We start from the raw sequence: 495,787 nt of genomic DNA, 5'->3' as shown, positions 1-495,787 counted from the left end.
ACTACAGCAAGAACACAAAAATTATAGGATACTGAGAGCAAGTAGGGTAGAGGGACGCTCTCCTGAGGTACAGAAGGAAAGGTCTGGTAGCTAAGGTAAAACACAAATCAAATTTATTAGGGTCGTCCACAGTCAGCAGTAGTGGTCTTCTTGCTGGTCTTGCCATTCCTGGAACAGAAGCACTCCACGCTTCCACAATATTGATGCCATCTTTCACTCTGCCAAAGACCACGTGCTTGCCATCCGGCCACTCAGTCTTGGCCGTGCAGATGAAAAACTGAGTGAGAACCATTTGTGGCTGGGTCCAGCATTTGCCATGACAAGATGCCACGCTGTGCTACGCGTGTGTGAACATACAGGCAGATACACGTTGTAATTACGCATCCTGGGGTGATAGTATGTTCATACAGTCAAAACAGGTGATGGATTTGAAATGCAATTTGAACTTAATCATTTGGGTGAAGTGATTTCATAGACGACTAAACAAAACACAGATGAACAACAACAACAAAAACTACTTCATTCCTAGTCTTGAGAATTAAATAATTCGAATGCACTGACTAAATAATAGGTTCATAAATATGATTTGGGTGTGAAAGGTGTGAGGAAGGAGTGGCCTCCCCCGAGTTGGCACAGCTGTCAGGATGAGGTTCTCATCATCCAATTTCTCCCCATAGATGGACTTGCCACCTGTGTCATTATGGTGTGTGAAGTCACCACCCTGACACACACACCCTGGAATAATTCTGGAAAGCAAGAACTCTCATAACCAAATCCTTTTTCTCACGTGCCCAGAGCAAGACAGTCTTCTGCTGTCTTTAGAACTCTGTCTGCAAACAGCTCAAAGGAGATGCTGCCGCAGGGCTTGCTATGGGGATGTTGAACATTGTGAGGTTGAACACGGCTCTGGGGCAAGGGGCTCTGGTAGTGTGGGTGTCATATGCAAAGCCCCTCCCACCACGACCGTTTCATGTGTGTATGTTTGTGCCTGTGTGTTTGTAATCTGTGAATGGTAAAGATCAATGCCCCATTTACACATTACTTCCTCTTTGGTTAATAGAACTCTGTCTGATGTGTGAATGCTTAGGGTGGGGATAGGAGATGAACTCTGAGATCTGTGCTCTTGAGGCTTATCCTGAAGCATTGCTAGGCCTAGGCTTAGAATAATGAAATACACCACCCATCTGTGAATGAATGAAGTGGGCTCAGACAGTGAGCGTCTCAGCAGCAGTTTGCACTAAAGGTTCTTGTGCCCCAAACATTACTGAGTTTGAGTTTCTCAACATGCTAGTGCATGAGAGCTAAAGATGACATTTAATTTGATTCAGGTGTTATCAATAAAATAATTAATCTATAAAGAAGTTGCAAAGTTGCCTGCAAGGGCATATTAAAATAAAGAAGCCAAGTTCTTTTCTTTCTTTTTTTTTTTTTTTGAGATGGAGTCTTGCTCTGTTGACCAGGCTGGAGTGCAGTGGCACGATCTCGGCTCACTGCAACCTCTGCCCCCTGGATTCAAGCAATTCTCATTCCTCAAGCCTGCTGAGTAGCTGGGATTACAGCTGTGCACCACCACACCTACCTAAGTTTTGTATTTTTAGTAGAGACAGGGTTTTGCCATATTCACCAGGCTGGTTTTGAACTCCTGACCTCAGGTAATCCGCCCACATTGGCCTACCAAAGTGCTAGGATTACAGGTGTGAGCCACCATGCCCAGCCAGAAGCCAAGTGCTAATTGTGAGTTCTGTAAATACTTAGAACTTTCTGATATGGCTGTGGAATAGACTGATGTCCAATAGAAATTTCTGTCCAATAGAATTTTCTGTGGTGATGGAAAAGTTCTAGAACTGCCCTGTTCAGACCAGTAGCCACTATATGTGGCTGTTTAAATTTAAACTTTTAATTAAAATTAAATACAATTTTAGTTCCTAAGTCACACTAGCCACATTTCAAGTGCTTGGTAGATACATATGGTAGTGGCTTCCATAGTGGATAGTTCTGGAATTAATAGAATCTTGTGTATAGGTGATCTTTATAGCTAGTATCTGGGAAATAGTTTTCAACTTTTCTGCTAACTCTGATAGATTAATCGACCAGAAGTGGCTGCTTGAAGCATTGCGTGGGAAGGACTTGTGATCATATTTAGATACACTGAAGGAGAATGTGTGGTAGATGTGAATCTGAGTGTGGGAATGAGGTGCAGTGCTATGCTTTATTTACCATTTCTCATTTTAAACACTTCCTCACATCAGAGAGACCATGTGTGTTGAGCAGACCTTTCAAAGCCTCGCTTCCCATGTAATCCTGCTTCCTATCTGTTCGGATCCACTGTCTCAAGGAGACATCTGTTTCTACTCTTCGTTAAGGGTGGCAACAGTGAGTGCGCCCCATGTCCCTGTTCCACAAATCACACAGTCGCACACAGAGTGTGCTGTAGTCGATCAGCAAACTTGCCTGTTCCATTCGCTCTTGCAGACTTACATGTAAGATCCTCAGAGAAGAGTCAAGGACATGGGAACTGGGCAGGCAATCCTTGATTAAAAGGAGGAGTAAATGGTGAAGGAAATAACCACTTTTTCTGTCCTCATTCCCCTATAAAATTTACTTATTTTTTTCCCGTTGAGAACAACAGTAGCAACTCTAGTAATATTATGCTGCCAGGAACTAACATCTTTCTTTCCGTACTTTGAACCCTTAAGTGGTTTGTCTGGCCATCACGCATCGTGATTTTTGAAAGAATTAAGTGCATTGACCTTTTGCTTGCTGTTAGCATTTCCGTAGTTTGCTCAAGGGCTTTATTTGGGGAAGGGGAGAGGAAAGGCTCATAAGAATAATTTCTTTTTATTTGACTCCCTCATTGTGTATGAGTCCACTTTTCCTCCAATAGCTGTGACCTTCTTAGAGTGAGGGACCATAGCTTTATATAATGATGTCTAGAGGAGAGGTTGACAAAAGCCAGCAGGCAGTGTAGGATTTATTGAATTAAGGTGCCTGGGATTTAACGGAAAGCCTTGTATTTAGGACTGTGTCAGTGATACACTATCTGATTTTCCCAACTCCAATGGCTAAATGAAGATTATCAGAGACATGAACCCAATTCAGCCTGGACTGCCTGTAGCTACCCCAGAGTAACTGTTTAGCCCTGGTACCCTAATAATGTAACGCCACTTGTATCAGTTCCACATTTTTTCAGTACTTCATCATTAGGATACCCTTCACAGGCTTTGCAGATGGTGAGCCCACTGAACTGAGCTGAGAATATAGCTGTGATGTTTACAGTGTCTACTTGGCCAACAAGTAGTGGAAATATACATACTACTTGTATATATGTGGAATATACACGTTGTAGTTTAGTTAGGTTTGGCTGCCACCTGGTGGGGGAAATTCTGCAGTATGTTCATTTCCTTGTCCAACATATAAATAAGACTGAAGTCATTAGTCACCTAACTGTATTCCTGGATGCCTAAGATACTCCAAAATAGTTGAATTGCCTTAAGGGAATTGAAGGCTTGTAACTGTGGTTGTGTTAGGGCATGTATCTGCTCTCTGCAAATATGATTGCTCATTAACCAGGTAAGACTCAGGCACCAGATTCATTGTCTTCGAGGGTTCTCTCCAGCTCTGAGGTTGTGTCAGTCTTCACCTAGACTTTGAGAATAAATTTGAGGCCAGAATTATTAAGATTCTTATTGCCAGCTGGAGCAAACATAGGCCCTACCAATTCCAAGCCAGGTGTGAAATCTCCACCCACTCTTGGAACAGATCTCATGGAACAAATTGGAACAGGAAGGAATCCTCATCTCCCTTTATCAGAAAATAGCCCCGTAGGCAAGGAGCATGTAAAAAAGTGGAATGGAAAAGCAGGCAAGGTAAGTTTTAACAGTGCTAAGCACTTGATAGATCTTCCTTAAGTTGATTCCTTTTTTACCAGTGTCTAAAACACACACACACACACACACACACACACACACACGGAAAATGATCTACTTTCTTTGGGTTGTGGAACAATCTAGGGTATAAGGAAGACATCTTGATCTTGTAGAATGACTTGTATAACAATATGTCGAATCAGATTTATACCCTTTCCAGATTTCCTTGCTCTCTTTTCCTGGGCCACTGGCTGCTGGCTCCATGGAGTCCCATCACTGCTGTCCCCTCACGGAACACCACTGTCCACCTTGTCTTCCTCCGTAGGTGAAGGCCCAGTTCTATGGGTCTAGTGAGGTCAGGTGTGGGCACCAATGCCGCCGCAGCTCCCACCGTGCCAGGTTCAGTGAGAGCCATGCTGGAGCCTACCTTCCCCTAGGAGGGGCCAAGGGAGATCTCACTGAAGTGGCTGGACTCGGCATCCCCATGGGCTGCCTGGAAGAACCAGTGACAACCCTAGTGAAAGTGCAGGGGTAGGGACTGGGTCATAGGCAGAGGGATTCGCTTGTGCAAAGGCCTTGGGAGAGCAGACAGAGGTCAGAACTGCACGTTGTCTGTGTGGCTGGAGTGTGACGAGCAGATGGGAGAGGAAGTAGAGGACAGATGACACAAGGCTTTGCAGGTTGACCTTGAACCTCAGCCTGTGTCATTGGTAAGCTATGTAAGCAAACAAGTATTGCAAGCAGGTTTGCGGCTTAAGATCTGGTTGCAGGGTACAGACATGATTGGAGGGAGGCGAACTTGAGAAAGGGAGACAAGGATACGGATGGGGGAGTGGAGACTAGAGATGATGGGACACTATGTGGTGGCAATTGACTTGCAGTCAGGTGACCAGAAGTCTTGTTCTGGCTCTGTCACTAACTTTGGTTGAATTATTTAAGCCTTCTGCTGTTCCATGTTCTTATCTATGAGTCAGAGTCAAAACTACCTCAGCTGGGTACTGTGGCTCACACTTGTAATCCCAGCACTTTGGGAGACCGAGGTGGGCAGATGACCTGAAGTCAGGAGTTCAAGATCAGCCTGGTCAACACGATAAAACCCCGTCTCTACTAAAAATACAAACATTAGCCAGGCCTGGTGGCACATACCTGTAATCCCAGCTACTTGGGAGGCTGAGGCAGGAGAATCACTTGAACCTGGGAGGCAGAGGTTGCAGTGAGCCAAGATCGCGCTGCTGCACTCCAGCCTGGGCCAAAAGAGCGCAACTCCGTCTTAATTAAAAAAACAAAACAACAAAACAACAAAACAAACATACAACAACAAAAAAACTACTTCATTCCTAGTCTTGAGAATTAAATAATTTGAATGCACTTACTAAATAATAGGTTCATAAATATGATTTGGGTGTGGAAGGTGTGAGGAAGGAGTGGCCTCCCCCGAGTTGGCACAGCTGTCAGGCCAGCTGAGCACAGCCATCACCAAGGCCTCACTAAAGTAGACCCTAGGTTTTCTCAAGATAACAAGTGATTTACTTGGATAGAAGGAGGGTTATCTTTAAATACTGCCTCCACAGGATTAAGGGGCCAGAACTATTGCCAGTGATAGAAATGTCAACACCAAAAAGGCAGGCAGGACACTGGCAACAGCAGCGTCAGAATGTGCCAGCTGGCATTTGCTGCACGCCGTGCTATGCGTGTGTGAACACACAGGCAGATAACATTGTAATTATCCATCCTGGGGTGATAGTATGTTCATACAGTCAAAACAGGTGATGGATACGAAATGCAATTTGAACTTAGTCATTTGGGTGAGGTGATTTCATAGACGACTAATTTAGCAAACCATTTTTAAAGGGTGCTAATTAAAAATTGCCTGGGGTTATCAGTTGGTTGCCAGAACTGCAGAAAAATGGGCATGGAAAAATTTCAGTCCAGCTAATTATTGACTAAAGCATAAGACTCGATTACCATGTCGGGAATTTTTTAAATGGGGATATTTTCATTTGAAGCTTTTAATTTTTTTTTAATTTAAGGGAAGAATTATTGAGACACTAGAATTATTATTGAGAGAATAGAATCCAGGTGTGAGGAAAACATAGTATCTTATTTGCTTTATTTTGTTCATCATTAATTAGTGTCATTAAGGCAAATACGTTGTGCGTACTGGATTGAGGAACCTTGGAGTTCTAGACTGTAGACTCTTAATTGTGTGAAATAGCACTGAAGCCTAAAACCCAAGTGGACCGTTACGGTGTTTATTTCAGACAGCAGAGTCTCAGGGTTTGATGAGAGCATTTAGTGTGCTGTGAGGGTGGCTGATGCAATTCTCCTTGGTGCTTTTTCACTTTCCTATATATATTTTAAAAGTTAGGCATCCAGGAAATCTCAATAAGAATCAGACTATAGGCCAGGCATGCTGGCTCATGCCTGTAATCCCAGCACTTTGGCAGGCCAAGGTAGGCAGATCATGAGGTCAGGAGTTTGAGACCAGCCTGATCAAAATGGTGAAACCCCATCTCTACTAAAAATATAAAAATTAGCCAGGCGTGGTGGTGCACACCTGTAATCCCAGCCACTCAGGAGGCTGAGCAGGAGAATCGCTTGAACCCAGGAGTCTGAGGTTGCAGTGAGCCGAGATCATGTCACTGCACTCCAGGCTCGGCAACAGAGTGATACTCCTCAAAAAAATAAATAAATAAATAAGAATCAGACTGTAAGCTTTAAAAGGACAGACATCATGGTCTTATTCTGTGCTCAATTCCCAGTGCCTGGCACATGGGAAATTCTCAGCAGGCGTTTGTTGAATGAAGGAATGTATCTGCCATGTTGCTGCAGAGCCTTGGGAAACATCTGTGAAAACCACAAAAATCCCTGCCCTCATGGAGGTTACATTCTAGCCAGGGCAAGAGGGATAACATAATAAATAAGTAAATGATGTGGTATGCTAGGTGATGAATTCTTTGGAAAAAACAAAATTAACACTAAGTAAGGGGCATTGAAAGTGCCAGGGATACGGTGGGGAGGAGCTGGGTTCGTGGGCCTCTATCTTTATTAAATAGGATGCTTCAAGGAGGCCTTGCTGAGAAAGTGAGATTTGAACAATGATATGAGAATGGCAAGGGCCCTGGCTTGGTCTCAACACGTGGGGAGGCGCATTCCAGGCAGAGCGAACAGCTAGTGCCAAGGCTGCAAGTGGTGTGACTGGGCGTGTCTGAGGAATGAGGAGGCCCGTGACGCTTGAGCAGAGTGAGCAGAGGCAGAGCAGAAAGTAAGATTAGAGAAGTCATGGGGGCAGTGAGTCAGGCCATCCAGGGCATTTCAGTCCATCGTAAAGACTTTGCCTTTCTTCCTAATTCTAAGCGGGATTTTAAGTAGAGAAATGGCATGACGGGATGTGGCCGCTGGGCTGAGAACTCAGTTAGGGAGGGGCTTGGGGTAGAAGCAGCAGCTGCTGGGAGGCTCCCGCAGTAATTTACAAGAGAGACCACGTGGCCTGAACCAGAGTGATCATGACAGAGCCAGAAGGAGTTAAAATACATTTTGAAAGCAGAACTATCAAGTGCAGGAGAAAGAGGAAATCAGAATGACCCAAGGCTTTGGGCTTGAAAACTAGAAGGATGGGATTACCAGCAATTGATATGGGGGAGGTAGGAGATGGCACAGGCTTTTGGGAGTGGAGTGCATGTTTAGTCTCGGACATGCTGAGTGTGAAAAGTCCATCGGGTATCGGAGTGGAGATGACAAGCAGAAGATTCAGTATGGGACTTTCCATGCAGACATTGTTGGAGACCATATGTACTTGATGTGGCCCGTAAGGGTGAGCAGACACGATGAAAAAGAAAAGAAGGAGGCCTTCCCTAGGAGCTGTCCTACATTAAAAGGCTGGAGGAAAAGATGAGGAGCCAGTGAAGGGTACAGAAGACAGACTGGTGAGGTAGGAGTAACACCAGGAGAGTGAAGAGTTTAGTGTCCTGGGAGTCAAGGGTAGAATGTGATATTTATATTAAATATTGATGAGACACATCAAGTCCAATGAGGTCTGAGGCTTGACCACTGACTTTAGCAATATGGATGTCACCAGCACCCCATTGTTTTGGTGGAATTCGGAGGCCAGCAGATCCTCGGAGTGGGTTTAAGGGAGACACAGGAGGGGAAGTGGAGATAGAGTACACTTCAACATCATTTAAGAGTGTACTGCGAAGGAGAATAAAAGAATGAGGTGGTGGCTGATGAAGTAGGGCCAGTAAAACAATTTAAGGTAGTAATTTTTATGCCAGTGGGAATGATCCAGGGGAATGGGGGAAAAAAATCCCATGATGTAGGAAAGAGAGGGGCAAATTGCAGGATGACCCTGAAGGGACAAGAAAGGAGAACTGGTCACAAGCGGACGGCCAGCTTTGATGAGAAAGGTGGATAGTTCATCTACGGTAACAGGAGGAAAGGCGGCGGGAACAGACGCTGCTGGGTGGAGAATGGGATGGAGGCTGAGTTCTTTGTTGTTTGCTACAGTTTTCTCAGAGAAGTTGAAAGCTAGGTCACCAAATGGAACTGAGGAGTTGGGGGAGAGGTGTGGAAAGTCTGAGGAAGAGGAGCAGCCGTGAAATAGAAACAAGAAAGTGGAAGAATGAATGGACCGGGGACATGCAGTGTAATTGCCATGCGTCATTAAAGGCCCCCCCAAAAAAATGTATTTGAATGTGTGCATGTAATTTTAAAGGTCAGTCATCACAGTTGTCATTTTTTTTTTTTTTTTTTTTTGAGATGGAGTTTCACTCCTGTTGCCCAGGCTGGAGTGCAGTGGTGTGATCTTGGCTCACCGTAACCTCTGCCTCCTAGGTTCAAGCAATTCTCCTGCCTAAGCCTCCCAAGTAGCTGGGATTACAGGCATGTACCACCACGCCTGGCTAATTTTGTATTTTTAATAGAGACAGGGTTTCTCCATGTTGGTCAGGCTGGTCTCGAACATCTGACCTCAGATGATCTGCTCGCCTCAGCCTCCCAAAGTGCTGGGATTACAGGCGTAATTTTTTATTTTTCCAACAATTTTCAGATGCAGGAGAGGGAGAGGGTGGGATTGTGATAGGGTTTCGCCTGGTGAGCCTGAGTCCGGGGGATAAGCAATAGCATGATTCTAACAAATGGAGTTTGCACAGATGCTTAATGATTGTCTGTTGAATGAATAAATGATTTAAGGAAAAGCTGAAATTTTATAAAAAAGAACAAACATGTGCTTGAGAATAATAATTGCTGAGAAATTGCAGAGTGAGTCAGACAATGAGGGTCTTCGTGCTGGCTGATGTTCTGTGCGCCCCGTAGGCCTCTGCCTATTCCTCTGTCCTTCCTTGGCCTGTCTACACATTTCTATTCGTGAGTACCTTGGAGAATCTGAAAGTGTCTGCCTCTGTGGGCCTCCTTGAGCTGCTTTGTTTCTGTGACTGTCTTCATAATGTTAGAAAATATTTTTATGAGAACATTTTACTGATAAGGCTTATTTTTCTTCCATATATTTTAAATCAAATACTGTTTTTAAAAATTGTTTTCTAAACATACATGTCACATATTTTTACAAAATATAGGAAAATGTGGATAGATGTATAACGAAAAAAATTCCCTGCAATATCATTATTCAAAGTCAACCATGTTAAAAATTTAACCACATTCTCTTCCAGTATTGGCTACTATTTACATGAATGTAATCAAACTGTACATATGCACTGTATCCTTCTTTGTGCTTTTAATATTAGTCTGTTATAAATTTCTCACAAACATCTTTTTTACTGGATGCATAAAAGCCTATCTTCCACTTCTATAGTAACTTTTGTGTTAATAATTTAAGGTAGGGGCCGGGCATGGTGGCTCACACCTATAATCCGAGCACTTTGGGAGGCCGAGGTGGAGGGAGTCGAGGTCAGGAGATGGAGACCATCCTGGCTAACACGATGAAACTCCGTCTCTACCAAAAACACAAAAAATTAGCCGGGCATGGTGTTGCGTGCCTGTAGTCCCAGCTACTCAGGAAGCTGAGGCAGGAGAATTGCTTGAACCTGGGAGGCGGAGGTTGCAGTGAGCTGAGATAGCCCCACTGCACTCTAGCCTGGGTGACAGAGTAAGGCTCTGTCTCAAAAAAATAAATAAATAAAAATAACAATAATTTAAGGTAGGCTGGGCACAGTTGCTCATGCCTGTAATCCCTGCACTTTGGGAGGCCGAGGTGGGTAAATCACCTGAGGTCAGGATTTCGAGACCAGCCTGGTCAACATGGTGAAACTCCATCTCTACAAAAAATTAGCCAGGTGTGGTGATGGGCACCTGTAATCCCAGTTACTCAGGAGGCCAAGGCAGGAGAATCGCTTGAACCCTGGAAGTGGAGGTTGCAGTGAGCCGAGATCATGCTACTGCACTCCAGCCTGGGCAACAAGAATGAAACTCCGTCTCAAAACGAAACAAAGCAAAACTATTAATTTAAGTTAATGCTGTCATTCCAAGTGGTTTAGAAAAGGGAAGCAAGCTTTCCATTCTCTTCCTTCCCTATCTGCTGTGCCCACAGTGACTGCCGCATTTTTGTACACTCTGCAGGCTTCCCTGTCTGCCTCCCCATGTACTTCTGCCTCTTTTTCTTTCTCTTTCCATGTCCCTTTGAGTCCTGGCTCCTTTCTCTCATTTGTCTCCTATTCATTTAGCGTAATGTAAGTTCTGTGAGGATATCCTTATACTCGAATGTCCTATAGTAGGTACTCAAATTCATGTGTAAGGACAATGATATGTCAACTTGGAATATCCCATTTAACTGGACTGTCTGCTTTGTTGAAAGTTAACTTCTAATGAAATGGCCAGGGTTAGTTTCCTGCCTGGGACTGTGGAACTCTCATCTACCCAGGGAAACTCATTTTTATCTACATTGGAGCATCTATATCCTTACAGAGAGCAAAGTCTTCAGTCATAAATCTTCCGCATAGAAACCTAACTAGTAGATGCAGTATTGGTAAATTTTCAATGAGGCCATAAGAATACATTTGCAAAAAATACAAAGTTAAGGTTGCTTGTGATGATTTTCGCGAATCAGCACAATTTTAGAAGGAACGGATACATCTATCCTTTCCCTCAAAATTCATGCAGCTAGAAAATCTTAGATTTCCTGGGGAGTTACTCAACACAGAACCTTGGAGATTAATTTGGAGGCCAGACCCCCACAAGCATTTGTCTAGCCTTAGACTGAACACTTCTGTTGCCAGGAGCTTGCCTGGTCTAGTGGGAATGGGTCTGTTCTGTAGTTGCTGGATGGAAAAATTGTTAGCAGAGTCCTTTTTACGTTAAGATGAAAAGTGCCTCCCACAAAGTCAACACAAAGGTGCTGGTATATGAAATTTATAAGGGAGGCTAAAGTATGAATAAATGGAAACGTTAGTAACTTGAGGCTTCTGTAATTTCTCTAATTCTTTGTAGTAGTCAACCCATTTATCCCATCCCCTTTAACGCTAACATTGTTTACTTGATTTTAGTTCTGTGAAGCTTTGGCTCTTATAGATGACACATCTACCCAAGAGGAATGTTAAGCCTTAGAGCAAACCTGTGGAAAGTTTCCATTCCTCAAAACAAGAATAAATAACAGTAGTCTCAATATGACTAACATTATTAATGTATTTATATGGGTACATAATTATTAGCAATATCTAATCTAGAGAAGAAATTACAAGAATGATTTGCATATCCACTGCTTAAAATTTACGGCAGATTTTTCTTGTGCAAAATGTACTTTCTTCCTAAAAAAAAAAAAAAAAAAACTACATCTTTCAAGCCTTAAAAAGAATATATTGGCTTCTTCATGATTTAATTCATGACTCTTTCCTCGTGAAACTCACTGCTCAATGTCACTGGCATGCAGATATTCCAACTGACCACGTTGCTCAGTTCCTTGCAGTAGAATTGAATAAAAACTTGGACTAAAAGGTCAACTTTAAAATATGCATAATAAATTCACGGACTAAAAGCTATCCCAACAACCTTCTGCGTCATTTCTCTTCATCTCATTATTCATGTAGGCTTCCCTGAATTTTAAGGAATGCAAATAAAAGAGCAGAATGTGTGGAGCATTGGGGCCTAGGACTTTCTTTTCATGAATAAGGAACTAATGGTAGAGAGAATGGTGTTTCTTAAATAATGAAGTTGATATTGTGGAGAGAGTATTGATGGGTACGTATGTATTTTCTGTAGCACAAAAAAGTAAAAGTCATATATTATTCTAAGGAATCCTTTATTCTATGTCTTTCATATACTTGATCCAATGGTTATAGTATTAAAAGCCTCATTACTTCAAAATGATTATTTTTAAAATTTCCTAACCTATGATACTAAAATTATTGGGGTTATTCAGCAAGTTGTAGTGGGACAAAGCATGAGAATTTCTATAAGGAAGAGTTGAGTAGAATGTCATATTACATAGAGAGTTTCCTCATGCATTCTACAAATAGTTGCTGAGTAACCATATGTGTTAATAAAAGTGATACAAAGGTAACTTTTTTGGAAGGAATGAGATCATGTCCTTTCCAGGGACATGGATGGAGCTGGAAGCCATCATCCTCAGCAAACTAACACAGGAACAGAAAAGCAAACACCACATGTTCTCACTCTTAAGTGGGAGTTAACAATGAGAACACATGGACACAGGGAGGGGAACGTCATGCACCAGGGCCTGTTGGGGGGTGGGGGGCAACGGGAGGGAGAGCATTAGGGCAATTACCTAATGCATGCGGGGCTTAAAACCTAGATGACAGGTTGATGGGTGCAGCAAAACACCATGGCACATGTATATCTATGTAACAAACCTGCACATTCTGCACATGTATCCCGGAAACTTAAAAAATAAAAGAATAATTATAAAGAAAAGAATTCTGACTCAAAAACAAAAATGAACTATTATAAAATAAAGAATTCTAACTCAAAACAATAGATAACTTTTTTGGGAGGCCAAGGCAGGCAGATCGCTTGAGCTTAGGAGTTCAAGACCAGCCCGGGCAACATGAAGAAACCCCATCTCTACAAAAATATCCGACCCCCCCCCCCCCACAAAAAAATTGCCAGGTATGATGGCTTATGCCTGTAATCCCAGCTCCTCGGGAGACTGAGGCATGAGAATCACCTGAACCCAGGAGGTGGATGTTGCAGTGAGCCATGATTGTGCCACCTGCACTCCAGCCTGGGTGACAGAATGAGACCCTGTCGCAAAATAAAAATAATAACTTTTTTGGATAAATTTTTTGTGGCCTTAGTTTTCCAAAAGTTAGGTAACAGTGAAATTTATTTATTTGAAAACACTGAATCCAAATCACAAATAATGAGATTGGGGATAGGGAATTCCAGTTGCAGACAACATAGCGTTCTTTTTTATGGGTTTAGACTCCTCAGGCTAATTTCAATGCATGTTAAAGCTTTAATTTGTGGAACAAGTAAATTTAAAGACAAGTAAAGAAAATATTAGAATCGAATGCCAAGGTCTCAAAGTCTTTGAAAGTCACATGTACGCTTGTCATCCACCTCAACTCATGACAGCCACGGTCATGCCTTAAACCTCCAAATCTAGGAATCACTCCAGCTACAAGATTTCTAACTCTGAACATTTTCTCTTAACCTCTTACTTCTTCCATTTTTCCTGTTAAATGAGGTCAATTAAACATGCTCTTCACTTGCTGGGCATGGTGGCACATGCCTGTTATCCTAGTTACTTGGGAGACTGAGATGGGAGGATCCCTTGAGTCTGGGAGTTCAAATCCAATTGGGGCAACATAGGAAGAACTGTCTACTAAAAAAGAAAAAGTATATATGCCCTCTTCATATTTACTTTTTCTTTTTTTTGAGACAGAGTCTTGCTCTGTCACCTGGGCTGGTGTGTAGTGGAGTGATTTCAGCTCACTGCAATCTCCATCTCCTGTGTTCAAGTGATTCTCCTGCCTCACCCTCCCCAGTAGCTGGGATTACAGGTGCATGCCACCATGCCTGGCTAATTTTAGTAAGAGATGAGGTTTCACTGTGTTGGTCAGGCTGTTCTCGAACTCCTGACCTCATGATCTGCCTGTTTTGGCCTCCCAAAGTGAGGTGTGAGCCACCGTGCCCAGCCTACTTTGACTTTGACTCTTTGAGCCTACACTAATATTCTAAACCTCTGTGATTACTTGCCTTATGATTTTCATGTTCCCTTAGCTATCCATTTTGAGGAGCTTAAAATTGCTTGGCCTTTTGATTGTCCTTTGTTACTAGCTGAATGTTTTGCTTTGGACAATGCCTTTAAGCCTGGCCTTGGCACTGGAATATCACTTTCTTCTTCAGACATGTGAACAAGGAAGGATACAACCAGATCTAACCAGACTAGGTTTAGGATATTTATCTTTCAAATTGAGGAACCCCCCCCCCCGCCAATTCAAGGGCAACATTAACATACAGAGGCTGCTTGATATGTGATGCGGTTATGTCCCAATGAACCCATCGTAAGTTGAAAATGTCGTAAGGCAAAAATGCACTTAATACACCTAACCTACCAAACATCACAGCTTAGCCTAGCCTACCTTAAACGTGCTCAGAACACTTACATTACCCTATTGTTGGGCAAAATAATCTAACCCCAAAACCTATCATAATAAGGTTATTATAAAGAATTTTACATCAAAAGTCAAAATTTGAAGTAAGGTTTCTAGTGAATTCTAGCTTTCGCACTATTGGTAAGTTGAAAAATCCTGAGTCAAATGATTGTGAGTCAGGGACTGTCTGTATCTACTTTAAATCTTGGACAGTTAGGGAACAAGGAAAGAAAGAACAATAGTTGTCAGGGACTAGAGAGGCAGTTCAGTATACTCCTTCAGCACGGGGACAAGTGGGGAATTTAGTTCTTGCACCACTGGTCCTGCACAAATATTTATTGCTCACTTGCTACAGACAAGGCCTTATTCTAGGAATAGGAGATATGGCAGATGACAAAGTCCAGGACCTCAAGGGATTCATATTCTAGAAGATTCTTAACAAAATTATGCCATTCAGATGAAACTCTGCTCAATTCTTGCAGAATTTTATTCTCATAATTTCCCATGTTTATTGTTCAAAAATACAGTTGCCTCTTAAATACTCACTAGACTTTAGGCTTTAGAGAAATGTTATGGTATGATTTGCCCTCCTACATTTATCAGCTCCTTTGACTATTAGTTAAGAACACTTTTCTACCTCTGGACTCTGTATACACCTTCAGTTTCTTAGTTCTCGGGCACCAGGTATGGGTCCATTGTGAGAAATTTCCTACTCTTCAACTGTGAGTGACCTCAGGGCCTTGCTTATGTTTTTGAAGTTATTTGCAGGGATGGAATTAGTTTTTATTTGTCGTGTACAAAGTCCTTGCTTTCGGCAGTAGAGTTAACTAGTCCTTGGATCTATTTACTTCCCCATGGCCTGTGAAAAAGAGTGATGTTTCCAGGACCTCTTTCCTGGGTTGTAACCAGAGCTGTTTTGTGCACTGCTCTGAGCCTCCAGGGATGCCAAACCAATGGAGAATAATTGATCAAGGCTGCCTGGAGAACTGTTTTGAGATGGATTCTGAGGCTCAGGCTGGGGCTCATCAGAAAAGAAAATTATGATCGATAAGTGAAATCTGCTGTGGGCAAGGAAGGGCAAACTTGTACTGTACATGCCAGGAATTTTCAAATCACTATGTGACTCCCAAGAAAGGCTTAACCTTGTAGCTTCAATTTTAATCTCCACAGGTATAAGGATAATTCATTTTATTTTGAATAGAACACTCTAAAGACAACCTAAATAATCTAATACCCCTGCCCATTTCCTAAGAGGGTTGTGTTGATTTATTCCCAAATAGGATCATACTCAACCTGCTGTCATTGGTAGGTTATTTCTCTTAACACACATGTAAGAATAAAAGCTATTAATAGTTTGGTGATAAAGGCCGTGAAACAAACACCGAGACCAGGAGTAGAAAAATGTTGCATGTGTGACCTTGGTTACATTATGAAATAATAAGCTGAAATATCTCCAGATGTAGTCTTGCTCAAATATGCCAGTTTTAAATAATTTACTTTTATCATTTAAGTTTTGAAACATATTTTAAAAATACTTTGATAATGGGGTATCTTAATTCTTTGATGGGAAAGATTTTTTAAAGCTACACTCCTGTTGTCCTATATTTATGGAAAAAAATGAACATTCAATGCAGAACACTTGCATGCATACAGACACACACACATACACACACACACACACACATTTTTTTAAAAAGGTACTTTGGCTGGGTGCGGTAGTTCACGCCTATAATCCCAGCACTTTGGGAGAGGTGGGCAGATCATCTGAGGTCAGGAGTTCGAGACCGGCTTGACCAACATGGAGAGACCCCCATCTCTACTAAAAATACAAAAATTAGCTGGGCATGGTGGCGCATGCATGCATGGAATCCCAGCTACTCAGGAGGCTAAGGCAGGAGAATCACTTGAACGTGGGAGACAGAGGTTGTGGTGAGCCAAGATGGCACCATTGCACTCCAGCCTGGGCAACAAAAGCAAAACTCCATCTCAAAAAAAAAAAAAACAAATAGGTACCTTTATGCATTTTGCTCTTCCCTTAGGTGTTCTTTTTCCAATCTAGAAAATATTTCTGAACGTTTTTCAGTTTAGAATAAAAATACTGAAGTACACACGTTTTATTGTGTATATGTGCGTCTATGGACTAGGTCACTAGGTCACTAGGCTAAGATGTATTTCTAGTGGGCCATGGTCAATATAGTTTGAAAGTTACCATTCTGACCATACGCCTCTCATAATCACAGAGCCTTAGAGGAGAGAACAGTTTCTTGCTGCGTACTGACTTGGCATATATCATCGGTCTCAATCATGCCAGATCTATGTGCTGCTTTCTTTTCATAGTTCAAGTAAAGCTTTGGAGAAAGTTTGTGCAGCAGTAGTAGGCAAGGTCTGCACCACACGCAGAAGCATAGCTGAAATGCATTCCACACACAGAGAAGCGTGACACCAAAGTTTGAGCATTTACCTTTAGGAATGCCCCAGGCTGTGTCCACCTCTTTCTGCTCTGAGTGATGGTCACCAGTGGCCCCCTCGAGCCCCAGTTCCTTGAACCACACATATAACTTATTATATGTCATGGTCACATGTGACTCCAACCAGGTTGCAATAGCTCCAGCCATTTTCAGATTTTCCCTGCTTTCTAAAGATAAGTGAGATTATAGCATGTTTTCACTAGTCAGTGATTTAGGTAGCCAGATGATATTTGGGGGTGACAGTCACTAGATTTATAAATGCTATAAATCTGACCCACAGAAATAAGAAAGTGACTGAGTCAGAACGTTAGAGAGCACCTGTCACTTTCCCAGCAGGGCCCAACCTGCAGTCTCTTTTATGGCTACAAGCTGGAGGTCAGGATCTGAGCTGACCAGTGTTGAAAGAAGAGGGACTTCCCGGGAGGCTCAGATAGTTCACTGGGTGCACCTGAGAGCTCACCATCTGTAGACTTGTATTGTTATAAACATAAGTGGATACTTCACTGCCATGGTGGGGCAGCACATAAAGAGAAAAACCCACTTAGTAGGTTTAAGGAATGGGAAGGGGTCAAATATAGTCATCCCTTGATATCTGCAAGAATTGGTTCCAGGACAACCTCCCCAAACCCCAACCTGCAGGTACCACAATCTGTGGATGGGATACTTAAGTCCCTTATATAAAATGATGTGATATTTGCATATAACCCAGGTACACCCTCCTGTATATGTTAAATCATGTTTAGATTACTTGTAATACCCAATACAATATAAATGCTAAGTAAACAGTTGTTGTACTGTATTGTTTAGGAAATAATGACAAGAAAAATGTCTGTATGTGTTCGGTACAGATGCAACCATTCTTTTTACAAATTATTTTCATTCCATGATTGACTGAATCTATGAATGTGGAGCCCACTGATACGGAGGGCTGACTGTAATAAAACCAGCACCTAGTGTTGTATGAAAGGAGAGAAGGGTAGCACTCCCCTTGACAAGGATGGAAGAGGTCCCCGGGCCTGACAACACACATATGGTTAAAACCAGCACCTAATTCCTCAGTCGCCTGGGAGGAAATGGGAATGGGGGCCTATGTTTGAAAAGAACCCCTTCTGTGGGCCCCCAATGGCTACAGCCTGATACACAGGTGGTGATGTGAGATAAGTCTCAATGCTTTTTTTTATTCCCCACCCCTCAATAGTTACTAAGCTTCAGCAAACTTTTTTTTTTTTTTTTTTTGATAAGTATCCATTTATTGACATGGGTAACATTTTCAGGGCAAATAGAACATGCATTCTTTGGTAGTAAAATTTTTAAATTATAGATATATTTCTTTTATATATTATGAATATATTTCTAGTAATGAATATATAACTAGTCTTCAGAAACTGAAGATGGAAATACGGCTGACCTTCAACTTCCAGTTAAGCAGAAAGTAATGACAAGTGCCAAAAATGCCACAGTCACGTGGGCCATTGCTCCTTTCATTCTCTGCAGGCAACCTGAGTGTCACACTGTCATAGCACCAAGGAGGAAATAGTTGCTGGCCACTTTTCTTATAGCAACATAGGGATTTGTGTACATAAAACATGTTGGACAGGTCCTTCTTCAATCACGGTTTGTATGTCAATTGTTGGTTTCATAAAACAGAGAAAAGTGGAGAGAAGACAGAAGATGGTCTCTTTACAAAAGAAGGTGAATACATTTTGATGTACCAGGTTGTTTAGGCTGAGTCAGTAACTGTGTGTATTATCAGCCCTATGACTGCTAAGTGTCAGTATTTAGAATCTCAGTGTGGGAAAGAACCTCGGACACCATCAGTCCAACTGCTTCCATTTTACAGCTAAGGAAAGGGGTCTGGAAACGCAGGCAAAGAGCAGACCCGGATGAGAGCACAGGCTTTGGAGTTAGGCTCCTTAGTATGTGATGTTCATGGATCCCCATAGACAAACTCATTTTCTGGTAATGTGAATTCACTTCTGGTCTTTAAACCAACCGTTTTTCAGTCTAAGGTATGTTAGATAATGATTCAATTTTTATGCTTAAGTTTCCTCTGCACAACTTTTTCCCTTTAGGTTGTGATGATGGAACTGTCAGCCCCCTAAACTCTCGCATACTTACTTTTGAATTTGGGGGTTAATGTGTGAGTAGGGCTCCATGAACCATCATTTATCTTTCATATCATTTCTCTTTTTACCTATTGCTTACATAACTACCTATTTTAAAATTTAACAATTAGGTCAATTATTAACTTCATCATGTTAGGATATTAATAAAAAATCATGTTAGGAATTAAAGGAATTAGGTAAATGATTCTTGATTGATTTAAAAAAGACAATACCAAAGAGAGCAATAAGGTCAGAGTGACCTGGTGCGCCTCTGACACCCCAGTCTGAAAGGAATTTTTTTTTTCAGCAAGAGGTAATGTATATAGAAAATGAAAACTAAAAGATACTCAGAGGTAGCCCTTGTCGTTAGACATTTTAGAATGTTCTAGACTCCAAGAGGAACCCCAACAGAGTTTTCTCTGTTGTTAGACATTTAAGAATGTTCTAGACTCCAAGAGTAACCCCAACAGAGTTTTCTCTGCTTCAAATTAAAAACAATTTTCCGGAATGATTAATAACATAAGAATAATAATCAGTACTGAATTGTATAGTGGAACGATCCCCATTAGGTTCCAACCGTTAGTTTATAAATGACGTCTGTCATTTATAATGTTACCTGTATTATCTAAACCCTAACATCTTTAAACCCAGTGGACTTCCCCTAGAAGCGTTTAGATTCCTGCAAACCCAGGTGAATCGTTCTTGTTGAGCAATGAACTGTTGACAAATGAGGTAAGGCAGAGGCATGCTTATGGGCGCCAGTCGACAGGTTGGTTTTTGATGGCCATCGTCCAGAGGAGTGGGTGGTCAGTTTCCACAGTCACAACACCAGACCCGTCGTAGGTATTGGAAGTACTGACCAGTGTTCCAAAAGCAAGCACATCATTTGCTGTAAGAAAATAAGGGAAAAAATTAGTAACTATTTTCTCTCTTCCTCCAGTGTAGATTAACTTTGTCACTTACCAAAAAGAAAGTAAGCACATACTTTGATAAAAAAAAATACATATAAATGTGGGATAGGTGAAATATATGATGTACAGCTTTAAAATGGGAAATTTCTATAACTTGCTGTAAACATTCTTCCTGGACTTGGTTATTGGTTATTTACCATTTTGGGTTATTTACCATTTTGGGTTATATATCATTTTCAATATTAAATTTTATTAAAATCTTTTTCTTTTTTACAACTGTAAAACCAAAACCCATATTTGTAATGTGCTACTTACTTCCTTGCCTGAGTAAAATTTTAGTTTCTATTGGTGATTCGGAATTAAGATTTAATATGTTATTAAACTCTATAAAGATATAGTTTTAGCTTCAAGTATAAATGACATGAGACAGACAGCAAATTACTTAAAAAAAAAAAGCATGTGATTTTGGTCATTGTTTTCTCATGAAGTAAAAAAAAAATCCAAAGCAAATGTGGCTTACTTTCTGTAAAATTAACAGAAACTCAAAGGTCAAAGCCAATTTTCAAATATGTAATCTTGAGCAAGTGACTTAAACTCAGCTATAAAGTGAGGGCAAGAGATGATGAGATAATCCTTTAAACTACTTATCAAAGTAAAAGGCTTATGAATTAAGATTAGAATTTATATATTTGTACATTTCATTTATATATACATATAAATATGTTTTTTATTTTTCTAACAAGTTAAGGCCTAGGCACAAATTGGTAACTTCACTTCTCTTTGCTTACACAGGAGCAATTCACTTAATCAACATGACCCTAAACTCACAGCTGTCCTATAAGCATTCCTTGGTAATCAATATTATTTTCTTTACCAAAATTCAGAGAGAAAACTGAATAAATGTTATGGAGCCAAAATTACCAGAGTCAGAAGCGGCCCCTTTTCCTTCAGACAAAAACCTATGAAGTTATACACACTGCTTTGGAGGAAATACATCAATTACAATGCTCACTTCCCACTAGAGGGAGCCTCCTATCTTTCTGAGGAAATCTTGAAAAGGCAATTTAAAAATTTAGGAATGGTACTGCAAGATAATGTATCATCAGTATTAGCAGTTCACACAGTTTATTTACTAAAACTCAAACTATTTTTCATAGTTATTAACATTTTTACTAATGCAAACATAAAAGTAAAGCTACACAGGAATACAGAGTGAATCTCATGTGAATATCGCCGTGATACAAACTTCAATAGAAGAGGCTCTTAACTCTTGAGTCATTTGGGACTTCCGTGAGATGATGTTTCTGAACACTGGTGATATATACATAAATATGTATAGATATAGACACTATTACATAGTTGGTAGAGTAGGGTGGTGATCTTGGAGGGATTCACAGCAGAGTCATTTGAAATCTCTACCTTTCCGGAATGGTGTGGTCTTGCCTGGAACGTGGGTGCTTACCAAGTAGCTTACTGAGACCTATGCCAGGCCTAGGGTTTCAAGGTTTTCCCAACAGCCCAGAGGGAGGGAGTCAGGGGGCACTTCACACCCCTTCACTGTGAAGGCAATCTCGAGTGCGTCAGTAGGCCAGCCAACTTTAAAGTGGAAACTCCCTCATGAAGAACCATGCATACACAGCCCCACTTGAATTTGACACATACATTGCTAAGATACAGTTGTATCCTAGTTAATTTCAAATGGGAAAATAATCAAAGTGGTTGTATTTGAGCATAAGAAGATGGAATTTTTTTTTTGAAGGAAAGATTTTTTTGCATTTAGCTGTACTTGTAAATTATGTTTTTATTTTATTTTATAATATTTAAAGTTCCAACAAGACCAGTTACCAGACAGTTACAATTTAAAGATAACAATTAAGTAGTTTTGATTATCTCTAATTTTATAGAAAGTATAATTAAAATCATGGAAAACTAAGATGAGTAAGTTGAGAGACAAAGTCATGAATTTAATTTCCTATGTCACTACAATTACTTTGGAATATATTTTCTTTTCTTTTTTCTTTTTTTGAGATGGAGTCTTGCTCTTGTCACCCAGGCTGGAGTGCAGTGGCGCGATCTCGGCTCACTAAAACCTCTGCCTCCCAGGTTCAAGCAATTCTCCTGCCTCAGCCTCCCGAGTAGCTGGGATTACAGGCACATGCCTCTGCGCCTGGCTAATCTTTTGTATTTTAGGAGAGATGGGGTTTCACCATGTTGCCTAGGCTGTTCTTGAATTCCTGAGCTCAGGCAATCCACCCACCTTGGCCTCCCAAAGTGCTGGGATTACAGGCATGAGCCACTATGCCTGGCCTGGAATATATTTTCTTCAAGTCAAAGAATCATATTTTTGGACAAAACCTTAAGGTGTCCCTTAGAAGAACAAAAATTTTTAAAGAAAATATTTGGAATTATGATGAACTCCCTCTACCCCAAGTATCTGAAGGTCAATCATGACATAAGTACATGAAACTAGTAAAGAGACAACTGTGTACAGACAGGAAAAAAACAAATTACCTCTCCATTTCTACCCTGGAGGATTTGTCCAAAACTTTGGCTGGCTGAGCTACAGAAAGTCTGACTTGGATTTTTTACCCCTTTGTTTGCAGAGTAGAGTACAGCCAACCATAGTTGTTGAAAGACAACCAATCATCAGATCAAGTCATCAAGTCCCTTCCCCCACCGCTTTTTTTTTTTTTTTTTTTAAGACAGACTCTCACTCTGCTGCACAGGCTAGAGTGTAGTGGCATGATCTCAGCTCACTGCAGCCTCCACCTCCGGGTTCAAGTGATTCTTCTGCCTTGGCCTCCCGAGTAGCTAGGACTACAGGTGCACGCCACTATGCCTGAATAATTTTTTTTTTTTATTTTTAGTAGAGATGGGATTCCACCATATTGGCCAGGCTGGTCTTGAATTCCTGACCTCGTGATCTGCCCACCTCAGCCTCCCTTGATGGGGGGTGGAAACCTATAAAATTTGATGTATATATGTATCATATATACATCCACCCTCCACTTGATGGGGGGTGGAAAAAAAATGGGACTTGAGGCCCCCTTGCTCCTGGCCTCAAGTCCCGTTTTTAAGAAAAGGCAAAAATAAATTACAGATCTATGTGCAAGCTTATAAGCAACCATATTTTGTGTGACAAACACATTGACATAGATTTTACAATTTTCATCCATTATCTCAGGCTGTTTTCTTTCTCAAAGGTAAAAATGAGAATGAGCACTCAGTGTTCTATTGTTTTCAGTGATGTCCTCTCAGCTTTTTTGTAAAGCTGGAAAGACAGAGGACTACAAAGCAAAAGCTGGCAAACTGGTGGATACCAATCATTCAACTCTTTGCTTTTCTTTCCCTTTTTTTTTGAGATGGAATCTAGCTCTGTTGCCCAGGCTGGGGTACAGTGGTGCACTTTTGGCTTACTACAACCTCTGCTTCCCGGGTTCAAGTGATTCTCCTGCCTCAGCATCCTGAGTAGATGGGAATACAGGTGGCTGCCACCAATGCCCAGCTAATTTTTGTATTTTTAGTAGAGATGGGGTTTCATTTGTTGGCCAGGGTGGTCTCAAACTCCTGACCTTGTGATCTGCCCACCTCGGCCTTCCAAAGTGCTGGGATTACAAGCATGAGCCACAGCGCCCAGCCTATTCAACTCTTCTCAGTTAGTGGGGTCATTTGCCCCTGGTTTCTTGCCCATCTTTCCTCCACAAGCGACATTAGTGAACTGTGGCCTCTTGATTGGAGCTGGAAGCATGAAGGAGTGTTTTGCTAGGCCTTGGATGCTTTTAGCACTGAGAAGCAACAGTGGGAAGCATTCATTCTCTGTGCACCTGCATGACTTTTCTGCTCAGGTGCTTTTATAGAAAAGGCATCTCTCTATCAAAGAGCATGACTCCATCATGGTGAAGTTAGTAAGTCAGACCTAGGTTCAAATCCCAGCTCTAGCATTCACCAGCTTTACAAATTCAGTTATTTAAACTCTTTGGGCCTTGTGTCATCAACAGTAAAAATGTAGAAAATATCCACTTCACAGGGACATTGTATGGATTATATGGCCAATCTAATATATGATACATATTCAGTTTCCATCTTCTCTGCTTTCTCCTATTATCCTCCCAATAAAATAGATCAGCTTTGTCTTTTAAAGTTAACAAAAAGAGAGATGTCATGATCTGAACAATGAGCAAAGGCCTGAATTCAAGTGATTAGTTTATAGGCAGCTGAGAATAGAATGAGGTACTCTCGTAACTTTTCCAGGCTAGCTTTCGTGAAATACTTAACATCATTTCAGGTGATTCCTTGGCCTGCATGTATGTATGCATTTATTTAATAGATATTAAAGCCTCACTCTGTGCCAGGCACTAGGGTTTAAGGATGAGTGTCTCTGCCCTCAGGGTCCTCACATTTTGGTAAAAGAGAAAGATGCATATACAATCAAACCCAGCAGACAGGAGAGAAGCATGAGGCAGGATAAAGAGGGCAGAGGTGCCTTCCTGGCAGCCAGGATGGGTTGTGTATTCAAGAGGGAGGGGAATCCTTTGACAGTGGGGGGCCACTGGCATCCCTAGAGGCCTGCCCCCTGGCCTGGCTTCCCAAGAATCTGTAGATCAACACTGATTCTTTGGTAAAGTAAGTAAATTATTTAAGAAGGCAATGGGAACATTTCGAAAATCAATAAATCCTGAGGGCAAAATAGAGTGAACTAGCTTTGCCTGGTGCTATTTGAGATGGGCATAGTCCTCATTCATTTAAGATGACATTGGAGGCCTTACAGTACACCAGGCACTCAGGGCATAGCAGGGTTTTATGTTCAGTTTATAGATGAGGAAAATGAAGCTCACAGAGGCTACAATCACAGGCTATGATGATAATAAAAGTTGTCAGAGAGACACTAACAAGTGAGTAAGCGAGGTTAAGGTGATTCTTTGAAGAGCTCTAAAGAAGAGAACTGATGTTGGTCTTTTCCTGAAGTACAGAGTTGTCTTTCTGCAGCCTGATGCAGACTTAAGGAGATGCGTTAGTGGGAGCCTAGGAATCACTCTAAGACTTAATGGATACTTTACATCTCATATAGACAAATGCTTAATGAACCTATTATGATGAATCTTAAGGCTCCCTACCATTCTGGAACATTAGGTTTAAGTTCTGAGAGTTAAGTTAGGCATACTAGACATCACTAAGACATTAATGGGACCACGTCTACTCTACATTCACCATTCACTCTCTGAGAATTCTTAGCCTGTTTGGAGAAATGGCAACACAGTAAGAAAACTCAGATTTCATTAACAGGAAAAGAAAACTATACTGTCTTTAACATCAGTTCACTATTATAGGTCTTTACAATTTTAATTTTTTGACAATATATTTTTAAAAAGGTCTTTTATGTACACACGAGGCAAAATATATTTAAAAAATTTCTAATTTATGTGGTAAAATATGAATTCTGGGAACAGTTCAGGAATTTGTTTGTTATAAAATGGCACTTATGGTTGCTCCTGAAATTTTTCAAAAATAAAATCATTTTCTTGAAGGCAAAAACTCAAAGCAGTCCTAGTGTAAAGCTGTGGAGTACGTGCCTTTTGTGTACTTATATTTCTATTAGAATCTTAGGAAATACAAATTTGAGACAATCTACCAAATAAATACATTTAATTATTTATCTCAGCACTGCCAAATAAAAATGTATGATACACAGATCTAAATTTTCTAGTAGCCACCTGAAAAAAGTAAAAATACAAAAAATGTTAACCTCTTATTTAGGCCAATATATCCAAAATCATTTTAACATCATCAACATATAAAAATTGAGATTTTTTAACATTCCTTTTTTCATGCTGTCTCTGAAATCCATTTACAGCATGTCTCAATTTAGACAAGGCTCATTTTAAGTACTCAAGAGCCACATGTAGCCAGTGGTTACTGTACGGATTGAACAGTGCAGTTCTAGGTTGTTGGAGCAGGATCTATATTGTATGATTCAATTATCTGCTTTTGTCAGAGGAACATTATTTTTTGGTTTGATTATACAGATATTAATATTCATTTCATATGTAGATATGCAGGCACAGAGTCCCAGCTTATAAAGAGAACATTAAACCCAAACCATTTCGAGTGACTTAAACTTATGATGTGAATGGATCAACAAAACACTTAAATACAAAACATGTGCTCAGAAGCGAGACGGACTCAGTCCTCTGCCCTTCAGCTTGAAGGCTGAGAAATATCTAGTAGGAGCTGTAGAAAGGACAACCAAAAACACGAAATCCAAACAACCTTAATTTAAAATTACCAAGAGAATATATACTACATTCTATAAAGTATATAATAAATAGATGTCTGCCTGGATATGTGGCAAATAATCTTCCTTTTTTTTTTTTTTTTGAAGGGAAGAGCTTATTTATTTTTATTTCGTTTTATTTATTTTGGGAACAGGTGGTAGTTGGTTACATGAGTAAGTTCTTTAGTAGTGATCTGTGAGATTTTGGTGCATCCATCACCCAAGCAGTGTATGCTGTACCCAATTTGTAGTCTTTTATCCCTCACCCACCTCTCACCCTTTCCCCCAAACCCCCCAAGTCCACTGTATCATTCTTATGCCTTTGTATACTCATAGCTTAGCTCCCACTTATGAGTGAGAACATATGACATCTGGTTTTCCATTCCTGAGTTACTTCACTTAGAATAATGGTCTCCAATTCCACTACTGGGTATCTACTCAGAGGAAAAGCAGTCACTATACAAAAAAGATACTTATAATCTTCTAATTGTACTTGCAAATGATCTTCTAATTTTTCTTCTAATAACTGCAAATGATCTTCTAATTGTACTCCTTTCTCCAAATCATTACCTTCCCTTCCCGCTCCTGTAACCCATGTGAAAGAATAACTGGTGGGCCCTAATTGCCTATAATGAAATGTTCAAAACAAAGCAAAAACATTCCCTCTTCCTGGCCCAAACATCCTGGCACGGCACTTAAGGCCCTTTGCCATCTATATTTCCTACCTGCTTGCCAACCACTCTATGCTACTTGTTATTCCTTGAATAGATCAGGAATTTCCTGCTTCTACGAGAATTTTTGACATGTTCCCTCCAAGAACAAATCATCTTTTCTCTGCATATTGTATCCTTCAAGCTTAAACTCAATGTCACTTTCTACGCTGTACCGCTCTTTGATTCTCCAAATGCTACAGGCCAAATTAAAAATTCTCTTTTCTATTTACAAATGACTCGATGGCTTCGCTGGAACATACTTTGTATGTAAAACTGATTATTTAGATGCCTTGTCTCAAGCAGGCAAAGTACAGAGTGAGCTTGAAACATCTTGTTCCAGAAAGCAAGAGAGTGCTCAAAAACAGATGTAGATCTGTCAAAAGGACACAAGGACTGGGACAAATCTGGGACATCAGGAAAGAATCCTGAGAAAGAGAAGCATTATAATATATTGAATAATGAATTGCCCAAAGCAGGTGGAGAGAGGAAAACCTATTCTTTACAGAAGAATGCCAACTACTAAAGGAAGGAATGGCAGAATTAGAAAGGCACCATTTGCAGCCACCAGTGTAATAACTAGTTTTGGCAAGAACCATCGATGGATGGGTGCTAAAACTGGGCAAAATGTGGAGGAACAGGATAGCACCCAGTTCCAAAGCAGTATCCACCTATTGCTTTTAATTTCAAAAGAAAAAAGGTAGCAGAGAGATCTCATGAGTCTGATCTTAGCTAAATGATCCTTAGCATCACCAATAAAAGGCCATACTGATATCACGTGCCTCCTGCTATGATGCTAGGGGTGAATACAACATCACCTAGTAATTACTTTTTGCCAAAAATGCCTGACCTGAGTTGAATCATGAGGAAAGTGTAGACAAATGCAGAATGTGGGGCAGCCGACAGGTTAGTGGGCCTGAACTCTAAACGCTGTCAGTGTCATGAAAGACCAAAAACGTGAAGGGACTTTTCTAGATTAAAACAGACCAAATAGATATGACAGCTAAATACAGTGCATGTTTTTTTTAGTAGATTCCAGATTTTAAAAAGGTATAAAGAGCACCACTGGGACACTTGGGGAGTAAGAAATGGACTGTACACTATTATTCCATCAATGTTACATTTTGGGAGTGTATAATAGCACTGTAGTTAAACAGGAGAATGATCTCGTTCCTAGGAGATACAAGCTGAAGAATTTCAGGCGCTTAGTATTATGTCTCCAAGTTATTTTCAAGTAGTTCAGAGCGTAATGCACATACACTCATACTCACATATTGTCTGGAGATTTGTCCCTCCTCCAGCACTGGAGATTACAATTCAACATGAGATTTGTCATCTCCAGTGCTGGAGGAGGGGCCTGGTGGGAGGATCCTGGGTGGATCCTTCATAGCTTGGTGCTGTTTTTGAGATAGTGAGTTCTCTCAAGTTCAGATCATTTAAAAGTGCATGGCACCCCCCCACACTCTCTCTCTTGCCCCTGCTTTGCCTTCTGCCATGGGTAAAAGCTTCCCAAGGTCTTCCCAGAAGCAGCTGCTGGCACGCTGGTCCTGTACAGCCCGCAGAAGCGTGAGCCCAATTCAATTACCCAGTCTCTTAGCCATGTGAGAATGGCCTAGTACACATATAAAGAAATAAATACAAATGCAGAAAAAATGTTAGTACTTGGTGAATCTCAGTGAAAGATTTTGCTGTACTGTCCCTTCAGTTTTTCTGCAGGTTTGAAGTTTTTCAATATTAAAATTCCACATTACAATCTGGGGGAAAAATTTGGGAAGAAAGGCTAGCAACTTATAAAGGGAAGTGCCTCCCTCTTGGTTTATCTTTGGTTTCCCTGAAAGCTTAAGTAATGCCATGCAAAGCATTAAGAAATATTTACTGATTTAAAGTGCATCAGAATAAATCCAAGTTGGAAAAAGTACTGTGCCAAATTCAGGGCAAAATTATCTAGTCTATGATATATCTGCATTGAAGCTTCTTGGAAGAGCACGGAGAGAGATGCTGAGCACACAGCCTGTAGGTGGTGAGGACCCTTCCTTTGTCAACTCATTGAAGCTCACCAAGGACAGCCTTTACTTCTACTCATTGATGCAGGACACCCTGGAAATTAACCTGCAGTATCTACCAGAACTTCTTAGTGCTTGTGAAAATGATAAGAACGAAACTTATTGTTATGCATGTCTCTGATAACAAGGCATCAGCTGTGCTTTCTTTATGTTCCTTATCTCTCAAAACCCGATCTGCTAAGACTCTTCCCAAGGTGAGCACTCATCACCTCCCTCTCCTGACAACTAATCCTTCCTTGAACTCAAATGTCCAAGGAAGGGCTATTATAATTCTCTTTGAGACTGGCTGCATTTATCTTCATCTTTCTCAGAAGTCACATTTCCCTTGCCCTTGGATGAGGGCTGGAAGGCATTAGAAGGCTTCTGATGTTCAATTATTCTTCCTTCTCCACATTTTCTGTGTTATGACTCAAGCTGTTGATTGAAAAACAATTAGACCAGGAAAATGCTGCTGCTTGGAGAAATCAACACTAATTATGCCAGTTAGAAAATGTTTACAAAGATCATCACTTTCAAATCTTTAGGCCTTTCTAAAATAAACAAAAGAAATCATTATTATGTGTTAAAGAGAATTCCCTAATGGATTATGTCATCAGCATGTTCTACTCATAAAAGCCCCCATGTTGCAGTTAAAGAGCCAATCACAGCTGCTTTAAGAAAAAAGAAAAGCTTACTGGGCTTACAAAATAAGAATGACAGTCCAAAGCCACAAAATGTGACCTATCGGCATTCATTATTAACGGTAAAATGTTGTAGAACTCCCTGAAAATTTTCAGTGTGGAAAGTCAGTGTTAGATTTAAACGTGTGTTCAAAGAAGAAAAAGACAGCCTGTCCACGGGCTGCTCTGAACTGATTTACTTTGCTCTGTTGCCTTCAAATCCTCTGTTTCGCTGTTGGCTCCTGTGGACACTGGCCTGCCCCAAAACCATCCCACAAGTGTGAGAATGATGACCTGCAGGTGCCAAAGATGACTGAGCTGCAGTCCTCCTCCTCTGCTGCTGCCCTGCTGTAGAGCAAGGCAAGTCATTTTGTGCTGCTGGGCCTCAGTGCCATCGCTGAAAACAGAGAGTTGAACTTTTCACTATAATATTTTATGACTTTTGTTAAAAGTTCCTCAGGTGACCTCAGCATCCATTTGTAAAATGCCAATAATGCTTGTCCCCAGTTATCTCTAATATAGCTATTGTGAGGATGAATGAGTTAATGTCTTGAAGGGCTTTGACTTCTCCAGAAAAGTGTTAAAAATGTGTTGTATGATTATCATCGTTTCATCTGCACTGAGGAAGCTTTAAAGTGGCATTTGCTTCTATCCTTCAAATGTCAACAGAGATTATTACAAGTACATCAAACAAACAGAAATGGCATAGAAAAGTGAAGAAGGAGAAGAGCATGTGTGGAAGCATGGTATGATTACTTAACATCAATCTCAAACCTGCAGGTGGTATCTATACACATAAGCTAAAGAGACATAATCCATGCCCTTTTAGAATTCACCAGTCAAGGGAATCTCTGGGAATCTGCTGTGATTCTGGGGGCTGCCTGATTCACTAATCGTTCACTGCTTAATTAACTCTTTTAAACTTAATTCGGCTGAAGATTTTCTTTTATCAGATGGTGTCAGAAGCGGGATCCAAGTGGAGCTTCTAGGAACCCCCGGGAGTGCTGAGTGAGCACACGAGGTACCTGCAGAACCCACTTGCGTCCATCGATCTCTCAGAGCAGCTGGGGATCATGGGTAAGCTCCCTCTTGGATTTTGGAGCTCCACGGATTTGTGTTTTGAGCTCTCAGAGTTTCTTTGAGCAAATTTCTGATCCAAACTGGGTGTGGAGTCGTGACAGAAACTGGACTGGGTCTAGCAATGGATTTGATCTGGGAATTAACTGGCTTGGATCCAGTTAGAGGCCTCTTACATCTGACTGGGTCAGAAAGGAACTGGTAGTAAGCAGTAATATTGCAGGGGTTATAAATCTTGGCTTTTGAAAATTCAGAGATTTTCGTGTTATACCCCTTTGTTTCATTTTTCTTGCGCACTTGGGAAAAAAAAAATCATTGGCTAAGTTAGTCAAGAGAACCTGAACGTAAAGCCAGTATTTTAGGTAAAAATGGCACCCTTAATTTCTGGAAATCTGAGTGCTTTCTGGCTTATACTTTAGGCCTGGGAGGGAGTGAAGTCTTACAGAACAGCAAAATCTTACTAAAGATAACATACAGTGGAATGTTCTGCATGAATAACAATGCAGTGAGGTACATTTTTAAAATGAGGGCTCTAGGTAAAGTCCCTTTATACTAAGAATGGGTTTGACACTACAGGATGTTAACTGCTGTTTTCTTTGGAATAATCTGCCTTGGACTCTTTGCTGACAACTGTGGGTGATAGGACTAGGCATGAACAGTATCCTGGGATATGGGGAGCTTTTTCCTTCCTAAAAGGGGAAACTTGAAAGGCGATGAGACTGCTGGAAAAGATTCCTTCACTACCCGGAAGCAGCCGCCTGAATTTTTTCAGGGTCCCTGCAATGGGTGGGTCTTTCTCTGGCCTCCCTGATCATTTCACCTTCCCCACCCTGCCTCAGGCAACGCTTTTCTCTCTCTCCTTTCTGTTTCTTATCTTTTCTATTACTCAGGGCAGCCATCTTGCCCAGAGACCACAGTTTGAAACTCCTGGATTAATGATGATTAACTGCTAGAAAAGACCTTATCTTCATGAATTAGAGCTTGAATTCCTTAGGGAAAACAAGAGGCAGCAGAAACCCCTTCCTGGCCCTGTTCTTCCAAGGGCTCCACCCTAAAGCCAATAAATAACCAGTTAAGAAACTTAAAACTGGCAAATGAAAAATCTTAGAACTACTGTAGTAACCTTCTGTCTGTGCAATTATATATGTGTTGTAATGTTTATATGAAAGAGCTCAAATTCACTGGCTTAAACAAAAATAAAGGCTTAAATCAAATATTTCTAAAGCAAAATAAAAACAGCATTAAAGATTACTGTTAAAGACATTTTGTCTAAATTACGCAGGTCAGATATTAGGTTTGCTAAATGCTTTCAGATCATAAACTGCTTTGACTATCGAAAATTGTTCAATTTATTTTGCAGACATTAAATTCTAAATAAGGCCTGGGGATATATGGAATTAGCCATGCCCCCTAGCTATGCAAAGAAGGTTATAAAGAAATGAGATTTTATTTAAGAAAAAATGTTGCATGGCAAATTCTTGTCCTGAAGTAAAATGACTAGTTGTTTAAAAAGAAGGCTGTTTAGCCCATTTACGTTTAAGGTTAATATTGTTATGTGTGAATTTGATCTTGCCATTTTGATTGTTTAAAACAACATAGCGGTTGTTTTGCCCGTCAGTTGATGCAGTTTCTTCATTGTGTCGATGCTCTTTACCATTTGGTACGTTTTTGGAGTGGCTGGTACCAGTTGTTCCTTTCTATGTTTAATGCTTCTTTCAGGAGCCTCTTGTAAGGCAGGACTGGTGGTGACAAAATCTCTCAGCAATTGCTTGTCCGTAAAGGATTTTATTTCTCCTTTGCTTATGAAACTTAGTTTGGCTGGATATGAAATTCTAGGTTGAAAGTTCTTTTCTTTAAGGATGTTGAATATTGGCCCCCACTCTCTTCTGGCTTGTAGGGTTTCTGCCGAGAGATCTGCTGTGAGTCTGGTGGGCTTCCCTTTGTGGGTAACCTGATCTTTCTCTCTGGCTGCCCTTAGCATTTTTTCCTTCATTTCAACCCTGGTGAATCTGATGATTATGTGCCTTGGGGTTGTTCTTCTTGAGGAATATCTTTGTTGTGTTCTGTGTATTTCCTGGGCTTGAATATTGGCTTGCCTTGTTAGGTTGGGGAAATTCTCCTGGCTAATATCCTGAAGAGTGTTTTCCAACTTGGATTCATTCTCTCCATCACATTCAGGTACACCTATCAAACATAGATTAGGTCTTTTCACAATATGCCATAATTCTTGGAGGCGTTGTTCATTTCTTTTCACTCTTTTTTCTCTAATTGTGCCTTCTCATTTTATTTCATCGAGTTGATCTTGAATATCTGATATCCTTTCTTCTGCTTAGTCAATTCGGCTATTGAAACTTGTGTATGCTTCGCGAAGTTCTCCTGTTGTGTTTTTCAGCTCCATCAAGTCATTTATATTCTTCTCAAAGCTGTTTATTCTCATTAGCATTTCATCAAACCTTTTTTCAACGTTCTTTGTTTGCATTGGGTTTGAACATGTTCTTTTAGCTCAGAGAAGTTTGTTATCATCCACCCTCTGAAGCCCGTTTCTGTCAATTCATCAGACTAATTCTCCATCTGGCTTTGTTCCTTGCTGATGAGAAGTTATATCCCTTGGAGGAGGAGAGGCATTCTGGTTTTGGGTGTTTTCATCCTTTTTGTGCTGCTTTCTTCCCATCTTTGTGGATTTATCTACCTGTGGTCTTTGTAATTGGTGACTTTCAGATGGGGTCTCTGAGTGGATGTCCTTTTTATTGATGATGAAGTTACTTCTTTCTGTTTTTAAGCTTTCCTTCTAACAGTCAGGACCCTCTGCTGTAGGATTGCCGGAGGTCCACTCCAGACCCTGCTTGCTTGGGGATCACCTGTGGTGGCTGCAGAACAGTAAGGGTTGCTGCCAGTTTCTTCTTCTGTTATCTTTGTCCCAGAAGGATACCCGCCAGATGTCAGCCTGAGCTCTCCTTTATGAGGAGTCTCTTTGGATATATGGGGGTCGGGGAGCTGCTTGAGAGACAGTCTGTCCCTTATAGGAGCTCAAGTGCTGAGCTGTGAGCTCCGTTGTTCCATTCAGAGCTGCTGGGCAGATACGTTTACGTCTGCTCCAGCGGAACTCATAACCGCCTTTTTTCCCAGGTGCTCTGTCCTGGGAAGGTGGGGCTTTATTTATAAGTCCTTGAGGAATTGCCACACTGTCTTCCACAATGGTTGAACTAATTTACACTCCCACCAACAGTGTAAAAGTGTTCCTATTTCTCCATATCCTCTCCAGCACCTGTTGCCTCCAGATTTTTAATGATTGCCATTCCAACTGGCATGAAATGGTATCCAGTGTGGTTTTGATTTGCATTTCTCTAATGACCAGTGACGAGGAGCATTTTTTCATGTGTTTCATGGCCTCATAAATGTCTTCTTTTGGAAATTGTCTGTTCATATCCTTCACCCACTTTGAATGGATTTGTTTTTTTTCTGGTAAATCTGTTTTAGCTCTTTGTAGATTCTGTATATTAGCCCTTTGTCAGATGGGTAGATTGCAAAAATTTTTTCCATTATGATGCTAGCTGGTTATTTTGCCCATTAGTTGATGCAGTTTCTTCATAGCATCTATGATCTTTACAATTTGGTATGTTTTTGCAGTGTCTGGTACTGGTTGTTCCTTTACATGTTTAGTGCTTCCTTCAGGAGAGCTCTTGTAAGGCAGGCCTGGTGGTGACAAAATCTCTCAGTAGTTGCTTGTTTGTAAAGGATTTTATTTCTCCTTTGCTTATGAAGCTTAGTTTGGCTGGATATGAAATTCTGGGTTGAAAATTATTTTCTTAAGAATGTTGAATTGATTTTCTTCATAGAATTAGAAAGAAAACAATTTAATTGAAAATTTAATTAGAAAGAATTAAATTTCATATGGAACCAAAAAAGAGCCCATATAGCCAAGGTAGTCCTAAGCTAAAAAGAAAAAAAAAAAAAAAAAAAAAAGCTGGAGGCATCATGCTACTTGACTTCAAACTATATTATTACAAGGCTACAGTAATCAAAACAGCATGGTACTGGTACCAAAACAAAGATACAGACCAATGGAACAGAACAAAGCCCTCAGAAATAATGCCACATATCTACAACCATCTGATCTGTGACAAATCTGACAAAAGCAAGCAATGGGGAAAGGATTCCCTATTTAATAAATGGTGTTGGGAAAACTGGCTAGCCATATGCAGAAAGCTGAAACTAGATCCCTTCCTTACACCTTACACAAAAATTAACTCAAGATGGATTAAAGATTTAAACCTAAGACCTAAAACCATACAAACCCTAGAAGAAAACCTAAGCAATACCATTTAGGACACAGACATGAGAAAGGATTTCATGACTAAAGCACCAAAAGCAATGGCAGTGAAAGTCAAAAGAGACAAATAGATCAATAGTGCAGAAGCACTAATTAAACCAAAGCGCTTCTGCACAGCAAAAGAAATTATCATCAGAGTCAACAGGCATCCTACATAATGGGAGAAAATTTTTGCAATCTACCCATCTGACAAAGGGCTAATATCCAGAATCTACAAAGAACTTAAGCAAATTTACAAGAAAAAAACAACCCCATCAAAAAGTGGGCAAAGGATATGAACAGACACTTTTCTTAAGGACACATTTATGCAGCCAACAAACATATGACAAAAAGGTTCATCATCATTGGTCATTAGAGAAATGCGTATCAAAATCACAATGAAATACCATCATCTCACACCAGTTAGAATGGTGATCATTAAAAAGTCAGGAGACAACAGATGCTGGAGAGGATGTGGAGAAATAGGAATGCTTTTACACTGTTGGTGTGAGTATAAATTAGTTCAACCATTGTGGAAGACAGTGTGGTGATTCCTCAAGGATCTAGAACCAGAAATTCCATTTTACCCAGCAATCTCATTACTGAGTATATACTCAGAAGATTATAAATCACTCTATTAAAAGGCACATGCACACGTATGTTTATTGTGACACTGTTCACAATAGCAAAGACTTGGAATCAACCCAAATGTCCATCAATGATAGACTGGATAAAGAAAATGTGGCACATATACACCATGAAATACTGTTCAGCTATCAAAAAGGATGAGTTCATGTCCTTTGCAGGGACATGGATGAATCTGGAAACCATCATTGTCTGCAAACTAACACAAGAACAGAAAACAAAATCCTGCATGTTCTCACTCATAAGTGGGAGTTGAACAATGAGAACACATGGACACAGGGAGGGAGGGGAATATCACACACCAGTGCCTGTTGGGGGGTGGGGAGCTAGGGGAGTGATAGTATTAGGAGAAATACCTAATGTAGATGACAGGGTGATGGATGCAGCAAACCACCATGGCACATGTATACCTATGTAACAAACTGCACGTTCTGCACATGTACCGCAGAACTTAAAGTATAATGAAAAAATTAAATTTACAAGAGAAAAGATAGATAACCCCATTAAAAAGTGGGCAATGGACATGAACAGACACATCTCAAAAGGAAACATACATGTGGTCAACAAGCATATATATTTTAAAAACCCTCAATATCACTGATCGTTAGAGAAATGCAAATCAACCGCAATGAGATATCAACTCACACCTGTCAGAATGGCTATTATTAAAAAGTGAAAGAAAAAAAAAAACCTCAGCAGATGCTGGTAAGGTTGCAGATGAATGGGAACACTTAGATACTGTTGGTGGGAGTGTAAATTAGTCCAACTATTGTGGAAAGCAGTGTGTCAGTTCTTCAAAGAGCTAAAAACAGAACTACCATTCAACCCAGCAATCCTATTACTGGGTATATACCCTAAGAAATATAAATCATTCTACCATAAAGACACATGCACATGTATGTTCACTGCAGCACTAGTCACAATAGCAAAGACATGCAATCAACCTAAATGCCCATCAATGACAGACTGGATAAGGAAAATGTGGCACATAGACACCATGGAATATGATGCAGCCATAAAAACAACAAGAACATGTCTTTTGTGGGAACATGAGTGGAGAAGGAGGCTATTATCCTTAGCAAACTAACCTAGAAACAGAAAACCAAATACCACATGTTCTCACTTATAAGTGGAAGCTAAATGATGAGGACTCCTGAACACAAAGAAGGGAACAACAGACACTGGGGTCTACTTTGAGGGTGGAGGGTAGGAGGAGGGAGAGGAGCAGAAAAATAACTATTGCGTACTGGGCTTGATAACTAGGTAATGAAATAATCTGTATAATGAACCCCTGTGAAACAAATTTACCTGTATAACCAACCTTCACATGTAGTCTTGAACCTAAAAGTTAAAAATGAAAAAAAAGACTTCTACTATCACAAGACTCTTGTCTTTGAACATGTTTTCCTTGTTTATGCCTCTATGAACAATAGAAATGAAAAGGGGGTCTATTATGTACACTTATAGGGTATACTTTTATTTGTGAGGAATTTTGCAGTCAGCCTTATAAATGGATAACGGGATACTTTAATACATAGAGATGAAGGGCCAGTGTAGGTGAGAAAGTTTGGTGGTACATATGTTGCCCATAATCAGTCAAAACTCCTCTTAACCCACATCATGGATTAAAGAGAACACTGCCAGGAGGCCTTCACTCTTGTCGAATGATATCATTTGTTAGGTCCTTTTTCCATGGTTTAGAATAAAATAGGCAATAATTAGAAATGTCACCCTCACAATAGGCTCTACAGCAAATTCTACTTTAAAGGCTATAATTACACAACAGACTTTAAATCCTCTTGTGAAAGTTATGCTAAATAATAGAATTGGCTAAACAGAAAAGTACCTGTGCAGCTGCTGACACTTTTGGCCTATGAAGAAATACATCAAATGTAGATTATAAAAATTCAGTTGTAGGGGATTAATGAAAAGACAGTCAAGCGAGTAGACTCTTCATCTAGCTTATTCTTTAATCTATTTAATTTTATGTGGTTTCGTTCATGGGAACCCTGGGTAAGGAGCATACTCCGAATTTTTGGTATTATCCTCCCAATAGACATAATAGTCTCCCTGGTACGATATATTCTCTCCAAGTTTTTTAAATGTTCATATGCAGCCATCTCTAGAACTCAAAACGGTCTCTCTTCAACTGGAATGACAAAAGCTGAAAGAAATGTGCGACCATGAGGACACTGTAATCTGTAAATGACGTGCTGAGACTGGGAACCTAAAATGATGGTCACTGAGAGTGGCTCTAAGCCCCTAAGTTTTGGTCACCCTCTTACCTAAGTGAGAACCTGGCCAAAAAGGGGGAGTTTTTTTTTTTTTTTTTTTTTTTTAATTATGGGAGGCCATTGTTATGGACTGAGCTCATGCACTAGGCCCCAACAAACCAAACCAAACTAGAGTCACTTGTGCTAAATGTGACATAATCAAACTAAGGCTTTAAGAAAATACAGAGATCCTAGAACCGACCAGGTTTTGTTTTTCTCCTGTAAACAGGAAGTTTCAGCAAAGGAGTATCATTTACTCAGTCTTTATTCCCTCCTTGCAAAATCCACCGTTCTGCTATTTCCCAGTGGGTTTCAAAACCATGTAAGTACCCTTATGACGGTGATGGTAACATCAATGGCTAAGAGTTTGGTCAATCTCTCAAAATTGAGAAAAATGTCCAAAATGGAGAATTGTTAAAGCAAACTAAATCTGTCCTGAGAAGGACTCTGTACTTCTGTATTTGAGTCCTTGTGGATGAACTATAACCTACTTTAATAGTCAGACAAAATTGAAAACCTAACTTAATAGTATGCGCTAGTAATAATGGCTGAGTGCTGACCAATCCCAGTGGCCATACTTCAACCATGCATAGACTGCTGAATGTTCAAAGGCAAACACCGAGCTGTAACCAGTCTCACTGTTTCTATACCTCACTTCCGATTCCTGTACATCACTACCTTTTTTGTCTATAAACTGGTTCTGACTGTGAGGCACCCCAACAGTCTCTGTGAATCTGCTGTGATTTTGGGGGCTGCTGATTTGTGATTATTCATTGCTCAATTAAACTCTTTTAAATTAAAAAAAAGTAAAGAATTTACCAGTTAAATCAGATAACCCCAGACAGACAGGCAAATAAAAAAACATAAAAACACTGTGTTCAAGAAAAGGCATTAATGCCTTAGGAGGAATGAGTGACAAAGGACTGGTACAGGATGGGATACCTCTTCCTTAGATCTTGAGGAAGGAGGAGGAGACAGGAAAAAATGAAAAGCATAGAGATGGAAAAAATTGGTTGTACCCCCAAAAATTGCTTTGAAGGGCATACTCATTTGAATAAGACTGATTAAACCAGTCCATTTACCTGCCAATAAGCCAGCCTCTTTATACCTCATATGTAACATGATGACTTGTATCTGTAACAAGAAGGTTATGTGCTCATTTGGTGAAGGCACCTATTAATCTTATTATTAACTGTATAGGTTTTAACTGCTACATTATGTGATGAGTAGGCTTGGGATTAAAGTTGTCACCTTGGGCACAGATGGAAGTGGTGAAAGTATGGAAACCATGAAGGTCAATGACATCTTTTGTCTTGTGACATCAGAATACCCAAGGGTATCCTTGGTGGTAAAGTCAGGTGGCTCTAAAAGAGGAAAAGGACCTGGTAAGTCTACTTCACAAGCCACCATTGCTGCCCTTGGATGCCACATGAGACAAAAATGTTGTTTTGTTTTTTTTTCTGACATAACTAAAAATAGATTTCTTAGTTTTTCAATGCCAAGTTAATACTAAGTAATGTATGTTATGTAAGTTACATGTAATACAATGCAGACATTGTCTTAAAGATGAAGATGGTGAAGAAATACAGAAAAATTGCTTCGATTAAATATGTAAGGGAAAAGTTCACAATTCAAATGCTATATCTTAATTACAACTGGGAAAACATACATATATATTTAAATTTTCTTACATATTTTAACAGCAAATGAAATAAAAAAGAATGGCATGGGTTTTTATGTAAACCATGTGAAGAGGAAAGACCTCCTTGGGTCAAAGAGGAGGACCACTTTAGAGAAAAGTTTTCAAATTCTGAACCCAAGATACTCATATATTAGGTTGCAATGAAGGCATCTTCAAAAACACCTATATCGTCATGTACATATACTCTTTCCCTACAGGAATACACACACCAATAGATTTTTACAAACCTTCCTATTTACCTAGGAAGAATTAGAAAAACCACTGCATATATTGAGAAATTTCAGGAGTGAAGTTTCGATATCATTATAAGTCAATTTTCCATTTATTTGTGCTTAAGAAGATCTAGTTAAATTAACCAGATGACTCTGAGTCCTTGAATTTACAAAAAGCCCTTGAAGTTCTGAAAGATTTGCTTTGTAAATCCCTCTAAGATTCTGGCTCAATCTTGATCAATTCAACCAGATGGACTGGTCCACTCAGGCCACCCCTTGCTGATGAAATTCCCGCTCCTCTCACAAAGGCATTGTCCCTGTTGCCTGTGTCCCTGTGTGGTGTCCTGCTTTCCTCTTTGGCTCTACCACCAGCTCCACTTGAGATTCCCTGTCACAGTGAGTACCTGCCACTCGAGTTCCTCCAGATCTCCTGCCACCCTCCTGCACCAGCCCCTCCCCGACCCCTGCTTTACCCTATGAGGGCCACCAGCATGACTTGACTTCCGCTCCTTTAATAATAGATGGTCTTTCTTATACCTCAGCCTGAAGTTCTGAGAGTCCTGAAAATGAACTCTCAATGGTCATGGTGGCTTTTCATTGTCTCATGGAAAAATATTTACAACAGAGAAATAGGGGATGAGTGTTTACCATCAAGCAGAATCCATCCAATCATATGGCTGTTTTTAGAATAGAATTTCATTTAGTGCGAGTCTGACCACTGTCTTTTAGGAAAAACATCATTTGATTTAGGTTCAAATGGTCCAATATTAACAGATATGATTCATTATAGCAAAGGTATTGAAGCAATGTCTTAGACTTTGTCCATAAACCTATATAGATGCTTGCTCCTAAAATATTTCATCATGACCTATTTTCATTTTTAATTTCCCCTTACTGATATACAATAATAATATTTCATGTTAGGAATAGCTGTCATCTTACTATATGAATATTCTAACAAGTCTGAAAATATTAGCCGTTCTTAGTAACAAGCTACTTTAATTCACAATTAATATATTCTCTTTCCCATTCTAGTTATAATAATCAATTTTTCAATACTCATACCATGGACTTTCTCCTGATGACAGCCTGAACTTCTCTTTTTTTGATGAACCTTCCTTACATTAACTATCTGCATGCAAAGTTCTATATTATCCCAGCCTCAAATTTATAACCTTCTACTTAGCATTTTACTATATCATTGTGGAGTGCTGACATATGTAATATTATCTAACAAATGTTCAAGAATTTTTTTCTCCCAATTAGATTATAAGCTCCTTGCGGGCAGAAATATGACTTGGTATATCTTCTTTTATTATAGAATTTCTAATCTGGAATATCTATTAGTTCAGTTGGTTTAATACAGATCAAAGTGAGGCTGCTTCTACTTTAACCAATTTAAAGTGCAAGGCTCAGAGTTCTACTCATTTGACTTTACCTCATTACCAAACCAAGTTGGCCTTAGGGAATTGACTGGGTCTTCAGTGCTTCAGAGAATGAGAATGTATTTCAAGAACCACTGATACAATATCCAAACACTATTTCAAGACAGGGAAACAAATTAAAGATACCTTATTGACCTAGGATGCACAGCACTAGAATTAAAGTCTGTTGACTTGTACTTCAGTGTATTCTCTATTAAAACAAAAATCAAACTATGGGCCAGGCACAGTAGCTCACATATATAATCCTAGCAGTTTGGGAAGCTGAGATGGGAGGATCACTTGAGGCCAGGAGTTCAAGACCAGCCTGGGCAACACAGACTATAAAAAATAAATTTAAGGCCAGGTGTGGTGGCTCATGCCTGTAATCCCAGCACTTTGGGAGGCCGAGGAGGGCAGATCACCTGAGGTCAGGAGTTTGAGACCAACCTGGCCAACATGATGAAACCTGGTCTCTACTAAAAATACAAAAATTAGCCAGGCATGGCGGCATGAGCCTGTAATCCCAGCTACCCAGGAGGCTGAGGCAGGAGAATTGCTGGAACCTGGGAGGCAGAGGCTGTAGTGAGCCGAGATCATGCCACTGCACTACAGCCTGGGCAACAAAGCAAGACTCCATCTCAAAATAATTAAATACCCCAAAGTCAAATTATGGGCTTTAACAAATTGGTTGACTCCTCAGAAATATTTTTGGATTAGCTAATCAAAGTTAAATGATTAAAACTACATATTGAATATTTAAAATGCTTGAACATGTGACTATGTTACCTATTTTTTCCTAAAGCTTAATGATTCATGTAGACTGACTAATATCACATGCTTCAAGCCAGTGGCAAAACGGATTCAGAAGTTTCTCATCCTTGATTTTTGTGTAAGCTACAGACCACAGGACACTACGTCCTTAACTGAAGCACTTTGTACTGCATTTTCTTATTTAGAAAATGCACCAATTCCATTTATAAACCACTATCTATAGGAGAGTTTCTTTTGTTGTGTCAGCCATTATTTAATTAAGTAGTATTAACAGTCTAGACAAGGAGGAATAAGGAAATGATCACACAGGCTTAGCTGCTAAGGCCTGGTTCAATACTTGGCTTTTAGTAAAACATTTTGCTCTGTCTGTAGTAAACAGATAAAAATTAAAGGTGAAATTTCAGTTAATCCACTTTCACTGCTGATATGGCAAGATTATTTCATGGTATAGAAGACAGGCTAACTACAGAGCATTTATGATTTAGGAAAATAGAACTATATTGTTAGAGAAGAAAAAAATTTACTTGTTATAAATGGCTATATTTGCAACTAAAAGAATATCAATATATGAGACATCAGTTACACCGAAGATAAGATTATAAACTTTTTATGTAGAAAAAACATTCATTTTGAAGTATTTGGAGACAGGATGGAGAGTGGCAATATCTGTTTTTTGCTTAAAAAAAATCTTTCCTCAAAAGCTGAGTTGTGCAGTTTGTACAAACTATATTATATCAAATTCGCAGGTTAGGAAGTCATATTTACTTGGTATGTATCTACAAATTTACAACTCTAATCAATTTGGTAAAAAGACTACTAAAATTGAACTGATTTTTTTAAAAAAAACCTGTTAAATCATAACTAGTATATATGTGTAGAAATGGCTTGATAGCTTTCCTGTATTTTTAATTAATAAACAATGCCATATATTACCTACAAGTATCTAGCCTGAAAGGCATAAAATATCCCTGGCTCCTTCCTGCTCCTTTGATGCCATCGGTGGTATCTAGTTGTTGGGGGCTTGGGGAGAGCCTCTGATTCAGACCTTAGTGACACCTTATTGATGACCAGGGTCTTACCTACTCATTGTGGTCCAATCAATATTGGATGGAGCCCTCTTGATGGCTACAATTTTCACCTCTCACCTTTCTTCTCTAAATCAATGAAACTCTTTGCAAGAAGCAATCTGGGAAAGCAGATTTCTTCCCCCTTAATCTTCCTAAAACATCCAAACCATCTGGAGAAATGTGATGAATAATGACCCCAATATGCCTTTTTAGTGTTGTGCCTGCTGAGTGCTGGTGAACCTTCCTCCAGAGATGATGGACACAGTTGTGATGTATCACTGTTCAGTACTTTGCTTGGAGATGACTACAGACTGGCCTCTACTTGGGCCCTTGAGCCCATCTGATGAATCTGGAATGACAGCTGCCTCTGATCTTGGGCTTGGGCCACTTCACTTATGAGTATTGGCTATGAGCCTCTTAAGCTTCACTCTGTTAGTGCTGGAGCATCTCATTTTCCACTCCTTGATGGAGTGGCAGTGATGTGTGTCTCTGAGTCAAAGGAGGCATCTCCTATAGTACATGCTGCAGGCCGGTCGATTGGTTCTGAGGTGGTGCAGGTATTTTTTGTTCTAAGTGTTAACAGGACTGACAATATCTATTTTGGCCCTTATTCCATAGAGGTCTTTTCCTTCCAGAGAAATCCAAAGGCACACACAACCTATCCCATAGCCCGTTTCCCTGTTGAGGGATGAAGAAATCATCTTAGCAGATTGTTTCCTTCCTTCTCATCTATGAGACATGTTTACATGTGTACATGGCAACAGGGATGAGGCACCTCCAGATTCTTGGCATGATTTCAGGCATCTGGACACAGCTCTGCCTCTGGTATGGGGCCTGGTGTCCTTTCTTCCTTGCATCCTCCCAGGCATTTCACTGGAGAGTGATTGATCTCTTCTTGAGTCAAGATTTAAATATACTTCAACATGCTAATAACTTCTCTTTACTAAATTTGCCATTTATGCAAGTCTTTTTCTTCCTGTATTGCCCTGGTATTTACAATTTCTGAATCAAAGAGGAACAGATTCTTTAAAAACTGTGCCACAAATTCAGACTGCTTTTTTAAACAGTAGTCTTGTATGTCTCTTTTAATGTGCAGTGCAAGAACACTGCTATGCTTTAGCATGAGATGATGCTGCTTATCTAAATAATTTTATAGCTCATGAAAAAAATCTATAAGATCAAAGTAAAAAGCTATCTTTACTCTTTTAAAAAAGAGGATCATATATTAATCATATTGAACTTTATTAGACAGATATCTACCAGGTTTGGTGATGTAAGCTCATGACTCTCAAATGCAGAACTTTAATGCACCACTAAATTAATGTACTGGCACATTCTGCAGGCAAAGACATTAAATTTTTAACAGTACAGTTGACTGTATGTGGCTCAACTTTCAAACATGTTGCTTGTGAATAACTGCAAAACAGACACTCTGGTATGTGATATGTGCTACTGGTTTCTAAAATGCAAAGATAGAAGGATCTACTTTCTGTTTTGATTTAGCCACAAATCCAGTGTACAAAGGTTTTACTCAGCCCAGAAAATAGTAAAGAGGATAATAAGAAAATACAAACGTAACAAACTAACTTCTGGCCTAGCTCCCTCCAGTATAGCTAATTTATGACATTTGAGGCTTAAGAGATGATAATAATTACCGTGAGAAATAAATTACATTTTAAAATCTTGTCTCATTTTCAAAGACTACAGAAAATTTCTGTTTGGTGCTTTAATTGCCATTTGAGGATGCTTAAAATCTCTGTCCCTTTCTACTCCCTGGAAATTTTTTAACACTTTGTAAAAATGATGAAAAAAGGCTGAGTTTCTGTAATCCACAAAGACATTCAAATGCTTTATTATGTGCAAGGGTAATTCTTAAGAGTAGGGAACTGTATATCTAGTTTGCAAAAGATCTTAAAATTACAATGTATTACTTTCTTTTTAAGTACAAAATTTATTATGAACATTCTGACATTATGTGTGATCTTTTTATGTTTAGTTAAAAAGGAAAAAAAGAGTCATGGGTTTAATAAAGGTAAGAAACATTGGAATAAGCAAGCATTCAATAAGAATGCTAGAATGTGCTACCCCAATCATTTTGCTACTAATTCATTATGGTAACAGACTTGCCAAGTTCTATAGTTCAGGACTCTGGCATTATAACAAATGCTGGCGGGCTCCTAGGCAGAATTAAGGTTCAGTGTGTGTGCGCTAAATTAGGGCCTTGGTGTTATTAGCACAGAACTGTATTAAAAAGAATGAAGGCAACTGCAATTCTGTTCTATCAAATAAAACATGTTGTTTAGAGATTCAAAAAAAAAAAAAAAGATGAAGGCTATTTTACAGTTATACAAGGGCTGTTCTCAATGAGTAGAAAACAGTATGCCAATTTGAGAAACTCCATTAAAAACAGATAATTCCATAAAGGTAGCACCCTAGTTATTACATTAAACAAAAGTATTAATATTATGAGTATTATTTCTACAGTTTGTTCACTACTCAGAATCATGTGAGCCCAGGAGAGACCAGGTTTGCTCTGTTCTCCATTATTCCTGTATGTTTAGCATATTCAGAGAAAATGTACTAATTATACATTACAATTACTACATAGCAGACTTACTATATTTATTGAATGAATAAATGTGTATCCAAATAACGACACAGACTATCTTTAAGAATGACTTTGGAACCTATGAAAATAAATCTGATCTGAAACTGCGTGTCTGCTCTGCAAACCTTCATTCAGGCCCTGGGTCTACGTCTCAGATAATTCACCCAGAAAGCCAAGACAGAAACAAACCCACACTCCTTTGCTATTTATTCTCCCTAAGCTCCCTGGTCAAAGGTCTCTGAATGACTTCAAACGAGACCCCTTTCCTAGAACTCAGCATTTCCTTAACTAGTGATTGCTGACTGAAGCACACCAACCCCAGGTTTTCCAGAATGTATTTAACATTGCTTCTAAGCCACCTTACACGGCTGTGTTCAGAATCACTGGGGGGAAAAGGAACACTGGGCTCAATGGCTAGATCCTTCTTCCCATTTGCTCCCTTTTCATAGGTCTCCCTACCCTTTGAGATCATGAGCAACTTCAGATTACCTCTGTTTGACCCTTAAAATACCACACATCCATGGATGGAACTTTGGGAAATGCTACTGTGTTTCTGATACACTAAATGTTTGTTAAGCTTTCGTTTTAGCACAACTTTAATGTGGAAGTAATGACTAGCTGATAGCAAGGTATTTCCCTCACTAGATGTAAAAACCACTTTCTATATGGCTCAGTGGTTTTATTACTGGTGGAAGCATCCCATTAGATTTTCTTATCAGGCTGTAAGGAAAAAAGAAATTCATTATCTGAAGAGAGACAAGGTAAGAGTTTACTATATAATCAATCAATGGTAATACACCCTTGTTTCTCTTATCAGGTAAACTGCCCCTCAAATATTTTATAGAAACAGGGGAATTTCTCCAATCTTAACAAATAATCCTAAAAATATGCACACTCTGACATACCATTAATCCTAACATTTATCATGCCTTATGGTTAAACATTTATAAGGTTACATTCTCCTTAAACTTTCTTAAGCCTGTAAACAGCTACAATGAACAACAGGTAAGTTTATTATGGTTTTAGATAGCTCTGTGGAGTAATTAATGAAGCATTTAGGTTGATGTTTTGCATTATTCAAACTTTCCAATTCCAAATTTGATAAAGAAATTTGCAACATGATTGACAAAATGGCTACTTCTCAGATCAATGACAATGAATGACCACTGGGTTCAAATCCAGGCTCAGGCAAGTCATCTTAAGTCTCTATCCTCTAGTCCATTGGTCTGAGAGATCTGGCCAGAAGTTCTACTTTCAAGTGTATTAGTCCATTCTCACATGGCTATAAAGAACTACCTGAGACTGGGTAGTTTATAAAGAAAAGAGGTTTAACTGACTCACAGTTCTTCAGGATATACAGGAAGCATGGCTCGGAGGCCTGAGGAAACTTACAATCATGGCAGAAGGGCAAAGGGGAAAGCACCTTTGTCACGTGGCAGTGAGACAGAGAGTGAAGGGGGAAGTGCTACACACGTTCAAACAAGCAGATCCCAGATCTTGTGAGAACTCTATCTGGAGAACAGCAAGGGGGAAGTCCGCCCCTATGATTCAGTTGCCTCCCACCAGGCCCCTCCCCTGACATGTAGGGATTACAAATTTACATGAGATTTGGATGGGGACGCAGAGCCAAACCGTATCACATAGCTTGGGTTTACCTTGACCAAGGCTCAAAACAAGGTGATGCAGTTTTTAAATTGTTTCCTTTACTGCACATGTTAAAATTACATGTTAATATCTTAAATGGTATTCCTACAAATTCCCTTACTTCCATTCCATTAATGACTATTTCCTGAGTCTCATCCGTCTCTTTGATTCTATATTCTTTTAACTAAAGGAACAAGAGTTTCTAAAGAGAAGGTCATTTCAAGTTTCAATAATAAAAGTGGTAGGAAAAACAAATGGACAATGGCAAGATCATATAAAAAATAGAATTCTGACCCCAAAACTGCAGAAACGTGCCCAGGAAACCAACCCTTATCTACAACAACTAGCCTAGGAAATGAGCCCACCGTAAGTCAGACTTGACTTGTAGGGATTCAGACCACAGGAAACCAAACAATAATTTCTGCAACAGTTGGCCCCAGATGGCCATGACTTAATTGATAACTGACAGCTTCCCTAATTTTTGGCTCCACTTCCAACTTTAGCACCAACCAGAGAAGGCTGAATATGCTCCTCTAACGTAGGATGCTTGCTTCTAGTCAGCCTGCCTCCAGCTTCTTTGGACCAACAGACTCCAGTTAGGATACATCAGAAGCCATCCCTTTTCTCCACTACACAGCATTCCCATTTCTTTCTCTGCCTTTGAATGAGTTACTCTGCAAGAGACTGAATAAACAGCCTTGATTTACTCTCTTTTGGTTTGTCTTCATTTATTACCACTGTGTGTATAAAAAAAAGGATACAGAGAACGTACTCACCTTCAACTAGACCCACAGTTGGGGCAATCTTTTCTGTTTTCAGGGTTAATTACTATTTAAAAACCTACACACTAAAACCTCCTACCCTTCCAAATGCCTAATGCCTATCTACTTTGAGCATATGACTTTACCCCATCTTCTCAGGGAAAACAAGCCCAATAAGGATTGCTCCACATCTTCTCAACATTCACGCCAGTATCTATAGCCTCATCTATTCAAGTCCTCCCTTCTTCTGGTTTTAACAGAAATGTAGACATCTCCTCTGTCCAGAGTTCTGTATCACTTCACTTACTGTCTCACAGCTTTGATCTACAGATTATCATCACTCTCTCCTGTTCCTTCAAACACTTCTCATCATATTTATTTCTATGAACATTTAGATGTGTTCAAGGCTCTTTTACTCTTTTTCCCACTCCAAGTCCCTTTTAGTTATCAATCTCTCTCTCTCCCCCATTTTAGAGCCCAAACACTGGAATTAGTCATCTACTCTTCAATTTCCATTCATTTCATAACCTGCTGCAATGTAGCAGGTTTTACCTGTATTACTTCACTAAAACTACTACGATCATCTGTGACTTCATTTTCCCTAAATACAATGTGTATTCTCAGTGTCATAACTGTGACTGATATGTAGTAGAGCCTCATTTCTCTGGACTTCCTAATAGTCCTGCACTGGCTTATAGCTTTGCCTGAATTAAGTCATATAATACAACAACCTGATAAAGTAAGTATTATTACTGTGATTCATATTTGGAAATTAGGTTAAATCTCCCACTGAAAAACACAGATCTGTTCTGCCACCTAAGATTCATCTAACAGTATTAGATAGGAAAATACCCTGAAAAATCCTTAGCAGATTTCCTGGTATAAGAAAAAGTTCAATATATTGTTGAGTATTATTTTTCTACCACCCAAACCAGTGCCTGGCACATGGAATATACTCCATAAATACTGACTGATTAAATGTGCCCAGAGAGGTCATAACAGTGATGCTTGAATAATTAATTTTGCTTGGAACTGTGGCCCGCTGGGGCTTTAAAGCAGGTAGGGGCATTTTTCCTAGACCTGAGGGCCTCTAGAGGGCTTTACCTGGTCATACCAACTTTAGGGAAAAATAAGAAAAAAAGCTTTTTACTTCTTTCTCTAAAACATTCACTTATCCATTTCTGAAAAGGCAAAATTGTAGACAATGTTACTTGGTAATCTCTATCATCTTTTTCAGAAAAGGATTTGCCTTTATCTCATTATAGCAAATATTAGTTTGTAGGTGTGAATTGAGGGGGTGAGCAGTTAAGTCCTTTTTCCTATTATGTACATGTATAAATATTGAAATTCATGAGATTTAAATTTGAAAATCTGCTGCTCTAGGAAAATGAAGTGTAATTATAGAGTTGAACAGAACAAAAGGGGAAATAAAAGCATAGATGCACTGATTTACTATCTTGCCTTCCCTCCCACTGGAATCAATTTATGCTGGATAGAGGAGCTAAAGACAGCTGGAGGAACAATAGGTTGTTAACACAAATTATAAGGAAAGGAACTCCCTCTAGTTTTTGGGAACTGAGCCAAGGAGAAAACTGAAGTGAGATACTGTATTTATATTACACTATAACAGTACTCATGTAATTTTCTGAGCTCCTGAAAAATCTCTACTAAAATAAAAGCATTAATATCTATTTCTCATTCTGCCTAAATATTATTAAATGCATAGGGAAAATTCCCCAGAAGGTAGCTGCCAGTTTGCCAAGGTGTCCCATAAAAACTTGTTTACCAACTGGGAGATGTCTTTCCTTCGTGTAAGAACAAAGAGCTACGACAGGATGCACGGACACTGCATTACTTTAATGATGTTGCCCTTAAGGAAAGAAAATTATGCTGGAATCCAGGGTGCAGAAGGAGGCTATAGGAAGCAAATAGTTCACGAGGTGTGGACTCAGTTGGATTTCTGGCTTGAAATGCAATACAGGTAAAATATTTGGCAAGAAACCTGTAAACTACATGAAAGAGGCTTAAAAATCAAATTTGGAAGGTAAAGGAGAAAAACCACCCAGTTAAACTATAAAACGCAGGTAACACAGATGGGTGTGATATATTTCTGGTTGTCATATTGAGGTTATGAGGCTATTCTGACATTCTCATGAAGGGTAACTCAGAGAACACCCAACCAATGAAGTCCTCTATTATCAACAAAGAGCATGCTAAAATTCCAAACAACAGGATTCTAAATTTTATCACAACAGATGAAACAATGCTATTATATAGTTGTAACTCTGAGGACTGGCTCACCAGTGGAAAATAGAAATGGAAGGGTTTCCTTAATTCAACTGAATACGTTAAAAGACGGGAAAATCTAAAAGCGAAAGATCTGGGACTCCTTGACTCTTACTGGGCTTTCATATTCTCCGTCACAGAAAATGATCTCATGTGTTGTATACTGGAAGTTGAACTCGAGATATGTGATGTGATATTAATTAAAGTTCTGTTAGATTACTGAAAATAATTTCCACATCATTCTCTAGTGATGATATGCCTTTCAGAGACTATTATTTTCATATATTACCAAGAGTAACATGGCGAAGTTAGGGCTAAATGATTATACAGATATATGAATTTTGAGACATTGAATACCTTTCCCAAAGAGTATTGATTAGTGGCTCCTTGGAATGGCCTTGAATGAGGCAGGAGTCTGTTCTTGGACTACCTCATTCAACTTCCTATCACTGTCTCAGAAGAACATCATCTGTCAATTAAAAAAATACTGGGGAGGGTAGGGGGTGGGGAGAGCATCAGGAAAAACAGCTAATGCATACCAGGCTTAATACCTAGCTGATGAGTTGATAGGTGCAGCAAACCACTATGGCACACATTTACCTATGTAACAAACCTGCACATCCTGCAAATGTACCCTGGAACTTAAAAAAAGTCATAGGAGAGAGAAACTAAACAAAAAAATCAAGATTCACAAGGATTCTGAAAACTTAAAAGTTATGAGCCAAAAGCAATGGGAGGATTGTAGACTTTAAAAGGACTAATTTTATGGTTTCTGAATTATGTCTTAATAAAGCTGTTATTTTAAAAAAGTAACAGGAGAATGTTTCACTGGAAAATGTAAAGACTCATATTTGAGTTAAAAAATGTACTGCATAGAGAAAGCTTCCCTGGTGATAGGCTGAGGCCTGGAGCTCAGAAGCAGGTGACAGTCTGCTGGAGTCTTGACTTCCTAAGCAGCAGCCTCCCCCTGGACCCTCAGTACCTGATATCATGTCTGCCACAAAGGAATTGCATGATAAATATCTGCTGAATAATTATGCTGCTTAAACACAACAAAAGAAAAGCCAAGAACCAACACAATCTTATACGAAATTAAAAATAGAAGTTTCTTCTCTAATTAAGAAATCTAACATATATAGAGAAAAGAGACTGGAATAAATACCAAAATACTAGCAGTAGTTGTCTTTGGGTCAGAAGATTATGGGCAAATTGTGATCATTTAGTTTCATATTTTTGTCTATTGTCCTGTGTCCAATTCTGTGATAGAGAAAAAATACATCCTCTGTTACCCCTCATCCCCAACCCAAGGCTGTTTGAATGGCACTTTGAGTACGTGGAAACACTGAGCTGCTGGAAACATTTTTTTATACATGTTACTTTGAATTATTTATATTTTTATGTCTTTTCTCTCCAATTAAACTGTAGCTACTCAGATTGCAGAAGTGATATTTTATTATCCTTGAATATAGTCTGATGCTAAGGTTAGCAGCAAATTCAACCACCTTCTCTTGCAAACATTATTACAAATGAACTGGGAAAAAGACTAGAATTTTATCCACATGGCTGCTCTAATGTCATCCTAATATGACATAATTTCTCTAAGAAAAGGCACTTGACTCAAACTAAAACAAAAGTTAACACTATGACCCAAAGTTTAGGCAAGATGAGAATTCTGAAGATCTTTTTATTCTTGGTGGTGAAGAAAAAAACACTCAAGAGCATTACCCTTTTTTTTTTCAGTGCATGTGATTGGTAGTATTTATCTGATGTTACTCCAATACTCCTAATGGAAGATTGTCATTTTAAGTTCTACTTCAAAGGAGGATTTTATCACCCTCTCAATCAATTTTAAGAGCCATTAAAGCAAAAACAGACAAAAAAAATCAAAGCCACCCATTTAGGCAGGGTGCTTGCCACAAGGTAGTGAAATAAAATCTTCTAAGATCTTTATGTCTGTACAAACTTAGAGGGAGTTGGCCGTTTAACTCCTATAGTTGTGGGGAGCACTGGGCCAGACTGCCTACATGGAGCATATTCCCTGGGGCCTCAGAAATTAGTATTGGTAACAGCTTATATTTCTACCACTTGTCATCAGAGAAACCCAGAAATTGGCAATTACCCTTGAATACCCTGTATAAGTTTGCAGGCTTGTCTAGAAAGGCATTAAAAAGAATCACAAAACAACACAAATCCACAACCAAGCAATCAACCCTACTCACTTTCCACGCCACATTTCAGCTCTCTTAATTTTCCCATTATTTAAGACCTGCAGCCAGAAAAACTTTAGTGGGAGAAGGAGACGTAAATCCAATGCATTGTGAACCAAACCTCTATCATTTTCATGTCACCATCAGAAATGTTTTAGCTAAACAAATTTGATTGTTTGTGATAAGTGCACAAATTGGTTTAGATTATCTTGACAAGTCCAGTTAGTCCATTCAACCAAATCAACTCAGAAAAAGGAATCTAATGAGTCAAAATAGGTAATTCAAATCAGGTTGTATACATAGGCACAGCCACAATGCATCTTATCCCAAAAGACCTGAATCTCATTACTAATAATATTCTTAATTATGTAGTGCTGAAGATGCAAAATGTTTAGTCAGAATATGGTTTGGGATTTAAAAACATAGCAAAATAAACACCAATTTTTAGTATGTGGAGTTGCAGAAAGATATAATAATTATAAATAAATTTATTTAAGAAAGTAAATGTGCCCTAAAATTCTTTCAAATAATTTGTTTATCCAAATAGTTTAAATGACCTGTTTATCCTGCTATACAAATCCTTTTTCTTTAGATAATATAAGATTTAATGAATAATCACACAAGTTAGTGACATTTACATAAAGAATCATTAATCATACCACCTTCAAATACAGTAATCATAAATATTAACATTTACCAAGTCTTTATCATGTATAGCCTCCATGACTTAGTCTAGATGAAAATACGACCTTTTGCAATTATGGATGATACGTTCTTTTTGATCTACTTCTGAATTTGAGGACTGGCACCAACATTAATCATAAGCAACTGTGATTCACTCAAGTTTCTCTATACATCTGACTGTCACATTTGTAATCTTCCCAATTTTTTATCTTGCCTCTGGCTAGTCTTTCCCTAAAACCCACTAAAAGTTACTCTTTCTAAAGCAGTTGTTATTTACTGTGTACTACTAACTGCTTTCTGTGAAAAATGCGTATTCTTGGGTGTTCAAACACAGGGAGAAGAGATGCTCCACCCAAGCAAAGTTTACAATAGCTTTGCAAACTTTTCCCATTCAAGTAGTATTCCACAACATACATTCAGATGTCACCACGAATATTGATGATTCTGCAAAGTGGCACTGTCTTTCCAGAGACAAGATTGATGAGGATAGAAAGAACCAGATAAAGAAGGCTTTGAATTCTAGACTATTAAGCAGTAGAGTGTCACCGCATAACATTTTTATAAGGAGTGGTTAGGTTAAACAGTATTTTGGGAGTATTGAACAAATATGATAGAGCATACTGAAGTAGGAACTGAAATAAAATACTTTTGCATAGAGCATTCAATATGCTGTTGCACTGCTAGGATGATAACTACTAGTCCTGTGCCAGTGAAAACCAAGGCTTTACATTCTTTTTTTCGAAAGCATTGAACTATTTATGTGGGTTGATGCAGTCAACTGCTCAAGTGAGATTGTTACCTTGGAAATGTCTAGCTGGTGTTAATGGTTCAGTCTGGAACCTCTTGGTTGGTAACGCACTGATCTCAGTTCTTGTGACTAAGATAGCTTGAGTCATTCATGTCTCCAACAAATATTTTCAAATATCTACAGCTATATGTGAAGGTTGACATGTTTAAGAAAAGAATAAAAATAATGAAGAGGTTTCCACAACTTGATCACTTTTTGAATATAAAAATTAGGGAATGGCGTGTAGAGGGTAAAAGCTATAATATCCATTCCTTAGGTTGAGATTTCTGACGCATTATTACTAATGGTTATTGAAGACCTAGAGTGTCAATAATTTCACTGAAATAATAATGTAAATTTAACTATATTATCTTTCTTTCGTAGAGACTTTCTTAGGTACAACGTTAGGTCCAATTTTGCAGGAGTTTTCTTTGTGAGCAGTGTACTCCTCTGCCTCTTGATGTGGGGCTGGCCATGTGATTTTTTTGGCATATGACCAAAGAGGATAATTTGCCAGGTCAGAGGCCAGGCCTTTTGGGACTTTGTATGTTTCTTCTTCTTGTCTTAAGCGCTTGCCACTGCCTTGAGAAGATTAAGTTATCCCCGAGTCCAAAGAGAGATGTAAAGAGCATGGCCAGACACCCAAACTCTATTTTAAGAGGAAGAGCAATGACGCAGCAGGTGCTGTGTACAGAAGTTCAGCTTTAGATGAGCCAAATCTTGCCTGCACTGCAGCTGCAGTCAGGTAAATGACTGTTATGAACCACAGAGCTTTGAGGAACCGTGAAACACAGTGTCTCTGTAGCAACAGCTAATGCATACAGTGGCAAAACAGGGATTAGAACTGAGGCTTGCAGGCTCTTATTTGACTGTAGATTTTATTTATCCCTGTTCTTTCCCTGTTGCACTAGGCATAACACCGTTACATGCAGGACTTAATCTGTTCTATTTTTGTGCCCTTTCCACTGCCTTTTTCAGTAACGTGTAGTTCTTGGTTTAACTGTCTTGCCTTTCCATTTTAGTTTGTTTGTTTGTTTTGTTTTTTTTCAGACAGAGTTTTTGTCTGTTGTCCAGGCTGGAGTGCAGTGGCACAATCTCAGCTCACTGCAACCTCCGCCTCCTGAGCTCAAGTGATCCTCCCACCTCAGCCTTCAGAGTAGCTGGGACTACAGGCGTGCACCACCACACCCAGCTAATTTTTGTAGAGATGGGGTTTTGCCATGTTGCCCAGGCTGGTCTTGAACTCCTGAACTCAAGCGATCCAACCGCCCTGGCCTCTCAAAGTGCTGGGATTACAGGCGTGAGCTGCCACACCTGGCCTGTTTTGTTAGTGAGTGTGTATTTCCCTGTGCTTTGGAACCAATTTTTCTACTTTACTGACACTTTGTTTTCTTTTCTTGGAAACCTAACTCTTTCAAATAATGGGCTGTTTCTCTAACATTTCTTTCCATCTTAAGATCCTTATAGACTTTGAAAAGAAAAAAAGAAAACACTCATAATAATCATTCTTATTATCTTATATCATTTTTACCCTTGTTTAATCTTATCCAAACTAGGTTGTGACAATTTAAGGAATACTTCCAAAGACTTGCTCTGTATTTTTTTTTTTTTTTAAAGAGAAGTCCATATATCAGAATGCATGAACAAGAAATGCAAAGCTAGAAACATATCCCATGAAGTGCTTTGGACACTCTGACAGCCACAATTTATCAACATAAATTACTGTGCTTAGCTGCAAAGCTTTTGTCACAGGGAGACAGGGCACTTCCTAAATTGCTTGCTGCCCCCTTTAATAATAATCTTAGTTTTTACAATCCAGATAGGGCAAGAGACATCTTGATGCATATAGAAATAGAAAAATTCAGATATTTATGTACATCACTGGGAGCACTGACATGCTGCTCTATTCATTTTTAGATTAGAGTCTTTTCCCCCTCTGTCTAGATGCGGCAATAGATTACTTAGAAAAGAAAATGTGGGCAGGAGAGTCAGGGCAGGAAGCTTTGCAGTAAACAAGTCAGCCTGTCTGTTGTCTCACTTTCCTTGTAATCAAAGAAAAGACCTAAGAGAATTCACTGTCATTGTCTTAGTGGTAGCTTCTAACAGCATTGGATAGAGAGAATCCTTTTATTTCTACCATCACATCAATGAATTGATTTTTAAATTCATGCATTTAACATGTGTTCCTAAAGCCATTATTATTTGGTAAACAGTATAACTAAGTGTCTTTAAACTACTTTGGACATTTTAAGCACTAATTTTTCTCATTTAAAAAAAGTTTCAATCTGTGTGTTAGAGATATTCGAGATATGCTACTACATAAAGTTTTGTACCTATTCATAAAAATCTAATTTTGGAGGGACGTGGCTGAATTCCATATCTCAATATTGGACTTTTCCAATACAGTAGATGAGCTGAAACCTGTTCCCAGGTGCCCTTAATTCCAAAGCCCCTGCTCACTCTGCTGTACGTGCTGCCTTTACAGAAAGTCCCTGTCTCTAAGCTCCATTTAAGAAGAACAGTTTTAAGACTGCTATCCATAATGCCACATTTCTAAGCTGCTTTCTTCTAGTACTGGAAGAACAGAAACTTCTAGCTTAGCCATTATAATTAGAAATTAATAACTTGCCTATCTGCTAAGTTCCCTGACTTTATGATCTGTACTACCATCCAAAAAGGGTTGTAAAGGCAAGAACCATGTTATCTATAGTCTCTCTCTTTGAGTACTTTTGAATTCATCATTTGTCAACAGATATACTGCAGTCCCTAGCTTCAGTATAACAGGACACCAGTAAAGTCATCTGTGGTACACAGAATAAGAGCTGCTCTCAGATGTCCATCTTCTAATCCCTGGAACCTGTGAATACATATGTTATATGGCACATGGGGAATTAAGGTTGCAGATGAAATGAAGTTTCCTAATCAGCTGACCTTAAAATAGGGGGAGTATCCTGGACTATCCACATGGGCCCAGTGTAATCAGAAGGGTCCTTAAAAGTCAAAGAGGGAGACAGAAGAGGAAGTGAGAGTGATGTAATGTGAGAAAGACTTGGACTCACATTCTTCTCCTCCAAGATAGAGGAGAAGAACCAAAAACCAAGAAATGGTAGTGGCCAACAGGCTGGAAAATGCTGGGAAACAGATTCTTCCCTAGAGCCTCAAAGGTCTAGGGAAAGGATCAAAGGTCTGCTGACCACCTGTTTTAGCTCAGCAAGACCCATTTCAGACTTCTGAACTACAGAACTACATAAGGATAAATTTATGTTGTTTTAAGCCTCTAAATTTGTGGCAATTTGTTATAGCAGCCATAGGAGGTGAATACATCATTTATTTGTGAGACAGTTTCCCAGTAAGGCTATTTACATTATAGATAACTGGGAGACAATCTGACAAATATTTGACAAATTATCAGAAATGTATTTGTTGTTTAATGGGAAAAGTAAAACAATAGTATGTTTTTGTTTTCTTTTATTTTTTCTTGCTAAGTTGTGTCCTTTAATTTATAATTACAATTGCCTTGGCTGTTACTTGGCACTCCAAGTGGGTCAGACGTAAATTGAAATTGATAAATAATTTTTGTAATTAAATACAATATTATAGCAAAGAAGAATTTAAAATATAAAACAGCATCTTATTTCAATAAAAATAGTGTTATTAAAAAATAAAAAACATTAAAAAATAGATAAATTTGACTTTATCACAAGTAAAAACTTCTGTGCATCAAAGGACAGTATCAAATATGTGAACAGACAGTCCACATAAAAATGTTTTGAGATCATATATCTGATAAGAGTCTATTTAATCTAGAACATACAAAGAACTCTTGTAAGCCAACAATACAAAAGGCAAATAACCTAGTTTTAAAAAGGGCCAAGGATATGGGTAGATATTTTTCCAAAGAACCTCAAAACAACTGACCAACAAGCACGTGAAAAGGTGCTCAACATCATTAATCATTAGGGAAGTGCAAATCAAAACCACCATGAGATACTATTCACACCCACTATCATGGCTACTAAAAAAAGGAAAACGGTGAGGATGTAGTAAAAATGGAACTATAATACATAACTTGTGAGAATGTAAAATGATATCGCGCCTATGGAGAACAGTTTGGCAGTTCCTCAAAAAGTTAAATATAGAATTTCCATATGACTCCCACAATTCCACTCCGAGGTATATACCTGAGAGCACTGAAAACATATGCTCATGCAAAATCTTGTACACAAATGTTTCTAGCAGAATTATTCATAATAGCCAGCAAGTGAAGATACTACTAATGTCCATGAATTGACACGTAAATAGACAAAGTGTAGTATGTTTATACAATGGAATATAATACAGCCATAAAAAGGAATGGAGTATTGTTACATGTATTGGTGAACCTTGAAAATTTTATGCTAAGTGGCAAAAGCCAGACACAAAAGGCCACATGTTCCATTTTATATGATATGTTTAGAATAGTCAAATCCATAGAGACAGAAAAATTATCTCATTGACATATAAATGCGAGATATGAAATCTATTCACAATAAGAACTCCTGGTAGGTATCATTTATGTAGCTGAGAAAGCTCTCAGGCAATCATACACAGGAAAGTGTGTCAAAAATATCACAGAAAATGTTATATGAATGTCTTCATACATCCATTATTTCCTTATTCCTCTCTCTGTTATGAATTCAAGCTTTACTGAATACAGTGTGGGCATCTGAAGGCAGGGGCTAAGTCTTATTTATCTTTGTATTCTCAGTGCTGAACATAGTAGGCACACAAAAATGTGTTCTGTAATAGGATGAGGAGATCAAAGCAAAGAATAATGGCCCTCAGTGATGGCTCCTGACAATAAGAAAGCCTTTGTAGTTAGGAAATACATTCTTAAATCTCTAACGGTTATTTAAGATACAGAGTATAAAGTATTACCTTATAGAGGAATGTTCAGTGACTAAAATGGGAAAATTACAAATATCTGTTGCTTTAAATCCTTTAATATTTTTGGCAAATTGAATATTATGCATTTTTTGTATTTTTATTATACATAATATAATTTGTTTCAGTACTGTGACAATATAAATGAAATAAGTTGAGGAGGGTTATTTAAAATGGTTAACATTTAACCATTTAATGGTTAATTAAAATGAGTAAGTCAAGTTTGAACATAACCATTAAAGTCTTTTTTTTTTTAATTTTTTTTTGAGACGGAGTCTGCTCTGTTGCCCCAGCTGGAGTGCAGTGGTGCCATCTTGGCTCACTGCAACCTCTGCCTCCTGGGTTCAAGTGATTCTCCTGCCTCAGCCTCCTGAGTAGCTGAGATTACAGCCATGTACCACCATGCCCGACTAATTTTTGTATTTTTAGTAGAGACGGGGTTTCATCATGTTGGTCAGAGCGGTCTCAAACTCCTGACCTCGTGATCGACCTGCCTCGGCCTCTCAAAGTGATGGTATTACAGGTGTGAGCCACCACGCCCAGCCCCATTAAAGTCTTTTTAATTCAATGAAGAATTCACTCAGCCTTATTTGAAAACATATTTGTTTCACAGATAATTCTACTGAAGTATTTTAATCCTCCAGTATGTACTGATAAAGAACATTACAAAATAACAGTACCTCATTTTAATTTTTTCTTTACTAAAAGTAATGTAGAGATTAAGCCTTCTCCATCAAAAAATAAAAAAAGATCAAACAATACTGGCTGTGATAAGAATACGACTTGTGATTACATTGTGCTAACAGGTCCAAGGGTCTATGGTGATAAAATCTGATTAATATATTCATCATCTTGTTATGTTTCGTTTATAAAAGACGATTCATGTTTCTATTTTATAAAAAGACATTTAACTTCGTCATTGGGTCATTCTCAAGTTATCTTTAAAACATAAGAAGTACCTTCTATCTCTTAACCAAAGAAAAGTCAAATATATGCAGTGGAATACAGAGAGATACAGAATCAGCTAAGTGTCACAAGGCCACAAGCCTCCTTTCCCTCAGAAATAGAAAGATCAAAATGCTATGCTGGAGTACATGTTCAGGTTTTTGAAAGGGATGTAAGGATATGCAGGTAATGAGCAAGGCCTCATTTCTTTTCTGCATATATATTAGCATGGATTTTAGCCTATTTATATAAGAAACGTCAGAAATATAAAGGGGAAGAGTTTTTATTGGAAATATGATGACTCCATGTTTCATATTTGATTTTCTCTGCTGTTCATGTATGTTTTCTTGATTCCTTGAGAACTGTCTTTTTAAAACATTTGTAAGTGTATCGTTCACATGAAGTAAATGAACAACACTACTTGCCCTGACTAATAAGGAGCAATCTCCGATTCGCTCAGGATACATGGAGGCCTTAAAGTTTGAGAGTCCTTAATTGCATTTGTGGCTATACATTGCCTTTGGGTACTTGCTTGTGTTTATCACACTGTCTTATACATATTAGGTGCTTAACCAATCATGACCAGTTTTAGATATCTTTACTTGGTGTCCCAAATAGATTCTAAGTGCGTTGAGGGCAGAGATTATGTATTACATGTTTTTAGAGTATTTTACAACCTTTAGCTTGGTGTGGAGCACATGGCAGGTGCCAGTTAGCCAAGGCAGTATAGATCTTTTTTTTCATTCTTGTTATGATAATAGTATAAACCATATTGGGACTCCTTAACTCCTTACCCATTTACCAAGACATACACACACACACACACACCATCTGTATTTGATGAAGCAGACAGATTAATGAAGATATATTTGCTCACAGGGAGTTTTACTCTCTGTGTAATCAGCAGTTTTTGCATATTACCTCTATAAAATTTTCAGAAAAGTTGAACTAGTAAATAGCATTCCAGTTCTTTGTGATGGAAAAAGTACTTGAGCAATGGTGAGCCTACGGAGAGAGTAAGTCAACAGCTGGCAGGGGCCTTGCTCCATTTTCCCCTCTACAGATCAGAATTATATCAGTCCCTGTTATTCAGAAAATAGATTGTAAGCAAATTTTTTTTTCTAGTGAGGTTGGAAGATTTACTGTGTAGTATTTTACAGACAATATAATGTCTTTGATAAAATGTAAAAGTCAGTTGTTGAGATAAAATACAACTACAATGAATACCACCTTAAATTTAAATAGATTTTTCAAAGTGGTATTATAATTAAGACCTAATTTCTCCCTCATAGCAGCATAGAAGGTGGAGAGGAAAGAATATTATGTGACAGATAAGGAAACTGAGGCAGAGAAAGTCCACATGATTTACTAATGATTGGGACCCAGTAGCCAAAAGCCAGAACTCAGGATTCCTGGCTAAATCAATCAAATACTTATTAATGACCTTCTACTACATAAAAAATATTATACTAAAACTTTCTTTTTGAGGTAATTGTATAAGAGATTAAAAGACAATACCTAAAGATGTGAAAAGTTAAATTACAATAGAACATTAAAAGTTTAGATCTCTAAAGTAAATGATACCTATACCAAAGGGGGAAAAAAGAACAGGAAAAAAAAAAACCCCTCAGGAGATTATTTTGGGCTGTGGCATTTTGTAGATAGTAATTTCCCATTCTAGGTTTCCTCCTTCCATATGGAACACTGGGACTGGAAGATAAAACCATATTGATTTTCTGTCCTTCACCATCTTGGCCAAACTTCCATTTTTAAATCTTTCTTTCAGATATTGGAGGAAAACGTTTGTTGTTTCTCATCTAGAGTTAATCCCTCTTCTTACATTCTATGGCTCCTCATGGCCCATTTATTCTAGGCCCTGACTCCTCAGAGTACAGTCTGTGAGCTAGCAGCAGCAGCATCCCTGGGGAGCTTGTCAGAAAGGCAGGATCTCAGTCTTCTCCACAGCCTAGAGAGAACCAGAATCTGCATTTTAACAAGACACACTCCAGTGGGAGACCTGCTGATCTCGCCATTTTTTCAAAAATCATCCCCTCCATTTCTAGCACCATTAGTCTGTCTTTTCCCTCACCATCTCCTTTTTCCTTCTTGAACAACCCAGGGGTCATTATTAAGAAACAAAACAAGAAACATTCCTCCCTACTCCTCATCTTCAGTGACTGATACCCTTTTAGCTTTCACAGCACCTCACTTCTGTTTCTGTGGTTACCATGTTCCTGGAATGAATTTTATGCCCCTGCTCCTTTATTTTTAATTCAGTCAGTTTCTTCTTAAAACTTGGAAAGTTAACTTTCACTTTGAAGTAGTTTGAACATATATGGCACGTGAACGCATACATGTGCACGCAGATGCACCCAGAGGCACACACATGGATACACCCACACGCATGCACATAGATGTAGATGATTAACTCTGATGAGGTTAGACCAACTTTTAAAATTTCCAGAGTTCTTATACTGACTGGAAAATTAATTATCTGAGCTACATTTGTTCCTGATGATTTTCATGTACTCACTCCTATTGTGAACCTATTCAAGATCGTTCACCTGTCTGGGATCCTGTGTAGGTGGTTGGACTGACCTACACCAGACCAAATTTATTGAATGCCCCTGCTGTACAACTGTCCCAATCTTGAAAGGGAAATCTTGTATCTTTGCATAAATATCACAGCAGTATACACAGATGCAGAGTTCATGAATGTGAAACAAAATGAGACCTGTACTTAAGGCCTGTCTAAGTTAGATTTTCTTCCTGAATCCTTCCGTTGGGTAAATCTTAGAAGACAGATGCCCATCTGTAGTCTTGTGTTAGGACTGAAGAAAAGGAGAAGGTTGCCGACAGATTCCCCACCATTAAGTGTCATAGGAAAAAGCTCATGCCACTGAGGAATCAAAAAACAAAACAAAAACAAATTCTCTTCTTAATTCCAGTGACTTTCTGAAGTCATTGCATACAACAAGGTTTGAAGGTTGAGATGTTTTGAAATTTACTGGGTACCACCGCCCACTCACCTTCTATGGGTTTTAAGCAATCTGTTTGCTAGTGATTGGATGTTGTGTTATTCATTGGGTCTGCCTCTTATGAAGAAAAATGAAGAGCAAAAGAGAAAAGAACCACAGTGAAAATGGGGGTGTGCTGAAAGGCTACTGTGCTCTTCAGCCCACCACTTCAGACAGATCACGGAGCAGCCACACAATCTGTTTATCTGATGCATGCAGAAAGGACTGTCATGCTTCACCTTTGGAAATGGGCCATTACTCCTGGTGACAGATTATGAATTGTGGAATATGGCCGGCACCTGGCCAGACAATGGAGAGTTCATAAATCAGACTCAAAACAGAAATCCTGAGTAAAATTCCTGAGTTCCTTGAGGGGTTGGAAAAGGATATATAATGAGAGAATCCGTTAAACCCACGATGCATGGATGTGTAGGTGGGATGCTGTGTGTGTTGGTGGCGGGGGATGGGGGGGATTTTTAAAAGGCCTTTGTCAAGGTTCTACAAAGAGGTATGTTTTGTTTTGTTATTTTTTGGTTGGCTGAACAGTTTTGCTTCAGCATAGAATAGAGTGGTAGTTGGGGATCAGGGTAAAGGATGGTTGGGATAAAGATTTTGATTTTCAACAGGAAATTGGTTTAAGCCTTTCTCCCCAAAATAGAGAATCAATCAATTCTCTCAACAAAAGGAGTAAATACTTGGTTTCAGGAATTAATGTTTGTTTATTTTACATATAATCTAAAAAACAGGCCCATAGATCTGGAAAATAGCCACAACTGCATAGATAATACTACACAAATTGCTAAATGAATGAGAACAAATTAAAATATGGGTTTATAAATGTGAAAATAGCCACAAAAAATGTCAACTAAAATAAGGTGTTGATGCATAAATGCCCTTGAGGAAAAATAAACTCTTTGTAAGAAGATGGGTTCTACATTTTTGTTTTGCAATGAAGGAATGAAACCAAAAGTGATTTTGAAAACTGTTTTCTGAAAATATGCTCCAGTGTGTCCTCAAAGGCCACCACATGTAGGTAATCCTCTAGAAAGGGACTAGTAACACACAAAAGGTAGGATGCCAATATTGGCAATTCATGCTAGGTTGATTGATTAAGTGCTTATGACCACGGAGGTGCGAGTGGTTGTTTAGTTTTCCTCATACTCAGGCTCACTTCAGACAGCAGCCATCAGGCTGAGAGTAAGTCTTCATCAGGAGAAGACCTCAAGAGCTCAGTAACTGGCACCTGATTTGCCCGCACCCAGACACTCTTGGTAGGAATCTGGGGGCTTTGGTGTGTCTTCCACTTTTGCCTACTGTACGTAACTGACGCTCATTCCCACTTTTCTTACCTTGTTCTTTCTTGAGAACAAGGAAAGAGAAACATATAGATCATTACTATAATGTCACTAGCAAATTTTTAAATAGTTTTATTTGAAAAAAAAATTAGGCATTTTTAAAATACATAATACCATGTACAGAAAGTAGGAAAACTTTTATAAGAATAAAAGCTGTATCAAGCCTTTTAGTACCATCTCTAATAATATACTTGGTATCACCTCTAATATTATACTTTGTACTATCTCTAATAATATACTCTGTTTATCTAAAGGCTACCTCATGGATTTTCAGAGTTCTGATAAATGTATCAATGATTTTCAGCTATGAAGTACTATACATTTTTTCCTGTTTATTATGAATATCAATGACTTAAATTATCAGGCCAAATTAGTTTCTCCTGTGTGGATAGGATGGAGTGCAATGGTGCAATCTCGGCTCACTGCAACCTCTACCTCCCGGGTTCAAGCGATTCTCCTGCTTCAGCCTTCCAAGTAGCTGGGACTACAGGCACCTGCCACCATGCCTGGCTAATTTTTAGTAATTTTTAGTTTTTGGTAGAGATGGAGTTTCACTGTCTTGGCCAGGCTGGCCTCAAACTCCTGACCTAGTGGTCCGTCCACCTCAGCCTCCCAAAGTGCTGGGATTACAGGTGTGAGCCACCACGCCTGGCCGGAACTAATTTCTGTAGAAACCCTCTAGTCTTTTTGTACATTTGTGACATTGACCAATATTTTTACATCAGTGGCCACACTAATCCTCAGGCATGGAGTCCCACATTTTAGGCCAACAGCGAACTCCTTCTCAGGTCTGCCTTTGCTTGTTGCTAGCAAGAGAGTCCAGTCCAGTGCAACTGGTAGGAAAAGAGGCTTCATTAGCAGGTGCTAAAACGACTGGAAGCCCTTACAGAGATAATGCATCCTACCTTTCTTTTTTTTTTCTGCTTAAAATTTGCCTTCAATCTTCCTTTTAAATGGATTTCCTCAGTATAGAGATGTATAATATGAAGGCATGCATCTTACCTATGTGGCTTCTGATCCCTTTGTGCACCTGTGTCTGTATCCAGACCTGTGCACACCTGCATCCCAACTCCCTGTGAGGCACACCTCTGCTGGTGGGGGCCTGTGTCAACCCTGAGCAGCTCCCAAGGAAGTTGTTTTTCTGGGTGTAGTCAGCTAACTGATTTATGTTCATTTTTCTGGCCCTTAGTTAAAAATGCTCTATTAGCCAGGGCATGGTGACTCACACTTGTAATCCCAGAACTTTAGGAGGCCAAGACGGGTGGATCACTTGAAACCAGGAGTCCGAGACCAGGCTGGTCCACATGATGAAACCCTGTATTTGCCAAAAATGCAAAAAGTTAGCTGGGCGTGGTGGCACCCGCCTGTAATCCCAGCTACTTGGAAGGCAGAAGCACGAGAATTGCTTGAACCCAGGAGGCGGAGGTTGCAGTGAGCCAAGATCATGCTACTGCACTCCAGCCTCGGTGGGTGGTAAAGCGAAACAATGTCTCAGAGAAAAAAAAAAAAGCTCTATTATCTGAGTGTAAAAAGGGTATAGGCTTTCTTTGTCAAGATACTTCCTCAAAGTCGAAGTCTTTTATCAGTCTTTGTTTTTCAGTAGGGTCCTGGTGTGTTCCTCTGCCAGCAGCAATATCCATTCCAGTACCACACACACCAAAACTTTAAATACTTGGCCAATTTTAGGTTATATACCATATCTACGTGAAGTGAATAACGTGCATTGTTTTGATGTTTCATTGCACCTGGTACAAGTATAAAGCACAGTAAATACATTCAGGCTACTTTATATTTATTCTGTTGACAAAAGAATGTTAACAGTCTGTCTTGCCCTGATTTTTCATTCTGATATTATTTCACTATTACCTTCTGACATGTCTTTGAAAGAAATTACTGCCAGACTTGTGTCTTATAGAAACAGTGATTCAATAATTATCAGTAAATTGTCAGATTATCTTTAAACTAGCCAGGAGTATTACAAGCAATATTTATCCTAAAAATCAATTTCCCTACCTAGAGGAATCATTGTATTTTAAGGTTTCTTATGGAAACCCGTCTTTGAACATCCAAGCATTAGACGCAGTTCCTTACCCTCTGTATAAGGCATCCTATTAGGGGCTATAAAGGAAATCCTCAAGAGGCAAACAATTTATAGAGAAGGTGAGATAAGCTTAACTTCATAAAAAGTTTAATTGCATTGAATAAATAATAATTCAATATAAATATATAAAGAATGTTAGTCAGTATGCTCTCCAAATGAATTATAGAAAGAATAAGTGCTACAAAAAATTTACTACATTAGCATTGTATAGAAAAGCTGGATATAGAAAGAGAGATAAAAGTTGCCTTTAAATAAATGGGTACTTTTGATTAAGAAGTAAGGAGGAAAGCATTTTGAGCACAAAAGCTCCATTTTTTAATTCCTCTAAATCTTCAACAAGCAGAGCACAAGACAGAAAATGCTCTTTAATTACTTTTCTTGATGGGAGCTAATACAGCATTAATAACAAAGCCTGTAAAACCTGGTTATTTAAGGTAACTTTAATAAATATGAAATAACTAGTGATAAATTTGACAAAAGATGTGCAGAAGCTATAAACTAAGAATTATGAAACATCACGGAAAGAAATTAAGTCCCAGGGAAATAGAACAATATTGTGTGCATGGGCCAGAAGATTCAATATTGTGAAAAAGAGGATTTACACTACCCAATGTCAAGACTTATTTTAAAGCTACAGTAACCAAGATACTGTAGTATTAGGATATGAATAGTCATACAACAATGGCACAGAATGGGAAGTCCAGAAATAGACATACACATGTATGAACAATTAATTTTAACAAAAATTTCAAGGCAATTCAGTAGGGAGGGGGGAAAAATGTCAACAAATGTTGTTGGAACTACATAGTACATCCACAAGCAAAAACATGGACTACAAACCTTAACTCCTCACTTATAAAATGAATTCAAGGTGTATCATGGATCTAAATGTAAGAGGAAAAACTATAAGATTTCCAGAAGAAATATAAGAAAGAAGGGCTGGGCACAGTGGCTCAAGCCTGTAATCCCAGCACTTTGGGAGGCTGAGGCAAGAAGATTGCTTGAGCCCAGAAGTTTGAGACCAGCCTGAGCAACAGCGAGACCTTATCTCCAACAACAACAACAACAAGAACAGAGTAAAATTAAATTAAAAAAAAATAAGATAATGTTTTAGAGACCTTGTGTTAGACAAAGATTTCTGAAATAAGACACACAAAGCATGAAGTATGAAAGAAGAACGTCAATAAATTAGATTTGATCAAAATTGAAACCTTCTGCTCTTTAAAGGAAACTGTTAAGAAAATGAAAAGGTAGCCTGGGAAAAATATTTGCAAAACATATTTTAAAAGTCACTTGTATCTAGAGTATATAAAGAACTCTTACAACTCATTAACAATCCAATAAAAATGGGTAAAATATTTGAACCAGGATTTTTCAACTATGCTGTCAGAGGCATTGGGGACGGGTAATATTTGTCATTGTGGGGAGGCTGTCCTGTGAACTGCAGGTTGTTTAGCAACCTTCCAACATCCATCCAGAGATGCCAGTGGGATCTCAAGTAGTGACATCAAAAAATGCCGTGAGATATTTGCCAGAGGTCCCATGGGAAGCAAAATTGCCTCAGATGAGAACTACTGATTTGGATAACACCTTATCAAAGGGGATGTACAGATGACAAACCTACAGAACCTCTGATAATCAACTAGAAACTATGGAAAACAATCTAGTTTGAAAGTTATTTAATAGGCAAGTATTAGCAAGATGAAAATGCAATACTGTTTTTATGCCTGTACCATGCTGTTTAGATTACTAGAGCTTTGCAATAAATGTTTTCAAATCAGTAATTGTGATGCCTCCAGCTTTGTCCTTTCTGCTCAATGTTATTTTGGCTTTTCAGGGTCTTTTGTGGTTCCCTATGAATTTTAGGATTTTTTTTCTATTTTTGTAAAAAAAAAAAAGTCATTGGCATTTTGACAGGGATTGCATTGTATCTGTAGATTGCTTTGGGTGACATGGACCTTTTAACAATATTAATTTTTCCAATCCATGAACATGAATATCTTTCCATTTATTTGTGTTGTATTCAATTTCTTTAATCAGTGTTTTATATTTTTCAATGTATACATCTTTCCTCCTTGGTTAAATTTGTTTCTAAGTAGTTTTTTTTTATGTAGCTATTGTAAATGGAATTTTTTTCTTGATTTCTTTTTCAACTACTTTGTTATTAGGGTGCTGAAATGCTACTGATTTTCATATGTTGATTTTGTATCCTGCAACTTTACTGAATTCATTTATTTTAACGGTTTTTTGGTGGAGTTTTATATTTTCCATTTATAAAAAACATAAAACATTAAATTGTCTATGCAGATGACATAATCTTACAAGAAGATCAATTTAATTTCAGAGACAATTTAATTTCTTCTCTTCTGATTTGGCTGTCATTTATTTCTTTCTCTTGGCTAACTACACTGGCTAGGACTTCCAATACTATTCTGAACGGAAGTGATGAGACTGATCTTAGAGGAAGATTGTATTGTTCCTGATCTTAGAGGAAGCTTTTAGCTTTTCACCACTGAATATGATGTTAGATGTGGGTTTTTCATAATGGCCTTTATTGTGTTGAGGTACATTCCTTCTATACCTGATTTTTTTAATCATGAAAGAATGTTGAATTTTGTCAAATGCCTTTTCTGCATCTATTGAGAGGATTGTATGTTTTTTGTCCTTCATTCTGTTAATGTGGTATATCAGAATTATTGATTTACTTAGCTTGAGCTATCTTTGCACCCCAGGGATAGATTCCACTTGATTGTGGTGAATAATCCTTTTAATGTGCTGGTGAATCAGTTTGCTAGTTTGTGTGTGTGTGTGTGTGTGTGTGTTTGTGTGTGTGTGTAGGATTTTTGCATCTATGTTCATCAGTGATATTGACCTGTAGTTTTCTTTCCTTGAAGTGTCCTTATCTGGCTTTGGTATCAATGTATTAAATGTTTTATTTATTTAAGTAAAATAAAAAGAACTAGAAACAAAAATAAGAAATTGCTAACTCTGAATGATAGAAATATAAATGAGAACTGCATTATTTTTCTATATTTGGCATTTCAAAAATTATCAAAATTATTCATAGTTTCTAGAAGGTAAAATAAATAAGCACATATGTTTAGCGTGTCAGAAGACAAAGTACAAATCCACTTACAACACATACAGTTCAATAACTAATAGAAAAGAGTTAGTTCAATAAATGGGAAGATGAATGAGCCTACTGAAAAATGAGCAAAGACAATGTGTGGGGAATTCAAAAACAGAAATTTACAAAGCCTATAATAAGTAATTATATTAATAATTAAATTGCAAAGAAAATTTTCTCCACTAGATTGACAAAAAAATGTTTGAGGAGATGTGTGTGTGTGTGTGTGTATCTATATCTGTATATCTATATATCTATATCTATATCTATATCTCTCTCTCTCTCTATATATATATATCTTCACCTCCACCCCATGATCCAGCTGTCCTACATCTGGATATTGGGTCCCCTTGACTATTTATATTAAATACAAGTACATGTGCAAGGATTTTGGCTGCAACATTGTAATAAAAAAAACCTAGAAATAATCCATATTAAAACCCCTCCTAATAATCATTCTGGCATAGCCTTTGGCTCATACCTTTTCAATCTCTTAATATGTTTTGTTTCCTCCAGAATGGAATCTCTAAAACTGCAAATGGTCCTGCAAATGGAACCCCAGATGACCTCAATCCCCAATATCTACTGCAAAGCCCTGGATCAACCTGCCAACCCAGAAGCCTACCTTCTGGAGGAAAACTCCCAACTATGGGGAGGGGGGGCCCCTTCTATGTCCCTGCTCAGTAGGAAGTAGTCAAAGAGTGGTCATTTGCCCCTTTCCCAACAGCAGTGGGGTTTTCCTCTTCAGAGGGAGGACTGAGGGAATGAAATCTTTTGGGTCAATGGGGAATCTTTTGGAAATCCTAACATGGGAAAGGGTCAACATGGGTACTTCAACAATATCAGGAGGCTTGTGTTCAAAGAATCAGTAGCTGTTCAACCACATTCCAATGCTGCTTGCAAAGTTCAATAGAAACCAGGAAACAACCACCAGAAAGAGGAATTAGGTGACTCGTGGTCACAAACCCTTCCCCACACAAGACTAGGGTACAAACACTCAGCGACTCAGAATTACTTGGGGATATAAACCCAGGCAGCCCTGACCATCAGCAGCAACCCTCTTGGGCCCCCTTCCACCCGTCCATGCTGTGGAAGCGCCTTGACATTTGCTTGCTCAATAAACTACATTGCTGCTCAAAAAAAAAAAATCCATATACATATCATATTGGAACTAGTTAAGTAAGTCACAGTAGCTCTATACAACATAACTCTATGCATACATTAAATGAATTAGCTCTCATTTGTAAGATAATATATTTAAAATACAGAAAATATGTTCTTAAGTAGAAAAAGCAAGTGTGGAAGATTATGTTCATTATTACTTTTTGGTCAAAAGTATACATATGTAGACATAGAAAAAATTTTAGGAAGAAAAACTTCAAAATTTAGAAGTGTAATCTATGCAGTTATGTGGTTAGATTGTGAAAGGACTTCCATTTTGGATGTTTTAACTGTACTGTTTCATTACCTTGATAATATAATTTTTATAAAAATTGATAAATTTGTAATATTTATTTTAAAATACACTTATTTATTTTTCATGCAGCTCTTAATCAAAGACATGGTTCTATAAGTGGGTTGGGATCCTTAATAGAATTTCTAAAGATTTTATTTAAAAGGAATAAGAAAGTAATAAACTAGTATGTGTTTCTTTAGGCAATGTTCTGTATAATATTTTATTGTAATCTAGAGGCTGTGGTAATTACTAATGTTAAGTTAAAGCAGTATTACGTTTAGTTGTTGATTCCCCTGCTAAGTACAAATAATTTTAAAGAAACAGAAAAATCTATAATTTTCCACCTGAATCCAGTATTTGTAATATTTACATATACATAAAGTAGGTTTTATTTCATCCTAGTTGTCATCAATTCATCTAATTTTCGACATGATACATAATTTTTAACGATTTGCAAAAAATTCTGGCAGTACGCTCTCCAAAATTAAGCATTACGATCAAAAGTTTTAGTGACACACTAAACATAAACAAAACTTAGGAAAATACTGCCTCCTTTTCTATCATAAAATAGGTAAGTTTAGCTCACAAAAACACAGTACAGGCAGCAATGGATATTTTCTACGGCATCTTTTGATAAATAGTACCACTGCAAAACTCAACAAATTCTAAGACATTTTAAAATTAGCAGTTTAGTTACTACCTCCAAAATAAATCATTCTATTTATGCAATGGCTCAGACAGTCTTTGGAAAATGGTAGAAAGTCTGTCTGCATCTGAGTGACTCAACTATCTGACAGCCACCCTAAGTCACCCCCTTGAAGGTCCAAAGTCAGAATCATTTTTAAGATTTGTCATCTCGGAATAGCTAATGTGCTCTCTTGGTCCATTCTACTTAAGTGAATTCAATAAACGATGCTGGAATTACACTAGGTAGCATCTCTGCCTAGTGTAGAGATGAAAATTTGAAAATCAAATTTCACTAGGTAGGGTCCATTAATTTACTAAGAAATGTGTTGGACTTCCCACAGAACATACAAACCGAGTTTGTACTGAAGATTTCTTACCTGACTGCCTTCCAATGAGGCAAAGAACTGTTGTAATACTTGGTATTTAAAGAATAACAACCAAAGAGTATACATTCAACTAAGAGAATGGTTCATTTTAGGTGGCTTATGAAGAAGTAATTTGATATCATTTGACATTTATAATTTGATAATGATAGGTAGAATGTACTTGTCCCTTTACTAGGAGAACTACTGTAGAACTGTTTAGGTTTATATACAGAAGACACCTTATTTTGTTTGGCTTTTTTTTTTTTTTTTTGAGATGGAGTCTCACTCTGTCACCCAGGCTGGAGTGCAGTGGCACCATCTCTGCTCACTGCAACCTCTGCCTCCTGGGTACAAGCAATTCTCCTGCCTCAGCCTCCCGAGTAGCTGGGATTACAGGTGCCCACCACCACGCCCAGTTAATTTTTGTATTTTTAGTAGAGACGGGGTTTCACCATGTTGGTCAGGCTGGTCTGAATCTCCTGACCTCAGGTGATCCACCGCCTTGGCCTCCCAAAGTGCAGGGATTACAGGCGTAAGTCACTGCACCTGGCCTGTTCTGCATTTTTGTTATTACATAAATAGTATTCTGAAAAGGCTGGAAGATAAAAAATTAGCTCTATCTTACTATGTTTTCCAACTTTCTGTCTTTATGCATATAAGTGATTATTTTACACAGTTCAACCACAACATATGCAATTTTATATTTGATTTTTAAATTCATTTTCCTAATGAAAAACTGTTTCTCAGTAAGCAACTTTCTTCTTAAAAATGACACAGTCATTTCAAGAGGGAAGGGTAGGAAAATATTTTAATCGAATCAGATACTTACTAATTTATATTCTTTTTTTGTAATATTTTAGAATCTCAGCAAAGTTGTGTATCTTTTTCCTAATTCTGCTCTCATTAAGTTACTATGAATCAAACCCATAAGTCTGATTCTATTCTTTAGTGCAGTATTCCTGCTGAAATACTTAGAAATTCAAATGGATTTATTACACTTACAAATTATCCTTCACTTAATCTCTAGTGTAACTGTTTGCACTTTTTCGTTTTTTAATTTCACTTGCTTGTGATTTCTCCTTTTTTGTTTCTTGATGTTCCGCTCTCCAGTAGTGTCTCTAACAAATGTTTTTTTGACTGCTTAACAATTTTGTTATTTAAAATTTCTCCTCTGATTGTCTTAATTTCTTCCATCTGACTTCCTTATAGTCACTATCTTATTCTATTTATAACTTCTTGAGTGAAAAACTGCTTCTTTTTCTTGTAAAAAATATAAGTATTAAAAACTATATATACTGTATCCTGTGGTATGCAGGGATTATTTTTCAGTTCTTAAAATGCACAGATATGCCTTTTGATTTAAAAGTTGCTTAAAGGTACATTTTTAAATTTTGAGGATATGTTATGAATTTATAAATGATTATAATTTTTATTTTATTGCATTAGGTCAGACTGTAGAATTATTTATATTTCAGGGCTAAAACAATGGTTTTGGTCACCTAATAGTCCATTTTGTAAATTTCTAAGGAAGTTTAAAAATGGTTTCTGTTATACAGGTTTTAATCATAAATATAGATAAGTCATATTTATGTATATTTCACATATGCATAAACATACATATGTTTATATACATTTATCCATATTATGTAATCCTTACTAATAATTCATATCGTTCACATCTTTTTGTTTAATTACTTTTCTTCCTTTCACATATTTTTGTTTACTTACTTTCTTGATCTGTCTTGGGTTGACAGAGATTAATTAAAACCTATAATCACCATTGTATTTGTCGGTTTCTTTTTTTACCTTCCTTTAATTTATGCTATATGGATTTTTATGTCATACTGTTTGGCACCGCATGTTCTCACTCATAGGCGGGTGTTGAACAATGAGAACACATGGACACAGGGAGGGGAGCACTACACACTGGGATCTGTTGGGGGGAAATAGGGGAGGGACAGCGGGGGGTGGGGAGTTGGGGAGAGATAGCATGGGGAGAAATGCCACATATAGGTGAAGGGGAGGAAGGCAGCAAATCACACTGCCACGTATGCACCTATGCAACAATCTTGCATGTTCTTCACATGTACCCCAAAACCTAAAATGCAATTAAAAAAATACTGTTTGGGTACACATACCCTCATTATGCCCTTTAATATTTATTACAAATTTCTTATTTATATCTCTGTTGACATAGTTTATCTTGAATCTAGCTCTGTGCAATAAAAATCAACAACAGTTTTATTCTTGTTAGTACTTCTAAGTATATTTATATGTTCTAATTTTAAATTAGAACTCCTATAATTCTTATTCCATTTCTTCTACATTAGAATCTTCTAATTCTAATAAGAACCTCTTAGTTCTTATGTTTGGTTAAGAAATCACACCACATACATTCTTATACATGAAACTTCTGTCCATCATCTAGATTCAAACTTTCTGAATAGTTCCATATTTATTAATTTTTGGATCCTTTAAAATTCCCAGGGCTATGCATAAAGATTGGATTTAAAATATATTTGTTAGCTGACTTGAATTGAAATGTCAGAAAGAGTGAATCACCAGCAATAGAGTTGAAAAATAATCGACAATCCAGTGGTGATAAATTTGGGGCAGGAATCTTCCAGGCCTCCCTAGAAGCACAAAACCTCAGTTGCTGTATCCCTCAGCCATGTGCACCTGCTATTTCTATACTTGGCACAGACTAATCAGACACACACACTTCTGGTCAAAAAGAAATAAAGCACAGTCCCTTTTCAGCCACCTTGACATTACTACCAATCAATCCACAGGCAGTTCTACTTTGGAATGCGAGTTTAACTGCCCAACTTGGTTCTCCTAGATCAATGTAATGGCTGAAAACAGCAATAAAGAAATAATTCAAACAAGTTTAAAATTCTAAGATATACAGACAATACACAGGCCTGAGAAAGAAATGCATCCAATCTAAGACATTTTCTCTCTTTTCCTGTTTCACTTAAGCCTCTTGTTATCTCTGCATCCTTGTCAAGTTATGCTTCATTGACTTTAAAACTTAGTCTTCCCAAAAAGCCTTTGATAGACATATTTCTGAATTATTTAAAACAACTTTTGAAAGAATAAGGCTACAGTCACTGCATTTTTCTTCCTACGCTAGGCTCAAGTGGACAGAAACTTAAAATACATTTAAGGCCAAGTGTAGTGGCTCATGCCTGTAATCCCAGCACTTTGGGAGGCCGAGGCAGGCAGATCACAAGGTCAGGAGATTGAGACCATCCTGGCTAACATGGTGAAACCCTCTCTCTACTAAAAAAATACAAATTAAGCCAGCATGGTGATGCATGCCTTTAGTCCCAGCTACTGGGGATAGTGAGCCAGAATTGCTTAAACCCAGGAGGCAGAGGTTGCAGTGAGCCAAGATCATGCGACTGCACTTCAGCCTGGCAACAGAGTGAGATTCTGTCTCAAAACAAACAAACAAAAAATTAAAAAGCAACTCCAAGGATCCATTGGCCTTCCTGTTCTACGCACAGTAAAAAGAGTTTTGCCTTGAGAACCCTGAAAAACATGGGATGTGGTGGGGAAATGTGAATAGGTTTGTTTTGCAGGAAAAAGTATTATGTTTTTGAAAAAAAATCGGAGGACAGTCCAAGACGGCCAAATAGGAACAGCTCTGGAGTGCAATTCCCAGTGAGAACGCAGAGGGTGAGTGATCACTGCATTTCCAAACAAATTTTTACTGCCCAAAGACCAGGAGATTCCCGGGCGGAATAGTGCCATGAGTCTTCAGTACAGCTGTTTCAGCCAGTTTCAGTCTCCAGTATGCCTGTTTCCACACAAAAACTCACATAAATCTGGGTGCCATTTCAACTGGCGCTTGGAACTCCTGGGAGACAGAGTTGTCCATTCAAGCGAAAAAGAAGGGGCTGAAACAGGGAGCCAGTTGGCCTGGCTCAGCGGGTCCCACCCCCACAAACACCAGCAATCTTAAATGCTCTGGATTGAGAGATTCACAGCAAGCACAGCTGGACCCGGGACGGTCCACCTCTGTGGAGGGCAGTCCACCATTACAGAGGAAGTCCGCCATTATAGAGACAGTGTGCCATTACTGAGGCAGACCGCCATTACCGAGGCAGTTCTAACTATACCTCTATAAACAAAACTGCAAGGAAGCTCACACAGCAGCTGGGCAGAGCCCATGGCAGCTCAGCAATGCCTCCGCTGGCAGACTGTGACTAGGCTATCTCCTCAGGCAGGGCATCTCTGAAAAAAGGCAGCAGCATGTCAGGAACTTATAAATAAAGTCCCATCTTCCCAGGACAGAGTATCTGGGAAAAAAAGGTGGTTATGAGCTCTGCTGCAGCAGACTTAAATGTACCTGCCCAGCAGCTCTGAACGGAACAGTGGAGCTCACAGCTCAGCACTTGAACTCCTATAAGGGATAGACTGTCTCCTCAAGCAGCTCCCCAACCCCCATATATACAAAGAGATACCTCATAAAGGAGAGCTCAGGCTGACATCTGGCAGGTACCCTTCTGGGACAAAGATAACAGAAGAAGAAACTGGCAGCAACCCTTACTGTTCTGCAGCTGCTGCAGGTGATCTCCAGGAAAGCAGGGTCTGGAGTGGACCTCTAGCAGTCCTAAAGCAGAGGAGCCTGACTGTTAGAAGGAAAACTAAAAAACAGAAAGAAATAACTTCATCATCAGCAAAAAGGACTTCCACTCAGAGACCCCATCTGATAGTCACCAACTACAAAGACCACAGGTAGATAAATCCACAAAGATGGGAAGAAACCAGCACAAAAAGGATGAAAACATCCAAAATTGGAACACCTATCTTCCTCCAAGGGATCACAACTCCTCTCCAGCAAGGGAACAAGGCTGGATGGAGAATGAGTCTGATGAATTGACAGAAACAGGCTTCAGAAAGTGGGTAATAACAAACTTCTGTGAGCTAAAAGAACATGTTCTAACCCAAGGCAAAGAAACTAAGAACCTTGAAAAAAGGTTTGACGAAATGCTAACGAGAATAAACAGCTTAGAAAAGAATATAAATGACTTGATGGAGCTGAAAAACAACACGAGAACTTCGCGAAGCATACACAAGTTTCAATAGCCAAGTCATCCAAGCAGAAGAAAGGATATCAGAGATTGAAGATCAACTCAATGAAATAAAGCGAGAAGGCAAGATTAGAGAAAAAAGAGTGAAAAGAAATGAACAAAGCCCCTAAGAAATAGGGGATTATGTGAAAAGACCTAATCTACGTTTGATAGATGTACCTGAATGTGACGGAGAGAATGAATCCAAACTGGAAAACACCCTTCAGGATATTATCCAGGAGAATTTCCCCAACTTAAGACAGGACAATATTCAAGTCTAGGAAATACACAGAACACCACAAAGATATTCCTCAACAAGAGCAACCCTAAGGCACATAATTGTCAGATTCACCAAGTTGAAATGAAGGAAAAAAATGCTAAGGGTAGCCAGAGAGAAAGGTCGAGTTACCGACAAAGGGAAGCCCATCAAACTCACAGCAGATCTCTCGGCAGAAACCCTACAAGCCAGAAGAGAGTGGGGACCAATATTCAACATCCTTAAAGCAAAGAACTTTCAACCTAGAGTTTCATATCCAGCCAAACTAAGCTTCTTAAGCAAAGGAGAAATAAAATCCTTTATGAACAAGCAATTGCTGAGAGATTTTGTCACCACCAGTCTTGCCTTACAAGATGTCCTGAAAGAAGCACTAAACATAAAAAGGAACAACCAGTACCAGCCACTCCAAAAACATACCAAACAGGATTGACACAACGAAGAAACTGTGTCAACTAATGGGCAAAACAACCAGCTAACATCAAAATGGCAGGATCAAATTCACACATAACAATATTAACATTAAAAGTTAATGGGCTAACTGCCCCAATCAATAGACACAGACTGGCAAATTGGATAAAAAGTCAAAACCCATCAGTGTGCTGTATCGAGGAAACCCATCTCACATGCAAAGATACATATAGGCTTAAAATCAAGGGAAGGAGGAAGATTTACCAAGCAAATGGAGAGAAAAAAAAAAAAAATCAGGAGTTGCAATCCTAGTCTCTGATAAAATAGACTTTAAACCAACAAAGATCAAAAGAGACAAAGAAGGGCATTACATAATGGTAAAAGGATCAATGCAACAAGAAGAGCTAACGATCCTAAATATATATGCACCCAATACAGGAGTACCCAGATACATAAAGCAAGTTCTTAATGACATGCAAAGAGACTTAGACTCCCACACAATAATAGTGGGAGACTTTAACACTCCATTATCAATATTAGATCAACGAGAGAGAAAATTAACAAGGATATTCAGGACTTGAACTCAGATCTGGACCAAGCAAACCTAATAGACATTTACAGAACTCTCCACCCCAAATCCACAGAATACACATTCTTCTCAGCACCACATCACACCTACTCTAAAACTGACCACATACTTGGAAGTAAATCACTCCTAAGCAAATGCAAAAGAATGGAAATCATAACAAACAGTCTCTCAGACCACAGTGCAATCAAATTAGAACTCAGGATTAAGAAACTAACTCAGAACCGCACAACTTCATGGAAACTAAACAACTGGCTCTTGAATGTTGACTCAATAAACAATGACATGAAGGCAGAAATAAAGATGTTCTTTGAAACCAACAAGAACGAAGACACAATGTACCAGAATTTCTGGGACACATTTAAAGCAGTGTCTAGAGGACAATTTATAGCAATAAATGCCCACATGAGAAGCAAGGAAAGATCTCAAATCGACACCCTATCATCAATATTGAAAAAGCTAGAGGAGAAAGATCAAAAAAACTCAAAATCTAGCAGAAGACAAGAAATAACTAAGATCAGAGCAGAATTGAAGGAGATAGAGACACAAAAAACCCTTCAAAAAATTAATAAATCCAGGAGCTGTTTTTTTTGAAAATATCAACAAAATAGACCACTAGCCAGATTAAAAAAAAAAAAGAGAGACAAATAAATGCAATAAAAATGATACAGGAGATATCACCGATTCCACAGAAATACAAACTATAATCATAGATTACTACAAACAATTCTATGCACATAAACCAGTAAACTTAGAAGAAATGGATAAATTCCTGGACACTTGCACCCTCCTAAGCCTAAACCAGGAAGAAGTCGAAACCCTGAATAGACCAATAACAAGGGCTGAAGTTCAGGCAGCAATTAAGAGCCTACCAACCAAAAAAAAAAAAAAAAAAGGTCCAGATGGGTTCACAGCTGAATTCTACCAGACATACAAAGAGAAGCTGGTACCACTCCTTTTGAAACTATTCCAAACAATCCAAAAAGAGGGAATCCTTCCCAAATCATTTTCTGAGACCAACATCATCCTGATACCAAAACCCAGCAGAGACTCAACAAGAAAAGAAAACTTCAGGCCAATACCCATGATGAACATAGATGCAAAAATCTTCAATAAAATAAAATACTGGCAAACTGATTGCAACAGCACATCAAAAAGCTTATCCATCATGATCAAGTAGGCTTCATCCAGGGATGCAAGGCTGGTTCAACATATAAACGTAATCCACCACAGAAACAGCAAGTCTATAAACGTAATTCACCACCATATAAATGCAAGTCTATAAATGTAATTCACCACAGAAACAGAACCAAAGACAAAAACCACATGATTATCTCAATAGATGCAGAGAAAGCCTTTGACAAAATTCAACAGCCCTTTATGCTAAAAACTCTCAATAAACTAGGTATTGAAGTAACATATCTCAAAACAATAAAAGCTATTTACGACAAACCAACAGCCAATATCATACTGAATGGGCAAAAACTGGAAGCATTCCCTTTGAAATCCAGCAGTAGACAAGGATGCCCTCTCTCACCACTCCTATTCAATATAGTATTGGAAGTTCTAGCCAGAGCAATCAGGCAAGAAAAAGAAATAAAGCAAATAAAGTGTATTCAATTAGGAAAGGAGAAAGTCAAATTTTCTCTATTTGCAGATGACATGATTGTGTATTTAGAAGACCCCATCGTCTCAGCCCAAAATCTCCTGAAACTGATAAGCAACTTCAGCAAAGTCTCAGGATACAAAATCAATGTGCAGAAATCACAAGCATTCCTATACACCAATAACAGACTTAAAGAGAGCCAAATCAAGAATGAACTGCCATTCACAATTGCTACAAAGAGAATAAAATACCAAGGAATACAACTAACAAAGGATGTAAAGGACCTCTTCAAGGAGAACTACAAACCACTGCTCAAAGAAATAAGAGAGGACACAAACAGATGTAAAAATATTCCATGCTCATCATTAGGAAGAATCAATGTTGCAAACATGGAAATACTGCCCAAAGTAATTTATAGATTCAATGCTATCCCCATCAAGCTACCTATGACCCTCTTCAAAGAACTGGAAAAAACCAACCTAAACTTCATATGGAACCAAAAGAGAGCCCACATAGCCAAGTCAATTCTAAGCAAAAAGAACAAAGCTGGAGGCATCATGCTACCTGACTTCAAACTATATTACAAGGCTACGATAATCACAACAGCTTGGTACTGGTACCAAAACAGCGATATAGACCAATGGAACAGAACAGAGGCCTTGGAAACAACGCCACACATCTACAACCATCTGATCTTTGACAAAACCTGACAAAAACAAGCAATGGGGAAAGGATTCCCTGTTTAATAAATGGTGTTGGGAAAACTGGTTAGCCATGTGCAGAAAGCAGAAACTGGACCCCTTCCTGACACCTTACACTAAAATTAACTCCAGATGGATTAAAGACTTAAACATAAGACCTAACACCATAAAAATTCTAGAAGAAAACCTATACAATACCATTCAGTACATAGGCATAGGCAAGGACTTCATGACTAAAACACCAAAAGCATTGGCAACAAAAGCCAAAACAGACAAATGGGATCTAATTAAACTCCAGAGCTTCTGCACAGCAAAAGAAACAATCATTAGAGTGAACCAGCCACCAACAGAATGGGAAAAATTTTTGCAAGCTACCCATCTGACAAAGGGCTAATATCTAGAATCTACAAAGAATTAAAACAGATTTACAAGAAAAAAACAAACTCGTTCAAAAGTGGGCGAAGGACATGAACAGACACTTTTCAAAAGAAGACATATATGAGGCCAAGAAACATATGAAAAAATGCTCATCATCACTGGTCATTAGAGAAATGCAAATCAAAACCACATTGAGATACCATCTCACACCAGTTAGAATGGTGATCATTAAAAAATCTGGAGACAACAGATGCTGGAGAGGATGTGGAAAAATAGGAACACCTTTACACTGTTGATGGAAATGGAAATTAGTTCAACCATTGTGGAAGACAGTGTGGCTATTCCTCAAGGATCTAGAAATAGAAATTCCATTTGACCCAGCAATTCCATTACTGGGTATATATCCAAAGGATTATAAATTGTTCTATTATAAAGACACATGCACACGTACGTTCATTGTGACACTGTTTACAATAGCAAAGACTTGGAACCAACCCAAATGCCCATCGATGATAGACTGGACAGGGAAAATGTGGCACATATACACCATGGAATTCTTTGCAGCCATAAAAAAAGATGAGTTGGTGTCCTTTGTAGGGACATGGGTGAACCTGGAAACCATGATTCTCAGCAAACTGACACAACAGAAAATCAAACACCGCATGTTCTCACTCATAGGCAGGTGTTGAACAATGAGAACACATGGACACAGGGAGGGGAGCATCACACACTGGGGTCTGTTGGGGGGACTAGGTGAGGGACAGCAGGGGGTGGGGAGTTGGAGAGGGATAACATGGGGAGAAATGCCAGATATAGGTGACAGGGATGGAGGCAGCAATCCACATTGCCATGTATGTACCTATGCAATGATTCTGCATGTTCTTCACATGTACCCCAGCACCTAAAGTGCAATAAAATATATATACATATATATTTTTTAAAAAAAGGATTATGTTTTTAAAAACAGGCATGTATGCTCAGAAGATAATCTACTACATGATATATTTCTGGATACAAACAGAAAAAAAGCAATCATAACTTGCTAAAAACAAAACACCTGACTGATAGGAACCTATGCTGAATGAATGCTTATCAGGTTACCCGAACAGGAACCATAAGTAAGAAAATGCATGGTGTCTGGTATTTGGAAAACTTTAAAAAGTCTCAAGGGAGTCTATGGCTTAGGGAAAGGAATATCTCCTCTCCTCTTTCCTTCTTTTAGCAAAGAGGAAAACTAATTTTGAAAGGTCATGAAACATGGTTTCCTTGAGTATTAGTCACTGTCTTATCTAGTTTTCAATACTATAGGGTATTTTTTTCAAAATATGTCAGACTAATGACATTGTTTTCTGAAATTGTTATCATATTAGTCAAGCTTTGTATACTCTGGTATGAAGTAATTATGATAATAATCTAAAGTTAAAAACAAAAAATACATCAATGAAAAGGATGGTAGTGGGGGGAAATAGAAATGTAGCAGATAGTGAAAAAATAGAAATGTGTAGATTTATTGACTCCGCTTTTTAAATGGTTGTATCAATAACAGGTAGAAGATAGAAAATGTCCTTTATTTCTAAAGCCTTATTAGGGTTGTGAATTTTGCTCTAACAGCTTGGAAAGAAAGATTGGAAAGAAATTGAGCAATATGTTTCTCTAGTGTGCTATACATATATATTTGACAGAAAGTAAACAAATTCAAATCCAGGCAAATGAGCTTCTTTTCTTTTTAAATGTCAAAAAATAGAATTTGGTTTCCAATTCATTTATATACTTCAGGTTTCCATATTCTTTATCAGTCTTTCCAAGTTAAATTTACAAGCTTTGCACAATAACTGTCAGGTCATTCACTGTAGATGACTGGAAAGTGAGGAGCGCCCTGGTACCAAGCACCCTTGTACATGTGTTGAAACTGCTGAGCAAGCTACAGTTTCATTTGTCAAAGTTTTCACATTCTGACAAAACTGACATTTTTATTCCAGGGATGAGAAATCTGCCCCTGGTCTTTTCTTCATATTTAAATTTGAAGGGGGTAGAAAGCAAATAATCTTTTTAAAAAGTGTGAACAGACATCTGATAAAGATTCCTGTCTTTGAATAATGGACAGGTCATTTTAAATACCCACTTACATTATTACGCTCTTTAAGTCAAACGGCCCAATCTCTCTCTCTCTCTCCCAATCTCTCTCTGTCTCTCTCCCAATCTCTCTCTCTCTCTCTCTAATTTCTTCTTTATCTTTTGTTTGTTTTTATAAAATATACTGAAAATGATGACTCTAATTCAATTCAGTGGGGCTCTCCCTGGCTTTCATGGTTTGGAGAACATCACTTTTCTACTTTTGTGCTATATACACAATAACTGTATACATTTTTAATTCACAATGCTTTCTAAACAAACTTCCTCTATGGTGGTAGATCTCATATGGAACAGAATACAAACCCCACAATTTATAGATTTGGGCTGCAGCAATACTCGCCAAAACAGTTGTCTGATGAGTTGTATCATCTCTGTGAATTCCTTCAGAATTTAAGTTACAGGATGGATTTAGAAATAAATGGCTCAAGTGGCATAATGAAAGCTCTGACTGTGGGAAAATGCACTTAATAGGACTGCAAATTCAATTCAATTAATACTCAGAAATTTTCCACATTTTTGTGTTTTTGATCTATGTCCTTAGGTCCTGAGGGTTTTGAGGTTAAAAAAAGAAAGAAACACCATCTATTCTCCATGGCAAAAACTGCTTGTAGCCCCTCGATACCCATTTTTCTCTTCATCCAGAAAAGAGAACCTCTGGTTTTTAGCCAGATACAAAGCTCCTGAGAATAGGGATAATACTTCGCAGCCTCTTTTGAAGCTAGGGAAGTTTTAGAAAGTTTTGGCTAAAAAGATATATGCAGAATTTGTGTAGCAATTAAAGGAATTTTCCTTAAAGAGACAGCTGAAGCTTTTGCTTCTTTATATTTGCATTGCCACCTGGAACGCTGATGGGATAGAGCTCTAGCTGCCATCTCTGACCATGAGCATGAAGGTCACACCCAGGAATGTTCCAGGAACACTCTTTCCACCCTGGAGCGGCAAGATGGAAGAAGTCTGTCCCGGGCGACTGTGTGAAGTCGAACCACAAGACCATCCCTAGACTGACCTGAATGGACTTTCACAGGAGAAAGAAACCCTTCCTGTGTTTAAGCCATTGCAGTCCTGGGCCTTTGTTCTTTCAACTGGAGTGTATCCTAATGGATACCCTCTCAATGAAGGCACATATTGTAGTAATTATATGTATAATGAAAATGGAAGTAAAGAGTGTTTTAGAGGCTAAGCATATTGTCTATTCATTGTCTTTCTGTCTCCACACTTACTACTAATTATGTGGTAGAAATAACATTTTTAGAATTCATTATCTTTGGCTCAGTAATTTCTTTTCTGAGCATTTATCCTAAGAGGGCAAATCTTAAACACAGATAAAACTTCTTGCATGATGATGTCTATTACAGTATTATTTATAATAGTTAAAGCACCCTTAAAGTTCAAAGGAAACAAACAAGAATTTATATTGCACTGAATACTGTGTAGGTAATAAATATATAACCATGAGGACTATATTCCAGCATATGATATGCTTCAAAGTCTGGTTTAAAACAGCACATGAAAGCTGTATATATAGCATAATAGCTATTCACATAGGAACAGTGAGAAGAAATATATCAAAATTGCTGGTATAAGTTATGTTTGAATGATATAATTACTGATAATATTAAATTTTAATTTTGAATGTATATCTTTTTAATTTTTTAACATTCTAAATTTTCTTTAATGAGTATGTGCCAACTAACATAAAAATCAAGTCAAAACAAACTTAAAAAAAGGTCCACGGCTCTAGGAAACTATCAAGATAAAATCAAACAGGGCCAGTAATAAGGTCCTGCAATTACATTTAAAATAGTGATATAAGGTCAGGGTGTCAGGGGCCTGACTTATAGTATCTCATATGAAAGAAAGTAGAGTTTTAGTAGAATGTGAGCTTAGTATGAATTGACAGTGTTATTATGTGACTATTAAAAGAGCTATTAGTATGTGATATTGAAGAATAGTTGTGATCTATGTACTCATCAATCTAGTTTTAGGGCACCATTATTCAGTTCTTGCAACACATTTCAAGAGAGACATTGATAACTGCAACCTGTCCTTAGGAGTGTGTCCCCTTAGGAGAGTAAAGAAATTAGGGATACTTACCCTAAATACACGTTCACAACCAAGGCATGTTAATTTGCTTTAAACATGTGGCATGTGGTAGAAAGATTAGACTTAGACTCCATAGTTTGAAGGACAGAATCAGATCCAATATAAAACCAATTATGAGGCTTTTATGAGACATGAAGAATTTAGGACATTTATTGTTTAAAATTTTATTGCTAATTCTTTCCTCTATGACCCTTTGAGCACATATAGTCCATTTCCTCCTTGTCTATTAATGAGTATTTGGATTTTTACTAAAATTAAAATACTATTTTGACAAGAAGGCTCAGTTAATACTTTCTTTTACAAAGCAGTGAAAACCAAAGCAAACCCTATAAACAGTAAGGGTCTTATTTGACTCCAAGATTTAGTTGCTGAATCTGTAACTATCTGAAATACTACCCAGTCAATACCTTTAAAGTATAAACTGCTGTCAATATATTATCTTTTTTGAACTTAGCAACAACCCTGCATCGTAAGATTATTTGGTTTTTGTCCTACATATTTGTGGTCAGATTTTTCACCATGGTTTTGACTTCCTTCTCTGTTTTGGTATTCTATTTCAAATGACTTACTGCAAAATCTGCCAATCTCTTTGTGGAACAAAGGAGGCCATGGGAGTGCAGGGGAAAAGACTCCCACATTAGTAAATCAGGAAATATAGGTTTCTTCAAGGTCATATAACTCAACTAGGAAGCAGAAGTGACTAGAACTGAGGGCCTCTGATTCCAGGCCAATTTCTGCTCTCTCATGGCTGCCCCTCAAAAGTCCTATTTCCTTCCTTCTCTTATCTGGACTTATCACTATGAACTAGCAGATAACACAGTAAACAGTCAGTGATATCAACAGGAGGCAAGGCAATACTGGATAGAAGAGGGTGCTTCCCCAGCAAAGGCCCCACCCTCAAGCCTGGAAACCTGGCAGCTCTAAATGGGAACAGGCATTCCTGTTTATGTGCTCAAATGTTGCCTTTTCTGAGACCACTCTGGCCTGCGACACCCCTATCCTGTGCTCATATAAACCCCAAGCTCCATGAGCAGAGGAACAGAAGAGCAGCAGAAAGGCACGGCAGAGAAGGAGAGAAGAGAAGGAGCATTTGAACATCAAGAGGCATTCGGCTGGGGACAGTCAGAGAGGAGACTGCTCATGGGATGGCCAAACTCCAGGGGAAGATCATCTTCCCCCTCCATCCCCTTTCCAGCTCCCCATCCATCCTGCTGAGAGCCACTTCCATCACTCAGTTAAATCCCCACATTCACCATCCTTCAAGCCCTTATGACCTGATTCTTCCTGGATGCCAGACAAGGACCGGGTGCCAAGAAGGGCAGGTGTAAAAGGATGTCACCCTACTCTCCACTGAGCTGGTTTAACACTTAGCCATCCATGGATAGCAACTCCTAAAAGAGAATTGTAACACATCTCTAGATGCTACTGTGGGGCCAGAGCCCCGAAGCACTCACGCCAGCTCCACCCACCTGTCTGCATGCATCCTCTCCTGTAAGGGGGTGTGGGCCAAGAAAATGAGCCACACCCCTGTCACAAGTCCTGTTAGGGGGTCAGGGAACTCTCCCATTTCATCAGTAGATCCCCAATAACCTCATTTAATACATCAGTTTCTTGGCATTCTTAAATTCTAAGTAATTTTTCATCATGTTCATGTTTGTCTTCTTAACAATCTCACTTCAACTGGAGTCTCCAAGGTATGACTAAAGTTCAAAAAGATGGACCAACTATATAGGACGAAGTTTTCTGAATGCAGAGAAGAAAATAACCACCCCAATATATATGTTGTTCACGTCTTTGCTTCAGGGAGTCAAATACAGTCAAGAAACATGACCAAGATATGTCTGCCCCGCCGCCATACACACAACTTTAGAGGGATGCTGAGAAATAATGTTACCTGAAGAAATCTATCTAAGCAGTTGTAAAACTTTAGGAAATGCAGTACTACTAAATTTTTTTTTAATGTAGGCCAAATGATTCGTCAACCCACAGGTATAGGCTCCGTATCTACCCTAGGCTGCCTAGCTTTCTAGTTCAGGTACTTCTGTTTGAGAAACCAGCCATACTTGACTAAATTACCATGCTGAAATCCTGTATTCTTTCCATAGCCCTCTTACTCTAACTAGCAATTCCCTGAGACAGAAAGTAAAAAGACTTAGGGAAAGACAAAGGCCAGAAAAAGGCGGCCTCAATCTTCCTAAGACAGGCCATATCCCTCAACCCTACCCAGCCACCCCAAGAAAACAAGCTGGAGCCTACATTTTAGATTAATTGCTCTCTACTTAGAGGTTACTTTTCTGGTAGGCCAGAGGCTGTTTCCAGGAGTACAGAATAAAGCCATCAACACATAAAGCCATCATCAATCATTCATCAGTTACAATTACCATTTGCATCCATTTATCTAATCACAGCCTGCAGTAGCTACCACCCACGAACAGTCCAAAATCAGAAACGCAGAAACACTGAGGGTGATTATAATTGCCCACAAATTCTCTAACACCAACAAAGATATATGTCTCCCCCTGTTCATGTTTCATTGAATGAATACTATATGTTCCCTCTCCCCCATATCACATGCCTACTGAGGGGTAAAAGAGGGTAGACTAGTGCATGGCAACGAGAATTTGTGGGTAATCACACGCCACATTTCTTTAGACTGGCAAAGGCGCAAATCCTTTGGGATGCTAATTCCTGGGACTGTGGTTTTAAGCATAGTCTCTTCTCATATATATAACTACATAATGTGCATGATTATGCAAAGCTGCCTTATACTTCCATTCGTCTTCCGCTCTGCTCTTGCTCATGTATCTCCCCAGTCATCATCTTCCTATTGCTGTATTTTTTAATTCAACCAGGCTTTTCCTTGGCAGTTTTTACATCAGGTTCTTTTCAAAATTACACTGAGCTTTGACGTTTCTACATGTTTGCTTTATTCATGACACCTTTTGGGTCTCGTCATAAACAACACTAAAAGCCCTAAAGATGGTCACTGACAGGAAACTAAATGACCTTCCTTTTTTCCCAATATTCCGAAATGTCTCCTGCCTCTCTCTTCATAATTGTGCATACACAACCATGGGTGCATGTGTCTGTACATGTGTGTGGACTCAGCATCGTACCTCACTGGCCAGACATAAACTGAATTGGTTTCTGTTTACTTCTTGTTGCATTATTAACACACTTACATACTTTCTACTCTACATGGCATAGTTTAAAGACCTTGAACTGTCTAAATATTTGTTTTCCAATCTCAAATTTGAAAATGATAATAGCTATTTTATAGGGTTTTAATGATGAGTAAATAGTGCCTAGAACTGTACAAGGCATTTAAATCTGCATTTGATAAAAGTTAGTTTCTTCCTTTTTGCCTTTCTCATGTGCTCAAAAAAAAAAGTCGAATCTTTATTATTTTTTATTTTCTACAGACAGGGTCTCATTCTGTTGCCCAGGCTGGTGTGTAGTGGTGCAATCACAGCTCATTGTATCCCCAAACTCTTGGGCCCAAGCTGTCCCAGCACCTCAGTCTCTCATGTAGCTAGGATCACAGGCACACGCCACCACAGTCAGCTACATTTTTTTTAAAAGATGGGGTCTTACTATGTTGCCCAGGTTGGTCTTGAACTCCTGGCCTCACAAAAGGCTGAGATTATAGGCATAAACCAGCACATCCAGCTAGAATGGTAAATCTTTACCTGAATATTTATGTATAACATAATTTATTTTTAAAAGATATATTTAAATAATATAACACCCAAGTGATAGCAAAATTTTTTTTTTTATTAAAGGATACAATTCTACCAAGACTTAAATTGCATAATTCACTGTAATCAGGTACAACGACCTAGGGAAGTAAATAGAGTAATTCTAGTTAAATGATGCCTATGTCACATAGCTGGCCTTGCTACTGGAGATACAAATATAGCTATAAAAACTTTGTAAGAAACTTTGCATTTTGTTACATTTCATGCTTGCCATTTTAAAATCTTAACTAAACACATTAAATTGAAGGATGGCATGGGAGGGAGAAAAGGAGAGCAAAAAAAAAAAATTAACTGTCAGTTACCCCCAGACAGAGTTAACATAATTTCTTCTGTTTTGCTAGAAAGAAAATCAGTTTTTGTTTGCATCTTAGTTGAAAATGATCCTCAAGGAACTTGAAAACTTTGGTCAATACAAAATACTATTTTTGGGTCACTGTCTCCTCCCCACACTCAGATCTGTTTTTCCCCTAGAAAGGGTGCTGAAATCTCGGTACTCCTCAGTCCTGCTATATATGAAGCAGCATAAAAATTGCCTTCACTGGGGTGTTTGACAGGCCTATCTTTAGCCTGAAATAAGATGATAATTAGGTTCCAGGATATTTTAAGTGGAAGGAGAAGGTGGGTTGCTCAGTTGCCATGATGCTCAATCCTGCTTCCACATCCAGATCTATATCCTCCCTCCTGCCTGGAATGTTCGTTTTTTTATCTCTCTCACCTGTCTCTTTCACTTTTTCACCTATTTATCTTACCCAGTTGTTAAGGCTCAACTCAAAGGCCTTCCCAGAGTGTGACAGTGATTTCTCCTATATATACTTCTTGTTATCTATTTTCTGAAATACATAACTGTATTTTGCTACATATTGTCTTCTTCATATATGTAAAAGATCTCATCTCTTCCTAGTGACTATGACGTTCTTCAGATCAAACAGGATGCATGAGCACTGTGCTCGCTAGGCTTACAGGGATGAGTCATATTTATATGGATGTTTCTTAGAACTTGGAATTTTATTTGAGAGGGAAAGATGATCTCTTATGCCTTGAATGTTCAGCAAGTGGATGTTTTTAGACTGTTGCAAAACTGAATAATCAACAGGTAATGTTAAAGCCAATTAAAATGGAGCTCAAATGCCTATGTGAAAGATTGAACTTGAATAGAATTTACTGTTGTGCATTTTAAATTAGTTTTTATGGACATTATGTTTACAAACTTTAAAATGCTTTGACCATGGATATGTTATAAAACTAGAATCCATTTAAAGATATTTTACGGTAGTAAAAATGGGTTAACACACTCATCAGCAGTTATACATGATTATCTAAATGAGTAATGGGATTTATGGTACATCAATTCTATAAATATATCCAACTGTTTATATATCATTTCTTAGGGGTAACATGCAAAATGAAATAATACAGAAAAAAACTTGAAAAAAATACCATTTGTTCACATATTTTGAGATGCGACATTAGAGTTATTTATTCATAAGAATTTCATAATACATTAGAGTAAGCATGCCGCAGGATATTTTGGAAAAGTAATGAAGGCTTAATAATGTGAAATTTTTCTCCAGCCTTCTTTTATAAGAAACAAATGAGGTAAGACTTTCATTTCAGTCCAAGACTTTAGCTCTTCCTATTCATAATCTCATTTATCACTTCATCTTAAGCATTTGTATATCTTCTTGTTCTTTTATAAATCTGCTCCTGCTCCTCTACTAGACTCTAAGCTCTTTGGAGGCAAATCTAGGATTTGACCCCTTTTTGCAAGTCCTAGTGGCAGAGTGCCCAGTGTAAAGTACCTACACATGGTAAGAAAGAACAAGAGCTTGCCAGATAGACAAGGGAAAAGGGGAAGGGAAGGAGAATGAATGAATGTGAATGATGATCTAGGTAGCACCTACTGTCTACTCAAGACTGTGCCACTATGCTACCTTGGCACTTGATCAAACTTAACTCATTAATCCACACAGCTACCTTTACCCAAAATATTCATGCAACATTTACTGAAAGCATCTTCACTCCTTGGCACTTTTCTCTGCATTTCCCCAGGGAAACTCATAAACAGATAAGGACATTAAGTATACATACGGTACTGTGAGCTCTGGATTGTAATGGTAGGGGTAGGAGTGCAAGGGAGAAAGCCTCTTTGAAAAAATGAGGAGCTGGCCTGAAAGAGTGAGAGCATATTGGCAGGTAGAAGAGCAGAAATATCAACAGGGAGGTGGGAACAATTTGGGAAGGCAGTTCGCTGTTGCCAGAATAAAAAGTGCAAGGCACAAAATAGGAATGAGTATTTTAAAACAGACCATGTCCTTACGAACTTGATGACCTGGTTCATGGGCTTGAGCTTCATCTTGTGAGTAGAAAATGGGCATCCATCAGCTATTTAGGGAGGAGAGTAACAAGATGTTTTGGACAGTTTACTCTGGCATCACTTCCTGGTTAAAACCCTTAGATGACTCCCTAATGCTCTTAAAATAAAACACACACCTCCTGCAATGGCCTACCAGTTTTCCCTCCTGCCTACCTTCTTCTCATGTCCACACGAAATTCATCCACTATCCCCTGTCCCAGGCCTCTTTACTGGTCTTCAGAAATGCCAAGGCCTTTGCATTTTACATTTGTTTCCCCTCTGCTCAGATTCTCTTTCCTCAGCTTTTCTTGCAGTGGGTTCTTTCTCATCTTTCTCATTCTGTAGCTCTCACCTCCTCAAAGGGATCTTGCATGGAAACATTATTAATGTGACCTTCATTTGCTCATGATTGCTTCACGATTGTTGGTTGCACTTGTGTTATACTTGGTATATTATCACTTCCCTCCTAGAATATCATAGAAGCCCCTGAATTCTTGAATTTATCACAGGCATATTAGCACAGTAGTACCTGGTACATGGACACCACTTAAAAAATATGTGTCTGTGTGTGTGTGTATGAATATATGAATATACTTAGAAGGTGAGTTTGAGGAAGAAGTCCAGTGGTAGAGCCAGAATTTGCATCTAAGGCTTACCTGACTCTAAATTCCACTTTATCCACTATCCAAATAACTCCTCTTTGTTTTAGAGTAAATATATATTCCATTCATTCATATTGTGAAGCAAATGCTGTAAGTAGATGATGACTCGGTCTACAGACACTATTCTCAAGACAAAACCAAACATAAAATAAGTAAAAATGCATTTAACTGGCCTAAGAAATACTTTTGTGCTATGAAAGCATATATCTATAAAACTGTTATAACACAAAGAATGTTTTAATTCTTACATGGTAAATTGGCAAATCTGGGGAAAGACATGGTGTTTCCCCATTTATTTATTAGAAAAGGCTTAAGAAAAGAGGACAACAGAGAAATAACCTCCATGCAAAGAAACTATTTTTATAATATGTCAAAGCATGTTAATATCCTATATAGCATTTTAGCACACAAATTAACAAGTGGAATTTCTTAAATAAAACTAAAGTCTGTCTTATACAAACTTAGGCTGGTTTTCTTTTGCTTCCTTTTTAAATTGTTTCATATAATATTTGTACCCTACCTTGGGAAATATATGTAAAATTCTCTAAAATTAAATATTTGATATACTAAAAGAATCTTAATTTATTACTTATATCTAGATCCTTTTATTCTAATTTTTTAAAAGTCAGGTAATACTCTATACCATAAGCTAAACAATATAGAGCAATTAAAATATCATGTATTTTCCTTATAACAAAGAAATATATCCAGTCAGAAACAACTTCCTATCAGGAAGAATGGTGGGGGGGCAATATTAAAGGTGTAACTTCAGTTTTGAACTCGATTCCATTTCAAACCCCTTTTATTAACTTAAGTTCTCAAATATTATAATAGCATGCTTCAGGATCATCTGAGATTCTTAATAAAAATGAACATTGGCAGGCCCCAACCTATGTGATGTGGGGCTCAGATATGTACATTTTAAAAGTACTTCAGGAAATTATGGGGGGAAATGGTGGGATGTTTTACATTTTCTTTTCTTTTTTTTTTTTGAGATGGAGTCTCACTCTGTCACCAGGCTGGAGTGCAGTGGCGCGATCTTGTCTTGGGTCACTGTAACCTCCACCTCCCGGGTTCAAGCGATTCTCTTGCCTCAGCCTCCAGAGTAGCTGGGATTACAGGTATGCGCCACCACGCCAGCTAATTTTTGTCTTTTTAGTAAAGACAGAGTTTTACCATGTTGGCTAGGATGGTCTCGATCTCCTGACCTTGTGATCTGCCCACCTTGGCCTCCCAAAATGCTGGGATTACAGATGTGAGCCACCGTGCCTGGCCTGTTTTGCATTTTCTAAATTTCTAGAGCTCTACCAAAAGAAAAAAAGATACTTGGGAAAATGCCTAAATTTTATAGTACTTAATAGTTTATAGCACTTTTCCATCTATTATTTCAATTAATCTTCAATACAACAGGAAGAACAGGTATAGGTGCTCCCATCTTAAAAACACAAACCTAAAAGTCAAGGAGAATAACTGACTATCTTTCCACATTTGTTCTACTTAGTAGCAAAGTACAGTTATATTTATTTATTCAAATAACAAATAGTTGAAGATCTGCTTTTGTGCCAGGCATTGTTCTAAATACTTGGAATAAATCAGTGAACAAAAGACATAAAAATCTTTCCCTCATGGTGATTATGTTCTGGCAGTTGAAGACAGACAACCAGTAGAGATAATAAATAAGTAAATAATGAAACTAATATTCATTCCAATCTATCTATTCAAGGTAACCAGAAAGTTATCTTACACAGATTATCAAGCAAACTTTTGAAACAATGGGCTATCCAGTTAATCAATTTAATAGGAAAACGTAATACTCAATTGCCTTAGAAGTCTAGGTAATAGAGATTTAAGTACAGTAACAGCATTTTGCAAATATGCAACCATTTTTTTTTTTATGTAGCAACAAGGCCTCACCGTATGTACACAGCTAATTCTAAACACATACACATCTTATTTCTCTTGTGGCTACATTATCTGAAGTACAGAAGAGAAACAGAATCCACATTATCCAATCTATTCTGTAGATGGCACTGCAGGCCCAACAATGGGCTTGGCTGATAAGTCTTGCTATCACTGTTGAGCTCAGATACGTGTCACATTGAACTGTATGAAAACCACATTCATTCTAAAAGCAGAAATCACTTTGCAACAGCAACCGTCTTATACAATTGCAGGACACAACTCCAATTTGTAATTTATTTAAAATTTTTCTTATAATGTATTAGGTCCCACAAAGGCTGAACTGGTGAAATTCTGTTTATCTTGTAGCATCTATTTTAGTTTATTGCCAGGAATAGAATAATGTCTGTTCCCCAAAGTGGAAAAATGTTTCATTGATAAACCTATACATAATAAATCATTCCTGCGGGCTCTGGGTCTGACTAAACCAAAGGCATGCTTTTTATGGCATTTGAATTTCACTTCCTAACCCAGGAAGTTAAGTAATATTCTGCAGGGAGGCAGATTTAATGTCTGCTGAAGGTAAAGGATGAAGGGATAAAGTCAGAGGTACTGTACTGTAGTCAGACTATAATGCCAAGGAGGGTGAGCTTGTCATCCTGAGCAAGAACAAGGAGCTGCTGGAAGTCAGCTGAAGCATTTAAGAAAGAGAAAAGTCAGGGTTTTGGGTCCTGAAACCCAGACTTTTATTTTATCTTGTATTGGTTGATGGATTGATTAACCTTTCTGCAGGGGTCACTAATGGCTAATGTAATGGAACTATAGAAGGAGGAACAAAACAATTCAAACTATGCCATAGGGATCAGACTACTATCTTTCCCATACACTTGAATTAACACTTAATTTTTTTCTGGCAAAAACCAAGTTCTAGCCCAGAAAACAAGTCACAGTTGATCAGACTTTCAATCGCATATTCATCAGACTGGCCTTTCTTTACAGGCACATGCTGAAACATATATAGGTGGCAAGTCTAAGCAGTTAATACTTATAGCCATTCAAATGTCAAGTTGAAGTTTCTCAATTAAAAAAACAATTCTGGCTGGGCACAGTGGCTCATGCCTGTAATCCCTGCACTTTGGGAGGTCAAGGTGGGTGGATCACTTGAGATCAGGAGTTCAAGACCAGCCTGGGTAACATGGTGAAACCCAGCTCTACAAAAAATACAAAAAAATTAGCCTGGCATGGTGGCTTGCACTTGTGGTTCCAGCTACTTGGGAGGCTGAGGGGACAGGATCCAACCTGGGTGACAGAATGAGACTCCAACTCAAAAAAAAGAAAAGAAAAGAAAAAACAATCTTAGATATCTAAGACAATCCAGTCCTCCTACCGTCCTCACCCTTGGCTATTTCTGCTCTGTGTGAAACTGTGCCGTGCAGGCTGTACTGAGCTCTTGCAGCTGATGAACATTGGGTCACCCAGGCCATGGCAATGGTAATCTCTCTTGCCTTTTGTCTGAGCCAGTTACTTTAAGAGGCTGACAGGAGAGAGATGAGATGTTCTCTTTCTCTCCCTTCCTTAGAGTGGTTGCTTCAAGCAGCCACTCATGCTTCCTGCCCATATGGCCAACTGAACCTTAGTGACTTTTACTGAGAGTGTAGAATAATACAGAGACAGATGCTTCAGATCCAGACGCAGTCTGAGGGTGTTGGAATGATGAGAAAGCAGAGTGGCAACACACAGAGAACGAAAGGATATAATACATTAGTCCTGACCCACAACTCCTCAAGCTCACCACAATGATTTTTTCAATTATTGAGGAACTGAGGTATTGAAAGGAATCTGACAAGGACCCAGGGCTCTTAGAGTCCTGGCAGGCAATAGCCTGGATCAGAAAACCAACAAACAGCCTGTCAAAGCAATGCCATTACTCTTCTTTCCCTATAGCTCAGGTTTTAGTGCACAGCTGAGTGGTTTGCTTTAAAGAAGTCACAAAATTTAATATAAGGTCAATGCATCATAGGGCATAAAAATTTCAATAACTCTAATATCACACATGATGTATTTTAATTGAAAAAAATCAAAATGGCAACTTTTTAGTGATGCCCTGATTCAGCACTCATTGTTCTGTGCATTCACAGTCAGCAGTTACCAAGCGGGGAACTGTCCAAGAGGATTCTGCTCACTGCCCTCCAGCTAAAAGCAATACTATAGGCTACTGGTACAAATTAACTTAGACCTCAAGCATATCAGTTATTATTTTTCTCAATTCGTGTCTTTTGTAGGCAATTATTTGTCTTCATGCTTCCAAGGATTCTGTTAATCCATGTTGTAACACAATTCTCAGAAAAAAGAAAACTTATCTACAGGACATATGAAGTTATGCAGAAAATAATTACAACTGTAATCTAGATATAGAAAGAGAAAAAAGTAAGCAGGAAGCCACAATATAAATTCCAACTTGTAATTTGAAAAAAGGAATACCCTTAATATGACAGCATAGTGAACTTAGTAGAACTAAAGAATCATGATTTAAAAAAAAATCACAAGATATCAAAATTGGATTGGGGAAGGAGGAACTTATGGATTTTTTGAGGGTGGGGTGAGGGATGTTATACCACTAAACAACTATTTTTTTCTGAAATAAAAATTATGTTATGGTATATATTTTAAGTTTTTCCAAGAAAACAAGTGAATAGTTAATTACTCTAGATAGAAACATAACTGCATACACATGGAATCACAGAAAACAGCTAATCTACTTGCCACTCCTTGGCTAATAATAATTTAGTGATGGGCATGTAAGTTATTATCATCTTTATTTATTTATATTTGCTAGGGCTGTGGCTCCCTTCCTGGACACTAGCCATTTTGCTCTGTCACAGTCATAAGGAAGGGCTTACATACGACATGTCCTCCAGCTAAAAGCTGTAGTGTGGGCTACTAAAGAAATATCAAGAGCTCCATATAAAGAATAGGCTTCTTTTACCACTGCAGCTAATTAACATAAACAAATGTTTCCTTTCAACAGAATCTGTCCACTTTCAGTCCCATGTTCTATGATCTAGTGCTTTTCCAAACTTGGAGATTTTATTGCCTCTCAAATCACAAACATGTTATAAGGCCAGGGGTCATAAAACATATATACAATGAATGGGAACACCTAGACTATTGTTCAAGAATTCATTTGCCAATTCTTAGGGAATTACTGGGTTCTGTGGCATGATATGAAGATATTAAATGCTCAGGATTACTAAGAGGTCCTATTATAGGAAAACAGAATGATTTCACTTTTGTGGCTCACCCTACTCTGCCAGTTGCACCTATGTGGCTGCACACCTTATGTAGAAAAATGCATAAGCACAGCACCTCAGCTTTCAGAGCAGCCCTCTCAAACTTGGCTGGACAGGAAACACCTAGGGAGCTTTTTTAAAAAAAGAAAACCAAACAAAATCCCAGCATCTAGGCTACAACTGGCACCAATTACCTTGACCCTCGATATGTGGCACCAAGGCACCAGTACTTTTTATAGACTGCCAGGTGATTCCGGTGTGCAGCCGGGGTTGAGAATCCAGCTCTAACTGCATTTCCTTCAGCAATTCATCAGGAGGTATCAAAGAAGGTAATAAGAAAAAAAAATAAATGACCCTAGCCCTTGGGCTAATTTATTAGAAAGTCATCAGGCAACTAATGCTCTGCTAATTTTTTTTCAAGTATGTCTGATAAAAAAAAAAAATCGCTCCATAGCAGACTTGTGAATTCTGAGCGGCTGGTAAAAAAGCCTCTCTTCACTGTAGGTAGGAGTGTATGAGTGGAAGCACATGGGCTTTGGAGGCAGACGGCCAGAGGAAAAAATAAATCCCAACTCCACTGCTTACAGGCTTTGTGATCCTGGGCAACAAAGCTAATATTTCAATGCTCCAGTTTCCCCACCTGTAAAACAGTACTTGACACTGTTAGATTACAGGGGACAATTCACAGAAAGCACTTGGAAGAGTTGCTGCCACGAAAGGAAGTGCTCAGTATTCGCCTCATTTTTACGAGCTATTATTTTCTGCAGGAAAAAATAGAGTCCATAAATAAAGTGTGAAATTTATGTACAATGTTATGAACTTATTTCAGTGATTTAAAAATTCTTACATGATAAATCACCGTATGTGATAGCATTTGTGTTATACTTCAGACAAGACAGTTGTTGATCTATCTTTATGCTTTAAGGTTTTAAGTAAAGTTTGTTCAACAAAGGCTTCTGCAGTTTAAGAAGGCATTTAAAATCCTTTGGGTTAACATAATTATTTACTCTTATTGCATAGATTTAAAATACATCCTTAGAAATATTTGGAGGCAATGGAATTTTCTTTATGAGGCCTCTCTGACTATGTGAATTAGATGGATGCCTGCTATAAATACAGGTAAAGCTACAAAGTCAACTTTTTGGCTTTCATGTACGTTTACAAGGCAGTTTTGTTTGGTACTACATGGAGGAAACTTTGCTGACAGTGATAGTGATGCTGATAAGACTATCTAAGGCACAGATTTTAACTGAATTAAAACCACTGGGAACATGATAAGCCTTGACTAGCACAGCGTTAAACATGGCCTTGAATGTTCAGAAACTTTACAAGATTTTAACTTAATATTCAGGGGAAAAGTATGATATTCAGTTCTGGTGGAAACATCCTAATTCAGCTGTCCATCATGATCTGAATGAAGATAGAAGTATAATTTATTATTGTTATTACATTAGCTGGTGACTGGAAACACATTACCAATGTACAAATTAGAGCCTCTAATTCTAAGGTAATTATCAGCCAATTTCAGAGTTGTTAACAGGATTAAAATTATGAATATATTAGCTGATTCACCCTTGCAAATCAAATTTTGATTAGATAATACTACATGCTAATATGTATGCCATTCAAATTTTGTAAAAGGCTTTTTAGTATAAAAACTTTGATAAAAATTTTCAAAAATGTATGCAGAGCCAGGGAGAGGGAATGAATGATTGATGGTTTTTCCTTATAAGCCTTATTAAAGGTCCTGATTTGGTTGGTCTCCAACTGCTTTGGCTCAGAATTAGAAATTCTAGTTTTGATGACAGCTCATGTGCACTGATTAGAAAAACATCTCACAGGGCTATTAAAAAGGCAAGTTAATCACTAGAAGTGTAATAGTGGATGGAACAATATTTCATACTGAAAGTTCTTGAAGATTCTGTTTTTCAGTTTATTACAGGATATATCTTCTTAAAGAAGAATCAATGAACAGTTAGTACCTACATAAGTACATGCTAACTCATTTCATGTAGGTCCTCTGTGAATTCTACCTGTAAGCATAATCCTTCTATCAACAGTAACAGGCAATGTGAAATGCAGCAAGATGGGTGAGTAGTTGGTGAGTATGTAATTGTGACATTTTTCTAATGTCCAAAGAACTTCATTTGTAGTACATCTGAACTTTAAAACCCATCAATTCATCTTAAACAAAAGATTGTTGGATCATCAGGTTTGGTCAGAACAACAGCACAGAATAAATTACAGAAATAAAGTCTTGCCACATCTAACAAGGAGAAGAGACATTTGCAATTTTGTTTCTTGGGCACAACTAAGTAATCCCACAAATTATAACCTGGAAGACAGAACATCCTTATGTTCCCTTCCATGTAAGCAGACAGAGAAGGTGAATTTGGAATTTTAAAAGTAAATGATGCACACTGAAAAAGATGATAATATATTTAATGTAGCCAAAATTTTTAAAAACTATGCTAAATAGATTTGTTGTTGTTTTTTTTTAAGATGAGTGACAAATGCTTCTTTTGAGTGTTTATTCAGGTAATTGAGATAAAGTTCTAGTTTACTATATGGTCTGATTTTAAAAAGGAACAAAAAACTCTATTTACTGTACATGATTCCAGAAGCATCTTTGTTAAACACAAAGGTGATAATTTCCCCCCAGCTTAATATCTTTCCCCATTACCTATAGAGTAAATCCAAACATCATGTTGTGGGTCCTTCATGAGCTGAGCCCCTCCATACTTCTAGCATGTCTCTCATCTTCCCACCACCTTTACTTGCTTGTGCCAGCTATGTAAATACCCCTTACTATCATGACAAACCCTTGCAAATGCGGCACCATGTTCCCAGAATGTGCTGTTTCTTTCTACATTGCTCCAAAAGATTTCTAAGATTATTTATAATTGTGACATATCACTGCATCCCAAAAGGAAAAAAAATGAACTTTTGGCATCAAAGGAAATATTCAACTATGGGGATATATGCATTTATACATAAGGTACACATTTTTAAATCCAGTGTGAACAAGTATGTGTTTTTCCAAACTTAACAACAAAACTTATCTGACTTGATCCTATTCATAGCCCTAAGGCAAAACAGAAATTACTGTAATAAACTCATAGAAATACATGAGCATAATAACAGACTATGAACAGAGTTAATATTTTTTCATGTTCAGAAAACCAAGTCAGTGTAGCTCATATCCCTACCCTCCTTGTTTTATGGTTCTTGGCAACTCTTTTGATTATTTTTGTTCTCAGGCAGGGCTGCCAAATCCCTTTCTCAGCTCCATCCACTCCACAGTGCAGGTCTCTTCAGTTCCAGCTCTTGTTCTGCTGCCAAGATCCCCTTCCCTGCCTTGGCATAAAAGATGAAATGCGGCCATGGAAGAAAGCTCCCTAGCAATCAGTATGTGCAGAGCAAATAGGAATTCCTCAAATCCCTCTCCTTAAAAAGTTCAAAGAGAGCATAGCTTTGCATCTTATAGTCCTTTTATTGATAGTCTACTTCTGCTTCTATTATGTCTGCCTCCTCCCCCTGGTCCTTTTTCTTTCTTTATTCAATTATATAAGCATAAAGTTTGTTTTTAGGTATGCAAGGACATAAAATACCAAGATTTTTAGTGTCTATGGTTCCCAGAATGAAAATTAAGAGATCTGATGAGAGCTGAAATAATTGAATTAATACTTCTGATAAATATTCTAAACGTACACTATGGTCTACAATTGAGTATATTGATTCTTGGAACTTAAATTGCTGTTGGTTAAATGTTAGCACATATTTTAGGCAAAAGGTCAGCAAGTTTCTAACTTTTAAGAAGTTTCTGCAAAATTATATCAGCCTCCCCAAAGGCCCTCTACCTTTTTTTTTTTTTTTAAACAATGTAATCAGAACTACTTTTCATTCTCTCAGGGATCCATCTATCTATCCTCTGATAAACTTAATATCCACTTTTCCAAATCAATGCGACCAGTGTATACTTTATTAGAATTTCCGGTTTTATAATCCATTACTTTAAAAACAACTTAGAAAGGCAAAAGATTCTGGGATTTGTTCTTTCAAAGGTATAAAGCACAAAGTGAGGCATTATTAATACTTCTGAACACACATAACAAAAGAAATCATTTAGCACCATTTCAGCATATTCTCCACTCAGGAGATTCATGCATATTTAAATGAATTAATTTATTTTCTGCAATTTGTTTTTTAAGTGCTTAAGTGGCCATTTGCTGTTGCTTATTTCAGGATTCTGTGCGCTTGTTCTCTGAGTCACCAACTTAGAGCTTGAGTGCTCCAGGTGTATTTATGCTCCCAAAGTATTTTAAATTACCCATTAGGAAATCCAATTTCCTATTTATAAGACTCAGAAGTGATTTTCTACTGTTACCTTTTTCTTAATTAAGGATATAGGCCTAAATTCACAACTGAGTTTTTGGTACCATATTTATTTATTGGCTCCATGACAGTCAGTATTATAGAATGTCACCAATATTAGGCTCTCAGTCACTTAAGATGGGCTACTTTTGGAATCTATTGGGATTGACGTTTTGGATACCCATTAAAATCATCACCATAACAATATCCAGTATTTATACTGTGTGCCAAGCACTGTACATGTACTATCTCATTTACTCCTTTCAACAGTCCTATGAAGAGTTATTTTCTCTATCATTCTTTGTTTTACAGATGAGAAAATATAATTTAGAGACATGAAATACAAAGTCACATACCTAGCAACTGGCAGAACAAATATTTAAACCCCACTCCATCTTCCTTCCAAACTTTATAGTGATCCATCTGTGGCTAGGGCATGGTGATTGTGTTTTGGCGGGTATAGATGATTGAGACCCAACTTCTGTTTTGAAAGACACTCAGAATCTCATTCAATAATTTCAGACAGTGATGACTGCAATAAAGAAAACCAAACAGGGCGATGTGCTGGAGAAGCTTTGTTGGTAGGTTGGTCATGCTAATGTAGATCTGTAGTATTGTACTTCTTGAAGGAGATTATTAGAAACAATCTCCTTCAAGAAATCACATCTAAGCTAAGCCTCAAGTAATACAATGTGGGAGATCTACTGAAAGACAGGAAAAATGGTATTCCAGGCAGAAGGAAAAGCAGGTACAAAGGCCTAGGCAGAAACTGAAAGGTCACTGAGACTAGAGTTAAGTGAGTGAAGAGAAAGTGGCACTCAGGCTGGGAAAGAGAAAAAGCCAGGTCATGAGACGTAGGTAAGAGTGTGGCTTTTATGCTAAATGTGAAGGAAACCCATTAGAGAGTGCCAAACTGTGGAGTGACATAGTTTTATTTTGGCTTCAGAAAGATTGTTCTGGTTGTTTTGCCAAGACTGATTAGACAAGGTGATCAATAAGGAAGGAGACCATGCAGGATTCCATGAGAGAGAGCACCTAGACTAGGATGGGACTAGGAGATGGAGAGAAGGGAAGAATGAGTCTATGGTGTTTGGTTTGAGCTGTTGTGTAGATGGTGGTTGACTAACATGGGGAAAACAGAGAGAACAGGTGGGGCAAAAATCAGGTTGTCGTTTATAGTCATTGGGTTAGACAAAGTTCTTAGGCATTCATTCAACAAAAATTTACTGAACAACTCAGTGCTCTTGTGAGCATTAAAGATAAGTTATTAACAAAGCAGATGAAGTTTATGTGCTCTAGTGAGCTTACATCCTAGGAAATGTGGTACAAATGAAGAATAGTCAGAGAGGGCAGGAGTGGAAATATGTATCTGAGAAACAACGGCATTTAGATGTCTTTAAAGTCATGAGTCATGGTAAGATCATTTAGGGAGAATTTACAGGTAAAAAGAAGAAAAGAACCCGGGACCAGACCAAGCAGAGGGACATTTTCTATTGAGAAATGGTGTATGCAAAACACATTTGGTGACTTCTAGTTTAAAAATTTGCCTGTTTTTGAAAATACTGGTTGACATGGTAAAGTGACCTCCCCTCTATCCCCCATTGTATTTTTAGATTGCTTCAATACAAGTGCAAGAAATCTGTTGATGCGCTACTCTCATTTCCTTCTTCCATTCAATAACATCATCTTTTTTTTGAGACAGAGTCTCACTCTGTCGCCAAGGATGGAATGCAGCAGGGTGATCTCAGCTCACTGCAACCTCTGCCTCCTGGGTTCAAGTGATTCTCCTGCCTCAGCCGCCCGAGCAGCTGGGACTATAAGCGCCTGCCAGCACGCCCAGCTAATTTTTGTATTTTTAGTAGAGACAGGGTTTCACTATATTGGCCAGGCTGGTCTCCAACTCCTAAGTTTGTGATCCACCTGCCTTGGCCTCCAAAAGTGCTGGGATTACAGGCATGAGCCACCATGCCCAGCCCTTGTTTTCTTTTTAAAGGGATAAGGTCTCACTCTGTCGCCCAGGCTGGAATGCAGCGGCACAATCATGGCTCACTGCAGTCTTGAACTCTTGGGGTCAAGCAACCTTCCCACTTTGGCTTTCCAAGTAGCTAGAGCTACAGGTGCACACCAGCATGCCTAATTTTTTGTGTTTTTTGCCCAATACCTTCTTTATTAAAAATTCATTCATCTGGCCGGGCACAGTGACTCATGCCTACAATCCTAATACTCTGGGAGACCAAGGCAGGAGGATTGCTTGAAGCCAGGACTTTGAGACCAGCTTGGGCCACATAGATCACATATCTAAAAAAAATTAGCTGGGCATAGTGGTACATGCCTCTAGTTTCAGTTACTTGGGGAGGTGAGTTGGGAGAATTGCTTGAGCCTGGGAGGCGGAAGTTGCAGTGAGTCATAATTGTACCACCACACTCCAGCCTGGGTGACAGAGTGAAACCTTATCTCAGAGAAAAAAAATCAATTCATCAGTAAAATTACACAGAAAACCCAACTAACTATAAAGTTTGAACCACAAAACTCTAAATAATTTGTGACTGCCGTAACAATTAATGGTAAACCTGTAAGAGCAGCTGAATCCATGAGTCACCTTCAGATGAGGGGGAAAGCACATATAATTTCCATAACCCTGATTCTAGCTCCACAGGTTTCTTTTCAATTCAAGGAAGCACACTAAATTGACAGTGAGAGGCATTGCTTTAGGAGTGAATTTTAATCTGCTTTAATGAGCTTTTAAAAACTCAATCAAAATCATTAGTACTTACACTTAGTTACAGAGTACTTGGGGCCTAACTGACAGGTGATTGAGACATACTGTGGCACTTAAGAATGGCTGCCCTCAGCAGGCTTGCCCACAGTAAGGGGCTCCAGTCCAATCTGCCCACTATTTCCCACTACAATTTTGCTAGAGAGAAATTCAGAACTGAAGAATCCTTTATGTTCAACAATTAGTCCTTGTTGTGATTCAAAATGTAACCCACTCTCCTTGATAAGTATTTTAAATTTTCTAAATCTTACCCTTAACCCAGTGCCTTATCCCCGATGCTGTGGTCTACGTCTTGGTAAAGACTCTTGCCACCTATCAGTGCTGTCATCTCTGAGTGTCTTCACCTTAATACCTAACACATCATCTCTCATTTCCTTCTTTGTCTCTAGGTTCGAAGGTGGAGCTAAACATACTTTTCTTGAAAGGCTCCCACCTCCAGTCTGAATTCCATCTTCCATCTTGAGGAATACCATTTCCACACTTCACCTATCCTCTCCCTATTTCTTCCATCTCTCTCTGGATCTCGGGAGTTTCCTGGTCTTTTTGATCTTTCGACACAAATAAACTTCTTTCATCTTGGACATAAGGGCTTCCTTAATAATGAAGCCTTCACAGGTATATATCTTCTCTTATCACTGATAAACTTCTTTTTAAAAGCTTAATAAATTTCCTGCCATTGAGCTTTCAACATACATTTAGCTCTTTTCAACACCTCCTTAATAAATAGAAATCTGGCTTCTGTTCCTACTATCCTGTTACTGCTCTGCATTTTTAAGAGTGACCAACATATTTCTTTAGTAAAAATCCAATAATTTTAATCTCTTTTGCATCCAACTTATTAATCCCTCTTTAAATGATAGCTTAACTCTTGGCTAACCTCTTCTTCTTCCTGGTCTGCTCACTGTTCCTTCTTTGCCTTTTGTTTTTTCTATAAAATCTGTTCTTTTTTTTTGCTAATCTGTAAATATGACAGTTTCTCAAGGCTAAGTAACTCCTTTCTTAGTTACTTCTTCTAGTTAACAATGCCAGAGAAATGTGTAAGGTCTGCATATTTAAAAGCAGGGACTCTGATAAGGAATCCTATTATTAATCAATGCCAATTAAGCATCTACTATTAAGGATTTACTAAGTACAATGAGCAAAATATGAAGGGCTTATAAACTAAAAGAGTATACAACCTAGTTATGTGAATAAAACATACAAAGTAACTAAAACAAACACAAACTGACCTTTTACATATGTGTGACACCATTACGAATACCTGTTGGAAACAGTAGAGTAAGCTGAAATAGGATTTTTCTGTTTTCTTTCTTTTTTGCAAAGCAAATATTACAAGTTTCATGAATGGGGACACAATAATGCAAGAACCAATTTCATTTGCCTTTGTTTTTATAATGATACCTGCCCTCACATGAGAGTTCTGTACAATTTTCAACATCTAAAAGGAGAATGAATCTAAACGAAATGCTTTAGACCTTGACTCATGCTCAGAGCAGTAAAGAAATGAGCCAGAAAAAAGCATCTGGGGGAGCAGAGGATTCATTTAAGACTCCAAATCCCCCCAAAAGGCAATGATTTCCAAAAATTCCTCCACTGCCACTCCCAAAGTAAGCCCATCTGGACACACACAGAGACCCACACACAAACTCACTCAGACTCAAATTTGTAATAGGCACATTTTGGATCATATTACTTTAAAACATATCAACTTCTGGCAGGGGTTGCAAGTATTTTTACCCTTAAAATGAAACTTATCCTTCATTATTCTAATTGCTTTAAAAGTTATGATAAAGAACTCCTGCTTGAACATCTTTTACCATAGCACAATTGATTCTGTATCCCATTACAAAATTCATGTGGGTAAAATGCACTTGCTGATTTAAATAAGGTTTTTAATTATGTAAAATAAGCAAAGGAACTATACTAGATGACTAGGAGGGGACACAGACAATAAGCACCAAATTCTTGAGGCAAATCCATTCTAGTCAAGGGAATAAGAAATATGCACAAAGAATGATGCTATTTATACGGAAGACTTACATGGTATACTTTAGGAATTCAAAGGAAAGAGAAATTGCATTTAGTTATAAAAGCTTCATGAAGGATGTGATTTGAAATGGCCCTTGTAGATGAGTAAAATTTTTGCAGGGGGAGACATTAAAGGGAGAACACATTCTGGGAATACCAGGGGGTGGGGTCATGTATTATGGGGAAAATGGAATATGTGTTGGACCTCAAATGCTTTAAATAGGCTCTCAGGAGGAAAGGACAAAATAGTACAATTCTACTACTGAGAATAAAGAAGAAAGACTAATGCTAGAGATGAAAAAGATTTTGAGATAGTTTAGTTCAAAGTTACTCATTTTAAAGAAAGAGAGCTACATAGTAAGGATAGAGGAGAAGTGAGCTCATATTTATATCGTCATGGCAGTAGCAGAGGATCAGGAGAAGGCTGCCAGAGCTATCTCTGTCCTCATTCACTTTGTCCTACAAGCACAAGGCAGATTTTTCCTCCCTTTAGTACTGCACCCACCTATAGGAAATGAGCCTTAATTATTAAATTCGTATGGTAATTGGCATGTACCATGGTAGCAGGAAATGGCCCCTCTTCACTGTTCTCTCTAGAAAATCAGCATTTGGTAGGATACAAGTTAGTGAAAACACTACAAGTTTCAATTTACATTTTTCTTAATTGTATGTCAAATTGCAATTGTCTATAATTTGTTTCTCTCTCCTGGCAGACTTGCCACTTGTATACTGCATATAACTAATTTCTTCATGGTTAAGATAAAACTTAGTTATCATCTGTAGTTGTTTGAGAGAGTCTGGAAGCATTCTTGCTTTGATACTTTTTTCCTAAGCATAACACACACACACACACACACAGAAGAAAAACCGGATTTAGAGACAGATAGTTGCAAGAGAAAACTTGTTAATTTGAAATTAAATGTGTCCAGAAAACAGATGAGTGGAAAAGGCTGATGTGCTTCTCCAAAAGTGAAACCTTGCAATTAAGATGAGAAGACAGCCGAAGTGTGATGCCAGCGCTGGAGCGGCTGGGGGATCTCAACACGGCTAATGAATCATCATCAAAGTGATTTATTGACTGCAGCCAGAGCTTCAACTCTGTCTCAGTGTAAATGAGGAATAATAATAATTTCCCAGTCCGCGCTTGGCTGTGAACTTCCGAAGAGTGAGAACCTTCAGCAGGAGATGATATAGTGTAGTGATGCCACAGGACGTCTTCTTCCCCAATGTTCAAAGCCACTGTCATGCAGTGAACTACATCTCACAAAACTGACAAGAGAAGGGTATGCACAACACAACATCAACTCCGACACCGCTTCCAAGCAAAAGTCCCCTGAGACTCATCCTATTACAGCTTCTCAAGGGGACTGTTCATTGCTGCCACAAAGGAAGTGGGAGAGGGATGCCTCCTTAGAATATCAAGCTCCTGACATTTAGGATCTGGACTCATGCACTTCTCTGTGGCTTCAGTGGCCATGGTTTTCAAACCAAAAGAAACCTTCGATATCATGTATCATCATATATACAATCAATCCTCTTTGTATGTATGAAGAATCCATGTTACTTGTAGTACCATTTATGTCATTAGTTACAGAGTCAGACTTTGAACCCTATTGTCATCTTCCCTCCTTGTTATGAACTGAAATCTACAGATACATACTTCTTTTCTGCTACATTTTAAGGAAAACTCAAGATATAAATTACATATAGAGAAGAGAAGTTATATATCATGCAATAATCTCCAGAGACTTATTTGTCAAGATGTTTAAAGCTCTGATCTGGGTGGGAGCTAACACTGAGTACACATGGACACAATGAAGGGACTCACAGACATCAGGGCCTACTTGAGGGCAGAGGATGGGAGGCAGGTGGGAGGTGGGTGAGGATGGAAAAACTACCTACTGGGTACTGTACTTACTACCTGGATGACAGAATAATGTGTATATCAAACCCCCACAATATGTAATTTATCTAGAGAAAAAACCTGCACATGAACCCGATGCTAAAAGTTAACAGCAGCAACAAAAATAAAGCATGGATTTGTTCTCATTTTTGACCCTTTTATAATATTCCCAAAGCCAGAGGATCGTTATCCTCTCTTTCTAGTTCAAGTCTACTCTTTTCCCTGGAGGGGAAAGAAAATACTGTATAATTCCCTGATGCACCCCTTTAGCTTGAGAATTTACCTACTCTCCATGTAACCTATGCCTTCATATTCCTTGAAGTATAGCTATATATTCATATAGCTATGCAAATACTTCACTACTAACTATTTGGGATACATGGGTATATATAAAAGCTCTTTGATGCAGATACTTCTATTTTGGTCTGCATAATGGGCATTTCTCCAGTTTGATCTCCTCTCTTTTTAATTTAAGCCTAGTGTTCTCCAAATATTTTTAGCTTTTCATTTCACAATTCGATCTCCAAAGAATCTAGAGGACAAAGTGGTGGCTCACTGCTGAAAACCCTGCATGCAGTTTAAACCTGCTGCAACCTTGTCTTCCTAACTCTATTAACATTGCTCTTTATTACCCTTTAATCTTTAGACACTCAAAAACATTGTTTTAACAATTTATTCCTCTTTGTGGATGCTCAATATATCTTTTTTCTTCCCTTAAATCCTTACCACAAGTTCCTTGAGAACCATGATGAATGGTAACACTTGATAATTACCCTAGAAATCAGGTATCACAGTAAGCCTAAGTTACACTTATATTACCCATTCTACGAATCTACTAGCTTGTACACCTGTGGTTCACAGAGTGGAAAGGAATCTCTTGGGTGGTGCCTAAAACATGATTTTTTAACTGCTAAGGTATTCGCTCTCTTATTTGTCTTTGAGCTGGCTCAATTTCAGAAAAATTTCATTGTAATCTAGAAAAATGACTTGGAGATAGGCTATTTCACTACTACCACATCCAAACATTTTAAAAATAGTTATGTAAATAACTAGTGATGAATCCATTTTATGTATATAGAGGACTCAGAAAATATGAACTTGGGCCAGGTATGGTGGCTCACACCTGTAATTCCAGCACTCTGGGAGGCTGAAGCTGGTGGATCACAAGGTCAGAAGTTTGAGACCAGTCTGGCCAATATGGTGAAACCTCATCTCTATTAAAAATACAAAAATTAGCTGGGCATGGTGGCAGGCACCCGTAGTCCCAGCTACTCAGGAGGCTGAGGCAGGTGAATTGCTTGAACCTGGGAGGCAGAGGTTGCAGTGAGCCAAGATTGCGCTACTGCACTCCAGCCTGGGCGACAGAGCAAGAGTCCATCTCAAAAAAAAAAAAAAAAAATATGAACTTGGACAATTCATGTGGCATCTTGTGTCTCAGTTTTCTCATCTATAAAATTAGGATAATACTTTACATTAAAAAATGTTGATATTATACCGAAATGAGTGTAGAGAAAGGACAGGTGGGATATACATGAAAGACTTATTCAAGGTATAAAGTACTGTTATTTGGAACCAGTAGAAAATTATAACCAGTGTGCTGTTCCCAGAGCAAAAGTTTATTCACCTGTACCCTTGATTCTTTCTCTACAATTCATGTAATCACCAAAAGTTATTGCTTTCTTGTCTCAGTGTATTAACTGGATGGTTGAATGCACAGAGCTCACATCTGAATCAGCACAAAAATGAAACCTGGAGGAGGGGAAACAGAAAGGGACTCAGACTTACACCAAAGTCATTCTCATCAGTCAACCTGCCCACACAAATACTGGGAAATCAACTCATTTAAACAACTTGGGAGGCCAGCCTGAGTTATAATAATGTTCCTGAATGCAGGTCAATGAAAAATTGGTCTGCACACAAATTGCCACTTGTCATATTCTCTACAAATGCATGTTAATTGTTATCATATTTAAATGCCCAGAATCAACCATAACAAATGTGTCAGGTTGTTGGGAGTTTTATTAAAACAAAACAGGATGACTATGGCATATGGTAAATTATAGTTGGTTCCTCGTGCTCTCAGCAGAATCACAAAAGGGCAAGGACTTAAGAGAAATCATTCGTGTCTGGTTCAAATTCTACAACATAGAAAATGGAACTGGAGCTGAGTTAATAAAATATATTATTAAATCCTAGTTTGTAGTTGGCTGTGTGTCATTAGTCTTATATGCCTAAAAATGTAGTAATTGCTCACAGGTAGAATATTATATAATCTTCAGAATGACATAATCTAAAAAGTAATCTTGTTTTTCCTTGTATTTTTCTCTACAGAGAAATAATATCTACTGCTAATAATATCTACTGCTAATCAACCCCCTCCCCAAACATGCGTTCTTCATAAAAGCTGGGTCCTAGAGTTTCCCAGGATTGTCAACTGGTGCAATCATTTCTCAATGCTAATATTCACAACTCATCAAAAGCGGCAATTTTGTGGTCTATAATTCCCAACTGACCAAATTTTATACATAATAAAACACCTAAACTTGTATTCTATTAGAGCATATGTATATTTGGGTGTAAGGGGTAGGAATAAGAATGATAGCCACATAAGTAGTCCACCAGCAGTTTAATGGTGTACGTACGGTCAGTGAAGTAACTGATAACTACTAGATGGATCTGTAAGGACCTTTGGAGTCCGGAGACTCTTAATGACATGTGGCCAGAAAGGCAACAAAAACAGGAGGGAGAAGGTCTGACTCTTTCTTGTTGCCTTTACAGCCAAATGTTAGAGTCTCAGGAAACTTATTTCCACATCAGATTGCTGCCTGTTAATGGTATAAACTATCAGTCTCTCATATAAGTACAACTTAAAAAGGTTAAAGAAAAGAGGGGACATGCAAAAAGGATGGGAAAAACATGTCTAAGAAGAGACTGGATGCAACTTACCACAGAGTGGAGAGTTAGCTCCAGCCTAAGTAAGCCTGCTGACTTCCTTCCTGGTTCTGAAGCATCAAAATACACATGTGGCTATACTTACTATAATTCTTGGAGAACAGTAACTATGCTGAATGGAAATGGCAACCCCATTCCCTGTTGAGGGCATCAAATAAATTCTACCTGTATAATTCATTTTGTTTATGTCTTGATTCTTAAACATAAGTTACCTGAGGCAATGACAACACTGACATTCAGTTGTTCGAAAAAAATACAATTATACATCGTCTTTACACATCAGTGTTCAGAGTAATTGTATAGATTCAGTGGCATGATAATTGCTTTCAAGAAGTATTATTTTAGAAAATCACTGGATTACTTACTATCTGATATGGTAGACTGAATGATGCGCCACTAAAAAAGTCCTCAATTGTAATCCCTGGAACCTGCCAATATACTACTCACATGGCAAGAGGAACTTTACAGATGTGATTAAGTTTGATGAAAAGAAGGCAGAAGACTCAGAGAGAAACGAAAGTGTGACAGCGGAAGGAGAGGTCAGAAAAAGAGGGAGAGAGATCTGATGCTGCTATGCTGCCAGTCTTGAGGATGTAAGAAAGTGTTAGGAGTCAAGAAGTGTGGGTGGCCTTTAGAAGCTGGAAAAGGTCAGAAAAAAAAAATCCATCCTGCAGCCTCCAGGAGGAATGAAGCTTTGCCAATGCTAGGATTTTAGTCTCATAAGACTTATTTTTGACTCTGTCCTCCAAACTGTAAAATAATGAGTTTGTGTTGTTTCAGGCCACTAAATTTGTGGTAATTTGTTATAGCAGCAATAGGGAACTGATACATCTGAAAACTTTTATCATAAAAATTTTTAACAAATATTGTTAATTTTTTTGATCTACCTATCAAACAATACCCATTCCAAGTCTATCTTCAAATATACTGTTAAACATAAAATTTCCTACACTATAAAATTCCCTCTATGTCATATACCCCACATTCTGCACCTTGCCTGCTAGCTCTACTTTAATTGGGTTGTGTTTGCTGCCTTGGCTGACTTCCCCAGTTTCTCTCTTGAATACCTGAACTTTAAGAGCAGATCTCAGTATTATCCTAATACTAAAACCAGATAAAGACATCACAAGGGCCGGGCGTGGTGGCTCACGCCTGTAATCCCAGCACTTTGGGAGGCCGAGGCAGGCGGATCACGAGGTCAAGAGATCAAGACCATCCTGGTCAACATGGTGAAACCCCATCTCTACTAAAAATACAAAAAAATAGCTGGGCATGGTGGCGCATGCCTGTAATCCCAGCTACTCAGGAGGCTGAGGCAGGAGAATTGCCTGAACCCAGGAGGCGGAGGCTGTGGTGAGCCGAGATCGCGCCATTGCACTCCAGCCTGGGTAACAAGAGCGAAACTCTGTCTCAAAAAAAAAGACATCACAAGAAGAGAAAGCCACAGAACAATATCTGTTAGGAATATGGATGCAAAAATCGTCAACAAAATAGTCGGAAGCCAAATCCAGCAACATATAAAAATCATTATACATTATGACCAAGTGGGATTTATTCCAGGGATGCAAGTTTAATTTAATATCTGAAATTCAGTTAATGTAATACATATCAATAGAAGTTTTAAAATCAAATGTTCATTTCAATAGATGCAGAAAGATGTTTTACAAAAGCCAACACATTTTCTTGATATAGCCACTCAACAACTGGAAACAGAAAATAACTCCCTAAGTCCTAATAAAGGACACCTATGAAAAGCCTACAGTTAACATCATTCTTAAGAGTAGAAAACTAGATGCTTTCTTCCTAAGATCAGGAACACAACAAAGATGTACATTCTCAACACTTTTATTCAATATAGTACCAGAGGTTCTAGCCAAGGCAATTTGGCAAGAAGAAGCATCCAGATTTGAAAGGAAGTAAAAGTACTTCTATTTGCAGAAGTCATTACCTTGTATATAGAAACCTCTAAGAAATCTGCTAAAAATTCATTAGTCCTGAAAAATAAGTTCAGCAAGGTTGCAGGATACAAGATAAATTGCAGAAATCAATTGTATTTCTATACACTTACAATGAACAATCCCAAAATAAAATTAATTCTATTTACAACAGCATAAAAAAGTACTAAATAATGTAACAAAAGAAGTATACAACTTATACTATTTAAAAAGAACTGGAAATAAATTAAATAAGATATGAATAAATGAAAAGCATTCCACATTCATGGATTAGAAGACAACATTGTTAGGATGGCTATACTCTCCAAAATAATCTATAGAATCAACACAATCTCTGTTAGAATCCTAGCTATAACTTACACAAATTATATATAAATTACAGCACAGATCAAGAACCTAAATGTAACCATATAAACTATAAATTCTTAAAAGGAAACGTAAGAATAAGTTTTCATGACATTGGATTTGACAACCAATTCTTAGATATGATGTAAAAAGAATAAGCAACAAATGAAAAAAAAATAGATAAATAAGACTTTCTCAACATTAAAAGTTTTTCTTTTTGCTTTAAACAATACCATTAAGAAAGCAAAAGGAGAGCCCACAAAATAAAAGAAAATATTTGCAAATCATATATCTGATAAGGGACTTGTATCTGGAATATATAAAGAACTCTAATAATTCAATGATAAAAAGACAAATAACTCATTAAAAAATGGCTGAAGAATCTGCATGAAAGGTATACAGATGGCCAAGAAGTACCTGAAAATGTATTCCACATCATTATTCATCAGGGAAATGAAAATAAAAACCACAATGAGATATCACTTCACACACACCAGATTGGCTAGAATAAAAAAGTCACATAAAAGTAAGTGTTGGTAAGGACATGACAAAATTGGAACTCTCATACACTGTTGGTAGGAATAGAAAACGATGTAGTTCCTTTGGAAAATAGTCTGGAAGCAATTAAACATAAAAATACAATAATGCTCAGAAACTCCACTCCTACTTATATACCCCTCATAAATGAAGACATGTCTACACAGAAATTTGTATGTGATTGTGTATAGCAGCCTTACAATAGGCAAAGGTGGAAACAATTCAAATGTCCATTAATTGACAAATAAAATATGGTATAACCATACAGAATATTATGCACCCATATAAGTGAATGAAATACTGATGTCTATATCAATGAACCTTAAAAATGTTATGCTAAGTGAAAGAAGTCAGTCACAAAAATCCCTATATTACATGATTCAATTCATATGAAAGACTAGCATAGGAAAATCTAGAGATAAAAATAGAGAAGTAGTAGTTGCTTAAGGCTGGAGCAAAAAGGCACGGGATAGGGGGATGTGAGGGTGACAGCTAAAGGATACATGGTTTTTCTTTGAAAGAATGAACTTTTTAAATCTGTCTGGTGATGGCTGCACAAATATTTTAATATACTAAATACCATTGACTATACATGTTAAATTAGTGAATTGTATGATATGTGAATTATACCTCAAACATGTTTAAAAAAACAGATGCCATTTCTTTCTAGTTTAGTTTACTGGAACTAGAATCAATGCTTGCCTTCTAGAAGATCATACTGGTCTGATTCTTTTTGCTTGACTTGGCACAAAGTCATGGCCATGATCCTTTTTAGACAAAGATAGCACAGCACAGCTCTTTGTGAGATCTTTTCCCCATGCACAAATATGGAAGTGACATAACTGGCCCTTTGTTGCCAGGGCTACCACTGACCTCTACTTGGAAGTTAAATAGTATTTTGCAATAACAAAATACACATTTTTAAAAAGACAGACCGCAACAGCTTGTGATCCTTAAAACATCACAAGTGATTGCAATTTGGTTTGTTAACAAATAACTTTTAAAAGGTAAAATAATGGCTCATACAAATGTAAAATGAACATGTCAGATATTTTATGTCATGAATTAATAAAAAAAACCTGTAAATTAAAAAAAAAAACTGCAAATAAAAAAAAAACTGCTTCAAGGAGGCTCTACAAAGGACAGACACATCTGTAGATAATCAAGAATGCTGACATGAGTTTGTTAATGAATAGGAAACTAGCCAATTCTACAGGGTAAGAATCCACTGCATTTTATTAGAACAAAAACTCATTTGACTTATACAGTAATTATTTATATTACAATCAGCCCCTTACCAGTTAGCTTCTAACTAAACAGAGTGGCAAAATCAATGAAAGGCTAAGTTTCCCATAGAATCAGATAACCCAGAAAGGATCTTTTAGACCAGGCCTAACAATCCTTCAAAAGATATGCAGACCTGTAATCCCAGCACTTTGGGAGGCCGAGGCGGGTGGATCACAAGGTCAAGAGATTGAGACCATCCTGGTCAACAGGGTGAAACCCCGTCTCTACTAAAAATACAAAACATTAGCTGGACATGGTGGCGCGTGCCTGTAATCCCAGCTACTCAGGAGGCTGAGGCAGGAGAATTGCCTGAACCCAGGAGGTGGAGGCTGCGGTGAGCTGAGATCGTGCCATTGCACTCCAGCCTGGGTAACAAGGGTGAAACTCCGTCTCCCAAAAAACAAAAAAAAGATATGCAGAAATCTTTCTGTTTCTTTTTTTTTTTTTTCACTCTTATTTTAGGTTCAGGGGTACAAGGTCAGGTTTGTTATATAGGTAAACTGTGGTTTATGAGGGTTTGGTGTACAGATTATTTTATCACCTGGGTAATAAGCATGACACCTGATAGATATTTTTTCTGATCTTGTCCCTAATTCCACCCTCCACCCTCAAGTAGGTCCCAGTGTCTATTGTTCCACTTTTGGTGTTCATGTGTTCTGATTGTTTAGCTCCCACTTATAAGTGAGAATACTTGGTGCATTATTTGTTTTTCTGTTCCTACATTAGTTTGCTTTGGATAATGACCTCTAGGCTCCATCCATGTTAATGCAAAGGGCAAAGGATATGATCTCATTCTTCTTAATGGCTGCATAATGCTCCATGGTTTATATGTACCATATTTTCTTTTTTTAACCTTTCTTTTAGGTTTAGGGGTATATATGAAGGTTTGTTACATAGGTAAACACATATCATGGGGGTTTGTTTTACATATTATTTCATTACCTAAGTACTAAGCCAAGTATACAATAGTTATTTTTTCTGCTTCTCTCCCACTTCCCACCCTCCCCCCTCAAGTAGACATCAGTGTGTATAATTTCCTTCTTTGTGTTCATAAGTTCTAATCATTTAGCTCCCGCTTATAAGTGAGAACATGTGGTATTTGGTTTTTTTCAGCTCCTGTGTTAGTTTGCTAAGGGTAATAGTTTCCAGCTCCATCCATATTCCTACAAAAGACATGATCTTGTTCTTTTTAATGGCTGCATAGCATTCCACGGTATATATTTATCACATTTTTTAATCCAGTCTACTGTTGATGGGCATTTAGGTTGATTCCATGTCTTTGTTATTGTGAACAGTACCGCAATGAACATATGCATGTGTCTTTATGACAGAAAGACTTAGATAATTTTGAGTATATATTCAAAAATAAGTTTACTGGGTCAAAAGATAATTCTGTTTTAAGTTCTTTGAGGAATTTCCACACTGCTTTCCACAATGGCTGAACTAATTTACACTCCCTCAGCAAAGTATAAAGCATTCCCTTTTCTCTGTAACCTTGCCAGCATTTTTTATTTTTTGACTTTTTAGTAATGGCCATTATGACTGGTGTGAGATGGTATTTCACTGTAGTTTTGATTTGCATTTCTCTAATAATCAGTGATGTTGAGCATTTCTTTCATATGCTTGTTGGCCATGTGTATGTCCTCTCTTGAAAAGTGTCTGTTCATGCCTTTTGCCCACTTTTTAACAGGGTTGTTTTTTGGCTCAGAATAGAGCTAACCAGGGAGGTGAAAGATCTCTACAATGAGAATTACAAAACATTTCTCAAATAAATCAGAGATGACACAACAAAATGGAAAATGATTCCATGATCACAGATAGGAAGAATCAATATTGTTAAAATGGCCATATTGTCTGAAGCAATTTAAAGATTCAATGCTATTCCTACTGAACTACCAATGATATTCTTCACAGAACCAGAAAACACCATTTTAAAGTTTATATGGAACCAAAAAAAAAAAAAAATAGTCTAAATAGCCAGGGCATTCTTAAGCAAAATGAACAAAGCTGGAGGCAGCACCTGACTTCAAACCATGCTATAAGGCTACAGTAACCAAAACAGCATGGTACTGGAATAAAAACAGATACATAGAGCAAAGGAACAGAATAGAAAGCCCAGAAGTAATACCACACACCAATAACCATGTGATCTGCAGCAAAGCTGACAAAAACAAGCAATGGGAAAAAGATTCCCTATTCAATAAATGGTGCTGGGCTAACTGGCTAGCCATATGTAGAAGATTGAAACTGGACCCCTTCCTCAAACTATATACAAAAATCAACTCAAGATGGAGTAAAGACTTAAATGTAAAACCTAAAACTCTAAAAATCCTGGGGATAACTAAGAAATACCATTCTGGACATAGAATCTAGCAAAGGTTTCACGACAAAGACACTAAAGGCAATTGCAACAAAAACAAAAATTGACAAATGGGACCTAATTAAACTAAAGAGCTTTCACAGAGCAAAAGAAACTATCAAGAGAGTAAATAACCTACAGAGTGGGAGAAAATATTTGCAAACTATGCATCTGACAAAGGTCTAATATACAGAATCTATAAGGAACTTAAATAAATCAATTACATTTCTGTTTGATCTATTAATTTTCATCAGTTCTAATATGTATTATTTTCCTACATCTCTGCAATTATAATTAGTATTTTTTTCTTGGTATACATAAAATAATACATATCTTACAATCAATGTCATCCTAAATGTAATAAAATGAAATCATTTCACCAACTTGTTAACTTGAGAAAAGTTTTTTTTCTGGAAAAATTTTAACATCTTTAATTCAATTAAGAGTAAGTCATTGATTACAGAAAACTTACCATATGAAAGACATTGTCCCTGACTCAGACAAGAAATACTGATGTCACAGTTTCAGAGTGTCTTTTTGAGCACTAGTCTGGAATATCAATAATTAATATAATAACAAAGACATCTAAAAACATAAAACATCTCACACATTAGAAGCACTAGTTCACAAGAGGTTATAACCTAAGTGGGAATAGCTATAGCTGTACTATGACAAATGCCTACAATTGCTTTGTGAGTTACAATGGAGGGAGAATTAACAGCATTTCTCACTGAAAATGCATTATTAGCAAGTGTAATTTTACAGATGCATGAACTGTTCCCTTGTTAGGTTGGCACTTAAAAATTTTCACAGAAAACTCCTGCAGAAAACCATGGTACCTGTATATGCTTATTATAGCTTTTTTATTTTCAGAGAGATGAAAAAATCTTTTCAAACTGTTTTCTCATAGCTTCTCTCTTTAAAACTCTTTCCCCTAGGTTAAAAGAGTTGGGTCTCTTTTAGTCAATGCTGAGAAATTATTTCCTTCTGTCATTTATTTCTTTATTTCTTTGAAAAAAAAACATGAAAGAACAATGAATACATAATTTCAATCTCAATATGAGTGCTATACAAAGAGGCCTGGGCAAAAAAGAAGGCAACTCCATTTAATTCTTTCCTTAGGCAAAAGCGTAGAAGAGTTAAAAGTTCTGTCCCTCAGAATTTCATTTTTCTTGCCATTACTTTCCATTCTTCTCTTTCATATCATCTTTGCTTTCCCATCTAGTTACCTTTCTCCTATCTTCTCTTTGACCAAAATTCATTTCAGTAAATGTTTAAAACATCTGCTTATTTTATATAAATCCTTCACTTACTAATTGGATACAAAGATAAATAGTACTGAAGACTTGATTTCAAATTTTGAGTGCATTAATCCATAATTATGTAAATGTAGGCCAATTAGAGCTTTTAACTACTATTTCCATATCCGAAAAATACAGACAATCCAATCTGTCACACAGACCTATGGTAATATTTAAAGGACTTTAAAAATTTTTAAATATCATATGAATATTAATATTACAATTCTGATTATTGTTCCCATCCTTTGTGAAAAGTCAAAAACTTCTAGAAATAATCACAAACCCGTACACAGAGTATACTGCTACTCGACTGTATAGGTATTACATTGAGTATCAACCTAAATACACCCTGCTAAATTCACCAGGATTATCTTGGAAGGAAACCCAACTTTGAGCTATTAATACCCATTAACACAAATTTATAAATACATTAAGTAGCTATCTCCTGGCAGGAGAGTTTGAAAAACTGGGTAGCTTTAGTAAATTATTGAAGAGAATCTTTGTTCTGGGAATATTTAGAGTATGGAACATGGCTGAGTAGGAGGACAAGAGAATGGGGAGGATGAAGCTATCAGCAGGCAGAAGCCAGTGTGCTGGGTTCTGAAAAATATACAAAAAGGGGCTGGATTCCTAATGATTAGGATTAGCAGTGCCTCCATTTGGAACTTCAAAAATCAGAGTAACTCTGGAATTCAGATTTCCCAAAGGTGAAAATATGAGTGTTGGAATGTTTAAAATAATGATTTGTCTTTATATGTTTCCATGAGTCAAAGTTTGAGTAGAGTCACTTCAAAATATAATTATACCCTCTGAAAAACCTTGCCAGAGCCTTTGCTGTTAATTTTTCCCCTTCAGAGGGTTCCCTGATTCTACACTTGTCCTACTCAAGCAACCTCAATTAGGAGATATGAAAGATTTTCATTCTGGATATATGGTAGCCTATATATCCTGAAATTCTTCTGATACCAGACTCCTAGACATAATATATAATTTATTATAAATATTCTGTGACTAACATGCTAAGCTTGTTAGTCTTGAGAGTTATTCACAAGAAAATAAACTCTCTAGTGGTGTAAAATTGAAGGAGCTGGAAAACAGGGTACCTGCAAAGAGAATGTTGGCTTCTTTCCTTAACTAAGATGCCCTTCTTTTCAGATACATGTCAATCAAGAATCAAGATGTTGGGCCTCGATAAAGTAAGAGCTAGGACTGAGGTTCTATATAAATTCTGTGCTACATCTTTAATAGAAGGGTAGACTTGTGTCTTAGTCTATTTGGGCAACTGTAATAAAATGCCATAAACTAGGTAGCTTACAAACATCAGAAATTTATTGCTTACAGTTCTGGAGGTTGAGAATTACAAGATCAAGGCACCACAGATTTGGCATCCGGAGAGGGTCCACTATAAATGGTGCCTTCTTACTGAGTGGTAGAAGAGGCAAGGTGTCTCTCTCATGAGGCCTCTTTTATAAGGGCACTAATCCCTAAATGAGGGATTCATGATCTAGTCACCTTCTGATGTCTCCACCTCCTGATAACATCACATTGATGATTAAGTTTCAACATATGAATTGGGGGAAGGAGGGCAGAAACCTTCAGACCATAGTAACTAGGAAATAACTGGTCTGCCAGAAAAGGTTCAGAACAAGGAAACATCTACATCAGCGTGGGCTTTGACAGAGGCAAAAACTAAAAAAATAAACCTCAACCCCTTGAGAGTGTGTGTGTGTGTGTGTGTGTGTGCACATGTGTGTGTTTTGTTGTTGTTTATTTTTTGAGATGGAGTCTCACTCTGTCACCAGGCTGGAGTGCAGTGGCGCGATCTCAGCTCCCTGCAACCTCTGCCTCCTGGGTTCAAGAGATTCTCCTGACTCAGGCTCCCGAGTAGCTGGGACTACAGGTGTATGCCACCATGCCCAGCTTATTAGTAGAGACAGAGTTTCACCATGTTGGCCAGGATGTTCTTGATCTCCTGACCTCGTGATCTGCCTGCCTCAGCCTCCCAAAGTGTTGGGATTACAGATGTGAGTCACTGCACCCAGCCTGCTTACGTATTTTTAAAAATTATAACTAAAACATTGGCAACAAACAAGATGTGATCTTACATTTTTTGGGATAAAAAAGAGTGAAAAATAAATCTATTAAATTCAAAACCCAATCATTAAATGGCAGATAAGAAACAGCCAAAGACAGAAATAGTGAAAAGAGAAATGAGAAAAAAACAAACAACAACCTAGACTGCACAAAGAATAAACAAGGAAAAGGGATGCTGAGGACTAATTTGTTTACTAACAGTTCAAGGAGAAAAGAATAGAAAAAAAAAAGGAGGGGAAGCAATCAAAGAAGAGAAATGGCTAAGAATTTTCAGAATTGATGAACTACGCCAATTATCAGACTGAATAAAAAGCAACTGGAACAAAAGAAAGGTTACATGTAAACATATTGTTGCAAAACTTTAGAATATCAAGGCAAAACATAAGGTCTAGAGAACATCTGACAGATTATAAACAAGAATTTCATTGATTGTAGATTTTTCAAGAGAAGCAACAGCAATCCATATGAATATGGCTGAAAGAAAGCTAAAATAAATTTTTTATGATACACATAGATAAAATGTTCAAGATGATGAATGAAGCAAAGGCATTTTTTTGACAGAAGAGCAGACTCCTAGTCATTCTCTTCTTCCTTACTGATGGAACCTCTGTTTTATTTGGAGTGACAATGTACTTGGATAAAAAATTGCACGTGCAGTCTCCCTTGAAACTAGGGTGGCTACTGATACAGTTTTGGTCACTGAGGCAAAAGATGACACGCAGCAAAGGTTTCTGAGAATGCTGGGAATCTCTGATGCCTCTGATGCCTCTGATCCCTGTTACAAACCCTTCCTGCTCCCTTCCCTTTCCTATCTTCTGATACCCAGTGGGGCACGATACAGCTTAAGTTGCAACAGACATCTTAGATTTTGAGACAAAGGCTGAGGGAATCATTGCCCTATAAGTACTTACCTCTGCACATTGTTATGTGAGGAAACCACCATTTCAGTCCATTATAATAACTTAAAACAATTCTATTTGTTACAGACTGCAGAAGAAAACTTGATTATTAACAGAAATATGATTGTGTATAGAAAACCAAGTGACTCTATAGTCACAGTTGCAGAAATAATAACTGTTCATCAATATATTAACATAACAGACAAAAATCAATTACATGTCTATATCTCACCAACAAACAGAAAATGTATTTTTTTAAAGTATAATTTATACTAGGAACACAAAATATATGGTTTATAGAAATAAACCTTATAAAAGATGCATAGGATATTTATAGAGAAAATTATAAAATATTGAAAGGAATTTATAACTTCTAAGTAAATAGAGAGCTAAACTAAATTTGTGGATACAAAGACTCAATTTCATGTAGAAATTTTCTTCGTCAATCATTCTGTTCTTCCCAAATTAATCATCTATGCATTAAAAGTAATTGCAGTAAAAATTATGACAGAATTGTGTGAGAGAGACACTGGTCAAGTTACTTCTAAAATTCATAAAGAAGAGCAAAAAGCCTGTAATAGCCTGACAATTTTGAAGAACAAGGTTTGAGGACTTAACACATTTCAGTATTTATTATAAAGCTATGGTAATGAAGGCAGTATGGCTTCAGTACAGGAAGAAGTAGGTAAGCCAAGGGAACAAAACAGATCCAAGAAACATACCCATACATATGAACACCTGTGCTACACTGAAAATCACTGGAGAAAGGATAATAAATGATGCTAGAACAATCATTATCTTATATCATACACAAAAGTCAATTTCGGGTGAAAGAAAAGACCCAAACATGAAACGTAAAACTTAAATGAGAGTATCTTTATGACTATAGGGAATAGAAAGACGACTTACACAAAAATTACAAATCTGGTCAATTTTGACTACATTTAACTCAGTAACCTCTGTTCACATAAAAACACCATAAACAAACTGAAAAGCCAAAGTATAGCCAGGAAAAAGACAGTCTTCGGAACTTCTGAGAATTAACATCCCAATGGAAAAATAGGCAAAAGAAAGCGATTCACAGAAGAAACCAGCATGAATAATAACTACAAAAAGACGCTTATCCTTATCAGCAGAGACCATAAAAACATATCATTTACACTCATCAGGCTGGCAAAAAATGATTAAGTTTGATAACAGCAAGAATTGTTGATATAGAACAGGGGAACTTTTTGTTTTAATTGCATTTTAGGTTTTGGGGTACATGTGAAGAAAATGCAAGATTGTTGCATAGGTACACACATGGCAGTGTGATGTGCTGCCTTCCTCCCCATCACCTATATCTGGCATTTCTTCCCATGCTATCTCTCCCCAACTCCCCACTCCCCCCTGTCCCTCCCCTATTTCCCCCCTACAGACACCAGTGTGTGATGCTCCCCTCCCTGTGTCCATGTGTTCTCATTGTTCAACACCCACCTATGAGTGAGAACATGCGGTGTTTGATTTTCTAGAACAGGGGAACTTTTACGTACTCCTCAGCTGAGTGCACATTGGTACAACCACTGTGCAGAGCGATATGGTGTATCTCATAAAGGTAAAGATGTGATTGTCTATGACACAGCTATTTTACTCCCAACTGTATATATCCCAGGGAAACTCTTGTACAAGACACAAGTCAAAGAATATTCATAGCATATTGCTATGAAATAAAAGACTGTACATATAGGTAGCTTCAATAATATTTGAAAAGTATCACTCCTGGTTGATCAGCACCTAGGTTTTCATTCAAACGATTTTTTTTAACATTAGAATGGCATGTGAAATATTGCAAACTAGTAACAGATAAATCTGACTACTTTTAGAACGTCTGGCATCATGTACTTAGAGTGGGTGTAGATTGGTAGAGATCAAGCCATAAGGCCACACCTGAGGACCTTGACAAGTTTGTTCACAAGGACTTGCTTACTCCCATTAACCCAAGAAGTGAGCTGCCCCCGACTAAGTGTCTGCATCTTCTTCCTCTTTCTGCAAGCCCACCTTCACCCTGTCCCTTTGTAGCCATGACTGACAAAATGACCCCGACCTCAGGGCTCTGCGTTCACAAATAACAGCACTGAGGAAAGCAGGGACCCTCTCTGTGAATGAAATCTACCCACTTTTCTTCAAGTCAACATGATACCACATTTACTTTTATTAACTTTTAACGAGACAATATTACCTATCAGAAGACCCCATGAATTTGCAGTTTTACAACAGGTAACTGATGAAGCACTTTGTGTTTCAACTTTATTGTTTTGTATATTCCATTAACTTTATTTTTTTATTTTTTATGATGTTGTAGAAAAAATAATTACTTTAAAAGTCAAAGTGATGTGTAACTATATAAATAAGTAATGGTATATTGCATGCAGGCAGGATCAAAAGTTATCTCAGGAAGGTTAAGAGCCCTGCCCTCATCATGCTGAAGGCCCCCTTACCAGAGAAAACCTTACACAGAATTAGGATGTGTGCTATGATTTGACCCATGTCCCCACCCAAACCTCATGTTGAATTGTAATTCCTAATGTTGGTAGAGGAACCTGGTGGGAGGTGACTGAATCATGGGGGCGGGCTTCCCTCTTGCTGTTCTCATGGTAGTGAATGACTTCTAATGAGACCTGATGGTTTAAAGTGTGTGGCACCTCCTCCATCACTCTCATTCTCTCTTACTGCCATGTGAAGAAGGTGCCTGCTTTCCTTTCACCTTCCACCATGATTGTAAGTTTCCTGAGGCCTCCTGGTCATGCTTCTTGGTAAGCCTGCATAACTGTGAGTCAGGTAAACCTCTTTTCTTCATAAACTACCCAGTCTCAGGTAGTTCTTTACAGCAATATGAGAATGGACTAATATAATGTGTATGTTATTGTGGGAAATACAGGATCAAATGACATTCTAAAGATCCAAGAATCATGTCTAATGTATGACTCTTTTTAATTACTGTAAGAAAAAGGAAGCTGGGGCACCTGCCCCTAGTGTCAATGTTCCTCTTTACTTTGCTTAGTACTCTTCGTGGTGCCAGCCCTGAAAAGTATGATCGCTCCAAGATTCAGCAGGAAGTTCACCACTGTCTAGATTGGGTGCCCTTGGAAATAATGAGAACTACAAAAAATAAAACAGTTGTTTTGGGCCAGAATGTTTTCAAAAAAGCTTCCAATGAGAGTTCATGTCATTTTCAGCTAAATAGCTTCAAAGCCTGTCATAAATTTCTGTGCACTGGAGGAGATGTATTCTCATAGTCCTTTCAAATTCTGATGAGCTCTCTAGACATGTGTTTCAAAATATTTCTAGTTTTTCCTAATTGTTTCTGCAGTGGCTCATAGAAAGGTCTTGGTCTTTTTGTTTCAAAATATTTATTTCTTGGAAATAGATTTATTTTCCTGTGGTCATCTAAATTCTTTACCTGTTAGAAAAGAATGACATAGTTCCATATTTTACTTGTACAACCTTAGTGGTATTGGTCAATCAGGAGATGACCCCTTTGATGTTCCATCAGAGCTCTTTGGTTAAATTATTGCTATTCTTAGAAAGACTACAGTTGATTCATTTCACAATGACTGATGGTTCCTTTTGGAATCAGCATTTATTTCATGAACAGGAGCCCCTTACTTTTTAATATTTTAAAATCAAATAGTTTTAATACTACTAGGACCTAATATAGTTCACAATCACTAAAAAACATTTTAAAATTTAGTAAGAGCAACAAATCTTATGTCAGAGATTTGACTACCAAAAGAACTTGCTGCTTCTCTAGAAAAGTAAAATAGGTTTTTCAAATACACAAAATCATGAAGAAGGTGGGGAAAAGAGTTCTTTGTTATGACACCAAAAGTATGATCCATAAAAGAAAAAACATAGACTTCATTAACGTTTATTAATTTAGTTAATTAAATTTCAGAAAATGAAAATATAAGCCAAGGGCTAAAAAGTTTTTGCAAGTCACATACGTGGATAAAGGCCTTGTATCTACAATATATAAAGGACTCTTAAAACTCAATGTAAAAATAGCCAAATAAAATATGGGTAAAAGATCTGAACAGACTTGTCTCCAATGATGATACATAAATGTTCCCTAAGCACAAGGAAAGATGCTTGACATAAGAGAAATGGAAATCAAAACCCCAACGAGATGCCACCTTCACACGCTCTAGGATGGCTACACGACAGAAAACAGACAATAACAAGTGTGAGAATGTGGAGAAACTGGAACGCTCTTATTTATACTGCACATAGAAATGTAAAATGGTTCAGGCACACTGGAAGGTAGTCTGGCAGTTCCTCAATAGGTTAAACATAGAGCTATCGTATGACCCAGCAATTCCTGCTAGGTACAGACCATAGAGACATTAAAAAAAAAGAAGGAAAGAAAGAGAAAAGAAATAAAAAGAGAAAAAAGAAAAGAAATCATCATTCCTTTATGGAAAGGTTCTACTTACTGAGGTTCCACTTCAGACCTGTGGTTGTAACCTGAGTACAAGGCTGTCCAACAGGAATAAGGCCACACCAATCACCCTCCATTCCAGTGTCTACATGCAGTCTGTGCTTTCCCTGAAGGAGATAAGAAATGTTCATTAAGGAGGAGAAGAGAGAAGGGATGTTAATGTGCACTGAAGACCTCGCAGGACACACCTATGACCTTCACATGGCTTATCATACTTAATCCTCACAAAAAATGTTTGCAACATGTGCTGAATAATCCTAGAACGTTCACCTGTTTTAATCCTAACAGTTTTACAAAGTATCTTATATCTTATTGTTAATTATGTTTCACATATGAGAAAACTGAAGCTTGAAGAGATTAACACAGGACCACACATATAAAGATTCCTACCTATACCTGCCAATTCCAGAGACCAAACTCACAGCAATGGGACTATGGGTTTGAAACTTATCCTAAATGAAAGGTGCCACATAAAGAGAAACACACAAAGAGAGCTGCTTCTAGCACCCATTACAATGTATTCTTTTTTTTTTTTTTTTTTTAAGATGGAATCTCACTGTTGCCCAGACTGGAATGCAATGGCACGATCTAGGCTCACTGCAACCTCTGCCTCCAGGGTTCAAGCAATTCTCCTGCTGCAGCCTCCTGAGTAGCTGGGACTACAAGTATGCACCACCACACCCAGCTGATTTTTGTATTTTTAGTAGAGATGAGGTTTCACCATGTTGGACAGGCTGGTCTTGAACTCCTGACCTCAGCTGATCCACCTGCTTTGGCCTCCCAAAGTGCTAGGATTACAGACATGAGCCACCACACCTAACCTTGCTTTTTTTTCCTAAAAAGTTTTTATTTTCTTTCAGGTAAGAGCTGCCTTTATTACTTTGTATAGCATTCTCCCCCTGGGTTGATTTATATTGAATAGCTTGCCACACAAATTTGAGATTTGTTTTTTCCTACCATTCTTCATTATATAAATAATTCTCTCAGAAGACAGATATACTAAACATAATACAAATGACCATCCCTAGATGCCAAACATAGCATGCTTTTACAAATGCTCAAAGAGGTAACAAAACCTTCTTTCTAACAGAAGGAGTTGATGGGGCCAGGAGTGGTGGCTTACACCTATAAACCCAGCACTTTGGGAGGCGAATGGATCACCTGAGGTCAGGAGTTCAAGACCAGCCTGGAAAACATGGTAAAACCTTGTCTCTACAAAAATTAGCTGGGCATGATGGCAGGTGCCTGTAATTCCAGCTACTTAGGAAGCTGGGGTGGAAGAATCCTTTGAAACCGGGAGGTGGAGGTTGCTGTGAGCTGAGGTCATGCCATTGCCCTTCAGCCTAGGCAACAGAGCAAGACTCCATCTCAAAAAAAAAAAAAAAAAGGATTTGATGAGACAGGATGTTTTAGAAATTTGGGTTTCTTTAGCATTACATTGGCTTCAGCAGAGAAGGAACAGGAATTGGTGATGACTTTTCATGTAGGTGGATCACCACCCAGTTTCCTGTTGAAGGGCAGTATTCCCAGGGTTCCCATCAGAAAACAGCATTTTCAGAGGGGTTACAGGTCACCTGTAGCATTCTGGGCATTGGGTGGCGGAGAGTAGAGGGCTCAAGAGAGCACCAGTGGAACAAGGAAAGGAAGGTACACCTTGTCCAGATCTTTGTACTTTTGCATCTGATAATAGTGTTTCTGACAATGAGACCTGCTGTTAGAGTGTGACTTCCCCATCACTTATCAAAGAGGAATTCCTGTTGTTGGGCTGTCTTATTTTCATTGTGTTACAGTTAGTTCTTGTCTCTTCATTGACGACTTTCTTTCCTCTGTTTGGGGCCTGTGATTTGGTAGTGGCCAGCTGAATACATTAGCATGTCTGGTACTCCTTGGTGACTTCTGTTAAGAATGACGAAGGAAAGAAGGAACTGTTTTTCAACTTGTGATATTAACTCCCTAAGAGAATATTCTTCAACGTGTATCATATAATGCAAAGGAAACCGCACATATTAAGTTTTATTCTCCAGGGAGAGAAGGGCTGTATAAAATTCAATGATTTAAATGACACAGTAATAAGCATGCTATATATTCATTGCCTTCCTCATTATTTTAAGAATCAACAGACCTTAACAATTTTCAATCTAGGAATAAAGTAGTTTGTGGACCTGAGAAGTCACAGATAGACCTTAGTCCACAATCAATTAACCATGTTTTCTCTTGTTCCAAAAAGGTGCTTAGCCTTATGTGAATGGTCTTTGTGTTTATAAACATGCAAATACAGTTTTTATGGCTAAATGAGAGCAATATTTTGCTTTCCTCCTGTATCTTCAAGCCTATGTGACATCGTTTGAAAGTGAACAACTGTATAAAGGAATTTTTGTTCATTCCCCAGATTTAATTCATAATATGTGCTAGTCTATATGTGATTTGACACAGGCAGGCATTCAGGCTGACATTAAAGAACTGCCCTAAGGATTTATGCCGTTACTGGAGTCTAGAGGCACATGAACTAATCATTTACTTCCATCTCCTCCCATGAATCATTTCACAGGTTCCTATTCTATCCTCTATTCTGAACTAAGATAACTTTGAAGTCAAAGGCAGTCCCATATAGTAAAGAAAGAACAAAAATCAATCACAGTCAGGTTGCTTTTCCAATTGTGGTAATTTCAACACATCTAATAACTTTAATAAGTATGAAATTGTAATTCAGTCAAAGATAACAAAGATGTCGCTTGGTTTGTGTGCTGGAAATCATACTTATGATCGATCATGTTAAAGATAGAAGGCAGAACAGTATTACTTTTCCTAGACTGTAATGTCAAGGCAAAACAAAATACACACAAATAGGTAGCTGTGACAGGGTAAGAAATCACTGTTCCTTTGTTTTGTATTATTCCTCCACTTTCCAAAGGACAATGACATAACTGAAAGAACAGGTTAAAGCTCACTTTAGATTTTGCCTTTGAAACATACCAAACATTGGGCATGGTGGCTCACGTATATAATCCCATCAATTTAGGAGGCTGAGGTGGGAGGATCACTTGAGCCTAGAAGTTTAAGATTAGCCTGGGCAACATAGTGAAACCATGTCTCTACAAAAAAAAAAAAAAAAAAAAAAAAAAAACCCAGAGAGATATATGAATTCTGTTTACATACCCACATCCTTAAATCCAATAACTATGCCAAGTTTTGTGCTAAGATATTTCAGTGTGGATATCACAAAATACATAGCAAATTAACAAGATCATTCACAAAGCACTAAACACAGAAAGAATATAAACACATTAGATTTAGTGTGAACAATTCAAGGAGAAGGTGCCAATGCTAGTTTATAAAGTGGCCAACCATTCATCAAGTTGCTGTTAACGCCGAACCTACACTCTGGGGCTAATTGCAGCTATAATTAGTGGCACACGGTTAGACCCTGTATGAATGAAACATTGCTGTAGACGGATTAAACACAAGGTCAGTCTCTGGTAGCTCATCTTTTGTTAGCTGGTCCAGATATGTTAAAAATTTATCAACAAACACTGCAGGAAATTAAATAGCCTGCAGGAAATTAAATAGCCTGCAGGAAAGAATAGTAAAAGAAGTATCTACATTACATGTAGCAGGAAAAAAGGTTACTTCTCCTACAGCACAGACTTTTGTGCTGGTATATTTTCATACTGTGACTGCTCACGTGGCTGAAAGTAGTCGCAAGATAAAGGGTCTCCCCAGTGAACTCGTAGTTGTAAAACCTCAGAGTTAGAAGTCTTATATATTTTCTTTGATTCTGTTCCACAAATGTGGAATTCAAAATATAGATGTATTGGGTTTATTTGAAATAGCCTGTTTCAAATTAATGTTGCATGTATATATATTAAATTCAGGGTTTTTCCCTTTGAAAAAGCATTAATATCTTATCTACAGATAGCTTTTAGAATTTCAAATTCATGTTAGAACATTTTCTAAAGTGCTTTCCATAGAACATTACTCCCAGGGTCAAATACAAATTGAAAAAAAATTGCTTTGTCAATTCACCTCTTGGAAACCACAATGTACGCCAGCATGTTAGATGTTCTAGGTGTTCTTGCAGCAAGAACAAGTAAACAGAAACTCTGTTTACATGAATAAGTGTTTCCCAAATTTACTTCACCACAGAAACTCCTTCTGCTGCTCATATAACATCTCGTAATTTCCCATGGAAGCTTTATTTCATGAAATCAACTTAGGAAAATGTTGATTTGGAATAACATTTTTCACACAACACCCAAAACTAGAATATTTTGGTTCAATATTTCCATAGCCAGAACATTTCAAGAATATGTTTTGAACTTCATACCTCCCATTTGATTTTTGTTTTAGAAGTGAGTCAATAACCTGAGGCTGAAGTCACATACACATTCTGACATGAGCTAGCTGTACTATTAAAGCGGTTAATGACAATACTCAACAGGTATCCAAAAGAAAACCTTGTTCATGCCAGTTAAGCTAGTTTGTTTATTCAAAAGTCAAAAATATGTATGAAATGCATATCTTTACTGTTGTTAGAGATATTAGTAAATTACTAATAGTAAATTATTCTAATGACAGGCTTATTTCCTTATTAAGCTCCTAACATTGGATATTTCAAAATAAAACATGACATTGATGTCTCTGCTTTGTTATCGCCTCTGCATTCATGCCTTTTTTTTTTTTTTTTTTACAATGGATCATATTTTATCTTCATGCCTTCTTTTTATTCTCGTCAGAGAAAAACCCACTCTTGGCCTATTCAAAAGATACAGACACAGACATTTTAAATGATGACTTCTAGAGATAATATTTATCCCAGAAGTAAGCATTACTGACAGCAAAAACAGGACAGGTTGCACTGAAAGATATATTTTGAGTACAAAATATATCTTTGATCTCAGAGTTTCAAACTACTTTAGATAAATGCTTTTCTTAACATCACATATGATCAGGATGTCCACGTTCTCCTGCCTACTCCTAGACCATTTCTCCATCCTTAAGCCAGAGAAACATCAAAGCAAAATGCAAGCTTTACTTTTTTATGAGAACTCCCTATGTATTCCAGCTAGCAAAGATGACTTCTTCCTGAACAGTACAGTTTTAATTATTGATGCTATAAGATGTAGCATTTTGGTACTGTATTGGATCCCTCAAATAGGTTCATATTGCATCCCTAAAAAGAACAAACTTTCTTTGAAGACCAAGAACCTAATTTTTTTTTCTGTTGGATTTACCACACAGTGGAAGGAACATATGTATCAAATAAATACCTAATTGGTTAATTGTTTAAAGAAAATGTATTGATGAAAAGGTGTCAATATGCTTAGAAAAATCTCTCAATGTTTAAGTACATGAAGGAAGGTCCAGGTGAACTGAAAGGACTCAAGAGACAGACCCAATATTCTTTGTCAAGATCAAGCTTGCCCACCCTGTGGCTCACGGGCTGTACGCAGCCCAGGACAGTTTTGCATGTGGCCCAACACAAATCCATAAACTTTCTTAAAACATTGTGAGATGTTTTTTTTTGCTATTTTTTTTAAAGCTCATCAGCTATGTTAATGTTAGTGTATTTTATGTTGTGTCCCAAGACAATTACTCTTCTTCCAATGTTGCCCAGGAAAGCCAAAAAATTGGACATCCTTGATCTAGATAATGTTTGCCTAATTGGGCACTACAAGGAAGCTATACACAACCAACAATCATGAATACCCTGTCACTAGTGCTCAAAATACATTTAAAATGTAATTTTCAGCGTTTATGTAAAATGAGGACTATAATACTACCTCCCTGAGTTATTTTCAGGACTAAATAACATGTCCAAGGTGCCAAGAATAACATTTCAAGCACTCATATTATAAATGTTGATTTACTTTTCACCCCTTATCAGGTCCTCCAGGTTTAATTTGAACCCACACTTTCCTTCCTTTCTGCTTTTTATTTTTTTTTTTAAACCTGGCCACTTTGCTTCAGTAATTTGTAAGAAAAATAAGTGTGATTAGCCTTCATAAGACGAAGATAAAATATTAGGAGTACGAAAGGAAAAGAAAAACATTTTATTGAAACTTTTTAATGTTATACCTCCACAAAACATTAAGGTATCTTTTTTTTATTTTATTACACTTTAAGTTCTGGGGTACATGTGCAGATCTTGCAGGACTGTGACATAGGTATACACATGCTATGGTGGTTTGCTGCCTCCATCCCCCGTTACCTATATTAGGTATTTCTCCTAATATGTCCCTCCCCAACCTCTGACCCCCTGCTATCACTCCCCGAGGCCCCCACCTCCCACAACAGACCCCAGTGTATGATGCTCCCCTCCCTGTGTCCATGTGTTCTCATTGTTCAACACCCACTTATGAGTGAGAACATGCAGTGTTTGGTTTTCTGTTCTTGTGTCAGTTTGCTGAGAATGATGGTTTCCAGATTCATCCATGTCCTGCAAAGAACACGAACTCATCCTTTTTTATGGCTGCATAGTATTCCATGGTGTATATGTGCCACATTTTCTTTATCCAGTCTATCCTTGATGAGCATTTGGGTTGGTTCTAAGTCTTTGCTATTATAAACAGTGCCACAATGAACATAAGTCTGCATGTATCTTTATAATAGAACGATTTATACTCCTTTGGTTATATACCCAGTAATGGGATTGGTGGGTCAAATGGAATTTCTATTTCTAGGTCCTAGAAGAATCGCCACACTGTCTTCCACAATGGCTGAACTAATTTACACTCCCACCAATAGTGTAAAACTGTTCCTATTTCTCCACATCCTCTTCATCATCTGTTATCTCCAGATTTTTCAATGATTACCGTTCTAACTGGCCTGAGATGGTATCTCAATGTGGTTTTGATTTGCATTTCTCTAATGACCAGTGATGATGAGCACTTTTTCATATGGTTCTTGGCCTCATATATGTCTTCTTTGTAAAGTGTCTGTTCATATCCTTAGCCCACTTTTGAATGGGTTTGTTTGTTTGTTTCTTGTAAATCTGTTTTAGTTCTTTGTAGATTCTGGATATTAGCCCTTTGTCAGGTGGGTAGCTTGCAAAAATTTTTCCCATTCTGTTGGTTGCTGGTTCACTCTAATGATTGTTTCTTTTGCTGTACAGAAGCTCTGGAGTTTAACTAGATCTCATTTGCCTATTTTGGCTTTTGTTGCCATTGCTTTTGATGTTTTAGTCATGAAGTCCTTGCCTATGCCTATGTCCTGAATGGTATTGTATAGTTTCTTCAGGGGTTTTTATGGTGTTAGGTCTTATGTTTAAATATTTAATCCATCTGGAGTTAATTTTTGTATAAGGAGTAAGTAATGGGTCCAGTTTCAGCTTTCTGCATATGGTTAGCCCATTTTCCCAACACTATTTATTAAACAGGGAATCCTGTGGTGGCTCACACCTATAATCCCAGCACTTTGGGAGGCCGAGACGGGTGGATCATGAGGTCAAGAGATTGAGACCATCCTGGTCAACATGGTGAAACCCCATCTCTACTAAAAATACAAAAATTAGCTGGGCATGGTGGCACACGTCTGTAGTCCCAGCTACTCGGGAGGCTGAGGCAGAAGAACTGCTTGAACCCATAAGACGGAGGTTGCAGTGAGCCGAGATTGCGCCATTGCACACCAGCCTGGGTAACAAGAGCGAAACTCTGTCTCAAAAAACAAAAAAACACAAACAAAAACAAAACAGGGAATCCTTTCCCCATTGCTTGTTTTTGTCAGGTTTGTCAAAGATCAGATGGCTGTAGGTGTGTGGCATTACTTCTAAGGCCTGTGTTCTGTTCCACAGACCATTCCATTGGTCTATGTCTCTGTTTTGGTACCAGTACCATGCTGTTTTGATTACTGTAGCCTTGCAGTATAGTTTTAAGTCAGGTAGCGTGATGCCTCCAGCTTTGTTCTTTTTTCTTAGGACTGTCTTGGCTAAGCGGGCTCTTTTTTGGTTCCATATGAAGTTTAAGGTGGTTTTTTCCAGTTCTGTGAAGAAGGTCCATGGTAGCTTGATGGGAATAGCATTGAATCTATAAATTACTTTGGGCAGTATGGCCATTTTCACGATATTGATTCTTCCTAACCATGAGCATGGCAAACAATATTAAAACAGGGAATACTCCCTAAATCATTTTATGAGACCAGCAACATCCTGATACCAAACCCTGGCAGAGACACAACTAAAAAAAAAAATTTCAGGCCAATATCCATGATGAACATTGATGGAAAAATCTTCAATAAAATACTGGCAAACTGAATGCAACAGCACATCAAAAAGCTTATCCATTACAATCAAGTAGGCTTCATCCCAGGGATGGAAGGCTGGTTCAACATACAGAAATCTATAAACATAATCCATCACATAAACAGAACCAAAGACAAAAACCACATGATTATCTCAATAGATGCAGAGAAGGCCTTCAACAAAATTCAACAGCCCTTTATGCTAAAAACTCTCAATAAACTAGGTATCGATGGAATGTATCTCAAAATTTTTATTTTTTGAGTCAAAGTCTCGCTCTGTTACCCACACTGAAGCCCAGTGGCAGGATCTTGACTCACTGCAACCTTCTCCCCCTGGGTTCAAGCAAGTCGCCTACCTCAGCCTCCCAAGTAGCTGGGATTACAGGCACCCACCACTGTACCAGGCTAATTTTTGTATTTTTAGTGGAGATGGGGTTTTAATATGTTGGCCAAGCTGCTCTAATTCCTGATCTTGTGATCTACCCACCTTGGCATCCCAAAGTGCTGGGATTACAGGCATGAGCCACCACACTCAGCTGACTTTAAGATATCTTAAGTAGAGTCATTTCTCCAATTTGTCATACAGAGGCTCTAGTTTTTAGTGAATGAATTTTTAAATAAGAGCATACCTCTTTTACTTTGTTCATAATTTTTAAAAAAGTTCTAAGAACTCCTTCTGAAGCCTAATATCTGGTTACTATACCCATCATGAAATTCTTAAAGTTATATTTTGGAATTCTTAACATAAATTTAGTCAAATACTGAGGTAACTCAATGTTATCTTTTTTTAGTGCTAGTAATAATTTAAATAAGATTCCATTCAGATTCTAAATATACTGAACATATTTCCCACATTTTCTCATAATTATTAAAGAGTTGATTGGAATGCTGGTACGGCAATACATATTTCAACTTTCTTCCTGTATTATTAACTGCTCCAACTTTCTTACTATAAAAGAGTTACCAACGGGAGTCCCCTTCAATAGACAATCAGCTTCCCTCAATTACTCTAAGCACAAACATTCCCTTCTACCTGAACCCCCCCCCCAGCTTTTTGTCAGATGAGCTCTTCATCAATCCCCATGCACTTCTTTTTGATGTTATCTCAGAAGCTACAAGTCATTAAGACTGGCAGGAGAATGGAGGATAACTGGGGAGATGGTTCAACAGTAGGGAGAGCTACTGGAATAATCCCATTCATTAACAAACTCCAGGCAGTATTTCTGCTAGCTGAGAATGCAGCACGGCTGATGTTCAGCATGTTTAACAGAATGTTGGGTGTCTGGTGATTTTTTTCACTCATGTTCATAATGCTCATGGGATATTGTTAGTGCTCCTGAAGAAAGTGTGGGGAGAAAGTCAACAACTTTGCATTTATTTATTTCAAAAACCAGCATGACTATCAAACTCCTTAACCTTAAAGAAATAATGAGAAAGACCTAGTTAAAGAAAAAAAATGGGGAAAAAAATGAGTATCTTAGTTTATTTGGGCAACTGTAATAAAACGCCACAAACTGGTAGCTTATAAACAACGTTTACTTCTCACATTTCTGGACCCTGGGAAGTCCAAGATCCATGTGCAGGCAGATTCAGTATCTGGTTAGCACCTGCTTGCTGGTTCACAGACAGCACATTCTCACTCCGTCCTCATGTGGTGAAAGTGGCAAGGGATCTCTCTCAGGCTTCCATTCTCATGACCTAATCATCTCCTAAAGACCCCATTTCCAAATATCATCACCTTGGGAGTTAGGACTTCAATATAGGAGTTTTGGGGGGACACAAACATTCAGACCATAGCAGTAAGAAAACAATTTTTGAGTATTTTCTAGGTGCAAATATTCTGCTTGGCACTATAATTCTCATAACAACCTTGAGTGGTAGAATTACTACTAAAATAAAGATTGTAGACTCAGGGCAGTAATGAACAAGATAACTCAGCTAGTAACAGACAGGTGAGATATCTGAATCCAAGTATGCCGTGATTTTAAAGGCCATTTGTTTTTACTATGTCATCATGTCTTTTTAGGTTCTAACTTTCAGTCTGGCCCATTTATCTCATTGCTTGCCTTTTTTTCCCCCCTCACTTTTCCTTTTTGTTCCAAATATTCAATCTTCAAGTTAAGCTTTTGCATGACCTTGCCTAAAGTTTATCCTAAATAATAAATACTTGTACAGTAAATGAATGAATGAATGAATAAGTCGGTGAATTCCTATCTTCTTTGACCTCATCCATGCACCATAGAATGTCCCATTCTCTTTGTTTACTATGTAAACCTGTCTCCACTCATTTGGCTGTTCTGTGTTGGTGACTGAATATGTGGTGGGTGCAGATAAGTCTGTGCGAAACACTTATTCATGTTTTCAAAACATGCCTATTGGGTTTTCCAGAAGTTCACAAAGAATGGTTAAAGCAAAATCAATAACTGGGCTATGAACAAGAAAACTGAGATGCAAAAATCATTTTTTTAAAAAAATTCAGTACCACAGGGCAACAGCAAATAAGACAATTTTGCTTCTCCCCACTCCCTGATCTTATTAAATATTAATGAAAAGCAGGTAGGCTCAATATTCAGATGGTACAAATTCTAATACTCAGTTCAGATGCCACCTAATCCTTTTTCACAGAATCCTTTGTTGAACTTGTAACCTGGGCCACTTGCACATCTTCTGCCCTCCACACACATTGTTTAAAGTCTAATTCCGTTACCAGAAGATAAATGCCTCAAGGAGAGGAACAGATCTCATTGATTTTTTTAAAGTTTAATTTAATTTTATTATTTTTTGAGACAGCATCTTGCTCTGTCACCCAGGCTGGAGTGCAGTGGCATGATCTCGGCTCACTACAACCTCTGCCTCCTGAGTTCAAACAAGTCTCCTGCCTCAGGAGATGACAGGCATGCACCACCACGCCCAGCTAATTTTTGTATTTTTAGTAGAGATGGGGTTTCACCATGTTGGCCAGCTTGTTCTTGAACTCCTGACCTCGTGATCTGCCTGCCTTAGCCTCCCAAAGTGCTGGGATTACAGGCATGAGCCACTGCACCTGGCCTTTTTTTTTAAAAAAAAAAAAAATCGAAATTCAAAATTTCTGGCTACATTGATCAGGCTGGCCTCAAACCCCTGGGCTCAAGTGATCCTCTTGCCTCAGCCTCCTGAGGAGCTGGGACTACTGGCATGTGCCACTGCATCCAGCTTCACTGACATACATATATCAGTGTAGTATTAAGTACACAGTAGGAGGAGTACATAAATATTTATGAAAAGGAAAGCACTAAGCTTCGTAGTTTCCACATGACTCTTGACCTCCTTCATCTGCCATCTACCACCTCAATACCCAATTTATTGTTTCCTTTACATTAAAATTCCCAGAAAGGGCTGTCTAAATTCACTGTCTCCAATTCTCCTCTATTCCATCTTTGATATAGTTTGCATATTTGTCCCTGTCCAAATCTCATGTTGAATTGTAATCCCCAGTGGTGGAGGTGAGTCCTGGTGGGAGGTGATTGGATCATGGGGGTGGATTTCTCATGAATGGTTTAGCACCATCCCCTTGGTGCTATTCTTGTGAGAGTGAGTGAGTTCTTGTAAGGTCTAGTCATTTAAAAGTGTGTGGCACCTCCCCGTCCCTTGCTTCTGCTTTTGCCATGCAATGCACCTGCTCCTCCTTCACCTTCTGCCATGACTGGAAGCTTCCTGAGGCCTCCTGAGAAACAGATGCTGCTATGCTTCCTGTATAGCCTGCAGAACCCTGGCCAATTAAACCTCTCCTTTTATAAATTACCCAGTCTCAGGGATTTCTTTATAGCAATGCAAGAACGACTTAATACTGTTTTAGATTCATACCAACTAAGCTTTTGCCCCCTTCACTCTTCCATACTGGCTTTAATTGAGAAAACCGATGAACCTCAAGTTGCTAAATTCAATGGTCAATTATTAGTTTTCATTTGACTTGACATATCAGCAGAGTTTGCAATGGGTTATCATTCTCTCTTTTTCATAGATTATCTTTACTTTGCTTCCAGAATACCACAGTCTATTGATTTTCCTCTTTACCCATATATCTTTCACTGGCTCCTCCCCTTCTTTTCAAACTCCCAATGATGGAAGGTCTCAGCCCCTTAGTCTCAGCAAGATCCTCCTCCCTCATCTGCCCATATTCACACTCTTTGTGATCTCAATCATCTAGATGTGGTGAATCCCAAATTTTCTCTCTAGCCCAGACTTCTCTCCCAAACTGTTTTTGCATGTCCAATTGTCACTTTTACATATCTTGACCTTTTATCTCAAACCCACCCCACTCACAGTTTTTGATCTCAATGAAGAGCTACTTCATCTTTCCAACTGCTTAAGCCGAAGGCTTTTCTTCTTTTCCCATACCCCACATCTAACCCATAAAGAAACAGTACTGACTCTCTACTCTAAATAGTTGCAGAATTCCTATCACTTCCTATCACATCTCACAGTTTCATTCATTACCACCCTGTGCACTTTGCCATAACAAGGTCTCCTCTTGCCTCACTAGAGTCTGTTCCCAAACCAGCAGTGAAAATGATACTTTTAAAAAGTAAATCAGGCCGGGCGCGGTGGCTCAAGCCTGTAATCCCAGCACTTTGGGAGGCCGAGGCGGGTGGATCACGAGGTCAAGAGATCGAGACCATCCTGGTCAATATGGTGAAACCCCGTCTCTACTAATACAAAAAATTAGCTGGGCATGGTGGCGCGTGCCTGTAATCCCAGCTACTCAGGAGGCTGAGGCAGGAGAATTGCCTGAACCCAGGAGGCGGAGGTTGCGGTGAGCCGAGATCGCGCCATTGCACTCTAGCCTGGGTAACAAGAGCGAAACTCCGTCTCAAAAAAAAAAAAAAAAAAAAAAAAAAAAAAAGTAAATCAGACCCACCTACCTCCAGGCTGATCCCTTCCCTCAAGAGAAACACTCCTGGGTTTCAGAAAGCCTTCTGTTTTATTTTTCTACTCTTGAGAAGTCTGGGATACTGTTGATTTTGTCCATGGAGTGTGAGAAAATCATTGTCATTGTTAGGGAATCTTCTTTTGAACTTGCCTGGGTGAATCTACCCTGCATCTAGTGTGACCATTAAGAGTACTGTAGGCCGGGCATGGTAGCTCACACCTGTAATCTCAGCACTTTGGGAGGCCAAGGTGTGTGGATCACCTGAGGTCAGGAGTTCAGGACCAGCCTGGCCAACATGGCAAAACCCCGTCTCTACTAAACATACAAAAATTAGCCAGGTGTGGTGGCAGGCACTTGTAATCCCAGCTACTCAGGAGGCTAAGGCAAGAGTATCACTTGAACCCAGGAGACAGAGGTTGTAGTGAGTCAAGATCATGCCGCTGCACTCCAGCCTGGGCGACAAAGCAAGACTCTGTCATTCATTCATTCATTCATTCATAAATAAATAAATAAATAAAGTATTGTAGGTGCTAGAGGAAGACTTCATGGATTTCAATCCATTTCTACCATGTCTGAGTTTCATTTCCTTTAACTACAAAACCAGAACAGAAACATTGTTGTGGGGATGTAATGTCTTGAAATGCAAAGCCCTTAGAATAGTACCTGCCAAAGAGTAAATGCTCAAAAATATCTGCTCTCATTATGTTTAGAAAACAAATGAATTAAAATACAGGTAATATAATTAATTACGTTTACTTTTAGAAAGTCCATGTACCTGCCTCTCATTTTGGGGGTCTAGAATGTCAGTATACAGTTGTCTTCTGAAAACTTGAGAAGTGCTTACAATATACTGTACCTACTATCTACTGTGTTTGGGCAAAAATGTCAGAAAAACACTCCTTTCAAGTTATGGAGATTACAATCTTCATTGTTACAGTGGTCTTATTTTGATACCTCTTCTAGATCAGATAAGAGACTTTAACATCAGAAACGTAAAACCACTGATGCTGGTGTGTGTGTATATATGTGTGTTGGAGGGGAAATACATAGATTTTTATCCTTTAAGGTAGAATTGTGGTAATATTTCTGAGAAAGATATGCCTTAATGCAACTAAGCTTTCCATTTCAGTGCTGGAAAAGATTACTGTAATGAGAGTACAACTAAACATACTATGTGTGACAGGCTGGGTTAGAATTAACTGATATTAGAGCAGCCTTTACACTTGTCACAAATCAAGCACACTTCAGAAGAGTATGATCACCCTGGACTGGACTGGACTGAACTACCCAGTTTTCTCCCCTCTCCTGTTCATACAGGTCTGTGTGTCTGTGTTTGTCTACCACTCTCTTCCCTATTTCTCTGTGGCAATCAAACTCCAAAACAGCGCCCAGTGAACCTTACCTCCTGGTTTTTGTGCCCTTGCATTCCCTGCACTGAATAAGCTAAGCTGTATGACCAAAAAGACATTGCAGGAGTACAGGCGTGTTTAACTTCTGAATCTAGATCATGAAAAAAAAAAAATACAGCTGCCCTCCTGCTTGCTATTGAAGATTACTTGCTCTGGGGGAAGCCAATCCTTATGTAATGAGAACACTCAAGCAGCTCTTTGGAGAGGCCCATATTGAGAGGAATCTAACCTCATACCCATCAGTACCACCAGCCGGTACCAACTTGTCAGCCACATGGAATCTGATGCCTGATGCCAGGACAATCAAGCTATACAAGACCCTAAGCTTGAAATGTCTAGCCAAGCCCAAATTCCTGACCCACAGAGAAGCTTTGAAAGATAATAAATGTTTATTGTTGTGTTAGGCCACCAAGTTTTGGAGCAATTTGTTACATAGCAACAGATAACTAGCATGCTCTCAATCTCTTGCGTCCCTTTCCAGGTGGCTTTGTCTGCAGCATTTTATCTTTGTATGCCCACTGCCTTTTTGCCTTCTTGTTCCTTGTGCTCCTTCTGCTTTTTTAGGCCACCATAAAACAGAAAAATCATTTTTGGTGTTTTTATATGTTTGTTCAAAAGAGTTTAGGGTCCCTTTTAAAAACGTGAAGAATAAGACGTTTTATTTATTTATCTTTGTTTCTAAAAGAAAATGACCACTTTTCCCTCCCCTTCTCTGGGGGTTATCTGGACTGTTTTCTTTTCCCCCTCCTTATCTTTATTTTCTCCTGAGCTATCAACCTGAGAAAGGTAATGGTGAAGTCAGAGAAAAAAAGTTCCTCAACAGTTATTTAATGAAGATGGAAACATAATCATTAACACAGACCACTTTATGCTTAACAGCACTGTAAATGCTCAAACACCACTGTACTGTATGTGATTACTGAAAAAGCCTACAACTGAGCAAGAATGAGCATAGTGGGGAAAAAGCATGAAAAATATTATATATTAATGATCTCAGTTCCTGTCCAAAAACCACTTTTGCTGTCTTCATTCAAATAAATGGTAAAGGAAGACCACATTGTTATACTGAATTTGATTGGACCTTGTAAAGTTTTCAAAATTGAATAGTCCAATTCTAGACACATTTCAAAAGCAACATACATACAGAAAGCTGTTCTCTACCCTGTATTGTCTACTTTTCTAATATTTTTAATATGATAAATCTTTTTGCTTTAGTTTTGCAGTTATCAATTTTTGGCATCCTAGAAACTCCACAGTGATGAAAAAGAACAGGTACTCACAACAAAGCAGAATTACCAACATGTTTATGGCCTTATCATTTGACAGGGAAGGTCAAAGCTCTCAGAGTTTATTCATAACCCTGCACCAGCTTTCAATTCTTTGAAAATTGCTCCTTGATACCCAAGTTCCCTGAAATCACAGAGAGTGGCAGCCACTCTCTTAAGGTATAAATCAGATTCTAAATAACTGATGGTGCTTTTTTCCTCTAAAATTGGACAAGAAAAGCACTGCATTTTCATTGCTGAATGCTGAAAAAATGGTGCACCAAAGATGTTTTTAGGGTTTAATTTCTAAAGTCATCTGTAAGAAACTGCCTTTGAGATTATTTAAAAAAAAGAAAAAAAAGGTCCTACTCTTGTGTGTCCCTAGAATTTTAATAACCTCTCTTCTTTCATTCTCCAAATCTCCAAATTCAAATTTAACACAACCACAAACTTAGTGACTGTTCATCACTATATAATCTATGACAATGTAGTTGTTCCATACTTAAGAAGATGTGGATAATTTCGGCTCACTATAATACCAGCTGATGACACAATGGCAAGTGAAAATAGGCACATATATGCATATGCAACTATTTAGCAAAAAACAAGTAAAATTAAGGACAAATAAAAAAAGACAGGAAAAAATCTTGTGAGTTTTTTTTCGCTATGAGATATTAGTAATTGTTGCAGGGGGTCCATTAAGAAGTAGGTCATGGGAACTCTATTCTAATAATTAGTAACATTATCTTAAAATATTTGGCATTTAGCAGCTCAGTCATAGTAGCTGGACATGTCTTCTGAAATGTACTGACATAGCTGGTGAATGGTCTGAAAGCCATACAGTATGAAAAACAGGAATCTTTAATCTGCTACCATGTTTTCAACTCATGAGTTATCAATACATCCTTTATAAAAATAATAAAATGTTGTTTTTTTTTTCATTTAGCTGTTCATCTTAATAAAATTAATATAATCATATTGAGGTTTATCCAGAGGTCTGTGTTGTCACAGAATACTGGCATGCATTTTCAGTTACTACATTTAAGCTTCAATTTATAATTGGTTAGTATCAAACAGAACCAAAACAATCAGCATCATTGTAGTGAGAATCAGCACAGACTCTGGCATTTGGCTACCTGTGGACAAATTCTACTCTGCTACTTATTTGGACAGTTAAATTAATCTCTCTGTGCCTCAATTCCTTCATCTGCAAAATTGGGGTAATGATATTTGTCATGGCTAATAACTGAGATGGTTTTCATGTGAGAACAAGCACGTGTATCAACGCAAAAGGCAGCAGTTGTCACAGCATGTCATATGAATCAAAGTTCACTGTATAGTACTATACATGTGCTGTTGTAAGGCATACATGATAGAGAACTCCAGTGAATGGGTATCAATAGCAACAAATCCAGTGAGCATCCTTGGAAGTCTGTAAAGGAACCTGTCTCCTGCAGGGTATCAAAAACTGATATCAGGTCTAGGACTTAATTATAGGTAGCAGGGCTCCCTTGAAGGTTGAATTCTCAGCATATTCTTTTTCCTCAAGTCTGCTACATCAAGGTCAGGGATTTAACTGGGAAGGAGTAGGACTCAGAAAAACAGAATAGGAATATCTGAGTTCATGAACTCAAAAAACTTCACATTGCTAGAGTCACCTGAAATCCATGGATTTGAGAAGTGGCTTTCTTCCCAGTTAAAGGCTAGCACTTCCCTTCTCCTTGAGATTATTTAGAACCTCTGCCTTATAAGGCAACATGTCACCCATCTGGTTTTACCCCTCTCCTCCCCTTCTGGCCATCAGTTCAATAACAAAAGTGAAGGCCCAACATAAGCCAGCCATGAAAGGGCTGGCACTGCTGAGGGAACAAGGGACTACATTCCAAGAGAGCCATGGGACCTAGTCATCTAGGCTCACTAAAGAGACTGTTCCCTAAACACGCTGGATCAAACAGGAGGAAACCTAAGGTAAGATAAGGGCAAGTTTATGGATAATGAAGCACTTTGGCATGACAGAGAATTTATCACCCTACAGAGAACTCTGGTAGACAGTGGTAATACAACTCCAGTTAGCTGTTGAAAGTTGGGAAAAAGTGATGGTTTATAGTAAGTGAAATTTAAATTTCTAGAATTTCAATGGCAAATGGTGAAGGATGGAAGGGATCCAAAGGCTCAGAGAAGTGAGCACGCTAGAGTAGATATGCCACCCAAGGCCAAAGTCCATCAGTTCATTATGTTCTGTGAGAAGCCTGGAGGACCAAAGCGAGAAGAAATGAGCTAGTGAAAGGGATACTAGGTTCCAAAAGAAGTCCTGGGGTAGCTGTCCTCTATAGACTAAGGCTGGTAGGAAAAGATGCAAATGGTAGGGGATGCTACACAGAACTGGGCTCCAGGAGAGCAACTAAGATGACAGGATCCTAAAATAACAGACCAGATCATGGCCACTAACTGTCAAAAGCAGGGCAGGCTCAATCATCACAAAGAGTGACAAGACGAGTTACAGCCAGGGACACCTGAACCACAACAAACTTTGGAGATGGTTACTAAGACACAAAGTTCCAGGAGACAAGATAAATAGATTGCAACAGAAATATTGCTTCATTTATAGGATTAAAATAAATCAATTAATAAAGTCATGATCTTGTGTCCAATTTCTGGCCATAAGCCAGTTCTCAGAACTAGAAACCATTAATTTAAAGAGAGGATGAGTTCTCAGGAGGAAGGACTCTGTGTCCCCTCAGTTATATAACTGATGATTCCCTAGTCCTTCCCTAAAGAGATAGACAAGTGTTTACTGAGGTAACCACGGGAAACTCTGGGGTAACCACTGGGCAAAGGAGGACATCCAGATATTGCATGGAGATGAACCAGCCTTGCTGAATAAGAATCTGAGTTGACACTAAGACCCAGAGACCTGAAGCATCATCATGACCCACTGTCAAAGTGAGGTTAGATGGGGTAGGGAGAGTAATAAATGGAGTCTTGGACCTAGTCTGGCTCACAGTGAGCCCACTCAGTCCATAAACTATCGGGTACTTGACCAAATGGTGAGAATGGACAAACTCAATAGATGGCAGAATTTCCACACTAATTCCTTGGCCTGTGGGATAAAAGCTACCATAGTGGGGAAGGTTAAGTAGAAGTAGCTCAAACTGTCACTCTCTCTCCTCCTAAGAAGATAATTTAAAAATAACATTGAATCCAGAGGAGAAAGACAGAGATCAGAGTCACTCTTAAAGACTCCCTCACATCCTCATTTAATGCTTTACTCTGGTCCACTACAAAAATCAGAAAGATTTGAGGGAATGATGAAGTACTACGAACCCAACCAAATAGTAGCCCCAGTTGTAGCTACTCTGCCAAATGTGGTATCTGCTAGAGAATGTTAATACAGCTTCCTGGCAAAGGAGGCTACGGTACATTTCCTAGACTTCCCAGCAGCAGCCTGTAGCAGCCAATGGGAGGTGTGATGCACACTACTTCCAGACCTTCCATGAACCTATCTTCATTTTTCCTTTTTTTTTTTTGACTGTCTGAAATAGACATGAACCCTGGCCATATCTGGAAACTCTATGTTGATAATAGTAGAGCCTAAAACACTTTGGATGCCTAAATGGCTGTGTGTGGACAAAGGTATCCCACTGAGCTGTTCAACAGCATAGAGTTGTCATGTGAACACAAAATATTCCTCCTTAGAATCTGAACAAGCAAAAAGAGAGGCCTTAAAATATGCAAATAGAGAACAGGGCATTACAGCAAAAGGTTAACAGAAAAGAGTTGAGAGCTAGGGTAAGAGTCACAATCACTGACTGATGAAAAACTTTGCTTTCATTCCACTCATTTGACTTACAACCATGCAGGCAATGGTTTCATGTTGCCATGAAGAACTGATATAGTTAGTAGCTTTGTTCTCTCCAATATTATTAGTTTATTCTAAAAAGAAAAGTATTTTTCTTTAATTATTTTATTTTTGAGATGGAGTCTTGCTTTGTCCCCCAGGCTGGAGTCCAGTGGCACAATCTCGGCGCACTGCAACCTCTGCCTCCTGGGCTCAAGCGATTCTCCTGCCTCAGCCTCACTAATAGCTGGGATTACGGGCATCCACCACCACAACCAGCTAATTTTTGTATTTTTCGTAGAGACGGGGGCTTCACCATGTTGGCCAGGCCGGTTTCAAACTTCTGACCTTTCAGGTGATCCACCTGCCTTGGCCTCCAAAAGTGCTGGTATTACAGGTGTGAGACACCATCATTTTTTTGCCTAAAGTTAATGTCATATTTTTTAAAAGGGATTGTTTGGTACAGAACTATAAAAGTTTGAATAAAAGTAAATAAGGATTTAGAAAGATATTCAAAGATAAGGAATATTGAAAACAGAACACATTAGCCTCAGTCCTTAGTGTAGTTCAAAATATAACTGAGAAATTGAGAAATAAACATGTAAGTAAAGACAGAGACTATGAGTCACTGTTAGAAACAAGAAGATCACTGAAATAATGGGCCTCTCTTGGTACAAGAGTGTTGTGACAACAAGCTCAGAGCTAGCCATTACTTCTTGATAAGCAAACTTACAGACTTGATACCATAAGTTATAAATTTATACTGGCCAGGCACAGTGGCTCACAGCTGTAATCCCAGCACATTGGGAGGCCAAGGCAGGTGGATCACCTGAGGTCAGGAGTTTGAGACCAGCCTGGCCAACATGGTGAGACCCCATCTCTACTAAAAGTATCAAGATTAGCCAGGCATGGTGGCGGGTGCCTGTAATCCCAGCTACTTGGGAGGCTGAGGCAGAATAACTGCCTGAACTGGGGGGGCAGAGGTTGCAGTGAGTGGAGATTGCGCCACTGCATTTCAGCCTGGGCAACAAGAGTGAAACTACATCTCAAAAAATTTTTAAAAAATAATTAATTAATCTATACTAATCCTATACTCTGTCATAAAAAAATTGTTAAATCTATCTTGCTGAGAAGGTCAAAAGATTTTCCATAACATAAAAAGTTTGGCTTAAATTTCCAAGAAGTATTTGTAAGTTTGAGGCCAGAATATGATTTTTTTTGGTGTAAAAATCTTTTCTTTCACCTAACACCATAACTATTTCTACTGAAAATCAACTTTATTCAACATAAGTTAACTTACTGTGACATCACTGACATAATTTTAAATAATTCAAAATTTTGAAAAAGACTGAAGCTCTTCTCCAAGTAAGAAACACAGGTAAAGGTATATTTCCTCTGTATTAGTCCATTTTCATGCTGCTAATAAAGATATACCCAAGACTAGGGGGAAAAGAAGGTTTAATTGGACTTACAGTTTTACATAGCTGAGGAGGCCTCAGAATCATGGTGGGAGGCGGAAGGCACTTCTTATATGGCAGCGGCAAGAGAAAATGAGGAAGATGCGAAAGTGGAAACCCCTGATCAACTCATCCAATCTCGTGAGACTTATTTAATATCACAAGAATAGCATGAGAAAGACCAGCCCCCATAATTCCATTACTTCCTCCTGCCCCCACTCCACAACATGTGGGAATTCTGGGAGATACAATTCAAGTTAGATTTGGGTGGGGATATAGCCAAACCATATCATCCTCCTTTTAAAATACACTTTCAAGTAAAATAAAGTAATTAACAGATAATTTCACATCTCAATGAAGAATCTCAAAACAGTCAAATTCTAACTTTGGTATTGGTTACCTATATTGAGAAATACAGAGCTGCTCCTTTATACATTGCTAGACACTTACACTGAAATAGTCATTTACAGACTTGTTGAATCTTATTTTTTATATTTTAACCAAAATGTCTTATTTGGTAGTTCTACCCCCAGAGTGAAACAGACTGAAACTGATAAACAAATTCCTTGAGAGAGATAATTAAATATGTCATCCATTGCTCTTCAATTATTTTTGCCAAATTTTGTGAAGTCATTCTCTGAATATGGAGATTTTAGCAGTCCAGGTACAATCATTCCTATGCCACTTTACATAACCCATGTTCTTACAAAGTGCAGTTTAAAACAAGGCCAATGACCTCATTGCTGAATTAAGATTTTGTTATTGTAGAAGCCTGAAAGGAAAATGTGACCTGAAAAGGGCAGAATGATTCTAGGATTCTCTGGTTATAAACATACCTTGAAAGGCATTTGCCATCCACCCACATCTTGCCTCTATTAATGTAAACTTGGGTAGACAACTAGACTTTTTGGTGCCTCTGACTTGAAGTATTTTAGCCACATCAGCAAAGACCACCTTCATGTGGAAGAAGATAAAATGGAGGGTAGGCATAAGACTCCTGTCTGCAAGCATTCCCATCCCACAGGCAGGAATATCCCCAGCACGAGAATGAGCGCATCAATTTTCCTAAAATCTGATGCTAACAGACATCGGTTTCCTCTCACTCCTATCATGCTAATTCCTTCTTAACCATCAACCCTCTGATTATAATTTGACTTCTAATATTGTATGGCTCTTGGGGGGGGAAGCAGTGAAAAAACATAGATAATACAAACCTCACATTTTTTTGATGCTGTGAGTTATTTTCTTATAAATAACCAAAGTAGTCATGAGAGATCAAGCTCACACTATTTCAGTTACTACCATAGATATAGTTCTCATTATGATGAGTGAAATTAGTTTTACAGCTTTCCATTTTTAAACATGTATGCTTTATGAAGAAAAAACCTTTGTTTATCACCTTTAATTATTCTTTAATTTTGCCAGTCAAGCCAATGGCAAAAAACAAGAAGCAAAAGATAGGTTAAAACTCCTATGCATTGCTTTTAGAAGAAACACATTACTATAACTTCACTTCTGTCCAATTATCCAGGTTCAGTCTCAGTCCCCATCCTAATACCAGTTAGCCTATACAGGAGTGTTAGATCACTTTCCAAAAATCTCAAGGCTCTTGTGAAAACATAGACCAAATAAATGAGTATAGTGCCTAGTATATGAGAAAGAATAATCAGTAACACCAAATTGCTGTTTGTCTTAAAAACACCATAATTTGATTGCTTTCATATCCTAGCATCTCCATAAATGCCATCAACTCACAGTTCACAGTTTGGGCATACTGTCCAAGGAGCAGTCAAAATGTGAACCCTTACCTTATGACTCTAAGTCGGACATTATGGTGGATATAAGAAGTTATTGGAAAAATATAATTTTGTAGTAATTTTTAATTCTCAGTGAATTTTAAATACTACTTTAAAATTACCTGTTCAATTATTTATAAACATTGGACATCGGTGGAACAGGAGCTAGGTTTGTGTATGCATCCAATAGAGATAAATTAGGATTCATTTTTCAGGGACTGTCTTATCTAACTTTCTTTTTCTTAAGAAAAAAACCTGACATTAGAAAGTCTAAAAGGAAAGTTTTAAAAACCAGGCACTTTTTCCCCTATTAAATAGTTTCTACTTATATTCTACTTATCTTCTGAAAGCTAAAGGATGATGCCTTATTAGCTTTGAGTATTAATAAATGACCTCATTCAATTTAAGTAAGTTATGAAAAAAATGCTTTCTGAAGGGAAAGACAGATACTACTTCCTCAAATGAGGAAAGTTAGTATCTAAATGTTATCATAAATAATGTACTTTCGCAACTAAAAGAATGATATGTATGATATATATGTATGTTTTAAAGGTAAGTAGCACATTTTAACCTGTCACTTGTTCAGATACTAATGAACAAAAACATGTATGTTCTCAGTCCCTTCTCCTCTAGCCTAAACTTCTAGTTTCTGCTGTATAAGAAGTCTGCATGGTATGAAAAAGGGCAGTGTCATGAGAGCACAAAATTAAGGTAAATATAATGCTTAATGACCTCACAGAAATCTAGTTCTCCTGATCCATTTGAATAAAATAAAGTATTATTCACTTGCCCTCCGTGATTAGATGTGTTAATGCATATGCATCATGCTCAATAGTTCATTTGGTACTTCTTACTGAATAGGAAACTTGTAGACTAATCCAGTTTTAAAATAAAGGAAGGTGTAAAAGCTAACATTATAAAGTTAGGAGTGATGTATAAAAAATGTGAAAGAAGTAGGGCAAAATAGAATATAAAGCTCTTGTACCTATGAGTACTCATGGTTCTAGCACTGACAAGATGAGCTGCTAAAATTGAGATGTGTCAAGATTTACCATTTCAGAGCTTGAGTCTAGGTTATGACAAGTCTTCTAAGCACTTAAAACTTAAATGAGTATGGAGTAGATAATGAGATTTTTCTTTCTCTAAAATGTAAGCCTGATGAATGATGCTTGAAAACACCACCAGTCATTTTTATGAGTCCTCAGCAAAGCAATACAAGGCTTTTTGGTTTTTGTTTTTTTTTCTTTCTCTATACCTAAAAAGATTTCCTTTACTTTAGCTTTTCTAGGATGGTTATATCCCCTTCTGGAGAAAACATTACCTCCATAAACTTAAATGGCTAAGATAATATACTTTCTTCCTACATAATAAATATCAAACTATAAATACAGTTTAAGATATAAATTATAAACATGTATGAATAATTCTATACCCTAATTAGGATTTTAGGATTATTTACAACAATCAAAAGTACATACATGTGATAACAAATTGGTTACAGTTTATAAAAAGTCAAATTACAGATAGATGTCCAATTGTGCATAACTTTTTTATATGAAAACAGAAAGTAAGTCCTGTAAAACACACACACACACACACACACACGCACACACACACACAGAGTGTGGGAGGAATCTAAAATTAATGATCTGTGGGAACCTTAAAAAAAAAAAAAATAAGTAGGGCCCGGCGCGGTGGCTCATGCCTGAAATTCCAGCACTTTGGGAGGCCGAGGCGGGCAGATCACGAGGTCAAGTGATCAAGACCTTCCTGGCCAACATGGTGAAACTCTGTCTCTACTAAAAATACAAAAATTAGCCAGGCATGTTAGCCGATGCCTGTAGTCCCAGCTACTCAGGAGGCTAAGGCAGGAGAATCACTTGAACATGGGAGGCGGAGGTTGCAGTGAGCTAAGATCATGCCACTGGACTCCAGTCTGGTAACAGAGCAAGACTCTGTCTCAATAATAAAAAAAAAAAAAGCATATTAGCACTAATGTTTCACTCAAATATTTTTTCTGTTGTTTGCAAGCCCAGTTGTAAAAGATTAACTTCTAACACCTGATGAGAATTGTATGAAAGTGTCTTATTTCTATTGAAAAATACCTCATCAATTGAAGTATTATTTTTATTAATCATTCTTAAGTATTTTTTACCATGTAAAAAAGGATACACACCTAAGGCCGATAAACGTCTTCTTCTCAAGGAAGACGGTTTTGAAACTATAATATTCAATACTTGATAACTTAATCCCATGAACATATTATAAATTTGCATCAAAAATATCTATTTCCATATTCAATTTAAATGAGAGTCACCTTGAGCTGTTTCTTAGAATCTAAATGTAAAATGGAGAAATATCACCATTTACAAAGGAAACAGTAAAATGTTCTATGAAATATATCCAGAGAGCCCTTGAATCAAGCTAAGGGGGCCAGAGAAGAGGACAAATAGGGTTGGAAGTGCACATTTCTCTGGGTAACAGTGACTATACATTGATTAAATATTTGGAATAACAAAATGATAAAAATTATATATGGCCTGTAATCCCAGCACTTTGAGAGGCCAAGGTGGGCAGATCACAAGGTCAGGTGTTCGAGACCAGCCTGACCTACATGGTGAAACCCCATCTCTACTAAAAATACAAAAATTATCTGGGCGTGGTGGTGTGCACCTGTAATCTCAGCTACTCTGGAGGCTGAGGCAGGAGAATCACTTGAACCCAGGAGACAGAGGTTGCAGTGAGCCGAGATTGTGCCACTGCACTCCAACCTGAGCAAAAGAGAGAGAGACTCTGTCTCAAAAACAAACAAACAAAAAATATATATGCAGCTTAAAAAAAAAAACAAACAAACCACTATGATGCAATTCAAAGTGCCTTCAACTCCAGTTTCTTTTACTTATTTATTTATTTTTGAGATGGAGTCTCACTCTGTTGCCCAGGCTGGAATGCAGTGGTGCAATTTCAGCTCACTGCAAACTCTGCTGCACGGGTTCAAGTGATTATCCTGCCTCAGCCTCTAGATTACAGCTGCATGCCACCATGTCTGGCTAATTTTTGTAATTTTAGTAGAGACAGGGTTTCACCATATTGGCCTGCTGGTCTTGAACTCCTGACATCAGGTGATCTACCCGCCTTGGCCTCCCAAAGTGCTGGGATTATAGGCATAAGCCACCGCTCCCAGCTCCAATTTCTTAAGCCGAAATCTTATCAGTAGCTTTAAACAACAAAGTAGCAGGTTAAAGAAAAAAAAAGAAAGAAAGAAAACCTTCAAGAAACAACAAAAACAATTTTAAAGGTTGATACTAACAAAATCTCATCTTTATTCCAGACTCACATGTCTGACTACATAAGAATTCTACCTGAAGTTTCAATGCGTCTCTAACCTAATACAGCAAAACAAAACTACTGTTACCTACTCTAGCCTACCCTCCCAGTTTTTCTCTCCCAGTTTTCAGAATATTTGTAAATAGTGCCATCATCCAACAAGCCAAAGATTAAACTGATAAATCTGTTCAACAAAAGGCATCATGAACAAAGCTAACAGACAGATGATGGAGTTAGAAAAGGTATTTTGTAATGCTAAAAACTGATGTGATAGTCATATTTAAAATATACAAGGAACAGCTACAAATCAGTTTAAAAATATATCATCGATATATAAATATGAGTAAAATGTAATAACCATAGGAAGAGGTGTTCAGACTCAATAGTAATTGTAGAAATTTAAATAAACACAATGAGTTACCACATGATTCCTATACACCTATATCCAGAAATTTTGAGAAGTGTTGGTGGGGAAATGGGGCTAATTTTAACACACACACACACACACACACACACACACACACACACACAAATATAAGTTGCTGGCCTGCTAAAACCATTCCAGACAGCAATCTGACACTGGTCAAATAAAACAATCACATGTCTTATGTTCTAATAATTTCTTTTCTAGCTATATAGCCCAAAGAAATACACAGACCCTTAAGGGCATATATGTGAGTCTGTTTGTTACATTATTTGTGGTGGTAGAGCTGAGGGGGGTTGGGGCACAAGATTTTGAAGCAATGTGGTGTCCATCAGAGAGTGGATGGGCAAATGTACTAGTTGTCCATCACACAGTGCTATTAAAAAGAAAAGAATCAATGCATACATAGCAACATAGATAAATCTTAAAAATATAATGCTAAGTAAAAAAGATAATCAGAAAAGACATGAAGGAAGCTTAAATTTACATCACTAAACAAAACAAGACCTTCTAAAAAGACTACATACTGTATTATTTCAATTACATCACAGTCTGAAAAAAGAAAAACTATAAGAACAGTAAAAATATCAGTGTTCCTGGTGTATGGGGAAGGTGGGGAGCAATCAATTTGTGAAGCTCAAGGGATTTTTTTAGGGTCTTGAAATTATAAGGTATTGGGTGGCTACATGATATTATAGGGTTTATCAAAACCTGCAGAGCTTTACAACACAGAATGAACTTCATTGTACTCAAATTTTTAAAAAGTCATTTAGAAGATCAGAGAAGCTCTGCAAAAAATGTAGACTGTGACAAGAAAATCTAATTGTATTACAAATATATGGAACAACCTCATTGTATGGGGTAAGAAAGGTGCTGACTTAACTTGGCAAATGAATAGAATTTGTAAAACTAAAGGCAAAAGGGCCCCCACATAACTACTGCACTCTAGCTAATAAAGTTGTTTCCTGCAGGGATACAGGTTAACAATTCTTATATCCACATGCAAGTTCCTCATCTCCAGCTGAGACTATCTTAGCCTGGATTTCATTGTCCGTATCATTATCAGCATTTTAGTCAAAGCCATTCAACAAGTCTCTAGGGAGTTCCAAACTTTTCCACATTTTCCTCTCTTCTCCTGAGCCCTCCAAATTGTTCCAGCCTCTGCCTGTCACCCAGTTCCAAAGTTGCTTCCACATTTTCAGTGCCCCATTCCTGACACCAATTTACTGTGTTAGTCCATTATCACAATTTACTGTGTTAGTCCATTATCACAATTTACAGTGTTAGTCCATTATCACAATTTACTGTGTTAGTCCATTGTCCACAATTGTGCCCCACTCCTGGCACCAATTTACTGTGTTAGTCCATTGTCCACAATTGTGCCCCACTCCCGGCACCAATTTACTGTGTTAGTCCATTATCATGCTGCTATAAAGAACTGTCAGAGACTGGGTAATTTATAAAGGAAAGAGGTTTAGTTGATTCACAGTTCCACATGGCTAGATAGGCCTCAGAAAACTTACAATCATTGTGGAAGGGTTAGCAAACACATCTTTCTTCATATGGTGGCAAGAAGTGGTGCCATGCAAAGGGGGAAAAGCTCCCTATAAAACTATCAGATCTTGTGAACACTCACTATTAGGAGAACAGCATGGAGGTAACTGCCCCATGATTCAATTATATCCACCTGGTCCCACCCTTGACACATGGTGATTATTTCAACACAAGGTGAGATCTAGGTGGGGACACAGGGCCAAACCACATCGCTCCCTGTATTAGAACTTCTCCCCACAAACATTTTTTAACTGTTCTGATTACAGCTTTAGAATTAATTACAAAAATACAGAGAAAACAGAAATTATTAAGTGACATGATACCATAAAATCAGTTCAGATTTTGTAAAACTCCACAGAACAAATGACGAGGTTTCTTCAAAAATAAGTTAAAGTAGAAAAAGAAGAAGAACACAAAGAAGAAGAACAAGAAGAGGAAGAAGAAGAAGAAGAGGAAGAGGAAGAAGAAATGGAGACATAGAGAGACCTGTAGATTAAAACAGATTTCACAAAAATAGCCAATTGCAATGTGTGGACGTTGTTTGGATCCCTATTCAAATAACAAACTATAAATTCCTTTTAAAACAGTGGAGAAAATATAAACAGTATATTTTATCATATTAGGTAATAATTTTTAATTTTATGTAGGTGTAATAATGGCATGTAGTTATGGTTTTTAAGAATCCCTTTCTTTTGATGGTATGTATAAAAATCTCTTTTAAAATCGTCATTAAACTGTATTTTGCAAATCACATACAAAAATGAAGATAAAACATGATATATTATAATGGTTTCTTATGTAATGTAAAGGAAATTCTAGAGGAGACTGACAGAAAAAAGAATCAGCAAATCCAAACCAAACAATGAAACAAGATGATGAGTGATGATAACATGCCATCAAATAAGAAGCATGATTAATATAACTATTTCCACTAGAAGCCCCAAAGTAGAGAAACCAAACAAAAGCAAAAAACAACACAACAATGGTAATTTCATGTGCATGGCCTCAAACATTTTAACTTTCATGAAAATTATGTGAATCATCATTTCAGTCTTACAGATGAAGACAATGAGACTGAGAAAGTTCCTCAGGATTGGCAGTCCGTATAACACCACAGTCAAGCCTCAAACTTCCCACTCAGAGCCAGAAGCCCTATGACACCTAAACTTGGATTAAGTAATTTAAAATTTCCAGTCTTAACAAACCATTGGATTGTGACACCATGTTGCTTCTTCATACACTCACTCATGAAATATCTCTGCTATAATTAAATATCATATACAGTCTCCTTCTAGTTCCCTTTCACAGTTCTGAATGCTTCTCTTTCTTTTGGTCCTCTTTAGAAGAACCGTGTTGCAATAAACTTCTTTCTCACTTCTATATATTTTTTAGAGTTTTTAACATGAACAGATGTTGAAGTTTGTCAAATGCTTTTTCTATACCTATTGAGATGTTCGTGAACATCTTTTTACTTGAAAATTTGCATTTACACCCAAAAAAGAGCTTCTTTTTTGGGTGTAAATGCAAATTTTCAAGTAAAAAGCATTGTAGATAAAAGAAATAGAGGATGAAATTTTGAGCATCGATTTATTAATATTGCATATCAACATTTTATGCTAAGTTCTAGTTAGAATCTGGTTCATAAATTGTTTTAAACGAAGTGTATGTTAAGGACACGATAATTTTTTTTAAATTATACCCTATTTAGCTTTAGAAATGAAATTCTTTAAGATGGCCTGGAGGACATGCTGCTAAGAATCTTAAAACCATATTTAACACTATTCAAAGTTCTGTCATGAATACAGCTGCAATGAACTGTCATGAATACAGTGCTTTAGAGGGCAGCAATCTGTACATCTAAGATGTAAGTTCAATGAACACAATGTAATATCTGCATACTGAGTTGTATCTATGGCAAATTGGTCTAGGCTCTTGTAGTTAAAAACAGCTTCAATTTGTTTTTCTCAGGGAGAGGATAATGTAGCAATTAAGAGCATAAAACTGTCTGTGTGACCAGAATGCCTGGTACATGCCATCTCTGCATCTTACTAGCTGTAAATAATACTTTATGCTTCCGTTTTTCACCTGAGAAATTGGAAAAATAAGAATAGTTACTTTACAGAATTGTTGTGAGCTTATTATACAAGTTAACAAAAAACAAAAACAAACAAGTTAATACACATAATCACTCACTCAGCATAGTGCCAGACACATGGTGAGACTCAGTCAGCATTAGCCATGACCATCAATTTCATTATTAATGAAGAGCCTGGCTGTTCCCCACATTTGATAACTGTTATTGATAACTAAATGTGAAGCTCCTGTCTATGAATATCACTAAACCCTCTCCATGCTAACTGATAGGCCAATGAGGTATGTAAGAATTTGTCTGAAATAGCTGGTTCCCAAGTAGAAGTCTATGGATAGACAGGCTCAGGGCTTCTATAAACTCTTCAGATAATATTTAAAAATTTAAGTGCATTTATAAAGGTACATTTTTATGGAGAGAAGGTTGACAGTTTTTATCAGATTCTCAAATGGGTTTGTGACCCAGAAAAGTTAAGAGGCTCTTTCAACTCTAAAAGATAAAATCCAAACTTTTTCCCTGGCATAGGAACTGATATCTAATTGCTTCTCTGCCCACCGTTTTAGCCTCTTCTACCACCATCTCCTTCTCTTCTCTCCCAGAAACAACAGGTTTTTGACAGTTCTCCCAAATAAACTGTGCAGTGTCTTAACTGCACACAGTTTGCTCATCTTGTCCCCTCTTGGGGTCTCCTAACCCATTCCCTCTTGGTAACTCTTGATTCTTCTGCCTATTTTGAGGCACGCTCAGGAACGCCCTCCTCCAGAAATCCTTCCTATGCTAGTCTGTGGCATGGTATGTTCTGCTTCTCTGGTCTCCCATAATATTCTGTACATACTTGTAATACTAGTTTTTTTTTTTTTTTTTCAAATCTTATTCTCTAGCATTGTTCTATTTAGTGAAGAGACTGTTAGCTTTTTGAGAGTAAATTATCCATCCTCAATCTAGCCAAGTGCCTGATACAAATAAGTCCTTATAATATTTTGATTGAATGAATACATTAAAAAAAATTGTTCAATGCCTTTTATTTTCACATGGCTTGCTCTGCTCCTGGAAATACTATATAGTATGAAATATGCTCAGAAAAAGAATGTTAAGATCTTTTCATAGCTTTCAATAACTATTATCAAAATTTCAAAGAGTGGCCACTTCTTAATAGGCTAGCATCACTCAGAAGAAAATCAATCCTTCTCTACTGTCCCTTGAGCAACATTTTTGTACATTAAATTTGCCTGATAAAATAAGACCAATGTTCTATACTCTGTGCCTTTTACCTTGAGGACTCCTACTAGGGATAAAATTGGCTTACTGTCATAAGACAACTGGAAAGGCCAGCGTGTCCACAGTTAATCAATTTTGGGGCTCCTCCATCATAATGCCTTTTTCTAAAAGGGTACTCCTGCCTGGGCAAAAGAGCAACATGAAGAAAGCAAAGGAAGGGAAAGGAAAAGGAAAGGGGCAGGGAAGCCTACTTATCTGTTATAGAAGAATTCTATGGTTTTTATAGGTTATATTTGCTTAATTCATTTACTTTTTAAAATTAATTCATTTTTCTATATTGACTGGCATCATACTAGGCTCAGGAATCATGTTTTTGGAGACAGAACTGTAGAGTGGAGAGAGTTAAAGGCTCAGTCTAACAAGGTTCTGAAATGTGGCTTTATCACTAACTGAGAGAATATCCCTTGATAAGTCCCTTCACCTTTTTAAAGAACCAGCTTGCTCATCTTTAAAACTGAGTCATATCACCTCTACTTCATAAAGTTGCTTTGAGAATAAAATTGTTCTTAATAGGAATCTACATAGAATCACCTGAAGAACACTTTCAAAACATACATGTCCATTAACTCAAAGCATGCACTACACAGTATGGGTTTCCAGTATGTTATTTCAAAAAGCTACACATGCATAAATCAAGGTCCATTTAGGTACATCCACACAGTAGAGCACTAAGCAGTCCTAACAGAAGAACAAGGATGACTGCATAAAGAGTAGTCTCCAAAATAAAGTTAGTGGAAAAAAAGAAAGAGACAAATGCTTATAGTAACTAGATTTTTTTATTAAAAAGAAGAGGAAAAGGAAATATATATCCTTTAAAAATATTTTGTGCAAGAATTTCAAAGATTCTCAAAGAGTATGGTGGTAGTAAGAATAGGAATGAAACCAAGACATCTCCTGAGGCTATCTTTTTATTGAACTTTGCTGTCTGAACTATGTATTACTTTAAATAATAACTGCAGAATTGAAAAATAAAGCCTTATAACTTCAAATAAACTGCAACAAATGAATCTAATATTTTAATAAATTGATATCATAACCACAGAAAGCACAAAACTTTGTATTTCAGGTGACAAATTTTAGAGACAATACTCTGCCTGAGATATAACTTAACTGCAGAAACACTTCCAAAGAAGTCTTTAATTTCACTCAGTTTTACTGTTTGTGTTAATATGAGTATTCTAATTTTGAAACTAATTACTATATAGTATAGTATAGTAGAAAACAAATATGTTATTCCAAACTGAATCAAGCTTGTAATCCCAGCACTTTGGGAGGCTAAGGCAGGTGTATCATGAGGTCAAGATATCAAGACCATCCTGGTCAACATGGTAAAACCCCACCTCTACTAAAAATACAAAAATTAGCTGGGCATGGTGGTATGCACCTGTAGTCCCAGCTACTCAGGAGGCTGAGGCAGGAGAATTGCTTGAACCCGGGAGGCGGAGGTTGCAGTGAGCTGAGATTGCGTCACTGCATTCCAGCCTGGTGACAGCAACACTCCATCTTGAAAAAAAATGCTGTATATATGAAAATTTTCATAATTAAAAATTGAGAAAAAGCCATATAATTGTTTCAGTGCTGATATGCATATGTCCCCACTCAAAACTCATCTTGAATTGTAGCTTCCCATGCGTTGTAAGAGGGACCCAGTGGGAGGCAAATGAATCAAGGGGTCAGGTTCTTCTGTGCTGTTCTTGTGATAGTGATTAAGTCTCACAAGATCTGATGGCTTTATAAGAGGCAGTTCCCCTACACACTCTCTCTTGCCTGCCACCATGTAAGATGTGCTTTTGCTCGTCTTTTACCTTCTGCCATGATTGTGAGGCCTCCCCAGCCATGTGGAACTGTGAGTCAATTAAATCTCTTTTTCTTTAAAAATTACTCAGTCTTGAGCATGTCTTTATTAGCAGTGTGAGAACAGACTAATACAAATGTTTACTCCTAGGTGAACTGCTCAGTGCACAGAAGATAGGTAAAACTGGTTATTTTTCCTTAATCCTTTTGGAGGCTTCCATATGTATCCAATAAAATTGAGAGAGTAACTATGGATTCTTATATATAAAGAAAAGATATAGAAGTAGGGTTCTGAAATTCCTAGATTGTTGATGGGTTTACCATGCATTCACCTTGTTGTTCTCTGCACAGTTTCTTCATCCCAGAAGTAGGAAAAATGTACCTAGCCTGCTTACTTACAAGGGTTGCTGAGAAAATCAAATGAGATGACGATGAAGGTAGTTCATAAATTGTAAAAGTGTTAAGTGTGTAAGTAAAGTGTTAAGTATATAAGTAAAAATATTATTATTTTTCTAGTGTTCTATCCTTTTGGATACAGAGGATATTTTATAAATCATGCATGGTAATCAAGAGATTTAGTATACTAATATTCAGTATATCTTCAGTGTTTAGACTATCTAATCAACTTAACATTTTATAAGAAGTTTCTCAATCTGCTTCAGAAAACAATATGAACTTGGGATTACCTCTCCTCTTCTATGTTTATTCAAAATAATTTTCTCTCTGTGTGTGTGTATGTCTATCACCTTAGGTTATAAACTGCTAACCTGCTTTCAGACTCTGAAACATTTTTAAGAAAATATTTCACTGTTATACTATTCTGTATATTTCTAAGTCAAATATCATAATTCAGATAATAAAGTCATCAAGAACTAAGCAGAGCTTTTAAAAGACACACATAGTAGTTTTCAAAGAAAAAATCCTTCCCCATAGACCTGAGATCTAGAATCCTTACTTTCCTTTTTCTTAGTAAAACTGTGTTCTTTGGGTGTGAGTGTGTGCGCGCACACACACTTCTATATTACATGTGTTCTATGTGTATGTACGTATTGCGGGGGGGACATCTTACATAGCTCCTTGGTAGGGCTTCAAAATATCTAGGGTGAATGTGTGGTGTGAAAAAATACCCTCCAGCCCCACCTATCCTAGCTTAATTTTATTTGTATAAATTTCACACTTTTTCTTTTTAGTTTTGATCACTTTCAGAACAAACAAGATCAAAATGTTCCCAAATTTGGAGGAAAAAACCTTAATTGATGAAGAAGTAGAACAACCCAGCTGGAGCTGTATGGAGCTCTTTATACAGAAACTTTCACTTATGCCAATCTTCTTCCTAGAGGCTCATTTCATTTCCCTGCTGGTAACACTCAAATCACTTCACAGTTCATTGATAACTGCATTGGCAACCTTTTGTTTTCAGTCAAAGAATGATGCTGCAGCAATGCTCAGTTGAACTAAGTATACATGACACAGTGTACCTGTGTCCTTGCCACAGAGGACTGTGGGAGGGGGGATAAAGGAAAAGATGACATCCTGCATCCAATATTCCATTACTTTACCTAGAATTGGATTATGATAAATTATGGTGACAGAACTCAGACAAATGCTGATGCCATCTTTTCTATTGTTGTACCTGCACATAGCACTCTTATGAATTGCATCAAGTCTCCAAAACCGATTCTCTGACACTCATGGTTGAAAATGAAAGGCCAATGTACAAATAAGTTTTTAAACAATTTCCGTGAAGATTGAATTTGGTATTTCCTCCCTTACTCCTCTGGAATCACTGAGGGTTACAAGAAGTTTTTGCTGATGAACACCTGTCTATAAATCTTTCTTGGTGAAAGACTTCTTTAAGGTCAAAGAACCTCTATGCTGTGTGGGTGAGAGGCAGGTATCAGGGGAGTATTTCACTCCTTTCTCCTTGAAATATCATCATATCCAGGTTGCTTTAAGGCCCACTACCATTATCCTCATGTATTTGCTCAGCAGTAACATGCTACCAACCACCAAAAAAAAAATCACTACCCCAAGTGAGCACCCAAAAAACAAGGAAAAAAAAACAAATGTCAAATGGGAAATAAGTGGAGCAAGTTACAGCCTCTAACTTTTAACCAGGGATGTCCAGTTAACCCACATTTTATACGAGGAGGAACTACTGGATGCTTCTGGTAATGGAATAAAGCATTTAAATTATCTTAAACTTCCTAGTTATTTGCACTTGGCTAGCATTAGATAAACTGTAATAATTATTATTTCATCTTTTATCAAAATGTGCAATTATATGTTTTTTAAAGTTTAAAATATGAGAAAAGTTATAACTCAATAAATTTTGTTATAGGTTTAGAGTATTTGAGGCCCACAGGGGAAAAAAAAACATTTAAAAAATTGCTTGGTTGGTCTTAATGTTCCTCCGCCACTTACCTCCTAATTCATCTACTGAAACTAATCACCGATGTGATAGTATTAAGATGCAGAGCCTTAGGAAGATAATAAGGTAATGAAGACAGCATCCTCATGAATGGGATTAGTATCTTTATAAAAGAGGCCCTAGAGAGCTCAGTTGTCCCTTTCACCATGGGAGAATACAGTAAGAAAGAGCCAACCAGGAAAGGAGTCCTCACCAGACACTGAATCTGCTGGCGCCTTGATCTTGGACTTCCCACCCTCCATAGCTATGAGAGATGAATTTCTGTTGTTTATAAAACCAAATTTATGGCATTTTGTTATAGCAGCCTGAATAAACAAAGAAAAAAGATGATAAAAATGATCCAATGAATGAAGTTTAAAGAGTTTATTTGGAAATGCTGCATAGAAGACAAAAAAGTAGGGTTTTAAAAGACAAGAATGACTTAAAAATATTTTTTAAAGTGTACAGTGACTTCAAAAAATCAGAGAAAAGAGTAGTTGTGGTTAGTTTGGACCAGTTTTCCCTAGAACAGAAAAAGAGAGCTAAAGGTCTGACACAGAGGTCTACCACACCTTAGCCCCACACCACAGATGTTCAAGTAGAAGAGGTAGGGAAGGGTTTATAAGAGATACGGAGCTGGGGGTTGGGCCAGGAGATTCTTTTTCTTTTTTTTTTTTTAAGAAAATATTTATTACAAGTAGGGTGAAAAGTACTTCCCCAGTGTATGCTGCTATAATTAGTGTCCATAAATATCTGAGACATTTTACGGAAGCGCAGCATCGCAGCTGCACTCTCAGTCTTGCTGTGCAAGATATAAAGGTAAAATCCCAAATATACATGATATGGTTTTGTTTTTAACCTGAAAAAAAGGTTTTACAAAAATAGTTTTATAAGCCATTATTGGTTCCCAGATTAGTACAAAAATTCAACTTCTACAGGGGAACAACAAAAAAGGGTAAACAATAATACCAAAAAAAAAATGTATTTCAACTGCCCTTCCCACTTAATACTCAACTCATAGTAATATAGTTTTTACACATATTGTGCCATGAAAACTGTACCTTCTCAAATTCCTTCCTGGCTGCCAAATCCACTGTATCCTGTTTATTTTTGACATCCAAGCTCATCACTCTTTTGCCTTTTTACATATTGACAATTTTCAAGGTATATCTCCAGGCCAGACCATGTATCCTTTTAGGCAATTCTATTTGGTTCCAAAGAGAGATCTTTCTCTGTATATACCAGAGTCAACTGGCCATCTTCCCATGTTGATCTGCTCTTCTTATCTGCTCTATCTCAAAGAGGGACAGCACCCAGTTCCCTAATGCCGAATGCAGGTATTCCACTGACTCCTCTGCATTTCTACAGTGAAGACTTCTGAGCACACATCCCAACCAACTCCGTTATCTTTTCTTCACTCTCATGTTTACTTACATTTACTCATCATTTGTTCCTTGGATTTCCCAGAAAATCGGTTGGCCTCTATCTCTTCTGTAAACAATCTATATTCTTATCAAATTAAACTTTTTAAATGTCAATCAAACGCCATTCCTTCGATTAAAAAACCTTTAAAATCTGGCCTTTATTCTCAATATAGAGACCATTTTCCTGGTTGCAAGCAAACCCTTGTGCTCTAAAGCCTGCTTCCCTCCAGATGTACCTCCTATGGCTCCCCGGGATTCAGCAGTTTGCTGTTCCCCAGATGTGTCAAGTTCTCTTGTTGCCTTATATTCCTTCCACATTAAATGTCATTATTCCTTTCTTGCCTGACTTCTTAGCAGTCTTGAGTTCAGATATCATCTCCATATCAAACATATGGAGTCTTGATATCATCTCTCAGAAACTATTCAAGTCTCTTCAACTGATTCTCTGTCACTCATGATTGAAATGCAAGGCCAATGTTCACATAAGTTTTCAAACAGTTTCCATGAAGACTGAATTTGATATTTCCTCCTATACTGTTTTGGAATCACTGAGGGATCACCATAGGTTTTTGCTGATGGACATCTTCCTATGAATCTTTCCTAGTGAAAGACTTCTTTAAGGTCAAAGAGCCTGTATGCTGCATAGGTGAGTGGCAGGTATCAGGGTTGGGGACCACTGGCCCTGTATTCTATCTGGGTTAGATGCTTTATTCCTGCTATCCCCCTAGCCCACAGTGTTTTATTACAATGTATTTCTGAATTTTAATATTTATTCTGTTTCTTGTACCAAACTGTGAGCAGCAGAATAAAGGCAGTGCCTTTTATTTCGGTACTCTGAGTGCCTACCATAGTGTCTATCACATCATAGGCATTTAGAGAATGTTTGTTTCTGAAGTATTCTACTCTGTAAATCAACAAAACAGAAAACAAGAGCGACAAGGTAAAGACAAGTGTATAGTTTAACTTCTTAAATGAAAATCAGTTTAATAAAACATGGATAAAACCATACAGAAAATTTTTCTATGCAGATTTAAAGGGGACACTAGGGCCCTTAAAAAATGATAGCTGTATAGCTCTGGAATTTTACCTTATTTCATATTAAAATATAAGGTTTGCCTGCTTATAATGTATGAGATTAACACATAGTACAATAGGATAGGTTTTTTTTTAATGCCATGTAGATGATAAGGAAAAAAAGAACACAAAGGAAAGGGGAAATAAAAGAAGGAGAGAATGAGCATTGAAAACTTTTCCCTGGAAAGCTGGGCAATGATTAACGAGAGTGAAAAGAAGAGGACGAAGGCCAAGCGCAGTGGCTCACACCTGTAATCCTACCACTCTGGGAGGCCAAGGCGGGTAGATCACAAGGAGATCAAGACCATCCTGGCCAACATGGTGAAACCCCATCTCTACAAAAATTAACTGGGCATGCTAGCACACGTCTGTAATCCCAGCTATTCAGGGGGCTGAGGCAGGACAATTGCCTGAACCAGGGAGTCGGAGGTTGCAGTAAGTCAAGATCATGCCACTGTACTCTAGCCTGGTGACAGAGTGAGACTCCATCTCAAAAAGAAAAAAAAAAAAAGAAAGAAGAGGATGCTTAGGGAAGATGTGTCTGTATGTATTTCATGTGTAGAAGAATTTGCTGCACTGGCATGGCAGAGCAAATAGGCCAAAGAGAAGAAAGAGGTAGGCAAGGACACAATTTGAAGGTGAAGAGTATTTCAGCCAGGCGTTGAACACTGAGTGGCAAAACTTTCCCAGGGCAGCAAGCGGAGGTGGGTGTAGGCCAGGTAGGAACAGGTATTCACAATGTGCCCTTTGGAAGACGGATGGAGGTTGGGAAGGTCAATGTAGCAGGCCATTTCTGGTATGAAATGCCTGGTGGTCCTTTTTAGACTATTACTGCATGAGATCTATTTCATTTTCAGTATCAATTACCCACCAAAGAAACACTGCATATAACCTTGTGCAGATCACATAAATGTCTCTGCAGACGCTCATCTATAAAATGATCTCTAAAGCTTTACACTATTTACACTAATATTTAATAGTTCTGTGGATACTATGTAGTTTATATTAGGAAGTCTATAAGGACAAGCAACAATAAAAATTACATGAAAGATACAGAGGAAGAATAAAATAATAATGCTTATTCCAAAGAAGGGAATTAAAATGGGTAATAAACAGTGTGAGAAGATTTCAATGTTATCTAGAATTGAGAACTCCCCATTGCCTACTCGAAATCACACTGAATATCACTTCTCTGATGTTATCACTGATGAGGTTGTGCTGGACATGTGCACACAAGGGTAGACGCACCCAAATGCCCAGTTCTCAGCAGAAACCATTAGGCATAGCACATTTACATCATGAATATTCAGCTTCTTTCTATCAAACTATCAGCATATTTTATCAGGTTCATTATCAGCATTACAAATCTGTAATGTAAATAATGTTGGGACCTTATATAGTAAATAATTGATCTGGTGAATGAAAAAAATACAAGCAGCAGTAAAGTATGACTAAAATGATGGGGAAGAAATATTTACAACATATTTGCAAGTTTGCTCCTATATCAGATACTGGAATCCTGAGCGGGAATCACCAAGCAAGGTTTAGGATAATGTAAAAGGCATGCCTTATTAACTCTTGGACATCTCATTTCTTGGTTATAAATCCTATTAACTTGTATTACGAACTGCCATAAAACTTGGAGATAAAAGATAATTTATGCTCAGTGTACAGAAGCTAATGTTTCTGTACTCCTGAGAAGCACAGGACCAGAAAATGAGAAAGTATGTATGTGAAACCTGGAGCCATCCACACTCCGCACAGGCAGCATGATAAACATGGCTCCAAGCACCTGACTCTTCAGCAGGAAGATGGCCTAAGTCGTCACTGACATCAGTGATGCTTCATGTCTGAAATGTCCCTCATCTATTTCATAGCATCCCCTGCTCAGAAAAGGTGATGATGTCTTATCAATAACACATTTTTGGAAGTCAAAGAGGAATGTTTATTTTAAGGAAGGGACTATTATGGATCCTATTTTGAATTTTCTATTTTTCAAATGGCAAATTGAACATTCCTACAAAGCAAATGCTACCCACCAAGGTTTTCACTCATAATGACATTTTGACCCATGTTAAGTGAAATATGCCAAAAATACAGTATGAAAAACCTTACATGCTAAAAAAACAACTAGCTAAAACATTTCTAAATGTCTTTCCTTATTCATTTTGAACTGGAACTCTACCTCATTGTGTCCTTGTTTTAAAATTAAATTTATAACTAATAAAAACACATCACAGAAAGGGGACTGAAAAGAGAACATAAACTTTAGACTGAAACAAACTAAACACTTCAAGTGAATTGCTACGATGACATATAGGTCAGTCCCAAATGACTAAAATAATTTTAATGAATGGAAGATAATTACTTATTTACACAACCTAGTCTCATGACAGTCTCACATGTAGACACTCCAAAAGAAACACAGAACATCACAGAAATACTAAGATGATATAAGGACAGGCTTTTTTAAAAAGATCAAGAGAAGCACATTCTAGTTCCAGGGTTTAGGACTATTCCAGCCAATTAAAATTAGTATAGCAGATATACCACAAACTCTCTTACCAAGTTACTACACTAAAAGAATTATCAGTCAAACAGTTGCTATAAGATGACTTATTCCTCCTACTATTAACTTTAATTTCAGATCTATAATTGAAAAAAAATTCTAGAGCACACTATGCTCAAACCTAATACTCATAATAATTAACATTTATATTGAATTTTTACCACTTTTAACATACTTAAGCAAAGCTTAATGGTAAATCATTTAGGCTTCTTAAATGATAAAAGATGATTGTTAGATGTAGATTTTATTTATTTATTTATTTATTTATTTATTTTTTTTTTTTTTTTTTTTTTTTTTGAGACGGAGTTTCGCTCTTGATACCCAGGCTGGAGCGCAATGGCGCGATCTCGGCTCACCGCAATCTCCGCCTCCTGGGTTCAGGCAATTCTCCTGCCTCAGCCTCCTGAGTAGCTGGGATTACAGGCACGCGCCACCGTGCCCAGCTAATTTTTTGTATTAGTAGAGACGGGGTTTCACCATGTTGACCAGGATGGTCTCGATCTCTTGACCTCGTGATCCACCCGCCTCGGCCTCCCAAAGTGCTGGGATTACAGGCTTGAGCCACCGCGCCCGGCCAGATGTAGATTTTATTACAAAACTTCAGAAAGTCGTTTTTCATTAAGGATACAGCAACAAGATGAAGTATACCCTTAAAGTGCATCCAAGATTTATCTTACTTGAAAATAATATCATAAAGGAAAAAACATATATACATTTTGTGTGTGTGTATATATATGTGTGTGTGTGTGTATGTACATATATGTATGCACACAAACACACATATATATATTTATATATACACATGCACACACCAACTGGCTATCAGCTATACACTGCTTATGGATAATTGCCAGCCTATGGGCTGGAACTTGTTTCAAGAGCTTGTTATTTGCATCTTAGTCCATTAACCCCATGAAGGAGGAAATGCAGTGTTGTGGAAAAAGTGTTGAGACAAAACATTTTACCATGTGACCATATTATTCTGCTTTTCTCCCAGTATTGTTATGAGGCTCAGGTGAGATGCTTCTTGTAAGACTATGAATATTATCTTCCTCCTCAACAACTATATGTTAAGTTTAATTTAAAGAATACACAAAAAAATTTGAAGTCTTTATTTGGCACTAAAGCATACGAGACCTTTTCTTAAGCCTACTTTCATGATATTTTTAAATGATTTCAGTTTAAATGAATAACATTTCTTCTGCCTATCCTGACTGTGATTGTAAGTTCTAAAAACAATGAACTGTCTGCTGTAAATGTCCATTCTGAATACCTTCCCCAAAGTATGCACGCTACGTAATGTATAGGCACATTTAGTGCATGTATCACATATATTAAGAACACAGTTATATAAAATAACACCTGACAGAGTCAGTTCAGCCCCAATGGTGCAAGTCTCAGATGTAGAATGCTTCTGTGCAGTAATTTTATAGTTTTTTTCTTTTTTTGAGACGGAGTTTCTCTCTTGGTGCCCAGGCTGGCATGCAGTGGTGTGATCTCAGCTCACTATAACTTCCACCTCCCGAGTTCAAGCAATTCTCCTGCCTCAGCCTCCCGAGTAGCTGGGATTACAGGCATGCACCACCACATCTGGCTAATTTTGTATTTTTAGTAGAGACAGGGTTTCACCATGTTGGTCAGGCTGGTCTCAAACTCCTGAGTTCTTGTGATCCGCCCACCTTGACCTTCCAAAGTGTTGGGATTACAGGCGTGAGCCATTGCACCTGGCCTATAGTTGTTTTAAACTAATTTTTAGTATTAATCCCATTCACAGGTATACAATTAAAAGTTGTTACCAACACAGTAGATCACATGAGATCCCTTTATACCTTAAACCCCCAAACATATTCATATTGACATACGCATTTGTGTTACTAATTTTTTTGCTATTCTCTAAAGTGATAGAAAAGCAGAGAGCCAGCCTGTGTCTCTAAGAAAGATCTCCCTAGAACAGAGCGACCAAGACGAGTAAAGGCAGCACTGCTAACCCCACAGATGGAAGGCTGTGCCTGCCATTGTCACTCCTTGAAGGAACAGAGAGTGTAATCTTGCATGAGCTTTCTGCACCACACTATGTAATAATTATTTAATAAGGATAAGGTAATTCTGTAGTTATTCCAATGACACAAAATCAAAATTATCACAGAGAGAATCTACAGTGCATTATATTTGGAGATTTGGCTACACAGATATCCTTAACATCTTCACCACTTTGGAGAACTGGGGACTCTGCCTTAATAACTAACTAAAGTCTAACACACTGTATGTTACATTCCTATAAGTTATGTAGGGTCATGATTCCACAATTTCTTTCAAGATATCCACATCTGGCAGTTTGAGAGAGATGGCCTTTGTATTGCCCAGTGTTTCCTCTTCCTGGGCCCACAAGCTTCATATCCCAGACCATCTTTGCAGTTGGGCTGGGGCATTCCCGTTGAAGGTGACACATGTCATGTGCAGGCTTGGCCTTTAAAAAACATGGTGCCACATCCTAGCAATCGGTTTCCCCTGTTTCAGCAATGTGTTCCAGTTAGCTTAGATATAAAATGTGAAATGCTACTCAAGCCACATCAGATTTTCCATTAGTAAGAAAAAAACTTAATAAACCTAATCTCAGATAAGCCTCTCATATCTGCAGCTGATCATTACTGTAACATAGATGCGGGAGGAACTGAGGTACAGAGGCAATACGATAGATTAGTGCCCTGGCCAACTGAAAACAATAAAAATACCAAAAAAAAAAAAATTAAGAGACTCTTCTAAAATGCATCAAATGTATCTGTTTAGAAAAAAGAATTCTAGGAGGCAGAGGTTGCAGTGAGCTGAGATCATGCCACTGCAGTACAGCCAGGGTGACAGAGGGAGACTCTGTCTCAAAAAAAAAAAAAAATTATTCCCAGAAGCCAAAAACTGTGTTTTGACATAAAAAGAAGGTCCAAAGCTAACTTTCATCTGGACAGTGTTTAGCAAAACAGATGAACTTGATCTTCAGTTTCTAAAGCCTCCAAGTATGGAAGGTTATTAGAAGAAAAGGCCCAAGGCCTGCCCAAGGTGGACATCTAAAAGGAGCCTGTACCACATAAAGCAGAGCTCCTAAATATCAAGATGAACATAAATAGCACTCCCACTGGACTGCTAGAAAAAGTGGCCAACCAAACCTTGGCACTCCATTGTTGAGATGAAAAAAGTCTCCCCTGAGCATCTGTAACCAGACATCAAATTCCCAGCAGAATTACATTCAGAATCTACACTCACAAATGTGGTCCAAAAAAGTCTCAGACAAAGTGTCCTAAGTGGTTAGTGTTCCCACAGAACAGGGCTAGAAGTTCACTCAGCAGCCAGGAAAAAGCAAATGTAAATTCTCCTTGGATTTACTTTTAACCCACACCTCAAATAATTCCCACACTTAAAGTTCTCAGAAATGTGAGGTCCTGGCCAAAAATCATAAAACACAGAAGGAATTAAGGTCACGAACTATGAAAGCAAAAGTGAACATAAAAGGCAGCTGGGCTTACATTAGAATTATTCTATACTATAAAATCAGTTTGATAATTATGTTTTGAGAAAGAGCCCCTTGAAAATGTGAGTAAAGGGCAAGAATGTAAGAAAGAAGAATCATGGCAGGAATTAAAAACGCAGAGGGTGGGTCTAGCAGCAGAGAGGTATAGCTGAAGCGGGACAGTGGATAGAACACAGAGGTGGTGAAGAACTTCAGACTGCAGCCTAGAGAGATTAAGACATAGGAAATATGAAAGTGCTGAGATGTATATGATACAAGGAGAGGATATTAAATACATTTAATTGGAGGTACAGAAGAAATAAGAAAAAGAATAGGGCAATATTTGAAACGTAATGGTTGAGAGTTTTCCAGAACTGATGACAGACAGCAATCTATAGATGGAAGGAAATCCAACGGATCCCAAGCCAAATGCATTTCAGAAAGTTCATAATTATACCAATTATAAGGAAAATACAGAAACCCCAAACAGTAAAATACCTTAATGCAGAAGTCATATTTTAGATGTCGCTTTTTCTATCAGTGAATCTGCCAATTACACTTTTAAAAAGTATTGTACTGCATCTTTAACTAGTAATATATTGATCAGAGCATCTATACAGAGACAAGCTACAATTGAATACTTTAGCTGTCATACCATCAATTCAGTGCAATATAACAAAGCTCAATGCTTCACAATAGCAGTAAGTTTCAAACTTCAGAAATTGTTGGGAATCTATGGATATTTAACAAACATATAATTTGATAACAAATCTAAGCAGCATATCTGTGCACCTCACACTGCTACTGAAATCTTTTAATGACTTTCCAAAACCTGTGGCAAAAAGAAGTTCACATTTCACTGTGTGGAATTTAAGGTTCTTCACAATCAGTATCCCAATTAGTTTTCTAGTCTGATCTTCTGGCATTTTCCATACCACACCCCATATTTTATCTGCACAGTTAATTGTAAATCCTACAACATATCCTGCATCTCTGTATTTCTTTGCTGGCTCCTCTTGACTTGAATAACTTTCCCATAGTCATCCATAGCAAGCATCTACTCATCATTGAAGATTCTGTTGAACTGTAAGCTCCGTAGCAGGTGTGTTGCATGAAAGGAAGGATTTCTGTTTATACTGTTAACTGCTCTATCCCTAGAAAGGAGCCTGGCAAATAGCAGGTACTCAGGAATTATTTGTTGAACTAATTGAGTGAATAAAATGTGCCTCAGTTGTCTATTCTTTCATTTTTTGGTACTAATCTTTGGACACTGCATTGTGATTACATTTTTATAAACGTCTTCTTCATTGCACTTAATTTGGAGAGCAAAGATAATATACAACTATTTATTTTTATCCTTAATTGCCATGCAGTGCAACAAATATGTAGAAGGCAGTCTGTAACTGTTAACTAAATAAATGGATAGTATAGTTTGAAATCTCAATTATTCTCCTCCCCTTCCATATTTTTCCAGAAAGCCACATGGCTAGGACATGCAAAGATCCAGGAAAAAAATGCAAAACTGGCTAAAGAAGAGTGAGCATGCATTAAACAACCCCCAACCCCGTGCATTAACCAAATGACAATTTCTAGTAATGCCATGCTACAGATGGTGGGTAGTGACAGGGTAGAAGCAAAATGTCAGTAGTATGCTACAATGAGAGCGAAAATGGAAAGAACTGTCCACTATCTTTACAAAGAAGTTACCAAATGATATTTTTAAACTGAAATCCAGTAAACTTCATAAAATTTGTTTGTTTAGTAAGAATTCTGTTCTATGAGCTACATTGATAGAAAATGTCCTTAGGCATAGGCAAGTACGTCATGACTAAAACACCAAAAGCATTGGCAACAAAGGCCAAAATAGACAAATGGGACCTAATTAAACTCCAGAGCTTCTGTACAGCAAAAGAAACCATCATTAGAGTGAACTGGCAACCAACAGAATGGGAAAAATTTTTGCAAGCTACCCATCTGACAAAGGGCTAATATCCAGAATCTACAAAGAACTAAAACAGATTTACAAGAAAAAAACAAAGAAGCCCATTCAAAAGTGGGCTAAGGATATGAACAGACAGACACTTTTCAAAAGAAGACATATATGAGGCCAAGAAACATAGGAAAAAATGCTCATCATCACTGGTCATTAGAGAAATGCAAATCAAAACTACATTGAGATACCATCTCATGCCAGTTAGAATGGTGATTATTAAAAAAATCTGGAGACAACAGATGCTGGAGAGGATGTGGAGAAATAGGAACACTTTTACACTATTGGTCGGCGTGTAAACTAGTTCAACCATTGTGGGAGACAGTGTGGTGCTTCCTCAAGGACCTAGAAATAGAAATTCCATTTAACCCAACAATCTCATTACTGGGTATATAACCAAAGGATTATAAATCGTTCTATTATAAAGACATATGCACACGAATGTTCATTGCAGCACTGTTTACAATAGCAAAGACCTGGAACCAACCCAAATGCCCATTGACGATAGACTGGACAAGGAAAATGTGGCACATGTACACCATGGAATACTATGCAGCCATAAAAAATGATGAGTTTGTGTCCTTTGTAGGGACATGGATGAATCCGGAAACCATCAGTGTCAGCAAACTGACACAAGAACAGAAAACCAAACACCGCATGTTCTCACTCATAGGCAGGTGTTGAACAATGAGAACACATGGATACAAGGAGGGGAGCATCACACACTGGGGTCTGTTGGGAGGGTCCGAGGGAGGGACAGTGCGGGGGGGTGGGAAGGTCGAGGAGGGATGAAAAGGGGAGCAATGCCAGATGTGGGTGATGGGGGGATGGAGATAGCAAACCACATTGCCATGTGTGTACCTATGCAAAAATCCTGCATGATCTGCACATGTACCCCAGAACCTAAAGTATAATAAGAAAAAAAAAGATCATGAAAAAAAAAAAGAAAACGTCCTTAATGTTTATCATTGGAAATGAATGACTTCATCATTAGAAATTATTCTGAGACAGAGAAACTAATCACCAGGCAACTTATGAATAGTAAAAGCTAATTTTCTTCTAAGTGCGTAACAAAATCAAATCCAGTTTCCAATTATATCCAATTATAATGACAACAGTCAAAATATATAAGAACTACGTTAGCAACATTTGCCAAGCCTTGTGTTTCCCCTGTTGAAGTTGTTCTCAAATGTCATTCACATTCAGCTGTTCATAACACGAAAGTGCTCAATTTAATTCTTAGTCAATTTAAAGTTACAACATTTTCTCTTGTTTTCTAGGCATGATAAACTGAAAACTTTCAGGCTCCTCCTCCACATTTTTGCTGGTCAATGACCAGAGGCAGAAAATTTAAGTGGCCACAAGAAAGCACACATGTTCAATTCCACTCACAGTTCAGACCCAAGCAGGGCCAACGTTTCCTCCTAGTGAGGAATGTTTCCTTCTACTCAATGTTTCCTTCTACTCCAGTGTTAGAAGCTTTGTGAAGGAAAGGGCTCACATTAGATTCGCTTTTGACTTACTGGTTGGAGCAGGTAGATCAGAGATTCCTCTTGGATTATTATAATTGGAAAAGGAGTGATGTGAATCGCTTGGAACAGGGTATTCACAGATGCCATAATCTGGTCAAAACGCCCAGCAAGGCCTCCCAGTGTCACGATCACGTCAACCTAAGCAAGGTAGGTAAAATTGAGAGTTACATATCTTAAAAGTTTTAAGTAATTAAACAGTATCAAACACCTAAATAGAGCTTTCAATACTATATCTCATTTGATAAGCAATAAACAGATACATTTCCAGTCTTCAGATAATGAAATTAAGCTGCCAGTTCAAGGTCACATCATTAAGAAGTGACAGTGCCCGGTGTGAAAACCAATGCTTTTAAGTACATATTATAAGTTTTTCCCATTTGTCTATTCACTTAGAAAATTAGCCATCTCTTCTTTTAAAACTCTGTTTACATGTTCCTTTTCATGTGGAAGTCTTTTCTGATTTACAATTATCAGCAAAGCTGATATATTAATCATGAGAAAGAAAAGATGGAAGATCTTAATTAAAATATTGCATAAAAATATAATAAAACTGACAGTAATAATCATTCTATCTAGTATAAAAGAGAAGTAAAAATACAAAATATTGGTGTTTATGTTTTAAATAATATATTAAAAAGGTTTAGATAATGTGTGATCCATAAAGACGGCATGGCTTTAGAATAATAACCTGTTAACCAAGCACCAGTAGACCCTATTCAATTCCTAGAGAAATTAGTAAGTTGTACCAGGTCATGAAGTCAAATGTGTGTTTCTCTGGTTCAATGGTTATACCTGGGATTTTGCATAGTGCTTTGCATCCAAGATGCTCAAAAGTTTGATGAATGAATAAATGAAGACATTGCAAGAAAAGACTCATTAGCCTAAGGAAGTAATAGATTAATTGCCATACTGTGGGAATGTATACATCAAAATAGGGTTCCATGACAACACTAAAAGTAAATTACAGAGAATAATCAAGTTCTGAAATGAGTTTCCTATCTCTGTGCTTATCAGAATGTAGGAAGAATGAGAATTTATACTATGGGTAACATCCTTTACATTAATCTTAAAATATTTTAAGACAGGCAAACAAATAACTAAAAGAGTATAACTGGATTGTTTGTAACACAAAGGATAAATGCTTGAGGGGACGGATGCCCTATTTTCCATGATGTGATTACTACACATTGCATGCCTGTACCAAAATATCTGTATGTTCCCCAGAAATATATACACCTAGTATATATTAAAAAATTAAAAAGTAAAGAAACCAGGCAAACCAGAAATCTAAAAGATCTTTCCAGAATTTGAAGAATTAGGTTCTGTGGCTCAGAAAGACCATGTACTCTGGGAAGTATGTATTACTCCGAATACACAGGCAATGCCTGGGACATCTGTTAACATTCAGAGGAGAGAGTTAACTTGCAATCAATTAGACATAGACTTACTAAAGGGATGGCTTCTCTTTGTGATATCAAGTTAGGTAAATGATTTCTATTTATGTTTAGAGGCCTTATTAAAAGGGCCTCTACAGACCAGTTGGGAAAGGCCCACAGATTATTTATGACTTCAGGAAAACTAGAGAATTTGCTTTAAAGTGAAGAAAAATATATCAAAAATAAGTTGTATATGGAATACAGGGGAAGTTCTAAAGCTGCAGCAAAAAGTTCACAGGATATTCCTAGCCACAAAATCCTAAATGCATATTGGAAGCAAGGCCTGATGAAAGTTTATTCACTATACAGAATCTGAAATCCCTTTTTTAGGTTCTCAATTTTTCATTACTGTATGCTAAGCCTTGAGGGATCCCATAACCTTTAAGACTGAAATTTAATCCCCATCTTCTACAATGGGATATCATGATGAATAAGCAGTATCTGTAAATCAATCATTAAATTTTTCAGAAGAAAGTAACAGTAAGATTACTTCTCATCACCACTCATTTTCCCTACAGGAAGTATTTAGCAAGATTGATTAAAAACAATAGAGGATCAATGCAAGCTGCAGGTGGGACAGAAAAAGAATTGACTTTGAATCATTTTTGCAGTTCTTTAGTCCTGGCTGTAAGTGGGACATTTGATATTCACAGAGATATCAGAAAGAGGACAGAGTGTTCAATCTACAATAGACTATTATAGATGGCAAGTGTTCTTTTCTATGTGAATCCAAAACCCTGTGCATTTATTTCTAACATCATCCAGTCATACTTTGTTATAAACACTGACATACTTGTGAATCTCTCCTTCTAGAGGAGGTCTATGAATCACAGCCACTAGCACAGTGTTTGCAACAGAGTAGACAACAGGTATTTACTGAGCTTCCGTTGAGCCTATAAGTACTCAGGAAAAACTAAATAAACAGAGAAGCAAGAAGCTAATTATTAGGCTGAGTTAACATCATCTAACTCATACAAAATAGTACTTTCCTACTTGGAAATGATTCCAAGAGGTAGTAGCTTTTGAAAAAAGCAAACACGTCATATTTATTAGCTCAGACATACATTTGATGCTTTTATAAGCTTCATTAACAAGCTAATGACAAGGAAAACTCAATCAATGTTTGCTTATCATATACCATGTGCTAGGAAATATTCTAACACTTAGTATATATCAGCAAAGAACACATAAGCCCCTGACTTCATGGAGTTAATATTCAAATGAAGGATAATATACACTTTATAAAAAAGTTTTTTAAAATGAATATATAAATTAGAATGTGAAAAAGGTGGTAAATGCTGAAAAATAATAATAGAGAAAGGAAGATAAAAAATGTTGGTTAAGGGGATGTTTCAATTTTAAATAAGATAGCTACAGTAGGTTACATTGGTAAAGTAATAAAGTAGACAAAGACCTGAAAGAAGTTGAAGCAATTAGCCACATATATGGATACCTGGGGTGTTTCAGGAACACATTATAATAAAATGGTGACAATGTTACATGGCTGCAGGCACTGGAAAAGAGCTTTAGGAGATAAGTTGCTAGAGCAAAATGAAAAATTAGTAAGAGAAGTAGGAAAAATCAGAGTAAACTGTGAGTGTTAGATTTGTGCAGAGCTTTGTTAAGTCAATGTAAAGTCCTTCATTTTTATCAACATTAAATGGGAACCATTTTGGGCTGAGGATTGATATGATTTATCTATGTTAAAAAGTCACCATGCTGAGTGTGTTGAGAATAAACTGTGGAAAGGCAAGGAGGAAAGCCAGGAGATAGCAAGGGATTATCATAATAATAGAGATAAGAGATAAGTTTGCTAGCCCTTATCACTCTATCAAACATGATAATCCATGGGAACTACACAGCAAAACTCACTGGTCAATTCCCAGTCCTTTTATTTCTCAATCCTTCGGCAATATCTGACAAGGGGAAAAAAAGTAAGGACAGCTTAAGAGACTAATGGGACACCATCAAGTATAATAACTTACACATTATTGGTGTACTAGAAGAACGAGAGAGAGAAAAAAGAACAGTAAATATATTTGAAGAAGTAATGGCAGAAAACATCCTCAGCCTGTGAAAGGAAATAGAAAGCAAATCCAGGAAGCCCAAGATAAATCAAATAAGATAAATCCAAAAGAGACCCACACCAAGACACATCATAGTCAAATTGTCAAAAGTTAAAGAGTGTTGAAAGCATCAAGGAAAAAGTGAATTGTCACATGTAAAGGAATCTCCATAAGACTATCAGTGTATTTCTCAGCAGAAATATTGCAGACCAGAAGGGAGTTAAACGATATATTCAAAATCCTGAAGGGGGATGGGGGTTGTTCTGTCAACCAAGAATACTCCTCCCAGCAATCTTGTCTTTTGAAAATGAAGAGGTTGTTCTTTCTCTGCTGCGAGCTTCCAAGATGACAAAGAAAAGAAGGAACAACAGTCGTGCCAAAAAGGCCGCGGCCATGTTCAGCCTATTCGCTGCACAAACTGTGCCCGATGTGTACCCAAGGACAAGGCCATTAAGAAATTTGTCATTCGAAACATAGTGGAGGCTGCAGCTGTCAGGGATATTTCTGAAGCGAGCGTCTTTGATGCCTATGTACTTCCCAAGCTCTATGTGAAGCTACATTACTGTGTGAGTTGTGCAATTCACAGCAAAGTAGTCAGGAATTGATCTCGTGAAGCCCGCAAGGACCAAACACCTCCACCCTGATTTAGACCTGTGGGTGCTGCCCCACGACCCCCACCAAAACCCATGTAAGGAGCTGAGTAAAAGACTGAAGACAACTATTCTCTGGAGGAAAAAAAAAAAGAAAATGAAGAGGTAATAAAAACTTACTCAGACAAACAAAAACTGAGAAAGCTTATCACCACTAGACTTGTCTTACAAGAAATGCCAAAGGGAGTTCTTCAAGCAGAAGAAGAGAACACGAATTAGTGATATTAAAATATACGAAAGTATAAAACTTTAAGTATAAAAGCAAGTATACTGTCAAATCCAATACACTCTAACACCAAAAAAGTGCTTGGTAAACAATTATACCTCTAGTATAAAGGATAAAAGGCAAAATTACTAAAAATAAAACTACAGCTTTAATAATTTTTCAAGCGATTATATATCAAAAAAATATAAAGTAGGACATTAAAAACATAAAATGTGGGAAGTAGAAGAGTAAATGTGTAGTTTGTGTATGTGATCAAAGTTAAGTTGTTATCAATTTAAAATAGCTAGTTTTAAGTATAAGATATTTTATGTAAGCCTCAGGGTAACCACAAAGCAAAGTCCTATAAGAGATACACAAAAGGTAAAAAAGAAAGGATCTAAACCATACTACTAGAGGGAACCATCAAACCACAAAGGAAGAACACAAGAGGAAAAAAAGAACAGAAGACCTAAAATATAATTGCTCTACAGAAAACAGTGAACAAAATGGCACTAGTCCTGAAAACCCTAGCCACCAGAGCAATTAGGCAAGGGAAAGAAATAAAAAGCATCCAAACAGGAAAAGATGAAGTGAAATTGTATCCATTTGTTGATGTCATGATTTTATTAATATATATAGAAAATCCTAAAGAATCTACCAAAAATAGTTTAAATCAATAAGTTCAGTAAAGTTGTAGGATGCAAAATAAAAAATCAATAGTTTCTATGCAGTAACAATGAACTGTCTGAAAAAGAGGAAAATAATCCCATTAATAATAGGATCAAAAAAATACTTAGGAGTAAATTTAACCAAATTATAAGTGAAAGATCGGAATACTAAAAAGTTTAAAACATTAATTAAAAAATTAAAGATAACACAAATAAATGAAAGGATATCCCACATTTTTGAGTTAGAAGAATTGTTAAAATGTCCATATTACCCACAATGATCTATAGATTCAATGTAATCCCTATCAAAATTCCAATGTAGTTCTTCACAGAAATAGAAAAAAAATTCTTAAAATTCATATGGAGTCACAAAAGACCCCAGATAGACAAAGCAATCTTCAATAAAAATAACAAAGCTGGAGGTATCACACTACCAGATTTCAAAATACATTGCAATGCTATAGTAATCAAAACAGCATGATACTGATATAAAAACAGATACGTCAACCAATGAAATAGGATAGGGGGCCACAAAGTAAACCCACACATTTATGGTCAATTGATTTTCAACAACAATGTGAGGAACACACATTGGAGAAAGTGTAGTACCTTCAATAAATGATGCTGAGAAAACTAGATATCTACATATGAAAGAAATAAATTGAAGGGTAGGGATGGTAGTTCATGCTTGTAATCCCAGAACTTATGGAGACCAAAGCAGGAGGATTGCTTGAAGCCAGGAGTTCAAGACCAGCATAGGCAACATAGCAAGACACCATCTGTACCCCATCCCCCCCTCCCCAAAAAAGGTTAAAAAAATTAGCTGTTTATGGTTGCTTGCATCTATAGTCCTGCTACTTGGGAAGCTGAGGAAGAAGGATCTCTTGAGTCTGGGAGTTGTTTGGGCCGTTACCTCACCCCACATAAAATAATCAACTCAAAATGGATTAAGGACTTACACATATGACCAGAAACTATAAAACATAAGAATGAAACATGGAGAAAAAGCTCTATGACTGACATTGTTTGGGGTAGAAACTTCTTAGATAATGACCCAAAATCACAAGTAACAAGGACTAAAATAGACAAATGGGATTGGTTCAAACTAAAAGGCATCTGCACAGCAATAGAAACAATTAATAAAGAGAGCACCCGTGAGCTGGGAGAAAACATTTACGAATCATACATCAGATAAGGGGCTACTATTCAAAATATACAAAAAAACCAGACTACTCTGTAACAAGATAGCAAACAACCCTTTTAAAATACAGGCAAAGGATTTGAAGACATTTCTCAAAAGAAAACACAGAAATGGCCAACAGATACGTGAAGAAATGTTCAACATTTTCTATTCATCAGATGAATGCAAATTAAAACCACAATAAATTATTACCTCACAACTTTTAGATTGGCTATTATCAAAAAGCTGAAAGATAAGTGTTGGTGAAGACGTGGGGAAAAAGGAACCCTTATACACACACTGTTGGTGGTTTTACAAATGAGTACAGCTATTTTTTTTTTTAAAAAGTATGGAATTTCTTCTAAAAACTGAAAACAGAATCACGGTGTGATCCAGCAATCTCACTACTGAGACGTGCCCAAAGGAATGAAAATCAGTATGCTGACGAGATGTCTATATTTCTACATTCATTGCACCATTATTCACAATAGTGTATCCACCAAACGGGTTAAAAATGTGATATATGTAAATTATGGAATATGATTCAGCCTTAAAAAAAAACAAGGAAATTCTATCATTTGTGACACGAATGAACCTATACAATCCAGCAAAAAAGAAACAAATACTGTCAGATCTCACTTATACATGGAATCTATAAAATTCAAACTCATAGAAGTAGAGAGTAAAATGGTAATTATCAGAGGCTGGTGGGTGGGGGGAAAAAGACATTGGTCAGTAAGTACAAAGTTACAGTTAGAAGAAATAATTTCTGGTGGTCTATTGCACAGCACAGTGATGATGGTTAATAATGTATTATATAGCTCAAAATAGGTAAAAGAGAGGATTTTAAATGTTCTCAACACAAAGAAATGATATTGAAGGTGATGGATATTCAAATTATCCTGATTTGATCATTCTACAATGTATATACATGTATCAAAACATCACTTTGTGCCCCATAAACATATAGTCACTTAAAAAGCTAAAAAACATTTGTGCACACATACTAAAGGTACTCAGCACATACCTATTATGCCATATTTTAAATATGTAAAATGTAAAATACCAATTTCTGACTGCTTTCCATATATTTCCTACTCTAAGGTCAGGATATTTTACATGGACTTTTTGGTTTACAAGATGAGTACGATGGGAATAAAGGTGGCCTATGTTTTCATATGTAATTCCATCTAGTGAACAGAACCTTGAAACCCCGGATCAAAACACTGGAGATCTGACTATAGCATGTATGCTACTTAATTAGCCGTGGAACCACATATATTTTACATGACCTCCTTGTGATCTAGGTCACTCATATGTAATGGTAGGGGATGCACTAAATTCACGGCCATATTTTTCAAGATTCTTTTCACTTATAAGTGCATATAAGGTTCTCTGTTTTCCACCATAATAAGTTAAATAGTCGTCATGTGTATTTTAAGAAAATAAATGCAAAACTCAGCTTTGCATTATTTACCTCAATAGAATCATGACAAGACTGGTTGAGGGCTATATAGCACCAAAAGAGAAGCAATTTCATTTTTCTATTATAGCAGTAAAAATCTTTTAGTAAACAAATGAGAAGTTTTTCTCCATTTGTCCTAAAAAAAAAGACTTAGAGTATGCATGATGTCTACAGCAAGCACAGTGGCTGTCAGCATATTTTAATTACATTTACTTTCCATAAATTGAATTCTAGGGATGCATAAATGGACAATTTCTCTGTGGCTTTCCCTGATAGATAGGGTGATCACACAATTTAATGTGCAAACTGAGACACTTTGGAAAGTAAAAAGGGGGCATTATAAACAATTACACCAAGAAAACAAGCATAAACTGGGGCTATCCCATGTAAACCAAGGCACATGTTTACCCTCCTGCTGGAGAGTTACAACATGAGTATAGCCAACTTAACAAAATTAAACACTAGGGTATAAAAAAATTCACATCATGCTTAATAAGCCTCCTTCAACTCTCAAAGATGTGCACTGCAGTCTAGCGAAGCTTCCATAGAATAATGGAATTCCTGATTTGTTTGATCCTATAGTTGGAAGATGGAAGAGCCAATGCAGGGTTTGGAGGAATGAGTGGGATTAAGATAGACCAAGCACAAATAATCTGATCAAAAAAAAAAAAAAAAAGCAATACTAAAACATGTTTTAATAAGCCTATAAAATAATTCTACTGATTAATATGAAGTACAATTAGAAAACAGAGAAAGTAAAGAACTCATATTTTATAGTTTCCAGGTATGCTACACGGACAAACACAGGGTCTACCTAGTTGGGTCTTGTCAGGCTGTGGAAGCACTACTGCAGGGATCCCGTTTCCATTTCAAGCAGGCCACATTATAACGCAAAGTCCAGTTTAATATAAGCCTGTTTGGGTTAGAAAAAAGTAATGCCTCTTACAATGGCAAAATTTTGAGGCTTCCATTCACAGATAAGAAATCCAAGGAAATTCTAGATTTTTCTCAAATAATTTTTACTTCATCATCCTGGTCACAGTCTCATTTCAGAAATCATAATTCGCACATGGACAATTCCACTGGCCTTCTTATCTACAATGTTGCCTCTATAACCAAGTAATCTTTCAATTGGTTATGACAGTAAGTTTTCCAAATATTAAATCTGAGCTTGCCAATGTTCTGCTTAAAATTAATTATTGGTTCTCCAGGCTCCACAAGATAAAGTCCATTTGCCTCCAGATCCATCCCACAAATCACATCTTCAACTCCCATCCCACATTTACATTCCAGAAATACAATCGGCCCTCTGTATCCATGGATTCTGCATCCATAAGATTCAACAAACTGTGGATCAAAAATATTCAGAGAAAAAATTGTGTCTGTACATAACATGGACAGATTATTTTCCTTGCCATTATTCTTTAAACAATGCAGTATAACAATTATTTATGTAGCATTGACATTTACATTAGGTATTATAAATAATCTAGAGATGACTTAAAGTATACAGAATGATATACATACATAGGTTATATGCAAATATTATGCCATTCTATATCAGGGACATGAGCATCCACAGACTTTGGTATGCACGGTAGGTCCTGGAACAAATCCCCCAGAGATACCAAGGAACAACCATACTTTAATTCTCAGAAAACCGCCGGGCACAGTGGCTCATGCCTATAATCCCAGCACTTTGGGAGGCCAAGGCAGGCGGATCACCTGAGGTCAGAAGTTTGAGACCAGCCTGACCCATATGATGAAACCCTGTCTCTACTAGAAGTACAAAAATTATTCGGGTGTGGTGGCATGTGCCTGTTATCCCAGCTACTTGGGAGGCTGAGACAGAACTGCTTGAACCTGGGAGGCGGAGGTTGCAGAGAGCTAAGATTGCGCCATTACACTCCAGCATGGGCAACAAGAGCAAAACTCTGTCTCAAAAAAAATATATATATTTTCAGAAAACATGACAAGATTTCAAACTTCAGTGCTTGCACTATCACCTTTTCCCTCCTTTCCTTGTAAAGCATATAACTACTGTAAATATTTCCAAAGGCTATTTACCTCCACCACCTAAAAAAAGTGAACTTGTTTGGATAGAGTGTTTTCATCCTACTTTGCTAAACTGTTAACATAGTGTTATTAAGAAATGTTATAAACGTGTTGTCTTAGCTCAGGCTGCTATAACAAACTAGACTGAGTAGCTAAACAACATTTATTTCTCACAGTTCTGGAAGCTGTGAAGCGCAAGAGCAAGGTGTCAGCAGACTCGGTTCTGATGGGGACCCTCTTCCTAGTTTGCAGATGGCCACCTATTCATTGCATCCTCACATGGGCATGACAGAGAGTATTGAGAGAGGAACAAGCTCTTTTTTTTTTTTTTTAATAAGGGCTAATCGAATTCATAAAGTCTCAACCCTCATGAACTAATCACCTTCCAAAGGCCCAACCTCCTAATACAATCACACTGGGGGTTAGGATTTCAACATACGAATTTGGCGGGACACAAACAGTCTATAACACGTTTATTTAAAAAATCTTCTTTTTCAACATGTTATTTTAGAAAAAGTGTTTTTAAAAAAGGAGACGAGACACAAACATGAAGAGTGAGCAATGTATACAGGCTTATTTGCATTTGAAAAACTATGGGAGCTGTGATGAGGATCTGTGCTAAGACATGACATATGTCTGCTATAAACCATAAACCCCTGGTAAAAAGTTTTAGCATAAAATCGCAGGCAGTCTATACCCTTATTAATCTTCTAGCATTGATGCCCCTGTACCTCTCTGGAGAGCTAAGCCAAGGGACTCCAACTTCCTTGCATAAGTGGAAGAAGAAAGTCTTGCTGCAGAGGTCCCTGACACACTAGATAGGAACATGCAGTGGAAGAGTCCAGGAGAGACTGACAGATTCCAGCAAGTTCTCTAGCCTGTTAAAGGAAGCAAATGTACATACTGCCTGAACCAAAGATGTATGTATGATTATTACATTCTCTCAGTACTGCCTATTCTTTGACATCCCAGACTTCAGGGTTTACCTTTAACTTCAAATACTCAAAATAAACACTCCCCTTTTTCTGGTTAGCCCTTACTATACCTTCAAGATTCAGCAGACTGACCACCTCTACTAGGAAGGAGTCTTTGAACACTCTAGACTGGAAAATGTTTGCTTCCAACCTGCTTCTCACCCATCCTATCAAAATTCTACTGTAGCACTATTGACAGTGTATCAAGATAATCTGATTACAAGTACATCTACTCCCAAAGACAGGAAAGTCTTAAGAGTCAGAAACTGGGTCTCATTCAGTTTGCATTTCTCAATCTATAATACTTATTAGAGTTTCTCACATATGCATAACAAATGTTTGTTAGCTGAATAGTTACAGTTTTGAGGTTTTGATTTTGTCAAAAAAGATCAATCAGCACCAAGTATATACTTTAAGGCTAATTTCTGAAGTCTCTATTCCTTTCTCAAATTCTTAATGGAGAAAATGACTAAAGTATTATTCTTCAAAGAACATTGTAATTGGTTCTTTTATTACTGTAATTAGATTTTCCATCCTTCAATGCAGCTGGCATACAACCATTACATTATTTTTCTAAATTGCCTTATGATTTTCTGTTCAAAATTTTTTAATAGCTTACCATTATCTATATATCAAGGCTCAAATTTCTTATCTAGAAATTAAAGATTCTTCATATGTTGACCCCAAACAACCTAACTCTGATGACTGCTGTGACATTTCTCCTCATTTAGAGCACTCTCCAGGTACACTGGATGCAGTGCTTTTATCATGGGTGTGCTTTTATTTACCCTCAGGTTGCTTCAAAGAATATTTGAAAGCACTTTAACTTCAGGTACTCTGGTCATGTCAATGTATAGAACAATGACTGAGTTCACTCCCTGAACAATGAAAAGCTTTTCTGATTCATCTTGGGCAAGAATTTTGAATCTTTTAATTACACATTTCAAGCCTGGTTATAATAGTGCTTTCCTCAGAAAGCTGTCTTGAATATTGATATTTCCTTATTAACTAGACGATAGGTTTTCAAGCCAGATCAATGAGATCCCTACAGATGGGACATTTTTTCCATATAAACGAAAACAGTGTGATATCTAGAAAATGCAGATATGTGCTATTTTTCTTCCCCATATAGATACATCAAAGGACAGGAAGAGCAAACATGCATGTATTTACATTTCCCTATATCAAAAGCAAGTGGAAAGGAGAGTTGGATGGAATTTTAAAAAGCACACCCTTTTGGGAAGTTTTTATTTTTTAAACAATTTTATTCAATTTATCTTTGCTGAAAATTAAATTCTTTGAGGAGAAGAGTAAGAACTATAAGTAAATAACATTACATAAAATCAGGGTCTGTATAAATAGCACGGACATTGTAAAACCTACTAGAAGTAATTATGGTGTCCAGATCTCTCAAATTCTCAGGATATGAAGATATTTTAGGGCATTCAAGTGTATTCCTTTTGAATTACAGGGGTTATAAGGAATGGAAAGAGTCATTGTTTGTGGTTTAAAATGGCCATAATACCTAGCATAGCATCTTCAACACACTAGGTGTTTAGTGTAAAATGAAAAATAAAAGTATGACATATCATATTCAGAAACAATTAGCTATTTGGAGGTAAATTTTGAAAGGATATTCCAATTTCATTATATAAATGTTGCTTGGTACACAACTGAAAACATCCCAAAATGTATTGTTGAAGTCCTACTCAAATAGTACCAACTATTTTTCACTCTGGCTAAAAATTCTCTAACATACATAATGCCCTGCTAAAGCTGAATACCTGAAAGAACACTAACCTTTCCATGAAGGTTAGTGTTCATTCCTTCCCTTTCCATGAAAAATGAGTTATGATAACTCAGAATCTGTATCCTCTTTCTTCAATCATGCCCACCAGTGACCAAGTTGACAAAAGACAGATAATTTTCCAAGCCACTTTGGAACTGATTGACTGTGATAAAGATATGCTCTAGTCCCAGGAGATTAGTCTATCTGTACTTGTGATCATTTCTTTTTTTTTTTTTTTTTTGAGACGGAGTTTCGCTCTTGTTACCCAGGTTGGAGTGCAATGGCGCGATCTCGGCTCACCGCAACCTCCGCCTCCTGGGTTCAGGCAATTCTCCTGCCTCAGCCTCCCGAGTAGCTGGGATTACAGGCACGCGCCACCATGCCCAGCTAATTTTTTGTATTTTTAGTAGAGACGGGGTTTCACCATGTTGACCAGGATGGTCTCGATCTCTTGACCTCGTGATCCACCCGCCTCGGCCTCCCAAAGTGCTGGGATTACAGGCGTGAGCCACCGCGCCCGGCCGATCATTTCTTAATAGTAACTACCCTCTCTTTCATCAACATGATTCGTTTTAATCTAAGAACATTTCTTGCTTGAATTTAGCCATGAAATAAGTCTTAGTTGCATAGTGTTATTGAAAGTGATACATGAAACACTTGGCTTCCATGTCTCGATAAATTAGATTTGGCTATTTGTAGTAGTTTTTGTGTATTATTTTCCCCAAAGTTTAGTGGTTTACAATTCTCTTCACTTTTTATTGCCCAGTTATAATAGGTGGCCATCAGACTTGCTGTAGTGTAATCCTTAGGTCTAGCAATCTGGTGTAATATACATAATTTACATTAATTATCTCCTTTCCACCTTCTGGGAGAATAGAGAGCCTTTTGATTGCAAATTTTGCACTTTGTCATTAACACTCAGGTTTCTAGATATGCACTGGACCATTTTATCATGCCAAATAAGAATGTTAAACATGTTACTGTGTGAGATTACTTAAAGTGTATTTCTTGCAATGCAGTAAGTTTGCTTCATAAGTTGATCACCTTATCACCCCCAGGTTGACTTAAAGTGATAAGCAATGCTATTTGCTATTTTGCTTAAACATAATCCATATCCATGAGCATCACAGTAAATCTTTAATCTGGGATAAAATATTTGTTCAATAATAATTTCCTCTCTAAAATAATTCCCTTTATTCATATGAATGCCTTACAAAATATCAGAATCTTTAGGGTCAATCTTATAGGCATCTAAAACCTCTAGTAGAAATAGATAACAGAATTAAATTGTAATCAATATAATTTGATTTACATATTCCTATTTCCAAATATGTTTCAAGACATTCTGATCCAGTTGTTCATATTGAGAGTTATATACATCGACATATATATTCACAGGGGAAGGTACACAGCAGATTCAGGAAAGAACCTAGTATCATCTTATTTCTACTCCATGCATCTGGATTTTAGTATGCCATTTTCTGTTATGAAACAGCATGTTAACCATAGAGTTCTAACTACAAATGGGCAAACAGAGGGTCATGGACACAACAGAAACATCTTCTACTTCCAGCTACTAACAGAGGAGATGGATAGAGAGTGAGTACTATAGGATTCCATCTTCTTCTTTAATTTAAATGAAACTTTCTGAGATACCTAGGCTCATCGCCTAACACAAAGCAAAAAATTACATGTATCTCTTTTCTTCATTACCTATTTATTTGCCACTAAAAATATATTGATCTGACATGCACAGACCTGTAATGAGCAGTAACATCATTCCAGTTTTACAGTCATGACTTCAACTAGAAGCAAAACATGTATTTTTGTTTTTTTGGGACAGGGTCTCACACTATTGCCCAGACTGGAGTGCTGTTGATAATGGCTAAACTGAAGCCTTGACCTCCAAGGCTCAAGCTGTCCTCTCCCCTTGGCCTCCCAAGTAGCTGGGACTAAAGGCATGCACAACCACACCCTGCTAATTTTCATTGTTGTTTTTAGAGATGGGGTCTCACTATGTTACCCAGGATGGTCTCAAACTTCTGGGCTCGAGCAATCCTCTTCCCAGGCCTCCCAATGTGCTGAGATTATTGGCATAAGCCCCTGTGCCCAGCCCAAAACATTTCTTAAAAACATAGACGCTATTATCATTGTGGACAATAATAATTATAGATATAGGCACTATCACATGTAATATTTCTGGATAAAGAACATACAGAATGAAGACAAATTTTATAATCTAAGTAATTTCAGGATGCTCTATTATATGTGCATTATTCTTACATAAGTCCTCAATACATAGTTTCTTTCTCCATCTTCAGTTTCTGCATTCTCACAATGCTGTAATTCAAAATAAAATCCTCCTTTTCACGTAAGGTCAGAATGTCATTTGCAGAGAAGCCCCACACCAACCAAATCTGGAATTCTCTGCATTAATAAGAAATTTTATCTGGCAAGTGAGTCATCAAACTGAGACTCCTGGTAAGCAGATAAACTTAACCCTTGTCTTGGGGCCTATAAAAAGCATGTTTCTCCTCTAGCAGGGATGGATTAGGTTGCCACAGCCTCTAAGGTAGTAAGCTTTTTATATCCATAGCAACATCTCCCAAGTCACTTCAAAGCACTGGGTTTATCTATTTTTTCTTGTTGCACAGCACTATAAAAAAGATTGCTGGTCTCTAAGAAGGAGAAACAGAGATGTGAATTCCTCTTTTGAAGGCTTCTCCAAAATGATCTAGGAAATAGCCTGCTAACACAGGCTGATGCCCAGAAATCTTTTCCTTCTCTTTGCTTCTTTTTCTGATACTTAGCTTGCACTGCATTTGTTCCAAAATCTGAACATATAAGCAGTTACCTTGGCACTCAACAAACAGAACACTGTTGTTATATACAAAAAAGCAAGGAGTGGTGTATGTCAACATATTTGTGTATAACTGAATGATTTAATATATATAAATGAATATGTGTGTCATGTTACTTTCTAGAATTTTATAAAAATTATCAATTTAAGATTACCATATCCCTTTGAGGCACACAGGCACAGGCAAAAAAGGTAGTGAAACTTGCTATGTAAGTATTACAATGCCTCAGTTATAGAGCTGATGTTGGAAATGAACAGTATTGCTTTTATTATTTCTTCTTCAAGAAAGCAAGATTTATTATTGTCAAGTTTACAATGGCAATGGCATATGAGACAAGCTTTATGTATTCTCATGTTTTAGCTCTTGACTTTTATAAGTAACTTAGAACTTGGAAGAAGCAGGTCCCAAAAGTTATAAAACACCAATTAAGGAAATGAGAGGGAGATATTATATGAACTGCACAATTTTTACTTAAACACAACACCCATCCTACTGAAGATCCTCTGTTATATGTATAAATACTGAAGGTATTTATGACCAAATAATCATATATAATCTTACGTTACTGGATATATAACCATTTAAAATATATTATATATAAGCATATAATAGTAGATATAATAATGAATATTTCCAGGTACTGACAAAATTAAAAATTTCTCAATAGATAAGATCTGTGACAATAGAATAAGCCTTGTTAAGTTAAAGTGAATACTTCATGTTTGCTAACATTTGATAAGAGTTTATTACAAAAAGATTCTTCTGTATTTGTAACTACTCATTCATTTAATAAATATTTGTAGAGTGCCCATTATGTGCCCGGTATTAAGTGCCGAGAACACAGCAGAGGACAAAAATGCACAATTCCCTGTCCATGTTAAGTTTATAGTATACTGAGTGAATATGTAATAGAAACAAATATCCAAAATATATAGTATGTCAGATGGTGACAAGAAAATTGAGCAGGGGAAGATACAAGGACGGCTCAACCAAGGGACTCAAGAGGTAGAGTGAGGGGTGCTGCTTTAACTATGGTGTTCACAGAAGGCCTCAACACGAGCTGCAATTTCATCAGGAAAAAAAACTGTATTATTCCATTTTCTCAAAGAGGAATTATATATAAATAACTGCTGAGTAATCTATCCAAAAGAGGTTGAATCTATTCTGAAGAGGCAAGTTACAGTATATATTACAATAGTCTGAATCATACTATGGTCACCTGTAAATCTGTCTCCTCTATTAGACTGAAGGCTGTTTGAGTTCATGGACTTGGTCTCGAAATCATAGCATACTGACTTAAACAGAACAGATACTCAGTAAAAGTTTGTTAAGCAGACTAGAAGAAGATACCCAGCAGCTTCTATAGTGTACCTAAGAGGAGGAAGTTTGCCTGTGGAACTCTACCATGAACTTTTGCCTAATCTTAGAGTAATATATCCTTTCATAAGCATAAGGCACACAATGTCCATACTAGGATTAGCAAGGGTACAGCAGATCCTTCCTTTGTTCTCCACACCAAGGCAAGGTACAAAAATAGTTAGCTGGGTTGTGCATATCACTCTCTGTTGGATTCCACTATTAAATACAGATATATTTAATATATATTGGTTCCCTGGTAATAGGGGTAGTTCCAGATCTCACCTGGGAAATACTTTAACATGTAAGAGGTTCTCAGTTTACTTCAAGGTTCTGATATTGAGAGGTTTTGTAAAATTAAAGTATGTCCAAAAACACCCACAATGCTATGTTGAGAGTCCCATGAACCTGGGTAATAAACTGTAACTAATTTAAGAGATTTCTAAGACATATTCTAAATCTTAAGTGATATTACCCCACAAAATATATTAGATTTAGTTGCACAAGAGTGTATTACTATTACTACCACTACTACTGCCAGTTTTTAAAATAAGGATTTCCTATGAGTCAGGCACTGAAGTAAGTGCTTTACCGCATAATGCTGTTATAGCAGGTTAGTATTCTTTACAGATGAGAAAATCAAGGCTTAAAGAACTTAAAAATCTTTCTACTGTCATGCAGCTAAAAAGAGTGCCAGGTCTATTCAGAGCACCTGAATACCTGACTTCTAATTACAGTGCTTTAAAGATTAACATTTTATTAAATCTTAAGGTGGTATTATTACTTTCAATAATAAGTATATTCATTATCATAATTGGTAGAGACAAGCAAGATGCTAAAGCACCTGGACACCTGTCACAGGAGAATTAACATGGCATCAAGAATGCTTGCAAGAGTCCTGCAGAGAGTTCTGCATGCCAGCTAAGGTTTAGCTTAATGTTATTGGAAATGCACTTACTCATTAAATAAATATTTCTTGAATACATAACAATGGGAGACAATAAAAAATTTAAAGCAAATGTACATTTAAGATATATGATATGAATTTTAGCAAGATAATAGACTGAAGGGGGCAAGCAGAGGCTAATAAAATAACCCAAGTGAGAAATGACAAATGTTTTGAACTAATATAGTGGCAGCAAGACTGCAAAGATACAAGTGGGCATAGGAGAAAGATCTGGAGAATTCAAGGAACTGTGACCAACTGTCGAGGTATGGTAGAGTAAAGCATAAAGTTACTCTTAAGTTTCTGCCAGGCAGGTGGATGGTAGCATCACTGAATGAGAAAGGAAATACAAAAAGACAAAATGAGATTCTTGTGAGAACAGTGATGAATTTTCTTTTAGACAATATAATGAAGTTCCTCAGGGCTTCCAGTTAGCAAGTAGAAAAACTGCTTTGGAGTTTAGGATTAAAGGCATAAATTAAGAGCTAATGTATGGCACAGAAGTGGTAAGTGAAGGCCATGGAAACAAGATAAAGAGGTGAAAGGCAGGTATGTCAGAATGTCAGCACAGGCAGTGCCCATGAGAAAACGAGAGGCTGAAGAAGACCAGGATGGAGCCTGCCAGGCAAGAAGGAGAGGCAGGAATACACAGGTCAGTACTTCTAGAGTTAATCCTCATAAAAACGTATCTAGTGGCAGTTCTACATTTGATAGCATCTCACCATACTTTGAAATTTATCCCTCGGGATAGTGGAAAAGTTGAGAGCATCTGGGCTGTCTCCATAGTTTAAACACCATCAAATGTCTAGATAAAATTTTCTACCAGGCATAATTTTCATGTAAAACAGTTGTCTAAATATTCAGCAGAAACTTACAATTTGAAATTTCCCGAGGAAACATTTTAAAGGTGGGAGAGTCCATAAAAGGCATTGTTTTTTTGCCTAAGTACTAATAAACACTTGCCTTTATTCTATATTACTGTCAGCCACGTCACAAAAAGATTACACTTGTTCTATGGTAATAGCATATTTTAAACTGTATATATTTTCTCAAGGAAGTGTTGTGTTTTGGAATAATTTTAGATTTACAAAAAAGTTCCAAAAATAGTACAAGGTGTATATACTCTTCATCCAGTTTTCAGCAGTGTTAACATCTTGTCTAAACATGGTACATAGGATACACCTAAGACTGACACTGGTCGCTACTATTAACTACACTTTCAAGTTTATTCACATTTCAGCAGCTTTCCACCAGTGTCCTAGTTTTCCACTACACAATTGAAATCAGGTTACCATACGGCATTTAGTTGTCCTGTCTTCTTCATCTCCTCTGGCCATAACAATTTCTCAGTCTTTCTTTGTTGGCCTTAAAAATGTTGATCAGGCATTTTATGGAATATTCTTCAATTTGGAGTTATTTGACTATTTTAAAGTTTAAATAATGGGTTTTAGAGAGCTCCACAAGTGCCCTTCTCAACTTATATCCATAGGAGGGTGTTATTAGTATGATAAAATGACGTTACTTTTGTTCACTTGATTAACGTGGTATCTGCCAGGTTTTTCCACTATAAAGTTATTTTTTCCTTTTCAGAATACATTTTTACACAAACACACACACATATTTTCCTTTAGAGAGATAATACTAGAAAGATTTCTCTTGGAGTACTATCATGGTTTTTCCTGCAACCCCATGACTCAGATCTTCTTATGAGGCTGAGTAATTAGTCCAATCAATTACCAAGCCTTAAACTTTATTTTCAATTGAGGAGAATGTTCATATTTAGTATGAACATAAAACAAATCCATTAATACATTACAAAAAAAAATGTACACCTAAATCCAATACTGATAATTAGAGGATATAATAAAATATTCTAAGCTCATAGTGTTTGCTGATGTATAAAGATAAAGTATCTACCTGAGAAATGCCATGCAGAAATTAAATACAAAGACTATTCTTTACAAAGTCCTAATGGTCAAGAGTCAAGAACTTCAATTTGGACATAATCAAATAATGTAGAAATGAAATGTCCTAAAAATATGTAAATGACAATTCAGTATTTACCCAGCCTATTAAGAAAAATAAAAAAGAACAATATGTAATAAACCTATGGCCTTTAGTAGTATTAAGTTCATAGTCATTCCTGTGTATGTGTCTGTGTGTCTGTGTGTTTGTCTACATATACATATATATACATATAATGTAGGCATTTGCCCTCATTCATAGAATCTATTCACCATCCTGCATTATTTGATTTAACAACTGCTTGAGAAATAACGTGGCAAAACACACGGGGGCTAAAATGTATTGAGGTTTTAACAAATAAAACTAGTATTGGTTTAAATCTCTAAAGCATTCAGATTGAAATTAATGGGAACTTTTCTGCTCAAATTTTGTCTAATATATAGTCTACATTTAAAATTGGAGTAACTGATTCTGTTGCCACATAATACTAGTAAATATCCTAAAGAGACCTATCCTGTTATTCTTGGGACCTCATAATTTTGATGTATTTCTCCTTTATTGTAAAGAATGTGCATCTTATATTTTTAGATGTTTAGAGAAACAGCTTTTAGTGTTTTTCACCAAATCCCAGGGTTTAGATCTCAAGTGTGTATCACAGCATCCGAAAATATATGTGTCCTTTGAAGACTCAGATGTATCAGATGGCATCCTGATAATGTATTATTCATGACTCAGTTACAGATAAACAATGTGGCAACATGAAAGCAAGCCTTAAAAAGTCCCATGTACCAGAGAATCCTTGTGCAGAAGAATAAATGTTAAGGGTGAATAGGTTTAAATTAGATAGGGGTACATAAACTAATAAGTTAATTTAGTGGAATTTTAAAAAATTAATCTCATGTTCTAGATAGTAAACTCCTTTAGGACCAGGACAGATTTAATTCAAATTCTATGAATTTCTAGCATATAGTTCTTTAACGTATTAAATACAATTTTGCATTTCATTTACATTACAATTAACATTTTATTTTATGGTAAGATTCTTACTATAAAATATACTTTGATTATAAATTTATACTTATATAAAAAGTAGAAATGCAAAATATATAATAATTTGATATGATTTATTAGATGGAGAAGAGCCATATAAAGATTTGATACAGTCTATGTGCATTATCAGAAGAAATTTTAGAAAGTCTTCATGATCTCATATGGAGGTAGGAGTATGGGTAGAGGGAACTTTTTAATGTTGCTTTTCTCTTGCTATAATATCAAATAAAATACAATGTTGACCTTCCAAGTTAAATGTAAAGTCAGGTGGAAGCTCACAGATATTCTATTTCCTCAGATTTAATATAAGCACTTTGCCCACTTTTTAATGGGGTTGTTTTTCTCTTATAATTTGTTTAAATTCCCTATAGATGCTGAATATTAGATCTTTATCAGATGCCTAGATTGCAAAAACTTTCTCCCATTATGTAGGTTGTCTGTTTACTCTATTTATAGTTTATTTTGCTGTGCAGAAGCTCTTTAGTTTCATACCGTTTGTCAATTTTTGCTTTTGTTGCAATTGTTTTTGGCATCTTCATCATGAAATCTTTGCCCGTGCCTATTACCTGAATGGTATGGTCTATGTTTTCTTCTAGAGTATTTAATTTGAGGTGTTACATTTAAGTCTTTAATCTATCTTGAGTTGAATTTTGTATATAGTGTAAGGAAGTGGTCCAGATTCAGTTTTCTGCACATGGCTACCCAGTTCTCCCAGCATCATTTATTAAATAGGGAATCTTTTCCCCATTGTTTGTTTTTGTCAGATTTGTCAAAAATCAGATGGTTGTAGGTGTGTGGTCTTATTTCTGAGTTCTCTGTTCTGCTCCATGGGTCTATGTGTCTGTTCTTGTACTGTAGCCCTATAATAGTTTGAAGTCGGGTAACGTGATGCCTCCAAGCTTTGTTCTTTTTGCTTAGGATTGCCTGGGTTATTTGGACTCTTTTTTTGGTTCCATATGAATTTTAAAATAGTTTTCTTCTACTTCTATAAAGAATATGTTGGTAGTTTTATTACTCAGTTATTCAATGGGAATAGTACCGAATCTGTAAATTACTTTGGGCAGCACAGCCATTTTCACGATATTGATTCTTCCTAATCATGAGCATGGAATGTTTTCCATTTGTTTGGGTCATCTCTAATTTCTTTGAGCAGTGGTTTATAGTTCCCCTTGAAGAGGTCCTTCACTTTCCTCATTAGCTGTATTACTAGGTATTTTATTCTTTTTGTGGCAATTGTGAATAGGGAGTTCATTCATGATTTGCTCTGAGCTTGTCTGTTATTGGTGTATAAGAATGCTAGTGATTTTTGTACACTGAAAGTGTACTTTGCAGACGCTGCTTATTAGCTTAAGAAGCTTTTCGTTTGAGACAATGGAGTTTTCTAGATATAGGATCATGTCATCTGCAAACAAAGATAGTTTGACTTTCTCTCTTCCTATTTGAATAGCCTTTATTTCTTTCTCTTGCTTGACTGCCCTGCCTAGAACTTCCAATACTATGTTGAATAGGAGTGGTGAGGGTGAGAAAGGGCATCCTTGTCTTGTGATAAAAATAACTTAACTTTTAAGCCTCCCCACATAAGTTAGATGCTTCTTCACAACTTACTATCCTTTGTCCAATCTAGTACAAAAGTAACTGGCTTTAAGTACTTCTCTAGGTCTTCATTTCTTTATAAGGGCTCCCATGCTATGTAAAATTGTATAAAATAAAATTTTATGCTTTGCTCATGTTAATCTATCTTAGGTCAATTTAATTCTCAAGGCCCAGACAGGACAATATGAGGATGGAGATGGAGTTGTACCCACTCCTACAAAGTGCTATCCACACTCTCTCTACACTATAGTACTTCTTGAAACACTCTTCTTCCCTTTCCTACCTGATATAGTCTGGATGTTTGTCCCCTCCAAATCTCATGTAGAAACGTGATCCCCAATGTCTGAAGTGGAGCCTGATGGAAGGTGTTTGGGTCATGGGAGTGGATCCCTCATGAATGGCTAGGTGCCACCTTTGTTCTAATGAGTAAGTTCTCACTCTATTAGTTCACAAGAGAACTGGTTCTTACAAAGACCCTGGCATCTTTCTTGCTCCCTTCCTGCCATGTGACAGGCCTGCTGCCCCTCTACCTTTTGCCATGAGTAAAAGCTTGCTGAGGCGTCAAGAGAAGCCAAACAGGTTCTGATGCCAAGCTTGTACAGCTAGCATAAGCATAAGCCAAATACAACGCTTATCTTTATAAATTACCTAGCCTCAGGTATTCCTTTATAGCAATGCAAAATGGACTAATGCACTGTCTAGCTCCTATTTACTTATTATAGGTCTCAGCCTTCTCTGAAAAGGCTGTCTCCTAACTGTTACATTCCACTCTCCTGTGTGTTCTTGTAGTGCATAAAAGGTACCACACTTTCAAGGAGTACTTCTTATATGCAGAGTACTGCTGTCAAGTTACGAACAAGCAGACCTGAGCTCAGCTTCATGGGCTGTACAGTCAAGTTGGCAAGGATGACTTTAGGCAAATAATTAGAAATAATTAGTAAAATGATTAAAATTTTCCAGAATGCCCTAAAGAAAAAATAAAGGAGAGTATGGAAACATACAGTAGCTAAACCTAACCTGGAGTGATAGTTAAGGACAGCCACTCAAACTCTGCCATGCCCATTATTTTAAGTGAAGTAACTCAGAGATGGAAAACCAAATACTGCATTTTCTCATTTATATGTGAGAGCTAAGCCATGGGTATGCAAACACATAGTGATATAATGGACACTGAAGACTCAGAAGAGGAGAGGGTGGGAGGGGGTTGAGGGATGAAAAACTACATATTGAGTAGAATGTACAATTCTAAGGTAACAGGTACACTAAACTCTCAGACTTCAACAATGTACAATTCATCCATGTAACCAAAAAACACTTGTACCCTAAAACCTATTGTAACAAAAAATATATAAACACAAGTAAATAAATGTCCAGACCACACACACACACACACACAAAAAGGAAACCCTCTGGCATGCATGGTTTAGACAAAGAAAAGAAAAAATAAGATTCAAAGTAGAGGGGGCAGGTGGAAGATCCAAGATGGATGGTTAGGAGCAGCTCAGGATTATAGCTCCCAGTGAAAGAGCAGAGAATCAGTGGATGCTGCATTTCCAGACGGATTTTTATTGCCCACAGACCAGGAGATTCCCAGGTGGAGGAGCCCCATGGGTCGCTAGCGCGGCTGTTTTGGCCAGTGCAGCTGTTTTGCTGGCACCCAGGTGCAGCGGTTCCCGGTGCAGAGTAAACGGGAATAGGTCCCCTTCTGGCTGGCGAGGGGAGCTCCGGGAAGGCAGAGTTGCTCACTCATCTGATTAAAAAAAAGGGGACTGAAACAGAGAGCCAGGCCAGGAGATTCCCGGGCAAAAAAGTACCACGAATCTCAGCGTTGCTGTTTCAGCCAGTGCAGTGGGTCGCCACATGGGAAATCACACAGATCCCGGTGCCTTTTCAACAAGTGACTGGAATACCTGGAAAAGAGTCGACCATTCAACTAAAAAAAAAAAAAAAAAAGGCTCTGAGGCAGGGAGCCAGGTGATCAGGCTCAGCTGGTCTCACCGCCACACACACAAAAAAACAGCAATTGGAAACACTCTGGGTTGAGAGTTTCACAGCAAGCACAGCTGAACCCGCGACGGTCCAGCTCTGTGGGGGAGGGGCGTCCACCATTACCGAGGCACTCCACCACTACGGAGGTAGCCCGCCATTGCTGAGGCAGCCTGCCGTTGCCGAGGCAACCTGCCATTACAGAGAGAGTCCGCCATTGCAGAGGTGAGCCACCATTGCCGAGGCAGTTCTAACTACACCCGTATAAACAGGACTGCAGGGAAGTTCACATGGCAGTTGGGTGGAGCCCACAGCAGCTCAGCAAAGCCTCTGCAGGCAGACAGTGACTAGGCTGCCTCCTTGCTGGGCAGGGCATCCCTGAAAAAAAAAGGCAGCAGCACAACGGAAACTCATAAATAAAGCCCTAACTCCCCGGGACAGAAGACCTGGGAAAAAAAAGGGGTTTATGAGTTATGCTGCAGCAGACTTAAACGTACCTGCCCAGCAGCTCTGAATGAACAACAGAGCTCACAGCTTAGCACTTGAGCTCCTATAAAGGACAGACTGTCTCCTCAAGCAGCTCCCTGACCCCCATATAGCCAAAGAGTCACCTAATAAAGGAGAGCTCAGACTGACATTTGGCGGGTATCCTTCTGGGACAAAGATAGCAGAAGAAGAAACTGGTAGCAACCCTTACTGTTCTGCAGCTGCTGCAGGTGATCCCCAGGCAAGCAGGGCCTGGAGTGGACCTCAGCAGTCCTACAGCAGAGGGGCCAGACTGTTAGAAGGAAAACTAAGAAACAGAAATAACTTCATCATCAACAAACAGGACATCCACTCAGAGACCCAATCCGAAAGTCAGCAACTACAAAGACGACAAGTGGATAAATCCACAAAGATGGGAAGAAAGCAGTGCAAAAACGATGAAAACACCCGAAACCAGAATACTTCTCCTCCTACAAGGGATCACAACTCCTCATCAGCAAGGGAACAAGGCTGGATGGAGAAGGAGTGTGATGAAATGACAGAATCAGGCTTCAGAAGGTGGGTAATAAGAAACCTCTGTGAGCTAAAAGAATATGTTCTAACCCAATGCAAAGAAACTAAGAACCTTGAAAAAAGATTTGACGAAACGCTAACGAGAATAGACAACTTAGAGAGGAATATAAGTGAATTGATGGAGTGAAAAGCACAACATGAGAACCTCGTGAAGCATGCACAAGTTTCAACAGCCGAATTGACCAAGCAGAAGAAAGGATATCAGAGGTCGAAGATCAACTCAATGAAATAAAACGAGAAGGCAAGGTTAAAGAAAAAAGGGTAAAAAGGAATGAACAAAGTCTCCAAGAAATACGGGACTATGTGAAAAGACCTAATCTATGTTTGATAGGTGTATCTGAATGTGATGAAAAGAATGAATCCAAGCTGGAAAATACTCTTCAGGATATTATCCAGGAAAACTTCCCCAACCTAGCAAGGCAGACCAATATTCAAGTCCAGGAAATACAGAGAACACCACAAAGATATTCCTCAAGAAGAGCAACCCCAAGGCACATAATCATCAGATTCACAAGGGTTGAAATGAAGGAGAAAATGCTAAGGGGAGCCAGGAGAAAGGTCAGGTTACCCACAAAGGGAAGTCCATCAGACTCACAGCAGATCTCTCAGCAGAAACCCTACAAGCCAGAAGAGAGTGGGGGCCAATATTCAACATCCTTAAAGAAAAGAACTTTCAACCCAAAATTTCATATCCAGCCAAACTAAGCTTCATAAGTGAAGGAAAAATAAAATCCTTTGAGAACAAATAAGTACTCAGAGATTTCATCACCACCAGGCCTGCTTTACAAGAGCTCCTGAAAGAGGCACTACACATAGAAAGGAACAAGCAGTACCAGCCACTCCGAAAACATACCAAATGGTAAAGAGCATCAACACAATAAAGAATCTGCATCAACTAATGGGCAAAACAGTCAGCTAGCATCAAAATGGCAGTATCAAATTTACACATAACAATATTAACCCTAAATGTAAATGGACTAAATGCCCCAATCAAAAGACACAGACTGGCAAATTGGATAAAAAGCCAAAACCCATTGGTGTGATGTATCCAGGAAACCCATCTCACATGCAAGGATACACAAAGGCTCAAAATAAAGGGATGGAGGAAGACTTACCAAGCAAATGGAGAGCAAAAAAAAACCAGGAGTTGCAATTCTCATCTCTGATAAAATAGACTTTAAAGCAACAAAGATCAAAAGAGACAAAGAAGGACATTAAATAATGGTAGAAGGATCAATGCAACAAGAAGACCTAATGATCCTAAATACATATGCACCTAATACAGGAGCATCCAGATACATAAGGCAAGTTCTTAATGACTTACAAAGAGACTTAGACTCCCACACAATAATAGTGGGAGACTTTAACACCCCATTGTCAATATTAGACAGATCAATGAGACAGAAAATTAACAAGGATATCCAGGACTTGAACTCAGACCTGGACCAAGCAAACCTAATAGACGTTTACAGAACTCTCCACCCTAAATCCACAGAATATACATTCTTCTCAGCACCACATCACACCTACTCTAAAATAGACCACATAATTGGAAGTAAATCACTCTTCAGCAAATGCAAAAGAACAGAAATCATAACTGTAAGGCTGTTTGCCTTGCTGGGAGCTCGGACACACCCCTCCTCACCGGGAGCTCAGACACACCCCCCTCCCTCTCCTGGAGCTTGGACACGCCCACCTCCCTCACACAGCACCTAGCTCTCCCTTAAGGAACCCCGCCAAAATTTATAGGAAGCCCCGCCAGGACCTGCCCGATAGCATTTTGTCCCGTCCGGGCCCCACTCCCCTTGGGCTGCTCGCTCACCGGAAATCCCGCCTACCTGCCAATAGCAGCTTGTACATTCACATCCTGCTCTCCCACAATCAATCAAATGCCTTGACCCCCTATAAAACCCATGTCTGAGAGGAGTCCGTGTGACTTCTCCAGCCCTCCTGTGGGACCGCAGAAACTTGCCGGGGAGTGGAATAAATTCATATTGGATCTTCTTGCGCTGGCCTCAGTTTCTTCATTTTAAACTTGGCAAGAACCCAAGAACCCTTACAATAACAAACAGTCTCTCAGACCACAGTGCAATCAAGTTAGAACTCAGAATTCAGAAACTAACTCAGAACCGCACAGCTTCATGGAAACTGAACAACTGGCTCTTGAATGTTGACTGGATAAACAATGAAATGAAGGCAGAAATAAAGATGTTATTTGAAACCAACGAGAATGAAGACACCACATACCAGAATCTCTGGGACACATTTAAAACAGTCTCTAGAGGAAAAGATACAGCAATAAGTGCCCACATGAAAAGCAAGGAGAGATCTAAAATTGACACCCTATCATCAAAATTGAAAGAGCTAGAGGAGCAAGATCGAAAAAAGTCAAAACCTAGCAGAAGACAAGAAATAACTAAGATCAGAGCAGACCTGAAGGAGATAGAGACACAAAAAAACCCTTCAAAAAAATCAATAAATCCAGGAGCTGGTTTTTTGAAAAGATCAACAAAACAGATAGACCACTAGCCAGATTAATAAAAAAGAAAAGAGAATAACCAAATAGATGCAATAAAAAACGATAAAGGGGATATCACCACAGATTCCACAGAAATTCAAACCATCATCAGAGATTATTACAAACAACTCTATGCACATAAAGTAGGAAACCTGGAAGAAATGAATAAATTCCTGGAAACTTGCCTCCTCCCAAGCCTAAACCAGGAAGAAGTCGAAACTCTGAATAGACCAATAACAAGGTCTGAAGTCGAGGCAGCAATTAAGAGCCTACCACCCAAAAAAAGCCCAGGTCCAGATGGGTTCACAGCCGAATTCTACCAGACATACAAAGAGGAGCTGGTACCATTCCTTCTGAAACTATTCCAAATAATCCAAAATGAGGGAATCCTTCCCAAATCATTTTATGAGACCAACATCATCCTGATACCAAAACCTGGCAGAGACTCAACAAGAAAAGAAAACTTCAGGCCAATATCCGTGATGAACATAGATGCAAAAATCTTCAATAAAATACTGTCAAGCCGACTGCAACAGCACATCAAAAAGCTTATCCACCACGATCAAGTAGGATTCATCCTGGGGATGCAAGGCTGGTTCAATATACGCAAGTCTATAAATGTAATTCACCACATAAACAGAACCAAAGACAAAAACCACATGATTATCTCAATTGATGCAGAGAAGGCCTTCGACAAAATTCAACAGCCCTTTATACTAAAAACCCTCAATAAACTAGGTATTGACGGAACATATCTCAAAATAATAAAAGCTATTTATGACAAACCAACAGCCAATATCATACTGAATGGGCAAAAACTGAAAGCATTCCCTTTGAAATCTGGCACTAGACAAGGATGCCCTCTCTCACCGCTCCTATTCAATATAGTACTGGAAGTTCTAGCCAGAGCAATCAGGCAAGATAAAGAAATAAAGGGTATTCAAATAGGAAAAGAGGAAGTAAAATTGCCTCTATTTGCAGACGACATGATTGTATATCTAGAAGACCCCATCGTCTCAGCCCAAAATCTCCTGAAACTGATAAGCAATTTCAGCAAAGTCTCAGGTTACAAAATCAATGTGCAAAAATCACAAGCATTCCTATACACCAATAACAGACTTAAAGAAAGCCAAATCAAGAACGAACTGCCATTCACAATTGCTACAAAGAGAATAAAATACCTAGGAATACAACTAACAAGGAATGTAAAGGACCTCTTCAAGGAGAACTACAAACCACTGCTCAACAAAATAAGAGAGGACACAAACAGATGTAGAAACATTCCATGTTCATGGTTAGGAAGAATCAGTATCGTGAAAATGGCCATACTGCCCAAAGTAATTTACATATTCAACGCTATCCCCATCAAGTTACCAAAGACCTTCTTCACAGAACTCAAAAAAACCACCTTAAACTTCATATGGAACCAAGAGAGAGCCCACATAGCCAAGTCAATTCTAAGCAAAAAGAACAAAGCTGGAGGCATCATGCTACCTGACTTCAAACTATATTACAAGGCTACAGTAATCAAAACAGCATGGTACTGGTACCAAAACAGAGATATAGACCAATGGAACAGAACAGAGGCCTCAGAGGCAACACAACATATCTACAACCATCCGATCTTTGACAAACCTGACAAAAACAAGCAATGGGGAAAGGATACCCTGTTTAATAAATGGTGTTGGGAAAACTGGCTAGCCATGTGCAGAAAGCAGAAACTGGACCCCTTCCTGACACCTTACACTAAAATTAACTCCAGATGGATTAAAGACTTAAACATAAGACCTAACACCATAAAAACCATAGAAGAAAATCTAGGCAAAACCATTAGGGACATCGGCATAGGCAAGGACTTCATGATCAAAATACCAAAAGCATTGGCAACAAAAGCCAAAATAGACAAATGGAACCTAATCAAACTCCACAGCTTCTGTAAGGGAAAAGAAACAGTCATTAGAGTGAATCAGCAACCAACAGAATGGGAAAAAATTTTTGCAGTTTACCCATCTGACAAAGGGCTGATATCCAGAATTTACAGGAAACTAAAACAGATTTAGAAGAAAAAAACAAGCCCATTCAAAAGTGGGCGAAGGATATGAACAGACACTTTACAAAAGAAGACATACATGAGGCCAAGAAACATATGAAAAAACGCTCATCATCTCTGGTCATTAGAGAAATGCAAATCAAAACTACATTAAGATACCATCTCACACCAGTTAAAATGGCAATCATTAAAAAGTCTGGAGACAACAGATGCTGGAGAGGATGTGGAGAAATAGGAACACTTTTACAGTGTTGGTGGGAGTGTAAATTAGTTCAACCATTGTGGAAGACAGTGTGGCTATTCCTCAAGGACCTAGAAATAGAAACTCCGTTTGACCCAGCAATCCCATTACTGGGTATATATCCGAAGGATTATAAATTGTTCTACTATAAGGACACATGCACATGAATGTTCATTGCAGCACAGTTTACAATAGCAAAGACCTGGAACCAACCCAAATGCCCATCGATGACAGACTGGACAGGGAAAATGTGGCACATATACACCATGGAATATTATGCAGCCATCAAAAACAATGAGTTCGTGTCCTTTGTAGGGACATGGATGAACCTGGAAACCATCATTCCCAGCAACCTGACACAAGAACAGAAAATCAACCACCGCATGTTCTCACTCATAGGCGGGTGTTGAACAATGAGAACACATGGACACAGGGAGGGAAGCACTGCACACTGGAGTCTGTTGGGGGGAAATAAGGGAGGGACAGCGGAGGGTGGGGAGTCGGGGAGAGATAGCATGGGGAGAAACGTCAGATATAGGTGAAGGGGAGGAAGGCAGCAAATCGCACTGCCATGTGTGTACCTATGCAAGAATCTTGCATGTTCTTCACATGTATCCCAAAACCTAAAACGCAATTCAAAAAAAAAAAAGCAGAGGGAGCAACATACACAAAAACACGTCAAAGCAGGAGAGAGGAGGAAATCCGGCTTATTTTAGGATCAAAGAGAAACACTAGTGCAGGATGGGGCGGGAGAACGTCTTGGCCCCAAGGCATGTTGGGGTCTGAGGCAGCACAGGCAGTGAATCACTGCACTGCTCTTCAAAAAAGAACTCACTGTAGGGTGTGTGGAGGCACCCAGCTGCCACCCCTTCAGGAGGCAGGACATCATGCCACTGAGTCTGTAGTCTTCCCTGGCAACCTCTGAGCCAAGTCTACATTCCTCCTGAGCATCCTCTAGTCTGTGACTAATCACAGTTGGAGTACAAGGTTGTTGCTATTTCTGTCCAATGCAGGGGCCCTTTAACAGCTAGTCTTGCTTTAAGACTCCCCACCAGATTGGCCAAGACTGTCAAATTTGGTTGCAGATCATACCCTCTTCTCCCAGTTTGAGACTCTCTCTAGATTTGGGCCTTGTTAAGATATGATTATTTGTTTCAAGGCTCAATGAGAGAATACTGTATTATAGATGCTATTGGTTAGATGGAAGGCATTAGACTCATATAATTGCATCTTAGCTTTTAATCATGTCAGTGGAGGTGCTGGGAAAAATAAAACATAGCTGTGAATATTTAAAATTTTTTTCCTAAGAAATATCAAATCAGCGATATCTGGATGAAATAAATCACAATTGGCTGTTTTCTGCTTTCATTAAACAAATAATTATAGCAGTTTACTGCTGGAAATAGCACAATACATTTGATAGAGTTCAGCAAAGCTACAACAGAGATAAGAAATGTTCACACAATTATTTTGGTGAGTTCGCAGATTGAGCTACTTGCCAATTGTGATAGTTAACAAGGTTTTACTTCAAAGGAGAAAAGAATTTACTACTGCAACTTAGTAAATATATGCTAGAGTTTATATTTAATAAATTTTTGTTAGAGCTGCCACTCTGATATCTATCCCATCCTGCAAAATATGTATTAACCATGTAGTTTGAATACATAAGCCACATGGATTGATCCCACAGCTGGCTCCAACCAAAGACAGTCAGGATTCTCTCATTTTCCTTTGCCAAAAGCAAGAGTGGTTTAATGGAGAGATCTTAAGGGTTAAGTCCTATGATGGTGGGAAGTGATGTATCTCCCCAACTCTATGCCTTAATCCCCCTACATGTGAAGGGTAAAATGTTACTGCAGGTGGCGGCTGGAGACAATCAGGGAAACCAGTGTGAAGACAAAGCCTACAAAGCGGAGCCAGAATAAATATAAGAGAAAGAGCATGAGTTCTGACAAAGCTCTGTCTCAAGACTGCCCTATATCACATGGTTATTGAGAGCAGGTTGAAATGTGTTTTCTGTTACTTGTAGTATCAAAAGCATTCTAATATACAAGGCTGTTTTCCTGCTTTCCTTGGTTTAAAATTACACAATTGATCATTCATCTCAGCTTAAAACTTATTGCCCCTGAATGGGTTGGGAGGGGAAAGGTCAATTGTCATTCAATGCTTCAGGTTTAATTTTGTAGCTCTTCATTAATCACAGACTTAAAAAACTTTGCATGCCATTTCAACAGATATCAAAAAATAAAATAAAAAATAAACTCGTGTACTAACTAATTAATGCAATTAAACATTTGGATGCTAGGTGAATATCAGTACTGGATACCTTAAAGAGCACATAATGCAAAGCAGTAGACTTTTCTCTGGCTTAAAAAAAGTTGATATTCACTTATATAAAAATTTGCAATGGGCCGAATCAAGGCCATATTTGCTTGTTTTGTCTATACAATATGTAAATAGACATAGTGCAAAAATACACACAGCTCTTCATGGCAACAATCAGCTAGAGATGAACAGCAGCCAGTCACTTTTGGGCAAGAATGAGTTCCCAGTTTTGATTATTTTACACATGGTCCAGTTCACCCATTTTATTACCTTGCCACTACGATGTTAGATTTGTGTCTCCTGGTTTAAGTGTACATGTTAATGTTTGGCAGCTAAGTACAGATTTATCTGATATACAGGGGAAGAAAAACCTGGCAGCTAATAACAACAACAACAAAAAAGCCTCAAAAGCAAATATCCATTTCAGCTCAGTGAAAAAAAAAAGCAACACATTTTTCATATCCTTTGTAATAACCACCAAATACGTGTATGTATTACCTTTAAGTCATTTTCTTCTATCTTCTTTTGGAGCATTTTAAGGCACTTAGTAAAGTCAGTGTGGTCTTGATCAGGAGTTGAAATAAGCTCACATCCCTATGTATTAAAGCAAAAGAAAAGGTAAGAGTAAGTAGTAATTTCACCCTTATGAACAAGATCAAGACCTATAAAAGTAAAGATAACGTATCAATAGACATATCCTATTATGCCTTTATTGTTCCTGTATCATTAGAATCATTATCATCATCTTTTTAATTTCACATCATGGAACATTTCAGAAATGGTATTAGAGCGTTACAATAATGGACTGATTATGACAATCATTTTATTTAAGAAAAGTATACATTATACTACATTAATGGGTCTTTTAAAAATCCTGATGTGATGACATTCGAGATTAACATAAGGACTTTGATACATGTGTAATAAATTATATTCTCAGTTCAATTACCTGAAATTAAAATGAAACTATTTTGATGAAACTTTGAAGTTCTTTAAGCAGAACTGATGAGTTTGTTTACATGAATGAAAATACTAATATTAATATTGAATTATAAAACTTTACATTTTAAGTAAAATCAAGTCGGCAGTCCTACAATATTCTTTTATAAGAGCCTCTTTCTCCCTTGTGAGACACAGAACAAAGAGCTATGTCTGTGTAAATATGTCTCCTGGATTATCTTTTGGACATAATGAAGCGAATTTATAAGTTCTTTGCCTTTTCTACAAGATAATTTACCCAGTGAAAAACAATGAAATATATTTATAAGTATGAAGCCACAAAAATGTCAGTTTGTTGGCACTAGTGAACTTAGATGGCTAAAGAAACCATATTTTTGAAATGACACCTTTTCCTCCAATGTCATACAGAGGCAAAGGTACATAAAGTGAGCATGATGGGACTTCAGACTTCTTAATTCAGGAATAAAACAATTCTTGGACTCTGACAAACAGCTGAGTAAGGGAAAGTTAAATATAATCTAGTATATAAAGTTGCCATTCAAAGAGTTTTCAAGGATACAAAACACCCATACTGCCTCTTAAATTATTCTAAGAACCATTCTCGGTAGATTTAAAGGTTCTTCTTTTACTTCAAGGTCTCTTTAAATGTGTCAAGCTCAACCTGTGCTTCATTCATTTATGACTCTCCTACAATATAGTGACCAATGAAAAAATTAATTTCTCATCATTCGCAAATATATTATGCTCTAAAAGATGTATATGTCATCTTTACATGATCATCGACATATACTTTCTTGACCCTACAAGAACAATGAAATTTACTATAATCACCAAGCAAGGACATAAAGAAGTGACCCTTCTCAGGTTAACACTCCTAATAAGGAAGATAGCAGCATATGCCAGGGCATACAGGAATATTAGCAGGGTTGAACAGACTGCCACCAAACCAAAAATCTTTACACTGAAAGTTCCTCAAAGGTAGGTTCATCCATTATTATTTCCAGTACCAGGCACCAGTTTGTTGCACAGTAAATGTTTAAAGAATATTCTTGAGGAAGAAAATGGATTTTACAAAGACATTTATAAAAATGTACACTGGCTAGGGGGTACAATTGTGCAGTATCTTATTGCTAAATAAGCCATATTTGAGAATGAAATTGTCTTCCTCTTTTAAATGCTGACAATAGACAGATGGTCAGCATTTAAAAGGTAATAAAATTTAAAAGGCAAATAGAAAATTCAACATAATGAATGATTAATAGATTATTATCTACCTTCACAGAATCCATATAGAGAGCCATGGAGAAAATGACAGTTAAACAAAACCCAGGACGTAATCTATCTAGTACCCACTGCAACATTTTGTAGATTAAGAAAATAAAATCAAGAGACAAAAATCGACCTGCTGACAATTGGACAGCTAGGTAGTAATCAGCAGCAAAGACATGACTAGAAATCCTATTTATTTACCCTCACCAAGTAAAACAAATTCTTAGATAGCTGATAGAAAAATGTCATATAAAATCTCTAGAGTTAGTTTCACAAGAAGGATACTATTCAAAAAAAAAAACCTACTTGAAACATATGAGCAAGCAAATATCTTACTTTATCTCATCATTTACAATAAACACATAGATATGCTTGGTTCAGGACATGGAAAGAGATTAGCACGAAAAATTCAGAGTGAATCTAACTCAAGAATTTCTATAAAGTCGTTGAAGGTGTTTAACTGATAAACAGCAGCCATTCACAAGTTTAAATGGTTCTAATCTCATCACAGACTGAGAATAAACTCACTAGAAGTGGAAATAGCTCTAATAGCAGTTGCAGGGTAGCTGCCAACACTTAAAAAGGAGACTTGAAAAACAAAATCTTAACCAAAGTGCAATAACAGGCCTGTGGCTAACTAAAGATGTTTCCACTGTTTTCCCGGTCTTAGGGTAACATATTAAGATCTAAGAGGGGAGAAAAAGAAAGATAAAGATGAGAAACTACCAAGATCCTGCAAACAAGAAACAACGTAGAAATACTATAAGGTATCAAGCAGTACTCCTCTATTATATATTTATATTTATGATTATTTTAATATGAAGCCCAATTTCCTAATGTCAGAAGCACTGAGGTGCTGTGAAAAATTCCACTGATATATTTTCTCAAAAAAAAAAAAACAACAAAAAAAAAGAAAGAAAAGAAAAAGAAAACCCTCATACTTGCTATCCAAGGACTGAGAAGATATTAAAGCCATGAAATTTGGTAATTAAGAATATTACTGGAGAGAGATCCAAGATGGCTGATCACTAGCAGCTCGGGCTCCTAGCTCCCAGTGAAAGCGCAGAGAACGAGAGGACGCCACACTTTCAGACGAATATTTGTTGCTCACGGACCAGGAGATTCCCAGCAGAGGAGCCCCACGTGTCGCCAGGGCGACTCTTGTGGCCGGCGTGGCGGTTTTGCTGGTGCCTTAGCGTGCCAGTTTTTGGTGCAGAGTCCGGAGATTCCTGGGCAGAAAAGCACCATCAATCTTAACACCGCTATTTTGGCTGGCGCAGTGGACTGCTCAGATTTTGGCGCTGGGAATCAACAAGTTGGACGTCTGCTCAGAGACCTAGTTAGAAAGTCGGTAATTACAAAGACAACAGATGGATAAATATATAATGAAGGGAAGAAATCAGCGTAAAAAGGCAGAGAATACTCAAAATCAGAATGCCTCTCCCTCTACAGGGGATCGCAATTCCTCATCAGTAACGGAACAAGGCTTAATAGATTACGAGTGTGTTCCAATAACAGAAGCAGGTTTCAAAACGTGGGTGATAAGAAACTTCTGTGAATTAAAAGAACTTGTTCTAACCCAATGCAAAGAAACTAAGAACCTTGAAAAAAGGTTTGACGAAATGTTAACGAGAATGGACAATTTAGAGAGGAACATAAGTGAATTGATGGAGCTGAAAAACACAACACGAGAACTTCGCGAAGCATGCACAAGTTTAAACAGTTGAATTGATCAAGTAGAAGAAAGGACATCAGAAGTCGAGAACCAGCTCAGTGAAATGAAACGAGAAGACAAGATTGGAGAAAAAAGGATGAAAAGGAATGAGCAAAGTCTCCAGGAAATATGGGACTATGTGAAAAGACCTAATTTACGTTTGATAGGTGTACCTGAATGTGATGGAGAATGAATCCAAGTTGGAAAATACTCTTCAGGATATCATTTAGGAAAATTTTCCCAACCTGGCAAGGCAGGGTAATATTCAACTCCAGGTAATACAGAGACCACAAAGATATTCTTCAAGAAGACCAACCCCAAGGCACATAATTGCCAGATTTATTAGGGTTGAAATGAAGGAGAAAATACTAAGGCAGCTAGAGAGAAAGGTCAGGTTACCCATAAAGGGAAACCTATCAGACTTACAGCAGATCTCTCAGCAGAAACCCTACAAGCCAGAAAAGAGTGGGGACCAATATTTAACATCCTTAAAGAAAAGAACTTGCAACCTAGAATTTCCTATCCAGCCAAACCAAGCTTTATAATCGAAGGAAAAATTAAATCCTTTGCGAACAAACAAGTACTTAGAGAGTTCACCACCACCAGGCCTGCTTTACAAGAGCTTCTGAAAGAAGCACTATACATATAAAGGAACAACCAATATCAGCCTTTCCAAAAATATATCAAAAAGAAAAGAACATTAACACAACGAAAAATTTACACTAACTAATGGGCAAAACAGCCAGCTAGCATCAAATGCCAGTATTAAAGTTATATATATTCTAATTGGATAAAAAGCCAAAACCCATTGCTATGCTGCATCCAGACCCATCTCACATGCAACGATACACAAAGACTCAAAACAAAGAGAAGGAGGAAGATTTATCAACCAATCAGAGAGTAAAAATAAACAAATAAAAAGCAGGAGATGCAATTCTCGCCTCTGATAAAGTAGACTTTAAAGTAACAAAGAGCAAAAGAGGCAAAGAAGGACATTACATAATGGCAAAAGGATCAATGTAACAAGAAGAGCTAACGATTTTATAGATCAACGAGACAGAAAATTAACAAGGACATCCAGGACTTGAACTCAGACCCAGAACAAGTAAACTTAATAAACATTTATAGAACTCTCCGCTTCAAATACACAAAACATACATTACCACCTCACACCTATTCCATAAGTGACTACATAATTGGAAGTAAATCACTCCTCAGTAATCGCATAGCATTTCATAGGTTTAAATGAAATATTGGTTGGCTGCTCGTTTGTTATCTTCTTCCCTTATTCCTTCCTGTTTACATCAAGTATAATTATTGGTATAAAAGAGGTTTTCAATACCCATTACTAAACTGCATTCTAGCCTGGGCAAGAAAGCAATACTCCCATTCTCTCTCTCTCTTTCTCTTCCTTATTCCTACTCTTATTCTTTTTCTTTCTTTCTTAAAAAAAAAAAAAATATTACTTTCTAATAAGTAGTTTGTAATAAGTTTCCTAATAGAAATGCACAAAAAATAGACTTATGATGCTAAAGCATGGGAATTTTTGTTTCAAGTACTGCTATCTTCGATTTTTTTCTCAGTTATATATAATGTTTTTAGTATATAAAGTATTATGTTATGAACCAACAAATGGTTCCATTCTCAGACTATACTTTTTGTGTTTTCCTTTTTGAGACAGGGTCTTCCTCTGTCCCATAGGCTGGAGTGCAGTGGCACAATCATGGCTCACTGCAGCCTTGACCTCCTGGACTAAAGTGATCCTCCTACTTCAGCTTCCCAAGTAGCTGGGACTACAGGCATGTACCACCATGCTCAGCTAATTTTTTTGTAGTGATGGGGTTTTCCCATGTTACCCAGGCTGGTCTCAAATTCCTGGGCTCAAGCAATTCTATGGCCTTGGCCCCCAAAGTGCTGCGATTACAGGTGTGAGCCATCACACCTGTCTAATTAGTCTTAAAATATAATTTTTCACATATACATGGAAAAAGTATCAAAGAATCACAAGGACAGAAAGATAAAAGTCATCTATCAAGTCGACAATATTTTTTGTGGAAGTCAGCGGGATTTACATGAAAGAATAAGGGATCAAAAAAAAAAAAAGCAAAGGCAATTTCGCAGAAGAACAAGGTGGTTGACCTTGCCTTTCCAGATATTCAGACACGTAAATTAATTAACACAACAGGGTATTGGCAAAATGAAACAGTAGAATATTAGAACCACAGAAGCAGAGATATTTGCTTGTGTGAGCACAGCTGTCTTTAGGAACTAGAACAGTGACTGGCGCACAAAAAGTGTTCAATATATAGTTGGTAAATAGATAACTGAACAGAATGGGGAAGACAAAAATAGACATACACATATACGCATTTGAAAACTTAATAGCAAAGTCTCAAAACATTTACAAAAAACAGAAAAGAAAATGATTGTAGTATGTGATATTTTAAATGAGGTGCAAAAATAAATATAAACCTGAAGAGAAAGAATTGATAAATTCAGCTACTTTTAACTAATAACATTTTTCATCAATAACAATATGCATAAAATAAAAAAGGCTTCAAAATGAAAGAAGTTATTTTCCACAAATATAACTAAAAAAAATTACTATCCAGAATTCATAAAGAATTTGTAAAAATCTATAAAGAATAAATAACTGGATGAAAAAATGGGCAAAATATTTTAACAGGCAAGTTAAAGAGCAGCAAACCTAAAAAAGCCAATTAATTGTAGTATTTCGTTTTCATGCTGTTGATAAAGACATACCCTAGACTGGGTAATTTACAAAAGGAAGAGGTTTAATTGGACTTACAGTTCAATATGGTTGGGGAGACCTCACTATCATGGCAGAAGGAAAGGAGGAGTAAGCCACATCTTACATGGATGGCAGTAGGCAAAGAGAGAGCTTATTCAGGAAAACTCCCCTTTTTAAAACTATCAGATCTTATGAGATTTATTCACTATGATGAGAACAGCACAGGAAAGACTTGCCCCATGATTCAATTACTGCCCACCAGGTCTCTCCCACAATATGTGAGAATTCAAAATGAGATTTGGGTGGGGAAACAGTCAAACCATATCACTAATACACATGAAAAAACCAATACACATGTAGGATTGCTTGAGTGCAGAAATCTGAGTCAAGCCTTGGTAACATGGCAAAAACCCATCACTACAAAAAAAAAAAAAAAAATTAGCCAAACATGGTGGTGGATACCTTGGGAGGCTGAGGTGGGAGAATTGCTTGAGCTCAGAAGGTCAAGGCTGCAGTGAGCCATGAAAGCAAATATGCAAAATATTTTATTAGGCAAGTTAAAGACTAGCAAAACAGAAAAAGACAAACACATGAAAGGATGCTGATTTTCACTAGTAATCAGATAAACCTACACAAAAATCACTGATACACATTTGTCATACCTTAGATTAACAAAAAAACTTGTGGCATAAACACTCGGTTATTCTATGACAAAAATGAATGAACAACAAAAAACCCATAGAAGAATAAATGTATGACACATTAATGAGTTACAGAATCACACAGGCAGTATAACTGCATATATATACACGATGTTAAAAACATGCTTATTACATTTATACAGGATTTAGTGTAGCTTTCGTTAAAATATCAAGAAATATAAGAGAATAATTTTTTTTAGATTTAACCATGAGAAAGGGCCACAGAAATCTTGAACTGTATAGGCAGCATTTATTGAGTTGTGTCATGGTTACAAAAGTATTTGGTTTATTATTTAAGCATTTATACTTGTGTATATCTTAAACATTTCTGACATGATTTGGCTGTGCCCTCATTAAAATCTCATCTTGAATTGTTCCCATAATCCCCATGTATCATGAGAGGGTCCTGGTGGGAAGTAACTGAATCATTGGGGCAGTTTCCTCCATTCTGTTCTCATGATACTGAGTGAGTCTTATGAGATCTGATGGTTTTATATACATCTGCTATTTCCCCTGCTTGTACTTATTCCATCTTGCCTCCCTGTGAAGAACGTTCCTGCTCAGCCTTTGCCATCCACCATGATTGTAAGTTTCCTGAGGCCTCCCCAACAACACAAAACTGTGAGTAAATTAAAGCTTTTTCCTTTATAAATTACCCAGTCTTGGGTATTTCTTCAGAGTAGCTTGAGAACAGACTAATATGTAAATTGGTACCAGGAGAAGAATGCTACTGTAAAGATGCCTGAAAATGTGGAAGCAACTTTGGAACTGGTTAAAAGGCGGAGGTTGGAACCATTTGGAGGACTCAGCAGAAGACAGGAAAATGTTTGAAAATTAAGAACTCTCTAGAGACTTGGAGGATTAAGAAGACAGGAAGATGTGGGAAATTTTAGAACTTTCCAGAGACCTGTTGAATGGCTTTGACCAAAATTCTGATAGTGATATGGAAAATGAAGTCCAGGCTAAGGTGGTGTCAGATGGAGATGAGGAACTTCTCCGGAACTGGAGCAAAGGTGACTCTTACTATGCTTTAGCAAAGAGACTGATGACATTTTTGCCCCTGCCATAGAAATATGTGGTACTTTGAACTTGAGAGAGATGACAAGTGGCACAGCATTCAAGAGGAAGCAGAGCATAAACATACGGAAAATTCACAGCCTGATGATGTGATAGAAAAGTAACCCTCATTTTCTGGAGGAGAAATTCAAGCCAGCTGCAGAAATTTGCATAAGTAACAAAGAATAGAATGTTAATCCAATGACAATGGGGAAAACATCTCCAGGGCATGTCAGAGACCTTCACAGCAGCCCCTCCCAACACAGGCCCAGTGGCCTAGAAGAAGAAAATGGTTTCGTGTGCTGGGTCCAGGGTCCCCCTGCTCTGTGCAGCCTCAGGACATGGTGCCCTGCATCCTACTTATTTCAGTCCCAGCTGTGGCTAAAAGGGGACAAGATAAAGCTCAGGTCATTGCCTAAGAGGGTCCAAGCCCTAAGTGGCGGCTTACACATGGTATTGGGCCTGTAGGTACACAGAAGTCAAGAACTGAAGTTTTGGGAACCTCTAACCCAGATTTCAGAAGATGTACGGAAACGTCTGACTGTCCAGGAAGAAGTTTGCTGCAGGGGCAGAGCCCTTATGGAGAACCTCTGCTAGGGTAGTGCAGAGGGAAAATGTGGAGTCAGAGCCCCCACACAGAGTCCCAACTGGGGCACTACCTAGCGGAGCCATGAGAGGATGGCCACCGTCCTCCAGACCCCAGAATGGTAGATCCAGTGACAGCTTGCACTGTCCTCCTGGAAAAGCTGCAGGTACTCAATGCCAGCCCATGAAAGCCACTGAGAGTGAGGCTATACCCTGCAAAGCCAAAGGGGTTGAGCTGCCCAAGGCCATGGGAGCCCATCTCTTGCATCAGTGTGACCTGGGCATGAGACATGGAGTCAAAGGAGATCATTTTGGAACTTTAAGGTTTAATAAATGCCTTATTGGATTTTGGACTTGCATGGGACCTGTAGCCCCTTTGTTTTGGCCAATATCTCCCATTTGCAATGTGTGTATTTACCCAATGCCTGTACCTCCGTTATACCTAGGAGTAACTAACTTGCTTTTGATTTTACAGGTTCATAGGTAGAAGGAACTTGCCTTATCTCAGATGGGACTTTGGACTTGGACTTTTGAGTTCATGCTGGAATGAGTTAAGACTTTGGGAGACTGTTGGGAAGGCATGAATGTGTTTTGAAATGTTAGGATGTGAGATTTGGGAGGGGCCTGCCAGAATCATAAGGTTTGTGACTCCACTGAAATCACATCTTGAATTATAATCTCCATAATCCCAACGAGTCCTGAGAGGGTCCTGGTAGGAAGTAGTTGAATCATGGTGGTGGTCTCCCCATGCTGTTCTGGTGATAGTGAGTGAGTCTCACAAGATCTGATGGTTTTATAAGCATCTGGCATTTCCCCTGCTTGCATTCACTCCATCTTACCACGCTGTTTAGAAGGTGCCTGCTTCTCCTTGGTCTTCTGCCATGATTGTAAGTTTCCTGAAGTCTCCCAAGCAATGTGGACTTTGAGTCAATTAAACCTCTTTCCTTTATAAATTACTCAGTCTCAGGTATTTCTTCATATTAACATGAGAATGGACTAATTCCTTTTTTTTTTTTTCTGGACAAAGTCTCGTTCTGTTGCTCAGGCTGGAGTGCAATGGTGCAATCTTGGCTGACTGCAACCTCTGCCTCCCAGGTTCAAGTGATTCTCCTGCCTCAGCCTCCCGAGTAACTAGGATTACAGGCACATGCCACCACGCCTGTCTAATTTTTGTATTTTTAGTGGAGATGCGGTTTCACCATGTTGGTCTCGAACTCCTGGCCTCGTGATCCACCTGCCTGGGCCTCCCAAAGTGCTGGAGTTACAGGCATAAGCCACCACATGCAGCCTTTCATACTATTTTTAAAGTCATTTATTGCTATTACTAAAGAGAACGGTCAATGTCAGTAAGCATACATTAAACATTTGGTATAGGATCAACTTGAGTCCCTTATCTCTCACACTAAGCTGATATAAATTTATAGTGACCAATTTCTAACTAGCCTATTGCATATCTCAATATTCTATTAAAATTCCATAAAATGCTTATATCAAGTTTAACTATATATCCCTTTATTGTTTTGTAACTGGTCTTAATTGTACCTTCTTGAGATCATATAGGTAAGGTTATACATTGCTTTTAAATTAGAATGCTTTCTTTTATTTTCCTATCCCCAGTCCTGAGCTATTTAGGATCCAGATTTATACCATGTAACATAAAAACTATCCCTCTCAGCTTCAGTAAACACTCACAGAGGTGATAGGCATGTGTTCCCCAGCTGTGTCCACATCCCAGCCCAACACTGACTAGGAAGGTGAGAACAGAGTCCTTCACCAAAACATTAGCAGTCTGTCCAGTGCAAGGCATCTGAATATCAGTACAAGACAAGGCATATTGTCAACCACAACCAAACTAAATGAACATATATCAAAAAAGTAACATTCTGCAAAATCAAGATATTTTATTAAGAAAATGCCATAAAGCATTAAGTATTATAAATGGTTTCAAATATTAGTGTGATTTTTGCAATAAGAAAATAATTTCTCAAGATGATTTATGTCAGAATGACAAAGAACTTACAATGATTTTCCTGCAGTTTTTAAACAATTCAAATACCATTGGTTCTAGTTTCATCAACAAAGCCATTATTCTCAAAGCTGCTACATGTATATGAGAAATAATCATATGCACAAGCAGGGAAAGAAACACTATTTTCTTGCACTGTAGCCTCTAAGTAATGAAGATTCAGAAAATAGATAAATCATGCTGTGAAACCTATAGTATGAGACGGATTGAAACTCATGAGGAATAACTTACTTAGAAAAATGGCACTAATAATTATAAATATTTTATGAAGGTTCTACACTAGATCATTCACATAAAATTTTATATGTACATATATATGCATATCTATATGAGACATAAAGATATTAAATAAATGTAAAATATCATGACCTCAATGATAATCACTAGACAAATATTAGTTATCCAACATCTGTTGAATCAATGAGCTAATAAGTAAATGAAAATATATAAAAATTAAAACAAAGGCAAAAAGTAATTAGGAATGAAAGGTATAGGAAGAACACATTTAGTTGCTGACTAAATAGAATAATCTCTCAAAGAAAGAACAATGGCAAGAGTTGGCTGGGGCTGCTCCATTCCTAGTCTGTCTACCATAACACAAGAAAAAGTACATTAAGAATATGTTGCTATGTACATGCTGTATGTGCTTGCTGTGCAAATACAAAGTCAAAACAGCTTCCACTTCAAACTCTGCTCCCCTTTTCTAGAAATTCAGAATGCTCAAACTGCCAGGAGCATTCTCAAATATGCCATATAGCCTCAACATAAACTGAAGATTTCACTTATACGTATTTATCAACCACACACAAAGAACTATCTTTCATTTTCTACAGTTTTATTGTTTACAAAATCTATACGAACCAGAAAACTTCCAACTCTCCCTAATTTTATACTGCCCCGGCTTCTTATGATTCTTATGTGAAATATGGAGAGGATACAATTCATATCAGAAAGTAGTTGTTGGACTTAAATAAAATACAGGTATAAAAGCTCTGTAACTTCGTTCCTTCAACTAATCTTTGTTAAAATTTCACCTTCTTAATGAAGCACACCCTGAGTACCCTATTTAAAACTGTGACTTCATGCAATTCCCTCTACCTGACCCCAGCAAGACTGATCTTGGCTGTTAAGACTACCCTTACCCTGCTCAGAATTTTCTGTTCTCTCTAGAGGAAATAACATTTCCTAACATATTACATATTATTTATTGTCTCTTTATACCAGGATGTACATTCTATGGAGGCAAAGCTAATCCTGTTTTGTTTTCTGTTTTAACCTGAGTACCTCAAACAGCACACAGTAAGCACTCAGTAAATATTTGCGCAATAAATGAATGAATATTTGCTATAATACAGATGTCTCATGCCATATGTTTGAATAGCAGTACATGTTCTACATATTGTACCTTGGTGAGAAGATACTACTGATGATAAAAGGAACATTTTTTTATTTCCTAAAATTATAAAGCTGCAAAGATATCATATTAGTCCACTTTTACGCTGCTACAAAGAATTGCCTGAGCCTAGATAATTTATGAGGGAAAGAGGCATAATTGAATCACAGTTCAGCTTGGCTGGGGAGGTCTCAGGAAACTTACAATTACAATCATGGCAGAAGGCAACAAAGAAGCAAGGCACTTTCTTCATAGGGTGGCAGGAGGAAAACAAATGCAGGAAGAACTACCACACACTTATTAAGCCATCGGATCTTATGAGAACTCACTCACTATTAGGAGAACATCATGGAGGAAACCACCCTCATGATTCAATTACCACCACCTGGTTTCTCCATTGACACATGCAGATTATGGGATTACAATTCATTTTGGGTGGGAACACAACCAAAACATACCAGATACAGTCTATGCTTTTCAGCTGAACTGGCTCCTCAATCTCTTCGTAGCCTAAATCAATCATAAAAGACTTTTTCCAATTAAAAATAATTAAACATGTTGTTTAACATTCTTGTATGCTAATAAAAGATTTTGAGGCTAAACTCAAATAGGTGACCTGTGAATACCTATCATATTCTTTGACACTTTTCATGCCTCTGTATGTTAAAGTGGGACTACTGGAATTGATCAGTACCCTACCTCACCTCATAAACACACCTGACTGCAAGCCATTCTTACACCAATGCTAAAAACAGACAGACAAAACATACATTCCCAGCTAAAATGGAAACTTGAAATAGATTAATTTGTTGTGATAATACGAAGATAGTATTTATTTATTTATTTATTTCTTCCATTTTCTTCAAGTTTTAGAATGAACACTTCACCAGAACAAGTACAGGAGTCTCCCCTTTTCCATGGTTTTGTGCTCAAGGGTTTCAGTTACACACAATCATCAGCTGTCCAAAAATAGGTGAGTATAATATAATCAGATATTTTGAGAGAATGATCACATTTACATAACATTTATTTATTATTAGTTATTACTGCTAATCTCTTACTAATTTACAAATTAAACTTTATCACAGGTATGTATGCATAGGGAAAGAGTGCATATAGAGTTCGGTACTCTCTGTGGTTTCAGGCACCCACTAGGGATCCTGGAACATATCCCCTGTGGAAAAAGCGTACTCCTACATGGTTTAAAAAAAAATAAAAGATTCTACATCCCCAGCATGAATTCCTCCTCTTTATTAGATAATAGCACCCGATTTTTCTTTGAGTATTTTTTTGCCCTTCTCTCAGGTATACAATTAGATACCCAGTTCTGGAGGTATCAGGACTGGTAAGGATGATCACCATGTTTTATCCCCTTATCCGCTGCAAATTGTTTGGAGTTGAGCACATGCCACAGTTCAGCTCAAAGAGGGCATAAGAATTGCTGGGATGTGTGTATCAACCCTGGAAGAGACTTCTGCTCTTCAGAATAAAGACATGTTGAGATGGCAGCCTGTCTACAACACAAGAGGACAGCCTAGAGCCAGAGATCCACAATGTGGCACTTGAGTATGAAGCTGGCAGTGCAGGTCAAAGAGTTAAGAAATAAGAAACCAGGTACCTGGAGACTGCTTCAGTAGCCCACGAAGCCTCACTGAAGATTAATCCACCTCCATCCTTTTTGGTTACGTGAACAATAAATATTTGTTTTATTTTGTGTGGTTAAAGCTATTTATTTTCTTGAACTCCCTACCTCAGGTGATCCGCCCGCCTTGGCCTCCAAAGTGCTTGGATTACAGGCATGAGCAACTACGCCCGGCCTGAAGGTATTTATTTTCATTGCTTGCAATATAAACAGTTCTTATCACCAGCCTTCCCACAGATGAAGAAAATATTCTTTCATATGGTATGGCTGAAACAGAATATGCCTAACAAATGACTTCTTTCTTAATTTCAATGTTTTATCTGCATTTAGATATGAAAATGACAAGTAGGTGGATTAAATATTTAGGTTTGTACCTGTCATGCCCAGGTCAGGATCTACGAATTTAACATCCAAAAATTTAAAGACTATGTACATTGGGAGGCCAAGGGAAGATAAACTGAAAAGTGTATTGATCTACAGATTGGTAAGGCCGTGGTCCCTAAAGACATGATATGTTGGCCTGGTATTAGCAAACTCATTGTCAGGTTGGGTAATAAATGTGTGCTAATCAAGTATTGTCATTATAATTGTGTTCTACCTTCTTCAGCCATTTCAGCACAAGATAAGAGTTTATACTGACATATGTAATTTTACCATAAAACACAGAGAATTAATACCTTAGCAAATGTTTTATCCTTGGTATTACCTAAATGGTCCCAGGGCATAATTGAAAATTAACCAGAAACAACTGTAAATTAAGTAAAATATGGACCAAATTTGTAAATTTTATAATAAGTACACACGTGTGTGCACACACATATACACATCATGGAAAAGACAATTTGGGAACAACCTGGTTATACAAAAAGAAATTTTCTTTTACATGTAAATTTTACTTAAACTTTCATTTGACTTAAATATGAAACTAGAGACCTGCCAAAAAGTTTTAATAAATAATACATTATAAAGATATCTTCCATTATACTTGGCTGTAATAACAATAATAAAAAATTGAATTGAAAAGATATAACAAGCCGAATAACAAGTTCAGCAATAACAAATGGAAATAATTCACAATGATAAAGGAAATATCATGAGTTCACATTAAACTAGTGAATGCCCTAAGGTCTACAAAAACAAAATTTGAAAGCAAATATTAAAAGTGCAGAATGTTACAAATAAGGTAATTTAATCCTTATTGTCAACATGATCATTCATCATGTTTGAGGGAACTGAAGAAAGAGGTAAAAAACTTACTAAAACTGAAACACTATGTTACAAAGAGATACTCATGGAGCAAATTAAAGTGGTACAACTCAAACTCACACAATATACAGGCAAAAATCCTTGTCTCTCAAATCTTGTCTATTATTTGGGGGGAAACAGGATCTTCAGGGAGGAAGAGTAAACAGCACTCCTTGAATACAGGGAAATTGACATCTGCACTCTCAGTCACTAGGATAGTACGGACATACATCAATAAGTCAATAGACGTTTAGTGGCTAGACATATGATGGTTGAATTAAAACCCATTTACTTCCTCATAAAAATAATGGTATTTTTCTCATGAATATAAACTCATATAAATCAGAAAATGAGTCTCACACAGAGAAGAAACACTGTTATTTTTTACTCATTATATAATAATGCTGCCTTGAGGAAATTAATAACTCTTTTCTATTTGGACATAATTAACGCAGATTCTCAAAAATAACAAAAATTAGCACTTCATATGCAATTAAGTTTAAAATACATTAATGTTAACAAAACTAACACCAGTAAGGAAAATTGAAATATACATGCTCATTGAGGTTAACAAGTGCGGTAGTATAAAGTACTACAGAAAAAAAATTCAGAATATGTTCGAATAATTTTTAACTTACTTTTAATTAAAAAACAAATGGCAAAGAAAAAAACTGATATAAGGAACTTAGCAAAAAATTAATAAACGATTTTTAGAACAAGCCCTGGAATGATCAGGGTTCAGCTAAATTTTCCATACTGCCAATATATAGAGCTATAGCAAACATAAAATATATGCTCATAATATATGGTCCCAATCACAATAAAATCACAAATCATCTAAAAGGGATAGGTTTATGTTCAGTGTGGTATATGTATGCATTTTTAAAAAGGAAAGAGGGTTCAAACAGTAAGAAATTTATTATGAGGAAAAAGGTTTAGATTAAAAAAAAAATCTCTCTGAACCTCACAGCTCCATCTGTAATAAAATAATATAAAAATCAAAATTGCTGTTAAGATTAAATGAGATGATGCATAGTGATGAATACATATCAAATGCTCACCTCAGAACCTGGGAAGAATCTTTAGTAACAGCAGATGACACAGGCAGACCACCTCAAGTTTACTAGAATATTAATATTCTCTAAAGAACTTTGTGTCGATACTTGCAAACTATTTTTTAAATTTACTGACAACAAAAAGAAATTATTACAAGGCAATGAGTGTCAATAATCCACCTAATTTCAAAAGACCAATGCAAAAGTCATTAGTCATTCTCAATTACTTAATTTACTGTTTGTCAATAATTTAACTAATATAGGTTAATGAATTTTTACATTTGACACACATAAAACCTATCAGATTATACTATGCTGACTCCTCTAAAATTCTTTAATGGGAAAGAAAACAGATCCTTTGAAAAAAATGTAATATTAATTATTTCATGCACTATATCCAGAGAGACTTGGCTTCATAAAACAAGAGGCCAGGAGTTTAGTCTGGTGAAAACATTCCCAAGTTTGCTATTAGCTTATTCATTTTAGGTCAAGTCATAATTTAGTACCCATCCATTTACCCAGGACAGAAAACACTTGGGCAAATTATTCTGAAAGATTTTATGGGGCTCTGAGACATCTACTGTAACTTTATGGACTGAGTTTATAAGGTTAGGAACTCATAAGTGCTATTTCCTCCTAGGTATCATGCACATCATTTTTAAAAATTTATTTCAAGTGACTTGCATATAGACCCTTACCTAGTAGAATTAAATACAATGTATGTAGTTAATAAAATCTAAGATTCTTCTCAATAAACTAAAATTCTCCAACAAAATATAGCCTAATTCTCTGATAAAATGAGATAACCTTTAAAGTATCCAATCTTAAAGGTTGTGATCTATTGACAATTAACTGCCTTCCTCACTAAATGAGTAACATTAATAAGAACATTTGAGTACATTTAGTATTATATGAGATATGAACCACTTTACATGAATTACATTCCTGAATCCCCATAATAACTTTATAAGGTAAATGTAATTCTCACATTTTAAAATATGCAGACTGTAGTTCCCAGAGATTATATAACTTGTCCAAGGTCACACAACTGATAAGAACACCATGATAGGGATCAGAACCTATCATGCTTTGTACCTTGCTTAATATTCTGCTTAATTAAACTTTTGATATTTGGGCAAAATTAAGCAGAAAAATGCCTTTATAATTTATAGAAACATTTATTTAGTTATTATTCTCTAGTTTTAAATACCTGAACATCCATTAGCTGTTAGGCAGACATGATGACCCCACATGACTATGCTACTTCGGAAGACTTAGAAGTCTTCATGGTTTTTGCAGCCTCCTGAAAATGGGCAATGAATGCTTATCTATCCCTTTTTTCTTCTTCTTCAACTCATTATATTATCATTATATTAATATATTTATGACATAAGTTGACTTTTTCTTTTAAACATACCATTATAATCAACATCTTTGTGTATACATGTTTGGTTCTGGTTTTTTTTTTTAGACTTGAATTCTAGAAATAAAATCACTGGGAAAATTATGACAGCATTTTCAGATTCCTTGATATTTGATGCCAGAGTACTTTCTAGGAAAGTAAAAATATGTATTCCTATTAGTAATATATACAGATAAATACTTCATCCTTTTAAAATATAATCTTAGGAGACACAATTCATCATGGATTTCCTGCTGTTAATTAATTTAATTGATTTTCTTGTTCCTTAATAGGAAACAGAAATCAGTTTCATTGAGGAAAAGATTATTTCCATCGGAGGAGAAGGAAAGAGAAAGTTAAGATAATTCTGGAATGTGCAGCAGGGATGGGAAGTGGTTCATTCAGTTGAGGGCTGAGTGGCTAATGGACAGAATGAAAAGAAATGAACATGCTCAGAGGAAAAATTAGTTATCAATCGATAAGGTAAAGCAAATGAGGTAAGAAGATATCAAAGACCATCTTTAAAGCTGGCTCTTAAAAAACATGAAGTATGATTTCCTATACCTTCATACTGGCATATTGACATGGAACGTCTTCAGCAAAAAAGCAATGGTAAAAGTTTTACTGAGTTTTAACATGTTAGCTCCTTTATGTTCCCCTATTCATTGCTGACATTGCCTTTCTTCTCATCAGTATGCAAGTTACACATTTAAAAATATTTTGGGGTATTTTCAAGAGTTTTGGAGAAATCGAATACATTCAAGTTTCAATAGTAAGAGCCCATAATCATTCATTAAATGGAATTGACTGGAACTCTGTAATTAAAAACTGCCTTCCAGACTAAGGACACAGCAGGCATACCTCAAAATAACAGATACTCTGAATAACTAAAGACACAGATCTAAAATTAGCTCAGACTTGTTCTCAAATTTGCTAAGAAGGGGAGTACCATAAAGCAAACTGAAATCTAAAAGATCTCTGTTCGTTGATACAGGTATGAATATCATCTTTTTCCCTGCAGAGATATAATCACAAAATAACTAATTGCCACTTTCTTCTTCATTGTATAAAGTGTACTGTGGCAGACTGTTCCTTTTATTTACCAGTCTTCTAAAAACATTTATACTTTTCAAACTAAAAAGGTGTTTTTGTTTAAAATCATCAATAGCCTACAAGGAATGATTTCTTCTGCAAGAATGTCACATGATTCAACTCTCAGAAACTCTAAGTAACAGGCTGCCTAATATAATCTAGTATTCTCTTTCTGGTATCTAGATGGTGTATAAGGGAAAAGAAGAAATGCAATTTAACCTTGTAGCAATTCTCCATTCTTTCCCAAACTTAAAGAGACACTCTAATCTAGAATAATCTTTGTCCTATGTGTTGTAAAGTAACCTTTTCTTTCAACGAGGCATTGAATGAAAGCTATAGTGTTTCAAACAAGAAAGTCATCCCTTCTGTTAATGGAAATTGAATGTCTTTTTAGAAGAGCGTACGGTTTTAAATAATGGCTTTCTTCCTAAAACCCGAGCCAGACTTCCGGGTGAAAGAGGGTACGAGGAACTTAGCATAGCAGGCTTGTTGAGACTGCTATCTTTAAAATGGCCTGCTTGCAAGATTGGCCTTTGGCTGACATCAGGAAACTTGGATGGTATATAGTTCCTACACTGATAGAAAACTTTTTCTTTGAGAAAGAGTCTCATTCTGTCTCCCAGGCTGGAGTGCAGTGACACAATCTCAGCTCACTGCAACCTCTGTCTCGGATTCTCGTGCCTCAGCCTCCTGATTAGCTGGGATCACAGGTGTGTGCCACTATGCTTGGCCAATTTTTTTGTATTTTTTAGTAGAGATGGGGTTTTGCCATGTTGGCCAGGCTGGTCTCAAACTCCTGACCTCAAGAGATCCTCCCTTCTCAGTCTCCCAAAGTGCTGGGATTATAGGCATGAGCCACCGTGCCCAACCCTACACTGATACAAAACTTTCTCTAAATAACAGTGGATCACCGTGTGTAGGCTGCCCGTATAGTATAACATGATTTACACTGAGCACCTGCTTTCTTTCCTTCTGAAAAATTCTCTAAATTTTTGGTATATGCCATGCAGAAATTGTGGCTGCCTATGTAACCATTCCTTAGTGAAATTTTGGGCACTGTGTCTCAAATGAACTTCCCAGTGACAACACCTCACAGATGTCAACATTCAACTGACTCCACTAATCACTGGAACTGGTGACTGGTCTTCTCAGGGCTATGCTCCACGCATCTTCTCCCTTTGCTGATTCTGCTTTGCATCTTTTTGCTGTTGTAAATCATGGCCCTGAACACAACTACATGTTAAGTCCTCTCTGTGAATCACCAAACCTGGAGTGGTCTTTAGGAACCCTAAAACAAATAGGTAAAGAAATTCTTCCACAATGAGGATGCTTAAATAAGCCTTTTTTTTTTTTTTTTTTTTTTTTTTTTTTCAGAGACAGAGCCTTGCTCTGTCGCTGGAGTGCAGTGGCGACCTCTGCCTACCAGGTCCAAGTGATTCTCCTGCCTCAGCCTCCTGAGTAGCTGGGTCTACAGACGCATGTCACCAGGCCCAGCTAATTTTTCATATTGTTAGTAGAGACGGGGTTTCACTGTGTTAGCCAGGATGGTCTCAATCTCCTGACCTCATGATCCACCCACCTCGGCCTTCCAAAGTGCTGAGATTACAGGCATGAGCCGCACCAGCCCTCAGCCCCTATGCTCAGCGGCTCCACGTACTTTCTGGAGAGACTTGGTGAAGAGCCCTGGTGGAGGGCTAATTACTCCTTTGACATATTCATAGTGGTTTTAAAGGGATGATACCCAGACCAAGAACAGATTTCTGAGACTGGATGCACACAGAAACATTATCAAGAGCCCAGTTACAGAATTATCTGGGTTTTAAATACCCTCTAGAAGTTTCCCATTCGTCACTTGGTGTACACCCAATACAAACAAAGTAGTGGCCCACAATCAGTCTAAGTGGTTGCAGAAGGGAACCAATAAGAGGTTGAAGTGAAATTCCAAAGGCTACACCCTATGTAAATGTCTTATTGGTTGTAGAAAGCAACCAATCAGAGGCTAAAGTGAAGTTACAAAGTTCCACTTCCATGCAAAGATTTGGTCTGGAATCAGTCCGATTGGTTGCAGAAGAAACCAATCAGAGGCTAAAGCAAAGTTACAAAGTTACACTGCTATGCAAATGTCTGATTGGTTGCAGAAAAGTTACAAAGTTACACTCCTATGCAAACGTCTGATTGGTTGATCCTGCAGCCAATCAGAGGTTCTTTCAATTTTCCATCTGCTGCCCAAAAAACGGGGGGGTTCCAAAGGGAGTAGCCTCCAACTCTTTTGTTTCTTATGTGTGAAAAGTTGGGGGTTTTGCTTTTGATTTAGTTCTAGGAAGTCAGCATGAATTAGCCTTAGGTTCCATGCCTCCAGACCCTATTCTCCTGCCTCAGCACAGTGTATAGAAAACAGCCTGTGTTCTGTGGGTAGACTGCCTGTTTGAATCCCACTTCTACCACTTCCTAGCTATGTAACCCTAAACAAGTCATTCAGTCTCTTTGTCCCTCCATTTATCTGTAAAATGTGAATAACAATAGTTCTAACACAATAAAGTTTGTCAAGGGTTAAATGAATTCATAAATGAAAGTGTGTATAAAAACATCTGGCATATTTTAAGCATTAAACATATTTGGTTATTATTTTGTGGTTGTCATAATTGATTTATTGTCCTAAGAGCACCTTTGCTAATCTTGTTTTTTTCCTTAGGACCTAATTTTTTTATAGTAAGTTCACAGCAAAATAGAGAGGAAGGTACAGAGATACCCCATATATCCCCTGCCCCTGTACATGCAGAGCCTCCCCTGTCAACAACATCCTGCACCAGAGCAGTACATTTATTACAACTGATGAACCTGTACCAACACATCACAGTCACCCGAAGTTCACAGTTTACACCAGGGTTCACTCATGGAGTTGCACCTTTTAGAGACTTGGACAAATGTATAGTGACATGCATCCACCACTGCAATATCATACAGCATATTTTTCACTGCCCTAAAAATCCCCCCTTTTTGTTATTTTCAAAGGTGTGTTGATTAGTCTCTTTTTTTTAAGGATGACTTTCACTGAAAAGTTTCTGAAGAAGTGAAAGGAGCTCATAAGAATCTAAATACATTTTAGCCTAGTTGAAAACCAATATATTAAAACAGGTGTTGGTGGGTAAAGAGTAAATGTTCTGCAGCCAAATACATTTGAGAAACATTAAGGGAAAATTAGATTTTTGGTAGACTTACATACATGCATAGTGGGTTTCCAAAATGGCATACAAAATGGCAAATTTCACACAATCATTTGATCACAGAAATCTTTTTTATATGAAGCAAAGCAGGACCAGTGCTTTGCTGTTCTAGTTTGAAAAGGATTAGATGCCTGCTTCATATAAACTTCAATCTGAACCTACTAATCCTAGGGATACCAGGATGAATGACCACAGACTTCAGGTTCCAGAAGTTCATGTGTTAACAGTGAAAAGAAGGAAGATGATGGTAGAATTGTTTATCTCAAACTCTGCAAGAAACTACAAACAAGAGAGTAACCACCATTTCCAGATGGGGAACTTGAATTCATAAATCAAAGTGCATATACAAATATCTGGCATATTTTAAGCACTAAACATATTTGGTTATTATTTTTTAGGTTGTCATAGTTGGGTTTAGGAGGAGGAAGAATCCCATGAGTTGGAAAAATGAAAGAAGAGAGAGTCACAGAGGCCCTGGAGAACACAGAGTGTAACATCAGACGAATGAGAAGAGGCAGACAGGTGCCCCTGGGGGTCCTGTGTGCCTCACTTGGGAGTTCTTAAATGTAAAGGGCAAAGTCTAGCTCTTTCTGAAAGCCTTCAGTATGTTAAACAAATTCAAACAAAACAAGCTTCAAAAAACATAGATGGCAATAAAGTCAATTTGAAAGGACTATGACTGAGGCAGGCATAAGAATTAAGGCATATTCAAGAGATAGTTTCACATAATCTTCCCCTGGCAGTCTCATCATTCCCTTGGTGAGATGCTAATAAGGGTTAGACAGCCAGTTTAAGGAACATAAAGTGAAGAACCTGTCACTCAGTTGTCAAGGGAAACTGCCTGTCTATAATTCCCTTAGCAAAGCCTTTATATCTCAGCATATGTTAATTAGACTTCATGTTTAAGCCTAAAAATTTATTACACTCCAGGCTTTGTTTCATTTTGTTTACATTTTTAAAGAAATATATCAAAAAATTGAGTTGAGCTTTATATATTTTGTATAGTTTCCTCTGTTTGGCATAATAGTCAAACTTACTAACTAACTGTTCACAATTTCTAACAGTCCTGTTTGTCATTTTCTCTCAATTAATTAATTTTTCATCTAAAAGTTGTTGGCATGTGGCTGAGAAGAACTGAAAAACAGACGTAGCTAAGAGTAGAAAATAATAAGATTCATGAGATCAGGTGGATCAATGGAGATGTTTTTAACTGGAGGATTCTGTGAAATGTAAATAGAATCAAACCTGAGGCCTTATAAAATTCAAAAAGATATCCTATGCAATTCTGATTATGAATTACATCTACACACTTGCAAAGATGAACTGTTTGGAAATATTTTTTAAAAAACAGTGTTATTGAGAAACAATAAAATATTTAAAAGATCTTAAGCAAACAATTTTACAAAGTAAAATAAAATACTACCAGCTTATATTAAAACAGTGCTTTAGTATTTCCAGAGAACTTTACATGTATGCCATTATTAGATCATTACTATAAGCACATGAGAAAGGGAGGTAAAACCATGATTTAGTTTCACATGTGGTGGCAAGACTTTCAACTTTCATATGTGCAAACTAAAAACACAAATGTAATTTTCACTTAGTCCAAGAAAAAAATCACTTTATTACTTATAAAAGCCTAAAAAACTAAAATGCACACTACTAATAGCCAAGATTAAGTATTATTTGATATCCACACTGGACTATACCCTCCACCCGATAACCCGTCCTCCCCACTATTTAAGAATCAGTGTCCTCTTTAAATTGGAATTAAAATACAAGCATTTTCTGCATATCATCAGTAATCCATTTATCAAAAATCAGACATTCTATTCAAATGTCAACCAGATGACAATTTCCAATTATTCTGACTGAGAAAGTTATATTTAAACCCCAATTCCCTAAAATGTAACTGAAACACATTTATACAGGAAATAGCCATTATGATAAAATGTAAAATGATGAGACATTTTCTGCTATTGCATGTAATATTTATAGCATTTTATATTTATAAAAGGGAGCATTGGTTTTTTAAGATTAGATATACTCCCCCTGCTCCTCAAAAATGTGGGTATGGTCATTCAAGTATTCAATGACGATGGGAAAATATATCAAAAATATTGGTTTAATAAGATATAGTTGTCAATATTTCATGCAATTTGCTTTTAAAAACTCTTATCTTTCCCAAGAGGAAAAAGGATACAACGAAAGACAGGAGACAAAAAAATCTGCCTACATTTCTTTCTCCACTCCTCCAGTTTATAGTGCAATTACCTGGGGACCTGGAATTATCTTATTATCTCTGCAACAGAGAATCTGTGGTTCAGCATTGACTCACCTTTTCTGCTAGCCTCATTCACCATATATGTAGAGGTTCAATGTATTTCCTTAATCAAGCTTGCCTGCATAAATACAGCTATAATGAGTCTTTGGGAACGTTGCTGCAATATTCTTGATGCTATGTTCTTCTAGGACTTGAAAGGATTAACAGAGAAGATAAAATCAGAACTTGGACCTAGAGTCCTATTCCTGACTTATGACTAGGGTTGTTTTCAGCACACCCTCTGGAACATGGCCTTGTGTTGACAGCAACACTTTCTGGAATGCCAAAATACTAACTGGTAGCGCAAAGAAAGACATGCTAAAAACTTGCCTATCCCCTTGCTAATTTCCTATGACCAAATCACTCTGATTCTTCAGTGTTCTATCTTGACTCAATGCAATATCTTATAAGTAGCTTTTATTAATAGGTAATTTAGAATTTATCAGTTTATAAGATTTTGGTCATTCATGGTCTGCTCTAACTATTGCACCTTTACCCTTCTTGCCTCAAAATCAAAGGTTTAGAGGGACATGCTGGAAACATAATGTAAAGTATTTGATACTGTCATTGACTATTATCTCATTGATAGTGATAGTGGCATTCATTCCCAGGGATGCTACATATCCAGTGCAAGGAACAACTGTCTTACTCTATAGGCCAAAGGTGTTATCTGTTGAGAAGCGGTAGCAGTGACCCAGTCCCGTTCTAATAACATTCTTTTTATAGAAAACTTGGGCACCGATTCTAAAGCTGTCTCTCACTAGCTCTACCATTCTGTGGAAGTCGCTTAGCTTTCTAGGCCTCCCTTCCCTCATCAAAAAACTGGGATAAAGAATATTGTTTAATTTATTCTATTTTAAATTATAGTAGGCTTTTCATATCTACAGGGAATTGGCTCCAGGACTCTAGAGAACACCAAAATATGAAGATGCTTAAGTCCCTTAGTAGGCCTTGAATATCCCAGGGTTCCTCATCCCCTGTGGGATGGATCCTTGGATACCAAGGGTTGACTGTAGTTCATATTTTTATTATTATATTTACATGTTTTAACTCCTATCCTATACCTACATTTATGGAAAACCCTTGTTATTCTGTAATTTTTTTAAGGCATTAGCTAAATCCTGCACCTAGTTCCTTAACCCTCTAAATATGAAGGAAACATGTTTAAAGCTCCCTTTCCTAAATCCATTGAAGACTCCACAGAATATAGTAATGAAAGAATATCAGGACTTAGATGAGAGAGCCTAACTTCTTCTAAAGTTCTCAGAAAATTAACCTGGTGGTAAGCATAATAGATGGAATAATTAAGAAGACTGAAGCAGGTGATTTTAGCTTTGAATCAAAGAAGCATTGACTGACCCAGAAAAACGAAAAATAAAATATCAAGAGGAAAATCAGTAAGATATTCCTCATTCTGAGTTAATAGTAGTGAACCAGGCAGAGAGGAACTCAAACAGGCAAAAGGGAAAGCATCAAGATGTTGTAGCTACCTGAAAACAAGGACTTTACAGAATAAATTAAGGACTGTATACCAGCTGCCAGGCTCAACACTTTGTATGAATAAATGCTGGCTACACAATCCACTTTTTGATTTTAACAAAGTTTTGGCATTTTAAATTTCTTCATTGTATTAGATCCCCAGTTTCACCTTCACTGCAAACCCGGATCAGGTAGGGAGGGAGTATATTTGAAAATGAAGATAACTACCTTTCAATTGTGAAAGAGCAGTGTAAAGGCTGTTTAAGTTGGAGATAATGGCTTATATGAATCGTGTGTAATGTTGCATTAACTTCTTGTAATTATCATCATTATTAAAACTAGAGCCAAACACTCACCATGTGCTCTACAGGGCACATTAACTATATAAAAGGCATCATCTGTGCCCTCTAGGAACTTGGCCTAAAAGTTCAAAGCAGTGAGTTCAATACTCATTGACACATGGAGAAAATGGACTGTACTGCATCAACCTAGAACTATGCAGCTCAAGATTAGAAGATTGAGCTAAATCTTACTTTAGAAACTAAACCTTAAAAATATAATTTAGTTTTTAAGGTTAAAATAAAGTGAAGCAGGAAATATAAGAGAAATTCATCAAGGGGCATTAACTAAAAATTTTCCTCTATTCTTGACCCTCGTTTTACTGCCTATAGAAATAAAAAGGCTGGCTTCCCCTATTTCCTTATCTTGGACAGCAGTGATCAGGCTGGTGCTTCAAGCCAGCAGCATTAAAGAAGGAGGAGAGGAGTCACACCTGACCAGATCTTCAACATGTTTTTGGGTCTGCTTGTCCCTGCCTCTCTCGCTGTTTCTTCTGCTCCTGAAAATATGATTAATATTTATGCATTTGTAAAACTCTGCATTGTAAGCAAAGCTGTGGCTTTCCATCCCACCGAGGTTGAGGTATGGAGTTAATGAGAAGTGAGACTGTGGGGAATGAGTAGGAACATGCCAATGTTAAAGTAATTGAGCATGAATATCAAACACTGACTTGGGAACAGTCTTCATTTGCTAAGGGGAAGTCTGATCAGCTGGTGGGCAGATGGAATGTGCGGAGACCTGCATTCACTGCCAGCCCCAGAATTTCCATATCATAACAAGCCATACTTCATAAGTATAGCCCCTTTGTTTTCCCACCTAGAATCATGTTTCTTTTTTCCTCTTTCTTTACATTTTCCTACCTTTTTCTTCCCTCCTTCCTTTCTGAGAAAGGTTTCTTCTCTTCTTTTTGAATTCTCTCTCCCCAAGCCTCATGAAGAATTTAAAGTTTTGTGATTTTAATACCCGATGTTTGTTTTTTAAAAAATGTGTACTTTGCTAATGCCAGTTTAGAATTAAACACAGATGACGGTGTTGTGGCTACAAGAATTACTAATGTTACAAATTTTATTTGAAAAACTCTTCATTGTCTTTTAAAACCACTGAGACCTTGAATTATTGGTTACTTTAATACACTCCCATGTGACTTACATAATTCTCAATCAGATCATTTATATGTTCTTACATGGCAAAGATCTTTGAAAAATTTGCAAAATATTGAGAAAATTAACACCTTTTAAAAAGATACTGATTATCAATCTCAAGTTGTAGCAAACAGTTTTATTCAAAACAGAGTAATTTCAAAAAAACTAAACGTTAAAGAAAAATGTTGGTTCTAAATTCCTATGAATATAAAATTATGCATTTTTACAAAAATTCATTTACAAAGATGATTTTAGCAGAGTTTACAAAGCAAAAAAAAATGCACACCTGAAATGTACATTTATTTGGAATTTGCTAAGTGAAGTAAGGTACATCCATTAAATGAAGTTAAAATGATCCATGAGAAATATATAATAATGAGGATATAGGCAACAATTGTGTATTATTAAATGAGCATATATAAATTATAAGCTCTTTTTAAATATATATGTTTAAAGGATTAATTTTTATATGATGGTGATAAAATTTCCCCAAGATTGTGTTGCAACTTGTCACTTTGTAAGTTTCCTTTTTATTTTTTTCTTATTAAACTTTTTAAATGGTTCTCAAAATTCTGTGACAAATATCTGGTCAAGTTGTTTCCATTAACAAGTACTGATTTTAAAAACCATTAACTTAAAATTGCCACATGCAAAAAAGAAAATCATAGTGATCCACGAAACATTCTCTTTTCCTTCTGAATGCACTGTTATCACTGACCAGTCTTTTACTACTAAACTTAAATGGCCAATTAAAACAGTTCTGAGACTGTACCTCCACCACTGATTAAGACCAAGGTGGCAGGTATTAGGGAATATATTCATTTAGCCTTCTGAGTTTTCTGGGCAGAGCTGGTGACCTTGCCAGCTCCGGCAGCCTTCTTGTCCACTGCTTTGAGGATACCCACAGCAACTGTCTGTCTCATATCATGAACAGCAAAACGATCCAGAGGTGGATAGTCTGAGAAGCTCTCAACAAACATGAGCTTGCCAGGAACCATATCAATGATGGCAGCATCACCAGACTTCAAGAATTTAGGGCCATCTTCTAGCTTCTTACCAGAAGGGTGATCAATCTTTTCCTTCAGCTCAGCAACCTTGCATGCAACGTAAGCCCTGTGGCAATCCAGTACAGGGACATAGCCAGTACTGATTTGGCCTGGAAGGTTCAGGGTAATCACCTGAGCAGTGAAACCAGCTGCTTCCATTGGTGGGTCGTTCTTTCTGTCACCAGCAACGTTGCCACAATGAACATCCTTGACAGACACATTCTCGACATTGAAGCCCACATCATCCCCAGGAAGCGCTGTACTCAAACCTTCATGGTACATTTCGACAGATTTTACTTCAGTTGTAATGTCGACTGGAGCAAAGGTGACCACCATACCAGGTCTGAGAATACTAGTCTCCACTTGGCCAACAGGAACAGTAACAATACCATCAATTTTATAGACCTCCTGGAGAGGCAGGTGCAAGGGCTTGTCAGTTGGACTAGTCAGGGGTAGGCTGCAGTCCAGAGCCTCAAGCAGCGGGTTCCACTGGCACTGTCATCCTTACAGGTGACTTTCTATCCCTTCGACCAAGGCATGTTAGCACTTGGCTCCAGCATGTTGTCACCATTCCAACCAGAAATTGGCACAAATGCTACTGTGTCAGAGTTGTAGCCAATTTTCTTAATGTAAATGCTGACTTCCTTAACGATTTCCTCATATCTCTTCTGGCTGTCCGGTGGCTCAGTGGAATCATTTTGTTAACACCAACAATTAGTTGCTTCACATCCAGTGTGTAAGCCAGAAGGGCATGCTCTCGGGTCTCCCCATTCTTGGAGATACCAGCTTCAAATTCACCAACATCAGCAGCAACAATCAGGACAGCACAGTCAGCCTGAGATGTCCCTGTAATCATGTTTTTGATGAAGACTCTGTGTCCTGGGGCATCAATGATAGTCACGTAGTACTTGCTGGTCTCAAATTTCCACAAGGAGATACCAATGGTGATCCCATGTTCATGCTCAGCTATCAGTTTATCCAAGACCCAGGCGTACTTGAAGGAGCCCATTCCCATCTTAGCAGCCTCCTTCTCAAAATTTTCAATGGTTCTTTTGTCAATGCCATCACATTTATATATCAGATGGCTGGTAGTGGTGGACATGCCCGAATCTACATGACCAATGACAACAATGTTGACATGAGCCTTTTCCTTTCCCATTTCGGCTTTTAGGGATAGTTTTCATGACACCTGTGTTCCGGCAGCAAACCCATTTCGAAAAAGCATAAGTTTCCATTTTGAATGTATATTACAATTGCTATAATAAAAAAATTATAAAAAGTAACCAACTAGTGAGTTTATCAATCCCTTCCTATACACCACAAAAATTGGAAACAACATAGAGAAAGCAATCATATGAGAAAGCTCTTGAACAAAAAAGTGTTTATAATTTACCTTAGTAGCGTAGTATTCTCTGACTTCAGGCCTAATAGAATCAAAGTCTCCACTGATGAATTCAGGCAAAAAGCTGAAAGAAACAGTAAATCAAGTAAGTCAACTAGTTATTTCTACTTACTTTTGAAACTTTAAAACTGTGGCCGAGTGTAATGGCTTACAACTGTATTCCCTACACTTTGAGAGGTTGAAGCAGGAAGACTGCTTGAGGCCAGGAGTTCAAGACCAGCTTGGGCAACACAGCAAGACCCTATCTCTACAAAACAATTGAAAAACTAGCCGAGCATGATGGTGCACACGTGTAGTTTCAGGTACTTGGGAGGCTGCACTGGGAGGATCACTTGAGCCCAGGAGTTCGAGGATATAGTAATCCATGACAGTGAAACTGCACTCCAGCCTGGGTGACAGAGCAAGACTCTATCTCTAATTTTAAAAATAAAAAATAAAACTGTGATTATAAGGACCAAAGAGAAAAGTAATGTACTCAGAACAAAACCAGAAACACAGAAACTATTTTTAGAGAGCACAGGATGTTATACCATACACTCTTGGTTTCAGTGACTGAGGCAAACAACAGGTATCCAACCAATTAATCAACACAGTCACAATGTCAGAGAATGCTTATCTTTTTAAACAAATAGATTAAAAATTAAAGATTATTGGTTTAAAAAATAACATTCATCACCTTTGCATATTACCTTCTACATATATACAAGTTTTTACATTATTGTACCCTCACACAAGTCCAGAACTTTCAACAGATATGAATAGAACAAATGATCATGAGGATTCTTTGACATTCTGTGCCATGCAAGAGAAGGTTCAAAGACATTTAAGTATTCTATTGACATATGTCTAGAAACAGAAATCTTTTAGATAAGTCTGAAATACTACAAGAGTCAAGGTTGTTAAATATAGGGAGAGATTCCCAGATGTGGTTTCTAATAATATTACAATTGTCTTATTTTTTTCTTAAGTCATTTTAGAAAGCATACCTTACTCCATCTATTATACATAAGCCATCATTTACTATTTTTACATAAAATATTTACATGACCTGGTAGAGTTTCTTCCCACTTAAAACACCTAATTATAGAGAAATAAAACATCCCTGAATTTCTCAGTACTCCTGAAGAACCACCTAGCCTGCTGAGCCTCAGAAATGTATATGATACAAAGAAGGGAAGGATTACTTTCACTTCCTGTAAAAATATTCTACCCTTCATATGCCATGAGAATTAAAACTGTAACTATTTATCTAGTTAATTGCTTTGATTCAAAATACTAAAACTTTTTAGGTCTTCTCAAGGGGGCCACATTGTTATCTGATGAACAGGTCCACAGCTAAAGAAGACTGCAGTGTTATATTTCTGGGTATTACATTTCAAGAAAGGTGAAGCCCCAGAACTTGAAGAAAATTCTATGTCATAATAAATAAAACACAGGGGGTTATCTGGCTCCTGGAGACATTTTACTAATATATACCAAAGAGGTCAGGATTCAGGTACAGAAAATGTCTAAGGAAACCCTTCCAAGAGGGGAGAAACACAGCTGTATATTCTATTTAATAAGAAAAATTTAAAACACACACACATTGATTTATCCTTCACCTATGGGTGAGCAACTACCAGCAGCAGACAATGGACCTGGCTCTCATTGCAGGGGTAACAAACTAGGGCAAAGGGGACTAATGTTATGACAGATCTCTCTCAGAAAACCTGATGTGTGAGTTCAGGATAAAACTAACAGAGATAAAATTTGGGGAAAAAAATACTAACCTTGTTCTTTATCACAATTTCTTTTTGTAAGGTTCTTGACTCAGTTGAAAATATTATTTGTGAGGTCAAACCTAATCTAACCGATCTGTATTGGGCCACCTCTTCTTTGAGTTACCACAAAGATCTACCACAAAGATCTGGGCCACATAAACTCTTCAGCTTGGATGAACTACGCCCAACAATATTTTTATTAGTCAATTCATTCCACAAACATTCACTGAACACCAACTATATGCAAAAGACTACAGCTAATTTCAGAAAAAGGTAGAAATGGAAAGTAAATGTAAATACCCAGGTGTTTAAATCAACATCTTCCCATAAGCTTTCTTCCTGGAAACTACCCCTGCGTATATCTAGTACTTTTAATTTCATTTTATACCTATTTAGGTAAATAACTTGTACCTTACCCTGGTAGGACTAAAAATAGACTATTAACATTTTCTCTCTTTATTTTTTCTTGTTGTATAAATTCATTCATTTTCAAAGTCTTTTTACAGTGTTGCCACCATCACCATTCAACTGCATGCAAACCAATAAATGAATCACAAAATATTAGGGCTGGAAGGAATAAAAGAAATTATCCTTCTAATATCCTCATTTTCCTTTCTGAGGAACTGAAATTCAAGACGTCAAGGGCATTTTGTCTGTAAAGCCGGTATCCAATCTACTTCACCAAGTAAAGCAACCATTTAAAATTAGGACTCTGGGTCTCTGCTGGTTCAAGCACATCCTGGGAAGACCAACTTTATGTTGCTCTCCAAATTTTAGCCTCTCGGATCTCTAGAACTGATTTGGCAGTTTCCAAATTGCATATTGATTCTGACAATAAATAAATGGTGTTGGGAAAACTGGCTAGCCATATGCAGAAAGCTGAAACTGGACCATTTCCTTACACCTTACACTAAAATTAACTCTAGATAAATTAAAGATTTAAACATAAGACCTAATACCATGAAAACCCTAGAAGAAAGCCTAGGCAGTATCATTCAGGACATAGGCATATGCAAGGACTTCATGACTAAAACACCAAAAGCAATGGCAACGAAAGCCAAAATAGACAAATGGGATCTAATTAAACTTAAGACTTTCTGCAGAGCAAAAGAAACAATCATTAGAGTGAACCGGCAACCAACAGAATAGGAAAAAATGTTTGCAATCTACCCATCTGACAAAGGGCTAATATCCAGAATCTAGAAATAACTAAAGCAGATTTACAAGAGAAAACTAGCCCATTCAAAAGTGGGTGAAGGATATGAACAGACGCTTTTCACAAGAAAGTATCTATGAGGCCAACAAACAAATGAAAAAACGCTCACCATCACTCATCATTAGAGAAATGCAAATCAAAAACACATTGAGATATCATCTCATGCCAGTTAGAATGGTGATCATTAAAAAGCTGGAGACAACAGATGCTGGAGAGGATGTGGAGAAATAGGAACACTTTTACACTCATTTTGGGAGTGTAAATTCGTGCAACCATTGTGTAAGATAGTGTGGCAATTCCTCAAAGATCTAGAAATAGAAATTCCATTTGACCCAGCAATCCCATTACTGGGTATATACCCAAAGGATTATAAATCGTTCTATTATAAAGACACATGCACACATATGTTCACTGTGGCACTGTTTACGATAGCAAAGACCTGGAACCAACCCAAATGCCCATCAATGATAGACTGGACAAAGAAAATGTGGCACATATACACCATGGAATACTATGCAGCCATAAGAAATGATGAGGTTGTGTCCTTTGTAGGGACATGGATGAATTTGGAAACCACCATTCCAAACTGACACAAGAACAGAAAGCCGAACACTGCATGTTCTCACTCATAGGTGGGTGTTGAACAATGAGAACACATGGGCACAGGGAGAGAAGCATCACACACTGGGGTGTTGGGGGACAGGGGGCAAGGGGAGGGACAGTGGGGGGCAGGGAGGTCGGGGAGGGATAACACTGGGAGAAACGCCTGATGTAGGTGATGGGGGATGAAGACAGAAAACCACCATGGCATGTGTGTACTTATGCAACAATCCTGCAAGATCTGCACATGTACCCCAGAACTTAAAGTACAATAAAAAAGAAAAAAAAAGTTATGGTGAATACTACTCAGCCATAAAAACGGACTAATTAATGGCATTCTCAGCAACCTGGGTAGAACTGGGGATTGATGTTCTAAATGAAGTAACTCAGAAATGGAAAACCAAACATCATATGCTATCACTCACAAGTGGGATCTAAGCTATGAGAATGCAAAGGCATAAGAATGTCAATGGATTTTGGGCACTTGGGGGAATGGGTAGGGGGTGAGGGATAAAAGAGTACAAATTGGGTTCAGTGTATACTGCTTAGATGATGGGTGCATCAGAATCTGACAAATCACCACTAAATGACTTAATTATGTAACCAAACACCACCTGTTCCCCCAAAAACCTACGGAAATAAAAAATTTTAAGAAACAAAAAAATAAAAATAAGTAAATAAAAGCTGATACACACAAGCAACTGAACATCTATCCCCTTAGGGACAAATCATCCTAAAGACAATTAGATCTCCCTATATCTTACACTGTGAATAATGAAAGAAAGCTTTTATGCAAATCCACGTATGTTTTAATGGAAAATATTAACAGGAAAACAAACTTGTATAGATAGTAGATGCCTTACTTCGGTTAATTTTTAATATAATTTTCTCCACTGTAACATGTATGCTTTCAAATTGAATCAGGATGCTTATATCTAAGAAGACCCATGCCAAATATACACCTGGCATTCACGCTGAGATGACTAAAATAATTAAAACATTCATCAAATAATGCACTCGTTTTTCAAACTTGCTGAAATGTACTTTTTGACGCTGCAATTAAAAGCCCATCTCACTTTTCCTGAGGTGCCTGTTGCCATGGTGCCTGGGCATTCTGAAGAGGTACTTACTGGGGATGACACTTGACAGATGTAGAGGAGCTATGTTATGATATAAATGACAGTTTACACAAGAAGATTATTTTCAGAACTCTTTGGGGACTGATTACACGTAGCAACTGACTACAGGTATATGGATTTGTATAGCCACTGACCATGTTTCTACCTACTGTTGACTTAGGCACACCAATAAATCTTTTCTTTCCTATCCTCAATCTATGGGCACTGAATTGTTAGTACTGACAGGCGTCCCAAACTCTCCACAAATGGCCCAATCAGACTCCTTTGACATTTTCATTTTAACTCTTACCATACTTGTCACTCATGACACTTCATAACGAAATAAGAGTCCAAAAAAGTACTTCAATCAATTAGTAAACTTAAGATCTAGCACACATAATAATCAAAAGGGAGGCTGACAAACTTAGAAAATATCCTAAATACAATGTAATATATAGAATATAACTACTGCCTTTACAGGGCCTTTCCTGATACCACTGAAGGAGACTGTCCCTCCATAAAGCTGTGTTTTTTTGTTTTGTTTTTTTTTTTGTTTTTTTCTCCTAGGAAAGACACTATTGTTCCCTTAAAACTTGAATAGCATTAAAAATCTTTTACTTTCCATTTCATTTTTAAGCAAGTACTATGTCTTTTAGCTTCTAATAGATAGTGAGGCCTCTGAGGCAGGATCTGTCTCTGATTGATCTTGGTATGTCCCAAAGCATGAAGACCATTGATGCTAAAAATGATATAATAAGATGAAGAGGTAGAGAAGGAGAAAGAAGAGAAGAGGAAGAGAGAGAAAAAGTCAGAAAGGGAGAGAAGAAGAAGTAGGAGAAACAAGGAAAAAAGGGAAGAATGAAAGAGGGAAAGAGGAGACAGAAGGAGGTGGAAAATGGGAGAAAGAAAAGCCAGGAAAAGAAAGGAAGGAAGAGGGGGAATAGAAAAGAGGAATGAGGAAAGAAACATTTATTAGGCACTTGTGATGACAACTGCCCCTACCCCCACTTCCTAGCTTGTGTAAATTAAGCTTTCTAAAACTCATAGTCTCCATGTGTAAAATGAGGATAATTTAGAGTGCTTGTGAGGATTAGAAGTTGATACATGCAAAGCACTTAGAAAATGCCTGGCACACAGTAAGCACAGTTGAAGCTGTTAAGTTCAAATAAAAATTACTGCAAGTGAAGTTAAGTAGTTTGCCCTAGATTATAAGGCTAGTAAGAGGTAGAGCCAGAACTCAAACCCAGGCAGGTCAATCTTTGTTCTTTAATGGCTAAGTATACAGCCTCCCACATATACAATTTATGAAACAGAACAATAATGTTTTCTGTAGGGAACGTTCTCTGCATAAATGTACTCTTTCCTGCTGATTTTATTAATTGCTACTAATTTGGTAAGCCTATATATTTTCTAAAGGTTTCCTTGAGGCAGAAGAGAAAAAGGATTTGTGCTAGTGGTACCAGAAGGAAGGACAGGATCTTTAGGACAGACTATGTTAGGAGAACGTTTCAGAATATTGTTGAAGAAGAGCATGACTATAGACATAGAAAGTAGTATTCAGTCTGAAAAAAAGAAGGAATGAATCATTTAAAGATTTGTGCTAACATTCTCTGTAAATTCATATAAAGTTGGTGGTGGGGGGGGACGAGAGTGACACAAAATATATAAAAATGCTACCACATTTTGACTGTGTTTATAAACACAATCAGTTCAACTGTTTGTATAAATAAGTCTCTAAATATAATAATGGTGCCAAAAGATATTTGAATATTTTTATAGCCTTGGATAAGAGACATTCTAAGGAAAGACAGAAAACACAACAATAAATAAGCCGATGGATTATGTAAAAATGTAACAACACATTAAAAAAAGATAAGGTCAAATTATAATACTTTTAAATACGCAAAATATATAATCCATAAGAACTGCTGCCCCCAACACATGAAGAGCACCCCAAAGTGGTAAAGGATAAAGATACAAATAGAAAAAGTGCCAAAGCCTATTCACACAAGCAGTAAGTATAGGGAAACATGGTAAATCTAATTTCAAGGAAATAAAGCAAAAACTCGAGTACTTTCTTTTACACAAAAACTCAAAAATTAAGAAAAAGTGAACTGGGTATTGATAAGGGTGAGTGAAAACAGGCACAAACACAGACTAGGGAAGTTGTGAAGAGGACACTGCCTGCAAACAGGGAATCCCACTTTGGGAATTCATCCTGGCTTAAAAAAAAAGAAAAAAACAAACAGTATCTAGGATATCTACAAAACAAAGCAAGGGATATAACAAGGAGAGAAAAAAAATACTGAATGTTTAACAATATAGGGAAGGTGAAATAAAACCTTATGTAACCTGTGAGGGAAAGTAGGCAGCTTTTAGATGAGCTAACTTTCGTCTACTGTTCCAGAGGGAATGCCCACCACATGTTACTAAGTAAAAAAAAGCCTAAATATATTTGTGCATTTTGTATAAACACAAAGGAAGTTAGGGAAGTGAACGATTCAAGCTATTCACACTAATTATCTGAGGTGATGGGATTAATTTTTCTTTGAAAAATTTTACAAAGCATACCTTAGTTTAATAACTAGAAAGAAAATTAATAGTGCCACTTGTTAAAGCAAATAAAAATGTGAAGGAAAATGAAAAATAAACTGAAAACTCTTAGACTCTGATTATAAGAACATTAAATACTACTTAGCAGCCACCGAGGTTGTTATAAATGAGTTTAGTCAATTTACCCAAAGAAGACAGTGTTTTATCTCTTAGAATAATTGATTTCATCTTCTCAAACAAGGCAGAAAATAACACTGTTTCCCAAAATAATTATTTAAGAATTTCTTTATATGCTAACAACATCCAGAGGGAGAAAACAGTAATGAAAACATTAACAAATGAAATATAGATAGAATCTCCATATCACAGTTAAAATAATGACTGGGGAACAGAATGAAGATGGATCAGAGACAAGTAAAAATACATAATTTTGCAAAAGACCTGTTGATTGAGTCAAAGAGGGAAATACAGAAAAAGCTGCCAAAAAGATGAAGACTTAAGGGCTCTTACCCTGGAAAAAACCTTCCAGGAAACATTTTTTTGAATATTTGTTCTATGCCAGTCTCTGTATTTTATTCACACACTTTACGTTTATTAATATAATTTTAGCTAATTTCCATAACACTCCTATAAGGTTGATTTTTATCATCCGAATTTTATGGTAGAAAGCCAGGGCTGAGTGACATGAAGCCACCTGTGTTGGTGTCACACAGATTCAAAAGGTCCTCTCTCCTCTTCCTCCTGCGTTCTTCATTGAACAACATATGCCTTAGACTAGCATAAAGAGATAATCCTGCTACACTTCCTGCACAGGATGCAATTTCACTGTTTCCCAAATCCTGTCCCTTGTCTGTAATCTGCTTTGTCTGCATACCCAACAGAGGTGCAGTCATCAAGCCACAGCAGGAGGGCAATGCAAAGTTGCTCCACAGCACAAGTGAAAGGTCCCCAGGCACACTGTCAGGTGAAGGTAGGTTCATGGTTTTAATGAATGGAGAAGTGGGGAAGGGAGGCATCATCACAAAAATCACATGAGGCTTGTGGACAGCATATTTCATTCTAGCTAGTAAACAAACAAATTGAATATTCAATTCCATAACTGAGCAATCAACACAAGCAATGTAAATTTTATGGGTTAGTAGGAAATTAAAGCATACAGGCTGCTACTTCCACCCCTGCGATGTGAATTAACCTCTCACCACAGCCACTTAGAAAACCACACAAAAGAAGTAGAAGTTCAGATCACGGAAAAATGACAGCTCTGGACAGTGATTACTGTATGATTCCATAATGGTGGATACATATCATATATTTGTCCAAATCTATGCAATGTAAAACACCAATTGTGAACGGTAATATAAACTACAGACTTTCGGTAACAATAATGTGTCAATGTTGGTTCATCAATAGTAAAAATAAAAATTCTATCACTCTGGGGGGGGATGTTGATAACGGGGAAACTAGGAATGTGTGGGGGAGTGAGGTATCTTGGTTGTCTTAGTATTCTTCTCTCAATTTTGCTGTGAACCTTAAAACTGCTCTTAAAAAAAAGTGTTGGCCGGGTGTAGTGGCTCACGCCTGTAATCCCAGCACTTTGGGAGGCCGAGGAGGGCGAATCACGAGGTCAGGAGTCCAAGACTAGCCGACCAACATGGTGAAACCCTGTCTCTACTAAAAACAGAAAAAATTAGCTGGGTGTGGTGGTGCGCATCTGTAATCCCAGCTACACAGGAGGCTGAGGCAGGAGAATCACTTGAACCTGGGAGGCGGAAGTTGCAGTGAGCCGAGATGGTGGCACTGTATTCCAGCCTGGGCTACAGAGTAAGACACACTCTCAAAAAAAAAAAAAACCTGTAACAATTTTATTCCTAGGTATACACTAGATATACAGAGAAATGAAAACACATGTGCTTACAAAATCTCGTATACTACAACTTGGATGAACCTTGAAAACATTATGCTAAGTGAAAGAAGCCAGGCACAAAAATCCACATAACATATGATTTCATTCATTTGCAAATCCCCAAAGAAAAACCTAAAGGGACAAAAAGTAGATTAGCGGTTGTTAGGGCCTGGGGAAAGGAGGAGGATGATAGTTGAAGGGTACATGGTTTCTTTTTGAGGTAGTAAAAAGGTTCAAAATTGACAACAATGAATGAGAGTTCCTATTGCTTCACATTCTTACCACCACTAAAAATGGAGATGGTTGTACCTATCTATGAACACCAAAACCCTCTGGATTGTATACTTTTAATGGGTACATTATTTGGAATATGGCTATATCTGAATAAAGCTGTTAAAAAGTAGTAAGAATTTTTTAAAAACACTATCAGACAGCTTCATCTAACTGGTATTTCTAGAATACTCCAGCCACTACCAACAGAGATACACATTCTCTTTAAGCTGCACATGAAACATTCTTCAAATTAGATGCTTTTCTAGGCCAGGGATCCACACTTTTTTTTTTTTTTTTTTTTTGAGATGGAGTTTTGATCTTGTTGCCCAGGCTGGAGTGCAGTGGCACAATCTCGGCTCACCACAACCTCTGCCTACCGGGTTCAAGCAATTCTCCTGCCTCAGCCACCCAAGTAGCTGGGACTACAGGCATGCACTGGCATGCACCACCATGCCCGGCTAATTTTGTATTTTTAGTAGAGTCAGAGTTTCTCCATGTTGGTCAGGCTGGTGTCTGAACTCTCAATCTCAGGTGATCTGCCCACTTCAGCCTCCCAAAGTGTGGGGATTACAGGCATGAGCCACCATGCCTGGCCTTACAATTTGTTTTCTGAAAGAGCGAGACAGTCAATATTTTAGGCTATAAGGTCTCTGTCACAACTACTTAACTCTGCCATGGCAGCATGATAGCAGCTGTAGAAAATAAGAAGAAAATAGTCAGAGTTGTGCTTCAGGAAAACTCTGTTTAGAGGCAGGGGCCTGCCAGTCATAGTTTGCCAACCCCTGTCCTAGGCCATAATACAAGATTCAATAGATTTATATACTTGAAATCATACCAAGTATGTTCTCTAATACATACCTTTCTTTCTGCCTTTTTCAAAGTAATCAACTGTAATTAGTACTCTCTAGAATGGACTATGACTGCCATAAGAACTGGTGAGGCTTTAAAATCTCCATTTACATAAAGCAGGTTTGTATTAGTCCATTCTCACACTACTAAGAAGAAATACCCGAGAGTGGGTAATTTATAAAGGAAAGAGGGTTGATTGACTCACAGTTCTGTATTGCTGGAGAGTTCTAAGGAAACTTACAATTATGGCAGAAGGCAAAGGAGAAATAGGCACCTTCTTCATAGGGTGGAGTAAGAACAAACAAGAGAAATGCCAGATACTTATAAAAGCATCAGATCTCCTGAGACTCAGTATCACAAGAACAGCATGGGGGAACCGCTGTTGATCCAATGACCTCCACCTCATCCCACTGTTGACTTGTGGGGATTATGGGGATTACAATCAGAGGTGAGATTTGGGTGATGACAAAGAGCCAAACTATATCAGCATCCTTAAATAACATCCTTTCATTCAAGGTCATCTCCTTATAAGGTTGATGAGGGAAAAAAATTGATACCTGGCTAGGGCTATTGTATGTAGGGGGTCTGCATGATCTCACCATGTGCATGTGGGTTTTCTCTAGGTACACTGGTTTCTACCCACATCCCAAAGATATGCACGTTTGGTGAACTGGCTGTCTATATGGTCCCATTGTGAGTATAAGTGTGAGTGTGTGTGTTTAAGTGTGCCTCAGGGTACAATGTGTCCTGTCCTGGGTCAGTTCCCTCTTTGTGCACTGAGCTGCACAGAGAAGCTCCAACCGCCCATCACCCTGAACTGAAATCAGCTGGTAAATAATTATCTAACTTGCTTTTATTGATCTTTCTTCACTTGATCTTAGCTAAAAGGCTGAGAAGTGATTTGTATTGATTTTTCTTAAATGTACATATAGCTCATATTTATTTCAGTGTTAAATATTAGAAGTGTTTTGTCTTTATTCAGAAGTGTGGTGATGTTTTTGTGACCAGAAATATGCCATAGGAATTTAACTCTTGTTGATGTCAATTAGGCTCGGGTAAAATGGCTTTTAATTTATGTCATTTTGCTTAAAATCAGTTTCTAAGAAACTACCAACAATGTTAAGGATTTTCTGTATACAATAATACTGATATTAATTGAAACCAATTATATTAAAGTTTAAAATTTTAATTTTCCTACTCATATCCTACTTATTATGCTAGTTTAAATTCTCCCACTAGATTATATATTTAATTCAATCTTATATTTGATATTTATTCATATTACATTTAATGACTATACAGCTAATTTTGAAATATTTTACAGTTCAGGCACACATAAATTTTTAAAAAGATACATTTTAAAAAGTCACTTTACATTGCCTTATTATAGTTTCAAATTTTAATCAATACCTAAAATGTTACATAAAGACTATTCTTAATATTTAACAGTAATTTTATAATCACATAATTAATTTAAAAATTTAATATTCAGTGTAATATTTGCTAACACACTATTATGCTAGGCTTAGTATGTTTTATCAGAAATGACTTCATTGCATCTCCAATGCTAGTAGTTTGGTATTATATATTTAGGTGGTAGAATGTGTTGTCAGTAACTTTCATGACACATGATGACAGATTTTCCCTACAGGAAAGAAAATACTGGGTCGCTTTTATGGCTTTGCTAGGATGTCAAGGTTCAGAAAACTGTAAGTGATGAGCAGTTTCTGGAAAAGAGATTATTTCCAGTCTAGAGAAGCAGTTTACATTTTTAATTATGTCCTGTCTAGCTGGAGAAAAGGAAGGATGAGATATAAGGAAGAAAAAGATAAAGCCAATAGCAAACCTAAGGTAAAAAAGTTTTCAATGAAAAGCTGTTTTAAATTTGCTGTCAACTCTTTGCCCAAAATGTACTGTCTCCTTTGCTCTAGAAAGAGTAAAAGAAAGATGAAATCACTGAGAAAAGAGGACAAAGGAAACAAAACTTATAGAGTAACAGTACATACAAGGAGATCAAAAACTGTGCACACATAATTGTATACAACTGAATTACATACCACATGAGATACAATAAACAATATATTAATTTTTATGTACTACATATAACCTAGCACATTTTCTCTGAGGTGATTAATATGGCAAGAATTAATAGGAGTGTCTGTGAAGATAGTTTCTGTACTAAATTACATGTGTTATATTATGTGATTCCACAAAACAAAATTTATAATTACACTTAAGCACATAGACTATAGTCATTTTATTCTCTTTCATCATTCCTGAAAGATGCTGTTCTTTAAAAACCCATTATCAATTTTTGGATGAGAATGAGGTTTATTCACGTATCTAGGTAAGAGATAAAGAAAGTGGGTTGCCATTTACTTAATTAAGGCTGACTGCTGCCCATCTAAACACACAGAAAGTAGAATAGTTTAATACAAAACTCTTCTACCAAGTCACTACCATCTATTCCCGTAAGACAGACAAGTCACTAAGGCATTCTATAAGCTGATTCAATCAACCTTTCTATTATTTCTCAACATTTTCTTGGGTAAACCGTATACAATCTAAATTTTAAAATAAAAATATGTGATTCTTATAAATAGAATAAAAACTATACTCTAGTCAGAGTTTGAGATTATAGAATATTTCACAGACCAAGTTCAGCTAAAAGTTGCAAACACAGAAGGAGAGCTCAAGAGAGGCCAGAGCCAAAACTACATATTGGTGAATCTGCCATATATGGGATACTTAATCAAACTGATCAAATATTTATTAAATATGTAATTTATATATACTAGAATACTGATACAACAGTTGTCACAGTCCCAATAGGTTTGAAGTCTAAGAGTAGGAACGGACAAAGCAGGCCATCATGCAACTGATACTACAAGTAACAGAGTGCTACAGTGGCAAACAAGAAGTGTCAGGCTTTGGGGAGCAGTGAGAGAAGGAAGGAAGGCTTTCTAGTAACTGATACCACAAGAAAAGTCAAAATAAATAAATGAAGCCATGGCAAGAAGGTGAGAGGGAAAAATAATACCCATATTTAGGGAATGGAAGGAAAAGTAGGAAAATAAAAGTGTTTGTAAAAGAAGTGGTATGAAATGAAGGACGAGTAAGGAAGATCATGATGGCCACTTCATTTCTTAGATCACAGCTTGCTATGGTCTCGATATTTATGGCCCCCCCTCAAATTCGTATGTTGAAACTTAATTCTCAATGTGATGGTATCAAGAATGAGGTCTTTGGGAGATTAGGTGAGATTAGTGTCTTTATAAAAGAGGCCTGAGGCCCCTTCCACTATGTGAGGACATAGTGAGAAGACACCATATATGAACCAGAAAACAGTCCCTTACCAGACACAGAAGCTGCTAGTGCCTTGATCTTGGACATTGCAGCCTCCACAACTGATAAATAAGCTTCTGTTGTGTAAAAACCACACTGTTTATAGTATTTTGTTATAACAGCCCAATCATTTAAGGTCAGTATTGTTATGTGTGAAATTGATCCTGTCATCATGATGCTAGCTGGTTATTCTGCAGACACATTTAGGTGGTTATTTCATAATGTCACTGGTCTGTGTACTTCGGTGTGTTTTGGTACTGGCTGGTAACGCTACTACAAATATTTCAGGGTACTAAGAAGGACCATATTTAGTGCTTCCTTAAAGAGCTCTTCCAAGGCCTGGTGATGACAAAATCCCTCAGCATTAATCTATCTGAAAAGGATTTTATTTCTCCATTGCTTATGAAGGTTAGTTTGGCCAGATGTGAAATTCTGGGTTAGAAATTCATTTCTTTAGGAATGTTGAATATTAGCTCCCAATCTCTTCTGGCTTTTAGGGTTTCTGCTGAGAGGTCTGCTGTTAGTCTGATGGGCTTCCCTTTGTAGGTGGTATGGCCTTTCTCTTTGGCTGCCCTAAACATTTTTTCTTTCATTTCGACCATGGAGAATCTGATGATTATGCATCTTGTGGTTGATCTTTCCCTTACTGGGGTTCTCTGCATTTCATGAATTTGAATGTTGGCCTATCTTGCTAGTTTGGGAAGTTCTCCTAGATGATATCCTAAACTGTGTTTCCCAACTTAGTTCAATTCTCCCTGTCTCTTTCAGGTACCCCAGTCATAGGTTCAGTCTCTTTACATAATCCCTTATTTCTCAGAGGTTTCATTCATTCCTTTCATTCTTTATTCTCTATTCTTGTCTGCTTATCTTATTTCAACAAGATAGTATTCAAGTCTTGAAATTTTTTCCTCTGCTTGGTGTATTCCACTATTGATACTTGTGATTACATTGTGAATTTCTCATGTGTTTTTCAGCCTCATCAGGTTGGTTATGTTCCTCTCTAAACTGGCTATTCTGGCTATCAGCTACTGTATTGTTTTCATCATAATTCTTAGCTTCTTTACATTGAGTTACAACATGCTCGTTTAGCTTAGTGAAGTTCATTATTACCCACCTTCTGAAGCCTATTTCTGTCAACTCAGTCATCTCAGCCTCAGCTCTGTGCCCTTGCTAGAGGGGTGTTGCAGTCATTTGGAAGAAACAAGGCACTCTGGCTTTTTGAGTTTTCAGCCATGTAAAAAGGCTGAATGCCTCAATTAAAAGACACAGAATGGCAAGCTGGATAAAGAGCCAAGAAACATCAGTACGCTATCTTCATGAGATCCATCTCATGGGCAAAGACACACGTAGGCTCAAAATAAAGGGATGAAGGAAGATTAATCAAGCAAATGAAAAACAGTAAAAAACAGGGGTTAGAATATCTAGAAAACCCCACTGTCTCAGCCCAAAAGCTTCTTAAGTAGATAAGTAACTTTAGCAAGTCTTAGGCAAAAACTGCTAGCATTTCTATAAACCAACAATAGGGAAGCAGATAACCAAATCTGTTTCCATTCACATTCAAATAAGTTCCCATTCACAATTGCTCATAAGAGTGAACAGACAACCTACAGAATAGGAGAGAATTTCTGCAAACGATTCATCTGACAAAGTCTCATATCCAGAATCTACAAAGGACTTAAATTTACCAGAAAAAAAAAACCAAAACATTAAAAACTGGGCAAAGTACATCAACAGACACTTCTCAAAAGAGGACACATATGTGGGCAACAAACATGAAAAAAGAGCTCAACATCACTGATCATTAGAGGAATGCAAATCAAAACCACAATAAGATACCATCTCATGCCAATCAGAATGGCTATTACTAAAAAGTCAAAAAACAACAGATGCTGGCAAGGTTGAGGAGAAAAAGGAATGCACTGTTGGTGGGTGTGTAAATTAATTCTACCATTGTGGAAGACAGTGTGGCGAGACCTTAAAGATCTAGAGGCAGAAATACCATTTGACCCAGCAATCCCATTATTAGGTATATATCCAAAGAAATAGAAATCATTCTGTTATAAAGATACAGGCATACATATGTTCACTGCATCACTATTCACAATAGCAAAGACATGAAATCAACCTAAATGCTCCTCAGTGATATACCGGATAAAGAAAATGTGGTACATATATATCATGGAATACTATGCAGCCATAAAAAATATGAGATCATGTCCTCAAGTCCTTTGCAGGGACGTGGATGGGGTTGGATGCCATTTTCCTCAGCAAACTAATGCAGGAGCAGAAATCCAAACACTGCATGCTCTCACTTATAAGTGGGAGCTGAGTGATGAGAACACATGGACACACGGTGGGGAACACTACACACTGGAGCCTGTTGTTGGGGGGAGGGGAGGGAGAGCATCGGAAGAATAGTTAATGGATGCTTGGCTTAATACCTAGGTGATGGAATGATGCACACGGCAAACCGCCATGGCACACATTTACCTCTGTAACAAACCTGCACATCCTGCACATGTACTCCTTACTTAAAAAAAAGCTGAAGAAAAAAACCAGCCCAATCAGACTAAGACACAGCTGACTTTTCACTCAGTCACTTGTATTGACATGTGGCTAGCCATGCTACAATTTTTAAAGAGTCAGTGATTTTGCAGTATCTCTTAGCTCCAAAATAGGGTTTTGTATAATATTAATATATTCAATAAAAGTTGTACAAGTAAATATTTCCTCTGTCTCTTAACATTAGGTCACTTCCCCTTCAGTCATTTGTTGTAATTATTTGTTTTCCAAAAGAGGCCAGTAGGGGTGAGAAGAATGAAAGGTTATTTGAATAGAAAGTAAGCTATGCAGTTATTTTCCTAGAAGGGCATGGTAGCGGCAATAGGGCAAGACAGTGCCAGAAAATGCAGTATATATATTTAGAAGAATCATGGTAAACCCCATGTAGTCCAGAGTGGAAAGTTTCATCTTTTCTGATTTACAAACATGAAAGAGTCCAAAGTATATTTATAGGTTAATGCCAATTCTTCACCTTAACAAATATAAAAAGCTAGCTCACCGATAGTGAATTACTTTGTGTAATTTGTTTGCTTTATGCTTCTCTCTGTGATTCAGCTGAGACATAATCCACAGAATTCAATAAATACAGCTAGTGATAAATGCCATCTGGGTCACTAATAGGTTGTCTGCTCCTCCCAAGTTTTCCAAAGCAAAGAGTAATAAGCTGCCTAGCTACGGTTTCCACTAGTAGAACGTTTTTAATCGTGATTCTGCCTTTCCCCTACAGCTTCCCCCACAGCAGGAACTAAAACCTTACTTAAGAAAATGACACAAACACACAAAAAAAGGAATTTCTTAAGGCAAACACTTTCTTGCTAAAGTAAGTACTGTATTTTCTATCCTGGATGCTTTCTGATTTTATCTTGCTGCAGCTATCCATTATATAGATGTGTGAGTCACTGTCCTAAAAGACAGAGACTAGAGAGCATGGGTGGTTCTCCACAGTACTTAATATTGATCTCTGTGTTATAGGAATCCAAAAGAATGCAGTCAGATGATCATGGCTTTTGTATAGGCCACCCAGAAATCATACAATGAGATGATATTAATAATATTAAAAAGAATTAGGAAAAATATTTTTTAAAAATTCAAAAGACAAAGGGTAAATATCCTTGTTCAAACAGAGTTGACTCCAATAGCTTATTAAATGGAAATAAAATCAAATAGGGAAAATAAAATAGAAAAAAGACACGACACAAAAGGGAAATTTAAATACCTTATAATTTCTAATCTCACACACACACACACACACACACACATACGTATGTATTTTCCAATGCCAAAGACTTCCATATTGCTAAATCTAATGGTCAGTTCTCCTACGTTACTTTATCCATCAGAAATATGTAACCCGAATGATCACTCTCTCTCCTATGTTACTTTATCCATCAGAAGTATATAACACAGTGATCACTCTGTATTCCTTGAACTTTTTTTTCATCATTTAAGGACCATGACCATAGTTTCCTGGTTTTCTACCCAACTCATGGGTTACTCCTGCTTTGTCCCTTGGATTTTTTAACACTACTCAGTTAAAAAATCCGAGGGACAAAGCAGGAGTAACCTGCAGTATCTATACTTCTCTTCTGGCTGCAGTCACTAGGTTATCTCACTGTCTCATGGCCTTATATGGTTCTCTATAATACTGATGACTCTGTATCCAACAACCTACTCAACATGAGATGGACAAATAACTCAAAATCAAATCACTGAATCTGTGCTCTTTCCCTCACTGAAATCACTACTCTTAACAATCTCATCTAAGGAAAAAGCATTCTTTTCTAGTTGTTTACTCCAAAATCCTTGACTTTTCTTGGAGTCATCCTTGACTTTTCTTTCTTGCACCTAATAACTGATTTGTCAGCCAGTTTCATAGGCGACAATACATTCTCAATCTGGCTCTTTCTTTGCATCCTCCATGCTACAACCCTGAACAAAACAACTGATGCCACTCCTCTGCTCAATACCTTCCAATCTCTTTCCATCTCATTCACAGTAAATCATCAATATGATCTATAAAGATGCTTTAAGATCTACCCTGTTATCTTTCTGATCACTCTCCTTTCTTGTAAGTTCCCCTCATTATCTCTACTTGTAGATTATCCGTAATTATTTCCTCCTCCCAATCTATACCCCTTTATAATATGACTTTCCAGGCTGTTTCATCACAAGGTACTAAAATGCATCCCTTTCCACACCTTAAGAATTTGTATTAGTCTTGAGACCTGCTCTCACTTAAAAAATGCAGTGGAAGTGACAGCACAGCAGTTAGGAATGGAGGCCTCAAGTACAGCTGCAGCCTTCCTTTTGCCCTCTTGGAACCCTCCCCTGTTGCCATTAGAGTAATTCTAGGCATGCCTGATGGACAGAGTATGAGACTGGAATCTCCACAGTAATGGGTGTCTTTCAGGTATCCTGATGAGATAACTGGTGGCTGTGGGCCTCTAGGAGGGTTTCAAGTTGGAGGCTGATAACCAAGAAAGACAAAGGCATGATCAGAGTATGGAATGTTCACACCCACCACTCCCAGTGGAGCTAGAGATTATGCTAATCACCCATGGCTAATGATGCAATCAATCATGTCCATGTAATGGAGTCCCTATTTAAAAACCCTAAACAACGTGGTTCATAGAGCTTTCAGGTTGGGGAACATATCCATATGCCAAGAGGGTAGTATATCCCAAATCGAAGGGGGACCAAAGCTCCTGTACTAGGACTTCTCCAGACCTCACCTTCTGTACGACGTCATCTGCCTCTTCACTTTTATAACATCCTTTTATAATAAATTGTAAACATAAGCAAAGTGTTTCTCTGAATTCTGTGAGCCATTAGAGTAAATTATCAAACACGAGGAGGGAGTTCAGGGGGACCCACTAGCTGCAACTGGCATCTAAAGTGTGAGGCAATCTAGTGGGACTAAGTCCTTAACCTGTGCGTGTGTGTTGGAGGGTGTGGTCTGTGCTTCTTCTGAGTAAGGTCAAATTGAATTAAACTGTAGTACATCCAGTTGGTGGCCACAGACAACTGGCAAATTGTTTGATGTATAAAACATTTAGTGGCAGAAGTGTTGTGAGTACAGAAACGGTTTTCTTTTACCAACTCACATAACTGACACAAGAATGAGCCCCACAAGATCTGCCTAGCTGACCTTCAGACTAGTGAGAAAATAAATAAATCATTGTTTAAAGCCACTAATTTTGGGGGTGGCTTGTGATACAGCAAAAGCTAACTGATATCATTCTCATGTCTCAGGGTCTCTGCACAAACATCCCTCTTCCTGGAAGGGTCTTCCTTTGGATGAGCAAATGGCTTGCGTCTCTACCTCCTGCAGCTCTTAACTCAGAAGTCACTTGCTCAGTGACGCTTTCCCTCACTTTAATTGCTAACAATCTAATGCAAAGCATGCTACCCCTTCTCCTGCTTTATTATTCTCCTTCTCACTAGTAATGTACTTTATATTTCAATTATTTATATTGCTTATTTCCTCTGTGGAAGGTCAATGAAGTCAAGTATTTTGTTCTCTGCTGCATCACAGGTGCCTACAATAATGCCTGTTATACAGAATGACTGCATAATTAAAATATGCTAAAATAATCATGGAATATGATTTCCTACCTAATATATCAATAGAAATTAAGTTAATAAAGCTGGCAAGAGCAAACAGAAATGTAAACGGTTTTATACTGCTGATGAAGGTTAACTTAAGCACAAATATTCTGGAAAGCATGTTGTCAACTTAGACTTAAATATATTTTTTAAAATTCATAACTTCTGGCCCAAGTCTTAACTTCTGTGAAACTACTCTAAGTGTCAGAAACTGGTAGATTTATAATAATAATGTTTTTATAATACTTAACCAAGTTTTATTTACCAAAGTTCTACTTACCTAAAACTTATGAACTGGCCGAGTGCAGTGGTTCATGCCTGTAATCCCAGCACTTTGGTAGGCTGAGGGGGGTGGATCACCTAATATCAGCATTTGAGACCAGCCTGGTGAAACCCCATCTCTACTAAAAATACAAAAATTAGCCAGGCATGGTGGTGCACGCCTGTAGTCCCAGACACTTGGGAGGCTGAGGCAGCAGAACCACTTGAACCTGGGAGGCGGCACAGGTTGTAGTGAGCCAAGATCCTGCCATTGCACTCCAGCCTGGGCAACAAAGTGAGACTCCATCTCAAAACAAAAACAAAAACAAAAACAAAAAGCTTATGAGCTACATAACTTTCTGATATATGGAGAATGAGAGATAAAAATGTAACAAAATTTATATATAATGACCTGGTAATATGTTCATAATATAATGTTAAAAAACAAGCATGATGTATAGATAAAAATCCATGTTTCATTACATGTGTACACATACATACACTCAGCGATAAATATACGAAAATGTAAAATTGAAAAAATTTATATATGTAAAAATATTAATAGAAGTTATCTATAGGAGTGGGATTTTAGGTTACTTTCATTTTTTATGTCTTCCTGAATTCCCCAAATTCATTATAATAATCCTATGTCCATAAATGGGGGAAAAGTTAGAGGCAATAGCAGAGAATTTGCTTTTAAAATATATATAAAGTCTAAAAGAAAGGTAAATACTAAATGATTTGATGTGTTTATATATTTTGTAATTATGATTGTATTAAAAATTACTTGAATATGGTTTTATTTAAAATCGAACAAATAAACTCAATTAAAATAAATAAGTTCAGTTCAGATTTTTGCCACAGAATTTGGCTAAAATCTCACTTTGATAATCCCTGCCACCTGTATCCTAACTTGACTGCATCCTATGAAAAGCATTAGAGGGCAACAGTGTAATGCATGACCACTCTTTCTCCTACCATATCAGAATTTAGCTTTGGCAAGCAACCGTCACATGGAGGAAAGTTGCTGGGAAAGCCCTATTACTGCTGATAGGAATCATAAGACCACACTATTATGCGAAAATGTTCTTTTTACTGACTGATAAAATGCCAAGATGACACAAACTGTAGTTATTTTTCCTGTTCCTAACACACGAAACAGCTCTCCAGTTACTAATAACCAACTAATGTACAGTCGAGCAGAAAAAAAGTTGAATACACACTAGAGGCCGCTAGTGATAAATAAGTGAATTCTGCATCAAGTGAAAAAAAAAACAAAACGATGATAGCTCTACAAAGAAAACTGCACCCTAAGCTTCTAAGCTTTAGCTGATCTTTTAACTACTGTGCTGGAAGTCAGAAAACATTTTTTTCTTAATTATTTCTCACCTTAAATATTTTTTAATAAAAGAACTAAAAATGGGAAATTTTCATCTTGGGATATTTTGTAAAAATTTATTATTATTGTATATTTAAATTAAAACCTTGCCTGTAAGTAATAAAACCTTTCTATACATTACAAATTAGAAAAAATAATGTAATTCTCTCACTCAGTTGTCACAAAGACCCAAACCAACTGAAGAAAGCTCTATGTTGTAAAACATAAGGTTGTCTTGGTAATATTTCATTAAGAGGGGGAAAATATTTTTAAACGCAAAATGTATCTTTAAAAAGTTTACAACCCTCTCCCCAGAACATTATGAATCATAACAGTAAAATTTTAAAGTTTACTTGAAAACAAATGTAACATGAATTCAGAAAACCAGAATCTTTTAATTTAAAAATACACTTTTAGAAGACTAAAGAAGAATTATACTTCCCATATACTTTTTTTAAATTTGGAAAGAATGTTATTAAATTTCTCAGAATACGTGAAAGGCATTTTTGTCACTTATTTGCATGACAGATGACCATTTCATTCCCTTTCATTGTCATTAAGATAGTGAGAAATAAAAACAGTTCCCAATGGGGGCATTTTATACCCCAATAAGTTACGGAGGTGTGTGGGGGCGGAGAAGTAAGGAGGAGATTAATGAAGACCATTACACTACCCTAGGGCATGAGGACTGCACAGGTGGCAGAGAAAAGACGTTGTAGATGTATACACAAGAGGATTCTTTTTGCGTTTTTTTGTTTGTATTTGTAGTGGGCTGGTCCCACTTAGGTGTGCAGAAACTAGCATGGTCTCTGTCTTGAAGGGAGGCAAATCCCACTCCAGAAATAAAAGCAACGTCTAGAAATAAGGATATGGGCAAATATTCCCTCAGAATCACCTCAACTTAGCTGAACACATGATATTACACTAGAAAAAGAGAGACAGTTGGGAATTCACATGTAGCACATACAGTGGCTGGCACACAGTGGGGAGTGCAAGTCATAACTTGTTCTTAGAATGTAGTAAGCATAGCTGTGGATCTGGCTTTCAGCTTGCCTTGATTCCTGCATGTTTCCCAAGCCTCGCAATTCCTGCATATTCCTCCAGCCTTCTCATTTTTTCCTATTATACTACTTTTGACTTTTGTTTTCATTGCCCAGAGTTCTTGTTCTTTACAATTAAACACCCACACAAATACAAAAAGTTAAATAAGTCTTAATATTGTACAGCCAGATCCACACCTAAGCTTACATTCTAAGAACAAGTTAGGACTTGCACTTCCCTGTGAGCCGGACACTGTGTGTACTACATGTGAATTCCCAGCTGTCTCTCTTTTCTAGTGTACTATCATGTGTTCAGCTGAGGTGAGGTGGTTCTGAGGGAATATTTGCCCACGTCCTTATTTCTAGTCATTGCATTTATTTCCAGAGTGGGATTTGCCTCCCTTCAAGACCGAGACCATGCTAGTTTCTGCACACCTAAGTGGGACCAGCCCACTACAAATACAAACAAAAAACCCCAAAAGGAATCCTCATGAGTATACATCTACATCTTTTCTCTGCTGCCTGTGGTCTACATGCCCTAGGGTAGTGTAATGGTCTTCATTAATCTCCTCCTTACTTCTCCCTCTCCACACACCTCTACCAGAAGAGATTTTGGTATCAGTCTCTGATTCTCCTCTTGAATAAAAATAATCTTAGGAATTGCCTTTTTAGGTCAGAAACACCTATTCATACTGCAATCTATGACAGTAGACTATATTAAGTTTTGATAAACATTTCTAGTCATTCTTTAATCTCTTAAGCACATAGTTAAAAACGAGTTGCTGGGGATGAGACAGTAAAAATGCCAGAGACATGTATGCTTTCACTGGGGTTACAGGCTGGTAGGATTATGCAAATAGATGACTCTAATATGCTGTGATAAATGTTTGATAATGGAAGAGTTGGATAAGAAAATATCAAGGACGAATTACATACGAGAGACTCGGAATAACAGATAATGTAACATAACCTGGTAAGTTAAGAAATCCAGCCACCGAACACTCTTAGTTCATTTAGGATTTGTCACTTACTTGCTTAATTGAATGTGTAAGGAAATTATTTTCAGGGTGAACTATCTAAAAGGAGTAACATTGCTTAGTTAAAAATATTTACTTATCATCTGTTAGTTATCAAACCTGATCCTAGCTACCAGGATTATTTCCAAAGATGAATAAAACAAGAACAGAGAAATTTTCCCAGTTAACCCATAGATAATCTCAACATAACGTGGCATTATGGTGAAGGATTGCTTAGAAAGTTCATTCCTAACATGGGTCTGTGAAAACTAAGATTTCTGAGGAGACACAACACATGGGCTGAGTTTTCAAAGATAACGATGCATAACATGGAAGAAAGCAGGTGGCTTTTAGAAATGAGTTAGGTGGTGTTCTGTTAAAAAGTACCCCCATCTGTAGCTAAAACCTACTCCTTGATTTTTCTAGGGGCACTCCAAAGGTTTGAAAATAATAGGTTTTTTTTTTTTAATATTTAGATGGCACTAAGGTTTTAAATAATCTTTTAAACAGTGCTAATGCATACACATCTTCTCCCCTCACGGATCCTCTTGCCCTGGGTAACACACCCAGGTGTTGGCACCCCTACATGGCACCCAGCAGAAATGGATGGAATCTGACATCCAAGGTCAAAAGGGTGTTCTCCAGTCTGAGTCCTGTAGGGAGGGACTACACCATCTTCCCTGTAGTCTAAGCAAAAGCTCTGTTAGTCTCATTCAACAAAAGCTGCTCCTTGCAATTCTAAATCATAGGATTTAGAGAAGACAGCATTTTTAATATTTATGATTTTTTATTTTAGTTCCTTTCAGTCTAGTGATTCATAGACTAAATGCCCTCTTATTCATCATTTAAGTTCCCTTCCTCTGACTTTCTCTAGCTCTCTACTACTTCCAAAAGCTGATAGTAGTCAGAGTTAAAGTACACTGTAGTAAAGTACATTGCATATAATGTACACACACACACAATGATTTTTTTCTTAGTGTGGTATAATATCTTCTGTTGCATTTTAAATAACCTCTCTGAGATTCTTCAGCATACTCTTGACCTTTCTGGCTACAGAAGCAAAACTGAAGTCTTTAAGGAATACAGCTCAAACAACTCTCCGATTTCTAACCCCACATTGCAAGTGATAGTTCAGGACTCATCTTCACGTAATTGCCATTTGGATATTTTCCCATAAAATTTATTCACTGGCCCTTGCTTAAATTGAATTCCAGCTGTCAATTTTCTGCTCCCTAACAATTGGAAGACCATGGCTAGCTCAGTTGCAATCCTATCATCAACTAAAATTTCCTGCCCTATAATGAGGTGTGAACAAATAATATAAGCCATCTTGTCTAGTGTTGGAGTTATCCTGTGTGCTGTTGGCCCAATAATACAAATCCCAACTTTTAATAACAAGAAAACCATGCAGGAAGAATCCGAGTGTGTGTTTGCAAGAAGACATGTATGTGCAATCACCTAAGTGTGTATGAAAAACCAAACAGGGACCATTCCACACTTTTTAAGAAACAATTTTGTATGTGTGGTATTATGTGATTACTTTCAACCATCGCTTCTTAACTCATTGATCCAAAAATCTATTGAAAATAAGTAAAACACATGACAAGAAAACATGAGCTCTTATATTAAGCACTAAAACAATTCAACCCTGTTTTATAAAAAAAGTAAAATTTTAAAAGCCACATGTTACTCAAAACTTTTGACAAATGATCTAGCATTCTCTAAAAAATTACTGGAAGATAATTTATTTCTGAAGACTCCATCCACAGTGCAGGAAGGGAAAAGGGTTCTGTCAGGAACGTACTTTATGAAATAGAATAGCCATAAAAAACAATGTCTTTGATTAAATTCAGTTGTAAATGGACTTCCTGCAGCTGCTTAAAATGGTCTTGCTCTGAAAATTTATTTTGAGTTCATGCATGATCTGAGAAACATAGCACCTTTGCAAACACATTCCTCCCTCCTCCAATACTCCAAAATGATTCACAGCTATGCATGGATAACTTTGAGACCTCTGATTTATAGCATTTGATATCAAACAGACTAAAATATATTACTAAACTAATCTAATCAATAATTTAAGATAAATATGCCTTCACCGTTTGTTGTGTAAGGTTCTTTAATACCAAGACTTCTGTTGTAATTTCTCTTTTAAATGCACTAATCATTTTTACCTTTCATCATTTTGATTCAAAGACCTAATAACGTTGACATGCTTACAGAGCTTGGTAATTTGATTGCACAAATATTTTTTAATGGAAATTTGCTGAAGCAAATGACTTATCATTGCTAAGGCTAGGCTTATAAGAATCAACTGAACTAAAGATCTTTGGTTTATATTTGTTTCCTTTCTGCATATGTTAAAGCATATAGAAATTACAGGTTTCTGCTATACTATAACTTTGAAAAGTAGCAAAAAAAAAAAAATTCACAATCAGTGAGAAAACTAGTCACAGCGAGACTGAAATCAACTGTCAAATATACTAGAAATTATCAAGACCACAACTTATGCTCAGATACTTGACACCAACTTATTTCACAATGATTTCATGTTTATTGTCTTACTCCTTTTAAAAACAGCACAAACTTTTACATACTTTTTACTAAGATAAAGCAAATACAGACCTTACATATAAGTCTTTACTACTATTTTATATAATCTCCAGGATTGAACTGAAAACTTTGAGAATTTTGCTTGGTTCCAACTAAAAGAACATATATTCCAAAGAAGCACATAAAAAAATGACAACAGATTCCAACAAAAAGATGAGTTTTAGAAATCAGGTTCATCAACTGTGTCAAATAAAGGAAGAAAATTGTGGTGTATCCCTATGCTGGAACACTACTCAACAGTAAAAAGGAACCAACTACTAATACATAAAATAACATGGCTGAATCTCAAAAGCATTTGATAAGTGAAGAAAGACAGAAAAGACAACCGATTCTATGATTCCATTTGTATGACATTCTAGAAGGGGACAGGGGATATGGTATATGGTATGGAAGAGGGTAACTGACTGCAAAGTGGGAGGTAGGAACTTTTTGTGATGATGGATGTGTTTTAACCTTGACTGTGGTGGTGGGTATGTAACTATATAACACTTCAAAAATAACTGAACTGTATTTTTAAACTGGATAAATTTTGTTGCATGAAGTTATAGCTGAACAAAATAGATTTAAAACAAAAGAAATCAAATGCCAAATACGACATTCCTATATGCCAACCACTATCTGAAAAATGCTTATAACCTTTCTAAAAAGTAATACAATTATTGCTGCAGAAAAGTATGACAAAAATATTTACAGCTATTGCCTAAAACTACATCAGGTACACACTGAACTATTCAATAATTTATCATTATAGCTTTTAAGAGCCATGCTTCATCCTCTTAATATATCCAGATCTTCTGTAATTAGCTACAGTAATAACTTACTTCACCAAGATATCTCTAATACACCAAAAGGAAGTGATCTCTTCCGGAAGTGTCATAGATGAAGAAACTACAGCCCAAGAAGTTAAATTACTTGCTAAAAGTACTGAAGTGGCAGAATCCGATTTTGAACTCTAATCTAACTCTCTGACTACATAATGCCCATTCTGGAAGCCGCTGCTACCTGCAATAATATACAAAGAAATTGTTCCAAGTTACTCACAGATAGCCAGATTTAGAATGTCATTTATTCCTTCAAGTGTAATCAGATACTTGCTACCAGATGCCTGGGTTAATTGTATTGATAAAGGCTTTAGAAGCTAATTTTTAAGAGCTATCTCCCCACATTAATCAGTTATTTTAATTATATTTTGAACTTTGTTTAGCTGGGGCATGAATAGTTCTAAAGTTACAATAGTCATCCTCTTCACACTTGATCACACTTGATCAATCTACTAAAAAGTAGATTGATCTGCTGATGAGAAACTTGCATGATTATATAAAGCTCAAAGACTGAAATCGTAACTGTGAGAAAATTAATGAGGTGAGAGGAAAGAGAAATCAGGAATGTATTTTGCTTTTCTGTTTAAATAGGTCCTCATCATCCTGCCATTGTTAATCAGTGTTTAATTATGTGGTCATTTCCATGAATGTATGGAATTTTTGTTGGGTGCTCATCTTTAAACAGAAAGGAAACTCCTAAACATTTGAGTTAACCTAGAACAAGGTTTACATAAAGATATTCTCCCATAGAACTTCCCATTGAGGATTCTATATTCAGTAATTACTCTGAGAAAACGAACTAAAAACAACCCTCCCCTCATTTCAGATATCCTATACACAATACTAAAGATATACTAACTTCTTAGAGTCTGAGAATCTCTAAGTATCACAAAAATCACAAATTTAAAAAAAACCTCTCACATTTAGCACTGATATTCATGATACACATTCCTATCAAAACACCCATGAATTCAAAGCAAGAATCTTAGTTCCAGGACAGAAGATTCATTTAGACAGTAATTAGAATGCAACGTAACATAAGACATCCTGGAAGCAAGTGGGATATGTACTACACATAACTTCAGACAAAAATACACAATCCTTTTTAACATAAGCCATTTCTGGCTTATAATACTAATAAGATATATAATTATCGATAGTTTCTTTAACAAGATACTTCCAATAGCTGGTATTACACCTTAGAAATCCTTGACTTAACAAAAGCTTAGTCTTACATCTCTGCTAAGATACCAAGGAAAAATCACTAATTCAATAAATTTTCAAATGCTCATTAGTGTACTAGATATTAAGGATATAAAGATGATTAATTATGATTGCCGCCTTCCAGGAATTTACCACCTAGTGAAGGAGATAAGATACATCTACGCATAACTAAATCACAAGATAAAATGAAAAAGTAAATAATTACAAAGTATTATGCAAAGTTAAAGGGCAATAGATCACCAGAAATTTACAACCTAGTAAAGAATATAAGTCTTTACGGCTTCAAATCAAGGTAAAATGTGAATGTAACATTGTGATTTAAGAGTAGTATTACTGTGTAGGAAATGCCAGATCACTTGAGGCTGGAAGGGGAGAGGAGCCCTCCTGGAGTACATAGTGTGTTAGTTGAACACTGATGCATGGATAGGATTGCTACAAAATATGCTAGCACATGCTGCTAAAACCACCTAAGAATGAGTACAGCATAGGATCTACCAACACTGGTTATTGGGAATGGCCACACAATTGTAATGGACTATGGGTGGTGGTACTGTGTACAAGATCAGCCATGAGAAAGGGCCTGAGCAAAGGCAGGGAGGACAAAGGGCCTGGCAAATTTAGGACAGTGAGCAGTTCTGCTTGACTAGAATACAAGGGAAGAAATTAGGCATGCCTAAAAAGAAAACCCTGCATCTCAAGGTAGTTAATTTAGATTTCATCCAGGAGACTAAGGAGAATTTCTCTCCCTTTCCCCAGTCACTACAAATGCACACATATATGTGTACCTCACACGTTCTGTGGTCCTAATCTCTTACAGCCCATTAGGATCCTCGGAATATTTTCTAATACCTCTGTTTTTTTTTTTTTTTTTTGAGATGGAGTTTTGCTCTTGTTACCCAGGCTGGAGTGCAATGGCGCGATCTCGGTTCACCGCAACCTCCGCCTCCTGGGTTCAGGCAATTCTCCTGCCTCAGCCTCCTGAGTAGCTGGGAATACCTCCGTTCTTTAACTGTCCTTGTCCATGTCTTCCTTTGTTATGGAATCTATCACACTGAACTAGAATTTTCTCTTTATATCACATAATCTATCACACTGAATGGCACCAGGGAGCTTAGGTTTACTGAGCTTGCATTCACTTAACAAGTAACTCCAGAAAAATTAATCATATGTTCTAGTGTCCCAAAGGTCAGACCCAATAGGTGTTAATAGATGCATTGCAATTCAAGATGAGAAAAAATATTTAGGGCTTCTTTATCAAAACAAAACCTGATGAATGAAGGGAGGCTGCTTTCATAGTTGAAACAGACAGATACTTATGAAGGATGGAATAGTCTTGAGGACTTTATGCTACATAAAATAAGCTAGTCACAGAAAGACAAATGCTGCAAGATTATCTTATCCAAGGTATCTAAAATAGTCAAATTCACAGAATCAAACTGTAGAATAGGATTGCCAGGGTGGAGGAGGGTGAGAAATGAGGAATTACTAATCAATGGGCATACATCTTTCAGTTAATCAAGATGAATAAGTTCTAGAGATCTAATTGTATCTGTAGTAAACAATATGTATTATACACTTAAAAACTTGTTAAGAAGTAGATCTCATGTTAAGTGTTATCACAATTAAAAAAAAACTTTTAGTAAAGATGGTGTGCAAGCGTTTCATACATCTAGTATAAAACTGGACCTAAGCCCATGGCTGTTTTAATGAATAAAAGTGGTAAATAATAATTGTGTAACAAGTTATTATAAATAAAAATAAGCAAATCATGAAATACCAATGATCAATAAATACATGAAAAGATGCTCAACGTCCTTAGTTATCAGAGAGAAATGTAAATTAAAATCACAAATTCCATTCACAAACACTAAATGCCTAAAATCAAAAAGATAAAAAAGAACAAATATTGGTGAGGCTATGGAGCAATACAGACATTACTCATGGGAATATAAAATGTTACAACCACTTTGGAATAGTGAAATGTCAATTTCTAGAGAGTTAAATACATATTTACCCTGTCACCCACAAACTTCATTCTTTGTACCTATTCCCTAAAATTAAAACATGGTCACAGAAACCCGTGTACAAGAAATGGCATTTACACATAATAGCCAAAAACTAGAAACAACCAAATGTACATTTGGTGAATAAACAAATGTAATTGTGGTATATTCGTACAATAAAATACTACTGAGCAATAAAAAGGAACTACCAAACATGAATGAACTGGAAAAACATGCGAGCAAAAGAAAAAGACACAAAAGAATACATATTATATGATTTCTTTTGCTTGAAATTCATTAACAGATTTTTTAAAGTCTATAGTAATGGAATCAGAAAGCAGTGGCCTGGGGGTAAGAAACTCTCTGTCCTGTTTTGCATGGCAGACAGGAGGCTATAAATAAATGTCTAACAAAACTCATGTAATTAAACACCTAGAGTATGCATTTTATTGTACATTATGCCTAAAAATTACATATAATTTTTATACGTGATTTATATAATATATATGATCTACATGTGTATGTGTATGTGTCTGTGTATATATATATGTGTGTATATATATAACCTTTATATATGTACTTAAAGGTAACTTTTTAAAAAGGACATAGGATCTAACTTAAAGAAGTTTATATTGGCCAAAGATGGGACAATTTGAACATTGAAAATAATGATATCTTGCACATCTGTAATAAAAGAAAACCTATCTAATATGTATAAGACAAGAGTTTGGGGGCACTAATTCAGTATTCTGAAAGCAGGTAACAGAAGAACATTAATCATCTCTACTTCATAAACTGTTTCCATTGTCTAATCTTGGACTTTCTGGGCTGCAGGACAAATGGACACTATTTCTACTTGCTGATTATCGCAAATCCAATACACTTTTTTGAATCTTCTTTTCACTACACACATCTCCCCATGAGTCCCAACAGCCTCACCTGCCACACTTCAACTTTCCCTTGAAGGAGTAAAGGAGACAGCAGGTCCAGGCAGGGGCCTGGAATACACCTGGGTCCTCTTCAGGCTCTCCTAGGGACCTACCTCCATGAGAGACAGATGTAGACCTGAATGTCCAACGGAATCCAGAAGCAGAGTAACACGGGGCCTGGGGCCTCATGCCCTGCCCCTCTTCAGCCTGAGCAGAGGGGAGAAGGTCCCACCACTGATTTTTTCCCTCGGCTCTACTCCTCTGGAAGCTTGGTTCCTCTGCTACTGTTTATATGTTTTCCTTCCTTCCATTCCAAATATTTTATTTTGTCTTCAACTGAAGATTATTCTTTAAAAATTCATGTGTTATCACATAATTATGAGACATTACATTGTACATATGGATGCTAAGTAAATAAATAAGAACAAGGCAAGTAGTGGTCCACAAAGTACATACTGGCTTTTAAAACTCACGTATTTTTTTTTTTCCTTTTCTTATTGTGATGCCTTTCTATTAGAAATACAATTAAGAGGAATTATGTTTAGTCACCAGAATCCAATTATTTTGACTGCTTAGGGTTTGTATTTAGAGATTGATTCAAGGACTTAATTCCCACATGAGACAGTTAGTTTCACTCATCTTCCTATTAGAGATTCTACCCTCACCCATGCCAGTGATGTCCCTGGGCATCAGAATAGGAATCATTGCAAACACATAATTACAACTAGAAAATCAATGAAAAGTACAATGTTTTATCGAACATCTTCATACATGAACAAACAGTTGTTAGATAAATTATATAAATCTTCTTGGAAGACTTCTGTAAGATTACTTATAAATATGTTGAGAAACATCACACGTGGTTATTTTAAAATTTGGGAAAAAATAATGGTTCTTGCTCCCTAAATCTGGTATTCTGTTTTGCTTTCAAATATGAATAAAAGTATTCTGTTTGAAATCACCTGCTTTGTAGCAACATGGATGCAGCTAGAAGCCATTATCCTAAGTGAATTAATGCAGGGACAGAAATCCAAATACTGCATGTTCTTGCTTATAAGTGGGAGCTAAACACTGGGGATTCATGGTCATAATGATGGCAACAAAAGACACTAGTAACTGCGAGAATGAGGCGGGGGGGCGGGTTAGGAGTTGAAAAACTAACTACTGGGTACTATGCTCACTACCTGGGTAACGTGACCATTCATATCCAAAACCTCAGCATCACACAATATACCCATGTAACGAAACTGCATATATTAATGCCCTGAATCTAACATAAAAGTTGACATTATTTTTAAAGTGTTCTGTTATCTTTCTTATTAATGTTCAGCCCAATTCTGTAAAAATAATCAATATGGGAGTCTAAATTTTTTCACAACCATTATCGATGGATCTTATGATCAAGGATCACTCGGGAGGCACAGTGTTGAGATCCTTTGACAGTTGTGGTTATAATTATGTTTACAAGCTACACCTGCCATTAGAGAATGCTTGGCAACAGATTGTTTGCCAACAAGCAGGCTACAGGCATGGAACAAACAATACCCAATACATATGCCTGGCCTCATGGGCATTACACTCTTATCTGAAATAACTGGCCCAGACACTTTTTTTACAACACATACTTGAATACTTTTTCACACATTGTCCATGTCAAGTCTTGGAGGATACTGTCAGAGGATTTGTAAAGTTACAAAATAAAGGGGCAAAAAATGTGAAGAATTTAAATTGTCTTCTAGGCTGTCACTTTTGCTATATTTCTGGATAATGCAACCAGTCCCCAGACATTAGCATTAGCATGCCCAGTCTTGAAGGAAACATGCCTTCCTCCTATAAGAAACTGGCTGCTTTAGAAAAGCAGCTCCATTAGAAATTCTGATACCATAAAGAAAAAATATTATTTCAAAATACATATATTTAATTTGTACCTAGAGTATATCATCATGTTTTTATTATTTGCAGCAAGGAGGTAATTTCCTAAACTAAAAACACTTCAATATATTTAACAACACATATGATAGGGATGAAAACTACAAACATGTTCACAATGAGCTAGGTTTAAAATCTGTTTCCATCAAACATATTATCTTATCTAAAAATAGCTCACCACGTAAAGAAAAATCAGACAGCAAGGATAGTAAATCTTAAGGAAATAAATTATTTATCTCCTAAAATGTAAGTATATACATAACTGAGAAGTAATTAAGTTAAATTATACTGGGCTTTACTCAACACTAACATAAAACCTCATATCTTTTATTATAGAATATACAACTACTTTATATAAAATCAGTTTTTATTTATTTACACTGTTTGAATAACATCTCAAATTGCCATTTGAAGTTTTCTTTTAGCTAACTTTCACAGTTCTCACAAGTATCGAGACTTGATAATGCTACTTAATGTGGCTTTGAAGTAGCAGAATGAAGGTTTTAAAAATAAGAATAGATAGGCCTCATTCTACTAAGAGATACCATTTAAAGCAAGAAATAATACAACATGGTTAAGCAGCTCAGTCACTCTTCCCTCACTGAGGTGGTTTTCTATAAAAGAGTCTGAAGGAAAATGAATAATGTCCACTTACAAGAAGAAAATAAAACAACAGAAGAGCAGAAATTAGTGGTATTATGCACACTGGCTAAAAGAAAGCATACCTTTCTCTCTCTCCTTCGGTGATATCATATAAGCGGTTGGCACCTCCATCAGCACAGGCTCTTAAAAGAGCTTCAAATAGAAAGAACAAAATCATTTCAATACAGGAGGCACAGAGCAATATCTTTCAAATGATGATCACTAAAAAGAAGGCACTCAGATGCACACAGTCATGCTAACCTCCATGAATCATTTCACATTCATCTGTTGACACTGCTGGTACTAAAAACGATTCTATATAGCTCATGACAAATGATTAGTTTATTTCCTTTCTGCATTTTTTTTTTTTGAGACAGAGTTTCACTCTGTGGCCCAGGCTGGAGTGCAGTGGCACGATCTCGGCTCTCTGCAACCTCCGCCTCCCAGGTTCCAGCAATTCTCCAGCCTTAGCCTCCCTAGTAGCTGGGATTACAGGCACGTGCCGCCATGCCCAGCTAATTTTTGTATTTTTAGTAGAGATGGGGTTTCACCATACTGGCCAGGCTGGTCTTGAACTCCTGACCTTAGTTGATCCATCTGCCTTGGCCTCCCAAAGTGCTGGGATTACAGGCATGAGCCTTTGCATCTTTTTTGATTATCTTGATATCTTCAATATTCCTTGAATTTTTTTTCCTCTTTATAACAGAAGGTAGGCCTCAGGCTCCATGACAGGCAACAGAAAATTGTTTGTTGTTTGTGTTTGAGACAGGGTCTTGCACTGTCACCCAGGCTGGAGTGCAATGGCTCAATCACAGCTCACTGCAGCCACAAGCTCCTAGGCTCAGGTGATCCTCTCATGTCAGTCTCCCAGGTAGCTGAGACTACAGATGCACACCACCACATCCTTATAATTTTTATATTTTCTGTAGAGATGGGATTTGCCCAGGCTGGTGTCAAACTCCTGGGCTCAAGTGATTCACCCACCTTGGTCTCCCAAAGTGCTGGGATTACAGGTGTGAGCCACTGCACCCGGCAGGATGTGGTTTTCGTTGTGTTCTCTCCTTTTTACCAATTTTTACATATACTTTTGATTTACAATATGTAGAATGGGTTTCAAATTTTATTTTGATTAAAACATTTCCTCTTAAATAAGCATAAGTTTACTTTAAAATATAAGTAAATAATAATCTAGATAACATGAGCATAACGTAAAAATTGTGAAGGTAATGCAAAATTAACCGAAACTTGGAAATGCTAAGGTAATCAAATAAGTCCTGCTGTCTCTTCTCTCCAACTTGGGCCTTGGCCTCCTCCTTTCCCATGATTTCTCCCTGCTACTGCTCTAGGATTTGATGCTGCTAATCAATTGCTCCCTAAAGTTTTTGCAGTCCATGAAAAGCTATTTTTGTTGCTGGTGCTACCTTTCTGATTTCTGTTTTTCATAGAAATGTTTAGTATCTTAGCATCAGCTCAGAACAAACATTATTAGGCATCAAACTAGCAGGTTCTTTGCTAGAGTCCTAATATAATGTGACAGGGTCTCCACTTTAAGCATCTTCTAATCAGTACAAATAAGCCACAAGCTGATTAATTAAAGTCCATTTTAAGAACTGACCAACAAAGTGAGAGACTACATTTCTTTGAAATTAAAACTAATGGCACAGGTAAGTGAAGTTGAGGGAAAGAAAACCAACAGGTACTTTCCATTATGTGTTCCTCAGGTATTTGAAACATAAAATAGTTCAGATGAGTATAGCCTCTAGGAAACGATCAGTGATACATGATTTGTTTTAGAAACTGTAAAATAATAGGTGCTAGAAAATTACCACTTAAATAAATAAAAATCCACAATTCCCACCATGGAAATTTTCCCTGAATTTAATCCACCTATGAGGGCAAGATGTCTTATGAAAGTATCTGAAATAGAATGGGATGGTTCCAAATCTCATCAGAGGACCTAACTACCTCCTGACATTTCACACCTATATACCTTACCCAGCTTTAAAGCACATTTAATGAGTCTCTCTTGGTAGTAAAGACACTCATCTTTTGTTTGGCTGCAAATGTAATGATTTCAGCCTCACTCTGGAATAAAAGATTAGCTGAATATAATACACTATAAATTGGTAGAAAATTTGATGGTACTAGTACATTGGCTTCTGATTGCCATTGGTACACTGATAGTTTCAGAAGGCCGCTGCCAGTCCAATATTCTTAATCTGTTTCTCTTTTTTGGCAAGTTTTAAGACTTTCCCTTTATCTTTGGTTTTCCAAATTTTAAGGTCACGTAGCTTATTTGGAATTAATTGTGCTTCCAAGGTTGGGTGTGGTGGCCTCAGAAATGTAATCCCAGCACTTTGAGAGGCTGCGGCCAGAAGACTGCTTAAGCCCAGAAATTAAGACAAGCCTGGGCAACATGGCAACACTCTGTCTCTACAAGAAATTTTTAAAAATTAGCTGAGCATGGTGGCACGCACCTGCAGTCCCAGCTACTCAGGAGGTTGAGGTGTTGGATCTCTTGAGCCTGGAGAGGTCCAGGCTGCAGTAAGCCAAGATGGCACCACTGCACTCCAGCACGGGCGACAGAACTAGACCCTATCTGGAAAAAACAACAACAAAAATGTGCTTCCTAAATCTGAGGACCCATGAATTTCTTCAGGTCAGGATAATTCTAGCCACTTTTAATTCCATTACTTCCTATCTTCCATTCTCTCTACCCGTCAATTTTCTGGCAATCCATTTAAACATATTTTTAGACAGTCTCATTCTGCCCTTCACATTTCTTAAACTGTTTCACTTCTTTCACCTTTTCTTTCTGTATATGCATGTAATTTCTTCAAACCTCTCTTTCAATTATGTCTAGTCACCTGTTTAAAACATAAAAGTTTATAGTCTTACGATTCTTTTTAAAGAAGCTCTATTTGGTTCTTTTTTCAATTCAAGGTCTTTTCTGATAGTCTGTTGCTAATGTTTTCTACACCTTCTTTTATCTTTTTAAAAAAAATATCCTTTCCCTATGGATGGGATATTTAAAGAATATCTACCTGACTATATAGTCAGAAATAAAAGTTCTAATGTATTTTCCACTAATCCATAATATATAAGACTATTTTCTGTTCTTTGTTATATCAGAAATAAAGCAAAGGCCAAGTAGAAAAAAAATTCCCTTTCTCTGCAGCTTACTCACCCATAAATAAGCATATTACTTATGGAGTAAGGTTATTAAGTAATTAATTATTTAGTAATTCTATATAGTGCTCATCATGATACAAGAACACAATATGCATTCAATAAATATGAATCCTCTTTCTCCATGTTTGTCAGAATTTAAAAAAACCTGAAAAAACTGTGTTCCTGGAAAAGAAAACCCATAGCTACTTAGAAAGTAAAAAAATAAGAGTTTTTATAAAGACATCTAAGAGGGACGTCTCATTTTAGGAATTACCAATACACATTTCCTTGTGAGAGTAGCACTCAAATTCAAATTACGTCACAAATGTAACTTGCAGAAGATCACAGAAGATATTGCACATTTTGTAAGTATCAAAACCGTCAAAAGCTAAAAGATAGCTATCATCTCACATATAAAATATAGCACAAAGCAAGTGATTAGGGAGATATAAAAGACTCGTTAATAGAAACAGATGGTAAACTATCAGTAATTATCTTTAGAGTACATAAAACAATTTCCTGTAAACAAAACTAACAAGTGTATGGAATCTCTTTATGTAAAAACCGATTCATTGAAGGAATAAGAAAATCTCAGAAATAGTAGTTTTAATGGTCAAGGACTATCAAATAGAATGACTTGTCAATTTTTCACATTATATCATTTTGCAAAGATCATTTGAATTCAACATTCATACCTATTATGTGCTAGGCTGTACATAAAATAAAAAGATGAATAACAAACAGATACAGTTCTCTAGGCTCATATTATAGTGAAAAACATGAAAACAGAAGCAAATACATGCAGTGCACTGTAGATGGTGGTGAGGGCTATGAGAAAGGCACCAAAATGCAATGCAAACGCAAGGAAAGAAGAAACGAATTTCAGTGGGCAAATGTGTAAAACTGCTTAACAATAAATGTAGTTCAGCTAAGATCATTGTTACTTTTACAACAGAAAAAACTCTAATGCCTGTTATTTCTAACATCCATTGTTAAATTGATATTTTTTGAGCAGTTTATAAAAAGAGAAAGACCTATGTCACCGGAAGTAAATTTGTCCACATCTATTCCTGCTTTAAATGGCAAAGAAAGCTAAAATAACTATGACGAAATTTATAGACTATTTTCTCAGTGCATGTAAGTTGAGAGTAGGGATTCAATCCATCTGAAAGGAAAAACAAGTTCCAGTCTGTCCCTAAAATCATTTTGTTTGCAACAAAGCATGACCAAAAAAATGGACTCTACCTCTCCTACATTTTATTAACAAAAAGGTTTTCACCAGTTTCAAATATTTTCTATAAACATAAATAAAACCACATTTGAAGAATAAAATGATTCAAACATATTATAAACAACATTGGCATAAGTTCATACACAGCAACTTGAAAAATGTGTAAACCAATATCACTGTTAGAGAAAGTGACCAACTAAAGGAACCAGAAGTAGAGGGCACTCTTTGAATTTTTGATAAATTGTAATGAATCTGCCTAAAAAAATGTTCACTTCATCATCATTTAAGTTGTCCAAAGCTTTAATGAATAGAAGTTACTGCATTAGTTAACTTTTAATGTAAAAATTCCATTGGCTTATACAGCAAAATTTCTGCAGATTTGTCAAATACTGTAACTTCAATGGTTGAGCAATTATTTACCATGCAATAGGCTGATAAACAGATGAAGACTAAAATATATTAAAAACCTCTACAGCAACTTTATATTTTAGTAGAACCTGTAAGTCGGTGAAATACATCTTAAACTTTTTTTTTTTTAACTTGGCATACGTTAACATTACTGACAAATAATGAAGAGCTTCAGGCACAATCAGAGGCTAGTTCCGTATTTCAAATAGTTCCCTATTTCTTTTGAATAAAGTTGAGTTGAAATAACTAGACTTTCTGCAAAGCAGATTATATATTATAAGTTCCAAATATTAAGATGGGAGAATAAAACAAAATAGATTGTGAAGTTTCAATTAACTGAAAGAATACAAGAGACAGATGATTTCAGTGCTAGGTTAGATAGGCCACTTAGTCCTATGATGTTGAGCTAATCCTAAGCATCCTGCTTCTAATGCAAAATCAGGATAATTTTTTATGTCCTATCAAAACCACATGCACAAAAAAATTCAAGAACCAGAGAGAGACAACATAAATAAAACCAGAAGGAAGGTGCATAATGAAACATTATCTCACACACTGTTAATGAGACTATAGCGTTCAGGGACAGTTTGGCAGATTTATAAAAACTTTAAAGGTGCATACCTTTTTATCCAGAAACTCTATATAGTCAATACTTGCCCAAAATTACAAGGATATTTGATGTGACAGCATGTGCAACCATGAAAAACTGGTAGCAAACATATATGGCCCACAAGTGAATATTGGTAAAATATCATGGTCCTATTTTATTACCATCAAAATGTTAGTTCTTACATGTATTAGTATGTTATCTGTTATGAGAGGTATAGTCATTTTAAAAGTTTAAATAACCTTGGTCAAATCTTCCTTGCAATAGCAATTCGGGGAAGGTAAAGGAATATACCAAATCCAAGAAAACTAAGCATCAGGTCAAGGTCTTTATGTCAAGATTGTAGATCAAGGAATCAGGAGTCAGCATTGGTAAGATGCACCTGCACTGGAAAATGGGCCCTAGTCTGGCACCCCGAAGGAAATGCATGACAACTAGCAAGGGATTAAAAACTAAAGAGACCCCAAAATCAATGGCTCCCCTGGAAAATCGTAACCCAAATGTAGAGTGACTGGTACATTTGAAAGCAATTGCTGTGAAATGACAGACCTCACTAATTTTGTTATCAATCAAGCTTTATTACCTGCCTCATGCCCTTGGCATTGAGTGAAGCTTATCATGCCTGATTAGTTTGTTAATCCAAACACAAGACCACTTCTATGTTCCATACATCAAACTCTTTAACAGTAATTATTTATGAGAAATGGAGATGGCATAACGAAGAAAGACTTTCAAAAAAATTATTGCCATTAATCACTGTGCTGTTAAAAATATTTTTAAGTAATACGAATTATATTGTAATTACAATTTTAAAACCCACAATAATAACTAAAAGGGAAAATAAGAGTTATAGACTTAAGATATAGCAAGAATGATTCTCAATCCAATCTCAGTATTAGGAGAAGGAATTAAATATTTTGCTAGATTGGTCAGGATTAAGTCTACAGTTAAATTACAGGACAGAGAAGGTCCAGAATCTTATTTAGAAGGTGTCTTACTGAGTCTCAGGAGAGCTAAATAATTCCAATTACTTAAATCCTGTTTATTCCTAACCAAGTTCCTCCCTCCAGTACACCAAAGATTCAATTAAGTCTTTATGTTCCTGAAATCCATCTAATCTGTCAATATTCATGGTTTGATCAAGGATTCTGTCCCAAACCCCAGAAACAACAGTAAACCACTTAATCTCCAACTACTGGTAAGCCACTTATAGCACCCATAAGAGTTAGTCTAGCTGCAGAAAAGAAAATATATCCCTTCTGAATGCACCTCAGAAACAGCCTGCTAGCAACTGCACATCAATAAGGAAGTGATAATTATTTGTTAAATATGTAAGTATGTACACAACTACACAGGTATCAGGCACTAGAGAAGATAAGTGAGTTTTTGTTTTTGCTTTTGTTTTAATTTGTATTGCATTAAGAACACAAGATCAGATCTAATCTCTTAAATAAGTATATAAAAACAGTATTGTTAAGTATAGATACATCATACAAAGGATCGCTAGAATTTGTTCATCAGGTGTAACCAAAACGTCACACTCATTGAAGAGCAACTCCCCATTTCCCCTTCCCCCACGCTCTTGGCATTGGCAACCAACATTCTACCCTCTGATTCTATGTGTTTGACTATTTTCGATACTTCATATTAAGTGGAATCATGCTGTATTTGTCCTTCTGTGACTGGCTTACTTCACTTAACATAAGGTTATCTGGGTTCATCTATGTTGTCATATGTTATATTCATTCTTTTTTAAGGCTGAAAAATATTTCATTATATGTATAGTCTACATTTCTTTATGGATTTATCAGTTGACAGATGTCTATTTAGGTTGTTGCCACATCTTAGCTATTGTGAGTAGTGCAACAATGAACATGGGAGGTATTGGGATCCTGGTTTCCATTCTTGTGGATTAAACACCTGGAAGTGGGCTTTCAGGATAATATGGTAATTTTATTTTTAATTTTTTGAGGAATCTCCATTCAGTTTTCCAGTGTAAACCAACCGAGTGCAAGTGTTTTTCATTCCTACCAACAGTGTCCAAGTGTTCCAGTTTCTCCACATCCACAGCAATGCATGGTGTCTTTTGTTTTTTGAGAATAGCCATCCTAACAGGTGTGAGTGGGTACCTCATTGTGGTTTTGATTTGCATTTCCCTGATGATTAGTGAGTTAAACACCCATTCATGTACCTGTTGGCCTTTGTGTGTCTTCTTTAGAGAAATGTTTATTTAAGTCCTTAACTGTTTTGAGAAGAGTAGATTTTAGATGTGCTTACAAAAAAAACTATATGTGACTAATAATTAGTGATGAGACATCACTAATGATGAGACATCACTAATTATTAGAGAAATGCATATTAAAACCACAAAAGATACTATCACACCAGTCAGAATGGCTCTTGTTAAAAAGTCAAAAAATAACAAGATGCTAGGAAGGCTGTGGAGAAAAGGTAACACTTATTCACTGCTGGTGGGAATGTAAATTAGTTCTGCCACTATGGAAAGCAGTTTGGTGATTTCTCAAATAAATTAAAACAGAATTACCATTTAACCCAGCAATCTCATTTTGGGTATATACCCAAAGAGATATAAATTGTTCTGCCATAAAGACATACACACACACACACATATTCATTGCAGCACTATTCACAATAGCAAAAACATGGAATCAACCTAAATGCCCCATCAATAATAGAGTAGAGAAAGAAAATGTGGTACATATATACCATGGAATACCACACAGCCATAAAAAAGAACAAGATTATGTCTTTTGCAGCAACATGGATGGATCATATCATAAGCAAACTAACACAGGAACAGAAAACCAAATACTGCATACTCTCACTTATAAAAGGGTGCTAACCACTGAGAACACAGACACAAAGATGGGAACAATAGACACCAGGACCCACTTGAGAGTGGAAAGTGAGAAAAGGGAGACGATCAAAAAACTACCTATTGAGTACTATGCTTAGTACCTGCATGACAAAATAATCTGTACACCAAACCCCGTGACACAAAATTTACCAACTTAACAAATCTGCATATGTACCCCTGAACATAAAAAGTTAAAAAAATCATACTGCATACCTTAAATTTATATTAAAAACTTCTCATTTTAAAATCAGATTATTAGTTTTCTCACTATTGAGATCTAGGAGTTCCATATGTATTTCAGAAATTAACCCCTTATCAGATATATGGTTTGCAAATATTTTCTCCTATTCCACAGGTTGCCTTTTCACTGCATTGTTTCCTTTGCTGTACAGAAGCTTTTAAATTTGATGTGGTCCCACTTGTCTATTTCTGCTTTTGATTCCTTTACTTTTGATGTCATATCCATGAAATTATTGCCATGATCAATGTCATGAAGTTTCCCCGCTATGTTTCATTTTAGGATTTCACAATTGCAGGTCTCACATTTAAGTCTTTAATTCATTTACAGTTGAAAAATCTGAGTTTTTAACCAGCTCTTTTCTTTTTTTTTTGAGACAGGGTCTTACTCTGTTGCTCAGATTGGAATACAGTGATGCGATCATAGCTCATTGTCACCTCAAAATCATGGGCTCAAGCGATCCTCTTACCTCGACCTTCAAGTAGTTGGAACTACAGATGTACTCCACCATACCTGGCTAATTCTTAAAAAATTTTGTAGAGAGAAGGTCTAACTATGTTGCCCAGGCTGGTCTCAATATCCTGGCCTCAACTGATCCCCTCAATGTGGCCTCCCAAACTGCCAGGATTATAGGCATGAGCCGCCATACCTGGTCTCATCCAATTTTCATCACTAGGGAAAAAAGTATGATATAAAGCCATTCTTTAATCAGCCAAGATGCTCTAAACTGACACATTCTTTCAGAAATATTACTTGCTGAAAAGCATTTAATTTACCTACAGGTACTTTTCTGCCTGTGTTAAAACCCTAAATATAGACTGAAGCCTAATAAGAAATACACTTCATAAAAAGATTCATGGAAATGTTCAGGTAATGAATTTTTAAGAATATTTGGTTGGTCAGTTTTGATATTTCTTAAATATTTCATAAGCAATAAAATGTCTATGGGGGTATTTCTATTATTTAAAAGAGAAGTTATGTTATCTTCTTGAAGATCTTTATAAGCAGGGGGTATTAAATATATTGGTCAATGTTAAAAGCAGGAGAAAGAAACATACGATACTATACATATACAAAATTAAAAGGCATTGATTTTCACATCTATAGAATTATAAGTGCAATAAATTGGTTACAGTGGTGCTTCTGGAAAGAGAGAACAGTTAAGATAAAGATTTATATTGTACGTAACTTAATTTTCTTCAGGGGAACTCTACTCTTGCACTCTCAGCTACAGGTGATATTGAATCCACAACCAAATCCAAGCTCAGCATGTGGCTCAATCTGTGCCATCACCATCTCCTGGCCAGAGTGACTGGTTCAGAGACAGGGATATGACGCAGGCAAAGAAAACGAGAGCTAAGAAGACTTTGCAGGTTTCCTCTTCCACCGTCCTGTAACTTGTGGGAATAGACATTTGGATCTATGATGGTTTATCACATTGACCCTGAGAATAAACCACAACAGTGAAGGTAAGGCTAGGAGACAAGAGAGGACCCTGAGTATCTATAACTACAGCCAAAGCCAGCCACTAGCCTTTCCAATTATGTGAGCTAATAAATGTTCTTTCTGGGTTCATGCAAATTTAAGCTGGGTTCTCTGTCACTTAAAACAGAAAGAGCCCTAAATAATACAAATATTAATTTCTGCTTCAAAGACACGAAATCCTCCTCTCTTTCAGTTGGAAAATACTACTTTATTATCCCTCAAATTTATGTTGAAACAAGCACTTAAGGAGAGGTGTATATTTTTGCAGGTAGTTTGCCCATTATTGGTATACACTATCATGAGCGAACATCTAAATCAATTCATGGACATTGTTAACAGAAATGTATTAGTATGATTTCCCTATCAAGACATTATTTCATGTGGAAAACTTGTATTCCAAGCATTTCATGGAAGTATATGCTCTCCTTGAGAGATAGTAACAATTTTCTTTGCTCATAGGAGTGCTGAAATGTATGATTGTTGTTTAGAGAACTCTTTCTGTATTGTAGATTGAAGTGTTTTATTTATAGTATATTTATGTGAAATCATCAAGACAGCTCACATTGTTTGTAATATCTTACAAATAATGAGTGTAATACTCTGAATTTTAGTCAAGTCAGTAGCACAGAATTACATTACATCAAATAAAAATCAAGTGGTATTTATATTAAGCATTTACATGTACAGTTCTGTGCTAGTCCTAATGATCTAGTTCATGCTATGTAATGAAGAGTTGTATTATGTTTTGGTAAATATTGTTGTGTAAATTATATTACCCTTTTTCTCTAACACTTCCTATCTCCTTCTCTCCTAGTTATTCAGTATGGAGAAAAAGTATGACATTTAATGATCCTTGATCCTATTCATAAAATCTACAATCAGATAATTCTTTAACACTGAGTGACACTAAATACCTCATTACTAAGAAATCTGAGGGAAACAACCAAACATCAAACTACTGTTCATCCCAAAGGAGCACAGGAATATTTTTCTAAAAGATGGGTAAAACTCATGTTGTATAAAAACTGCAAATAGATAAGCAGCACAGAAAAAAAACTCACATGTGTAAAGTTAGTACATGCATATTTGTCTAAATATTAGTTGATAGGAACCATTAAGGTTTACATGTACCCTCATTCATTGAATTTTTACTAAAGATTGGCCATGCTTTAGGAACAAGGTAGCAAACATGCAAGCTGAAACTATAATGAATAAGAAAACTTACTTTGGGTCTTCGTTTTGGGTCTTTTTTTGAGTGGATGTCTGGTCCACTGTATCATATTTAGCAGCATTATTGGCCTCTACCAATTAGATGCTAATAGTAACCCTCGGTTGTGACAACCCAAAATATCTGCAAATGTCAGCTGTCCCTTGGTGGGCAAAATCACTATCAGCCGAGAACCAGTGCAATAAAGAGAGCACAACTCAAACTTTAGCAGGCTGCCCAGAGTCCCATAATACTTAACTGTGTAGCAGATTGCTCACTGTTATTCTCTTAACTTTTTCAATTTGAAAGCGAACCTATCACCCAGAAACTACACTCTACCTAGGCAACCAAAGTCAGGTAAATTAACACAGCAATTTATGTGCTAGCTAAGTTGCCTTCACATCTATCCCAGATGCACAGGTACCAACTTACTCTCTATTTCAAACTTAATCTTCATACGATCTGGATATGTACTGGATAACTGTGATATTCTGGGTAGTCTTATAGCATAATCCCACACCATCTCCATTTGTGCCTCCTATTTATTTGAAAACCTATTACTAAATTATTACTATACTGGTGACAACAAAGTCAGGTCCTTGTGAGTACCCTCTTGGATCTGCTGGATAGTTCACATCATCTCCCACAACGATAAGTAAAAGAAAACATCCAGCTGAGTACAGTGGCTCATGCCTGTAATCCTGGCACTTTGGGAGGCCGAGGCAGGCGGATCACTTGAGGCCAGGAGTTCGATACCAGCCTGGCAAACATGGTGAAACTCCATCTCTGCTTAAAAAAAGAAAAAAATACAAAAATTAGCCAGGTGAGGTGATATATGCCTGTAATCCCAGCTACTCAGGAGGCTGAGGCAAGAGAATTGCTTGAATTCAGGAGATGGAGGTTGCAGTGAGCTGAGATCACACCACTGCACTCCAGCCTGGGTGACAGAGGGAGACTCTGTTTCAAAGAAGAAAGGGAGAAAGGGAGGGAGGGAAGGAGGGGAGGGGAGGGAAAAGAAACATCCCACAGATATCATCACTATAAAGAATGAGCACGAAAAGTGACAATTCCATTGGATCAGTTCACTTCATAATGTAAAAACATCAGTAAAGTGGCAGTGTCAAAATAATGAAATGTGGCATATATCTATGAATGAGCGAAATAATAAAATACAAAACTAACAAAAAGCGTTGGAATAAAAGAAATGAGTAATAATGGTGGTTGGTCCGGTCAGCAAAAGTTAAAGTTTAAAAGTAAATGCATTTAAGTAAGGCTTTTAAATAAAAATAACTCTTTTGCTGCAACTACATTACATAATGAATGTAGAAGAAGACAGAGAAGCTTGGAACTGTTTTGCCTCCCTGCCTCTTCCTTCATCATCACCAGAATTCCTTTCTCTCTTCATCCTTTCGGGATCAGTGGTCACAGATCCCAGAACTCACACACAAGGCATATTTCAAATGAGAGATTCATTGTTGCATATATCAAAAGTGAAAGCACATCAAAATCAGATGCTTTGTTACACAAAATGGTGATACTTAACCATTATCTTACTCTGTAGTGGTAGAAGGAAAAAAGTACCTAATCAGCTTATATTTCCACCTTTCCTAGTATCTTTGATATATTTATAAAAATATCAACACAATTTAATGAGTAGGAGTTTCTAGCAAACACATCTGTTCGCTTAAACAATATCATTAAATCTAAGAGGTAATAATGGATTAACTTGGAGAATTAGACTTTAACACCAAATAACTAGAAACTGAGAAATGACTATATTTTTACTACTAACTAATACAGTAATTTCACATATTATGGTCTTAGAACTTGACTATGGTCTTTTTCTAAATGAGCACTATCAAAAGTTAATTGTTCTTCCTGCTTAGGAAACAGGAGAGACTGTGTGAAGATGAAGAACAGAAAGAAGAGAGAGGAATTACGGAGAGTGTTTCTTGAAAAGAAAAACAGAAATAAAAAGAATAACTGGGTTCAGGTTAAAAGCAAGAGGTAATTACTCAAAAATTCATAGTGGCCTTCTGTAGATGAAGAGCTACAATCTTGTGGGGTAAGGGACAATTTAAGAGCAAAGTGGTGAAAGGGAGTCAAAATGTTTAAAACGAATGCTTTACGAACACTAGCGCATTTCTTGGTTTGTGGAACACAGAATTGTTTTTGGTATTTAAGCTACCTCAGGGCATCTTAGGAATACATTAATCTTAATCCTTAAAACAAGATTGATCAAGGCATAGAAAGGCTTATAACTTAAAATAACTAAAAGTAGACCAGTTGTTTTTGAGTTTACTCAGATAACAGAATAAAGTTGAGAGGTAGTAAAAAACAGATTATTTAGTCCATAATGACAGACAGTTTAAATATAAAGGGAACTCATTAAAGATTTGAAGTTGAAGAGTGTTATATTCTAGCTTACATGTTACAGATCATTCTTCCATGATACTGTAAGAAAAGAAAATCACAGGCCAATATCCCTGATAAACATAAATACAAAAATCCTCAACAGAATACTAGCAAACAAATTCAATGCATATTAAAGGATCATTCATCATAATCAAGAGGGATTTATCCCTGGGATGCATGGATAATTCAACATATACAAATTAATAAACCTGATGCATCATATTAAGAGGATGGACAAAAACCCTTTGATCATCTCAACAGATACAGGAAAAACATTTGAAAAAAATTCTACATCCTTTTATGATAAAAATTCACAAGTTACGCATAGAAAGAATTTATCTCAACACAATACCGGCCATACATGAAAAGCCCACAGCTAACACCATATCCAATGGTGAAAAGTGGAAAGCTTTTCCTGTAAGGTCAGGAACAAGACAAAGGTGCCCACTTTCACAGCTTCTTTTCAACATAGTACTGCAAATACTAGCCAGAGCAACTAGGCAAGAAAAATAAATAAAAGACATTCAAATAGGAAACAAAACAGTAAAATTGTCTGTTTGCTGATGACATGATTTTATATATTGAAAACCCTAAGAACTACACTATAAAACTATTAAAACTAACAAACCAATTTAGTAAAGTTGCAAGGTACAAAATCAGCATGCAAAAATCTGTAACATTTCCATACACTAGCAATGACCTATCTGAAAAAGAAATCAGGATATCAATCTCATTTAAAAAAGCATCAAACAAATAAAATACTTAAGAAATTTGATCAAGGAAACAAAAGATCTATATCTGGAAAACTATCAAACAATGATGAAATAAACTGTAAATGACACTAAGAAAAAGATACCTTGTGTCCATGGATTGGAAGAATAATGTTGAAATGCCCATACTACCCAAAGTGATCTACAAAGTGTACACAATCCCTAGCAAAATTCCAATGTCTTTTTTCACAGAAATAGAAACACGATCCTAAAACTCATAGGGAACCACAAAAGATCTTCAATAGCCAAAGCAACTTCAAGCAATAAGAACAAGGCTGGAGGCAAGAATATCAGACTTCAAATCTACTATAAAGCTATAGTAATCAAAACAATATGGTACTGGCATAAAAATGGACACAATGACTGAAAGAAGAGAATAGAGAGCCCAGAAATAAACCCATATATATATATATATATATGAAATACAATAATGATTGCCCTAAAATTTATAACATTTATTTTGAAATTTTCCTAGTCTACTTAGAAGTGATACAACTACTCACATAGCACAATAAAAATATAAGAGTATACTTCCTTTCTCCCCTTTTGGCCTTTGTATGTTATTATTATACATTCTGTTTTTCAAACACTTTTTATTTTTATTTTTAATTTTTTTAGAAGGAGTGTCTAAAAGTGTCTCTCTCACCCAGGCTGAAGTACAGGGGTGTGATCTTGGCTGACTGCAACCTCTGCCTCCTTGGTTCAAGAAATTCTCCTGCCTCAGCCTTCTGAGTAGCTGGGATTACAGGTGCCTAAAAAGACAAGAAATACCACACCTGGCTATTTCTTGTATTTTTAGTAGAGATGGGGTTTCAACATGTCGGCCAGGCTGGTCTTGAACTCCTCACCTCAGGTGTTCCACTCACCTTGGCCTTCCAAACATTAGGATTACAGGCGTAAGCCACCACGCCCCGCCTTTTCTTCTGTTACTAATCCCACATTACATTTTTATCATTTTTGTTTAAAAGGCTTCCAAAAATACTTAAGTCATAAGAAAAACATTCCCTTATATTTTGCCTTGTAGACACCATTCCCAGCATTTTTTTTTGTTTCTTTCTGTTGATTCATATTTCTCAGTGTTATCATTTTCCTTATTCATGAAGGACTCCTTTAACATTTCTTGTTAAAAAAAATTGTCTTCCAGAGATAAATTACTTCGAGTTTCTCAAAAACTTTGGTTTGTCTCCAATTTGGAAAGATACCTGCTTTGGGCATAAAGTTCTGAGTTGATATTTACTTTTTAAAATATTTTAAAGATCTTACTCCATTGTCTTTTGCTTGTATTCTTGCTTTTGAGAAACCTGTTTTAACACAGCAATTGTGAAAAACAGTATGGAGGTTCCTCAGCAAATTTAAAATAGAATTACCATGTGAGCCAGCAATCAAACCTCTAGGTATATATCCAAAGGAATTGAAATATGTATGTCAAAGATATCTGTACTTTCATACTCACTGCAGCATTATTCACAATAGCTAAGATGTGGAAGCAACCTAGGCGTCTGTCATCAGATGAATGGATAAAGAAAATGTGATACATACACACAATGGAGTACTATTTAGCCTTTTAAAAAGGAGGAAATTCTGTCATTTGTAAGAACACGAATGAACCTGGAAGACATTATACTAAGTGAAATAAGCCAGACAAAGAAAGATAAATACAGCATGATCTCACTTTCACGTGCAATCTAAAAAAGTTGAACTCATAGAAGAAGAGAGTAGAATGGGGGTTACCAGAGGTTGGGGTTGGGGAAGATGAGGTAAAGGAAGATGTTCATAGGGTATAAAGTTTCAGTTAGGAGGAATTTGAGTGATCTATTGCACAGAAGAATGGCTATAATAAATAATAATGCACTGTATATTTTAAAATTGAATACACAGTAGATTTTAAATATTTTCACTACAAAAAAAAGTATTTGAGGTGATGGATTTGCTAATTAGCCTGTTTCAGTTATTTCACATTGTAAACATATCAGCACATCACATTGTAGCTCCCTAAATATATAGTTATTATTTGTCAATTAATAACATTTAATATGTTTCTAGAGATTATTCTTTCTTTGATGCTGGGAACAAGTTAGAAGGGTACAAGAGAGAAACTAATGAAACTAGTTAGGTCATTCCAATGGCCCAGAAAAGATGGTGACTTAGATAGGGCAGGGAAAAATGGGTGTATGTCAAGATGTATTCAGGAGATAGATCTGACTAGATTGGCTGAGACTGGATATGGAAGGCAGTGCAAAAGGAATCAAAGATAACCTTCAGGTTCCTGTCTTGAGCAACTCACAGATACTGGTACTGTTTACAAATATTTAGTATCTTCTACATTGTTTATTTGTTAGTTTGTTCCAATGCTTGGTCACATTTCATAAAATGTTTCTTGTTATTCCTGGCTCTCTATCACCTTTCACAATTTTACTGCTCTGTCCATAAGGTCCATAATTATATGGGCCTTCCTATGATCTCCTTACAATGAATGATACAGTATTTTAGATAGCTTAGCTCTCACTTTTCCACTTTCTCTACATTGCATTTACCCCAAGGTGACTCTGCTTAGTGGAAATATTCTATATTAATGGTGATTAAAAATTAAAAGGCATTGTTTTAAAAAACATTTAAGAATTTAAAACATTAAATAAAGTTTGTAGAATAGATGCACTGTTAGTGAATGTTGTGGTTCAGAGCAGTTTTGTCATTTGGGCTTGAGTTTGGGTTTCCGTTTTATTTTGGTTATTCCCAAATCAAAGGAAACATGAAAACCTAATGTTAATGACATGGTTAAGCTTTGTGTCCCCACCCAAATCTCATCTTGAATTGTAATCCCCATGTGTCAAAGGTGGGAGATGATTGGATCATGGGGGTGGTTTCCCCTATGCTGTTCTTGTAACAGTGAGTAAGTTCTCATGAGATATGATGGTTTTATAAGGCAGTTTTCCCTGCTCTTGTTCACTCTGCTCTCTCCTACTGCCATGTGAAGAAGGTCCTTGCTTCCTATTCCCCCTCCACCATGACTGTAAGTTTCCTAAGGCCTTCCAGTCAGGCAGAACTGAGTCAATTAACCCTCTTTCCATTATAAATTATCCAGTCTCAGTTACTATCTTTATAGCAATGTGAGAACAGACTAACATAGTTAGGAAGAACCTGAGAAAAATCTGAATATGTGAAATATCCTAAAAGAAGCCATGGTTTGGAAACCTGGGAATGACTGCTATAGCAAATAGCCAAAAGAGAAACTAAGTACATCAGTTTTATTTTTTTCCTGCTCATTTTCAAAAAACAATTGTAAGAAAACTACAAGAAATGTTGTTTTCAAAAATATTTTACAAAGAGAATCGAGGCTACAGAGATGGCAGACAAGCACATGAAAAGATGTTCAACATCATTAGTCATTAGGGAAAATCAAATAAAATCCACAGTAAGACATCACAACATACCTATAAAAATTGCTAACAGAAAATACTGCGATTTTATTTTACATCAAATGCCGGTAAGGGAGCAAAGAAAACTGATTACTCATATATTGCTGGTGGGAATGTAAAATGATACAGCCACTCTGAAAAACAGTTTGGCAGTATCATATAAAACTAAACATGGAACTATCATACAACACAACAATTACACTCTTGGGCATGTAACCCAGAGAAATGAAAACTTATGTTCACAGAAAAACGTATACAAAGAATGTTCATAAAAGTTTTATTTGTAATAGCCCAAAACTGGAAACAACCCAGCTGCTTTTCAACATGTGAGAGGTAAAACAAACCTTGATATGCCATATTGTGGAATACTTCTCAACAACAAAAAGGAATGAGCTATTGGTACATGCGACAATTCAGATAAATCTCTACAGAAAGATGCTGGGTAAAAAAAAAAACAAACCCATGTAACATTCTTGAAATGGCAAAATTATAGAGAATAAATTAGTGGTTTCCTGAAGTTAAGAATGAAGAGCTGAGAGCATGGTTATAAAGGTAGCAGCAGGCATCTTTGTGTGGATGGAAGTGCTCTGTATCTTGATTGTGGTGGTGGCTGCATAAACTTACACATGTGATAAAGTTTAATTGAACTGAATGCACACATATACAACACACACAATGCAGAAGTGGTGAAATCTGAAAAAGATGATTGAATTGTATCAGTGTGTCAAGTTTCCCCTTAGTGATATTGTACTATAATTTTGCAAAATATTACCAGCAGGGAAAACTTGCTGAAGGGCACGTGAGATCTCTTTATATTACTTCTTAAAACTGCAGATGACTCTTTTAAGTATTTCAAAATAAAATGTTTAACTGAAAATAGTAGGACAGCAGCAGTCACACTAATTTACATGAAAGATCCTAACTGACACTATTTTGTACAGCATTCTTTCATGGAAATCTTACTAATGATACTAAAGTTGTTCTACAAAATATTTTGTTTATTAGTAGTAGTATGTGTTTGAAACAAACAAGGACAAACTTTTTAAAAAATAAGCTAAAGAACAGAAAACGATATAGCTGCCACTTACTGAGGCCATAAAAGAGAACACACAGTAAGTTCAGCACGGTGGCTCACACCTGTAATCCCAGCACTTTGGGAGGCCAAGGTGGGTGGATCACCTGAGGTCAGGAGTTTGAGACCAGCCCGACCAACATGGTGAAACCTTGTCTCTACTAAAAATAAAAATTAGCTGGGTGTGGTGGTGCATGCCTGTAATCCCAGCTACTCGGGAGGCTGAGGTGGGAGAATCTCTTGAACCTGGGAAACAGATTGCAGTGAGTTTAGATCGCACCATTGCACTCCAGCCTGGGCAACAGAGTGAGACTCAAAAGGAAAAAAAAAAGACATCTCAAAAGAGAAAAAAAAAAAAAAAAAAAAAACAGAGCATACAATAGATGTCTAATACATGGTAGCTCTCCATGATGATAGTACTCTTCCCCACATACTATGCCAAATAGTTTATTACAACATGATTAACCTTACAACCAGAAAGTCTCACAGAAAATAAGCTCAAAGATGCAAAGTAATTATCTAAGTTACATAATTATTTTTCTGTGGTCTTCAAAGTAAGAACTTAGATATATAAAGTAAGAGTTATTATTTTTGTGTTATACAAATTAGAATTAATAGAACAGTGGCACTTGAATCAGAAACTAGATAGAGATGGCAATAAATTCCACATTATTTTTGTTATACCACAAAGCCACCACTGTGCATTTACGATGGCAAAACTGAAGCATAAAGGATAAAACATGAAATGTAAAAATCTTAAACATCAACTTTATTAATGACAATAATGTAGATGGCTTTTCCAATGCAATACATGGTAGGAGCCATAGAGATATTCAGATCTACTATTCCAGTAACCTATTCATAGAGCTAGGTTAAAACCGTACAGAAAGAAAAATGGAGAAAAGATTAAAGAGATCCAAAGAGATCTTTTAAATATCAAAGTCCATTTTGCTGACTTTAGCATGCTGGAACACACAGTTTGCCTTCTCTATCATCACAATCCAATCAGAAGGTCCCATGGGCTAACTTGAACAGAGAAAGTCATTTGTGAAAGTAATTTGAACTTGAGAGCAGATCTGGAGAATAGGAAGCCACCTGCCAGGACTAAGAAATGACATATCTAAAAAGGACTCAGTGGAAGACTAGCTGGAAAGCCCCACTCCTAACTGTTGGAGACACATCCACAGGGAGTTGTCAGACTTGAAATTCACTGCAAAGCCACCCAAGAGGGTGCTCGTGAAAGCAGGTGGAGGGAGGCGTCCCCCCTTGATAGTAATCTTCTGCATAACCATCTAAGACAATGCCAGGAAACTGAACAAGGGAAGAGACCACAGAGTACTTCAGAAAAACCAGTGTGCTTCAGGCACCTGACAAGACAAAGACACTGGAAAGTGAAGAGTAGCCCTTTCATTCAGCAGCATCCCTCTAAGCCCTCTACTGACACAATTCAATATCAAACTCGTGGCAAAGGAGAAATGCTCTAATGGTCCAGCTCCATTATCATAGAGTAGAAAAAAAAGCAGGATGTAGAGTTGAAAGGCAATACACTGATAACTCCATAAACAAAATATACTGCTTCCTACTCCAACAGTGGATATTTATTTATCCCATTGATCATTTCTCAACTGTTTCAATGTCCTAGAAGTCTAGAGTAGTCATTTCCCTGTCTCCTTTCATTTTCTACTCACTCTCTCCTAGTCATCCTCATGCTTGATGCAGTACCTGTACATACAACAGGCATTCCATAAGCGCTTGTGCAATTGAATTAAAATATATCATAGCCTAAAGTGTTTCAAAGGCTCAGGCCATTCCATACTTTAAAACATACTTTTTACCTTAACATATGAGAGTACAGAACGCCCTGTGGGACACTGCGTTTTTAGGTATTTCCTAATAGATTAAAATTTCAGCATAAAAGACAGAATAAAGTAAATTTGTTTATAAAATGCTCTTTTGTACTTATGTACATCAAAAGGGCTACTTCTCCATCTGTGCATCCTTTTTCAGCAAAGAACTGAAATAATCTGTACAAGGACTAAAAAGAAACAATATCCCTACTGTTTTTAATCCTAAATTTTTACTTTCAAAATACATTGTGTAGACCCAAGGGAAATCCTCTGGGTCTCTGAGAATGCATAAAATGTATTTTTAAATTAAATTCAAAATACATCAGAGAATAATATAACACCTCTGTGACCTCCACCTAAAATTGCCAGTTGCTATCATTCAGTGCTTTGTCATGCAGTAAAACTACAGACGTTTATAGCCCCTGGAGTCCTCTCAATGCCCCAACCCACTCCCAAGCCCCTTCCTAGTAGTGTATACTATTCTAGCTTTACCCTTGTGGCTTAGCTGTGGTTGTTTTGTTTACTTTTATACGGCATGCATTTGCATCAATGAGCAATATATAATATTGTGTAATGTGTTATTTTTAATTTTTTAAAAAGGTGTTCTAAAACATGCCTATATCATTCAACATTATGTTTTCAAGGGCCTTCTATTTGGAAATACAAATCTAGTTCACTAGATTCATTTGATTTCTGTTAATGGATGCGTCAGAATTATCTCATCCCCCACTAATAGATGTTAGGTGACTTACATGTTTTCACAATTTTTTTAAAAGCTGAAATTATCATTCATAGGCCTCCTATGCAAATATAAAACATTTTCTCAGTGGTACATATAGTCATGATCATGTAACGACATTTTAGTCAGCAACAGATGGCATATATGAAAGCAGACCCAAAAGATGCTAATGGAGCTGAAAAATTCCTATCACCCAGTGATGTCATAGCCATTGTAATGTCATGGCATATAATGTCATGGTTGTGTTACTTATGTGTTTGTGGTGATACTGCTACTTATCAGTAGATAAACAAATCTACTGTGCTACCAGTCATATAAAGTATAAAACATTCAATTATGTACAGCACATATTTGATAATGACAATAAATGGCCATATTATTGATTTATGTATTTACTATATTATATATTCATCATTATTTTAGAGTGTGCTCTCTACTTTTTAAAAAAGTTAAACGTAAAACAGCCTCAAGCAGGTCCTTTAGCAGGTATTCCAGAAGGCATTGTTATCACAGCAGACGACAGCTCTATGGGTGTTACTGCCCCGAAGACCTTCTAGTGGGATAGTTGTGAGGTGGAAGAAAGTAATATTGACAATTCTAACCCTGTATAGACGTGGGCTAATGAGTGTGTCTGTGTCTTAGTTACAAACAACAAAGTTTAAAATGTAAAAAAAAAATTAGAAATAGACAAAAGCTTATAACATAAAGATGTAAAAAAATAATAATTTTGTACAGCTTAAAATGTGTTTAAGCTATGTTATTACAGAAGAGTTTTTTAAACTTTAAAGTTTATAGAGTAAAAAAGTTACAGTAAGCTAAGGTTAATTTATTCCTGAAGAAAGAAAACTGTTTTAATAAATTTAGTGTAGCCTAAGTGTACAGCGTTTATAAAGTCTAATGTCGTGTATAGTACTGTCCTAGGCCTTCACATTCATTCAGCAGTCATTCACTGACTTACCCAGAGCAACTTCCAAGAGAGTACTGTAAGCTCCATTCATAGTCAGTGCCCTAGACAGGTGTACCAATTTTATCTTTTATTCCGTATTTTAGTGTACTTTTTCTCTATTTAGATATGTTTAGATAAACAAATACTTACCATTGTGTTACAATCACCTACAGTATTCAGTACAGTAACATTCTGTATACATTTGTAGCCTAGAAGCAGGATATACCATAATGTGTACGTAGTAGGATATACCATCTAGATTTGTGTAAGTACACTCTATGATGTCTGCACAATGACAAAAATCACCTTAAGATGCATTTCTCAGAATGTAACCACATTGTTAAGCAATGCATGGCTGTACCTAAATAATCACTGGGTCATAGAATATGCACACTATTAATATTTCTACATAATACCAAATTGCTATCCATAATGACCATACCATTATACCAAGTTAACTTTTATATTTTGAGCAGCAAACCAAAATAGACACACTAGCCTCTATTTGTATTAAATGGGTATGCACAGGACTTCATTCTGAATTTGAATAGGACTACTGTGGTAGAAGGTGCTTAGTTCACCAGTATAAGTGATGGCTGACTCAAATATGCTCTGGATCAAAGGATATCAGCTGGAAAGTAGACCCTGGATAGAGACTGGCCATCCTCTTCTTTTCCTATCTGTCCCCAGTAATTAATCCTTGGCAATAAATCTATTCAAAACCTGTCCCCACTGTCCTAACTTACGACTGAAATGTGCAGAATTCTCTGGGATCAGGGTCCTATTTTTTAGCCAATGTACCATTAGGTCTCCTGATAAATGGTATTAATATTATTAGCTATTGCCATCACTTAATATGATAACCCAGCATATTTTACTCACTCATTCATTCATTCATTCATTCATGGGTACGGACTTAATGGGCACTAACCATAGCCATAAGTAGAGTAAAAACCAGACATGGTTTCAACCCTCAAGCAGACCATGGACTAGAACTACTGTGTAACAATATGGTAGCCACTAGCCATGTGTAGTACTGAGCATCTGAAATGCAGCTCATATCAACTGAGATGTGCTATAAGTATAAAATAAACACTAGATTTTGAAGACTTAGTACAAAAAATATATAAAATATATCAATAATATTATGTTAGTTACTTGTTAAAATGATAATATTCTGAATATGGTAGGTTAGAAGATAAGACATTTCTAATTTGTCCTACATCTTTTACTTCTTTAACATGGGTAGAGCAAGATTTAAATTTACATATTGGTTCACCTTATATTGTATAAACAGATAGGAGAGACAAGTAGAATCATACAGTGAGATGATTCCTAAGGTGGGTAAGTACAAAGCTCTATAGGGGCATGCAGAAAGGACAAAGCCAATTCAGCTATGAGCACAAAAGAAAGCAAACCACAGAAACTGAGACCGTAAATAATCAAAATAATAAGAAGTTTATTATTACTTAAAAAGTTAACTGAGAAAAGATGAAGGGAATGAAATTATTCCCGGCAGAAGCCCAGAGGCAAAAGAGAGCAAAAACTAGCTAGTCAAAACTAGGCTTGATTAGTTTGCCCTTGTAACCTTGGGTGAATAATAATGATAATCATCATTTTTGTATTATTTCCTCTCTGAAAAAAACAACTTTAGACAACTGAAATTAAAAAAAAAAATGAAACGTACAGAAAGTAATTTTTGACCATTTATCTATATAGTACTGTCATCTACTATACAATAATAATCACCGAATCTGAAGGATAAGCAGCTTTAGAATAATACCCACTGTGTATATGAACTTATACCACAAAGAAAGAAGCTGAGGAAGCATTTTATAACCTTCAGGGCTTTTCAACAGGTCTTGACTCAAATCTACAGGAGAATAATAAGATTGTCACATTTTAGCAGTTCAGAAACACATTATGTTATAGCTAGCTTTTCTCTGTTTTAGAGGCTATAGGCTTTTTGTCTTTTTAATCCATGTGTTTTAAATTGTGAAACAAAAAGAATGCAACATTAAAAGTTTGATTAACTCACCTGGTGAAAGATCCAGCAAGTTATAAAGACAAGAATGCCTTTTATTTATTTTACTCTTGTCTCAAACATCAAGCATCACTGAAAAACACTTTCATGAAAAACATGAGTATAAATAAAATCAAGAAAAAGGTGGAAAAGGGGATGTAGGTTTGTTGTTAAATAATTGTTTTTAACAAGACTTAAAAAACAATTAATTTCAACAGCTGGAAATTACATTTGGCTCATGTTAAAGAAATGTTGTTGCTGCTGTTTGCAAATATGATGAATGGAGAGCAGCTTGCAAGTATGATGGATAAAAATAAATATTTCATTATGCAAAATGTGTTTCATTGTTCTGTTTGTAAATTTGAAACAATTGTTAAGTACCGCATGGCAGCACAGGCTGTTAGTCATTTTTACTGAACTGTAGGGAGTTTTGTTTTGTTTTTTCTTCCCCATCCCAACTCTTTTTTTGTCTGTAGTGCATTTGAAAATAACATTTGGTATCTGATGATAGAAATTAAAAGTTATCTCCTCCCCCATTGAAGTATAGAATTATGCACATTTTAAAATTATATCTTTGATCTTTGAAATGTAAAAAGCAACGCTAAGTTGGTGACACTAAGTAGAGTTCAATAATAAATTTTTAAAAGATGCATCTAAGCTTGCCGTAATAATTCATAAAAAATACAACCTCATAAATGCACAAAGAAGTACAACATAGCCCAAAGAAATAAACTGAGATGGAAATATTGATCTCTACAATATTTTTAATAAATGCAATACCAAGGTATGCCCTCCAAACAAATAATCCTCACGCACACTCATGCACTACTTGTTCATAGTTACTTATCTGGGGATTCAAACCATAGACAGTGAAATCTAGTCCTCGAGGAAAACAACAATGGGAAGAAGTATCACCAGGCAATAAAAGGAAGGATGGAAGGAGTCAAGAAACCCAATCTGAAACGTTACTCCGAAGAAGGCTTTGTTAGCTGGAACATATTAACTGAAAGATTTAAAGGGAAAAAAACCTTGTTTTAAGACAGTTCTGAGAAGAAACCTGTCCTTACTACATCCCAAAACAACAAAAGAATTTCTAAAAAGAAATGGAATTTCCATCTTAAATAGGCGAAAATCTATCATTCCACTCTCAATGTATATAAAAGAGCCACCAAAGGCAGTAAAACCCAAGCAAGGGTGTGGAAAGATGGCAGAGGAGGGCTCTGCCACAGACTCGCTCAAACTCCACGTGGGAAACACTGTTATTAAGGTCGGTAGAAAACAGTGACCTCTGAACAGACTGTGGCTGCCAGGGCACTGGAATTAATGAGTCAAGGTTAAATACTCTCTAATAAACACTCCTGTGCCATAAAGGGAGAAATGTTGCTCTCTCTTCTCTTGCAGCCCCAACGTAAACCTGCTTCACATCAGAGGTCCGGGGGAATTCAATTCATTCAAAGATTCAGAGAGAGAAACTGGCACAGGATCTAGAATAGACAAAGACAAAGGAGAGAGAGGGAAGGAGGGAGAAGAAAAAAGTAGGGAAGAAAAGGAGGGGAGATGGGATCGAAGATTAAGTGACAGGGAAAGGAAAACAAGAAAAACAGCTAAGAAAATGTCACCAGAAAAAATGTCGCCACCATGTAAATAATCATGATTATCACTAAAACTTGAAGAACTTAATGAAAAAGTAAAATCAAAGAAGAGATAGAAGAGCTCTTGAAATATATGGCAAAACCACCAAATGAGATGAATTACGAGCTTTCAGAGCTTATTAAAAAAATTAAAACTACACAAGAAGCTACTCAAAGTGAAAAAAGCATCACTGAAAAATCCATTAAAGGGCAAGAAAGACATAATGAAGAAATGAGCAAAAGGAAATGGAAATTAACAACGAATTAGAAAGATTAATAAAAATTACATGTGTCAGCGTTCCGAAGAAGAACACAGAGCAAAGTAAAAACAAATTTTCCAGAACTAGTAGAAGACTTAAACTTATAGACTGAGAGGGCACACACATGTCAGGACACACCAATACAGAATGATAACACTGAATCGGGTATAATTAAAATTGCTGGTACTTGAAGACAAAAGCCCAAAAATATTTTTAGTAGGGGGAAGAAAAATCAAGCCAACCTCAGACTTCTCCATAGAAACACTCAATATACTTAAGCAATTAAAAGATCCCTGTAAAGTCCTGAGGAAATGAAAGTGTATCCAAACTGCTGTTTAAACAAAACAACCCTCCTCCCAAAAGTTTAAAGGAAACAAATGCTTAGTTTTTAAACATTTTAAAACCAACAACATTTTATTTATATAGAGTTTAAAAAAAAACTACCAGAAGAAAATCTTCAATATATAAAAAATTACCTGGACATGCTAGGACTGGCCACCTCTCACTCAAAGTCTTGTAGCAGCCACTTTTGTCTCAAGGTCCTCCTACCTTTCCCGCAGTGCCCCTCCCTTCCTCACACCTCATATATTACCATGCTCCTTCTTCCTTTCAACAAGACTGCTCAAGCAGCAGCTTTTCCTTAAACTCTTTTCTGATTCCATTTTTCTGGGCTTCTGTCTCTTCTGCATTTCTAATAAACTGCCCAACTATATGCTATAAATAATATCCCTAAACTAACAGAACTCTAAAATATTGAAAATGGGGAAAGGCTTACCTTTTAATTAAAACCACCATGACATGTGTGTACCTATGCAACGATCCTGCAAGTTCTGCACATGTACCTGAGAACTTAAAGTATAAAAAAAAAATGAAAGAAAGAGAGAGAGAGAAAGAAAGAAGGAAAAAAGATCAAAGGCAAAAAAAAAAAAGTCTAAAAGAAAGCAGGGGTCATATATCACTAGTGGAAGAACCTTATTTTCCTTTCTCAATCCAGGGAGATAAAGGAAAATAAAAAATAACTAGTGAGCTATAATTAAGTGAAGTATATCAAATGTTGTGGTATAAAAATAGATCTTTTCCGCTGTCTATTTAAAATTTACCAAAGTAGATCTTTTTCGCTGTCTATTGAAATATACCCGGGACACAAAGAAAACTACACAAAAGGTCCAAATAGCAAAAATAAGCCAGATAATATTCTATGGTCACAATGCAATATATGAATTAATTATAAAATAGAAATAACCAAAAAACCCTAAGAGCTAGAAATTTTATTAAGGGAAAAGCAAAAGTTGGTGGTGAAGAGTTAAAGGAACTGATTATTCGGCGAAGGAAAAAGACAACGCTTTGTTAATCTAATCAGGAACATGAAAAGGAATCATTTAAAAGACATAATGCTAAACAGAACAAATAAAATTGAAACCACTGAAGAAAAAAAATAATCTGACTGTAACATCCCAGTTCTTGGCCTAGGTCTAACAAGTGAAACCAAGAATTTACCCACACAAAACATTTTAGGGCTATTTTCTGAAGGAAATGAATATGTCCAGAGGGAATTAAGACAGCTACCGAATGTCCTGGTACTTCTGGGACTTAAGAGGATAAACCAGGTTCCTCCACTATTTCTCCTCCACCTTTAAATGAAAAATGTCACGGATTGGGAGACTATATTTGTAATACATATGTAGCAAAATGCTTGTATCTCAAATATATAAGCAATGGCTACAAATCGTCAATAAAACCACAATCAACATAATGAAAATTAAGCAAAAGGTTTGAACTGATGACACTTCACAAAAGAAAATACACAAATAGCTAAATAAACACATGAAAAGGAAATGAAAATTAAATCAAAACCATAATGATGCTATTTCACATCCACTAGAATGTCTAAAAACTAAGACAACTAAAACCAGCTATAACGTGAGGGTGTGAAGCAGCTGCAACTTCACACATTGCTGGTAGAACTGTAAAACAGTTCATCCACATGGAACATCTGTTGGCAGGTTGTAATGTTAAATATACTATTACTCTATGGAATTTACCCCAAATAAATAAAAACATATGTTTTTCCAGCTTTATTGATGTATGATCAACATATAAATATTGTATATGTTGACCTAGTGAGGTGGCACACATCTGTAATCCCAGTATTTTGGGAGGCTGAGGTGGGAGGATCACAAGGTCAGGAGATTGAGACCATCCTGGCTAACATGGTGAAACCCCAACTCTACTAAAAACACAAAAAATTAGCCAGGCGTGGTGGTGCGTGCCTATAGTCCCAGCTACTCAGGAGGCTGAGAAAGGAGAATCACTTGAACCCAGGAGGTGGAGGCTGCAGTGAGCCAAGATCGTGCCACTGCACTCCAGCTTGGGCAACAGAGCAAGACCCCGTCTCAAAAAAAAAATTTTGTATCTATTTAAGGTGTTGTATTAGTCAGGGTTCTCTAGAGGGACAGAACTAATATGATGTGGATACACACACACACACACACATATATATATACACGCACATATATACCTATATATACACATATATATATACACACACACACATGTACATACACATAGATATATATACACATATATATGGGAGTGTATTAACTCACATGATCAAAAGGCCCCACAATAGGCAGTCTGCAAGCTGAGGAGCAAGGAAGCCAGTCCGAGTCCCAAAGTTGAAGAACTTAGAGTCCAATATTCAACGGCATACAGCATGGGAGAAAGATGTCTTTTCACATTTTTCTGCTTGCTTTATGTTCTGGCTGCACTGGCAGCTGATTAGATGGTGCCCACCCAGATTAAGGGTGGGTCTACATTTCCCAGTCCACTGACTCAAATGTTAATCTTTTTTGACAACACCCTCACAGACACACCCAGGATCAACACTTTGCCTCTTTCAATCCAATCAAGTTGACACTCAGTATTAACCACCACTGGTATACAGCATGATGTATTGATAGAAGTATACACTGTGAAATGATTACCACAATCAAGCTAATTAACATATCTATCACCTGACATAGTTACCTTTTCTCCTCCCAATAAGTTTGTGCAAGGATTTTGCAGCAGCTTTACTAATAAAGGCAAAAACTGAAAACACCAAATACAACTTAGTAACAGAAAAAGAAATAAAAAGTGTGATTTATTCAATTAATGGCTACTGTATGGGAAGAGATACTTTAAATATTTGTCCTCACCCAAATCTCATGTCAAATTGTAATCCCCAATGTTGAAAGTAAGGCCTGGTGGGAGGTGTTTGGGTCACTGGGGCAGATCCCTCATTGCTTGCTGTTGTCCTGGAGATAGTGAGTGGTCTCAAGATCTGGTTGTTGTAAAGAGTTGCACCTTCCCTTCTACTCTCTTTCTTGCTTGTACTCCTACCATGTGAGACACCTGCTCCTCCTTTGCCTTCCACCATAACTGTAAGCTTCCTGAGGCCTCAGGAGAAGCAGATGCTAGGAATATGTTTCCCATACAGCCTACAGAAATGTGAGCCAATTAAAGCTCTTCTAAGTTACCCACTCTCAGGTATTTCTGTTTTGGTTTTTATTTCTTTCTTTTCTTTTTTTTTTTTTTTTGTCGGAGACAGAGTCTTGCTCTGTCACCCAGGCTGGAATGCAGTGGTGCAATCTTGGCTCACTGCAACCTCTGTCTCCCAGGTTCAAGTGATTCTCCTGCCTCAGCCTCCTGAGTAGCTGGAATTACATGTACATGCCACCACGCCCAGCTAATTTTAATATTTTTTTAGTAGAGACCGGGTTCCGTCATGTTGGCAAGGCTGGTCTTGAATTCCTGAGTTAAGATGATCTACCCACCTCAACCTCCCAAAGTGCTGGGATTGCAGATATGAGCCACTATGCCCGGCCACGTATTTTTTTATAGCAATGCAAGAATGGCGTAATACAGAAAATTGGTACTTAGGATTGGTGCACTGCTATAAAGATACCTGAAAATGAGGAAGTGGCTTTGCAATTGAGTAACAGGCAGACATGGGAAGAGTTTGGAGGGCTAGAAGACAGGAAGATGAGGAAGGTTTGCAACTTGTTTGAGATTGGTTAAATGGTTGTGACCAAAATGCTGTTAGGGATATGGACAGTGAAGCCTAGGCTGGTGAGGTCTCTGATAGAAATCAGGAACTTATTGGGAATTGAAGCAAAGGCCATTGGTGTTAATGCCTTAGCAGAGGACTTGGCTGCAATGTGACCTGCCATAGGGATCTGTGGAAGTTTGAACTTCAGAGTAATAATTTAGAGTATCTGGTAGATAAAATTTCTAAGCAGCAAAGCATTCAAGATGTGCCCTGACTGCTTCCTAACAATCTATGCTCAGATGTGGAGCAAACGAATGACTTAAAGTTGAAATTTATATCTAAATGAAAGCAGAACATAAAAGTTTGAAAAATTTGCAGCCCGGTAATGTGGCAAAGAATGAAAAAGCTTCTCATAGGAGAGAAATTCAGGCAGGCTGTGAAGCAAACACTTGCTAGAGAGATTTGCACAACTGAAAGGAGCCAATTGCTACTGAAATATGCAAAACAATAGGGAAAAGGCATGGAAGGCATTTTAGAGAACTTCATAGCAGCCCTTCCCATCACATCCCAGATGCCTAGGAGAGAGAAATGGTTTCTTAGGCCAAGCCCAGGGCCCAGATGCCCTGCATAGTCTCACGACACTGCTCCCTGCATTCTGGATGCTCTGGCTCCAGTCTTGGCTCAAAGGGCCCCAGATATAGCTCCGGCTGCTGCTTCAGAGCGTGCAAGCCATAAGCCTTGGCAGCTTCTACATGGTATTAAGACTGTAGGCATGCAGAATGCAAAACTGAAGGCAGCTTAGCAGCCTCTGCCTACATTTCAAAGCCTGGCTGCCCAGGCAGAGGCCTCACAGAGAACCTCTACCAGGGCAGCCTGGAGGCAAAGTGTGGAGCCTCCACACAGAGTCCTCACTGGAACACTGCCTAGTGGAGCTATGGGAAGGGGGCTACCATCCTCCAGACCCCAGAATGGTAGATCCACCAGAGGTTGCACCCTGCACCTGGAAAAGCTGCAGATACTCAACAACCTATGAGCAGCTATGGAGGTTCCACCCTGCAAATCCACAGGGGTGGAGCTGCCCAGGGCCTTGGGAGCCCACTTCTTATACCAGTGTTCCCTGATGCAGAACCTGAAGTCAAGGACTATTTTGGAGTTTTTTTTTTTTTTTTGAGATGGAGTTTCGCTCTTGTTACCCAGGCTGGAGTGCAATGGCACAATCTCGGCTCACCGCAACCTCCGCCTCCTGGGTTCAGGCAATTTTCCTGCCTCAGCCTCCTGAGTAGCTGGGATTACAGGCACGCGCCACCGTGCCCAGTTAATTTTTTGTATTTTTAGTAGAGACGGGGTTTCACCATGTTGACCAGGGTGGTCTCAATCTCTTGACCTCGTGATCCACCCGCCTCGGCCTCCCAAAGTGCTGGGATTACAGGCGTGAGCCATCACACCTGGCTATTTTGGAGTTTTAAGATTTAATGCCTGCCCCGCTGGTTTCTGAGCTTGCATGGGACCTGAAGTCCCTTTCTTTTGGCTGATTATTCTTTTTCAGAACAGGAATAGTAACCCAATGCCTATACCCTTATGGTGTCTTAGGAGTAAATAATTTGTTTTTTGATGTTACAGGCTCATAGGCGGAAGGAACTTGCCTCGTCTCAGGTGAGATTTTGGACTTCTGAATTACTGAAGGAATGAGTTAAGGCTTTGGAAGACTATTAGGAAGACAGGACATGAAATTTGGGAAGCCAGAAGAATGACATAGTTTGGATATTTGCCCCCACCCAAACCTCAGGTTGAAATTTAATACCCAATGTTAGAGGTGGGACCTAGTGGGAAGTGTTTGAGTTACGGGGGTAGAGCCCTCATGGCTTGGTGCTGTCCTTGAGAAAATGAGTTAGTTCCCTCAAGATCTGGTTGTTGTGAAATGTGGCACCTCTCCCCAAATCTCTCTCTTGCTCCTGCCCTTACCACATGAAACAGTTGCTCCCTCCTAAATTTCTGCCATGATTGTAAGCTTCCTGAGGCCTCCCCAGAATCAGATGCTAGCACTATGCTTCCTGTACAGTCTGTAGAACCAGGAGTCAATTAAACCTCTTTTCTTTTAAATTAGTCAGTTTCAGGTATTTCTTTATAGCAAAGCAAGAACAGCGTAATACATGGGAATAAGGATGGAAGAAGTAGAGGCAAGCAAGTAAACTACTGATATATGCAATGACATGGATTAACCTCAAAATCTTATTATGCAAAAGGAGCCAGATGCAAAATGTGCGTTCTGTATGACTCCATGTATATGAAGTCCAAGAACGGCAAAACTCGTCTAGCATGATGGAAACCAAAACTGTAGTTGCATATGAATGGGGTGGGAATTGATAAATGAGACTTGAAGGGACTTTCTGGGTTGATGCAAATATCCTCTATCTTAATTGAAGTGGTAGTTGATACATGTATACAATTTATAAAAACTCATCAAATTACACACTTACTATGCCAACTCATGGTATGGAAATTTTATCTCAATTTCAGAAACAAAATAAAATGTAACAAAGACTATATACATGTCAGAATTTCCAGGAGTGTAATGTGTGTATTTTTAGTTCACAGACTTCCCTAGGTAAGAATAATGTCTATTTCCAGTTAAGAGTCACCACATTAGACTTACCACCATGTTTACCAGCTAAAGTTCAACATTCAAACAAATGACTGACACTGCACATGTAAGACACGGCAGACCTGGGACTCAAGCCCATGACATCTCATGTCATATCCAGTGTGCTTCATTTCCCTATATGTTATAGATTCTTCATATGGTCAAACGAAGTTAACTAAGCTCAAATATATAATATAGTTCAATTAGACCTAAGACACATAATCAGAAAGACATCATTGTTATATATAGCACCAAAGAAGAAGAGCTCTGCCAGTGAAACAACACAAGGCATATAAGTTAGGTAACTGCCCTCCAACTTCAATCTTGGGAGGACCCTAAATTATGGCTCTCCTTACCTAAAAGAGCTTACATATAGTTGTTCTGCAGGTATGTATATATATATATGTGTGTGTATACACACACATATACACATAAATTGAGTAATTTCGTCAGTGAAGGACATTTTTTGTGACTTAATGCTTGAACATGTACAGGTGAAAAAATACTGTTTCATTACTAGTGCAATATTTTCCTGCATCTAATATAAAATAATATCATAATTCGGACTACTCAAAAAATGTAAACACTTTCTACTGTCACACAAGTGCGGAGTCCTACTCAGGTAAAACAAATTTAACATGGGTCAGCAGTCGTGAGCCCACTAAAGTTAATCTTTAGAAGCCAATGGTCAGAGCAGTGTTGAGCAAACTTGCCTAGTGAGAATCACCGGGGGCACTAGCTTTAAAATGACAACCCTCAGGCCCCTCCCCCACTGGAGATGACGCATTGCTCTGAGTGCCTTGGCATCACATGCCATGTGTGACTCTTATTAGTCAAAACAGGTGAACACTATTCTAGAATATATGAAACCTCAGAATATATAATTACAGAAAACATTTCGCCAATCATGAAGGTTGCAAAATGACCTCTCAAATTCATTACAAATAAAACGCAAATTTTTCTCTTTCCTGTGCCTGAAATTCTGTTACAAATCAAAATAGAGGAAGCCTGGGAACATATATGCATATTCAGACTCTATTTATGATTCAGAGGAATCTAAGAAAGAAAACCTGGGGGTGGGGGGAGTTCAACAATTCTGTTGATAAACTTCTTGCAACCGGGCATCACTTTAAAAACAGTTCTGCTCTTTTCCTATTTTAACAGCAACTTGTATACTTACAGTAACAACATTTTATGTTGATCATGAAAGCAAAATGTTCATTTAACATATTTAAAATCTGCAAGTTCTTCTACTTATAGGTGTTATGGTCTTGACTTGTCCAATAGCATGCTCTGTGGTGATGGAAATGTTCACTATCTGTGCTCATACAGGCACCTCTAACCACATGTAGCCATGGAGCACTTAAGACAACTAAGGAACTGAATTTCCACATTTATTTAATTCTAATTAATTTAAATGGTCACATGTGGCTTGTGGCTACTATATTTCAAATAACACAGGTCCAGAAATTAAAATGTTTACACATCTAAAAGTTTATTTTTGTTCATGATCTGGGTTGAGAGCATTTTGAAACCCAGGTGAGCTGAATTACCAATGGGATAGCATGACCAGCAAGCAATGCAAAATTGTCAAAATCACCACTACTACAGCTTAAGATTTTTTAAAAATACAGTCTCTTCTTAATTTCCAAGAGTTACTTTTAGTAACAACCTCTTAGAGCTTTTTATTAGCCTTATTCTTTGTAACGTTTCTCTCTTTTAAACAATAGAATAATTAGAATATCTAAATATCTAAAATGCTAGTGCCATTCCCAACAGGAAAAAAAAAAGCTACATTCTTTTCCACTCCAACTTCTGGGTTCTCCTTTTTTATTATTATTATTTTTAAATTTTCAGCATATCTTTTCCTTTCCTTTTTAAAATTCAGTAACTCTTCTCAGGCTTCCTCCCTCCCTACTTAAAACTGCTCTTTACCACTCACCTGTACCTTTTTTTTGGTCTTCCTATACACATTTTACACTTATCCATCTCCTATCTTGCTTTATATACTGCTATCCTCACTTTTCATTTCCTCTCCTTCCCCTTCTCTTATTTTCCTGTGCAAGAAAATCTAAAGCTTATTTGCTCATTTAATGAGACTATTATTACAAAAAGTCTTTTCAAAGGGGTTTAATCAATCTCAGAACCTCCTTTTTTCCTTCTGCTTGAATAAGATGACTTGGTGTGAAGGTTGAGGAGGCGCACTCACCACTCACAACACTCATAACACCAGCCCCTTCATCGATAAGAGAGGCATGAGGATTAGAATGGTAACTATGTAAGGATGCTAACTGCTCTCCTCCTTTGTTCACCTATATAAGAAGTAAAAGGTACATTAACTGGCATAATGATTAGAAGAAAATGCAACAAGGAAAAGATTTCCAATCTTGTTTTGAAAAGTCCCTGTATCCAAGAAGGCATTTATCCAAATTAGACACAAAAATCCATCAACAACTGGAAGATAATACAAGAAAAAAGCAAAACCAGTGATCCCATTTCACAGCATCAACTATTCACGCTTCTGGAAATTCTGAAAAGGGAAAGATACGTGTAGCCTGGAGTCATCAAGATGGATCTGACAGGAAAAGTAGAGTATATTCTGGACTTTGATGGAAAGACAGACAACAGATCAACGAGAAAGGACAGATTCATAAACTAAGGAGAGTGTAGTCAGAGCAGAGGCAAGAATAAGCATGACACAGCACAGAGAAAGGGCATTCAGGACAGCAGCCTAAAGGTTGATGTTGGTAAACAGAGAAAGATATGGTTATGAAACGGTCATCTTGAGGAATAAATTGAATATAAGAACAGAAATGTAAACGGGATGAATTAAACGCTGTCTTTACTACAAAGAGATACAAGCATATCTGAGACACTTCCCTTCCTAACTGCAACAGGAAAGAAAACGTAATCAGAAATCACTGAAGACACTTACAATTTCTTTCTTTTTTTCTTTTTTTTTCTTGAAATGGAGTCTTGCTCTCTCACCCAGGCTGGAGTACAATGACATAATTGCTCACTGCAACCTTCACCTCCTGGGTTCAAGCAATTCTCCTGCCTCAGCTTCCCAAGTAGCTGGGAATACAGGTGCTCACCACCACACCCAGCTAATTTTTGTATCTTTAGTAGAGACAGGTCTTCACCATATTGGCAAGGTTGGTCTCGAACTCCTGACCTCAGGTGATCTGCCCGCCTTGGCCTCCCAAAGTGCTAGGATTACAGGCGTAAGCCACCACGCCCAGCCTGAAGGCACTTATAATAATCAGTAAGCAAGTGGCAGCAATGGAAATACAGAGTTAAAAGTGAATTAAAGAGACATTTAAGGAATGAAAATCAATAAAGTCTAAAGATGTATCAGAAAGGGAGAAAGGAAGAAAAGGAAGCATTAAAGATGGCTCAATGATTCTGCCCTGAAAAGCAGAATGAAGGATTGGTAGCACATGTGATCACAACATCTAAATCACATTAAAATTCCATCTGTTTTCACATCTTTCTTGGGCAGCTGGCTTGATTCATGCATGCCAAATGAGGCCCTCCAGCATTTTTCAATACAATAAGCTTAAGTATATTATGGTAATATTAAGTGCAACCACACAAAACAAAGACTAGGAATATTTTTTCAATTGTTTCCTTATTTATGGATTAAAATGACATATCTCACATTTGCTTGCAAATACTCCAGTAGAAAAGAGCAATATGAAGCAAAATTGTCCTTGAGTTAGCAAATGTTGAAGCTGGAGGCTCATTAAACTATTGTCTCCACTTAAAAACAAAAACCTGCTCACTGTTTTTATGTATTCATATGCATCTAACCATTCACTGAGCACTCCCTTCTAAGGAAAAAGATTGTAAACTCTGACAATGCAATTTGTAACTAGTTTTTACTAGAAAGCATAAGTCTAACACACTATACCATCATTAAACATAACTACAAAAAAGTTACTTAAAAACAAACTGAAAAACCCCACCTCATTCTACCCTGCCCTTCCATAAGCCTGTATATTTTAGTTGAAGTCAAGAATACACATAAGAAATGATTCAAATGCTATGTTTTTTAAAAGGTATTCATAGAATAATATGAACAAAACATATCAACAGCAAACACTGATGTTGCAGTCAAGCACTCCATATAATGCATAGTACTTTGGATCAAATGTATTTATGAAAGTTTATACCTTGGGCAAGCTATGAACATTCTCTAAATATTAACTGATTTTTTAACATTTATTAGTGAATACTAAGTAACTGAATAAATATTAACTGATATTTTAAATATTAACTAAATATTTTACCATCGTGGTCCTTGTATCCTAATAAAAATGTGACATGTAATTGTATGAAGGTCAAATACTTTAATCTTAAACTGTAGTTCATCTTAAACTCTAGTTAAGACTCAGTACATTATATTTAATAAAGTGTAAATGGTTAACTGAGACCCTGAGATCATCTAAACATAATGGACTCTTAATGTATTTGTTTTTCTAGAACTATTTTGAGATGCAGAGCAAACGTTTAAGGTCTTAGGGATGCTGAATGTGTTGGATCCCAAGAGTGTACCTGCTGCTGCAAATTTAAGTAATAAGATCCAGAGACCCAAAGCCTGAAAAATGTTTTGTCATATTACAAACAACAACGTAACTAGATAAAAAGTTTACAGTCGCATTGTTTTCCCTAGTAAGCTTTTTTGTTGTTTTTTGAGACAGAGTTTCACTCTTTTTTCCCAGGCTGGAGTGCAATGGCATGATCTCAGCTCACTGCAACCTCTGCCTCCAGGTTCAAGTGATTTTCCTGCCTCAGTCTCCCAAGTAGCTGGAGTTACAGTTGCACACCACTACTCCCAGCTATTTTTTTTTTTTTTTTAGTAGAGACAGGTTTTCACCATGTTGGTCAGGCTGGTCTCAAACTCCCAATCTGGTCTCAAACTCCCAACCTCAGATGATCCACCCACCTCAACCTCCCAAAGTTCTGGGATTACAGGCGTGAGCCACCACACCCAACCCCTAGTAAGTTGTGTGTTTTGTTTGTTTTGTTTTTAATATCGTTAAACACTAATAGTGTTTGAAAGAGGGCATTTTACAAAACAAATTACTAGATTCTATTATTATATGTTGTAATCACTAACTTTTCATATGATAAAAGGAGATGGATCACTAATGACTTAATAGAGAGTTTAGCTGAGCAGATAAGTATAAATTAGGGGTTAAGCCCAACTCTGCCACTGGCTGTATGACTTTGAGCACATGTGACTTGCTATGTGATCTTGAGCAAATCATTCATCTTTCTGAATCTCAATTTCCTCATCTTTTACATGAGGATAATAACACCTATTTCTCAAGGTAAGAGTTAAATGAGTCAATCTATGAAAAGTTCTCAGAACAGTGACTGACACACAGTAAGCATGATAAATTGTTAGCTATCATTGTCACCACCACCATCAACACCATCATCACCATTAAACATCTGAAATGCTACTGTTCTACAATGTGAATCCTATTTTAATAAATAAAATCACATGCCTATGCACACAAAACTAGTAGGAAATGGTCCAAGGTGTTAACAGGGGATATTTCTGGATGGTATAATTATAGACATTATTATTTCCCCTGGGGGCTTCTTTTTTATTGTTTTGTCTAAATTCTTAAATGCATTTGCAATTTTGATAAAATTGTTTTTAAGTATGTGTTTTTCTTTGGGTTTTGCTCTTAAGAACAAAAGTAATACTGAATCAAGTTAAGGAAAAATCTAATTATAGTCCTTAAACATAGCAAGGAGGATGAGTTCATGGGAACATAGATATACTACATTTATAAAATTCCCAAAGATGCTGAAAAAATAGAAACTATACATTGTTCTTAATAATAACAATAGTAATAATGGCTACCATTTATCAAGTAATTACAACCTTCCAGTTTAGCTATTATTTTATCCTCACAGTACTCTAATAAGATCCTTTTTATTATTTCTATTTGTAACTTAAGAAAACAGAGAATCCATTGTAAAAAACTGGAATTGTGCACATGCATGCACAGGAGCACACACTCTCTCTCTCTCTCTCTCTCTGTGTCACAGTTAAATTTTCAATGGGGATGTGGTGCTATTCTCTAAATGTCTAAAAGATTTCGTTAAAACACTCACTACCACTTAACTTTTTTTAAATTTTAACTTTTTAAATAGTTCTTTATTTCCATTATAAACTCAAATTTTATACCAAGCGATATACCAGTGTGTACAAATCCCAGTAGGATTGCAGCAGTGATAACTATATCTTCTTTATAATAACACTTAAAAAGATAATAATAAAAATCTTGTGATCCCAGAATAACCATTTTGTTCAAATGATTAAAAATCACATATCAAGGACATTCAGTGTTAACATGCTTCAGGATGCCATGAGTGTCCCCTTCAGAAGGGTGACGGAGAGATCCATAAGCCAATTGTCCAACTGCCCACAGTCTGTTGACACCTAAAGCCTGTTTCATTATATCCTATTTTGGCCAAAATGCAAGCCATATTAGCATGACATTCCAATTGCAGAATATTTCACTCCAACTGTCAAAGGGGAAATAATCATAATTTTATCTATATAAAAAACCATTTAAAAGCTTTAAGCAAAGAATAACTGATCGAACCTCATATAATAGAAAACAAAATGTCTAGTTGTGCTGCATTTTTTATTCCTGTAACACCTAATTTCAGGCCTGCTGCAGTGGCTCACACCTGTAACACCAGCACTGGGAGGCTGAGGCAGGAGGATCACTTGAAACCAGGAGGTGGAGGAAACCAACCTGGGCAACAAAGCAAGGCTCCATGTCTACAAAAATTAAAATTAAAAAAACAGCCACACACAGTGGTACGCACCAGTTGCAGGTCCTAGCTACTTGGGAGGCAATGGTGGGAGGATCACTTGAGCCTAGGAGTTCAAGGCTGCACTGAACTATGATCACACCACTGCACTCCAGCCTGAGCAACAGAACGTGACCCTGTCTCTAAAATAAATACATATATACATAAATATCCTATAAAAGTTACTAGCACAGTGATGTGTAATTCGCTAATGTTAAATAAACAGAACAATTTGGCCATCTATCACTTTTATTACTCTATACAGGCAACATAAAGAAACTGGTTAACAGATACCAGAATTATAGGCAACATGGAATTCTGTATTTTTACTTTGGATTGATTCCATTTCCAATGTATGCATTAAGATTCTCACTTCTTTAAAAATAATCTTTCCCAGGCCGGGCGCGGTGGCTCAAGCCTGTAATCCCAGCACTTTGCGAGGCCGAGGCGGGTGGATCACGAGGTGAAGAGATCGAGACCATCCTGGTCAACATGGTGAAACCTCGTCTCTACTAAAAATACAAAAAATTAGCTGGGCACAGCGGCGCGTGCTTGTAATCCCAGCTACTCAGGAGGCTGAGGCAGGAGAATTGCCTGAACCCAGGAGGTGGAGGTTGCGGTGAGCCGAGATTGTGCCATTGCACTCCAGCCTGGGTAACAAGAGTGAAACTCCGTCTCAAAAAAAAAAAAAAAATCTTTCCCTCCAAACAGTCATCTTGCTTATAGTGATATCAGTTAATGAATTAAACAAAATAAAGGAGCTATGGGTTCATTCTATCCAAACTGGTTAAAATATGTCACTGGGTCATTTTAAAACTTCTTTGTAATCAAAGGGTAGTTACTGACTTGCCTACTATGTACAGAAGAAATAAATCTAAGGAATAGCAAGCGAGGGATCAGCAAGAATCCCTGCTATTTACATGCACTGGGACAGATCAGCCGAGGGTGCAGCAGAGCAGTAAGGAAGCCTGGCAGCCAGAGGAGCTCCATTTATATCTGTTTTCTGTCCTGGAAACTCCCAGATGATTTCTTATATATGATTTCCTTTAAGGAAAATAGTTTTGCTGGTAAAACAAAATTAAAGCACTGTGAAATATTTTTGAATATATACAAATATGTGTATATATATTAAGCTTATATATGTATTATATTAATATACACAAATATGTTTGCATAGCTAATCCCCAAAACATATGTGAAATGAAGTTGGACAGAGCTCCAATAAACATACTAGAAGGAATAAGCCTTACCTGCCAGGGTCTGAATTAGGCTAGAGATATTTCCATTTTAACTCTAGCACTTCATTAAAAAACATTAAACAGTCTCTGTACAGCATCAGCCAGGGCCTCTCACTCTTGTCAAACTGTTAGTTACAGGGAATTGGAAGGATAAAATAAACAACCCTTCCCAATCCTATTCATCAAGCTCGAATAATAAAATGTCATTATTGAATCATCATTATTCTGAACCAAATGTGATATAACCATAAAACACAACATGGAAGGAGTAAAAATGCACATTTTTTTCCTAAACTTGTTAAGGATGACCATTAAACCCCACTTTCCTCTGACAATTGTGATTTAGATGGTAGCCAAAAATGCATGAAAATAAATTGTCTATTCTGTCTCTTCCTTCTCTTCATGCTCTCTTTATTTATGGTGGTCGTAACTCTGCAACCCATAAAGAGTGGTAGTGAATATTGTGTGAAGGCAGCAAAGTCAACATTAACTAATAAAGGCAGGTTTTATCAGAGGATAACAAAGTTACTAGCAAACCTTAGGTTACTGAGACAATAACACATAAATCTATTCTAAGACTTCAAATATGAATGTGTGTGTTGACTACTAAATTTACCTATTATGTATTTTTAAATAGATGATTGAATGAGCAAAGATAATATGTATAATTTATTTTAAATGTCATTAACTAGATGTCCAAATCATTATGTTTAACATATATCTATTTAGAAGGAGAGACAATGAGTGATTTTTAGAGACAAGGCCATCAAGCTGACTTTTGAAAACTAAGCAGATAATAAAAACTAATTTAATCTTTAAAAAAATTAAACATAAATGATTCTTTCTGCATACTGATATTATCAACGTATTCCAAAATTATGTATCATAGATCATTCAATTCCTTATAAGATTATTTTCTCTGGATGAGTATTATATTTCTTTCAAAAATTTTCTCCCAAAATAAAGTTATATTTTAAATAATCTGTACGATGTAGTTGAACATTATATAAAACCTAAAAAAAAGTACAAAATAATTGAAGATTTCGCCTAAATAAGAACACTGCCTTTTGTGTGGTTCATTATTTCTATGGAAACAAATAGTGTTAACTTTCAAATTAGGATCTCTTTACCCTCATACAAAAATCAATCACATTTCTATATACCAATAACGACCATGTGTAAAACAAAATTTAAAACACAATGTCATTTATAATCACGTCAAAGAAAAAAATACTTAGGCAAAAATATTAAAATATATGTACATTTTAAAAATACCATCTTATGGTATTTAAAATATCATTGTTCATCAGCATTTTGGTAATTTTTACCATATAGTTTTTAAAATACTATTTTAAACACCATTTTTAAAACTATATGCTAAAAATTACCAAAATGCTGAGTCATGTTAGATGTAAATTTTAATAGTAATTTATATACTGTTTACACAGAATTTACCTAATCATTGAAAATTAGACATTAAAAACTCGGTATTTTTAAAAATATATAAAAACTACCAAAGTGCTGATGAAAGAAATAAATACGGACTTAAAAAATGGCAATTTTTCAACAATGTCTAGTTTTTAATGCTCAGGTAAACTTTGTGTCATCAGTATATAAATATTACTATTAAAATTTACATCTAACATGACTATTTATTCTCTTGAGCAACCATATTCAGTGGCATGAAGCCTTGTATAAAAATGTTCCATGTATAAATTGAATTGTTAAGTACTTCACACTTTGGGTATTGCTAATACTTCAATTTTCTTTATTCCAAAGTGATACTACTTCATAGTCAAATAAATTCTGTCAAAGCCAAAGGTAAACCATAGGAACAACACTAAGTAATTTCTAAAGTCCATTATTTTCCTGAAGAAACATTTTGGATATCCAACAAGTCCCTAGTTATCTTCCCTTTGTATTAATTATGCATCAAAACCCCACTTATTGGTATATCTAACAGTTAAAGATATATTTCTTGAGACAGAGTCTCTGTCACCCAGGCTGGAGTGTAGTGGTATAGTCATGACTCTGCAGCCTCAGCCTCCTGGATTCAAGTGATCCTCCCACCTCAGCCTCCTGAATAGCTGACACTACAGGAACACACCATCACACTCAGTTCATTTTAAAAAATTTTTTGCAGAGATGGGAGCTCACCACGTTGCCTAGGCTGGTCTCGAACTCCTAGGCTCAAGTGATCCTTCTGCCTAGGCCTCCCAAATGCTGAGATTAAAGCTGTGAGCCAACACACCTGGCCTAAAAGTTATATTATTAATGAAAGATTATGTACTTCCCAACTACGAGAGTGATGTTTTTGAAAACCACAGTAGTAAAAAGTATCTTCAGTTAAAGAAAACAAAAGCTAATGGAAAAGATAGGGTGGGTGACAAATTCATAAAGGCCTTTGTATACAAAAGCAAAACACATAGATAATGAAATAATATTTTACAAATTTTAATGGATCAAAACAGGATCCCAACTTGAACTACCTTAAGCAAAGCAGGTGAATTTATCTATAAAAATCCTTGTTAGCATCATGGCTTTCTGTAAGTTCTTCCCCTGTCACCCCAAGCCAGAATATATGTCTGCAAGGGAATGGAAATTTCTTTCATATTTCTTATTTAAACAATGTCAGAAAAGCACTTTGCCTGGCTAGCTCCAATTTAAAAATAAAATCCAAAGAACACGAATTGGACTGAGTCATGGGTCAATCCTTGAGCCAATCTCAGTGGCCAGGGGGACCATCTACATGGATACAGCTCAGGGAATCCACCACTGCAGCCAATGGCTGGGCTATGATGATTGGCAGCTTCCACTAGAACTAAAAGCCTAGAATGAGAGAGGAGACATATTTTTGCCAAAAAGGGAGGCGTACTGAGCCAAGAAAAAGAATAGCTATCTACATCACTGAGTAATAACAAGCATGTTCTTTTGATATTTTAATAATCTGAAAATAGAATATGTCTTAAAAACATTGGTTGGCCTGGTGATAATCATGATATAGTGTCATCTTCCATATATGCAAAAACTGGGTGACATATCTGGACCAGGAAATTTTTCAACATTTCAAACAATAAGTCATTTGAGAGCCATCTTAGGAAGGAAAATGAATGTTCATAGTTCACTGAATCCTTTCCACTGACTCATATGGTAAGATTATGAAAATGCTAGCATTGAAACTTGCATTTTTGATGACAGCAGCTTGAAAAAAAGGTCTGGAAGTCAATATTCTATCATTCTTTTAAAAATGCTTCATCACCAATGTTGTTAGTGGCACAGAAGACAATACTATGTTGAAAAACATGACCATGAACATCAACAACTCTCTTGCAAAGTGATTCAGAAGAGTTAGACAATGAATGCAAAGTTTTAAAAAATAACCTTGACCATTTTTTTCATTTACAGCTTTTCAGAATGCTGTAGTTTCAAATATACTCACAAATTCCTTGTTTTTCCTCCTCTGACACTTAGAAGGGTAGAGTCAAATTTCCTCACCCTAGAAAGTGGGCTTGACTTAGCGACTCACTTCTAATAAATATTATGATACAAGTAATAAAACGTGATTTTGGAAACTAGGTCATAAAAGACATTTCAAAATCTTTCTCACTTGATCCTTTTTGGATCATGTACTCTGGGGAAACACAATCGTCACGCTGTAAAGGTACTCTACCCTCTCCATGGGGGACAGTGGATTCCTCCATCAGCAATGTGAGTATGCCATCTTGATAGTGCATTCTCCAGCCCCAGGAAATCCTTCAGATGACTACAGCATCAACCAAGATCTTGACTACACTTTCATAAGAGATACTAAGCCCTGAACCACCTATGATAACCAGCTCTTGAATTCTTGGCCCAGAGAAACGGTGAGATAATAATAATTAATATAATAAATGGGCCGGGCGTGGTGGCTCATGCCCATAATTCCAGCACTTTGTGGGGCTGAGGCAGGCAGATCACCTGAGGTCGGGAGTTCGAGACCAGCCTGACCAACATGGAGAAACCCCATCTCTACTAAAAATACAAAATTAGCCAGGCATGGTGGCACATGCCTGTAATCTCAGCTACTCCGGAGGCTAAGGCAAGAGAATTGCTTGAACCCGGGAGACGGAGGTTACAGCCAAGATTACGCCATTGCACTTCAGCCTGGGCAATAAGAGTGAAACTCCATCTCAGAAAACTAAAATAATAGATAATAAATTGCTTAGTAAGCAAGTTTTGCTTTCCAGTGGTACATAAAATAATCATGCATCATACAAGTGATGGAGATTCTTAGACTCAATAAAATGCAGCAATTAATTTCAATTTACAATCTATTGCTTTGTTGTTTTGTTCCATTGCATTTAAAATGGAAATATATACTCTTTCTCCATTCTGTACTTTCTTTCTTGCTGCCCCCCCCCCGATCCCGCCCTCCCCCCTCCGCTGCCTAGCATGCATTCTCTGAATCCTCTTGGAAGTCTTCCCTGATCTCCCTCAGCCAAATTATGTACCTCACCTCTGTGTGTCATTGTATGCAGGGACTATCTATGTCATATGTGTTATCCATATGTTCATTAAAATAATAATTGAATACTATATTAAGCATTTCTGAATGTCACTTTTTCTCAAATAAATTGGAGATTCAGAGCAACAAGGAAGATTGCAATATAAAAAGGTTTACTAATGATTAGACAATAAAAGGACGAGAGAAAAGCTTTTCCATAGTTGTGAAATACATATTTCTCAAAATCTCATTATAGTTCTGCCCATAACCAGACAAAGGAGATGTCTATGGTCAATTCTGTTTGTACACATATCAGCTCCCACTCTTTCACATTAATTGTCTTCAATTTTAACTGCATATACAGTTTATATAATTATCTCAAATCTCACACGTATAAATGTGTCCATATCATAAGGGGTTTTATTTATGCTATTTTTGCAGGGTTTTTTTTTCTTGCTCTCTCCCTCTCTCTTCTCTATACTCACACCTTATTTCCTTCCACAATTCCTGTCTAAGAAACACACTATAGGATTCATGCTTCTCCATGTTTGTATACAGACATATAAATTTTCACACATATACACACACACTAAAATATGTATATGTGGATTTGTTTACTTCACTTATTTTATAAAAAGCAGATCGAATAATCCAAACTTCCTTGCATCCTACTTTTCTCCTCATTCAATAATACCTCAGAGAAATCGCAAGGCAATGAGTATAGCTCTAATTTTTTTTTTCAAAATGGCATAATATTCTTTGACACATATATTCCACAATATATAATACTATTCAATGATGATTGGGCATTTACTTTGTTTATACCTATAATTCCATATCTATTGTTTTTCTATTAACACTGCTTATGATATTTTATGCCATAGAAAATGTACTTTTTATTTTATATTTTTGAGATAGGGTCTCGCTGTCACCCAGGCTAGAGGGCAGTGCTGTAATCATGGCTCCCCGCAGCCTCAACCTCCTGGGCTCAAGTGATCCTTCCACCTCAATCTCTCAAGTAGCTGAGATTATAGGTGTGCACCACCACACCAGTTACTAACTTTTATACAGTCAAATATGCCCAGCTTTTAAACTTCTAGGTTTCCAATTCTGGATGAGAAAGACCTTCCCTAATCCTACATTCACATATATCCTGATTGTCTTCAAAAATTTTTATTTTTTACATATATGTATTTTTATATATTTGAAAATATTTCCACATGTGATAAAAGAGTCCAATACAGTCACATAGACTTTATACATGGGGAAAATATTTTGTATACATTTCAATCAGCAGTGTTGCAAAACGTTTAAATTGACTGATTCAAGTTTCCTTATTAAATCATTTTTGCAATAAGGTAAAATATGTGAATATATATTATCTATCCATCATATTTATAAACTGTTAGCTAATTCACTCTAGCAAGCATCTCTCCTCAATTTGAAAATCTGGCTAAGTCAGGGAAGCATGTTCTCATTAATTAAAAGTCATAAGGCCTAGGCAAGACTATATGGATATAATAATTACAAAATCTGACCGCAATTCAATACACATACATAAAATAACTATAATGAGTAAAAAAGTTTTAGGCTGAACTCAAAGGGTTTTCAGCAGATAGCGCCTAACTGTGCTACATGGCATTCTCCATACAAGTCTTCCAATGCAACTGTTACTGTTATATGAAGGAGAGACAATCCGATTATTTGGCTAAGAATAGATATTTGAAATCAAATTTACTACGGTTACTATGACTCCAGACTGTTCCAGCACTCAAGTGTGACAGATAAGTCCCAGGTAGTAGGTTGCTTCTAATATTCTCTATATTACTGTATTTTTCATTACATTTCTGCCTTTGCTCATAAAGTAGAATTCTTAATCCTAGTGGCATACTTTACTTCAACACTGTAAAATATTTTAAGTATAACCTGGCTGGGTTTTTAGCTTCCAGGTTCTTCTACTTTTCCAGAAGGATCCTCAAACACTGCCATGCCAGTCAAAGCCTGACAAACATCCTCTATAATACAGTAGAAGAGAGGGGCACTAAACTGGTCAGCATCAGTCAGGATTCCTCAGTTTGAAAGATAACAGCTGTTCCCTTCCACACCATCATAATAAATAAAGAATACTATGCCCTGGTGTTCTTTTTTTTGTTTCCCTTTTTGAAGCATCACTTTTGATCTCCTCACAATTTATTATCAGCGATGGCATTTTTGCCTGCAGCAGGTTTTCAACAAACTCCTGACATGTGTGCATCCAAACAGGTATCTGCTCAATCCCTAAAGTCCCTTTTAGAATTCCAACAGCATGCATACTCACCACCACACAAAATACTACAAGCATACAGGTGGTTATTTCTTGTGCTGGGTTTCATCTTCAGTACAGGTTAAAAACTCTCAAGGGCATGGCCTTCCTTATCTACCTCTCAAATTCCCTTTCATGCATCCTGCACAGTACATTGGTAAAATCCCAGATGCTACATAAATCCTTAGATTGATTTACAACATACACTAACAGATTGTAAATCCTGTTAAGGAAAGGGTCCTGTCTCGTTATCTTAGTAATCTCAGCAATCTGCTAGCTCTTCAGCTCATGGTTGATTCATTTTATAACTTAATAAACATTTTGGACATTATTAATTTGCAACACTGGACAAGAGGCTTAAGAACTTTATAGTGACATAATCCGAAGGATATTTCCTTTTCACTAAACACTTGTGTGTTTTAAATAAAGAAGATACATTTCTTCATAAAGCAGTGTCCTTAATTAAGAATTCAATGCTAATAAGGAATGCTTGTCACATGCTTCCACATAAAGTTTATCCTAGTAAAAATATGGTAAACAAGAGCGTTCTAATTAAAATAAACTAAAGAGCACTCTCTGATCTGGGAATTAAAATAATAAGTACTAAAAACAGTGAAGTATACCAAAATATAACAACTGGCATGTTTGCATAGCTTCTTAAATGTATCACTTTTTAAAGAAATTAACTTTTTTCTGTTCAAAATATTTTATTTTCTGTAGTATTACAGAATTTTCAAGCTTTCTGGGGCATATTTGCAAAGAAGTCATTGCTGTAAATGTTAAAGAAAATCAAAATTAAAACAGTAAAAAGCTTTCTTTCATTTAAACATCAAATTTATTACGCAGAAAGGAGGAAGGAAGTAGTCACAAAGGAAACATAATATGAAAAAGCTATGTTCTCACTGGTAATAAAAATTGACGCTATATGAGATTTTCATAGGGCTAAAGTCTAAATCGATGAAGGCCCATTATCTCAGAATCTAATAAAAGTTGTGCTAAAACAAAAATGGTGCCCCAAGATGTAAACCACTGGTTCTCAAACCAGAATGGAGGGAGGGAGGGAGGGAGGGGAGAAGGAAAAGAAGAAAGGAAAGGAAGGGAAGGGAAGAAGGGAAGGGAATGAGGGGGAGGAATGAAAGAAAGAAAGAATAGAAGAGAGAGAAAGAAGAGAGGAAGAGAAGAGAAAGAAAGGAAGAGAAGAGAAGAGAAGAGAAGGGAAGGGAAGGGAAGGGAAAATGTGGGGAAAGAAGGAAGGAAGGGAGGGAGGAGGGGAGAAGAAAGGAAGAGTAAAGGGAGGGGAAAGGGAGGGAAGGGGAGGGGAGGGAGAAGGAAAGGAAGGGAGGGAGGGGTTGGAAAGGAGGAACGGGGAAAGGAAGAGAAGAAGGAAGGAAGACAGACCTGTTAGAAATGTGAATTCTTAAATCCTATCCCAGACCCACTGAATCCAAAATCCATAATTTTGTTATAAGTTAAAGCTCATAAAAAGTGAAGATCTTAATCAAGACAAATATTACATTGATGGGTTAAGAAGGATTAAAAGACAATAAATTATACCTTAATGTCAATTTTGGGGGGGTAACACCTTATTGAAATATAACTCACATACCATAAAATTAATAAATTTACAATGTATAATTAATGCTTTTAGTATATTCAGAGTTGTGTAATCATCATCAACAATTTTAGAATATTTTCATTATCCTAAAAAGAAGCCCTACCCTTTGGTAAGTCTCCCCTATCTCCTTAGTCTCCAGCATCCACTCATATATTTTGGATCTCTGTAGATTTGCCTCTTCTGGACATTTCATATGAGTGGAACCACAATATGTGGTCTTTTGTGTCTGGATTCCTTCATTTAGCTTAATATTTTCAAGGTTCAGCAATGTCACAGCATGTATCAATGCACTATTCCTTTTTATGACCAAGTAATTTTCTATTATATGGATAGAATATATTCTTTATCCATTTTATTTTCCATTCATCCATCCATTACTGGATGTTTGGTTTGTTTCTACCTTTGGGCTATTATGAGTAACACAGCTACGAACATTTATGTACAACTTTTGTTTGAACATCTACCTTCATTTCTCTTGGTTATATACCTAGGAGTGGAAATAGCTGGGTCAAACGGCAACTCTATTTTTAACAATTCGAGAAACTGCCAGACTGTTTTCCAAAGTTACTGCACAATTTTGTATTCCCACCAGTGGTGTATGAGGGTTCTGCTTTCTTCACATCCACCCCAACACTTGCTAGTATCTCAATTTTTTACTCTAGCATCTTAGAGGGTGTGAGGTAGTAACTCATTAGGGTTTTGATTTGCATTTCCCTGATGAGTAACAATGCCTAGCATCTTTTCCTGTGCATGTTGGGCATTTGCGTATCTTCTTTGGAATATGTCTATTCAGATCCTTGGTTTATTTTTAAATTGGATCATTTTTCTTATTGAGTTGTAAGAATTATTTATATGTTCTATATATAAATCTTTTATCAGATATAAGATTGGCAAATATGATTGGAAAGTATTTCTTCCTGTTCTCTGGGTTTCCTTTCACTTTCTTGATAGCAATCTTTGAAACACAAAATGTTTACTTTAAAAAAAAAATACAAAAGGTCAGGCATGATGGCTCATGCCTATAATCCCAGCACTTTGGGAGGCCAAGGTGGGCTGATCACAAGGTGAGGGGTTTGAGACCAGCCTGGCCAACATAGTGAAACTCCGTCTCTACTAAAAATATAATAATTAGCCGGGCATGGTGGTACATACCTGTAGTCCCAGCTACTCAGGAGGCTGAAGCAGGAGAGTCACTTGATCCCAGGAGGCAGAGGTTGTGGTAAGCCGAGACTGCACCACTGCACTCCAGCCCGGGTAACAGAGTGAGACTCTGTCTTAAAAAAAAAAAAAAAAAAAAAAAAAGCCAAATAAAAACAACAAAAACCAACAAAAAAATACAAAGTTTAAACAAAAAGCATCAAAAACAAACAAAAAATGCAGGAAAAAAGTTTACTTTTTTAATGTTTCCCTAAAAGTACTAGTTCTGAATTCACTATATAATGCTACGTGTAATTTTTCATTAAGATGTTGGATATTAACGGGGTTTGCTGTGGACAGTTTATTGGAAACACAGAGCTATGGCATACAACTACCACTTGGTGGCAGTTAACTGCCAAAAGAGTATTAAGAATAAGTTACCTGAATGTAAAAGGCAATGGTTCTGTGACAATCTTGCCATCATCTGTATTAATTAATCACTTCCACTGTATGGATAGTAATCAGAAATAGAGATATACAAAATAAAGAGTCTATCTGCTTTGCACGGAAACTCATTGAAAATACTGTATACTCTACAAGGATAATTTTCCTTGCGATACAACATGCAGAGAGCTCCCATGCTATAAGGGACTCAAGGAAGCAATGTAATAATACTGTGTTTAAAAAAAAAAAAAAACTGGCTACAGAAGTCTTTAAATTTTAGAAGAAAAGTAGAAACTGCAAAAAAATTTTGGTTTATATGCCTACCAATAGAAAAGGGATGAAATTGAAGTAGCCAGTAGACACTGGACTAATTTTCCTCAAATGAAAAATGTAGAACATGAAATCACAGTAAATAAATGGGCATTAACAGGTGGACAGGCAGGCTGACAGACAGAAAGGTACAAGTGACAGAGATTACAAGAGCTAAGAATGTTGATCTCATGGAGATAGAGAGTAGAAGGATAGTAACCAGAGGCTGGGAAGGGTAGGGGATGAGGAGATGAAGAGCGGTTGGTTAATGGGTATAAACATAAAGTTAGATATAAAGAGTAAGTTTTAGTATTCAATGGAACAATAGTGTGACTACAGTTAACAATAATATATATTTCAAAATAGAAGATTTGAAGTGTTCCTAACACAAAGAAATGATAAATGTTTGAGACGATGAATAGGCTAAATACCCTGATTGGATCATGACACATTGTATGCATATATCAAATGTCACATGTACCACATATACAGGTACAACTATTATGCATCGATTTAAATATTTTCTTTAAAAAGAGATTCTCTTCCTCTACACAATCTCTAATGATGCACAACATGCAAGGTGCCATACAAGGCACTGCCATAAAGAGAGAGAAGCCAAAGACTTAACCTTTCAGTATACCTGTGAAGACACAGATAGGAGTGAGGATGGGAAAGAAATGTCACATATAAATTATAAATACTTCTTAAAGCCTAAGGAATTGGGATGTCACACTCTATGCAATGTTTATACCTGAAAAGCTTCTGGACTGAGAGAACAAGAACACATAAAAATGAATCTAAAGATGATGTATAGCATAAATGTAACTGGAAAATAATCAGAAGCAGATGACTCAGAGAACAGATGAAACAGAATAAGACAGAATTAGTTTCAAGAAGAGATTAATTTGGGATAGGAAGTAAGATGTATGAGAAAAATATGAAAACAATGTAAAGAAAAAATTGACAATAGTTGACCATACCCATAAGGATGAAAAAAAAGGGGTAGTTAAAAATAGCTCCAACGAGTGAGCCTTAGTGAATAAAAAAGGGGGTAGGTCCACAGAAGTTGTGATTTTAAGACAAAAATGAGGTGGTTTCAAATGTGTCAGATAAGAGCCTTATATAGAAATATCTAGTAGAGGCCAGGTGCAGTGGCTCACAGCTGTAATCCCAGCACTTGGGGAGGCAGAGTGGGAGGATCACTTGAGGTCAGGAGTTCAAGACCAGCCTGGCCAACATGGTGAAACCATGTCTCTACTAAAAATACAAAAATTAGCCAGGGGTGGTGGTGTGCACCTGTAGTACCAGCTACTTAGGTGGCTGAGGCAGGAGAATCACATGAACCTGGAAGGCGAAGGCTGCAGTGAGCCAAGATCACACCACCGTACTCCAGCCTGGGCAACAGAGTGAGACTCCATCTCAAAAAAGAAAAAAAGAAAAAGAAATATCCAGAAGAGAGTATATTTCAGGCTAAGAATAATAGAGTTAACATCAGTTTAGCAATTTGAAAACAAATAAATCTTAATCCAATATTGAAAGTTAACAGCCAAAACAATTCTATTAAGTGTAGTCCCCTATGAAAAACTTCTGTACTGTTTAATTAAAATTACCTATTGCTATTCTCCAAGCACAGTTATAAAGCAAAACTTCGATGGGCTTGAGTAGTGGGAGGGAGAGAGGTGATACACAGTTAAAAAGTACCAGTTTATATACGGAATATACGTAGCAAAAGGAATTGGAAGCAGACAAAAGCTAAAGGGAAAAACGAATGTAGACTCAATTTCTGACATTAATGTGGCCATTTAAAAGCTTCCTTAAAATCTATGTCTATGCTGTATTAATAAATTTAAGTCTCATGAAATCTAAATCTTCACTTTTTCTTTCTTTTTTTGAGACAGTCTTGCCCTGTCACCCAGGCTGGAGTGCAATGGCGTAATCTCAGCTCACTGCAATCTCCGCCTCCTGGGTTCTAGCATAAATCGCCATTTTATTTGCTACTATATAATGCTTATCTCCAAAAGCTCAAAAGAATATTATTGCATTTACCTTTATAAAATGTGTATAGGAAAGACTGCATTTCCTGAGAAAATAAAGTTAGGAGAAATTTAGTTTTTCTGAAATTGGAAAATGGTCTTTAACTCATCTGGATTTGGAATTGCCATTACTGTTGTTTTGACATATTGAGAGCTACCTGTATTTTACAATATTTCACAGACTTAGATAACAGACTTAAATAAATAAATACTCATGGAAAAAAACTATTCTTTCCAATTCTTTAATTTCCTTCAGTAACTGTTAACATTATAGTTATTAGTATATATTTTTTAAAAAGTTTCCATCAGCTAGTTTAAACATTAAAAGTACCATCGTTATCATTACATTATCTAAGGTGCTAAAATAAGATTTCAATCATTCCAAATAACACTGGTAGTAGATAAAATATGCAAGAATCATGCAACTTTGAAGAAATTAATCAAAAACAATCCATTCCATGAGTTAAAAAAAAAATCTGTTTACTAATACTTTAAGAAGACAACAATAAGTGATAAATATGTTGATCATTTTGGAGAAATGTTTTCTCTCACTTTTTGTTATGGTACCAAAACAGAAAAGAAAATGTGCTATTTCGTAGGGTCAAATAAAGATAATGGCAGCACCCAATTAAGCAATCAAGTTTAATAACCACCTAATTTTATATAACAACACAGTAGTCAGATACTAACCAAAGACTGTCTTAACAAGATTAAGATTACAGTCACACTGGAGAAGATCGTGTACACACACACACACACACACACACACAGTATGACATTAAGACAGGATTTATTCTGGCTGGAGGAAGAAACGGGTGAAACTTGGTGAAGGGAAAAAACAGAAATGAGCAACCTGAGTATGTAAACATTTTCCAGGATCCAAGTGGATTCTTTTCCCTCCATTGATCATCTGTCATTTCTAGAGAACCCAAAACTACTAGGCACAAAGTGTCTCAATCAGCACTATTCCAGAGAGTTAAAGTTAGACTTGATTAGAAATTAGAAGTTTGAAGGAAACTAAAAGGTAATATTTGATTAGGGCAGTCATATCTCCAAGCAGATGAGCAAAGCCTAATCAGAATGAAGGGTTATTTTCTTGGAAATATTCCTACTATCAGCCCTATTGGGACACCTCTTTCACATCTCCTTTATTTACTCTGTTCTAGTAACTAGCATTTAACTCACAGGCAAGCATGAACAGGGTGAAAAAGAGAACAGAAAGGAAGACTGCAGTCTCAATAATGACAAGGAAGATGCAGTATAGGAATAGAAAAGAATGACTTCAAAAAACAAATTAAAAAAAAAAAAGGAGAGGAAAAAGAGCAGGGAAAGAAATATAGTAGTCAGTATAAAATAAGCCTCTGGGGGAAAAATACAGCCTCAAGGTGTACATAAAAATGCTTCCCAACATCTTCACGAAATTCTGATGTCCAGTATTGGAAAATCTCAGTATAAGGTAACATTTATTTCCATTAATATGACATTTTTCTAAACATCTATATGCTTGAAGACTATAGGTATCAACACTTCAAAAATTATTATTCAAGACAAAAAAAGGACAAGTAATGACAAAGTTCAGCAATATTCTTCTGTATACATTTTAAGTTAATTTAATTTTGTAATTTCTTCATCCACAGTTATAAAAATAACTTGTTATCGCTATAATTTTTCTCATTCATTTTGCTGATATATCTAAGTTTGCTTAAATTACAGAATTATGCAGGTATCATTCATTAAATGAAGTAACAGAAGTTTAACTACTTATGACTTAGGCTTTTATTTGAAATACTCCTTATATTTACTAGAGTAAATACTATCTATGTACTGTAATTTCTAATTATCTTTTAGCTTTGATTTAAAACTTTTAATTTTAATTTCGATTTAAAATAAGACGAGTAAAATTATAATTAGTTCAATGTTCAAGATAAAAAAGAAAGGCATCATCAACTGATATAATTTGGCTGTGTCCCCATACAAATCTTATCTTGCTTGAATTATAGCTCCCATAATTCCCACATGCTGTGGGAGGTAATTTAATCATGGGGTGGGTCTTTCCCATTCTGTTCTTGTGATAGTAAGTCTCATGAGATCTGATGGTTTTATAAAGGAGAGTTCCCCTGCACACGCTCTCTCTGCCTGCCACCACATAAGATGTGACTTTGTTCTTCCTTTGCCTTCTGTCATGATTGTGAACCATGCGGTACTGTGAGTCAATTAAACCTCTTTTCTTTATAAAATACCCAGTCTCACGTATGTCTTTATAGCAGTGTGAGCAAATTAATACATTAAATTGGTACCAGCAGTGTGGTGCTGCTGTAAAGATACCCAAAAATATGGAAGCAACTTTGGAACTGGATAACAGGCAGAGGCTGGAATAGTTTGGAGGGCTCAGAAGAAGATAGGAAAATGTGGGAAAGTTTGGAACTTCCTAGAGACTTGTGGGGCTCAGAAGACAGGAAGATGTGGGAAAGTTTGGAACTTCCTAGACACTTGTTGAATGGCTTTGACCAAAATGCTGATAGCGATACAGACAATACATTCCAGGCTGAGGTGGTCTCAGATGGAGATGAAGAATGTGTTGGAAATTGGAGTAAAGGTCACTCTTGCTATGCAAAGAAACTGGTGGCATTTTGCCCTTGCCTTAGAGATAATACATCACCAATATATGATAACATAAAATTGGTTTAAAGGTATACAAAATACTTATCAGTAGGATAAAGTAAATCTTATATTAATAACAAATTTGAATGCTAACAAAGTTGTTCCAGATATTACATTGAAATAGATATATTCGTTAAGTAATACGTGATTACTTCCAGTTTGTTTAAACATGTGTTTAACAAGTGTCAAAATCCTCAAAAAAAAGTAGTGAAAGTTTCTTACATAATAAGCACCATATAAAAACGTAATTGAAACCCGCTTTAATGGCAAAAGATCCTGAAGTACCAAAGTTAATACTCAGAATTTGAAAACTCATTAGTGTAGAGATAGAATAAATAAAAGAGAATGAGCTGAACCTTTACCAAGTTTTTAAATACTGATTGGGAATTTGACATTTATAATTTATAATTTCTAAAAGTAGAGTTAGCCAAAAAATTTCTACTTTGCTAAGGTATGCAGTTTATCAAGACTGCTCATAACTAGGATATAGGTATTATATCACTTAATCGTCACTTCACTGGAAGTCAGAAATTTAAACAACCACATGTGTCTAGTAAAGAATAAAATACAAAAGGCAAAATAGAAAAATATCTTAGCCTCAAATTTTTGTTAAACTGGATGAATGAGAAAAGAGAGAATGCCTCCAATTACTGTGAAAGCCTCAGGATTCTACTTTGCTATGGTAGTTCACAATTGCATTCTTATGGAAATATAACAGATGTTGCAGACATAACATAAAAATCATTTTCTACATGTAGAACTTAACCATTTCTACACCCCACTTAATGAAACATATGTAAAGTAATGCATCCATAGTCTTGAATACTGTTAACTATAAAAATATTACCTTTTATCTTTAAAAAAAAAGTTTGCATATGCTTCCTATTTTCCCCTCATGGAGGAAAGCTCTGCTGCTTCTTTAAAACTAGAAAGCAGATATACCTAGATTCTTTTTTTATACATTGAGAAGATCAATAGTTCACTTCTTCAAAAAAATGTTAAGAAATTATTGAAGCATCCAAACAATGCTGCAATCATTGGATAGAAAATACTAGTTTTAGACTAATCTACAGCAAAAACAAACAAACAAACAAACAAACAAAAAAACACTTTTGCTTTGTTCTGTAAGACAAGATGAAAAGCATAAATGAAGTTCTAGAGGCCTCTGCTAAAAATTTCCCATAAAAATGAGAAACAGCATTCCATTTGTAATATTATAAAATATTTCTATCTTATTTACAATAATAAAAATGGTATTTTATTCAACCAGCAGGAGTTTCAGAACATAGTATTTAGAGGCCTATTGAATGGTATAATTGAATGCATACTGTCTCATGAAGGTCTTTGATTCAATAACAATTGAGATTAATAAAATAAAAAGCAAGGAAAAATAAAACCAACAGACCTACCTACATAATCAAAGCAAAGGAGAATCTGGCAATTTAAGCATATGGATGTGGATAAGCCATATGGATAACTGAAACCAATCAAAACAATTGGGTAAAATAAATATGTTTAAGTTGGCACATTTTGTTTCCCAAGATCTTAAATTTGCTTTCAATGAATACTCACATCCATTCTCCTCTAAGTTTCAGTTTATATTTATCTTATTTTCTTCTCTCTAAGGTGACAGACCCAGCCTATTTCTAAGCAGTTCCAAGATGATGCCCCTGTTGTTATTCCTGCAGTGTTTTATGTGCTATTGAATGTAAAGAAGGCACAATGCAGTGAAGCACGATTAACTGCAACTGAAACCCCAGGAAAAACACTGAAATTACTGAAGGCATCACTATAAACAAGATGTATAAAGTAAGCATAAAGCAAAAAGACTGGCTTGGATTCATAACTAGTTATACTTAGTAAGTTCAATAAAATATTTGTCCAATGAGCGATCTAGGCTGGTAATGATACATATATTTTCAACATAGTATTATCATTCCTTTTTTAAAACAACCAAACATTGCTGCCAATGGAAATAAAAATCAGCTGTATCTTATCTGTCCACTAAGGTCTCCTCCTTTGACCCCTCAAGAACACATCTCATCACTGAGTAAATCACAGTACTTCTCCACAATACCTCAACAGACAACAAGAGGGAGGGTGCATTTTGGACACTTCAAGGTAAAAATCACAGAACAATTTTCCTTTAGTGACAGAATCATAATTTCAAAAACTGAAATATTCTGGATGATTCTCTACTAACTTATACTATAACTTTGGAATGTGTTTTAAACATTGACCGTTTTTATCTAGACGAATTTAAATGTAACGGTTAAAAATTTCAAAATCAAATACTTTATAATATTAAATTCTTTCTTACATTAATTTATTTGTGTTTTCTTGGAAAGAAGATAACCAACTCACTGATGTTTTTCCCCCTTTCACTATCTAAGTTGTATATAAAGAAAGACAGAGACAGAGAAAGACTAGTAACTTTTAAAAGACACTAGGTTTGATGAATATATCTTGGCTGATTTCACTGACCTAATTTATATAACATCCTTAGACAGTCTGATGAATTCTTTTTCACGAAGGACAAACCAATGAGTCTCTTCACTTCATAAAACTCAAATGTTTATATTTATATTTGTATTAACATGGAAGGAGCTGGGGGAAAAATGTAGGCTGTTTTTCTAATGAAGATATTCAAAAGGAAATGACATATCTTAAATATTTTTATTAAAGGGCTGTATATATGTTCCCACGTCAAAAACTTAAAATATAAAAATAAATAACAAAATAACAGTATGTATGGCAGCAACCCTTCTTACATAAAAATATATAAATCTTTATCTAAAAGCTACTGTGCCCACACCTAAAACATCCTCCTTTCCCTCAGTGATCATACCTAGTACTAACAGTTTTACTACGATGGCAATGGTGGCAACCGTAATCGCTTATTTACCATTCTGTGAACAAATCTAGGGCAATGGGGTTGGCTATCATACTACAAGCAGACTACATCCTATAAAGGAACAGGTTGGCCTTACTGCGCAATGACCTACAGAATACCTTCATTAATGTTTATAATAGTCCCAAAGTAATTCAATGAATCCTAATTGATGTTTTATAAGAAAAGCAAATTCTCATCTATATAAAGGGCAATAGATTAATACCCAAATAACCACAGATAGGTGAATTTTTAAAATTTCCACTTTCTTTCACCTATACTTTGTTCTATATCTGTTTCAGGTGTCCAAAACATATTCCCTAAGTTCTAATTTTATTAAAAAAATATGTTATACCAGAGGTATTTTCACTGCTCTCTGAAGTCCGCAAAATTTCTTCTACAAATGAGAGGGGCTGATATCAGACCCAAATTACAACATAATTCTTAGGGAAGGTTTAATGTCTAGCAGTAATTGATTAGAGTTACAAAGAACTAAGATAAGGTTGAGACTGCCTACAAAAAAAACCTGGCACCAGGCTTATAAATGAAAAGATCATGCTTTGAGATCATGCTTATAATAAAGAGAAAAGAATTCAACAGTTCTCAACTTGGCAAGAAGGTTTCTAAATAATACACTTGAATCTTTAAAGAACATTATGACGCAGGTGATTGTAAGCCCTATAAAAACAGGACCTGTGTCTTTTTCACTGTGTTATCTCCAGACTTTTTATACTGCTTGACACAGAATATGCTCAAAAATTATTGAGTAAACAATAAAACAATAGAAACATTTCTGTCTCTCAGGGAATGTATTTTTTAAATGTAACACAATAAAACTTGGCATTTAAAAAATGACTTCTTTTATAAAAATCAAGTGAAACTCTTCATACACAGTACCATGGAATTAGGAAGTATAGCAGATTTATAAATGCACTTCAAATATTAAGCTCTTGAGATTTTAGCATAAATTCCTTGAATGCCTTGTGATACTGTGATTACAAAAACAAAACGAAACTGTATAAGGTTATAAAATTTCATTAAAAGGATTCCTCATCAACATAATGTGATTATGAAAAATGACGATTCAATGCTATTTCAGATTCATTCACTTTAAAAGGAAAAGTTGTGAATATTTCCATTCAGACTTCTTTTTGCTACTTTCAAATGTTTGTTTTATATTTGTTATGACATAACATTTAATATAAAAGAGATTTAGAATCCTTGGAATATTCCTTTACAAATGACAAGTTTTGAAACTAATGATCTATTAAATAGAAAAACAGTCTAAAATTTAAAGCTATTGCTAGGAGGAATGTTTATTAAGACCCCCCAACAGGACACGCAAATGAGGGCTCAGTGTCCTATAAGTGAGTAGTATTTCCATGAAATGCACTTAAGCTTTCCAGTTTCTAGAAAGGCCTCTTATCCCCTTGAAAAAAAAAAGGAGGAAAGTATATGTGCAAGAAACAGCCACTAAGAGCTGAAGCTCTAAAGCAGAGAGGTCTGGCTTCACTCACTCTCTAGCTCTGTTATCTCTGTGCTCAATGTTTCTCATTTAAAAAATAAGAATAATTGTAATGATTATCCCATAGGACTGTTAAGGTGACATTTAAATTTGCACAGAGTGCTTTAGCAGAGTGACAAGCACTCAATACATAGTAACTACTATTGTTAATAATAAACATGGCAGTGATTAATCATAACCTATAGAAATACGTTTCCATCACACACAGAAATATCTACACGTAAATATAGGTATATGCACACGTGTGTTTCAAGAAACAATAGTTACACTAACTCCTGATACACTGTCTTTTAGTCTTCAATTTCCATTTTTGTAAATACTGGCCTTATCCCATTAAACTGTTTTCATGACTCATTCGTAGGTAACAATTCATAGCTCAAAAATAGAGTCAGGAAATCACATTGTTAGTTCTAAAGAAGGGATAGGTAGTATTTATATTAATAATTATAACTAATGATATCATCTTAGATACATTTCTGAATTGTGATCTTTCGATCCTTTACACATTTGTTACTGCTCCTCATTTCACTTTCATGAAGAAATCAGGCATGGTCACTAAGTGCTATGCAATGAAAATTGTTACTAATACTTATTGTAATAGCTATACATTATTAATATTTACAGAAAATAAAAATGTGCAAAGCCTGAAATAATTATAACCATTTTTATAACAATTAGCCAGAAAATAATTATTTGATATCGATTTTGGAAGAAGTCAGAACAAATGACAAAGCATCTGCATGTATATATATGAGAGAGCATACATGAACAGGTAGTGCCAGAAAAAAAGGTAACAAAGGAGATAAAATATATAAGCATGAAAAATAAAGAATGAGAAAGAGGAGAGAAGGAATGAAAAAGAAAGGAGAAGAAAAGAGAAAACCCATGCTAAGAAGAAGATGGGTAAAAACGGGAGAAAACTGGAAAATGAAAAGAGTAACAGACATTTTTAAGTAAGGAGAAAGGCTCTCATTAGATAATGTCCTTTTTAGTAAAGCAGTGACAATGTCTTTTGTCAGGCAGTTTTACAAGCTTTAAAGCAAGACACTTATTTGGAAAGTATGACTAATAATGAAACACTTCATTCTCTCTAATAGATTCCTCAAAGTTCACCCTATTTATACCTGTTATGGAAAATAAACAATTGAGGTGCATATGATGATATAGAGGAGAATGTAGTTGTCATTAAATATCAAACTTATACACCCTCAGTTGGCAGCATAGCATGACTTCCACTAGCCAACTTTGTAAATCTGTTTACAAATGAGAAATGGTAAGCAAAGTAAAGGGATAATTCAGGCTGACTATTCAGATGCTAGAAAAGACAGAGAAGTAAGAGGGTAGGGATTTACCATAGGATAAATATTATCACACAAATCAGGGTCAGAATAAAAGCAGATAGCAACCAATATACTATGAAAGTTGGTAATGCACTCTTAAGAGCAGAGGGCCAGGTGCGGTGGCTCACATCTGTAATCTCAGCACTTTGGGAGGCCAATGCAGGTGGATCATGAGGTCAGGAATTCAAGACCAGCCTGGCCAAGATGGTGAAACCCCATCTCTACTAAAAATACAAAAATTAGCTGGGCATGGTGGTAGGCACCTGTAATTCCAGCTACTTCGGAGGCTGAGGCAGAGAATTGCTTGAACCCAGGAGGCGGAGGTTGCAGTGAGTCGAGATCATGCCACTGCACTCCAGCGCAGGCGACAGAGCAAGACTCTGTCTAAAAAAAAAAAAAAAAAAAAAAAAAAAAAATTAAGAGCAGCATCAGTAAGTATGAAAGAACAGGAGACAGATAATAAGAAATCTACTAGCCAAAGAGAGAAATGTATGATCCTGAGACACTGAAGGAGGAACAGTTTTCCAGGAAGATATCCAAATTCCAGATAGGAAGCACTGGCTGGTAGCTAAAATGGATCAGGGGATTAGGAAACTATGGACTATGGGCCAAAATCCAATCCTCTACCTATTTTTGCAAATAAAATGCTTTTGGAACACAGTTACACCAATTCTTTTATATATTTTCCACAGCTGATTTTGCACTATAACAGCAGAGTTGAAGAGTTGTGACAGAGACCACATGGCTTGCAGAGCCTAAAATATCTACTATCTGGCTCTTCACAGAAAAATATGCCTAGCCCCTCATTTATGAGCTGAGGGCATGATCATATAAGCCTTACACTGAAGTCACCAAACATCCGTATGCCTGGCACACACTACACAACTATTTACACTATTTGATTTATCTGCTTGAATTTAATCCCCAGCTTTTCCATTTACTAGAAGTGTGAATGAAAATTGGCCATCCAAGCTTTCAGGACCTCAGTCTACTCACCTGTAGAATGAGGACAATAATAGTATTGCTCTCACAAGGTTGACAAAGGATTAAATGAGTTAATCATGCGAAGCTCTTAGAATACTACTTGGCAAATGGTAAGTACTATCTGTGTGTTGGCTATTGTTAAATGTAGTCAGCAAAATGCTGAATGAATTAACTAATAATATATTTGAGAGACAAATTCTAAGGCAGTAATTTACTGAAAAACATGGTGGTAGTTGATAGTAAGAAGCTTGTGGATGAAGTAAATTCAAAAAGAAGAAATACCATTTAATTGTGATAGAGGAATATGACCAGAAGTGGCACTAAACACAAAGATTAAGTCATTTCCATAAAGTCTGAGTGAATCCTGGGAAAGAAGTTAGCACAGTGCTTCTTAAAAATCTCATAATATTTGTATGGCAATACCTAGAATGATTAAATATCGATTTCAATAGAAATGGGCCATCATTTGGAAGATGGGAATAAATTTACCTCTGGTCTCATATAAAAAACATGCACTTTCTTCTGTACCACCAATGTATTAAAATGTCTTATACATTTAAGTAATCTTTTTGCAGTCCCTCAAATATTTTTGTGTGACTGAGATACATCTTTTCTGCCAGCCTTATTTACAGAAACTACAGCTTGTACATAACTGTTTTGTTCAATGGACCTGAACCAAGTATACAAATTGCTCATCAGATCTTTGGCTCAATGTTCACTTAAATGTGCTCAAAACATAAGTTCTATGAAACACTAAACACAGAAATGGACACAATAATGTCAATTTGGTACTTTTAAGTGTAATAGCTGAACTATTTCAGAATTTTCAATTCTAATGACTAAAGTTACTCAATGCTAGAACAGATGGCTCCCAGATCATCCTAACTGAAATTCAGATATCGAAAAGCCCAGCATTTTCCAGGTGAAGTGACCACCTGCATCTTTACCTGGATGCATTTAAATAATAAAAATGTACATGGGCCAGGCACAGTGCCTCACACCTGTAATCCCAGCACTTTGGGAGGCCAAGGCGGGTGGATCACAAAGTCAGGAGCTTGAGACCAGCCTGGCCAATGTGGTGAAACCTGATCTCTACTAAAAATACAAAAGTTAGCCAGGTGTGGTGGTGGATGCCTGTAGTCCCAGCTATTTCAGAGGCAGAGGTTACAGTGAGCTGAGATCACATCATTGCACTCCAGCCTGGGTGACAGAGTGAGACTCCATCTCAAAAAAAAAAAAAAAGTATGTGACAGTTTCCCCATTCATGTACTTATAACAAGCCAAATCCCTAAAAGCTACATTCATGACAACTACTTAGATAACAAAGAAGCCTTACTTGAAGGTATCACTATTTTACTTCCATAGAGATTCTGCCACTAGATATGCCAGAGTGCACACTGCTCAGTTCTTTTGAGCACGTTCAAAAACAGAATATTTCTTCCCACCCACCCCACCCAGCTCCTCTTCTACTAGCTTAAACAAGTGTTTCAACCTATGGTTTCTCCCATGTCACCATGTCACGCCATTCAGTTTGTCCCAAACATCACCTGTAAACTCTAAATATAGAAAGAACGTAGACCAGACTTTCAAATGTCTGTCTCCCAGTGAACTGGAGGAGAGCATGTTAGAACCCACCACGATCTTTTCTACACCAATGGACGTTTCTTTCCATAGACCCCAAAGCAGCTATTACTGTAAAACTGAAAGCTCAAAAGGCTCAGCTGCCCCCAAGAACTAGTACTACAAAAAAAGTTCAAGTTATTTTTTAGTCTATTATTGTACACAAATACTCAGTGTAAATGTTCTTTAATTCACCTATATTCAATTAAATGGTATAATCTTAAAAAATAAGATTCCAGAAGGAGTCAATCTTGGAACAAATTATTACAAAAGAGAAGAAACATGGAATGACAATTTAAATACACATAGGAGGAACACTAATATCTATCTAACATATAACATTATGTAGAGCTTAAAGTACGTTCAGGGCAAAAATATATGTTTCCATATTTTACTATACACTATGCAATGTGGGAGAAAATGAAGGTGAACCCCACCAAGTTTCTTTAACTGCTTCCCCAAGCCCACATTTTCAGATGTCTTTAAACCTACTGAGTAAATGTATATTACAAGTGAAACAGGAAAAGAAAAAAAAAAAAAACCACCAAGAAGGAAAGACCTTAATTGCTCTGTAACAAATATATTACAGGAAAGTAAATATTTGTTAAAAATGAAGATGTCTGTGTTTCAGGGAAGGGCATTTAAGACCCAAGCATTTTGATTGGGAAAATGATATCACACCTTCTTAAGAAGCGGGCACAACAACTATAAGAAAAGAAATGAAAAATGTTTATTTCACCCTAGTAAATTGTCTGTTTTGAAGTTCTACTTGGACATTCTAGTTTTATGTAATAGTCCACCACCTGGTTAGTTGAGAGACAGAATTCTTTGGGTTTCTTTTTTTATTTTCATGTCTTTCACTAAGGGTACAAGCACACAAAAGATACCACTCAGTCTCTCTAGCAAGGATAACTATTAACAATGTGCTTAAACTCCTCAAATTATCCACACATCAGGCCGACTTCACTGAAGCCTAATACCAGACAAAAGATAAAACAGTGTGTGTCTGTGTTTGTGTGTCTGTGTGTGTATGCATATGCAAATGAATTAAACATGGCATAAACACTGAAAAAACATACATAAAATGTTGAATGTTAAAAAAGAAAACATAAATACCCATACAAACTTGGCAGCCATTTTCTGGAAAAACTTATACATACCAGTTGGACACACACCTAAATGGTATAAAGAATGAAATAAAACAGGCGGTTGAAATGTCTATACTAACTGCCATGAAGCACATAGTGTCACGTGGTCTTGCAATCACCAATTCAGGGGCATTTTCCTTATTAGTAGTATTTCACTTATTACTCTGTTAGAATTATATTTAAAAATTATTTCATGAGAAATAATGAAAAAAAAACTAAAAGCATAAACGAAGATAATGAAGGCAATGACAGTTAATGGGGACTGACATTTTTTATATCAAATTGTGAGACTTTAACTTTTAAAAATGCACACATGGTTCTATAATTAAAGATGAAAATCTAACGGAAAACTAAAAAGTTTACATTTACAAAATTAAGGTTAATGGATGGGCACAGTGGCTCATTCCTATGATCTCAGCACTCTGGGAAGCCAAGGCAGGAGGATTACTTGAGGCCAGGAGTTTAAGACCAGTCTAGACAACATAGGGAGACCCCACCTCTACAAAAAATAAAAACTTAGCTGGGTATGTGGTGCATGCCTGTAGTCCTAGCTACTCAAAAGGCTGAGGTGGGAGGATTGCTTGAGCTCAGGAGGTCAAGACTACAGTGAGCTGTGATCATGCCACTGTGTCCAGCCTAGGTCAGAGTGAGACCCTGTCTCGTAAATAAATAAATATATAAATAAATGTTAACAGACAGTTCTCATAAATAAGTTATTTAACAAAATGGACCCAATATCTGATTAATCTCTTTGGACAAGGATATAAGGAGATAAGGTTACTACTAACTGATATATCCTTCTATAATTAAAAGATGCACCCTACCATAATATCTTAATAAAAAAGATATATTCCAATGATACATTTATTGGCATCTAATTAATTGTCAAAGGCATAAAACCAAAAGGCAAAAAAGAAAAAAAAAAGAAAAAGAAACACATTTTTGCACACGCACTATAACAAAAGGAGAGAGTACTGAAAATGTCAATTCTGATTGGGTGTACCAGGAAATATCAAGTAAGTACAGAGGAGTCATAGAGCAAAGGAAAAAAATGTGAGTGACAAAGCTCAAGTTTAGCAGAATTATTAAAGGGACCCAACTGAGACTGAAGACCAAAGAGCAATCTGGGGAAAAAGAGAGTGCACGAGGAAGCGTGAGCATGTGCCTGCAGCCGCTAACTGGTCCACATTAGCGCAAGAGGATTTCCAGGACCTGTCACTGAGTGCATCACAGACAGGCACTGACCTTTCCCAATTGTCAGGATGACCCGCAAGAGCTACCAGGCCAGTCTCACAAGAACTAAGAAAACACCATCAGCTAAGCACTTTCTATCCATTTTCAAGAAGTTCATTCTCAAGGTGACATTTGAGAAAATCTATCTCTACATAGGGAAGCTAAGGAAGCTTTCAGAAGAGGTGGCATTTGAGTTGGCCCTTAAAGCATGGGTAAAGTCTACAATATAAAAAAGTGAAAGTCTATTTTAGACAGAAAAAAAGTAAATGGCAGTCCTATTAATCATTAAATATACAGAAAAAGGTAGCCATGGAGATGAGTCCAAAGGAAAAAATTATACTGGATATACATTCTTGGGGGGACTGGTCCTTCCAGGGTCAGCTTAAAGAAATTTAAGGTGCTTTCAAAATTTCAAAGATATCATCAAAAAACATGTTTCCCTTAAAATTCCTCTAACAGGAGTAATGCATGCAACAGATACAATAGGATTAAAATAGCAACTGATACCAAGCATATTAAAGCATAACTATCTATTATTCAATCAATCTACATGTAAAAGTAACAGGCATCTGATTTCTCTTTTTTAATGAGAATAAACACATTAGACACCAAAAGTGAGATAAATAGGTCCCACTACATAGAGAAATGAGAATGAAAAAGGAAAAAGGAAAACTTTAATATAAAGTTTACAGGATATAAAACTTTATGTAATATAAAGTTGGCTGTGCTTAACTTAAAATAATCAGGTGAAAAGAGGTTTACACAAAGGACTGGGGTGCATAATTTAGAAAGGGAAGAGTTTGTTGCAACAAAACTACTATTGAAGCAAGGTGCTTTACAGCAGATTTCTACCTCATTTAAAGCAACTCTAATGGCAATACTAATCACTAGCACAAGATTAGCATAATTACTACGGCAAATCTATTTAGTCTTTATTAAAAACTATTTAGGTAGAGTGTTTTTGTTTTAAAGAAAAGCATATGGAAATGAACGAGGTAGAGTCAATTAACCAACTATTGCAATAATATCAATTCTTAAGAAGCAGGGGCATAGCTAGTTCATTCTAAGCACTTGTGGCTTGGACATGCCTTCACAGGAACAGGCTGCACCTATAGACTCCAACTCTCAATTCTAGCCACTATCATTTCCCTAGCAACTAGCCCAGTGCCTTACACAGAAGGGCCTCAACTAGTATCAATCAATAACAAATAGAACATAACTAGTGTTATAAAACCAAAGACCTTGCTTATACTTTAATTCATGAATGCTACTTGTGCCTTTTTTTAATTTGTAAGACCCGCCTGATATGTCAAATATTTTGACTTCAGTTTCAATGAAAATAAGTATGCTGCCCATACCCTGGTGTGATCTTAAGGATGACAGTAAAAGAATCTGATCATCTAACCATAATCTAATTAACATGTTTTGTGGATCATGTGGAAAAAACGAGGAAAGGCTGTGAATGCAAGCTAACAATGAGGACATGTGTTAACCTGAAATCCTAGAAACCTCATACACAGTCACTCAATATAACCTCGTTCCAGTATGCCTGGTAGGTCTGTTTTTCATAATGTTTTGTAGCACATAGATTTCTACTAATAACTTTGAGAACACTGGTAGCATCATGACCCCAATAGAGAATAACTAACCTATAACAAATATGCAGAGCCCTTCTAACATACATATCCCTACTTTGGACTTATCATATGTTCACATATTTCAGGAAGAGAAAGACACTTCCTGGAATGAGAAGGCCTGACAAAAAATTTTTTAAAAACACGTTAGTAAATCTAAGACCAACAGCAATTCACAAACAGCAATACTCTCTGATATTACAGAAAAGTTAGATATTAACTCTACTTCTATCTACCCATCTTTCTATTTACCTACCTACCTACCTACCTGAGTGCTTATTTTATCATCAAACTGAATGCACAAAATGCTGGAACAGGTAGCGATATACTCCAAGACTTCTAACCAAGAAATCACCAAACTTCATGATGTATAAAAAAGAAACCACATTAAAACCTCCATAATTTTAATCTCCCTTAAACTCTCTCCTTAGGCATTTAAGCTACATTTCGTAACTTCTATGGTTAGAGTAGGTAGTTAGGCAGACATGAGCATGGCAGGAGAGCGCCCCTCCCTAGGAATGTCAGGCCACCATAGGTGATGTTCAGGAGGTTGTTAAATTGTTTCTCTAAAATAATTGGTGGCAGCCTGCACCAGGGAAAGACAATCTCCCAATAGATAGAAAACACCTGGAACTGGTGATCAGCGGCTTCCTTATAAGGTCTCTGGAGTTGGGCGAGAGGGCTCAGCATGCACACTAAGAGTCAAAATGGTGGAGTTTAACTGGTATATACCTTCCTCTAGGAATCCTTGACTGGTAGGGGAAAAATGGCTCAAATGAGCATGCACACAACTTTAGTAAACACACTGAGTGTGTGGCCCCTCCCAAGTGCTGGCAGGCCACTGGGTACTGTGCATACAGAGAGCCCGCCCCAAAGGAAGAATCAGGGGAGAAGAAACACAAACCCCCGAACTATGGCAACGCATAAAACCCCAAGTCAAGGTCCAAACAGGGCACCTGGATCTCTCCAGTCACCTGCTTGGCCCTCTCCCAGGTTCACTTTGCTTCCTTTCACTCCTGCTCTAAAACTTTTTAATAAACTCTTAACCCAGCTCTAAACCTAGCCTCAGTCTCTCCCTCTACCTTAAACCTACTTCTGCCCCTCAGCTGAATTCTCTCCCTGAGCAGGCAAGGATCAAGTTGCTGCAGACCCATACAGATTCGCTGCTGGTAAAAGTATCACCTAACCATTGCAAGAAGAAACTTTTAAGATAAATTTTCAACATAGTCTTTCTCTTGAAATGAATCTCAGGAAATACCTACTTAACAGAAGTCCTTAGCATAAAGTCAAATTGCCAGTTTTATGCAGGAGTCTTACATACTATACAATACTCTTCAGATTTCTCTGCATTTTGAAGCTTTCAACCATTTTAACAGCCCAGTCTTCATCCCTTGATTTCAGCTCTTCACAAATCTTTGTACCACAGAACAGAAGTTGAAGAAAATGTTGAGTACACGGGTTAAAAGGTAATGGGGACAGCATCCTCAAGCCATTTCATACTTGCTAATACCCCAACCCATAATACTGTTCTCCTCTCCCAAACTCTAGATGCTGCCCTAAACATTTTCCTAAGCCTTTCCTATGTTAAGATTAACAACTCAAGCTCAAAAAGCACAGCTTCTGTTAAAAGAATCACAAAAAACCTACTCTTTAGTATTTATCGATAGGCCTGCTTCTTACAATAGTTAAAGGCTCCAGAACACCAAGAATTATCCTAGTATATATGTGAAAGAACTTAACATCTCGATAACCTAAAAGACAAGTTCTTTTTGAAATGAGAATTAACTAGCTATTTCAGTATACATGATACTTCAGATACCTTTACTTTTTTTCATGTACAGATTGACCCTTATGGAAAAACTAATAAAATGAGGAACTTTGGTCAGCTCAAAAATCTACATCATTCACACTATGTGCAAAATTAAGACCCTCAACTCCCCCAGACATAAGAGACTTCTTTAGATGTAGCTTTGAATATTCAAGGTCTCCAATGGTTCAGATCAATGGTTATTTTGTCTATTTCTAATGTTTGCAATAAAATGGTCACTCACATTCTCCCCAAACAATATAAAATCTGATACAATAAATTCAAATAAAAGGATGTACCTAAACAGTTTGTTTAGTATTTTCTAGCAATATAAGCCATACTAAACTCATTCTTTCATTTATTGTCATTAATAGCAATTACGTGACAGATACTGCACTGGACACCAGAGACACAGTGACAAAAGACATTATAGCCATTCAAATAACTACCTAATTATTAGTGGAGTGCTAAGAAAAAAAAGTTAGTAGTTAAATAATTTTTATGGTTTGAGAGAACTGTTAGAACAATTATAACATCAAATTTTTAAGTTGACTAACTTAAACACAGCTCAATTTAGAATACCAAGAGTTTTCACTGTAATCAGATTAGACAAAAAAAGTTCTTTATACAAAATCACCTGTGATGATTTATTCCCTCTAGTATCACAACTATCTCAGCTACAGATGTGAGCTTATTCAAATATGAGGTTTGCACTTTAAGAAACATAAACATAATGTTGAGAATACTAAAGAATTCTGTGACGATAAGAGAGAAACAGGAATAACAAAAATATGCATCAATGCATCAAGAATCAAGTTCTTCTGCCTATCTACTTTGGCCTAAAACTTCTACTGACAGCTCAACAAAATGCTCCTTTCTAGGGTAAAAAAAACTCAAGGTTTCATCGAAGAAGAGCAGAGATTCAAAATAGCAAATGATATTGAACATTATTTTCTAACCTACAGGTAATCCTATAAAAGTTAAAGAATAATGTAAATAGTTAATAAAGTCTGTTTGTTACACAGAACCTTCCAGTAGTATTAATTCTGTGACACTATCCCATTTTTAACCATATTTTTCAGCACCCCAAGAGATTCTTACATAGTAGCATCATTTTCTTTTTTGATTTTGCAAATCTGATCACCCTGCAGATATCTTATTATTGGATGCTGCAACAAATGAGGCATGTGGATGCTTTTCTGCTGTCACTGGTGTCAAAAATAATTTACACTTGAACAAATACTTGTTGAGGATTCAGGCTTAATATCCACACTGTAGTTCTGAAAGTGTGGTAAAGTATTCTGTCCTTGGGGGTCCTCGCTTTGGAAATCACATTTAAACAGTTTAACAAGGAAGCAACGATAATTTATTCTAATAATTAATAATTGAATCACTTTATTATGAATTCCACTTTTTAGTCAGGTTTCAGGATATTCAGTCAGTCCCAAATAAAGTAAGAAAGCAAAGAAATAGAAATGTTAATTAAGATTACCTTTGTTCCAAAGATGACGAAAATAGTTGTCCAAAGGCTGATTAAGAATTACAAGGCAGTACTTCAAAGTCCCTAGGGGAAAAAAAAGGAAAATAAAATAAATAAGTGAACTGAGTTTTTTGTTCCCCTTACTTGAGTTTAAAATCATACGCAACTAGTCTAGATTTTCAGTATACATGGAGCTAAAGTCCAATCACAGTGAATTTCCCATAACTTAACTTTAAAAGGCATCATATATTAACAGGTCCTACTTTACTGAGTACATCTGTCATATTACCATATTGTTGAACAATGTATCATAGAAACAACTGTGTAACTTGTGGGTGAGGAGCACAAATGTTCTTGATATGAATTCTCATCCTTCCAATATATCCACTACTTTGACACAACTATCCTTCTATCTGGCTGGTTTTATATCATCCTGACCTTATTTACCAAATGGTATGAGTCTAGTAGGTATGTATTTTCACATTCATTCATATTCTTTTTCTCTCTTTCCTTCCACTCTTACCCTGTCTTTAACTTTGCAAAGGAAAACCTTGTGTGCTTTCAGAGATCCTACTAGGTCTTCTCATGGTTTTCTTATTCCAGGCTTTTACATGACACTCCAAAGACAAAGATGAAGAAAAGTTACTTTTCAGACAATCATTCCATGTCTCTTATAATGTACTTAAAATAGTGCAAAGCCAAGTGCAATCAGGTATTGAAAATCTGTCATTCAGTTCAGTCCAAGCACCATCCATTTTATTTGTGAAAAATAAAATGTTTAAGAAAAAAAATTTTTTTAAGTAATTTCACTATTAGAAATGGAACATAATTAAATAAAAAGGGTGTGCCATCATCCATAGCAAATATTACTAAGTGCCAATTATATACCAGGCACTGGGAGTACAAAGAGGGACAAGATTACAAGCTATCTGTGAGATGAGACACTTACAATAAAGATGATTTATTCAAAATACAATATAACAGAAGCACAAGAGGAGTACCAGATAAACAGATAAATGAGTATGGCAGGAGTTCAAAGTCCAGAAAATCAATGAAGTCTGGTGTCATCCAGATTTTTGTCAAATGTAGATTTTTGAACTTGATCTTACGAAGAGAAAAAAGGTGCAAAGAATAAAGGAAGGGACTTTCTAGACAAGCAAAACAGCCCACCAGAAGCTGCTCTCCTTATCCATTAGGGTTACTCCAATGAATAATTTCAGAAGCAATGCCCTAATAATGTGATGGTAGGACATTAATACTAACATCAGTAATTGTAAACATAATGTTTAAGATAACACAAGATAACACAACTTAAATTCCTCTACAAAATGAGTGATGCAGTAAGGAGTAGTGAACACAATTTATATAATTTGGGAATCCATACAGAGATAATAGCTGAAGGTAAAAGAGCAGGCAAGCCACTGGGATATTGCACAAAGCTGGGGAGGGCAAAGAGAGAGAAGAATCAAGATGAAGGCAAAGACACGGTGTTTTCCTCACTGTTAACAGAGCTGAAGGAGGTCAACAGAGAAAATATAGAAGGAAAATCTGTAAAAGTAGAAGGATAAGAAGGTATTTCCAAAAACATGCAGTCAATAACATAGTATGCTACAGAAATATCAAGGAGATTGAACAAGAGGCCAAGGGGAGGGGGATCTCAAAGAAAAATCTGAAAATTCATAGAGGGAGACTCAAGATAGTGAAGTGACCAAGAAATTAGTAAACAGTCAGGAGTTGATTAAGAAGGAAGAATAGTCACCTTTCCTTAAAATATAAAAAGTTAACTGTGAGAAATGGAAAATAAATGCAACAAAGTCAAGATAAAATATTTTAAATATGGAAACAATCTTATATCCTAAATAGTGGAGGGAAGTAAGAGGAAGAAGGAAAATTATCCATTTGTTCTTTCAACAGGTATTTTCAGAGCACGCCTTGTTCAGTCACTGCTCTGAAAAGCAGTCAAGAGAAATGGCATGTCCCCCCCACCCCATCACCACCTGTAAGCCATATCTCCTACTGAAAAAAGAGAGACTGAGATTGATACACATGAAGACACATCATGTACCTCAAAATTGAGGTTGATTTTTTTTTTAAGAGATAGGGTCTCACTCTGGCACCCAGGCCAGAGTACAGTGGTACAATCACAGTTCACTGCAGCCTCAAACTCCTGGGCACAGGTGATCCTCCAACCTCAGCCTCCTCAGTAGCTGAGACTTCAGGTGCATACCACCATGCCCAGCTAATATTTTTATTTTTTCTAAGGAGCAGTCTCCAACTCCCAGCATCAAGCAATCCTCCACCACCCAAAGTGCTGGGATTGCAGGCGTAAGCCACTGCACCTGCCTCTATTTATTTATTTATTTATTTAGAGATGGAGTTTCACTCTTTTAGTGATTCTCCTGCCTCAGACTCCCAAGTAGCTGGAATTACAGGCGCCCACCACCATGCCTGGCTAATATTTGTATTTTTAGTAGAGATGAGGTTTTGCCATGTTAGCCAGGCTGGTCTCAAACTCCTGACCCCCATCCGCCTGCTTCAGCCTTCCATAGCTCTGGGATTACAGGCATGAGCCACTACATCCAGCCTACACCTAACCCTATTTAAAACAAGGTAAAATAAAGTAAGAGGGGAGAGTAGAGAATAAAGTGGAATATGGAACATTTTTAAAACAACTGCTGTAAAAAATAATTACAGGACATGACAATCCACATTTTAAAAATAGAAATCTAATTGGAATTAACTAAAAGGTTATATGAAATCATATCTGTCTATAATTTTTGCACTTTTCCCACTGATTATGAGGAGTAGATGTAGGTGTAAATAGATAGGATGGTGATGATAGCTGGTTTTGAGAATTGGCAAAATCACTTGCCAAGAGGTAAAGGGAATCCAGGATGTATATTTGGGCAGCTTTAGAATGAATGATTATGGTGAAGAGCAGTAATGACCTCTTGTTTAGTAACAGAATCCTGAGGGTTTTTTTGTTTGTTTACTGGGCCAGGTAAGAAAAAAAATCATATTCCAGATATCCTTGTGGGAAAATGTGGTCATAAGGCTAAGTTCTGGCCAAAGAGAAGTATATAGCTTTCTATGTCACCTCTAGAAACTCTCGTTAAAATAAAGGGGGATTTGTCTTCTACTTCTTCCCTTCCTCCTTCCTGCCATCTGGTGGCGGGCGGATCACAAGGTCAGGAGTTCAAGACCAGCCTGACCAACATGGTGAAACCTGTCTCTACTAAAAATACAAAAATTAGCCGAGCATGGTGGTGCATGTCTGTAATCCCAGCTACTCAGGAGGCCAAGGCAGGAGAATTGCTTGACCTGGGAGGCTGGGGTTGCAGTGAGCTGAGACTGTCCCACTATACTCCATCCTGGGCAACAGAGTGAGACTTCCTCTCAAAAAAAAAAAAAGAATTGATAGATTCATTGAATGAAATTCTAGCAGCCACCTTGGATCATAAGAACAAGGGCATCAGAGCAAAGAAGCTGCGTTGCTGATGACTTCATGCATCTTCCTCCATTCCCACACTTCACTACCTGCCTAAAAACTTATTTTATGCAAGTGAAAAATAAAATTTTAAGCTGTTTCCTAATCTTGGCCTTAATTCTGGGGAACTATCCTAGAAGCCATAGGTCTTACCATGAGTTCAGGAGCCAGGACTGGAAATAGAGCCCCTGCCACTACTTTGAGAATTTATTAAAAGGTTGTGAGACTGCAAATCAGTTCCCTCCCCTCCCCTCCTCCCTTCCTTCCTTCCCTCCCTCTCTCCCAGTGGTTCTCAGATAACCCAGAGGAATTTATAAGACATGAAAATTTCTGGACGCCATCCTACACCTTTCAAATTATATCCCTTGGCATGAGGCATGGCAATCTACATTTTACAAGCAAGTTATTCTACCACAGGTGGTCCACGGAGTATGCTTTAAGAAATTCTGCTTTGTTATCACCATACCGTTCCCCAAACCCAGATGGTGCTTGTTTCATAGGCTAAAATCTATCGTCTCAGTGGCAGCTTAATCAGGCAAGGTAATGCATTTATTATTTCAAGTAGAATGTGTCAAGCCCTGAACTAGGTGGTGGGAATGCAAAAATGAAAAAAAAAAAAAAAAACAACTTCTGTTCTGTACAAGTCACTGTTATTTTGAGTTTCTATATTCTATGGAAATAAATCTAATTGTAATAAATGCAGTGATCACCATCCAGACTGTGTTAAGGAAAAGATGACCTAAAAAGGAATTTGAGATGACGCTAAAGAAAAGTAGACAAGCATCAAAATGTAGGAAGAAAAACATTAGCTCATTCATTCATTCCACCTGGACGGAGCATCAGTTTAAGAGATTCAGAGCCTGGTTCATGGTAAATGCTCAGTAAGATCCCAACAGCAAGGAGCTAATAATTTGGATAACCCAATGGTCCTTTTCTCTGTAGCAAAGTTTACACTGCCAAAAGAGGCATTCAACAATATTGAATGTAAGTTTACACAAATGATTGAAACTGCTTTCTGTTACTGATTATTTACTATATGAACTTGGTATTTTTGAGCCTCACAGAGCCATCTGATAAAAGAGGAAAGCACTATTATCCACATTACTGCTCCTCTAGACCAATACTTTCATTAAGGTAATATCCATGAAGGCATTTCAATTTTGAAAAGAATGAAGTAGTATAAAATCTATAGTACAGTTAGGTTTACTAATGATGTTATTAATAAAAAGAATTAACTACTTCAGCTTTTTCTATATATAACATTTATGGTAGGCTGTTCTGTATGTAAAGTTATTTAGGTAACGGGATAGGATATTCTTTTCTAAACTAGTTTAGTTTTCTAATAGGATCTGACAGTCTTTCCTTTTCTAATCTTGTCTCCCCTGGAATCCTAAGAAGTCAGTATGGCATTTATTTTACTCTCAAAGCCCTCCTGATTACTAATCCATAGTGGGTTGCAGAAAAAGTAAAATACAGAACCACCATGGTTCCTAAATAGTGTATAGGAGTTTTTCAGGCAAACATTCCACCACAATATAGCTCCATATCACTCTCAGATACTCAATTATGGGACAATGCCTCTGGCTCTAAATGCCCCAAAATTCAGAAAACTCTGGGAACCAGAGAAGTAAGAAAAAATCAATAGTCTTATTTCAAGTAGTTCTCAAGCTGTCACATTGATACTGTTCCTGGGATATGCAAAACAATTTAAGAAAAAGACTAAGAAGAACTTCTTCATTATGTTATAAAGATTATAAATTTTTTAAATCAGGTGTCCTAAGGCAATCTCAAAGACAAATACAGGCACAGACAGCAGGATTTCAAATGTGATGGTGAAATAACTTTTTCATTATCCATAAAAATGTATGATGCACTCCATTAAAAGAACAAAGAAATATACAGACTAGCCTTAATCCTTCAAATGTTAAGTCAAAAGTCCCTGAATTGTTGTCTCAAAGGGGCTTCAATTACAGAAGATGAAAAATCCCTGCATGGATTTATTGAAACCAAAATGGTCCAAATTGCACAAAAATCCTGAGTTAAGTACAAAAGTCCAAATTTATAACATGAAAATTAAAATGAGGTCAAATCATCAGCTTTGGACTAAAAAGGGAAGAGGCCCTTTGAAGGTAAAGAACTAAACATAACAAGTTCAGATTTTAAGAAAAGGGGAGGAGCATCCATCTGTCTTTGCTGTATGTTGTTCTCTCTCTTCTGTAACAACAAAATCCTACCTCTTTAGAGAAATGGCTGATTCTATTATTAAGGAACTATACAAGATGAGCCTGGAGCACCAGGTAGTTCCAGAAAGAAGGAAAGAGCATGATCCCCCAAACAAACAAACAAACAAACAAAAATACTCACACAGATGGGAGTAGGTCAAAGGGGCACAACAGCCAAATGAAAGAGGTCCTAATAGCCAAAACTGTTAACAATTTGAGCAAAAAATAAAGTAGCACTGGATTACAACCCAGAGTATAAAATAAATGTCCATGAGTCCATATGGATTAATTAATTAATATGCAGGGGAGAAGAGACAAATCTCTCAGGTGAAGAATTCCAAATAAATTACACAATCCTCCACCCTAAAGGAGAAAGAACATAGCTATAGGCTATACACAGCAGAGTAAGGGCTGTACACAGTAACTTCTTTCCAAAGAGGAGTATGAAAAGGCGGAAAAAACCTTTAAGTAGACAAATATAATAAACTCTATACTTCAGGATGGTGATCAAAATCAACATCAATAGTCATAAATCATGTTTATAGTATGTATCTTTAATATTATGCGATAAAAATGGCACCCTGTCTCCAGGGTCTTTCTCCCCCAAGTCTATAACCCTAATCTAATCAGGGAAAAAACATAAGATAAATTACAATAGAAGTGCATCCTACAATACAACTTACCAATACTACTCAAACCTCCAAGGTCAGCAAAAACAAAGAAAGTCTGAGAAACTGCCACAATCAGAGGAGCCAGGGGAATCTGACAGCTAAACGTAATGTGGAATCCTGGAGGGGATGCCTGGATAGTAAAAGGACACTGGGCAAAAAACTAAGGAAATCTGAATAAACTATGGAATAATAAACTAATAATAATGTATCAGTATTGGTCCATTAATTACAACAAATGTACCATATTAATATTCCATGTTAATATAGGGGAAACTGCTCATGGAGCTTATATAACAACTCTCTACTATCTTCTCAACTTTTTCTGTAAATCTTAAGTTATGTTTTTCAATCTGTTTTTTTTTTTTTAAAGCTCTGAAGCAAGCAAAAACAGAACTGAAAACTATTCCATCAAGTATTCATTCAGTGATTACTCCATGGGACAAAATTGTCAGCCCTTATGACAAAAGCCCAAAAGCCCAAAAGCATGCTTGGACTTCAGGGTGAAAAAAAAAAAACCCACTATGCCATAAGGCAAAGATACTTCCATTCCATCTTTGGAAAACTAAATTACATCCAGATTTTCTTTTAATTAAGAAAGTAAAACAGGAACAGAAGAGAAAATCTCAAGAAAACCAATTTCTTTTTATTTCCAACTCTGGGAATGAAAACTATTTAAATTATATGTGATAGACCACAGTCACATCTCTGAATCAATGATCTCGAAAATGCAGTCATGCAACTCAGGAGTGAAGGGTTGATGTATTTTTTAATTAAAAAGAAATTAAGAAGATATTTAATATGCAGACAAGCACAAGGGCCTCACTTGTCCTTACAGTAGATGGTCATAGGTTATCTGCCATGAGTGAGATCTGCTAAGGAAATGCGAGAACTCCACAACACAGGGTGTCAGCAGCACCTCACCCTCTTCTCCAGTATATTAGGATAACTTGTAGTTAACCTCTGCCAAGGAAAGTAAAACTACAGATTATTTAGTTTTACATAAAGTCATCATCATAAAACAGGTAAGTGACTTAAAAATACTCTTTAACGCATATTGAAGATAATACAAATTCTGCACAAGCATGCAAAAGCATACAAGTAAATGCTGAACTGATCACTTCTACCTCCTAGAACTAGCAAGTCTTAACAAGCTCGAAATAGACTCTAACTAGCTCTGACAAGAACTAAGCTCTGAAGAAAGAAAGGGATGGAGGGAGGAAGGGAAATTACAAACACATTTGAACTTTGGATTTACATTAATTATAATAAATGATAAATGTATCCTTAAGTATATAGAGTAGTAGGTCTCAATCTCTCTGTAATCACAGATTTTTCTTTCTTTTTTTTTTTTAAATGCCAGCCAGCAGAGTGATTATAATCCCAGCAATGCGGGTGGCCAAGGTAGAAGGATTGCTTGAGGACAGGAGTTGAGGACCAGCCTGGGTAACACAGCAAGACCCTGTCTCTACAGAAAAAAAGGGTTTAAAAAATTAGCTGGGCACAGTGGCATGTGTCTATAGTCCTAGCTACTCTGGAGGCTGAAGTGGGAGGATTTCTTGAGCCCAGGAGTTTAAGGTTACAGTGAGCTATGATCATGCCACTGCATCCCAGCCTGAGCTACAGAGTGACACCCTCTCTCTAAATAAATAAATTAATTAATTAAGCAAGCCCCTTCCCCAAGAGATTATTACTCAACATGCCAAGCTTACAGCGAGCTATGATCATGCCACTGCATCCCAGCCTGAGTTACAGAGTGATACCCTCTTGAAAGAAGAAGAAAGAAGAAGAAAGAAAGAAAGAAGGAAAGAAAGAAAGAAAAGAAAAGAAAAGAAAGAGGGAGGAAGGAAGGGAGGGAGGGAGAAAAATAAAGAAAGCGAGCCAACTCCTCCCCCAAGAGATCCTTATTCAACATGCCTGTAATAGGGCCTCTGCGTCATGATTTTTTACAAGCACCATAAGAGTCTAACAGGTTACCAAAGTTGAGAACCACTGGTATGGTGTCTTATGCTATTAGCTAATGACAGTGTAAAGCCCTTATAATTAGCAATGTTACTTTAATATACTGTTAATTCCATCTGTATCTCACTTTTTTTCATTGCTGTTCTCTGAAAATTTTACATTTAAATAGCAAAAAAATAATTTGTAGACTTTCATAAACATAAATGAATTCCTTTTGAAAATTGATATTGAGATTTTTTTTAGAAAAAAACTGAAGCCCAGTATTGTAAATGAAATTACATTACAATAAAACACAATTTACAATAGAAAAAATTATTAATGGTGAGTTATCAAGGGTTTATATGCTGTTTAAAAAAAAAATAGTGAAACTCAGATAAAATCAATATTAGCCAAAACACATGCCAGTCATAATATTTATTTTGACAAAGGACCAAAGACTATTATTATGAATATCTCACTCCCAAAAAAGTATTTCAATTAAACAATGAAAACTCGAGTACTGAGTTTCATATTAGTACTGCACAAACTTCTATATTTAAGCATAGGATTTTTTTTCAAGTAAATTGCATGTGGACACAGCAGAACTATTAAAAGGCTATGAAAAATATTCCATACCAAAGTCTTTTAAAATAATTGAATCACCAATGGACTAAAAAAAATTGGCAAGTCACATATAAGAAATTGCTTCAGAGAAAGTAAACGAAAAGTAGAAATAAACAGGTACTTTCTTGAGAAATCTTTCTTGCCCTCTCCCAAGAGTGACCATATGGTATATGCTAGTTGCACCAGCATAATAATAAACTGTATCCCCCTGGCCGGGCACAGCAGCTCACGCTATAATCCCAACACTTTGGGAGGCCAAGTCAGGTGGATCACTAGGTCAGGAGTTCAAGACCACCTTGGCCAAGATGGTCAAACCCCAACTCTATGAAAAATACAAAAAGAAATTAGCTGGGCATGGTGGCAGGTGTCTGTAATCCCAGCTACTCGGGAGGCTAAGGCAGAGAATTGCTTGAACCTGGGAGGCAGAGGTTGCAGTGAGCCAAGATCACGCACTCCAGCCTGGGCAACAGAGCAAGACTTCATCTCAAAAATAAATAAATGAATAAAAATAAACTGCGTCCCTTTACACTCGCAAACTGTCCTGGCTTGAACAATAAATTATATAAACACCCTATCCTACTTCATCTTCACCTTCCACCCCATCCTTCTGTTTCAGTGTCCAGCAAAATTTACTTCAGTGAGATGTTCATCCTACCACATCCCAGAAATAATGCTCGTCAGGGTCACCAGTGACCTCTTCTGTAAAATTCAATGACTAATTCTCAGTTCTCTTCTTGCCTAACACATCTCAGCAGCATAACAGGGTAGATCACTCCTTACGCCTTAAATCTTTCTTCCTGAATGAACAGAGATGGGCCCATGGCAGTGGGGAGAAAGGAGGGAGACAGGAAATAAAGTAGGGGCTCAGTTGTGTAGTTGCACATTGGGAACCATTTCCAGTTTCATTTGATTTTTCTTAAGCTATCATGATCGAAATGCAATTTGGCAATTTGAAGGCCAGACAACTGGTTTTTGCTGCTGTTGCTATTGCCCTTTTTAGTACCCTTCCTGCAACATTGTGTTATCATATTGATTCAAGTCTCGTTCTCAGGGCTTCAGGACCTAGAAAGGGCTATTGAGCTTTAGGAGGGAGTAATTTCATTCTGCAAAGAATCATTTTGGGCAAGCAATCCTCCCCCCATCCCTTGACTTGCAGAAAACACTATTGGTTCTCCCTCTATATGTGACTGATCCATTCCTTGGTCTTGTTTGCTGCTTATTCCTTATCTGCATAGAAAGTACTGATTAAATATTTGTTGAATAAATACTGAATATCTCTAGCTTCCATATATAAGAGTGCCCTGGGTACAGATCTTTGGGCCTTTTCTCAATCTATACCCACTCCCTAAGTAATCCCCTTCAGTCTCACGGTTTCAAATGCCATCTATAACGATGACTTCCATATGCATGACACCAACCTAGGGCTTTCCCCCTAAACTCCAGAACTATATGTTAACTGCCTATTCAACAATTCCACTTGGATAGCTAACAGACATCTCAAACTCAACAAGTCCAAAATCAGACTCCCGAATCTTCTCTCCATGCAAACCTGCTCCACCCAGAATGCTGCCCAGCCCAGTATCATATCTACCACAAATACTCTATTCCCTGTGAACAGTTTTCATCTCCAGATTGTATAAGATAGCCCTCTAATTGGCCTCTCTGCTTCTACACTTGCCTCTCTGCTTCTACACCTATTCTCCACACACCAGCCAGATGGATCTTGTTAAAATACAGTCAGAGTAAGTCATTTCCCTGTTCAAAAACCTCCACCGGCTTCCTTTCAAAGTAAAAGTCAAATTCCTCACAAATCACCCACAAGGCTCTACATGACCTGGCTTCTCTTTCTCTCCCTACTTTATCTCCTATCTCCCCTCTTCCTCCTCCACCACCCCCATCCCAGGTACAGATACACTGCCCTCCTTGCTGCTCCAAAAACATACCAAGCACAATGCCACCTTTTACACTTTACTGTATATAGCCACATATTCAGTGAATGCCTTACTTCCCCTTTCACACTAATTCCTCGGCTCTGTGCTCAAATATTAGTCATCATACGACTTCCCTGTGCAATCTATGTAAGACAGAAACACCTCAAACTCCACACTAACACTCACTCTTAACCTGATTTTTTTTTTATAATAAATTTATCACCAGTTTGTTTATTCAATCTTTTTTCTAATGTATGTCTCCCCACACTAGTACATAAGTTCCTGGATCCATTACCTGAAACGTACACAGTAAGCACTCAGTAAGTATCTGCTGAGTGGTTCTTCCAGCAATGACTTTATGTCCATTTACAATAAATCAACTCCACATACTTTCTCTAATAATCAAGTGACTCTTCCCCAATTTGTCCAGGTGCCTTTCCCTTGGTTGCTTGCCCAAAAGTATTCTTTGCAGAATGAAATTACTCCCTCCTAAAACTCAATGGACCTTTCTAGGTCCTGAAGCCTTGAGTACTACACTTAAATGAATATGATACAAAACGTTCCACAAAGGGTATTAGAAAGGACAACGGCAACACCTACAAATATCAACTGTCTTGCCGTCAAATCACTAAATCATGTTTTGATCATGATAGCTCAAGAACAATCTAATGAATTCATAACTATACAATTTAAAAGTCTGTAAATATTTTATTTGAGAAAATAGATTAAGTATTTTTGAGGTAAATAGATGTTTAGGCTTACTACCTACTTAGGGACAGAAGAAATCCATGTAATATGCCTGGAGCTCTACAGATCTGAGCATGTATCCAGTTATTGTCATTCAACCTTTCAAGTTGAAAATGTAAAGAGATTCTGAATGGTATTAAATCAATTTCCATCTAAGAGCATTACTTCCCATGATGCAACTGTAATGGTTCTGTCAAAGTTTACTAAACCTAATATTATAAAATCTATTCCACTATAAACAAAATGCCCCAATAAATTCTCACAAGAATCTATATACGTTAGAAATGCATGAAAAAAAGAACACTTTGTATTTTACAACTAGTAAGCTTCTGCTCTGTAGGAAATGGGGGGAAGTACAAGTGAAACCTGACAAAGTTCTGAGTCTCTTGACATAAAAGTAGAAGGCTATAGCAAGAAATGTTTTCTTTCTCTACCCTTGCAAAGGTTAGCCATATTCTTGTTGCCAATAACCACATTCTCACTATAACCCAAATGAATGAAGTTCAGTTCTTTATCTTGGCACACTGACACCTCTGGACTGCTGGCAGAGTTCAAAGCTGCTTCATCAACTGTCCCTTGCCCTGCAGACACAGGGCACAATAAACTGTGTTTCCTGTCAATCAGGAAAATCAATCACTGCCCAGTAAACTGTACATGTAATGCCATAACCCTAAGGGTTCATCATAAAGTACTAAAAATTATAGTCCATCACATCAGTTTTGACATGTTGACAGCTGGGTCTACAATAGTCTTCACACTTGAAAAGTCAGTTCAAAACACTTCCTGAAGGCAGACTATAAGTTTGGAATGTGCTTCTAAAGCAGAAAGCCTAACTTTTATCCTTAGGCTACTCCTGCAACCTCAACCCATGTTGACCCATATCATGAAGCACAGACTGTCTTCATGGCCAGCAGTAGAAGGAAGGCCAAAGAGGTTCAACATGGCAGTAAATACTCCCCTTTAAAACCCTTTCTGTTTGGGTTTGGTCAGGTTTGATGAGAATTATTTTGGGGATAGGTGGTCTTTAAAGCTTTGTGGGCTTCACATGTAATAACTATTAGTCCATTCGCGCACTGCTATGAAGAAATATCTGAGAGTAGGTAATTTATAAAGGAAAGAACTTTCATTGATTCACAGTTCCACATAGCTGGCGAAGCCTCAGGACGCTTAGAATCATGGCAGAAGGCAACTCTTTACAAGGTATTAGGAGAGAGAATGAGTGCCAGCAGGGGAAATGCCAGATGCTTATAAAACCATCAGATCTTGTGAGAACTCACTATCACAAGAACAGCATGAGGGAACCATCCCCATGATTCAGTCACCTCCCAGCAGGTCTCTCCCTGGCATGTTGGAATTATGGGGTTACAATTCAAGATGAGAGTTAGTCGGGGACACAGAGCCAAATCATATCAACAATACTAAGAATAAATAATTATAGTATGTAGATCTTTTCTTTGTTTTTTAAATATTCGTTATGAGGACTTTGACTCAAGAGTTATATCAACACTTATAATTAAAATAAATTATAAGTAATAGATAATCCCTACAAACCCGAGCATATATAAAATACATATATTTTATATATGCTCACTTTGTCAGCAAATATACTACAAAATAAGTATAAATTAAGCTAAATTAGACATATTTAAACAACAATCTGATGTTCCCTGAGACCTATAGTTTGAGAGGAAAAACAACTGATAATTATTTGGAATTACAAAGTTTAAAAAGCACTTTCAATAACCTCTTTTAGATGATATAGATCACATAACACACTATGTCATCAAAGTACTTCTGAACAGAAGTCATTTTATTCACTCAGTTTAAAAAAAATAAAATGTAAAGATTTAAATGAAAAGACCTGTGTTTCACGAATGACTTCTGATTACACAGACACAATCACCACATCAAGAGTTAAACTCATAATGAAGGAAATCTTACTAAACCCAAAGTAGGCAAACCTTTTCATCTCATGGGCAATCAGGGCTTTGAGAGAAATTAAGAGCAAATTCTTATCAATAGGAAAAGTTTTGACACCAACTGCTGACTGTACTCAGTGTCCCTTAATCAGATCCAGGTCCAGGTGAAGTAAACAGAACAGGTCAGGTTTCTCTACAATTGCTTTTCTTTTTCATAGAAATTACACACACACACACACACACACACACACACACACACACACACACACACACATTTAGAGAGAGAGAGACAGACAGAGTCTCACTCTGTCATCAGGGTTGGAGTATAGTAGCATGATCTTGGTTCACTACAGCCTCCACCTCCAAGGTTCAAGCAATTCTCCTACCTCAGCCTTCCAAGTAACTGGAATTACAGGTATGCCCCAACGTATCCAGCTAATTTTTGTATTTTTAGTAGAGATGAGGTTTCACCATGTTGGCCAGGCTGGTCTCAAACTCTTGATCTCAAGTGATCCGCCCACCTCAGCCTCCCAAAGTGGTGTTGGGATTACAGGCGCGAGCCACCACATCCAGCCTATGTAATTGTATATGTGTGTGTGTGTGTGTGTGTGTGTGTGTGTGTATACACACACACACACACACATATACATACACACAAAAAATAGTTTGCTAAGAAAGAATATTCAAAGGTTTTGTTTTTAACAGAGAAAGAATGGAAAGAACACAAAAGCCCAGAGCTGTGCTATATCCCACATAGTGAAATAGCTATATATTACCCAACATGGAACATTCTCCAAGAGAAAAAATAAGTAGTAAATCAGGGTTCGAATAACAGATGTTACATTACCATTTGTGTAAAAAGAATCTTAATATATATGTATATATATACTTAGAACATCCATCAAAGTGGAAAAAGAGCACAATAGTGAAAAGAAGTATTACTTTGCATCTCTTACTCTTGTATCTTATTAATTTTGTACTTTTTTTTTTTTTATAGAGACAAGGTCTCACTTTGTCATCCAGGCAAGAGGGCAGTGGTGCAATCACGGCTCATAGTAGCCTCAAACTCCTGGACTCAAGTGATCCTCCTGCCTGCCTCTGTCTGACAAGTACCTGGGACTACAGGAACACAGCACCACATCCAGTTAGTTTTTTTTGTTGTTGTTTTTTCTGTAGAGACGAGGTCCCTCTACGTCAGGAGTCCCCAGCTCCCCAGCTGCATACCAGGACTGGTTAATGGTCTGTTAGGAACTGGGCTGCACAGCAGGAGGAGAGCAGTAGGCAGGCAAGCATTACTATCTGAGCTTGGCCTCCTGTCAGATCACTGGTGGAATCAGATTCTCATAGGAGCATGAACTCTATTGTGATCTGCATGTAAGGGACCTAGGTTGCGTGCTCCTTATAAGAATCTAATGCCTAATGATGTAAACTAGAACAGTTTCATCCCAAAACCATCCCCCACCCACTGCACCTCTGTTCTGTGGAAAAACTGTCTTCCATGAAAGGTCCCTGGTACCAAAAAGGTTGGGGACCACTGCTCTATATCGTCCAGGATGGTCTTGAACCCCTGGCTTCAAGCCATCCTCCTGCCTCTGCCTCCTACAGTGCTAAGATTATAGGTGTCAGCCACTGTGCCCAACTTCTTTGACTGTATTATTTTTAAATATATATATAATAAAATATATATTTATATATTTTATTATAAATACATAAAATATATATTACAGGTATGTGCCACTGTGTCCAAACTCTTTGACTGTATTATATAAGATACATATATAATAAAATATGTATCATAGGTAGGATAATCCTGGAGAAAACACCTTATGCAAAGGGGCAAAAGCATGAAAAGCGGCCAATACGGTGAATGGGGAAAAAGAGGTAATGACAGCAGAAAACCCAGAGGTGGTGGCCACATAGTAAAATATATTTTAGGCCATTTTAAGTAATGATCACCAGCTCCTTCTCCCCATCAATTTCAGCTGGAAGACTCAAATAAATGATTTTTTTTTAAATCTCCATTTTGATATGGCTATGACTGGCCTAATTGCTTAGAGCAATGTCAAGGTGCTACAGAGAGCCCTAAAATTGTCAATGTCTTCTTTAGACTTGACACAACAGAATTAAAATGAAATCACTCTTAACGTTATTTTTGCTAATCAACTCATGTTCTCCCACATTATGATTCAGGAGCTAGAGCTTCTAAAATTACAGACTTCTCAAAAAAGCTAAAAAGAACTTGTGACTAAGATTATGAATGAAATCTAAGAAGACACGTTAAATCTGCTCCCAAGTACAAAAGCCAAAAAATTTATCCATTAGCATCTGAATAATAAGTGCCAACGCAGCAAGCTGTCATCTGAAACTCTTGGCAGTTCCTTCCTTTGAGCACTGATGAAGCAGGAGCCATAAGGTATGGCTGTGTAAGGAGATAATTAGAATTCTCATTTCCCCAGGTATTTTCAGCCCCAAGAGAACAATACGGTGCTATTATTTTATTACACAGTAAGTTCTACTGTTACACTGTTACATAAACTGTATGTTATATAATAACCTCTTATACAAGATTACTATGTATATGAAGTACTGAACTCACTCCATTAAGAAGATCAACTGTGAACTGAATTTTTACCTTATTCACTGGTATCCCTAGTACCTACCACAGAGTAGTAAATATCCAGTAAATAAAAGTAAAAGGAAAAAATAGAAATAAAAGTATCATATATGCACTCATTCATTAAGCCCTACGAATTATGGGAAAAATCCTATTACTTTTCCTATTTGCCAAAGGAAGAACTAAGGTTTGAGAAGGGGAGTAATTTACCAGAGGTCACTTGCCAAGTAGCATAACAAAGCCAGACTATTTTAAGCCAAAGTCTCCTGCTTAATCTCTAGGTTGCCCCTTTCCTATCTATGTGGATTTCCTCGATGACTACACTTGATGCAATTCTCAAGAGGTCTGTGGCATCTGGTTAGAGAAAACTCAGGAAAGGCTAATCAAAAGATTCTCAGTAACCCATCAGCAAAGTTTCCAGCAGATTAGCACACTACTTATGAACCGTTAAAGAAGTAGAAAATAGATAGAAAATTAGAGGAATCTTAAGGGCAGCAGAATATGTCACTCCAAAATACACCACAATGTACAATGATTGTTTTACGCTAAAGGCAAATGAGAAGAAACAGATACAAGAAAACTCTCTGCCTTCCCCCTATTTGCCTAAAAGTGGGACGTAAATTTGTAAGTGTCCCTCTTCCCCTCTCTATCAGAAAGAACAAGTAAATCACCAGCGATGATTTCTGACCCTTGTCAGTCTACAGAGGGCACCAGAGAAACCTCTGCAACAAAGTACACTAACTAGCTGCCATTACTTTGCCCTATATTTACCATTAGTCTCCCCTATATTTTTACCTCCCCAGAATGTATACCCCTAAAGACTCAAGGTTTTTTTCCATTGTCATGTCACTCTGTAAACATTTATCGTTTTGGGGAGAAGATGCTACAGAAGCTTCCTCTTTGACAGTTACTCTTTCCTTGGGTTTTTTCCCATGTATAATAAGATATATACAAGTTAATAAATTTCTGTTTCTCTCCTTAGTCTATCTTTTGTTACAAAGGTCCCAGCTAAGAACTCAGAAGTATAAACGGAAAGTTATTTTCCTCCCCTAAGAACCTCAGAGATAAAGAACAATTTTGGTGGAAATTGTGGTTACTGGAATATCTTAAATTTTTCTGATTACTAGTTTGTTTCTATTTTTACACTATCATTTTCCTTCTATTAATCTTTTAAAAGCATTTTCCAAATTACATCCAATAAGTACATTATTTGGATTTTTCAAAGTAATATTTCATTTGATTAAATCTAAACCAGAGCTTAGGAGAATGTTTGAAATAATAATTTTCCACACAACTAGGTCATGACTGCCACCTGGCTGACAGTGATTGCAAGGTGCCATCTCAATTATACGAAGCTTAAAATATGACAGAAAAATGTGTCTCTAAGAATCTGTGGAAAAAGAGAAAACACAAGAGAGAGAGTATCTCAAGAAGAGAAGCATCTTGCTTCTTTTTAAGAGTCAAATGAAAAATGGAGTACAAAGTAGAAGCTCAATAAATATCAATTGAAAAAGAACAATTATCGGTTTGCTTTGAAATTCTGCATATGTAGATAACTTCCATTTTAAAAAAAATTTAATCTACAGTATCTAAAATAAAAAATCTTCAACAGAAAAGTATATAACTTTTTTATATTTTTCCATATAAACTGGAAAAATGAGTCATTTCTCTTTTTTTAACTGCATTTTAGGTTTTGGGGTACATGTGAAGGACATGCATCATTTCTAAACTCATATGTGTTGACATTTCATGAGAGACTCAATATTTAAATTAATAAATAAAATGGAAAGAATGCAGAGCAGATAAGATTACATCATATAAACATAAGACTTAGTGAATAGAAACCCTTACAAATGCTGAGGGTTTCAATGAAAACAAAAAATAATTTTACTTGCACAGGCTATGGAGCAGGCCCTCACTGTTGGTAACTATAATTGCTGTAAGTATGGATTTTCATACTATAGTTAATGTATATACTATTCTATACCACATGCATGACAAATTAGTCTTCATGCACACTTTATCAATAATCTAAAGCAACAATAAACAAAACACATCAATATAAAGCTTGATGTCAAACTTGCTTTTCTTCAAATATGTGTGTGTATATGTGTGTTTGTGTATTTGCATCAAATAAAAATAAAGTGGAGCTATAAGAACTTTGTCAAAACAAACAAAGTAAAAATGGTCTCTTAAGTCAACTGACGCACTACCCATTAGATCAGAGTAAGAAAGCAAGTATTTTTAAATGCTGATATAGTAACACGGTTATACATGCAAGGACTTCTTTTTCTGTACAACTTTTGATAGAGGGAGGAGCAAACAGAATAGAAGAAGAATCAAGCATATGAGAAAACACAAAAGTCTGTGGTCAGAAATTTCAGCAAGGGCACTGACTTAAAAAATGGGGAATTATCTATAACAGATTTAGATTAAACTACATATAACAGAAGCTCAAATGGATCTGAATAAATTTTGGGGAATATACCGTATAGGGAAGAGTAGGTTTAGACACCTAGTGATTAAGCTGAATGGCAAACAACATGTCGATTATGGAACAGGAAGAAAAACTATGCAGAGACCCATCTCTGTATTCAATACACTGTTTCTTAGTACCATGGGGCAAGGCAGGGCAGGGAGGGAAAGTGGAGAAACAAAATTTAATAAACACCTGTTCTAGGGGTCATAAAGCAACATAAAAGAAATCACAGCCAGGTGCAGTGGCTCACGCCTGTAATCCCAGCACTTTGGGGGGCCGAGGTGGGAGGATCACCTGAGGTCAGAAGTTCAAGACAAGCCTGACCAACATGGAGAAACCCCATCTGACCTAAAAATACAAAATTAGCCAGGTGCGGTGGTGCATGCCTGTAATCCCAGCAACTGGAGAGGCTGAGGCAGAAGAATCGCTGGAACCTGGGGGGCAGGGGTGGCAGTCAGTCGAGATCCTGCCATTACACTCCAGCCTAGGCAACAAGAGTGAAACTCCATCTCAAAAAAAAAAAAAAAAAAAAAATGAAAGAAAGAAAGATATCACACACCTAGTCCTTATCTTTGGCTACAAAATGGGAAAATCTCACAAGTACAAATAGACTGAGTCTAACCACGAAATACTATCACGGATTCAGCCATTACGACTCTCTAGAATTTTCTCATTACTTATCCATTAAAGAGCAAAGAGTAGACACAGATGTAAAACTGGACCTGAGTCCCAGTTCAAGTGCTTGAACCTCTGCTTTGTAACAGCTGTATGACAGCTCTATCAGCAGGACTCAACAAATAGGAAACATTCAATATATAACTGTAGCTTTTTAAAAGTCAGTCCTCCATTTTCTCATAGACCTCAATTTTTCATCCACCTTAGTATTCAACATGTTTTAGCATGCATGGCTAATGACATGAGCTCGGCATAATGACACTGAAAATAGAAATCTTGTGCCTGCCCTCAAACGGCCCAGAGTTTAGTGGGAGACAGACCATTAACACAAGGCTGTGGAAGAATAAACCTAAAACCAGCATAGCTCCAGGGCCAAAGTCATTTAGCCAATCTATCCCAAAATTGTTCACCAAAATTGGTATTAATCTAATGAGATAAATAACTCTCACCTAGTTCTCAATGTATAACTACCACCAACTGCTTTTAATAAATTATATCTGCATAAAATTAATATAAAATTGATTCACTTTGTTTTTAAACTGAGATATTTAAAAGGATTAAAGGGGAAAATGCCATATATTGAATCCCAGCCACACTCTTTTTAATAGATACTTTCTCACATACCCCACTGTTAGCAATAAAAATTCACAAGTCTTATAAAATGTATTAATTTATAATCATGAGGCCTATATTTGAGATTTTCTTAAGGAAAGAATCTGTATGGATATAGAGTTAGCCCCTTTATGAATTAGCTCCTTAATTAGTAGAGAAGTAAAGAAAACTCTTTTGTACTAAGAGTAACTACCTACATGGCTTCAACTTGGTTGTGTTCTCTATATAATGTTTTTGAGTCACTGATTTCTGAGGAATATTATGAGTAATTTCCTGGAAAAAAAAATGTTCATGTACACAAAATGTGCATACAAGTTTAGGAAGTAACTTTTTTCTTTAAGAAATACATATGTATTAGTCAGCTCTTGCACTGCTATAAAGAAATACCTGATACTGGGTAATTTATAAAGAAAAGAGTTTAATTGGCCCATGATTCTACAGCTGTACTAGAAGGATGGTGGCATCTGCTTGGCTTGTAGGGAGGCCTCAGGAAACTTACAATCCTGGCAGAAGGTGAAGGAAAGCCAGCACTTTACATGGCCAGAGCAGGAGAAAGTGATGGGGGAGGTGCCACACACTTTTAAATGATCAGACCTCAGAACTTACTACCAGGAGAACAGCACCAAGGGGGAAATCTGCCCCCATGATCCAATCACCTCCCACCAGGCTTCACATTCAACACTGGGGATTACAATTCCACTTTGGATTTGGGCAGGGACACATATCCAAACCATATCAATATACTTAGTGCCCATTTCCCCTTCTTGAACAATTCAGATGTGCCAGAGCCATGCAGGTGCGTGTTTGTGTGTGTGTGTGTGTGTGTGTGTGTGTGTGCACGCACATGTGTTAAAGGGTGAGGAGGGAGCCACCCAGGCCCACAGTGAGGTGTCAGAGCCAATCAAGGGTGAAGGGGGTGGTTGACCATGGGATGTCAGAGCTCCAGTGGGAGAGGGAAGAAAATGTCACTCTCATTAAGCCATCGTGGGGATTAAATCATATGGACGGTTTAGCACAATGTCTAGCAGAGTATGTAAACCCATGGGGTAGGAATTTTTTACCTGTTTTGTTCAGCACTGTAGCCTCAGTGCCTAGGTAATTACTATCTAATCAATGTCCAATCATATCTGACAAACGGTTAAGTTTCAGTATTAACTCTCTACTCAATAATTGGAATTATAAGGTAAGTTAAAAGGAGTTAGAGAAGACCAAAAACAGTGAGTAAAAAAGGAAAACAAGAACAACTTCTCCTAGAGCAAAGAGGAGTCAACTTCACAGGGAACTCTTCTATACACTGTTGTGGGGTCTGTGGGGTCTTCTACCTCTGAATAGGTAGTAAGAAGCATGAAATGCTTGTACATCCCTGTCCCATAAGTATCAGAGGGGATTACCCAGATGAGGAAGAGTGACATATAAAGTGCCAGTCGAAAATGTAAATTGTTTCTCAACCCTTCTCCCTATCTGTGGTCCAACAGAAGCAAAACTGAATCCCAGGAGAAGGGAAATCACAGTCTTGATTAAGAACTTAAAGGCACAAGGGTAGTAAAGCAACATCTCAATACAACCATCGGCCACATGTGGCCAGTGAAAAAGACTAACAGGAGTTGGAGGCTTACAGTGAATACTGATGACCCGAAATCAGTTGTTGCTCCTAGAGTCCCAGCTATTCCAGCCACTGCGACTGTAACAGAAACCACTGCACAGGCTGCTGGCACTGGGTATGAGGTCCTGAGCATTACCAACACCTTGTTTTTCATCCCACAGGTATCTAAGGACCAAAATCAATTTTCATTTATATGCAAGGCCTCCAGGTACTCCTAAACAGGAAGCTATACTCTTCAGGGCTATTTGCCACCGGGGAGTAGAGTCAGGATCTTGTGCCTTCTGACATCTAAAGTTTTCACCACAGAGGACAGCCTGTTGGTAATCAAGTCAGAAGCCTCATTTTAACAGTCCTGACTATGGTGTTACCATGCCTCTGCCTGAAGAAGAGGCTGAGATACTCTCATAATGTACAAGAGCCTTCCCAAGTAAAAGTTCTTGGGACTATGAAGATAGATTTCTGCTCAATTCCTCTGGCTGTTAAAGAATTCTGCTGTCTTAATAGTCTCTTTGGGTACAGGAGACAGTATGTACCTCACTTGGGCATTCTACTTGATACTTTACTTCGGTTAATTTGCAAACCAGCCCCCTTGGAGCATAGTCCAAACAAAGAATCTCCATTGGAAACCGATCAGCAAGCTGTGGCACACTCTCAAACACTGGGGCTCCACAGCCTCACTAATGGCCTCTAAGCTACAAGTCTCTATGATGAGTTTGTGAATCCAAGTACTAAGTGAAGGGAGATGGTCTCCAAACAGCAGCAATCTTTGGGGTTCTGGGCTTAACTCCCTGATGTTGCTACCAGATACATCTCTTTTAAAAAGCACCTATGAACTTGCTGCTGGGCTCTTGTTTACTTTACCTAACCCACAGAGGCCTGTGACTCACTGGACTGATAATCCCATTGAGGGACTTAATAACCATCAAGGTGGGTAGAGCTCAATAGGCCTAACTTATCAAACAGAAATAATACTTTCAAGGACCAGCTAGCCTACTCCCAGTGGCAGCTCAGCTTTACAAGGAAAAAGTGGCAGCTATCCCTCTGGGGAAAACTGTATCTGCACCACCACTGCCACCCAACTCTGGCATCTAAAGCAAAGTCATTGGCTCATGCAGCCCTGGGTTTATAGAAGTCCCTCTAAATTGCCTGGGCTTGGTTCACCGATGGTTCAGCTAAGCTGCAACTCAATGTCCACAGGGCTGCTACAGCTGTACAATCTCAGTGCCAACTGTGCAGAAATGAAAATAGCCGTGGTGTTTCTGCACAGGGTGGCAAAGCTCAAAGCCCATCTCACAGCTCTAGCCAATATTTACCTTGATGAATCTTATTATACGTCTAAAATTATTCCTAACGTCCTATCTCAGGTTGGCCTCATTCTGCTGCTCGGACTTTACTGATAACGCCCTTGATTAAATTTCGTATGAGACAAGTTCAATTGTCTGGTCTAAGTCTCTGTCAATCCAATTAATCAGAGTGGCTGACACAGTGGGGTATTCATGTTAAAATTCATCAGAAGGCAAGACAGCACAGGAATAAGTGTCGATGGTGCTGAGTAGTTCTTCATGAGTCTCCCATGTTTCTGTGTGTGAGCAAAAGACAGCCATGCTTACTAAAGATAATGTCTCCTTCCAGGGCATTTACTTACCACTATGAAAAATTCAATAGTCATAAGCTCTGGGTTTCTCTCAGGCAGCCCTAAGTGTCACCTGAGTCTCCATTATTCTATGGGAAGCAAGGTCTAGAAAACTGGCCCAAAAATGTTGCTGCCACTGCAGTAAGACACTGTCCTTCATCTCTGACTCAGGAGTTTCATGTCTTCCACCAGTATCCATGAAACTGGCTGACTTATTAGTTTGCAACTGGGGTAAAATCTGAAGTGATTCCCTGTTCTTAACATTTATAGCATCCCACACACGAGTGTAGTTTATTATATTTTTAGGCATAAGAATGAGCTGCAAGTAACCATTAATGAAACTCCTGAAAAAGTTAAGAAAAATCTTAATAAGCTTAATAATGCATCCTATTCTTTTCTACTCAGCCCTTCCCCCTACCCGAAAATATCAATATTTGCAAATGCCCAATTTTATTATTTATATCATGCTATTTGAACTTTATAAATTTCTAATACTTTATTTTCAGCTATGAAATAAACAAGAGTAAAATTATCCTTAAGAGCTGAAGAACACAAGTAAATTTCAAAAATTTTCATGAACTAATAAAAGCACTGATACCTAAAATATTGTCTCTTAGGAATCTGTAGTTTTTAATATGAACTTTTCTCAAAATCTAAAATTCTAGTATATGCTATAAATACTGTATCAGTAGAGGATAAATATTATAGCAGTTGCATTTCTGAAATGTTTAAGAATACCATGGTTTATAGAAACAGTAAACATGTCAGAAGAATACAGATTCAGGATTGTGTGTAGAAAACATATGCCTATGTCAACAAGACTGCTGAAAATGATAGTTGATTTTCTTTCCTTCCCTAAGACAATATCAACTATCTCATAAAGCACAAGACACTTTTGTTCACATCATAAACTACCAAGTCAGAATATGTGCATGAGTACAGCCATGGACTATGTCTTTGTAAGTGCCAGTTACCATTGCCATAAATTTCTAACAGTTCATTATAAACAAAACCCAGGAACAAGATTCAAAATTATGTTATTTCAAAGACAGGTCATCATTCATGATTGATTTCTGTACAAAGGCTATTGCATAGTAATAACTTTTAAGCTCTGTAAGAGAAAATGATTTTCAAATTTTTTTAGTTTTTTTCAACACAAAGGCAATAAACATATTATTAAAATCCAAGATATTGTATAATTTCATCTGTAAATATTTCAGCATGTATCACTGAGAGTTCTTAAAAAAATAAAAAACACACTATTACCACATCAAAAATGAACAGTAATTGCTTAATATCAAATATCCAGATTGTTCCAATTTCCTGTCACACAGAAAAAAATTTTTATACTTCGTTCATTCAAATGAGAATCCAAATAAGGCCCACAATAAGTCTCTTAAATCTCTCTTAATCCAGATTTCCCTTCTTTTTGTTTTCCTTGAAGTGTTACCTGTTGAAGGAACTAGGACATCTAAAGTTTTCACCACAGAGGAGATGTTGAAGGAACAGTATGTTTATCCCACATACTGTATTTTGCTAATTTTATCTAATTATATCATTTGGTATCTTGCTCTTCTCCCTGAATTTCTTAAAAGCTAGTAGTTTGTGTCTGTTGTCAATTTTTTTGCCTCTAGATATATATCTATTGTTCCTAGCCAGCTCTGCAAGAGTGAGGTTGAACTTGTAAATATTTCTCCTCTGACAAGCTATCCCAATATAAGGCTTTGTCAGTAGAAGGCAATGGAAGGATATGCAGAAGGAAAAGGCTTCTCTTTCTGGTTCTAGTGTATTTGTCCCTCTGAACTTCAGCATAGCATGCAGTTCTCTACAGCCAGGCTGAAAAGGTATCATCAAGCAGCACCTTCCCATCGATACCACCCCCAACTCCTCCCCGCGCTCCCCCCTCCCGCCCCGCCACACACACACACCAGCTGATGTATCCCTCTTGGGAGCTTCCACAACCAGTGCCAATAGCAGGGCACTTCACTGTCACCAGCATCCTCCAGCTCAACTAAATCCCCAGGCGGTTTTGCAACAGAGTACAGGAGCTGCCACCTGTTTTTAGTTGAACTCCCTGGAGCCCCCAATACCCCACCCACAGATGGCTTTGCAGCAGAGTGGCAGTGAGCAGGGATAGGTAAGTGGTTTTCCACTGACACCCACCATCAGGTATCTTTGAAGAAGGGTGCCACCAGGTAGACACCTCCATTTGAACAAATCCTCTGTCACCCACCCATCCCAGAGAGTAAGTTGACTCAGTAAATTCCAAGTCATTGTGTCTTCCTGTGAATACCTTCCACAGCATTCCTGAGAATGGGTTTCCAGCCAGCACAGAACCTTAGCCAACTACCCCCAGCAGTAAGCCACAGCTGTACAGCCTCCACCAAAGCTAGGCTCTCAGTCCTGAGAGTGGGTGGCCTCTTCCTTAGACACTTTTCCTCCATCCTGGTGGTGGTGACTGCTCTCCATATATCTGCTATTCCTATATATCTTTCCCTCTTATTAGTTAATCCACCTACTCCACTTCCCTAGTAACCATTCTTTAGATGAAACTTTCCATTTTCATGTAACTGAATGGTTTCTGTCCCTTATTTAGACCATGACACATATTCAGTTAAATCTAAAGGCTTAATCAGATTCAGCCTTATTTCCTAAGTCAGGTTGAGTACTTCTACCATGAGTCAGAAGTCTGGTTGTCTTTGTATTATGATTATAATCTAGAGAGCTATCATTCTGCTTGGGGTTGAAATTGTAATTCTAGAGGGAGGGGCCAAGATGGCCCAGTAGAAACAGCTGCGGTCAGAGGTTCCTACAAAGAATGAAAATGGTGAGTGAATCCTGCACTCACAACTGAGGTATCCCAGTTCTCCCACTGGGATTGACTACACAGTTGGCATGACCTACAGAGCTGGGTGGAGCACAGCCCATCCGGGTACTGCACAGAGCACGAGGCACTCCCACCCCTAGCTAAGTGAGGCGGCAAGTGATTGTGCTACCCTACTTGGAAAACCACGCTTTTCCCACGGATCTGTGCAAATTCTCAGTGGCTGCCTGGCTGGAGACTGCCTAAAACTACTGTGGTCCTGGGGGGAGGGGTGGCCGCCATCACTATGGAGGCCTGCTGTCTAAGACAACTGAGCTTCCAGGCAAGGCAGGCAGCAACCATCACAGCAGCTCCAGTCTGTCATTTTCCCTTGCCGGTGCCAGGTAGACTGGGTAGTTTGGACACACAAGGAATTCCCCACAGTGCAGCACACCGGCAGTGGCAGATTATGGCCAGACCCATCCCTCCTCAACAGGTAGGGCCTCCCTGTGAGAATTTCAACAACTCCAGCCATGGATATATGAACAGAACTCTGATATCCTTAGTACAGAGCCCATGAGGGGAGGTTCTGCCATGATCTCCAGGGACCAGCGGTCTTAGTGTTTCCCTGTTGGCTCTGAGAAATCTGGGCAGTCCAGACAAGCCAGATGCCCCCTCACCAGAGCAGTGCACCCTCTCCACCAAAGGGCAGCCAGAGTGCTTTGTTAAGCAGGTCCCTGATCCCGTGCCTCCCGACTGAGTGAGTACCTCCAACAGCGGTCACCAGACACCTTGTACAGGAGCATCCCCACTGGCATCAGGTTGGTGCCCCACCGGGAAGGAGATCCCAGAGGAAGGAGAAGGCAGCTATCTTTGCTGTTCTGCAGCCTTCAATAATGATATCTCCAGGTGCAGATGGGACCCAGAGGAATAGGGTCTGGAGTGGACCCCCAGCAAACCTCAGCAGCCCTACAAAAGAGGGCGTGTTAAAAGAAAAACAAAGAGAAAGTAACAACAAGAACAGCATCAACAAAAAAGTCCCCATAAAAACCCAGTCCAAAAGTCAGTAGCCTCAAAGATCAAAGGTAAGTAAAGTCACAAAGATGAGAAAGAATCAAGGAAAAAACACTGAAAACTCAAAAAGTCAGAGTGCCTCTTCTCCTCCAAATGACTGCAACACCTCTCCAGCAAGAGCACAGAGCTGGGCTGAGGCTGAGATGAACTGACAGAAGTAGGCTTCAGAAGGTGGGTAATAAAAAATTCATTGAACTAAAGGGGCATGTTCTAACCCAATGCAAAGAAGCTAAGAACCATGATAAGACACTATTAACCAGAATAAACAGTTTAGAGAGGCATATAAATGACCTGATGGAGCTGAAAAACACAACACAAGAACTTCACAATGCAACCACAAGTATCAACAGCAAAATAGACAAAGCGCAGGAAAAGATTTCAGAGCTTTAAGGCTATCTTGCTGAAATAAGACAGGCAGACAAGATTAGAGAAAAAAGAATGAATAGGAACAAAACCTCCAGGAACTACAGAATTATGTAAAAAGCCCAATCCTACAACTGCTTGGGGTACCTGAAAAAGACAGGAGGAATGAGACCAAGCAGGAAAGCCTACTTCAGGATATTATTGAGGAGAACTTCCTCAACCCAGCAAGACAGACCAACATCTAAAAATTCAGGATATCCAGAGAATCCCAGTAAGATACTCCACGAGGGTCAGGCACAGTGGCTCACACCTGTAACCTCAGCACTTTGGGAGGCCAAGGTGGGCAGATCATGAGGTCAGGAAATCAAGACCATCCTGACTAACACAGTGAAACCCCATTTCTACTAAAAATAAAAAAAAAATTAGCTGGGTGTGGTGACAGGCACCTATAATCCCAGCTACTCAGGAGGCTAAGGCAGGAGAATCACTTGAACCCAGGAGGGGGAGGCTGCAGTGAGCTGAGATTGTGCCACTGCATTCCAGCCTGGTGGCAGAGGGAGACTCTGTCTCAAAAAAAAAAAAAAAAAAAAAAGATACTCCATGAGATCAACCTCTAACACATAATCATCAGATTCTCCATGGTCAAAATGAAGGAGTAAGTGCTAAGAGTAGCCAGAGAGCATGGCTAGGTCACCTACAAAAGGAAGCACATCAGACTAACAGTGGACCTCTTAGCAGAAACCCTGCAAGCCAGAAGCGATTAGGGGCCAATATTCAACATTCTTAAAGAAAAGAATTTCCAACCCACAGTTTCATATCCGGCCAAACTACACTTCATAAGTGAATAAGAAATAAAATCCTTTCCAGAGAAGCAAATGCTGAGGAAATTCATCTCCACCAGGCCTATCTTGAAAAAGCTCCTGAAGGAGGTATTAAATGTGCAAAGGGAAAAACCATTACCAGCCACTACAAAGCACACTGAAGTATACATACCAATGACACTATGAAGCAACTAACTCAACAAGTCTGCAAAATAACCAGCTAGCATCATGATGACAGGATCAAATTCACACATAACAAGGTTAACCTTAAATGTAAGTGGGCTAAATACCCCAGTTAAAGACAGAGGCTGGCAAGCTGGATAATGAGTCAAGACCCATTGGTGTGATGTCTTCAAGAGAGCCATCTCACACACAGAGACACACATAGGCTCAAAATAAAGAGATGGAGGAAAATTTACCAAGCAAATAGAAACAAGATATAAGCAGAAGTCACAATACTACTTCCTGACAAAGACACTTTAAACCAAAAAGACTTAAAAAGACAAAGAAGGGCATTATATAATGTTACAGGGTTCAATTCAACAACAAGAGCTAACTATCCTAAATATATATGCACCCAATACAGGAGCACCCAGATTCATAAAGTAAGCTCTTAGAGACCTACAAAAAGATTTCAACACAATAATAGTGGGAGATTTTAACACCCTCTGACAGTATTAAACAGATCAAGAAAACAGAAAACTAACAAAGATATTTAGGACCTGTACTCAGCTCTGGATCAAGAGAACCTGATAGACATCTACAGAACTCTCAATCCAAAACAACAGAATATACATTCTTCTCATTGCCACATGGCACTTACTCTAAAATTGATCACATAATCAGAAGTAAAACACTCCTTGGCAAATGCAAAAGCACTGAAATAATAACAGTTTCTCAGACCACAGTGCAGTCAAATTAGAACTCAATATTAAGAAACTCACTGAAAACCACACAACTACATGGAAATTGAACAACTTGCTCCTGATTGACTCCTGGGTAAATAATGAAATTAAGGCACATATCAAGAAGTTATTGGAAATCAATGAAAACAAAGAGACCATGCACCAGATTCTCTGGGATGCAGCCAAAGCAGAGTTAAGAGAGAAATTTATAGCACTAAATGCCTACATCAAAAAGCTAGAAAGATCTCAAGTCAACATCCTAACATCATAACTAAAAGAACTAGAGAACCAAGAGCAAACATACCCCATGGCTAGCAGAAGGCAAGAAAGATCAGAGCAGAACTGAATGAGACAGAGACATGAAAAACCCTTCAAAAAAATCAACAAATCAGCCTGGTGTGGTGGCTCACACCTCTAATCTCAGCACTTTGGGAGTCTGAGGTGGGCAGATTACTTGAGGTCAGGAGTTCGAGACCAGCCTGGCCAACATAGTGAAACCCTAACTTTACAAAAATACAAAAATTAGCTGGGCATGGTGGTGAATGCCTGTAATCCCAGCTGCTTGGGAGGCTGAGGAAGGAGAATCACTTAAACCCAGGAGGAGGAGGTAGCAGTGAGCTGAAATTGTGCCACTGCACTCCAGCCTGGGCAACAGAGCAAGACATTGTCTCAACAAAAAAAAAAAAAAAAAAAAAAAAAGAATACAGAAGCTGGTTTTTTGAAAAAATAAACTAGATCACCAGCTAGACTAATAAGAAAAGAGAGAAGAATCAAGTAGAGGCAATAAAACATGATAACATGGCTATCACCACTGACCCCACAGAACTACAAACAACCATCAGAGAATACTATAAACACCTCTATGCAAACAAACTAGAAAATCTAGAAGAAATGGATAAATTCCTAAAAGTCATATACCTTCCCAAGAGTGAACCAGGAAGAATTTGAATCCCTGAATATTCCAATAACAGGTTCTGAAATTGAGGCTGTAATAAATAGCATAGCAACCAAAAATGCCCAGAACCAGACATATTTACAGCTAAATTCTACCAGAGGTACAAAGAGGAGCTGGTACCATTTCTTCTGAAATCATGCCAAACAATTGAAAAGGAGGGACTCTTCGCTAATTCATTTTATGAAGCCAGCAACATCCTGATACCAAACCTGGCAAAGATACAATCAAAAAAAGAAAGCTTCATGCCAACATCTCTGATGAACATCAATGCAAAAATTCTCAATAAAATGCTGGCAAACCAACTCCAGCAGCACATCAAAGAGCTTATCCACAATGATCAAGTCCGCTTCATCCCCAGGATGCAAGGCCGGTTAAACATATGCAAATTAGTAAATACAAGTCATCACATAAACAAAACTAAAGACAAAAACCATATGATTATCTCAATAGATGCAGAAAAGGCCTTTGATAAAATTTAGCATCTCTTCATATTAAAAACTCTCAATAAACTAGGTACTGATAGAACATACCTCTAAATAATAAGAGCCATTTATGACAAACCCACAGCTAATATCATACTAAATGAGCAAAAGCTGGAAGCATTCCCCCTTGAAAACTGTCACAAGACAAGGATGCCCTCTGTCGCCACTGCTATTCAATATAGTATTGGAAGTTCTAGCCATGGCAATCAGGCAAGAGAAAGAAATAAAGGGTATTCAATAGAAAGAGAGGATGTCAAACTGTCTCTGAAGATGACAGGTTTTGTACCTAGAGAACCCCATCAACTCAGCCTGAAAGCTTCTTGAGCTGATAAGCAACAAGTCTCAGGATACAAAATCAATGTGCAAAACTCACAAGCATTACTATACACTAACAACAGACAAACAGAGAGCCAAATCATGAGTGAACTCCCATTCACAATTGCTACAAAGAAAATAAAATACCTAGGAATAAAACTAACAAGGGAAGTGAAGGACCACTTCAAGGATAACTATAAACCACTGCTCAAGGAAATAAGAGAGGACACAAACAGATTAAAAAACATTCCATGCTCATGGATAGCAAGAATCAATACCATAAAAATGGCCATACTGCCCAGAGTAATTTACAGATTCAATGCAATGCCCATTTAACTAGCATTGACATTCTTCACAGAATGAGAAAAAACTGCTTTAAAATTCATATGGAACCAAAAAAGAGCCCATACAGCCAAGACAATCCTAAGCAAAAAGAACAAAGCTGGAGGCATCATGCTATCCAGCTTCAAACCATACTACAAGGCTACAGTAACCAAAACAGCATGGTACTGGTACAAAAACAGACATATAGACCAATAGAACAGAATAAAGATCTCGGAAATAAGACTGTACATCTACAACCATCTGATCTTTGACAAACCTAACAAAAACAAGCAATGGGGAATGAATTCCCTATTTAATAAATGATGCTGGCTAGCCATATGCAGAAAATTGAAACTGGACCCCTTTCTTATACCTTATACAAAAATTAACTCAAGATAGATTATAGACTTAAATGTAAAATACAAACCTAGAAGAAAACCTAGGCAATACCACTCATAACCCAGGCATGAGGCAAAGATTTCATGATGAAAATGTCAAAAGCAATTGCAACAAGAGTAAAATTTGACAAATATCTAATTACACTAAAGAGTTGCACAGCAAAAGAAACTATCATGAGAGAGAACAACCTACAGAATGGGAGCAAATTCTTGCAATTTATCCATCTTACAAAGGTCTAATATCCAGAATCTACAAGGAACTTAAATTTACAAGAATAAAACAAACAACCCCATTAAAAAGTGGGCAAAGGACATGAACAGACTTCTCAAAAGAAGACATTTATGCGGCCCACAAACATATGAAAAAAAGTTCAGCATCACTGATCAGAGAAATGCAATCAAAACCACAATAAGATCCATCTCACACCAGTCAAAATGGCAATTACTAAAAGGTCAAGAAACAACAGATGCTGGAGAGGATGTGGAGAGATAGAAACACTTTTACATTATTGGTGGGAATGTAAATTAGTTCAACCATGTAGAAGACAGTGTGGCAACTCCTCGAAGACCTAGAACCAGAAATACCATTTGACCCAGCAATCCCATTACTGGATATATACCCAAGGGAATACAAATCATTCTATTATAAAGATACATGCACACATGTATTCACTGTAGCACTATTCACAATAGCAAAGGAATGGAATCAATCCAAATGCCCATCGATGATAGAATGGATAAAGAAAATGTAGCATATAAACACCATGAAATACTATGTGGCCATAAAAAGGAATGACACCATTTCCTTTGCAGAGACATGAATGGAGCTGGAAGCATTATCTTCAGCATACTAATGCAGGAACAGAAAACCAAAACACTGCTTTTTCTCATTTATAAGTAGGAGTTGAACAATGAGAACATATGGACACAGGGAGGGAAACAACACACACTGGGGCTTATCAGGGGTGGTGGCAAGGGGAGGCAGAGCATCAGAAAAAATAGCTAATGCATGCTGGGCTTAATACCTAGGTGATGGGTTGAGAGGTTCAGTAATTATCATGGCATATGTTTACTTATGCAACAAACCTGCACATCCTGCACATGTATCCCAGAACTTAAAACAGAATAAAATAAAAATAAATTCTAATGCTACTGTTACTCATTAATTCTACCAATACTTAAAAGGGGCTAGTGAGATTCAAATTCTATCATGAGTGACTACCACATTTATTACCAGGAATATGTGGGTAATGAAAAACTGCCTTATAATAATCATTTGTTTACCCTGACATTTAGTTTATACAAGAATGGCAAGATAACACTTGACTTCTTTTTCCTTAGCTATCAGTCAGTCATTCTGGGAGGAATTTCTTTGTGTGTGTGTTTTTGTAAAGCCACAGAGAAAAGACACTGTAGTAAGAAATGACACACTGACAATGTATTGTGTGGTAACATAGAAATCCAGATGACAGTGGAATACTACAAAGTGTCCATACTTTGATACCTAAAATGAATGAAATAAATATATTTATAGACAATGAAAGCATTTTTTGAATGAATAAGCTCTCCTACAAAGAATACTTCTAAAAGGTGTATACTTCATGGATAACAAAAACAATTCTAGAAACAAGGTCTCACAAAGTATAGTGAGAAAAAAGTAAACATGAATAAATCAAATAAGATAAATCTAAATAAAACATTCATAAAATAATTAGTGATATCTATAGTAACCAAAGTGGTAACTAAGAGTAATCTAAGTCTGAAAAGAAGATACAAGAGTCAAAGCATTCTTAGATCCCATAATTTGTTTAGAAGAAAGGTAAATACAGTGATTGATATGGTTTGGCTCTGTCCCCATTCAAATCTCACCTCAAACTGTAATCCCCATAACCCCCACATGTCAAGGGCAGGACCAGGTAGAGGTAGAACTGCATCATGTTGGCAGTTTCCCCATGCTGTTTTTGTTATAGTGAGTGAGTTCTCATGAGATATGATGTTTTATAAGCATCTGGCATTTCCCTGTTTGCACTCACTCCAACCTGCCACCATGTGAAGAGGTGCCTGCTTCTTTGCATTTTGCCATCATTGTAAGTTTCCTGAGGCCTCCCAAGCAATGCAGAACTATGAGTCAATTAAACCTCTTTGCTTTATAAATTACCCAGTCTCAGGTATTTCTTCATAGCAGTGTGAGAGAACACACTAATACAGTGATTAACTTTATACTTCAAGTCAAACATCCAAGCAAGAAATTTTATAGTAAGGATGAAAGGAATGTATACATGCAATATATACCTTCTCAAACAGGAAAGGGAAAGAAAATAAGAAAATAACAAATAAAATATAACAACAAAATGCATAGAGAGGAAAAATCAGAGAGGAGATTTAAAAAAAAAAATCATACTTCGCACCAAAGGATATTACATTATAGTAAAAATTGGTAAACTGGGCTTTGTCAAAATCAAAAACTTCTGTTCTGCAAAAGATCCTGTTTAGGAGGATGAAAAAACAGGTTATGGACTGGGAGAAAATATTTGAAAACCATATAGCTGACAAAACACTTGTACATAGAAAATAAAAAAAAATTCTCAAAATTAAACAATAAAATGAATAATCCATTAAAAATGCACAAAAAAACATAAAAAGATATTTCAGCAGAGAATATATGGATGGCAAATAAACACATGAAAAGATGTTCATCATTAGCTACTAGGATAATGCAAATTAAACCACAATGTGTTATCATTACCCACCTATAAAAAAGGTTTAAATAAAAATAGTGATGATATCAAATGATTCAGAAGGTACAGAAAAACTGGATTATGTATACATCACTGGTGAGAATAGCCACTCTGGAAATTAGTATGGCAGTTTCTTAAAAACCTAAACGTGCATCTACCATAAAACCCAGCAATTGCACTCCGGGGCATTTATCCCAAAGAAACCATTATGTGTGTTTATAGCAAATTTACTTGTGATACCCAAAAACTGGAAATGACCCAAATTCATCCATTACAGGGTCAATGATTAAACAAATAATAGCTCACTTCTACCATGGAACACTGCTCAAGAATAAAAGGAATAAACTATTGATACACTCAATAATTTGAATGGATCCCAAGGGAATTATGCCGAATGAATAAAGATAATCTCAAAAGGTTACATACTATTGGTTCCATTTATACAAAATTCTTAAAATAAAATTATAAAGACAGAGAACAGATAAGAGGATGTCACAGATTAGGGCTAGAAAGAGAAAAGAGCAGAGTATGTGAAGCTATAAAGGGGTAACATAAGAGTCTTGGTGGAGGTATCTTGATGCGGTACTTACACAAATGTACACAAGATAAAACTGCATAGAATTAAACACACACACAAATGCAAATGCACACAAAAGGTATGCATGTAAAAGGGGATATCTGAATAAGCCGTGTGAATAATACCAATGTCAATTTCCTACTTTTGCAATTGTACTGTATTTACACAAGATGTTACCATTATGGTAATCTGGGTGGGATGTTCAAGAGACCTCTTTCTATATTTTCTCTGCAACTTCCTGTGAATCTATACTTATTTAAAAAATAAAAAGGTAAAAAACAGACATCAACACTGCTATGGTATGAATGAATCTCCCCAAAATTAGTATGTCGAAACCTAATCATCAGCATGATAGTATTAGCAGGTGGGGCCTCTGCGGAGGTGATTAGGTCGTAAGGGCAGAGCCCTCATAAACTGAATTAATTCCCTCATAAAATAGGCCCAAGGGAGTTTGCTTGCTCTTTCTGCCCTATTGAGAACACAGCTAGAAAGCAGCATCTGTGGAGCACAAAGTGGGTCTTCACCAGACATCAAGTTTGCCAACACCTTGATCTTGAACTTCCCAGACTCCAGTACTATGAGAAAGAAAGTTTTGTCATTTACAAGCTACCCAGTTTATGGTGTTTGGTTACGGCAGCCAGAATAGACTAACAGATACAAACTTTAATATTAAAAAATCAGAGAAATAAATATAAATTCATCAGTAATGGTCAAAAGACAAAGCAAAATCTCCAGTTTAAAGACAGATTATCAGACTTAATATAAAATTTAAACCTAGCTATATGCTGTTTACAAGACTGACAGCTAACACGAGGACCCAATAAGTCTAAAAGCATAAAATTAGAAACAAATACGTAAGAGAAAAACACTAACCAAAGATAGCTACTACAGTTACATAAGATAACAGATCTCATCACAACTAGCTTGTTATAATTACTTATTTCAGAACATACATTGTCAACTTGGCACCATGCCTCAAAAACAGGGTATTACAGAAATGCGTGCCAAATACCGGTGACATTTCTGTAACACTTAACAATGCCTATGAGGGTTTGGGACCAATATTAAATACGCAAATACTGTTGACTGATTGAGTCAATGATAAGTACTGCCAGAATTTTCAAATAATGTAAAGCTCCAGGCAGTGGCTATGGGGGACTGTTAGCTAAAACATTTATCACAGGCCTTCACACAGGGCTCAAAGTGTGTAAGGTAAAACTTAGATTACCAGTATATCCCTTGTCCTCAAAAGCAAATAAACAGAGAGAGTATATTTTATTCTCACTTAAATAAACAAGTTAATTTAAAAGAAGGTGTATTTGTCACACACAAAATATTTAAAACCTACATTGAAATAAATGTTTATTTAAAATTGATGGTGCCTTTCTGAGTAAGAGCTGGTAATTCCTAGGTAGCACAGGTCTATCCAATAAGCAGTTAAATATCAAAACATTGCTGTATTAGTCCTCATGCTGCTGATAAAGACATATATGAGACTGGGTAATTTATAAAGAAAATGGTTTAAGGGTCTTCCAGTTCAAAACGGATGAGGAGGCCTCACAATCATAGTGGAAGGCAGGGAGGAACAAAGTCATGTCTCACATAGTGGAAGGCAAGAGGGCTTGTGCAGGCGAACTTCCCTTTATAAAACCATCAGATCTTGTAAGACTTATTCACTACCACAAGAACAGTATGGGGGAACCACACTCAGGATTCAATTACCTTCCACTGTGTCCCCACCATGACATATAGGAATTATGGGAGCTATAATTCAAGATGAGATTTTGGTGGAGACACAGCCAAATTAAATTAACTGCTATCCTCATCCAGTTAACCTTCACTCAATATTCCTAGTAATCATTTGTGGGGGAAAACCCCCGTAAGAGCTGAAGCAAGGGTCTGAAGCCTCAGCATGTTCCCAAATAAACACAGAATTAGAAATTAATTAGAGATATAGTTATATGGTTATTCCTATATATATATAATCATAATAGCTATTCATATGTAATCATAAATATATATATAATCATAGAATCTTTAATCTTACTAATAAGTGTCAGGTCAAGAAGTATGGGACTGAAGTGGCATTGGAAAAGAGGTGACCCTAAGGCAAGATGCTCTAAGTCCTCTTTCACGCCAACATAAGGGCTGCTGGAGGACGCCTTGGCTGTGCAGCGGCACCAGTGCTGTGAAAGCGCCCGTTGTTTAGCCAGCTAGGGGAGGAGACGTTCAAGATGTCCAAGAGGTCTCCTTCCTCAGGGGTGTGAGGAGAAAACTCCACTCTCCCAAGCTCTTGTGGTAGGCCTGACAGTTGTCAGGGAGGCCCACAGACATCCAGGGACTTAACCGTCTCTATGTGGTGCTGTGCTTCAGCAGTCACGTTCAATGTCTACTTTCAAGTTCTGCTTCTGCACCTGGTTCCTCTTTTCTTAGAAGAATTAGTAATAGTAACATAAATCTTAGTAACCTTCTTATTTCTTGACAATTAAGAAAAAAGTGCTGACACCTTAGGTTTTCTCCTCCCCTCACTTCTTCAAAGTCTTGGGCCCCAGTCTCCAAGACACGTGATTTACCTGACCCTATCACTGACCACCATTACCTCACCCTACCTACCCTTCCCCCTGCTTTGTACTCAATAAAAGTCGGAGCGTCCAGGCACTTGGAGCCACTGCTGGACTCCACACTTTGGTTAGCAGTGGACCCTGGGCCCAAACTCTGTTTTCTTTTTCTTGATGTCTTGCGTCTTCTATTTCCAGTTTCTCGTTTCCACACCTGTAGAGAAGGGCTCACGGGACCCTGTAGGGCTAGACCCTACAATCATTAAATCAGATAATTAATGTCCTTTCACTCATTTTGTTACTCATTTTCATGAAGTATTAAAATGCTACTAAAACAATCTCTATTTTAACACTTTGTCATCCTAAATGACACAATATTCGAGATACCATTTTAAAGCAAATTTTACAGATTATATTCACTCTGTAAGTATACATTATCTTGATTCAAGTACTCAACAATTTTCTTACAGCAATAATAAAATTCGCTTGCAAAAATAAGTATAAAACACAAAATTCAACACTTGAATTTTATATTCTTGTCAAGAATGGAATTATAGTCTTTAAAAGGCATCAATAAAAGGGTAACTAAATATTAAGAACAAAGTCTAAGAAACTATATAACTCACAAAGCACATATAAAAATACTAGTTTGAGAATACAGTTTTCTTAGTTGATCACATCTTCCCCCAGAAAATAAAATTCCTAAACTGATTAGGTATTCTGTAAATTTAAAATGTATTTATGTGGTAATTACTGTGTAATCAATTGATTAAAACTGGTTAAGCACAGTGATTTTATAACTTGTTACATGCAGATGTGATGTCTCTTCTCCAGTCCTACCTAACCACTGACATAGCATCATTTTATAATCACCATAGAGCTAAATTTGAGTGCTCTAACTCCATAGATTTAAAAATGGGGATAAGAGACTACATTGGTTCTGGTAAATACCAAATTTTGATATCATCTCTACTGCATACCTCAATGGCATAAATCTGGTCTTCTATTTCCTTTCTGTCTCCCCTATAGCATTATCTATAGTGCTTTGCACTCAGCAGATGATCAACAAATGCTTCTTAACTAAAACTACTAAGATCCAGGCCACACTATTCCACGAAGCCACCACTTTCCTAAAAGATTTCATCTTTTTACATCCAATAAGGAACATATAAGATTTCTATTAGCACCACGGTTCACTGAAACACAATTACAATGAACTATTTTACAAAAGTCTCATTTAAACAAGCAGATCTTTCTTTTCCTCAGTAAAATAGAGCACTTTTTGCACACTACAGTTTTAATTCTCTAGTACTTCAGAATTTTTCTAGGGTGCTAGCATAGCAAACATATTTTTATAGTAAATGACCACAAAATGTTACATTTCCTCAGAATATCTATAAATTCTTTCAATTAAAAAAAAAAAACTAGTAAGTCCTCAGTTTAGAAGGGGCATTCAGGGGGAGATCCAAGATGGCCGCTTAGGAGGAACTCGGGAATGCAGCTCCGAGAGAAAGCACAGAGGGTGAGTGGACGCCGTATTTCCAGACTGATTTTTACTGCCCACAGACCAGGAGATTCACACGCAGAGAAGCCACACGGGTCGCCAGCGCCGCTGGCGCCGCTGGCTTGAACGGCGCAGCCGCTGGGCCGGCACCCTGAGGCAACGGCTCACTGTATAAAGTGAGAGAGTCTGAGTCCCCTATAAGCCAGCAAGGGGAGCTGAAACGGGGAGCCAGGCCAGCGCCACGAATCTCAGAGCCGCGGCTTTAGCCAACGCAGCGGCTCCGGAGGCAGATCAGATGAGACGGTGTCCCCTCTTACCCAGCAAGAAGACCTGAAACACAACTGAAACCGGGACGGTCCAGCTCTGTGGAGGAGGGGCGTTCTCCATAGGCACCCTGCTGTTCTGTACCAAGGCAATCCGCCACTACAGAGACTCCGTCACTACAGGGGCGGGCCAACATAGCGGAAGCAGTTCTAACTACACCCAGAAGTTCACACGGAAGCTGGGTGGAGCCCACAGCAGCTTAGCGAAGCCTCTGCAACCTGAGTGTGACTAGGCTGCCACCTTGTGGGCAGGGAAAACAGCAACCGCACAGGGGAACATCAGAAAACAGTAACTCCCTGGGACAGAACACCTCGGGGGAAGAGCAGGGGGTTTATGAGTTCTGCCACAGCAGACTTAAAATTACCAAAAGCAGAAAGACAACAACTACAAAGTCAGCAGGTGGAAAAATCCACAAAGATGGGAAGAAACCAGCGCAAAAAGGATGAAAACACCCAAAACCAGAACACTTCTCCTCCTACAAGGGATCACAACTCCCCACCAGCAAGGGAACAAGACTGGACGGAGAATGAGTGTGATGAAATGACAGAATCAGCTTTCAGAAAGTGGATAATAAGAAACTTCCGTGAGCTAAAAGAACATGTTCTAACCCAATGCAAAGAAACTAAGAACCTTGAAAAAAGACTTGACGAAATGCTAACAAGAATGGACAACTTAGAGAGGAATATGAGCGAATTGATGGAGCTGAAAAACACAACACGAGAACTTCGTGAAGCATGCACAAGTTTCAACAGCCGAATTGACCAAGCAGAAGAAAGGATATCAGAGGTCGAAGATCAACTCAATGAAATAAAACGAGAAGGCAAGATTAGAGAAAACAGGGTAAAAAGGAATGAACAAAGTCAACAAGAAATATAGGACTATGTGAAAAGACCTAATCTACGTTTGATAGGTGTACCTGAATGTGACGAAGAGAATGCATCCAAGCTGGAAAATACTCTTCAGGATATTATCCAAGAAAACTTCCCCAACCTAACAAGGCAGGCTGAGATTCAAGTCCAGGAAATACAGAGAACACCACAAAGATACTCCTCTAGAAGAGCAACCCCAAGACACATAATCATCAGATTCACCAGGGTTGAAATGAAGGAGAAAATACTAAGGGCAGCCAGAGAGAAAGGTCGGGTTACCCACAAAGGGAAGCCCATCAGACTCACTGCAGATCTCTCAGCAGAAACCCTACAGGCCAGAAGAGAGTGGGGGCCGATATTCAACATCCTTAAGGAAAAGAACTTTCAACCCAGAATTTCGTATCCAGCCAAACTAAGCTTCATAAGTGAAGGAAAAATAAAATCCTTTGTGAACAAGCAAGAACTCAGAGAGTTCATCACCACCAGACCAGCTCTACAAGAGCTCCTGAAGGAGGCACTACACATAGAAAAGAACAACCAGTACCAGTCACTCCAAAAACACACGAAAAGGTAAAGAGCATCAACACAATGAAGAATCTGCATCAACCAAAGGGCAAAACAGCCACCTAGCACCAAAATGACAGGATTGAATTCACACATAACAATATTAACCCTAAATGTAAACGGACTAAATGCCCCAATCAAAAGACACAGACTGGCAAATTGGATAAAAAGCCAAAACCCATCAGTGTGCTGTATCCAGGAAACCCATCTCGCATGCAAGGATACACAAAGGCTCAAAATAAAGGGATGGAGGAAGATTTACCAAGCAAATGGAGAGCAAAAAAAAGCAGGAGTTGCAATTCTCATCTCTGATAAAATAGACTTTAAAGCAACAAAGATCAAAAGAGACAAAGAAGGACATTACATAATGGTAAAAGGATCAATGCAGCAAGAAGAGCTAACGATCCTAAATATATATGCACCTAATACAGGAGCACCCAGATACATAAGGCAAGTTCTTAAAGACTTACAAAGAGACTTAGACTCCCACACAATAATAGTGGGAGACTTCAACACACCACTGTCAATATTAGACAGATCAACGAGACAGAAAATTAACAAGGATATCCAGGACTTGAACTCAGACCTGGAACAAGCAAACCTAATAGACATTTACAGAAATCTCCACCCCAAATCCACAGAATATACATTCTTCTCAGCACCACATCACACCTACTCTAAAATTGACCACATAATTGGAAGTAAATCACTCCTCAGCAAATGCAAAAGAACGGAAACCATAACAAACAGTCTCTCAGACCACAGTGCAATCAAGTTAGAACTCAGAATTCAGAAACCAACCCAGAACCGCACAGCCTCATGGAAAATGAACAACTTTCTCCTGAATGTTGACTGGATAAACAATGAAATGAAGGCAGAAATAAAGACGTTCTTCGAAACCAACGAGAATGAAGACACCACATACCAGAATCTCTGGGACACATTTAAAGCAGTCTCTAGAGGAAAATATATAGCAATAAGTGCCCACATGAGAAGAAAGGAGAGATCTAAAATTGACACCCTATCGTCAAAATTGAAAGAGCTAGAAGAGCAAGATCAAAAAAACTCAAAACCTAGCAGAAGACAAGAAATAACTAAGATCAAAGCAGAATTGAAGGAGATAGAGACACGAAAAACCCTTCAAAAAATCAATAAATCCAGGAGCTGGTTTTTTGAAAAGATCAACAAAATAGACAGACCACTAGCCAGACTAATAAAAAAGAAAAGAGAGAATAACCAAATAGATGCAATAAAAAATGACAAAGGGGATATCACCACAGATTCTACAGAAATTCAAACCATCATCAGAGATTATTACAAACAACTCTATGCACATAAATTAGAAAACCTGGAGGAAATGGATAAATTCCTGGACAGCTGCCTCCTGCCAAGCCTAAACCAGGAAGAAGTCGAAACCCTGAATAGACCAATAACAAGGTCTGAAGTCGAGGCAGCAATTAAGAGCCTACCACCCAAAAAAAGCCCAGGCCCAGATGGGTTCACAGCCGAATTCTACCAGACATACAAAGAGGAACTGATACCATTCCTACTGAAACTATTCCAAATAATCCAAAAAGAGGGAATCCTTCCCAAATCATTTTATGAGACCAACATCATCCTAATACCAAAACCTGGCAGAGACTCAACAAGAAAAGAAAACTACAGGCCAATATCCATGATGAACATAGATGCAAAAATCTTCAATAAAATAATGGCAAGCCGATTACAACAGCACATCAAAAAGCTTATCCACCATGATCAAGTAGGATTCATCCCGGGGATGCAAGGCTGGTTCAATATACGCAAGTCTATAAATGTAATTCACCACATAAACAGAACCAAAGACAAAAACCACATGATTATCTCAATTGATGCAGAGAAGGCCTTCGACAAAATTCAACAGCCCTTTATGCTAAAAACCCTCAATAAACTAGGTATCGATGGAACGTATCTCAAAATAATAAAAGCTATTTACGACAAACCGACAGCCAATATCATACTGAACGGGCAAAAACTGGAAGCATTCCCTTTGAAATCTGGCACTAGACAAGGATGCCCTCTCTCACCACTCCTATTCAATATAGTACTGGAAGTTCTAGCCAGAGCAATCAGGCAAGAAAAAGAAATAAAGGGTATTCAATTAGGAAAGGAGGAAGTCAAATTGTCTCTATTTGCAGACGACATGATTGTATATCTAGAAGACCCCCTCATCTCAGCCCAAAAGCTCCTGAAACTGATAAGCAACTTCAGCAAAGTCTCAGGATACAAAATCAATGTGCAAAAATCACAAGCGTTCCTATACACCAATAACAGACTTAAAGAGAGCCAAATCAAGAACGAACTGCCATTCACAATCGCTACAAAGAGAATAAAATACCTAGGAATACAACTAACAAGGAATGTAAAGGACCTCTTCAAGGAGAACTACAAATCACTGCTCAACGAAATAAGAGAGGACACAAACAGATGGAGAAACATTCCATGTTCATGGTTAGGAAGAATTAATATCGTGAAAATGGCCATACTGCCCAAAGTAATATACAGATTCAATGCTATCCCCATCAAGCTACCAATGACCTTCTTCACAGAACTGGAAAAAACCACCTTAAACTTCATATGGAACCAAAAGAGAGCCCGCATAGCCAAGTCAATTCTAAGCAAAAAGAACAAAGCAGGAGGCATCACACTACCAGACATCAAACTCTACTACAAGGCTACAGTAATCAAAACAGCATGGTACTGGTACCAAAACAGAGATATAGACCAATGGAACAGAACAGAGGCATCGGAGGCAACACAACATATCTACAACCACCTGATCTTTGACAAACCTGATAAAAACAAGCAATGGGGAAAGGATTCCCTGTTCAATAAGTGGTGTTGGGAAAACTGGCTAGCCATATGCAGAAAGCAGAAAATGGACCCCTTCCTGACACCTTACACTAAAATTGACTCCAGATGGATTAAAGACTTAAACGTAAGACCTAACACCATAAAAACACTAGAAGGAAACCTAGGCAAAACCATTCAGGACATAGGAGTAGGCAAGGACTTCATGACCAAAACACCAAAAGCATTGGCAACAAAAGCCAAAATAGACAAATGGGACCTAATCAAACTCCACAGCTTCTGCACAGCAAAAGAAACAGTCAATAGAGTGAATCGGCAACCAACAGAATGGGAAAAAATTTTTGCAGCCTACCCATCTGACAAAGGGCTGATATCCAGAATTTACAACGAGCTAAAAAAGATTTACAAGAAAAAAACAAACAAGCCCATTCAAAAGTGGGCGAAGGACATGAACAGATACTTTACAAAAGAAGACATACATGAGGCCAACAAGCATATGAAAAAATGCTCATCATCACTGGCCATTAGAGAAATGCAAATCAAAACTACATTGAGATACCATCTCACACCAGTTAGAATGGCAATCATTAAAAAATCTGGAGACAACAGATGCTGGAGAGGATGTGGAGAAATAGGAACACTTTTACACTGTTGGTGGGAGTGTAAATTAGTTCAACCATTGTGGAAAACAGTGTGGCGATTCCTCAAGGACCTAGAAATAGAAATTCCATTTGACCCAGCAATCCCATTACTGGGCATATATCCAAAGGATTATAAATCGTTCTACTATAAGGACACATGCACACGAATGTTCATTGCAGCACAGTTTACAATAGCAAAGACCTGGAACCAACCCAAATGCCCATCGATGATAGACTGGACAGGAAAAATGTGGCACATATACACCATGGAATATTATGCAGCCATTAAAAACGAGGAGTTCGCGTCCTTTGTAGGGACATGGATGAACCTGGAAACCATCATTCTCAGCAAACTGACACAAGAACACAAAATCAAACACCACATGTTCTCACTCATAGGCGGGTGTTGAACAAGGAGAACACATGGACACAGGGAGGGGAGCACTATACATGGGGGTCTGTTGTGGGGGAGTGGGGGGGACAGCGGGGGGGGTGGGGAATTGGGGAGGGATAGCATGGGGAGAAATGCCAGATATGGGTGAAGGGGAGGAAGGCAGCAAATCACACTGCCACGTGTGCACCTAAGCAACAACCTTGCATGTTTTTCACATGTACCCCAAAACCTAAAATGCAATAAAAAAAAAAAAAAAAAAAAAAAAAAAAAAAAAAAAAGAAGGGGCATTCAGCTTAAGGTAAATATACAGAAATTGTAAGCCTTTTAGTGCTTCATCCTAAAAGCAAGAGACTGCTCATGCAGTGTTTTAATTATGATACCAAGAATTGCATTTGTATTTCAGTTCTACTTTATTCATCCAGACCTTGGTGTTTAGCCAGTTTGATTACAGATCTATGAAGAAGCCCCCAAGAAGTATTTTTGTCACTTAAACCGATCCTGTACAACTAAAAAGAGACCTTTACGGGAGAGTACTAGTCCACTCAGAATCAGAAGAAAAGTGCCAGTTAATATCACAGCAAGTCAGATCTGGACAAAGAGGCATTATAAATACATTAGAAGTATATGCAAATGAACTGAGAAGTTGGAAATTTAAAAAAAAGAATTATACTCAGAGATTAAATTTCATGGAGAGGGATAAAAATAACCTCAAACCAAATGAAAAAAATGTTAAAAAGTTGCTGATGTGCAACTCAGAGACAGAGCGATGGCCAAATGGGAATCAACTGCAACACAGGTCCACACAGGGTCTACACTCTGACGCTCTATCTTCCAGACTATTTATTTTACATCCTCTCTCACCTCAAACCTCTTTCCCCATTCTCACTCTCCCTTATAACCTTTCACTCCTCTTCAGTGATAAAATGGAACCAATCAGAAAACTTCCACAAATTCATATAAACACATGTATCCAATTACCATCCTCTCTCTGCTCATATACTCTGTGCCCCTTCCTACACAAATAAGTAATTTATGCTCCTAATGCCCAACTCATCCTTTTGTGTCTTGGACCCCATCCACTTGCACTGGGAATTGACAATAATTTCTGTAGTTCTTCCCTCTTTTATCCTACATTATAAATTAATTCCCTTTCTGCTAAAGTGCATATAATGCTGTTAATTCTCCATACTTTTAAACACACACACACACACACACACACACACCCCCAGAGTAATTCTTCCTCAGCCTATCCCATCATTTCTCTGCTCTGTTATACCAAAATGCCTCAAAAAGTCTTTTGAGAATTTTGTTTTAAAAAAGTATGTTGTTTTAAAATAAAAGTAGTTTGTTTTAAAATAGTCAGTGGATACAAATCCAAAATAAATGAAAGAACACTAAAAAGAAGTGTAAGTGGTTTATTTGGTTTATTTTTAAAAGATTTGCAAACTTTCTCTAGATTTGAGCAAACATTAGTAGATTGAACAGGTCAATAATGGGTACCTAGAGTAATTGATATACTTTAAAACACGAGCAGTTTGTTCTGGCTGATAAATTAGACAGCTGTTCTGAATTCGATTTCACGCTGTTTTCACAAACAGCTAATTTCCTGCTACCAGTAATAAAGCTACCTGAAACTATACATAGTTAACATCATCGCCTTTTTCTTTCAAGAAAGATATCAAATTACTTGTTTACAGTTACTTTTCGATATATCCAAAAATATGCCCCCCTCTTCAAAATACAAATAGCTACTACATTAGCCTCACATTTATTTCAAAATTATACTATACAAAATCATCATATTACAATATGGAGCTTGAAAAAATGCTATTTTCCCTTCTGCAAGTTTTCTTAAACTAATACATTCTTTACTTCTCACATTTTCTCAGGTCAAACTTCTAAACTCAGGGGAAAAAAAAAATCAAGTTGTACCAGTCTTTGATTGCAAAATCCAATTTACATTTTCATCACCAAACCCTACTAATCAGTGTTATGCAAATTGCAATATAAAATTTCAATTCTAATAAAATTTTAAAAAGACTTTAATTTAAAATTTCATTTTTCAAGAATGAGATTATTCCATTTTACTTTATATAAAAGAAATAGTTCTAAAGTAACTCCAAAAACATACATATTTGTATATACTGAATATCAGCATATTCCTAAATTGACATCATCAAATTTGAGAAACAGGTAACTACTCAGATTCTATTTCCTCAATAATTTGAACAAGTTCATGCTTCTGGATTTCTTTGTTATTAAACAACAAATTAAATTTATGCAAGACTCTAAGTGACACTGTGTAGTAATGAAAATTCTGACTATAAAAAATGGTAAGCTAGTATTTACCCTTGTGGTTATGACATTCTATTAAAATAATTTATCCTCCTGAAATTTAAGTTTCATTTCTGTGTTCCTTAGTTAAGTGTGTAACAAATGTAAAGTGGATTCTACACAAATGTGTATAAATACTCACTGGAGGTTCCAAATAAAAATATTTTCATAGCAAATTTTATTTATTCCTCTATATGTAGCACATAATAGCAGAGGAAAACTACTTTTTCCTCCATATATTATCATGAAATTGCACATGCTAAAAATAAGACTTTATTTCAAATGAAATCACTGAAAAATCTCCAGCCTTACAGGAAACTTTTAAGTCTTTTCCTTTAATAATACATCTCTACATACATTGTAGCAATTGTGATGGCTTTTATTTGTATTATGTTTCAACAGTTTGTCACTTTTCACATTCTCTTACTGTTCCTCAAGGGGCTTATTAAAAGATTCAGTAACAAATGCCAAGATATTCTGCTATATCTGTAATTATATTAAATAAAATGCCTACCACTTTTTCACTAAAAAATTATTTCTTCAACATGTTGAGTACTTTCTACTGAATCAAAGCAGGAGTCCTGAGTGACCTAAGATAAATACTCAGATCATCAAGCCTAAATTCTTTCGTTAACAACCACTCTCCATGATATACTTTATCATACTTCTTACCTTCACTGCCCTTTCATCAGAGGAAACAAATCAGATTTCATCACCTACAGCCAAGATGTCCAAAATCCCTAACTACCTCCTGTGACCAGCAAAAAAAAAAAAAAAGGATGCTTCACTAGACATGGCACACTGCTGGTCCTCCCCTTTGTCCTTCTCTGTAGAGGCAAGCTAGCATCACAGGCTCCTTGGCTGAAAATCAAGTTAATCCAACCACCCATCCGGTTCAATCTCTCCCAAGAAAGCCATGAAGACTAATGCTCCAACACCTGAAAAATAGGAAGATTATAAAAAGGCAGAATAACAATAGAAGAGTATCCTTCCTACAAGGACAAAGATGGGCTGGGCAAAATCTAGAGAAAAGGAATGCCAAATCTGAATTTAGATGGCCATTTTAACCTGAAATTAACATTATGACATCCAGAGCTCAGCCAAAAATTATAGTCAGAATAAGCCAGAAGAAAGCTGTAGCTATTTGATTACTGTGTTGAACTGAGCCAATGCTTCCTTTAAATAACATCCACATCCCAATATTATTTCTCTTTACAGCAAAGAAATCTTGTACTCTCAAGAACTGACCACAGCATTATCGAAATAGCCTTATACAGAGGCAAGTCTAAGGATAAAAACGTAAAGGAAATTTAAAGTTTATAGCTTTAGAAGAAACTCTCTATCACCATCTCTTTGGATAGAAGAAACCTGACAGAGATAGAAAACCAGGAAACCTTTAATTTAGGAGTAATTCAGCCTATTTTGTCATCCCTTGGAAACTTTACCATTTCTATGAAGAGTACATGGGCGTTCAACAGCATAGAATTCAGCTCTGTAGGAATTCACATTTTAAAACATCATATTTTTTAAACCAACTGGATACATGAGAACTTTCAATAAAAAGATAATAAAATATAAAATCTTGACATGTGCAAACTATCAGATCAACTGTCTAGAATTCAAGCTCACATAAAGACTGAATACACCTGAAATTACATGTGTAGGATAGTAATGGTTACAGCCCACAAGAATTATTTGTATCATTCTACCACTAGTTTGACAGTGTTGCCACTAAAAGGAGAATTGCTTTTCAACCCTCCGTGAACATTTAGCCTGCTATCACTATGTGAGATTCTGACATTATGGGAAGGAAGAAGGGCTCTTCTGAAAATTAGTCCTTATTTTAAAAGCTTAAGATACTGAACAAAGATAAAAGAAATTAAAGTAATTCTCAAAGAAAAAACTGTCAATATATTCCAAGCTTCTTCAGGAACACTCAGATTTCAGTTTCACATTATAATTAGCTTTCACGATTGAAAGTTACAATTGCTCATGCACAATGACTATGTGAAGGAAAAAAGAAAACTAAAATATTATAATGCAGCCTATGATTTACTGGGAAAGTAGAGCTTTAATAAATGAAGTGAGGTTCAAAGAAAAATGGCCTGGAATATATAATACAGGCAATCAACCGGATTTAGAGCCCACATATTTCAAAGGCCACAGCTTCTACTGTCGTGGTTCAAACCTGGGGATGCTTCCTCCACTGCCTTCCAACCTGTTGCCACTGCCACTTCCGGAGTCTCAATCTCACACTTCCTGCCAAAAATTCGGAAGCCGGGAAGCGTATTTGATTGCCAGAAGTATTAAAATCCTGCTATATTATGCATTGAGTGAGTTTTTATGAGGTAGTCTGAGACCTTAACCAACATTGTAACTTCATTTCCATGAGAAAATATATTGAGTTTAAAACGACAAACAAAACACAGACTTTGGATAAGGCTGTTTGCACACATTTAAACTTAATTAGAGATAATCAGCACAGCTAATAAATTTATTTTACTAAGGTAAACCTGACACTCTCCAGGCTCAACCATTCACCATTAATTTAAAAAAAAAAATTAAACCAAGCAAGTATCTTATCTTCAGCTTTGCACAAAAGCCAAAAACTGACTTAAAATTCACAGTAGCTGCATACACCAACTTAAAAAATGCTCATGACCCACAGCCCTTTCCCTTATGCTATTACATGGCAGTGTGAAACATTTAGCACATATTACCATACAATCCTATATTGATGACGTTACGGTAATTGGTTGTAGATTCATTTCTGTGTTTTCAAACACTTTCTGTTTTGCCAAAAACAGAGTAAACATATTCATATAAGTGCTTTATTGACAGAATCCTATATTTTAAGACTGACTATTCATCAAAGATTCTGTCATAAAGTAAGGCTAAAATACAGCAGGTGGTGGTTTGGACAAAGGGACAATTTATATTACAAGTGACTTTGAGAACTTTTTATATATATCTTCATTCCATTTTAATAACCTGTTTTGAGGACTTCTTTAGTTCCCTTTATTTGGATCTCAATACACAGATCCTTAAGATCCAGGGCACATTGAAAGGAAGCTTTAACCCAAAGAGACGGAAAAAGTAAAAAATTTTCTAAAAGGCTGAGAAGAGGGAAAAGGGAAAGGGGAGAAGGCCAGGAATAGTCTGTAATCAATATTTGTTTTGTATTAATAGTGCTTACTGTAACTTATAAGGTGCAGGCAGCCGCTGCAGGTCCAATTTCAAGTTATATCGCTAAGCCAATGAAAAAACTTTTATAACTTTTCTGAGATCCCATTTTGTCCTTTCTAAGTGAACCCTTAATTAGACCTAATTTAGATGAACTCAAACCAGCAATTAATACCTTCCTAGACCTACTGATTTTTCTCACTTGTTAAATCCTCCTGAAACATACATTAAAACCTGATGCTATAGTAGCCATAGTACTAACACAAAGTAACAAATATATTTACATTTTTATTATACTTTGACAGCATTTTTTTCCTTAACAGACTATTTAACATATTATAAACTGTAATATGCACTAAAATTTTTCAGGAAGCGAGCTATTCATGTAACATTCACCCAGATGCTATCTAATATAGTTTAAGTTGACTAGAATAACAGTGTGTAGACAGCTTTTCTTCTATGAGTTATGACTCATATAAAAAATTAGAGCAAATATAACTGCTATTGTTTTTAAAACTCTTAAATATGCAATCACCACCTCTCTTCTTACAGTGGCTTTCCGGGTCAAATATGTTTTTATTAAGTCTAAAATCCTGTCATAGTGTTGTCTTCTCTGAATCAGTTCCAATTTACTCTCATTCCATCATAACCTTAATTCATTTGGCATTCAGTCAGTACCATGTACTATCTAAATTGGAAGCTCTACAAAAGATACAAAATCTCTTGGGCTCCAAGGTTTTCTATATGCTAGCCTTCAATTCTTTTTTTAAATAAGGTTATCCATATATAATCATAAAAAACTTCCCCAACCTTTTACAAACAAAGCCTCTTCTAGGAAACTGAACAATACAACAGTAATTCAGTCACTGTTAGAAAGATTTAATGTATAACACTGCTAAGATTCTGTAAGAATACCAGAGCATTCTACCAAAAAACCTTTAAAGGTAAAAACAGGCAGGTTAATTATTTTAAAATAACTGATATAAGGGATATGATTGAAAATACACGTGTCATTCTCATATATATTATTACCTAACTTTTTACATGTATATCAAAAGGAACTTTTCTTAATTTTTACTTAAGTGTTTAAAAATGCGTGAGTAACATACACAATTAAAGAAATGTAAATATTGTCTTACTGTACCACCTCACCTCTCTAGCAAACTGAGACTCTAACCAAAAGCATCTAAGATATTTCTGTGCAACAAACATAGACGTCAAAAGGTCCAGGAATAAAGAAAAACACTAATTTTCCTCAAAAAATAGGCTAATGCCTTCATTTGCTACTTTTTCCTTTTTTCCTATATTCCTTCATTTACTCCTAGTTCTGACATAATTCTAACAACTACTTGGTTTGTGAAATAATAGCACATTGAAAGTAACTTTGGAAAACAGTATTTTGACTGGATACTGTAAGGCTGAAGACAAAAAGACTATACACAAAATTCATACTCTAGTTAATAAGTCTGTTTCTCACAGGGATATGGGCTGGTAATCCTTTACATGTATACTATATACTTCACTTTATAGGTGCACTATGTATAAACCAATAAGTATATTATAGGTAATGAGAACCAAGTTTTTCACTGTCAGAGAAATTATAAATAAGGAAATCAATAAGGCTAGAATGAACTCTGTACAGTTGGAACTGTAATCCAACGTAAAAGTATGAACTAATGTTTTCTATTATACATGAACACTAATACATAAATATACAGACCAAATTATAGGTTTCTATTATGTATGAGTTAGTATACCTATTTTCCTGACTCTAGTCACTGACAGGACCTTGAAGTAATTGACACCATAGTAGCAATGAGCACAGATAGCCCCGAAATCTTGGCTTCTAGATACCATTCTCCAATAATTGGTCAAGGTACCTTGAAGTGGTTGATTCTGGGGCTGGGGTAGGGAACAAAGAAGATGAGCCTAGAGCATCCTGTGGTGCCAGAAATTAAGAATGCTCAAAAATAATGGGAATATGTCAAAAGGGCCCAAGAACTAACCTGAACTTCCAATGGCCAAAGCTAGAACACTGAGCAACAAAATAAATAGTATTGAATTATAATACATAAAATATCTATATATTCATACTGATTTGAATTATAATAAATTTCAAATAATGAAGCAGCTCTTCCTTACAAAAGAAGCAGCTCTTCCTTACAAAAGAATCCTAATTAATACATGTAAAAGGGAGTTGGGCACGATGGCTCACGTTCGGAGGCCGAGGCAGGCATCTCACAAGGTCAGGAGTTCAAGACCAGTCTGGCCAACATAGTGAAACCCTATCTCTACCAAAAATACAAAAGTTAGCCAGACAAGGTGGCATGCAGCTGTAATCCCAGCTACTCGGGTGGCTGAGGCAGGAGAACTGATTGAACCTGGGAGGCAGAAGTTTCAGTGAGCCAAGATCAGGCCTACAGCACTCCAGCCTAGGCAACAGACCAAGGCTCCGTCTAGAAAAAAATAAAAAATAAAAAAATAAATAAATGAAAAAGGAAAGAGGAAATCACCATTAGAACAGCACAGGAATAACTGCTGCAGATAAAAACCCATTGAATAATGGGATATAAAAATATTGAGCCAAAGTTTGAGAAGAAACAGAATATATGCATAATTCCAAAGTATCTACCTGAAGATATTTAACTACAAAAAGAAAGTAGCTTTATAGTAGGAAAAAGCTAGGTAAGAACATCTTATTCAAGCATGAACAAGGTTACCTGCACCAGTAAGACACATCAACATAACGTACCCTTGACATCATGCACTGAAAAGGGCACATCATTTCTGTGGGCCTCTTGGCAAAAAGGCATTACTTACACCTAATCATGAGGAAATATCAGACAACCCCAAATTTAGGGACATTCTACAAAATAACTGACCATTATTTTTGAAAAGTATCCAGGCCATGAAAGACTTGGAAAGATTAAGAGACGTAGCAAGTAAATCCAATATGGGATCCTGGATCTGATCCTACAACAGAAAATGGGTATTGGTGAAAAAACTGGTGGACACTAAATAAAGCTACATTGTAGTTTAGTAAACAGCATTATACCAATGTTAATTTTTAATTTGCGGTTATACAATATGTTAACAGCAGTAAAAGCTAGGTGAAAGGTATAAGAGAATTCTATTTTTGCAACTTTTTGGTAAACCTAACATCTGAAAATAAGAAGTGTATGGTTGCAACTTTAAAAGGAGAAAGATACTTATAATAACAAAATTCATTTTAGACAAAGCAAAATGGAGTAAAATGCACTCCTTCCACAAAATTGATTATGTATGAAATTATATACAATGTGTATATAAGGTGGTAAACCACTCTAGACTATATTGATGGTTCCCAAACCGCACCCCTAATAACCAAGTGCTTGTACACCCAGCTCTGAGCTGGGTCATGTGATTGCTTTGGCAATGTAGCATTAGTATGCATAAGGCAAGGTTCTACATCAGGGATTACTTTCCTGGTATGCACCTTCTTGGAGCCCTCAGTAAAGCGGTCCAAGAAGCACACTGTAGAAATCATATGGAAAGGGATGCCTCGCCAGGCCTTTTCCAGGCCTGCCAGAAAAGGCACCTAACATGTGAGTAAAGAAGCCATATTAAATGTTCCAACCTCAAAAGGTGGCAATTGGAGCAGAAGAAAGACCTACCTGATCCAGCCCAGATTGCAGAATCAAGAGGAAAAAGTAAAATCATATTGGGTGATATACACAGTTCATACAACAGTCAGCTGTCTATTAAAAGTTTCAATGTGTGTAAGATTCTTTGCTTTATAAGAAAGACAGTTTGGAAACACAGCAGACTAAGCTGATACAGATACAGAACTCTTTTTTTCTCTTTTCCTTTTTCTTTTTCTTTTTTTTTGAGAGGGAGTCTTATTCTGTTGCCTAGGCTGGAGTGCAGTGGTGCAATCGCGGCTCACTGCAACCTCCACCTCCCAGGTTCAAGCAATTTTCCTGCCTCAGCCTCCCAAGTAGCTGTGATTACAAGCGCGCGCCACTGTGCTCAGCTAATTTTTTTTATTTTTAGTAGAGACGGGGTTTCAACATGTTGGCCAGGCTGGTCTCAAACTCCTGACCTCAGATGATCTACCCCCCTACTTGGCCTCCCAAAGTGCTGGGATTACAGGCGTGAGCCACTACGCCTGCCCCATATACAGAAGTCTTTTAGCATGAACCCCTCTAAATGCTGGATAGAATAAATAAATAAACACTGCTCTCTAAAAATATAGCTGCCCTTACAAGAGAGGAAAATCCCCAAGTTCGTGTGTAGTTGGGGTCAGGGGTTGCCAAGAGCAAATTTGAAACCAGAATAACAAACTCATGAGCAGATGCTGCTGAGGCTCAGGGGCAAGAGGGAGAGTGAAGGGAGTCTAGCCCAAGGAGCCTTATTGTGGAGCCTTATTGGTTAGGGTTTTGACACCAATGCAAGGACAGAGGAAAAAAATCATGGGACATACAAGGTAGAGATTTGGAGCTGAGCAGCCTGGCAAGTTAACTTAAATGTCAACTCATTGTCTAAATATATGTAGTAGGATGCTTAGCATAGGAGACACAAAGATAAATAAGAATTCATGTCACTGCCTTCCAAGAGCACAGATAAGCACACAGATCAACCACAGTACCATTCAATAAGTAATACTGCCTTGTGATCCTCAATTTACTTTCTCTGAACTCTCTTCCTCTCATAAAGCTTAAAACTAAACAATCCTTTCTCTTAGACATAAAGAGCACACATAGGAATATAAAAAGGAAGCACCATAAATATGAGAATAAAAATTAAAATTATGTCCCAAACCACTACAACTACATCTCAGGTATTTATGACATATATTATTGCTTTGGTAAGTTAACCCATAGAAGATTACCAAGTAATGTTTAATGTAAATTCCTGAATACCCATTAAAATTTGAATTTCAGATAAAAGCAAATAATTTATATGCTTTAGCACATAATCAGACAACCTAGTTACCTTAAAATAGTGCCTGGCCAATGATACGAACACAGTGAACAAAACTGCAATGTTGGGAATGGTTCCATACAAAATAAGCATCTCAGGTAGGAGAATAAAAAAAATCAATGCAGATTATACTGTGGGACAAAGGAAGCTATCAGAAAAAGCTGTCACAAGTAACAAGGCCTTGTCACTAGCTGGGATTCAGAAGCAATATCATATTTGAGAAGCTCTGGAATGGGCAGAAAACAAAGAGCAAGGTAAACTCCCAGATGCAGAGAAACCACATTCCTGGAAGTATTGCAAAAAGGCTTCCAAGAAAAAGCAGGGATTGAATACTTAATCTGAGAACACAGATAGCAAATATATCCTGGAAACTTTCACCTAGAACATTCAAATCCCAACTACAAGCAAGATTAGAACGGCTCCAAATATTGAGTATTGGGCTAGAGTTCCTGGAAGTCATCCTGTGGCTGATTCTGTCCACTGTCTCCACCATATCCATCCATCCAACTTCTCTATCAGAACCACTTCAGTTTATTTAGTTGGCAGTATGCCCATATCCCAGAGAAGATGAACTGTTCCTGGCCAAAATCAGTCATAAGAACAGGATTCCATGTGATTGCTTTTTAGGAATGGCCATGTAACCTAGTTCCAGCCAAAATGAAATAAAACAAAAGTCAATTATGTGAACTGTGGATTCTCTAAGAAAGCTTTTACTTTTCTGACGTAAGGGGATGAACCAGGTTGGCATGACCCTTTTTAAAATTCCTCCATACTTTTCTTTCTGCTTAGAATGCATCCTTGATGCCTCAAGTTGTAATAACCACCTTGCCTCTAATGAGATCAGAAGCATGAGGCTAATGGCCAACACAGAAAGACAGAAGAACACAAGAACAGGCCTGCATCCTATCAACATTGTACAGCAGCTGCACCAGCCCTCCACCACCTCCCTCCAGATTTATCATTTAAGAAAAATCAATTCCAATTGTCAACCCACTGTGAGATGAGTATCCCTATTACCTACACCCAAATGTATTCCTTAACTGATGTCCCATTTCCCACTAAGTACAGCGATAGATTCACTGACCAGGTTGAGAGTAAACTTAAAGTGATTCTCAGAGAGAAGAGATGGAGAGGTTGGGGGAAAACGTCCTCAAAGAAAAATAAAACTACCACAGCCATACCACATATAGACACAAAAATCAGGATTGTGGTAGTGGTTACCCAACAGGCTCTGCAGCCAGACTGCTTGGGTCTGAAGCTCAACTCTTACGCTTCCTGGACATGTGACTTTGGGCAAGACAGTCAACCTCTCTGTATCTATCTCAGCATTCTTATTTCTAAAATGGGGGTAACCATATATTCCCCTTAAAAATGATTGTGAGGATAATCAAGGTTAACACATAGAAAACTTGGAATAGCTCCTTGCATACAGTAAGCTCTCAGTAAATACTGGTAATCATCTGTATTATGCAAACATGTGTAAATATATAAAAATGAATGATACAGTTTATGCAGCACAAACATGACTCAAATTGTGTGGTACAAGTGAGCAGAAAATTCCTCGCAGAACTCAAACACCTCTAACACGTTGTCTCAACTGAGTAGTGCTTCTGTGTCTATTAATAGGTGCATCAGCAGCTCTAACTCTTGGATGGCATAAAAATGATGCTATTTCACAACAAGAATATTGACTAAACATAAGCCATTTACACTTCAAAAAACAGTGAAAGGCCAAAAGCGTAACACCAGATTTCATCTCAAGTATTGTTCTTACCTGGCAAGTGGAAACAATAACTCATCTCCTAACAGTAATAGAAAGGTTACATTTATGATAGGCTTCAAGTATACAATACCACCATATGCAAAATCCTTTCATAGTTACCTGTGTCACAGTCCAATGCACACTTCAAGGGAATTGCTAGTTCCTATGAATGTCATTAGCATGAGCTGGTCTGCACATGGGTTCCCTTTACTTGCAGTTCTTTTTAATCAACAAGAATTGTCACAGGCAGATTCTAACAGATCCACCGAAACAGGTAACACTAAATCAGTTGAATTGATAATAAACAAGAGAGAATGTTCAGAAACCAATCGTTCCTATGATAATAGTAATTTGGATAAAGACAGACAGCAAGAATTATAGAAGTAACTATTTTATAATTTGGAACAAAACAGTATAAGTATTCTATCAGGCTTCCCACACCCTAACTACTCTGGCTTTGTAAGCTACTTTAGAACTATGAGTATTGGACACCTACTTGTAAATTACCATTACCATCCCATTTTTCCCAGTCCTAATCTATGCCTGATGACCGGGTAAATATTCCTAGCCTGGTACTTCAGTCCAGGGCAGCTTTTTTTACTTTCCATTCCTTGGATATCACTTCAATCCTAAATATATTCCATTCGATTTCAAAATTTCAGTTATAATTTTAGAAGTTTAAAATTTGAAGGAGAAGAAAGCATTTTTAGAGCTGACTGCAACACTTGGTGGTTTGGGGAAATAAAGTCATTTCTTTTTTTTTTTTTTTTTTTTTTTTTGAGACAGTCTTGCTCTGTTGCCCAGGCTGGAATACAGTGGCGTGACCTCAGCTCACCACAACTTCTGCCTCCTGGGTTCAAGCAATTCTCCTGCCTCAGCCTCCCGAGTAGCTGGGATTACAGGCATGCACCACCACGCCCGGCTAATTTTTTTGTATTTTTAGTAGAGACAGCATTTCCCCATATTGGCCAGACTGGTCTTGATCTCTTGACCTTGTGATCCGCCCCACTCAGCCTCCCAAAGTGCTGAGATTATAGGCACGAGCCACCGTGCCCGGCCCAATAAAGTCATTTCTATAGTTAGAAGGTAATACTTAGCACATGGAGATCAAGCATATGGAAATTAAAATGACAAAACTAAACAACTGCTGTCTAAACATAAAGTTATGACTACTGGATACATTTCACTCTTTTAGAAAACAAATGAGGGAATATAAATACAAATGCAGATGGTCCTGGAGTTCATTTCACCTCCTTCCCTTCCCTATTTCTGAATCTTTTCAAGGAGCTAGCTTAGCAGGTGGGAGTTAACAATGCAAGAACAGGCTGAAATTATCTGCTTAGCAACACAAGCTCCCGACTCTAACCTGGAAGTTCCCAGACACACAGTGCTACACAGTCACCTGGAGGTTCCAGCAAATATGTGGATCTTTTGAGTGGAGGGGAGGGCAGCAGTTGAGATTCCTCTCTTGGAGTGATTCCCAAAGCACACTGCAACACAGGCAAGTCTAGCCTAAGTCCTTTCTATGGGATGCGCACCTGAGGAATCCCACAAGCTCCAAGGTATGTATGACCTGCCCACTTTGCAAATTGTCCTCATAGGCTCCATGCTATGCTTTTACACATGCATTTTCACTTTTAATTCTCACAGACTACCACAGGTCATTTACAGATAAGAAAACCGAGTTCAAAGAAACTTAAGATGATCTATTTACCACCTTTTAAATTAACAATAAATTAAGGAAAATTTAACTGGTGCTTAAAGTGTAATTTCCAAAAAAATTTTAGAATCACAACCTTCATGCAAATATAAAATGAACACATGCCAAAGATATTATTCAACTCATCAATTAATATATAATTGATCGTTATTAGTACAAACTTCAGTGTGTGTATTTGTGTGTGTGTGTAGGCAGAGTAATACTGACATCAATGGTGAATCTATTTTAAGAAGGGTTCCAAAGTTGAGTGTCAAAGCATTCAAGGTGTCTCACTGAACTAGCAGGGACACTGTACAAACTACTAACAGGTTTTTTGGACCTAATTACTTAATAGAAGTACCTATTAGGTATTTGTTTGGTGCTGGTGGCCCCATGAAGAAATTAATGAGACACAAGTCTAAAACTGAAAGTTTAGCAATCTCTACTATAGAGCAATGGAATATAGTATCTGGGGACATTTCTTCAAGGTAGAAATCAATTATATCCCACTGGACAAAATTCATTTGCATTATTATAGATAAGAATCATTTGCATGACTATTAGTTAACTTCTATCCCTACATCATTTCGAAACTGCCTAAACAAAAAAGAGTGAAAGGTATATACCCTGTGTATAGTCACTTCAGGGTCCACTAAATAAGCCCAGTGTTCCACTGAAAGGACACCTAGTAATCTCTTCTGATAATGTCCAAGTCTTGGACAATCTTTCCCACCTTAGATTATTGGCGGTACTACCAAGAGTACTACAAAAATCATGATGTGGGAGTGAAAAAGCAGGGGCAGCTATAATCCATGAATATTTCTATCAAGAATTGCAGAGCATCCACTGCCAGGAGGGACATACTGAAAGGGACACACTAATATGCTGATACTGCCCTATAACTTGATACAGCCCTTCTGGAAAGCCACCTAGGAACATGTACTAGAAACCCTAGAGGCTCATAACTTTGATTCTTTAATTCTACTCCCAGAAATTTACACTCAGCGTACAATCAGATGTGGATTGAGGTATATAAACATCTCACAGCGTTAAATCACAAAAATAAAAAACTTAAAACAAGTTAAGCAGATTTGCCACCTTAAATATTTCCTCTTTCCAGAGCCTTCAATAAAGCCCCCAAATCCTTCCTATGTGATCCAGGGTTCCCCTGCGATGTCTCTTGTCACATTGTACTCAAATTTCTCACTTGCTTATCTATTTGTCCTACTAGGCTATAATCGCTGTGAAATCTTGGACCATGTGTTTCAATTGCGTGGATTTAGAATGATGCCACATGTGTAACAGACAATGTTGGCTCAATTAATAAAATGTTAAACAGCCTGAAAACATATATGTTTCCTCTATAAAAATGAAATAATAATTACAAGTATTTTTCAAAAAGAGGCCATTTTAATTCCATTTTCAAATGGTTTTGATCTATTCTAACTTATAGTAACCAATTCAGATGCCAGATTCACCAAAAAAAGATAGTAGTAGTAGTAGTCGTCATCGTCGTGGTGGTGGACAGAAAAGGTTTCACTAACTTCAAATTTCAGAACTCTTCAACTATCATTCCCCAAAATTAAAAGCATGGACTTATTTAATAGGATGTTATCTTTCAGAGAAAAGAATGAGACTGCATGACTACTTTGACTTTAAGCCACACCAAGAAGAATGTATTGAGTCACAGATGTTTCATTTGTAAAGAGATACTCAGGAATTGAAATGCCTGAAGAGGCATAACTCACAAAACATCTCTCTCTCTGGTTATCAATTTTCCCAAAGATAACTGTTTGCATGATTTTAACACCCAAACATTATAGAGTGTATATCTCTCATAATATAGTAATTTTTGGCCAATAATTACAAAGGAAAATTTAAGATTTACTTCCCCCAAGCTCAATAAAACACCAAAACAAAATTATATATGAGAAAAGCCTGAAGTTATATCTTAACCAACTATATTGATAGAATATCAGTATTACATGTAGACATTTGCAAAGGCAAACCAAAGCCCAATAAAGTGGATATGCACCTCAGATGTTGCTAGTGTGGAGAAAGGTATCACCACATCGCACTCAGGTGAACCATCCTCTGCCACTGGGTATGTGTACTGAACACATTACCACACTATGCACTCCCACGGACAGCAATAAAGCTCAAAATAAAACCACCAGACATTACTGGTTGAAAAGAAGTTCTAGATAATGATAAATATTATCATTAAATGTGGAGGGTGTTTTTGTTTTAAGAAGTTGGTATTCCTCTTAGGTAGTGCCTTTTAATTTTAAGGAGCATTAAGATGGACCCGAGTGTCTTGTTAAAAATGTAGATTTTTATTCAGTCAATCTGAAGTGGGGCCAGAGGTTCTATTCTTACAGGCACCGAGGCATGCCAATGCTACCAGCCTAAGAATTTCAACTTAAGTAACAAGGTTTTAGAGAACCATACAAAAAAAATTTATAAACTTAAACAAGGTATCTAACTGTGAGACCTACCATTTTCCTGCCCCCTTCCCCCTTTCCTCTTTTCATTTTTTCTTTAATCCCAAAGCACTGTTTCCCCTGATGATTTCTCAAGACTTTCCTGTTCAGGATTCTCAATATCCTGCAGAAGCTGCAATTTAAAATAACAAAAACAGGCTGGGCATGGTGGTACACTGTAATTCCAGCACTTTGGGAGCCCAAGGTGGCCAGATCACCTGAGGTCAGGTGCAACACGGCAAAACCCTGAAATACAAAAATTAGCCAGGCATGGTGTCACACGCCTGTAGTCCCAGCTACTCGGAAGGATGAGGCAGGAGGATCACTAGAACCTGGGAAGGCAGATGTTGCAGTGAGCCAATATTGTGCCACTGCATTGCAGCCTGGGCAACAGAGCAAGACGCCGTATCCAAAAGAATAAAAAATAAATAAATAAACGAAAACAGCCTCCAGTAAGCATTCTTGACAAGGACATCTGATTTTCCAGAAGGAGGTCACTGATACCTATATCAGGATAGGCAGTCTGGAAAGCATTAAATGAAAAGAAAATTGTTGTTATGTCTCCCCAAGCCTAGAATGGTTCCTGGTACACAGGAGGCACTCAAATAATTGTTCAACAAATGACTATGATTATTTAACCTGAATATAGAGAACTAAGAAAAATCTGGTTAAGATTTTTCGGTATTTGAAGGGTGATTATGTAGAAAACAAGTAAAGATCTTCTATGCTATTTAAGCTGGAAAATTGATAACTAAAGGTAAACCTCAGCTTATTTTGAATATACATTTTTAATCATCAGTTGTCTTTCCAACAACATGTTTTCTCAAAGACTGAGCTACCTGAACATGTTCCAGGAAAAAAAACAGATGGCTACTTCAGAGGATTACTAAGGAAGACACACACCAGGAACAGTAAAGGTTTTAAACGTCTCCTATCCATCCAAAGGATTCACTCAGAGCATGTATACTTGGATTAGGAAGATACTTTTTCTAGAACAGTTTTCCTACTTTGAAAAAAGAAAAAGAAAATTTTTTGGTAGCAATTGGGTCAACAAGCCAAAACCTTACACGTGACCTATGAGCAAATCAAAAGCTTAAATTCACTGGAAACCATAAAAACAAAAGAAACTATTCCACTGTGAAAAATGAATACCTTCAAAGACAATGGTGATAAAGATACGGAAATACTCAGAATGAAATCCATTTGTTTCAGCATTTGTTTGCCACCTACAAAGAATAACTCTTTCTGATGCATTTAACCAAGAAAAAAATAATAATAAAATGTATTTGATGGGAAGTTAATGCACAAATACACCTCATTTTCCTAGAAAACCTCAAAGAAATGTGGTGTTAACGTGTCAATACCCAGATTTTTTTTTGGTGTGATTATGCTGTAACATTTTTTCCTTGTGAATATTAAAATGACCCCCACGGGCTCACCTGATACTTTCAATTGTTTCATCTAAAAAAGCCCCATTCTTTCTAATAATGCTACAAAGTATAAATTTAGATAACTTTTTAAAGATTTAAAATTGTTTTTAAACTCACTTTAGAAGCTTTAGTTTCTAAAAGCACGGAGCTATTAAAATGCTAATATGGAATGATGGGGGGGGTGCCACAAGACTAAATACCACTGAATCAAAGGAAATTGATTCTCTAGATGATGTGGAAAAGATAGCTTATAAAGTTAATGAGATCTTACTTAAGGCAAGAGAAACAATTTGCTCATTGACAATGAGGGCGAACCAAAAATGCTGTCATGAAATGTGACTAATCAAAAGTACAGCAAAAATTAAGGCAAATATGAAAATCAAACAAGATACAAAGAAAAGTTACACCAAATACACAAAGTAAAGGGTAGTTAACAGCAGCAAATCTTAGTAAATTAGAAATAGGTTGAAAGGAATAAAAAGGAAGGATTCCAACAATTGTAAGTTATACGCCAAGAAAAGCATGAACAGTCAACACAGTGAATGTCCCAGAAACATTCCAGAGATCTGAGGGCTACGTAGGAGGACTTCTGATTGGGTAGGAGAGTACCGTAAGATTCCTGACACTCTGGAATTCACTAATTCGTATCTTCCACTGTCTTAGATAGCCCTTGATAACAAAAAAATACCACAATCCTTAAGCAGCAGCTAAAGCTAATCCTTATACAGTGGCTTTAGCCAGAGATTTCTTTACCACACCAGATGAAAGTATCTTAAACAATCAACAACAATAACCCTGAAAGTTTTCTAAGTCTCAAAGCAGGCATACTGCTTTAATTTAAACAACACCAACAAAAAAAGCCAATATTAGGAGAAATAGATAATCAGAAAACCTAGGTTTTAGTCCAGTTCTATCTCTAATATCTATTTCCAAGGTTTTCTTTGGAAAAGAAATATTTTTTTCCTTGCCTATAAAGTTCATTCCAAAGTTATAAGGCTATGATTTGCTCCTTGCTAATATGAATTAAAAACATTTGAAAAACTATCACAAATTAAATATGGATCAAGTATGTCTAATGAATATTTATCATCTGAATTAAGATGCGCTAGATATGTAAACTACACACTGGAGTTTGAAGATTTTGGATAAAAAAAAAATGTAAACTGGCCAGGCGCGGTGGCTCACGCCTGTAATCCCAGCACTTTGGGAGGCCGAGGCGGGTGGATCACGAGGTCAAGAGATCAAGACCATCCTGGTCAACGTGGTGAAACCCCGTCTCCACTAAAAATACAAAAAATTAGCTGGGCACGGTGGCGCGTGCCTGTAATCCCAGCTACTCAGGAACCCAGGAGGCGGAGGTTGCGGTGAGCCAAGATCGCGCCATCGCATTCCAGCCTGGGTAACAAGAGCGAAACTCCATCTCAAAAAAAAAAGTAAACTATAACATTAGTAATTACTTATACTGATCACATGTCAAAATAATAGAATTTTAGATTAAGTAAGAAATAAAATTAAAGTGTATAACCTTTTTAATAAGACTATTAGGAAACTTTGAGTTATATTACATATGAAATTACATTTCCATTGTGTTGTACAGAACAGCCTGTTCTATACTGAAATCTTTCATAGTAAGATTTGTCAACCCTTTTTTATTCTCCTACAACATCTACTAGAGTGTGGCCCATAATGGATAAACAGGAATGAACAGAGAAACCTTTGTTTATAAGTAGAAAACAGCAACTAAATAAGACCAAAATTGATTCTCTGATTCATATACTAGCTATATGCTATTGGAATTACATGTTAAAACCTCTTTTTTGGAAATCATAATACTGAAATATGGACCCAGCCAATTTTTTTTTTTTTTTTTTTTTTTTGGTTTTTGAAAACCTAATCAACTACCCTATTTGTTATTAGCTAAATTGTGCCCACTCACCCCCTAACCCCCACCAAATTCATAAGCTGAAGTCCTAACCCCCAGAACCTCAGAATATGGCTGTATTTGCAGACAGGATCTTTAAAGAAGTAAACATAGTATAGTGAAGTCAGATGGGTGAGCCTCCCAAAGTGCTGGGAACACAGGTGAGAGCCACCACACCTGGCTAAATATGGCACTTTTGTCAATCATGCCTCAATATAGTTGAAAAAATAATTAAAAAAAAAAAAAGATCAGTATTCTTAGCAAACGAGAAATTAAAACCTGTGTAACTGCTGTGTCTTAAGAGTTGGTGAAATAAGCACATGGAAAATAATGGTTATGAGATTTGACTATTTACCTTTATTTTGGCTATAAAGTGTTTAAAGTAAATCAACTTTTTTAAAAAAAAAGTTTGAAGCCTATAAATTTCTGAATATAAATCTTCATGATAAAAACTGAAATGATCACAGGTACTGAAGAACAAAGCAAAAAGTTTAGATGTCTAAGAATATGCTGAAATGCACCTACATTTACAAAGCCTCAAACAGCAACAGTACATCCTTACCAGTTCAATATTCTGTATTAATTTAAAAATAAAACCCCTCAGATGAAAAGTTTAAAAGGAAAAAAATACTTAAAATGCTTGACTTCTTACTACATGTCACCATTACATGCTTTACACACATTGTTTAATTTTCACAACTCTCCTTGGAAAGTGTCATTCTCCCTATTTTAATAATGAGGAAATCAAGATTTAAAGAACTGCAACCAGAATATACAAGAAAAACTCCTAAAAAATGTTTTTATAAAAAAAGGAAAGACAACCTAATTGAAAAAATGGGTAAGAGACATAAACACTTCACAAGACATGCAAAAGGTCAATAAACACATTATGAGCAATCTGTCATAAGGAAAATGACAAAAATCATAGAGACATCTCTATACACCTACCAGAATGGCTAAAATTTAAGAATAATAATTCAGCCGGGCACAGTGGCTCACACCTGTAATCCCAGCACTTTGGGAGGCAGAGGTGGGTGGATCATGAGGTCAGGAGTTCAAGACCAGCCTTGCTAAGATGGTGAAACCCCATCTCTACTAAAAATACAAAATTAGCCAGGTGGCAGGTGCCTGTAATCCCAGCTACTTGGGAGTCTGAGGCAGAGAACTGCTTTAACCTGGGAGGCAGAGGTTGCATTGGGCCAAGACTGCACCACTGCACTTCAGCCTGGGTGACAGAGTGAGACTCCGTCTCAAAAAATAAAAAAATAAAATAAAATAATTTTAAGGATTGGCAAAGATAATTCTAGGTGGCAAATTTAGCATGAGCTAAGGGAAAATATAGAAGCAAGAACAAATGTTTCTATAAGGAAATAGTGGGTAGGTGAATTTAGCTTAGGTGCAAAAGAGGTGACTGTACCATCACCAAGACTATAGTTAATAAACAATATATTGTATACTTGAAAACTGCATTTGAGAGAAGGACTTTAACCTATATTGGGTTAGCAAATCAGAACTATGACATCAATGACAAAACTAAATGAGTTTTAAAGTACAGTAGTCTCCCTTATCTGTATATAATCTACACACACCCTCCTGCATGCTTTAAATCATCTGTAGATTAGACTGTCTGTAGCCAGTTATGAACCTGCCCACACAGCAGGGTAGAAGTGAAGCTGAGCTCCACCTCCTGTCAGATGACCAGGGCATTAGATTCTCATGAGCCCAAAGCCTATTGTGGACTCACATGAGAAGGATCTAGCTTGAGCACTCGTTATGAGAATCTAATGCCTGGTCATCTGTCACTGTATATATTACATGTAATAATATATACATATATGGATTATATATTACAATGCAATAATAATAGAAATAAAGTACACAATAAATGCAATGGTTTGAGTCACCCTGAAACCACCACCACCCACCCCTCCACTGGTCCATGGAAAAACTGTCTTTTACAAAACTGGTGGTCTCTGGTGCCAAAAAAGTTGGTGACCTGCTGCACTAGAGTTCCTAGAATATAAGGAAAGATTACTGTTTATAAAAAGCTGCTTATAGAATGTTCCAAAGGCAGAGGACACAGAAATTTTCAAAAACTATCTCCTACTATGCAATAAATGTCTCTTCCTCCACAATCTGATTTTATCCTCACTGTTCAACCACATTCTTCCAAAACCCCCATGAGCACTCTCCAACCTAGTCACACTATCTCTCACTCACCACCGTGTGACCGTTTTCATGTCCAGATGCAGCACTGAGCTCTTTCTCAAGGATGGCCCATCACCTGCAATGCTCTTCTGGAAACCTCCCTGTGCCTCTCTCCCTTTAAACCCAGTGTTCTTTTGGAGGCCCAGTTGATGTCTGATTCACCCCATGATTTATTTGCCTACTCCAGCCTGCCTCTCATCCCCATCGCCAGTTCCTATGTGGGTTCTACAATACATAATTCAACATCTCACTGGAATCTTATGTTTTGTTCTTGACACTCAACTAGATCATAAACTCCTGGATAGAAGGGACCACTTTCAATTTTTTATCCCCCTCAGTACCTAGTACCAAAGGATATACACTAGTTAGCTGATAAATCCCCTTGATAACCAAAAATGCAAGCATACCCTTTAGTCTGGCAACTACGTTTCTAGAAATTTACACTACTAAAATACATAAATATGAAAAATAGTGTGAACAAAGATATGCACTGTAGACTGTGATAGTAAATTAGAAGTAACATAAATGTCTATTAAGACTGGTGAGGCTGGGCACAGCAGCTTACACCTGTAATCCCAACACTTTGGGAGGCCAAGGTGGGAGGACTGTTTGAACCCAGGAGTCAGAGGTTACAGTGAACGATGATCACACCACTGCACTCTAGTCTGGGCAACAGAGCAAGACCCTGTCTCTAAAAAAAAAAAAGAAATAAAAAAGAATGACCAGCAATTTGAGTCCATACTGCTCATTAAAAAAACAAAACACTTGGAACATGTATACACATAGACATAACAAAATAGTAGGTGAAAACAGTTGCAGAAAATTGAATAGTCCTATTTTTGTTTATTCATACAAAATTTAAAAAAACACATAAATTTTTAGATTGATGATGTCTGGTAACTAGGATATACTTTTTACTTAGTTTGAAAAAAAATGAACAGAACATACATGATGTTTGCAGTAACAAATATTTATGTTTTTAACTCACTGCCCCAGACAGTAACTTATAAAACAATTTATAATATGAACCCATTTTGTTTAAAGTAAGAGTAATAATAATAGTTATTTCTGGAAAAGGAAGTACAGGAAACTTTCACATTCTAGGGTAGATAATTGTTTTTTCTTAAATAATGGGCACTTACTTTAGTTACAAAAAAACAAAAAAATTTAAAAAGAATTCCATTTTTCTCTGGGCTAGTGATCATTCCAGAGAGATAAGTATTTTTGGTCCAGAAAACTTTTCTCAGCTACTCCTTAATCTGTAGCAAACTACCTTTATTATTGGATTGCTCACTATACTAAATCTTAATAAGCATTACAGATAAATCTTTCCAGCAAATCAAATTCACAGAAGATGTTATCAGAAAAACTTCTCTGCCAGGTGAGTATTAAACATTAAATCTATTTGATAAAGGGAATCTCTCCAATGAAAAATTAACCTCAAAAATTTAATGAATTATTGTAAAAGACCCAGCATTAAACTGGTCCTTACAGTAATAGTTCTGTTGTTAAATACCTCATACATATCTAATCACAAACTTGCCCAAATCCCTGTTTCAATGCCAAACTAGAGATAAGACAAGAATTCTACATAGTTTTAACCATAGGAACAACAGGAGAAAACTTTGAGAACCACCCAAGGGAGCACTGGATTCTGCCACCATCCCCCTACCGGCCTTGCTCCAATGTTGAAATTACAAAGCAGTCAAGGCCTTCTCCACTAAGCCTCTACTAAAAACAAAGGAGGCAGAGCTATCTGCTCCCTCCTTTTCCATCTCAGCATCCACCCTGAGATTCAACTGCCGTTTTGCTTTCCCCTCAAGCTTCCTGCTAAATAGCTTACAGCTATTGAAGCTAAGTGCTTGTTGTGTGCTAATTCATTTATACACATAATAATCCTGTGATATGTTCCTATTTTACAGATGAAGAAACGGAAGTACATGGTCAAATCACGGTCAAATAAATATTAAGTGGCAAAGCTAGGATTTAAATCCAGATACTCTAATTCCTCAATACAATCTTTATTCCGCAGCACTCAGTATCTCTGATATACTTCTTTTAACCTAGAAACCATTAGAGATCTTCAGACAGTAAGGCTCTTAGATTTCAGTAACAAATCTGAAAGCCAAAAGATCACCCAAATCAAATGTTTGCTCTAGAAAATGCTGTTTGTTTGTCCTCCTGATGCTGGATAAATGAGAACTAGGAAATTTGCAAAATGTGCTTGCCAATGCCTTTTGGGGGTTTTTTTGTTTTTGTTTTTGTATGGAGATGAAGTCTTTTGTTTCCCAGGCTGGAGTGCAGGGGCACAATCTCAGCTCACTGCAACGTCCACCTCCCAGGTTCAACCAATCCTCCTCCAATTCTCTCACCTCAGCCTCCAGAGTAGCTGGGATTACAGAAGCACGCCACCACACACAACTAATTTTCGTATTTTTAGTAGAGACAGCGTTTCCCCATGTTGGCCAGGCGGGTCTTTAATTCCTAATCTCAGGTGATACTCTCGCCTCAACCTCCCAAAGTGCTGGGATTACAGGTGTAAGCCACCACGCCGGGACTTTTTTTTTTTTTCAACTCTTGAAAATCTGTTTAAGGTAATAAACACTCCACCTTTTAACCTAATAAAATAATAACCAGGTTAAGATTCTAGTTCTGTAACTGTTTTCTTTCCCTAGTAAAATCAGACATAAACATGTATATAAAGCACTTAGCATGAATGGGGTGGTAGTTCACACCTGTAATCCCAGAACTTGGGAGTCTGAGGCAGGAGAATGGGATCACTTGAGCCCAGTAGTTTGAGACCAGCCTGGGCAACATAGGGAGACCTTTCTCTACAAAAAAGTTAAAAATTAGCCCAGTGGGGTAGTGCACACCTGTAGTCCTAGCTACTCCAGAGGCTGAGGTGGGAGGATGGATTGAGCACGGGAGTCGAGGCTGAAGTGAGCTATGATGGCACCACTGAACTCCAGCCAGGGCAACAAAGCAACACCCTGTCACAAACAAAAACATGACTCAAGAGTAAAGAGTCAATGTCACCTACCACTCCAAGCATGTGGAAAAACATACAAGTTAAACTCAATGCCCTAAACAAGACCCATGAATTCCTGTTTACAGAAAACAAATGTAAACATTTAAAAAATTATGCTTTCTGTTTAAATGTATGAGTTATAAACAAGAAAATAAAAACTAATGGTTTATTAAAAATAACATTACCAAATTATCACACAGAAGTTAATTATTACACAAGAATGAATGCTACTAACAACCTGCCTCATAAACTCATTCATTCCGTGTTTCCACGTGAAGTACCTAAATGTCTTGTTTTCAAGTTTTTTTTTCCCCTGGTTCCTGTGCCATTCCTTCTCTTACCTTTAGCAACGAGGTAATAATCTTTGCTTTCCTTCTTTCCTCCATGCACCCCTCACACAATGTATACCTTATCTAATTATGTGTTTGAGGTTCCAGAGACTAATCTAGAAACAAAGCGACAACTGAATTCTCCCCCACCTGGAGATAACTTCAAGGCTGCAGTTAATTTGCAACCCAGTTACACTTGAGATGGAGCCAGCCCATTCACCAGATGAGACAATAACCCAAGATAAATCATCTGAGCAAGTCAGGTGGACTGGGACCCCGGCGTCCCAATACCAAGCTCCCCGTTTTAATCCCTTGCATTTTTCCCATTTTTGAAATGGTTTCTTTAAGGCAGGAGTCTGGACCACTTCCCCACTGCTAGCTTTGGAAAACAGTCACTTTCCTTTCTGGGCACTTCGTCCTTGTTGATAGGCTCTACAACCAGCAAGCAGCCCAGCCTGCGCTAAGTTACACAGCAATTTCAAATTTTAGAAGAATAAAAAATCCTAAGTGTTATATACATTGGAAGCACTTGATATAACCATTGACCAATCTTTTATTGGGTAGGCTCGGGGTACTTTCAATGGATTAAAAACGCATCACGGACAGGCAACGATGACCTTCCTTAATGCAATGTCTAATGTTCCGCTATGTTCCAGATTGGTTCGCGCTGCGGTAGAGGCTCAACAGCCGGGGTTACAGGTAACGCTTACTGGGCTCCAGGAGGACTACACACAACTATATCGTGTCATTTCGTCCTCGCAGCAAGGACTGATACGTATGCTCCTTTTTCAGATGAGGAAAATGAGGTCGGCGAGAGGCTGAGTGATATGCTTAGCGGTACAGAGTTAGGAAATCAGGGACAGAACCCAGACTGGAAATCATGCCGGCTCTAGAGTCCCGTCCTTTCGACCTGTTCCGGTCGCTGAGGAGGGGCACGTCAGTGATACTAAAACGTGTAAAGAAATACAGTACCAGTGGAAAGCAGGGGCTCCAACGGGGTAAAGGCATGCTCCATAACGGATTATTGGCCTCTGCATTAAGAAAAAAAAAAAAAAGTGAAGTTAGACTTTCTCAATTCGAATTAAACATCGCGCGAAATCAACAGCACGCGAGACGCCTGAACCCGGCACTCGGCGGCGCGCTCCAGGACCCAGGAACCAGCTGAGAGGCGGCGCAGCACCCAGCGTTGGGGACCCGCCACCCCTCGCCTGCGGAACCGCCGCGAGCGGGAGCCCCTCGGGAGCTGTGAGGTCTTAGGGTTTGCCCCTGCGACCCTCCCCGCGGGCCCGTAACCATCCGGGGACCTGGGGAGCAACGAGCTGCCGCGACCCGCGCGCCCGGCTGCAGTCGCACTTACACAATGGCGGGTGGAGCCACAGAGTGGGGAGCACAGGCTGCGGGAGCGACGGCGATCGACCGCTCGGCGCGCGGCTGAGTAGCCTCGGCGAGCGGGCCTGGCTGGCAGGTTTTAGCCCGCGGGATGCTACGTGGCCCCGCCCTCTTCCGGGAGCTGGTGGCGCTTGGGAGACGCGGCCCGTGTTCTGCGTCCGGCGCCCCCTGCCTCACGTCTCCAATGCTGCGTTTTCTGAGCTGGTTCTCTTAGCTGCAATATTGCTGTCCGGCCCTCTGCTTTCAGCTTTAGCAAGGAGGCCACCATTTGCTCGAACCTAAGTGGCGAATTCCCCGTCACCCATGCTTAACCTGGCTTCTGAGGTAAACAAACTTTCCACTGCGCTGCTTCTAGTCCTGCTTGCTGTGTCCTTCCTGGGCCGTCCTGTTAAAAGCTTTCCTTCCGGTCCGGGCGCAGTGGTTCACGCCTGTAATCTCAGCACTTTGGGAGGCCAAGGCAGGCAGATCACAAGGTCAGGAGTTCGAGACCAGCCTGGCCGGCATAGTGAAACCCCGTCTCTACTAAAAATACAAAAAAGTAGTCGGGCTTGGTGGCGCGCGCCTGTAGTCCCAGCTACTCAGGAGGCTGAGGCAGGAGAATCGCTTGAACCCGGCAGGCGGAGGTTGCAGTGAGCTGAGATCTAACCACTGCACTTCAGCCTGGGCGACAGAGCAACACTCCTCCCTCTCCAAAAAAAAAAAAAAAAAAGCTTTCCTTCCTTAGGGAACACTTCATTAAGAGCTTTCCTTCCTTGCTTTGTGGAAAGAGAATTTTTTTGTCGAAAGAAACTTTAAGCCACCTATCTGCCGCTGCAAAAGCTCACTCTTGCAATACAGGCTTTTCCAATACTGAGCAAGCCTAATCTCCCCAAAAAGTTCTTTCTTAGACAAATTTTCTCTCCCTGTACCTGCTGCTCTTCTTCCTCCATTGTAAAGGAGGCAAAACTTCAACTCTACCGTCTTAAGGTCTCCACCTGGGCCTAACAGGTTAAATTGATATAAGACAGTTTAACAGGAGAAAATAATTGATATAAGACAGTTTAACAGGATACAGCTATGTGCGTGGGAGTCCACAAGATATGACCCAAAGAAGTAGGAAGCCTAAATGCTACATACAGGTTTAGCTACAACAAATCTCAAAAGTCCGTGTTTAGATATGACCTTAAGGAACCTAAAAGACAATTGGGGTACAAGGAATATATCTGCACACGTAATAGGCAAGTGGTTGCTGTATTTATCTAACGAGGAGTTGTTACCGGTTGATGTGTCCAGGTTCTTGGCCTCTTGAACAAAGAATTGGACAAAACCCACAAACAAACCAAGGAAAGAAGGAAGCAACAAAAGCAGAGATTTATTGAAAATGAAAGTACACGCCATAGGTGGGGAGCCCCAGAGCACATGGGCTCAAGAGCCCCGTTAGAGAATTTTCTGGGGTTTAAATGCCCTCTAGAGACTTCCATTGGTTAATTGGCATATGTCCTGTGTAAATGAAGAGGATGAAGTAAAGTTACAAAGTCGTTTACTGGATGGAAGCCATCTGTAAACGGAGACGATGTTTCCTCTCATTGCTGAAGTGTTTCCATTTGACTTAGTTCCAGGAAGTCAGCATGAATCGGCCTTATGTTTCCTGCCTCCAGACCCTACTCTCCTGCCTCAGAACTACATACATATTTATTAGTAAAAGGCAAACCAGAAAAATCATGACCAAGGCCATAAACAGGCAAGGCAAATTATACAATGTAGTCAGATGGCAAAAGCCAGTATTCAGAAAGCAGTCTTCAACAATGAATTCAATGGCAGATTGTAACCGATTTTTTAAGTAGTAATAAAAATTTACACTTACTGACCAATTATTTTGTTCCAGTTAGTGTTGAGGGGTTTTATATTTTATGTAATTACCCTAAAATGTAGGCTCCAGGAGAACAATGACCAAAATTTAACTGTTTGCCTTTGAATCCTCACTCTAGCAGGTTACTTGTTGATGATTTGTCTCCCCCTACCAGAGAGCTAGCCCCCTACGGCCAGGAGCCATGTCTGTTTCCTTCTCTGCTATTTCTCCAGCCACACAGTGTGTCTCACTGAGAGAAGTTCAATAAATGCAAAATGGATTAACAAATAATGGAGAAAAATGGGGAATTATGGTACTTCATACTAGGAACTACAGGCATCCCTCCTTTTATTGTGTTTAGCTTTATTGTGCTTTACAGATACTGCATTTCTTACAAATTGAAAGTTTGTGCCAACCCTGCATCAGGCAGGTCTATCTGCAACATTTTTCCGAAAGCATGTACCTGCTTCACGTCTCTGCGTCATATTTTGGTAATTTTCACAATACTTCAAACAGTTTCATTAATATTACATTTATTATTGTTATCTGTGATCAGTGATTCTTGATGTCATCTTTGTAATTGTTTTGGGGTGCCACCAGCCATGTTCTTATAAGATGGCAAACTTAATAGATTAATGTTGTGAGTATTCTGACTGCCCTAGTACTGGCCATTCTCGCTTGTTTCTCCCCTTTGAGCCTCCCTATTCCCTAAGACAAAACAATATTAAAATCAGGCCATTTTATATCATTACAATGGCCTCTAAGTGTTGAAGTGAAAGGAAGAATTGCATGTATCTCACTTTAAATCAAAAGCTAGAAATGATCAAGTTTAGTGAGAAAGTTTTGTCAAAAGAAATCTAGGCTTTTTGTACCAGTTAGCCAGGTTTTGAATGCAAAGCAAAAGTTCTTTAGGAAAATTGAAACTGCTACTCCACTAAACACACAAATGATAAGAAAGATAAATAGCCTTATTGCTATGAAGAAAGTTTGAGTAGTCTGTGGAAAAGATCCAACCAGCCACAACATTTCCTTGAACCAAAGCCTAATCCAGAGCAAGGCCCTGATTCTCAGTTCTCCGAAGGCTGGGAGAGGTGAGTAAACTGCGGGAGAAAAGTTTGAAGCTGGCAGAGCGTCGTGAGGTTTAAGGAAAGAAACCATCTCCATAACATAAAAGTGCAAGGTGAGCCAGCAAGTACTGATGAAGCTGGTGCAAGTTGACCAGAAAATCTAGCTAAGATTATTGATGAAAGTGGCCACACTAAGAAATAATTTTTCAGTTGGAGATGAAACAACCTTCTATTGGAAGAAGATGACATCTTAGACTTTCATGGCTAGAGAGGAGAAGTCAATGCCTGGCTTCAAAGCTTAAAAAGGACAGGCTAACTCACTTGTTAAGGCCTAAGGTAGCTGATGGTTGTCAGTTGAAGCCAATGCTTGTTTACCATTTTGAAAATCCTAGGGCTGTTAAGAATTATGTTAAATCTGGCCAGGCATGGTGGCTCCTGCCTGTAATTCCAGCACTTTGAGAGGCCGAGGCGGCTGGATCACAAAGTCAGGAGTTCGAGACCAGCATGGCCAATGTGGTGAAACCCCATCTCTACTAAAAATACAAAAATTAGCCAGGTATAATGGTACACGCCTGTAATCCCAGCTACTCAGGAAGCTGAGGCAGGAGAATCGCTTGAACCCAGGAGGCGGAGGTTCGGTGAGTTGAGATCACACCACAGCACTTCAGTCTGGTGACAGACTGAGACTCCGTCTCAAAAAAAAAAAAACGAATTATGCCAAATCTTAGGACAAATACCTAATGCATTCGGGGCTGAAAACCTAGATGACAGGTTGATAGATGCAGCAAACCACCATGGCATATGTATACCTCTGTAACAAACCTGCACATTGAGCACATGTATCCCAGAACTTAAAGTAAAATTATATGTGTGTGTGTGTGTGTGTGTTTAAAGCCATACTTAGGTATTTAGTAGAAATGAAAATGTGTGTCTTCAGGAAGACCTATGTATAAATGTTCAGGACAGCTTAAAAAAAAAAGAATTATGCTAAATCTACTCTGCCTGTGCTCTAGAAATGGAACAACAAAGCCTGAATGACAACACATCTGTTTACAGCATGGTTTACTGGATATTTTAAACCCACTATTTTACTGCTCAGAGGTCATTTTAACAAATTCATTTTATATGACTTTCTAAATCTGTTTTCTATGAATAATCAAAAACAAGTGAGAGTGTTCTACCATTTACATTTACAAAATTTACTCTGTTGTGAACATTTTCCACATGAGACCATATTTATCTAGCGCATTCTTTTTTTTTTTTTTGAGAGAGCTTCTCGCTCTGTCGCCAGGCTGGAGTGCAGTGCTGCGATCTCAGCTCACTGCAACCTCTGACTCCCTGGTTCAAGCTATTCTCCTGCTTCAGCCTCCCAAGTAGTTGAGATTACAGGCATGCACCGCCACGCCCAGCTAATTTTTGCATTTTTTCCTAGAGACGGGTTTCACCATGTTAGCCAGGATAGTCTTGATCTCCTGATCTCATGATCCACCCACCTCGGCCTCCAAGAGTGCTGGGATTACAGGCGTCAGCCACTGTGCCCAGCTGCTCATTCTTTTTAATACAGGCATACCTTCAAAATACTGTGGGTTTGATTCCAGATACTGCAGTTAAGTAAGCTGCATAAATTTTTTTGTTTCCCAGCGCATATAAAAGTTACCTTAACACTATTCTGTAATTTATTAAGTCTGCAATAGCATTATGTCTGAGATAGAGAGATAGATAGATAGATAGATAGATAGATAGATAGATAGATGGATACCTTAATTAAAAGTACCTTACTGCTAAAAAATACCAACAATCATCTGAGTTTTCAGTGAGTACTAATCTTTTTGCTGCTGGAGGGTCTTGTCTAGATGCTGATGGCTGCTGCCCAGGGTAGTGGATTCTGAAGGCTGGGGTGGCTGTGGCAAATTTCTTCAAATAAGACAAGAATGAAGTTTGACTCATTGATTGATTCTTCCTTGCACAAAGGATTTCTCTGTAACGTGTGATGCTGCTTGATAGCATTTTGCCCACAGCAGAACTTTCAAAATTGAAGTCAGTCCTCTCAAACCCTTGCCACTACTTTCTCAAGACCATCCTGGCCAACATGGTGAAACCCTGTCTCTACTAAAAGTACAAAAGTTAGCTGGGCGTGGTGGTGTGTGCCTGTAATTTGTTGTTCCATTTCTAGAGCACAGGCAGAGTAGATTTAGCATAATTTTTTAAGCTGTCCTGAACATTTATACATAGGTCTTCCTGAAGACACACATTTACTTTTATATTTTGTTACATTAATACATATTTTTTCAATAAGTATATTAAGTTTCAGATGTTTATAAAAATATTTATTAAAAGAAATTTAATTATTGTTAACCTTTGATACATTTGGTGCTTCCAAGGAAAGCAGGATAAATATAAACATGCATGCATACATACATACATGGTACAATTTTCCAGGGAGAGATTCCAAATCTTCAACCAAATTTTCAATTGATCCCAAAAAGGTTATGATCCCAAAAAGGTTAATACTGATGGTAAATAGGTCCACAGTATGATTCCACAAGGTAGGAAGGAACTCCAAGGAGTAAGTTATATAGTTTAGGATACAGAGAAGGCTCTTCTAGCTTCCTCACCAAATATTCTCCAGCTCTGCCCTCATTTTCTTGTACTGGTAGAGTTCAAAATGTATGGTATATTGGCCGGGGGTGGTGGCTTACGCCTGTAATCCCAGCACTTTGGGAAGCCAAGATGGGTAGATCTCTTGAGGCCAAGAGTTTGAGACCAGCCTGGCCAACATGGGGAAACCCTGTCTCTACAAAAAAGCACGAAAAGTATGTGGGCATGATGGTGCACACCTGTAGTCCCAGCTACTCAGGAGTCTGAGATAGGATTGCTTGAGCCTGGACAGCAGTGTTGCAGCGAGCCAAGATCATGCCACTTCACTGCACTCCAGTGTGGGCAATGGAGCAAAGCACTCTCTCAAAAAGAAGAAGGAGAAGAGGAGGAAGAATAAGGAGGAGGAGGAGGAGGAGGGGATGGGAAGAAGGAAGATGGAGGGGGAGGGGAGGGGAGAGGGGAAAGGGACAAGAAGAAGAAGAAGGAGGAGGAGGGAAGGAGGAAGAGGAGGAGGAGAAGAGGAGGAGGAGGAGGAAGAAACTATCTCCAAACCTGACTGTCCATAAGACATTGGAGCATGTAACACTGTTTTTTGGGGGCACACCTATCAAAATCTCACAGAATGGTGCTGCCCCAAACAACTGTTGAGGAAAAGCTATCAGATATTATGAGGTCAGGTGCCAACTCTTCTTTGTACAAAGGCTGTTATCACTGCTGCTACCACTAAATGCTATCTGAGTTTCATCTTCAACATCAGTTCATTTTTTTCAGCAATTTCTGTTAAGCAAATCAAATCATTCTCCCCACCTCAAAATGAATACCTATTCTAATCTCACCTCCACAGCCCAAGCAATATTTCTAGCCACCTTTAGGAAAGTTCACCATTACTTCTGGTTCAAACTATTGAAACTAAAGACATTAATTTATTTCTCCTCCAGCATCCCCATTTCTCTCATTAGCACAGTTATTTTTCTGCACACCTTGATAGAATAATTTGACTCATTTTTCATTCCATAAACTCAATCAGTTGCCAACCTCTTGATCACTTCTGCCAGCCTCTCAAGGAACATTTGGATCAGCATACTATCATCCTGGTCATTTCCCCTCATCCACTAATCAGAATTCTCATTATTTTAAGGCCTACGTATATTATGATCATTCTGAAAAATCTTCCCTGAGATTCACTCATGCCCTTCACAATATTGTCCGTCTCTGAGATCTAAATACACTTTTTACGCTTTTATAGTCCTTACCATATTCTGACATAATTTGGTTTCTTGTAAATCTCTGCCTCCTTTGGATGCAAGAAGGCTGCTTGACTCCAGCTTTCATGCATACATTTCAAGCATTAGAAAGGAAGAATGGACAAAGACAGATATAACACCTCCCCTTATAAAAAGACATCAAGACAAAATGTGCTTGACAATTAGGGAGATGGTTTTATTCAGGCTATTGCAATAAACAGAACACCCTAGGTCCTAATGTCAGAGTGTCTTGGCAGTGTGATTTTCTTTTAGTTTTTTTGTTTGTTTGTTTTTGGGTTTTTTTTTTAGCATAGAAACATCATCTCACTCTGCCTCCCAGGCTGGTCTGCAGTGGCATGATCAGAGTTCACTGCAGCCTCAAATTCCTGGGCTCAAGCCGTCTTCCTGACTTAGCCTCCTGAGTCGCTCAAATTACAGGGGCATACCACAACACCTGGCTCATTTTTTTTTCATTTTTTTTTTCTGTAGAGATGGGGCCTTGCTATGTTGCCCAACTCATGGCCTCAAGCCATCCTCCCATCTCCATCTCCCAGAGCACTGAGATTATAGGCATGAGCCACTGTGCCCGGCCTTTCTTAGACTTTTATAGGAAGGAGTAGACAAATCCACTCGAGGTGGAGTGATTGCCATTTGGGGTTGTTCTACAATCAGGGGAAGTCCTGGTCAGTTGATGGAACAGGAAATGTTTATGTCTGTGTTTGGCTAGTTTCAAACAGACAAACTGTTCTAATCACAGCTAATCATTCATGTGACAAACAATGGGGACTTGAAGCGTCCATGACTGACCTTGTCAGTGGGTTCAGGCAAAAACAGGGGAGTCATCTGAGAGCATTACAGAAGCCAGTAGAAAGAGACAGAGAGTCTTACCTAACTCATGTGGGAGAGGGTAGTTCTTTGAGGTAATTCATTCTTGGAACACAAAAGGGGGAACTAGGCATGGGTTTCAGGAAACAGTAGGGTGAAGGAATTTCTCAGTCATCACTGTTTTTCAGTACAGGGCTCAGGCAAGGTTAGAAGCTTCCTGAAAGTTTTACGCCAAACTTTTGCTTAAAACAAATTGTTTAGAACTTAATCACATGTCTTCATCTAGCTTTAGAGACAGCTGGAGAATGGAGTCTTTTAGATGAGAAATGTGAAGGAAAAATATCTTGGGCCTCTTCCAGCTGGGAACTGCTCAGGGCAAATCTGCCTCCCATTCCATTCAAAGTCATTCCCCTGCTCACAGAGATAGATGCTTATCCTGTTTGCCTCCTTTGCAAAGACTTATCAGAAACTCAAAAGAAGGCAATTACCCATGACCTGGACACCCCCAGTGGGGGAGCCTCACTTTGAGCTGTGTTTGAGTTTCTGCATGGAACTCACGTACTTCTTACTGATTGATGTCTCATGTCTCCCTAAAATGTATAAAACCAACCTGTGCCCTGACCACCTTGGAGACATGTCCTCAGGACTTCCTGAGGCTGTGTTACAGGTATGTCCTCAACCTTGGCAAAATAAACTTTCTAAATTAACTGAGACCTGTCTCAACATTTCAGGGTTCACAGAAGTGATATGGCCAGATTAAAATTGAGGCTATTACTAAAGAGAAAAAGGAGAACAGATGTTGAAAGCAAACTAGCCAACTAGTTTGTGCCACACCCAGATGACCATAATAACTGTCCACTGTGGCCCTTTTCTACCCTTGCTCCTCTCTGATCTTAGTACTCACTGTGAACACAGATTCTGCAAAATGGAGTCATTTTTAGCATACCCACTTAAAATAGAGTCAGGAGGCCATAGGCAAAAGGCACACATGTCACAAACACCTACTTCAAGAGCTGTCTCACAAACCTAATACAAAATGTCAAAGGCCTGCTATGACTTTCAGTTTATAAATTCTACCTTGTAACTGCTGCCACTCACTGACAGAACTCACCAGTTCCCTCAAGATACTGACAGCACCACCTCACCTAACCTTCCTCTTTTCCCCCAATAAAACCCTTGCCTTTCCCTTCCTTCTTCTGGGATACACAACTAGGGGCTATCCTGGTTTGTGTATCCCAAATTGCAATTTTTTTGTATGTTATTCCCAAAGAGACTCTTTGCTTGGAGAGTCATCCCTCCCTGTATTTATTGCATATTGACATCAGACTGTAGTCCAAGTTCTTTTTTTGTTTGTTTATTTCTTTTGAGACAGAGTCTCGCTCTGATGCTCAGGCTGGAGTGCAGTGGCCTGATCTCAGCTCACAGCACCCTCTGCCTCCCGGGTTCAAGTGATTCTCCTGCCTCACCCTCCTGTGTAGCTGGGACTAAAGGTGTGCACCACCACACCCGGCTAATTTTTGTATTTTTAGTAGAGACAGGGTTTCACCATATTGGTCAGCTTGTCTTGAACTCCTGACCTCACGATCTGCCCGGCCTTGGCCTCCCAAAGTGCTGGGATTACAGGTGTGAACCACCACACCCTGCCCCAAGTTCTTTTTAAATTGTGAAAAAAATCATATCAATTTGCTGAAAACTTATCAGCTAATTTTAGAATAAAATGCATACTGAAAAGGCCCTGAATAAACTAGATTTTGTCTATCTCCAATCTTATTTTGCACCATTCTTCTTCGTGTAAGAAGCCCCAGCCAAACTTGTTTCTTTTGTTTTTGAACAAGTCTTTTCTATTGCTTTTCCCTCTGCTAGAATGCTCATCCTCTTTTCCCCACTTCTTCACATAATTGGCTCATTCTAAGCTTACATAGCACCTCTTCAAAGAAGGCTTCTTTGATTTTTTAATTTAACCTCCCCTGGTTACTCTATCTTAGCACAGTTTTTCTGTTTGGTAACACTTGTCTTGTTAATTTACTTATTGACTTTCTCTTCTATGACAAGGAAGGCATTTGACCTGATCTATTCATTGCTATATTTTCACTGTCAAACACAGTATATGGTGCATTGTAAACACTCAAAACACACACACACATACACACACGTGTGTATGTGTGTGTGTATATAGATATATCTATACATATATATATATATGTTTGTGAAGGATTCATTAGCCACAATAAGATCTACATATCACGCAACAATGTCTATTATATCATAGAATAAACATAAACTAAATCAGTGCTATCATTTATTTAATCTATGGATAATATTTAGTGCATGAAACACTTTGGAGACACCTGGTAATCACTTCTTGAACTCCCAGGCATCAACACCCTACAGGCTGGAAGTCACTAGCATAATAGAAAGCATCCTTATTTTAGGAGTCAGCAACCTGGCCATCAGAACTGAAGGCAACAAACTCCCTTCTAGTTTGTTAAACCACTCTTACATTTGTGAAAGTTCTATCTTGTTTAAGCCACTCTTATTTAGTTGGGATCTTTGGGGGGTGAGGGGGCAAGAGTTGGTTATATGATACTCACTTTTTGTCCTAACTGATAGATCTATTAACAAATGATGGCAAACTGATCTAGAGTGAACAGAGTAAAAAGATTTGGAAAATATTTTGGGACCAGAATTGACTTTTTTGGTTATGCATTAGATACAGAGTGAAATATTTGATTCCTAAAGTTTTAATTTTTGCAATGAAGCATATAGTAGTTTTATTTACTGAGATGGGGGAAGATAAGACTAGTTAAGAAGGAGGGAAATAAATGTAAAATGAATGCTATAATATATTTACATAAAAACCTCACCTAATATATGACAATCTTGGTTATTAGTATATTTCAATCAATAGATTTTAGAAGTTTGCAGATCCTACAAAAATATATACCCAAAGGAATATAAATCATTCTACCATAAAGACATAGGCACACATATGGTTATCACAGCACCATAAACAATAGCAAAGACATGGAATCAACCTAAATGCCCATCAGTGGTAGATTGGATAAAGTAAGTGTGGAACATATATACCATGGAATACTATGAAGCCATAAAAAAGAACAAGGTCATGTACTTTGCAGCAACATAGATTAAGCTGGAGGCCATTATCCTCAGTGAATTAACGCAGGAACAGAAAACCAAATACCACATGTTCTCACTTATAAGTGGGAGCTAAGCATTGAGTACACATGAACACGAAGAGAACAAAAGACACATGTTGTACCTATTTGAGGGTGGATAGTGGGAGGGTGAGGATTGAAAAACTACCTATTGGGTGCCATGCTTACTATCCAAGTGATGAAATACTCTGTACACCAACCCCCATGACACACAACTTACTGGTATAACAAACCTGCACATGTACCCCAAACCTAAAATAAATAAAAGTTAAAAAAGAACATTCCTGGACTGGGTGCGGTGGCTCACACCTGTAATCCCAGCACTTTGGGAGGTTGAGGGCGGATCACGAGGTCAGGAGGCCAAGACCATTCTGGCTAATATGATGAAACTCCATCTCTAGTAAAACAAAAAATAGTTGGGCATGGTGGCATGAGCCTGTAGTTCCAGCTACTCTGGAGGCTGAGGCAGGAGAATGGCTTGAACCTGGGAGGTGGAGGTTGCAGTGAGCCAAGATCATGCCACTGCACTATAGCCTGGGCAACAGAGCTAGACTCCATCTCAAAAAACAACAAACAAACAAATAAACAAAAACAAACCCATTTATAATCACACCATTAAAAATATATATATATAATATAAATTGGTCCTTTTTTTTTAAAGGCTTTTATAAATAAAAACTTTTCCCATTTTCTTAAATGAGAAGACTCATGATGTAAAAAAAAAAAAAATCCCCAAGTAACTCTAATAAACATAATCAATACTTTTCAAAATCTCAAAAATGTGTTTAATGGAAACATTTTCCTGCTGTGTATAGAAAACCATCTATTACCATGATAATTAAAACTATGTAGCATTGACATAGAAATAGTTACATAGCTTGATAGAACAAAATGGAGTTCAGAAACAAATTAATGTATGTGGGAAGTTAGTTTATGATAAAAGTGGCATATTACCATAGAGGGAAAAGTATAGTGGTATATTTAATAAATATTATTGATATAATTGTCTATACATAGAAATGAGCAAAAGTCAATTTCTACTTCATGCCATACAAGATACATTTCTTTTTTTTTTTTTTCTGAGATGGAGTCTCACTCTGTCACCCAGGCTGGAGTGCAGTGGTGGGATCTTGGCTCACTGCACCCTCTGCCTCCCAGGTTCAAGCGATTCTCCTGCCTTAGCCTCCCAAGTAGCTGAGATTACAGGCAAGTGCCACCACACCTGGCTAGTTTTTGTATTTTTAGTAGAGACAGGGTTTCACCATTTTGGCCATGCTGATCTGAAACTCCTGACCTCAGATAATCCACCCATCTCGGCCTCCGAGATATATTTTAAAGTGAACAGCTTCCACAGCAATCACAAAATTAAGAGAGATGCAACATACAAGAAAGAAATACATGCCGCATAAATATGTAACAGGAAAATCCTACTATCCAGAGCATCTTAAGAGCTTCTGTAAAGAAATAAGAAAAGAAGCAAAGATCAGCTCGTAAAAGAAAAAAACACAAAATGCCAAGAAATATATCAAAGATTCTCAACTCTTTAATCATTATGGAAATAAAAACTAAAACCATAAAAATTTTTAATTAAAGAATAAAAAAGATTAATATCTAATGTCTAAGAGGACTTGCAAAAATGGTGTTTTCATACACCTCAATGTATTCTAAATGGGTAAATCCCTTTCAGGTAGGTGACTTTGATAATGTCTATCATTAATTTAAATGTACATCTCTGATACAGCCATTCCATTTGTCAGAATCTGTCATTATCACTCAGCTGGAGTTTTCTAAATTTCATTAATCTTCTGAAAAGATGTTTTTAAAATTTCATTAATCCTCTCAATTTTTTTTCTACTTTATAAATTGAAATATTTCCCTTCTACTTATTTAGGATTTGATTTGCTCTTTTTTTTAGCTTTCTAAGTTAGAAGGTTAGGTTTTTCGTTTTAGATTCCTCTCACCAAATAGCATTTAAATCTAGACATTTTACAGCATTTTTTAACTGCATTTCAAAAGTTTAATATGTTGTGCATTAATTATCATTCAGTTCAAAAGTTTTCTAATTTAATTTTTGATTTGTCTTCTTGGATTTAGAAGTATGATACTTAATGTCCAAATAATTTTGAATTTTCTAGCTATCTTTTCGTTACTGAGTTTTGGTTTTATTCTACTATTGTCTGAGAACATACACTGCACATTTCCACAGACTTGTTTTATGCCCTGGCATATAATCTATCTTAGCAAATTTTCCACTTGTAAAAAAAAAAAATTGTATTGGATAGGTGCAGTGGCTCATGCCTGTAATCCCAGCGCTTTGGGAGCTGAGGCTGGGTGGATCACGAGGTCAAGAGATTGAGACCATCCTGGCCAACATGGCAAAACCCTATCTCTATTAAAATTACAAAAATTAGCTGGGTGTGGTGGTGTGCGCCTGTAGTCCTAGCTATTCTGGAGACTGAGGCAGGAGAATTGCCTGAACAGCCCAGGAGGCGGAGGTTGCGGTGAGCTGAGATTGCGCCATTGCACTCCAGCCTGGGTAATAAGAGTGAAACTCCGTCAAAAAAAACCAAAAAACAAAAAACAAACAGAAGACAAAAATACAGCTGTATTGTATGGTTGTTTCCTGTAGTGTTGTGTACAAGTCTATTATATCAAGTTAAATGATAGGATTGTTCATGTCGCCTATATTGCTACTGAGTTTCTCTCTAATTGTTATATCAATTACTAAGAAACTAGTGTTTAACTTTCCGACTAAACTTGTGTATTTGTCTATTTCTCCTTTCAGTTTTAGCAGCTGTTACCTCATTTATTTTGAAACTACAGTTAAGCACAGCATAACCATGTTTTGGTTAACAATGGACAGCATACATGATGGTGGTCGCATGAGTTTATAATACCATGTTTTTACTGTACCTTTTATATGTTTACATATGTTTAGATACACAAATATTTGCCATTGTGTTACAGTTGCCTGCAGTATTCAATATAGTAACATGCTATACTGTTTTGCAGCCTAGGAGCAATAGGCTATACGATATAACTGAGGTGTGTAGTAGGCTGTATCATCTATGTGTGTGCAAGCACATTCTATGAGGTTTTCACAACTACAAAATTGCCAAATGATGCATTTCTGACAACTTATCTCCATCATTAAGCAATGCATAATGATTAGGTATAGTTGCCCCTATGATTGTTAAATCTTCCTGATGTATTGACCATTTTTTCGTTATAAAATGTCTTCTTAAAGCTGGTTAATATTCCTTTTTCAGAAGTCTACTTTGTCAAATACTAATATAAGCACTCTAGCTTTCTTATCATTATATTTCATTTCCATAGAATATAACTTTCTATTCATTTACTTTTAAATTATCTTTGCTTTTGTGTTATTTTTTAATTTCAACTTTTATTTTAGATTCAAAACCAAGTACAGGTCTGTTACTTGGCTGTATCACATGATGCTAAGGTTTGGGGTACAATTGATCCCATCTCCCAGGTACTGAGCATAGTATCCAATCGTTAGTTTTTCAGTCCTTGCCCCACCTCCCTCCCTTCCCCTTCTAGGAGTCTCAAGTGTCTATTTTTGCCATCTTTATGTCCATGAGTACCCAGTGTTTAGTTCCCAATTATAAGCGAGAATATGCAATATTTAGTGTTCTGTCCCTGTGTTAATTCCAATATCCTACTTAAGATAATGGGCTCCAGCTGTACTCACTTGCTACAAAGAACATGATTTCATTCTCTTTTACAGCTGTGTCATATCCCATGGTGTATATGTACACGTTTTCTTTATTCAACCCAGCATTGATGGGCACCTAGGTTAATTCCATGTCTTTGCTACTGTGTACTGTATTGCAAGGAACACGCAAGTGCATGAATTTTTTGATGGAACAATTTGTTTTCTCTTAGATATATACCCGGTAATGGAATTGCTGTGTCAAGTGGTTGTCCTGTTTTAAGTTCTTTGAGAAATCTCCAAACTCCTTTCCACAATGACTGAACTAATTTGTTTCCACCAACGTTATACAAGTGCTCTCTTTTCTCCACAGCTTCACCAGCATCTGTTGTTTTTTGACTTTTTAATAATAACTATTCTGCCTAATATGAGATAGTATCCCATTGTGGATTGATTTGCACTTCTCTGATGATTAGTGATGTGGAACATTTTTTCATATGTTTGTTGACTGCTTCTATGCCTTCTTTTGAGAAGCGTCTGTTTGTATCTTTTGCCCATTTTTCAATACGTTTGTTTTTTGCCTCTTAAATTGTTTAAGTTCCTTCTGGGTTCTGGATATTAGACCTTTGTCAGATGCATATTTTATGAATATCTTCTCCCATTGTGAAGGTTGTCCGAGTACTCTGCTAAAAATTTCCTTTGCTGTGCCGAAGCTCTTTAGTTTAATTAGATGCCATTTGTCTATTTTTGCTTTTGTTGCAATTGCTTTCGAGGACTCAGTCATGAAGTAATTCCCAAGGTCAATGTCCAAAATGGTGTTTCCTAGGTTCTTTTTTAGGATTTCTATAGTTTGAGATCTTCCACTTAAATCTTTAATCCTCTTGAGTTAAATTCTATAAATGGTGAGAGTAAGGGTCTAGTTTCATTCTTCTGCATATGGCTAGCCAGCTATCCCAGCATCATGTATTGAATTGTGAGTCCTGTCCCCATTCCTTATCTCTGTCAACTTTATTGAAGATCAGATGACTGCTAGTGGCTTTATTTCTGGCTTCTCTATTCTGTTCCATTGATACATGTGTCTGCTTTTGTACCAGTACCCTGCTGTTTTGGTAACTGTAGCCTTATTGTATTCTTTGAAGTTGGGTAATGTGATGCCTCTGGCTTTGTTCTTTTTGCTTAGCGTTGCTTTGACCATTTGGGCTCTTTTTTTGGTTCCATATGCATATTAGAAGAGTTTTTTCCTAGTTATGTGAAAAAACGACATTGGCAGTTTGATAGGAATAGCATTGAATCTGTAGATTGCTTTGGACAGTATGGCCATTTTAATGACCATTTAAATCATACTAATAGTCCAGTTCATAATCCTTGTTTGTGTCATCTATGATTTCTTTAAGCAACGTTTTGTAATTCCCATTGTAAAGCTCTTTTACCTCCTTGGTTAGATGGATTCCTAGGTATTTTATTTTTATTTTTTGTTGCTATTGTAAATGGGATTGCATTCTTGACTTGGCTCTCAATTTGAACTTTTTTTTTTTTTTTTTTTTTTTTTTTTAAAGAAAGGCAGACTGCCACATGCAGTGCCTCATTCAGTTGTGTCTGGAGTCTTGGAAGCTTGACTACCCTATGTTCTCCTACAAATGGAGTTTGAGAGCTTATTTGGAGGTTCTAGTAGGGAGTGCAGCTATTTGTACACCTTTGAGTGAAGACCAGTCCTCTTTTATCAGGGATGATCGTCCTCTTCAACCAAGCTCACAGCTTTGGGAAGAACACACATGGAGCTGTGAGGGAGAAAGGGGACACCTGCCTAGCCAGGCAGACCAGCTGAATCAACCCTGGCGATCAATGGGGTGATAAATGTCACAGCCAGACCACTCTCGGATCTAAGTTTGAACATTACTGATGTTTAGAAATGCTGCTAATTTTTGTATATTGATTTTGTATCCTAAAACTTTACTAAAGTTGTTTATCAGCTTCAGGAGCTTTTTGACAGTCTTCAGGGTTTTCAATGTATATAATTCTATATATAATATGTGTGTGTGTGTTTAATGTTTCTTTTAACATTGGTTTTCAACAATTTGATTGTGATAGTTTATTTGTTTGTAGCCTACTTGTACTTTATTGAGCTTCTCAAATCTGTGGGTTCAGCATTTTAATCAAATTACAAATATTTCTAACCATTATTTCTTAGTTTTTTCCTTTCTCTGTTACTTCTTTCTGCCACTCCAAGTACACGTATATTATGCTGTCTGATATTGTCTCATACTTCATAAAGGTCCATTCCTTTCCTGTAGTCTTTTTTCTCTTGGTGCTTCAGTTTGGATAGTTTCTATTGCTATATGTTGAAGTTCAATGAAGTTTTCTCTTGCAAGTTCTAATCTTTGGATATAATTCCTTCGAATTTTTTATTTCAGTTATTGTATTTTTCAAAGCAAGAAGTTTCATTTATTGTTGTAAAAATATCTTCCATTTTCTTTTTTTCTTTTTTTTTTTTTTTTGAGACAAAGTTTCGCTCTGTCACCAGGCTGGAATGGAGTACAGTGGTGCCATCTTGGTTCACTGCAACCTCTGCCTCCTGGGTTCAAGTGATTTTCCTGCCTCAGCCTCCCAAGTAGCTGGGATTATAGGCACACACCACCACACGCAGCTAATTTTTGTATTTTTAGTAGAGACAGGGTTTCACCATGTTGGCCAGGATGGTCTCCATATCCTGACCTCATGATCTGTGTAAGTGCTGGGATTACCGGCATGAGCCAACGCCGGGCCACCATGTACTTTTACATGGGAGGAAGTAGAAGTTATTTCCAGTAAGTTTAAGATTAAAACTTAATTTCTGAAAAGTTCATTAGAAACTCTGCATGCATGCTCAGGAGTTTCTGACTGTTGGACTACACAACAGAATGGGTAATTGATTTCATTACCCTTCCCAATCAAAGTCATCATCTGTAGAACCTTTCTATTGGGCATCTTATTTTGAAACTCAGCCATTCCTGAGTTCAGGTCTTTTTTGGTTAAATGTCTTCAGAAGATAAACCTTTGAGTTTCCATTAGGGTGGTCCAGTAATTCTCTCTTTAATTTTTTTCTGCTGTATGGTAGTATTCTGAAGATATTTTTCTCTTAATTTTGATAGTTTCAAAATTAGTTTTAAATTAAAATCTGCATGATCTTTTATTCATACTGTTTCATATTATTATGGTTCCTATCTTTCTTTTACTTGTTTAATCACTTTAGGTTTATTTTGTAGTCTTTTTCAGATTGTTATATTATCTATAGTTTTTAGGTCTTAATCCTCCTGTTAGTTGCATCTACTTTTTCATGTTGTTATTTGTTTCCTTATATGTTTTAAAATTTGTGATTATGTGTAAGCAGTAGTTTTTTAATTGCTTATGATGACACCCTTTGGATTTTATATACATATGTATATGCATATATACATATATATACACACACACACCCCTATACATACATGGCCATGCATGTACTCATAAGTACATGCATATACATACATACAGCATATTCACACATCTATGTATATATATTTATGCACTTATATTTTTAAATTTAATCAGCATTTCAATTTATTTATAGATGCATCTTCCATATCAGTTTAGGCTGACATATGGCTGAAACATGCCTGGAATTTCTTTGAAATGTGAGGATGATTATGTATATTTGGGTGTGCTTGTATGTAGGCAAGGGAAAGGAGTAAAGGAAGAACAGTTTTGTTTTCAATGGCAGAGAAAATTTAGTACATTTATTAGTGAATTCACATTCCCTCTCTGCACCAGTACTACTGTTCTCTTGTAGTGAAACTTTATTACCTCTTCCTCACACACATCTATCTAACCACACACTGAGTTCTTTTAAATGTACCACCAAAAAATTTCTCTACATTGTGCACTACCTCCTCCTTATTTCAGACATTTCTTATACTTCAGTGGATTTAGGCAATATTTCCTAAAAAACAAAACAAAACTCCCTATATTCTGTCTTGTTCCCACTCGTCCTACATGGACAACATAGATATCTCTCTTAAACACAAGTCTGATCATATCATTCCTTACCTAAAATGATTGAATAGTTTCCAACTACTCTTTGGATAAATGCGAAAATCCATAACGTCCCAAAGACCAGCATGTTCTGTTCTTGCCTCATTCTATAGCCTCATGTACATTTCTTCAGCTCACTAACCCTTCAGTTCCTTGAGTGCACCAAATTGCCTTCCATACACTACTCACTCTGCTTATAATATTTCAGAAAATCATAATTAAATTCTTATTCTTATAATATTTTAATTAAATGTCTCCATAGACTATAAGTTCCAGAAAGACAGGAACCAGTCTTGTTCAAGTTCTTAAGAAAGTACTTGGGACACAAATTATATGCAATAAATATTTGTTTAAAGAAGAAAGGATGGAAAGAAGGATGTGGAATAGCAAGGACTTTAATCTGAATGAGCTTTTGTTAAAGTGAAATTGATCAAGCTATAAACTAAGGTAAATAATTGACAATCCATTCCATTCTAGTTTTGATAAGAAAGGACAATAAATGAACTTATTTTCTCTCCTTAGTAAAGAAAAAAGACATTTAGAAAGAGGACTTTAGGAATAGGAAAAGTATAAGCATTTTACTACCTTCTTATTTTCACTAACTTACTTATCATGGAATGAATATTAACGTTGCAACCTGAGATCCTGAGACAATTTCTTCCTACCGCTACAAATACAGCCAATTCTACTTAGCACGACTTACCATGTTTTTGTAACATGGTTTTAATAATGGGGACTCAAAGTAACTAGTTTTGGGGGTAGTTTATAATAATAAGGAATTACATAGGTTTAACTTTTTTAAAAGAAAAGAAAGAATTATAACCTCTTGTTTTTAGTTTGCCATTATGCTTTTTTTCCCCCAGAGCAGAGTTTTTAATTAGCATTCTGTTTTTTAATTAATCAAAATATTGTATATATTCAGGCAGCTTGTAGAAAATTTTTGATCCTTACAGTAGAGGGCAGCAGAGGAGCACATCTCAAGACAAAAATCCTGGGCCACATCCAAAGTCCCTTTGTTAGGGCTCCCCTTGGAACAATGTGTAGCTAGGTCATTAAGAGGAAGACAAGCAATTTGAGAAGATCGAAGTTGAGAAGCTCTAGTGACTAAGAGGTTGCTAAATATCTCAAAATTTGGAAAACTCAAGGAATTTTTTTTGTCTTGATTTTTGAAAGTATGTATTTTATATCTTATTCTCTCGGACACAAATATGCATGATGTGCATAATATTATTAATGGTAGCAGACCCTGGCTTTTCTTATTTTTTGTCTTTAATGATTCACCCTTGCTTTTATTGAAAACACAAAAGTGATGAGTTTTAAATGGGTTTGTGTTCATTACACAGATGAAGGGAGTTTAAGTATAAGCTGTAAATATTTTTGATCCTTCTGAAGGCCATAGTTAGGAATTTATTTCTATGTTTTGTCATCTAATATTTTTCTTGTTTTCTTGAGTGAACTAGGAAAGTTACTGAACTTAGAGAAATATATTCTGTGGCATTGTATACCTTGCACTATGAGACATAGCAAATCACAGAGGCAAAGCACATGCCAAATGACTCCAAAGATACTTCTGTTGACTGAGAAGCAGTGCAATGCATTGTTCAGCTAGGATGAGGCTATCAAGTGAGAATATGTAGGTTTCATTGAATTTATATAAAGCCCTAAAGTCGGTAAAGCTTGACAGATGGAGCTATCATTTATTTTTTTAGGTTCTCTGTCACAGGAGGAAGTAGAAGTTGAAAGGAAAGCAAGTGTGGTGGTCTGCATTTTATACTTGGTTGTACTTCTGGGCCAATCACACAGAGTCACTGTTTTGTTTGTTTGTTTGTTTTTAAGATGGAGTCTGGTTCTGTCACCCAGGTTGGAGTGCAGTGGCATGATATTAGCTCCCTGCAACCTCCATCTCTTGGATTCAAGCAGTTCTCCTGCCTCAACCTCCCAAGTAGCTGGGATTACAGGCACCTGCCACCACATCCTGCTAATTTTTGTATTTTTAGTAGAGATGGGGTTTCACTATGTTGGCTAGGCTGGTCTCGAACTCCTGACCTCCTGATCCATCCACCTTGGCCTCCCAAAGTGCAAAGTGCTGGGATTACAGGCGTGAGCCATTGTGTCTGGCCGAGAGTCACTGTTAAAATTGAAATGTGTCCCCTTTTTTTACAGGAAAATCTATTCAAGAGTGGTGCTATCCCCAGTACCTGGAAGACTTTGATAGTTCTGGATACAAAGGTAAATCACACAATAACTGGATGTCAGATTATTGATGACATTTGGCCAGAGAAAGCCCCCACAAAAATTTATGCTGCAAAAAAAGAGACATTTTCTCTACTACACTAAAAAATTAACTGTAATAGAATAGTTTCTATAGTTTGGAAGCGGATTATCTTCAGAATGTTCATTTTCTTCAGTTAGGAATATATTCATCTGTGGCATACAAATAATTTTGATAATAATAGCCGTAATCATCATAATAAAGTTTTAGGGTTAAGCCTATCCACAACATGATTGTCTGAACATTCTTAAGTGCCCTGTATATTTTTTAAATGCACTGATATAAAAATATAATATTTAATTACAAACTTTATATCCTCTTGTCATCAATTTCATGTCTCTTTGCTCTCCAAGTAGAATGAGAGGATGAGACAGAAGTTGGAAGTCAATACACTTAGAAAGCCAACTGGCCCAGTAAACAATCACTGGGCACATTTTGTAGGATCACCTGACAGTTTTAATGTCCAAATAAGCATCAGACTTTGGATCCAGTTCAAATTCACACTTAGCCTTTACCTCTGGCAAGAAAGTTCCAGCTGCAGTCCTCATTTATCACATCCCCACAAAGAAGGCGCTTTCAGGTGCTGTGGCCCTGCATCATTATGTAAGCCGAGATTTTGTTTGATTCTGCAGAGTGCAGAGATGGAATTCAATTTGAATGCTGGCATTTGAAAGAGAAAGGCATTTTACTAGTGACCTTGCGGATAACTTTCTGCCAGAGAGGTAAAGGCTATCTCGTGCTAGTTTCTGGTGTTGAAGGCATTATTTCCAACAAAGTGCAGAGCTATTTGCAAATATCGTGTGCTGTGCATTACTAAGCAATGCAGATGGCTCTGTGTATTTCACTCCCTGGTGATTTACTTGGGATAAATAGAAAACAGTTTCTTGGAGGTAAAAAGCACCAAAATAGTCTACTCTTTACATTTCACAAATTAGATATTCACTTGTTCTAAGAATGATCTCTTTGTAATAACAATGCCATTTGCTTTTTTATCAGAGAGGAATATAGCTGAAATCATTCCCAAGGAAAAGGAGTTTCAATTTAAGGGGAAGAATAATTAAAATAGAGGAAAGACTATAGAAGTAGGTGGACAAATATTCACAAATATATTCTTCATCTCTCTGGTGTCAACAAGATCTTTCTCTCCATATTAGGGAGAGAAATTTCTAGTAAACAGGGGTGAGAAAGATTCTATACACAAGCCAGTCATTTAACAACAATTCGAGAAAACAGTTTGACACGCATTTGTTTTTGGTCAATGATAATTGTATTTACGCCTTGAATCTAGACTGATTTACATGTCTACAAGTGGTAAAATGAGTAGAAGTTATCTTTTGATTAAGCATAAGGAAGAATTTTTTAAATCCGGGATTCTCCATGAATGAAGCGTTCAGTTCTGTGTAACTCAACATTTTCCATCAATGGCTGAGCAGCTACTCGTTAGAGATTGGGTAGAAGGATGAGATATTAAAATGGTTTAATCATTAACACTCTGGTATTTTCCCATTACTTTATAAAATGAAAAACAGATGAATTTTATGAACAGTATTTCATGTCATTCAGTAGTAAAATGCACTTGAAACATTAATCCATCTTTATAAAGGACCAAAACTTTGAATAGCATTCACTTGTCTAATATTGTCTTGACTCAGTTCAAAACATACGAGTTCTTTGTACCTTCAACTTTATTTATTTATTTATTTACTTATTTTGAGACAGAGTATCTCTCTGTTGCCCAGGCTAGAGTGCAGCAGGAGATCTCAGCTCACTGCAACTTCCACCTCTCAGGTTCAAGTGATTCTCCTGCCTCAGCCTTCAGAGTAGCTGGGATTACAGGCATGCACCACCACACCCAGCTAATTTTTGTATTTTTAGTAGAGACAGAGTTTCACCATGTTGACCAGGCTGGTCTCAAACTCCTGACCTCAAGTGATCCACCTTCGTCAGCCTCCCAGAGTGCTGGTATTATAAGCGTGAGCCATCGTGCATGGCTTTACTTTATATATATATATATATTCTTCCTGGGTTTTTAAATTATTCTGTTTAGAACAAGTTTCTGGGCTGATGATTACAGAGGTCAGCACTAGAGAGAGAAAATGTACCTCATCCACCTAAAAAGAAGAAGGAACTTCTGTGCTTAGAAGCTATGCAAACTTTCCTGCTGAAGTTGTCATTCTCCAGCAGGCTATAAATAGCTTCACTTGTGTGAAAGGGAACCTCCTAACTCATTTGTAGCAGATGAAATGTTTAGCAGCACATTGCATCTACTTTATTGGTCTGGTTATGTAAGTTCGGTGGTAAGCTGACAGATGACAGAGTTCCCATTTAAATCTTAGAAACAAAGAGCTTCAAAAGAAAGCTTATTAAGGGTAATAGAATGAACTTACACGTCCCTAGTTGATGAAGAGGAAATAAGATGCCTAGTAAATTGCTCACTAAATGTCTTATCATCCCTGGGTCTGCCGTGAAAGCCCACCAATGGATTATTCTATTGTTTGTAATGAGTACAGATAGAAGTACAGGGCATCATTGTCATTTGTTAAACAACATTTTTAAGGCTTTTTAATTTGACATACAAAATATGTTTTATTAAACATATTACATAAGCAGAGAAAGTTATGTTAGATATGTTTAAGCTAAATGTGAATAACCAAACTTATCTAATAAGTATATAAAAATTTTGAATTAATTTAATGTAAGTAAAAGTGTGGGGGTATTTCTTTTCTTTTCAAATACAAACAGATTTGCAAGTTTTAATTGGCGGTATTCATGCTATCAGTTTGAGTCAAGTTAAGACATGGCTGAAAAAAAATCTTAAATGTAAAATTAATCACTACCCTCTAGATGGAAGAAATGGAATACTTAATCATATTACTGTTTTAACAACAGTTAAGACAAATTAAAAAAATTTATCCAGGACCAAGTTTCTAAAATTGGAAAAATTTAAATAAATCACTTAGTATTTCAATTATTATTCTCTACATTTTAAAGTGGCCAGTTGTTAGTTTTCAACATTTTACAATTCAAACATTAATATATCCTGACTGCACATTCATCCAATTCACTAATTAGTGAGGTTTATTCATTTCCTGCAAGTATTTTGTCCAGGCAAGTTACTACTCTGGTATCATTAACAGTACCCTGCAAAGATGACGATTGGTAGATATTGGAAAATCCAGTTCAGTTTCAAAACATTATTATTACTTAATAATGCAAGATGAATTCATCACACTTGTGTCTTTCTGTTTTTCTGGGGAAGATTTGCTTAGTTCCCAATTAGTGAAGCAAAGTGAAAATAGAGTGCAAAAGCTAAGATTGTCATTAAATGTTATGAAGTGAGTAGAGAAGAAAGGAAGTAAATCTAATGGTGATTGACTAAGAAAGGTCAAAAAATATATCTAGGAAAAATTGGGAAGAGAAAAGAATATGTTATAAAAGTTAATTGAAGAGCAACATTATTATTCTTAATACCAAGAATGAAATATTTATAGAGAGTCTAGAGCAATTGTTTCATTGTTATCTTCATTGGAAGGTTTTGAACTGAGAATAGGAAATCTTTTATGTTACTAGAAATGAATTTGTAATATAGTAGAATATGCCTTTGACCTCAAGCCAAAATAAATAAATAAACAAATAATTGCTTCAGAGGGTGTAAAATTGTAACACTTCATGAGCACAATTATTTGGCCATAGATCCACATGGGGCATGTGGTTGACTCTCAGCCAATATGTAAAATTATCAGAAAAGCTATACCAAACTGGTTATTCTCCGTAAAAGTTAATATGCCATTTTTACCCCTAATCATTTGTGAAAACATTCAAGAAAACATTTTCTCCATATGCTTCTAACCCTCCTCACCTCCTTTTTCTTTGTTAAGCGGTTAGTCCCTACTGTCAGCAGAGAGCTGAGAATTTTTTCTGAGCAGTTTTCTCTAATCTTGCCAATCAACAAATATTTATTGGGACATCTACAATGTGGAAGGACCAAGGGTTTTGGTGCTATGGGTGAAAATTTAAAAGTATAGCACATAGTTGTACTTTCTGTGGGAAACATAGCTTTTATGCACGTGGAAAGATAATTTTAAGAATAAAGGCAGTCGATTTGAGGTGCTGAACAAGTAGATACGTATGGAGAGATCATGACAGGTTGGGATACAGAACAATGTCATAGCAGGTATCTCTAGGAAGACACAATAAATGACAACTGCTTGACTCTAGGGAAGGAAACTGGAAATTTGAAGTAGAAGAGATGTATGCTTTTTACTGTATACCGTTTTGTATGGTTTTATTTATTTATCCTCTTATAATTTTTTTGTTAAAGATGTTTTCTTAAGGCAGTGTAAAACTAAGGTTTAAAAGTATTTTTAGTTTTTCTCCACAAAGTTGGTTTTTGATGTATTTTGTTACAGAAAATTATCCTGCTGCAAGTCTGGAAATACTAGAGCAATGAAGGACTAGATCAAAATGTATAATGTACTAGATATTTTTTAGTATAATTTTCTTTACTTTTCAGATTACTGATATGGAACACTGAAAAAAAATTTAAATTGCTTTATTGAGATGTAATTTACATATCATGTAATTCACCCATTTACAGTACACAATTGGAATGGTTTCTCTTATATTCACAGCTATGTGCAAGCATCACTAGGGTCAGATTCAGAACATTGCATCATGTCAAAAAGAAACCTCATACCCTTTAGCTGTCCTCTCCCTCTCTCCTCATACCCCCAATCCCAAGCAGCCACTGAGCCCTGAGCAGCTACTTTCTCTCTATATAGACTTCCCTATTCTAGAATTTTATATGAATTGAATCATATAGTATGTCAACTTTTGTGACTGGTTTACTTCACTTAGTATAAAGGTTTCCAGGTTCATCAGTGTTGCAACATACATCAGCATTTTGTCCTTTTTACTGCCAAGCAAGGTTTTATTGTATGATATTCCACATTTTGCCTGTCCATTCCTTAGCTGATGAACATTTGGGTTATTCCCACACTTTTTAGCTGTTATGAATAATGCTACTATAATAATTCATGCACAAGTTTTTGTATAGACATATGTTTTCTCTTGGTTATGTATTTAGGAGTTGAAATGCTGAGTCATACTTTTACTCTACATTTAATTGTTCGAGAACCCATCAGACTGTTTTAAAGCAGCTACATGACTTGACATTCCACCAGCAGTGTATGTATGTGGCTTTTGATTTCTCCACATCCTTAGCATGCTTATTACTGTCTTCCCTTTATGATTCCAGCCATCCTTGTGTGAAGTGGTTCTCACTGCAGTTTTCATTTGCAGTTCCCTGATTATTAATAGTGTTGAGCATCTTTTCATGAGCGTGTTGGCCCTTTGTATATCTTCCTTAGAAAAATATCTAGTCAACTTCATTGCTCATTTTTTAATTGGCTTGTTTTTGTTATTGAGTTGTAGGTTCTTTACATATTATGGATATGACTTCCTTATCAGATATAGGATTTGCAAATATTTTCTCCCATTCTGTGGGAGATAACTTTTTTTGCAATAAATACTTTAAATTGATATATTACAGTTGTACATATATATGGGATACATGTGGAATGTTGATAAATGCATACAGTATAATGATCAAATCAGAGTAATTTGGGATATCCATTACCTCAAACATTTATCATTTCTTTGTGTTGAGAACATTTCGAATCTTCTCTCCTAGCTACTTTGAAATATATATTAAATTATTATTTAACTATAGTCACCCTACTGCGTAGCTGAACATTAGAACTTATTCCTTCTCTCTAACTGTATGTTTGTACTCATTGACCAATATCTCTTTGTCCCCACCCCACACTCTTCCCACCCTCTGGCAACCACCATTCTTCTCACCTCTTCCTAATTTTTTTTAGCTTCTACGTATTAGTAAGAAAATGTAATAACTGTCTTTCTGTGTTGGCTTGTTTCACTTAACATAATATCCTCCAGTTCTATCTTGCTCTGTCACCCAGGCTGGAATGCAGTGGCCTGATATCGGCTCTCTGTAACCTCCCTCTTGAGGGTTCAAATAATTCTTCTGCCTCAACATACCCCTATCCCATACCTGGGACAACAGGCGTGCCCAACAATGCCCAGCTAATTTTTGTGTTTTTTGTAGAGAACGGGGTTTTGCCATGTTGGGTAGGCTGTTCTGGAACTACTGACCTCAGGTTATACCCCTGCCTTGGCCTCCCAAAGTGCTGGTATTACAGTTGTGAGCCACCATGCCTAACCTGTCTTTTTGATAATAGCAATTTTAACTGGGGCTACATGATATCTCATTATGGTTTTGATTTGCACTTTCCTAATGATAAGCGATGTTGAACATTTTTCTATACCTGTTGGTCATCTGTATGTCTTCTTTTGAGAAATGTCTGTTCAGATATTTTGCCACTTTTTAAATCAGATCTTTTTTTGCTGTTGAGTTGTTTGACTTTCTTATATATTCTAGTTATTAATTCCTTGTCAGTTGCATAGTTTGTTTATATTTTCCCTATTCTTTAGATTATCTCTTCACATTGTTGTTTTCTTTGCTGTGCAGAAGATTTTTAGCTTGATGTAATCTCATTTGTCAATTTTTGCTTTTGTAACCTGTGCTTGATCTTACTCAAAAAATCTTTGTTCCAAATCAATGTCCTGGAGCATTTGCCCAGTGTATTTTTCTACTAGTTTCATAGTTTCAAGTCTTACATTGAAGTCTTTGCTCCATTTTGATTTGATTTTTGTATATGGTAAGAGGTAAGTGTCTAGTTTCATTCTTCTGTGTGTGATTATTATTTTCCCAATACCATTTATTGAAAAGGCTGTCCTTTTTTCAATGTATATTTTTGGCAACTTTGTTGAAAATGGGCTGTTTGTCAATGCATATATTTATTTCTGCATACTCTATTCTGTTCCACTATTCTAGGTGTCTTGTTTTTTATGCCAGTACCATGCTTTATTAAAACTTGGTTGTATATTTTGAAGTCAAATAGTGTGATGCATCTATGCTTTGTTCTTTTTGCTCAACATTGCTTTGGCTATTCAGTGTCTTTTGTGTCCACACTAAATTTTATAATTTATTATCTATTTCTGTGAAAAATGCCATTGGTAGTTTGATACAAATTGCATTGGAGAGATCATTTTCTTGATGGTGTTCTTTGAAGTGCAAACATTTTCAATTTTGAAAAAGTCCAAATTATCTACTTTTATCTTTTGTTGCTCATTATTTTGGAGACTTATCTAAAAAATCTTTTGCCAAATTTGAGGTCATAAAGATTTACTCCTACATTTTCTTCTTAGAGTTTTATACACTTAGCACTTACATTTGGGTCTTTGATCGATTTTGCATTACTTTTTTTTATGTATATGGTGTAAAAGGAAGATTTGCTTTCATTCTTTTGTGTGACTATGTGCTTGTCCCAGCATCATTTGTTGAAAAGACTATTCTTTCCTCATTTAAATGGCCTGGGCACCGTTGTTGAAATCAGCTGATCATAAATACATGATTTTATTTTTGAACTCTCAATTCTATTACTTTGGTCTGTATGTCTATCCTGTGCCAGTACCATACTGTCTTGATTACTATTCCTTTATTAGTAAGTTGTAAAATTGGGAAGGGTGAGTTTTCTTATTTTTTCGTTCTTTTTGAGATTGCTTTGGCTATTCTAAGTCCCTTGTAACTGCATATGAGTCTTAGAGTGAATTTTTATATGTTTATAAAGAAGGCAGCTGGGATTGTGATAGAGATTGTATTGGATCTGTAGATCAATTTGGGGAGTATTGGCCACCTTATTAACCCATGAACATGAAATATTTTTCATTCATTTATGTCTTTAGTTTCTTTCAGCAATGTTTGTAGTTTTCAGAGCATAAGCTTGGTACTTTTTGTTTAAATTTATGCTAAGTATTTTATTCTTTTTGATATAATTATAAATGGAATTGTTTTCTTAATTTCACTTTAAAATTGTTTATTACAAATATATAGTAACACTGTTGTTTTTTTTAATATTGATTATGTACCATGCAATCTCGTTGAACTCATTTGTTAGTTCTAATAGTTTATGGTGCACTCTTGAATGAACTCATTTGAATTCACTAGTTTTTTTTTTTTTTTTTTTTTGAGACAGAGTCTCACTCTGTCGCCCATGCTAGAGTGCAGTGGTGCGATCTCAGCTGACTGCAACCTCTGCCTCCCAGGTTCAAGCAATTCTCCTGCCTCAGCCTCCCTAATAGCTGGGACTATGGGCACATGCTGCCACTCCCAGCTAATTTTTTATATTTTAGTAGAGACAGGGTTTCACCATGTTGCCCAGGCTGGTCTCGAACTTCTGAGCTCAGGCAATCCACCCGCCTCAGCCTCCCAAAGTGCTAGGATTACAGACAAGGGCCACAGTGCCTAGCCATTTGTTAGTTCTAATAGCTTATGGTGTAGTCTTGCCATGAAAGAAGAAAAATAAAAATAAATGTCTATCTGCTTATAGATGCTTGCATGGAAAGGGGAGAGAACCATAAGCCCCACAATTAATCAAAATCTGTCCTTCTGTTGGTTTATGTTTTCCTCCTACCTGCCTAGAGCTGGAGTCTAGTTTCTCAGTTCCCCAATAGGTAACCAACCTATCCAAATGCTTACATGTTAACCAAACTCATAGCAGCCACCTCTTCCTTCTGCATCTGGATTAAGGACATTTGGTTTCTAAATCACAATTTCAAAGAAAAGAGAAGAAAAAGAAATTCTGAATATAAACCCTACATTTCAAACATTTACGTATCCTTTCCTTCTCTATCTCATATGAATGAAGAAAATCCTAAAGCAATTCTTGCTTTCCAGAAAGAAAAATGCAAGATAGTTTATTTTATCTTTCTTTTCAAATTTGAATTTGAGTTTTAGATTCAGGAAATACATGTGTGGGTTTGTTATAAGAGCATAGTGCATGCTGCTAAGGTTTGGGCTTTTATTGATCTTGTTACCGATAGGGAACATAGTACTCAATAAGAAGGTTTTCAGCCCTTGCCTGGCTCCCTCCACCCTTCTGGAGTCCCTAGTGCCTACTTTTCCATCTTTATGTCCACCTGTACCTAAGGTTCAGCTCCCACTTATAAGTGAAAACATGATATTTGGTTTTCTGTTTTTGCATTCTTTCACTTTGGATAAGGGCCTCTAGCTGCATCCATGTTACTGCAAAAGATGTGATTCCTTTCTTTTTTATTGCTGCATAGTGTTCCATAGTGTATATGTACACATTTTATTTATTCAATCCATGGTTGATGGACATCTAGGTTGACTCCGTGTATTTGCTATTGTGTACATGAGCACATGTCTCTTTTTGGTAGAAAAACTTATTTTCTTTTGGGTATATACCTGGTAATGGGATTGCCAGATCAAATGGTAGTTCTGTTTCCAGTTCTTTGAGAAATCTCCAAACTGCTTTCCATAGTGGCTTAACTAATTTACATTCCCACCAACAGTGTATAAGCATTCCCTCTTCTCTGCAGCCTCACCAGCAGCTGTTGTTTTTTGACTTTTTAATAATAACTATTCTAACTGGTGTGAGATGTTAGCTCACTGTGGCTTTGATTTCTATCTCTTTGATGATTAGTGACGTGGAACATTTTTTCATATGTGTGTTTGCTTCTTGTATGTCTTTGAGAAGTGTCTGTTAATGTCTTTTGCCCACTTTTTGTTTTTTTTTTTTTTTTTTTTTGAGACGGAGTTTCGCTCTTGATACCCAGGCTGGAGTGCAATGGCGCGATCTTGGCTCACCGCAACCTCCGCCTCCTGGGTTCAGGCAATTCTCCTGCCTCAGCCTCCTGAGTAGCTGGGATTACAGGCACGCGCCACCGTGCCCAGCTAATTTTTTGTATTAGTAGAGACGGGGTTTCACCATGTTGACCAGGATGGTCTCGATCTCTTGACCTCGTGATCCACCCGCCTCGGCCTCCCAAAGTGCTGGGATTACAGGCGTGAGCCACTGTGCCCAGCCGTTTTGCCCACTTTTTAATGGAGTCATTTGTTTTTTTCTTACTGACTTAAGTTCCTTATAGATTATGGATATAAGTCCTTTGTCAGATGCATAGTTTGCAGATATTTTCTACCATTCTGTAGGTTGTCTTTTCACTCCATTGATAGCTTCTTTTGCTGTGCAGAAGCACTTTAGTTTGATCAGGTCCTACTTGTCAGTGTTTGTTCCTGTTAAAAATGCAGGATAATTTGGCTAGCTTACTACTTATTATCATTTCATACTATTGAACTGATCATCATTTCTTAGTAAAAAGATTGAGAATAAAAAATTCAGTCATTTCTGAGATCATTTGTGGATTAGCTTCTCAGTATCATTTCTCTTCTCCTAGCTTTCTTCATAGTGTAAATATCTGCCATATTAGTGAACGTTTTCCAGATATCTATTTTTAGTTTCAAATTCTGATTTTTTCATTTGATCCACCTGAAACTTTTGTTTTCATATTGCAATACGATTGTCAAACATGTTTTTTGCTTCAATTGTATTTGATTGTGTAATTGCTTTGAAAAAGTGTTTTTCAGTTCTTCCCCCTCCCTAATTAAATCTTAGGAATCAACTCGAATCCTTTACAAAATTCTTCTTCAAATTTATAAGTAGAAATATGATGGAATTCATGATAGTTTGCAAATTTTTCATTTGCAGCATTTTGAATTATTGTATTTGGATAGCTAAGCCTGAATATGAAGAGATCATATTTCCCTGGGTCCTTAAAAGTTTTACTAAATTGATGATATGCTCAAAAGAATTTTTACTATTCAGTGTTTGACATTGCCATCTCTGTTTTCACTTTTTTTTTTTTTTTTTTTTTTTAATACCCAGGAAGACCTGGGAGAAAAGGGAAGTAGTTCTAAGTTTGGGCTCAGTCCTCCAAACTATAGAAAACAAATGTTCAAAATAGAAATTCTGCAACAAAAAAAAAAAAAAAGGAAAAACTAACCTAAGAAAAACTCCATTATAGGAGTAAATCAGATGTCATTATTTCTCTTCCCTTCCCTCCTCGAGTATTTCAGGAAATGTAAACTGGAGAGTGGTAGATTCCTGCTACACAGGTAAGTTTTTGTTTGCTTTATTGTTGGACATTTATAACTATATATATATATATATATATATATATAAATTTTTTTTTTTTTTTTGAGACAGGGCCTCATTCTGTCACCCAGGCTGGAGTGCAGTAGCACAATTTCAGCTCACTGCAGCCTCAACCTCCTGGGTTCAAGTGATTCTCCTGCCTCTGTATCCTGGGTGGCTGGGATTGCAAGTGTCTACCACCATGCCCGGCTAATTTTTGCATTTTTAGTAGAGACATGGTTTCACCATGTTGGCCAGGCTGGCCTCAAACTCCTGAGCTCAAGTGATCTGCCTGCTGAGGCCTCCTAAACTGCTGGGGTTACAGGTGTTAGCCACCACACCCGGCCATGATAATTTTTAAAAGCCCGTCTCAGGCTAGGCGCAGTGGCTCACATGCGTAATCCCAGCACTTTGGGAGGCAGAGGCGGGCGGATCACCTGAGGTAAGGAGTTTGAAACCAGCCTGCCCAACTTGGCTAAACCTTGTCTCTACTAAAAATACAAAAATTAGCCGGGCGTGGTGGTGCGCGCCTGTAATCCCAGCTACTCGGGAGGCTGAGGCAGGAGAATCTCTTGAACCTGGGAGACCGGACTGTAGTGAGCTGAGATAGCTCCACCGCACTCCAGCCTGGGTGACAAGTGAAACTCTGTCTCAAATGAAAATTTTAAAAATAGCCCATCTCAATTTCTGCATGATTTAGGATGAAGCAATGAGTGACATGTTATTCAGTTCTATTTAATCACTAAATAAACAGAAAGAAAGCAACTAATGAACGTATGTGAATCTCTAGAAACATACAGTATTTTTAAAGTACGAAAACATTAATGACTTGCATTCCCCCAGAGTTCTAGAAACTCAAAGCTTTGGGAAAAACTGAGTTTTCTGTGTATTTAAGAGAAGGAAATAGGTAAGTTGGCTAGATCCTATTTCTTTTATTTTACTCAAAGCAGAATCTGAGACTCCTGGCTTTTCCGAGCTGCACCATCCGCGCAGTCAGCAGTAGTAATAGCTTGGCAGTGGGGGCAGGAGGTGCGAGCACATGGCAACCCCTTTTATGCATCAGCTAATTCTGTGCTCTAGCTATAGCCTTGGGAACATGAGAAATCCCAAACAGATGCTTTTTCTAAAGGTAAGGAAGAAAGTAAAAACTGATCCTGCTAAAACAGAGATAACAAAAAGTACATCTGTGAATTATTTAAATCCGGCATTAAAAGGGTAATGCTGAAGAATTCATTAGCAAATTTAAACACTTCTTTGCAGGCTCCTGATAATTTTTTCAGCTAATTTATGCAAATTTATCCTCTAGTAGTTTTTGGTTTTATCTATCCTCCTGTCCAAAGTAAAGCACCATAAACTAATGCATGTATATATGTACATATATTTTAAATTATCTAATATGCATAATACAAGTTGCTGTGTTGTTCCATCTTTGGCCATGCATTCAGCCAAGCTTTATGACCGTCTTCCATGTGCCAGCTTGGTGAAACTGTGGGAGGAAGCTGTGTTCTAACAGAAAGGGTATAGGGCCAGTCTGTGGCTCACACCTGTAATCCCCGCACTTTGGGGGGCTGAGGCAGGCAGATTACCTGAGGTCAGGAGTTCGAGGCCAGCCTGGCCAACATGGTGAAACCCCATCTCTACAAAAAATACAAAACAATTAGCTGGGAATTGTGTCAGGTGCCTGTAATCCCAGCTACTCAGGATGCTGAGGCAGAAGAATTGCTTGAATCCAGGAGGCGGAGGTTGCAGTGAGCTGAGATTGAGCCATTGCACTCTAGCCTGGGTGACAAGACCAAAACCCCATCTCAAAAAAGAAAAAAAAAAGATATAGTCATCATATTTTGACATCTTTGGATTTAAATCCATGGCTTTACATTTGCTATTCATGTGATGTTAGAAAAAAATTTCTTTAACACATAAAGAGTATCTGCCATTAATATTTGCTCTCCAGAAAAATACTGATGAGAACTTTAAGTGGGGGCTTCCCCCTTGCCCCTGAGTAGGAAGAAGTCTTGGGTATGCCCAGGAAGAGGTGAGGTCCACCGAGAATAAAGGATCAGACTGTGGTTCCCAAATGCCTGCTTTCAGAGAGAGAGATATTTTTGTGAGAAACAAAAGACTATTACATTTTTTTAAGAGATGGGATCTTGCTGTGTTGCCCAGCCTGGACTCAAACTCCTGGGCTCAAAACATCCTCCCACCTCAACCTTCCAATTAGCTAGAACTTCAGGCATGCTCAGCAAAGATTACCATTATCCAGTGTACTGTAGTAGCCTGCTAGGACTGCCATACCGCAGACTGAGTGGCTTAGCAACCTCCGCCTTCTGAGTTCAAGCGATTCTCCTGCCTCAGCCTCCCAAGTAGCTGGGATTATAGCCATGCACCACCACAACTGGCTTATTTTTCATATTTAGTAGAGATGGGTTTCACCATGTTGGTCAGGTTGGTCTCGAACTCCTGACCTCAGGTGATCCACCCACCTTGGCCTCCCAAAGTCCTAGGATTACAGGCGTGAGCCACTGCACCCAGCCAGATATTTATTTCCTCATGGCTCTTGGAGGCTAGACATTCAAGATCATGAGGCTGGCAGGGTTAATTCCTGGTGAAGCCTCTGTCTTTGGATTGAAGATGGCTGTCTTCTTGGCTGTGTCCTCCCATGATCTTAGTGTTTCTTTCTATTCTCCTTTTTCTTTCTTTTTTTTTGGAATCAGGGTCTCAGTTTGTCACCCAGGCTGGAGTGCAGTGGCACAATCAGGGCTCACTGCAGCTCAAACTTCTGAGCTCAAGCAATCCTCCTGCCTCAGCCTCCTAAAGCAGTGGGATTGCAAGCCACCACACCCAGCCTTCTTTCTCTTTTTATAGACTCCAGTCCTACTGAATTAGGGGCCCAGCCTTATGACCTTATTTAACCTTAACCTCCTCCTTAAAGACCCTAAATCCAAACTCAATAACACTGAAGGTTAGGGCTTCACATAGAAATTTGGGGGTGGCACAATTCGGTCCATAACATTCAGGAAAGCCATTGATTCTTTTTTTTTTTTTTGAAACAGAGTCTCACTCTGTTGCCAGGCTGGAGGGTAGTGGCATGATCTCGGCTCACTGCAACCTCCGCTTCCTGGGTTCAAGCAATTCTCCTGCCTCAGCCTCCTGAGCAGCTGGGACTACAGGCATGTACCACCACACCCAGCTAATTTTTATATTTTTAGTAGAGATGGAGTTTCACCATGTTGGCCAGGATGGTCTTGATCTCTTGACCTCATGATCCACCTACCTCAGCCTCCCAAAGTGCTGGGATTATAAGTGTGAGCCACTGCGCCCAACATGATTCTATTTTGTAAGGTGCACAATGAAATGAAACCTGGCAACTTATTTGTGGCTTTTCCCCATCACATTCCTTACACATGTGTACATACACATGCACACAGGCACACAAACACACCTACAGAGATCCCTGCCTACCTCACAGTCACACAGACAGGCTTGCCTTAGTACTTTGCCTCTGCTTCTCAGTTTTCTACAAGATTTTCTGATATTTATAATGCATGGCTAGTGATTGTTACTGTTTATTTAGATTTCTAGTAATTGATTATTTCAGGGCACTGTTTTACCCTGTTCTGTGGATCTGGTTTGACGATAATAATAATAATAATAATAGTGGTAGTAAGTAATTTATTGAGTACTGAGGATGGTACTTATTTCATTTGCTTGTTTAATTTTCACAACAACCTGGTGAAGTGGAAACTATTACTGTCCCTATCTCACAGATGAGGAGCTAAGCTTTGGGAGGTTGTAACTTGCCTTCAGCCTTATAACTAGTAAATTCCAGGCTGCCTGACTTTAAAGCTCTTAACCTCTGTATGGGGGAAATTTCACACATTGCAAAGAATCTGAGAGCCCTGACAAATCTCCTGTATCTTTATCTTGCAGCTGAATTTTCAGCCTCGTGAATGCTGGAGCTAGCTTTTTAGTCTTTCCCTGAGTGAGGGGCGCACTGGAGAGTCTCTTGACTATTCCTCATTAAAATCTTTTAGGCTGTTCATTTTCATTATGTTTACCCCACTCATCTGTAAGCTTCCCCTTCCGTATCCGTCACTGCACTGCCCCAAAAAGACTAAGAAGATTAATAAAACACTCTTCCTGGGAGAAGCTCAAAATATAATTGGGAGATAGATGTATTCAATTATTTAAATCACACCGTGATGAACTTGGTACTTTAAACAGTAAGTTCAAATTGTTGTGGTAGCAAAGAGATAGATAGGATGCCTGGAGGGACCATGAAATAGTTGCTTATGAAGGAAGCTTCTAGCATAAGTGGAAAGTTTGCCAGACAAGGGAGAAGATATTCCACGCTGAGTATTCCACATATAAACATTTCGCTACATGTTTTTATCTTATAGTATGTATGTTTAGCTGTGGTTTTTGTTACGTAGCATTTTTAAGAAACAAATAATGCGTCTTGGCCCCGGCCTGCTACATCCTCACTCCCCAATCTGGCTCCAGTGTTTCCTGTTGTGTGGCTATATCCTTCAGGTGAAAATAAGGTGCCAGGCATTGCTAATTAAACAGTCTGGCAAACTCAGGATTCTATAAATTGGATATTCAGGGAGAACAATTCACTTCATTACTTTCACTTGACTTAAAATGTATATGAACTAATAAACATAAAGTATCATAAGCATACAATTGAATCAACAATGTGATTTTTTTTTTTTTTTTGAGATGGAATTTTACTCTGTCATCCAAGCTGGAGTGCAATGGCGCAGTCTTGGCTCACGTAACCTCTGCCTCCAAGGTTCAAGCGATTCTTGTGTCTCAGCCTCCTGAGTAGCTGGGAATTACAGGTGCCCATCACCATTATATTTTTAGTAGAGACGGGGTTTCACCATGTTGGCCAGACTGGTGTCGAACTCCTGGTCAAGTGATCCATCTGCCTCGGCCTCCCAAAGTGCTGGGATTATAGGCATGAACCACTGTACCTGGCAACAATATAATTTTAAATCACTCAGAATGCCATCTCCCACTACCACTCCTTGTGGGGAGAAATATTTACAGACCCAGCACAAAAAGCCTCTCTCCAGTTTATTGTCTTTCTGAGATCTCATCAGTGTGAGGTTTACCGGAATCCAGCTGATAGGGTTAGGCTTTGTTTCCTCACCCACATCTCATCTTGAATTGTAATCCCCAGACGTTTTGGGGAGGTGATTGCCTCACGGGGTGGTTTTCCCCATGCTGTTCTCGTGGTAGGGAATAAGTCTCACGAGATCTGATGGTTTTATAAAGGGCAGTTTCCCTGTGCTTGCTCACGCACTCGCTCCTGCCACTTTGTAAGGGAGGTGATCGCTTCCTCTTCTGCCATGATTGTAAGTTTCCCAGCCATATGTGGAAATGTGAGTCAATTAAACCTCTTTGGTTTATAAATTACCTAGTCTCTGGTAGTATCTTTATAGCAGTGTGAAAATGGACTAATACACCAGTTTATTTTACAAATGAGGGATTTTGTTTCAAACACCAAATCTTACATCATTCCTGGAGCAGCAAATAATCTTTTTTGAAGTTACAGATTTCATACTTCCTGACAGTTTAGCACAAGCCCCTTAGTTACTCTTAACCCAGGTCTCTTTCTCTCTCTCTCTCTCTCTCTCTCTATATATATATATATATATATATTTTTTTTTTCTCAGTCCTTTACAAGGCATCAATCTTCTGATAATGGTATATTTTCTACCTGTGTCCTTGTCTCTTCCTCCCTCCTGTTCTCATAAAACCTTCCCATCATTTCCCTCAATTTGCTCATTCCCTGCTGAGAAAGCAGGAGCAACTGGTGTGGAGAAGAAAGCAACAGGGAATTAGTCAATGAGGTGACTTTTAAACTATCTTTTTTTAGCTCTTTCCTTGTCCCCGCAGTACACATCTCTATGGGCACGTCTGTGGATGATCTCTTCTGCATGGTTGCAGAGAGAAGCAGCCAGGACCCAAGAGGGAATGGGAAAGCAGGGGTTGTGTAGGGGGCAGAGGCAAAGGTTTGGCGAAGTGAATCAGAGAAAATAAGAATTCAGTGTATTTCCATGGAAATTAATATGAAAATTTGGCAAGGAAAAGTTCTACAGAAAAATCCATTTAAAACGCAAATAGTGTAGGTTAATGAAATATCTGCAGAGAAAAAAATTTGTGGTTTTATTTCAGTGATAATCCAAATAGAGAATATATGGGTTAACATTTGGGCAGATGTCCTTAAGATGAAAGAAATTGAATACCAGCTGACCGCAGTGTCCCACATGGGAGGAAGCAAAGCGGGTGAAGAGTGAAAATTTCCTAGGTGGTAACTGAGCTAGGTGCTTTGAACAGTGTTTCCTGCACCTGGCTGATTATCAGAATCACCTGAGGAGCTTTAAAGAATATTCAGTATTGGCTGGGTGCAATGGCTCATGCCTGTAATCTCAGCACTTTGGGAGGCTGAGGCAGGCGGATCATGAGGTCAAAAGTTCTAGACTAGCCTGGCCAACATAGAAACCCTGCCTCTACTAAAAATACAAAAATTAGCTGGGTGTGGTAGCACATACCTGTAATCCCAGCTACTCAGGAGACTGAAGCAGGAGAATCACTGGAACCCAGGAGGCAGATGTTGCAGTGAGCCAAGATAGTGCCATTGCACTCCAGCCTGGGCAACCAGAGTGAAACTTTCTCAGAAAGAAAAAAAAAATGCAATATTGCCCTTCCCTGGACCTGTTTAATCTGAATTTCTAGATGTGAGGCCCAGAAATATATCACTGTCCCTGCCTTCCCTTTCCCCTCCCCCACTTCCCTTCTCCCTCGTGTAAAATTGTAAACTCAATCACTTGGGATGTTTCTCAGGTGATTCAGATGACCAGTAATTTAGGGAACCATATTCTCATGTAATCCTTTCAACAAGCCAATGCAATTGGTTAAGGAGGATGGCTTGCTTCTTGATAATGAACTAGGGACTGCTGTAGGAAGCTGCAATTCAGGGCTTCTAGAGCTGTAAAGTGAACTTTTTGCATAATGCATCTGGTGGTGAATGAAGTAATATACTGGGGAAGGCTCATTAAAGCTCAGCATGTGGGCCCACATCTGCTTGGTGGAACATACTTATTCACTGTATGCTACTCTGCTTTCTGGCTTCCGGTCTTGCATGGAGAATAGTTACAGTTGATCAGTTTCTTAACAAAACGTTCCATGAGACTGACCATCCTTTACAGATAAATCCTGGAACATGGAATGCATAGGAGAAGCCGTATGGTTTATTATCATGGTGAGCAGTTTGTTGAGATGTATGTTCACACAAGCAGAAGCACACTGCATACTTGAGAGTCTGCGTGTGACTTCTGGCTCTACCCCTAGACTACTGACCTCAGGTACATTATTTAGTGTCCTTCTGCCTCAGATTCTACAAGTGTTATTGGGATTAGAATACTGTCTCCTTCATAAGGTCGGTTGAGGATTAAGTTAGAAAATGCCTATCAAGGCCGGACGCGGTCACTCACACCTGGAATCCCAGCACTTTTCAAGGCCCTGGCAGGCGGATCACAAGCTTAAGAGATAGAGATCATCCTGACCAACATGGAGAAACCCTGTCTCTACTAAAACTACAAAAATATTAGCTGGGTGTAGTGGCATGTGCCTGTAGTTCCAGCTACTTGGGAGGCTGAGGCAGGAGAATTGCTTGAATCTCGGAGGTGGAGGTTGCAGTGAGCCAAGATTGCACCACTGCACTCCAGCCTGGCAATAGAGTGAGACTCTCTCTCAAAAGAAAAAAAGAAAATGCCTGTCAAGAGCTTAGAATAGTGTCCAGGGACAGAGCATATGTTCAGTAAGGAAATGCATATTTTCTTTTTGTTTAACTTTGAAGTTCAGGAGCACATGTGCAGGATGTGTAGGTTTGTTACATAGGTAAACATGTGTCATGAGGGTTTGTCATACAGTTGATTTTATCACTCAGGTATTAAGCCTAGTATTCCTTATTAATTCTTTGTGATCTTTTCCCTTCTCCCACCTTCCACCCTCTGATAAGCCCTAGTGTATGTTGTTCTCCTCTATGTGTCCATCTGTTCTCATCATTTAGCTCCCACTTGTAAGTGAGAACATGCCTTATTTGATGTTCTGTTCCTGCATTAGTTTGCCAAGGATAATGACCTCTAGCTCATCTGTGTTTCTGCAAAGGACATAATCTTGTTCTTTTTATGGCTGGAAAGGCATATTTTCTGAGTAAGTCTCTAACACATTCTTAATGCACAGTGGCACATGTGAGAGACCAGAATGATTCCATGGCATAAGGTCACATATTTGGTAAGTGGGAAATTTAGGTTTTAAATCTGAGTCTGACATTGAGACAGTCTTCTTCCTACTACTCAATAGTGAATCTTAGCTACAAGAAGTTAATGCTTCTATATCAGAGATGGTCAAAGCATGGTGGTCTGAGTGCTCTGAAGAAGAGAAAGATGGCATGTGGATATAACCAAAAAGGATGGATCCAAAAAATAAGAGCAACTTGCCCTACCATAGGGACTAAGGAAAACTTCTCTTTCACCCTCTGAAGGTTCCCAGAAAAATCAACTCACAAAAGGCAGATTAGTTGGATAAAGGCCATACAAATTTATTAGGAGATCCAGGGGAGTGACTGCCCAATATTGTAATGGGAGACCCAGCGTGGTGGCTCACATTTGTAATCCCAGCTCTGTGGGAGGTTGGGGCGGGCAGATCACTTGAGCTTCGGAGTTCAGGACAAGCCTAGGCAACACTGTGAAACACTGCCTCTAAAAAAAAAACACACAAATTAGCTGAGCATGGTGGTGTATGCATGTAGTCCCAGCTACTTGGTCCAGGCTGAAGTGGGAAGATCACTTGAACCTGGGAGGTAGAGGTTATGGTGAGCCAAAATTGTTTCACTGCATTCCAGCATGGATGATAGAGAAAGACCTGATCTCAAGAAAAAACAAACAAACAAACAAAAAAAAAACGTGAGGTGAGGGTGGGATGGGGGGAGCAGTTACAGATGCTTATATACCCTATGTCTTAGGGGAATGGGGAAGTATGGATGGTTTTAGGGGGAAAGTAATGATTTTTAGGGGAACTCAATGGGCTTGAAGAATATACAATGGCCTGGAACAAGTCTGTTGAGCCTGCAGAACGGACAATGGTTTGTGACAAAAGTCTGTTCAAGTGAGTAGACAGACTTCCATCTTTCTTCCTGCAATAATGACTTCAGTTAATGAAAACTTAGGGAAGAGACCAGAGGTCATTGTTTTCTTCTTTGACAGGTCTTCTGGACTTTAGGCAGATAAGAAACCTCAGAGAACAACTTCATTCTGTGTTTTGGGAGACACAGAGAACTGAGAGAAAAGGGCAGGGAATGTTAGACCTTGTGGCTCCTTCTTCAATTCAACATGTCAAAGTGCCATATTTTGGTGCATTGGTTTCTGAGCCCCAACATGACCTTCTAGAACAATCCAGAAATTGAAGGAGATGAAAACATGACAGCATGTTGGAACTAGAATAGAAACTACCGAGGGAATCAGTGGTTCTTGACAGAAAATGTGCTATAACCAAGAACTTGATTTTTAGAACATGAGACAGACAAATAGAAGCAAAGACAAAGAATCAGCTTGAAATTCTAAGGGGACAGATGGTTATATGAAAAATGGAAAACTAATCACAATACCCTACTCTGTAGTAAACAATAGTACATACTTACAGTAAGGTAACCATGCTTTATTGATTGTGTTAGGTGGATCAGGAGAAGTAGTGTACAGGAATTAGAGCTGCATCTATCATAGCAGAAAATCAAATGTATAAAATAGAAAAAGATAAATATTAATATCAACCTACTATGTAGAGTAGGGAGATAACTACAAAAAAACATTAAAGGGCTAAACATGGTTGCTTTTCAAGAAAAGGAGTTAGAGGATTTGCAGACTGTGGGCTAAGATGGAAAACTTTTTAAAAAATCCACTCAATATTTCTGACATCAAATGTGTGGAGGCTTTTCCCACATCAGCCAGTTCTCACCAGACTCCGACTGCATTTCCTACAATTTAATCTAATTCTGACACTAACTGCCCTGAGTTAGCACAGACCCCATGAGTTAAAGGCTCAGTCCCACAAGATCACCCTCCTCCCTCCACTTCAGATGCCAATTGAGAGTCCCAGGTTGTGACCTATACTTCTGACCAACTGACTGTAATTCAGGGATTTCCAACCCCCTCCTTGGGTTTTATAATTTGCTAGAACAGCTTGCAGAACCCAGGAAGGCATGTGATATATGTTTATGGTTTATTGTAAAAGTTACAAGTCAGAACAGCCAAATGGAAGAGATGCACAGGGTGAAATATAGGGAAGGAGCACGGAGGTTCCGTGCTCTCTCTGGGGGGCATCACCTTCCCAGCATCTCCATGTGTTCACCAACCCAGAAGCTCTCAGAACCCCACTGTTTGGGGTTTTTATGGAAGTTATGTTATGTGGGCATGACTGGTTAAATTATTGACCTTTGGTGATTGAGCTTAATCTTTAACCCCTCTTTACTTCCCAGAGGTTGAGGGGCTGAAAGTCCCAACCCTTTAATCACATGGTTGGTTCCTCTGGCATCCAGAGCCCATCATTGAACTTACTTCATTAGCATAAACACAGATGTGAAAAGGGACTCATTATGAATTTTAAAAAAGATACTGTTCTCATGTCTGTTATTCAGGCAATTTCAAGTGTTTTAGAAGCCCTATGCCAGAAAGAGAAGAGCAAATATATATTTTTTATTATATCATATCACAGGGACAAGGAACCTGCTTTTCTTTAAAAAAAACCTTTGACTTTACTGGGCGTGGTGGCTCACACCTGTAATCCCAGCACTTTGGGAGGCCAAGGTGGAAGGATTGTTTGCATCCAGGAGTTCAAGACCAGCCTGGGCAACATGGTGAGACCCTGTCTCTACAAAAAATAAAAAATTAGTCCTGCATGGTGTCATGTACCTGTAGTCCCAGTTACTTGGGAGGTTGAGGTGTGAGGATTCCTTGAGCCTGGGGAGTTGAGGCTGCAGTGAGCGATGATCGTGCCACTGCACTCTAGCCTGGGTGACAGAGTGAGACCTTGTCTCAAAAACAGAAAATAAAAACCCTTTAGTAGTATTTGTTTTCTAAATCACAACTTTGGAGTTTTAAAAATAATGATTAAAATATAGTACCCATTAAAAATAAAATTTCTGGTTTTCCAAGGATCTAGGACAACTGGCTTGCCTCAGTGATAGATTGTTTTGCCCACCCTCTTTTTAAGATTATATAGGGTTTATTTTTTGTTATTTGACAATACTGTCTTGGCTTGATCTAGAGAAATAGGAAAGGATTATGTTGTTGAGAAAAAGCAAGTAGCATTTGGTTTACATTCAAAGGGGAAGATAAGGGGGGAACTCTTAGGACAGAGAATGGAGGTGGTGGATGAACAAATTCTATATTCCCTGAAAGAATAATTAACATCAAGAAATGGTGAAGAGTAATGGCTAAAAACAATATAGGCTTTATTATATACCAGACACTGTTCCAGACTTTTCACAGTTGTGGAGCTGTGTTGTTCTCTACAACTCAATGAGGGTTGGGTACACTTATTACCCCTATTTTACAAATGGCAAAACTAAGTTAAACAGGGATTTTGTAACTTTCTCAGGATTACATGGTTAGCAGGTGCCACAGTCAAAATCTGATCCCATACCCTCTGGCTCCTGAAATCTGAACTCCTAATTTCTATATGATATTACTTCTGAATACACATGTACATCTCAGCTTCTGGGTTGAGGTGGCAAGCTTAGAAAAGCCAGCCACAGTGAGTACAGGGGTTGTAGAGAGTTAGCCTGGGAGGCTTGCTTCTGAGCATTGGTTTTCACTGCCTAGAGTGTCACTTGGTTGTACCAGTTGACAAAATGTGGGAAGAACTACAATAAATGTGGTAAACATCAATTTTGTTCTAAGGTGATGCCAAAGAGTCTCTCCTTTAGTGAAGCTCCTCTGAGCTCTCTGCTTGATTAGGCCTGACCTTGGGCTTCCATCTGTGTCCCTGTAGAACCCAATGTTAGCAAGAAATCTGCTAACTCAGTTTAACCATAGTCTCCCACCCTTATTGTCTGATCACTTGATATCTGATGAAATATTTTTATCACTTACCATCCCCCAGGTGATACTGATGATCCTGGGCTGCCTTTGGCAAGAATCCTGCTGAGTCCATTTAGCAAGATTCCCCGTCTCCCTGATGTTTACTCTTAGTAATTTTTCCATCCATCGATGTGCACCCCCTCCAACCCTGTTCTTTGGCTGTAATCCCTGTAATCCCCACTTCTACATGCTGTATTTGGAATTCAGCCCAATTCTATACTGAGGTCTCTTTTTTTCCTACTGAAGCAGATACTGGGTCAAATCTGTTTTTGCTGATCTAACTACCATCCTGGCTCTGATTTTCTTTGACAGTGGTCAAATCCCTTCTTATATATGGGTAGCCATGGTATTAGGAATCACTGCAGAAACAACTGCACATCACCTTACAGGACTTTGCTTATGTTAGTCAGGAAAATCTTAGACAGACTTTCCCTCCACACAGACCTCTATTCCTCAACCCCATTCTGCCTCTCCCCTCTGTCACCCTATGGCCACAGGTAACTGAAGCAGGTATCTGGAAGTGAGATCTAGAAGTGAGAGTTCCAAATGAGCAGCATAGCAGGTTTCTTCCAAAAGTAATGAAACAAATTGACTGAGGTTGATAGCCGGAATGTAATAGTGGTGATTATATATATATACATATTTGGAGAGAGAGAGACTATGTGTTCTAAGGTTAAGTTGTACATGAATGATTTTAAACATTTAAAATATTGTCTTCCTGATAAAAATATTTGATAATTCAATTTGGAGCAAATCTAGGGAGGCATATAGAGTGTGAATAGAAGATACCCCAGAAGCTCTTTGGGAACATTTCCCAGCTGTTTTCTTACTATGATTAAAATAGATCAACTCTATACAAGTCTTAGCAGGAGATCCACTTTAAAAAATCTTTTCTCTTTTGCTCCTATTTCCTATTACTTTTTCTTTCTATTTTATTTCGTCTTTCCAACTCCCAAACTTCCCATTAAATGTTCAAGAATATTTTCCCTACTCTATTTTATAATTTCCAGGAACTTATTCCTGATGTTTAAATGTTATTCTTTTTCTAGCAAGCTATTCTTGTTTAACAAATGCAATTATCTTCTTTTAAACATTATTAAATGGAGTTTTACTTAAGATTTTCTAGTCCCTGTACCTCTAAACTCCAAATTACATTTTCTGTTTATCTTTGTCACCATCCTTTATGCTAATGCTGTCCTTAGTCCTTAAAATATCTAGTGATGCATTGTCCAAGCACATTAAAAGTAGAGTTACGATAAAAACAGTCTATGGTAGAAGGCACATTGGCTAGTAGGCTGATCAGCCTTTCACTAGGGCAACTGATTTGAGGAATTGGCCATTTGGTTAAGGAATATTCGAGTGTCAGTAATTGTAGATCCTTTCTTTTAGCCTGGTTACTTTCATCAGAAAGAAATTACCTTACAGCTTGATAGGCTGTAATGGGAGTAGAGGGAAGTTAAGAAGGGGAAGGTTACTGGGTTGCTAAACTCACTTTCATTTAACTTGCTCATTTGAACATAGCCCTCAGCTATGCCTGGGGTCTCAAGTCCAGGGACTGGCTGATTTAATCATTCAAGTAGGGCCAGTCATCCAGCTGTGTAGGTTAGGTAGGGGATAGCAAAGCCTAATTGCTCCTTGTCCAGACTCTCAACTGATTGTTCTAATTTGACATCCACTTTGAATTCTACCCCTCAATTCAGTTGTGCTGGGAGCTTCCTATTTCTACTTTTGGGTTCCCTACAGTCTGGCTTGCTAGCACTTTAACTTTAGCTACTTTACTTTATCTCTACTCAGCTAATAAGTATTTGCTTATTCTCTTATTTTCTTTTTCCCAAATTTTCATTGCTACCTTCCATCTACTGTTGTCCCTTATAATTTTTTGGGGGGGAGGGGTAGGGGTAGAGCTATATATACTTTATACTTTTTGTTTCTTTATTTAATCCTTATTGTTTTTTAGTGACATTTTCATGACATGGCAGAAATAAACACATACTGTGTTTATCATATTTATTTAGAAATATAATTATTCACTATTTTTAAATTTTAAGTGTTTAGAGACTTTAAGTTTTGCTGCATTGCCCAGGCAGGTCTTGAACTTCTGGCCTCAAGTGATCCTCTTGCCTCAGCCTCCAGAGCTGCTGAGATTACAGGTGTGAGCCATCACACCCAGCTAACACTTTCCATTTTGGGTAGTGGATTAATAGTGGTATCAAGTGAAATAGAAATTTGGTTAATGTGTTTTAAAGTTTTAATATCTTTGCCAAAGAACAGGACACATCGAATCAGTTTTTTTCAAGCAAGTTTCTAAATGACTCAGGCTGAAATTGGTGAGCTATAAATTTATTTATCAGAGTCCTTAACTGTTAAAAACTAAATCTAAACCCATGTAGTGCTGGAAAGAACATTAGAAGTTGTAAATTCTCAATTCCAATCGCTTTGCCATCTTTGGCAAAATTCTTTCTTCCTAGACCTCAGTAAAATGATGGCAATTAGATGACAGGGCTTCTACGATTTCTTCTAGATTAAAACTTCTGTAATTCTAGTAGGTAATTTAAAACTTATAGTTGAAGTCACCACTCCTCCAAATACTGTTAACCAAAGTATGAAATGCATATCACTGGTGGTCAAAGAAATAATTTTTAATGGTATAAGAATTAACATTTTAATTCATTATTATTTTATTCATATAATTATAAATTTCTTTTAATTTTTATATCAGAAATTTGTAACTAGCACAACAAAACTAAATTTTTTTTGTAAACAAATTTAAGTTTAAAAGTGTGAGTTGGGCCAAGTGTGGTGGTGCATGCCTATAATCCCAGCTACTCCGGAGAGGCTGAGGCAGGAGAGTCACTTGAACCTGGGAGGGGGAGGCTGTGGTGAGCCAAGATTGCACCATTGCACTCCAGCCTGGGCAAAAAGAGTGAAACTCAGTCTCAAAAACTAACTAAATAAATAAATAAATAAAAATAAAAATGTGAGTTGCTTTAAAGAAAACTGTGAAGTAAATAATGGAACATGGTATGTGGATATGATAAAAGTTCTAAAGATGCCCTGCAAATGAGTGCAGTTTCTGAAACATGGCCCTACTGTGATTGACATGTCCATTCATGACTCTGCCTTTGCATACGTTAGTTTTCCACTTGGCAAAAGTGTCCAGCTCAAAGATTGTTCTTCTTACTGACCATTCAAGGTAGAAGAATTTCATCTTCTGAAACAGTTCAGTTTATTGTTAGTGTTCTGTTTACATGGATCAGAGACTGTATCTTATTCATCTTTGTATCTCTAGTACTTTGCTGTGCTTGATTTTTAATGGATGCTTAATGAGCATTTGTTGAAAGAAAGAATAACCAAGTCAGTATATCACTTAATGTAATGGGCAAATGTTTCCTGTTCTCGATTTCTTTCTCTCTCTCTCTTTTTCTCTCTCTCTTCCCTCCCTCCCCTCCTCCCCCTCCCTCCCTCCCTTCCTCTCTCTCTGTTTCTCCCTTCCTCCCTTTCTCTTCCATTCTCTCTCTCTTTCTTTCTCTCTCTTTCCTCTCTCTCTTTCCCTCCCTCCCTCCCTCCCTCCCTTCCTTCCTTCCTTCCTTTTCTTCCTTTCTTCCCTTCCTTCTTTTTCCTTTCTTTTTTTACTTTTCTTTCTTTTCTTTTCTGAGATAGAGTTTCACTCCCACAACCCAGGCAGGCTGGAATGCAATGTCACGATCTCGTCTCACTGAAACCTCTGCCTCCCAAGCTCAAGTGATTCTCCAGCTTCAGCCTCCAGAGTAGCTGGGACCACAGGCACACACCCCCACACCTGGCTAATTTTTTTTGTAGAGATGGGTTTTGCCAGGCTGGTCCTTAACTTCTGAGCTCAAGCAATCTGCCCGCCTTGGCCTCTCAAAGTGCTGGAATTACAGGCATCAGCCTCCGCGCCTGGGCTTGTTTTTGATTTCTTTTCAGCACCTATCACTATGTGTGAACAGCCTCTGCCTTTATTAGTTACAGATAAAATATCCACAAGGACACAATTGAGAACAGGCTTGATATGAAAAGTCAAAAATAAACAAAAACTCTTGGAGGCTGTTGAGACTAGTCTTGGATCCCTATAAATTTTAGAAAGGAAATACTTCAAACATTGATATTTGAGATTCTGAGATACTAGGGTCCCTGGGATGAACAGCTCTTCCATAGAAATGGACATTATCTTCCATCAGAGCAATTTATATTTTGTAGACTTTATACTATAAAATCGAAAGTTTATAGTGGTTTGAATTTACAAAGCATTTCTGCACACATCATTTAATTTTATCCCCACAATAATGCTTTGCTGTTGGCCTGTTATAACAAAAGGGGATAGTGAAGGTTAGAAATGCTTGTTAAATAATTTTCCAAGTATCACCCAGCTAGTCATTGCCTAGAACAGGGGTTAGCAAACATCGATGGGGTGGGTGGAGGCAAGTCTGGCTCATGGCCTGTTTTTATAAATAAAGTTTTATTGGGACGCAGACATCCCTAGGTAGGCTTAAGTCTCTTTTACATGTGAGGAAGAACTTGAGGCAAAGAAATGGTTACTACTTCACAATGCCACAGCCAGACAGTGGCAATGCCAGCACTTATACGCAGTGTCCTAACTCCTGAGCCTTGGTGTCAGCAACTGCACTAGAACTAGCTCTGGTGTCTAAATCCTAGCTCTAGGTTTGTGACCTTGGGGAATTTACTCCCTTAATCTCTTGTAAATTAACACTTGTTAAATGCTTAAAACAGGGCTTGGCACATAGAAAACATTTAATAAAATGATTATTTTTAAAATTAACATTAAAAGCCTTTCATTATCTTGTTTCTTTCTAATAGTAAAAATCAAATTGGTACTGTGGCCTAGATGGTCTACTATGCTGTCTCATTTAAGTTTTGTAGCAGCCAATTATTAACCTCCTTTTAGAAGGAAAAATAAGAGGTTCTAAAGGGGTAAATAATTCACTCTGGTATTGATTCCAATTCTGTCTGGTTTTTAAACCCACTTCACTACACTACTCTTTCTGGTCTCATGGTTTTCCCCACAGGAACTTCGTACTTGGGGGGAAAAAATGAATGAATCATCTCTTCCTCCTCCCCCAACCACCCAACACATTTATCGACCACCATCAACAGAAGGTAGGCATATTCACTCTGCTCAAATGCATCCTGGGCTTGCCTGCCTTGATTCCTTTAAGCAAGCTATTTCTGGAATCTGAAATATGCTATCTCTGCTACTCTCTTTACTGAACTCCTATTTATTTTTTAAAGCCAGATTCAAATAGCACTGAATCCTCAAAGACTTCTCTAATCACCAAAGACAGAAATGGTTTGTTCTCGTTAGAATCCAATTGTGTTTTGGTTTGTACCACTCTTATGAAATACATATAGCATATACTGCTTTACAGTACTTTTTTGTACATACTTTAAAGTACTCTCAGAAATTGGTAATTTTAAGTCAGTTTGTAGAAGAAGGTGGGATATATAGAAATACCAAATAAAAAAATTTTGAGTCTTCCAGTGCAATACACCGGATGCCTCTTTTTTAAAATAACTCAAATTATTATTTTGTATGTACTTATTAAGATATTCCCTGGGCACAGTGCTTTTTCTTATATCATTAAATGGTAAGACTCAATATTTACTCACTCTGGATCTCAAGTTCTTTTTATAATGCTAATTTCATATTTCTATTAGCTCAGTACAATTAATTTAGAAGCACCAAGATAAAAAAACATAGAATAGATAATTTATTCAAACATCTTATCTCTATATTCCTCTATTAAAAGTATCTACCTCTATTTTATATTCTTTGGTTAGCAGCTTATATATTTCATTTGAAAAATAAAAACAACTTTTGGTAGATTTCAGCCCACCTTTGCAATACTCATATGAGTGATTCATCATTCAAAATGAATCCTTTTAAAAAACCAGGGCATGATAATCTATTTATTTGCGTTCATATGTTGTCAGCAATCTCAACTTGGTTTTGTAGCCTCTGCTTTATTTTGAATTTGATTCGTCTAATATCATTCTTAATTGGAAATGGAGAATGCTTTAGCAGTAAAATATCACCTATCTGAATTAGCATCACAGGTTTGGGAGGGGCAGTTTGAGAGAAAGCATCAGTTTGAATTAGTGAAAAACTGCATTATAGAAAAAATTTTTAAACAAATGTATCTTTTCAAGTATATCAGCAACCAACTGCTAACAGTATTTTCCTAGTAGTATATCAAGTATATCAGCAACCAACTGCTAACAGTATTTTTAAATTTGCATGAGAATAATCTAAAATTTATTCAAAAGTTGTTTATTGTTAATAGGCAATCCTTTTTGGTTAAAACATAAATGTGCCATATAAACAGTTTCTCTTTGATAGATACATTTAATTCATGATAAATTCTCATAGATTCTGAATTTGCAGTTGGTTTACTAAAATATATTCCATATCTATAAAATATGCCTGTGTATTCTATATCAAATGACTTTAATCAACACAGTGAAGTTATACCATGTAATATAATTGTTTGCATTATGATTATAGAGATTTAATCTTTTTTTTTAATTCAGTTTTTTTGAATTGTAGTCTTGCGGTATTGACCAGGCTGGAGTGCAGTGGCACAATCTCAGCTCACTGCAACCTCCACTTCGGGGTTCAAACAATTCTCCTGCCTCAGCTTCCCAAGTAGCTGGGATTATAGACACCCACCATCACACCCAGCTAATTTTCCTATTTTTAGTAGAGATGGGGTTTTGCCATGTTTGACAGGGTGGTCTGGAACTCCCGATCTCAAGAGATCTGCCCACCTTGGCCTCCCAAATTGCTGGGATTACAGGTGTGAGCCACTGCGCTTGGCTGAGATTTAATCTTAAAATAGAATTTGGTAACACTTGTAGGCAAGCTGAGAATTTATCCATGCCACCCATCTCATTCATCATAGTGCTTTTGTAGTCATCTTAAAAGTAGGAAGGGTTGGATGACCAGATTATCTGATGTCAATTTCACTTATTCCTTCTTACCGGAAACTTGGTGGTTCTCAAGTCTTAGTGTGCGTAAGAACATCACAGAAAGAAAACTGTACTTCATAGGCAATATAAATGACTTTCAAGGCCAGTTTTAACTAAGTGCAATTCTTACCTTGTGTATTGCCTTAAAACATAACCTTCACAGTGTGCCTATCATTAGCCTTGCCCAGTGTCTCTCATGAACGGGTTTCAACTTACCCTTCAGTTCCATCAAAAGTTGCACTCAGGGGCTGGGCACAGTGGCTCACACCTGTAATCCCAGCACTTTGGGAGGCTGAGGTGGATGGATTGCTTGAGGTGAGGAGTTCGAGATCAACCTGGACAGCATGGTGAAACCTCGTCTCTACTAAAAATACAAATATTAGCTGGGCATGGTGCTGGGCACCTGTAGTCCCAGCTACATGGGAGACTGAGGCAGGAGATTCGCTTAAACCCAGGGGGGCAGAGGTTGGAGCGAGCCGAGATAGTGTCACTGCACTGCAGCCTGGGCTACAAAGTGAGATTCCATCAAAAAAAAAAAAAAAAAAAAAGCTGCACTCAGTCATTCTGATGCAGTCTTACATCTCCCTACATGAACATGCCATGCTTCTGAATTTTTTCGTACTTTTCCATGTAGGAATTAATGTGTGATCTGATTAATGAACTTATCCTTTGAGACTCAGCTTAAACCTTGCCTTCTTTAGGAACTCTTCTTGTACCTTCCCTTTACCAGTTATTTCTGTATGCTTCTAGAATAGTACTTACCAAGTTGTTCTTTTATGTTTCCTTTTCTGTCTTCTATAATATACCATAAATTGGTAGTTATGTATACAATAAACACTTAAAATGTTTATTGATAAATTATAGAATTAATAAACTTAGATATTTATAATAATGATTCTTCTGGTACCATATACAGTCCGTTGTTTTGCTTGTTTTACCTGATCCCAGAAATAATTGGAAAATATAATGTCCCTGGAACCAAATAAAAATCTGATTGCTAAAATACACAATTTTTTTTTTTTTGGAGACAGAGTCTTGCTCTGTTTTCCAGACTGGAGTGCAGTGGTGTGATCTCAGCTCACAGTAACCTCCGATTCCCAGGTTCAAGCAGTTCCCTGACTCAGCCTCCTGAGTAGCTGGGATTACAGGTGCCCGCCACCATACCTGGCTAATTTTTGTGTTTCTAGTAGAGACGGGGTTTCACCATCTTGGCCAGGTTGATCTTGAACTCCTGACCTCGTGATCCACCGCTTTGGCCTTTCAAAGTGCTGGATTACAGGTATGAGCCACTGCACCTGGCCAAAATACACAAGTTTAAAATGTTATGAAATATCTGAAAAAGCTAAATAGAAGATAATTAATATACTTCACATAGTTCATACTTCTAAAGCATCAGACCTCTATATCCAAAGGACAGTTTCAAAAGTTCATAAAGTAGAAGTAATAATGTTTATATACATAGCTAAAGTAACGATATGTCCTGGGTTGCTCAGGATGGTCTCTGTTTGTGTTTGATAACACCTCCTTTTACTCTCACGAATGCCCTGGTTTGGGTGATAACTTATTTTGTCACCCTATATATAGTCTCCAATAATACATTTAAGACTGTATTGAGGAACCTAAAAATCTCGTGGAAAAAAATCATGTTGAGAGAACTACCAAACTCTTCAAAGGCAGTATTTACAGATATTTGTTACATTATAGACTGTAATATATTTTAGCATGAAAGAGATTCACAAGTGATTAGGTCATAAATTCAAGCTAGCTTCCCAAAGTTACAAGATTTAAAATCCCCGGACATTATCTCATTTTACTGAATTGTACCTGCCTCTGCTGAGAGATGAGATTACTGTGTTTCTCAGTCATTAAGATTTTGCCCTGATTTTCATGTTGCCACTTTATGGCATTTATATACATATATATAGCACTTTCCAGTGTACAGAACATGTTCATGTACATTACACTTATAGTACTACAAGCTTTTCATTTAAGTGCTGTGCTTTTAAATATTTATTTTGTCAGAAAAGTAGTATTTGTTTTGCAGCAATCCTTGATGTTTCCTTGGCTTCTAAAGGGTTAAAGCTTGTAAAGTCAACATTTGTCATGATTCATACATAGTAAAAAGATTAACATGGCTAAACCTGCTAATATAGTGATTGTTTTTAGCTATTAGCTGGTTTGGGCTAAATGCAGAGTAAAGTTTTAAAACTGTCCTAATGTATTAGGTTGTCTTGTGTATTCTAATAGGTAATAGTGTATCCCATGTTACCAAGTAAGTGTTGTAGTATCTATTAATTTGATTCCTATCAGAGTGTGTTACAATAGACACTATTTGTATAACTGAAGAAAAATTTCTGTCTGTATATGGGATAGTGAATGCTAAGCTTACCTTATGTTATTGACTGAATGTTTGTCCTTCTCCCCTTAATTCATCTGTTGAAGCCCTGCCCAACAATGTAATCATATTTGGAGATATGGCCTGTGGGAAGGTAGTAAAATCTAAATGAGGTCATAAGCATGGGGCCCCAATCTGATAGAGTTGATACTTTAATAAGAAGCCATAGAGAAACTAGAGCTCGTTCTGTCTGACATATGAGGATACAGTGAGAAGGCAGCTGTCTGCAATGCAGGAAGAGAGCCCTCACCAGGAAATGAACCAACTAACACCTTGATCTCAGACTTCCAGCCTCTAGAACTGTGCCAAAATAAATTTCAGTTGTTTAAGACACCCAGTCTGTGGTATTGTTATGGCAGCCTGAGCAGACTAAGACTCTTCAGGTGAGCAGTTAGTGGTATTAAAATGTTTCATCATAATATAACCTTAGAGGATTACAAAGAAGAAAACTGCTGAGAAAAGTAAACCAAAAAGTCTAATTACCATTTCCCTTAATTATGTAATTACATATTTTTTAAAAAGTTAACTAAATTTAAAGGTATAATATTGTATCATTTTTTTTTTCTAAACCCAAAGGATTTTCCACCTGGTTTATCTATTTTTAAATGATGATAATATTATATAAGTTCAGAAAAATTTCGACTGAATCAGTTAGCTGATTGCTGACAATAGAAAACTTACAAATAGAGAGCAAAGCTTTTCATGTTATAATTTTTTAAATAAAACAGGCTTAAAATGATAATAGCATGTTCATTTATTGCACTCAAGTAATAAACGATTAATTTTATAAGCTTTCGTGAAAGCACATTTCGATAGGAGAGAGATCCAAACAAACATACAAACCTCTAGAGAGCAGATCCAGCCATGGAAACAAAGGTTATAAAAAAGTCATTGAAGAGGATACTTTAGTATTTCAAATTTTGCCACGATATTTCAAATTTTCAATATGGGATGGTGTCAAATCAGAGATTGAAAGGTGGTGAAGGATACTAATGAGGCCTGGTTCTTAGATTCTTGAGTGAGCAGTGGGAATGAGAGCCGGGATAATGGCAAATCTAGGGTGCCTGGCACACGTCACCCTAGTGACCTTACTCCACTCACCTCTCCAGACTCATCTCAGTATATCTCTGGCTTCTGAATTATTGAAAGTTCCTTGAACACACAATGTGGTTTCATGTCTCTGATTTTTCATACATTCTATCTGGAATGCCCTCTTCTTCCAATACCGTCTATGAAATGTTATTTCCCATTTTCTATTGATATGGGAGCCCTCTGTCTCTTGGCCCAACCAACACAAACTAGTTGTTCCTTAAGTCTGCAGCAAAGCTATTATCCCAGACCTTCCTTTAAGTAAATTCTTGGGTTAGAGATTCTGTTCTTGAAGAGATAGTTTGTGTCTTCTTTGTTCTCTCCTTTGTTTTGCTGGAATGCACTTTTGAGCATCTTTCTAGGAATAGATGTCTGAGAAGTAAATATTAAGGTTATTGTATATCTAAACCTGTGTTCTGCCATCATATTGGATTATTGTCCATCATATGGACAATTTAGCCAAATATACAATCAATTTCTGTTTTATGATTTTCCCCTCAGAATTTTAAATATATGGTTTCAGTCCTACAATTGTATTAAAACGTTGTCTTTGTGTATTTCTATCAATTATGCATTGCTTCAGACTACTTGATTTTTTTATTGCATATTTTATTTCTCTTTCAATGACTGTATGTTTCAACTTCTAGAATGTTTGATTTATTTTCAAAACAGCAGCCCTCAAGTATTACACACCTAATCCAAATTTGGTTATTCCCTTAGACCATGGAACTTCAAATCATTGTTGCAATTGTTCTTGTTATTTATGTCACCTGGAGAGTTCTTTTTCTTGCTTTTGATTTGGGTTTAGTAAACCATTTTTAGACTAAATACTTAAACTTTCATTTATTTGTATTTGGAGTTGGAATACAAAGAAGTGTTTTCCATGAATTATTTTGTCATTGTGATTAGAATCGTCTTATTTTTAAAACTCAAATACATATAACAATTAGAACTCCACTTGCCAAGGTGGCTGATAAATTGTGGTAGCCTCTTTTGGTGTCCTGCACGTACCCCTTGTGTCCTCCCTGGAGGTTTCTTATGGACAATTTCAGCTTCCTGTGTTTCTCTGAGTGCGTTTTGTGGCCGTGCAGACAATCTTGGGGGCAAGTAGGCTGCATGGTAAAAGTTACGCTCAACAGTGACTCTCAATTACAGAGGGAGAAGAGTTGATGGATAAACTCCAGATTCTTTGCCCTCCACTGAGTTCTATGTGGTATCTCAGAGGGTCCTCAGTAAGATTGGACCCGATTTGCCAACGGCAATAATTTGTTCTTTACTCTTCAGTGCTTCTGCTGGCTTTCCTTTCTTGCTGCAAACTTCCTTATGTTGCTTCCTGCAGTCACTTCCAAAATAAACTATTTGTACCACAATTGTTACTTTGGGTCTATTCAAAGATGAAAGTTCAACAAGGTCTATTATTTTGGGAATACTCAATCTCATTCAGTGTTGTATAGGAGCTGCAGAAACTTGTAGATGTCCTCACACTTGTAGGGTTTCTTAGTCGTGTTCACGATTCTGCTGAGTTTCCCACTGCCATTGTTTGGTGTTGCTCCTTCACTGTAGATGGCGCCAGATAAAATGAGGCTTCCTTGCTCTGCTTCCTGCTTAGGTAGTGTGATAACTCATCATTGCTGTTCAGCAGACTGACTTTTTTCACATCAGGTTCATTTGTGGGAGAATCTGCTTGGGCTCCCAAGGCTCCAGCACTAGGCCATCTATGGCCTTCCAGTATGTAGATCATTCTTACAAAGAATGGGCCTGCTTGAGTCCAGTGCCCATTTCTGGACAAGGGTCTGGAGAATCCTTTTGACCAGTCACATCTACTCCTGTGTCATATATGGAATTTGTAATTGTCAGTACTGTCAGACAAGGAAGAGATACTCAAAAGTAAAGAGGGGTTTTATTCCAGAATAGAGAAGGAATGCAGAACAGGAAGAAACAATGGATGTCTACTAGGTTTCACCTCTTGGACACCCACATATGTGTATACATATAATCTCAAACATGCTGAATTAGCATAAAGCAACTATATATGTAACCTCAGATATGCACTCACCTCATAAAAGAAACAAATATCAAAGTCTCGTCTACTTCTAGGCTCTTGATTTATGAATGATACAATCTTCTTGTTACATGGAGATATATACCCTAATTATGTAGTAATTTATGCCTAACTTACATATTTAACCTCCTACACATGCCCAGGAAGTAAGGTATACAGAAGAAAGAATGACTGCAAAAAATATTTCCCTTTTGAAAAGAAGGGTAAACAACAGTTGTGGTCACTGTCCCCAGCATAGACAGTCTCCCTTTCTGGCAAGGAGGTATGTTCTTGCTTAGTCAGCCTCACGTTTCCCAGCATCATCTTCTATGACCAAATTCAAGAGATGCTTTGGGGAACATTCCTCTGGCAGATGCCTGGCAATATTTCCAAGAGATATATAGTATTTGCTTAAATATTTGTTAAGCAAGTGCCTAAATTAAATATCGAAGCATGGTAGAACTTGTAAAATTTACCTGCCTGAACTACTAATTTTGCTAAGTTATCACTACTTCTGAGCCACAGGAGTACCCCCAGGGAGAACTACAACACTGTATTTTAGAGTTTATTTTATTTTATTTTATTTTATAGATGCTTTAAAACCAAACTGAGCTAAAAGTACTGTACTTGTTCTATTGATTGTCAAACTTCTTTTTTTTTTTTTTTTTTTTGCAACATGTTGAGTTTGTACAATGCTCACTAAGCTGCTGGAGCTTGCCAATTAAAGCCCACATTGAAATGTTATTAAAAAGAACAGTTTATTGTAATCACAGATACTGTACATAACCTGGCAATTTGCTTCTTGAAAGCTAATTACAAAAGTTGTTTGAAATAATCAGGACCCTATTCAGCAGCTCAGGGATGAGAACAGCTGTATAAATACTCAACACTGCAGCAATAGCAAGAGAGTAGGGTGGAAAAACATAGGTTAGTTAAAAGTTCAAACAAAGATTGAAAAAACAAAATGGAAATGGATTCCCTTAGCTCTTTTCAGGGTCTGTAATGAACATTCAAGGACGTAATGTTCCAGATTTTCAACAAAATATTGAAAGACACTTTTGACATGACAATAGATTCTATTAGAATTATAAAGCTCTGAGTATCTATTTAATTAATTGCATCTAAACTTCCTGGAACTCTCCCATACTCACAGTAAACTCATGTAGCCTGTTGAATCATGTTAATTTTCTCTAGAGAAAAGGTGCAAAATAGTACCAACAAAATAGATGGCATTTAAAGTCTAACAACCTCACTCAATGGAATAAATTGGCATCTACAATATAATGTCAGTAAACCTGTTCTGTTGTTTTGCATGGCCATTTGTAAGTGCAAGTTATGCTATTCCACCAGTGCTCAGCACTTTGTTCCAGGGACCTGGCTGTGCATAGCTAAGAAAAGCATGTTTCTTAGCTGAGTGAGCAGCTGTACTCCTAGAATGTAATTTAGTCACTTTATTTTGCCATGAGTTAAGACCCAGTGGCATTGTCCCCAAAAGGAAAAAAAAATCAGTTTCACAAGTTAGTGGAGCCTTGACAGTCCAGAACATGTGCTTTCAAGATTAAGTGCAAAAATGGCATAACCATTTCAGCAGGGTGAGCTTTTCAATCCACTGTATTGCTAGTCATATATTTCAAATACATTGTAAGAATCACTTGATTTATCGCCTTTTTTGACCCACCTGAAAGCCAGTTCCTATACTCAAAATGAAGTGTTCCTATTGTTCAAGGAAGTTTAATTTTTTTACAAAAGAGAAAGTTATTTGGGCAACAGAGAAATAAGGTTATTTGTTGAATTAAAAGAGCCCAGTGGAGTTATAAATATATATGTACACTGCATAGATAATCTCTACTGAGCATCGCTTCTTAAAACTTCTTGACAGTCTCTCTACACTCATAATAAATCCTGGCCAACCCTAATTAAATTGGGGTTCAGGATCACTAGTATTTTATTTTTTACTGAACTTTTAATAGCCTCTTCTTTATTCATTAGAGTAGGTGGAATACACATATAAATAGCAGAGAAAAATGCAATATTTATTATCCTTTTTTCTGATAAAATATTTTTACACAGTTAGCATTTTCTTTGTATCCTAAACTCAGAGTTATTTTCAATATTTATTACAATATAGAAGAAACAGAATATCATTGGATGATTGTTGATGCATTAAGAATTAAACTATTTTGAATCATTTGAATATATATTTTAAATAAAATATATTTTGGTTTGTAATCTTTTTTTATCTGTGTAGACTTAGCACATGAATTAAGTATATACCTTTCTAAAAAAGGCAAGTCTTAACATATCGAATAACTTAAAAGACACTATAAACCTTTAATTACTAATTCAATGCTAATTTACTAATTCAATGTATGCCTGATTCCTTTTGATGTCACTGTAATATTTGGCAATATTGTTTCATGGAACTATATGTTCATCTAGAAAAAATTTGTTGAAATGGCTTTCTCTCCATTAGAAGAGCATCATTCCCAGGGGTCAGTGCCTTTTTTTCTTCCCATTTCCATATAGCATGGTATCAGGAATATTATACACAGGCTGTAAAAATTTATTGACAGTATGATTAAATAATGAAAAAACTTTTATGAATTTCCTGTTTTTCTACATGTTTTCATTTTTCTTGATTTCTTTCACAATGTTTTTCATTCAGTCAATAAATACAATATTTATAGGTGTTGTCTATGTGCCAAGAATGGGTTAGGATCATAAATATGCCAGAGAATAAGCAAGGTGGGTCCCTGGAGCTTCATTTTTGAGGGGAAAGCAAATACAGTTAATGTGCATCATTTAGGACCAGTAGGGCAGGTTGTATATTTGGCCTGTTTGAAACATTATTAGGAAAATATATTAAAAGTAAGGAATAGAGTGATAAGTGTCAGAGAAGTGGAAATATGGAGTGCAAGAGAAGTTTATTACAGGGGATTAGAAATCTATTCTGGGGAACTCGAAAAATCTTCTCTAAAAAAGTGAGATTTTAACTGAGAGTTGAAGGATAAGAAAGAGCCAGGAAAAGTAGGGGAAGGAGAGTATGCTGGGAAGACAGCATCCTGTTAATGGTGATACATTCTGAGAAATGCATAATTGGGTGATTTCATCTTTGTGTGAATTTCAGAGTGGGCTTACATAAACCCAGATGGTATAGCCTACTATGCATCTAGCTTTATAGTCTATTGCTCCTAGTCAACAAACTTGTGTAGCATGTTACTGTACTAAATACTGTAGGCAACTGTAATACAATTGTAAATATTTGTGTCTCTAAACATATCTAAACACAGAAAAGGAATCTTTGTGCTGCAACATTACAATGGCTATGACATCACTAAATGGTAGGAATTTTTCAGTTCCATTATAATCTGGTAGGACCACTAGGTTGTATATTTGGTCTGTTATTTGAAACATTGTTAGGCAACTATATTAAAAGTAACACATAGTGTGATAAGTGCCACAGAAGTAGAAATATGGAGTATAAGAAAAGTTTATTACAGAGGATTAGAAATCTATTCTGGGGGACTGGAAAAGCCTTCTCTAAGAAAGTGAGCTTTTAACTGAGAGTTGAAGGATAAGAAAGAATTAGCCAGGAAATGTAGGGGAAGGAGACAGAACAAGGAAGAGATATATAGCAGAAAGATCAGAAAGATTGATGACTCAACTTCATTTATCTACATTTTTCAATGATTCTTTATTAGTCTATTCTAGCCTCCTAACAGTGGTATTTCCAAAAGTTTTGGTTCTTGATATTATACTCCCTCGAAAAACTAATTTTCAGCACTTTTATAATTACCCATGGACTGATGGCTATCAAACATGCAAGCTCAATTTTAATGCATTGTAGAACTATTAAAGATACAAAAGATATTTAAATATATTAAATAACTATTAAAGATGCCAAAGATATTTAAATATTCCTTGCAGAATTTGCAACAATATTTCTAGGGAAAAAAACTTGGAGGGTGAAGATTCCATATGTATTATATACAATGGAATATTATTCAGCCTCAATAAAGAAAATTCTGCCACTCATGACAGCATGGATGAACCTGAAGGACATAATGCCAAGTACAAAGAGCCAGGCACAGATGTGGAAATACTGCATGATCTCTCTTTATATGCAGATTTTTTTTTAAAAAGTTGAAGTCATGATAATAGTAGAATAGTGGTTACTAGGGGCTGGAGATAGAGTGGGGAAATAGGGCGATATTGGTCACAGGGTGCAATCTTTTAGTTATAAGATGAGGAAGTTTTAGAGATCTAACATATTGCATTTTGACTATAGTTAATGTAATTTTGCCATGAAAAAAATTGTGAGTAAAATGTAGATTTTCTATGTGAAATAATGTTCTAAAGTCAAATGACAGAATATATTTTGTTAAAAACTACTAGAATTTTTTTCATACATTTTCTTTTTCCTTGTAGGACTATGGTGAATTAAATTCCTTTCTCTGTCTGTGCTGGTAAAATGATCTGTGGATCAATAACAACCCATTCACCTCCTTTTATCAGCTGAGACTTTTGATTGAAAGCCACAAACCCGAATTGACTTAGCTTAAGAAAGAAAAAAACAGAATACTCACAAAATAACAAAAATATGGGCTTATGAAATTCAATGAAGAGTAGCAACTGAATTTCAGAAAGGGCAGAAGGAACTTTCAGGAAGATCTCAGGGATAACTAGAACAGACTTAAAGGCCAGCAGACTGCCATCATCTTCACTTTTTCCTGCATGTTAGCTTTATTCTTTATTCTCTGTGGACTACCTTTCTCCACTTGGTGAGACACATGGTGAGTGACAACCCCCAAGACTTAATTTTCATGTCTTCAGCCTCCAAATGAAGACTCGTTTTGGAATCTGATATCCAAAGAGTCAAAATTCTAGGGAATGAACTCATTGGCCTAGTTTAAGTTAGGTATACACTGAGCCAATCAACTGTCATCAAATGTGGGTCATATAAGATACGAGCAAGTCAGCTCCTTTGTTACCAAAATAGTTGGATGGGATCAGCAATACTATAGAAAGAGTATGCTGGGAAGACAACATCATACAAGCCCACCGTCATTTCTGAACCTTATTTATTCCAGGATCAATTAAGATATCTCTGTAAAAAACACGTATTTTTAAACAATGTAATCCTATTAAAGGCTATCATCAAATGGTAACTGTAAGTTCCCAAAGGCCTGGAGAGAATGCCTAATATAGTGCTTTTTATAGTGGAAGCTTCATAAATATCTCTTGAATTGTGTTAATTTAAGTAGCTATGTGCATAAGATGCTGTGTAAAACTGGTTAGACAGGCACAGTTCTGTTCTCTTGGAATGTACCCTCTAAGAGGAACTAGATTAATACAAAAAAGATGAATAAAACTGAGATAAAGGACTATTGTGGAAAACATTTTAGACCCCCATAGAAAGAAGACGTAGTTTGGTATTTGCATTGTAATATTTCCATTTTGGTTGGTTTTTGGCAGATCTCTCTCTCTCTCTCTCTCTCTCTCTCTCTCTCTCTCTCTCTCTCTCTCTCCTCTCTCTCTCTCTTTCTTTCTTTCTTGACAGAGTTTCACTCTTGTTGTTCAGGCCCGAGTGCAATGGCACGATCTCGGCTCACTGCTGCAACCTCTGCCTCTCAGGTTCACATAATTCTCCTGCTTCAGCCTCCTGAGTAGCTGGAATTATACGTACCCCCCACAATGCCTGGCTACTTTTTTGTATTTTCAGTAGAGACAGGGTTTCACCATGTTGGCCAAGCTCGTCTTAAACTCCTGACCTCAGGTGATCCACTCACCTCAGCCTCCCAAAGTGCTGGAATTACAGGCATGACCCACTGTGCCCGGCCTTTTGGCAAATTTCTTAATTGGTCTACTCCTCAGTTTTATCATCTTTGAGATGAAATAAAAATCTATGTCTCAAGGTTTGAAAAACTCGAGGGAAAGCTCTTTGTAAGGAGCTACGTAGATTTGAAAGATGATATTATTAATGTGGCATATGGAATGAGCAGCAAAGCCTCGACCTTTTATCTCCCTCATCACAAAGTTCCTTTGTAGAGCTTTTTTTCAAAAGCTTGGAAAACAACCATTAAGACAAATATTTGTATTCTCTTTTTTAATAATTAAAATAGGCTACTAGGTCAGAGCAATTAAAATACAAACCTCAAACAAAAGAAAACAAAATTATGCTTTTCCAGGATAAAAGAAACCAGAGGATAGGGCAATCTGATGCTACTTGAGAAAATCATTTCTTTCTCGATGTCAGATAAGACAATGTAGTCTGAAAATGGTTAACGAGAGTTTTAAGTAGCTGTGCTCACCTTAAGAAATTTGATGTCATTAGGAGCTGTGAGGCCTATAGATCACATTGGTGAGAATATTGAAAAGAAGCTCAGACTGGAGAATCACAATCCCACTTTACAGTGGCACTGGAGCCCACTCACATCTAGCTGTTTAAAGGTCATCGTGATGAAGACTGGACTTAGGAGCTCATGCTGTAATCCTAGCACTTTGGGAGGTGGAGGCAAGGAGAATTATTTGAAGCCAGAAATTCAAGATTAGCCTGGGCAGCATAGCAAGGCCCTGCCTCTACAAAAAATAACAAAAATATTATCCAGGTGTGATGGTGTGCACCTGCAGTCCCAGCTACCCAGGAGGCAGAGGATTATTTTTGAGCCCAGGAGTTCAAGGTTGCAGTGAGCTATGATCACATCACTACGTTCCACCCTGGGAGACAGAAAAACACCCTGTCTCTAGAGAATAAATAAAGATCAGTGTGATGATGGATATTTTTGTCTACTGGCTGAAACGTTCTCAGGAGCTTCTTAAGCCTGCTTGATTCACACTGGGTATGGTATTGGGTGAAAGGAAGAAGGATCCATAGGAAGAGATTTCTTTCAGTAAGAGGATATAGCAGTTTCCCCAGAGAAAAAAAATTGGAAATTCATGGTTAACTGTGCATGTGTGTACATGTGTGTGTTGAGTACATTTAAGATCTACTCTCTTAACAGCTTAAAGTATGTAATACTGATATGGTTTGACTGTGTCCCCACCCAAATCTCACCTTGAATTTTAATAATCCCTACATGTGAAGGGAGGGACCTAGTGGGAAGTAATTGAATTGTGGGGGTGACTTTTTCCTGTGCTGTTCTTATGACAGTAAGTCTCACGAGATCTGATGGTTTTATGGGGGAGTTCCTTTGCACATGCCCTCTTGCCTGCCGCCACTTTAGATGTGCCTCTGCTCTTCTTTTGCCTTCCACTGTGATTGTAAAACATCCCCAGTCATGTGGAGCTGTGAGTCCATTAAACTTCTTTCCTTTATAAATTACCCAGTCTTGGGTATGTCTTTATTAGCAGCATGAGAATAGACTAGGAATACAGTATTTTTTTTTCTGTGTTATATGGGGAAGTTGCAATATAGTATTACTAACTCCAGTTACTGTGGTGTATATTAGGTCTCCAGAACCTATTCTTTCTGTGTAACTGAACTTTGCAGACTTTGACCAACATCTCCCTATTTCCTGCAACGTTTAGCCCCTGAAAACTACCACTCCACTTTCTGTTTCTGAAGTCATCTTTTTTGGATATAAATGAGATAATGCAGTATTTGTCTTTCTGTGCTTGACTTATTTTTTCTAGCATGATGTCCTCTAGGTCAATCCATGTTGTTGTAAATGACAGAATTTTCTTTTCTTTTCTTTTCTTTCTTTTTTTGAGATGGAGTCTTGCTCTGTTGCTGAGGGGAGTGTAGTGCCATGATCTTGGCTCACTGCAATCTCCGTCTTCCTAAGTTCATGTGATTCTCCTGCCTCAGCCTCTCGAGTAGCTGGGACTACAGGCATGCACCATCATGCCTGACTAACTTTTGTATTTTTAGTAGAGATGGGGTTTTACCATGTTTGTCAGGCTGGTCTTGAAATCCTGACTTCAGGTGACCCACCCACCTCAGCTTCCCAAAGTGCTGGGATTGTAGGCATGAGCCACTGCACCCGACCAATTTTCTTCTTTTTTAAGACCAAATAGTATCCAGTGTGTGTGTGTGTGTGTGTGTGTGTGTGTGTGTGTGTGATGTTTTCTTTATCCATTACTCTGTAATGAACACTTAGGTTGTTTCCGTATCTTGGTTGTTGTGACTAATGCTGAATGAACATGAGAGTGCAGCTGTCTGTTTGACATACTGATTTTATTATTTTGAATATATACCCAGAAGTGGGACTGCTGGATTGTATGATAGTTTTTATTTTTTTCTTGAGAAAACTCCATACTGTTTTGTATAGTGCTGTACCAATTTATATTCATATATATATATATTTATTTGGATGCCTGGGGGTGAACAGATGTTCCCTTTTCTCTCTATCCTTGCCAGTGTTTGATATCTTTTGTCTTTCTGTTAATAGCCATTCCAGTAAGTGTGAGCTGATATCTCATTGTGGTTTTAATTTGTAATTCTTTGATAACTGGTGATGTTGAACATTTTATACTTTTGGCCATTTCCATGTCTTCTTTTAAGAAATGCCTATTCAGGTCCTTTTCCAATTTCTTAAGCAGGCTATGTGTTTTCTTGGAATTGGGTTGAGTTCTTTATATGTTTTGGATATTAACCCCTTATCAGATGTATGGTTTGCAAATATTTTCTCTCATTCAATAAGTTATCTCTTCACTCTATTGATTATCTCCTTTGCTGTTAAGAAGCTTTTTATTTTGATGTGATCCCATGTGTCTACTTTTGCTTTTGTTGCTTGTGATTTTGGAGTCATATCCGAAAATCGTTGCCCAAATGAATGTCAAGAAAATTTTTTTCCATGTTTCCTCAGAATAGTTTTACAGTGTCAGTAGTTAAGATTATGTTACCAGCAGACAGAGATAATTTCATTTGTTTCTTTCTGATTTGGATGCCTTTTATTTCTTTTTCTGACCTAGTTTCTCCTGTAAGGATTTTTAGTACTATTTGGGCATTTGAGTTGGTTCCAAGTCTTTGCTATTGTAAACAGTGCCACAGTAAATATAAGTGTGCATGTGTCTTTATAATAGAATGATTTATAATCCTTTGGGTATATACCTAGTAATGGGATTGCTGGGTCAAATGGTATTTCTGTTTCTACATCCTTGAGGAATCACCACACTGTCTTCCACAATGGTTGAATTAATTTAAACTCCCACCAACAGTGTAAAAGCGTTCCTATTTCTCCACATCCTCTCCAGCATCTGTTGTCTCCTGATTTTTTAATGATCACCATTCTAACTGGCATGAGGTGGTATCTCATTGTGGATTTGATTTGCATTTCTTTGATGACCAGTGATGATGAGCTTTTTTTCATACATTTGTTGGCTGCATAAATGTCTTCTTTTGAAAAGTGTCCATATCCTTTGCCCACTTTTGGATGGGGTTGTTTTTTCTTGTAAATTTGTTTAATTTCTCTGTAGATTCTGGATAGTAACCCTTTGTCAGATGGGTAGATTGCAATTTTTTTTCCCTATTCTGTTGGTTGCTGGTTCACTCTTGATAGCTTCTTTTGCTGTCCAGAAGCTCTTAAGTTTAATTTGATCCCATTTGTCTATTTTGACTTTTGTTGCCATTTATTTTGGTGTTTCAGTCACGAAGTCTTTGCCCATGCCTATGTCCTGAATGGTATTGCCCAGGTTTTCTTCTAGAGTTTTTGTGGTGTTCTGCCTCATGTTTAAATCTTTAATACATCTGGAGTTAATTTTTGTATAAAGTACAAAGAAGGGATCCAGTTTCAGCTTTCTGCATATGGCTAGCCAGTTTTCCCAACGCCATTTATTAAATAGGGAATCCTTTCCCCATTGCTTGTTTTTGTCAGGTTTGTCAAAGGTCAGATGGTTGTAGTTGTGTGATGTTCCTTCTGAGGCCTCTGTTCTGTTCCATTGGTCTATATATCTGTTTTGGTACCAGTACCATACTGTTTTGATTACAGTAGCCTTGTAATATACTTTGAAGTCAGGTAGCATGATGCCTCCAGCTTTTGTATGTGTGTGTGTGTGTGTGTGTGTGTGTGTGTATGTGTGTGTGTGTGTTTCTTAGAATTGTCTTGGTTATATAGGCTCTTCTTCCATATGTAGTTTCAGGTGGTTTTTTCCAATTCTGTAAAAAAAGGCTTTGGTAGTTGATGGGGATAGCACTGAATGTATAAATTACTTTGGGCAGTATGGCCATTTTCATAATATTGATTCTTCCTAACCATGAGCATGGAATGTTTTTCCACCTGTTTGTGTTCTCTCTTATTTTCTTCAGCAGTGGTTTATAGTTCTCTTTGAAGAGATCCTTCACATCCCTTGTTAGTTGTATTCCTAGGTATTTTGTTCTCTTTGTAGCAGTTGTGAATGGGAGTTCACTCATGATTTGGCTCTCTGTTTGTCTGTTGTTGGTGTATAGGAATGCTTGTAATTTTTCCACATTGATTTTGTATCCTGAGACTTTGCTGAAGTTGCTTATCAGCTTAAGGAGATTTTGGGCTGAGATAATGGGGTTTTCTAAATATATAATCATATCATCTGCAGACAGGGACAATTTGATGTCCTCTCTTCCTATTTGAATACCCTTTATTTCTTTCTCCTGCCTGATGGCCCTAGCCAGAACTTCCAATGGAGTTGTTGAGATAGGAGTTGAATAGGAGTGGTGAGAGAGGGCATCCTTGTCTTGTGCCAGTTTTCAAAGGAAATGCTTCCAGTTTTTGCCCATTCAGTATGAATGGCTGTGGGTTTGTCCTTAAATAGTTCTTACTATTTTGAGATACAATCCATAGATGCCTAGTTTATTGAGAGTTTTTAGCATAAAGGGCTGTTAAATTTAGTTGAAGGCCTTCTCTGCATCTATTGAGATAATCAGGTGGTTTTTGTCTTTGGTTCTGTTTATCTGATGGATTACATTAATAGATTTGTGGATGTTGAACCAGCCTTGCATCCCTGGTATGAAGCCAACTTGATTATGATGGATAAACTTTTTGATGTGCTCTTGGATTTGGTTTGCCGGTATTTTACTAAAGATTTTTGCATCAATATTCATCATGGATATTGGCCTGAAATTTTCTTTTTTAGTTGCATCTCTGCCAGGTTTTGGTATCAGGATGATGTTGGTCTCATAAAATGAATTAGGTAGGATTCCTTCGTTTTGTATTGTTTGGAATAGTTTTAGAAGGAATGGTACCAGCTCCTCTTTGTACATCTAGTAGAATTCAGTTGTGAACCCATCTGGTCCTGGACTATTTTTGGTTGGTAGGCTATTAATTTCTGCCTCAACTTCAGTCCTTGTTATTGGTCTATTCAGGAATTCAACTTCTTCCTCACTTAGTCTTGAGAGGGTGTAGGTGTCCAGGAATTAATCTATTTCTTCTAGATTTACTGGTTTATCTGCATAGAGGTATTTGTAGTAATCTCTGATGGTAGTTTGTATTTTTGTGGGATTGGTCGTGGTATCCCCTTTATCATTTTTTATTGCATCTAATTTAGCTAGAACTTTACACTTTTAAACTTTTCCTTCCTACTGTAATTCTCTTGAAATTGTCTTAAAATTTCAGTAGAGCAACTCATAGACACTGAAGGCTAATATTCATTCAGCACACAATATTATGGCCATACTTATTGTTAAAATATTTAAATTTTCTTATTTCTTATGCTACCCTGAGATTCTCAAAATGTTCCTTTTTGTACCATCTCAGCCACCCTGGACTCATTCCTAGGACCCCCGTCTCCTCAGAATCCATAAAGTAAAAGTTAACTGCTGACATATCCGAGAGCCTCTAGAACTCCCACTCTAGCACTAAAAACCCTTATATTTTCTTATAGGTTCATGCCTTTGCATGGCCAGTTGTTAAATCATTTGAATATCACTTCATCTTTTTATCTGCACAGACCAGTGTACTAATCTTGGGGATTCTGAAGGTACAGAAAAGTGAGAATAATGATAGTTTGTTTCATATGCATCTCTTTTTAAAGTTCACTTATGATAGATTCCTTCCTATCAAATAGACTGCTACTTCTAGCTCATAGTCACCTGTACTTTAGAGGATTGGTAATAATAAAAGTGGGAGGTGAAATAAAAATGCTGTAGCCAGACAAGCACTCTAGAGAGGACAGATACAAGAGATAGAACTTTCTGCTTACCCCTTAAATTAGAAGGTGGAGTGAGGCATGCTCCTGAATTATATTAGATATTGCTGGATAGAGACATAGGCTTCCAAATATCTTGAGTGGACAGTTTGCTCTTATGAGTCAACAATGGGTTGAATGGTGAGGTGAGTGCATTTACAGTTCTGCCTTCCAAGGGTCCATTTTCTAGTTTCCAAATTTGTAACATAGTTAAGAAATATTTGATCAGTTCCAGGTAGGCTTTATCCATGGGATGCATTATAGAGAAGTTGCCCATGAGTTTTTGATTGATATTAGAGAGTGATTAGGACCAGTATCTGAAACATATATCAATTTAAGAAATTAATATTTTACAGATATAAATAAGTTGTCCAGAATCCTGTAGTGACCAGAAGCTATTACATTGCTTTGAATCATGAAAAATTACTCATTGTTTTAATTATGTCTTTTACTACCTTCTCCTTATCTGGATGAAATACACATATCTAAAAAATCATATAATAGTATATCTGGAAGGAAATTGGAGTTCACTCATTCAAAATTCCTAGTTTTAGGCTGGGCACAGTGGCGTACACCTGTAATCCCAGCACTTTGGGAGGCTGAGGCGGGCAGATCACTGAAGATTGGGAATTCAAGACCAGCCTAGCCAACATGGTGAAAACCCATCTCTACAAAAAACACACAAAAAATTAGCCAGGCATGGTGGTACACACCTGTAATCCTAGCTACACGGGAGGCTGAGGAAGGAGAATTGCTTGAACCTGGGAGGTGGAGGTTGCAGTGAGCTGTAATCACGCTACTGCACTCCAGCCTGGGTGACAGAACGAGACTCCCTTTTGACAAACAAAAAACAAAATACCTAGTTTTAGAGACAGAGAAACCATGGTAACATTTAAAACTTGTGTTTTCCAAAACTAGATCCCGTGTTATTTCTATAACAGCACCTATGCCAAGAACAACATATGGTTATTTCTATGACTATTTAGGTTAAATGTAATAGACCATATATAAGTAGTATGATTACATTGTTCAAGGTCAGGGACACCACTCACACTGGTACATGAAGAAGGTTGATTTATAATTGATTTATTCAAAATAGCTAATGAACACCATTATGTGCTAGAACCATGATGGGGAAGCATGCATACACACCCCAGTAATTCATGTGCATTGAGTGTGAATTTATGTAAAGAAAGTGGCAAGGTGAGACAGGAACCCACATTCTTTTATTTAATTCATTCATGCTCCATTCACTAGGCTGGCTGACCTTGGGCAATTCCTTGCCTTGGCTAACTCAGTCTGATAGAGCATAAAACTCTTGCTCTCAGAATTATGGTTGCAATTTTTGGATATGATCATGCTTTCTCTTCTCCTCAGGTGTCCTCATTTTATTTGCATGATCTACCAACGATCTGGGGATACAGTGGTAAAGGAAACAGATGAGGTCCTTGACTTCACGGATTTACAGTTACAAGGGAAAGAGACATTAAACGAGTAATTAAACAACCAATTATTTAATTGCTGCTGTGATTCTGTAAAGTGCAAGGTGAAATAAAGCTTTTACTGTACTCACTCAAAGTTATACTAGGTCTAGAAATTGAGTAAGTTCTAATCCTATTTCCATAAGGAAATTAATAATAGTGATCAGTTATCAGTGTCAGACACTTCCTATAAATTGTTTAGAATTCTCATGGCAACTCTGAAAAGTAAATATTTTCCCCATTTTACTGGTGCGTAAATGGAGGTCCAGAGAGCCTAATTTCTTCCTGTTTTATAGTTAATAATGCCAATGTTGGGATTTGAACACGCCTTTCCAACAACTAAACTCGTGAGCTTTTCGTTATTAAATTGGTTCTATGGGCAGGATACCTGAGGTGATAGGAAAGTTGGGAACTTATTCTTTCAACCACAAAATATAAGGTTTCCTTTCACTTTGAATTGCAAGATTATGTTATCCTTAAGCTCAGTAAATATGTGCTAATTAATGGACTTTAAGTTCAAAAATGCTCCCTTCTTTCTGCCTTTAAAGCCCACACATCTTGATATGCTGAATACGATACTGGTGGGATTCTTTATGGAAAAGACTGGCAGTTCCTTTTGCTCATTTACTACTAATGAAGCATTTTTAATGTCTCATCAAAAGCCAGAATTTCATGTATTGTACTGTTAGAACAACAATCCTTCCACTGAACTGAACTGTTCTCCTTTTCAAGCCCACTCTCTCAAGTAACAGGAATACGGTTTGTGGCTGCTGTTTTCACATCTCTTACTTGGCCCTGCATTTCTAATTGCAAGTGAAAGTTACCCTGCTAATTGTTGCATAAATCACCTAGTGCTCAATCATATGGAAAATAAGGTATAATTTTATAATTAATAATATAATAACACTTCCCAAACTATGATTATGAAGCAATATGGAAAAGCTATTCTTCCCACAGAAAGGAAATAAATTCCAGGCTGAAAGGTAGTTATTAACATAGGGTTTATAGCAGTGAATTTTTTTTCTGTTTTCATTTTACTAAACTATACATGATATAAAATTTACCATTTTACTTCTTTAAAGTGTATAGTCGGTGGGATTCAGTTGTAAACCAAAAAGTATCTGAGACAAGTCTCAATCAATTTAGAAGTTTATTTTGCCAGGTTAAGGACATCCCCATAACACAGCCTTAGGACATCCTAATGACATGTACCCAAGGTGGCTGGACTACAGTTTGGTATATATTTTAGGGAGACATAAGACATCAATCAATCCTTGTAAGATATACATTGGTTTTGTCTGGAAAGATGGGATAACTTAAAACAGGGAGGGAGGTTTCCAGGTCACAGATTAATTCAAAGATTTTCTGATTCACAATTGTTTGAAAGAGTTTATCTAAAGATGTGGACTCCATGGAAGGGAATGTCTGGGTTAAGATAAGGCATTATGGAGACCAAGGTTCTTATACAGATGAAGCCTCCAGGTAGCAGGCTTCAGAGAGAACTGATTGTAAAGGTTTCTTATCAGACTTTAAAAGGTGCCAGACTCTTAGTTAATTCTCTCCTGAATCAAGGAAAAGACCTGGAAATGGAAAGATATTTTATATGGAATGTAGATTTTCTCCACAAGAGATAGCTTTGTAGGATCATTTCAAAATATGTCAAAGAAATATATTTGAAGGTAAAATATTTTGAATATTTTGATTTCTTTTAGGGCCTGCTATCTGTCATGTGATACTATACTAGAATCAGCCTGGAATTTGGTATCTTATTGCTACAAAAAGTCTTAAGATCTCTGTTTTAATGTTAATGCTGTTCAGTTGTGTATAAATTCCAAAGGGATGAAGGTATAGGAAGTCATGTCTGACCCCTGCAACTTCCTATCATGGCCTGAAATAGTTTTTCAGGTTAACTTTGGAATGCCTTTGGCCGAGAGGAGGTGTTTATTCAAAGTTGGGGGGGGCTCAGAATTTTCTTTTTGTCCTTATTTTTAGTTTACATAGTACATTTACATTGTTGTACAAACATCACTACTACTCATCTCCAGAACTTTTTCATCACTCTAAAATGAAACTCTGGCAGGACACGGTGGCTCAGGTCTGTAATCCCAGCATTCTGGGAGGCTGAAGTTGGAGGATCACTTGAGGTCAGGAATTCGAGACCAGCCTGGCCAACAAGGTAAAACCCTGTCTCTACTAAAAATATAAAAATTAGCTGGCTGTGGTGGCACACACCTTTAATCCCAGATACTTGGGAGGCTGAGGAAGGAGAATGGCTTGAACCCAGGAGGAGGAGGTTGCAGTGAGCCTAGGTCTCACCTCTGCACTCCAGCCTGGGTAATAGAGCAAGACTCCATCTTAAAAAATAAAATAAAATAAAATGAAACTCTGTACCTATTAAAAAATAATTCCCCATTTCCTCCTCCCAAGACCCTGTTAACCACTGTTCTACCTTCTGTCTATATGAATTTGACTATTCTAGGAACCTCATTTAAGTGAAATCATGCAGTATTTGTGGGGTTTTTTTGGTTAACTTATTACACTTAGCATAATGTATTCAAGGTTCATTCATGTTGTAGCATGTGTCAAAATTTCATCCCTTTTTAAGGCTGATTAATATTCCATTGCATGTATATATACACTTTTGGTTTATCTGCTTATTCTTCAGTGGATATTTGGATAGTGGTGAATTTTGAATCATCTTAATATAATGAACTATTATATGTGTACAAAGTGAGGAAAGGAAATGAAAATATACTTGAGAAGAAAAATGAAAGGGCGCATGATTTAGAGCTGTACTGTTCAATACAGTGGGCATGCTTGATATGTGGTTAATCCGAAATGAGATGAGCTGTAAATGTAAAATATCCATGGAATTTCAAAGACATGGTATGCATAAAAGATGTAAAAGTAGTTCATTAATAATTTTTAAAAATATTTTTTACATGTTGAAATGATAATATTTTGGCTATGTTGATTTAGAGAGAATATATATATCTATTTTTTTTTTTGAGGCAGAGTTTTGCTATTGTTACCCAGACTGGAGTAACAACCTCTGCCTCCTGGGTTCAAGCAATTCTCCTGCCTCAGCCTCCCGAGTAGCTGGGATTACAGGCGCACACCACCATGCCCAGCTAATTTTTTTGTATTTTTAGTAGAGACGGGGTTTCACTTTGTTGACCAGGATGGTCTTGATCTCTTGACCTTGTGATCCACCTGCCTCAGCCTCCCAAAGTGCTGGGATTATAGGCGTGAGCCACCGCGCCCAGCGAGAGAATATATTAAAATTAATTTTACCTATTTCAACTTTTAAAATGTGACTTGTAGAAAAGTTAAAACTATATATGTGGCTTACATTGCATCTCTATTGGACAGCATTAATACAGAAAGGCAGATCTGGCTTGGTGCAGTGCCTCACACCTGTAATCCCACTACTTTGGGAAGCCGAGGCAGATGGGTCACTTGAGATAAGGTTTCAGGCCAGCCTGGCCAACATGGTGAAACCATGCCTCTACTAAAAATACAAAAAATAGCCAGGTGTGGTGGCACCGGTAATGCCAGTTGCTCCGGAGGCTAAGGCAGGAGAATTGCTTGAACCCTGGAAGTGGAGCTTTTAGTGAGCCAAGATCATGCCACTGCACTCCAGCCTGGGTGACAGAGCGGAACCCCATTTCAAAAAAAGTAAGTCAGTTCTTAGGAAAATCACTCTCAGGTGTTCTTTACTACCTAGACTCAGAGTCGGATGTGCTCATTCTAACATATTAGTCTCCAACTGTGAAACACCAGGCAAGGCAAGGATGAGCAAAATTTTGAATGTCCTTCTCTTCAAGTTCTATAATACAGAAGACTGCATCCTTTTACCTAATCATGAGGCTGTCATGATCATATTCCTTGTCTAAAAAACAAACAGGAATTCATAGAAGTACATAAGCCTTCCCCTTTCATGGCTCCCTCTTCCACTTCCAGCACCCCGCTTCATTTGGAACTTTCTTTCTGTTCACAGGGACTCATTTTATTTATTAGAAAGTGTTTCTCAAGTTCCTGTTGGGCATTTGTTTGAAAGGTCTCCAGGCAAAAAGTACACTGGATGCACATTAACTGACTCTACTGTTTTGGTTGATTGGCCTCTCAGAAAAATAATGCCAATCCTTAGCAGAGCGAAAGGAAACATGTGGTCCCTCTATTCAAATCAACACCATTGTGAGAAGTCAGGAGTCCTGCTGTCTCTCCTCAGCCCACACAATGCTCTTTCTGCCTCTAGAACGGAAGTTCCAAGGGTAAACAAGGACAGGCTTTGAAGGTACAGCAGTAAAAGAAATTTTAAGTCATAATTACTTAGGTAGTCAGAAGATCACATACACTTTTTTTCTACTTTAACTGTTTTTAATACAGAATCTTATTACACTGAGATGTTATGGTTTTGCCTCAGATGATACTTTATCTGAATATATCTCTCTTTTCAGCTTCTGAATTTCAGCCCCAAAGAACTCTTTCTTCTATCAAGGACCATGTCTGTTTTCTTCCTTTTACTTTTGGCCTGAAAGATAAGCTATTAACATAGTTTTTAAAAAGTTCTTACAGATATTTTAAGTACTTTTAATTTAATATAAAGTTTTCTTCACAGACATATGCAGATTTCAGAATTACTGTCCAGAATATTAGAGCCCTCAAGTGCTTACATTTGAAACTTCCCACTTATTATCATCCGAGGGATGAGATTTCCCTTGTGGATGAATTGGAGGGAATATAGATCAACATTGTTGATTCTATTTAAAGCAAATTCTATTTTGAAAAAGTCAATGCAAGATGGGGAAATGGATTGGGGGTAATGGCAAGGGCAGGCAAGGAGAAGCAGAGAGATAGAAAGGTAAGTGGGAAGGAGAAGAGAAACAGGGATAAGGGAGGTGTTGAGCAGTGAACTTTGAAATAAGAGGTAAGCAGGAAATGAGAGAGATTGAGAAACAGCTAGAAAGTGGAGAAAAGAAAAGAAAGACAAAAAGGAATTGAAAACGCAAAGGAGAGCCAGAGAAAACCAGCAGAGAGGGAAAAAAAACAAGGCAAAAGGCAAAGGAAGGGGTGGGGGAAACTATGGAGCAGAATCAGACCTCCTCAGGTTTACGCCCCTTCTCTAAAGCACAGAGTTTATTTGGACTCACAAAGGTGAAATAATAACAATAGCATAGAAGCATTTATTATCTCAATGTTGTTGCTAAAATAATGTACCGGCTTTCCTAATTATCAAATGGTTAATACTTGCTCCTTTTTTTTGGATATATGCTATAGTTAGGAACAGTTTCACATCACTTAAGAATGTAATGTCATATTTGGTTTCTTTTTTGCTTCAATTTGAAAAAGCTCAAGATGCTTCCCTTGTCTCCTCTGCCAGAAAAAAAAATGGAAAAAAAAAGAGGCAAGGAAACCAGTATCAGTTGTTGTTTTAGAGTCTTTGAAGCTTTTAATTCCTGGTCTCTTACAAAGCTCCTTTATTTTTCTAAGTGAGTTACAGGCAGGAGCCCTGGTCCTTGAGCTGTGGCTGCCACCACTCTGGAGGTTCCTTTTCCCTTCCGTCCTACCGTGGTGGGTAGGGGGGGTCTGGTCGCCCACCTCCACTTCCTGCTGCTCCCTGCCACTGCCAGGTTCTGTAGCCTGGGGGAGCATCCTCTGCAGAGCAGATCAGCAGCTCCTGTCTGCTAAGCTCACTCAGGCCTGGGGCCTGCCACAGGCTCCCCACAGCTCACAGCACTTAGCACACCCCACCTGCAGTTCTAAAGTCCTTCTGTCTCCTAGGCACTGCCTCCATGCGCCACCTTCAAATTTCCTGCAACTTTTCTCCTTTAGGCTCCAGAGTTCCATCCAAGGACCGGCTGCCTTCTTTTTGTCCTTCCTTCCCCCATAAAATAGAACAAATCCCCTTTCATACACATTTCTCCCTCCATGGAACTTGCTGGCTAATCAGCAAGTGCTTCATTTCTTAAGGAGCCAGGCTTCAAACCCCAGAACTGCAAAAGAACCTGCTTTACCTATCTCGCTGGACACAATGGCTTAGTATTTAGGAACAAAAATGCCTTGTAACTCTTCTGGGAGGGAGAAAATAACCTTTCTTTACTCCAGATTAATGTAGAGCAGTGAAAGTACAAAGAAAAGTAATTTAATAGATTAGCCTTCTACAGCATTTTTTGCTAGACAGTATACAAAATGTTTATATAAGTTTGATTATTTAATGGTAAAAATTCTGCAAAGATATTTCCCACTAATTTCATTTTTTCTTTTAATGAAAGGGCTGAGGTCTTGAGAGATTAACTGGCTGGCTAGGGATCACACCAATAATAAATAATAGTCTGGACTGAAGCTCAGATCTGACCTCAGAGCTTATACCAGTTGCATAACATCACATATTAAGACATAGTTAAGCTAGGTAAAATCACTCCACTTGTGACTGGGCGTGGTGGCTCACGCCTGTAATCCCAGCACTTTGGGAGGCCGAGTTGGGCAGATCACGAGGTCAGGAGATGGAGTGGCCAACATGGTGAAACCCCATCTCTACTAAAAAACAAGAAATTAGCCTGACTTGGTGGTATGTACCTGTAGTCCCAGCTACTCCGGAGGGTGAGGGAGGCAGAGGTTACAGTGAGCCAAGATCGTGCTACTGCACTCTAGGCTGATGACAGAGCAAGACTCCATCTCAAAAAAAAAAAAAAAAAAAAAATTACTCCACTTGTTTGGAAGCCAAGTGTTCCTTTAGTAAAACAATAAGTACTTATAGGCGTATATATTGGAGACAGCTATGTTTTCATATAAACTCATAAAAGATCAAATCTACTTCTTGGGCCAATTAGAAATCTCTGAGAAATTGTCTTGTTTTAAAAACAAACTTTAGATTTACTTAGAGACAAAATAAGACATAAAACTCAAATGCTCAAAAAGAAAAAGGTTATAGATTTGGTGACATAAACATTTAAAATAATAAAACAAATGGTACAATAACAAATACCCGAAAAAAAAAGCAAAATTTGAGACCAAAAAAATATATATATATATATAGAAGTAAATAGATTTTGTGGAATTAGTTCCATGGAAATATATATATCAATGTCTGAAGTAGCGTAGTAGAGAGACTTGTATACATGCACATCAGATTATGAGCTTTAATATTAGTAAAATTGCTTTTGTTTACTATAAGGCAAAAGGACATTCTGCTATTTTCTGAGCCCTTCACCTGGGGGCTATTTATTAGTGTGGTCCGACAAAAAGTAGAAATAGAATCAAAGTGTTACTTTGCAGCCAATAAATTCAACATCTCACTGTCAAAAATGTTCCTTGCAAAGAAAGTTTTTTGGCCAGTCCACTCCCTGCCTCACACTCCTCTGCACCCACCGTTTTTGTAAATCTCTGAATTAAGTACCTCCTCTGTGGCACTTAGTACAGGTGTAGATTTATGCTTACTTGTGTGATTATTTGATTGATAACGTCCTTCTCACTATATGTGAGCTCCACGATGGCAAGAATTTTATTTGGTTTTGTTCACAACTGTAGCTTTAACAGCTTTTATAGTCGGTGTCTAGCATAGGGGAGATGCACAGCAAACATGTTCATATTGAATAAATAGCCTAATGGCTCTGGAAAGCAGGCAACATGAGACTTGAGAGAATTTCACACAATTATGAGAGACTTTGGATGAAAGTGTGGGAAATGAAGGTAGGAGCTGGAGGTAAAGGGTCGTTTGACAAATACCATTTTGCAACTGAACCAGCTAACAAGAGGAATCCCCAGAAGGTTCATACTGCAGTACAGTGAAATGTGGATAGGTGAGTTAGATATACAGTCCTTGAACTTAAGCCTATGTGTCTGATAGAAATAAAATGCATTTTTTTTTCAGCTGCATTGCACTTAACTTTTTCTTTTGCTTTCAGCTTTTTCTCTGACAGGACAGATCTGCTTTTTCCCCAAAGAAAGATATTGAGAGAGAGTGACAGGTAGTCTTCAGGTCCATGTGAATACAGTTCTGAAACTTCTCGGTACCTAGAACACTAAGTTAAAAACTAGGTCTTGGTGAGGTCTGATGGCTCAGGCCTGTAATCCCAGCACTTTGGGAGGCCGAGGCAGGCAAATCACGAAGTTGAGATCGAGACCATCCTGGCTAACCTGGTGAAACCCCATCTCTACTAAAAATACAAAAATTAGCTGGGCATGACGACACATGCCTGTAGTCCCAGCACCTTGGGAGGTTGAGGCAAGAGAATCACTTGAATCCAGGAGGCAGAGGTTGCAGTTAGCCAAGATCACACCATGGCACTCCAGCCTGGTGACAGAGCGAGACTCGTCTCAAAACAAAAAACTAGATCTTGTTTTAAAACTAAGTTTTTAGCTTAGTTAAAAACACCCACTAGGATGGCCAGAATCAATTAGTCAGAGAGTAACAAGTGTTGATGAGGATGTAGAATAATCAAAACCCTCAGATGCTGCTGGTAGAAATGTAAAATAGCACAGGCACTTTGGAAAACTGTCTGACAGTTCCTCACATGATTGAATATAGAGTTAAATGACCCAGCAATCCTACTCCCAGGTATATAGCCAAGAGAAATAAAAACATACATCCACAGAAAACTTGCATATAAATATTCATTGCAACATTATTTATGATAGCTAAAAGGTAAAAGCAACCCAAATGTCCATCAGTGGCTTAATCAATAAACAAAATGTGGTATATCTACATGTTATCAGTCAGGGTTATCCAGAGAAACAGAACCAATAGAATGTATAGACCTACTTAGCAGAGCATTTATTATAGGAAATGACTTTGACGACCAAAATGACTGAGGCATAAGTCTCAAATCATCAAGGTTTATTGAGCCAGCTTAAGGGCATGCCCAGGAAAAACACGAGTCACAGAAACTTTTGTGACTTTTTTTCCAAAGAAGTTCTTAGGAGGTTTAGTATTTGTACATTTTCCTTAATAAGGTGAAGGCGACGGTGAGACAAATGATTACATACTTGTGCGACTTTAATTAGTGCCTAGTAAAGCTACATTTTACATAAGGCAAACATGTAAGAAAAAAAAGAACAGAGATAGCAGATGTCTCAGGGTGGGGTAAAGGAACCACTCATCTCATTTTGTCTTTTCTCTGTACCTGGGAAGATAAGCTGGTAGTCTTTTGAAAAGTCTGGTTTTGCCAGGCTCTGTGGATCACGCCTATAATCCTAGCACTTTGGGAGATGGAGGCGGGTGGATCACGTAAGGTCAGGAGTTCGAGACCAGCCTGACCAACATGGAGAAACCCCATCTCTTCTAAAAAATACAAAATTAGTGGGGCATGGTGGTGCATGCCTGTCATCCTAGCTACTCGGGAAGCTGAGGCAGGAGAATCACTTGAACCCGGGAGGTGGAGGTTGCAGTGAGCAGAGATTGTACCATTGCACTCCAGCCTGAGTAACAGGAGCAAAATCTCTGTCTCCAAAAAAAAAAGTCTGGTTTCTGTTTAGCTCTTAGGAAAGAAAACCTAATGACTTTGAACAAAGGAGAGGATAGTCCCTTTGTCTTGGTTGTGAATTCTGTTTCCAAGGTTTCTTTGGGATTCCCTTGACCAAGAGAGGATCCATTTTGTCAGTTGTAGAGGGGATTCAGATTTTTTTATTTCTTAGCTTATACAATTATGGAGGCCAAGAGGTCCTATAATCTGCTATCTGCAAGCTGGAGAATGAAGAAAGCCACTGTTGTAATTCAGTCCTAGTCGGAAGGCCTAAGAACCAGAAGCACCAATGTCTAGGAGCAGAAGAAAATGGATGCCCCACTCAAGCAGAGTCCAAGTTCATCCTTCCTCCACCTCCATGTTCTATTCATGTGATCAACTGATTAATGATGACCACCTGCAGAGGTGAAGGTGTTCTTTACCCACTGTTGATTCAATGCTAATCTGTTCCAGAAACACCCTCACAGACACACTCAATTTTTACCAGCTATCTGGGCATACCTTAGCCCATTCAAGTTGACACATAAAGTTAACCATCATACCTTATAATGGTACCTTATTTGGTCATAAAAATGAATGAGGTACTAGGATGTGTAAAACTTGGATAAACTCTGAAAACATTACACTAAGTGAAGGAAGTCAGACACAGAAGTCAACATATCATATGATTTCATCCACATGAAAGTCCACATAGGAAAATCTATACATACAGAAAGCAGATTAGCTGTAGCTTAGGGTTGAGGGGAGAGAGGATTGAAAGGGGTGATAGTTAATGAGTATAGGATTTCATTTTGAGATGACGAAAATATTCTGAAACTGTGAGGTAGTGTGGATCTGTGAATATACTTAATACCATTGCATTGTACACTTTGGGTGAATTATATAGTATGTGGATTATATATTGACAAAGTTGGTTAAAAATAACAACTAAGTGTTGTATCCCTTCCCTACTAGTCTGCTTTCATGTGGAACATGTTATGGGCACACAGTCCAATGCTGAGAATATGGACTTGGTCCATTAACTGGCAGTTGGCTCTGGCAGCTGCTGAATATTCCAAGCCTCAGGTTCCCCCCCTGTAAATTCATAAAATAGGGGAACAGCACCTGCCTTCCCACAGGGTCTGTGGGAATGTTTGGATAATCAATATTAACTACTTGGCTTATAGTATATAATATTGAGAGAGATGGGAAAGTTCTTCAAAGTTTACGTATTAGACTACATTATAAGGAGTTACAATCTCTTGCTCTATGGCCATTATTTGCTATTAGCATAAAAATATACCCATGTATATATATATTCTCTAAATCAGCTACATCTTAAATCAGCTATTGTGACTCGCTCCAGCATGTCTGAACAGAACTAGGCAAGCTCCAGACCCTGGCACATGCCATTCCTTATTTGGAAACCCTCCTGACCTTCTCCTGATTAGCTTCCTCTTTTTCCTTATCTTCTTCCTTGTCTTATTTCCCCATCTTCTTTCCCCCTTATCTATTCAGGAAATTTCCAAGTTTTTAGCCAATCGAGTCAAGCATAAAATGTGAGGTCCTGTTCCGGCCAATGGAAACTGAACACAGCAGTAAGACAATTGCGTTAGATTATGCAAGTTACAAATGTCCCTGTCTCCTTTGTTCAGGTGTGCTCTCGTGGCAAGACTGCCAGCAAGTTGCACCCTTTCTGCAGAAAGTAAACTAGTCTGGCTGGGTGATCTATTGTCTTGGTGTGGATTCTTCCCGATGTGATAAACCTGTTTCCAACAAATATAATTTATAATGGCTTATTCTATTCCAAATTGAAAAAAATATAAATATTTCTTCATACAGAGAGTATAGTTCAATAGAAAGGTCGAGTTTTCCAGAAAAATATTTAAATATTTTAAGAGAAGTTTATTCTGTCCTCAGCCTGTCATGGCAAAGCAAGAGTATGCTGGGTCAAAAGAACTTTTGATACTTGCGTGTTTTTCTTTTTTGTTGAGGCAGAGTCTCACCTTGTTGCCCAGGCTGCAGTGCAGTGGTGCAATCTCAGCTCACTGCAATCTTCACCTCCAGGGCTCAAGCAATTCTCCTGCCTCAGCCTCCCAAGTCGTTGGGACTACAGGCATGTGCCACTATGCCTGGCTAATGTTTTGTTTTATTTTTGGTAGAGGCAGGGTTTCGCCATGTTGGTCAGACGGGTCTCTAACTCCTGATCTCAACTGATCTGCCCTCCCAAATTGCTAGGATTACAGGTGTGAGCCACCACACCTGGCCTGCATATTTTATTTCACAGAAGGTAAGTTTGAACTAAAATTTTCACTGGGTGTGAGGATATTTGACACAGGTCTGGTTTCCTCTGTGTAAAGATGGCTGTGTTTCTACTAAAGCACAGATGTGCTCTCTTCTGTGTTGTGCGTAAGATAGTGAAAAACTAGGAACATCCAAGTGTCCAAAAATAGGGGAGAGGTTAATTATCCTATTATTTCATGACGATGCAGTCACTTTGTATTTTTTTATAGAATTTTGAAGAAAGAAAGAAAATGAACAAGATAATATTATGACAAAAAATAGAATAACAATATACATGAATACACACCCAACCAATACCACATCACAGCCTTCTAAAAAGTAAACATTGATAGATTAAAAACAAAGTTTGGGAAAGAACATAAAATTAATAGTTGTGGTTTTATTATGTTGGACTCCAGCTGCCTTTTATTTTAAATAATTTACATTGCTTTAAAGTTGGTTTAATAACATATAGAAACTGTAATAGGTTAAAAATACCTACTGCTGCTTGTCCTCTATTTTATGGACTCTATTAAGAGAGATAA

At 37.4% G+C, this 495,787-nt stretch overlaps 1 protein-coding gene and 3 pseudogenes across 1 annotated transcript; 2 read left to right on the top strand and 2 right to left on the bottom strand.

Annotated features, from left to right (window-relative positions):
* The first annotated feature begins 17,852 nt into the window (after nt 1–17,852).
* On the top strand, nt 17,853–17,951 carry LOC135274535 (U6atac minor spliceosomal RNA; annotated as a pseudogene).
* Nucleotides 17,952–18,135: 184 nt separating this feature from the next.
* Nucleotides 18,136–413,502, bottom strand: TPK1 (thiamin pyrophosphokinase 1). Its single transcript, XM_012447567.2, has 9 exons — nt 413,424–413,502; nt 413,039–413,097; nt 342,126–342,197; nt 270,456–270,525; nt 236,723–236,795; nt 207,383–207,478; nt 174,438–174,584; nt 126,569–126,680; nt 18,136–19,893 (listed from the first exon to the last, which is right to left on the bottom strand). The coding sequence occupies exons 2-9, from the start codon at nt 413,079–413,081 to the stop codon at nt 19,754–19,756; spliced, it is 753 nt and encodes a 250-aa protein (XP_012302990.2). The 5' UTR covers nt 413,082–413,097; nt 413,424–413,502; the 3' UTR covers nt 18,136–19,753.
* LOC105713764 (small ribosomal subunit protein eS26-like) lies at nt 178,294–178,640 on the top strand (annotated as a pseudogene).
* LOC105713761 (elongation factor 1-alpha 1-like) lies at nt 235,102–236,488 on the bottom strand (annotated as a pseudogene).
* Nucleotides 413,503–495,787: the final 82,285 nt, after the last annotated feature.

The sequence above is a fragment of the Aotus nancymaae genome, unplaced genomic scaffold (genome assembly GCF_030222135.1).
Source record: "Aotus nancymaae isolate 86718 unplaced genomic scaffold, 86718_ANA_hifiasm-v0.15.2.pri h1tg000002l, whole genome shotgun sequence".
Classification (NCBI taxonomy): domain Eukaryota; kingdom Metazoa; phylum Chordata; class Mammalia; order Primates; family Aotidae; genus Aotus; species Aotus nancymaae.
This window is presented reverse-complemented; position numbering and strand designations above follow the sequence as displayed.

Bases quoted from the DNA above. Each gene is read 5' to 3' on its own strand.
- TPK1 (XM_012447567.2), bottom strand. From the start codon at position 413,081: ATGGAGCATGCCTTTACCCCGTTGGAGCCCCTGCTTTCCACTG. The intron at 236,796-270,455 runs GTATGCTTTCTT...TGTTTCTTTCAG, and splicing joins ACCGAAGGAGAGAGAGAAAG to CTTTTTGCCTGAATTCATCA. The intron at 207,479-236,722 runs GTAAATTATAAA...TTTAATACATAG, and splicing joins GAGAATACTACGCTACTAAG to GGATGTGAGCTTATTTCAAC.